The sequence below is a fragment of the Ambystoma mexicanum genome, chromosome 12 (assembly GCF_040938575.1).
Source record: "Ambystoma mexicanum isolate Mex_15411 chromosome 12, UKY_AmexF1_1, whole genome shotgun sequence".
NCBI classification, from domain to species: domain Eukaryota; kingdom Metazoa; phylum Chordata; class Amphibia; order Caudata; family Ambystomatidae; genus Ambystoma; species Ambystoma mexicanum.
The window spans coordinates 455,314,001-455,890,716 of NC_090936.1; the positions used below are offsets into that span (position 1 = coordinate 455,314,001).

General features: G+C 47.2%; 1 protein-coding gene and 2 long non-coding RNA genes across 6 annotated transcripts; all 3 read right to left on the reverse strand.

The window, feature by feature from the left end:
* Positions 1 to 8,957: 8,957 nt before the first annotated feature.
* Positions 8,958 to 9,963, reverse strand: LOC138512977 (uncharacterized). Its single transcript, XR_011281645.1, has 2 exons — positions 9,784 to 9,963; positions 8,958 to 9,404 (listed from the first exon to the last, which is right to left on the reverse strand). It is a non-coding gene; the product is annotated as an uncharacterized lncRNA (long non-coding RNA).
* A 3,991-nt stretch (positions 9,964 to 13,954) lies between these two features.
* LOC138513647 (uncharacterized) lies at positions 13,955 to 14,960 on the reverse strand. The gene is made up of 2 exons (XR_011281789.1): positions 14,781 to 14,960; positions 13,955 to 14,401 (listed from the first exon to the last, which is right to left on the reverse strand). It is a non-coding gene; the product is annotated as an uncharacterized lncRNA (long non-coding RNA).
* Positions 14,961 to 94,618: 79,658 nt separating this feature from the next.
* Positions 94,619 to 470,910, reverse strand: USP18 (ubiquitin specific peptidase 18). 4 transcript variants are annotated; one of them, XR_011281791.1, is made up of 12 exons: positions 470,702 to 470,909; positions 375,638 to 375,858; positions 351,692 to 351,788; positions 289,279 to 289,424; positions 266,540 to 266,625; positions 232,043 to 232,189; positions 178,997 to 179,092; positions 139,179 to 139,349; positions 119,000 to 119,131; positions 103,410 to 103,459; positions 103,095 to 103,208; positions 94,619 to 95,790 (listed from the first exon to the last, which is right to left on the reverse strand). XR_011281791.1 is itself a non-coding variant. In XM_069628683.1 (12 exons), the coding sequence occupies exons 3-12, from the start codon at positions 375,852 to 375,854 to the stop codon at positions 103,160 to 103,162; spliced, it is 1,191 nt and encodes a 396-aa protein (XP_069484784.1). In that variant the 5' UTR covers positions 375,855 to 375,858; positions 434,314 to 434,442; positions 470,702 to 470,910; the 3' UTR covers positions 95,834 to 103,159. The 4 variants fall into 4 exon arrangements, 2 of the variants coding, with proteins under 2 accessions (XP_069484784.1, XP_069484783.1); XR_011281790.1 differs by having other exon boundaries at positions 96,479 to 103,208; XM_069628683.1 differs by lacking the exon at positions 94,619 to 95,790 and adding an exon at positions 434,314 to 434,442 and having other exon boundaries at positions 95,834 to 103,208; positions 470,702 to 470,910.
* Positions 470,911 to 576,716: the final 105,806 nt, after the last annotated feature.

Below are 576,716 nucleotides of genomic sequence, written 5' to 3' on the forward strand. Positions count from 1 at the left end.
CCACTGCATATGATCTTGCTGCATTTTCTACAAGTCATTATCATAAGCTCCCAAACAACGGAGGGCAGGAGCAGAGTTCAGTAGAAAGTCTGCTGTTATTTGTTGATTACTCAGGAGGTTCACATTTTCTTTGTGAATCTTGTAAATCGATCAATAAGGAGCTGAGACTATTTATTGCCTTATTGCAATACTAGAGAGTAAGAGCCCAGCAAGAAAGGTGATAGGAGTGATAGCGATCAGAAGCAACAGGCAGGCCCCGCGGGGCCACTGGAGGACTCAGATCAGAAAGATAAAAGCTGTAAAAGGGCCAACATAACTATTGTGTCTTGTACATATACCACTGGCCTCTACTGCAATACTTGAAATTAGGGTCTGGTATTCAGGACAACAGATATGTATCACATGTGCTTTGTTCTCTGGCATCACGGATGATTGAGAGCGGAGGCAGGTTCAGCAATCAGTAGAGCAGGGAAATTCCCTGTCAGCCATGTAGATTTCTGTGCCAGTGGACACATAGAAAGTAAAGCCAGCCCTTTCTTGAATTATTGCCCACTAACATTTTGTTTCTAGGCTACTGCTGGAGGTATGTACTTTTTGTTTGAGTTTTCTGTGATTTTGTTAAATAAATATAGAAATCAGCAGCTCCGAGCCTGGCCCACGACCCGATGCCTTAATAGGACCCATGGGTCTCACCTCGCACCAGGGGTGTTGCTAGGTCTGGAAAAGATCAGGGGCTAAGCTAATGTTGGGACTGGCGGGATTCCGGGCTATAGCCTTTTGGTTGTAGTCCCTGAGCTTGTATTCGTGGCTACAACCAAAAGACCCAGGGCTATAGCCCCCTCAGCCCCCCGACACCCTAGTAACGCGTCTGCCTAGCGCTGAGCTCCTCATCACTTCTCTTCCATGCTACAGGCACCATTCCCATGTCAGGTCAACGTCCATCTTTTTCCAGGTTGGTTGTATTATACTGAGTGAGCCCCGCATTGCTCTCAGGGGATCTTCATATGGGCATTTGGTCTGAATTTAGCCTAATTTTAGTTAATAAGGATTTTTGGAAGTGGTACCCACCATCTCCACTTCACTTACCCAGCATCACACTAGGCTGCAACCTCCCTGATCCTCTTTCCTCCAGCAGGGGCTGTCATATAGTCAAGTGATATGCAGAAAAAGGTTGAGCACAAGATATTGAGAGATCACATTTTTATCAGCAAACAAAACTCAAAATGATGGGTTTCTTCCCAACAGTTAACGGTCATTGTAAGTACAATTCAGAATGTTAGGAGCACTTTCCTGACTTAACAATCTCAGGTTGGCAACTCTTCTCAAGTTGGCAACTAGTCTTTGCAGGAGCCTATGGGGCCCTACCAGTAGCTGTAAATAGTAGTATTCTTTCTCCTCAATTCATAATCTAAGGCTTGAGGGATTCCTGCATCCTTCTTCAATGATTCTCTCAGTTGCAGCCCCAACTCAGTTCCCAGTGTGGGTGTAAGGGGTTCCTACACACGTTTTATATGAGTTCCTCAGGTAGTTCTCCAAACTCGCTGTCAGTCCCAGGTTAAAGGGGTCTCATGCCCTTTTTTCTTCTAGCAAGCAATTATATGAGGGTGTTTACCACCTCCCTTCCGCTTCTTCCCACTCGCCAGTAACACCTCCCCACTCACATACTTCCTCATATCACTGAGATTGCCACACTTCCTTGAACAAATCTCCTCCTGATGTTTCCAACAAAACCCCTGCTTCTTTGCCCCAAACCTCTGCTGAAGTTTCCAATAAAACTCATGCTTCTTTGCCCCACGCTCTGCCTGATGTTTCCAACCAACCTCCTGCTTCCTCGCACCACCCTCCTCGGATATTTCCAATCATCCTTCTGCTTACAACTTATATCCTACGTCGAGAAGTCCTGATTACCTTGCAAATGGAGTATATCAGTCTAACCCTTCTTTTTATAAAAGGAACTCACGTGTTTCGCTGTAGTTGTTACAGGTGTGTTTTTATTGGAACATAGTATAGACACATTTGTCTGGAAAAGGTGGTCAGCCGACACGTGTTTCATCCCTGGAGGGTCTTTATCAAGGCAGGAAAGTAAAGTTCAAGGGAATAATTGCAATTGTTCACAATGGCCAGTGGCAGGATTGTTTTCCAAGTTTACAAAGGGTCATAGGCTGTTGCCTGTATGTGTTCGTGCTCCGTCTGGTGAAACTTATATCCTACTCACACCCCCAACTCTCTTCACACTCCTTCTCCATCAAAGTCCTTCTACCCCCGACTTCACTCCTCAACCTCCTCCAATCTCTCACTGCTAGCTCCTACTCTCGCTGCCAGCTCCTACTCCCAACACCCACACTCCCTGAATGACCCCTTGAGATTGGCTTTGTCTAAGGGTCTGTACCTGTTGAAATGAATGAGTGAGCAGGTGTGATTGGTAAGGCTTGATTGCTTCATCAGTCTTTGCTCCACATCTTCGAGGTTGCGCAATGTCTTTAAGGGATAGTTCCTGGCCTTGGGGTGCCCCATGTCCCTGTGGCATGCAACTGATGTTTTACATGAACGTGAGAAAAAGCACTTTTAAAATCGGTGCATTGTCCCTGCCCGCAGTAGTCTCACTGTTTCAATGTCAGGGAACATTTCAATGTGCCATTGAGGTTGACATTTCTAAGCTGGGCATGTACCACCAGAAAATATGGTGACCCTCTAACGTGTGAGAACTGTTGCAGTGTGGGTGTTGGAAAACAATGTAGAGTATCCTTCATTCTTGGATAAGTGATATAAGACTCTGCAGGATTTCCATGGCGTCTAATCCAGAATGTATGGCTTTATTTATTTATTGTTCATTTGTTATGTGCCAGCTGCTAACATGGTTGATTCGTGATATCCCAGGTTAAGTGCAGGGATGAAGGGGAAAGAGTAAGGACAGAGTTACAGGAGAAGGAAGGGGGTCCAAATCGATCATGGTCTGAGGGTGCATTCAAGATCAGTTAAACGTAGAAGGGATAGAGATAGGGACAAGAATACAAATAATTCAAGAAAATGTGAGGGTTGACCAACAATTCAGCAAAACATTCACGTAAGTGGGAGGATTCACAAAAATTCAGTAATCCCAGACTGGAAACTCATTAGGGGAAGTAAGTACAGTTAGATGGGTTTTTAAAATAGAAGGTATTAATGTTAACTCTGAGGCTGAATCTTAAAAGAACTACATGCAAACAGCATTATTAAGGTTTCAGCTGAACCAACACTTAAGAAGTGGAGTTCAATCAATCATGAGGAAGTTAGGGACCTCACTATGTCAAAGTGGGGGGGACAGCAGAATCAATACAAATCAGCCTCTAGAACATGTAAGAGGGAGGGGGGTATGGAATCAAGAGTCACTCTTTTTTGTGAAATACATTTTTCAGTTGCTTCTTGAATTTCCAATTATTCTCTTCAGCTCATCCAATCGCTTTGTTGAAGAGAACCATCGTTGAGCCTCCTGGAGCTGGCTGACCTGACGGTTCTTGAGAAGCAATGTTTGGTTATTTTCTGTCTGGGTCAAACTGATCCTACACCTCAGTAGGCTCGGTGCAAAAAGCAGAGAGTTTTAAAATCCATTCTAGTGTCTACAGGCAGGATTCGTCTAGTAGCCTTATTATATATGGGTTGTAATTGAGTAAAACCTACTGCAAGAGTCTAAATAGGACAGTACCATGGTTCACGTCACTTCAAACTTGGAGGACATGTGAAGGAAGGCGGGAAAGCTTTTGAGCTTGTGCAGATGGAAATTGGCATTTTTGTGAACTTCTGAACTGGACCGGGGGATCTCAATCTTGACATGTGACAGCCCAAAAGATTTTCAAAGAGGGTGCTGAATAAAAAAAAATGCTTTAAGTATCATTAGGTGGTCCCATGACCTGCCAGACAACTCCAACACACCCTGTTCTTTCAGTCTATAGCATTTGCATTCTGGATCTTGCAGTTTTTCTTAGGTTTGAGCATACAACTCTCCAAATACAAAGTGTTACTGGCTGAAAAGCAAACACTGGTCCGATGTCAAGGTACACATCTCACTGGCACCATTTACTTGTTAGTCTCCGGGTGCGACGGGAGGTTGATCATTTGCTGGGTGGCATATCACCACCCTGAGGGTTTTCATGCGACACAGAGTGAGACCCCAATAGGTTTTACATAAGGGCTTGAATGGGAGACACATTCAACAGCAACCCACCATGTATCTGATACAGGGACAGTGTGTAACCTATGGTCAGTGCATGGGTTTCTTGATGCCTGGATACTAGAGTGGACTGACGGAGCCAGCCGGTGGCAGCAACAGAAGCAATGACTAACGGGCTAGGAGGCAGAACCTCTGGCAAGGGGACATCAGGCAAGGGGAAGACGGTAAGGGTTCCAGACACAAGCAACTGGAAAGATTAATTGAAGAGGGAATAATGCAAGTGAAACGAGGCAGAGAGTATGGAGCATAGGACTGGAGTGGGAAGCTGGCAGAAGAAACATGGAGATAAGGGATAATGGAACAGGAGAGAGCGGCAAGAGAGAGAACAATATGGAACAGAGTCTGGCTCGAAGATGCTGAGACACGATTACCAATAAAGCCCAAGCAAAGTTGTACCCCACTATGCGGCAGCTTGGCTGTGCCTCGATTTTGTTGTCAATTGAAGGACTTGGTGAACCACATATACCCTGAATCCTGATATTTGCCACCAGTGCTTTTACAGCGGGCACAACGTGCTGGTGCCCAGCGTTTGGTTGGAGCACATCATGATTCTCTTGCTCCAACCCAACCACTGACCCACCTTCCTTGGGGATACTGCCTCTAGCTGAATGGTAAGTGTGATTCCCTGGACGCCTATTTTTCGGCCCAATAATACAGGTGGTTCTGACACTCTTCCTACCTGGTGTCCAAATGGAGCACTGGTTTCCAGAGGTGCAACTGGTAGAACCACCAAATCAAGCAAGGTGCATATACATATGAGACAGGTTCCCAGGTCCTGTCCTGTCATGTCCTGTCACATCCAGCGCAGCCCTTCCAATCCAGCCAGAGAATTGCCAACCTCCCTGTTAGTGTGAGTCACATATTTCCAGATCTCATACTCTGGTATCCAATTAACACAAATAGTAGAGAGTTTTTATAAATTTGTCGAACATATTGATCAGGAAAGTGGCGCTTACGAAGGGAAACATGACAGACTGGATCTATTCATCAAGAAGGAAGTAACTGAAGATGGGCTGCCACTGGAGAAAAACACTGGGTAACTTTAAATGGATAAAATGAAAACGAGGGCCCAATTTAGTGTGTCTATTCTGCAGTTGTAAATTATTCAAGGACAGCCAAACCATATCTCCCACTTGATATGTGGGGGCAAGATCTCGCTCTTTATCCTCTTGGTGTTTCAGAGGCTGTTTTGCTTTTTCTAAGGTAGATCTGCTCAATTAGTGCCCTTTTTGGAGATTGTTGGATCACTTTGTTAGCCGATAGGACTGCACCGGGAGGGATCACGGTCAAGATCATGATTGTGGGATGGTAGCCAAAAGTACAGTAGTACGGACTCTAATCCGCCTCTGAACGCACAGTCTTATTATAGGCTGCTTCTGTATTCAAATCGTAGCTTCAGTTAGACTGTATGACGCTGGAATAGCTCCTGAGGTATTGCTGCATTGTTTAATTGGTGTGGTTGGTTTTTTCAATTGGTTTGCTGGTGATAGCCTGAGATCAGTGCTTTCTGTGTGCTGATGTTTTATAAAGTGTGGTCCAAAAAGAGGAGATTTATTGTGTTCCCCAACGAGATATAATTTTAACTGGTAATCCCTACACACAATAAATGGTGTGAACAAGGACACCAGCCACCTGGTTTGGTGAGAGAAAATTATCCAAATCTATATTTTATCAAAACAATTCACAATAACCAGTATTCAGGACTTGCTTTGAGATGGTGGTAGATCAATGATAACACCAGTCACTATACTATGGCAAGGTATCAGTGGTGTCTCCAAAGGTTGCAGTAATCCAATGGGTTTTGTTAATGAAACTCGAGTGCACTCAGGGAATAAGGTCACACACTTCCAGATATCAGCTGTGAGTTCAGGCCACCGAAATTGTCTCTGGATTGCTTCTTGTGTGCCACAAATTCCACAGTGACCGGAAATCCTGACATCATTGAAAGCTGTCATGTTCCTAATACACAATGCTGTGAAGGGATATAGAGTTGATTCTGATGGAAGTTCAATCCTCCCTTGACCTCTGTGTTAGACACACCTAGGTACTCTGGTACCAGAATGTCCTTGGTAGCGTCCTTTTTCACTTGCTCCAGAGGTGGCATAACCGTAGTCAAGAAATGTTTAAGCAGTAACAGCAATAGCCCTATGTTTTCAGGCATTTCAACAGTCATTGATTGGAGCAGGGTATCAGCAAGGATGTCATTTGGGGGTCGCCATAGGTCGCATCTGCGACCCCTGGTGTCTCCCTTGCTACCTCTGTGGTCTCCCTGGCTACCAAATCTTTTTGTTTTAAATTGAAGCTCCTGGGCTGTGGCCAGCACCATGTTGTTTCTCGAATGGCTGGCTTTCTTGTTCAGGCCCCTTAAAAAACAGGGGGTTCCACAAGTGTAGCACTTTGAGCAGTAACCCTAAATGAGAAAGAATAGGAATAACAAATCATTTGTCTTTCTGGAATTCTATACAATAATTGCTAGGCTCATTAAAGGTTTAATTCAGGCATACTTCATGGGGTGAGTCACTGGTGTAGTCTGTTCTTAAACACCTCAAATTCACAATGCAGACAAAAAGTAGAATAAGCATCCATTTCGTACTATGTATTTTGTTTTTTAGTTATAGCATGTCTTTTTTCTGCCATTGTCTCTGTTATGATCATCACAAGACATTCCATCTTGGTATCCTCGGTACCTTGACAAAATCCTTGTGCCTAAAAGCTTGTGTACAGTGTAGAAATGTTTGGCTAGAGCACATAAACTAGCCCTTGATTTTATTGTGGCACAAGTAATGTTTTGTTGTTATCTGTCTATCTTTCCTATCTCCATGGCATGGTGTTCAGGATGTTTGTTTGCATGTATGAGGTAACAGGTGCCCAGAGTACGGGATGCCGTGTGAGTGCGCTTTACCTGTTCTACTCTAAATTCTTTAATACACAGTTATGAACCCTCCCAATGATATGTATTATGCCAACCTCTGAAGCCCGAAAAGTAGATGGGCGCAGGCTTGACATGTGGCCAACTTTGCACTAGACATCAAAATAAACTGGCTTGCTGTTAAATCTCAGTTATCAGTTTTAATTTGCTTTCTGACTTTGAGAACATTCAGACATGTAATTGCTAATTTTGCGATAGCCAGAAAGATAGCTATAGTCAGTAAGATAGTTCAGTGGGTTCCGCGCTCGCTGCGGCAATGTGTGTATTATCTATAGGTTGCAGGTTAGAATCCCGGCAAGGCCAACTCAGCCTTGCATCCTTCTGAGGTTCATAAATGAGTACCAACACATCATTATCATTTGGCCTTGGAAGTTTGCTGGCATTCACAGTAATTTGGTAATATCGGCCTATACACACCGATATCAATGATACATATGGTGATCCATTCTTGTATGAAATGCATATCACATTACAGTGATATTGTAACCATATTTTTCGTAGTTCACTTAGGAACAATGCTATGTGATGCCACTTCCTGTTTTGTGAAGGGGGCCGCGTTCCATTGCTTCCCATGATGTCACTTTGGGGTGGGGACAAATGACATCACTTCCTGTGATGTCATTTGAGGTCATGGGTCATGTGATGTCACTTTCACTACCCCTGGCATATTGGTAAAATGAGGTCCCTGGGCATCAGCCATTACATTTTGGACCTCAGACACAGATAACCTTTACAATACAACAGATTGATCATCACATACAAATAAAAGCAAACAAAGGAACATCATTTTTAAAAGTAAACAATTACATAAGAATAATCTTATCATCTGACATCATATTAACAGCTTTAAAATCCATCTTTCAGGTAATACACAGCAATAGCAATACAAACAGCATCGAAAAATCAGTTATCATAAATCATTCAATATACAAAAAAAAAGTTTAAGATCACTTCAGAATTGATCTGTAGCTATACACTCTCCTTGATATCTAATGGCACTACCACTTCAAAGAATGAAAGAATCCTGGCACGGATATACCAACTGATGACATGTTGGCATTTAGACAGCTTTCCCACAAACTCTCTTTGTCTGCCCAACTTATTCTGTGGAGCAATTTTTTAAGGTGCACCATTCTTTGCACATCAAGGGCTGGACATTCCAGTAGTAGATGCCCTGCGGTTTCTATTGCCCCTTTATCGTTACAAAATCAGCACATGGATTCGCCACAGCAAATGTGTTTCCTTTTTAACAGTACCTGTCTTGTCAACAGTAGGTTCCGTCTAAATAGCAGGATGACTGATCTTAAAGAGCGATTAGGGAACATAAGCAGGTAGGGGGCCACTCTGCCTATTTTGTTTGTTCGTGATCAAGATGGGACAGCGATGCGTAATTATGCAACTGTTCAAATGTACGCCACCAATCCCCATTATACAAGGCAATTTTCACATTTTCGGGGTTCGCTATCAGGTCGCTAAGATCACGGTCAGCATCCTTCAATGTTAAAACGCCCTGCTCTCTTAGCCTTTCCAGAAAATATGAGTAGACGACCTGCCCTTGTTTCATTTCCATACAAGTTTTTACCCCACTCTATAAAGAGTCAGTGGGTGCAATGGTTAATTTGTGAAAAAAGGGACAATAATCTCCACTGAACACGCACCTTCCTTGATAAAAGTCTGAACTCGAATTGCATAGCTTTGAGGGGGGCTGCGTTGGGCACACTCAGAACCCATCTCCACAGATTGCCCTTCACTTTGACCAGCTGGCTGGGATTGGCCTTGATTTAGATAGCGGAAAGACATCCAAAGGAAACAATTCAAAAATAACGGTATCAAGGATTTTATTAAACCTGATACTAATTTAATATATCAAACAAATCATGATTAAATCTGCACTTGTAATAACAATTTACATAGCAGGAAACAACTTTTATTAAAAAAGACACATCTATATAATAAAAATCATCTTATTCAATCATCCAAGCATACAACCTCATCCATCCATTTAGACAAACCATTCATACTAAACACCAATCAATGTACGACATAAAATCTATAAGAAAATTCATCATAATTAATTCATCTGAAAGATTTATAGAAAGAACATGAAATCAATTTGACGGGCCACAGCAGATGACATCAGTGGCCTAGGCAATTAAGATGGGTCCCAGAGTTTTCTAACCACGACCTCATCTTAGTCCAAACTCGACCGGTTTCGACGTATATACTTTAGTGTAGTGACGTCTTCATCAGGAGTAACAAAAGTATATTCTAACATCAAGAAAGAAAGAAAATCACAGATAATACATATCAATGTGTGAAGCCCTTGTACTTGGACAAAAAACATATAACATCCATAATAAAAATATCTATAGTGGAACAATAGGTAATAATATACAAGAGCCTGCTACCAACCCGGGAAAAGTTCCAGGATGGACCTGAGGTGTCTGGCAGAAAGTAGTGCTACCCTCTTGTATTGGTGTCTCCGAGAGGCAGATAAGAGCCAGGCCATAGACAGAATCAATGCTACAGATATACAAATGTACACATAAATATCACAAGGTCAATATGTCGATCCTCCACTACAGCGGCCCACGGACAGGACACGAGAGTCACATACTTAAGATAAACCTAAAGAATATTAACTAACCTTCATTCATGCAATGGAAGGCTGTGCGTCTCTTCCTTAAATTGTACGCTGTGTTCACTTATATTAAACAATAGCTTCTCCGTAGAAGTTCCTGCAGATAGCGAAGTGTATGGACGCCAACGTTCTTCTCGAGAATGTCCAAACGCTCGTTCAACCAGCGGTCATAAATTTGAAGGTGACTCCCCGGGTCCAGGGTTGGCTGCACCTGATGTTATATGGGCCTAAACACAACACAAGAGTTTGAGTATGTGAGAGACCGATTGTTCTTACAATTATATTATTGGCTACACCCAAAGTGAATTACTTCCAATTGAAAATAAATTGATGAATTAATACCACAATTGTGACTAAACAAATACGGCTTGCTGAAAAGCTTACTATTTAGAGAATTTCAAAAAGGTAGGGGGGGAGGGGTTGCATTTGAATATTGCTCAATATTTCCGACTCCAGATTGCTTGACTCGGATGGGGTTTAACGGAAAGCCAAGGATGTAGGGCTCCCTTCTCTAAACAATAAAGGCAAGAAGCGATTTGGAAAACCGCCGTGATTCGAAAGGCCCCCACAGGACAGAATGTTTACCTTAAGCGAAAGAACTCGCCAGTTCTCACAGTAGCTAGTCACCCGTATCCCAGCTGGGTCCGATTGAAAGTGGCGTTCAACACAGTATCACCGTTTCAAGGGTATTGATATATGCGTGAAAAACATCATGTGATCACGTAATTAACCACGTGACCACAAACTGAACTGGCCTACGTTCTAAATGGCCGTACCCTCTCAGATGAAAGACGCACGTGATTAGGCAGTATACCAGTGTACTACCCGACATATATAAAATGTTATGACAGGTAGTATTTAGTTACTCGAATTCCATGGTTCCATGGTATTAAGGCCCAATGTTAATGTTTTTAGATTAAATATCCACATTTGTTCCTTGTAATCTAAATTTTTTAATAGTTGGGGTTGGTTTTGTGCATATACTTTTTCTATGCAAAACCATTCCATCTGATCAGCCGTATGGCCCATCTCGACAAAATGGATTACCATTGGGGCATTGAGGTTTCGAGTTCTGATCTTTGAACGATGTTCGTTAATACGGGTACTCACTTCTCTGGTTGTTTTGCCTACATAAAACAACTGGCATGGGCAACGAATGGCATAAATGACATTCTTACTTTTACAAGTGGTAAAGGTACGAAGGGTCCACTTTCTGGTCTGTGAATCAAATGACGTAGTTTTTTTGGAAAACTTACAAGCAACACATGAAGTGCAGGGATAGTGTCCCACCACTGGGTTAGAATTGGTATCGCGGATTTATGCACTTTAGGAAAAGTTCTACTGGCACGAGTAATCTTTTGCTTCAAATTTTTACTTTTTTTGAAAGCAAATAGAGGTCTGGGTATAGATGTTCCTGATGTATTAAGAATTCGCCAGTTTTTTAAGATGATCCCTCTAATAGCATTACTGTGTTGACAAAAAGTTGAGACACATACTAATTCATCTTTCTTTTCAATGTCTCGCTTGGGTGTCAATAAGAGGTCTCTGTTGATATATCGAGCTCTCTTTTTGGATTTTTTTATAAGTTTCTTTGGATATCCCCGTTCCAATAGTCTTTTTTCCAAAATTGCTGCATGTTTGACAAAATCTGCGATATCTGTGCAGTTACGGCGTAGCCGTAAGAACATCCCATATGGTAAGTTACAAAGTAAACTGGCTGGATGTTGGCTCTCATATTTCAACGTGGTATTTCTCTCTGTGGGTTTTCTATGTAATTCTGTGCAGAGATACCCTTCTTTGAAAAAAATAGACAAATCCAAGAAAGGAATTCTAGATACTGAATATTCAAAAGTGAAATGAATATCTAAGTCTACCGCATTAAGCCATTGAACAAATAAAGTCAATGATGTTGATGAGCCTTCCCAAATCATAAGTATATCGTCGATGTATCGACGGTACACCTTGATTTGGCCCCTAAATGGGTTAAATGCTGACAGGATTTTTTCTTCCTCCAAGAGTGCCATGAAAATAATGGCAAGATTTGGTGCAAAAGTGCACCCCATCGCTGTCCCTTTACATTGCAAAAAGAATTCCTCCTTGAATTTAAAAAAACTGTTCTTAAGGACTAGCTCTGCTGCTTTACATAGGAATTCTGTGGGAACCAAATGTGGTTGTATGCGCCGATCTAGCATTATGCGCAGGCTCTCCACCGCTCTATCCTGAGGGATATTTGTATAAAGCGCTTCAATATCAAGCGTTACTAGAATTTGAGTACTGGGATCAAATGCTTTTGTTTCAACGAGGTTGATGACGTCTCTCGAGTCAAGAAGAAATGTGGGCGTGGCCATCGCCAGTGGTTTAATAAAGAAATCAATGTATTTCGAAAGGGGTTCCAGTAGTGAACCACAACCCGAGACTATAGGTCGTCCTGGGGGGTTCTCAGTATCTTTATGTATTTTAGGCATAATGTAAAATAAAGGTATGCGATCTTCCGACAGGTTGATAAATTCAGCCTCTTTAGTGGAAAGGAAACCCGATTGGTTTCCTTCTTCAGTGAGTTTGAGTACCTTTAGCTTAATCATTTCTGATGGATCTTTCACCAATTTGGAATAGTGCCCAGGAATGTGTAGAAGTCTCAGAGCTTCTTGATCATAACGATCAGCATCCCAAACAACTATCCCACCACCCTTATCTGCAGCCTTAATAACTATTGATTGGTCCGAGGCTAATCTCTCGATAGCCTCGAACTCAGAAAGCGTCAGATTGGGTCCTTGTCGATTTCTTGGATGGCCAATAACTTTCTCTATTTCTTTGAGAACTAATTTTTCAAAGATCAAGACCTCTGCAGGCAAATCATTAGAGTTGGGGGTAAATGTGGAAGGTTTAGAGAAGCCTGAGATGTTGGATTCCCTAGAGGTCACATTATTCGAAAAGAAAAGCTTTAGCCTTAATTTACGCAAAAAACCTTTTACTTCACTCATGATAGACATTGCACTTGGATTTTGAGTCGGAACAAAAGATAGACCACATTTAAGAATTGATGTTTCCGCAGGTGTTAATATACGGGAGGATAAATTAAAAATTGGCATTGTTTCATTTACCACCTGTATGCTCGATTCCGGGTCTGAAAGTCCCGGTGCATCATCCCTTGTCCCGGGGCGTTCTGCATCGGCATATTGTGTGTCATTTGACCTTGGGGGATGTTTCTGCGGCCTCTTCGGCCGCCCCTTGCTCGAAAAGGGTGATTGCCCGAGGCATGATTGTTCAATTCCTCATTACCTGAATTACTAGAGGAAGTGTCTGAAAATGTCACCCATCTTTTTTTATTTGTATTATTGGGTCCCATATTCCAATTAGTGTTAGTTTTCCAAACCGTCTGAGGGTTAAAATCTTCCGCTAGATAGGGATACAGCAATTCTTTCTTAAATAATGAAATGTCCTTTTTAAGTTTATTGGTCTTTTTTTCAATAGTAAGCTTCTTAAATTCCTGAAAAGATTTTTCTATCTGTTCAAGCTTTTGTTTAGATTCCACAATCAAAGTGTTGGTCAAAAAAGATTTTTCTTGTTCCGACAGCGTTTCTTGTATCTTCCCACTGACTCTTTGGGCCGTGGTTATGGTTAATACTAACAAATCACGGCTACATTTGGTAGCAACTTGACTAAAAGCCACTTTATAATCGTTGTCATCCAGGAAAAGACATGGGATAATTTTAACCTGCAGGCCTTGTGGAATAATACTAGATCTCAAATATTCCTTAAGTATATGACCGTGCATTTCTGTGCGGAATTGCTTCTTCTTTAAATTCAGAAGAGCATCTCCCGTGGCGCCTTGATTTGATGTTGGTAATTGTAAATTTTCAAAAAATGATGGACCTTGAATAAGTTCTGTTATTTGTGCCTCCGTGAAGGAGATGGTATCTGTTTCTGCCATGGCCTGGAAAATACCACCAGTCCGGAGTACACCAAATTGACACACCCAGTGCAATAAATGTGAAAAAAGTTAAATTATCCTAAATAGGAAAAAACATTACAGTGTTAAAAAGTATATATATAACCTGTACAGCCAAGGGCTGGAAATATGTATTCTCTGAAAGACACAGGAAACCCCACGCTTTGGATTGGAGTATTAATTAAGATTTAGATAGCGGAAAGACATCCAAAGGAAACAATTCAAAAATAACGGTATCAAGGATTTTATTAAACCTGATACTAATTTAATATATCAAACAAATCATGATTAAATCTGCACTTGTAATAACAATTTACATAGCAGGAAACAACTTTTATTAAAAAAGACACATCTATATAATAAAAATCATCTTATTCAATCATCCAAGCATACAACCTCATCCATCCATTTAGACAAACCATTCATACTAAACACCAATCAATGTACGACATAAAATCTATAAGAAAATTCATCATAATTAATTCATCTGAAAGATTTATAGAAAGAACATGAAATCAATTTGACGGGCCACAGCAGATGACATCAGTGGCCTAGGCAATTAAGATGGGTCCCAGAGTTTTCTAACCACGACCTCATCTTAGTCCAAACTCGACCGGTTTCGACGTATATACTTTAGTGTAGTGACGTCTTCATCAGGAGTAACAAAAGTATATTCTAACATCAAGAAAGAAAGAAAATCACAGATAATACATATCAATGTGTGAAGCCCTTGTACTTGGACAAAAAACATATAACATCCATAATAAAAATATCTATAGTGGAACAATAGGTAATAATATACAAGAGCCTGCTACCAACCCGGGAAAAGTTCCAGGATGGACCTGAGGTGTCTGGCAGAAAGTAGTGCTACCCTCTTGTATTGGTGTCTCCGAGAGGCAGATAAGAGCCAGGCCATAGACAGAATCAATGCTACAGATATACAAATGTACACATAAATATCACAAGGTCAATATGTCGATCCTCCACTACAGCGGCCCACGGACAGGACACGAGAGTCACATACTTAAGATAAACCTAAAGAATATTAACTAACCTTCATTCATGCAATGGAAGGCTGTGCGTCTCTTCCTTAAATTGTACGCTGTGTTCACTTATATTAAACAATAGCTTCTCCGTAGAAGTTCCTGCAGATAGCGAAGTGTATGGACGCCAACGTTCTTCTCGAGAATGTCCAAACGCTCGTTCAACCAGCGGTCATAAATTTGAAGGTGACTCCCCGGGTCCAGGGTTGGCTGCACCTGATGTTATATGGGCCTAAACACAACACAAGAGTTTGAGTATGTGAGAGACCGATTGTTCTTACAATTATATTATTGGCTACACCCAAAGTGAATTACTTCCAATTGAAAATAAATTGATGAATTAATACCACAATTGTGACTAAACAAATACGGCTTGCTGAAAAGCTTACTATTTAGAGAATTTCAAAAAGGTAGGGGGGGAGGGGTTGCATTTGAATATTGCTCAATATTTCCGACTCCAGATTGCTTGACTCGGATGGGGTTTAACGGAAAGCCAAGGATGTAGGGCTCCCTTCTCTAAACAATAAAGGCAAGAAGCGATTTGGAAAACCGCCGTGATTCGAAAGGCCCCCACAGGACAGAATGTTTACCTTAAGCGAAAGAACTCGCCAGTTCTCACAGTAGCTAGTCACCCGTATCCCAGCTGGGTCCGATTGAAAGTGGCGTGCAACACAGTATCACCGTTTCAAGGGTATTGATATATGCGTGAAAAACATCATGTGATCACGTAATTAACCACGTGACCACAAACTGAACTGGCCTACGTTCTAAATGGCCGTACCCTCTCAGATGAAAGACGCACGTGATTAGGCAGTATACCAGTGTACTACCCGACATATATAAAATGTTATGACAGGTAGTATTTAGTTACTCGAATTCCATGGTTCCATGGTATTAAGGCCCAATGTTAATGTTTTTAGATTAAATATCCACATTTGTTCCTTGTAATCTAAATTTTTTAATAGTTGGGGTTGGTTTTGTGCATATACTTTTTCTATGCAAAACCATTCCATCTGATCAGCCGTATGGCCCATCTCGACAAAATGGATTACCATTGGGGCATTGAGGTTTCGAGTTCTGATCTTTGAACGATGTTCGTTAATACGGGTACTCACTTCTCTGGTTGTTTTGCCTACATAAAACAACTGGCATGGGCAACGAATGGCATAAATGACATTCTTACTTTTACAAGTGGTAAAGGTACGAAGGGTCCACTTTCTGGTCTGTGAATCAAATGACGTAGTTTTTTTGGAAAACTTACAAGCAACACATGAAGTGCAGGGATAGTGTCCCACCACTGGGTTAGAATTGGTATCGCGGATTGTATGCACTTTAGGAAAAGTTCTACTGGCACGAGTAATCTTTTGCTTCAAATTTTTACTTTTTTTGAAAGCAAATAGAGGTCTGGGTATAGATGTTCCTGATGTATTAAGAATTCGCCAGTTTTTTAAGATGATCCCTCTAATAGCATTACTGTGTTGACAAAAAGTTGAGACACATACTAATTCATCTTTCTTTTCAATGTCTCGCTTGGGTGTCAATAAGAGGTCTCTGTTGATATATCGAGCTCTCTTTTTGGATTTTTTTATAAGTTTCTTTGGATATCCCCGTTCCAATAGTCTTTTTTCCAAAATTGCTGCATGTTTGACAAAATCTGCGATATCTGTGCAGTTACGGCGTAGCCGTAAGAACATCCCATATGGTAAGTTACAAAGTAAACTGGCTGGATGTTGGCTCTCATATTTCAACGTGGTATTTCTCTCTGTGGGTTTTCTATGTAATTCTGTGCAGAGATACCCTTCTTTGAAAAAAATAGACAAATCCAAGAAAGGAATTCTAGATACTGAATATTCAAAAGTGAAATGAATATCTAAGTCTACCGCATTAAGCCATTGAACAAATAAAGTCAATGATGTTGATGAGCCTTCCCAAATCATAAGTATATCGTCGATGTATCGACGGTACACCTTGATTTGGCCCATAAATGGGTTAAATGCTGACAGGATTTTTTCTTCCTCCAAGAGTGCCATGAAAATAATGGCAAGATTTGGTGCAAAAGTGCACCCCATCGCTGTCCCTTTACATTGCAAAAAGAATTCCTCCTTGAATTTAAAAAAACTGTTCTTAAGGACTAGCTCTGCTGCTTTACATAGGAATTCTGTGGGAACCAAATGTGGTTGTATGCGCCGATCTAGCATTATGCGCAGGCTCTCCACCGCTCTATCCTGAGGGATATTTGTATAAAGCGCTTCAATATCAAGCGTTACTAGAATTTGAGTACTGGGATCAAATGCTTTTGTTTCAACGAGGTTGATGACGTCTCTCGAGTCAAGAAGAAATGTGGGCGTGGCCATCGCCAGTGGTTTAATAAAGAAATCAATGTATTTCGAAAGGGGTTCCAGTAGTGAACCACAACCCGAGACTATAGGTCGTCCTGGGGGGTTCTCAGTATCTTTATGTATTTTAGGCATAATGTAAAATAAAGGTATGCGATCTTCCGACAGGTTGATAAATTCAGCCTCTTTAGTGGAAAGGAAACCCGATTGGTTTCCTTCTTCAGTGAGTTTGAGTACCTTTAGCTTAATCATTTCTGATGGATCTTTCACCAATTTGGAATAGTGCCCAGGAATGTGTAGAAGTCTCAGAGCTTCTTGATCATAACGATCAGCATCCCAAACAACTATCCCACCACCCTTATCTGCAGCCTTAATAACTATTGATTGGTCCGAGGCTAATCTCTCGATAGCCTCGAACTCAGAAAGCGTCAGATTGGGTCCTTGTCGATTTCTTGGATGGCCAATAACTTTCTCTATTTCTTTGAGAACTAATTTTTCAAAGATCAAGACCTCTGGAGGCAAATCATTAGAGTTGGGGGTAAAGGTGGAAGGTTTAGAGAAGCCTGAGATGTTGGATTCCCTAGAGGTCACATTATTCGAAAAGAAAAGCTTTAGCCTTAATTTACGCAAAAAACCTTTTACTTCACTCATGATAGACATTGCACTTGGATTTTGAGTCGGAACAAAAGATAGACCACATTTAAGAATTGATGTTTCCGCAGGTGTTAATATACGGGAGGATAAATTAAAAATTGGCATTGTTTCATTTACCACCTGTATGCTCGATTCCGGGTCTGAAAGTCCCGGTGCATCATCCCTTGTCCCGGGGCGTTCTGCATCGGCATATTGTGTGTCATTTGACCTTGGGGGATGTTTCTGCGGCCTCTTCGGCCGCCCCTTGCTCGAAAAGGGTGATTGCCCGAGGCATGATTGTTCAATTCCTCATTACCTGAATTACTAGAGGAAGTGTCTGAAAATGTCACCCATCTTTTTTTATTTGTATTATTGGGTCCCATATTCCAATTAGTGTTAGTTTTCCAAACCGTCTGAGGGTTAAAATCTTCCGCTAGATAGGGATACACCAATTCTTTCTTAAATAATGAAATGTCCTTTTTAAGTTTATTGGTCTTTTTTTCAATAGTAAGCTTCTTAAATTCCTGAAAAGATTTTTCTATCTGTTCAAGCTTTTGTTTAGATTCCACAATCAAAGTGTTGGTCAAAAAAGATTTTTCTTGTTCCGACAGCGTTTCTTGTATCTTCCCACTGACTCTTTGGGCCGTGGTTATGGTTAATACTAACAAATCACGGCTACATTTGGTAGCAACTTGACTAAAAGCCACTTTATAATCGTTGTCATCCAGGAAAAGACATGGGATAATTTTAACCTGCAGGCCTTGTGGAATAATACTAGATCTCAAATATTCCTTAAGTATATGACCGTGCATTTCTGTGCGGAATTGCTTCTTCTTTAAATTCAGAAGAGCATCTCCCGTGGCGCCTTGATTTGATGTTGGTAATTGTAAATTTTCAAAAAATGATGGACCTTGAATAAGTTCTGTTATTTGTGCCTCCGTGAAGGAGATGGTATCTGTTTCTGCCATGGCCTGGAAAATACCACCAGTCCGGAGTACACCAAATTGACACACCCAGTGCAATAAATGTGAAAAAAGTTAAATTATCCTAAATAGGAAAAAACATTACAGTGTTAAAAAGTATATATATAACCTGTACAGCCAAGGGCTGGAAATATGTATTCTCTGAAAGACACAGGAAACCCCACGCTTTGGATTGGAGTATTAATTAAGATTTAGATAGCGGAAAGACATCCAAAGGAAACAATTCAAAAATAACGGTATCAAGGATTTTATTAAACCTGATACTAATTTAATATATCAAACAAATCATGATTAAATCTGCACTTGTAATAACAATTTACATAGCAGGAAACAACTTTTATTAAAAAAGACACATCTATATAATAAAAATCATCTTATTCAATCATCCAAGCATACAACCTCATCCATCCATTTAGACAAACCATTCATACTAAACACCAATCAATGTACGACATAAAATCTATAAGAAAATTCATCATAATTAATTCATCTGAAAGATTTATAGAAAGAACATGAAATCAATTTGACGGGCCACAGCAGATGACATCAGTGGCCTAGGCAATTAAGATGGGTCCCAGAGTTTTCTAACCACGACCTCATCTTAGTCCAAACTCGACCGGTTTCGACGTATATACTTTAGTGTAGTGACGTCTTCATCAGGAGTAACAAAAGTATATTCTAACATCAAGAAAGAAAGAAAATCACAGATAATACATATCAATGTGTGAAGCCCTTGTACTTGGACAAAAAACATATAACATCCATAATAAAAATATCTATAGTGGAACAATAGGTAATAATATACAAGAGCCTGCTACCAACCCGGGAAAAGTTCCAGGATGGACCTGAGGTGTCTGGCAGAAAGTAGTGCTACCCTCTTGTATTGGTGTCTCCGAGAGGCAGATAAGAGCCAGGCCATAGACAGAATCAATGCTACAGATATACAAATGTACACATAAATATCACAAGGTCAATATGTCGATCCTCCACTACAGCGGCCCACGGACAGGACACGAGAGTCACATACTTAAGATAAACCTAAAGAGCCATAATTCCATCCCATAGATTAATTCGGGTACCAACTTTCCCCCATAGAAGTCGATGGCAGGTTTCATAGAAAAACAAGCATATTTTCTATCTATCTTTATTAATTGATTAGACAGAGCGGACGCCTTCTGCTTTAAAAATTGTGCAAATATTCTGGAATGCCAGCTGCCCTGTTATATGGAAATCAAGGTATGTTAAACTAGGGGCTCAAGTCCATATAGTGTTTTCCAAGTACCTGGTGAACTCAAGGATTCTGGTTTTCCCTGGTTTGATTAAAAGGAGCTGAAGACCTATACGTGTATTATCAAAAATTCAAAGGTCATCAGCGTAGGCTATCCAGGGAACCTCAAAAACACCAAGTTTAGAATATAAAAGCAGACAAATCTAAAAAGTCACTGACATCAGATACATAAAGATTAACAAGACATAGCGCACAGACGCAACCCTGTCTCAGACCGGATAAAGTTTGAAATCTTCTAGACAGGCTTCCCTCATTATTAAGTCTTCCTCTGATTCCAGAACCCTTGTGGAGGCCCATTATCAGTTTTAATAGTCCACCTGGCATCCCCCATCTGGCCAGTTTGGACCAAAGTCTCCTCCTGTCGACCCTGTCGAATGCTGATGAGAGGTCGATTGCAGCCACTTAAGTACATGCTTGCTCTTGGATAACTCTTACCACCAAACCATTGAAATGGGTTCAGTGACCAGGGGAAGGTGCTCAAACCTCAAGATGCTGCAGTAAAAGGGACGCAAAGACTTTACTGTGCACATCAACCAAAGTGATGGGACGGTAGTTCTTAGGGTTTGTCTTCACGCCCCTTTTAAAAACAGGATTCCGGAAAACATTTACGCACTGCAATACTCCTAAATAAGATAATTAATACTGTGGCCCATGCGATAGGATCTTCCTTCGGTATATTGATAGTTAACCCGTTTGGGCCCGAAGCCCCTGAACGCTTATAGCGCTTAATTAGGCACTCCATCAACTCATTTTCTACAGCAATTCTGAATTCTCCATCAGACTTGTCTGATGTGGTTTCAGCTAACGGAAGGACTTTGCACCCGGGGGCATAGAGATCTTCAAAATATTCTACCCAGGCAGGTGCAGGCACGGCATTCAGCTGTTTGGTGGGTGCCGTGCCTTTCTGGGCAATGACTATTTCCCAAAATAATCCTGTGTCTCTTTTAATGAAGGTATGGAGCATTAACTCAGCCTCCCGCTGTGCCAGCTTTATTCTTATGAGCCTGCTTTACCTATTTGCACTGCAGCACTTTCCTTTTCACTGGAGTTATTGGAAGACCTAATTTCCCTTATCTCCCTTTGCATTTCCCTCTTCTTTTCGGCGAGTACTACATCATATGCATGCGTATGGAATATTTTTCTCGCCTTCCTAAATTGAGTGCCCTTATTCCTCTTGCCTACCAGATTTTCCAGTGCTTCATCTATATTATTCACATTGAATGCGGACATCTTCATACTAATGTCGTCCTTTTAGGAGCCTCTAAGAGACTACTATTTAGGCACCTGAAGTCTATATGTGACCTGCGTATTCTGTTGCTTGTAACTTTCCCCCAGAGTTGTATTAGGAGAAGGAGAATGCCCATAAAGCTTGTTGATTATTCCAACATGGTAGGGAACCTATATATTGCAGACTGCAGTGATCACTTCTCACTTCCACAGGATATAAATCCCATTGTAGGTGGTGATGCTAGATCTTGAAAGTAAAGCCACCTTTCTTGCACTTTTCAGATTTTTCCATGGGAAGAAAGGATCTTTATGTGATCCCTGGTTAGTGGAATTATCATTTTAGAATCCCTATTCTCTCATAAATCAATAGAAGAATCAACATTAAAACAAATGAAAGGTAAGGCTCCAGACCCAAACTTTGTGCTGGCAGAGATGTTCCAAAACTCATTGACATGGTGGTTTCCTCTCTTAAGGATGACTTTTAAATCTTTTATTAATACAGCTACATTTCCAAGTTCCTGGCACAATAGTGTAATTGTTCACGGCTTGAAGACAAATGTATTTTAAAAGTAATGTATCAGATGGATTTAGAACTGGGCTACCACAATTGACCGCATTTATTTTCTGTATCATATTATCGATAAATGTTCCACCATCAAAATAATACCTCTATATGTAGCATTTTTATATGTTTGACCATGTTGACAGACACAAGCTTTGGGTCAAACTACAAGCCATCGGGATAGTCCCTTCATAGCTAGGCATCATGAAGAGCCTGTGCATCAATATAACCTCACAAGTCAGATTTGTATCTGCTGGGAAAATCTCTTAAAAATGTCCAACCATGGTGGGAGTCAAACAAGGCTGTCTTCTGGTCCCAATATTATTCTGCCTCTACATAAACGACGATGTGCGCCGCGAGCCGCGAGGATCAAACATTTTCAGATGGGATTTACCGTAGTACTAATTCACCATTTCTGCAACTATGCATATATGAAACACGCCGAAGGATATGCCTGATTTGAAAAAGGCATAGATAATGCTGAAACACGTGTAATCAGAAAGGGCCAATAAACAAAACTTTTTGGATCATCAATATATGTGATTTTGGAACTTTATTTACATATAACTGGCGCAGTAACAAGGTGTGTTAAAAATACATGCCTCTTCATAAACTATATGGCAGAAACGTTTATTTTGTCATTTAAAGACATCCAACAAGGACCTACACGTACCACTACTTTTCTAGGCAGATCAACCTGTCCTAGCACTCACACCTAGGTCCCTATAGGGACAACTTGCGGCAACAGATATCTACTGCAAAGAAAACAAATTGCAGAGTAACATAACCAGAACGAAAGTGACAATGTTTAATTACTCCAAAGTCAGGCATAAAACCATAAACTTATTTTTGAACAATAATCCATTGGAACAGGTCTTTACATTCCCTTACCGGCGTCTAAGGTGGGCACACCATTTATCATGTATTGCACACTTTTCCAATGCTATATCTAAACCAGAATCTACTGTAACCGCATAATCTCACCTGCGGTCAAGACAGTGTTTTGGTCAATTTGGGGGAACGGGATTCAGCATTCAAAATGGTTGCTCTGGAAGAAAGGAGATTTTGGAAACACCTATTACTCTTTCCACAAAGCTTTCCAAATATTAAATTGGAGAAGGGAGTAGGTGCACTCGCACCCTCATACAGGGTACAAGAGAGACTGGCTATTTATGCTTGGAAAATAGCGACTGCAGGTTGTAGACCCTCCTGAGCGGAAGAAAATCCATAGAACTGGGTGTTTCACCCATGTTCGTTCTCAGCAGCGGGGCTCCCACACGTGTATAATTTGTAAAACCTGGGGTTTCACCCCAAGTAACCCAGGGTAATCCAGACGTGGACCCCTTGCTCACTGTGCACATAGAGGCACAGCTCCACCCTACTGATGAGGTCCAACCAGACCGAAACACGTGTCTGGGTTTGCTGACCGTACTCTTGTTCAGAAGAGAATGCCTAGCATGTTGGTGCTTGACTACCCTTGTGTGTGGGACCACATTGATATGCAGATGATATGCAGATGGCTATTTCTCCTCTGTGAAGGGGGCAGTGAGCTAAAATGTAGTTCTCGACTGAGGGTATTTGACCCATGTTTGCTCTCAGTAGAGGGGCTCCCACGCTCTTGTCTAATTCGAACAATAACCGGATTGACCTTGTTTAGGAGGAAGATCTTGCCACGGCTGTCATTTCAAAATATATGAGTACCCTGAAATCTGAATTGTAGACTTTGGGCCTGGAGTGCCTGTCATCACCATGCTGATTGTCTGAGGCATCAAAGTTCATAAGTCTACCAAATCTCAAGCAGAAATGGAAACACTCAAGAGATACAGTGACATCATTAGAAAAAATGTCATACCTTGCGTGGTCTGATGTTCACAGTGTGGTTTCCTTCCAAACACCATATCCAAGAATTTTAGCCACGCCCCAACAGATGCTTGGTTGATCTGGCACACATTGCCACTAGCCAGTCATCTGAAAAAATGCAAATTGTCAGTGGACACAAAAGATGTCCCAGCTGGCAGGAAGATCGGGAAGATATCCTCCATTTCTTTTTGTTTAGCCCACAATACAGGCTTCAGAGGGTATTGCGACTGGATCGCCTACTCTCTACTGAACGGCTGCTGGTATACACCCTCCGGCAGCCCTCTTCTTTTTGCTTGGAGATTGGGAAGCAAACATGACAAGGTCTGTGGGAAACTTTCTGCTCTCTGATTGGAAGCAGAATAAACACAATAAAAAATACACAGACTATCCGATATGCTAGGTTCTTGCTATGTATTGTATTGTATTACATTATGTGGTCTTATTACATGTGATCTGTTTATGATGATATTGAATCTTAATGCATATGTTCTTTCATATTTGTTTTACATATATTCTTGACTGTATGTTTTCTATTCACAAATGGCTCTCTGAGCCGAAAGTGTTAAATAGAATGTCAATGTCAATTTCTTTTATGTTTAATAGCTCTTTTCCAGCCATTGCATGGTTGGGCTTGCTTGATTTCAAAGTACAAGAGTAATTGGCCAAAGGATGTTCCAAACCTGAGGTGTCATGGGCTTTTAGTAAAACTGCAACATTGCTTGTTTGTATGTATTGATTTCGACAATGAAGGGTTTGGTGTCATCAAGGTGTTGAAGGATAGGTGCAGTGACAAAAGCATGTGTTATGTGCTGGAATTCAGCTGCAGCATTCCCATTTCAAGTATACTTGGACATTTTGCTTATACATCTGATAAAGTCTGTGGCTAATCGGCTGTATGCCATATTGAACTTGTGATAATAGTTGGCAAAGCACAGAAAACATTGTACACCTTAACGTCCTATGGGCTCTTCCAGTTGCTTATAGCTTGGATCTTACGAGGATTCATATGAATGCCGTCACAACTGATCACATACCCCAGAAACTCAATGTTGTCTTGGTGAGAGAGACACTTCTCTGCTTTCGCTCATAAATGTTTGAACATGGCGCAGGACAGGACTTCTGTAACATGAGACGCATGAGAATCCAACAAAGGGGAGCACACCAGGATATCATTACGGTACACCCAAACATTTAACCCCAGGAGGTCTGAAAATATAGAATACATGAAATGTTGAAAGACTGCTGGGGTATTGCTGAATCCAGACAGCATACATAGTACTCGTATTGCCCGAGCAGTATCATTGAATGCAGTCTTACACTTGTCCCCCTCCTAAATAGGTAACAGAGGCAATCCACCCATACATCCAGTGTAGATCCTAGATGACTGGAGGGATTTCAGTATAACACATATCAAAGGTAGGGGGCATCAGTCTTTCAGTTTGATTTCATTTAGCCATCTATAGGTGATGCACAGTCGCAAGTTTCCTTTCTTCTTGGATACAAATAAAAAGTCTACACCGGTAAGGGGTAAATGCAACCATGTAGAATAGGTTGGTCTTCCATCAGCACGATTTCACAATCAAAAGGATGGTGGGGTCATAAAATAATTGGCTAAGGCGGAAAAGGAACTGCTTCTGATTCGCAGAAATATCAGCTTGGGCTTGGTAGACCAAGGGAATCGACCGGCAGGAATGTATTCATTGCACAACACTACTTTTGGAATCTGAAAGGGCTGATTGCTGGCTGATAAATGTACGATGGGAGCTCAGCAAGACACCTGGCTACACAGATTGGAACAAAAGAGGACCCTGCAGGATTCCCAGTTAATATAAGGGTTAAGGGCTAACCTTGGTACCCCCAAATCCACCCGTATGAGGGTGTTCTGAAGACATCCAAGGTAATGATTTCTTAGTGCTGGGTCACTGCCAGATGCAAAGGTTATGTTTGTTTAGTTATCGTTCTTAATGAGAGTGCTGTACCATTGATGATGCCAATCAAGGCAGACGTAGCCTTGATGCTGATGGGTATAGCGTGGTGCTGTAATCATTTCCCAAGGCACCAGATTCCAACAAAGCTATGCTGGTGATCAAATCTCATAGTTTGGTTCCCCAACTTAATTCAAATTCCAAGACAAAAAGAGGTGCTGAGGGGATGGGTTGATCAGAATAGGTGTTGGGCCCCTCCCTTCTGACAATTGGCCCATTAGTTTCCTGGCATTTTTGGTGGCCATAATAAACAGGTACCAAGATAGTGACCTGCTCCACCATAATACAAGCATTTCTCGTTTCTCCAGTGTCATCACCGTTCTGTGTCCGATAATGACCCCCTTCAAACTCCCAACTGCAGAGGTTCTAGGGAAGACTATACAAAAGGCGATGTTGTGAAAGTTTGATTGCCTTTTGCTGCTTTCTTCTCATAGACGTCTATGGGGCACCCTTTATTTTTGCTTTGTTTTGCTTGCTGATCTGACTTTTTGGAGGTAAGTAAAGCCTTCCGTGTCACTCTTTGTTCTCAATTTTATGGGGAACTGATTTCATTGCATTGTATTGAATTTATAGAGTGCTTTTCCACCAGAGGTGATGAACAGTATATATTAAAAAACAGTAGAATCACAAGAAAATGTAAACATGGTTAACAATGGACGAGGGAAAAGCAGACAGAATTAACTGGCAAGAGAAGATAAAAGATGAGATTTTAGGTACAAAGAGATGGGGCAGAACGAAGTGAGAGGGGAAGAGAGTTCCAATTTTCAGGAGCTAGAAGAATAAAGGAACAGAAACGAGAAGAGGCACAGGGGTGTTGGGGACAGTTAAGAGAAATACATTCTGTGATATGAGAAAGCGAGAAGGAACATATAACAAGACTAATGAAGTAAGATAAGGGGGAGCTAGTCCATGAGTACATATCAAGACAATTGAGAGGCAGTGGTAATGGAGACGTGATTCAAAAGGAAGCAGTGAAATAGAAAGTAAAGAAGATGTAATAGAAGACCGAGCAGCTAAAGAAAAAAGGAGACAAATTGAGGAGTTATAAACAGAACGAAGGGGAAGGAAGCATGAGACAGGGAGACCAAGCAACAGAAGGAGCAGTAATCAATGCGAGAAAAGACAACAGAAAAAATAAGACATTTTGTAGCATGAAAAGAGAGATAGGGCCGAGCACGACGAATGTTGAAAAGTGCATAGCTGCAAGAATGAGCAATAGAAGGGATGGGACGTGAGAACGAGAGAGAAGGATCAAAAGTAACACCCAAGTTACATGCAGATGGTGAAAAAGGAAGAGAAGATGGAGGAAAAGAGAGAGGGATGAAGGAGGGAAAATAGGGGGAATAATTGAGTCAGGAAAGAACAGAACCTCAGTTTTAGAAGGGTTGAGGTGGAGAAAATGAGAAGGCATCCAGTTTTGAACAGCGGAGAGACAGTTTGAAACAGTAGAGTGCAAAGCAGAGTCGAAGGAGGAAAAGGAGAAAAATATCTGAGTATCATCTGCATAGAAATGAAAAGAAAGATTGAATTAAGAGATAAGAGCAGAAGGCGGTACAGAATAAAGACAGAAAAGAAGGGGACCAAGTACAGCCTTGGGGAACACCATATAAGAGAGGAAATGAAGAAGAAGAATGTTCGGCCCAGATTACAAAGCAGACCCGTTGAGAAAGATAGGAGCGGAACCATTCAAAAACAGACCTTCAAATGCCCAAGGAGGAAAGAGGGGATATAAGAAGACAGTGATCAACAGTATTAAACGCTGCGGACACATCGAGAAGAATAAAAATAAAAGATAGTTTAGAGTGACGAGCAGCCCAGAGAGGGATAGAGACATGTAGAAGAGCAGTCTTTGTAGAGTGAGAGGGACAGAAGCCTGATTGAAGACAAGGGAGAAGGGAGTGAAGATTTAGATAGCGGATTACCTGAGCATAGGCCGCCCATTAGAGAATTTTAGAGATAAATGCCAGAAGTGAGATAGGCTAAAGGTTGGCAGGAATAGATGAGTCAAGAGTAGGTGTTTTCGGAATAAGTAGAATAAGTGCATGCTTAAAAGTGGTCAGAAAGCAAGAGTTTGCGAAGGAAGAATAAATAAGAGAGGTTAGACAAGGAAGGAGATGAGGATAAATCTGAGTGATAAGAGAAGAGGGAAGAGGCACAGAAGGAGAAGCAGTAGGATGAGCATGAGCCAAAAGAGCAAAAGGATCAGAATCAGCAAGATGAGAGAATGAAGAAAAAGAATATGAAGGTAAAACAGGGAGAGAAGAACAGGAGGTAGTGACCGAAGGAGTAAAAGTGGAGAAAATCTGTCCCTAAGACTATCAGTACTCAGCAACTATGTTTCCCTTAGTGGATTTCTTGCATTTTTAAACCTGCACACATCACCTTAAAGTGTGGTTAGGATAATGTGTATCCTTATAACTGTTTTTTAAACTTTGTGGTTACAAATAGCGACATTCTGGCAGTAAATCTGCCAAATACTGCCAAACTGAATTGCTGTTGCCGCTACTTGGTCCCGTGGAGTTACCACAGGATTACAAGCTGTGGTAAACCCCATATTTGGAGTCCATAGGACTCCTTGGGGATTTTTGGCTAACTTACCACCAGCGGAATTACTGTCAGGTAAACCTGGTGATTTTCGGCAGTAAAGTGGAGGATTTACTTCCAGCAACTAGCTGGAGGTGAATCTACCACTTTCCCTCTGAAAATCAGTGGATTTACCATGCAGTAATTCTGCCTGCGGTAAATCCACCAAAAATTATAATTTGGCGGTGCACGGAATTGCTGCCACTTTTACCTCGAACGCGCAACTTGTAATGAGGCTTAATGTGTCCAGGATGGGCTGGTGGGAGCAGATGTTTATTAACTTTTTTTGGACTTGTTACTTGTGCACTTTTGCATTTTACTGAATGATGCCATAAAGATAACCAAATACTCTAAAATGGGTGTGCCATAAGATTTTCACCTATCCTTTGGCGATTTTGTGCTTTTGCCTTCTTCCTGCCCTCTCGGGTTTGGACCGCCATATAGGTAAAGCCCTTTCCTGGGCAAAGCCTCTGCTTTCCCAGGCAAAGTGGCGATCTGTGTGTAGGGTTGGGTGTGGGGACTGGGACTGTCTGTTCCCAGTCCACATCTATTATATTGATTTTCTGTTGCAAGGCAGAATGTTTGGCCAGTGGCTGTCCATGATAGGACTGCCCCTGCAGTTTGAATGATGCCAATCCTTACCATCTTCGATAAAAGGAGGACCTATGTAGCCATTCAAAAGATCCTTGCTGGAGCCAAGACCCTTAAGAAGAAGTACAGCCTGCTGAAGACCTGAGAACGACCGTTGGAGCTGGCCAGCATTGTCTCCAGCCAAGTCCCAGTGAAGCCCTGCTCCTCTGTCCTGATCTCAAGAAGGCCCTTGTTCAACCGCTGGAGCGGTGGGAACACCCAGTTTCAACCCCTGCTCGAGGATCCACACTGGCGGAACCTTCGGAAAGTGTCCCTGGACCACACAGTGGGCTGACCAGCTCTCTCCCGGCTCCAAGGCTACCGCTCTACAGATATTGCTGTTCTGAGTGCATCATTCGAACTTGGAGGATCATCAACTTGTGCGGCAAGTTGCCTGCTCCTGCATTTACAGCTTTCCAAGCGCAACAGAAGACATGCAGGATCGATTTAGGAAATCTGTCTTAACAAATGATGCTCAGCAGTGGAATAACGTCTTTGGCACCCAGTGTATATCCCCTGGAGTGATCCAATAGTTCTTGGTATACAGAACTCTAAGCTTGAAAGGTTTTAGGCCGGTAAACGTTACTTAACCGATATTACAATATGAAAACGTACACCAGTGCTACTCTTGCTATGCACAAAGTTGATTAATTTTAAGAAGTTGTGTTCAGAGAAGGGTGTGCCTAATTCTGTTAACAAAAGTGACTTAGTGCAGAAAACAATACATCATCGGGAATCTAGGAAAATTGCTTTCCCTACTGCTCGTGGTGTAGATGATGCTAGGGCTAGGCCTAGCAGTAGTGATAGTCCTAAGTCCTGTGATTCTTGAAACCACAGAAGGTACAAATGATTCTGGTGAGAGGGCTTCTTAATCTTCTGTTAACACATCTGAAGCGGATGCTATACATGACTTGGCAAAGGAGGAGCTTGGGCTCAAGGAAATGAAATCAAGTATAGCATGGCAAAGATCGGAGTCATATAAGGTTGAAAAAGAAAAGGACACAACTTTCCAGCAGGAGTTGGCCAGGCTGAATGTTCCTATAGGTTCCTCCAGAAAATCTGATGTGGCTCTCCTCTCATCCAAGATTTCTAAGGATCTATTAAATGTTTATAATAAAAAGAATGACATTGATTGGTTAACTGAATTGTAGTATGATTGTGAAGTACAAGAAGTGAATGAGTCTGACAAAATTGCTTGCCTTCTCAGCAGACTACCCTAGAATGACTGCTGTGCTATTATGCAATTGTCTAAAACTGAAAGAAAACATTTAGAAAAATTAAAGCAGGCTCCCCCCTTAAAATTTGGGAAAATTACTGTCCAGTACTTAAAGAGGTTTAAGGACCACAAGAAAAAAGAGACTGTCACTAGGGTCAGAAATGCCAATGATTCTCGCAAAACCCATGAGTGGGTGGTGTTACGATCAGAGGGCCCACTGTGGTGGAGTGCGGGGTCCTCCTAGATCTGGGCCCTGCGCGCGGGTGGATCGCGCAAGAACAGACACTGGAGACGTCCGCCTATTCCACGTACACAACATCCCTCCTTTTTCCCCTCAAACAACAAAACACTAAACATGGGGAGCCAACGTGGCTCAAAACATTTTATACTTAACAGACTTGATTGCTCAGGCTGCTGAGTCCATAATGAAGTCTTGGAACCTTTGTGGGGGGCGGCGCCCTTCCCTGCGGGGGTATCTGGGCGGGCCCCTTTCGAGGTCCTCTGGCCTTCCAGGATCTCCGGGCGGTTCAACGTTTTCCGGCGGCGCTTCTGCCGCCAGCCCTTGGCCGGGACCTCGTTCTTCTTCTGAGGTTGTTGGTCCTATGCGTTTGAAGAAGGACACATTTCTGGTCACCGTCCCACGCGCGTTTGCCGCCGTGACCATGGATCCTTTGACGTGGGTTACTCCCATCGGTTGTGTTTCATAAGTCATTGAGAGTTTCCCCTCCGGCTTCCTGTTTCGGACAAGGACGGTGTCTCCTACTGCTATCTCTTTCTCCGGCAGCTTCCGCCTCGTTGTCTCACTCTCGTTTCTCGCGGCCCTGTCTGCTGCCACCCGTGCGTCGTCGATCACCCCAGGGCATCGTTCACACGCTTCCGGTATCAGCCCTCTGGGTATTCGCTTGAACAGTGCCTCGGCGGGCGCGATTCCGGTGGACTGATGTGGGGTGGACCGGTACTCACGGAGAAAGTCAATTAGGTTGTGGCGCAGATCTTCTCCCCCATTGACAGAGATGCGAAAAATTTTGTTAAGCATCCGCATGAAACGCTCAACCTCTCCATTGGCCCTCGGCCACAGCGGGGTCACCTTGCGGTGCTTGATGCCTCGTTCTGCGCAGTATCTGGCAAAACGCTGCCCTTGGAACGGGGCTCCATTGTCCGAGCAGATCTCGAGTGGGAAGCCGTGGGTGGCGAAGATTTTGTCCATGGCCAGGATGGTGTGGTCGCTGGCGGTGGATTCCACGAGTTCCACCTCCGGGTACCTTGACCACTGGTCTGTCACTACTAAGAAGTATAGGCCTCTACCGGTCGAGCCGAAGTCTGCGTGAACGGTCCCCCACGGCACGTCGCTCCGTTCCATGGCTCGAATGGGCGGGCTCTTTTCCGCCGGACTCGCGGCTTGGCAGGGGATGCAGGTCCTTACGAATTCGGCCACCCTGTGCTCCAGGTCGGGGAACCAGACCTTCAGCCTTAGGCGCGCCTTCATCTTAGCCATGCCTTGATGCCCTGTGTGGGCTAGCTGGAGGACTCTCGTGACCAGGGACCTGGGGATCACGATCTGGTCTCCCCGCAGTAGCAGGCCGTCCGTGGACACCGAGAGCTCGTGTCTAGCTTTCCACAGTAGTTGTAGGTCTCTCTGCACCTCTGTGTTTCTTCTGGCGTTGTTCTGGAGGATGTCACGCCATTCCCCCGTGGCTACCGCTCTTTTCACTCGCAGGAATGGCTCGTCAGAGTTCGAGTCATCCGCAATGTCCTCCCTCGACAGGGCCACTGGCAGGGCCGATTCAACGACAAGGTGCACTGCGTTCCCAGCGTCAGACAGCTCCAGGGGACTCTGGGCGTTCCTCGTGCCGGGATGGCGGGACAGGTAGTCCGCGGGATTATGGGTGCCTGGGCGGTACACCAGCTTGACGCCGTATTCGATGAGCGACAGCATCCATCTTTCGATACGGGGAGGCGGCTTGGAAGATGTGCCAGACAGGATGGGAATCAGGGGTTTATGGTCTGTGACCATGACAACCGGTTTGCCGAGGATGTATATCCTGAAGTGTTTGCACCCCCACAGGATGGCGAGGGCCTCTCTCTCAATTTGTGAGTAGCGTCTTTCCGTGTCGGTGAGGGCCTTGCTGGCGTACGCTATGGGTCTCATGGCCCCCAGTTCGTCGGCCTGCATGAGGACTGCCCCTAGTCCTACAGGGCTGGCGTCAACTACGATCTCCGATTCCCGGCTGGGGTGGAAGTAGGCCATTGTCTCCTGCTCTGACAGGGCCTCTTTGATGGCATTGAAAGATCTTTGTTCAGTCGCTGTCCATTGCCACGGCACGTCATTTCTGGTGAGCGCCCTCAGTGGTTCTGATAGGGAGGCTAGGTCTTTGATGAATCGGCCGCAGTAGTTGACCATCCCCAGAAAGCTCCGAACTTCTGCTGGAGATGTGGGTGGGGGCGCATCTCTTATGTCTTTCACCTTCCCAGGGTCTGGGGAAATGCCGCCTGCATGAAAAGTGAACCCGAAGAACTCCAGCCGGTCTTTAAGGAACTCGCATTTTTCGCGGTGCAGGGTTAGTCCTACCGCCTGGAGCCTCTCAAACGTGCGCTCAAGCCTTTTAAGGTGTTCGCTCTCTGACTTGGCAAAGACTAAAATGTCGTCGGACATGTTGATGACACCCTTCAGACCGGACAGTGCTCCTCTTATGGCGTTCTGGAAGACCTCAGCCGCGGATGAGATCCCAAAGTTAAGCCTCTTGTATTGGTACAACCCCTCGTGCGTCGTGAACGTCGTAATGTACCTCGACTCGGGGTGCAGTTCCAGTTGATGGTAGCCGGATCTGAGGTCCAGTTTGGAGAAAACTTTAGTTCCTTGGAGTTCACCGACGATATCATCCAGGGTGGGTGTGAGGTGGCGTTCCCTTTTGATGGCGGCATTTGGGAGCCTCATGTCCACGCAGATGCGCACGGCCCCTGGTTGTTTCGGCTTTGGGGCTACTACGATGGGCGAAACCCAAGGGGTGGGGCCTTCTACCCGTTCGATGATGTCTCGGTCAATCAGTTGTTGCAACTCCTCTTCCACTTGGGCCCTCAGGTGAAAGGGAATTCGGCGGTGTTTGAGGGCTGTTGGCCTTACAGACTTGTCGATGTGCAGGCGAATAGGGTCTGCGTTCAGTTTGCCGATGCCCTTGAAGAGACTCGCGAACTTGTGTAACATGCTTTTCAGATCAGCGTGGTATACCCCGAATGTGAAATGGACAATATCGAGCGCTTCCGACGCTGCACAGCTCAGCAAGGAATGTGGGCTGACGTCGGTGACGAAGAACCTTGCTTTGATGGAGTTTCGCCCATTAGAGACCGGGGCAACAAACGCACCCTGGATGGGTAAGGGGGTGTCCCCACCGAATGCATATATCCTTGCTGTGGATGTCGACAGTTCTGGTGGGCCTGGCAGGGCTACATAGTGTTTGGTGGCTAGCACGCAGACTGAGGCTCCGGTGTCAATGAGGATGGGGGTAGGAATGTTATTGATGTTGACAGTGCACGTCGGTTGGCGCCTCGTGCTGGGACCTTCCGCGATGCTGGACATGAAGAAGACTTCTTCCTCCTCCTCTTCTTCTTCCGCGAGGTCTAAGTCTTGCAGGCCCTGATCAATCGAGGAGATGCCTCTCACTCTGCGGGTACCTCCTCGCCCCACTCTCTCTGGTCCTCTCACTGCTGCAACCGGGGAAGTCGCACGGCACACTCTGGCAAAATGACCCGGTGTACCGCACCGGGCGCATGTCTTTGACTTCGCCGGGCAGTCACCACTGTGGGGGAGGTCATACCCACAGTTCGAGCACGATGGGGCGTTGCTTGGTGTGGACGTGGTGTCGGGCCTTTTCGGCGCCCATCTCGACCTACCAGCAGCCGACCGTCCTACTGCGAACGCCTCTTCGTTGGGTCCTGGTCGCGATGCAGCATCCATTTTCGCGCCTCTGGCCTCTGCCAGCTCATGTGCTCTGCCCAGGTCTAGAATCTGTTGGAGGGTCAGGCCAGGCTCCCTCAATACTTGCCTCCGAAGTTTTCCGGAGCTGCACCCCTGTAGTAGTTGGTTGCGGACCATTTCCTCCTCATCGGCCCATCTGCAGGAGGTCGCGAGGTGTCTCAGGCGGGCGCAGAATTTGTCTAGGGGCTCATCGTCCAGTTGTCTCTCGGCGCCCATGACAAACCTGTCAAAGTCTATATTGGCCATGGGTAGGAAGTGGTCTTTGAGTGCCTGCTTGACCGCGTCGTATGTGACCGCGGGGATGACGAGGGAGTCGTAGATCTTGTGGACTTCTGTGCCTGCCGAATAGATCATGGTTGCAATCTTTTCGTCATCATCGACTACCCCAGCTGCCCTAAAGAACATGTCCAGTCTCTTGACCCACAATAGCCACCTCGGGCCTAGTTTGGAAGGGGGACCAGTGGCATCGAATTCCGGCATGGGGGCCAGGGAGCTGCGAGCTCTGCGGGGGATTGGGGCTGCAGCACCCTCATCGTCGGCACCTTCACCCATTTCGGTGCCCCGTACTCACGGTTGGCCGTCTCGGGAGAAGATGGCTTGTTTCGGCCTCGTGGTAGGGTTGGGTGCGAAATCCCCTTCTTTCTTCTTCGTTGCCACAGTCTTGCGCCTGCAGGACTGTGGGCGTTTCAAAAATTGTCCACTGGTGACTCCTGACGCCGTTGGCGAGTGGCGCACGAGCACCCTGTCGGGCCGCAACCACTGTCGCCACGTGTGACGGGGAGCGGGTGGAAGAGAAAATGGCCGCCGGTGCTCCGTGGGTCCGTGACACGGTAGATTTCCGTCACTCCGAGGTTGTCGGGTACGGAAATAGGCAGTACCTCCTCGTCGCCAGTGTAACGATCAGAGGGCCCACTGTGGTGGAGTGCGGGGCCCTCCTAGATCTGGGCCCTGCGCGCGGGTGGATCGCGCAAGAACAGACACTGGAGACGTCCGCCTGTTCCGGCGCTCCGGCGCGAACTGCCGCCGGGCGTCACCTTTATTAACTAGCGCGCATGCGCCGGCTCGCGGGCCGCGCATGCGCGTTGCGTGTACCACGTACACAACAGGTGGGTTGAAGGCCATGCAGTAAGCACTTTGAAAGCATGCTGAATTTCATCATGCTGGAGCACATTTTTGCTTCAAGTTCCCCTGAGCTAAAAACAGCATTAAGGAGTTGCATCCAAGGAAGCTAGCCATTGCTGCAGATCCACGTGTGTCCCATATAGTGTCCTGTAAGAACAAGAGTGCTTCCGGTAATTATGATGGGGGGAAGAAGGAGAAAGAAAAAGAGGATGGCAGTACTGAAAACCCTGTTCCCATAAGGTCCAAACATGTTTGAAGGGGGTAAGCAACAGGGAGCCTAGGTCAAGGGTAGTGGGACTCACCACCCTAAACAGGAATCTGGCCACAGTAAACCTCCCTACTATAACAGATACTCAGGATCGTATGTCACCTGTAGAGCTGGTGACCATGTGAAGGGGGCCCCAGATGTAAGGGGGGGACCTTCGGGTCCACTTTGTAATTCGGCCTTCCCTTATGAGGAGGCAGGTATACTCACAGGGGCAGCCTTCACTTCGGATTCCTTGCCTAGAAGCGTTAGAGCAGATGTTTATCAAATGTCCCGTGGGTCTTGGGAACAGCAAGGTATTGATGCAGATTCAGCCATCCCTGACAATACCAGGTGCTTTTTTAAAGATAGTGCACTGGTCGAGGGCACAGATACCACTAGTACCAAGGACACTGCGCCAGTCTAACTGTGGTGGATTCTTATTTTATTTTTTTATTTATTGTGCATTTGTTATGCACTTATAAAGTAAGTCAATTCTGTATCAAACCGCCCACAAGGCAGCAGGGAGGGAACATGGGATTGAAAAAAAATGAATAAAGTGGAAGATAAAGACGAGCCTACTATGCCTTGTGAGTATTAGGAACGTGCAAGTGTAGCGAGAAGAAGGGAAGTGGGGGGTGGAGACAAGTGCTGGAATGTCCGTGCTCGTGGGTGAGAAGCAGATGATAAGCATAGCAAAGTAAGTGCTATGTGGCCTGGGGCTACATTGGGTAGAAAGTGCAGGCCTACAGGATTGAGGCCGGTGGGTGTCGTGGCAAGTGCTGAGAGGTAGACAGAGACTGGGGTGATTGGGTGTGGGAGGCCAGGTCTCTGAGAGATACATAAGGGCCCTGGCCACCAATCACAGCGACTGTGAGATTAGCAGGGGAGGGATGAAGGGAAGGAGGAGGTGAAGAGGAAAGTCTTGAGAAGCTTCCGGAATTTGAGGAAGTCCTGCTCAAGATGGAGAGGGGCTGGGAGGCTGTTCCATAAGAGGGAGCAAAGTGAAGAAAGTGATCAGCATCCGGCCTTCTGTTTAGCAAAATGCTTTACACACAGAGAGCTGGTGCCAGAGGACCGCAGAGGTCTAGAGGGAGAGTATTGAGTAAGAGAAAGTTGTAGATAGCGTGGTCGCAGGCCCCAGACAGCCTTGTGGATGATGAAGAGGGATTTTAATTTAATCTGCGCCACAACCGGGAACAAGTGAAGAGTTTTTAGGGCAGGAGAGATGCGGTCCCTGGGCTTAAGGCCAAGGATAAGTCTTGTTGCCTTATTCTGGATTAGCTGAATGGGTCGTAAAGTGGAGGAAGGTAGATTCAGAAGAAGGCTATTACAGTAGTCAAGCCTAGAGAGAACCAGGGCTTGGGTAACATTGAGCTTCTGGGGGAAAGTGAGAAAATTGAGAATTCCTTTAAGAAGGAAGAGTTCAAAGTGGTACTTCTTGGCGATTTCCTGAGTCTGAGGGAGGAAAGAGAGAGAGGAGTCGAAGATGACTTCAGGGTTTCTGACTTCAGAAGAAGGAGCAGGGGAAGAGCCCATAGAGAATGGCCATAGTGAGGGGAAAAAAGAGGGAGCAGGGTCCCAATGGGAATGATCTCTGTCTTGCTGGCATTGAGGCAGAGATCATTGGAAGAACCCCACTGGATGGCAGATAGGCAGTAAGGGATGATGGAAGATGCAAGAGGGTCAGCAGGGAGTTTGAAAAAGAGTTGTGTGTTATCTGCATAGCACTGGAAGTTAGCGGAGAAGGAGGAAATAAGGAGTGCTAGCTGAGCAAGGTAAGTGTTGAAGAGGAAGGGGGAAAGGTTTGAGCCCTGGGGGACACCACAGGTGGAGAAGGAAGTAGGTGAAGAGAAGGGGCCCAAAATGACTTGGGACGAATGGTCAGTTAGGAAGGAGGTAGGCTAGTCCAGTGCCTGCTCCGAGATACCAAGGGTATCATGAAGCTGTTTTATGAGGATGGACTGGTTAACCGAATCGAAGGCAGAGGAGAGATCGAGTAGGATGAGGACAGCTGGAGAGTTAGATGCAAGCAGTTCTTCACAGTTGTTCAGAAATGCAGTTTCTGTGCCTCTGGATGCCCAGAATCCAGATTGATGGTCGTGGAGACCACCAACAAGTTCAGTTTCTGAGGTAAGTTGTAGAAAGGCCAGCTTCCCCAGCAGTTTCCCAAGGAAGGGGGTGATAGAAATAGGATGGTAGTTGGCTGGACAGGTATGGTCTGCAGAAGGATTTTTCAGGAGGGTGTAGTGCATACGGGGGGGGGATGGGAAAGATCCAGTGGCAAAAGAGAGGTTGCAGAGATCAGCGAGTGCAGGGGCAAGAGAGCCAATGTTGTCCTTGATGGTTCTGGAGGAGAGAGGGGAAACCTGTTTGGAACCTTTGTGTACTGCGCAACACTGGTTACTTCAGTCATGACAGCGGAGAAAGTAGGAGAGGCAGGAAGAAGGAGGGTAAGAAGCTGTAGGAAGCAAGGGAGTGGGGGAAGGGTTGGGGGAAGGGTAGCAAGGGTTCTCAGGGTGCTCAGAATGCCCAGAGTTTTAGTGGTAAAGTGTGTGGCCAGTGTGTTGCAGAGGGCCTGGGGATGAAAGAGTGGAGGAGGAGACTGCGGAAGGGTTGGCTAGTTGCCTGCATATTTTAAAGAGTTAAGCCATGTTGTTGGATGCACCCGATACCCGTGCCTGCCTGTGGGCCCTTTTCTTCGCACGGATGGAGAGTCTGTATTGCCTTTGGAGCAGGCAGCAAGCCAATTTGTCAGAGGGTGATCCTCAGGTTTGCCACTTACGTTTGAAATGAGGTTAGCAGGGCTTTTGGAGGGGCGGTCAAAGAGCCGAGGGGAACCAGGTGCAAGGAGAGGAGAGAATGGTCTGACCAAGAGAGGGGAGTGAACAGAGGAGAGGAAAAAGATAGGTCAGAATGGATGAGGGTGGCCAGAGTGTGTCAAGTTGAGTGGGTTGGGCCAGAAGGGAGGATGGAGATGGATAGTGATGCGCAGAGGTCAAGGAAGAGAGTGGATGCTGTGACAGGGAAATCCAATTGGATGTTGAAATCGCCCATGAGAAGGAGATTAGAGGTGGTTGAGAGCAGGGAGGAACAGAAATCAGCCCATTCAGAGAGGAACAGGGTGGTAGTGCCAGGAGGCCTATTGGTGGTAGCAATGGTGAGAGAGGAGGAGGGAGAGATTACCAGCTTGCAGACCAGGCTCTCAAAGGAAGAGTGGAGCTGGCTGTGTGGGTAGACAGAAGAAGGAACACACTCAGGGAAGATTAAGGCAACCCACCGCCAGCACGGTGAGGTCACGGTTTAGAGATGATCTTGAAACCAGCAGGGAAAGGGAATCAAAAGTAGTGGCTGAGCTGGCATTGATCCATGTCTCGGTAACGCACTTCGAAGTAACGCACTTCTGGGGCCAGGCCCTCCGTGGCATAATAAGATGGCGGCAGCCTGTGGTAGCGAGGTTCCGTGCCTGGGGCTGCAGGGCGCTGGAGTGAGAGCTTGTGACCGGGCAGCCAGCGTTGGCTGCGGCAACTAAGGAGTACGAGGCTGGCCTGAAGGGAGAGATCAGAGCCCCGTGAGGATGTGTGAGGCTGTCCCAAGGGTGTAGAGGGCCAGAGGAGACCTCTGCAGCACTGGGCAGCACTGTGCGGTGACACAAGGCAGCTTGTCGAGCCTGGCACGGTCCCCTGGTGAAGCGGAGGACTAAGACTAATGTTACATGCGGGTCACAGCAGGAGCACGCATTCCTGGCCGCTGGGAACCACTATGGAGAGCAAAGCTCACAGACACCACCGGGGGAGCTGGGGTCTCACACAACGGGGCTCCAGTTGGCAGATACATCTGTCAGTAGTAGTAGTGAGTAGTAGCCTGCAGGCCCTCCCCCCCCCATTCTCTGTACTCAGTGCCCTCCCTATGCACAAAATGAATCCTGGGAAATCTAAAGAGAAATCCATGACCACCATTATGCTTTAGCAGCCAAAGCAGGCCCCTGATCCGGTGCCCGCAGTTGGGGAGGAGGCGCAGCCTGCCACGAAGGGAGACATCTTAAATATTTTCCAGTCGATACAGAAGGAGATGGTGGCGATGATAAAGGAATTAAAAAGCTTCTTTCATGGACTGTCACATAATGGGCAATAAAACGAGACTAGGCTTGGGTGGTGGTGCTTGAAGCATGTGGCCACATTGCAGAAGAGAAACAAGATGATACAGAAAATTGGTCCTGCTGCAATAATGTTCGGATCAGGGGGATCCCAAGGGAGAACAAGGACCAGGACTTGGAAATGTATGTCAGTGAGTTGTTTCAGGAAATACTGGGGTACGCAGAGGAGAGGACCTCACGTTGGACTGAACACATTGGGTTTTTTCAAATTTTCAAATGAGATAGTACCTCCTCCAGGATGTCCTGGTTAGGGTCCACTATTTTAAGACCAAGGACCTTATCTTCCAAAAAGCCAGAGACCTGCAGAGCCTGGAATTTAAGGGATCCTCTCTTCTCCTATTTCAGGACCTCTCACAGGATACGATACAAAAACGTAGGCTGATGCGGCCGCTGACTGGCTGGCTGTCCGGAAAAGGAATAAACTGTAGATGGGGTTATGCGTTTCAAATCCTGTTTCAAATTGAGGGGGCCCAACATCAATTTGCATCTCTCAAGGCAGCTGTTGAAACACTGAAGATTCCGAAGGTGGATATCCACTTGCCAGAGGAGGAGTTCCAGGCACCCCCGGCGGCCGCCTGGGCTCAATATCGCTCTCGGAAGAGCAGAAGATGGGATCATAGGAGGCCCTCTATGGACAGACAGGAAAGGAGCAGGGACGCTGAGAAGTCTTAGTGGGAACAGTAAGGGAATATAATCACAGACATTATCAGACACATTAGAATTTTTTGTTATTCTGCTGCTGCGGGCAATGATAAGTACAGTTGGTGTTGAGGCTGTTTTATGCCGTAAAGTTTGAATCTGTGAACAGTTTGGGGGCATTCGTAGCACATGTCTTCTTTCAGGTGTTTAGACCTGATGATTACCCCACAAAGGTTTTTTTTTTGTTTTTATTTTCCATACCCAGTGTTGTTATGTTCGTGCTATGCAGGGCTGGCCTAGTGGGTTGGTAGTTGTCTTTCGGAAGGCATGGGTCTTGTCTGGCTAATGTGAAAATTGTCTTAATTAATGCCCAGGGGATAAACTCTCTGAGGAAGCAGAAAAGTGTGCTCTCCAAGTTGACAGACCTTAAAGCTGACATTGCTTTACTCCAAGAGACGTGTTGCAGCGGGACTGGAGGAGAATGCAATCTTGCTGGCTCCAACATCAGTATTTTGCTTCCTCTCCTTCCAAGAAAGCAGGGGTTGCTATCCTGATAGCCAGAACCCTACATTTCGAACGGGGGACAGTCCTAAAGGACAGCCGGAGGAGATACATTGGGCTGAGCCTTTTTATAGCGGGAAGGGAGCTCATTGTGCTATCGGTATACAGGCCTAACCAACAACAGGACCAGTTCTATGCCCAGCTATTCCCTCACTCAGCGCAACTTCAACAAGGTGAGCTGGTGGTAAGCAGGGATTTTAATGTGGTGCTGAGTGTGGGGTGGGATAGGTCGGGCCCCGGAGCGCCGTGTGAAGCCTCTAAAGCGGCCTCTCTTGGGCAGGCTATGAGAGAAATGCATCATCTGGTTGATGTGTGGCAGCATATCCATCCTCATCAGTGTGACTATTCTCATTTCTCACACGTGCACCGCTCCTATTCCAGAATTGTCTGCTTTCTGGTATCTCACCCTTTGCTTGCAGGAATCACATCTGCCACCATAGAGGTAGTATTCGTCTCTGACCACTCCCCCGTCAATTTGCAATTAGGTGGCTATGGCCAGAGGGAAGGAAGTCCATGGGGTGGAGACTGAACGATTCCTTGTTGGCTGACCAGATTGTGAGTACCACCATCTCGGATAGGATCACACAGTATTTTTAAGAGAATGTCACTGGGGAGGCCTCAGTATCAGGGGTATGGGAGGCTTTCAAACCTACACTGAGGGGGGAGCTAATTAGCATAGCCTCAGCGAGGAATAAGCTCCTTTCAGCCCGACGGGCTCCGGCCGAGGAGAAAGTCAGAGAATGGGAAACTCTATACAAACGGGATGGGACCAGAAGGACATATAGGCAGCTTCAGGTTGCAAGGGCGGAATAAAAGGCGCTATGGGCTGAGGACATCTCGCACAAGCTGCTAAGAATGAAACATTTTTATTATTGTACATCTAACAAAGTGTCCCAAAATCTAGCCTATAAACTCCAGGCCCAGAAGAACAGCACCACTGTTGGGGGGTCTGTGAGATGAAACAGGCAAACTACATGACAACGAACCTGAGAAAATATGAATATTGACACGTTTCTATTCCGGACTGTTTGCTGGGGATTCCCTTGACACTCGGCAACAAGAGGTATTTATACGGGAGGCCCATCTTCCCAGTGTATCGGTGGATCTTAGGCCATTTTTGGATGAGCCCATAGCTGCAGAAGAGGGTGCCCAAGCCATTCGATCTCACCCTGATCGCATCTGCCTGTAAATAGTTTCAAGCTATTGTGTCGATGGTATCTCACCCCAGAACGCTTACACAAGATGTCCCCCGAGTTCTCCCCCAACTGCTGACATGTCTCCAGGCTCCCATTTCCACATGTGCTAGGGGTGTCCCCAAATGCAGGTGTTCTGGTGGGAGGTGATCGACCAGATCAGGGGAATTTGTGGGTTTGAGATGGAAATGGACCCCCTAGTTTTGCTCTTAGGTGATGAAGACTCCCAATGACATTATAAGCTAAATGCCAGAAGCTCTAGGTTGATCACTCATTTGTTGGTGGTGGCACACCTAGTGATTACAAAAAACTGGAAATCCCAAACGCCACCCGGTATGTGCGAGTGGTGGGCATGGGTGTGGTATGTGGCCGCTATGTCCAAAATATTACTAGGGGAATTGTGAAAATGTTTATCAAATTGGAGTCAGTTAATATCCTTTGTGAATGATCATGATAATCCCAACATTTAGCTGCATGAAATATCCTCTTTCTCACTGTTCTGACCAATGCAAAGAGACCTACACTTGATGCCTGCGGAGGCACTATGTGCTGTACTATGCACGTGATTTTCCATTTAATATGGCTAACCTTGGATATGTGGTATTTTTGTTGTCTTTCAAATATGCTCAATTTGCTCAACAGTTCTTTCTTCAAAGTATTGTTTTGTGCCAATGTAGCGTTTATGCTCTCTGCTGATCTATATGTAATAGGTTGGTCTACAGGCCCTCTTTGAGTCCAATGGTTATGCATGATGATCTGTTTTGGTACAATGTCAAATTTGTCACAATAAATATTAAATGGCAAAATAAAAACTGTACATATTAATTCCCATCTTTAAGAAGCAGTTAGCTCTAGAGCCAGTAGAAATGTATATCAATCCTTGTGTAACTTCCAAGACGTAAAGTTCTGTAAATATCCCATAATATTTCCCAGGGTTCGATACCGACGTTTTCAATCTGAGAGGCAAAATACTGCTTCCTTTTTTCAATTAGACTCGGAAACCAAAGAACAACGTGCTTTAAGGTTTCTTTCTCTACTAAGCAATGGCGACAAAAACTATCCACACAGTTAACTCTCTTCCAAAGCACGCAGTTATCTTTAGCTGGCAAGATATTTAATCTAAATCATAAAATGGTGTGTCAAGGCATCATGAGTAAGACACAGACAACAGGCTCAAGTTCGTTATCAACTCTTGTATTAACTTTAAAAGGCAGGGTGGAATAATGCGTAACTTGCCCTTTTCTACGGTGGGATTTCCCTACATAAAGAAAACTAAGGATAGTATGCATCAGGAAATCCAAATAAAACGTCTGTCTGTGTCCAAAACCTATACTTCACCTCCCAACTAATTGTGTACAATGTGTAGGGATGTCAGCATCACAATGGTGCTCTTGGCTTGTAATCAGCTTGCCCTTCCCCAAGTTCAAAGTAGTTCATGCAATGCAGGGGTTCCCTTCCCCAAGAGTTCAAATCTTCCAGCTTTCAACAAAACAACACAAGGGGTTTCCTTCCCCATCAGTTAAAATCTTCCAGCTTTGAACAAAACATCATAATTCCTTGGGACACTTCCCAGCTCTTTTGACATCAGTACTGTTCACTGGCTTATATAGATAGTTCTGTTTCTTGATTTCCAAATCACATAAGCGGCTGTTGTAAAACACAAGCTTCTTTATTGATACTTTCCTTGGCTTCTCCATACAGGGGGGCACTCGGTCTAGGCACAGTTGTTGGACCACTCTGCAGTTCCTTGAACTCTTTTAGCTTTGCCCAATACTTGGTTTCTCATCTCATACCCTTCTTGGTATTCTATTGACTTTTGCCACTGCTTGGGTCTCAAACAATACATTCTGTGTTATCTGACACATGTGCCACCTTTCCTTCACTCCACTCACAAATGTAAACAACATGCTTTTGGTCTGAACGGCATTCAAAAGTGCTTTTAATGTCTTTCAGTTTGTTCGGTATTCAAAAGTACTTGTTGCGGCATTCATAATTGCTTGCAATAACTTTCAATTTGTACAGTACTCAAAAGTACTTGTTTTGGTATTCACAATAGCCTTTCTTACGTTCCATGCTGAAAAGCTTAATATTTTGCACTTATGGAAAAAACTGCCATCTTGCCGTGTCCGGGCCCCCTTTCTCCAAGGGACTCACTAAATGTCTTTCACAGCACTTCTGCGAGGTCCCAGGCAGCCACAGTCTCACTGTAGCAGTGCAGCAGCGTTCCGTGTTGTCGGCGGGTTTGGCTTCCCAGCGTGAGTCCCCCAGCCAGTGACTGTTTCTTCCTCGCATTCACCCCGGTCCTCTGTCTTTCAACAGCTGCGCTTTCTGCTGCTCCCACTCTGCACCGATCTTGGTTCTCCAGCAATTCCCTTGCCACGGCACTCTTTCTACGCTCTGGTCAAGAAAATTGATTTGCCTTCTCCACCTTCCTCTCCTGCTACCCATTAAACTCTTTAAATATCTTGCTATGAGACTTGGGATCCTTAGAGCTAGTACACTCACCTTGAAACAAGTCACATGCAGTCTGCATTGACGACAGACTCCTCTTCTTTGTCCCAGTACGAAAAGGCTGTTTGGGGAAGTTTGCCTTAATAAAGGAAGTGTGTGTAACTTTGTGTTGTCTCCTCCTCGTTCCATTGTTGAGGTTGTGATTCTGAGGGGCATTTTGGGGGGAAGAAGAGGGAAAGGGCTGACAATAGCCCACAAAGGCTTGAGGGATAGAGGGTTCATTCTGAAAAGGGAATGGGGAATACCATGTCTCACCTAAAGATGTCCTCTCCCCTCTCCCTGGACCTCTGTCTTTCAACAGCCTCGTTTTCCACTGCTTCCACTGTGCACCCGATCTTGGTTCTTCAGCAATTCCCTTGCCACAGCACTCTCTCTCCGCTCTGTTGAAGAAAGTTGATTTGCCTTCTCTGCCTTCCTCCCCTGCTACCCAGATGATCTCCATTAAACTCTTTAAATATCTTGCTCTGACACTTGGGATCCTTAGAGCTAGTACGCTCACCTTGAAACAAGTGACATGCAGTCTGCATTGACGACAGACTCCTCTTCTTCGTCCCAGTATGAAAATGCTGTTTGGGGAAGTTTGCCTTAATAAAGGAAGTGTGTGTAACTTTGTGTTGTCTCCTCCTCGTTCCAGTGTTGAGGTGGTGTTTCTGAGGGACATTTTGTGGGGAAGAAGAGGGAAAGGGCTGACAATAGCCCACAAAGGCTTGAGGGATAGAGGGTTCATTCTGAAAAGGGAATGGGGAATACCATGTCCCACCTAAAGATGTCCTCTCCCCTCTGCCCAAATTCCCTCCATCCAGGTGATCCTACCTCGCATATCCACCCACAGGATCAGGATCCAAAAGCAATGGCCTTTCCCTGGCCACCTGAGAGGAGGATCCCAGGGGAAAAAAAGTGATCACACCCTCAGGTTCCTCACAGGTGGCACTATATTTTCTAGATGGAAATTGCTTTAAATATGAAGCACAAATGGCCACACTTGTATGTACTGTGCAAAGGTCACCTTGGTTTGTTGTTGTTGTTGCTGTGGGCACAACTTTGATAAAGAAGAGGTTGACATTGCAGGGGAGGTAGGTCAGGAAACTGCCACTGGTCTGTCAATAATGCTCCCCCATGCTGTGCCTTGCTAGACTGTCTGGTATCATTTTGGTTGTTATATACATGTTGACCAATACATGTCTATAAATCCACATTCTTTACAGTGGGTAAGAGCATGAACACTCCCCCAAACTTTCACTATCAGCAAGATCAAACATGAACAGATAATGCTCTAATGACCTATGCATTACCAGACAATTAATGTAGCAGGGAGCTGTGAAGTAGTGGGAATTGTGTTCTCTAATCATTCCCATGAAGTCACAGATGTTGTTATTAAGGATAACATGGTGGGGTCTGCCAGATGGTCACTCAACACTTTACTGCTACACAGTACTAGCAGCGGGGTTGTGGTTGAGGAAGAGATACAGAATAGTTTAGGGACAATAAAGAGTTAGTCACCATGAGGGTGCCATGTGGTCAGGTCAAGGCAATGTTATGAGAATTCTCAGCCTTCAGGAGCAAAGAAAATAGGAGAGAAACAGTTAAAGATGCTAAGAGGAGCTTTACCTCGTCCCACTCAGAGGGGTGCAAACAAGGCCTTCAGTCACTTAAACATGAGTTTGGCTTATTAGTGCATAGGAAAGTGGAAAGATAGGTGATCATTGGCAGACAAGCCTTCTTGGAGCAAGGGGACAAAGCTACCAAACCCAAGAAAAGAAAACAATTGCATCAGTGAGTGGCACATGCTTTTGCCACTGTAACCCAATCCTTGATGTGCTCGCTTAGTATTCCAAATGGCTGCTCGGGCAGGGGTGCTTTTAAGCACCCACCCTTGGTCCTGAGGTGATTCTTTCAACCTGAAACTGTGTGTAGAGTATGCAGGTGGTACTGCTCCTGCCTATTTTGATTTGGGCTTGCTCCTTGCCTGTGTGGACCATGAGGCAGATCTTAAATGGCTGTTGTACTGAGGTGGGCTCAAACAGATCCGAACCCTGCCCCCTTACTGTGGGTTTAAACCTGTACCCTGTTGTTCTGCCCCAAATAGCCCCAATCTACATCCTCCATGCTTCTGACAATGTGTGTGGACAGTTTTAGTGCCAGCCCCATTGGCTAACTGCCAAAACCTTTTTGGGATTCTCTTTGGTGTGATTGTAGGGGCACCTTAGGCCACCCCCTATTTGAATATGTTATTAGTATGAGACCCGGTCCATTCGTCAGATTCTTAACTGAATTACTGAAGGGCCGCAATGAAGAAGGACTACTGTTGCTCAGGACCTGGTGTGGCCATATTGACTGGACCATGGTGTCTCTTCAGCCCCACACTCAGGGAGTTGCCAGATACTATCTGCAAGGGAACTATTACAGCACACATAATGTCTGTGCGTTTCACTTTATTTACACATGTTGTTGTGAATCTTATTGCGGGATGGTCACCGTATTTGAGAGAAGTTTCCCTTGTTCGTTTCAAACTGTATGGGCCAGCTAAACCGGGGACTCCCTATGATGGAGATCTGATGGAACATTCACCACTTGAAGATGGATGTATTTCACCAACAATGGTAAATAGAAGGATAGTGGCAGAGAGAGGAAAGAGGAGATCAAGAGGAGTGTGGTGTCACTCTCCAGGACGGCCATTGCATTTGTCACCACCCTGGCCGACGCCTCCTACAACTAACACCTAAGTGGAGCGGTTGCCTTCCTGATGCCCAGGCTCAGCACCCTTACCTTTGGAAGGTACTAATTTATCCAGGTGTCTCTATGAGGAGCCCCATGCCAAAGGGGCCAAGGAGTGGCTGCCAGCCTCGCAATTCCTTGGCTATGGTGGCAGTGACATGGCCCAGATGTAAGCAGAGCCATATGCAGAGCCATATGCTGCTTGAGCAAGGCAGCCTGGGGGAGGACCTGGTGTGGGCATGGAGTGCTGGCATATGTGAGGCATGCACCCATACGCTAGGCAGTGTCAGACGTAAGCCTTGGTCCTAGGTATCTAAGGAGGGTAGACAGCCCAGGCGAAGACTTACTATGATGCTAGGAGTGGTTCAAAAGTACCAAGATTGCTTGGCTTTGCATTTGGAGCAGCTCGCCAGGAGGCAGCATCCCTGTGGTGCCACCGAAAAACAATGCCGGTTGTCGAAGGCTGCGGCAAGTGGAATGGATGAGGGGGACCGCTCGAGGACCCCCACTCATGTGCCAGGGAGACAACACCCTTTGGATGGTATAGAATCATGTTGCAGAACTGAACAGGGCTCTTGCAAAGAGACCTCACAGTGGTCCAAATCTAAATGTCAACAGACTGAGGTGAACTGTAGCCACCAATAGTTGGAAGAGAGTTGTTCCTGAACAATGGGGCATTGTTCGTCTACATCCTGTATGCCATCTATTCAGGGCACCTTACACCTACCTTAAAAAGGAGGCAGTGATAATTGTTCAGCGTACACTACAACTGTACAGGTGGTGGTAGTGACCTGACTTGCTGGATATCCTGTGCAGCAGCTCAAGACATGCCTTGTTTGTAAAATTAGTTACATGGATTCCAATGTTATCCTATGGGAAAGGAGGGAGATTAAGTGATCTATTACATTAAATTCCCTAATTAGTGTTTACCTTCTAAAATAACTGTTTTTGGTAGAAAGCTCCTGGGACCCAGACAAATGTCTGCGTCCAGGCAAGAACCAACTTTCAGTCACTTTAGAAGTTTCCAAACGTTTGACCAACGAGACAAAGCCCATAGCCAAGCTGTAGTTAAAGGGTGAAGTAAGGCAAGTACGAAATCTACATCACGAATGCGGATGAAGGAACAACCAACCCAAAGTTGAGTTCCAGGTCCAAAGTGACTTTATGCTTTCATTTTGTGCTCCATCTAATTTCTGTGCCTCTCCAAGGCGTAGGAGGGCAGCAAAGTAGAGTTTGCATCTCTGTTTTGCTTTCCTACTCCCATCTCGGATGAGCCCCCAGTTTTGCGCCTGCATGACATTTTCTGGGCCTAATACAAAGGATTCCTATGGACTAGGCTTTGCATTTACCCTGGTGTATTGCAGGCAGCTTTGATAGCAAAGCGAAATTTGCAGGCAGTGTCTTATTTCTCCCAAAGCAGACAGTAAAAGTGAAGAGTAAAAGCGATTTCACATTCATTTAACCCTAACCATTACACTCCGCTTTGTGAGTGTTGAAAAGTGCATGCAGGGGACCAGCAACGCATAAACGCAAGTGTCAGTGGTTTTCTGCATGCAATTAGCAAATAGTGTAGAATGACCCCACTGTTTCTAGTGTATCCATTTAAAGTACTTATTTGAACTTTACGTCAATTTATTGTAACCATAAAGAGCACATATTGTTCAGTAAATCTGTGTAATGACTCCTTTAGTGTACTCTACTGGGCCTGACTATACCTGCCTGCAAGCCCCAACTGCTCTGTTATGCTACCCAATGGAGAGAGTTTGGTTTATCTTTGGTGGACACCCTGCACGATAAGTGTTCCTATACCCCTCACCAGAGGGCTCCTAATAGGTTCCTATTAGGAGTCCATGCTATTAGAGTTTTTAGGATTCTCTATAACGTAGCTACTGCTAGGATCAGGGGTGGCCTGGACCATAGGGAACTCTGGAGATTTCCCTGGGCCTCTTTTGTGTGGTATTTTCAAATTTTCCCATTGGAAAAGTGTTGGGCTTGCTGAAAATGTGTAACATGGGGCCACTTAGAAAATTATTTCCAGGGCCTCTTTTGCTTCCCAGTCCACCCCTGGAAAGGATTCAATGAAATGGCATTGTTTCTTTGCCCCTACTTTTGTGATGTCCCCTCTCCCCCCTGTTTAATATGGCTATTGAGCCAGTGGTGGCCTGGTTACATTAGGAGGAAGGGATAAAAGGGATTGTCAACAGTGATGTACGGTATAAGGCGGCACTTCTCTATGCTGATGACATGGTGATATTTGTTGAGGACACAGCGGCTATGATAATGGATAAAAAGCTAATAACTGGTTAGTTGTAGAGGCGTTAGAGTGATTGGAGTACGACAGTGGTTTTGAACCCTCGCCCACTCTTGCTTCAGGGAGGTCTTCCAGAAGCAGGGTATTAAGTGGGCTAAAAATAGAATGAAGTATTTAGGAATATGCTTGGTGAAGGAGTGGTGAAAGATGTAAAAAATAAATATTGCTACAGCTCAGAGAATAGTTACATTGGATTGTGGTAGGTGAGTAAGGTGGTAGCTTATCGTGTGCAGAAAACGTAACACAGTAAAAATGCTTGACAACAGTGCTCTATGACCTACAAACCTTTCTTGTACTGGTACGTGAAAAAGAATTAAAAGAGATAGAGTCTTTTGCTCTACGCGTTGAAGTGACGAGGCTGCGGGTACCTAGACATGTACTTATAAGAGAAGTACAGATGGGAAGGTTTGCATTCCTGGAGGTTAAGAAACGATGTCAGGCATTGATAGTAAAGGCTGTTCATTTCTTTCCTCAGGGGGATATCTGGAAGAAGTACCTGGCTGGGCAACCATAGAAACAGACAGGGTGAATCAACATGGTCTGTATGATGACCTAATCTCAATGGAGCACAAGGGGAGGACATCTCCTTATGATGAAACATACTTTGAGGCTTCTGGCCCAGTGATGAACTACAGGGGGAACACTGCTACCCCCATGCCTCCGCTGGAACCCAGCGATAGAAATTAAGTATAACAAATATATATTTTGGAAACCCTGGGTTGCAATGAAAATTTGGAAATTGGAGATGTAGGGGTTAATTGGAAAATTGTCTCTTTTGATGCCCTACATACAACGTATGCACTATCGAGGCAGGATGGGAAAAGGGAAGGGAAAAGGTACAGGACACTGAAAGACACTCTAGGGAAGATAATGTTTCCATGCACGGGAATGTGTCTGGTGGAACCTCAATTAGTGTCTCTGCTTGAGAAGAGTCTTCTGTCATTGGGGTTCTACTACAGAGCTGCAGTGAGAACCTCAGCTTTAAAGAAGGGGGGCCAGCTCTGGGAAGCATGGGAGCTGAAATGAGGGGAGCCCTTTTATAGATGAAAAATGGTACAGGCTTAATAGTGTGATGCACTGTAGCAGGTTGTACCTCAATCTGAGACACTGATCATGCAGAAAGTTACATCTAGGCTTTATTCAAGTCATCTGAGAATGTATAGGCTGCAATATTTGGAAAATAACTACTATTGGGGGTGCAATGGAAATACTGGAATGCTCTTGCAGATGTGTATGGGAGTTGGCATGGCACAAACCCACCAGTCCTGATGGGGTACCAGGAGATGTTTAGAAGAGCAATCCAAGTCAGTAGAAAAAATGATTACGAATGTGTTGCATTCTGTTTTAATATCACAAGGACTTCCTTCTACGTGGTTAACAAGCGCAACAGAACCTATATTTAAACAGGGGAACTGGCCAAAGTGTGGGTGCGATAGACTGAGCTCAATGAGTGATGTTCCTTTGAAACTACTAGGGAAATTTGTCCTGGGAAAATTGTGTGCGTGGGTTGATGAGCTGTGCAGAACATTGTTTAAACCTATCCTTGGTAATAAGTATGTGGATGTAAAGGAAACAGATTTGAATGTGGCTCTCATGGACCTATCCATGGCCTTTGACACTGTGGATGGGTCTATGTTGTGGCATATTTTGAAGTCCCTAAAAGTAGACAATGATTTGCTTAGTATAATCATGGAACTATACTCTAATATGTCAGCCTTTGTCCTGTATAGCAATGCTGGTTATAGAACCAAGGAATTTCTCATTGTTTCTGGAGTCCGACAAGGATGTGTAATAGCTCCCTTCCATTTTATTTTATATCTAAATGGCTTGGTAGATGCTCTAATGCTATTAAAATAGGGTGTTCCACCTTTGGATCTTCGCTTTCTCCCCTGTCTGGCTTTTGTCGATGATGTTGCCTTGAGTGATGGGAGTCCAAATGTGTTGCAGAAATTTTTAGATGGGCACTTTACATTTATGTCAATTCATAAGATGAAGGTTATTGCGAATACATCTAAAATCATGACAATTTGCCTAATGTTGGGATAAAACATTTCATGGTTAAACATGGTGGTAATGCCATTGTCCCAGCAATGGAAGTATACAAAGGTAAATTGTTTGGATTATCACAATATTGTGTTGGAGTAAGGGCTATTAGCTCTTATGATTGTATATCAAAGGTAAAAAGTACTGCAGGTGAACTTTTGTTTTAATAATGGAATCTTACTCTAATTGATGTGTTCTTAAAGGCGGCTCCTGCTTATTTATGGTTAGATGGTTGGTCCAATGAAAAGCTAATTTTGCCTTGTGCTTTATTTGATGAGATCATGTCGATGGTAAATGTAAAAGATGTTAAATGGTTAGTTTACGCCAGGAAGTATCTACTTTTGGGTGGGTATAATAAATGATATAATAATAGGCACATAATAGTAACACAAGACAACAATAAGGTGAAACAACAAATGCCAAAGAAATTGTATAGTGCCATACAAGGGAAAACCAATGTCAGATCCCATTATATGTAGGCTACCTTTGAAAAATACCTACTTAAAGGTCATAGCTATGCCAAGATTGGGAAATTAGTGACACAGTTCCGTTTTAATGAACTACCAACAATTTATCAAAGTATGACCAAGAATATTTGACCAAATGTGAATGTAACGGTGTAAACCAAAGAACAAGTTAGCAAATATCTTTCTGTTCGCTATACAAATGGTCAATGTCCAGATATATTGTTCCGGTGTTAAAAAACCTTAACCTACTGAACTTCAGGCTGGCATGTTAATTGTATTCAGAAACTGTGCGCAATTATATCATGTAAAGCATTGATCTAACTTTAACCTGATATTTCCGACACAAATTAAAAGTTAATGAAATTAATGAAAATCCGAATGCCCAAAAAAGAGGAAAAAAAGAGAAGAAAACATCACAGGAAAAAGGGGCGGGTTAGGTACAAACAGTAAATACGACTGGTCCCAGCGAGAAGAATATGTCACATAAAAAGGAGGAGACCCCATAAACAAGAAATCACACTCCAAGCCCATTTCTTTCAGTTTCTTCAGTGTCTCCCAAGGCCCCCCACATTCAGATTTTTATCCTTCCTCATTTACTTTAATTTATTCTGCACTTCAAGTTTGCTTTTGTGGTAGAATTTCCTTTAAAAAATTAACTAGTGCAAAAATGAGCTTCCACAGTAAAAACGTTCCCACCACTCCTCCATGTTGACCAACAGGGCGTTCAGGATTAAGTCCCTTAAATGCTTTGTTCTGAGTGATCTAAGCGATGTACTGTTGCGGTGTACCCAGGGCCCCCCAAATGACACGCGGACACGATGATACGTCTTACTCCGTTTATTCACTTTACAAAACTCTCTTTCCCTTTACCGCCTCCCCTCCTCCCGTCCCGCCCCCCTTCCTCTTTTTACTTTTGGTTCTCCCTTAAAGGGCTCGTGTCCTTTTCTGCCGTGACACCCCCCCTTACTTATCGAGTGAGTCCGTGGTCTACATCTCCTCGATGAGCCGAGTGGGCCTTCTGGCTGCCCTTTGTGGCCGTCCGGGTGGCTCGTTTCTTTCGAGGTTCAGGTTGGCTGGGTTCGGTGCCTCAGGGGTGTCTGATGGTGTCTTGGGGTCCTCAGGGTCCTCTTCTTCCAAGGGCATGTCCTCGTTCGGGTCCTCTTGGAACATTCGCCTGAAGAATGATGCGTTTCGAGTTATCTCGCCCTGATCCCCTGTTGCGGTGACCATGGGTCCCTTCACTTCCGTCACTATCATTGGGTTGGGTCGGTGTCTCGAGTCTGTCTTTTGGCGCTGGGATTGCCGGACCAGTATTGTTTCTACTATCGGGAATATAGGTTCCTTTGCTTTCCGTTTCCTGTCAGCCCATTCTTTGGCTTTCTGTCTTTTCCCTGCCTCTCGCCGTCTTATCTCGTCGTCCTCCTCTGGCGTGTAGTCTTCGAGTTGAGGAAGTCGTGATCGCGGCTTGTACTTGATCATGAGCTCAGCCGGGGTGCGACCGGTTGCCTCGTGTGGGGTGTGCCGATAACTCCATAGCATCTGTGAGATGGCCTGCGGCATCGAGGCTTGATCTGTCGCTGCTTTCTGGCGTGTGCGCTTAATGTTGGACATGAAGCGTTCCACCATCCCGTTAGCCTGGGTAATCTTTTGGTGGTGGAACCCGAGGTGCGCTGCAAACTTCTTAAATTCTAGTCCCTGGAACGGGGACCCGTTGTCCGTTTTCACTATGTTGGGGATGCCCCACTCGCTGAACAGCTCGTCTATTATGCCTACCACGTGATGGAAGTCTGTGGATTGCAGGTATTTTACCAGTGGGAAACATGAGTACTCGTCTATGGCCACTAGAAGGTAACCTCCTTCTTCCAGTAGTCCATAAAGTCGAGTGCTACTCGCTGCCATGGTCCGTCCGGGAGCAGGACTATTTGCAGTGGGCGGGGTGGTGAGCCGGCTGCATTTACCTGGCACGGGTTGCAGTGCCTTAGGGTGTCATCCACAATGGTGTCCATGTGGGGGAACCACACTTGGTTTTGCAGTATCTTCTTCGTGTTGGCCACGCCTCTATGGCCCCCGTGTGCGATCATGACTAGTGACTTCCTTAGGCTTTTGGGAGCTACCAGGCGGTTTCCTCTGAGTAGCGTGCCTTGGCTTGTTGTGGCCAGTTCTTTGTGTATTCTTTCCAGTCTGGCTAGGTCTCTTCTGTCCACTTCCCCCCATCCCCCGGCACAAAGTGTTCGCTGGCTGCCAGTCGCCATTTGTTCGTGTTGGTGAGGTGCACTGCTGCTCTGATGGTGGGGTCTGCCCTGCTCTTTTCTGCGAACATGTGTGCTGTGATGGCTGGGGGAAGGGCGTTTAGCGACAGGTATGCGACGTATTCGTCAGCTTCACTCTGCATAGTGGCGTCGGCTATACCGTTCAGGTGGCGGGACAGGTAGTCCGCCGGGTTTGCATCTCCTCCAGGTTTGTGAACAATTATATAGTCGTATTCTTGGAGGCGGATGCCCCATCGCTCGATGCGCAGGGGCATTTTGATTTTCGGATTGCCGAAGAGGGCCAGCAGGGCCTGGTCGTCTGTTATGAGGGTGAACGTGTGTCCAATGACAAAATGGTGGAATTTCTCGCAAGCCCACACGGCTCCCAGGCTTTCGCGTTCCGCTTGAGAGTACGCCTGTTCGGTTGCGTTCAATGTGTGACTGGCATACGCAACAATGTGAGTTTTTGTGCTTTCCTGTGGGTCTGTTTGAGCCAGTATTGCCCCGAGCCCCACTGGGCTGGCATCCACGGTGATTTCAGGATGCCAGCTCGGGTTGAAATACGCTAGTTGTCTATTCGTGGCCAGTTCTCGTTTGATGGAGGAGAATGCCTGTTGGCACTGGTCTGTCCATGTGAAGGGCTGATCTTTCTTCAGCAGCTGTCTGAGCGGGCATGTGAGTGAGGCATATTGTGGTAGGTAGCGAGCGCAGTACCCTGCCAAGCCCAAGAATGAGCGAAGCTCAGATGTGTCCGTCTAGTTAGGCAGGTTCGTTATGGCACGGATTTTGTCGGGGTCGGCCTTGATGACCTGGTTCGAGAAGATGTGGCCAAAGAAGCATAGGGTGTGGGTGTTGATCTCACACTTTTGACTGTTCAGTGTGAGTCATGCCTCTTGGATGATGTTGCAGACCTGGCGAAGCGCTGAGTCATGTTGGTCCTGGGTGACTCCAAATGCGGATATCATCGCTGTAGTTCAATGCGTTGGTGACCGGGCTAATCCGTCTGTGGATGGTTTCCTGGAAAATTTCTGCGGCGGATGAGATGCTAAAGTTCAGCCGTTTGTAGCGAAACAGGCCTTCGTGGGTCATGAATGTGGTGATTGGTTTTGATTCGGGATCGATGACCAGCTGGTGGTATCCTTGGTTGAGGTCCAGCTTTGAGAATTTAGTGGCTTGGTTGAGCCTTTTAGCATATCTTCGATGTTTGGGCCTGGGTGTCTCTCCCGTTGGATTGCAGTGTTGGAGAGCCTCATGTTTATGCAGAGGCGGAGGCGTCCGTCTGCTTTGGGGACGATGATAAGTGGGGAGACCCAAGGCGTGGGCCCTGTCACCCTCTCGATGATGTCATTGTCCAGTAGTGTTTGCAGTTCATGGGTGACTTTTGCTTGTAGGTGAAACCCTATGCGCCTGGGGTGTTGCGGCACCAGTGGTACCATCGGGTCAGTGTGTAGCTTGATGACCTGGTCTTTCAGCATGCCCACTCCATTAAAAAGAGCTGGATAAGTGGTCTTCAGTGTCTCGATGGTTAGTATTTCCTGGTCAATGGCTTGTATGAGTTGGGAATCGGGCGGGATCCCTTGAATTGTCTCCGATTCATCATAGTGAATGTCGATGAGGTGTAGGGCGACAGCGGTTTTGTGGCTGAGCAAACATCTCCCTTTTGCCGGGCTGTGGATGACATGTATCGTAGTTTGTGCTCTTTTACCTCGGTGGATGAGATCGCATGCGAACTGGCCCTTAGAGGTTAGTGGTTGGGTGGCGCCCCATTGAAATATGTTGGCATGCGAGGGTTGTAGCGGGAATATGTCCGCTAGGTGATCATAGGTCAGGTGACTCATGACAGTGACGGTGGTGCCCGTATCTACTAAGAATGGTGTGTCAGCTCCTTCGAGATGGACCGTGACTCTGGGTGCGGTGCTGTCATCTGAGGCTTCGGAGATGAGCCGGACGTACTCGCTGCTGTACCGGTCGTATTCTGTGTATTGTTCTTGTTCTGGCGACTGGTCCACTAGGGGTGGGTTCTCATATGGGTGTCTCGTGCTGCTCTCTCTGCTGAGTTCCACCTCGGGGTATGATTGCATTTGATAAATTTGTTCCTGGCTGGGGTAGTTGTCGTTGGCCGCTTCTACTTGTAGGTTTTCCACGGCTCTGATAAACCCTGAGTTGGACATGGGTCTGGGGTTGTTGCTCCTGGTGCTTTCTTGCTCAGGATATGGCAGAGAGTTGAAAGGTCTTGGGGGGTCGAGCCGTCTTACTTGCGTTTGCTGACTCGGAGGCCGGTACGCCGGTAGTAGTGGTGTTTTCTCCTGGCACATGCTCGGAAAGTGGTTCTCCTGACCACACCTCATGCACATCTGCCCTATTGTGGGGCACTGGCCCTTATGCGGGAATTCAAACCCGCAGCGGTAGCATTGTCTTTCTGGGGTTGTGCATCTTGCCGGGCTCCACTGGTCTTGCCTGTATGTTGTGCCAGGTTGGCGGCCTTGCTGACCAGATGTAATGACTGCCATCGTCTCATTTTTCTTTGGGTTCTCTATGTGTGCTGCCTGGACGTCGACCCTTTCGTATACCCTGGCTAGCTCTGCTATCTCCTTCAAGGGTAGTGGCTTCTTCAGTAGGTGCTTGCGAAATATTGATGACAGGCAACCCTCAATCACTCTCAGGCGGATAACTTCTTCGTCGTTGAAGGAACAAGTTACTTACCTGTAACTGTTGTTCTCCAGCATGGGTCTGGCATGGATTCACATGCTCATGAATATTCCCCGTCGTCAGGCTGGGAATCCTCGGTAAAGAAAAAACCAGTATCAGTTTCGTTTCTGATCTGTCTTTCGTAGTAATAACCAATCACTGGTCTCTGGGTCATACTGACCACAGCCAATGACTGCCCTCTACCTAAGCACCGCCTCTGGCAGCCATCTTCAGATTTGGAAGCACGTGAAGTGGCAGTATGACCAAGTGAAGAGCCGCAGAGGGGTAGGCGGGAGGGTTCGCATGTGAATCCATGCCAGACCCATGCTGGAGAACAACAGTTACAGGTAAGTAACTTGTTCCTTCTCCAGCATGGGGTCTGGCATGGATTCACATGCTCATGAATAAAGAATACATAGCAGTACACACATGCACAACCACGGGAGGTGGCAAAGGCTCAACATTAAGCATTACATCAAACTCAACATTAAGCATCTTACCTCCTCACCAGGCTCACCTCAGGCGAACAGGTTGCGCAGCACTGCTTGGCCGACCCTGGACTCCTCCCTGGAATCCCGATCGACGCAGTAGAATTTCGTGAAGGTGTGCGTCGACCTCCACGTAGCAGCCCTGCATATGTCCAGCAGGGGCACACCAGAAAGGAACGCCGTGGTAGCTGCGATCGCTCTGGTGGAATGGGCTCTCGGACGGCCAGGCAGCGGTCGGTTTGCCATCCGATGACAGTACATGATACAGCCGGAGAGCCATCTGGAAATGGAAGCCTTCGAGAGAGCCTTCCCCTGATTGACAGGTCCAAAGTTCACAAAGAGTTGTGACGTCTTCCGAAAACACTTCGTGCGGTCCACGTAGAACTTCAGCGCTCTAGCCACATCCAGCGAGTGCAAAGTCCTCTCAGCCGGCGACGAAGGCGACGGGAAGAACACAGGCAACACCAAGGGTTCGTTGAGATGGAAGTCCGACGGTACCTTGGGCATGAAGGAGGGGTGCGTCCTGAGCACTACCCTTGTGTCGTGAAAAGTCAAGTACGGGGCCTTGCAGGAAAGGGCCTGGATCTCTCCCACCCGTCGTGCGGAGGTGATGGCCACAAGAAATGCTGTTTTCCACGACAGAAACTTCAACGGGGCCGAGTGCAGAGGCTCGAACGGGGGTCCCATGAGCTTCGTCAGCACCACGTTGAGCTCCCACGCCGGGGCCAGCGCCTTCACCGGCGGGAACGATCTGAACAGTCCCTTCATGAACTCTTTCACCAGACGATGAGACCACAAGGACGTCCGGCCCGTGGTTCTGGTGTATCGGGAGATCGCAGCAAGATGAATCTTGATGGACGAGTGTGCCAGTCCAGCTTTGGCCAGCGTCAGCAGGTATGGCAGTACCTGGGGAGCCATAATCCGTAGAGGGTTAATCTTCTGTGCGTGGCACCAGTTAGAGAACCTCTTCCATTTGTGTCCGTAGCATTTAAGAGTCGAGGACGCCCTGGCCTTTGCAAGAACCTCTCTGCAGTCGGCCGGTATGTCGTATCCTCCAAACTCTAGCGCTGCAGGAGCCAGGCCTGCAAGTTCAGCGATTTCGGGTCGTGGTGGAGGATGGCGCCTCCTTCCCTGGAGAGTAGATCCGCGTCCACCGGCAGCTTGATTGGCGGGGACGCTGACAAGTCCAGAAGGTCCGGGAACCATATCTGCCTCGGCCACGCAGGTGCGACGAGGATCATCCTGCACCGTGACCTCTTGAGCTGGTTGACGAGCCGGATTAGCAGTGGCAAAGGAGGGAACGCGTAGAGGAACAGGCCCTCCCAGGGGAACGAGAAAGCATCGCCCATGCTCCTCGCCTGGGGAAACCTGCTGGCGAACCTCCGGCACTTGGAGTTCGTCGCCGTCGCGAACAGGTCGATCTGGGGTGTGCCCCACCGTCGGAAGAGGTGATCCACTAGATCCTGCCGTAGTTCCCACTCGTGGCACGAGCGCAGCTCCCTGCTGAGTGAGTCGGCGATGGTGTTTTTTATCCCTGCCAGATGAAACGGCACCAGAAACATCCTTTGGGCGACTGCCCAATGCCACAGGTCCTGCGCCTCCTTGGACAGTGCTGGGGACCTGGTTCCGCCCTGTTTCCTGATGTAAAACATGGTGGTGGTGTTGTCGGTGAAGATCCTCACCACCTTGCCCTTGAGGGATGGAAGGAAGGACCTGAGGGCCCAGAACACTGCACGGAGCTCCAGGACGTTGTTATGGAGGGACTTCTCCGTCGGGAGCCAGAGGCCTCTCGCGTGCAGATTCTCGGTGTGCGCTCCCCACCCTTCCAGGGAGGCATCCGTGGTCACTGTCTCCTGGTGGTCTGGGGTCTGGAAGTCCATGCCCGCCGTCAGATGCGCGCGGGTGCCCCACCACCGGACCGCTCGGCGGAAACTCTCGTCGAGTGTGATCCTCTCCTCGAAGCTGCCCGTCGTTTGGATCCAGCGCGCGTCCAGGAACTCCTGCAACGGGCGCATCCGGAGCCTGCACATGGGAATGAGGTAGATGCAAGAGGACATCATTCCGAGGAGGGACTTCATGGACCTCACCTTGGCCGCGTCGGAAACCAACATCCGCTGTACCTTGCCCAGGATGGACCTGGTCCTTTCCTCCGACGGGGAGGCCAGAAGGGACACTGTGTCGAGCTTCGCTCCCAGAAACAGTGCGTTTTGCGCGGGTACCAGGTGGGACTTGGCGTAGTTCACGGAGAATCCCAGGTCCGTGAGAAGTTGGACGGTCCTTGCCGTGTGCTCCACGGCGAGCTCCCTCGTCTTGGCTCGGATGAGCCAGTCGTCCAGGTAGGGGTACACGTGGATCCCCTCGCGGCGCAGCTGCGCCGCCACCGGTGCAAGGCACTTGGTAAATACCCTGGGTGCCGACCGTAGTCCGAAGGGGAGGGTTTTGAACTGGTAGTGACGCCCTTGGACCACAAACCTGAGGAATTTTCGGTGCCCCTTTAGGATGGGAATATGGAAGTAGGCATCCTCCAAATCCAACGACGACAGGAAGTCTCCTTCCTCCAGCTGACCCAGGACATGCTGGAGGGTGACCATCCGGAACTTCTGTGCCTTGATGAACTTGTTCAGACGTCGCAGGTCTAGGATGGGGCGCCATCCTCCCGTCTTCTTCTTCACGAGGAAGTATCTCGAGTAAACTCCGGAGCCCCGAAGCCTCTTTGGGACGAGTTCGATGGCGCCCTTCCTGAGCAACGCCTTTACCTCCAGGAGAAGCTGAGGGACGTGAAGCTCTCTCCTGGCCACGGGGGGGACGCGCGGGCACCTTCTTTGAAACTCGAGCGCGTGGCCCCGGGCCAAGGTGTCCAGCACCCAACGGTCGGTGGAGATGGACTCCCACACGCTGACGAAGCTCGCCAGCCGGCCTCCCACTGGGGTGCTTCGGTGGGGGCCCGACCCCACGGCCGGTTCAATCCTGTTTCGACGAGGCTTTGCCGCCTTGACCTCCTTGGCGACGACGGCGGGGACCTCCAGACTTGCCTCGTCCTCTGTAGGCCTCTTGAGACGACGAGCGGGCCGCTTGACGGTAGGTAGAGAAACCGCCGCCGGAACCTTTGGAGGCGCCCTTGCCTCCGCTGCTCCGAAAGGGCGTCCGTCGTTGCTGTAGAATCCCATGGGCCCGGGCCGTCTCAGTGTCCGCTTTAATGGCCTGAAGGGAATCGTCCACTGTTTTCCCAAACAGGTTGTTCCCATCGAACGGCATGTCCAGGACTCTGGTCTGTACGTCTTGACGGAAGTCCGTAGCCTTGAGCCATCCACGCCGCCTACGGCACACGCCGTTGCCCAACTGGCGAAACCCAGTGTCGGCGATGTCCGTCGCAATAGTGATGGCGTGGTCCGACGCCACCTCACCTTCCTGTAGGATCTCCAGGGCATCCGCCCTCTTGTCGTCCGGTAGGAAGTCCAGCAGGGGAGCCAGTTTGTACCATAGCTCCCTGTCGTAGCGGGCCACGATAGCCAAGGCGTTGGCCGCTTTAATCGTCGTCGCTGCAGACGAGATGACCCTGCGTCCCATAGCGTCCAATTTCTTTCCCTCGCCGTCCGGTGGGGAAGTCGATGTGGAGGCTGCACCCCCCCCCCGCTTTCTTCCTGGCCGCCACGGAGACGACGGAGTCCGGGGTAGGCTGCGCCCGGAGGCACAGGGGGGCCGCGTCCGGGACCCGGTACTTCTTTTCGTACCGGTCTCTTCTAGCTGGTGTCGTGGAAGGGTTCTTGAGGAGGGCGAGGCCCTCATCCCAAATGTCGTCCAGTAGAGGCACCGCGAGGACCGTCTTCCTCTTGGCCTCGCGCCGTTGATAAAGGAATCCTTCCTTTTTCTTCTCCTCAGGGCAGAGTTGGAAAAGCTCGGATGCCCTGGCCATCATGGAGTGGAACGATCCAATCTCGTCGGGCGGAGAGGCCCTGGTGGGAGGTGAAGACGGGAGATCCTCGTCGTATACCTCGTCGTCCGTACCCGTCGCTGCCGTGTCAGTCCCCGTATCATCCCCTCGGGTGGACGGGGAGGAGGGCTGGACGGGTCGCGACGGCTGAAAAGGAGGTGGAGGGTGAATCCTTCTTTTCTTGGGAGGGGGAACACCCGAAGGTCCCAGTTCAGGATCCCCCGACGGGAGGGGCTCCTCCGTCGGCAACGGTAGTCTCGTCCTTATCTCTGAGCATAAGGACTGTATAGCCAACAAAATGGCCGCCGAGTTGTCTTGCGGCGCTGGCAGAGGGGAATCCGACGGGCGATCAGGGGCCCCGTCGGCACCCTCGGCGCTGTCGTCGTCACCTGCGTCGGGCTCCATCCCGACGGGCCGGTCTTCATCCACGCCAAGGCCGTGGCTTAAGACCTTGATCAGCTCTTCCTCTGAAGCCGAATCTACGACGACGCCCTGCCCCCCCCTTTTTCTTCCCCGCCGGGGATTTCACGGGGGTCCTATCGATGGGCACAAAAGAGGACTCCCTCTGAGGTGGCAGGGAGACTCTGAGCCCCGAGGTCGCCACCACTGGTGTAGCCTCCACAGGCTGAGCCAGGGCCGCCGCGACAGTATCGATAGAGGCCTTGGCCGGGTGGATTAAGGCTTTCACCACCTTAGGTGCGCTCACCGCCTTCACCTTGGGGGGAGGGTCACCGCCTCGCTCCCCCTCCGATGGGGCCTTCGAGCTCGATCGGGGTCTCTCCAGAAGCTTCGCCGGGTGCTCGGCCTTCCTCTTACCCGAGCCAGAGCGTTGGCTCGTGGTTGATGGCGCCGGGGAGGATGCGCCCTGCCTGGCGCCCGTAGAGCCCGACCGTTCGGCGCTCCCAGTGCCAGCGGACTCGCGGTGCTTGGCCTTCTGTTGGACCCCCATCGCCGGGGCGCCCTCAAAGGTCTTAGAAGACCTCTCGGACTTCTTCTTCTTCTTCTCGCCTGACGGGCTCTTCCCTTCCAGCCAGTTGGCGAGACGCAGATGGCGGTCCTTCATGGTCCGCTCCGACATATTGCCGCAAAACGCACAGTCCTTCTCCACGTGCGTCTTGTCCTCATGCAGGCAGTAGAGGCAAAGGGAGTCTTAAAGACATTCTGAAGCTGGCATACAGGGCAGACCCTGAACAGCTTTCCGGGCGTCGAGCTTCCCTTCTCCTGGGCCATGTCCAGGCCTGAGAAGCTTCTGGAGTTCTCCAAAACGTAGCTCGACGAAATCTTCACACTTGAGGGGCGCAGACAAATCCGACACGGGTCCCCGTTGATCGGATGGAGAGTCAGTGGAGCTTGAGGCTCTTTTGACCGGAAAAACGAAGTTTTGAGAAAAAAACGTGAAAAATTAGCACTAACGCTCGAGAGCAATAGCACGAGGATCCCAACACATGAACGTGCGGTAAAAATCTAAAGATGGCTGCCAGAGGCGGTGCTTAGGTAGAGGGCAGTCATTGGCTGTGGTCAGTATGACGCAGAGACCAGTGATTGGTTATTACTACGAAAGACAGATCAGAAACGAAACTGATTCTGGTTTTTTCTTTACCGAGGATTCCCAGCCTGACGACGGGGAATATTCATGAGCATGTGAATCCATGCCAGACCCCATGCTGGAGAAGTTGGCGAAATCACAGTAGGCAATTTTCCTCTGGAGGTATAATATGAACTGACCAATTGTTTCTTGTGGCATTTGGGTGCACTGGTTGAAAATATAACATTCATAGTCTCTGTTGGGGACTACCACCAGGCAGCTGTTGATGGCTTAGATGGGTTTTGTGTAGGTCGTTCTCTCAGCGGGCGGGATGGTCTTGATAATGCTCTTTATGTCCTTCCCCACTAGGTTCGTAAAGATGTCTAGTTTGTTTGGTGCATCTTGGTTTCCAACCGCTCTCATAAATTCTTCAAACTCGTCCATCCATTCTTGCCACCTTTGGCCTTGATTCTCCTGGGGTTCTAGTGGGAATTGTCATGAACTTCGGATCACGCCCCTTTTGGACCTACTGGTCCTTGTCTCAACGGGGCTTACATTCCGTACTACTTCCAACATGGCCGTCCAGCGCTGAAGCGCTTGCTCGCTCCATGCGCTGAACGCGGCGTGATCTATTTATAGACCACGCCTTCCGCGGCTCTGCGCGTCTCAATGCTATTGTAGAGTAGCTTCAGACGTGTGTTCGTAGCTCGCGGTATTGTTTCCTTGTCCCAGTGCTATTACCCGCTCCTGTCCCTTTCCCCGTTCCTGATTCCGAGCATAACTAGCTTTTCCCAGACTCCCGGATTCCTGGACTCCGCGCTCCCGGAACTAAACGCAACCTGGAACCAGACGAGACTCGAGCAGCGCTGTTCAAGACCAGGAGCGTTCGCAAGTAGGCAGCGATCGAAGACACCGGCAAACACCATACCCAGGTGAGAAGGGGGGAACTCCTTGACAGTTTGAGACGCCACCCGATCGAACCTAAAATCGAGATGGAAGCCGCCGTGCAGGACTTAATGCGACTCATGCAAGAATTATCAACCGAGGTCCAAAATCTTAAGGCGGAAAACGCTGCGCTCAAACAACTGGTCTTATCCCGGGACTCTGCTACAAAGGATGGTGCCCTGTTGGCCGGTATTGTTGACAAGTATGATGGTTCGGCAAAAACACTTTGCGGATTCCTGGATTCGTGCCTGTTCCACTTCACCTTTAAGCCCTATTATTTCTCTACTCCTAGGGCTAAGGTGGGTTTCATCATATCCCACCTTTCCGGCAACGCCTTAACTTGGGCAACACCCCTTGTTAACTCCGGCGATGCCCTCCTAGACGACTATGATGGGTTCATACAGGCCCTTAAAGGCATGTTTGACCATCCAGAGCAGGTCTATACAGCCCAAGAACGCTTGCTGGACTTTCAACAGGGCTCCCAAGATATGCTCACTTATGTGACCAGATTTAAACAATTGGCTAAGGAAGCAGACTGGTCCTCTGAGGCTAGTTTTACCCTGTTCAGGAGAGGCCTGAACGATGAGATCAAGGATGAACTGGCCAGGGTGGCCCGACCAAATTCATTCCAAGCACTAATGGACCTGGCCTTGCAAATAGACTTTCGCATCCAGGAAAGGAAGGCTGAAAGGAAGAAATCCAAGGGAAACCCACCCAAGACTTCCTTTGAGAGCACAGCCAGAACGGACGTAAACCCAAGTCCAGCCCCAGAACCTCAACCCATGCAAATTGGGGCCTTTCGTGGACCCATATCACCTCAAGAAAGGTTGAGAAGGATCCATACGAGTTTGTGTATGTATTGTGCTTCAGACAAACATTTGGTCAGGGAATGTCCTCTGGCACCTACTCGGCGTTCGGGAAACACCAGCTCCCGATCTTAAATGGAGCAGAGATTCGGGAGAGAGATGTTTGCTCCACATCAATTCCAGCCTTGAGCTCTCCTGGACAAAACAGACTGGTTGTTCTCCGGCATTTCTTTCACCTTCAAGAATAAGATCTGCCCCATTCTGGCCCTGGTTGACTGTGGAGCTATGGGAACCTTCATAGATCAGGAATGGGTTGTCAGTCACCAAATCCCATATGAGGCACGAAGCACCATGCAGCCTGTGGAAGCCATCGATGGAAGACCCCTCAGTTCAGGGCCCATAAACCTACAGACCAAGGAAATCCAGCTCTCAATAAACCACCATCAAGAGCTAATAAGATTTGATATCATTAAGTCCGCCCACTACCCCATGGTATTGGGTATGCCCTGGTTACAAAAACACAATCTGTATATAAACTGGACAGCAGGATCATTATTCCTAGGCTCTGAGTTTTGTATGTCTCATTGTCTATCCCTGGAACTTCCTTTAACACCCCCTGAGGAACCACCTAAGGAGCAAGAAACCCCACTCATGGTTTCCAATATAATAAAGGTCCCGGAGGCCTACCAAGGATTTACCAATGTCTTTTCCACTGCCATAGTCCAGGCTTTACCTCCACAGACGCGAAGAATGTGCAATTGAAACTGAACCCTCGGCAGTGATTCCTTTCGGTAGGATGTTTATCCTTTCCGAACCTGAGAAAAAGGCCCTCAAAGAATATCTGGATACAAACCTTGAAAATGGTACCATAAGACCTTCAAAGTCACCAGCAGGTGCATCATTGTTCTTTGTTCCTAAGAAAGACACCCAGGAACTTAGACTTTGCCTCGAATATCGTGGCCTAAATCAATGCACTCTTAAGGACTGTTACCCACTACCCTTGATATTGGATATCCTGGAGGCAGTGAGGGGTGCAGCATTATTCACCAAATTGGATCTCAGGGGTGCCTACCATTTGATCCGTATCCGGGAAGGAGACGAGTGGAAGACCGCCTTTAGAACACCCTTTGGCCACTACGAGTACTTGGTCATGCCCTTTGGACTAGCCAATGCCCCAGCAGTATTCCAACGTTTTATTGATAGGGTGTTCTCTGACATGTTGTTTCTCTTCGTCATTGTCTATCTGGACGACATATTGATTTTTTCCAAGGACCCTCTGAAGCATGAAGGACATGTTAAAGCAGTTCTACAAAGAATCCGGGAACATCACCTTTTAGCCAAGCCTGAAAAATGTTTGTTTCACGTTACCTCTGTGCACTATCTGGGATTTATCCTTAGTCCAGAGGGGATTGGCATGGACCCTTCAAAAGTAAAGGCCATTCTCGCCTGGCCTACTCCCACGTCCGTGAAACAAATCCAATCCTTCCTAGGACTAGCCAATTTCTACCGAAAGTTCATAGCCACCTTTTCCGAGATTATACAACCTATAGTGGCTCTGCTAAAGAAGGATACCCCATTTGTCTGGTCAACATTACAAGAAACTGCATTCCAGCGTTTGAAGACCGAGTTCACACAAGCTCCCATTTCGGCTCAACCCGATACAAGTCGACCCTTTTTAGTGGAAACGGATGCCTCTAATTATGCTATAGGAGCAGTGTTGAAGCAGAAGATGGAGGACGATTTGGAACATCCTGTTGCTTATCTTTCAAGAACCTTAACTCCGAGTGAAACACACTACTCCATCCTGGAAAAGGAACTCTTAGCCATTCGCCAAGCCTTCATTGAATGGCGACACCTACTTCTGGGAGCCAGACATCCTGTCCAAGTCCGTACTGATCATCGAAACCTTCAGATTCTACAGTCACTGGAGTGCAGGAACAGTCGTCAGGCACGTTGGGCCTACTTTTTTGCCCAGTATCAGTTCCACATTACTCATGTCCCTGGATCACAGAACCTGATCGCTGATGCCTTGTCTCGCCGTCCTGACGTGACCACTGAAGATAAGGCATTTCCTAAAATGTTTTCTCCCACGATCTTCGTAGCCCAAGCAGTTGTTCTCCTGGAAGAAGTCCGATCGCAAACCCAATCCTTGGAAATATGGAAGGACATTTCAACAAGAAATCACTGGAAATTAAGAGCCAATGAAGGCTACTTATTCAAGGACAATGCACTACTCATTCCTACACGGAAGTTACAGCAAAAAATAATAAACCTTTGTCATGACACACTCCATGCCGGGCACTGAGGTATCACCAACACCCTCTGTCTTATACAGAGACAGTTCTGGTGGCCTAAAATGAAGTCTGACATACAGCAATACATCCAGGCTTGTATAACCTGTGCCCAAAATAAACATGATAACAAAAGAAAGGCGAGTCTTCTTCTGCAGCCCACTCTACCCTCTAAACCATGGGAAATCATCGCTACAGACTTCATAGTGGAGTTACCACCTTCCCGAGGATATACTACCATCATGGTCACCATAGATTTGTTTACCCATATGGCCCATTTTACGCCACGGATGAAACTACCCACCTCTTCAGAGCTAGCTGGAATATTTCTGGAACAATATTCTCACTACATGGGCTTCCTTCCAAGATCATATCTGACCGGGGTCCACAATACATTTCACAATTCTGGAAACACCTCTGTCGGGTACTAGGAATCCAATGTGCCCTCTCTTCAGGGTATCACCCCCAAACCAACGGAGCCACAGAACGTGCGAATCAGACCCTGGAACAATATCTCCGATGTTTCGCCACCAAGGCCCAGGATGACTGGTCTCTCCTAATACCCGTTGCGGAATTCGCTTACTACAACTCCGAACATTCAGCGCTACAGACCAGCCCTTTTTATTATAGTCAGGGGTTCCATCCATCGGTTTTACCCTCGATTCTTCCTTACCCTACACCAGTACCTACTGTTGACTCCTCGATCGAAACTCTTATCAACATTCATCGGGAGGCTAAAGAACACTTAGAAAAAGCCAGATTACAGACCAAGAGGTATGCAGATTCCAAGAGAAGACCAGGTCCTTCCTATACAGTCGGTGACCGAGTGTGGTTATCATCAGAACTACTCCCCCGACACTTGCGACCAAACAAGCTGGCTCCCCGCTACTATGGTCCATTTCCCATCAAGGAGATTATCAATCCTGTCTCATATCGAATCAAGCTACCTGACTCCTGGAAAATAATTCATCCAGTTTTTCACACATCCCTATTAAAGCCCTACGTCCAATCCTCTCGAAGATCCAGTAGAACTCCCCCTCTACTGGTTGACAACCAACTGGAATATGAGGTGTCCCGGATTTGTGACTCCAGGTATAAGCGGGGCCATCTTCAATACTTACTGGAGTGGAAAGGATATCCTCCTAGCGAAAGGACCTGGGAACGTGTTTCAAATATCAAGGCTCCTCAGTTACTCAGAAGATTTCACCTAATACACCCGGGCAAACCTGGAGGAAAAGGCCTTCGGAGGAGGCATGCTGTCATGAACTTCAGATCACGCCCCTTTTGGACCTCCTGGTCCTTGTCTCAACGGGGCTTACATTCCGTACTACTTCCAACATGGCCGCCCAGCGCTGAAGCCCTTGCTCGCTCCATGCGCTGAACGCGGCGTGATCTATTTATAGACCACGCCTTCTGCGGCTCCGCGCATCTCAATGCTATTGTAGAGTAGCCTCAGACGTGTGTTCGTAGCTCGCGGTATTGTTTCCTTGTCCCAGTGCTATTACCCGCTCCTGTCCCTTTCCCCCTTCCTGATTCCGAGCATAACCAGCTTTTCCCAGACTCCCGGATTCCTGGACTCCGCGCTCCCGGAACTAAATGCAACCTGGAACCAGACGAGACTCGAGCAGCACTGTTCAGGACCAGGAGCGTTCGCAAGAAGGCAGCGATCGAAGACACCAGAAAACACCGTACCCAGGTAAAAAGGGGGGGAACTCCTTGACAGGAATGGGTTTGGACGGCATAGAAATGACACAGGGTTTGTGGGGGTAATTCCTGGAGCAGCGGGCACATTATTGTCCGCCGCAGCATCTCCTTGTTGCGACATGGCTGGTGGTGGCTCGGGTGGTGGTGCAGCCACTGGTGACCCTGTGGTATGATAGTGGGTGTATTTGCCTCTTGCTTCTGCTTTCCACCTGCGTAGGTTATTCCTGGTGGTGCCTTGCTAGGGTTCACGTGCGCTGGTGTGTACAGTGTCTGCAAGGTGTGGTGGCTTTGCTTAATGTTCTTTCCTTCTCTGTCTTTATTCCTCTTTCTTATTTGGTTAGAGTCCTCGCTTTCGAGTGGCTGCTGCAGGGGGCATGTGGTGGGTGCCGTCTTGTGATTGTGGATCCTCGCTTTCAAGTGGTCTGAACTGTGCTTTTCTCGGCATGTGTTTCTGCCTATTATCCTCCACACGTGCCCCTTCTGTGTGGTGGTCACAGCTGCACTTTCCTTTCCAGGTCTCTTATTAATGTCCCACCCGCATGTACCTCCTCAGTGCAGTGCCGCTCGTCCGCTCTTGGCTGGGCCTCCTTCCCGCATATGTTCTGCAGGGTGCATGGCAATTCCCTGGCTCCTCCTCGCGTGGACTGGTTCACCTCGTTGTGTGTGCCGGTTCTCCTTTGGGTCTCCTTCCCTCGTGCGCGCTGGGTCTCCTCTGGGTCTCCTTCCCTCATCCGGGTGGCGGCGATGCTCCCTCTGCTCCCGTTGGGCCGCTGTCGCTCGCCGTGCTGGACCTCCGCACCAGCAGGGCTCTGTGTTCTTACTCCGTTCACGCTGTCTGTCGATGCCGGGCCTCCTCACCGGCGCAGGCAGCCATCCATCTTCCACCGGGTCTCCTCCCCTTACTTCCTTTCCTCCGCCGACGACAGCGCCGCGTTCCTCCTTCACGCAGCTGCTTCGCGGCTTCTCCGGGTCGCGTTGGTGGCCTCCGCTCGTCGCCGGTTGTTGCGGTGTACCCAGGGCCCCCCAAATGACACACGGACACGATGATACGTCTTACTCTGTTTATTCACTTTACAGAACTCTCTCTTTCCCTTTCCCGCCTCCCCTCCTCCCGTCCCGCCCCCCTTCCTCTCTTTTTTTTTTTTTTTTTTTATTATTTTGATATAGCTGATTACATCAACTTTTCAAAACAGTCATTATATATCATAACAAAATCAATACATAAGTTCAAGGAGGATACAAAAGGAGAAGAATTACAACTTTAAACATATAGATCAGAGTGATAAAAGTGACATATGGAGCAGTTGAGTGTCTGTATACATTAAAACAAGTATGAATAACTAAAATAGCCAGCATTTAAGAGAGAAGACCAATTGTTACTTACACAATTCTAGATTTAGAGACATTTATCTTAATACAGTGTCCTTTCAACATGCTTATAACAATATCTTATCAGATAGAATATTTTCTAGAAAATGAACAATGGCCTTCATAACTGAAAATCTGGTGCTCTTAAATAAAATACTCCAAATCTCATTTTCGTCCTTCTCCATGTACAAACTCAAAAGGTTTTTACAATGTTTCTCACGGATAGTATTCAGGTATGGACATGACACAATTAAGTGTTGGAGGGTTTCCTTTGTGCGTCGATTTTTACAAAAACGGCAAAAGTTAAGATCTGCATGAATAATTTTGCGCCTGACCAAGACCTCCCTCGTCAACCACAGGTTCAACCTCATTCGTAATAGTTTATTACGAATGTTTGCCGATGGGCATTTCAGGAGGTAGCCAGCCGCTTGTCCTAGGCGTTTAGACCCAAATAGGTTAGGATCGAAGTCTTTATATTTTGCGCACAACTCGTAATTTGTGATCCAATCCCAATATAGGAATTTTTTCTTTGCACAAATCGGGTTATCAGTAAGGAATTGTAAGGAGATGTTAGCTCCGACTAATGTGTCTAATACAGATTTTCGCCATTTCATAGGAAAAGGCGCAGACGACCCAGATAACTGTCGAGCTACTGTACTCAAGATGTTATTATTGGTGATTCCAAGCAGGCTTTTCCGAAAGAAGGCGCACATTCTCCATTTCACTCTGCTATGCAGAGAGTTCAAACCCAGTTCAAATCTTAATATGGGCAGGGGTACACAGTTTGGGAGTCGCAACACCCTCTTCCAGAAAGTAGCCTCAAGTCTGTCCCATGAGTTATCATTAGCGTATAATTTTGATTCAGCGCCATAGAGCAAAATTGGAACCACCTTTTGTTCATAGAACATCAGAATATGTTTCAGCGTGAATTTCCCGTATTTGTATACAAGAATTTTGGCTTGCGATATCAGACTCAACAATTTTGTGTCCAGGATGTGTGTAGATGCGTCATCAGTGGCAGTGTTTTTAATAACAACACCCAAGTACTTATATTCTGCAACAATTTCCATGGTTTGATGTTGCAAGGACCACGACTCCTTATACATTTTGGATCTTCCATGAGGCCTACAGACCATAATTTGAGATTTGGCCAGATTAATTGTAAGATGGTTTGACTCTGCATAGTGTGAAAGGGCAGTCAGCAAATTTTGCAAACCCTTCGGAGTCTGGGAGACCAGGACCAGGTCGTCTGCATATAGCATCCACGGGATGCGTTGGCCACCCAACTCCGGAGCGTCGGCGATAATGCCAAGAAAGGATAGGCCCAAATCAAAAATGAAAAGATTAAACAATGTGGATGCCAATATACATCCCTGCTTGAGTCCTACAGACGTTGGAAAAGGTGCAGATAATAGGCCTTCACATGTAAGTCGGACTCGCATGGAAGTATTCGTATGCAGTTGTATAATTAGGGCCACAAGAGAACTAGGGCAGCCAAACGCTTTTAATTTATTAAAAAGGAGATTCCGATCTATAGAGTCAAAAGCTGACCGGAAATCTATGAATGCAAAATATAGATTTTGTTTCCTAGTTACATATTGGGATTTCAGCATGTTGATGGTAATGATATTGGGGATTGTTCCCAAACCACTGATAAAGCCCGATTGAAGAGGGTCCCGTCTAAAATGATTCTTTGTCCACTCATTTAGTTCTCGTAGAATGAGTCGACAAAAAATCTTTCCTGAAACATCCAATAATGAGATGGGTCTGTAGCTTGCCGGACATGCACGATCACCCTTTTTATAGATCGGAATGAGAATTGATTGCCTCCAGGACATGGGAATTTTTTGGGAGTTATTAACCGCTTCAAACATAAAAAATAATTTGTCAGCCCAGATATCCGGGAATTGCTTTAGATGCATGTTAGATAGGCCATCCGGGCCAGGAGCCCTGGAATTACTGGCTCGTTTAATTAAATGCACAATGTCTTCTTTAGTAAAGCATGGATTGAATGCAGTGTCAAACTGTCACAATACACAATAATAGGAGGAGAGGTCGACACTCTCCCCCGAACCACAGAAGCCGAATGAAGTCGACCCTCCCACCGTGGTTGGCACAGGTACCTGATATATATAGACAGGACACCACGTGGCAGCCAGTGGGGGGAAGAGGGTTAGGGAGAGGTTGTGGACAGGGTGAGGGGTTTTAGGAACACCGGATAGAGGGTATAGGAAAACCTAGTTTGGATAGGACTGGGGGAAGTACAGGAAAAAAGCCTACACTTAGTAATACTTATAACATAATACTCTGCAATACTCTGATTACTTGATTTCATATGTGGTATTACTGCCTGTTACCTGATAACCCATACCTTGAGAACATCTTAATACATGTATCTCACACACTGCATGTCATTGACATGAAACAACAAAGCATGATTAGCAGATGAAACATACGATGGGAATACTCCCAAGATGAAGACATGACACATGGCCCCTTGGGCTGGTATATGCAACACTTATAGCAACTAACAAGTACAACAAGCACGACAATAATTAAACATGTAGGACATAAAGATTTGTCGACTGCTTCCTTGCAGCAGAACAGAAAAATGTGCACAGTCTCTCAACGCCGAGTACTTCTATGAGCATGCTCGTAATCACATGTGCATTTCATTAATGACCAATAAACCCTTTCCGCACTTATCTTGTGTCCGGGAAGCTCCTGAGCCTTCCCGGACGTTGAATGCTGTCGCCCGTAGCAGCCGTGAAGATCACTCCTCTCCCCGCTGCAAAGTGCTCACGCCCGCCGCCTCCGTGTTCCTGCCAATTTCATAGCGGGCGGCTCCTGACTTCTCTGAATGCTGCTCCGACCGACGCAGCTTCGACCTCCAAACAAAATAAGCCACACCTGCCGCGCGGCGTGGGCCGCTCATAAACCGTTAGCAATCATGATCAGCTGGCCCCACGCGCGCACGGCAGTAAACTACCCAGCCTCCCAAGTACTGCTGGGAATTGTAGTTTTGTTGGACTTTTCAGTGTTTTAGCCCTCTGAGCCCAGTGTACACATGCTTGCCCTTATTCCTGACATTACCTCCTCTCCGAGGGCCCTTCCCAGGACCTGGTTTACCCGGATGTTGTCGATGAAATTGTTTAACCAACCTTGGAGCATGTACTGATTCCGCCAGCTCCCAAGAACAGTCCTCCGGCCCATAACCTGTCCAGTTAATCAGGTACCATAACCGTTGATTCCTTATTTTTGCATCCAGAATACTTTTCACTTCATACTCCATCTGACCTTCTTTCATGATGGCTGGTGGTCTCTTAGCAGTCATCCCCGGAGCTGCGGGTTTAAGTAAAGAGACATGGAATACCGGATGGATAGGTACATTTTTTGGCAAACGTAATTTCATTGCAGTGGCTGACACACATTTAATTATCACGTAAGGCCCAATGAAACGAGGCAGAAATTTTCGCGAGCCTATCAAAGCTAAATTTCGTGTGGATAACCACACCTTATCTCCCACTGCATATTTAGGACCTGCTTGTCTATGTCTGTCAGCTTGACTTTTATATTGTCTTTTGGCTTGTTCTAAATTTGCCCGTGCCTTTTGCCTGATCTCCAGAAGCAACTGCTTTCGCTCTTGTAACGCGGGGATTTGTCCCACTTCTGGCAAATGTTCGGGTAGCATATTCTGCACTTGTCCATATAAACATTCATTTGGTGCCATTCCCAGGGAAGTGTGATAGGTATTATTGTAGGTGAATTCTGCCAACCATAACGCTTGTACCCAAGAATCTCTGCCATCTCCCAAGTACCCTCTTAAATATTGCTCTAGGGTCTGATTAACGCGCTCTGTTTGCCCATCAGTTTGAGGATGATAGCTGGTAGAGAGCGCACAGTTGATTCCTAGCATCTGACAAAAGGCACGCCAAAACCTGGAGGTGAATTGTGAACCTCTATCCGATATTATAGACTTTGGTAACCCATGCAATCTGACCACATGTTGCAAGAATAACTCTGCCAACTTTCCTGCTCCTGGTATTCCTGCACATGGAACAAAGTGAGCCTGCTTAGACATGAAGTCCACTACTACCCAAATGGTATCATAACCATTATCAGGAGGTAAATCCGTAATGAAATCCATCGAAATGGAAGTCCATAGCTGACTTGGGGTTGGTAAGGGCTGTAACAACCCTCTCTTCTTCCCATGCTCTGCCTTGTTACGTGCACAATTCTCACACAACCTTAAGTACTTCTCCGAGTCTTGTTTTACTGTGGGCCACCAGAAATATTTCCCTAGCATCTCTTGCATTTTTCTCAAACCTGCATGCCCTGCCAATGGAGAATTATGGCACCAGTATAATGCTTGCTTCTGTAATTCCTTGGTGGGCAAGTACAGTCTACCCTGATGATAGGGTAAGCCTTCTCGTAGGGTACGTGCGGGATATGTTTTACACCATTCCTGCAGTTGTCTAACTGGTAAAGCCTTCTTGACCTGCTCAATGATTTTCTGTGTAATAGCCCCGACAATTCTTTCAGGTGAAATAACAGTTTTAATTTCCCCTACTGAATTATCCACATTTTGTTGTCTAGACAAAGCATCCGCTTTTCCATTCTTACTACCTGGTCTGAATGTAACCACAAAGTCAAATTCATTAAAATATTGAGACCAACGTAGTTGCCTAGGGCTTAGTGATTGTGCCGTTGTGAAGTATTGCAAGTTTTTGTGGTCTGTTACCACCACCACCTGATGTCTTGCACCCATCAAATAATGTCTCCATTCCACAAATGCTAATCGAATGGCCAATAATTCTTTATCCGTAATAGAATAGTTTTGTTCACACCCTGACAATTTCTTAGAAAAAAAAGCCACAGGATGCAAAATTCCCTCTTCATCCTTTTGTGATAGAATAGCTCCTACTGCCACATTACTAGCATCAGTTTCCACCTGAAAGGCTCTCTCTAGTTTAGGATGCCTTAACACAGGAGCGGTAGTAAACGCTGTTTTTAGTTGTTGAAATGCTTGCTCTGCCTCCACACTCCATGTAAATCTCACTGCCTTTTTTAGTAGTTGTGTAATTGGACTAACGATCTTGGAGAAATTGCCAATAAAACGTCTGTAGAAATTAGCAAACCCCAAGAAGGATTGTATATCTTTTATACATTGTGGAGAAGGCCAATTCACTACTGCTTGCACCTTCCTTGGGTCCATCACAATCCCGGTGTTTGTCAATATAAAACCCAGAAATTCCACCTGACTTACATGAAATGCGCATTTCTCTGATTTCACACATAATTGATATTCTTGTAACCTTTTCAACACTGCTGTTACATGTTTTACATGTTGTTCTGGGGAATCTGAATAAATCAATATATCATCAATGTACACAATTACAAAGAGATCAATAAACTCATGCAATACTTCTTGCATAAAAAACTGAAAAGCAGCAGGGGCATTACACAAACCAAACGGCATGACAAGATACTCAAATAATCCAAACTTTGTTCTGAATGCCGTCTTCCACTCATCTCCCTCCTTCACCCGTATCAAATGATAGGCTCCCCTTAAATCCAATTTGGTATAAATCTTTGCATTCTTTACTTGGTCCAATAGAACCGAAATCAAAGGTAAAGGGAATCGATTCTTGATGGTCACCTTGTTTAATGCCCGATAGTCTATGCATGTGCGTAGCGTCCCTTCCTTTTTAGGGACAAAAAATAATGGAGAAGAAACTGGAGAAGTAGAGTGCCTAATAAATCCTTTAGACAACATTTCATCAAGATACTCTCGTAAGTGTTCATTTTCCTTCTCTGTAAGGGCATATATTCTACTACAAGGTAATTTCGCCCCTTCTTCTAGTTCAATAACACAATCATAGGTCCTATGAGGAGGCAACTGCTCCGCCACTCTTTTGTCAAACACTTTTGCAAATTCCATGTACTGTGAGGGAATTCCTTTTTCCACTGCTCCCACCACTTGGGGCCCTACTACCTTCTCAATTAACAATGCTGTGGGGCCTGTTTCAAGCAGCATGTGTTCTTGACACCGTTGTTCATCAAACCTTACTGTCCGTAGTACCCAATCAATTTGCGGGTTATGTAATCTTAACCATGGCATTCCCAGAATCAACCCAAATTGCGGGGCTGCTATAAGGTCAAAGGTAATTAGTTCTTGATGACCTCCTTCACAAATCATTTCCAATTCCTCAGTCTGTTGTCGTATGGGACCTGATATTAATGTTGAACCATCTACCGACTGGACTCCTTCTACCTGCTGCTTGTCAACTACAGGTAACCCTAACTGAGTAGCCAGTGATATGTCTACAAAGTTACCTGTGGCCCCTGAGTCCACCATCGCCCTAACCTCCTGTTTCGTCAAAGCAAAACATAATGTAACAAGAATGTAAAAATGGGAAGTTGTCCCACCCACCGTGTTTGCAATCCACCTGGGGAATCTTACTTCTAATGGGCCTGACACCTGTGTTCCCCTCAAGGCCGGCCCAATTCTTTTCCCGCCTCCTTTGAACTCTTTTCACCACTCTTCTGAGGAGTATTGGGACATGTTCGTATAAAATGCCCTGCTTGCCCACAATACAAACACAGCTTATTGGACCTACGTTGTTCCTTTTCTGCTGCCGATAATGGCCCTCTGACACTTCCAATCTGCATTGGTTCTGCTTCACTTGCCCTTCCTCCTCTACTTCTGTCTAGTCGTACAAAAGGTGCTACTTCCGGTCTCTTTTTATCACCTTTCCTTTCATTCATGCGATGATCCAACCTCAGCGCTAAATCTATCATAGCAGTACATGTGCTCGGTTGTGGTTCCACTTGTGCAATGGCATCTTTTAATTCCTCCCGTAATCCTTGGTAAAACAATACTGTTTGTTTGGCTGTTGGCCAGTCTGTCTCTATGACTAGCCTGTTAAACTGAGTTACATACGTTACTAGGTCCCGCACTCCTTGTTTTAATCCCAACAATTCCTTATCCTGAGCTAGAGATACCTCTCGGCGATCGAATAGCCGGCCAAATTCCGTCAAAAACCCATCCCAGTTATATAATAGGGGATCATCCTTTTGTACCAAGGGCATTGCCCATGCTGCAGCATCCCCGGTTAAATAGGAAATGACAAAAGCCATTCTAGCTTGAATAGTCTCGAAGGCCGTAGGTTTACACAGGAAATGTAATCTACACTGTGTAAGGAACATCATGTACTTTCTGGGATCCCCCGAAAAACGCTCGGGGGCTGCCAAGGGGACACTACTGGGAGGGTGGACAATTACAGTGGAATTCTGACTAGAAGAGGCAACTCCCATTGCACCTACCCCCTCCAAAGGAGTTCTCTGAGCAACCAAACTTTGAACTTGAGTCTTCAAATTATCAGCTTCTTGTCTTGTCTGAGCTAATTCTAACTGCATATCTTGTAGGGCCTTTAGCACATCGGCCAAAGGCGGAGGAGTCGCTTCCATTTGGCTTGGGTGGTTTGAGTATCCCAATATGGGGGTGGCTTATTATGTCACAATACACAATAATAGGAGGAGAGGTCGACACTCTCCCCCGAACCACAGAAGCCGAATGAAGTCGACCCTCCCACCGTGGTTGGCACAGGTACCTGATATATATATATAGACAGGACACCACGTGGCAGCCAGTGGGGGGAAGAGGGTTAGGGAGAGATTGTGGACAGGGTGAGGGGTTTTAGGAACACCGGATAGAGGGTATAGGAAAACCTAGTTTGGATAGGACTGGGGGAAGTACAGGAAAAAAGCCTACACTTAGTAATACTTATAACATAATACTCTGCAATACTCTGATTACTTGATTTCATATGTGGTATTACTGCCTGTTACCTGATAACCCATACCTTGAGAACATCTTAATACATGTATCTCACACACTGCATGTCATTGACATGAAACAACAAAGCATGATTAGCAGATGAAACATACGATGGGAATACTCCCAAGATGAAGACATGACACATGGCCCCTTGGGCTGGTATATGCAACACTTATAGCAACTAACAAGTACAACAAGCACGACAATAATTAAACGTGTAGGACATAAAGATTTGTCGACTGCTTCCTTGCAGCAGAACAGAAAAATGTGCACAGTCTCTCAACGCCGAGTACTTCTATGAGCATGCTCGTAATCACATGTGCATTTCATTAATGACCAATAAACCCTTTCCGCACTTATCTTGTGTCCGGGAAGCTCCTGAGCCTTCCCGGACGTTGAATGCTGTCGCCCGTAGCAGCCGTGAAGATCACTCCTCTCCCCGCTGCAAAGTGCTCACGCCCGCCGCCTCCGTGTTCCTGCCAATTTCATAGCGGGCGGCTCCTGACTTCTCCGAATGCTGCTCCGACCGACGCAGCTTCGACCTCCAAACAAAATAAGCCACACCTGCCGCGCGGCGTGGGCCGCTCATAAACCGTTAGCAATCATGATCAGCTGGCCCCACGCGCGCACGGCAGTAAACTACCCAGCCTCCCAAGTACTGCTGGGAATTGTAGTTTTGTTGGACTTTTCAGTGTTTTAGCCCTCTGAGCCCAGTGTACACATGCTTGCCCTTATTCCTGACACAAACTTTGTAAACGAAGCAGATAAGACTACTTGAGAGCTAGCAAATAAGTCAGAGTAATAACATACCCATGCATCCTCTGAGACATCATTTGTCTGAATGGCGACCTGATGGCCAGATGTTGTTTGATTTATAATCTGCCACGATCGGGACAAATTTTTAGATGCCAAGGATACTAACATATTTTCCCCATCACTTTGATACAGTTTGGCTTTCATACCTCTTGTCCAATTTCTATAGGTCGTTTGTATCCGCAAGAAAGCAGCCTGACGTAATTCAGGAGACAGTTTGCGAGCCTTCCTTTTCTCAGCCCGAGCTATGGATTTTTTGAGTCTAATCTCATGATTGGGAATGTGCAAATGCGGTGTTTGTTTTTGTTTATGCATGGTGGAACATGGTTGAAAGAGCTGCATTAAGTCATAATAGACACCATCAGACAAATAGTCACTCACAACACTACTTGTTAGTTGGGCATGATAACATGATCTGAAAGCTTTTAAGGAGTGTTCCGACCACATTAGACGATTTCTTGCCGGATTCACATCATAGGTCCCTTTAAGATAGATCGATTGCGACTTAGTGATTGTTTTATTAGTGCAACATGTTGTGTGCAGAATATTATGATCACTTGTGTTTGATTCTATTACACGAAAATCTAGGACCATATTTAACATTTGCGCATTGACATAGGTAAAATCGATAATCCCGGAACTACATGCCCGATGCCATGTAGGTCTTGGTGGGATATCTTGAGGAAAGGCCCCGTTTAGCATGTAGAGATTATGTGATTTAGTAAACATTAGCCACATGTCAAGGCGTTTTTGTTCGGATTTAGAGGAAGGCCCCAGACAATGTAGATTTAAATCACCTGCTAAGTAGATCATGTCAACAAGCCCATCCAACATGATTAAATCAAGAGCATGTGTCAGTGACTCAATGAAATTATCATCAGAAATACCCGCAGGATTCCAATATATGTTAATAACGGCGTATGCAAAGCCCTCTCCCTTCATTCTGGACATTTGTATAAACTCATTCGGACAAAACCACGGGGTTATTTTCAGACCAGAGGATTGTTTGACAGCGGTTAGCAAACCAGAAGTTGGGCGCCCCACACGATGTTTTACTGCAGGCGCCAAACAGACGTCATAGTTGTTCCAGGACGGGACGCTAGTCAGCCAAGATTCTTGAAGCAGAATCACATCATAATTCAGCACATGATGCGTATGATTATTGATTAGATGTCGATTCCCTATGGAATTCCAACTGACAAAGGAGAGATTAGATGGCGCGAGAATTGAATGCTAACCTTGATTGATCTGGCATTGACAGCTACATGATTGTACTGACCGATCTTGTGGTCTACTTCTTTGGTGGCTTAGAAGTGGCTCAACACGCATAGTAGAACTATCAAGTCCGTCTGGGGTTGGAAGCAGATTGAAACCAAGATCATTAATTTGGGATTTCACAGCCCAAATGGCATTGACCACCACCCTTGAGTTAATCCACAGATTTACCGAAGATTGATTGGAGGGGTCTGTAAATTCAACAAGTTCGATATCTATAGTTCCTATGTCATCAAGGTCTGGGATTTCACGAAAAATCGAGAGTACAGACGCCCGATTTAAGTTATACTGTTTAGCAGGTAGAGGCTGACAGCTAAGAGTCAAGGCATGGATCGCCGGACGTTTAAAACGGGCAGCAGATGGTTTTTGTTTGACTAATGGTGGAGGTTGATTAGACCTTTTACACGCTCCATTGTCTGTGTTTGAACTAGAGACCATTTGGGGGGTGATGGAGACCTCCAAGAACTTAGTGAAGGTTGCCTGTAAAAGGCGTTCCATATCACCAGAGAAAACTGGATTAGGACCAGACAGCTCTGTGCTGGCAGCATTTGCGGGATTCGCCTTCCCTAAAGTTTGCAGAGAATTAGTGGCGATAGCCTCCGACACTGTAGGCAAACTTGTTTTTTTTAATATCGAGAATACTGCTGGCACAGACACCTGCTCGACTGCAGGTGCAGCCTGCGGAAACATTAGATTTTTTGTAACAGTTTTCGAAGCCAAATATTCATCAACGGCCCTACGTATTTCTTTACAACGCTGTTCGTCAACCCCTAAGTTCTGAGTCAAGGGGAGTTTAAAGGTAGAGCCAGTTGCTATTGGGCTAGGCCTGCCAAGATCATCACTAGTCAACGTACTCATACTTGGTTTGGTAGATATGTTTTGCGAGAGCTGATCTGCCACAATAATCAGTTCATTTAGGGGACTGTATGCCAGCGCTGGATCAGAAGGAGCCGGCTGTATTTTTGCTTTTTTCATCTGATTTTGTACAGCATATTTTCTTACAATAGCTTTAGATGCCGATATTGTGGGAGTAGCTGGAACTGACATCTTGCTAATTAAGGCTTTGACTTGTGAGGATTGGCGAGTGCCCGCTTTGATATTTTTCGTTTTCTTTGTCTGTTTTTGCAAAGATTAATTTTTAGGGATGGAATTCCTCCCAAATAAAGCATACGTGGGAGTCTTCTGTGGATCAATTTTTGGCTCATGTTCAATTTCCACAATGTCCACTATAGGCTCAAGTATAAAAGGCATGGGCTGAAACTCCTGGACAGTAGGTTCAATTAACAATGAGGTTTGTGTACACACAGAATGTTTAACAATTGGTGGTGCATTTAACTTACTCAAGTTTTCCAACCTATTGGAAATTACATGTTGGTTCGCGAATAACTGGTCAAACTGATTCGAATGAGCCTCCGCCTTTAGAACCAGGACTTCGAACAGTTTGGCCAGGGCTAAAATAGCATTGTTCATAGATGTAAGAGCAATGCTTGTATTTACAGTTCGAGAATCATTGTCACCCATGTCAGGGGGGGCTTTTCCAACTACCTTTCTAGGAGTGGGGATAGTAAAAGAAGGATTTGCAACTGAGTCAGCAGCACTCACGTTTGTAAAAAGTGCAGGAGACTTGGATAGATTTTTTGAATTCGTGTGAGGGAATAAAACAGAGGAGTTAGTATCCAAGTCAATAACAGGAATATCCTGAGACACAGAATTCAGAGATGAAGTAGAAATTGATGTATCACTTACAGCTATAACAGACGCATTACAAGCCTCGAGAGGAGGCGCCACAACACCCGTTAATACATTTGTGAGTATAACACTATCAGTAAGCGAAACATTTTCTTTGGCAAAAGTAACAGATGGACCAGACAATGCCATTGATTTGCAGGTCTTGCCAGTTCGACCTTCCCCCACATGATCCACAGACATTTCTTTATCAGTTCGTTTTTTCTCACAAGTGTTGGTACTCACAAGGAGGCCGTGCGAAAAGATTTTTGGATCCATATGCTCTATTACAGGCTGTTGCAAAGGAATCACTACAGGATTTCGAAATGGTAGTATTGTGTGTCCAACACGACTTGTGTCCTTGCAAAAAGGGCGAATGTCCATTCCAAGAAGAAGCTCAGCACCACTCTGTATCGCGCCTCTGGCGCTTGTCCGCGGAGTGGAGCTGAGACGAGGTCTTTTTGTGTTGGAAGAAGAAGGAGATTTGGAACAACTGGGGCGATTAGTACTATGTAGTGCAGTTACCATTGGCATACCAGTCTTTAAGGAGTTTAAATTTCGTTTCATGGTTGGAAAAATGTGAGTTTAAAGAGTAAGTAACACAAGTAACACAAAGCGAGAAAAAAAAAAAATAAATAAAAAGAGTCAAAATTGAAGATTGGCAGTAATTAAAAAGAATATTCGCCGCTTACCGCGGTGCACGCGGCGAAGCGGCAAAGCGGGACTTAGACCGGGACTTCGCCGGTGCGCGCGCGCAGTGCGCGCGCGAATCTCGTTATATAGGTCCGCCCACCGAAGTAAGCGAAGCAGTGCCTACAAGAAAAAGGCGTATTAAATAATAGTCCAGCAAATCCAGCAATAAGTCCAGCAATGAGTATAGCACTGTATGTAGTCACCTTCTGGTTGCCGTAGTGCTGTATCCAAATAAAGCACCGAGCACAGAAGCAATAGCAGCAGTTGCAGCAGTAGCAGCAGTAGCAGCGTTCACCAGCGGCAAAGCGGGACTTAGACCGGGACTTCGCCGGTGCCTTCCTCTCTTTACTTTCAGTTCTCCCTTAAAGGGCTTGTGTCCTTTTCTGCCATGACATGTACATTCCAGAACTAAGTGTTGTAGGCTTTCTGTGTGGACCTTGTAGAATCTACGAAGCGTGTACCGGATCGCCTCTTGGTCCCTTACAAAAAGCACTTCTTTAGTATGTTGACTGTTCAGTCTAAATCTGTGGAATACATTTCCCCTTGGCAAGACTTGGGAATTTTGTCAAATATTTAGGCAGAAGGTTCAGGAACCTACTGTTGTTTTTGGATCCTGTTATTCTTTCCGTGCGGTTCCAATCAGCACACCACAGGTTTTGCTTTACTTTTCCAGGATTAGACTTGTGCTGAAGATCACTTGATTCGATGTTGACCAGTATTTGTCTGCAGTTCAGAAACAACTTACTCATTAGTTTGTCCAAACGGTGTCCCGGCTTTTCCTTGAAAATTTCAAGTTATGCCGGGCTATCTTCCGTAATTATTTTTCTGTACATATTAAGCGAGTTCCACATAATCCTCCCGTGCATCAAGATGAGACACAGCTCTGGGTAGTGAATTCAGTAGGCCGAGGGTTCTTTTTCAGAAGTGTCCTTCCAGCGTGTCCCAAATCTCCCATGATGTGCTGAGTGCCATCTCTGCTCCGTACGTCAGAACCAGGATGACCTTCTGCTTATAGAACTGTATGATCGGTAATAGGGAACATTTGCCATATTTCCTGTTAATTGTATGGGCTTGCACCATCAGACTCTTCGTTTTTCTCCTTAATTCCTGGATCCAAGGGCGGTCATCTGCATTGGCGTTGATGAACATGCCTAGGTATTTCGTGACACTCACGACTCGCATCAACTCTTTACCCAGACACCAGCGGAACAGCTTCCTTTTCTTTCCTCAAAGATTTTGTAGGACTCCAAGTTCTGATTTCCCTACATTGATGTTTAGACCATGTTGGATTGTGTATTTCTGCAGGTTTTCTAGACTTCTTTGTAGGCCAACTGGGGTTTGGTCCAAAATGACTAGATCATTCACATATATCATTTATCCCAAAGGGACACCATTCACTTTTGGTGAACAGGTTAATGGTGAGGTTACAGTGTGTTTTAGGTCTGAGATGTGAAGTCCAAAGAGGGCAGGTGCCGGCACACACCCCTGCTTCAGCCCCTTGTCTGTTGCAAGTTTTGAAGACAGTTTCCCAGTGCTGTCTAGCCTAATTTGGATACTTGCGTCAGCGTGTAAAGCCATTATTGGCAACAATAGCTCTTCAGGGCACTTCCAATCTCGCAATTCTTTCCATAAGTTGTTCTGATCTACACTATTAAAGGCCTGTTTTAAGCCAATGAAAGCGAGGTAAAGTGGTCTTCTTGTTTCCAGTGCACAAATTTCCAAGGCATTGAGTAGAAGCAGGTTCACATTGCAGCCTACTCCCTTGACAGATCTGGTTTGTCTTTTGTATTTTAACACCCAGGTGTTCAGTTGTTTCAATAACGTTGCGGCAAACAATTTCCCTAAGACATCAAGTAGGGCAATAGGGCAATAATTGTTTGGGTTTAAGCGCTCCCCCTTCTTGAATATCGGGAGCAGGATAGCACATTTCCAGGTAGGGGGGATCAATGCCACCTTCAGATTATGTTTAAAGAGCATATAGCAGAAATCTTCCCAAAATTCAGGGTATTCTTTCAACATGAAGGTAGACAGCGCACCTGGATCTGATGCTTGCGAGGTACTTGCATTTTTTATAAGGCCAAGCAGGTCTTCTCTGTCTATTTGTAGATTCCACAAGATTCCCCTAGCTTCTTCTACAATTGTACTATGGGTGCCTGGGGAGCAGAAAAGTTGGGTAAAATGTTGGACGGAGGCTTCCTCCAAGATGCGATGGAATTGCAGCACTTCTTGTTGGTGCCCCAGGTTATTTATAATTTCCCAAAGGTTTCTGTAGTTCTTCCCTAGCACCAGTTGGAGAATTAATTCCCCATCATTCTGGTTGAGGATGGGTATGTAAGCCTTCAGCCAATTACGATATCACTGTCGTCTTTTCCTCTTCAGTTCCACTTTTATCAACTTTGGAAGGTCTCTCATGGCATCTAGGTCTTTCCTAAATTCTTTCCATTTTGCCACTATATTGGAATGGTACTTGTGTAATCGAGTCAACTGGGGTTAGCTAGCCGTTGGTCTTGTTTCCATGTAGCTGCTGAAAATTGGTGAGTAATCTATACCTTTTGGATTTAAATCAAGAAGGGTCCTTAGATTACTACTCAGTTTTGTAACATCTTCATGTCTAATCCGCAGTCTGTTTCTTCCTGGCTCCACTTCTAACCTTCCTTGTTTTATCGAGGGTTTGGCTTGTAATGCTTTGCACCAGCTTATCTCTATGATGCAATGGTCACTATGAATTGTCTTCACTATTCCAAAGGAAGTGATTTCATCGAGAATGTTCAAGCAGATAAATCCGTAATCCTTAATCTAATGGTGTCGATTGTTTCCCATGTGGCCAAGTTGGAGTGTTCAGGATGTCACCACAAATATTCCCGTTCAACATATCAAGGTCTCTTTTCCTCCATAGCCTGCATCTAATTTAATGACCTCTGTTTTTTGGCTCTGTTGGGATCTTGATTACTTTTAGGAACATTAGGAGCGAGATTTGAACAGTCAATATTCAGAACCCCTATAATTATGATCTTTAAGTTACTATAGGACATTTGCTCGATCTATTAAATCGGTCACTTGTTCAGCAGGTTAATGTCCCTGTGTCTTCCAGATTCCAGTAAATGTTTATTAATAGTAGCCATTTGTGGGAATCGGGGATACCATTCCCCAAGGCTATCGACAGGTATTGTATATATGGACTTGGATCTTGATTTTCGATTACCTTCCAATTATGATTGGTTCTTATGCTAGTTAATAGGCCTGATTTTGAGCAACCTTTGGGTCCTTTTATAGCCAGATTAAGAAAAACAGAGAACCCGTCAATCAAGGGTTTTTCTCTCAGCCACGTCTCTTGCAGGCATAAGATGTCAACTCTTTTGCAATCCCAGGTTGTATTAGTAAAAAGATGTTTAAATCCTCTCGAGTTTCAGGATGTTATTAGGATTTTTCTTTTCTGTTTCTCGTTACTTCTCAGACCTTGTGGCCAAACTCTTTGCTAGCCAGTCCCAGAAATAATCATTGGGATGGTTTCCTCCCACCCTTTTGTTTGGCTCACAGAAGGTACTTCTCACCCCACTAGAAGTATTCAGATTCATTTTTTTTTTTTTTTAAATTCGATTTTATTGGATTTTCAAAGTTAACATTTATCATTAAGGCAAAACGAAGAAACATATACATACAAGAATATAGGAAAAAAAATAAAAAATATCACCATCGTTTGTTTCACGCAGTGCGGTAAGATTAGTATACAATTTGTAGAACTAGGAATGTACAAACAGGGCAAGCAAACAATAGAGCAGAAATAAGGGCAAAACCCTGGACATTCCTTACTGATGTTAACAATTCTCCCCATCCCCCCTCCCCTGCCCCGGGAAAGAGAGACGTGTCGTGTTGGGAGTGAGGTGTTATGGTTGACAGCAAGGGTTAGGTCTTTATCAGGCGCTTTTGCATTCAAGGGTTCCACATGTGGGGGAATCGCTCCAGGTTTTTGGGTAGTGTTTATGTGGTGATAATGAGAGGGGGGCGGGCGCGTGTCAGGGAGGTGGAGAACAGCACATTCCTATCAAGAAACAAGATTCGAAACATTCATGATGGGGGGTCATCAGTATCTGGTGTTGGGTGTTCAGTAGATGTGTGAGCTCTTAAAAACTCTGACCATAGCAGTTCAGATTGTGTCGCTCTGCCATGGAGGGATGCAGTGATTTTCTCCATGGTACAAATGTTCAACACCACATTGATCCACTCTTGTTTGGACGGGGTCGTGGGCGATTTCCATTTTGCAGCAAGTAAGGCTCGCGCCGCAAGCAACAGGTGGGGGGGCTAGGCCACGCACCTTTAACCATTCCTCCTCATTTTTTTCAGGACTGAACAAGACTAGGTATGGGTCAGCCGTTCTATGGATACCGTCAGTGTGTCTGATCCATCCCAAGACCTCATCCCAAAAAATCTTTATCTTCGGACACCCCCACCACATATGCCAATAGTCTGCAACTTGACAACAAACACGCCAGCAGGAGGGGGAGGAGGATTGGTACATCTTGGATAGTCTATACGGGTCGTATTGCCAGCGATGTAGAAGTTTAATGGAGTGGAGTTTATATTGGCATGATATTGAGGTACGTGAGGCCATGATACACATTTTGTCCCACACATCATCATCTATTTCCGTTTCCATATCAGTTTCCCACCGTCGTCTGAGTTTAAGTATAGGTCCACTAGTCCCTTCCAGAAGTAGTTTGTATATGAGGGAAATCAATCCCTTCCTATCAGTCTTGGAGTCGAGCATTTTTTCCGAAGGGGGTGAGATCTCTAGCTAGTTTTTCTTTCCACTCAGGTTTAGTCAGAACTCCTTTGATTTGTAAAAAATGGAAGGTGGAGAGGACTCCAATATTTAGGGCCTCTGTTAGCTCTGGGAGAGTAATGAATGAATCACTTCGGAGGAGTTGGCCCACCCTTTCTAAACCTGCGTCATACCACGCCTGGAACCTTTCGACATTGGGGATATGGTTGTTGATGCCCGGGGACCATAGGTGACTCAATGGGGACGGCCACGTCGTGATTCCCATCATTGCCGGGCCCTCTCGCCATATATCCCATATGGCGGCAAAGAGCGGATGGTCTCTCGTCCTTCTCAATACCCGGTTTCGTGGAGCCCATAACCATTCCCCGAGTGTTGCCGGGGCCAGGTAATGATTGTCCATCTCTATCCACTGCGGCTCTTTATGATTGCGCAAATGGGGGACAAACACACGTAATTGAGCAGCGGTATAATATTTCCGGAGATCGGGGAGGCCTACCCCGCCTTTATCTTTGGGGAGTGTCAATAAAGAGTAGGCTATCCTGGCCCTTTTCCCCTTCCACAGGAATTTCAAGATTTCTCTCTTGATCTCTGTAAAGTATTGGTCTGGTATTTTGATTGGGAGCATCTGAAAGGGGTAGGGAAACCTTGGGAGAGTAGTCATTTTGACGGCATTAACCCGGCCAAGCCACGAAATCGTCAGTTTGTCCCACCTGGTCAAGTCTATACGGAGCTTAGCAAGAAGCTGTGGGAAATTTGCGTCAAATAGGGAACCCAATTGTTTGGTTATCTGGACCCCTAAGTATTGCATCTTATCGTGTTCGATCGACAGTCCCAGGGAGGAGTATTTCGCTGTGTTTGCGTCAGCATCTCCTTGAAGGGGAAAAAGCGTAGATTTGGCACGATTAATCTTGAAGCCTGAAAGGCGACCATATTCCTCCAGGAGTAAAATGGCTCGGGGGACGGACCTCTCAGGGTTTACTACATGTAAGAGGATGTCGTCGGCATACAGGGCCAACTTGTATTCCGTTTGTCCCAGATGGATCCCCTCTATAGCATCGTCCACCCTAATCTTGTGTGCGAGCGGTTCGAGGGACAGGGCGAACAAAATGGCAGAAAGGGGACACCCCTGTCTAGTGCTACGCTTCAGTTGAAACCACCTGGAATACTCTCCATTGACGAATACCGAAGCAGTGGGTGATGAGTATATTGCTCGAATTCCCCTTATAAGATTTGGGCCTAGTCCAAATTTCTTAAGGACCTCCATTAAGAAATCCCAGTCTACCCTGTCAAACGCTTTTTCAGCGTCGATGGAAAGCAGTGCAGGATTGGTGTTTAGGTTGTGGGAAGCGTGTACCAAGTGGAGTGTCTTGCGCATAGTATCCGCCCCCTGACGGCCAAGTATGAAACCCACCTGGTCGGGGTGGATGAGGCGGGGCATGAAGGATTCAATCCTAGCCGCCAGGACCCTGGAGTATATTTTGGCGTCTATGTTAAGTAGGGAGATGGGACGGTACGATCCGCACTTTTTGGGATCCCTCCCCTCCTTCGGAATAACTGCTATGAGTGCCTTGACGAATGAGTCTGGGGGATTTCCTGTTTCTAGAATTCGGTTGAATAAACCAACAAGCAAAGGTGTGAGTTGCGGAGCGAACGTTTTGTAAAAACCGGCTGTGTACCCATCCTCTCCCGGGGATTTGCCTAACGTGAGTCTCTTAATGGCCTCTTGAATCTCTTCTCCTGTAATAGGGGTATCAAGCGTTTCTGATTCAGCTCGTGTCAATTTGGGCATAGTGACGTCATCTAAATAGGATCTAATACTAGGGGTGTCTGGGTCTTGCTCCGGAGAATACAGGGTCTCATAGAAATCCGCGAAGGATTCTGGGATACTGGGGGAGGGCGTTCCCAAATCAGGTCCCTCATTCAATATCTCCTGAACCCTGCGTTCTGCCTGTTGGGCACGGAGTCTGGCCGCCAATAACGCGTCGGCCTTATCCCCTTTCTCGTAAAATTTCTGTTTCAGGAGGAGGAGCTTGCGGGTTATTTGCTCATGTTCTAAGAGGCGTAACTCTTCCCGTTTTTTCCTGGCTTCTAGAACTTTGACGGAGTCAGCAGTGTCTCCTTTATTCGCATTCCTCTCTAATTGGGTGATTTCTTTGCGGATTCGATTTTCAATCAGGGCCCTCTCTCTTTTCTTCTTGGCTCCCTCCCGCATGAGGATTCCCCTCCATGTTGCCTTACCAGCCTCCCAGACCCCCTGTTTCGAGACCTCCCCATTATCGTTTAATTGAAAATATTCTTCAATCTCGGTTTCCATCTCTAGCTTGAAAACGGGATCTTTCCATAGTGTCTCATTACACCTCCACTGTCCACCTCTGACGGGTAAGGACTCCCAGACTAAATCTGCAGACACCATGTCGTGATCGGACCATGAGATGGTCGTGATTTGGGAGTGTGTGGCTGTGTGAAATAGATCGCTTGAGGAGTAAAGGTAATCAATACGGGTGAGTGTATTGTGCGGGGCCGAAAAAAAGGTGTACTCTCTCTCCATGGGGTGCATACGACGCCATACATCAACTAGACCATATAATTCCATCATTGTTTTGAATCAGGTGGGATCCCCACCAAGTGTATCCCGTGTATCTGGGTTACCAGGGTGCCAGTCCAGGTCGGGGTCTGCCCAGGTGTTAAAGTCACCGCCAAGGATGACGTGCCCTGTCGCCTCTAGCATTATTTTGGGGATTGTCTTGGAGAGAAATCGGAGCTGGCCCACATTGGGGGAGTAAATCGTGGCGATTGTGATGGACAACTTTCCAATGGTCCCGATCACAAGGAGGGCCCGACCCTCTGCATCGGACCAAACTTTCGTGGGTCTAAGGTCTAGCCCCTTTCTGATGAGTATTCCCACTCCCCCTTTTTTCAATGGTCCAGAGCCCCAAAATTCCAGCCCAGTTTTCTTACCCAGGATTGGCCTTTCCTCTCCTCTCATATACTTGGTTTCCTGTAAAAAAAGTATATCCATTTTTGACCTTCGGAATTCTCTAAAGACAAGTGATCTCTTCGTAGGTGAATTGAGACCCTTAACATTGAGCGTTCCCACCCTCATGACGCCCTTAGTGCATGATTCAGCGGTCAGTATAGCAATGTTTTTGATGCTCGTGTGAGCTATATGACCATTTCAACTTTTCCCCTTGATATCTGGACAACCTCATGGACACCTCGGTTTCTAAGACTCTGAATTGCTCCTTAAACTTGACACTTATTCTCTTCCCCGTACCCCACCCGCCTCCCCCCTTCCCTCCCTGAGATCGGTGGCGTCCGATTGAGCCCAGTTTAAGAACACTGGTCCAGAATCGAACCACCAGAGGAGACCGTTACCTCACGGTCCCCATACATAATAAACATCAAAAAATGTCCACTGAGCCCCCTACAAGCCTCCCCCGAGGATAATCAGATAAGCGACATATAGACGGAAGTTTCAGAAACATTCTTACAACGTGTAACCTTGACTTCTTCATGTTAAGTGCCAATTCGACTTAAGTGTACCATACTCGTCCGCTATCAATTGCCTCCCTCTGGGGAGCCGTTTCCTCTGCGGTACTTCCTTGAGCCTTTCACTTTCCTCCTCTTCGGGCCCTGCACATGCCATTCCCCCTGGCTCCTGGGTGGTTGGTCGCGAGGTCCGTCTTGCTCCTGTGGGCCCAGTAGGTCAGAAATGCATGCTTTAATGTCTTGCTCAGAGTTTAGTCTGACTCGCGTGCCCTCATGTTCAAAGGAGAGAGAGAAGGGGTATCCCCACCTGTAGCGTGTGTCACGACCTTTAAGCCAGGTAGTAAGTGGTCTGCACATTTTCCGCAGGGATAAGGTCAGGGACGAAAGATCTTGAAAAATAGTTATTTGCGCTCCGCAAAGGGTGATAGTACCCCCACTCCTCGCCCTTTCCAGCACTCTCATCCTATCTTGGTAGCGATGGAATCTTGCGAGAACCGATCGCGGGCCTCCCGGTGGGCCCCCAGCTCTGTGAATGCGATCTGTCTTGGGTTCGTCGATGTTATCATCTGCGACGAGAAGCTTAATGATATCGTGGAGAGTCGATTTCAAGTCTTCTTCCGTTTCGCCTTCTTTCTCTGGAATCCCGAAGAAGCGCAGGTTGTTTCTCCTTTTGCGGTTTTCCAAGTCATCCATCTTAAGTTTAAATTCCTGTTCCCTTCGCTCCAGTTCGGTTATTCTGTGATCTAATTGTGTTTCGAGGACGTCAATGGAGGCCTGGTTATTCTCGACCCCTTCGACCCTGTCCTCTATGCTGTCAAGGCGCTGTGTGAGTTTGTCGATCTTCCCTCCAATATTGGCTCCCATGTTCCTTATTTCGGCTAATAAGTCCGCAATGTCCCCTTTTGTGGCAGCAGTTTCCTTGTCCATGGTTGATGGTGTGGCCATCTCGGGTCCAACGCCAGATCGAGGTAACGATTTATATGCGTAGGCGGCAAGCTTCTGTCGGGCGTTCATGCGTTCACGTTCATTCGGCTCCGGGAATGCTCGGTATCACAGAGGAGGCACACGCCCCTATCCTCCTTGCCCTCTTCCTCTACGTCTCGTCCGGGGTAGAGTATGTGGGGGGGCCCTTCCCTCTGTGGTGCCAGTGATTCCGTGTCTTTGATCCGGTCAGGATTCCTCTTCAGTGGATGCGGTAAACACAGGGTAGCTAATTGGCTTCCAGTAGATTTCAGTTTTTCCCCCGTGGTATTATGCGGGGCCGGTACGTCCGGTACCTTCGTGGTCTTGTCCTCCAGGTATCCAAGAAGGTCGCGGCTGCGTATGATGGTTTGGGTGGGGCGAAGTTTTGTACCCTGGACTTGATGTGAGTCAGAGGGCAATATCTCTGATGCTCCAGGGGTCCAGAGTGCTGTGGTGGGAGGAGGCACACGCCCTGGGGTCAGGGGCCCTACCCTCCATTTTCGACTATACAGTCTCCCGGGCCGTGCGGTTCAGTAGTGCCTGGATGCGGAGCAAGGGTGCCAAATATGGAGAGGTGCTGAGGTGTGCCGTGTTGGCAGTCACTTGGTGTGAGGGCGATTCTCTGAGGGTGATTCTCTGGGCCGCAGGACCGCGATTGCACGGGGGTCCACGGGGGCCTTCAGGCCAAGAGAGGAGGCAAGAGGTTGTCCGCTCGACGCCGGCAGTCTGTAGGCAGGGTCTGGAAGAGGCGACTGGGAAGCAGGCCCACGCCGCCTGCGTTCTACAGTTAGGTAGGGCGGGGGAAACAGGGTCCCGAGGCGCGGTGCCCGTGATCGAGAGGCGGGCCGTAGCGTACCCACAGGGGCGCGCGGCGAGGGCCGTGGGGAAGTCCTGCGTATTTCTAGGAGGCAGCACTCACCCGCATCGTTCTCCGCCCTGGATCGAGCCGCGTTCGGGAAACTGGCTCCACTTCAACTCGGGCGACGGGGGCGCCTGTCGCCTGCCCAGGGTTCTCCGACTCCCACTCCCACTCCACGGGAGCCAGCAGGCGAAGCGCTGAGGGGGGAGCCTGGACGTGGAACCGCCGCACAGTCCAGGGATGTCGAGTGTCTCCGGCGACTGTGGGCTTCCGGGAAGGCGCTGCGTGGGAGGTCTCGCGGGAGAGTCCAGGCCGCAGAACTTTTCGTCGTACAGACCTCTCCGTTTTTCTCCGGAATTGCGCACACTGGGTGGGGGCCGAAGTCATGGAGGTCCACCGTCGTTGTCGCAAGGATGGGGGGGCCAAAAGTGGGGGCTCAAGGCACTTTTGGGGGACCGCGAGACGGAGCTCACACGGAGGGAATCTGCATCCGTGCGCCCCCTGGTGGCCAACCCAGATTCATTTTTAAGCACTTCTTATCGTGGTTGTAGTTATCTGCTTCTCCCATTTTCACCTCTTTGTGATCGTTTTGTTTGTCTTGTCTGATGGTAGGCTTTTTTGTAACCAGTAAAGGTAGTTCATTCTTGTTAGCGGGCAGTTTTCTCCTCTCCTAGATGTGATGTCAACCCTTTTTAATTCTCATATACCGAAACTTAAGGATCTAATGTCTTGGGATGCAGCCAGAATTTGATTACAGACCATATTTGACGCAATATGGATGTTGACACAATCCAGTTTCTCTTTATTGGGGATTTCAACCACTGTGATGTCCCAATTGGAGATAGACGTCAAGTTAGGTACATAATGGAACAGACGAAGGATGTTATTCCTATCAAGTATCAAGCCATCTTCTATCCGCTCCAACTCCAGAACGTTACTGCATGCTTCAACGTCTTTTCCTTTTTTATTATTCCCTTCGGTGTGGATATTTAAATTTGAATCTCTTGGTGTGTGAATGGTAGGCCCATAACTCGGAAGAGTCAGTATTTAGGTCTATTTTGTATTCCTGTTCTGACTCACAGCCTTTAAAACTCACTTGTCTTTGTTTTACTCCAGGTCTTAGTTTCAGGTCATTTTGGTGTTTAGTTTCGGCCAGTGCTCTCCTCTCAGCCAAAGGTAGAAATAGAGGGCTCCTCACATGGTGCAGGACCCGGATAATTATTTTTGGAGGCAGTTGTGAACGGGGGCCTGAGTATTACTCGCCTAAACCTCACCCCCTTTGCTGGTATTTAAGTCACTCTTGTTTTCTTTATACAAAGAGAGATCTATCAGGTCTGTCTTGGACTCGGAGGTTTGGCCAGAAACATGTAATTCCTTTGGCTCTGCCACACGCGGCCTCTGAGCCTGTGAAATTTCCAGTTCCACATCAATTAAATCATCATTTAAGCAGGGTTCGCTTTCTTCTCTTCTTAGGTTCCTCAGAAAACTCCTAGCCCCATTAGATCCTGTCTGGTCAGTTTTATATTCTTGTTTTTTTTTCCCTTTGGGGTGGTTTCTCCTTTGGTGCATCCTTTGGTTTAGGTTTGGGTTTAGGCTTTGCACCTAAAATTGAGAAGGTATGTGCAATTTGGAACATAGCGGACGTCTTCTCTTGAAGGACCCTTTGAGGTGACTCTGCTCTGGGCATATGGACCCTCTTTTGCTCAGCTCCTTGGTTACTGAGTTTATGCGTCTTGGGCCGCTGGGGGTTGCAGGCACCTGTTTCCCGATTATTAGCCACTAGGGGGGCTTCAAGGGCCGTGATGATATTTTCCCTAGTTAGATCAACCAAATATGTTCTCCTCGTTTAGAGAGGAGGCACCTTCATGTTCAATCTGGGACTTCAATGGTTTTTCACTTCCTTGAGTAAGGTTTGAGGGGGTTGAGGAGGCATCTTTTGTTTGAATCTTGACTTTCAAAATATCTTTAGAGAGATTCAGTAGCAGCTTCTTTTCCTCTCTCACCTCTTTAAACAATGCTAGCAGATCATTTTGTATGTGGGATTCTGCCCCCATGTTCTTTTCCCAACTTCCCTTGATGATATTCATAAAACCTTCATTTTAGTAGACGTTTTGAAGACTGTGATCCGTAAACACTGTGTTTTAAGAGCTATATAATAATGTGTACTTTAATATGTATATAATAATAATAATAACTTTATTGTGATATAGTCCAAAATTTGAACTTTAAACAAACTTAAACATAAAACATAAGAACACAGAAGCATAATAACATAGCCTAAAATATTGAAAGCATAATAAAATACAAGCCAAATGTTATTATATTACACAGTGTCCCTGGCGAGTCCAAAAGCAAGTGCAAAAGCAAATGCACAAATGCGTATACGAGTGCAAATACAAGTACAAGTGCCATCTATACATAGCTCTCCATGGTTCCATAGCCCCCTATGTCCTTAGGCACTTGAGTCAGGAAGGAGAGTCTTAACGTGTGTTCATATCGTAAATAAGGCAAGCTGAAATGCCAAGGATTCAGAGTTGAGACATAGATCCCAGAAGGACTCCCGTGTGATAGCCTCATATCTATGCACCCATTTCCCGAACAAGCACATGTACACCGGCCATAATTTAGAGCATAGGGTAAGGACATGTCTGGTTGATATATACATTCCTTTCATTTTCAAATGTTTGATGAATTTTATTTGAATAAACGTATCGTACTAATATTCACAGTTTTTATACAAGGCTCTACGGAGACCGGACCTGGTTCTATACCGTAGTATACCGCTGAACCCAGTGTTACTTTACTAGATAGGTTTCTGGATTGCCTCAACTAGCTTGGTACCAGCTACCAGGCTGCATCTAGGCCTGGCTGCTTCTAAATAATACATTTAGAGACTGCGAGATGATGACACAGACAATCATGGGGGATTTGATCCAGGACTTGACAGCTCTATCTAGGTTCAAAAGGTTATGCTATGTAAGCAAGTTCCTTGAAGAAGAATGTAAAGCTGTTTGGCCTACCGTCAATGAGTTATATGTCTATTTGGTTGAATGCATGTGTTTTTTTTTTTAATTTATTCATGTAAGAGTTGCCTGTGTTTATTTTCACTGGTCCCTTCTGGTTGTTCCACAGCCCTGCTCTATTTTCCAATAAATCTTGATATGTTATTTTGAGATAGGTGCTTCATAAATTGCTGTGGAGTGCCGATAATTGCTAGATTTGATTTGTATGAATACTGGATGCCTTGCTTCTGATATTGTTCCAATGCCATTGCTGTGCTGTTTTAATCGTTTTGGCTATGCTGAAATTCAATGGAATAGATCTTACTCCTGATGTCATTGCTGAGCAGTCCTAGGAATCAACAAAAGAAAAACAAAATTTACACTAAAACATGTAGACTTCATGAACAGCAACATTTATTGTGTTATACTTCCATAAATTAAATAACCAAATGATATTTAATGACAAATGAGAGAAAATATTAAACATAAATAATAACAGTGGGAAAATAGCATAAGAACATTTGGTAATCAGGCTGAAATGTTTTCCTTGTCTTGCACATATCTTTCCTCTGTCTGACCAGTATTTTACTGTGGCCCGACATCTCCGACCCATTTTGTTATCCACGGTGTGGCATGAAATCTCCAACCCATTTTCTAATCCATGGTCATAGAAAGAAGACTATACAGGACTGGAGCCACGGTGGGAGAGGAAAACAGAGATGTGACAAGCAGAAGCAGTGATTGTTGTTTCTATACCATAACTACTGAGAGTTTTATTACATTCTCAGGTAACTGGCTGGTGCAAGTTCAGCTTTTCTTTTTTGAACAAATGTTAAATCAACAAAACACTTGTTTGTGCTTGTAATGCAATGTCTACTCTTTGGATTTCAGGTGGTAACGTGTTTCCTTACGTGTGAATAGGTTACCATGGAATTTTCCCAGGTACAAAAAGCCTTCAAGCCCAAATTTGTGGGCAATATGGCACATAAACGCCTGTCGCCTTTGCTAACATCACTTGCTTTCCTTGCACCACTTACCTCAGGCTGTGGCCTTTTAGGAACCGGTTTAGCACCCAAATTCAGGCTATAAGGCTTCATTATGAGGAGGGAAGATTGGCAGAGAGTAGGGGGAGATATGGTAAAAGCAGAGACTTAAATAATTATACAGATATGGATGCAGATTAAAAAGAATTACAACTGCGTCAAGTACCAGAAATATACACTAAAATGTTCACATTTTATAGTTTTAAAAAAAATGAATAAACCTTCAAGTTTCCCCCTTAGACGTATGGTGCATATCCTGTGGGTCCAAAGAAAGCAATGTCAGTTTCCTTTGTCACATCTTTTTATATAGGAGGAACTGGCATCACTGATATGGTAAAAATAAGTGTAAGATTAAAAGCAAATCTCTAGAAATATAAAGGCCTTATGAAGAGCTATTTACTTAAAAGTAAAAGGTACAATACATTAATCATAGGTTAAATACACAGTTGTAAGAATAAAATACAATACTGTTGTCAGAGGAAAATAATATGCTGCTAATAAGTAGGCAAACCATTTTTTTTGTGGTCACCAGTTCAATATTTCTATCACAGCAGCATTCATTTTTCTTTATGCAATCAACATTTCTAAAAACAAAACAATTAATTCAGTCTGCTATTTTCTCCAAACTGAGTTTCTAATGTAAGAAAAGTTTTTATTGGTTAAAATAACCCATCTTCAAAATGGCAGTCATACTGCTACCCTGCAGCCAATATGCCCCTGAAGTTTGCTTAAGCTTAGCAGCTTCAGAAACGTAATGACAGATATGGCATGCATCGTTACACATTTCCATTGAAAAGCTCTCTAAGCTTAAACTATCTTCAACATTCTGCAAAATCCACATTTACCTAAGTTATTACGAGTTTGGCGGTATTACCTCTGGTAATACAGGCAAACTTTTTTTACTGTTAGGGCATTTGGTAAAAATGCAGTAATGGAAAAGGTCCTCATGATTTTCGACATTCTAGAGTCGCAGAGAACTGCATCAGGGCATTGCTGTTGTACAGGATGCAGTAGTACTTCACAGGTAGTACTGCATGTGGTATCGATTTTGTGTAGAGGAAGTTTCCTCCACACAAAAGCAAGGGTTTCAGTTTTGAAAATCATGATTTGTCAGAGGGGTAAACAGCCTGCATTAAAAAATACCACATTTTATATGACTACCACTAACCACAAGATGAGGCTCTAAGTCTCATTTATATTTTTTCGAACAATTCCTACAATTGATATCCTCTTTTCTTGTATCTTCCTATATTTTAAGTTCTGGTCTTGGTAAATGATATAAAATATGTTTGTATTGTACCGATAGATCATTGAACTCATCAGTTGATGTAAAAAGTACAGAAAGTAAGAGCCATCGTCATAAAAATGAACAACAGAGAAGGCCCATCTAATATATCCTTTTACTATTCATTGCAAAATTGCTGTTAAAACCTCTAAATAAAGCTCCTCAAAAACAGAGACTTATTGGTAAGTAATTGCTTTTAGCAATGTCATTCATAAATACAAACTTACATTCTATTCTTTCTTTCTCTTTCCTATGTCACCACCACTACCAGACAAATATTCCTACGGCTGCCTTGGTCTGGCATTGTAAACAATATCACATCTATTTGCACTAAATTCCACCATTACTTATAGTAAAGGATTGTCAGATTGACATTTCAACATTTGATTTCAAGCTAGTGTGCTCTGTATCAAAGTTAACTCCTAGCCTTTGGGTCTTCTTTGATGAGAGGCAATGTCAGTCAAGGAATATAGGCCGGCGAGGAGGTGGTGATCAACTGGGCCACCAACATAAAGGCTGGACTTTATTAAATCCAGTATTCTTTTATGTATTTCTGCATGTGGGGCAATCAGGGGGTAACCCCAAGAGTTTTAAGGGAATCTAGTTGTCATCAGAAGAAATGTGTATACTCGAATGATATCTTTTCAATGACATTTAAATAACACAGACCTAAATATGTTGGAAATGATCAAAAAAAGATTAAGGCATGTGGGATCGGCAGGTATTGGATGCTCGCGAGCAATAAATAGACAGTTTGAACTGGTACGTGCTTAGGGACAGTAAGGAGACCACAATGTTAGTTATGTACCCCTGATGCCGAAAGACCCAACACGATGGAAAGGAAGGCCCCTAACTATAATGGAATCATAGGTTGGTGAGCATTCTAAGTGAGTTAGCCCCCTTAACTCAGGTTGATATTGGGATCTTGTTGTGAGAATTTTGGTCTTTTGAGTAATGTTCACCAGGGTGGTTTCAGAGCCTCACAACCAGGGTGCTCGTCACTCAGGGTACCCTTTTCCTCGACATACGAATTGGGCTGTCACTATGCTTTCAAGGCCCTTCACCATAAAAGCTAGGTTTATGTAGATTGCAGTTTTGATTAAGGCTTTTATTTTGCCAACATTTCAGGGTTGGCCATGGGCATCTACAGGAGAGGTGTGATGACATGTTGGCCGACGATATTACCTGCATGGAAGAAGGTATTTATTAGTTGACTATCTTAGCACAGCAATATTCATGGTTAAGAATAAAGCAATCATGTAGTACCCATCATCCTCTTGTCGATGTGCAACTTTCTATAGACTGAAGCGAGGTGTTTTTGCAGTTATGCTGAGAGGGAACGGTGAAGTGGGCTAAAGGCTGTGGGAGAGTCACCAACTACCTATACATTTCACACTGGAGATGTGGGTTTGGGAATTATGACTTCTGGTTCCCAGTACAACCTGCTTTTTTTTATCATGGTTCTGCATGCGACTCACCATTCCTTCATCCAGAGACATTGCTTTTTTCTGCACTTTTGGAAGGGATCGCCATCATATTTTCAAGGTTTTAAGAGCACCAGCGAATCACCTTTAGACCAAGCCTTTATTATGTATATTATTGGGCTCTTTAAATGGAGCATTTTATTCATTGTGTATGACAACAATGAGTCTAATAGTGCAAGGGGGCAGTTGACTGTTATTTAAATGGGGGGACATGCTGTGACAATATGACAGCACTGTTCCTTTAACTGTACATGTGTGATCCCTGCAGTGTATCTGGGGACTGCTTCCGTGCCTGTGTATTGCAAAGAATTAATTGGAAAAGTCACAAATACTGCATTTGTGGTCAGACAATGAAAGAGGGCAGTAGTCAATGATTGTGACATTTATATTACTGGCGATCAGAACATCAAGGCTGTGATCCTTTTCTGAAGTAGTCTTGTCCTCCAGTTAAGTGCAGTCGAGGTTGTTCATATCAGCAGCTATTCCTTCTGCAAAAACATCTGGATCATGATCTGGCCAGATGTTCAAGCGTGACCAGAAGGACATAGGTAGGGGAGTTTGGGTTGGGGTAATCACACACACAAAGAGGAACATTGGTAACACAGGTCACTATCAGCTGTAGGAGGGCACTTGTAGAGTGTTCTGTCAATTTATTTGCAGATGATAACATTGGAGAATATGTCACCATCTCCCCTAGCAATGCCCAGAACCACAGATGGAGATGTAGTTGGCCATTAAGAAATCAGATTGCGTTATGGAAGAGCTTGTCAGTAAACCATATTCATGTTAAAACATTGCACAGTTCCCTCTGTTTATATGAGGCTTTCTGATGTGTTTTGTTTTGTGAATTGTGAATTGTAATTCTGTGAATTACCTGCATAAATGTTTCGCAAGGACAGTGATTTTTTTCCAACGAAACATAGTGTTACGTTGAGTGATTGACAATATATTAGTATATTCCTGAGCTTGATCGATGCTATCACTAAGGCCAGTCAGGTAGCTAGCTGCCTGGGGAGATGTCAAATGAAGACAGAATCTAACTATAAACTGACTTGCTTTTTCTCTTTGGTTGCCTGTGTGATGCACTTTTTCCCCACCATACCCGTTCAGCCCCTCTCACTCAAATCCACCCTGCTTCCAGCTTGCCACAAAGAGAGGATGGACGATGGGGCACGAAAGGCCAGAGTGTGAGCCTCTCCTATGTACTCATCACAGGGTTTTTAGGTCCAATTACATTGGCTGGCTAGCCTGCTTCAGCCTGAATAACTTTATCTTTCGGCAGAATGGGAGACTGGCTACTTGTCAGGCAAACGAAGATGCCACCAGCTGTTCAGCAATTGTAGTTTGGTACCAGGACCTCGCTTTTCGCATAAATGGTGAAGGCTGCATGGACTTGCCAGTGGTTTCCTGGAAGCGGAGCTAGACCCCAGCCAGGCCAAACACTGTGAGCGATCATTGGTCCAGCTTGGACAGATCAGTGCTGAACCCACTTCACTAATCGGCAAATGGTTGTTTGAAAGGAGTGGAAAGCACTTTACAGGCTTTTCGCTGGGGCCTGGCATTTGATGGGGGACACACCAGGCCCATAAAATACAAGATGAGGCCCCCAATGTGGGCAGTCAGTCCATGCTTGCACCTCTGTTCCAAGATGGGTTTAGAGCCATGCACTGTATGAGCACACAGTACTAATCATTAGAGCCTGCTGAGTGGGTCCTGCGTTCTGCTTTAGTGCCCTTTCACCACTGTATAACCACACACCAAAATGGGTTGTCTAAATCTAGGCTGTTCATGAGAAAAGTAAACAGGAAGGCGCCCACAGAAGGTTATAGATGATTCTTCCTCTCATATTCTTGTCCATCAGAACGATTATTTTTTCTTAGTCAGAGGAGAAGTAACAGTAGGAAATAAGTGGCAGCAACAAGCATAGTTCTGAAATGTCCCCCATTTAAATACACAGTAGCTCAGTGCAGGCTGATTCTCGCACGCAAAAACTGCTCAGCGAAAAAAGGCACCTACTAATTGATAGGAGCCTATTTCTTAACAGAGGCGTCCATTACAAAATATTTCTAAGTAGGCGTAAGATGAAAACCCCTTTGTAATGATGTCCTAAAATGTGTCCTTTTTTGGAAAAGGAAGACACATTCATATAAATGAATTGGGGGAAATCCTAATCCCCCTTGGAATTCCCTGTCATGTGGTTGGCACATTTTTTGGGGAGGCAGGGACTTGGTTCAACGAGCATTTAAAAGACAGCATGTCTATTTCGAAAGGGCTTTCTCCGTGATAGTGAAGAATACATATTTTAAAATGTGTTATTTTGTTCTATTGTTGCGAGCATTCTTTGGGCAATAGTTTCCAAACTTGATATACTACACAGTAATGTCTCAAAAGCATCCCTTTTTTGTACAACATCTTTTTGTGTCACGTAAAGCTCCCCATTAAATGTGCTGCCATAAAACATGGGCTTTTAGAGTTTGGGGGCCATGAGGGGAGGGCACAATGAAAGGGGGCACCAGAAGATGTCTCTAGGCTATGTGGGGATGGGTCAAAATGGAATTTTAATTCAGTTGGCAAAAATCCTTGCATCAGCCTTTTTTATGTGGTTTGTCAAGAGTTATTTTGTGGAAATAGGTCTCTGCTTGAGTCTCCCTGTTCTCATTACCTGAGGAAGCTCTTTTTTAAAAAATAAAACCAAAAGCAGGTTCCTTCCCAGAACTGGCAAACATATACTTCAGATTACACTTTTTGTACCTGCCCACTGGGCATGTACTTGTGATAAAAGAAAGGGGATAGTTTGGATAAACTACACATATTGCTCTTGATCAAAATATATACTCACATGGTGCCTTTGGAATCATATTGGTATATAGGGCGCACCATTCCACCAAGAATGATCATGACACATTGTATGGCTACCAAATTGCAGCCACCTCTGCATGGGGAGAAGGGTGGCAACTTTTTTGATGGCAGGTGGCACACAATGTCAGAGTTTGGGGAAGGTGGGAAGCTGAAGTTTGCCTCGGTTACTATTGGCCAATCACAGTGGAGTGCAGAGAGTTTTGGGGAGAGGATGGACTATCCCTGAAGTCACCCACTGTGTCATTGGCAGGCCTCATATTCCTCTGTAACAGATTCGAAATTCAGCTAGGCTGAAACAGATCACTGTGGTATGCGTGCTGACAGTTCAAGAGATGTCTTTGGTCTGACCTCTGTGAAATCTACACTGTGTCTTCTAAGGTGACCCTGGCAATACAGACATGCTCATACATGTTCTTCTTCAGAAGGCCTTGAAGGCTAGAGTGCCAGCTTGGCACCACAAGACACACTTATAGAGAAAGATGCCTATGCTTTGCATGATATGATCTGATATGATTGTTTATTTATATGGCGCCTATACACAATGTGTTTCAAAGCGCTTGCATAGGCTTGAGGCACGGATGCCCACACAGACTGCATTTGCACAATCCTATGCGCTATCTTAATACCTAGGCCTATCCATACGGCTCTGGTGGGGAAGCTGTCGCTCCCCATGCTTTCTTTGCCTTGGAAGTAAAGATGCTTACACATGCACTCTGTGAAGAGAGCTATGGGGAAGTTGACTCTCCCTAAAGCCAGGTAACTTTAGAGGTACAATTATGATCACAAGTGTTTAAACAGTAAAGTGCAGCGCCCTAGAACTTGGACCTGAGGTTTGCTCCACACAAGAGCTGTAAAGATTTCAGAGAAGCACAAATCATCTTCTTAAACTGCAGGTGGCTTGCAAGTATGAAACCTCATGCTACTCCAGACCACAGTGGGCATAGCGGCAAACATAATGTTTGGTCCGGGCAGGAACTGTCACCTCCAGGAGGGGATCCATGTGGCATCTTCCAGATCATGTGGAGGTTTTACTGATTGCAGATATCCTCACTGCGAGTCGGTCCTCCGATAAACAAGCAAGTAAGCGGTTTCACCCCTATGAGGGAGACAAAAGGCAATGGTAGTATCTAAATGGAGCTGTAGAAACATGATCATCCACCATGATATCATTCGGTGTAAAATGTGTAACAGCTTCATGCATATTTGTCAACCATGGCATATCTATGTAGAACACACACCGCCTAATTGACAAAAGGAAGCCCAGCAGATCCCTGAGCATATTGAAATGGGAGCTTACCAGTGGAAGGTGGAGTTCCCGAAGGTGCATTTGACGTCATCCCATGAAACCTGCAAACATATTTAAAAATGTGAAAAAGAGCTGGATAAAAATACTGTACTGCATTTCTGAAGGTGATGGATTGGCCAATGGTGTGGTTCCAGACTAAGATATCTTAGAACTGTAACTTTAAAAAATGTCAAACTTGAAATTCAACCACTAATATTTGCCACCATGATCAATTCCCATAGAGGTACTGCTTTTTTATGTCTGTGGAAGTGCTTAAATTGTCTAAGAGACATTGATCGATATGCAGCTGACTGCATAGCCCTTTTCCCCATGTGGTTCTCTAAAGGTGCTATGCTCACGTTTCCATTGAGTTAAATGAACATTGGCATAGCATTTAGACTGGTGCAGGAACTAGCTCACCCTATGCCCATTTTCACTGCAAAGTAAATTACCTGAGATTTTTGTAGTTGTTTACAATCATGAGAACATCCTCACCCTTCTGCAAAGGTGCAGAAGTAAGGCTCGGATACAAAAGTGACCTATTTATGGTTATGAACTTTTATTAATCAGTAAAAGGGTTGGGAAAATGACCTCTCTGTTCTTAAAGGTAATAGGGGATTCCCTGTCTCAAAGAAATTTAAGGAAAACGTCAGGATGTCAAATAGTCAGTCATTGTCGTGTCCAAAAGCCCTGCTTCTGACCCTAACACTAATAGCTCAAATCCAATGTGCAAGGATGCTATATTCAAAACTAAAGTGATAATGACAGTTCTTGCCAACAGAAAGTTCCCAATGTCTCGGGTGGTCAATAAACAAAGCAAATGTTCCTTTTTCACAAAGTAGTATTTGTATGACCAGGGATTAACTCATTTCCCCTGGATTCCTTCTTGTTCCACTTCCCAAGTAAGGAGCTTGTCTCATCTTTATGTTGTTTCCTGTACTCAGCAAGCAGTTTAACCGACTGAAACATGAGCTCCATCCTGTTGAGGATTAGATCCTCCTGTTCCTTAGTCTGGAAGGGACAAGTGTTAGGTAGGATTTTCATAGTAATGATAAATCTTCCTGACCTGTGTCAACCGCAGAACTTTTTCCTTTTACTGGTGGATTATTTTTCCTTATACCACTGTGAGTGGGAACCTTTTCCCACACTCACAGAATCTTTGACTCTTTTTATGGGTGTCATTTCTGAGACTCTCCATAGTGTCTTGTAAAAGTTCTGCTCTTTGACAACTTTTTAGCAATAAGTGCCTATTGTTGCTGTGTTACCCTATGGGCTCCCATTTTAACATTCTCTAGCTAACTTTGTGATAACTACAGTTCCCAAAAGTAGAAAGGATCTTTGGATGCCTTTTACATCTTATTAAGTTAGACCAGCACCCCCACCTAATGTGGAGTGTTGGGGAGATACTGAGTATCCCCTTTCTCATTTTAAATGTAACATTTATGTGACATGGACAAACTTACCTTTAATGGCTGGTGGCAGTGATACCTTTTATTAATTTGGTGCACCTTTACCGCAGGCTTTTTGCACAGCCCCGGTAAAGGCACCCATGGGCCTTGTCTTGTTTTTTCACTATTTTTGTGTTCCTTGTCCTTTCGTGTTCCTTCTCCTGATATCTAGGGTGGAAAATTTCTAGGTGTGAGTATTCTTTTCGGTGGGAGTACTGTGGACTCCACGGCCAGGCTCCAGATGTCTGTGAATGAAGGAAGCGAGAGAGGAGTACAAAACTCAGCAGCCCTTTGCCTTCCAGCCTGAGTTCAAGATTCCAGTTCAAACTGGAAGGCTGGCTGTCCTGGATAGAGTGCCAACCTCCCCCCAAGTTTGAATGTTGCAAGGCTGTTTGATTGGCTTGATTCCTGCATAAAAGTCTGAACCTGGAAGCTGAAGAGGTAGTTGACCACTGGAACTAAACCCAAAGAAGATGATGAAGGAAAAGTGGCTGAGACGATTTCCAGCGACCGAAGAGCCTGCTGTGTAACCGGAACCTGAGGTACCCCTTCCTTCCAATCAACCTGGAGACTCCGAAAGTGATGACCCTGACTCAGAGCCAAGTGAGACCCACTAGATTCGAGAAGACCTGCATTTTGAGCCATTCCACGCCATGCTGTGAATTTGCAGGGCTACAATACCCCCAATGCCTTGAGCCATTGTGCGGTGCACAGTCTTCCGAAATCCGAATCTCGCTGAAACTTCGTGGACATCCTGCTGGATCTCCAGAGGCATGATTTTAGTCCAAGAAGTCCCCTCAACAGAGTGCTGGACCTTTCAAACGACAAGAATCTGACTGGCAATATTCTGTTTACTTCTTTGTTCCTGAAAAGGCACCAAATCCACAGAACTGCACCCAGCTACAAGGAAAACCTTGCATAGAGCCTTCCCCATTGATCCCTGCTACAATGTCCCTTCCAAGGTCCTGTTTCCAGTCACCACAAGAAGGAATCCACAGACCAAGTTTTTGGCTGCAGATCCTTAAATTCTCCTGCTGCAAAATCTTCTTTTGTACAGGTACTGTGCTGGCTTGGGTATTTACTTACCTTAAGTCTGTTGTGATTCCTGTGTAGTTTTGGGGAGTTTTCAGTGATTGGGAGGCCTCTTGTCCAGTGCCTCCAGGCCCACTGCTGGAATTCTTCTAGGGTGTCTTCTGTGAAGCCCCTTGACCCTCAACTAACTCTAAAGTAAAGTCCTTACTTGTTCTAGCAGTCTTCCTTAGGAACTCTGGGCCTCATTACACGGTAGGCGGTAGGGATTTAACGTTACCGGTAATGTAATACCGGTAACATTAAATCCCCATGCCAATTAGGACCCGCTCACCGCTATTAGCGGCACCGCTAAGTACAATGCCACTAATAGCAGCCAGTCCGCTTGCGCGTGACCCTCCATCCCGTAAATAACGCCATGCCGCCAATAGCACATCATCACAAGCCAAGCGGACATGTCAATAGCGGCATGGTAAAGCCCCCAAAATCCCTTACCGCCATGGCGCTAATACCGGCATCGCGAACCACCCATTAAGAGAACGGAGCAGTGTTCCCACCTGCCACAGGTGGACACAATCAGCACAGGTGGAGGCAATGGAGACTGTGGCAGCACAAAAGGAGCACACCACACCTCTTCACACACCCCTTCCCACACCAAGATGGTTCCAATACTGGCAGCGTTACATGGGCTGGAGGACATGATTGCAGTGCAGCAGCAACAACAACAGGCAGCACAGAGGAGACACAGGAGGAGGAGGAGGAGGAGGGCAAGACAGACACAGCAAGCACCACCACAGCACCTAGTCATACCACAGAGGCAGCCACCAATCCCCAGGATCAGAGCCAGTCCATTTAACCTAACCCCTGAGCAGATATACACCCTGTACCGTCTGGACCGGGATCCCATCACCAGCATCGTGGACAGGATACATGATGACATTGTGGGCACACTGAACCAGGTACTCGATGCCCTCATGAGGCATGCACCTGAACACATATTCATGCCACGGACTGCCCAGGAGATTGCAAACACCAAAGTTGGCTTCTATTCACTGGCAGGCATCCCAACTTGCATTGGGGCCATCGACTATACCCATGTGGAATTGGTGGTCCCACATCACAATGAAGTTGTCTACCGAAACAGGAAGCAATTCCACTCCATCAATGTCCAAATGGTATGTGACGCCACCAAGATAATCACACATTGTTGTGCCCGTTTCCCCGGATCAACCCATGATTCCATGGTCCTGCAGAACTCAACCATCCCACGCTACATGGAGCGACAAGCCGGACAACGTTTGTGGCTACTTGGTGAGTAGCAAGGCAAGCACATGGCAGTGTGAATGGTGGGGGAGGGAGATACATACTCCAACTGGGTGTAGCTTGTCGTCCGTAGGACAAATGCACATACACATGTACGCCAATGTCCATCTGGGAAGTCCGCAATCTACCTGAGATGAACCGACATGCAAGTATAAGCTACACAACATAGCGAAAATTCTAGGTCTACAAACATTAAACATCCATCCACATCCACATCCACATCGCACATCGCACAACATTCAACACCACAAAATACACAAATCTCCTACATGCCGTCAAGACAGTCATACAGAATCAGCGCTGCACAACAATAATGCAATGTGCCCTTGAGTGCCTGCAAAGGGATCACCCCTACCCATAGCATTGTGCCATGCACCTATAGCACCACTGAAGTGATGCCTCTCAGCATGGTAACATAAATGTTTGAATGGCAGTACACTAGCAGTGTGGTACCAATTCTGCCTGGGCCCAGGGACACGTAAAACCTGGCCTCACCAAGGACATGTGAATTACTTTAGGAGGCATTAATGGGGCATGTTCACTTGCAGGGTCGACCTCAACTTTGCACATTGCAGTCACACAGATCGTCTGCATGCATGCTGTTAATTGTGGACTTCAATCGCAATGCAAAGTCAATTTGTGTTATATGAACAGGCCGCTCTTGAGGTGAACAGTAACCAGACCCCATTCGTCCCCCCATATAGGCTATCCCCTGAAGAGGTGGCTGCTTACCCCTGTACGGAACCCACAGAACAGGCACGAAGAGGACTACAATCGTGCACATACCCGTACTCGCGTCGTGATCGAGCAGACTTTTGGCCTTTTGAAAACACAGTTTTGGTGCATTAGCAGGTCTGGTGGCGCTCTCCTGTATGGCCATGGAGAAGGTGGCCAAGATCACCATGGCATGTGTCATGCTGCACAATATGTGTATCAGACGGAATGTGCCACTGCCCCCTGACGTAGAAATAGAAGCACCTGATGAGGATGATGATGGTGATGAGGACGGAGTTGATGGGGATGCAGGTCATGCAAGATGGGATGGCCAGGAGGGACGTGCTGTGAGACAGCATCTGATCACCCAAATATTCTGAGTTACATTTTTTCTTTTTGTAGGAATGGATATGGGTAGTAATGCACTGGTGTCTGTTTGGAAGCTCACAATGGACCCTGTCGCCAATAAAGTACAAATATACAATGAAGAAGTCCAAGCCTGTGTATGGATCAAACACCAGTGTATTAAGAAATGTAAAGATGTAAAAGTGCATGCCCCCAAACATCCCACCACCCTTCCCTCCTCCCCCCACAACAGCCCAAAAACACCCTTCCCCCCACACCCCACAACAGCCCAAAAACACCCTTCCCCCACCCCCCACAACAGCCCAAAAACACCCTTCCCCCCACCCCTCACAACAGTTCCTTACGTGTCTGGCACAATGTTGTCGTCCAGCTATACACGTGGAAGCTTGACCATGGAATCCCTATTCGCCATTGCCACCACCAGCATTAGGAGGCTGGCTAGACGTGCGCCCGGTGGTGCGTAAGGAGCGGCGGAGGGGTCTTGTCTGCCTCGAACTGGCGGATGAGGAAGTGGCTGACTGTCCTGGTGGTGGTGGTGGTGGTGGTGGGAACTGGCGGTCCATTGCGTCCGCTATCCGTGTGAGGACCTCCCTAAATTGGACAATTTCCCCACACAGCCTGTTGGTACAGGCCTCCATCGCCTCCCTGGAGTGCCTGGCTGTCTCTGTAATCTCCGCCCTGAGACAAGCAGCCTCGTCCACATGCTGCCCAACCAGCATAGTAATGTCCTCTTGGCGCTGGCTGATGCTGGCCAGGTCGAGGGCACTGTTGCGTTCTGGTGGTGTGGCTGCTGCGCCTTCTGATGCAACCAGGACAACAGGTGAAGCCACCGGTGGGCTACTGAAACCTCCCATGTTGTCGTCGCCAGGGACACTGGACCCAGGTGTCTGCTGTGTTGATGCCTTGGAGGTTCCAGGGGGGGTTGGGGTGTGCATCTCCATGTGGAAATCTGTCGTATCCTCCACATCCGAGAGTGGTGCAGTGGCTGCCGCCTCTCCTGTGGAACTAGTTGCAGCTGAGGGTGGGCCCTCTGTGGCTGGGATCTGTGGTGGTGGGTTCACCTCAGGAGGTGGGGCAGTTGTTGGTGGCTTGGACAGTTTCATCTTGGCAGTGGCGCTCCACCGATGTTTTCCACTCTGCATGTGGACTCTTCTACCTTTGCCCATTGATGTCATGGGGGTGTCCTCTGTGTCCTGTGCCCTTGATTTTTTACTCGCAGGGGGTGCCTGAAATGCAGTGCCAGTATCCTCACTGTCTGTATGTGAGCCTGTCGGGGACAAAGAGGCGGATGGCATTGGTTACGGTTCTAAGTACTTAATGCAGTATACGTCAATAATGCAGTTGTGGGCATTTGGACTTCATTGGTAAGGATGCAGGTGATGTGTCAGTTCAGTGGCTCATCCATGCATGGTTGTGTGTGGCACTTGTCTCTGGTGATGTGTGCATGTGTGTGTTTGGGTTTGACACTGACATGGCCAGGGTTGTATGCATCTGTGGATGTTTGGGCATCCATGAGGTGATTCTGGGCTCACATTTGGGTGGACCTGAAGATTCACAGTACATACTTTCATGTGTACACTCACCTCCATCTGAAGTGGTTGCCACGCCATGCTCCATTGTCCCGACTCCCTCTATTGATTCCACTCTAATGAGGTTGACGCAGGTCTCTTCCCACTCCTTTAATTTAATCGGCGAATCAGATCCACCTGCTGTGGCAATGTTGTGGTTCGCAGACAGGATGCTTCTGACTCAGAGGCGGAGATCATCCCATCGCTTTCTGCACTCACGCACATTGCGGGTGGTGGTGCCCACAGCACTCACTTTCAAGGCAACCTCTGCTCAGATTGCCTTCTTTCGGATAAAGGTCTCCCGACGCATGTCGCTCGCAAAGTCCACGGCGGCATTAGCAGCAGGGGTCTGTGTGAGCATTATTAGCTCCTCCGTGGTAAACTTTTCCTTGCGCTGCCGGTCGGTGGTTTTTTTAACAGCCTTAGGCATGTCGAGGGTGTCCGTGTAGATTTCCAATTGCAAACTACTCAAAACAGGACCAGGGGGCAGAGGATCACAATGGATTGTGTTTTTAAAGATGGCCGCCGTGCTCCTTCCCGTTCCTGTGAGATGACGCTATTTCCAGTTCCGCAATTTAACGGTCACCGCTATTTGCATGTAGCGTGAGGGCGGAGGTGCTATCTGCACTTTCGTCGAAGCCGGTAAGGGACTTTTTGGGGATTTTAGCGGCATGGCGGTAGGGTCATTACCGGCATGGCGCTATGCTCGTGTCCGCGTACTCGTAATGGTACGCTATTAGCGCCCTCTGGCAAGGGCAGACACGTTAATAGCGCCATGCCGGTAATTTGCGATTATTACCGCACAACGTTTAATGAGGCCCAGACTTTTGCTACTTAAGAACCTATCCTGACCTGCCTTTTGGACACTAGGCCCTGGTGACCCTCTTTCTGCCACTGAGAACACATATGCTCCAAGAAGGAACAAGTTACTTACCTGTAACTGTTGTTCTCCAGCATGGGTCTGGCATGGATTCACATGCTCATGATTATTCCCCGTCGTCAGGCTAGGAATCCTCGGTAAAGAAAAAATCAGTATCAGTTTCGTTTCTGATCTGTCTTTCATAGTAGTAACCAATCACTGATCTCTGCGTCATACTGACCACAGCCAATGACTGCCCTCTACCTAAGCCCCGCCTCTGGCAGCCATCTTCAGATTTGGTAGCACGTGAAGTGGCAGTATGACCAAGTGAAGAGCCGCAGAGGGGTAGGCGGGAGGGTTCGCATGTGAATCCATACCAGACCCATGCTGGAGAACAACAGTTACAGGTAAGTAACTTGTTCCTTCTCCAGCATGGGGTCTGGCATGGATTCACATGCTCATGAATAAAGAATACATGGCAGTACACACATGCACAACCACGGGAGGTGGCAAAGGCTCAACATTAAGCATTACATCAAACTCAACATTAAGCAATTCTTACCTCCTCACCAGGCTCACCTTAGGCGAACAGATTGCGCAGCACTGCTTGGCCGACCCTGGACTCCTCCCTGGAATCCCGATCGACGCAGTAGAATCTCGTGAAGGTGTGCGTCGACCTCCACGTAGCAGCCCTGCAGATGTCCAGCAAGGGCACACCAGATAGGAACGCCGTGGTAGCTGCGATCGCTCTGGTGGAATGGGCTCTCGGACGGCCAGGCAGCGGACGGGTTTGCCAACCGATGACAGTACATGATACAGCCGGAGAGCCATCTGGAAATGGAGGCCTTTGAGAGAGCCTTCCCCTGATTGACAGGTCCAAAGTTCACAAATAGTTGTGACGTCTTCCAAAAACACTTCGTGCAGTCCACGTAAAACTTCAGCGCTCTAGCCACATCCAGCGAGTGCAAAGTCCTTTCGGCCGTCGATGAAGGCGACGGGAAGAAAACAGGCAACACCAAGGGTTCGTTGAGGTGGAAGTCCGACGGCACCTTGGGCATGAAGGAGGGGTGCGTCCTGAGCACTACCCTCGTGTCGTGAAAAGTCAAGTACTGGGGCATGCAAGAAAGGGCCTGGATCTCTCCCACTCTTCGTGCGGAGGTGATGGCCACAAGAAACGCTGTTTTCCACGACAAGAACTTCAACGAAGCCGAGTGCAGAGGCTCGAACGGAGGTCCCATGAGCTTGGTCAGCACCACGTTGAGCTCCCACGCCGGGGCCGGAGCCTTCACCGGCGGGAACGATCTGAACAGTCTCTTCATGAATTCTTTCACCAGACGATGAGACCACAAAGACGTCCGCCCCGTGGTTCTGGTGTATCGGGAGATTGCAGCAAGATGAATCTTGATGGACGCGTGCGCCAGTCCAGCCTTGGCCAGCGTCAGAAGGTACGGCAGTACCTGGGGAGCCGTAATCCGTAGAGGGTTAATCTTCTGTGCGTGGCACCAGACAGAGAACCTCTTCCATTTGTGTCCATAGCATTTAAGAGTTGAGGACGCCCTGGCCTTTGCAAGAACCTCTCTGCAGTCGGCCAGTATGTCGTATCCTCCAAACTCTAACACTGCAGGAGCCAGGCCTGCAAGTTCAGCGACTTCGGGTCGTGATGGAGGATGGCGCCTCCTTCCCTGGAGAGAAGATCCGCGTCCACTGGCAGCTTGATTGACGGGGACGCTGACAAGTCCAGAAGGTCCGGGAACCATATCTGCCTCGGCCACGCAGGTGCGACGAGGATCATCCTGCACCGTGACCTCTTGAGCTGGTTGATGAGCCGGATCAGCAATGGCAATGGAGGGAACGCGTATAGAAACAGGCCCTCCCAGGGGAACGAGAAAGCATCGCCCATGCTCCTCGGCTGGGGAAACCTGCTGGCGAACCTCCGGCACTTGGAGTTCGTCGCCGTCGCGAACAGATCGTTCTGGGGTGTGCCCCACCGTCGGAAGAGGCGGTCCACTAGATACTGTCGTAGTTCCCACTCGTGGCACGAGCGCAGCTCTCTGCTGAGCGAGTCGGCGATGGTGTTTTTTATCCCTGCCAGATGAAACGGCACCAGAAACATCCCTTGGGCGACGGCCCAATGCCACAGATCCTGCGCCTCCTTGGACAGGGCTGGGGATCTGGTACTGCCCTGCTTCCTGATGTAGAACATGATGGTGGTGTTGTCGGTGAAGATCCTCACCACCTTGCCCTTGAGGGACGGAAGAAAGGACCTGAGGGCCCAAAACTCTGCACGGAGCTCCAGGACGTTGATATGGAGGGACTTCTCCGTCGGAAGCCAAAGGCCTCTCGCGTGCAGATTTTCGGTGTGCGCTCCCCACCCTTCCAGGGAGGCATCCGTGGTGACTGTCTCCTGGTGGGCGGGGGTCTGGAAGTCCATGCCTGCCGTCAGATGCGCGCGGGTGCCCCACCACTGGATCGCTCGTTGGAAACTCTCGTCGAGTGTGATCCTCTCCTCGAAGCTGCCCGTCGTCTGGATCCAGCGCGCGTCCAGGAACTCCTGCAACGGGCGCATCCGGAGCCTGCAAAGGCGGATGAGATAAATGCAAGAAGACATCATTCCGAGGAGGGACTTGATGGACCTCACCCTGGCCGCGTCCGCAACCAGCATCCGCTGCACCTTGCCCAAGATGGCCCTCGTCCTTTCCTCCGACGGAGAGGCCAGAAGCGACACTGTGTCGAGCTTCGCTCCCAGAAACAGAGCGTCTTGCGCGGGCACCAGGTGGGACTTGGCGTAGTTTATGGAGAATCCCAGGTCCGTGAGTAGTTGGACGTTCCTTGCCGTGTGCTCCACGGCGAGCTCCTTCGGCTTTGCTCGGATGAGCCAGTCGTCCAGGTAGGGGTAGACGTGGATCCCCTCTCGGCGCAGCTGCACCGCCACCGGTGCGAGGCACTTGGTGAACACCCTGGGTGCCGACCTCAATCTGAAGGGAAGAGCTCTGAACTGGTAGTGACGCCCTTGGACCACGAACCTGAGAAACCTTCGGTGTCCCTTTAGGATGGGAATATGGAAGTAGGCATCCGCCAAATCCAACGACGACAGGAAATCGCCCTCCTCCAGTTGACCCAGGACGTGTTGGAGGGTGACCATCCGGAACTTCTGTGCCTTGATGAATTTGTTCAGTCGTCGTAGGTTCAGGATGGGACGCCATCCTCCCGTCTTCTTCTTCACGAGGAAGTATCTTGAGTAAACTCCGGAGCCCCGAAGCTTCTTTGGGACAAGCTGGATGGCGCCCTTCTTGAGCATCGCCTTTACCTCCAAGAGAAGTTGAGGGACGTGATGTTCTTTCCTGGCCACAGGGGGGACGCGCGGGCACCTCTTTAGAAACTCGAGCGCGTGACCCTGAGCTAGGGCGTCCAGCACCCAACGGTCGGTGGAGATGGACTCCCACACGCTGATGAAGCTCGCCAGCCGGCCTCCCACCGGGGTGCTTCGGAGGGGGCCCGACCCCGCGGCCGGTTCAGTCCTGCTTCGACGAGGCTTTGCCTCCTTGTCCTCCTTGGCGACGACGGCGGGGTCCTCCTGACTTGCCTCGTCCCCTGTAAGCTTCCTGTGACGACGAACGGGCCGCTTGACGGTAGGTGGAAAATCCGCCACTGCACCCTGTTTGCCTCCGCCGCTCCGAAAGGGCGGCCGCCGTTGCTGGAGAACCCCAAGAGCCCGGGCCGTCTCCGTGTCCGCCTTGATGGCTTGAAGGGAATCGTCCACTGTTTTCCCAAACAGGTTGTTTCCGTCGAACGGCATGTCCAAGACTCTGGTCTGCACGTCCTGACGGAAGTCAGTAGCCTTGAGCCATCCACGCCGCCTAAGGCACACGCCGTTGCCCAATAGGCGAAATCCAGTGTCAGCGATGTCCGTCGCAATCGTAATGGCGTGGTCCGACGCCACCTCTCCTTCCTGCAAGATCTCTAGGGCTTCCGCCCTCTTGTCGTCTGGTAGGAAGTCCAGCAGGGGGGCCAGTTGGTACCACAACTCCCTGTCGTAGCGGGCTACGATAGCCAAGGCGTTGGCCGCCTTAATCATCGTCGCTGCCGACGAGATGACTCTGCGTCCCATCGTGTCTAATTTCTTTCCCTCGCCGTCCGGCGGGGAGGTTGACGTAGAGGCCGCACCCCCCCGCTTTCTTCATGGCCGCTGCGGAGACGACCGAGTCCGGGGTCGGCTGTGCCCGAAGGCACAAGGGGGCCGCGTCCGGGACCCGGTACTTCTTCTCGTACCGATCCCTTCTAGCCGGCGTCGTGGATGGGTTCTTGAGGAGGGCGAGGCCCTCATCCCAAATATCGTCTAGTAGAGGTACAGCGAGGACCGTCTTCCTCTTGGTCTCGCGCCATTGATAAAGGAAACCTTCCTTCTTCTCTTCCGGGCAAAGCTGGAAAAGCTCAGATGCCCTGGCGATCATGAAGTGAAACGATCCAATCTCGTCGGGCGGGGAAGCCCGGGTGGGAGGTGACGACGGGAGATCCTCGTCGTAAACCTCGTCGTCTGTACCCGTCGCGGCTGTGTCAGTCGCCGTATCATCCCCACGTGTCGTGGGCGGGGAGGAGGGCTGAACAGGGCGCGATGGCTGAAAAGGAGGTGGAGAATGAATCCTTCTTCTCTTAGGGGGAGGGTTCCCAGAAGGGCCTGGCTCCGGGTCCCCCGTCGGGAGCGGTTCCTCCGTTGGTGGTAACGGCAGTCTCGTCCTTATCTCCGAGCATAAGGACTGTATAGCCAACAAAATGGCCGCCTAGTTGTCTTGCGGCACTGGATGAGGGAGATCTGACGGGCGATCAGGAGCCCCGTCGGCATCCTCGACGCCCTCGTCGTCTTCCACGTCGGGTTCCCTCCCGACAGGATGGCCTTCTTCCACGCCAGAGCCGTGGCCTAAGGCTTCGACCAGCTCCTCCTCAGAGGTTGAGGCCGAGTCCACGACGACCTCCTGCCCCCCCTTTTTCTTCTCCGTCGGAGGTTTCACGGGGGTCCTGTCGATGGGCACGAAAGAGGACTCCCTCCGCGGTGGCAGGGAGATTCTGAGCCCCGGGGTCGCCACCACTGGTGTAGCCTCCACAGGTTGAGCCAGGGCCGCCGCGACTGTCTCGATAGAGGCCTTGGCCGGATGGATCAAGGCTTTCACCACCTTAGGTGTGCTCACCGCCTTCTCCTTGGGGGGAGGGTCACCACCTCGCTCCCCCTCCGATGGGGCCTTAGGGCACGACCGGGGTCTCTCCAGGAGTTTCGCCGGGTGCTCGGCCTTCCTCTTACCCGAGCCAGAGCGTTGGCTTGTGGTTGATGGCCCCAGGGAGGATGCGCTCTGCCTGGCGCCCGTAGAGCCCAACCGTTCGGCGCTCCCGGTGCCAGCGGACTCGCGGTGCTTGGCCTTCTGTTGGACCCCCGTCGCCGGGGCACCCTCAAAGGTCTTAGAAGACCGCTCGGACTTCTTCTTCTTCTTCTCGCCTGACGGGCTCTTTCCTTCCAGCCAGTTGGCGAGACGTTGATGGCGGTCCTTCATGGTCCGCTCCGACATATTGCCGCAAAACGCAAAGTCCTTCTCCACGTGCGACTTGTCCTCATGGAGGCAGTAAAGGCAAAGGGAGTGTTTGTCCTCCTTAAAGACATTCTGAAGCTGGCATCCAGGGCAGACCCTGAACAGCTTTCCGGCCGTCGAGCTTCCCTTCTCCTGGGCCATGTTCAAGATGGGCCTGAGAAACTTCTGGAGTCCTCCAAAAGCGTGGCTCGACGAAATCTTCACCCTTGAGGGGCGTAGACGAATCCGACACGGGTCCCCGTTGATCAGATGAAGAAACGGTGCAGCTTGAGGCTCTTTTGACCGAAAAAGAGACATTTTTTGAGAAAAAACCTGAAAAATAGCACTAACGCTCGAGAGCAATAGCACGAGGATCCCAACACTTGAACGTGCGGTAAAAATCTGAAGATGGCTGCCAGAGGCGGGGCTTAGGTAGAGGGCAGTCATTGGCTGTGGTCAGTATGACGCAGAGATCAGTGATTGGTTACTACTACGAAAGACAGATCAGAAATGAAACTGATACTGATTTTTTCTTTACCGAGGATTCCCAGCCTGACGACGGGGAATATTCATGAGCATGTGAATCCATGCCAGACCCCATGCTGGAGAATAAGGGAAAGACTTTTAAAGGATTGGGCCTTTTGCCTAGAAAAGAGAATATGTGTTTAAAAGTGACTTACTTGTAAAAGAAGTTGGTTTGTAACTGTAACTCTGAGAGTCCACAGTTACAAACGTTCTTACTTCCCTTGAATGTGTGTTGCACTATTCTGAAAAGTATTTATATGGTTAAGTTACAGAAGTTTTTACATTTGTCTTTTCAGATTACAAAGTGATTTGTGAACAATATCCAGCGAACACACAGACGACAGTGCTCAAAATCTGTGAGCACTGTCAACTGTGTGCGCTGAATTTTGCTCACACTTTGGATATCTGAATTCTAAGTGCAACTAAAATCCTATGAACACATAGAGGACATTGCTGACAGCGGGAAGCTAGAAATCCTGAATGGGAGCAAAATCCTGTGAACACAGAGGACAGTGGTCACGTTGGAGAGGATCTCAGGGCTAAAGGGTGATTGTGGTAACCCACAAATGTATCAGACCCCTATTGGTCTTCAATTGTAGCTTTTAGCACTACAGGAGAATGTTGTCGGAAATGACTTAACAATCATTGTAAGTAAAACATAAATGTTAAAGCTGAGCTCCTTGAAAAAAATAACATCTGCATCTTATAAATGGTTTTGAACTCAAACCAAACTTGAAGTTGTCACCTGCTTCACATACTCGGGTGTCTATTTAAGTGGGGGTCTTAAGAATTCTGAGTTATTATCCTCATTGAAACAAAAAATAGCTAAACAGGCTTCCCAAGCCAACATCATCGATGGCAAGTATGAACGTTTCTCCTTTCTTCCGTCATTGAGTTCTATAAGTCTAAAGTAGTCCCAATGTTGACTCACGGGGCAGAGATAACTCCACCAGTTAATTTGATCAGTTGTTCATTACTGGAAGGTCTTTTTAGAGACGTGTCCTACACTTGACCCTGGGGTACCATCTTCTGTGATTCGTTAGGAGTGGGACCTCTTGTCATTGGAAGCCTTGTATAAATGGAAAACATTATCTATGCTGAAACAATTCTACTAGACCCTAAAGGTTCTTTATGGTGGATATTAAATGTGTCATTAAATAATAATGCAGATCACTCTCTTAGCATATGGTGTAGCCATTGTCAGCCTATTCTCACTACTCTGGGGATCTCCTATGAAGTGTTGTTAACAACCCTTGATACTGTTAAATTTAAACTGTGGAGAGAGGACTGGATATTAACTGCTACAGAATACAAGAAATACAAACTGTTCTCCTATGTCGTAGGTATGGCTAAACCTCTCAATGAGATTCTGCATTACCTTAATACATTTCCAGACACTCGTTATTTTTATTTTTTGAGATTGCATTTTAATCTTTAACCTACTGGGATATGGGGGTCTCGGAACAAAATTGAAAGTCAACAATGATGCTGTTGATTATGTAAAGATCCTGTAATTCAAACCTTGTATCACCTGTTGACTGAATCTAGTTCTTTGAAAGACCTGAGGTCTCGCTAGTTTGGACGGCTTTTAGAACAATTTAGAATAATAAGTCCTTATGTTTATGGTTGAAAATATTAGTAGGCCATCAAATATTATGGCAATTATCAGCCTTGTGTTTTTTTAATGAATTATATCCTGATTAATTTAATATGTGGAATTCCTGCTTTAGGGTTTACAAAATTATTGGATGAAGGTTTTATATTTTGATACTTGTTTTTAGCTTAATATTGTATTAATTTTATCAATGAATTACTGATTGTAATTTGAAACTTATGTCTTTAATAAAATAAATCAGATTAACACCCTTTAAAGACTATTTTGCATCAACCAATAAAAGTCTGAATACAATTGGAATTAAAATAATTTAAGACATCTTAAACTTGTGCTAGTTTAAGTTTGTTTGAGCTACAAGCTGTGGTCCTTACCAAGCATCCATGTAGCTTTCATTTTCCGTTGTTTTTATTCACAAAAGGTAGTGAATTCTCTTTAACCCTTTGACAGCTCTTAGGATGTATTTGTCCCCATAACCCTCGGGCAGCCAAAGGGTAAATGAGCTTGGGGGTTACTTTGTGTCTACAAATATGACATATCTGTCAGCAGGACTAGAGCAAGAAAGGGGTGGAACAAACCAGATGCTTGCATTTTGCACCTTACCTTGCTCACACTGGAATCATTAAAGCTGTACCATCTCTGGTCCTTGAAGCTCCTGATGTAAGAGCAGTAGTGGCCAAAGGTTGGAGTTCCTGAATGGGCAACAACTGCGAAAAGCTCGTACTTCCAGGATTCCTGAAAGGCAATACATATAAGGAATTAGAGATCCTATACCACAGGACAGATGCATGTCATGCACTAATGCCTCAAACAAACACCTCAATATAACCTTGAATAGATTTATTCATGGGATTTGGTGTTACCTGTTGATGGCCTATAGCAGTTGGCTTACAGGTTCTCCTTAAAGCCCTAATTTCTGTCCCGATGTTGATATCTCTAGCTAATGCTTGACACAGTATGTAGCATTATCTCTCTCCACCTGTCTCATTGGGCAGATGGAGACCCTTAAGAAGATGAGTTTGGGCAGACATTAACACATTTACTGACATCAAAGGAACCCCCACCTTTTCAATATGACCTGAACCCCGTCCTGACATTGGGAGTTAAGTATGGGTTGGTGGCTGTCGATATTGTTCTACCATGTTTTCTGTTTTTACCACTTGTAATTTTGCATTTTATTGCATACTGCTGTTTTGAGTACGATATACTCATATCGCCAGTACCAGGCAATTATATCCATGTCCTTTGGCCATTTTGTCCTATGTCCTTCTTCCTGCTTTGTCAGGCCAGGAATTGCCATACATGGTAAGCACTTTATTCAGGAAATCGAAGCAGAGAGGAATGGCTTTGTGGGGACTTGCCTCTAGGGAACACAGGTTTTCTTTAACTGCAGCCTTAAGGTCTTCAGCAGGCAGCTTCTCTTCATAGGGGTCTTGGATCCAAATGACAATCTGAAGAATAGCTGTAGGTCTCCTCCATTTATCCCAAATTTGAGCTGGGGCCTCCCGGCCCACCAATTGTTCAGCAACAGATATCTTTTGGAATGTGGAGTAGGACAAAACTGTCTAAATCCCCACATCTGGCCAGGATGCACACACTGCCATTTTGCCTAGGAAACTCAAGGTTTTACCTGGGAAAGTGTTTACTCTATGTGGCATTTACTTCCAACCTCCAGATCAGACTACCTCATTGCCCTACCCATTCTCACAGGCTATTCCTAGTGAATGTACTTCAACTCTGATCTTATACAGAACACCTGGCAGAACAATGGCTGTTATTCACCTGGATGGCAATGCTGACCTTCGTTTCTGGAACAGAGCCCCATACCAACTCTCAGATGTCCCACGTTATAGTACTAGTAACTCCCAGAGTGGGGTTACATAGAGATATCTAACTAAAAACATCAAGCAATCTCAGAATCAGTGCAAGCATCTGGGGGAACAAGGTGCAGTATATGAATGCAGGGAGTAAGACTATGGAATCCTACTGGATCATGAAATGGGAGGTATTTTACACCACCCTAATTTGGAGGCTAGATCTACACCTGTTTCTCCAAGGAAAATATCAAACTGTCTTCATATAATTGAAGGCAGTCAAACATGGGCTTTCACTCTGAATGTACACGCATCAGTTTAAGGGCTTACAATCTGAAAGGTCACACTAACAACAAACAGTAAAAGTCTTATGCTTTACCTGCTGCCCTCCTACATGCTCCTTTGGTTGATACAATTGTGTTTTCATGCATGATTGACAGTTTTAAACCCTCCACAAACCCTGGGTTCCCATGGAAAAATGAGCCTGAACATATAATAACTTTCTTCCAACCTGTATCTAATCTGTGGAATCAGTAACAGAAAGCAAGGTCCCCTTGATTATTTGTCAAATAATTATACACACAAATCTAATTTCAATTCCCTATTTGATTGAAAAATCTGGTGACAACAATTCCTTTAAAGGAATTGCTCCTTTATTTTTGATGACATCCTACAGACGGGCCTTCCAGCTGGAATCAAGGGAACGAAGTGCACACACAACAAATTCCAGTCTCTTTTTTCTTGAAATAGCTTTCATTGCTGCCAGGCAAGCAACCTCATCTGTCTCATTATCACAGCCATTGGAAAGGCAATACTTCAGCATGACATTGACATGACCTAATTATGTGCAATTTAACTGAATTACAAAAATGTATTGTATGATTCCTGATATTGCTAGGACAGGTATCCTAAGCATGTCTTAGATCACATGCTGGTAATGACAGCTATGTAATCAGGGCCAAGCTCTCAAGCGAGAGAGGGGTTCAGGAGATGCAGGGCAATACAGATATCACTTTCAATAACGGGATATCAAAACAGAGTTATAGTTTATATATAGTATACTTTGTATGACAATGCATTACTTACTGTAAAAGCATTTCTGATGGTTGTATCTGCTTAGATTCACATGCTGTGCATAAGTCCGACATCCAGTGGTCACTGCGGAGTATTGCATTTTGTTTTTCGTAGTCGAAAAGGGGACGTCGACCAGGTGTGTCTGTAACACTATCCCTATAGTGACGTGCGTTGTACCCACAATCCCTCACGCGTCGAGGTCCCTCTGTTTGTATTTTTTCTGCACTGAGGGAGCCTTCTATACGTGAGTGAGTACAGAAAAGAGAGAGAGATGTAGAAAGGTGTCTATGTTCCTTCCATCCAAGCGGGGAGGAAGGGTGGGCGCATGTGAATCTAAGCAGATACAACCATCAGAAATGCTTTTACGGTAAGTAATGCATTGTCTTCTGATGTTTGTTAATCTGCTTAGAATCACATGCTGTGCATAGACTAGCGAGCAGTACCCGGAGTTGGCGGTGGGTTATGAGAAGGAACAGTAGAGAAAAGATGTCTTAATACTGCCTGCCCCACCTGGGAGTCAGATTTAGAGTGTGTATCTAGACAGTAGTGTTTTGGAAAGGTGTGCACAGAACTCCAGGTAGCCGCTTTGCAGATGGACTCAAGGGGAACATTTGCAATGAACGCTATGGAAGCCCCAGTGCCTCGAGTAGAATGTGCTCTTGGCTTGAAGGGTAGTTCTCTCTTAGCAAGAGTGTAACAGAGAGTGATGCATTGAACAATCCATCTAGATATAGTGGACTTTGAGACTGCATCTCCTTCTCCTCCTGCTGCCACCGAGACAAAGAACTGATTAGTCTTTCTCAGTGGCCTGGTTCTTTCCATGTAGAACATGACAGCTCTGCGTACATCTAGTGTATGCAGACTTTTTTCTCCCAAGCTGGAAGGATTTTGAAAGAACGTTGGTAGTTCTATTGACTGGTTTACATGGAATTTCGAGATGAATTTTGGTGCAAACCTTGGGTGTGTGCGTTGAACCACCTTATCCTTGTGAACTGTTACGAAGGGGTCTAGAACAGAAAGAGCCTGTAGTTCACTTACTCTCCTAATGGAGGTGATAGCTATTAGGAAAGCAGTCTTAAGAGTGAGGTCTTTAAGAGTTGCCTTGTGCATGGGTTCAAAAGGCGAGCCCATGAGTCTAGAAAGTACCACATTTAAGTCCCATCCGGGAGCTGGGTTAGCTATCGGAGGGTGTATTCTCTTTACCCCCTCCATGAAGGCCTTGATAACTGGTATCTTCCACCACAACACTTTAAGTTGGGAAGTGGTGTATGCAGAAAGTGCCGCCAGGTGGACTTTAATGGAATTGAACACTAGACCTGAATCCAGTAAATGGGTCAAGTACAGAACAATGTGTGTGGGAGAGCAGTCAACCGGATTGATGCTCTTACCTCTACACCAGATGACAAATCTTTTCCACTTGCTAGAATAGCAGTGGCGAGTATTAGGTTTTCTGGCTTCCCTGAGGATGTCCATACATCTCTGCGGGAGTTGTAGATGTCCAAATTCTATGATCTCAGGAGCCAGGCTGCTAAGTTCATGGTCTGAGGGCATGGATGCAGTGTTCTGCCCTTGTCCTGTGACAGCATGTTGTACGGGCAGGGAAGTTTCACTGGGGGAGATAGGGACATCTCCATCAAGTGAGCGAACCATGGCTGCCGGGCCCACATTGGGGCCACTAGTATTATGGTAACTTGCTCCTGGTGCATCTTGTGCACCACTTTGTTGAGAAGGGGAGTCGGGGGAAAGGCGTAAACAAATTTCCCTGACCATTGAATCGACAGACCGTTCCCCTTGAACTGGATCTGGGGGTACCTGGAGGCGTAACTTTGGCATTGTGAGTTCTCCAGAGTTGCGAACAGGTCTATTTCCGGAAATCCCCATTGCGTGAAGACGTCTAAGACGATGTCTTCATGCAATCGCCATTCGTACTCTTCGGGCAGGGGGAAGTCTCTGCTGAGTTCGTCTGCTAGCAGATTGAGTTCCCCTGGTACGTGTTGTGACAGTAGGAACATGTTGTGTTTGAGAGCCCACTTCCATATATTCTGGGACAGCTTGGACAGTCCTGGAGGGTGGGTGCCCCCCTGCTTGTTGATGTAGTACATGGCTGTGGTGCTGTCTGTAAGGACCATCACTGTCTTCCCTTGTAGGTGTTCCTGGAAGGCTTTTAGTGCTTTGAACACCGCCAGTAGCTCCAATAGGTTTATGCGCTTGGATGCTACGTTCGGAGTCCACACTCCGTGAGCAGTCTGATGGGATAGGTGAGCCCCCCATCCTGTGAGGGATGCGTCCGTGGTTAGAGTGGCCTCCACCGCGGGTGTGGCAAAGGGTTTCCCTATTATCAGGTTTTCCTTTGTCCACCACCGTAGCGAGAGAACCAAGGCTTGCGAGACCACCACTAGATCGTCCCATTGTCCGCTGGCCTGACACCACTGGCTGTTGAGCCACTCTTGCATTGGGCACATGCGCAGGCGCGCGTGAGGTACCAAATAAATACACGACGCCATCATTCCTAGCAATCGCATCCCTTTGCGCACTGTCACCTCTCGACCTGCCACATATTGGGGGATCTGAAACAGCATGTTTTGGACCCTCTCGTTGGAGGGGAAGACGAGGCCGTCCTTTGTTCGAATTAGAGCCCCTAGGAATTGTTTGACTTGGCTGGGGTCTAAGCCGGACTTCCTCTCGTTGATGGAGAAGCCCAGTTGGAACAAAAGGTCTGTTTGAGAAGCATGTCTCGTAAGAATCCCCTGTTATGAGCCAGTCGTCGAGGTAAGGGTATACTGAGATGGATAACCTGCGCAGGTGGGCCGCTGCCACTGCCAGTACTTTCGTGAATACCCTTGGTGCAGATGCTATGCCGAAGGGTAGCACTCTGAACTGGTAGTGTTTGCCCTCTATCATGAACCTGAGGTATTTTCTGTGCGATGGCAACATTAAAATATGAAAGTATGCATCTTTCATGTCTAGTGTTGTCATGTAATCTCCCTGTGATAGCAGTGGGATCACTTCCTGTAAGGTCACCATACGAAACTTCTGGGGTTTGACAAACTTGTTCGCTGGGCGCAGATCTAATATAGGGCGCATGGTTAGATCCTTTTTGGGTACAAGGAAGTACACTGAATAAATACCTTCCATTACCTGAGATAGAGGCACGACCTCTATGGCTCCTTTTTCCAGCAGTTGGTCCACTTCTTGGAGAAGGATGGCGAGGTGTTCTGGTGTCATGCGGCGTCCCCTCGGGGGTCTGTATGTTGGGGAACTGTTGAACTCTATACAGTAGCCGCGGGCTACGGTGGAAAGTACCCAGCGGTCTGATGTTATTCCCTCCCATGCTGGAAGAAAGGATGTTAACCGGCCCCCGACCGGCGTTGCATGGGAGGGGACGCGAATCTTCGCGTCATTTGGTGGTGTTGGCTTGGGAGCCTCTGGGGGTGGAACCCCGGCCTCTTCCCTTGCCACGGCGTTGACCCCTTTGATTGTACTGGCCGCTATTACCCTGGTAGTTGCTGGCAGAATACTGTTGTTGTTGGTTTTGTTGCTGGCGTTGTCCACGAAAAAAGCGCTTATTACCAAATCCCCGCCTGTTAGGGGGTTTTGAAATTTGGTCTAAGGTCTTTATTGTATCAAATTCTTTCTTCGCGTTCTCCAGCGCGTCATCCACTGCTTTCCCAAAGAGGTTGGACTCCTCTATGGGTTTATTAATAAGGGACGCTTGTGTTTCCGCCTTAAAACCGGAATTGCGAAGCCAGACGTGACGCTTCAGTAAAATTCCTTGTACCAAAGTGCGGCCAGCCGTCTCTGCTGCATCGAGGGTATTCTTGACGATGCTTTGATTGACCAGAGAGCCCTCGTTAACTGTAGCCAGTAAACGAGTCCTTAGGGGTTCGGAACTTCTTCGATGTCCTGTTTGAGCTTAGCCCATTGAGCATCGGCGTAGCTTGCCAATAGTGTGTTATTATTGGCGATTCTGGTAGAGAATGCTGCAGAGGTGGTGATTCTCTTGGCTAGGGCATAAAGCTTCTTCCCCTCTTTATCTGGGGGTGCCTCGCTGGTAGATAGTGGGACTCCAGCCCTTTTCCTGGTGTTGGTCACGACCAGGGAGTCCGGGATTGAGTGACCCTTAATATATAATGGGTCTGACTGAGAGGGAGAGAACAGTTTCTCAATCCTCGGATTGACCCCTCTCACCAATGCAGGAGTGGAAAGCGAAGGTGTAATACGTCTCTTAACTGAGGCGAGGATGGGTATAATCTGGCTAGTGGGGGGTTTTTCTTTGATAATCCTCTCCACAAAATCGGTGTCTGGGGTGACCTCCCCAGTTTCGATCTCGAAATGTGCTGCTGCCTTCTTCAGCAGTGCATTGAAGGTGGGTTGATCATCGACAGGCAAAGGATTCCTTACTGGTGTAGTTTCAGTAGACCTGATGACTATACTGCTACTGCCTGTGTCAGTCGACCTAGCCGGTGACTGCCAGGGATTTGGGTCGCCCTCGCCTATGTCTTCCTGGAATCCCTCCTCACATAGGTTAGTTTTCTCGTGAAAACCTTCCTCTTCTTGTTGGTCCTCAACATAGGTGAACTCATCTTCCTCCTGGAAGAAGGTGTCTTCATCAGTGGGATTGTAAGAGTATATGTCCTCCTGTATGGGGTTATAAAACTTCTGGTATTTAGCCCTTGGACTCTCCAGGGGTGCCTCCCTTGGTCTCTTGGGTGCCCTGTCTTCTGGGATGGACATGAACCTGTCTAGTTTGTCCATACAGGTCTGGAACCTTTCAAAGGTCCACTGAGGTCGGCTAGGACGGTCTGGGAAAGAAAAAGGAGTTTCTTCCTCCTGTAATTGTCTGGTTCTGTCCCATAACATCGAAGAAAGAGAGCCTTCGCCTTCTGAGTAGCCTTCTTGCTGGCTAGGGCCTTCTGTCAGCGTCAGGAACTAGCCTGATCTGTTTTCCGGCGCTTTCGGCGTATATTTGGCCTTGTGCGCAGTCTTCGGCGTTTCACTCGCCGTACGTCTCTGGCCGTCCTTAGATGCTATGCGCGCGAGGCTTTCAGCGATCATTCTCTCTTCCGAGGGATCGGTCGCCGTCGCGCTATGTAACGTCGAGCCTTTGTTCGTCGAGACCTTGCTCGTCGAGTCCTTGCCCGTCGAGTCCTTGCTCGTTGAGTCCTTGGTCGTCGAGTCCTTGTTGGCAACGTGAGCGCTCTTGCGATGCGCGTCGCCGGAGGTTTTGGTGGTAGCGCCCTTATTCTTGGAGTGCCCAGTCGCCTGTCACGGAAGCGGTGGTGGGGAGGGCTGACGACCCTTGCGGTCGGCGGAAGACGCCGGTGGGCCCGGCGTCCCCGTTGGCGCTATGGCTGTCTTCGTCTTCGACGAATGTGTGCCGGGGGGTATGTGCTTTGGTGTTTTTCCGTGTGCGTCCTTGTCGCCGGGGTGTTCATCCCCATAAGCTGGGCGTGAGCCCGGCTTGTCGGGGCCGGGGACGGACGACGAGGAGCGTGAACGCTCCTTTGAGAGGTCTACAGCCTCCATTACGGGGGCCGTGTAGTCACTGTCCTCGTCACACTCGGCGGCGGGCGAGGAGTCAGGCCTAGACATGGCGTAGGCTGCCCACCTTTTGACCCTGCAGTCTTTTAGAGTTTTGGGCTTTAGTAATTTACAGGCCGCACAGCCGTCTTCCTGGTGATCGAGGGGTAAGCAACGGTTGCACCGTTTGTGCTTATCCTTCCAGGTATATTTACCCTTGCAAAGCGGGCAAAACCTAAATGGTGTCCTCTCCATAGCTGAGGGTAATAAGTGTGACTATGACCTCGAAAGAGAGGGAGGGGAAAGAGAAAGGCATTCTTAAAGAGAAGAAAGAAAGACCACAAAACCCCACTCTCCCTACTGTGTATGGCCGGCGAGGCCAGGCCACGTGTTCGGCAGCGCCGAAGGATCCCCTCCACTCGTCCTTCCGTCGAAGATCTTGCACGGCGGAGAAACGGCTCTGCGTCGAGGGAGGGATTTACGTTATTGATATTAATAACAAACGACCAAAGGTCGAAGAAACTATTTGGCAATGTCTCTCGAGGAGCTCTGCATAAAGGCGACCAGTAGCTGGGCGGAAAAAAACAATCTGAGGGACCTCGACGCGTGAGGGATTGTGGGCACAACGCACGTCACTATAGGGATAGTGTTACAGACACGCCTTGTCGACGTCCCCTTTTCGACTACGAAAAACAAAATGCAATACTACGCAGTGACCACTGGATGTCGGACCTATGCACAGCATGTGATTCTAAGCAGATTAACAAACATCAGAAGTTTTATTTCTCCTACATGTAAGTGAACCTTTTTATGTAGAAAGTAAGGGATACATTACTCACCGTAACTGTATTTGTGATGCTTGTATCTGCTTAGATTCATATGCTGTGCATAGGCTGACATCTAGTGGAAGCTGCAGAGTATTACAGTTTGTTTTTCGAAATTCGAAAAGGGACGTCGAACAGGGTGTGCCAGTAAAACTATCCCTAGTGTGACGTCCCCTATACCGATGATCCCTCACGCATGTAGGACCCTTAGATTGTATTTTTTCTGACATGAGGTAGCATGAGGAGTAGCGTGAGTACAGAGTATCCAAGCAGATAAGATAGATAAGACCACAAGCATCCAGGCACCTTCTCTCAGAGGGGGGTAAGGGCGGGCGCATGTGAATCTAAGCAGATACAAGCATCAGAAATATGATTACGGTGAGTAATGCATCCCTTCTGATGTTTGTGAAATCTGCTTAAATCACATGCTGTGCATAGATTAGCGAACAGTGTTAGAAGAAGGAGGTGGGATGTGAGAAGGGTCATGAGCGAACAAATGTCTTAGAAACGCTTGTCCCACTTGTGTATCTGTCTTGGAATGAGTGTCAATGCAGTAGTGCTGAGTAAAGGTGTTAACAGACCTCCATGTAGAGCTGCTTTGCAAATACTGTCTAGCGCGACATTTGCAAGGAATGCCAGAGTGGCTCCTGTGCCTCTTGTAGAGTGAGTCCTGGGAGTAAAAGGCAAAGTTTTATCTGATAGGGAATAGCACAGTTGGATACAACGGACTATCCACCTAGAGATAGCGATCTTGGAAATGCGGTCGCCTTCTTTGCCTGGTGCGATGGAGACAAATAACTGATCAGTTTTCCTTAGCGGTCTGGTCTTGTCTACGTAGTGGAGGACCGCTCTCCTCACTTCTAGTGTGTGGAGTTTTATCTCGGCTGAGCTTTTGGGTTCCTGGAAGAAAGCTGGTAGCTCGATAGACTGGTTTACATGAAATTTAGAAATGAATTTAGGGGAGAACCTAAGGTGGGTTGGCAAAACCAGTTTATCCTTATGAATAGAAAAGAAAAGATCCTGCACTGACAGAGCTTGAATTTCACTTACTCTTCGTATAGAATTGATCGCCACTAAGAAGGCAGTTTTATAAGTCAGGTGTTTTAGACTAGATTTGTGCATCTACTGAAAGGGGGGTCCCATGAGCTTAGCAAGTACCACATTAAGATCCCAACCTGGCGGCGGATTAGAAATTAGGGGCTGAAGTCTCTTTACTCCCTCCATGAATATTTTAATAAGGGGTTCTTCCACCACAAGAGTTTACTCTGTGAGGTGGTGTAAGCTGACAAGGCCACCAGATGGACCTTTAGGGAGGTAATACCAACCCTGTGTCTAACAAATGGAGCATATAGCTTAGAATATGAGATGGAGTACATTCTAAGGGGTTGATATTCCTTGTCTGGCACCATATAACAAAATGCTTCCATTTGTGAAAGTAACAGTGTCTAGTGTTGGGCTTTCTTGCTTCTTTCAAGATGTCCATGCATCTTTGTGGAAGGTTGAGGTGGCCAAACCCTATGACTTCAGGAGCTATGCTGCCAAGTTCATCGAGTTGGGCTGAGGGTGCACTGTTAACCTCTATTGCTGGGAAAGTAGGTTGTACCGGCACGGGAGTCTGATGGGGTCGCACACCACCAGTTTGCGCAGGTGTGGATACCATGGTTGTCTCGCCCACATAGGAGAAACTAGTATGAGCGTCATCGGTTTGCTGCGGATCTTGTTCACCACTTTCCTCATCAGAGGGGTTGGTGGAAAAGCATAGGCAAATATCCCTGACCAATTCATCCATAGGGAATTCCCCTTGGAGTCTGGCTAAGGGAACCTGGATGCGAAGTTTGGGCATTACCTGTTTTCACTTGTGGCGAATAGGTCTATAGTGGGGAAACCCCACTGAGAGAAGAGGTCTCCTACGACCTCTTTGTGTAGTTGCCACTCGTGTTCCTCTGGGAGGGGATCTCTGTTCAGAGCGTCTGCTAGCAAGTTGAGCTCCACCGGAACATGTTGGGATGACAGGTAAATCTTCTGTTTGAGTGCCTATTTCCAAATTTGCTGGGCAAACTTGGACAGATTTTGAAAACGAGTGCCCCACTGTTTGTTTAAGTAAAACATTGCAGTCGTGCTGTCTGTTAAGATCTGCACTGACTGGTTGGATAGGAGGGGTTCGAATGCCTGAATCGCTTAGAAGACTGCCAGAAGTTCTAGCAGATTGATATGGTTCTGAGCCACCGTGTGAGACGAGAGACCCTGAGCTGTGTGGCGAAGGTAGTGAGCTCCCCACCCTGCAAGGGAGGCGTCTGTTGTGACAACAGCCTGTATCTCTAGATCGTAGAAGGGTTCCCCCTTCGTAAGATTATCTCTTGTCTACCAGCGAAGACTCTGTACTAGTATTGCCGAAACGACCACTAGATCGTTCCACTGACCACTTGCCTGAGACCACTGTATTGCCAACCATTCCTGCATGGGTCGCATGCGCAGGCGCGCGTGGGGAAGCAGGTAAATGCATGACGCCATCATGCCTAGCAAACGCATATTTGGTGACCGGCCTGATATTGAGCAATTTGCAGTAACAAATTTCGAATTCTTTCCTCTGATGGAAAGGCCAATCCCTCTTGGGTATTTAGGACAGCTCCTAGGAACTGTTTTGAGGTGCTTGGCACCAGGCTTGACTTTTTCTCGTTGATTAAGAAGCCCAATTGGAAGAGGAGGTCGATGGTTCTTTGGATTTTTAGTCTGCAAATTAGGGGGGACTCCCCTGTTATGAGCCAGTCGTCCTGGTAAGGGCACACTGAGATTGCCTCCCTGCGTAGGTGTGCTGCCACTACTGCCAGAATCTGGGTGAATACCCTTGGAGGCGAGGCTATTCCGAAGGGTAGCACCTTGAATTGGTAGTGCTGGTTGGCTATCTTGAAACGCAAGAATCTTCTGTGCGCTCGGAACATTGAAATATGAAAACAGACATCTTTCATATCCAATGTTGCCATGTAATCCCCTCTTTTTAGTAGAGGGATTACCTCTTGTAGTGTAGTCCTGCAGATTTTTTGTGGCTTGACATACTTGTTTGCAGAGCGCAAATCTAATACTGGGTGCATTGTCAGATCTTTTTTTGGCACACGGAAGAAGGTTGAATAAATACCCCTGTTTACCTGGTTGACCGGGACGACCTCTATGGCGTCCTTTGCTAGCAGAATGGCGATCTCCTCGAGGAGGATCTTCTGATGTTACAGCGAGTGTACTCTTTGTCATGGAGGATGGTCGTAGGGGCGCCCTAGCAACTCTATGCAGTATTCTCTGGACACCGTGGACAGCCCCCATCTGTCCGAAGTGATCCCCTCCCATGCGTGGGTGAAGGTGAAGGTGGAAATGCGCCCCTCTACTGGAGATGCATGGGAGGGGACATGAAGCGGAACGTCACTGCTTGTTGGGTGGCCTACCACCTCTGGCAGGGCTGCCTCTACCCTGTGTGCGACCCCTGCACTGCCCTCTAGGGAAGCCCTGTGAGGATTGGGATTGGTTGTTACCCCATGAAGTTCCCTGGTTTTGGTAATAATTGGAACCCCTTTGGGAATTTTGGCCCCGAAAGCGGTGAAAATTGTTGTTACCCCTCTGTCCAGAGGGTTTGTTGGTGAGTTGGCCAAGAGATTTCAGGGTCTCGTACTCATCTTTTGCCGTTTTCAAAGCTTCCACAACTGCCTTACTGAATAGTACATTCGGCTTCACAGGCATATCTATTAGGGTTGCTACTGTTTCAGGTTTGAAACCAGACTGTCTAAGCCAAGTGTGACGCTTGATAATAGTGCCCGCTGCAATTTACCTTCCCGCATTATCCGCTGCATCAAAGTTAGTCTTTAACATGCAGCCTGACACAGATCTCCCTTCTGATACCACCTGGGCCAACTGCCTCTTTAAGGGGTCGGGTGCGGAGAAAACCAAGGCGGACACTTCCTCCCACTGATGGCAATTGTAGCTTGCCAAAAGGGTGGCACTGTTGGCAATTCTTGTCTGATAGGCTGCAGTGGAGGCAACTTTCCTTCCCAGGACATTGAGACGGTTACTCTCCTTATCAGGAGGTGCTTCCAAGGAAGCAAGCGGGATGCCCGCCCTCTTCCTGATGGTTGTCACGACCAGGGAATCAGGTTTTAATTGACACGTAATGTACAGGGGATTGGAGGGCGTGGCACAGAACAATTTCTCAACCCGCGGATTAACCGCTCGAGTGAGATTCGGGGTTTGCAACGAGGGTTCAATCCTGCGCTGGATGGACTTTAGCAATGGGATAGCCTGAGTAATAGCTTTCTTATCCCCTGGGATTTCCTCAGCGAAATCCCTGTCTTCCTGAACACCTTGTGTGTCAATACTGAAGTGGGCAGCCGCCTTAGCCAGCACCTCATTAAGGAGGGGTTGGTTGTCTACAGGTGATTCATGCACCAGGGGGTCTTTAGGAACTGGGGAGTCAATATTATAAGCTTCAGCTTAATCATCCTCCTCCTGGTCTTCATCATCCCCATAATAAGGGTCACCCATCTGGTCCTCTACATCTTGAGGCTCTGTCTCATCACAATAGGAATCAGGGTGGTAATGCTCCACCACAAAGGGGTCTATGACCAAACCCTGGAAAGGGGCGTCTAAGTGGTGTTTCTTAGTAGGGGGTTGAGAGGACACAGGTGTTACCTTGGACCCAGAAGGGGCAGAGGTGGTAGGGGTGTTAGAGTAACTACGATAGTAGTTAGGGTCCTTTTCATAAAAGTTAGCCATGAATGTTAACCTTGTCATGACCCTGTCAATGTCTGCTGCGCTCCACTCTCTAGAGCTAGGAATAGTTACTGGTTCCAGAGTGATGCCCTTATCCTCATTAGTGCCTATATCCTCAGCAGTGGGAGGTATGAGCTTTGTTTTTGGGGTAGGTTCCGAAACCTTGGACTTCCCTGTTACCTTTGGTGCCTTATGCTTCTCCCTATGAACATGGGGATCCGAAGAGGCCTTTTTTCTGTTGCTCATCCCTTCCCCCCTGGCTAGAGGAGTGTTCACCAGACTTTTTAGGGGCCTCTGAGGGGTCCAACCCATCGTGTTGAATTTCGGAGGCGGAATTAGAAGAAAGATGTCGAATCTTGGGTGTACGGTCAGACGCATCGTGTCTAGCCTCTTGAGGGTGCCGGGCGGTATCGTCATCCGATGAGCGGGCCTCGGGAACTGTTGATCGGGCCACACTTTTCTCAATCGAAGACGGTTGGGCCTTGCCATGAGGCGAACGGGAACGCCCAGAGGACAAAGATTCATTGGACCGCTCTCGTGTTGTCGTCTGGTGCCGATCGCTCGACACACGTGTCGAGTCACGGCCGGGGCTAATGTATTTAGTGATGGAAGAATGTGTAGCGATTTTGCCACAGAGTGTAGTCCCCACAACGTGGCCGCCGGCCAGTCCTTCGGGGTCGGGGGCCTGCGCGCGGTTGTCCGTAGTCACCACTTTGCCCTCGCTGTCCGATTCGCCAGCGTTGCAGCCATCGCTGAATGTCCCTTCTACGTTCATGGCCTCTAGTTGCCTGGCATAGTGGGCCCAGCGCTTAGTTGAGTGGTCCTTAAGGGTCTTCGGCTTGAAGAGCCCGCAGGCTCGACAGGTAGCCTCAGAGTGATCTTGTGGGAGACAGATTGCACATAAGGTGCTTATCCATCCAAGGAAATGTTCTATTGCACCTAGGGCAGAAGTTGAATGGAGTACTCTCCATAAGGTACAATATGGCAGCGGAGTGAATATATATATGAAAGGGGGAATAGAGAACCTATATGACCACCCCCACTCTCCCTACTGATAGGGCCGAGGCCAGAGGCCTTCCGAGGCCCGGAGTCCGTCGTGGCAGTCCTCGACGGTTGATTTCTCCGATCTTCACCGGCGTCGGTCTTCGGCGTATGGTGGAAGGGGTAAAGGGGAAGTATTAACGTTAATTGAACTATAAAACGGCTTGGCGCCGAACGAACTCCGCAACATGCGTCAGACTAGTATGGTGGAAAAAAACAATCTGAGGGTCCTACATTCGTGAGGGATCATGGGTACAGGGGACGTCACTCTAGGGATAGTATTACTGGCACACCCTGTTTGACGTCCTTTTCGAGTTTCGAAAAACAAACTGTAATACTCTGCAGCTTCCACTAGATGTCAGCCTATGCACAGCATGTGATCTAAGCAGATTTCACAAACATCAGAAGGTAAGGTTACACATAGAAAGTCCCATGTTTTGAGTTGGGTGCATTCATAATATCTGAAACATTAGGGGTGAGGAATCAGCTGTGCGGTCCATGAGGATTGTAGCACTTCTGTATTTCATGATCAGTGTCTCAATGCTAGCTTACTCTCCAATCATCCACATGACAAGGCTATTACGGACTGTTAGATATCAGCTTGTACGGTCACTGATTGGTTGAGTGAGCAGGAGATTGCCCTGGTGCTTGGACATTAATATGTGGGAAACTTTACCATGTAGTTCAAACTTCTTGGGCCACCTTCATGAAAAATGTCAGCCAATAAGCTCTTCTGCGGTCGGTGTTTCTCAAGCCCTTTTGTATGTGCTGCCAAACAATGCACTTCTTGTTGATCATTGCTCTCCGGGTGCTTTCAGTACTCAGTTGGGTTTAGGCATTCAGGAATTAAGGTTTGGGGGTCCCCTGGATCATCCGGCATCAGCTACTGGGGGCGTATTCGTGCAGCAGGCACAGTGAGAGGCCATGTAAGAGGTCCACTGAAGATTCACTATGCTACAACCTGTTTGGGTCCGTCAGAGTTCTTGTAGTGGATGGATGCATGCGATTTTGAAAATATGTACATAGACACTCCTTGTATGTGGTTCAGTTCAAGCTCTCTCTTCAGATACTGTTCGGCAATTAGGTAGCTATGGATATTTAAGGAGTGGTCACTCCTTTTAAATACTTGCCTGCAAATCCTGGACCCTAGTTTCGCATTTAATATAATTGTCACCTTGCAATCTTTTAAAAAAACATTTTTTATTAGTTATACGGTTAACAATAAACCCATGACACAATCTATATAAGAAAAATAGAAAACACTTTGCCCTTAATTTTTTCAATGTGCCTTCATTGCCTTATGCCTTTTTCCAACGTGACTATACTACAAATATAAGTCAGTCACATTTATCTCGTTGAGTAAAGGGTCTTACTCTACAAAGAAGCTATAAACAACTTAGTGCACCCTTCCTAGGCCTCAGCACTCCTGCTGACTAGTAATTCATTATGTGTGGGCAGGCTCACCAAATGTGCAACAGGTCTCTCCTTGCTCCACAATTTTACCAAGAAGCATTGAGTTTCTTAGGGTCCATCATGTTCATTTGAATAGGTTTACAGGACCACCCCTATAAAAATATACAACAAAATTCTTTGGGTCTCATTACGAGTACAGAGGTGTGTCAAAAAGTGGAGGTAAAGGGGCAGTCATTTCATTACCACTACTTTACTGCGGCATCACCACACCACTGTAGATAGAATTGTGAACATTAGCCTGCGTCGCATCTAGATGGAATTGTGAATGTTAGCATGTCCACACTTAGATAGAACTGGGAACATTAGCCTGCGTCGCATCTAGATGGAATTGTGAATGTTAGCATGTCCACACTTAGATAGAATTGTGAACATTAGCCTGCGTCGCGTCTAGATGGAATTGTGAATGTTAGCATGTCCACACTTAGAATTGTGAACATTAGCCTGTGTCGCGTCTAGATGGAATTGTGAATGTTAGCATGTCCACACCTAGATAGAATTGTGAATATTAGCATGTCCACACCTAGATATAACTGTGAATACTAGCATGTCCACACTTAGATATAACTGTGAATACTAGCATGTCCACACTTAGACAGAATTGTGAATGTTAGCATGTCCACACCTAGATGGAATTGTGAATGTTAGCATGTCCACACTTAGATAGAACTGTGAATACTAGCATGTCCACACTTAGATAGAACTGTGAATACTAGCATGTCCACACTTAGATAGAACTGCGAACATTAGCCTACGTCGCGTCTGGATAGATTTGTGAAGTTAGCATGTCATTGGCAGATGCACTGGCCACTAGAGTCTAAATCGAGGATAAGGGGAGCTATCAGAGAACATGTTAGAGGCGGGGACTAGAGGAGTATGGAACCTGTATGCCAGTCAGACCCAGATCAGGACAAAGCCGCAACAGGGAGACTACGCTTCAATTCAGGATAGAGACGCAAACTAACCAACCCTACTAACAATTTGCCTTTCTGCATACACCTCTCAAACTCCAAACCAAACGCAACCAAAACCTACAGCACAACAAACCGCACAAACTTCACTACATTGCATCAACAAAACAAAACACACATAGCCTTGCACAACAGTACACGACGACTACCGGCCGCAAACACCCCATGCCCAGCCAACGGACCCACCGGGCTGAGGCCGCCAACAGCACATCACTGCTCTCTTGCACTTTTCCTGCTTCCTCCCACTAACTCAACCTTCCCCTCCTCTTTCAGAGCCGCCAGAGCGCCAAGGGACCACTACGGTGGTGATAGTGTGCGGTACAAATGTCCTTTAACATTAACATTAACATTAACGCTGTATTACAAGTTTGGGAAGGTGAAAAATATAACGGTAGCATAAAGCTGAAGGTTCATCTTCCACCTTACTGCTAAATATCGTCGGATTTACCACACGAAATTGCAGGTTGTGGTAAATCTAAAAATCCACCTGGAGTTTCACACCACTGAGATGCTACTCGTAATGCCATGATAAGTCCACGGGGCTGAGTAGCGGAACTGGTTAAAGAATTTGGTGGTAAATTGGTGTATTTACCACAAATGGACGGCCCAACTAATAATGATGCCCTTTGTTCTGTATTTAGATGGATGACTGAACTATTGTGAACCAAATGCCCTCACAAACTCCCAGATCCAGTCTTCGTTTGGGATCCTTCTCCCAATTGTCTGTATATTTCCCAGCTATTGAACCAGTCAGGTTTCATTGTGATTGTTGAAATGGCATGTGTTTTTCTACCGGCCTTCACCTTCATAGTCAGTTGTAAGATCCACTATCCTATTTGGAAACAGTGTCACTGTTCCTTCTCATGAAAAACATGCCTTCAAATCATCTGTAAACGCAGATCCGCCCGTATTCCAGTTACAGAATCATGAATGCTCTCATGCAGGGGAAAATCAGGATTGTGACAGATGGGAAGGGATTGTGGTCAGGTTACGTCTCATTGCTGTCAAGTCGCAAAACATTATTCTGGTACTGGTGACTGGGCTCACATATAGGGGTGGTGGCCTTCTTTATTTTCTCATCCCTCTGTAACCCCAAACTGGTCTCCGAGCTATGGCCTTCTCCACATATGCAGCCAATAATGTTCTGTTTCAATGAACATCTACCGGCCAGAAATAAAAAATGGGCTGCATCATACTGTTAAACGGGATATCATATCGTGCCTCCTTGATTGTATATATTGGCCTAAGCCCAGTCGCTCTGCGAAGAAAACCGCGTTGCAAAGTTCCGATTCTAGATAGACTTCGCCACCATTTTAGGTCCGTCTGCCATTTTGATTTCTATTCTAAAGTAATTCTGTGTTCTAAAATGGTGGACAGTGTTTCCCGCTTGTAACTAAGCCGTCCTGCACTTTGTACGTTAGTTAATGTGTAAACTGTCCGTTGGCCGAATGTTTGGGTTGAGTAAAGAGACCTTGTCCCATGCCTGACTTGTAGACAGAGGATTGTCTGCGCCAACAAGCCCGATCCGCGGACATACATCGACTACAATGTTATACAATACTGAACGTGGACACTAGCTGAACTGCATTGTAAAGGACATGTGTTAAGGCTTATTGTTAATCCCGAGAATACACTGTTGCCATTGTGACTTGTTTGTATGTGAATTTAGGATGATCCATGAGTATATTGTCAGACAAGCCAGAAGTGAACTCGGCACAAACTCTAGACCATGGATTATTAACCTGTAGAGGGGCTGGACATTATAATTGGAAATGTCTGAAATGTACAACCTTTTAGACATCCAGTACCTCTCACTTCTCACACCGAAAGGGCTGGTATTCGCTGTGATGTACTGAGAGCCAGATAGCTATCTGTATCTGATACTTTGTTTCTTTGTAAACTGTACAGTTTTAGAATAAAGATTTGTGAATCTTTATAAGCCTGTGTTTGGTGTATTTCCTTTTGGGGTACTCAGCTTAGATGTTTTCTTTTTGTTTTTACAATACTAATTGAGAATATGGGAGTGTGCCAAAGCCCCCTGTTCGCAGGGAAAGTCCTAGACTTTCTAGTTATCTTGGGCCATTTCCCATTTCAAATAATACTGAATGTTTCTTTTGCAGCATCAGTAGACTTGTTGTCAGCATAATTATGAGGCCCAAAAATAAGAAAGGAGCCATGGGGTAATGTGACTTTCTATTGCTGCTAATCTACCCATCCAAGACATATAAACTTCAATTTTTTAGGACACTCATTATTTTCACAAAGCTGGCTAAATCAATCAGGAATATTAATCCTTCAGTAGTTTATGCTTTTCTTTGCCAATGAAAAGCCAGGTTTAAGTCTGAACATGTTTGACATTGTAAGCAATTCAGTGCTCTGAAATCTGAATATCAGCACAAAAGGCTGTGTCTCCAGGATGAGAAAATACTTAAATCCCGAATTACCTGCACATTGAACCCCAATTCACATCATGAATGCTAGTGGGCAATGTAAGCTGCCAAATTTATTCATCAAACAAAAAAGCCAAGAACTCCTTTGGAAGTACTGATTAACACATAAGAAACAGATATTCTGAAATCTCTTCAACGCCATACAATTCTGGTGGTTCAGTTTATACAGATCTTTCCCTGCAAAAAAACATCTGCACATCTCTACTAATCACTGCACAAATGTGGACTATCGATAATAAGCCTAGATTCTGTTGCAATTGCAAGAAAAACTGATTTGTGCAATTGTTTGCATCAGGCATTGCCTGAGTTGTATGTCTCGAGCAACATATAAAAACAGATAATTTCATAGCAAACTCCTAGTTCCAAAGAACCGGCACACAGTACGCTTCATAACATAACACTGATTCCATGAACTGGTTTGTTGGTAAATAATTCAATTTGCAGAAAATACTATATTTAACATTTTATTTGTATTTCCATTGAAAGTGTTACTTTTAAAACTGTTTCTAGTTTTATTTCTTTTTTAAGGGGACACCCCCAATACACCATCTTTAACTACGGAAGGCTTTATGCTTTATGCCATTATATTTTTTGTATTACATACTTATATTAGACATACCTAAATTATGATTATAACAGATCTCTAACCTTGCTTCAGTGTGGACATACATTTTTCTACAGTTTCTTTAATGCATTTATGACATTGAAAAGACAAATATTCACCTAAGTATTTTTCTACTGAAATAATTATAAAATTCATAATGTCTAAATGTAATGTTTGACAAAGTGATTTTTGGAGCGAAATTACTATGTTACCCATAATACTCACAAAAATTATAGCAGATTTCAGTACAATGAAGACAGCATACCTGTTCTGCAGGGTCACAGCATACAAAGTCTGGTTGAAGGAGCTGGCTGAGGTTGAGGCTCAAAGGGAAGGAAATTCTGCGACTGATCTTCTGGACCCCTGAGGTCTTGACGGTGGATAGACGCTTTAAATGCAAGGTGAGGGTCCGTGGCAACGTCTTCAGTCTCATGCCCTAGAAAAAGTGTTGAGTGAAGTCATTTAATGGCAGAATGATGACACTCAACAAATGACAAATATTACTTCTACATTTGCAGTCTTTCTGGAGCTTATATCTGTTTAGAGTCAAATATGCCACAATCTACTGGTAGGTCCAGAATATTACACGTTGTGTACCTCAAAAGTAGAAAAAAGTACTCATTAACAGGTGCGGTTCTGTTACCTTAACCCTACCCTACGTGTATGATACTAATTCTGCCCTTTGGTGCCAACATCCTACTGCATGCCAAGACAATCAAGCAGATTTTGTGTTGATAAAAGGGAACGTTGTCAAACCAATACATTCATGTCATTACCATCAGTTCTCCTGCTATGAACAGGATAGATTATGAGCACCTCTCGAGTGGTTCCCTGTGCATAGAGAGACAGAACATCACAGCCACACCTTACTGATGATGCCTGTTAGAAAAGGATTTTCTTTTTGCAGCTTTCCCCCCATTGACATTCATGGTAGCCCACATTTTTGCTATGCTTTGAACTCTGTCCTGACTTTTGCCAGTAAGTAAAGCCTTTTGCTTTACTTCTTTTCCCAGCTCACCACTTTTCGGGGCACTGGCCAGCCCATAGGGATATCAGCACAAGGGGGCCTTGTCCTCTTCACGAGATTCCTGTGTACTTTTACTGTAGCACATATCACCTTACAGTGCAGTGCTGCAGGGGTGCTTTGTATCCTTTTTTGATTTTGTTTTTTAACATTCTCTTACTTTTACCAGGTGTCCAAGACGGGGTGGTACCAGCAGATATTTTCTACCATGTTTTTCATTATTAACACGTGCCCTATTACATTTAACCATGCAATCCCATTTTGAGTACCATATACTCATGATGGACATGCAATTACATTTTGTTGCCAAGTCCTTTGGTTATCTTGTCATTTGGGTTTTTTCCAGCCTTCTTAGGTCAGGAAATGTCATATATATAAACCCTTTCCCAAGCAAAACCTTGAGTTCACCAAGAAAGATCAGAGTGTTAGCATCTGGCTGGGTGGGGGGACTGGTACTGTCTAGCCCAAATTCATACTGCAGCCAAGTATATGCCTGTTAATGGGCGGATATGGTGAAAGAGACTGTCCATGATTTAACAGCCATTACCAGTTTGAATGGGGCACATCGTTGATATTGGCGGCCTGGGAGTGAAATTGGGATGGAATGAGGAGTCCTGCAGCTGTTCTTGTGAGGTCAGTGAATCTGAGAACCCTAGGGGCAGTTTCTCTGTGAATCAGAGTAAGGAGGGGAAGTTTGCATATCTGTTTCTACCACTCCTCCTACCACAGGGTTGTACGGTTGTACAATCCCCACCCTAACACTCCCTTGCCTGGTCATGACTAGTGGAGTTCTGGCCAAGGTTCCCCCTATGGGATTCACTGCAGTGGTGGGACTGGAAGAGTATCCCTAATTACTGAATGTACCTTTGGTTCCTTCTCCACTGGAGCATTTACATAACTGTTGGCTTTGCCAATACTTGCTCCCCACTGTTAAAGTATTTACCTGGGACTTTTGACTCTTTGGGGCACAAGACCCACTTAGATTAGCAGGGAAGGACTTATAAAGTGTTAGGGACCTTATTTTCATAATGATAAGTATTTGTTTTCGTCTTTCTGTGGCTTGTATCTGCTTAGAATGATATGGCTACATAGGCTACAATCTAGTGGTTGGTGCAGATTATAACAACTTGTTTCCCTTTTCAATTTCAAAAAGGGGGCATTGACAGGAGTGTTCCTGTCACACTATACCTATCCTAAGTGTGCAGGTATCCATGATCCTTCACACGTTGACGCCCTCAGTTTGTTTTTCTGACCGGACATGTGTATATATGGCTTGAGTGCATCTTTGCACTGTGCCTTCACTCCCATTTGAGGAGCATGTGATTCTGAGCTGATACAAGCCGCAGAAAGACAATTACTGAGTATGTAATGTTTGTTTTCTATGGCTATAGTGAACTGGCTTAAATTCACATGCTTTCTATAGATTAGCAAGAAGGTGGTGGGTGAGTTTAAGGAACAGTTAAGATTAAATGTATTAACACAGCTTGTCCCACTTGTGAGTCTGTTCCTATCTGTGTGTCAACACAAGTATGATGGGTAAAGGTGTGTGCAGAACTCCATGTACCTGCTATACAAACTGCCACTAGTTGTACATTAGCAATGAAGGAAAGTATTACCCCTGCACTAAAGGTTGCATGTGCTTTAGGGGTAAATGGAAGGGTGTGTTCGCAAGTGTGTAACAGAGTTGTATGTACAAAATTATCAATTATGCAATGTTTCATTTTGTACCTGGATAACCTACCTTCCTGTTGCCATTGAAACAAAGAACTTGTCTTTTTTCCTTATTTCTTTGGTTCTTTAAGATAGTACATGACTGCTCGACAGACATCAAGTGTGTGAAGTGCTCTTTCTCCCCTGTTTTGTGTTCTTGCAATTCAATGGATTGAATGACATGAAATTTGGAAATGTATTTTGGAGACAACCGAGGGTGTGTCCTTAATACCAGTTCATGTTTGTGTATAGAGACAAATGGTTCTGAAACTGATAAAGCTTGTAATTCATGTATTCTCCCGATTCTGCTGACAGTGATAAGGAAGGCAACATCATATGAAAGTTTCTCAAAAGGAACTGTATGCATTGGTTTTAAAGGAGGACTCCTTCATTTACACAGGACTGTACTTGGATCTCACCCAGGGGAAGGTGTGTCATCAGTGGGTAGATGCATGTTACGCCCTCCATAATTGCCTTTAGTACAGCTGATCTCCACCAAGACACCTTGCACTGTGATGTGGTAAATACCACCAATGCCACTAGATGTACCTTGAGTGAATAGTAAATCAACCCAAAGTTAAGCAAATGAAGCAGGTCTGATGGTGAACAGTTAATGGGGCTGTTCCGATTTCAATTTATCATAGTAACTTGTCTGCTTTTGGGTTTCCTTACATCCTTGCATCATGTTGGGAAGTGCAAATGGCCCAATTCTATGACTTCATGAGCCAAGCTGACGAGCTGGTTGTATGTGGTTTCAGATGAGTTATTTGTTGATGCCGTTTTGTGAGTAGGTTCTGGGAGGCGATGAGCTTTATTGGAAGTCAGAGCAACATTTTCAGTAGGTGGGAGTACCACGTCTCTCCCACACTGGTGCAAATAGTATCCTTGTTAAGAGTTTCTGGAGTAGTTTGTGTACTACCTTGCAGAGTAGCAGTGCTGGGGTAAAGGTGTATGCAAATATTCGGTACCAGCTCCTCCATACAGCATTACCTAGGTACCCCTGTTGAGGGTACCTAGTTATGAAACTTGGCCATTTTGCATTGTCTGCTATTGGGGAGAAGCCTACCAATGGCTTGCACCATGACACAAGAATTTATTGGAGTGTGCTTGTGTCCCTCTACAAGGACTCTGTGTTAAGATGGATTTCCAAAATCAACCTGTGGGGTGGATGTTGGGAGGCCAACCTATTATGGCGAATATGAAAGACACTAAAGTCTAGCAAATCCCAATCAAAGTAGTTAGCAGAGCAGTAAGGCTTAGACTTAGGATGGGGTGTGAGAGTGTTATAGTGCTACAATGAGTACACACAGAAAAACACCAATAATTCCAGTTAGAGAGCTAAGTGCAAAAATGTACAATTATTTATTAGGCCTTTAAAATACACACTACGCAAATGAAACCTCCAGCTAAATATTGTGACACACTTACTATAAAACGGATGTATACATTCACCCTTAGAAGATAGAAAGAATTTCCTAGTACATAGTCCCTTTTCGTCCATACTGTATGGGCGTCCACCGCTAGGGACAGGAGACAGAACCTTTTTCACCAGAAAAATCATCTTCCCCTTTAAATTTAGATGCGTGTGGGGGAGTGGCCCTGGGAGCATGTGCTCCCCTGCCCCTTCCCCCCCCGGCGCCACTCCTCAGTCCCCTTGGACGCGTCAACAATATTACCATTGCCTAATGACACTAGTTCTTAGTAGGGGGTAGGATGGTGGAATGTATGGAGGAAAGGGAACTATGGACTAGGAGTACGTTAGTCACTGCAGTGGGTAACTTATAATTACTCCTACGTCCCATCCCCTTTCCCCCATACTGTATGGGTGATTACAACTGAATTTAGCCCAGGGTGGAGAGCTGACCCTCCTAGGAAAACAAGTTCCTCAAAACTGCCTGACCAAATGCTACATCCGACCTGGAGCTGGCATCCAAGCATTAGTGCTTGCAGAAGGCGGAAGACGAAGCCCATTTAGCGGCCCTGCTGATGACCTGCCAAGGGACATGTCTCTAAAAGGCAACCGCCGTGGCCTTGGCTCTGATAGCATGGGCATGCATATTCGCTGGAAGCGGTTTGTGCTGCCCCTCATATGCCTCCTTGATGACGTAAACATTCATCTTGCTATGGAGGCCTTGGAGGCCTGATAGCCTGGCTTTAACCCGCCAAAGGTGACAAACAGAGCATCTGATTTGCAGAATCTCTTAGTTCTGTCAAGGTAGAATTTTAGGGCTTGCTTAATATCTAGACAGTGTAGTACCCTCTGATGAGCCTTCGTCCTTGGGGTCCGCGAAGAAAGTTGGTAGGACTATCTCCTCATTCAGATGAAAAGAAGAGACCACCTTAGGTAAGAATGCTGGGTGCATTCTGAGCACCACCTTGTCCTTATGGAAGGTAGTATACGGCTCTGAAGCCACAAGGGCCTGGATGTCACTGACCCTGTGTGCAGAGGTGAGGCCCACCAGGAGAGCTGTTTTAAGGGTGACCAGCCTGATGTCCGTGGACGCCATTGGCTCGAATGGTTTATGCGCCAGTGCGCCCAGGACCACATTGAGATCCCACACCGGGTGTGGCTTCTTGATAGGCGGGTAGACCGTGGTCAGGCCCACCAGATGTCTTTTACTACCGGGTTGGAGGAGGAAAATACCTGCTCCTCCGAGTTCCGGTAAGCTCCGATAGCCACCAGATAGGTGCAGTAAGTGTCTACCTGCACCCCTGAGTGTGCAAGGTGTGCAGAGAAGGATAGTACATCGTCCATCGTGAAGGTCAGTGGATCGACCCCCTTTGAAGCCACCCAGTGGCAAAACCTGCTCCATTTGCTTTTGTACTGGCTTCTAGTAGCATTGCTCCTTGCGCCCTGTATGATGTCCAGGCGAGCCTGTGACAGGAGTAGATACCTTAGTGTGACATGTTCAGGAACCACGCTGCGAGGGCTAACCTCTGGGGGGTGGGGTGTATGACCATGCCTCCCTGCTGAGGTAGTCGGTGGGTTGAGCCAAGTGGAAGGTGTATCGGAGGCTGCTCTGACAGGCTAGGGAGTTCCGAGAACCAGGGTCTTGCTGGCCACCACAGAACTATGAGGATTATCTGTAGGTGTTTGAACTCCCGGATCTTGTGAATTACCCTGTGAACTAAGGGAGTGGGAGGGAAGGCATATGCATGTATGTTGTTCCACTGAATCTGCATCGCATCGCCCAGTGAGCCCCAGTCCTGTCCCTGCCAGGACGCAAACTGGGGCACCTCCTGTTGTGCCAGGTGGCGAAAATATCCACCTGAGGATGACCCCACCAGTTGAAGATCCCTTTAAGGACCTGGTGGTCCAGTTGGCACTCGTAGTTGTCTGCAACCAGCTGGCTGAGCCTGTCCACCTCCCGGTTGGACACCCCGGGAGGTGCATTGCTGTCAAGTGAATGCTGTTTTCCAAGGCCCACTTCCAGATGTTGAATGCTAGCATGCATAGGGGAGAGGACCTGGTGCCCCCCTGCTTGTTGATATAATACATGCTGGTGGAGGTGTCTGTTCGAATGAGGATCGACTTGCCACTGATCATCGGGAGGAAGGCTTTGAGAGCGAGCCAGACGGCCATCAACTCCAGATAGTTGATGTGGGCCTCTTACTCCTGCCGGGACCATACTCCATGGACACTGTGGCTGTCCAGTGTAGCTCCCCAACCCTCCAGAGATGAATCTGTGGTTATGGTGACCTGCGGAGCTGGCGTATGAAAGGGCCTGCCTCTCCGCAAGGGGCTGTCCGAGCTCCACCAGACCAGATCCTGGTTGAGATGCTGTGGGATGTTGACCAGTTCCAGCTGGCAACCCTTCTCCAGATTCCAGGAGGCTGCGAAGTGCAACTGCAGTCTCCTCATTGTGAGCCTCGTGTGCGGCACTGCCAGGAGACATAGTGCCATAATACCCAAGAGGTGTTGGTACCACCATGCCGAGCTTACCGCTCTGCTGAGAAAGTGTCCCGTGGCCCTCTTGATGGCTGTGATCTTGTCCTCAGAGGGGAAGATCCTCTCTGAGCCGGTATCTCAGATGAGGCCCAGGAACATCAGAGACTGTTGGCCTCATTACACAAAAGGCGGTAAGGGTTAACGGTCACCGGTAATGGTACCGGTGACCGTTAACCCTTACCGCCTTACTACGAGGTCCCTTTGCGGGTTGGTACTTTAACGCCTGCTTTTTAGCAGGTGTTAAAAACCAACCTGCAAAGGGACCAGGGTGCTAATTACGGTACCACAATTTGTGGTACCATAATTAGCACCTTCCCCATTCCCATTATGCCCTATGGGCCAAAAATGGGAATGGGGAAGGGCAATGGGGGAAGGGGGAATTACCGCCCCGCCAACCGTGGAATAGGGCGGTAATTCCCCTTTCCTCCAAGGAGGTGCCGGTATTTTACCGGCATGGACCAAGGTGCTATTAGCACCTTGGTCCACCGCCTACCGTGTAATGAGGCCCTGTGTGGTTTCCAGCTGTGATTGCTTGAGATTGATGGAAAATCCCAACTCGTGTAGTGTAAGCATGAGGGCGGAGGCTGTGTGATGGACTACCTCCAGAGACCCTGCCCTGATGAGCCAGTCGTCTAGGTATGGATAGATGTGGTGTCCCTGAGCCCTGAGGAGGGCGGCCACCATATTCATCAGTCTTGTAAAGACCCTGGGAGCCAAATTCAGGCCAAAGGGTAGAACCTTGTATTGTAAGTGGAAGCCCATGACCCTGAACCTTAGAAAGGACTGATGGGGCTGCCAGATTGGGACGTGCAAGTAAGCATCCGTCAGACCCAGGGAGCACATCCATTCTCCCCTGCACAATGTCTCCGCAATAAGCACTGCACAATGTCTCTGCAATAAGCGCTGGGGTAACCATCTTGAACTTTTGAAGAGGGAGGGAAAGGTTCAAGGAGGAAAGGTCCAGCACAACTCTCAGGGCCGCCTGGTTCTTCTTGTGTATGGCAAAAAACTGTGAATAGAAGCCCAGACCCTGCTGGAAGGCTGGGACTTCTTCCACCGCCTGACTCTACAAGCAAGCGAAATTTCACCAACAGAGTTGCTGTCCCAATGTGTGGGAGCAGAGGGGAGGAGAGAGGAGTGGGAGGGATTGGTAGGCGGTAGCCCGAGGATACTACCAGTAGTATCCAGGGGTCCGCGAACTTTGTGTGCCAGCCTAGCTGATAAGGGCAAGCCTGCCCCCCACCAGAGACACGTGGACCCGAAGCGGCGTGTCATGCCTTCTTTCCAGCGGTGGCTGACTGAGATAGAGGAGGGTAACTGAAAGAATCCCTTGTGCTGCCTGTGCCGGTGCTGGCTGGTGGACCTGTCTGATTGCCTGGACCAGCGCTGTTGGATACCCCAGAACCCACCGAAGGACCGCCCCTTGTCTGAACGCTGGTGTGTCTGGTTATACGCCTTAAGAGTGGCCTTTCTGAGGATGCATAAGGATTTTGCAGTCTGGGAACTGTTTTTCTTCTTATCCAATTCCTCGTCCCTGGTGGAATGGAAGAGGTCGCCTCCCTCAAAAGGAAGGTCCAGTATGCGTTCCTGTACGCCCGGGTTGAACTAAGTCGCCCGAAGCCAGGCCGTCCTTCTCATGTCCATAGCGATGCAGATGGCATGGCCAAAGGTGTCGATGTGAGCCACTGTGGATTCCATTATGTCTTGGGCGACAATCTTGGCCTCTGCCAGTCCCGTCTTGATGCGTGCCTGGCTCTGCACCAGAAGTTCCGAAAGGAAGACAGCAATTTCCCACCAAACCCTCTGATTGACAGCTACCAGCATAGTGTCTGCATTAGACTGACGCAGATGGAGGGAAGCATTGGAGTACATTTTCTTCCCGTATGCTTCCAGGATTCTCTCCTCCTTTCCCAGGAGTGCTGTGGCTGATGTCGCCGCAGATGATTGTGGCTTGGAGTATATTGAAGCTGCAGCGATCACTGCGGAGTGTGGCTGAGGGTGCGCCGATAGCAAGAGAGGGTCCCCCTCCATCTCCCTAAACCTGGCATTGAGGCGCCTGTTGGTGGGCTGCGCGGAATGGGGTTTAAACCATCCCTTTTGGCCAGCGCGACCACGTCTTTTTGCATTGGAATCCCTGTTCTAGCCATGGGGCGTAGAGTGAGGACCTCTGCTAAAACCCCCACCTCCGGTTGTTCAACCTCGGCTGGGGGAGGCCCAGATATTCAGCCAGGCTGGCAAGCCACTCGTGGAAAGCCTAGGCCGAGGACCGTGTGGCGGGGTCCTCCTCTTCATCCGTGCCAACCAAGGTGTCCTGCTGATCCGGAGCCGTAGGAGGTGTGCTGGGTGCCTGTGGCTGTGGCGTACTGACTGTGGCGTACTGACCGGAGCCTGCAGCTGTAGCGGTAGCTGCGGTGGTGTTGTGGGGAGCAGCACCGGCAGCTGTGGCTGTATAAGAGCCAGGAGTGCTGGAACTGAGGGCGGAGTAGCCATGGGTGCCAGCGGCAGGACCGGAGGAAGCATGTCCTTGATCACTTCCCTAAGGATGACCCCCATCAGTGGAGACCAAATGAGGGTCATAAACTTTTCAAAAAACCTGTCGTCGCAGGTCGGTGGAGCACCTGGAGGTGTGGACATGGGTATGGGGCCCTGAGGATGAGGTATGGACACACTCTGCCTTACTGTCTGAGGGGTGTTCCTGCCCTGCGACGAAGAAGGGTATGCTGTGGGCCACGTGCCTGTTGACTACAAGTCCCATCTGGAAACTCGTTCCCCTACCTGCTCATCAAAGGGGTATGGTGTCGGACAAGCCGCTGCTTTATCTGGCCCGCCGGCCATCTTGTCGGGCTGCATGCCATGTGCCTGTGCTGTGGCGCTTGCCTCCTTGGGCCTGGCCTCTTCCAAGACTCTTGGCGGTGGAGGTTGAGGCCTACCCTGCACCTCAGGATGACACCTGGAAGGCGGATTGCCCTCGGCTGTGTCACCAGTAGTGCTGCGTACAGGCGCCCCCTCAGACATTTGTCCGGTACTAGGGCGTAGCCCTTCGGGTGTGAACCCAGTAGCAGACCCTTGCGGTGCCTCAATGCCTACACCGGTAGAGTCTCGCGACCCCTCGGCCTGACGGCCGGTAGCTGTAGCAGCCTCGGTACCTGCACTAGTACAAGAACCTGAACGGTCCCTCCCATTCTTGGGCTTCCTGTGAAAGGAGTCACCTTTGCGGGGTGCGGTTGAAAACAGTGTCCCTACCTTGGGCCCGGATTTGTGCCTGACAAATTCCTTCAGGCCCTCTCGAGGTGACTTGCCTCTACCGAGCTAACCTGTTCTTCAAAGCGTGGGGTGTAAGCTCGTCGCATGGGGTACAGCCCTCCCAGCTGTGGTCGGGGCCAAGGCAGCGGAGGTAGAAAGCGTGGGGGTCAGACATAGGGAAGAGCCCTTCGCATTTGCAGGCTGGACACCTGCTAAAGCCCGCTGACGTTGACATGCGCAGAGGTTGGAGTGTGGCGCCAGAGGACAGAGTATCTGATTGAAGACAAAATGAAGAAGAAGACAAAAAAAGACACTTCTCTGGGGAAGAGCGTGTGGAATTACTAGGCCGGAGGCCAGCCTAACCCAGGAGCGCTGGTGAAACCGTCCGTTCCCATCGACGCAGAAAAGAGGACGGAGGAGTGGCACCTGGGGGCAGAGTCAGGGGAGTGCATGCTCCCAGGGCCACGCCCCTACGCACATCTTAATTTAAAGGGGAAGATGATTTTTCTGGTGAAAAGGTTCCGTCTCCCATCCCTAGTGTAACGCTCATCTGGTATCCACGGGGACGTCACTCAGCTTGTTCTGATCTCTTACGACCTCGAAGCCTTCCCTAGAGTCTACTCGACTGGAGACTGGGCCTGAAACACAAGATTGGTAGAGTTTAACTCCCTATTGTCTCTGTGTGCTTGAACCCCTTCTTCCCCGGGGTCCAACCCTTCCCTTTGATCCACAGCTCACCTTGTTTTCTTGGAAAGTGTGCTCTCCGTCCTGCTTTCAGCGCAGGGGCGCGTTGATTGATGCAGGCTCGTTGCTGCCTATTTACTTCACTGGCAAGAGTCCAACAGGTAAGTATAATGAGTCTTTTGAACAGTTCTCTAACTTCGTTCCTTTCCTTCCTTAGATGATGGCTGGCGTCCGGGGATGGCGACGTCCTGCTGCAGCGCTGAAGCTGAGTGAGAGCGCGATGCGCGATGCGACCCTTTCGTATTTGTATTGAACTGAGCTCTTTTTCTGTGTCTTTTAGGTGCCACAACGTTTTCAGCGTGGATGCCGAGTATGAAGAAGAAATGTGGTGAGTAAGCGCGGTATGCGGCGCCTCTAGATGTTTCCACGCTAACCTGGAGTGTCTTTTCAAGATCTATACGAAGATCCTGGCAAATAGGCTGGAGCCCTTCCTCCCGGAGCTGATCCACCCCGATCAGGGGGGATTTATAAAAGGTCGACAGACAGCGGATAACATCAGGAAGGTGGCCCACTTGGTGGAAAAAGACCAGCGGATGGACACTCCCGCGGTCCTGTTATCATTAGACGTAGAAAAGGCGTTTGATTGCCTAGAGTGGTCCTTCCTGTTCAGGGTCATGCGGAAGATGGGCCTTGGGGGGGGGGGTTCTTGAAAATGGTGCAGGCCAACTATCAAACACCATCCACGAGGATAGCTGTGAATGGGGTGATGTCAATACCCTTTAAGTTGAGTGGGTGCACACAACACGGCTGCCCTCTATCCCCAATCTTATATGCAATTTATTTGGAACCACTCCTGCAGGCAATAAGGGAAATGGGAGCGATACAAGGCGTTCCATTTGGGGGGACCGCTCATAAGGTGGCAGCATTTGCAGATGATATGTTGCTCACCCTGACAAAGCCGATAGAGTCCATCCAGGATAGTAGAACCCTGTTAGAGGAGTTTGGGAAGGTCTCGGGCCTAAAGATCAACGTGGGCAAATCGGAACTCCTGAATCTGACCTTGAAATCAGGGAATCGTGAGTCATTGAGGACAGCTACCCCCTTTGTATGGAGTCCGAGGGGATTAGATATCTAGGGGTAAAAATCACAGCAACTCTCAAGGGCTGGTATGCTGCCAATTACGCCCCACTGCTGAAGGATATCAAGCACGATTTCCATAGGTGGAGGAACCTTCGGGTCTTGTGGATGGGTCGGGTAGCGGCAGTTAAAATGGTCACGCTCCCTCGCTTGTTGTATCTTTTCCAAGCAATCCCCCAGGCGATACCAACAAGTTTCTTTAGGTAATTAAGAGGGATAACCAATGAGTTTTTGTGGGAAGGGAAAAAAGCAAGAATTAGTAGACAGTTATTGATGGTGCCCAGAAGGGAGGGAGGGCTGTCCCTGCCGAACTTCCAACAGTATTTTGAGGCTATGCAGCTGTGGGTAATTAGAGAATGGCACCAGGAAGGGGAAACTATGCAAAATAAACAATGGGTGAAAATGGACAGAGCAGTCGTACATTATAACTTTGCAGAGGTTTTGTGGCTCCTGGAGCAGCATAGGCCCAAGCATCTATATGAGAGCACCATATCTAAATTAGTGGTGGACAATTGGGATAGACTGGTAAGAACCAAGGGAATCACAACCTTCCCCTCCCCCTTCACACCTATATTCAACAACTGGGATTTTACACGGGCTAGAACAAGGGGCATTCAAGCAATGGCAGGTGGATATGTTCCGGGACGGAGAGGTACTCTCATTCGAGGACGGTAACAGGGAATTCAGGGTGAAGGAGGCGGAAAGGCTTAGGTATGCGCAGATACAGCATTGGGTTCTGAACCCCGGAAACAAACAGGCAGCGACCAGGAATATGACACAGTTTGAAAAGTTTCTCTTATCCAATGACGGGTCGAAGGGGCTAATATCAACCCTGTACAGAATCCTAGATAGCGCACTACCCAGACAACATTGCCCATATATGCAGGGATGGGAATGGATCCTGGGGAGGGAGACCGGAAGAGAGGAATGGGAGAGACTATGGAGGAAGATCCCCAAACTAGCAAGAGCATCCCAACTACAAGAGGGGTGGTATAAAATACTGTTTGGCTGGCACTACACACCGGCCTGTCTCCATAAGATATACCCAGAGACCTCGGGAGCCTGTTGGTGGGGGTGCGGGATGGAAGGCACGGCAGAGCACATTTGGTGGAGATGCCCAAAAATAGAACCTTCCTGGCAAGAGGTGGAAAAGGCGCAGGAACAGGCCTATGGGCTGGGTGGTAATAGACCACTGGAGCAAATCATACTAGGAGTCAGAGGAGATGCCGGGGAGGGGGAACCCAGAACTCGGGGAAAAAGCAAGAGTGGTTCTCACGCTCGCAGCTATGACAGTAATAGTGCAGAGGTGGAAAAGTACAGAGGTACCCATGGTACAAGACCGGTTACGGAAAATATGGGAAATTGTGGCTCTTGAGTGGACAACGTATGCTGTATATGATAAGCTTCAAACCTTCGCAAGGGATTGGGGAGAAACTTTGACCTTCCTCAGAGACGAATTCTGGATTGGGTGGTGCCCCCAGCGCCTAAGACTACTGGACTTACAGTGAACCTCTGCGATCGGTCCATGAAATTAATGGACCAAGGACAATATGGAAACTGCCTCTGGGGTGGGAGGGAGGTAGGGAGGGGATGTTGGGGGAAATGAGTTCATATGTTGTAAAACTAATAAAAAGATTTATTAAAAAAATAAAAAATAAAACACAATGACATCATTCCCTAGAATTATTCCTGCACTTTGCTTGAGAGTCAGGGCTGCCGCTGCCACCGCCCTCATACATGGCGGTAATCCTCGGGCAACTGCATCTAATCAAGTCGAGAAGCAGACAAAAGGCCTTTGCCTCTCACCTTGTTCTTGGGTTAATACAGACACAGAACAACCATCCAGCTCATCCACAAATAAATAAAACATTTTCCCATTATTGGGTGTCCCCAGAGCTGGTGCGTTACACAAGGTGCTCTTCAACGCCACACCCCTCTTCCATCTCATTGTTCCTTTCGAAGGGTATGTGGTGTTTCTCATCCTTCAATGCTTTTAACAGGGTCTTGGCTATTACTGAGAACTCTGGTATCCAGTGCCTACAACATGACAAAATTCCCAACACCTTTGAGTATTTCACCTTTAAAATGAAGGCGCTCTGATGGTATTTGTCCCTGTTCTTCATCACATTACCTTTATCAAAAAGACCATGTCATGCACAGTCATATTCACACTGTGCTCCATCAGAAAAGAGCCTTATTCCTGAAAGACAGGCTGTGCCAGCCAAACCTAAAAAGCTTTCCTTCAGCTTTCCTTCAGCTACACGGGAAATGCTTATGTCAATTTCATGAAGATTTCTGTCTTGTACAGACTGTTGTGTAAAATAAACTGACTACAGCTACAACAAAGCTGACCAGATTTCACTGCCAGGCCAAAGCATAGCTGATTCTACTCCAGAAAAGGCCTAGATTAAGAAAATCCCACTAAAAAAATCCCATAAAAAAAGAAGAAGAGAGGGGGGCAGGCCGTGGCACCTTAGCATCCAGGGACCAGACCGGCCTGTCCACCACCTGTGCCTTCCAGTGTCCCGAATTGCCCAGCCGCCTCTCAGCCAAGAGAGTCCGCCACCCGGCGACCCGAGTGGTGCAGTGACCAAAACCCCGCTGACTGCTCCAAAATTCCCAAACCCAAGCGTGGACCGTGAGCATCCCACAACCCATAACACATAGTCCACCCCATCTTTGACCCGTCCGTCCCTGCTCCACTCTCCAAGCAACCCCATCCCTACCCCGGCAACCCGTTAAACAGAACTCTCTGCGCACCCCGCCGTTAAATTTCCCAGCGCTAGCGCCACTTTGCCATTTTCCTTTTGTTCTGCATAGATCATAAGTCATTAACGAAATTTTGATTAACAAATGATATTTTGATTAAAGAAATTAATTTTCCCATAAGAAAAGGCAGTACAATGCGTGAAGGGTTACACCTGCAGCGTAACTTTGATATTCACGGGCAGCGTTCCTCTTTTCTTAGCCATTAAATCTAGTTTAAGTAAAATTTGTCTTTAATTTTAAAACCGATTCTCTTTTTCACTGCTACATTTTCCTAAAAACGAACCTCACTCTACCTTCCAAATCTCCCTCAATCCACGAGGTAGAGACCTATTTCCACCTCTATACCTACCCTGCGATATACATCCATCCCCCAGCCGAAAAACCACATTGAGAATCCAAGTATTTCACCTGTTTTTCCTCAAATTTGTTTGTGTTATTTTTTTAACGGGAATTAGGTAAACTGCATTTTTTTCAACATGTCATTTGGCTGCAGCATGCTCTAAACTTTCCACTCATTTTTAAATTGTATACCTTTTGCCGATCCATTGCCTTGTGGTTGCCAGTGATACAACATACATGCTATTGTAATAAAAACATATGTATATCATAATTTGACCAAACATTAAGTAATTATTTGTAAAATTCGAATGTTATTTTAGGCCTTTGCAAAGGGTTTTGCCTCTTATTGTATGAGGGAAGGTCGGATTTTGATTCTGTTTAGTGCCTCTTATTCCTGACTACCTGCTGCTTCTGAAGGTCAATTTAGTGCATTGCTTCCATTTTCATTGTAATTATCACCCCATTGGTGATTTCTGCCCCATATAAAAACTGCATGATTTCTTAGATTTAAAAAAAAAATAATATATATTGTATTTTCACCAACCGGCCTGGTTCATGGTCCATTGTGACCAGGGGTATATTGAAAAAGGGGGTTGTGCTACGAGTTGTGTACCATCTCAAATTGAATCTGCATAAAATAAAGAGAAATGCATCTCAGTTGTGCGCTACCTACTAGGCTGAGACTAAGGTTTCACACATTTGAGACAAGGTACATATTTGAGGCATCCTGTCACTGTACCCTGTGGCTTCTTATGACGGACCCGCATCGGGACTTTACCTTGGATCGACTTGTATGTAACTGATAAACGTCATTGTATCATTAGCCTACTCACATATCACTGTATCTGTACAATATCTATCATGCCTGTACATAACTTTCTGTACTTTCACCTTCATATGCCTGTAAACCTACCTCACTGCAATATACTTTCATTTATGCCATGTATGTAAACTACCTTTCTGTAACATGTATTTTATGACATGCGCCCAGATGCCTTTGGACCAGGCGCACTATATAAATAAACAAAATACAAATACAAAATACGAGGTGTGTGTCACCTGATTGAAATCCTTAACAAACTTGACAACAAATATCCCATGACTTTTGTTTCACTTGTAACTTCTACATCCGGACCGGTCCTTTACATCAAACATCCATCCTTCCATTCAGTCTACAAAACGGACCTCATCAATAGTGCATACCATAAAACTGATACTCTTGTCCCAACGACCTTTCCAACCGTTCCTCCTAAATCACTTACCTTCTGTGTGGTCTTCGCCTCGAAGTCTGCTGGACCCAAAGGGCAGCAGCCTTCTGTACTGTCGTCCGGCAGGGCTGGCGGAGGAAGGGTAACACGTTTGTGCAGTCAATGGTGCTTCTTCATTCGTTGGGGCCCCGATACCATTACCCCTCCAGCCTCGCCCTGGGCTGCCGCACCTTTGGGTCCCTTCGTGGTCGCCAGTAAATGGGGGTACACTTTCGCTTACCCCACTTCCGTCAAAGGGGACCCCACTCCAAAAAGACTCAGACGGTTGGTCAAGTCACAAAGGTTTATTTGTCAATCTTTCGCGAAAGGGCTGGACTTCAGCGTCCTTGAGAGAACGGGGAAGTGAGCTGATAATCATTAGGTCTGCATGGTTTATATACATGTTCAAATATAATTAGTTCCAATCTCTAGCACGTACACAGAAAAGGAGTTTACATAAGCATTAGCAGTTAGTCACGTAATCTCCTCCCCATCCCTCCTTCCTGTGGAAGAGTTCCTCGTAAACACATTCCTGGGGTGAGCAGATGAGCCTGCAAATGCACAGTCATTACATCTTCTCTGCATCTTAGGGGCCCTCTTCGGGGAATTCACTTGTGCCGTTCATGACTATCGTGTATCTGCGTGCCAGGCCTTCACCACCCTCTGCCCTTCCCTTCTTCTTGGAATTTGATATCTGATTAACCACAAAACAAACTTTGCAACACTACCTAGTCACACGCAATCACCCTTTTCTCTTCGGAGGCTCTGCAGGATCCATCTTACTACAACATGTGCAAGGCCTTACTAATTTTTGTACCCACAGCGCACACCATTTTATGTGGAGTACTGGGGGTTTACCTAGTAGCCCCTTATCCTAATTTCTCAAGTAACATTTTCTGTTACCCTCATTACTTTAAATGGCTGGTGACAATTGTTAGAGAGAATTCTCAGAAATGTGCTAATTCCCTTCTACCTTAGAGACTCCCAGCACATTTTGCTGGACTTTTAATTTCTAACCTGGTGAGAGTGAGACCTTTTTCCCAACTCTGTGTTTCTTTTGACTTTGGAGTCTGACAAACTCCTTAGACATCATCTCTACATTGTGAGACACAGCACCTGCAGTGCAGTGACACAGTGAAGTCTCTTAGATTTCCCAAAGGTTTCAATACCTTCTCTTGGAGAAACTACTGTTTCCAAGAGCAGTAAAGTGAAATTGACTTTACTTACAATTTGTAATTTCTAGACACAGCACACACTGTCTTACAATAGGGTGCTGGAGGGGTTAATTAGTATGTCCTTTGTCTAGTTTCTCATGTAACATTTCTATGTTACCCTTTCTACAATTAATGGCTGGTGGCAGTGGTTCACTTTTTCCTACCATTGTGTGTTAGTGCGGGCTGCAATTGCAGCTGCAGTAAAGCACCCATTGGTGCCCATTTTGTCAAAATGGCCACAGTCTTCTTTCTTTTGCCATTTCTTGTTGGAAAGGTCCTTCTTGAGATAAACTCTGCGTGCCAAACCAGGTTTGGTCCCTTCATTCATTTTGTCTTTGGCGGGGTTCACTGCTGAAGCCCGCCTCTGGCTCCAGCATGTCTGACAGGGCAGAAAGTTAGCAGGTGCCCGAAACTCCCTGTGCTTAATCCCCTTGGTTACAGGAATGTACCGAAAGGTGATTGGCTGGCTGGCTGTCCTTGGAGGACAGCCACCCTGCTATGTGAGTGACAGCTAGGCTGCGAATGAATGGGAGAAACCTGCATAAAAGGTGAGGCATTTGGCTTGGAAGGCAGAATCCACCACTGGACGAAGGAAACCTAAGAAGAACTTGGAAGAGACGCTTGTTGCAACTCCTGGACCGTTGGTTTGCCCGGTGAAGCCTTCCTGCATTGCTGAAGCTCCAAATTCGCCCCGACTACAGAAGCCCTGCAACGGACAACTTCTCCCCTTGGGTTGGTGTGACCAATCAACGCCTCAGAGCTGGCTGTGCTTCCATTGCTGCTGCAGGAACTGATTGCCAGGGAGAGGAACACCAGATTGAGTGCATAATTTTTAAGTCAGACCCGAGCTCCTGGAAGATCCTCTGGACTCCCATGAAGCAGGACTGACCAAGTCTGAGCCACCTCAACAGAGTGCTGGTCCTCAGATGCGAGGAAGTCCATCAAGTTATCCGATAACCGTGGTGGTGCTGTTTGCGAGAGTCGTGAGGAGCTGAAAGTCATCCGTTTCAAGGTTTCTCTAGTCGGGGCAAATTTGGAGCTTCAGCACTGCAGCAGGGCTTCACCTGGCAATCCAACGGTCCAGGAGTTGCAGCAGGCATCTCTTCCAAGTTCTCCTTCGGAAGCCTTTGTCCAGTGGTCGACTCTGCCTTCCAAGCCAAAAGCCTCGCCTTTTATGCAGGTTTCTCCCATTCATTCACAGCCTAGCTGTCAATCGCACAGCAGGGTGGCTGTCCTCCAAGCACTGGGAGTTTCGGGCACCTCCCTCACTTCCTACCGCTGCCAGACACGCTGAAGCCAGAGGCCGGCTTCACCAGTGAATCCCGCCAAAGACAAAACGAACAAAGAGACCAAACCTGGTTTGGCGTGCAGAGTAAATCTCAAGAAGGAGCATTCGAACAAGAAATGGCAAAAAAAAGAAGACCGTGGCCATTTTGACAAAATGGGCACCCATGGGTGCTTTACTGCAGCTGCAATTGCAGACCGTGGTAGAAACACTCAATGGTAGTAAAATGTAAACCACTGCCACCTGCAATTAATTGTAGAAAGGGTAACATAAACATGTTAGATGAGAAACTAGACAAAGGGGATACTAAGTAATACCTCCATTACCCTATTGTAAGATATGGGGCCTCATTACAAGTGTGCCGGTCTGGTAACAATGGTGCCGGTAAGCCTACCGGCACCGTTGTTACCAGAACGGCACATTAAGAGTCTACCGGCACCCGCCCGCAGACTTTGACGGGAGCACCCATGGGACTCGAATGGGAATGGGAGTTAAAATTGCTGCCGCCTGTAATGCCCCGGTTATTCCGGCAAGTCAGGAGGTGGTAATTCATCACGAGTCCGGTGGCAGCCTGCCAGTTTTACCGGCACGGCTACTGTCGGACTCGTAATGAGGGCTGGTGTGTGCTGGGTCTAGAAAGTTACAAAATGTAAGTAAAGTCAATTTCACTTTACTGCTCTTGGAAACAGTAGTTCCGCCAACAAAAGGTATTTAAATCTAAGAGACTTCCCTGTGGCACTGCACTGAAGGTGTTGTATGCCACAATATAAAGATGATGCCTATGGAGTTTGTCAGACTCCAAAGTCAAATGAAACACAGAGTCCAAATCAAAGAGAAATACATGAGAGAGTGGGAAAAAGGTCTCACTCTCTCCGGCTTAGAAATTAAAAGTCCTAAAGTCCAGCAAATGAGCTGGGGGTATCTAGGGTAGAAGGGAATTAACACATTTCTGAGAATAGAAAAAATACATGAGAGAGTCGGAAAAAGGGTCTCACTCTCTCCTGGTTAAACATTAAAGTCCTCAAAATCCAGCAAAGGTGCTTCTGTAGCAGCTTTTGAAGTTGCTTTATAAGGTGCTGTTGGCTGTGGGTCCTGCTTTGCCAGATTTTTTCTGCCTGCAGTGACTCGTGTATTTGAACTTTGAAGAGCCTGTGGGTTGAATCCTAGTCATCCCGCCCCTGAGTCTGCCTCTCTGTTTGGCCAGCCTTTATTACCCATAGGACAGCGCTTCAGCGCACGCTTCTGTAGCAGCTTTTGAAGCTGCTTTATAAGGTGCTGTTGGCTGTTTGCTGCTTGCGCGCAGCCACAGCTACCTTTTAGCTTTGCATCATTCTGATTTTAGTAAGCTTAAATTATTTTTAATATTTATGCATTTTTTGTTATTTCTCAGTCCTTTTATTGTTGTAATGCTCTGCTTGCTCGTTCACTAATGTGTGGGAATTGTGGGAAATTGATTTGAAAGAACGGTTCTCATCTTCTTTGCGGGTGTATAAAATTGTGAAAAATTGTTTTTCTCGTCACTGCTGGCAGAAAGGCTCAATTTTTGTTAAAACTGCAATTAGTTCTTAACCCTCCATGCAGACTGAACTATACACGCTAAAGAGTCAGATGCCTGTACGAACAAGTCCCGATGTAGGGAGCTGTGAAAGGAAACAAAGGGACAGTAAGACGCGCAGGCGAGCTACTGCCCATGCGCATGGTAGTTCGGTAAATATTGCACACTTCATCTTGCACGGGTTCTTTTACCCAATTCCTTTCTAATGATTTCAAGTCACCTTTTGTCAAATTTGCTGGTACAATGTCGGCAGGGCCAATACCAGCAGCTTCTTTCAACTTTTTAAAAGGTTATCATGGAATCGCATGTATAAACCGTTTTGGAGTTTCTGACACCACCCTTATAAAGGGTTATGAGCTCCCTTTACTTCCAACTAAACAAAAGTTCTCTGAGTTACCTGCACATGACAATAATTCTTCCATTACCACTTCATTGGCTGGGAATACGAAGGTAATCTTGCCCACACCGGTCACTTGTGAAACAATGATTGATTTAACAGGCACTCCTAAAGCCCGATCAGAGCTCCCTTGTTATGATACCATGCAAAAAGACATGAAGGTCATACAAGATTAGTTAACTGCTTCTCAGACACCTGTAGTAGAACACGCTATTATCGACTTAGATTCAAATTCGTCTTTAATTGAAGGCGATGAGAGCAATAAATCATTTTTTTTTACCTGAAGTCTCCTTTATATACTCGGGGAATGCTTCTGCACAAGCTTGGGATTTGGCTGCCTTCTGTTCCTGTGCAGCTCTGGAGATCCCGTTTTCCTGGGCCTCAGTCGTGGGGACAAGAGGGAGGATGTCTGGAGGACGCCTGCACTGCAACGGGACAATTGGTGACAGAAAAGGACCAACTTCTATTCAGTGGCACTTCACTGTTTCAGCTCCCCGCATCTAAGCAAATAGCACCACCGCAGACTCTTGGCTGTTGAGATGGGCTTTCCTTGCATCTGGGGTCCAGCACTTTGTTGAGGTGGCTCAGGCTCGGTCAGTCCTGGTTCCTGGGAGTCCAGAGGATCTTCGTCCAGTGGTCGACTCCAAAAAGCATCGCCTTTTATGCAGGATTCTCCCATTCATTCCAGCCTAGCTGTCAATCAAACAGCAGGCTGGCTCTTCTCCGAGGACAGCCAGCCAGCCAATCACCTTTGGGTGCATTCCTCTATCCAAGGGAATTAAGCACAGGGAGTTTCGGGCACCTCCCTTGCTTCCTGCCCCTGCCAGACATCCTGGAGCCAGAGGCAGACTTCACCTGTGAATCCTGCCAAAGGAAAAGCGAACAAAGGGACCAAACCTGGTTTGGCGCACAGAGTAAATCTCAAGAAGGACCTTTCCACAAAGAAATGGCGAAAAAAGAAGGCTGGGGCCATTTTGACAAAAATGGCACCCATGGGTGCTTTACTGCAGCTGCGAACTCAGCCCGCGGTAAATGCACACCACAGTAGTTAAAAGTAAACCACTGCCACCAGCCATTCATCGAGGAAAGGGTAACATAAACATTTTACATGAGAAGCTAGACAAAGGGGATACTAAGTAACCCCTGCAGCACCCTATTGTAAGATAGTGTGTGTTGGGTCTAGAAAGTTACAATGTAAGTAAAGTCAATTTCACTTCACTGTTCTTGGAAACAGTAGTTAATCCGAGAGAAAGTATTTAAACCTTGGGGAAATCTGAAAGACTTCCCTCTGTCACTGCATTGAAGTTGCTGTGTGACACAATGTAAAAGATGATGCCTATGGAGTTTGTCAGACTCCACAACCAAAAGAAACACAGAAAACACATAGGGCCTCATTACGAGGTGGGCGGTAAGGGGTTAACGGTGCCGGAGCCAGTAACCCCTTACCGCCCTATTACGAGGTCCCCTTGCGGGACTCACTCTGGACGTCTGGTTTTACCAGACGTCCTTAGCGGGTCCCGCGAGGCGGACAGCATGCTAACAATGGGCCCATCATTAACGGGCTCGTTGTTAGCATGCTCCCCATTCCCATTGAGCCCTATGGGGGCTCAAATGGGGATGGTCCGGGTCGGGTTCCCTGAATGGGGAAATACCAGGCCCTCCAAGGTCAGAATGGCCCGGTATTTCCCCATTCAGGGAACCCGGACCCAAGTTTGGAGGCAGCCATGCCCCCTCCAAACTCATAATGAGGCCCATAGAATTAAAAGTACAAAGTGCCAAAGTTCAGCAAAAGAGCTGGGGATCTCTAAGGTGGGAGGAATTTAGCAATCATTGAAAATTCTCCCTAACATGGAGAAAGGCTTAGGTTTCACAATACAATAGGCTGATAAGGGAGAGCACCACTAAGTTTGAGATTCCTGTATAGTGGGAGAAAGGCCTAGGTTTCACAATACAAAATGCAGATACGAAGGGACACACCTAGGTTTGAGATTCCTGTATAGCTGGAGAAAGGAATAGGTTTCACAATACAATAGGCTAAGGGAGACCACACCTAGATTTGAGAGTCCATTATAATGACCGCCCGGTGCGAGTCAAGGGCGGTGCTTCGTTTTGTGCCTACGCTGTTTTGCTGCTGTGGCTCTGGTTTGGACTACAGACCGTTGGAGTTGGAGTGTGAGCTACAGCGCTTTTGATAGCGTGTTAATTTTCGAATTTTGAACTTTGAATTTGGCGAGCCTTTCTCCTTTAAGGCTTCTCGAACAGCAGGCCACGCCCCCTGGAGCCAGGAAGTAAAAAGCAGTGTCCTGAGCCCTTGCGGCGTGAAGCCCGGTGCGAGTCAAGGGCGGTGCTTCGTTTTGTGCCTACGCTGTTTTGCTGCTGTGGCTCTGGTTTGGACTACAGACCGTTGGAGTTGGAGTGTGAGCTACAGCGCTTTTGATAGCGTGTTAATTTTCGAATTTTGAACTTTGAATTTGGCGAGCCTTTCTCCTTTAAGGCTTCTCGAACAGCAGGCCACGGCCCCTGGAGCCAGGAAGTAAAAAGCAGTGTCCTGAGCCCTTGCGGCGTGAAGCCCGGTGCGAGTCAAGGGCGGTGCTTCGTTTTGTGCCTACGCTGTTTTGCTGCTGTGGCTCTGGTTTGGACTACAGACCGTTGGAGTTGGAGTTGGGGTGTGAGCTACAGCGCCTTTGATAGCGTGTTAATTTTCGAATTTTGAACTTTGAATCTGGCGAGCCTTTCTCCTTTAAGGCTTCTCGAACAGCAGGCCACGCCCCCTGGAGCCAGGAAGTAAAAAGCAGTGTCCTGAGCCCTTGCGGCGTGAAGCCCGGTGCGAGTCAAGGGCGGTGCTTCGTTTTGTGCCTACGCTGTTTCGCTGCTGTTTGGCTCTGGTCGGCAGCGGAAAGTGAAGTCGCGGAGTCCAGCCTGCCCGGTCCACCTCAGAGCGCGTCTGAGCGTTTGTGGCTGTCTGGTGAGTGGCGTCAGCAGCTCGGGCAGATGGAACTGCCCCCAGGCGAGGAGATCACAGGTGTGGGAGCACACACGCGAAACCGGCTGCGGAAACAACACTCTAAAAAGGAGCCAGGTAAGACAAACGAACTCCACCTTACATCAAACGCGGTGCCACAAAAAGCTGACCTGTATGCCCTCGACCACCCAGTAGCAATCCCTTCAGAGACTTTGAACGATGGCTCACCTAGTGTGCAACAAATCGCACCTCGAGTTAGACAGGTATTACCATCAGCTGTCACACGGCCACCCTCAACGGCAGCCGCGCACACCGGGTTAGCCGTGGATGAGGTTGAGGCTGTAGTTGCGATAGAGGCAAGAGTGGGTGTCGGAGCTGCAGGGGACGAAGCAGCTGACGTCCCTCCCGCATCGGTCCACTTTGAGGCAAACAATAAAAATCGTGCCGCTTATATCGGCTCAAATTCTAAAGTGGCCCTCCGCCTAACCGGAAATTCCAACTTGCAGCCTGTACTGTTCCCAGTGTTCGACCCAAAATGTACAAAAACTATAGAAAGTCATAATGAGCACCTAGTACAGAACAGGATTGAACCCACAACGCGCTCGCCTGTTCCACCTACACTTGCGCAAATTGATCTCCCAGAATATCCTCCAACAGCATATCTAGACGCCTCCGAGACCTTCTCATTTGACATTACTGATGCAGATTTATTGGCACTGCGATCTCCATCAGTCGGAAACTTAAAAACTCCTGAACAACAGAATAGTTCCATCCAGCCTGATGACATATCAAAAAATACAGGAGTGCTGCAAGGTTATTCCAATATACAATACCTTCAAAAAACAACCAAATCATCTGACACGAGGCTTTCTATTCAAGAAGATGTTTCTCAAATGCACATAGCCACGATTGGAACAACATGCATTGCAAACAAGGCAGTTAGATGTTCCCCTAACGACACGGTTAACAAAGCCGCATCAGCTGTCCGGCCAAGGTCTGAAAACAATATGCCCAAGTTAAAAGCACAGCTGATACCTAATGTGAGCACATCCATGTCTTTCGACATTGCTGCGCGGGAAGCACGACTAACAGCCCGACTCAAATCAGATTTTAATCTAATGCGTGAGCGCCTAAATGAAAGCTTTCCATCTAACAACGCTAGTATGGAATCACCTGGATGCAAGGCAAGCACTCTGCGCAAAGAAGCAAAACATATTTTTCAAACAACACCATCTTCATCACACCCTGGTTCCATAGTATGCCATTTGAACTTAGACGCACCTGAAGTCCATCAACTAAGTAACAAACAGAATAAAACGGAGAACAAAAAACACGCCAAATACAATGGTATTCACACTGCAAATAACTCGACAGAAATTGGGCCATTGGAAATAAATGAAAGTAACGGTCCTGAAAACTACACGAACACCAAAGGTAACATTTCTATCGCGGCCGGAATTCAGATTCACAATAATGTCTTAGCGGCCACCTCAATAGCATTAATGCCATTCATGAAATTATATGAGACCCTAAATGAATCCGTACAAGACCAAAACGCCATTCTGGCAGTGATAAACAACAAAATGTTGACCTTAGAAAAGAGAAATGAACATCTAAGCAATCGTTTGGACCTTGAAGCTGCGTCGACCCATCAATGGCACTCTCGTCTAAATGAAATCACACGTCGGGAGGCACATGAAAAATTAGATCTCGCTGAAGCACTATTAGAGTGCACAAAATGGCTCAGACATAATGTCACTGTACAACCACTCATCAACTTAATGAGAGAGCCTGCTGCCGGCAGTCAAAATCGTGCCGAACATGGGAGGAAGTATACGCATCAAGGGAATAATGATCACCCACAGATGCAATTAATCGATCTAGAGAAAAATCTCACAGACACTGAGATTAGCGGTGAAAAAACTGCAAACAGGAACGAGGAAAGCATCAGACTCGAGAAAGCAATGCCCTCTACTGATGAATCTACCATCAAAGTAAACAATACAGTGGGCTCCGCAACTTCAACTAACGCTCAACGACGATCGACCGCAAGAAATGAGGCAGCAGACATGGCAGTCGGAGCCGGGCAAAACGAAGAGCCCACCACATCACTGATCACATCGGTGAAACAAGTAGCATCAACAGAAAAGAAAATCTCTTTTGACATTTTTTCAGGCACAGCGAGAACAATACAAACAGCAAAACTATCAGATAAACTGAAGCCAATTCAATCCTCTACTCTGAAAACTTTAAAGAGAGGTCCAGCTCCAAAACGTCCACGAACTAACGAGGCAAAAAAATTCATAAGAAACTTAAATACACCGCCACGTCTCGTGGCACAAAAAACCACAATCGCGCCGAAAAAAGCTGACACACAAGAATCTGTTAGGCCAGGAGCAGCTTACCTTACAGATAATAAAGAACCACCCACCAAACGCAGAAGAGATGACATCAGTCCATCGGTTGATCAATCCATAGAAGGGGAAATTGAACTTTGTGATCTATCGACTTACTCTGTCGACAACGAACAAGAAACTGATGACGTCTCTAAGAGGCGCGACTCATCAGAAGGAGAACGAGTCACTTTAATACCATCTATTAGAGAAGTAAGAGACGCACACTCAGATCGCTATCCTTTGGGCCCTGTTGGGAGAAGGACTAATGAAGCTGAAAAACGGCGAGAAACGTTCGGCATGAACAGGACAGAAATAAAGAGCCGATCTCAAAGATCACCTGAAAACTCACTACTAAAATTAAACCCGAAACATACAAAGGCCCAAACAAGAATTCTAAATCAACCTGGTACACAATGCAGAATTGACCAACAGACCCATATTACAGGTTGTCTAGATAAACTGGAGCTCGAAAACATACTAGAGGAAAAAAACGAAATAAATCTCAACAGAACAAAGGTGATGAGACTGCTGCACAGTATACCTGCCTTGAGGAATATTCGATCTGATGATATCAAAATCGTCGAATATAAAAAAGAATCCAGATCAGATTGGGTAATTTTGCACATGCGATCCAAAACAGTAGCGCGCCCAATTCTTGAAGCAAAAGAAGATCTACTATTCTATGGCTTCAACTTAACCACAGCAATCGGCTCTCCAGTCTCTACTAAATCGACACATGGAAAAGACCAATATCAAAAGACATCTGCTACAAAAAGAGAAGACCTGAGAAACCAACTCAAACAACAAATGTCACAGGTCCCTGAAGCTTATAGACAAAAAAACAACGTATAGGATGACGCAGGGTCCAGGCATGTGACCCAATTATTAACAACTTGGAATACCAGAGGATTTGCCCATCTATTTCGGGAAGGAAGAGCGCTAGACATCAGAAGCCTGTTTATTTGTTTCCAAGAAACATGGCTTAGAAAGACGCCCTCCTGCGACGGATATACAACATACCTAAACGAAGCGGGCAAAAACACACTGGGATGGCCTTTTTCCGGTCTTCTTGCCATGATAAAAAATTCATCAGGATGGAAAGTAACCGGCATCCAGAATCCAAATTTATTTGTTCAAGCAATTACCCTTGAAGCGTCGTCCTATACCCTACATGGATTAGAAGGAAAACAACATCTGTTGCTGGTAAACACATACTGGAATCCCGCAATGATTACCGACGATGACTACCTGCGGTCAGTAACCACCCAAATAGACAGCTGCTATGCAGCATTTACTGCACCATTCATACTAATCTGCGGCGATTTAAACTTTTCATGGTTCACAAAATCCAATCAGTCCAATACGGACGCCATACAAGTGATTCCATATGAAGGGTCGGATCGTAGTATGAAATGGACATATGAAATATCAGCTCGCAACTGCGTGCTGCTGAATGGTAGCACAAAAGGAGATATCCCCGCTGCAGCAACGTGGCAACGTGGTGATATATCTAAAACCCTAGATTATATATGGGTATCCGATAACCTACATGCCCTGATTTCCGGCCTACAAGTAAAGAAAATGCCCAATAGTGATCATAACCCACTTATTCTATCATGGTACATGGGCCCTACAACAATGCAGCAATGCTATCCTATGCAATTGGATATCAACTCTTCCCAAAATCGGCTAAAAATAACCAATAAGCAAATTGATACCATAACCTTGGCCTTTATGGAGGCATGTTCTACAAATTTATACAGAGATTATACTGCTTTCCTGGATCCATACAGAAAGACAAACAAGATAACGATTCGAGACCACATCCATCCATTCAGTCCAGCACTAAATGAAGCGAAAAAAGTACTTGCCACCGACTTAAAAAAACTAAAATCTATCGGAGGGACTAATCTACCATCACTAATAGCCACCAGACGGCAAAAGTATCGGAACTGGTTGAAATCCTTCAAAATCAGTAGAAGACAGGAACAAGCAGAATTAATGCTGCGGTTACTAATTCAAAAAGACAGCTCCAACATATGGAAAATAATAAACAATGGTTGCCTGACCCAACCCAATTACCTAGCAAATGGCGTAAACGCATCCTCCTGGACAATTCATTACGACACAGTTTTCAATAACACTGGCGATGATAAAACCCCAAACCTAAAAATAGATTATTGTTCCTGGGATGTAAGAGAATCACTTGAGAACATCTTACACACAATCCAAAAGTTAAAATCATCAAGAGCCGCAGGCCCTGACGGAGTATCCAACATTATGTTAAAAACAAACAAAGCAAGTTGGGCAAATCTCATCAAGGTGCTATTTGATCAGATTGCCCGAACATCAAATATTCCCCACTCATGGACGAAAGCAATAATCGTTCCAGTATTCAAAAGAGGAAACAAAGATGATCCTGCAAATTATCGCCCCATAGCGCTGCTTGACACTATGGGGAAGATATTTGCCACATTCCTCCAAGAAAAAATTGAAAGATGGGCAAAACTAAATAAGATCTACGATGAGAGACAAACTGGATTCACCAAAGGAGTCGGCGTGGAACTCAATTTGGTATTGCTAAACCTGGTTAAACTAAATGCAATAAAACAGAAAAAAAGGCTGTTTTTAGCGTTCATTGATCTAAAGCAAGCCTTTGACTGCATAAACCGGAACTTGCTGTGGCATAAACTAAAAAAGTGGGGATGTCCCAATGAATTATTAGCCCCACTGGTGGCATTACATACTAAAACCGGTATTCCTGTACGTCTAAACGCAAAAGGAGACTTAACTGATGAAATAAAAACTACACAGGGTGTGAAGCAAGGTTGCCCACTTGCAGCCACACTGTTCAAACTTTTTATTTCAGATTTACCCGAAGCTTTTGCCATAACGAGGTGCTTTCCTCCAAAAATCAACGGCACGCTTGTATCACATATAATCTATGCGGATGACATAGTGTTGCTTGATAGCACCGAAATAGGCCTACAACGATCATTAGCAGCTCTGCAAGCCTACCTAACAACAAACCATCTAATGATAAATGTAAACAAAACCCAAGTGATGGTTCTTGGACCAAAAAACAACTTAAGAAAAGTGAAGTTCAACTGGTACATCAATAAAGAAACACTATCATGCACAGAAGCCATCCGATATCTGGGTGTTTCATTCAATGGTTCGATCAGAGAGTGGAGTTGGACAAACGAAATCATCTTGCGCACGAAAATGTTTGCTTTACAAGGTCGCAAACTGCACTTAAACTACGGGAAATTTTCACTCCAACCAGTAACGACCTTCTACTTACAGAAAGTGATCCCAGCAGTATGCTTTGGGAGTGAAACAGGGTGGAATATCAGGGCAAGCCTATGGGCACAAGTCGAAGGCTGCTTCTGGCGTAAAGTCCTCCAACTACCACAATGCGTTTCAATGGTGGCTGTGAGGCATGAACTTGGTCTCGACTCCCTGCACTCCATTGTACTATGGAAATCCATACTACTACTGAGGAAAATCAGAATGGTGCCAGTAGCAACTGCTTACACAATTCTAGCCAATAAAAAAAACGATACCTCTGCATCCATGCTAAAAAACTGGGAAGAAAACCTATTGGACATCCTGGAAGAAGCAAATATAAAATTGCCTCTGGTGCTACGGTCGCCGAAATTGGCAAAAATAAAATTCATGCAATCCAAGTGGATTAAAAATGCAGAAAGGCGAGCAGCACTATCCACAAGCTTAGGCTACGGAATATGCGAACAGGAAAGAGGCATTTTACCGAAATATCTGTCTAAGTTTCCCTCTCATTATCATCGGAATCAATTTTTAAGGCTCCGCCTTAACTTGTCCAACACCAGGTTATACAAAAGAAGAATAAAAGATCCCACGACTACTGATGCCAACTGTCGTTTCTGTAACCAAGAACCTGAATCGATCAAACATCTCATAATCGACTGCACACAGATTAATGAACAGCGTACCCTCCACCTTGAACGCTATGCACCTAAAAACGGCAACATGGATGAATGGTGGTCATATTTGATAACGGGACGAAATGTACAGTTAACCTGTAATGTGATTAACTTTATGGACATGATACTGGCATAATCCCCTATAAAATACTAGCTTTCTAAGAAAAAGGAGTTAACGCAGATGATCCATTATGCCCACGCCTGCCTAACTTTAAGGAAAACACATTAATGGCAGGACGTGGGTTGGGGACCGCAAGTGATTTGAAACTGACAAAAAAGTTTGTTTTTCTTTACAAAACTAAGTCAATAAAATAAAATAAAAATAAAAGGCCTAGGTTTCACAATACAGAAGGCAGATATGAGAGGACACACCTAGGTTTGAAATTCCAGTATAGTCGGAGAATGGCCTAGGTTCCACAATACAATAGGCATTTAAATCAGTTTGTATTCCCATTGGATTTCCTAGAGAGTGTGATGGATGTGTGTGGTTGCTGGTTGGTGTAATTATTGCATGTGCTGGTGGTGTAGGGTAAGGTGAATGTTAATGTAGTTATTAGTACTAGTAATTATGCCTACCTTGTCAGTTGATGCTGGCTGAAGGCTGTCTGTTCCTTGTTTGGCACGTCTAGACACTGTCGCAAGCTGCTTCTGCTGGTCACACTTGGAATTATGCTTTTGCAACCACCTAGATGGGTGGAGGTGGGAGCGGGGAACAGGTTGGCTGCTGCTTGGGGAATAGGCAGAGTTTGACACTGCGACTGGGGTGCTATTAGGTGGGTAGACTGCTGTCCTGTTCTTCTGGCTTAGCGTTGAGTGGAAGCCAGGCAGTGGCGGTCAGTGGGTTGATTTAGTTTATATGTGTGACCGAGGACTGAGAGGATGGGTGGCAGTTTAGGCTGGGTTTGTGGTTAATGGGTGGCTGCCTGCTTTCCCTGCTGACACCTGCAGGCACCTCCTGGGCTGCCTCTTTGGGGCTGCCCTTGGCCTTGGGCCATTAGCTGCGAGGGCTGCCTGGGCAGAAGGGCTGTGTGACCTAAGAGAGAAGTCAGGGCCAATCATGGGTCGTGGGTGGAGCGGGAGGCAAGAGCGGGTCTGGGAAGGAGTGGAAGCGACTTCTGGGGCACAGGAAGCACCAGAAGGCAAAAGGTGGATTTCAAAGCAGAATTGCATACAATTTGGGCACTACAAGCGCTTAACTCAAGGCCAGGAAGCTAATAGTAAAGTGCACATGCAAATTGTCCTGAATATCATACTAGATGACCACTTGATATTCCATACAGTCACAAGGTTGGTGAACAGATATCCACAGTGTTTCCCTTCGCCACATGATGGGAAAGTGCAAGTGCATAAGGTCATACCTTTCATCTTTATAGAGTAGGCTGGTGACTATTTTTATGATGTAATATAGAATCAAATAACACATATTGTTCATCAGGTTCATTGTAAAAACACAAACATTTCGGGGTCAATGTTGAGACCCTGGGGTCTCAGTGTATCAAATTTACAGATGAGTGATGCCTCTAGTTGTCGCAGTTTGAGTTCTCTGTTCCCCAATCTCTTGTGTTGTGGGACATGAGCAAGGTCCAGAAATGACATCTCCTTTACATCGCCCCCATGTTTCTCTATAAAATGTCCTGTTAAAGGGTTAGTAACATCACCATTTTTTATTGCTCTATAGTGCTGTAATATGCATAGCTTTAAAGCTCCTATAGTTGAACCCATGTAATGGAGGCCAAACTTGCAGGTCATAACATACACTACAAACATAGTCATGCATGTTATTTTGTGCTTTTGTCTCCATCTAAAACCATTACAGCTAATAAAAAGGCTTTTTGGACACAAAATCGCACATTTTACAATTTGCACATTTGCGAAAACCTGCTATATCTTGTTTCATTAAATGGCTCGAAGGGATTTTATTTTCTGTGACCACCATCCTCAGAGAAAGATTTGTCTTAAAAGTGGGGGCCCTGCGGTATGTCACATTAGGGGCTACTTCCAACACCTCTTTGAGATCTGGATCTGTTAAAAGTACATTCCAGTGTTTACTCATAATGTGTTTAATATTTCTGGCTTGATGATTATAACCTGTGATTAATCTAATCTTCTCCTTTTTCTTCACTTTATGTGCTTTAAAGAGTTCTGATCTCTTAGTGATTTCAGCTTTGTCAAAACAGCTTGCCACTACCTTCTTGTTGTAACCTCGTTTGACAAACCTTCTACCTATGTGTTTGGCTTCAACCTGATAATCTGATTCATTACCGCAAGCTCTTTTCGCTCTCAAGAACTCTCCATATGGAATCAAATGTTTTAATGCTGTGGGGTGATGGCTCATAGCATGTAAATTTGAATTTGAACTGGTTTTCTTCTTGATTAGCTTGGATGTTAGTCTGTTGTTTTCAACAATAAACTGGACATCCAAAAATACCAATTCTTTTCTGCTCTGGACAGATGTTAATTCCAAATTTAAATCATTAACATTCAGGATATTTACATAGGTATGCAATAGTTTCTCCGTACCGTCCCATATGATGAAAAGATAATTTATGAAACGGTCCCATACAACTATGTTTTGTTAACTCTTCCATTTGCTCAGTCCAAGCTACTTGAGTCTCCCACCACCCCATGTAGAGATTGGCATATGTTGGGGCCATACAAGACCCAAACAAGAATTAGTTTTTTTATGGATATATATATATATATATATATATATATATATATATATATATATATATATATATATATTTTTTAGGGAAAAACCTTTAATTGCAGAGACATTAAGGTGAGAATGTATTGCAACAAAACCCCTGAAATTCAGCTAAAGGCACCTTAAATTGTCTTTGTGCCCCTTGTTACGCAGCTTATGACCACCATGATGACATTACAGATGACACCACTGATGACATCATCTATGACATCACTGATGATATCACTGGTGGGATCCCTGATGACATCAATGGCAGAGGAGCACTGGGCAACGGTGGGTTAGACCCGCGCTGTTGATGGTGATTCTGGTGCGCCAATCACAGGTCGGGGGCGGAGTGGGAGGTGGGAGCAGGTCGGGGGGGGGAGTGGAAATGACCGCTGGGGCACAGGTTGCACCGGAAGGCAAAAGGTGGATTTTAAAGCAGAATTGCACACAATTTGGGCACTACAAGAGCTACTACAAGTGCCACGGTCGTCCAGTTATCCAGTACCAGGAACTGTCTCACCAGAGCATGGAACCACTGACCAGACAGACCTAAATCTTAACATCAAAAGGGACCTCTGCACTAGCGACGCCCAGTCCTCTCCATCGGAAACAAGACACGAAGCACGGGTCACAGTGAGTTCAAGACCTGGTCCCTGAGTGAATCGGAGTACAGAGGGTGAGCAAACATACCTGTTACTACCCTACTACCTCCAGTGGGTGTAACTGGCGTAAAGTTCTTGTGCTACCTCTATCTTGCCTGAATGGTATCGGACAAGCTATGGTCAAGGACCCTCTTGTGGGCTCTCCCTAAGGTGGTTGTAATGGGAGAGGGTCTGTTAAGAACGTTTCTACATTTGTTCTCAACTTTGAAGCACGTACAACTCCCTGTTGGCTTTTCCAATAGTTTGTCAGACTCCTTTAAAGTCACCAAGCCTCTTTACAGGAGATGTATTGGGACCTATGACTCTAAGGGCAGTAGGCCTCATCTTTTCTAGCTAGGGGAGGACTTTTAAAGTGTAGTGCTTTATTTTGTATTGTTTGTATTGTGTTTTGAACATCTTTCTTTTTTATATATCAGTTCTCTAAATCGGTGATTAATGATGTTATTCTTTGCTCCCTTTCGTTGATGGACTACAATTGCTAACATTCTTTTAATTCTGTTCAAAAGTAAAGTGTTAGTTCTCTGTAGTCAGATCACCCCAAGAGTGAATGTGTATATACCTATGTTTTTTAATTCCTTAGTGTTTGCCAGGCCCTACATAAATAACAGTATTTGTATACATTAGGTGTAATTGTATTATTAGGAGTACTCTGTGTGTGCTTAACTGAATCATTCACCACTCTCACACGCCCATAAGTCAAATGCTCAGTCACACTACCCCGTCAGAGATTGCCTAGACATTGCTGTCTTTCCCCATATATCAGAATAGGGTAGCCTCTCAGAATCAGTCCACAGACAGATTCTGAAAATCCAACCTAACACTGCTTTTAAGTGTGGAAGGTGTCTTTAGGAAATGTGAGAAACCTGAGGGTATTCTCCCAGATAGACCTCAGGAATCGCATATTCAGGTGGCCTGTGAAGGGCTGGCACTCTCAGATCCCAACCCTGGGGTTGGACAACCGAGGGAGGATCACCTAGGTAGGGGAGCCAGGGGTTATGCTTGGGGAATACCCCAGGAGAGATCCGGTATTCTACCAGGGGCGAGGTCCCTGAAGCCTTTTTTGGTTATTCCACTTGTACCTCACTTTCACCCAAAGAAGCTCCCTTAACAAAATCCAACCACCCCTACACCTCTGGCAAACCAACTAGGAACCCAAACCCTGTTACACTTGAAAACAACAACTCCCAGAATCCTGGTTTTCATGGTTTCCACCCAAATACTCCTCATCCCTCTTCTCCATGTCTCTCTGATTATTCTTTCCTAAACTCCCAGTCTACTTTGACAAAATACTACCGTTCCCACAATCCCCCCTGTTTCATACACCATAATAATCCTGATCATTCCCATTTGTGTCACAAACCCCCTGGTACAATGTCTATAATTCCTTATAACACTTTTCCCCATCTTGCCACATGGGATATTCAACCTCTCTACCCCCGCCCCCCTTATCTAACACGAACACTTTCGCACACCACGAGAGACAACAGACTAACATTAGGGCCCTTTACCTGACATGTCCCAATACTAGGGTCAGGCAAAGTCAGAACATTGACCAGGATCACACACACCTGAGCCCTTTCCCTTCCCCACAGGGATAAAAGGAAGAGCACAATACGAGCAAGACAGACCGCACGACGAGAGAGCTAACTCAGCACGGCAGTTCAAGAGGAGGACAAAGGTGGCGCAAGCCGAGAGGGTGACAAGGAGACAAGCAACCTTGCCCTTTCCGACCAAGGCCTGTCAAACCTCAGCAGAAGGAATCGTACCGCAAACAATAGCCAGAGTGTGTTGCAGCAGATGGCAATGGTACACAGGACCCTCCTCTGCTGATAACCATGCCAGGGAGAGACGCTTGTCTCCGTGGCACCAACCTTGACTACAGAGAGAAGAAACGCTAAGCGGTTCATCACAGCCGGTGAGTCAAGAGGAGAGCTGATCAGAAACCGAACTGTGTTGAACGACAAGTAGCAAACGGCTAATTGAACTATGAAAGTATAAAGAACTGTTGATGCCTAAAGGGAGAAAACCAGAAACAGAAGAGTTCGGCACTACGTGGGTGCTCATTCTGGAAATTCTGGGCGATTACCTAATTGTTGAAACTACCAGAAGGCCTTGGGAAAGGCGAGAAAGAGGTCTAAGTGGTCATACAGGGGTCTAGAAAAATGCTTTTTACAGTCAAAAGTTTTTGGCCGAAGGTGATTGGGAAGCTAAGGGAAGTGACTCCTGAATCGTAAGAAACTGCTTAAAAGAAGGTGTTATTGACAAAGTTGGCAAGAATGAACATGAAGGAGGGATGGCGATTCAATTGACAAAGCTGGCAAGAGTGAACCCAAAGAAGGGATGCTAATGAGCAGGGGGCGAAGTCTTAAGTCTCGATATACAGTGTGTTGACAAGAGTGAACCCGGTAGAGGGATGTTGTTAGGGAGAATTTTCCAAAATGTGGTAATTCCCCTCTACCTTAGAGACACCCAACTCTTTTGCTGGACTTTAGGACTTTTAATTTCTAACCTGGAGAGAGAGACCTTTTTCCCACTCTCTCGTGTACTTTTCTGTTATTGTGGGCCTCATTACAAATCAGGCGGTCTGGAAATAACGGTGGCGGTAAACCCGCCGCCACCGTTGTTTCCGGACCGCCTGATCCCGACTCCTGCAGGCGGGAGGTGATGTTCCCGCCAGGTTTGACCTGGTGGGTTTAACACTGCCCGCCTGCAGGCGGACGAGGAAACACCGGCAGCATTACGAGATGCTGCCGGGGTTTCCAGGATCCCCATTCCCATTGAGTCCCATAGGACTCAATGGGAATGGGGGTTAACACCATTCCGCCTCTGTGATTCCCGGAAAACCGGGGTTGTAATGCACTGTACCGCCTCGGTTACCGCCGGACTCGTAATGAGGCCCTCATGTTTCCTTTTGTTTTGGAGTCTGACAAACTCCATAGGCATCATCTTTTTACATTGTGGCACAACGCACCTTCAGTGCAGTGGTACAGGGAAGATTTCAGATTTCCCCAAAGTTTGAAATACCTTTTCTTGGACAACTACTGTTTCCAAGAGCAGTGAAGTGAAATTGACTTTACTTACATTTGTAACTTTCTAGACCCAGCACACACTATCTTACCATAGGGTGCTGAAGGGGTTGCTTAGTATCCCCTTTGGCTACTTTCTCATGTAACATTTTTATGCATACCCTTTCTACAAATAATGGCTGGCGGCAGTGGTTTACTTTTTAACTACCATTGTGTGTTATTACTGCAGGCTGCGTTGGCAGCTGCAGCAAGGCACCAATGGGTGCCCATTTTGTCAAAATGGCCCTGGTCTTCTTTTCTTTGCCATTTCTTGTTGGAAAGGTCCTTCTTGAGGTTTACTCTGCGTGCCAAACCAGGTTTTGTCCCTTTATTCCTTTTGTAGTTGGCTGAATTCACGAGTGAAGCCTGCCTCTAGCTCCAGAGTGTCTGGCAGGGGCAGGAAGTGAGGGAGGTGCCCGAAACTCCCTGTGCTTAATTCCCTTGGATAGAGGAATGCACCCAAAGGTGATTGGCTGGCTGGCTGTCCTCGGAGAAGAGCCAGCCTGCTGTGTGATTGACAGCTAGGCTGGAATGAATGGGAGAATCCTGCATAAAAGGCGATGCTTTTTGGAGTCGACCACTGGACGAAGGAATCCGAAGAAGAACTTGGAAGAGATGCCTGCTGTAGCCGAGTACCACAGTGGTGCCATTTGCTGAGACGCGAGGAGCGAAACAGCGAAGTGCCGCTGAATTGAAGTTTGCCCATTGCTGCTGCTGACCTTCCCATTGTAGTGCAGAAGTCAACAGATGTCCTCCCTCTTGTCCCCATGACTGAGGCCCAGGAACACAGGATCTGCAGAGCTGCAGAGGACCAGAAGCCATCTGGAACCATTTCTTCTAACCAAAGGTACTGTAAAACTAAAGGACTTACATCTTATTGTATAACCTTACTTGTTCTCAATTGTGACTAGTCTTGGTTGCCTTTGCAGAGTTGCTTGCTGCGTTGCCCTCACAAGCCTAACAGCTTGTGGCCCTACATTGATCCTACTTTTTCTACAAAGACTTCTAAAACATTGTGCAAGACTTTTACCTACCTGCAAAAAGAGCTTCAGCTCACCTAGACTTTTGCTAACTAACATTGGCTGTCTTGGCTCCCTGAAATACTCTTCTTACTCTAACTTTGTGCTTTACCTTTCCTCCAGGAAAGGGGTAATTTACTTTGCATTGGGGGGTTAACAAGTACTTACCTGCTTCAGAATATTTGTATAACCTTTGCTTTATTCCCAAACCCTTTTCCTTGACACCAAACTCAGTATTGCTCTAAATGTACCAGTGATATATTAATGTCCACAATGTCCTAGCTAGTTAAGTCACCTGAGGGTGTAGGAAGTGTCTGTGTGACATCCCAAATGGGTACTTGCTGATTTAGAGAAACGAAGAGGGTGTATCTTGAAGTGTATTTGTGTGTTACTGATATATGCCTCTTCTGAAGAAGGCTTACTGAACTGACTGTTAAGTAAATTAATAATTGTTTAAACAAGAAACCTTGTGTGTAAGAGTTGATTTGAACACTTGTCATTGTAGACCTCTGCGCAAACAACACTACTGTTCACATTGACCCCCTCTTGAGATAAGCCTGGCTGCTCAACCACACTACCAACCTGTGCAGTACAGACTTATACCAAAGGAGGTCAAGGTTGCTGTAGTCTCCCAAAGGGTACTGCACACAATCTTGCCTATCAGATGTCCACAGTGGACTGTTTAGAAAGACATTAAGATTTGTGAATGTCACAGAGGAGACTGTATTGAAAGCCATAGTGAACCCGGCGGAGGGAGGATAACAGTTGAGAAGGGTCTGAACCCGGAAGAGGGGGACCAAGGGGTGGGAAAAGACACCACCCAGCCACAATCAACCCGACGGAGGGAGGCTAATATTCGAGAGGGGTTTGAGCCCAGAAAAGGGGACCCAGGGGTGGAAGGTCATCACCTAAAGAGTGGCAAACAGTTGTGGAGGGTATGAGCCTGGAAGAGGGGGATCCTAGGGTGAAAAGCCATCACTCAAAGATTTGTAAAAAGCAAAAGGAGAAAGCGTGTGAAGGAAAGCCATAGTGAACCCGATGGAGGGAGGCAAACATTCGAGAAGGGTCTGAGCCCGGAAGAGAGGGACACATGGGCGAAAAAGCATCACCCAAAGTGCGAACAGAAAAGAACTCCTGTTGAACTTTTTGTTATGATACGTTGACCCTTTCAGGCCCTCGGAAATGAGAAAGCTTAACTACCAAAGGTCCTGATATAATTGTGAACTGTTTGTGGAGCTGAGCGAAGAAGAGGGAGATCCAGGGGGATAGGGCATCACCTGCCATGTCTACGGAAAGGAACTTTTGTTTATTGTTTTGAAACACATCAGGTCCTTGGAAGAAGAGACTTTTTGTAGGAAAGAGACTTCACCACCGAAGGCCCTGATAGCTGAGAGCGGAACTGTTGGCTCGGGCTGGGAAAGCTTGAGCATTTGCTGTGCTCCATAAGTCTTCCTTATCCCATGCTTAAAACGTGGGGAAAGGAGACCCTGACTACGGCATCCTGATTTATTATTTGTGAACACTTACTTCTTTCTTATAAACATTATCCGAGACTTCTTTTGTATTTAGCGTAAGGATTGGCAATAGGTTTTTCTTAATAGAGGCCCTTTTATTTGACACGACTCCACTAGGACATCCTTATTATTGTTTGATGGTCAAAGCTTGCTCCCATCTTAGATTTAGGTTTAGATTAGGCGTTTTTCCAGCCTACCTTTACAGTTTAATAAACACCCTTGAGCTGTGATCACTTTTGTCTGTCTTTGTTGCCACCATTAGTTCTTTAAAGAAAGGAGATGAGGATAAAGAAATGTAGGGTGATCAAAGAAACACTGTCTAGGACCCAAATGAAGCAAGAAACAAGCAAAAGGCCTGAACTTATCTCTTTCATCGAAGTAAAGCCAAATTAAGCCAGATATAGCCTACATATGTTGTGTGTCTGTGTTTATAGATGATAATCATATCTCATAATAATGTTCTGAAACCAGTACTCCTGGGTGTGTTGGAAAGTTGGACGTCTTATAATCGTCATGAGTGGTGCTTCAACAGTGGGCCGGGTCTCTATGTGTGGGTTGATTTTGTCACAAGAGAAACGTTCACGGAGCAACACTTCACTTAATATATTCGTAGAATTAATTTGTTTGGCAAAGATTTGAAAAATTAAGTTCCTTCTTTATTGAATCTACTCACGATATAGTGCAAGTCTTCTTCATGTGGTTTGATTTAGAACATGTCTGCATGATAGATTCAATCAGGCTGGAGGAATTACCTCGTTTTCCGGCTCCATGGGTTTTCACTGCAGCCAATTTACGTGTTTGCACTTTAACCGTGCAGTTTTCATTACGTTTGTTTTGCCTGTTTTATTTATTTTTTAAATGAGGGGCTTTCCTATCTAACCAAGCCTCACCACCTCAACCTGCCACACCACAGCCCCCAATACTGTACCCCAAACACACAACTCATATATGTTTTAAAATAAACAAAATTCTGGAAAATCGACAGCAGTGAAAACTGCATGTTTAAAATTCAAACATGTTAAGTGGCTATCTTGAAAACACAGCATATGTAGCCTATCACATGAATGATTGCGATTGCGCAGGTATTAAGGCATGCACACTTTTTTTCTTAAGCTCAAATCATCTATTTATGTAGATTAATTAATATTTTTCTGGTAACATAGAATACTGCGCATGCTATCTACCACACAACCTGCTAAGGCCAGAATATGCTGTGAGGCACCTGCGTCCTTGAGAGAGTTTGTTACCAAATTACCTGCATGCTCATGGTTTTCTTTCCACAATTTTGACACAGACACTCATTTTCTTCCATCAGTTTTTCAGGCTGGAAAAAACAGGTCAGGGCCTCCTCCTAAGGACAGGAGAGTGAGAGGAAGAGTGAGTGAGTGAAAAGGGTCAAGGAACCCTGAAGCATCAATATACATACAACATCAGTGGAAAAGAACAGCTGAGTGACACCCAGGGACAAGTCTGTATTTTCTAAGGATAATTATAAGAGCATGATGTCTAGTGATGTGTGGTTGCCTTTAGTGACCATCATTCCAAACGTCACAAAAAAGTTGTTCAATGCTTTTCCCTACATCGGTGCCATTCAGATGATGGGGCCGGAGGAGTTGCCATGCAATATGAGTACCCCATGCATTAGAATTCCTGCATGGGGTTACTGCACCGTGCAGGTACTCCTGATACCAGTATGCAGGGATCAGCATTCAAATCCCCAGCACCCGCCATGATTCCAGCAGATTGTGCCTGTGTTCTTGGTGATTGAAAAAATCAGGTGCGATCCATTTTAGCAAAACAGAAAGGTGATGGCTGGAAGGTTTTGAATTAATCATAACCACGGGCAAAGCTCTGGGCAACCCTCCAGACCATCGTTTTTCAGCCTACCAAGTCATTACAGAAAGGGCAAAACAATATGCAAATCAGGCTTGGTCCTACCCAAAAAGGGGCAGTCCAGCCCGAACTGCTAGGTCACATCCCTTCTGCACGAGACCACAAGCATCCTCAGACATGTTTCAGCCTTGTTGGGCGTCATCAGTGAGGAGTAGCTTGGATAATCAGTGGACCTATAATGGCTGCCATGTTTGTCATGGTGGCAGCCATTGCAGAACTTCACTTTGCCATTGCACGTGTGGTGGAGATAACTTTATTCTAATGGCAAATGTGCAGTGAGAGGTACAAAAACCCATGCAGATCCTGGGTTCTCATGTCTTTCATTGCATATATACAGGGACTCCAGTCTTGTCATATGCGGAGACAGATCAGAATCCAGGGAAAGAGCCCAACAATGTTGAAATGCAATCGGTGGAGCTCCTTCCTTCAGGTTCCCTGCCCCCACCAGAATGAGCTCAAGACTGTCAAAAAAGGATTGGCCACTTCATGTGTTAGGGAGAATTCTCAGAAATGTGCTAATTGCCTTCTACTTTAGAGACCCCCAGCACTTTTGCTGGACTTTCAATTTTTATCCTGGACTGAATGAGACCTTTGTCTCACTCTCTCAAGGATTTTTCTGTGATTTGAACTCTGTAGTTTTGGAGTCTGACAAACTCCATAGGCATCACCTTTTTACATTGTGACACACAGCACCTTCAGTGCAGTGGCACAGGGAAGTCTCTTAGATTTCCCAATGGTTTAAATACCGTCTCTTTGATAACCTACTGTTTCCAAGAGCAGTGAAGTGAAATTATCTTTACTTACATTTGTAACCTTCTATACCCAGCACACACTATCTTACAATATTGTGCTGGAGGGGTTACTTAGTATCCCCTCTGTCTAGTTTCTCATCTAACATTTTTATGTTACCCTTTCTACAATTAATGGCTGGTGGCAGTGGTTTAACTTTTCCTACCATTGTGTGTTTTTACAGCGGGCTGCGTTGGCAGCTGAGTAAGGCACCCATGGGTGCCCATTTTTTCTAAATGGCCCTGGTCTTCATTTTTTGACATTTCTTGCTGGAAAGGTCCTTTTTGAGATTTAGTCTACGCGCCAAACCAGGTTTGGTCCCTTTGTTCATTGTGTCTTTGGTGGGATTCACTGGTGAAACTGGCAGGGCAGGAAGCAATGGCGGATCCCGAAACTCCCTGTGCTTAGTCTCCTTGGTTACAGGAATGCACCCAAAGGTGATTAGCTGGCTAGCTGTCTTTGGAGGACAGCCACCCTGCGTTGTGATTGACAGCTAGGCTGCAAATGAATTGGGAGAAACCTGCATAAAAGCAAGGTCTTTTGCTTGGAAGGCAGAGTCGACCACAAGATGAAGGAATGCAAAGAAGAACTTGGAAGAGAAGTTTGCTGCAACTCCTGGACCATTGGTTTGCTAGGTGAACCCCTGCTCCGGTGCTGAAGCTCCGAATTCACCTCGACCAGAGAAGCCCTGCAAAAGACGCCTTCTCCCTTTGGGTTGGTGGGACCAATCAACACCAAGACAAACTCATCTGGAAATCCTCTCGAAGCTGGCTGTACTTCAATTGCTGCTGCAGGAACCGATTGCCAGGGAGAGGAACACCAGAATTGAGTGCATTGTTTTTAAGTCGAACTCGAGCTCCAGGAGGATCCTCCAGACTCCCTCAAAGTAGGACTAACCAAACCTGAGCCACCTCAACAGAGTGCTGGACCCCAGAAGCAAGTAAAGTCCATCAAGTGTCTGAGAACCACAGTGGTGCTATTGCTGAGTAGCTGAAACAGCGAATTGCTGCTGATTTGAAGTTTGCCCATTGCTGCCGCTGACCTTCGAAACTGTAGTGCAGGAGTCCCCAGACGTCCTCCTTCTTGTCCCCACGACTGAGGCCCAGGAACACAAGGATCTGCCATACTACAACAGGAACAGAAGCCAACTGGAACCAGTTTTTTTCAGACATAAACCTCATTACGACCCAGGCGGTAAGTTACCGCCTGGGCCGTGACTTTACCACCATGGCGTAAACTACGTTTACGCCATGGTGGTTGGCGGACTTACCGCCCCATTCCGACCTTGGCGGGGCGGTAAGTCCCCAATCCCCATTTACCCTTCCCCATTCCCATTTTTGCCCCATAGGGCATAATGGGAGTGGGGAAGGCGTTAATTACGCCACCGTAAATTACGGTGGCGTAATTAACTCCATGGTCCCTTAGCGCCATGGATTTTAACACCTGCTAAAAGCAGGTGTTAAATCCGCCATGGCGCTAAGGGACCTCGTACTCAGGCGGTAAGGGTCGGCGCTGTTTACGCCGTCGTAAAACCCTTACCGCCTGAGTCGTAATGAGGCACAAAGTACTGTAAACTACAGTGTACCTACCTCTAGATGTGTAACTTACTAGCTCTCAGTTGAGACTAGTCTTTATTACCTTTTGCAGAGTTGCTTGCAGCTTTGCCCATCACAAGCCTCTGAGCTTGTGGCCCAACAGTGATTTATTTTTCAACAAAAATCTCTATAACTTTGTGCAAGACTTTTTACTTAACTTCAAGAAGAACTTTAGCTCCCCTAGACTTTGCTCAATTGCCATTGGATGTCCTGGCTCCCTGATAGACTCTTCTAACGTCTGACTTTGTGTTTTGATCTGTCCCTCCAAAAAGTCACACATTCTTTACTTGTGTAGCTGGAAAAGGGCTAATCTGCATTGCACTGGGAGGTTCAAAAGTGAACAGCCGAGGAGGGCGCAGTTGCGCTCGGAGAAGATGGCCGCTTGCTAGAGTGCTCCGTGCTGGGAGGCTTGAAACTTGCTGCATCGAGCATTGGTTCACACCTAATTGTCGAGGAGATACCAGTCGTTCGTATCCCAGTGCTCGATCTCCCTGTCAGCCGAATTCGGGGACGTGAGCTTGCTCCGATCCGGAGCTTTGGACTGTTGTAGTTTGGCCAGGGACTGCAGCGGCCCAATCCGGCGGCCTCTTCCATGAGCGGGGCTCCTGAGGCCCAGGATACACAGCCTGTGGTGGGGCAGGGGCCTCCTGCCCCCGCAATCCCGGACTCCCTGGCGCTGGTCGCACCTGAGCCCGTGCGGCTGGGGGGAGAGGGGCATCTCCTTGGCGGGACACCGCACCCGCAGACCAACGAATCCTGCCCCCTGGTCTGTTGCAGTGACCATCCCCACCGGCACAGAGCGGGTCGGCTCTGCAACGGCATCGGACAGAGTGGGGCTGGCGTGGAGCACCCGCTACAGCACTCCTGATGTTTGCATCCACGACGGGGTCCCCTTTCTGCAGACTGGGCAGGCGGAACCTGGAATCAACGGTGAGTCCCTGGGGCTGGGGGGGCCCAGTGCTGATCATCTAGGTCGGAGTCCCATCCTGGGTTGGCCCCTCCCCCCGGGGGACACTGCAAACCTTGTGGCGGCATGTGCTTCCTCGCTGGGGGCCCCGCTGCAGTCAACATTTCTGCCGCAGCTGTTGGGGGCTCTGAATTCATAAGCCGTGCAGACAAGTGGCCTGAGCCACTGGGGGCATAACTGCACGGCCGGCAGCATAGCTATACAACTGGAAAGTGGTCATCTCTATACTTATACTATGTGGGGGAACACAACCCACTCGTGCTGTTACAAACTACTTGCAAACCTTATTCTAACTCGAATTGCTGCATCAGGGAGGGAGCTATCCCACAGCGTTGGCCCAGACATAGGCGGCTTAAATAGGAATTGTGACAGAGAGCTCGGAACCCCTAGAGCCTCCTCCTTCTCCTTCGCTCAACCGCAGTCCTTCTGCCTGGTGGGCCCCGACGGAGTGACCACCGGAGGATAGTGTGTGGGGTGAGCCACACAAGAAGCTTGAACTCTCAATACACATATTATCCGCTCTCTCTGCGCCCCGGGAGGCACTCGCGGACGACTTCCTTTCTGCGCATGGGTGAAATACTGGCCGTCCTGCAGTCCGGGGAGCACTAACTGTGCCTTGGCCAGCCTCAGCTGCCTTAACCATCCATCGACCTCCTCCCACCTAACTGGCTGTCACCTCACAGGTACTCGTGCGCGCCTTATCCGGCAAATTTAGATCCACAAAGCCTTTGATCTGCAGCGTTCCCTTGATTCTCAGCTACTCTCTTGTTCTGGCATCCTAATCCTAAACAGTGCACACTTATCACAGGGCTCGGAGACGCGGGCTGCGGACCAGGCTCACCACTGCATACTCTGGGCTTCCACGCATCACTAGGGAATCAAGGTCCTACAAGCCAACCAGGCCTGGTGTGGCCCCCTGTGGTCACCCTTGCTCACCCACTTGACCATCACCTGCGGTCCTCCCTTTAATACACACGCTTCCTCATCTACTCTTTTCCTGGTTCTGCGGGCCTGCTCCCAATTCCCATCATGACCAAAAGCGCAGGGGAGAAAAAACAGAGCTTTATCAAAATGTTTACTAAGACACTGTCTAAGCATGCGGAGGAAGCCTCAGAGCCCGAACCTGCCACCTCAACTCCTCCGGACTCAATAGACTCACAGAGAATGATGGAGTATATCCACAAAGGATTCACCACTCTGCATTTCAAGTTGGATGACATGAATGGAACAAGTTACTTACCTGTAACTGTTGTCCTCCAGCATGGGTCTGGCATGGATTCACATGCTCATGAATATTCCCCGTCGTCAGGCTGGGAATCCTCGGTAAAGAAAAATCAGTATCAGTTTTGTTTCTGATCTGTCTTTCGTAGTAGTAACCAATCACTGATCTCTGCGTCATACTGACCACAGCCAATGACTGCCATCTCCCTAAGCCCCGCCTCTGGCAGCCATCTTCAGATTTGGTAGCACGTGAAGTGGCAGTATGACCAAGTGAAGAGCCGCAGAGGGGTAGGCGGGAGGGTTTGTATGTGAATCCATGCCAGACCCATGCTGGAGAACAACAGTTACAGGTAAGTAACTTGTTCCTTCTCCAGCATGGGGTCTGGCATGGATTCACATGCTCATGAATAAAAGAATACATAGCAGTACACACATGCACAACCACGGGAGGTGGGAAAGGCTCAACATTAAGCATTACATCCAAAACTCAACATTAAGCAATTCTTACCTCCTCACCAGGCTCACCTTAGGCGAACAGGTTGCGCAGCACTGCTTGGCCGACCCTGGACTCCTCCCTAGAATCCCAATCGACGCAGTAGAATTTTGTGAAGGTGTGCGTCGACCTCTACGTAGCAGCCCTGCAGATGTCCAGCAAGGGCACACCAGATAGGAACGCCGTGGTGGCTGCGATCGCTCTGGTGGAATGGGCTCTCGGACGGCCAGGCAGCGGTCGGTTTTCCAACCGATGACAGTACATGATACAGCCGGAGAGCCATCTGGAAATGGAAGCCTTCGAGAGAGCCTTCCCCTGATTGACAGGTCCAAAGTTCACAAAAAGTTGTGACGTCTTCCGAAAACTCTTCGTGCGGTCCACGTAGAACTTCAGCGCTCTAGCCACATCCAGCGAGTGCAAAGTCCTTTCAGCCGGCGACGAAGGCGACGGGAAGAAAACAGGCAACACCAAGGGTTCGTTGAGGTGGAAGTCTGACGGCACCTTGGGCATGATGGAGGGGTGCGTCCTGAGCACTACCCTCGTGTCGTGAAAAGTCAAGTATGGGGGCTTGCAGGAAAGGGCCTGGATCTCACCCACCCGTCGTGTGGAGGTGATGGCCACAAGAAACGCTGTTTTCCACAACAAGAACTTCAACGAAGCTGAGTGCAGAGGCTCGAACGGAGGTCCCATGAGCTTGGTCAGCACCACGTTGAGCTCCCACGCCGGGGCCGGGGCCTTCACCGGCGGGAACGATCTGAACAGTCCCTTCATGAATTCTTTCACCAGACGATGAGACCACAAAGATGTCCGTCCCATGGTTCTGGTGTATCGGGAGATCGCAGCAAGATGAATCTTGATGGAAGCGTGCGCCAGTCCAGCCTTGGCCAGCGTCAGCAGGTACGGCAGAACTTGAGGAGCCGTAATCCGTAGAGAGTTAATCTTCTGTGCGTGGCACCAAACAGAGAACCTCTTCCATTTTTGTCCGTAGCATTTAAGAGTTGAGGACGCCCTGGCCTTTGCAAGAACCTCTCGGCAGTCGGCCGGTATGTCGTAACCTCCAAACTCTAACGCTGCAGGAGCCATGCCTGCAAGTTCAGCGACCTCGGGTCGTGATGGAGGATGGCACCTCCTTCTCGGGAGAGAAGATCCGCGTCCACTGGCAGCTTGATTGACGGGGACGCTGACAAGTCCAGAAGGTCCGGGAACCATATCTGCCTCGGCCACGCAGGTGCAACAAGGATCATCCTGCACCGTGACCTCTTGAGCTGGTTGATAAGCCAGATCAGCAGCGGCAATGGAGGGAACGCATATAGGAACAGGCCCTCCCAGGGGAACGAGAAAGCATCGCCCATGCTCCTCGGCTGGGGAAACCGGCTGGCGAACCTCCGGCACTTGGAGTTTGTCGCCGTTGCAAACAGATCGATCTGGGGTGTGCCCCACCGTCGGAAGAGGCGGTCCACTAGATCCTGTCGTAGTTCCCACTCGTGGCACGAACGCAGCTCTCTGCTGAGCGAGTCGGCGATGTTTTTTTTTATCCCTGCCAGATGGAATGGCACCAGAAACATCCCTTGGGCGACGGCCCAATGCCACAGATCCTGAGCCTCCTTGGACAGGGCTGGGGATCTGGTACCGCCCTGCTTCCTGATGTAGAACATGGTGGTGGTGTTGTCGGTGAAGATCCTCACCACCTTGCCCTTGAGCGACGAAAGAAAGGACCTGAGAGCCCAAAACACTGCACGGAGTTCCAGGACGTTGATATGGAGGGACTTCTCCGTCGGCCGCCAAAGGCCCCTCGCGTGCAGATTTTCAGTGTGCGCTCCCCACCCTTCCAGGGAGGCATCCGTGGTCACTGTCTTCTGGTGGTCTGGGGTCTGGAAGTCCATGGCCGCCGTCAGATGCGCGCGGGTGCCCCACCACCGGATCGCTCGTCGGAAGCTCTCGTCGAGTGTGATCCTGTCCTCGAAGCTGCCTGTCGTCTGGATCCAGCGAGCATCCAGGAACTCCTGTAACTGGCGCATCCGAAGCCTGCACAGGCAGATGAGATAAATGCAAGAAGACATCATTTCGAGGAGGGACTTGATGGAACTCACCCTGGCCGCGTCCGCAACCAGCATCCGCTGCACCTTGCCCAAGATGGCCCTCGTCCTTTCCTCTGACGGAGAGGCCAGACGCGCCACTGTGTCGAGCTTCGCTCCCAGAAACAGTGCGTCTTGAGCGGGCACCTGGTGGGACTTGGCGTAGTTTATGGAGAATCCCAGGTCCGTGAGTAGTTGGACGGTCCTCGCCGTGTGCTCCGCGGCGAGCTCCTTTGTCTTTGCTCGGATGAGCCAGTCCAGGTAGGGGTAGACGTGGATCCCCTCCAGGCGCAGCCGTGAACCGGTAGTGACGCCCTTGACCACGAATCTGACAAACTTTCGGTGTCCCTTTAGGATGGGGATATGGGAGTAGGCATCCTCCAAATCCAACGATGACAGGAAATCGCCCTCCTCCAGTTGACCCAGGACGTGCTGGAGGGTGACCATCCGGAACTTCTGCGCCTTGATGAATTTGTTCAGTCGTCGTAGGTCCAGGATGGGACGCCATCCTCCCGTCTTCTTCTTCACAAGGAAGTACCTTGAGTAAACTCCGGAGCCCCGAAGCCTCTTTGGGACGAGCTCGATGGCGCCTTTCTTGAGCATCGCCTTTACCTCCAAGAGAAGTTGAGGGACGTGATGTTCCTTCCTGGCCACGGGGGGACGCGCGGGCACTTCTTTAGAAACTCGAGCGCGTGACCCTGGGCCAGGGCGTCCAGCACCCAACGGTCGGTGGAGATGGACTCCCACACGCTGGCGAAGTTCGCCAGCCGGCCTCCCACCGGGGTGCTTTGGTGGGGGCCCGACCCCACGGCCGGTTCAGTCCTGCTTCGACGAGGCTTTGCTGCCTTGCCCTCCTTGGCGACGAGGGCGGGGTCCGCCCGACTTGCCTCGTCCCCTGTAAGCTTCTTGCGACGACGAACGAGCCGCTTGACGATAGGTGGAAAATCCGCCGCCGGAACCTTTGGAGGCACCCTGCTTGCCTCCGCCGCTCCGAAAGGGCGGCCGTCGTTGCTGGAGAACACCAAGAGCCTGGGCCGTCTCCGTGTCCGTCTTGATGGCTTGTAGGGAATCATCCACTGTTTTCCCAAACAGGTTGTTCCCGTCGAACGGCATGTCCAAGACTCTGGTCTGCACGTCCGGACGGAAGTCAGTTGCCTGCAAGATCTCTAGGGCCTCCGTCCTCTTGTCGTCTGGTAAGAAGTCCAGCAGGGGGGCGATTTTGTACCACAACTCCCTGTCGTAGCGGGCTATGATAGCCAAGGCGTTGGCAGCCTTAATCGTCGTCGCTGCCGATGAGATGACTCTGCGTCCCATCGTGTCCAATTTCTTTCCCTCGCCGTCCGGCGGGGAGGTCGACGTAGAGGCCGAGGCCCCCCCCCCGCTTTCTTCCTGGCCGCCGCGGAGACGACCGAGTCCGGGGTCGGCTGTGCCCGAAGGCACAAGGGGGCCGCGTCCGGGACCCGGTACTTCTTCTCGTACCGATCCCTTCTCGCAGGCGTTGTGGATGGGTTCTTGAGGAGGGCGAGACCCTCATCCCAGATATCGTCCAGTAGAGGTACAGCGAGGACCGTCTTCCTCTTGGTCTCGCGCCGTTGATAAAGGAAACCTTCCTTCTTCTTCTCTTCCCGGCAGAGCTGGAAAAGCTCGGATGCCCTGGCGATCATGGCATGAAACGATCCAATCTCGTCGGGGGGAGGAGGTGACGACGGGAGATCCTCGTCGTAAACCTCGTCGTCTGTGCCCGTCGCGGCCGTGTCAGTCCCCGTATCATCCCCACGGGTCGTGGACGGGGAGGAGGGCTGAGCAGGGCGCGATGGTTGAAAAGGAGGTGGAGGATGAATCCTTCTTCTCTTAGGAGGGGGCTTCCAGAAGGGCCTGGCTCCGGGTCCCCCGTCGGGAGAGGTTCCTCCGTTGGTGGTAACGGCAATCTCGTCCTTATCTCCGAGCATAAGGACTGTATAGCCAACAAAATGGCTGCCAAGTTGTCTTGCGGCACTGGTTGAGGGGAGTCCGACAGGCGGTCAGGAGCCCCGTCGGCACCCTCGACGTTCTCGTCGTCTCCTACGTCGGGGTCCCTCCCGACGGGCTGGTCTTCTTCCACGCCAACGCCGTGGCTTAAGACTTCGATTAGCTCCTCCTCAGAGGTTGAGGCCGAATTCACGATGACCTCCTGCCCCCCCTTTTTCTTCTCCGTCGGAGGTTTCACGGGGGTCCTGTCGATGGGCATGAAAGAGGACTCCCTCCGCAGTGGCAGGGAGACTCTGGGCCCCGAGGTCGCCACCACTGGTGTAGCCTCCACAGGCTGAGCCAGGGCCGCCGCGACTGTCTCGATAGAGGCCTTGGCCGGGTGGATTAAGGCTTTCACCACCTTAGGTGCGCTCACCGCCTTCACCTTGGGGGGAGGGTCACCGCCTCGCTCCCCCTCCGATGGGGCCTTCGAGCTCGATCGGGGTCTCTCCAGAAGCTTCGCCGGGTGCTCGGCCTTCCTCTTACCCGAGCCAGAGCGTTGGCTCGTGGTTGATGGCGCAGGGGAGGATGCGTCCTGCCTGGCGCCCGTAGAGCCCGACCGTTCAGCGCTCCCGGTGCCAGCGGACTCGCGGTGCTTGGCCTTCTGTTGGACCCCCGTCGCCGGGGCGCCCTCAAAGGTCTTAGAAGACCTCTCGGACTTCTTCTTCTTCTTCTCGCCTGACGGGCTCTTCCCTTCCAGCCAGTTGGCGAGACGCAGATGGCGGTCCTTCATGGTCCGCTCCGACATATTGCCGCAAAACGCACAGTCCTTCTCCATGTGCGTCTTGTCCTCATGCAGGCAGTAGAGGCAAAGGGAGTCTTAAAGACATTCTGAAGCTGGCATCCAGGGCAGACCCTGAACAGCTTTCCGGGCGTCGAGCTTCCCTTCTCCTGGGCCATGATTGAGATGGGCCTGAGAAACTTCTGGAGTCCTCCAAAAGCGTGGCTCGACGAAATCTTCACCCTTGAGGGGCGTAGAAAAATCCGACACGGGTCCCCGTTGATCGGATAAAGAAACAGTGGAGCTTGAGGCTCTTTTGACCGAAAAAGAGAACATTGTTCCTAAGAAAAAGCGCGAAAAAAGCACTAAAGCTCGAGAGCAATAGCACGAGGATCCCAACACTTGAACGTGCGGTAAAAATCTGAAGATGGCTGCCAGAGGCGGGGCTTAGGGAGATGGCAGTCATTGGCTGTGGTCAGTATGACGCAGAGATCAGTGATTGGTTACTACTACGAAAGACAGATCAGAAACGAAACTGATACTGATTTTTCTTTACCGAGGATTCCCAGCCTGACGACGGGGAATATTCATGAGCATGTGAATCCATGCCAGACCCCATGCTGGAGAAGGCTCCATATCCTCGATCAAAGCACACATTGAGAAAACCAACAGCCGTGTAACTGAAATTGAGATGAGAGTTGGCGTCACGGAGGACGACTTGGGCTCTCTTCGAGCGGAGGTCTCCTCATTGTCTAGACGGGTGCTGGAGGTAGCCAAAAAGAATGAGGACCTTGAGTTGCGCTCCAGACGCAATAACCCCCGCATAATTGGAATCCTAGAGGAAAGTATCAAGGAACCCATGGAGGACTACTTAGAGCGCACCTTGCGCACACTTCTCGGCTCTCCTAGGCTCTTGCCACAGTTCGCAATTGAAAGAGCCCATCAAGCTTTAACAGCAAAAGCCAGGCCCGGTGCGCCTCCGTGCCCCATCATAGCCAGGGTCCTGAATTTTCGTGATCGAGATGCCCTCCTCAGGGCTGCAAGGATCAAAGGAGAGCTTCTACTGGGGTCCTCCGGGATCCACCTATACCCTGATTTTTCAATTGCGGTTCAACAGGAAGGCAAAACCTTCCTGGCAGTTAAGAAAAGACTGCGTGACCTGCAGGTCAAATACTCCATGCTGTATCCTTCCAAGCTGCGAATTGAACGCTCTAATCAGGTTTTCTTTTTCACGATCCCGGAGGAGCCCTCAAAATTCATTGACAAGCACTTCATTGGTTGAACTCTCATAGCCACATCGATCTGTTGTTGTTTATTACATGATTTGAAACCTATTGGGTGGGGCATATACTGGCCCATGTGTGTGGGAGAGCCATTCGTAAGTTATGCGCTCACAGCTGACTCTTGCCTTTTGATGTATTTGATCTCCCCGACATAAGTTCCTGTGTATTCTTTCTGTTGATCGTTCCAATGCATCTTATCCATCCATAATGTGCCTCCCAGCCCGGAGCATCGCCGCCAGGCCAGCGCACAGCCCCCAGGAGTTGAAGCCATTGGTTTGGATCTGGTTATTTGGGTACGGGGTTTTCATCCATCTGATTGGGGGAGAGATGTGGGCGGGGGTGAGTTGGGGCGGGTGTTATGTTAAAAAAGGCTTGATGTTCACAAGAAGGGCGGAATGCGAGACAATGCCAGGTCGGTCATACTTTAAGAGGGGTTTTGTTTGCCTATCCTGGGCTCTTGGTCCTAGGTTGCTATCCTGCCGAGGTTCAAAGTCCATCCAGTACTCCTACACTAATGGTTGATGATAATGTAACGCTCATGAGCTGGAATGTGCGGGGCTGGGTAATTATAAGAAAATATGGCAGCTACAATTACATGCTGAACGCCATGGTGTTAAAATCCTATTCCTTCAAGAAATGCACGCAGGTGCTGAGCACTGCGAAAAATTTGCCAAGGGATGGGGTCCCCAAAGATATTATACTAACTATTCTACACAGAGTCGGGGGGTTATGAACCTGATCCACAGAAGCCTCAAATGTACTTGCAAATCCTTACAGTCAGACCAACTAGGTAGATATGTACTGCTCCATGGTGTCCTACAAAATAAAGAGCTGGTGTTGTTGAACATCTGTGGTCCCAATGTGGATGACCCTGAATTTGACCTTCACTTAGCCTCTCTCTTAGCCATTTTCCCTATGGCACCGATACTGTGGGGGGGAGGGGGTGACTTTAACACAATACTAGACATAGGGCCTTATTACGAGGTGGGCGGAATAGGTTTAACGGCGTCGGTAATGGTGCCGGTGCCGGTAAACCAATTCCGCCCTATTACGAGGTTCCCTTGCGGGACCCACTCTGAATGTCTGGTCCGACCAGTAGTCCTTTGTGTGTCCCGCAAGGGGAACAGGGAGCTAATAACGGGCCTGTTAATAATGGGCCCGTTATTATCTCCCTCCCCATTCCCATTGAGCCCTATGGGGGCTCAAATGGGAATGGGGATGGGTTTTTTGAATGAGGAATTACCGGGTCCTCCAAGGTTGGAATGACCCGGTAATTCCTCATCCAAGGAACCCGGACCCGAGTTTGGAGGCAGCCATGCCCTTATTAAGGGTATGGCTACCTCCAAACTCGTAATGAGGCCCATAGACCTTGACAGATCGGGCTCCAGACCCCATCAACGCTCTAAAGCAGCCTATACCATTCTGTCATCTCTTCCCCGGCTGGCTATTGTAGACGCATAGACTGTTATACCCTGAGTCCAGAACATACTCCTTTTATTCTTCAGTTCACGACTCACATTCTAGAATCGACAGGTGGCTGATATCAGAAATACTGATAAGCGTCTCACAGCAGTCAATTCTACCTAGAACCCTCTCTGACCACTCCCCTGTAACTATCTGTCTCTTCTGGGGCCCGGACTACGAAAGAACTAGAAGGTGGAAAATGAAACCAAATTCCTTGCTCGATATAGCATTTGCCTCAGAAATAGAGACCGCCATTGAACACTTCTTTGTAATCAACACTAATTCGTTGCCCACACAGTCTACCCTGTGGGAGACATTTAAAGCATACATCAGGGGTATTGGCATCTCTAAGGAAAGCGGTATTTTGAGAGTGATCCGAGGGGATATCCGAAAAAGTGAATCGGCTCTTGCTTTCCTTGAGTCTCAATACGCTCTCCTTCAATCCCCCGAGACCCTGGCGTCCTTGGGTGCGGAACTAGATACATTTCGTGCTCATGCGGAACGCGAGGTGAAATTTCTCGACAACCCCAGCTCGCACGAAAATACGGGGAGGGCGAGCGACCAGGCTGGATTCTAGCTAGACTCATTCGCCGTGAGATTGGATCCCCCAACATCCCTGCTATCGAGAGAGCCGACGGCACCCTAGCCACACTCCAATAGGACATCAACACTGAGTGCCTTATTTTTTATGAAGCCCTTTATTCAGAGGTTGGGGGTGCACCCTCAGCTGAGATCGACGCCTACCTAGACAGCCTTCCCCTATCGGTCCTCTCCTATGAGATTTGTGGCTCTCTTGAGAAGCCGTTCACTACTGAAGAACTCTCAGAGGCTATCGATTCCCTGTCTTCTGGCAAGTCGCCTGGCTCAGACCGCCTACAGTAAAGTTTTACAAACACTATAAGCCTCTCCTAATCCCTCACTTGATGGCGCTGTGGGACGAGGCCTGCGAAGTAGGCAGGCTCCCCCCTTCTCTTCAGGAAGCTATAATAATGGTCCTTCTTAAACCTGCAAAGCCCCCCACCCAATGCGGCTCATACCGTCCTCTATCGCTAAACAATTGTGACGTAAAAATCTTTGCCAAGTTGCTAGCCTTACGCTTAGCCCCCTACATGCCACATATCATTCATCCCGATCAAGCAGGATTCATTCCAGGACGTTCCAGCTCCCTGAACCTGAGACGATTATTTAATATTATCAGTAGAATCAACCCCAACGTGCAAGCGGTGGCCGCTACACTAGACATGCAAAAAGCTTTTGACTCTGTGTCATGGAAGTACCTTTTGCGGGTCCTCGAAAAATGTAAATTCGGACCCAGGTTCCGTTCTTGGGTCCGATTACTCTACTCCAATCCTGTGGCTAGAGTCCATACCGAGGACAGATGCTCGCCCCCATTCCAAGTGTTCAGAGGCACAAGGCACGGCTGCCCCTTCTCTCCTTTAATCTTTGCAATAGCCATGGAACTGTTTGCAGAGAGGATGCACCAGTGCCATGCACGCAGAGGGTTACGAACAGCAGGCCAGGCGGATATCATCTCCTTATATCCCGATGATGCACTGCTCTACACCCAGTCCCCCTCCATCAACCTAGCTCCGATACTGGAAGATGTTGTCCTCTTTGGGCGCATTTCTGGGCTTAAGGTAAACAGTTGCAAATCCACCCATTTCCTACTTACTGAATGCACGAGTCCCCCTCCTGATTTTATGGGGTTCACTTGGTCCCAGTCGAACTTCACTTACCTCGGTATAGAAGTGACTCACCGTCCTGAGACATTGTTTGAGGAGAACTATCAGAAGTACCTTCCGAAACTCACTGAAAAGGCCTCCAGCTGGTCGAAAATTCCAATCTCCCTGCCTGGCCGGATTGGGATCCTAAAGATGGTCGTACTCCCCCAACTATTATATAAATTCATTAACTTACCCGTTTGGCCGGGAGACGGCTTCTTTCAAGCGTTAACCCGTACTGTTAATATTTTTCTGTGGCATTCTGGGGCACTTCGGCTAAAACTTGCGACATTGACCGCCCCCATGGAGGGGGGTGGATTCAACGCCCCTGACTTTCTCAAGTACTGGCTGGTAGCGCAGGCCCAATTCGCCTCATTCTGTTTAACACACAGGACCCTCCCCCTCATGTCAGACTGGAGAGGATGGTCAGTCAGTGACCGTGATATCCGCTCCTTGATTCTCTCTCCCCAGCCGACCATGTTAGAGTCACTAGACCCTGTCGTTACTACATCTCTCGCCCTCTCCAAAATCTGGAAACTATTAAATGTCCCCCATCCATTCCACTGAGATTTTCCACTATGGAACTTCTTCCCAGGGGTCCCATACGTATCACCATCCATCATACACCGGTGGGCTATAGCAGGCTACAAAACAATCCGAGACATCTTCGAGAATGCTAATTTCACTCAGTGGCCAGATCTTCAACCCACCCTCAGACAGAAACCGTCCGCGTGTCTCCAATACTCGTCCCTCCGGAAAGTTCTGAAAAGCAGATACCCCGATTTCCCCATGATACATCCCGATGGACTAGTTGTCGCAGAGTTAGGCAGCTTTAACTCCTCTAGGGGAAAGGTATCCAGACTATATGCACTGCTGCAAACTAGAACGACCCCCTCCTTTGATAAACTGAAGCACAAATGGGCTGAGGACTTAGACGTGGAAATGTCCGATGAACGCTGGAAACTCATGTGTGCACGCACCCATAGAGTGTCCTTTAACTCCCGGTTCAAATTGATCCAGTTCAAAGTCCTACACAGGTACCATCTCACTCCTATTCGGCTACATTACATGTCAAAGGACTACTCCCCCAGGTGCGGAACTGACAGCGCCACATATGTACACATGATTTTGTCCTGTCCTAAACTGGCGCAGTACTGGGAGGAAGTGTGTGCTACCGTGGCTGCTATCCTGGACTGTACAATCTCCCCATCCCCATTATTGTGTCTCTTCCACGACTTCCCTGATCTGGGTCGCGATTTCAAAAAGCTGGCTGTCCGATGCATCTTACAATGCTGGCTCCGGCCTGGGCCACCTTCACACATGCAATGGCTTAGGGCGGTAACCTGGGCATCAGACACGGAAGAGGCCTGGTCTAACCAAAAACCGTCGTATTCCAGGCCCAGGAATATCTGGCTGAAGTTTCGCTCCTATATGGCACCCACAGATACAGGGCCTCATTACACGGTAGGCGGTAACCATGGCGCTATTAGCGCCATGGTTGCCGCTGGTATTATACCGTGTCCACCTTGGTGGATGGCAGAATTACTGCCCTACTCCAAGGTGAGCGGGGGCGGTAGTTCCCCATTCACCAAGGCCCTTCCCCATTCCCATTTTTGCCCCCATAGGGCATTATGGGAATGGGGAAGGCGCTAATTACGGTACCGCAAATTGCGGTACCGTAATTAGTACCAAGGTCCCTTTGCGGGTTCATTTTTTAACGCCTGCTAAAAGCAGGCGTTAAAGTACCAACCCGCAAAGGGACCTCGTAATAAGGCGGTAAGGGTTAACGGTCACCGGTACCCTTACCGGTGACGTTAACCCTTACCGCCTACCGTGTAATGAGGCCCACAGACTCTGACGTTGCATCCCTGGCTTCCTCATCTCCTTCTCGCACCACGGCTTGAACTCTCGACTGTCCAGATTTCTCCTCTTTTACTGTACCCTCTTACGCTTATAACTGTAGAGCGAAGTACAATGTTGTGACCTAACTGTATGATCTGCAATTGTCAATGCTTGCCCCGGTTGGGCCTCTGCCTGTACTCTTCTGTGCCATCAAGCTGAATAAATAAAGGTTTAAAAAAAAAAAAGTGAGCAGCCCACAAGTCAGCAGCCTTTACTAACTTCTTGGGATCAATCTCTTTTGAGTCAGCAAAGTGCTGTCTCAGCTCAGGAGAGCAGGCATCAAAAATAGATTCCAACAAAAACAGATTTCTCATTCCTTCAAAGGAGTTCCCTCTGTAACCCAAACACACCCAGGTAGCCCAAGGGGTACCATTAGTCTTTTTGAGTGTCCTAAACCTCTTAAGGTACTGGGAAGGAGTTTTCCCAAATCTGGCTATCAAAGCCAGCTTCACATTCTCATACAGCATCGGAGGGCTGTGCACCAATCCCATGCACCGTACTATGTTGGGAGACGTATTTATGCACGTAGTAGGGTCATGTGACTCCACTTGGAGTACAGTGGAGGAGTGTGAGCATTAGCGGATTGAACGAAAGGAGAACGAGAATTTGGTAAGTGAACTATTTGGGAAGTTATCCGCCTCTATACCGGATGTCTCATGGCTCTGACACGATTCCTAGTACCATTTTCTGCCTCCCCTCTCTGTTCTACAGACATGATGGTAGCTCGTAGCTGCGAGTTTGTGTGACTGCAGATTCAAACGCCAGTGCATAGATCGACCGAAATAGCATTTTGTTTAATGTCCTTTCACATCCTCAAGTTGCGGTTCATTAACGCACGCACCTTTAAGAAGATGCCTGACATAAATAAGTCTGTTCAAGGCAATCCCTTCAAACAGGGCTCTTTGTGGATTCAAATTTCTAACAGGGTTTCTAAGCTGCCATTCTATCTTCCCCTCTATTCTCATCATTTAGGCTCTAGATCGATACCTTTAAACATATCAACTTATTGGATTGCTGCCAAGTACGCGAAGCAGCTATAACAACTGCTTCCCCCATTTCGATGAAATATACTGTCGAAGGGCTACTACTGTACCTATGGGCTGCAGCCCCTTGGACAAGACTTAACTGATACGCAATTGTCACAACTCTACATTCAAAGAAAGTAGTAAGAACGTGCTCTATGAGAAAGGACCTCTTTAGATTTAACGAATCGTTTGGCTAAAAAAATAATATGTGACCATTTCCCCTTTTTTAATATTAATGTTGGTAGCCACTTTGAGAACGATGATTACGGGATATTAGTGTGATTACAAGTGTTCTTCACTAATTGAATAGTCCTGCGCCAGACCCACAGTTGAGGGTTGCGGGGCCCAAAAGATTGACATTTGGCTTCCATCTGGTACCATTCCGCAAAGAAATAAGCGATGAGTCACCCTAATGATATAAACAAATCTTAACGTTCACACCGAAGGAGGTCCCCTCAGCATTAACTCCTCAGTCGGGTTCAAAATTAGACTAATTGTTATTTCTACTAATTTTGGTAGCATGTGATTTGCTATTTAATTTAACTGTCTATCATCATTATGACTAGTCGGTTATTTCAAATTCATGTTGTTGTTGTCACTTGACCGATAAGTAGATTCTCCACCATTAACTGACTGGGAACTAGTTTACCGACCAGAAATAAGTATTTGGTTAGAGTAAAATTATTCTAAATCTATTTGCAAGAATTAGAAACCAGGGTGATGATCATGGACATCTTGATCTGTTCTTTTTCCAGATATCGAGTCTCTTTGCTGTTTTGCACCAAAGATATTGTGGACCAATTATAGGACCCTAAAGTTTGGAATCCACACTCTAATGGACCCGAACATTATCGATGCAGAGCAACATTTCTTTGCCTCCAGTTGTGTTAACTAAAACTGTACAGCTGTCTAAAGTTAGAGGCAGTGTCCCTTTTTAAAGATTATATTTGGTTAGAGCAGATTTGGTAGATGAATTTATGTTTACTTTGTCTACACACACAATCGGAAAGAAACATGTTGGGAATGTATGAGAGAATGAGTATGTTTGAATCTAGAACAGAGTGAATGTAGTGTATGAAATTATTTATGTTTTGGTATTCACACAACACTACTTCAGAGAGTTTTTGTATTTGGATTTCATTTGGTTTATGCACAGTTGTTTATTCTTTGGTATTTTTGTCGGCCAGTATACCCAATAATCGTGTATGGTGCTAATTATTTGCACTTGCACTTTTTCTGAGATATTGTTGTTTATTTTTAAACATTTGTTGTCAATGAAAACTAATTTTTAACATTGATTTGTATAGACTATTGGTTGTTCTTGTGCACTACGCATTGTGACTCAATCTGGAATTAGAGCAAACAGCCCCCCAGCACTATTATGTTTTCTGTTCAAGGCTTTGCCTTAATTTTGAAGATGTGCTAGGAGTAGGCTAATTGCTGTCCTCTTACCTCTCCTTCTGTGTTTATAGTGTCACATTTTCATACTCCAATCTTTGAAGTTCCCCCACCTCCATTACAGCATCTGTTGCAACCTGGGGGAGCATAGACAAAAGCCAAGGTATCAACTGATTCCCTGTGAGACCCTGAATCCCATGATTGTATTCAAAAACACCTAACCAATCCAAAATATCAACTTTCACCTCATACATACTCACTGATTCTTTGGGCAGGCAAAGCTTCTTGGGACTGGAAAACCCAGAGGACTCTGGGAGGGAAACAGTTTCAAGATACAATTTCTTCATTTCAAGAGCATTTTGCATTTCCAATTCCCTAAGTTTGATGTCCCGATATTTGGCTTCAGCTTGAACTTGTAACCTTTTAAATTCAAGTTCAAGTCTAATTTTCTCAAGAGAGAAATATTCTGGACTCAACCATGGACCTTGCGGGGTTCCAGTGGACAAAGGTTGGGGCAAAAGGGCCTGCTGAGGCAAAGTGGGGTTCCCTTGCTGGGGCTACTTTCCCTCCTCTGACTCTTCTAAGACATTACAGTTAGACTCTGAATTAACATCCTCATTATTAATTTCCACATTTCCTTGGTTAGTAGGTGTGACAGGCCTACTACCCAAACTTTGGTGATTCAACAACCTTGCAATCAATTCATCTTTCTTTCCTTTAACAGGGAGATTCCTGACTTTACACATTTCTTTCAGTTGATCTACTGTTAATATGATTAGGGCTTCCTGACTGAAGTTATCCATATCTGGCATGTTACAATTGCTGTTCCAGTGGAGCTTAGCCTTGTGAAGGTTTTAGTTGAACAAGAGCAAAGCAAATACTCAATGTAACAACTCTACAATAGATCCTCACTGCCTGTCACCAGTGTTAGGCAAGATTGTATGCAGTATCCTTGGGGAGATTATACCAACCTTGTGCTGCTGGCAATAGGTAACCCAACCTTTGGTATATGTCTGTACTAGACAGGTTGGTAGTGTGGCTGAGCAGCCCAAGAGCGGTCAATGTGAGCAGTAGGGTTGTTACACAGAGATTCACAGTGATAGGTATTCAAATAAATACTTACACACAAGGTTTCTTGATTAAACAATTATTTATTAATTTAATAGTCAGTTGAATAAGCCTTCCTCAGAAGGGAGCAATTATATGTAACACTCAAATATACTTCAGCATACAAACTCTCATTTTCAGTAAATCAGTAGATACCCTTTGGGGATAGCACACAGACACTTCATACATCCTCAGGTGACTTAAATAACTAGGACACTGTGGACATTGATATATCACTTGTACATTTAGAGCAATACTGAGTTTGGTGTCGAAGAAAGGTTAACAAATATTCTTAAATAGATAAGTACTTCTGAACCCTCCAATGCAAAGTAAATTAACCCTTTCCTGGGGGAAAGGTAAAGCGCAATGTCAGACGTAAGAAGAGTCTTTCAGGGAGCCAGGACAGTCAATGTTAATCAATCAAAGTCTAGTTGAGCGGAAGCACGTCTTGCTAGTAAGCAACAAAGGTCTTGCACAATGTTTTAAAAGTCTTTGTAGAAAATGAAATCACTGTAGGGCCACAAGCTGGGAGGGCTGTGAGGGGCAAAGCTGCAAGCAATTCTGCAAGGATAACCAAGGCAAGTCTCAACTGAGAGCTACTAAGGCTACATGACAAGAGGTAAGCAACCCCTTAGCTTTTACAGTAACTTTGGTTTGAAGAAATTGGTTTAAGCTGGCTTCTGTTCCTGTGTAGGTCTGCAGATCCTGTTGTTCCTGGGCCTCACTCGTGGCAACAAGAGGGAGGTCATCTGGGGACTCCTGCACTACGAATGGAAGGTCAGCGGCAGCAAAGGGAAAACTTCAGATCAGCGGCACTTCGCGGTTTCAGCTCCTTGCGTCTCTCGCAAATAGCACCCCCGTGGTTCTCGGATACCTTATGGACTTTCCTCACATTTGAGGTCCAGCACTCTGTTGAGGTGGCTCAGGCTTGGTGAGTCCTGCTTCATGCGAGTCCGGAGGATCTTCCTGGAGCACAGGTCTGACTTAAAGACACTCACTCGATTCTGGTGTTCCTCGCCCTGGCAATCGGTTCCTACAGCAGCAATGGAAGTCCAGCCAGCTCCGAGAAGATGTCCAGATGAGCTTGTTTTGGGATCAATTGGTCCCAGCAACCCAAGGGAGGAGTCATCCTTTGCCTTCTCTAGTCGAGGCGAATTTGAAGCTTCAGCAAAGCAGCAGGGCTTCACCGGCAAACCAACAGTCCAGGAGTTGCAGCAGGCATCTCTTACAGGTTCTTCTTTGGATTCCTTCATCCAGTGGTCAACTCTGCATTCTATGACAAGACGGAGGCGAGCATTATGCTTAACTCTTTAATTTGCCACCAACACAGCAATTCAACATCTTTAATAAACTTTTTCAACACAAATGTTTCTTTCTGCTTTCAGTAAAAGAAATCTTTAGTTTAAAAGTTTGTTTCTCTTTCCAGAGGCTCTATATCGATCTCCTACAAATCCCAAGAGCCTCCTTGTAAACAGTAGTCCTTCCTCCACCAATCCGGTACCTGTCTCCCCTACAAGGACTCTCCGTACAAGGTTCCTTCCTCTTTCTTTTTGCTGCCAACATACAAGATAAGTGCTTATTTTCTCTATTAAATGTGACTCTAAAGTTAATTTCGTTTCTGAATTCGATTAAAATAAATATATTGAACATTAGCGCGTTATCTAGTAGTAAATATCTAGTTTTGAATATTATTATTTATATTATATTTCTTCCGTGATTAGTGCTCTTGCGAGTGTATCTATAGAGCGACGCCATTGCGCCCGCTCCAAATCATATTAAAGCGGCTCGGAAGCGGAGCCGGAGCCGCGGGCGCTCTCACCTGTGAGAGGCATCCGGCCCGCTCCACAGCACGTCGCATGCCTGCCGTGCGCTAGGACTCTGGGGAAGCGGGAGGTCCCGAACCTTTCCGTCTTCCCCAGAGCCCCTCCAGCATTTGTATTACGATCGCGAGCGAGAGGAAAAAAGCTGCGTGGAGTGCCCTCTGACTAAAAAAAAAAAAAACAATACTTTCCGTCACAGAGCACGTGCGATTACAGAAACTCTTGCGTGACTCCAGAAGGTCTGCAGTCTTACAGCTGCCTCATTTTGTGAGCCTGATCTTCTCAGTCGACATTATGGCTCATTATGAAGGGGAACATTCTACAACTCCTGAGTATACCGAGGAAGAGTGGGAGGAGGAACCTTCTCTTCAAGAAACTGACCTGTCTCTCAGTTTTAAAAAAGTATTGGGTGACTCCCATTCACTAGCAGTTTCTGAAGGAGTACAACCTATTGCTCAGAGACTTGACATGCTTGAAGCATGGATATTACAAAAAGAGCAGGAATCCCCTAGGAAAAAGAGGGCGCTTAGCCCAGGCGAAGGCCCGTCGACTGGACACCCTCATAGTGGGGATGAGCAGGGGTGTAAAGCTCGGAAGAGCAAAGTCTCTTTGACCCCCCCCGAGCAAAGAAAGGAGGCTTGACCAAGACCCCCACAAGACAGACAACCCCGTTGCAAGATTGAAAAAGGCCTTCCTAGAAAGTCAGCAGAATGTCTGCCCAGACCCCCTGCCCCAGGGGTGAATAATTTAGGGGACATAGACAAAGGCTACTCGCCCGACGATGAAGGAGGGGAAGAGGATGACCTTCCAGGGCACCCCGCAGCAGGAGAGGAGACTCTAGATCAAGAGGAGGACACGAACGATATGTTTGATCCGTAGGCCATTAGGCATCCAAAATCATCTGAGTGGATACCTTCTCCGAAAGTGGCGCTCTACATGGCGCAACATATACGCAAACCACTTGAGAGAGAAGTAAGATCTCGCATGAGAGCAGAATGTCCCCGCCCAGACCTCCCTGACAAGTTATCAGAGATCCCCGATCTAGACCCGAAGATGGTCACATTTGTAACAAAGTTTTCTAAAGACATTAGAAAGGGCGTAGATAGAGCGTGGAGAGGGTGCCAAGACAAGGTACTGGATTTAGCGGGTCCACTGGTGAAAATTATGGATCTGGCTGAGAAGGCCAAGGACACTGGGACCCCCATAGATCCTCTGGTACTAGCTAACTGGGCGCAGAGAGCCATGTGCTTCTTGGGGAATGCCAACTGCGCCCTCTCTTCTGACAGGAGAAGAGGAGTGCTCCTAAAAATTGACTCAAAACTAAGCGACTTAGCGTCGTATGAGGCAGGGCAAGGAGCAAAAGGTCTGCTTTTCGGTGAAGCATTTGCGAAGGAGATGTCGCAATTCGTAGGAACCTATTCAGCCCTCGAACAAGCGCTGAGCTCCATTAAAAGAATCTTTCCCGGGAGAGTTTTTGCCGGGACCGGACGACAAAGGGGTCGAGCGTCCGGTCGATATTCCTATCATCGCAGGCCCCAAGGTCACAGAGCACAATATTGGGAGGGAAGACAACAAGATGCCTTCTTCCCCTAAGGGACGAGGTTTCCGAGAGGTCGCAGGCAAAGAGGATCCTACAGACATGCAGGCGCCACTGGTGGCGAGTACCTCGAGTGTGCAAGTGGGGGGCAGGCCCCTACAATTTCTGGACGCTTGGCGCGCATTATCCAGAGATGCTTGGGTTTTAAACGTTGTAGCAGGCTTGCGCATAGACTTTTTAGGCAATCCCTTTCAATGCCAAGAGCCGCAAGCGATGCACCTATCAGGGCAGGAAGCAGCGCTTCTTCAGAGCGAGCTAGTGAAGCTTCTCCAGAAAGGTGCGATAGAACGCGAGACGCAGTCTTCCCCTGGGTTTATAAGCAATATGTTCCTCGTCCACAGAAAAGAAAAAGTCCGTCCAGTTATCAATCTAAAAAACCTAAACGAATGGCTAAAGTACAATCACTTCAAGATGGAGGGAATCCATCTTCTCAGAGATTTGTTGCACGAAAGGTATTGCTTAGCACGTCTAGACCTGAAGGACGCGTATCTTACAGTGCCCATAGCAGAAGCCCATCGCAGCTACCTACGCTTCCGCTGGAACAGGGAAGTGTGGCATTTCAAATGCCTTCCTTTCAGTCTCGCCTCAGCCCCATGGGCCTTAACCAAACTGATGAGGCCAGTTGCCGCGGCCATAAGAGAAAGAGGTATTCGGATCATAATTTATCTAGATGATATTCTGATCCTAAACCAGAACAAATGCTCTCTAGTCAACGATGTGCGTTGGGTTTTCACCTTACTATCTTCGCTGGGATTCCTGGTGAACCTCGACAAGTCTCAATTACAGCCAGTTCAAAGAATAAAATTCCTGGGGTTTATCATAGACACAGTGAAAGCAACACTGGAACTCCCGAACCAGAAAGTGAGAGCGATAAAGAAGGAGATCAAGACAGTCCTAACGAAGAAGACATCTCACTTCGATACCTAGCCAGAATAGTAGGGCTTCTGGCAGCTTCCATTCAGGCCATCTTCCCGGGCCCCCTACATTACAGAGCCCTTCAGTGGCTCAAGACCAGACACTTGCAAGGAGGTCTGGGCTACCATCAATTGATAACCTTAGACAGCGAAGCAATCTCAGAGCTTCACTGGTGGCTGCAAAACATGGAATCCTGGAACGTTCGCGCCATCTTCGGCGACGGGCCTGAGCTCATGATAGAATCTGACGCCAGCAGAGCAGGGTGGGGAGCAAGATGTGGTCAGTTAAAGACCGTAGGAAAATGGTCAGAGGACGAATTACATCTGCACATAAACTGCCTCGAGCTATTAGCAGGCTCATTCGCGGTTCAGTCTTTCACCAAGGACAGAGTAAAGTGCTCCGTACTGTTGAAGATGGACAACGTCTCCGCAGTACGATACATAAACAAACTGGGGGGTACCAGATCGAGAATGCTTGCAGAACTAGCAAAAGACTTCTGGCACTATTGCCTTCAGCGTCAGATAACAGTAGCGGCAGAATATCTTCCGGGAGTTCAGAACGACGTAGCAGACTGGAACTCTCGATACCTGACAGATTCCAGCGACTGGAAACTGTTTCCCAAGTCTCCCACGAATTAAACCAAGTGTGGGGTCCCCTACACACAGATCTGTTAGCATCCAGACTGAATGCGCAGACAACCAATTACTTCAGTTGGAGGATGGACCCGGGTGCAGCGGGAACAGATGCGTTTCTACAGTCGTGGACAGGAGCAGTTCATTACGCATTCCCGCCTTTCTTAATGATCACGAGACTACAAGCGAAGGTTTGCAGAGACCTAGCAGAGTTGGTACTAGTGGTCCCCCTTTGGAAATCTCAGCCCTGGTTTCCAGTAGTGATGGAACTTTCCTCGGATTTTCCGAGGAAGATTCTGCATCGCCCGGACCTCCTCCTCAGCCCACCCGGCCAGTATCACCCTCTAGTGGAGGCAGGCTCACTGCATCTCATAGCATGCAGAATTTCAGGAAGAGATGGGAACTGCCAGGAATTTCACAGATCGCTGCAGATTGTATCAGATTCCTGGGCGCCTTCCACCTTTAGGAGCTATAGTTCGGCATGGGATGCCTGGGCGCGATGGTGCACAAACCTGAGGTTGGATACCGTTTCAGCACCTGTAGTACAGGTCCTTAACTTCCTAGTGAACAAATTTCTCGAAGGCTGTGCTTACAGGATGCTGGGAGTTTATAGATCCGCCCTATCCGCAGGGCACGACAGGGTGGAAGGAGCTCCAGTAGGAGAACACCCAGCAGTCCACAGGCTACTGAGAGGGATTAGATTAAAGAGGCCGCCGGAGCCCAAATATTCTACCTTATGGGACGTCCGTGACGTCCTACAGTTGTTTATGAGATGGCCAGAAAATAGTCAGCTATCCAGATCTCAGCTTTCAGGGAAACTGGCGATTTTAATCTGCCTGACAGCATGTCGGAGAGTTTCAGATGTAAAAGCACTAGAGATAGACAGAAAGATCTTTTATCCTGAAGGAATTGCGTTTACTATTGTGCAGAGAACGAAATACGATTCCAGAGTGATTTCCTATCCCTATTTTCCCGATAACAAAAAGCTATGCGCAGCGCAGTGCATTAAAGACTACGAGGCTGCTACAGCGCTGGTTAGGCTGCAAGGCGTCACTCAATTGCTAATTGCGCGTAGGAAGCCCCATCATGCCATAGCTACAGCGACAGTCGCTAGATGGGTGAAAGAAGTGATGCAGTGGGCAGGCATTGATTTAACCCTTTTTGGTGCACATTCGGTTAGAGGCGCAATGGCTTCTAGAGCTTTTTCGGTAGGAGTGTCGTTACAAGACATCATGAAATCAGCTGATTGGTCCTCAGAATCTACTTTTAAAACTTTCTATTTTAAGCCAGTGTCAGAAATGGCTAGTAGGGTGGTACAGAGCTTTGAACAAGCATAATGCTCGCCTCCGTCTTGTCATAGAATGAAGATTGCCCATGCTAACTGCACTGGTCAGTCCTGATTCTATTAAAGACAAGGAGGCGAGCATTATATCCCACCCAAGTGAATGCAAAAATGATGAATTAAGATTGACTTTGTAATGTATATGAAATTGTTCAGATTGAGTCAGAACATCACATTCCCTCCCTTACATTATTTTGTGTCTCTCGTAGGAGAAGAACAGAAACCCGCATGAGAGCATCGCTAGCTAAGGCAAAAGTGATCCCAGTTGTCCCGTCGGACCTTATGGATAGCAAGCCAGGACCGTAACAGCCTCGAGGAGGAATTTAAAGTTGAAGGTTATTCAGACTTGAGATTTTCTGCAGACAAAGAAAGAGGAAGGAACCTTGTACTGAGAGTCCTTATAGGGGAGACAGGCACCGGATTGGTGGAGGAAGGACTACTGTTTAGAAGGAGGCTCTTGGGATTTATAGGAGATCGATATAGAGCCTCTGGAAAGAGAAAAAAACTTTTAAACTAAAGATTTCTTTTACTGAAAGCAGAAAGAAACACTTGTTTTGAAAAAGTTTATTAAAGATGTTGAATTGCTGTGTTGGTGGCAAATTAAAGAGTTAAGCATAATGCTCGCCTCCTTGTCTTTAATAGAATCAAGACTGACCAGTGCAGTTAGCATGGGCTATCTTCATTAGAAGCAAAAAGCCTCACCTTTTATGCAGTTTTCTCCCAGTCATTTGCAGCCTAGTTGTCAATCACACAGCAGGGTGGCTGTCCTCCAAGGATAGCCAGCTGGCTAATCACCTTTGGGTGCATTCCTGTAACCAAGGGGATTAAGCACATGGAGTTTTGGGCACCTCCCTCACTTCCTGCCCCTGCCAGACATACTAGAGCCAGAGGCAGGCTTCACCAGTGAATCCCGCAAAAGACAAAATGAACAAAGGGACCAAACCTGGTTTGGCGCACAGAGTTAAATCTCAAGAAGAACCTTTCCAGCAAGAATTGGCAAAAAAAGAAAACCCAGGCCATTTTGAGAAAATGGGCACCCACGGGTGCCTTACTGCAGCTGCGAGTGCAGCCCAAGGTAAATGCACACAATGGTGTCAGTACTTGACTGATTTGAATATGGCTGGACCCGTTTGCAATAGTGCAGCAGGGTAAAAAATGGTGGTGTCGTCATGGTTATGGCTTACCTGAAGTTTATGAGTAGACGTAGTAGAGGATCCGGTTCTGTGTTTGTGCCGCAGACGGGAATCCAGCAGGCAAGGGCGATCCTCTCTGGCAGCCACACCATCTGGCAAAGTGCAACAGACAGCATGACCCCGGAGTGAACTCCAAAAAAAAAAGGGAAAACCCCACAAGGGGTAAAAAAAACCTTATGCTGATTGTAGAGATGTGTTTGTAATCTGCGTCTGTAGAAAAGCAGGGATCAGTAACTGAAGATAAAGGGACAGGATGAAGCTTGGCAGCAAACAAAAGTCAAATGCAGATCAGAATGAATGAAGCAGGGCAGGAATAAGTGGCAGCAAGCTGATCCAGGAAGCAAAGAAAATGCAGGCAATTTTACAAAAAACAAAACAAAAGCCAAAAGGATAGCTGGCAAGGAGGAAATGGATGGAAAATTAGAGAGGGATGGAAAAAAACAAGGAAACCCAGAAGCAAACAAGGAAGGATAAGGAGCACTGAGCTAAGATAAACAACACCATACGATACTAGAACCAATCTGTCAATTCATTGACACGTACTTGCAACCTATTGGCCAGAGCACCACCACTTATTTACGAGACAGTACATCAGTGATATCATTATTTGAGGGCAAGCAGTTTCACTCTACAACAAACTTTCTGGTCACTTTGGATATCGTAGCGCTATATACTAGCATCCCCCAAGATGAAGCCATTGAGTGCATTCAATCAGCTCTGGTCCAATCACAATCACAATTTAAGGCACCGACAGAATTCATTATTGAACTGCTCACTTAATCACAAAAGAATTATTTTTCAAATATCAAGAACAATTCTTTGAGCAGACACAAGGTACAGCCATGGGGGCAGCTTTTGCCCCGAGTTTGACTATCATCTTTATAGCATGTTTTGAGGATAAATTAATTTTCTCAGATCAAAACCCTTTCCGTCAATGTTTTGACGGTTGGCGTCGTTACAATGACGACATCCTTTTCATTTGGCATGGAACGCTCGATAACTTGAACAACTTTGTTGTATGGCTCAATCAATGCCATACAGCAATCAACTTCACTATGACTGCCAACAATCAGCAAATACCATTTCTGGACCTACTCATACAACACCTTGACAACAAATTGATTTGTTCATTATATACAAAACCCACTGATAGAAACACACTCTTACACTGTACAAGTTTTCACCCACATAATCAAAAAGAAAGCCTACCATATTCTCAATTCTTAAGACTCAGGCGCAACTGCACTTTGGTACCAGATTATACTGCCACGCACAACATCTAACTAAGAAGTTAAGGGAACGTGGCTATCCAAAGAAATTGGTTTCAGATTCCTCTAAAAGAGCAAGATTTACTCCGTGGGAAACACTCTTTGAACTTAAGTCAGGTCTACGCAAGAAAAAATGATCTGTGTACCCACATAGAATCCAGACACTTTTCTGGTCAAGAAAACTATCAAAACATTCTGGTCAGTGGGTCAATTATCCTTACCTAATGAACTATTGCCTATTTTTTCCTTTAAGAGACAACAGAATCTTACGGACTACTTGGTTCATGCTTCACCTAGGAAACTGAACAGATCTACAACCAGTAGTTGGGATCTGCGTCCACTTACGAGCCACTTTCCTTGTGGTTCATGTTCAGTGTGCAAATTTGTGTATAAGACAAAATCATTTTCTATTAATGGCAAAGAATGGAATTTAAGATAGCATACTAATTGCAAAACTCTCTGGGCAATCTACTGAATTCAATGACCCTACGGCCTGAAATATATTGGCAATACCACTTGCCTGACCCATACACGTATTTCAGAACATCGATCACGCATAAGATGCAAGTCAATAACATCACCATTAGTTAGTCACTATATGGAAATGGGTCACTCCACCGAAGACATTCTATGGTGGATAATTGATGTGGTCAAGGACACTTCAAACCCACACCTAGCACTGGCGAATAAAGAAGCACGCTGGATTTTTCGGTTAGACACTATAGATCGAGGCCTCAATGAGGCATGCACCACTTGGTAGACATTTCTTTTATTGAGATCTATCACTAGTATCCATCTTGACTGCATCATGAGGGTTAAGAACACTATACCCACCATCATGTCTCGTGTCTTCTGCCTCCTTCCCTCTGTTCAACTCAAGACTGGCTTGGTTAATCCTCCCTAGGGATTTAAACATTTGATGGCCACAGAGTTTTGATTTATATATGGAATTAGGACCCCCCTTTTCCATATTACGTTTATTTAAAATTCACTGCAGCCCATTTACATGCCAGCAGCATTGCTGGACATAATTTAACTTTCCAGTCCTCTTTCTTTTTCAACTATTTTTCAACTGACCTAACCCAGCCTGTTTATTTTACAGTCCTCTTTCTCTTTCCATCACTCTTTCAATGGGTCTCAATTCAGTCTCAATTCAGTCTTGTACATCTCTACGTACGTCATGTAGGTACGTACGTTTGGACTTGTTGATATGGCAACAAATACAGTACCCATGGTCTCAGAAACAACGCTGGCCTCCAGGAGCGAGGGCATTCCTTCTTTGTTGTCAGTCCCCGTTTGATGTCCGCATACAAGCACAGGTAAGAATATTTCAATGCGGACTGCTTACCGCACTCCATGCTCGGACGAGCAGTGTCTCATTGCGGTACTGTTTTTCCCCCTCCCTTTTGCCCCCTGCTAGACGCTGTGTTTTGAAGTGCAATTTATCGCCAACTGAATCGGAAAAAGGCAACCTATGCACAGTACTGTGCCTGCGGCCACAATTCCCTGGACCGCCTATGTGTACGCACATTTCAGTCCGCATTTAGGTAAGCTGCCACAAATCCAGCTTTTAAGTTGGCAAAAACTGACCCGACTCGTCTTACATCAGTGACAGATTATTGACCCTTTTCTTTTGTTTTTATTAGTTAACTCGACAATGGGCACCATTTAGCCCTACGATGCACCTGTCTCTGAGTTGGTCACACTCTGCAGCTGCACTCAATACCTTTAACTCAGCTTTTCTACTCAAGCTATCTATTGAAGGCTCCAACCGATTTACATAGTCATCTCTCCAATAGGCAAGTTCTATTCTTAGGGCCTCATTACACGGACGGCGGTGGACCAAGGTGCTATTAGCACCTTGGTCCATGCCGGTAAAATACCGGCACCGCCTTGGAGGAAAGGGGAATTACCGCCCTATTCCAAGGTTGGTGGGGCGGTAATTCCCCCTTCCCCCATTGCCCTTCCCCATTCCCATTTGTGCCCCATAGGGCATAATGGGAATGGGGAAGGTGCTAATTACGGCACTGCAAATTGCGGTACCGTAATTAGCTCCCTGGTCCCTTTGCGGGTTGGTTTTTAACGCCTGCAAAAAGCAGGCGTTAAAGTCTCAAACCCGCAAAGGGACCTCGTAGTAAGGCAGTAAGGGTTAACGGTCACCGGTACCATTAACGGTGACCGTTAACCCTTACCGCCATCCGTGTAATGAGGCCCTTAGTCTTAAACGTTCCTTCTCTGTCTTTTTCAACAACTGATACTGGATTCCTTTGGTTTTTCTCTGGTTTGAGTTACTGATACTCTTTACCATGCACGCCCCCAAGCATTTATTCTTGGACTATGCACTCCTTATTTTCTTGCTATTTTTACCTAAAGCACACTTGTGGTGATGCATGAAGGCTCTCGAATAGTCCCTAGGCTACCCTGTCTGGGTTTGTTAGCCTAACTTCACTGAAAAACAAGTCTAAATGTGTGTCCTAGACATGGTAAATGTATGATACTGGTAAAATTAATAACCAATTAAATTAGGACCCCCTTTTGTCCGCACATTGTGTTGAATATTTTTTCTAATACTTCTTTCTAGGGGATGAACAGAGTTAGCTCTTCCTGATGAAGGTGGTGTATTTCTCTTTCTCCACCGAAACGCCTGTTGTGCCGCCCACGCTTCTGTACGATTTATGTATAGAACTGTTTGTTATGATAAAAGCATCTGGCACATTACGCTAACAGTACAAGATTGTTTTTTGGTTTAATGATAGCTGTTGGCGTAGAGCCCATTAACACTAATCCTCTCCAGCAGCCTCAGTCTGGCACTCAGTGGCCAGGTGTACACTTGTTGATGCTTTCACTGTACACTTTTTCAAAATCTAATTTGGATGCCTCTGGACCCTGTTGTAATAAATTGATGTGAAAACTAAAAATATATGTTAGTTAGTCAGGGCCAGAGAGTTAATGCAGTTGTATTTTGGCACTTACAGGACATGTTCTTAGAAGTCACATGTATGTGTTCAATTCAACTTTCAGATAAATGTCTCTGTTTTTCTGTTATCTAGTCCTCTTTTGCTGCTCATTTATAGAAAACTGTGCAATTAATTAGCACTCAGTTTTTCCATCACTTTTTTAGAATTTGTCAAATACTGCTTTTCCATTGTCACATTGAAAGCACTTTATATTTACCTCACAGTATTTTCCATAAAATAAAAAAGAACACAATGGGCCTCATTACGACCCAGGCGGAGGACCATGGTGCTTTTAGCACCATGGTCCCTGCCGGTGTCCGCCATGGCGGAATGGGGGATTACCACCCCATTCCGAGGTTGGTGGGGCGGTAATTCCCCATGCCGCCATGGCCCTTCCCCATTCCCATTTTTGCCCCATAGGGCTCAATGGGAATGGGGAAGGCGCTAATAACGGTACCGTAAATTGCGGTACCGTTATTAGCACCAAAGTCCCTTTGCGGGTCCCTATTTTAACGGCTGGAAAAACAGTTTCTCCCCCCCCTCCCTTTTGCCCCTGCTAGACGCTGTGTTTTGAAGTGCAATTTATCGCCAACTGAATCGGAAAAAGGCAACCTATGCACAGTACTGTGCCTACGGCCACAATTCCCTGGACCGCCTATGTTTACGCACATTTCAGTCAGCATTTAGGTAAGCTGCCACAAATCCAGCTTTTAAGTTGGCAAAAACTGACCCGACTCGTCTTACATCAGTGACAGATTATTTGACCCTTTTCTTTTGTTTTTATTAGTTAACTCGACAATGGGCACCATTTAGCCCTATGATGCACCTGTCTCTGAGCTGGTCACACTCTCCAGCTGCACTCGGTACCTTTAACTCAGGTTTTCTACTCAAGATATCTATTGAAGGCTCCAACCGATTTACACAGTCATCTCTCCAATAGGAAAGTTCTATTCTTAGTCTTAAACGTTCCTTCTCTGTCTTTTTCAACAACTGATACTGGATTCCTTTGGTTTTTCTCTGGTTTGCGTTACTGATACTCGTTACCATGCATGCCCCCAAGCATTTATTCTTGGACTATGCACTCCTTATTTTCTTGCTATTTTTACCTAAAGCACACTTCTGGTGATGCATGAAGGCTCTCGAATAGTCCCTAGGCTACCCTGTCTGGGTTCGTTAGCCTAACTTCACTGAAAAACAAGTTTAAATGTATGTCCTAGACATGGTAAATGTATGATACTGGTAAAATTAATAACCAATTAAATTAGGACCCCCTTTTGTCCACACATTGTATTGAATATTTTTTCTAATACTTCTTTCTAGGGGATGAACAGAGTTAGCCGTTAAGGTCGGGTCCCGCAAAGGGACCTCGTAATCAGGCGTTAAGGGTTTAACGGCGCCAACACCTTTTACAGCGCCGTTAAACCCTTAACGCCAGGGTCGTAATGAGGCCCAATTTCTGTCTTCATGGTTTGGACTTTCTCTTTTCATTACGTTTTATTCAAGTGTGCAGGACACATATTCATACCCCATACATTTACTATGAATAGTATGTATCATGTGATTAGATCACCTGGCATTTTCTAATGCATTATTAATTTAAAGAAGCAAATTTCATCAACAAACCAAACACTTATACACAGGAACATAGTCTTGTTGTTTTTGAGCTAAGATAAGCAACGCCTTAGTGTTGAGATACAGGTTTCCTCGGTCTGTGCTTGCATTTGCACATTGCTGTGTGGATTTCACAGTTTCTGGCGTCTGCCGACGATACTGAATTCTGATGTCTGGATGTACGCTGGGCAATGTGTGACACACAGCACGTTCCGGGTGCCATATTAGATGAGGAAATAAATGCTGACCATATGGAACGAACAGCTTTACACGGGTGATATCTCCATTTGTGCCAAAAGGACCATCATACAGCTGGGTGATACATGACAGTATGCCCTCTTCCAGTGCCGACACCTATGTACTTGTCTGGATGTAGCGTATGCAACTTCTGTACTAAATATGGTGCATGCACATTGCAGCAGGTTCACAGGTTCTTTCACATATGAAGGAGCCTTTCCAATGCATGAGATATTGCAAACGGCCTCTGTGATATCTCGAGTCACATATTTACTTCATACTCAGGCGTTCCATCAAAAAGGACAGGAACAGGTGGTTCTTTGTTCTTCTGTTTAGAACCCAGATATGGCTTGAGTAACGACACATGAAAAACCGGATTATCCATTTCCATGAAGATGGAAGACACAGACAGAAAGCAAACTTGTTGATTTTCTTTTGGATAACATAAGGTCCAAAGTACCTGGGTGACAATTTGGATGGACAGAGGTGTTTAGGTAGGCATTTAGCCGATAAGCAGACTTGGTAACCTACAGCATACATAGGTTTCTTGTTTCTTTTCTTGTAAGCATATGCTTTTGTCCTTTCCTGAGCCAGAGATAGGATTGTGTCTGCCTTCTTCTGTCCATCCTGTAAATCTGTAATCCAGCTGTCTACTGTTGGGACTTGACTGGGGTCGGGAGTCACCGAAGGGAAAACAGTAGGATGAAATCCATATGCACAATAGATTGGGCTTTGCTGTAAAGAGGCATGGAAGGTAATATTATAACTGAATTTCGCAACAGAAAGTAAAGAGGCCCAGTTTTCTTGTACTTGGGAAGAGCAACAGTGCGAATTAAGCTTGAGTGCCTGATTGATGCGTTCTGTTACTCCATTGGACTGAGGGTGGTAACCCCGATGACAAAGCTCTTTGTTCTCCAACATTCTTACACAAGGAAGAACAGAATTTGGATATATACTGACTTCCTCTATCTGATATAATCGTGGGGAGTCCCAGTCCCTGGAAGATAGCTCAGAGGCAACATGCTTGCCTTAGAAGCAAGACAAAATGGAGCAACGCAGGTTCGATTCCCGGGTCCGTGCTTAGAAACCTCTGGGTAGTAAGCGCATTATAAATAGCCTGTCATATCATATTATGTAAGCGAAACACATCAGTAAAAGACTGCCACCATTTCAGCAACAGTGGGAATCTTAGGGAAAGGAGAACAATTTGCCATAGGTGTGAACAAATCAATTGTTACCATAATAGTGGTATACCCATTTGAGGGTGGCATCTGAACAATAAAGTCGGTGGTGATTTTTTCCAATGTTCTGGAGGGTTGTGTATGTTGCAGTAGCCGACCACTAGGTCTTCCTTTGGGTATTTTTGACTGAGTAAAAATGTCACACGATGTCAGATATTCTTGTACTGAAGAATGCATGTGAGGCCACCAAAAATGGCGCCGTAGTGTACGTAAAGTGGCGGTTCCACCTTTATGACTAGTCGGTAACGTGTCATGACAAAGATGTATTGTATGTCTTTGTGTACTTTCAGAAGGCATGTACAAACGGTCACCCTTAAATATAAAGTCTTATTTCTGTTGTAGACCCCATGGTTTGGACTTAGAAAACATCCGAAGAACATCAGAAGAATTAGTGTCTTGTTGTACACGAGTCAGATAGGTATCCAGGGAACGGATTAAAGTTTTATCCTGTAGCACAGTGTTGTAAGCAATAGGAGCTTCTTCAGGCTTGTCATATATACAAGACAACATGTCAGCAATTCTGTTTTGACTTCCTTGTATGTAGGTCAAGGTGAAATCATATTCTGCAATAAGCCCAACGGGCCTGTCGACTGTTGCGACATTCATTATTTTGAAGAGCCTGCACATTTCTATGGTCAGTGTGACTCTGTACTGGTTTCAGAGCTCCGAGCAGTAAATGCCTCCACTCTAGACATGCTTGTTGATTAGCCAAGAGCTCCTTCTCAAGTACTGAATAGTGTCTTTCACTAACTGCAAGGGTTTGTGACAAATAAACCAAATGATGTTCTTTCCCATCATCTGGCATCTATTTCAGGGCTGCTCCTACGGCATGATCTGAAGCATCTGTTGCCACAATGAAACACTTGTTTGCATCAGGTTGGCAAAGTATTGGGGCTTGTGTGAAAGCTTTTTAAAAGGTGACAAAAGCTGATTTGGTTTCCTATGAACAAAGGTATGGCTCGTTCTTTTTCAACTATCGGGTTATAGGTAAGACCAGATGTGAAAAGTCTGGATGAATTTCCTATAAAGTTTTGCCATGCCTTAAAAAACATTGGATTTATTTTACGTTTTGAAGACTAGGCCAATCAAGTATAGCCTGAAACTTTCGAGCATCCATGGAAATTCCTTTTCGAGTTATCACATAACCTAGGTATTGGATGGTATACTTTGGAATTTACACTTTTCGGGTTTGGCCAGCAGATGATTGTCTTGTAGTCTAGTAAGAACTTGACGTACATGATGACGGTGGTCAGATGGATTGGATGAGTAGATCAAAACATCATCCAGGTATATGATTACAAACCTGTATAGCATGTCCGAAAAGGTGCGATCCATAAAGGGTTGGAAAATGGCTGGGGCATTCATCAACCCGAAGGGCATAACTAGATAATCAAAATGCCCAAAGGGAGTACGGAAAGCCGTTTTCCACCCGTCGCCCTGTCTTATTCATGAGGGGATAGGCTCCACGAAGATCTAGTTTGGTGAAAATAACAGCACTCCTAAGGACTTCAAAGATATCCATGATCAGGGGTAGTGGATATTGATCCTTGATGGTGACTTGATTCAGTCCTCTTTAATCTAGACCTGGTCATAATTCAGTTGTTTCCTTTTTAGGGACAAAGAACAAAGGTGCTTCACAGGGAGATTTGGAATGTCCGATAAGACCATTCCATAGACTTTTATCTAAATAGTTCTTTAAAGCAACCTTTCAGGGGTAGACAAGATGAACATCCTTCCAAAAGGAATAATTGTTTCTGGAATCACGTCTATGGCACAATCCTCCATTGTGTGGGCTAAGAATCTTTCTTCGTCATCAGAAAAAAACATGGATAAATCTTGATATTCTGGAGGAACCAACTCCAGATGGGCGAAGGGTAGAGAAGAACAATTGGTCCATTGGTCTGTCCATCAGTATAATGAACCAAGAGACTTTCTTCAGTTTTAGAACAGTGTTGAGTACAATATTCTGACCCCAAAAACAGGTCACTGTGGCCCAATTAATATAGGGGTTTACGTCACTGGAGCCATGGTATTCCAAGGACAAGAAGGAAGTGAGCAGCTTTCATGAGATTGAAGCATATTTGCTCCGAGTGATGAGCCACTTCCATTCTCAATAGCTGAGTTTGTTTTGAGATGGGCCCAGAGGACAGCAGTCTTCTATCAACACCCTCCACAGGCTCTGATACTGGCTTCATCAACTAAGGTATATTGTTCTGTTGGGTTCATGAAATGTCCATAAATATTCCAGTGGCTCCACAGTCCACCAGCACCAGGGCATTAATTGAAGTTTAATCTCAGAGGGTTATCAAAACGTTCCGGATCACCGGTGGAGGTATTGACACAGTAGAACACAAGGATCCTTCTAACTTCTCCCGATTCATGGCTCCATTTGCGACCGGCAGTTGGTGTTACCTGAATGCCGTGGTGTTACTAACAGACATTCGCGGAGCAAGTGTGTACGTGAACCAAAATACATACACAAACCTTGAATGGTCCTACGCTTTCTTTCTTCCGGCAGGAGAGGCCCCCTGGCTGTTCCCAACTGCATGGGTTCTGGTTCTGTAGTCGTGGAATTGGAGGCAGCACCAGGCGGTATTGGGTTGGTTTTGTAGGAATAACTGCATGTCTTGCATTTCTCTGCACATCTCTCCTGGAGAAAGTAATCAATTTGTAGGACTAAGGAAACCAAGGCATTAAAGTTTGCAGTCTTTGTGCAGGCCACAATGAAACAGGGTGAAGCATGTATTTTCTTGGCAGCCTGTTTCCTAGTTGTCTGAACTTGCTTGTATATGTCATCAGATCCATAGAACCTTGTTGTGATCTAGGAGTGTGTCTTATGCAGTAAAAGCCATGTCAAGCCGATCAAACATATTTTTAAAGGCTGCCACAAAACCAGTAAAATTGTCCAATATGGAATCTGACCCATGACAAAAGGTGTAGCCCATGAAAGAGCATTACTGGTCAAATGTGAGATAAGAAACCCCACTTTTGCTTTTTCTGAGGTATAAATAAAGGTCTGAAAGGGAAATGGATAGTGCAAGAATCTAGGAACTGCTGTACCTTTGTAGGGGACCCATCAAACTTCTACAACACAGAACCAAGAGAAGGGTTCTCTTGGGTCAACACATCCCTTGTAAGAACCATTTGCTGTAAAGCAGCATTTTCCGCTTTCAGGACCTGCACTTCAGTAGTTAGATCTTCCATAGCCCATGTTAGCGGGTACCTCATGGTGACTCAAACTGTCAGGGTTATGGCTTACCCGAGGTTTATGAGTAGACGTAGTAGAGGATTCGGTTTGGTGCTTGTGCCGCAGACGGGAATCCAGCAGGTAAGGGTGATCCTCTCCGGCAGCCACACCGTCTGGCAAAGTGCCACAGATAGAGTGATCCCTAGAGTGAAGTCCAAAAAAAGGGAAAAACCCACAAGGGGTAAAAAACCCTTCTGCTGATTTATTGATTTGTTATTTATTATGCATCTATACACAAGTGTTTCAAGGCGCAACCAGGCAAGGGGAGAGGAACAAAGGGAAGACAAGACGAACAATCGTACTAGACCTAGTGTCATTTAGATTATGCAAGTGTGCAACAAGAAGTGCAGGGGATAGGTTACAGGGAGAAGTGCACCCAGAGCAGCAGGGCCCTGAGTTAAGTGCAGGAAAGCTGGGACTACAGGGGCCAATCCCATCTTTGTAGTGCAAGGTTGGCTAGGTGGCAGTGCAAGCTGGGACATGTGGCAAGTGCAGGGGGATTGGTCAGGGGAGGGCCTGGAGTCCTATACAACTCAGAGGACACTGAGCAGCCAGTCAGTAGACAGAGCAGGAGCAGGGAGGGTTAGCAGGGGGTTGGGGGGGAGTGATAAAGAAGAGGATAAAAGGAAGGTCTTGAGGAGCTTCTGTAACTTAAGGAGATCCTGCTCAAGGAGGGGGGAGTGGCAGGGAGGCCATTCCAGAGGGAGGCACCTGCAGAGGAGAGATATCTACCCCACAATCTCTGCTTGGAGAAGCAACTCACCTGCGGAGAATTAGAAGTAGACGAGCAGAGAGCTCTAGGAGGAAGGTACTTAGGAAGAGACAGTTTAAGGTAGTGATCGCCACAGCCCCAGAAAGCCTTGTGGACGATGCAGAAGGTCTTAAACCTGATCCTTGCAGCCGCCGAGAAGCAGTGGAGGGATTTCAGGGCCAGAGAGATGCAGTCCCTGGGCTTAAGGCCAAGGATAAGTCTTGCGGTCCTTTTCTGGATGAGTTGAAGAAGGCGAATGGTAGACTTAGGCAGATTGAGAAAGAGGCTGTTGCAGTAGTCCAGCCTAGAGAGAGAGAGAGCCAGGGCACTGGGGACAGTGAGCGTCTCAGGGAAGGTGAGAAAAGGGAGAATAACTCTGAGGAGGTGCAGCTGGAAATGGACCTTGCTGGCAAGGTCTGTGATGGGTGGCGAGAAGGAGAGAGATGACCCTACAGTGTTTTGCCTCACAAGAGGGTGAGGGCAGAGGGCCTAGGGAGGGGCGGCCAGAGTGAGAGAGGAAATGCAGGAGCAGGGGTCCCAATGAGAAGGATTCAATTCTTACTGGCATTAAGGCAGAGATCATTAGAGGCGCACCATGCCAGAATAGAGGATGGACAGTCAGGGATGAGCGAGGAGGAGGAGGAGGCCTAGGGTAGCCTGAAAGAGAGATGTGTGTCATCCACAAAAAACTGAAAGTTAGAGGAAAAGATATCGATCAGGAGGGCCAAAGGGGCCATATAGACATTGAAGAGCAGGGGGCGAGGATAAAGCCCCAGGGAGCCCTACATGTCGAGAGAGAGGTGTTGGAGAGAAAGCACTCAAGCTGAACCTGGGAAGGTCAGTCAAGGAGGAAGGAGGTCAGCCACGCCAGAGCCTGATCCGTGATGCCCTGTGTCTCACGCAGACGAAAACTCAGGATGTCGTGGTTGACCGTGTCAAATGCAGAAGAAAGATCGAGGAGAATGAAGACAGACGGAGAGCTAGAGTGAAGATTAGAGAGCTGATCTTCATGGGTATTCAAGAGTGCAGTTTCCATAACTCTGGCTGCTCTGAAGCCAGACTGATGGCCATGGAGATAACCAACAGATTCAGTGTGGAGGGTTAGCTGGGAGATAGCCAACTTCTCCAGGAGTTTGCCCAGAAAAGGAGTGATAAAGATCAGGCGATAGTTTGCCGGAATGGAGGGGTCGGCAGAAGGCTTTTTTAATAGGGGATGCACAAGGGAGTGCTCAAGAAGAAAGGGGAAAGATCCAGTTGCAAAGGAGTGATTATAGAAATCGGCCAAGGCTGGAGAGAGAGAAGGATCAAGTTACTTACCTGTAAATGTTGTTCTCCAGCATGGGTCTGGCATGGATTCACATGCTCATGAATATTCCCCGTCATCAAGCTGGGAATCCTCGGTAAGAGAAAAAACAGTTTCAGTTTTGTTTCTGAACTGTCTTTCCCCTATATACCAATCACTGAGCTCTGGGTCATACTGCTCACAGCCAATGACTGCCTTCCAACTAAGCCCCTCCCCTGGCAGCAATCTTCAGATTTGGTAGCACGTAAAGTGGCAGTAGGACCAAGAGACGAGCCGCAGAGGACAAGGCGGGAGGGTTTGCATGTGAATCCATGCCAGATCCATGCTGGAGAACAACAGTTACAGGTAAGTAACTTGTTCCTTCTCCAGCACGAGGTCTGGCATGGATTCACATGCTCATGAATAAAGAATACATAGGAGTACACACATGCAGAACCACGGGAGGTGACAAGGCTCAACGGAAGCAATTACTCTTACCTCCTCACCAGGCTCACCTTCAAGCTAACTGGATGGGCAGCACTGCTTGGCCGACTATGGATTCCTCCCTGTAAACCCTGTTGATGCAGTAGAATTTCGTGAAGGTGTGCATCGACCTCCATGTAGCAGCCCTGCAAATGTCAATCAGGGGCACACCAGACAGGAACACCATTGTAGCAGCGATCGCTGTGGTAGAGTGGGCTCTTGGACGGCAAGGCAGCGGTTGGTTTGCCAACGGGTGACAATGAGTGATACAGCGGAGAGCCAGCTGGAAATGGAAGTAGGGGTGCGTCTGCAGCACCACTCTCGTCTCGTGGAAAGTCAAATAAGGTTGTTTGCAGGATAGGGCCTGAATCTCACCCAATCGTTGCTCATAAGGAATGCCCACGAGGAAAGCTGTCTTCCACGACAGAAACTTAAGCGGAGCTGAATGCATAGGTTCAAATGGGGCCCCCAAGAGTCTAGTCAGCACCAGGTTGAGTTCCCATTCCGGGGCCTTCACTGGCAGGAACGAGCGGAATAGTCCCTTGATGAATTCCTTGACAAGACAGTGCAACCACAGTGAAGACCATCCCGTAGAGCTGGTGTAGTGGGAGATAGCCGCCAAATTTACCTTGATGGTGGCGTGAGCCAGCCCCGACTTAGCCAACAACAGTAAATACGGAAGTACTTGAGGGGCTGTGACCCGTAGAGGGTCGATCTTCTGAGATCGGCACTAGATCGCGAAACGTTTCCATTTGTGCCCATAGCATTTCAAAGTCGACGATGCTCTGGCCTTTGCAAGCACCTCACTGCAATCCGCCGGAAGCTCATAACCACTGAATTCTAACGGTGCAGGAGCCAGGCCTTCAGGTTCAACGATCACAGGTCGTGGTGCAGAATAGCACCCCCTTCCTTGGCGAGGAGGTACGCGACCACTGGCAACTAGACTGGCAGGGACGTTGACATGCTGAGAAGGTCCGGGTACCAGATCTGCCTCAGACACGCTGGGGCGACGAGGATCATCCTGCAACAGGGCCGTCTGAGTTGACTGATGACTCAAAGTAGCAGTGGAAATGGAGAGTATGTGTACAAAAACAGGCCGTCCCAAGGGAAGGAGAATGCGTCCCCCATGCTCCCCGGGTGGGGAAGCTTCTGGCGAACCTCCGGCACTTGATGTTTGTCACCGTCGCAAACAGATCGATCTGGGGACTGCCCATAAAAGGCTGTCCACTTGATCCTGACGAAGCTCTCACTCGTGGAAAGAGTGCAGCTCCCTACTGCGGGAGTCAGCGACAATGTTCTTTATTCCTGCCAGGTGAAACGGAATGAGGAACATCCCCTGGGCAACGGCCCAGCGCCACAAGTCCTGCGCCTCCTTGGAGAGCGCCAGGGATATGGTGCCCCCCTATTTCTGGATGTAAAACATTGTGATGGTATTGTCCATGAAGACCCTCACCACCTTGCCCTTGAAAGATGGCAGGAATGAGTTGAGGGCCCAATACACCTCCCGTAGTTCCAGTACGTTGATATGTAGCGTCTTCTCCTCTGTCAGCCACAGGCCTCTAGCCTGTCCGGTGTGGGCTCCCCATCCTTCCAGGGAAGTATCCGTCATGACCGTCTCCCGGTACGTGGGGCTCTGGAAGTGCATCCCCCCGGTGATGTAGGAGCACATGCCCCATCACCTTATCAACCGACGGAACTACTCGTTGAGCGCGATCCTGTCCTCAAAGCCTCTGGATACTTGGACCCAACCGGCGTCGAGGAACACCTAAAGTGGAGGCATACGCAACTTTCAGAGCCGATCAGGTATATGCACGACAACATCATCCCGAACAGCGACTTGATAGAACTGAAGATTGCCATGGTGAGGACTAACAGCTATTGCACCTTGCCCAAGATGGCGCTATCCTCTCCTCCAATGGAGCCACCAGACAGGACACTGTATTGAGCCTGGCTCCCAGGAACAGTGTGTCCTGCGACGGAGTCAAGTAGGACTTTGCATAATTCACAGAGAATCCCAAGTCTATCTGTGGCCAGAAAGTCCTTGCTGTGTGATCGACGGCGACGTCCATTGACTTGGCCCGGATGAGCCAGTCTTCCAGGTAAGAGTACATGTGAATCCCCTTTAGTCGCAGATGGGCTGCCACCGGCGCTAGGAACTTGGTGAAAACCCTGGGTGCCGACTTCAGTCCAGAGGGAAGAGCCTTGAACTGGTAATGCTTCCCTTGGATGACGAAACGCAGGAACTTGCGATGTCTTCTGTGTATGGGGACGTGGAAGTATGCGTCCTCTAGATCCAATGATGACAGAAAGTCTCCCTGCTCCAGTTGGCTGAGCATGTGCTGTAGTGTGACCATCCTGAACTTCTGGGACTTTATGAACTTGTTGAGTCGTCGTAGGTCAAGAATGGGCCTCCAGCCACCGTTCTTCTTTCATACGAGAAAGTATCTTGAGTAAACTCCAAAGCCCCGGAGTCGCTGTGGGACTAGCTCTATCGCCCCTTTTCTTAACATGGCCCGGTCCTCCAGCAGCAGCTGAGGGACGTGTTGTTCCTGCCAGGCCACCAGTGGTATTCGAGGACACTTTAATTGAAATTCTAGGGTGTGTCTGTGGGCGCATTGGTGGGGCCCGATGTCCTGGCCAGTACAATATTGCTTGGAGGTCGACGGTCCACCTTGCCGTCCTCGACAACGACAGTGGCCACTTTCGAAGGCCTTGGAGCGACCCCTGTTGGCTTCCTGTGTCAAGCAGCGGGAAGGTTGGCAGTAAGAGGATGAGCCCCCGCCGAAACCCTTCGAAGACCTGTTAGACTACCCTCCTGAGGAACGAAAAGGACAGTCGTCATTGCTGCAGAGTGCCCAGAGCATGTGCCATCTCCGTGTCCATCTTGATGTCCTAGAGGGATTAATCGACATCCTTCCCGAGCAAGTTGTCTCTGTCGAACGGCATGTACAGGACCCTCGTCTGGACTGCTTGTCTAAAGTTGGTGGCCTTGAGCCAGCCACGACAGCGAAGGCAAACCCTATTTCCCATCTGGCGGAAATCCGTGTCCGCAATGTCCAGGGCCACTGTGATGGCGTGGTCCGGCGCCACCTCGCCTACCTGGAGGATCTCCAAAGCCTCGACCCGCTTGTCATCGGGGAGGAAGCCCAGGAGTGGAGCCATCTTGTACCAAAGCTCCCAGTCGTATCTGGCCACTATCGATAAGGTGTTGGCAGCCTTCACCATCGTCACCGCTGAGTAGATTACCTTTCTACCCATGGAATCCAATTTGTTCCCCTCGTTGTCTGGAGGAGCGGAAGAAGAAGACCCCAAACTCGACAATTTCTTTCTGGCGGCCGCCGAAACCACTGAGTCTGGTGACGGTTGAGATCGTAGACACTTGTGTGAAGAGTCTGGCACCCTGTACTTCTTTTCCAGTCGATCTCTCTTCGCTGGGGCTGAGGTGGGGTTCCTCAGCAGTGCCAGCCTCTCATTCCAAACGTTGTCCAGGAGTGGGACCAAAAGGATGGTATTCCTCTTCGCCTGCTGGTGCTGATACAAGAAGCCCTCCTTCTTTTCCTCTGGGGTGCCCTGGAAAAGCTCTGATGCACGGGCAATCATGGAATGGAAAGATCCCACCTCGTCTGGTGGAGAAGCTCTCAGCTGTGGCGATGGGGGTCTCCCATCCCGTTGTCGTAATCTGTGTGCGTCGTTGCTGTGTCCAACTCCATCCCCCTATAGGGGGAGTGCAGCGATGGCTGGAATGGAGGTGTAGGATGTCTCCTCCTCTTCTTCGCTGGAGGTTCCCCCGGTGTCAACAGGGTCACCAGCAGTGGTACCGCCGGAGGAGCCTCTGGTGGCGCCATCGGCATCCTCCTCTGAATCTCCGACACCAGCATGTGGAGGGTCGATAGGATGACCTGCGAAAGGTCTCTAGCAGGCACCTGGGGAGAGGGGTCACTGGGCCCAGAGTCCAGGTCGTCATCCCCGTGGAGGGTATCACTGTCGTCATCATCTCTGGCAGGTGGCCTCCCGACGTTCTCCTCGTTCTCGTTGTCACCCTCAATGGTGTGGACGGAACGTATCTCCTGGCCGGATAAAGAAATGTCCATTCCTAGGAGTTCTTCTCCACCCCCCCTTTCTTCGGGTCCTGAGGGGTTGGTCTCGGACTGAGGTCTGGCATCCTCTTCTCCGAAGTCTTCTCAACTAATAAAGGACTACTACAGGCCAAACTATAAAAAAAATAAATGGCTTAGGTAGAGCCTTCCCTACCATAGCCATCACCAAATGCAACACCTTACCTGAGTCCCTAAGAACTGAAACAAACCTACAAAGCGTCAAAAAGAAATTAAAAACTCTCTTATTCAAATAATCATACTCTGAAATGACCACTTCATACTGATTTATCTATATACCTGTACTGTCCCGTCACCACGTCCCTTGTCTCTATGGAAAGCGCTCTGATGCCTGCGGCCTGCAGCGCTATAGAAATAAATAAATAAATAAATAAATAAACCGGCTTGGCCAAAGCTTCCCTCCTGGGAGGAAGAGCCACTCTGGCCGTCGTCGGGGTACCCTGGCCGGGTCAGCCGCTATTGCCTTTGAGAGGGATGCCACCACCAACTAGATGGAGGAGGACGACTTGGCCTGGTGCACCTGGGCCTTTACAGGCAAGCCGTATCCCTTGTCCTGCTTGGCCTTCTCCTTCAAGGACAGGTAGGACACCTTGCCCTGCTTAGCCTTCTCCTTCACAGCTGGGTCCGACACCTTCTCCTGCTTGGCCTTCTCCTTCACGGGTAGCTCAGACACCTTTTTCTGCTTGGCCTTCTCCGCTGTCTCCCTCAGCTTCCCCGGGGTAGCTGCCTTCCTCTTGGAAGAGCTGGAGCGGTGGCTGAGACGGACGCTGAAGGTGATGATGAACGCGCCCTGACCGTCGCGGGACCCGCAGCAGCAGCGAAAGCAATGGAAGCAGACATGCAGTGCTTGGCCTTGTGTTGGGCCCACACAGATGGTGCGCCCTCAAAGGACTTAGAAGCCCGCTCACTTTGGCTGGATCCGGAAGAGGCATGCCCCTATGAACCACCCGGGGTAGAGGCCCTGGCCTTGAGCCACGTCGCCAACCAGACATGCCGATCCTTCATCGTGCGCTTGGTGAAACCATGGCAGATTTCACAATCATCTTCTTTATGCATCGGGTGCAGGCAGCACAGATACTTGAAATGTTTGTCATCCATGAACACATTCCGCAAACCGCAGTCGGAGCAGAGCTTGAAGAGGGAAGCACCGTCCTTCTCATCTGACATGATCCACGCAGTGTAGGCCTGAAGAACTTCTGGAAGCTTCCAAGAAAAACACTTGATGAATTCTGCCCTTGTGGGGCGAGAAAGATGCAGAAAAACGGGTCCCTGTTAATCAGAAGGGTAATCGATAGAGCACACGGGCTCGATTGACCGAAAAACAGAGTTCTCCTATCAAAAAAGTGTGAAAACGCAGAAAAGCTCGAAGAGCAAAACATAAGAACTACCAACACTTGAACGTGCTGCAAAAATATAAAGATGGCTGCCCAGGGAGGAGCTTAGGTGGAGGGCAATCATTAGCTAGGGGCAGTATGACCCAGAGCTCAGTGATTGGTTTATAGGGGAAAGACAGTTCAGAAACAAAACTGAAACTGTTTTTCTTTTACTGAGGATTCCCAGCCTGACGACAGGGAATATTCATAAGCATGTGAATCCATGCCAGACCCCATGCTGGTGAACCAATATTGTTCTTAATGGTTTTAGAGGAGCAAGGGGTCACCTGTTTGGATAAGGCTTTCACAGACTGGACTTATCTAGAAACATCATCAGGTGTTACAGGAAAGAGGGAGGCGATAAGGAGACGAGGGGGCGGCCAAGGAGGGCCTGAGAGAGATAGAGGGAAAGAGTGGAGAAGAGGAGACGAGTGGGGACAGAATACCCTTGGTTTTAATGGTGAAAGGAGAAGCCAGAGCCATGCAGAGGGCCTGGGTAGGTGTAGAAGAGGTAGATACTGCACTAGGATTGGCCAGCTCCTTGCAGATTTTTAAAAGTTTGACCATGTTGTTAGAGGCCGCAGAGATGTGGGCTTGAATATGGACCATCTTCTTAGAGAAGATGGAGAGTCTGTATTGCTTTTGGAGCAGGCAGCAGGCCAATTTGTCAGAAGGTGCACCCGAAGCTCCCCACTTCAGTTCAGCTACTCTGCCCTTGCATTTCAGAGCAGCCAGATCAGAGTTATACCAGGAGTTGCACTTGGTGGCAGGCTTCAGGCGGATCCTCATGACAGGGGCAAGGATATCCCGAGTGTTAGAGATGGATAGGTGAAGGTTGGAAAGGGCTGTGTCAGGTTGGGACTCAGCCGCCAGAGTAGGAGGGGGAGAGAAATTGGAGGCAAAGGTGACCACGGACACTCACTTCATAGGTTGAATGACCGCGAAGGAAGGTGTCGGTGCTGGGTGGGCCTTTGCCAAGGGGACAGGAAGCTTAAGGTGAGAAGAAAGAAGAAAGTGGTCAGTCCAGGAGAGAGGAGTAGTGAGAGGATTAGAGAAGGGGATGTCTGAAGAGATGAAAACATCCAAGGTGTGTCCAGCAGAGTGAGTTGGACCAGAGGGTAGAATGGAGAGGGAAAGAGAGTCGCAGAGATTGCGGAAAAGGCCAGAGGAGTCTGGGGAATCCAGATGAATGTTGAGATCCCGAAGGAGGAAAAGCTGGGAGGTAGAGGAAAGGAGAGAGGAAGTGAGGTGAGCCTATTCAGAGAGTAAGAGGGTGACCTGGCCAGGTGGCCCGAAGATGTTGGCCAAGGTCAGAGAGAGGCTGCGAGAGATAGAGAGCCTGCAGACCAGGCATTCAAAGGAGGAATAGGTCTGAGTGTCATGGATGCCTACCCCCGGAGCACCAGGCCAGGCCCAGCACCCCCGGGAGCAGGCATCATGCCCCCGGGTAAAAGACCAGCGGCCCCTTATAGGGGCTTTTTGGACTCTGTCCCGGCGCTCTTGGCGCCAGGCTCATTTTGGACATCAGTCCTGGCGCCATAGGCGCCAGGCTCATAAAGGAAAGGTTTTGGTGCACTTACCTGATGCAGACCATGCTGCATACTCACCTGATGCAGACCATGCTGCATGAAGACCCAAGCCAAATGAGGCTTAGGAGGGACTATTTTACTGAAGGGACTATTTTGTTACTTGGGTGGGGCTGTGGAAGAATACTTACCTAGGACTTCTTCCAAGGCTATTTAAGCCACGCCCGGACAGCCACACGTGCTTCGCGTTGTTCTGCATCCCAGCAGCTGAATGCTCACCATGTCTGCTCCTGCACCTGGACTCCAGCCACGCCCGCCTCGAACCTGGAACACCTGTAAGGAAAGAAGAGAAGAGAAAGGTGAAAACCAAGAACTTATTCAAACTTCTTACCTGCATCCGGAATCTTCACACCAGCATTCTTGAAGAAAGACTTCCATTTAAAAGCATTGCGTTGCTCGCTGCAGCGCCGCGCTTCACTCACCTGTTCTCGAGACATCTCCCGGCTCCATCGCGGCTGTCAGCAGCGGTCGCCACATCTCTGCACCTAGGGGAGAGAAGAAGAGACAAAAGGTGAGCAGAGGGAACACAGGAGGAAAGCCGAATTTTCAGCCATAATACTTACCGGCTTTTCTTGGTGAACCATTCCACATTTCGGGTCGGCGCCGCTTCGTTGGCAGGTACTGCACCCCGGCCCCTATGGGGAAAGGACAAAAGACATTACTTGGGAATTATAAAGACATTTAGAGGGGTCGCCCTCATCACTAACTCACCTGATTTTACCATCGGCAATTTAACCCCTCAACGCATCGCCTTCGTTCTGCACCTGAAATAAAGGACAGATCACAGGTTAGGAAGACAACATAAAAAGAGGCTCACACTTGAACTTTTGTATCTTCATACTTACGGCGTATCGCTCAGAAAAGTCAAGTGGATTCTGCCAGCGCCATTCTGAAAACCAGTGAAGTAACTGGACGAACGCGCGCCCCTGCACCAGAAGCAGGATGGAGAGTTCATCCTTCCAAACCATAAGGTGAGCTTAAACCGGGGGTTTTGGAGGAAGTCAGAGAAGAACGAAGGGGGAAAGGGGGGAGCAAGCACACTATTCTGCAGACAGTTAATCCCTTTCTCATCTGCAGAAGGATATTCCTACGGGCCAGACAAGCAAGATTTGGGGGTCCTGTTCAATCGGTGGTCCGAGTTCTGCGCATCACGCTTGAAGAGGCCACAGCAACCCAGACTAGACCAGCGCCTCCGTGGGAGCCAGGTGAGCGTTACACTGAGTGGGGATGATGAAAGCAGGGATCCACTCAGGAAAGATCAGGGCCACTCCGCCTCTGGGCCTGTTGGGCCTGGGCTCAGAGAGGAAATTGTAGACCTCACGGAAGAGTGTGTCAAAACTCGTGACAGAGCTGGCCTTGAACCATGTCTCGATAAGAGCGAGAACATCTAGATCCAGGTGTTCAAGGTGGTGACAGATGTCAGAGGAGTGTTTAACAGCAGAGCGAGAGTTGAGAGTCACCATGTAGAGCAGGTTGCCCTTTTTGAAAGACTTCCAGGGAGGGGTACAGGGAAAGAAGTACCCATTGGAAGTGGCAGAGGAGCCAGAGATGTGGGAGGTGAAGGCAGCAGAGGAGACAGAGAGGAAATGGATGGCAAGGGAGCCGGAGAGGTGGAGGACAGAGGTGGCTGAGGAGCCAGAGAAGTGGTAGATGGCATAGAAGCCAAAGCAGTAGAAGCAGGTGGTGGCAGAGGAGCCAGAGAAGCAGTAGGAGTAGCAGGAGACAGAAGGAAGTTGATGAGCGAGGGAGGTGCCTATCAAATAGTATGAGATTGGGCTGAGGGCCATGGACCATGACAGTGCCATTTAGAAAGACATTAATGATGACTCTGGAGGACTGGAAGGAGGCCAGGAGGACCCCAGACCGGGTGCCACCAGGAATGGGAGAAGAGGAGGAAGGAGAGATAAGTGCAACCATATGAAGGGTCCATAGGTCAGGAGAAGGAAGGACAAAGAGGATGTCTGGGAGTGTCTGACTGGAGGAAGCGCTGACATAGGTGTCAGTGAGAGGAAGTCCTGGATTGGAGACCAGGGTGTCCTTCTTGAGCTTCTTCCTTCTAGTCTTAGTGTGAAGAGTAGGATAGGAGATAGAAAAGCGATTAGAGAAGATGGGGGAAATTAAGAGCACCCTGGTGGGTGTGAAAGAGGAAGGAGAAAGGGCAGGTGAGAAAGGGAGAAGAGAAGGAAACACCGTACAGAACTACACCACACAGGGTGCACAAGGAGGGGATTTGGGAGAAAAGGGGGGTAAACAGTGGGAACAATGGGCAACAACAGAGCGCATATGGAGATAAGTAAAAAAGGGCAGCAACAAGCAGTGAGTGGAAACAGCGGTGGGAGCCCACCAGGCTCAGCTCAACCCAGAGAGGAAAAAGTCCTGAAGGGCAACTGTAGTGATCGCAGAGTAAGAGGGAACCTAGAGAAAAGGAGAAAGGCCTAGTGGACACAGCAAGCCGTTTACAAGCACACCCAGGAACGTTCGCATAGAGGAGAAAAGCAGAGAATGCAGGAGAAATGCAAGAACAGTGATAGAGGCTAATACAGTCACCTAGCAGGAGAAAATGCAGGGGAATGTACAGAAACAGTGATGGAAGCCCGGTCCACACCGGTCTGATCTTGCGGTCAATACTGGTTGACGGCTGCACTGCATACTCGTACTCTGTGTTCCGACCTCTTCGTTGCCAAACACCTGCGTCGCCAAACACCTGCGTCACACAACACTGCGGCCTTGTCACACAACAATGTAGCCTTGTCCTGTGAGGACTAGATTGTGGAGATGTGTTTGTAATCCGGTTGTAGTTTGTCTCCCTATGTGAGAGAGGGTTTGCCCAGACGTGGGTCTCTTGCTCGCTGCACCACAGGAACCCAAGCTACACCTCACTGAGGCGTCCCAACAAAGCCAAAACATCTCTGTGATTGCTTGTGTTTCTGTTCAGAGGGGACCTGGCCTAGAAGTTTGGACTGGGCTGCTACCATTGGTGGCAGTACCTCACTGATTTGCATATGGCTGGACCCCTTCTTCAGTGGCACAGACGGGATAAAAAAACGGTGGTCTGGAAGGTTGCCCAGAGCAGTGCCAGTGGTTCAGATACACCCACAACCTTCCACCCATCACTTTTCTGGTTGTTACTGGTGTCCTATCCACAGTTTCCTGCTGAGCCGCCTTGGTCTGCTGTGTGCAATTTCCTCCATTCTCCTGGAGCCATTTCTATTGTTGATTTAATTTTACTATGGTGGTTCCCAGTCTTGTGAAGGATGATTGTTCTTCATCTGGGCCGTTGGGGTCATTGTTGTCTCAGGGTACAAGTCCCTGGGTGACTGGACCCTTCATTTTGCCTATTAAAAAGAAGCCTTTACTTACCCGTTGTTCTGCTTTTGTGGAACTGTGTTTTCAGAATCCATCACTGTAAATACTCAACTCTGCATCCTGGGTTGGTGGGTTTTCAAGATTCTCATTGTTAAGATGGATTTTCAGAATCAGACCTGTGGACACACTATTCTGGTGAACACGGAAAGACACTAATGTCAAGTCAAACTCTATCTGGGTAGTGTGTCTGAGCAGCAAGGTTTAGACTTAGAAGAGTGGTGGAGGGCACTTCATAATACAAGTTGGGCAGAATGTAGAAAAATAAATTATTTATTTTGACCTTGGACAACTCTTAGTAATTAAAAACCACAGGTTAGTATTATAGGCTCTGGCTACAGAGCACCAACAGTTTACTTTTGAACACATGGGGGCTCAAATGGGAATGGGGAAGGGCCCTGGTGAATGGGGAATTATCGGTCCCGCCAACCTTGGAATGGACCGGTAATTGCTCCATTCACCAGGGCGGAGTCGGTAACGTTTTGGAGGCAGCCATGGAGCTAATAGCTCCATGGCTATCTCCAACCTCGTAATGAGGCCCATAGTCTTGCACAACAGCATATGATGGCAACCAACCGAAAAGCACACCTAACATCAGTGAACGGTGTCAACTGAACTGATGCTGCCAACAGCACATCACAGCTCCCATGCTATTTTCCCGCTCAATCCTACTAACCCACCCCACCCTCTTCCCTTTCAGATCTGCCAGAGCGCCAGGGAACCACTCCGGTGGTGATAGTGCACGGTATAAATATCATTTAACATTAAAAAATGGATTTCAATGTGGGGGCTGAATTCCTCATGCACTGGTTGCTATACCAATTTACGAGTGTCCCCAAAAACAAGGTAGCTAACGCATGGAGTCGGTTGAAAAATATATCAATCCGAAAATCCATCCAGGATCACATAAACCATATGCAGATATGCTGGGAGTTCCATTTTAGTCAATGTGAATGCTGCAAAAAGAATAGATTTACTAATACCAATAAAAGCGCAAAATATTTCTATGAAGGTACGTTCTACGTGACTATCACAAAACCAATCACTTCCAAATGCTTTATAGGCCTATGGAGGAAAAGGCTCCTTTCTGTTTGAGTGAAAAATCATAAATGCCCATAGCTCTACAGTACCAGGGTGTATGACTGTGCCATATACAATGGAGGAACATCCACATTATGTAGAAGTATTTAACATGTTTTTAGTAGCTGGAATCAAAGCTTTCTGATCAGCCAAGAAACTTCAATAGCACAGGACAGATCACAGAGTAGGAAATATGTATAATTGAATAGCTTTCATTAATCGCTTTCTGTGTAAATATAAGTGTCCATGGTCCCTTGAGAAAGGTGAAATACACAGATGGAAACAGACTTCCTTAATTGTGGTCCCATGCCATGCTCCTAAGAGAGAAGTGACAGTGTTGCAGGCTTTGCAATACAATCGTCCCAGATCCATGCTTGTGGGGGACATGTTCTTAACATACAGTCCATGAAGGACTGTGATACAGTTGTTTTGTATTAGTAGCATAGACAATAAAACACAATTGAATTAAGGCATGTTATCTTGAACAAATGCAATCTTCAATGGTAGATAGTGCCATTAGACAGTGATAGAGAATGCTGGATTCTACCAGTGATGTTGGCCTTTTGAATCTGGGGTTAGAGACTGGAAGTGGCAGGGCGATCAGGCTGCTGTCCCTCGTTCTTTCTACCGAGCACCTCAGACAGGTCAGGTATTCCTGGACATGGATTGTGTACAGTGAGGCAAGTCTTCCAGCCTAGGACACAGAAAGAAGAAGATACAGCACTGTTATTAAATAGCAGTCATCGTCGTGAGTACATGGTTACTCGAATCGACTTCTAGTGAGCAGAGTGATGCGAGAAGCAATAATGCGATATCAGTGAAAGCAGCACGACATCTGTCGAACTCCACTGGTAAAGTGTGATCTCATTGATCGCAGTGCGACTTCTCCCTAAAGCCATCACTTTAGGGAGATTGCACATGTTCTTGGGTGGTAGGTGTGACATATGAAATGGTGTTATTTTGGTGTGGATGGTGTGACTCCACTGAAAATAGTGTGCTGTTATTTACAAGTGTGTAATTTCAGTGAGTTGTGTGATGTCAGCATACATGCTGGAACCAGGGAGGAATGTGTCATTCCATTGCAAACATCACTTGGTCCTGTACCAGTGACAATGGAGTATCTTCATTAAGATCACAATGATTTCAGTGACACAAGTGTCATTTCAGTTTGAGTGATGTGTGTATGGGAGAACATTCTTTTTTGCTCCCTTTTGTGAAGGCACTTCACTTTTTGCTTGTTCTTTGTGATGCCATAACCTTTTTCCCCAGTGAGTTCCTTCGCTATCTCACTGTGGCATGACTCTTGTATGTTTGGGAATACTTGGGGACCAATATGGCCGATAGGATAGGGGCTTAGCCACTTAGCCTTCCTATGTCACTTTCCGGACCCAGACAGTTGTTCTGGTTGTGGATGAGTCTTTGTCTTCCTCTATGCCTGGATGGGGACAAATCACAGTGGGGGGCTGGCTGTCTTGATTGGACAATCAGACCGCCACTTGTTGTAAAATGCAGGGTGAGAATGCAGAAGTTGCGCTGTAGTTCCTATTAAATACTGTGAACCTGGAAGCTGAAGACAAGTCAACCACTGGAACCAAAACCAAAGAGGATGATGAAGGAAAAGCGGATGAAACGATTTCCAGCGAGCGGCGAGCCTGCTGTGTAACCAGAGCCTGCAGTAGACCTTCCTTCCAATCAATCTGGGGACTCCGTAAACGATGACCCTGACACAGAGGCTGATGAGACCCATTAGACTCAAGAAGACCTGCATTTTGAGCCATCCCACGTATTGCTGCGACCTTGCGCTGCTGCAATACCCCAATACCCTGGTTCCTTGAGCCACTGTGCGGTGCTTGGTCTTAAGAATTCCGAATCTCTCTGAAACTTCGTGCGCATTCTGGTGGATCTCCAGAGACATGAATCAAGTCTGTAAAGTACCGTCAACAGAGTGCTGGATCTTTGTAGCAACGAGAATTCTACCACAATTTTCTGTCTTCTTCTGTGCTCCTTGAAAAGGCACCAAATCCACAGAACTACATTCAGCCATGAGGAAAACCTTGCCTAGAGTATTCTTCATCGATCCCTGCTACAAAGTTCCTTCTGAGGTCTTGTTTTCAGTCACCACAACAAGAAATCCAGTGACCGGGTATTTGGCTGCAGATTCTGAAGTACTCCTGCTGAAAAACCTTCTTCAGTGCTGAGGCACTGTGTCAACTTGGGTATGTACTTACCTTAAGTCTGTTAGGATTTCTGTGTAGCTGTGGGGTGTTTTCTGTGATGTGGAGGCCTCTCGTCCAGTGCATCCAGTCCCACTGCTAGAATCCTGCTATGGCGCCTTCTGTGAAGCCCCTGGACCCTCTAAAACTCAGAAGTAAATTACTCACCTATTGGCCCAGTCTTCCTAAGGAACTCTGACTTTTGCTACTTAAGAACCTATCCTGTTACTGCCTGTTGGACACTAGATCCTAGTGACCCCCCCTTCTGCCACTGAGAACACTCATGCTCCAAGAATAAGGGCAAGACGTTTAAGGGTTTGGGCCTTTTGCCTAGAAAAGAGAATACGTGTTTAAAAGTTACTTACTTGTAAATGAGTTGGTGGGTAACTGTAACTCTAAGAGTGAACAGTTACAAAAGTTCTTACTTACCTTGGATATGTGATGCACTATTCTTAAAAGTATGGTTAACATCTTTCTTTCCCTATAAACCGTTTTGCCATTCTAATAGAAAGTAGATGTGAAGGTATATTACACTCCTGTGATTAGGTTGTGCCTCTTCCCAAAAATAATGTGTTGGTTTCACCAGATTATTCCTGCAGGGTAATTGTATGAGTGTCCTCCAACATTTGGTATCACCAGATTAGTCCTGTTAGGATAATTGTATGAGTGTCCCCCAACTGGGTCTTTCTTGCCCTGACTTGCTGTTACCCTATGCAGAATAAGTCGGTATTAGGTTGATGCCTACCTAGAATAACTTTCAGTCATTCCGTAAAGTGTAGCATTAGGGTTTACTTTCCCTGTGCTTTCTAACCCAGAGTCTGTGTTTCTGACCGTCCCTTATAAGTCTTACATCAGTCACTTGTCTAGTTGGGAAATATCTAACCTGGACTCCTTGTAAGATTAAAAAAGTATATGGGTTGTACTTACCTTGAGTTACCTGTGTGCCATCCAAAAATAAGTTACCAGAGTTACTGCTTATCTCAAGCTGTGTTTAACTGATCTCAAAAGCACCTGTAATTGAAGATCCTTAGGTTTTACTCACCTAGTATAACTGTGTGTTATCACAAAAGTAGTTATAGGTTTTTACTCTACCTGGAATAAGTGTTCCACTATTTGTGAAAAGTATATTGTCCAGTTGACGGATTATGTGATTTGTACTGAGAGTCACTGTACAACTGGTAGGGTCTACTGCCCTTGCATTACTGCATGTAATTGTGAAAGTAACCATTGGTTTTTATTCCCCAAGAATAGTTGTGACCTATACTGAATGTGTATGAAAAGGTTTTGACTTCCCTAGAACTACTGTTAAGTGTTCCAAATAAGGAGTATACTTTGGTCTGTGTACCGTCAAGTATAGTGTTGTGTTTTTATATTTGTAATTTACATACATTGGGCCTCATTACCTCCGAAATCGCGTCTGGGTTTCCAGAATGGGGAATTACTGGGCCATTCTGAGTTTGGAGGGCCCGGTAATTCCGCCCTCCAGGAACCCAGGCCCGGACCTTCCCCATTCCCATTTCAGCCCCCATAGCCCTGAATAAGAATAGGAGAGGGAGCAAACAACGGGCCGATTATGAGTGGCCCGTTGTTTTCTCCCTCTTCCCCTTGCGGGACCCGGTAACGATGCCTGGTTTTACCAGGCGTCCTTACCGGGTCCCGCAAGGGCACCTCGTAATGTGGCGGAACGATTTAACGGGTCTGCCTCCTTTTGCGAAGCCCATTAACCCGTTCCGCCAGGTTCGTAATGAGGCCCATAGTGTTTTAGTGTTTCTTTGGACCATTTGTATTACAATTTCATTTGTACTGATTCTACAGCCCTTCTCCCTCCTAAGATAAGCCTGGCTGCTCTGTCTATGCTACCATGAACTCAGGTGGTACAGCCTTATACTAAGAGTGGAGTCTTGTACTGCCTCAGTTGAATGGTTTTACTAACGCCTTAGTTGGACTTCAGAAAAACTGTCCTAACACATTGGCCTCTTATTGTTACACCTTTTCGGTGCACTGTTGTACATGTCCCCTTTTTTTTACTGCACAGTCGCCCTTTTCCAATTGCATTGACCATAATGACCAACCTCATTTATTTATTTAGTACATTTATATGAGCGCACAAAGCCCACAGGGGCTAGTTGCGAAGGAGGGGGTTGGGGAGCATGGAAGAGGAGGGTACATGAGCTGTGAATGCTCCATGAGCTGAAATGTTTAATCTTAGTGAAAGAGCAAAGTCTTGAGGTGTTTCCTGAAGACATGGTACGAGGGTTCATTACGCTGTTGAGTCGACAGCTCGTTCCAGAGGGCTGGGGCACGTGCTAAGAAGCTGGTGCTGCATGCTCTTTTCCTGTTGAAGCGAGGTGTGATGAGCCAGAGTTTGTAGGCGGATCGAGTAGGCCTGGATGAAGAATGTTTTTTGATGGTGTCCACGAGGTATTGGGGAGCCTCATTAGCAATACATTTATAGGTGATGGAGAGTGTCTTGAATTTGATCCTGTCCTTGACCCGGAGCCAGTGGGCATACTTTCTGGCTTCCCATATGTGGGCACATCTGTTGATGTCAAGTGCTGCACGCAGAGCGTTATTTTGAATGGTTTGGAGTTTGTGTATATTTTTCTCTGAGGTTCCACACAGTAGGGCATTGCAATAGTCCAATTTGGATTCAATCAGGGCTCGGTCAATGTCTAGGTGATTCTGGGAGGAGAGGAATGGCTTACTGGCGTTGATAAGTTTGATTGCATACCCTGAGGAGGCAGCAATGTGGTTGACCTGGGGAGTCAAGGTGAGTTCGGAGTCGAGGAAGACGCTGAGAGTTTTGACAGATGATGCGACCGGTATTTTGTGACCATCGATGGTGAAAGTTTTGCAGTCTGCATGTAATTTGGGAAGGCGTGCGGCTAGGTCAATGGTGAGGAGCTCAGTTTTGTCATCATTGATGCATAAGGAACAAGTTACTTACCTGTAACTGTTGTTCTCCAGCATGGGTCTGGCATGGATTCACATGCTCATGAATATTCCCCGTCGTCAGGCTGGGAATCCTCGGTAAAGAAAAAACCAGTATCAGTTTCGTTTCTGATCTGTCTTTCGTAGTAATAACCAATCACTGGTCTCTGCGTCATACTGACCACAGCCAATGACTGCCCTCTACCTAAGCACCGCCTCTGGCAGCCATCTTCAGATTTGGAAGCACGTGAAGTGGCAGTATGACCAAGTGAAGAGCCGCAGAGGGGTAGGCGGGAGGGTTCGCATGTGAATCCATGCCAGACCCATGCTGGAGAACAACAGTTACAGGTAAGTAACTTGTTCCTTCTCCAGCATGGGGTCTGGCATGGATTCACATGCTCATGAATAAAGAATACATAGCAGTACACACATGCACAACCACGGGAGGTGGCAAAGGCTCAACATTAAGCATCACATCAACTCAACATTAAGCATCTTACCTCCTCACCAGGCTCACCTCAGGCGAACAGGTTGCGCAGCACTGCTTGGCCGACCCTGGACTCCTCCCTGGAATCCCGGTCGACGCAGTAGAATTTCGTGAAGGTGTGCGTCGACCTCCACGTAGCAGCCCTGCATATGTCCAGCAGGGGCACACCAGATAGGAACGCCGTGGTAGCTGCGATCGCTCTGGTGGAATGGGCTCTCGGACGGCCAGGCAGCGGTCGGTTTGCCAACCGGTGACAGTACATGATACAGCCGGAGAGCCATCTGGAGATGGAAGCCTTCGAGAGAGCCTTCCCCTGATTGACAGGTCCAAAGTTCACAAAGAGTTGTGACGTCTTCCGAAAACCTTTCGTGCGGTCCACGTAGAACTTCAGCGCTCTAGCTACATCCAGCGAGTGCAAAGTCCTCTCAGCCGGCGACGAAGGCGACGGGAAGAACACAGGTAACACCAAGGGTTCGTTGAGATGAAAGTCCGACGGTACCTTGGGCATGAAGGAGGGGTGCGTCCTGAGCACTACCCTCGTGTCGTGGAAAGTCAAGTACGGGGCCTTGCAGGAAAGGGCCTGGATCTCTCCCACTCGTCGTGCGGAGGTGATGGCCACAAGAAAAGCTGTTTTCCACGATAGAAACTTCAACGGGGCCGAGTGCAGAGGCTCGAACGGAGGTCCCATGAGTTTGGTCAGCACCACGTTGAGCTCCCACGCCGGGGCCGGAGCCTTCACCGGCGGGAACGATCTGAACAGTCCCTTCATGAACTCTTTCACCAGACGATGAGACCACAAGGACGTCCGGCCCGTGGTTCTGGTGTATCGGGAGATCGCAGCAAGATGAATCTTGATGGACGCGTGTGCCAGACCAGCTTTGGCCAGCGTCAGCAGGTACGGCAGCACTTGAGGAGCCGTAATCCGTAGAGGGTTAATCTTCTGTGCGTGGCACCAGACAGAGAACCTCTTCCATTTGTGTCCGTAGCATTTAAGAGTCGAGGACGCCCTGGCCTTTGCAAGAACCTCTCTGCAATCGGCCGGTATGTCGTATCCTCCAAACTCTAGCGCTGCAGGAGCCAGGCCTGCAAGTTCAGCGACCTCGGGTCGTGGTGGAGGATGGCGCCTCCTTCCCTGGAGAGTAGATCCGCGTCCGCCGGCAGCTTGATTGGCGGGGACGCCGACAAGTCCAGAAGGTCCGGGAACCATATCTGCCTCGGCCACGCAGGTGCGACGAGGATCATCCTGCACCGTGACCTCTTGAGCTGGTTGACGAGCCGGATTAGCAGAGGCAAGGGAGGGAACGCGTAGAGGAACAGGCCCTCCCAGGGGAACGAGAAAGCATCGCCCATGCTCCTCGTCTGGGGAAACCTGCTGGCGAACCTCCGGCACTTGGTGTTCGTCGCCGTCGCGAACAGGTCGATCTGGGGTGTGCCCCACCGTCGGAAGAGGCGATCCACCAGATCCTGCCGTAGTTCCCACTCGTGGCACGAGCGCAGCTCCCTGCTGAGTGAGTCGGCAATGGTGTTTTTTATCCCTGCCAGATGAAACGGCACCAGAAGAATCCCTTGGGCGACGGCCCAATGCCACAGGTCCTGCGCCTCCTTGGACAGCGCTGGGGACCTGGTTCCGCCCTGTTTCCTGATGTAAAACATGGTGGTGGTGTTGTCGGTGAAGATCCTCACCACCTTGCCCTTGAGGGACGGAAGGAAGGACCTGAGGTCCCTAAACACTGCACGGAGCTCCAGGACGTTGATATGCAGGGACTTCTCCGTCGGGAGCCAGAGTCCCCTTGCGTGCAGATTTTCGGTGTGCGCTCCCCACCCTTCTAGGGAGGCATCCGTGGTCACAGTCACCTGGTGGGCTGGGGTCTGGAAGTCCATGCCCGCCGTCAGATGCGCGCGGGTGCCCCACCACCGTATCGCTCGTCGGAAACTCTCGTCGAGCTTGATCCTTTCCTCGAAGCTGCCCGTCGTCTGGATCCAGCGCGTATCCAGGAACTCTTGCAACGGGCGCATCCGGAGCCTACACATGGGAATGAGGTAGATGCAGGAAGACATCATCCCGAGGAGGGACTTGATGGACCTCACCTTGGCCGCGTCGGCCACCAACATCCGTTGCACCTTGCCCAAGATGGTCCTGGTCCTCTCCTCCGACGGGGAGGCCAGAAGGGACACTGTGTCGAGCCTCGCTCCCAGAAACAGTGCGACTTGCGCGGGCACCAGGTGGGATTTGGCGTAGTTCACGGAGAATCCCAGGTCCGTGAGGAGTTGGACGGTCCTTGCCGTGTGGACCACGGCGAGCTCCCTCGTCTTGGCGCGGATGAGCCAGTCGTCCAGGTAGGGGTAGACGTGAATCCCCTCGCGGCGCCGAGTAGACTCCGGAGCCCCGAAGCCTCTTTGGGACGAGTTCGATGGCGCCCTTTCTGAGCATCGCCTTTACCTCCAGGAGAAGTTGAGGGACGTGAAGTTCTTTCCTGGCCACGGGGGGGACGCGCGGGCACCTTCTTTGAAACTCGAGCGCGTGGCCCCGGGCCAGGGCGTCCAGCACCCAACGGTCGGTGGAGATGGACTCCCACACGCTGACGAAGCCCGCCAGCCGGCCTCCCACCGGGGTGCTTCGGTGGGGGCCCGACCCCACGGCCGGTTCAATCCTGCTTGGACGCGGCCTTGCCGCCTTGGCCTCCTTGGCGACGACGGCGGGGTCCGCCAGACTTGCCTCGTCCTCTGTAGGCCTCTTGCGACGACGAGCGGGCCGCTTGACGGTAGGAAGCGAAACCGCCGCCGGAACCTTTGGAGGCGCCCTTGCCTCCGCCGCTCCGAAAGGGCGTCCGCCGTTGCTGCAGTACTCCAAGGGCCCGGGCCGTCTCAGTATCCGCCTTGATGGCCTGAAGGGAATCGTCCACTGTCTTCCCAAACAGGTTGTTCCCGTCGAAGGGCATGTCCAGGACCCTGGTCTGGACGTCCTGCCGAAAGTCCGTAGCCTTGAGCCATCCGCGACGTCGAAGGCAAACGCCGTTGCCCATCTGGCGGAACCCAGTGTCGGCGATGTCCGTCGCCACGGTGATGGCGTGGTCCGAGGCCACCTCACCTTCCTGCAGGATCTCAAGGGCCTCCGCCCTCTTGTCGTCCGGCAGAAAATCCAGCAGGGGAGCTATCTTGTACCAGAGTTCCCTGTCGAAGCGGGCCACGATAGCCAAGGCGTTGGCCGCTTTAATCGTCGTCGCCGCCGACGAGATGACTCTGCGTCCCATGGCATCCAATTTCTTTCCCTCGCCGTCCGGCGGGGAAGTCGACGTGGAGGCCGCACCCCCCCCCGCTTTCTTCCTGGCTGCCGCGGAGACGACGGAGTCCGGGGTAGGCTGCGCCCGGAGGCATAGGGGGGCCGAGTCCGGGACCCGGTACTTTTTCTCGTACCGGTCTCTTTTCGCTGGCGTCGTGGAAGGGTTCTTGAGGAGGGAAAGGCCCTCATCCCAAATGTCGTCCAACAGAGGCACTGCGAGGACCGTCTTCCTCTTGGTCTCGCGCCGTTGGTAAAGGAAGCCTTCCTTTTTCTTCTCCTCAGGGCAGAGTTGGAAAAGCTCGGATGCCCTGGAGATCATTGAGTGGAACGATCCAATCTCGTCGGGCGGAGAAGCCCTGGTGGGAGGCGACGACGGAAAATCCTCGTCGTATGCCTCGTCGTCCGTACCCGTCGCTGCCGTGTCAGTCCCCGTATCATCCCCTCGGGTGGACGGGGAGGAGGGCTGGACGGGGCGCGACGGTTGAAAAGGAGGCGGTGGATGGATCCTTCTTTTCTTGGTAGGGGGAACACCAGAAGGTCCCGGTTCTGGATCCCCCGACGGGAGAGGTTCCTCCGTCGGTAACGGTAGTCTCGTCCTTATCTCGGAGCATAAGGACTGTATAGCCAACAAAATGGCCGCTGAGTTGTCTTGCGGCGCTGGCAGAGGGGAATCCGACGGGCGAGCAGGGGCCCCGTCGGTATCCTCGACGATGTCGTCGTCGTCACCTGCGTCGGGGCCCATTCCGACGGGCTGGTCTTGTTCCACGCCTAGGCCGTGGCTTAAGACCTCGATCAGTTCCTCTTCTGAGGTTGAGGCCGAATCTACGACGACGCCCTGCCCCCCCTTCTTCACCACGGAGGGTTTCACGGGGGTCCTATCGATGGGCACGAAAGAAGACTCCCTCCGAGGAGGCAGGGAGATTCTGGGCCCCGAGGCCGCCACCACTGGTGCAGCCTCCACAGGCTGGGCCAGGGCCGCCGCGACCGTTTCGATAGAGGGCTTGGTCGAATGGATCAAGGCCTTCACCACCTTAGGTGCGCTCACCGCCTTATCCTTGAGGGAGGGGGCACTGCCACGCTCCTCCTCTGCCTTAGAGCTCGACCGGGGTCTCTCCAGGAGCTTCGCCGGGTGCTCGGCCTTCCTCTTACCCGACCCAGAGCGTTGGCTCGTGGTTGATGGTGCCGGGGAGGGTGCGCCCTGCCTGGCGCCCGTAGAGCCCGACCGTTCGGCGCTCCCGGTGCCAGCGGACTCGCGGTGCTTGGCCTTATGTTGGGCCCCCGTCGCCGGGGCGCCCTCAAAGGTCTTAGAAGACCGCTCAGATTTCTTCTTCTTCTCGCCAGACGGGCTCTTACCCTCCAGCCAGCTGGCGAGACGTTGATGGCGGTCCTTCATGGTCCGTTCCGACATGTTGCCGCAAAACGCACAGTCCTTCTCCACGTGCGTCTTGTCCCCATGAAGGCAGTAAAGGCAGAAAGAGTGTTCGTCCTCCTTGAAGACGTTCTGCAGCTGGCATCCAGGGCAGGCCCTGAACAGCTTTCCGGGCGTCGAGCTTCCCTTCTCCTGGGCCATCTCCGAGACCGGGCCTGAGAAGCTTCTGGAGTCCTCCGAAGTGTAGCTCGACGAAATCTTCACCCTTGAGGGGCACAGATGAATCCGACACGGGTCCCCGTTGATCGGATGTAGGATCGGTGGAGCTTGAGGCTCTTTTGACCGAAAGAATCGAAGTTTTTATGAAAAAGCGCGAAAAAATAGCACTAACGCTCGAGAGCAATAGCACGAGGATCCCAACACATGAACGTGCGGTAAAAATCTGAAGATGGCTGCCAGAGGCGGTGCTTAGGTAGAGGGCAGTCATTGGCTGTGGTCAGTATGACGCAGAGACCAGTGATTGGTTATTACTACGAAAGACAGATCAGAAACGAAACTGATACTGGTTTTTTCTTTACCGAGGATTCCCAGCCTGACGACGGGGAATATTCATGAGCATGTGAATCCATGCCAGACCCCATGCTGGAGAAGCTGTGTGTGGCCATCCCGGACTGGAAAGTTTCATAGATGATATTGATGAAAGGAGTGTCTGTGGTGTGATCTCCACAGAGGGGAATGAGGATTTGTGTGTCATCCGCATAGTTAGTATATGAAACACAGAGAGCGTCTAAGAGGTCAAAGAAGGGTTTGGTGTACACGTTGTACAGTGTGGGCGATCCACAAGAACCTTGTTGGACGTCACAGGAAGTGGGTGTGGTGGCGGAATCTCCAGCAAAGACCTGGAATGATCTGTTGGCTTGGAAGGAGGAGATCCAGTTGGTGGCATCTGGCTAGAAGTGGACAGAGGTGGACGTGCATGGCAGAAGATCTTGCGAACAACGAGGTTAAATGCAGCTGAAAGGTTGTGTACTAGGAGACGTTAGAGGGATCCTTGGTCATTGGTTACAGCTAGCTTATTTTTTAGGTTTAGGTGGGCCTATTCAGTGCCGTGCATGGGACGGAAACCTGATTGTCTAGATCCTAGGACATTGTGTGATTCTAGGAAGGATTGGATTTGTAAATATGCGACTCTAGCCAAGATTTTGAGCAAGAAGGGAACTGTGGTGATCGGGCAGTAGTTGGCTGGGATGGCAGAGTTGAGGGTGTTTTTTTTTAGTAATGGGGAAGTCCATGATTCTTTGAGCAAGGCTGCAATGGTTCAGGAGGCAAAGGAAGTGTTGATGATGGTGGCGATGAGCAGCAGCAGGGGTTCTGCACATTCCTTAACTAAAGTGGCTGGGCAGGCATCTCTCTTGCAGATGGAGGTCTTGAGGCCTTTGATGATGTTGGCTAAGGAAGTTGTGTCAATCGGTTGGAAGTTAAAGGTTGGGATGCTGGATGTGTGCTAGGTGATAGTGGGTTGGGCGGCCTGTGCTGGGATGGCCTGTTGTTTGTGTTTAATTCTGTCTTGAAGTTGCGTAATTTTGCCCAAGAGTGTAGTCTGGATGCTGTTGCACCATGCATCGTCTTTGAGGATGGAAGTAGGTGGGCAGATGGGGGACCTTAGTTCTTTGAGAATCCAGAAGAGCTCACGAGAGCTGGAGGAGGCCTTGGGGATTCTTTTGTTTTAGGTTGCGTGTTTTCGTTGTTGGTTAAGCCCTGTCCTTTTGACTCACTGGCTTTGTTGACCATCTTCCTTCTGGGCAGGGGTAGGAGTTGGCCATCATTGGTAATGCTCTTAGCAGTCTCTGGCCAGAGCCCTGGAGTATCAATTGTGTGTCTGGGACTGGTCTGGACTGGGTAACGGGTTGCAGGCAGCCTTAATACCCATCCCACACCTGAATTATGCCATGACTGTCCTCTGTGTGTCTCCGAAACATCGATTCTGCACTTGTAGATTTCATAAATAACATACATATTATTATTTAAAAAACAATTCATTACACAATTAAACAAAACATGCAATCCAAATAGTTTTTGTAAAAAGCTTATGTGAACATTCCTTTTTCCTATATGTATAGTGCTCTGTGATATAATATGTGCCCAATACAAATTACATTCAGCCTTAAAAAATCAATTCCATAATTCTCAACTCCATCCAAGGGACAGAATATTATATTGCAACTGTAACAATCCTTCCCAGTGGGTATTATTGAGCAATGTTCTGTCTCCATTTTGCTTTGTAATGCACCCTGAACACTAGAAAACTCGCAACTGCTTCTCTGCTATAACTGAGCATTTGGCAGTTCTGCTCATCGACAACCAGAGAAACTCAACGGCATCAGACCGGAGCATATGACAGATCCTGCAGAAGATGTTGTGGAGCTCCCGGCACCAAATGACTGGACTAGTTGGCTGATCGTCTGCAGGGAGGAGGTGGGGGGGTGCAAAGTTTTGTGGGCAAAAAGTCATATTTCCCCCATCATTAGTAGGCAGCATCAGGACCGTATCATGCTTGACCAAGCGCAAACCAGTCCGCCGGACCCCCATTATTTCTTTTGAGCGTCTTGTGCAGCTGAGAAGCATGGACTGCCTAGGAGTTTTTACTGAACAGTAACTGTACCAAGACCCAATGAGACTATTACCAACTGTGATCCGTGCTTGTGCCAAGCCTTTTAACAGATAACAAGTGCTTTAAACCTAAGGCTTGAAACTTTCTATATTTACCTTGCTCTGTTCTGGACATAACAATTACTTCACTTAGCTTTAACAGAAAACAAATATATTGTGTTACATTTCCAAGTGGTCATTCCATAATTCAAAGTGATACATGTTTTTCCCCATATATTCTTGTGTGCCTCACTCCCCTCCTGAGAACCTGGCCTAGATTACTCAACCACTGCTATCAATAAGTGGGCAAATGGAAGCCTAGAGAACCATCGCCTCTTTATTATTCAAACTACCATAATGAAGGTCTGGATAAACATTGGACATTCAGTGGAAACAGCAAAATTGTGATGACAAAACTCAGGCAAAAGTCCTAAAGAGCAGTAAGTGCCATAGTATGGTTAAGGCAGAAAGATGTAAGCAGCACGGGTCATTAAGGAATCTATCCTGTGGCCAGCATGTAGCAGGGGGAGCTGCAAGGTGAAAACAGGAAGAACATCTCAAGACCCGCAACCTGACTAAGGTGGGGCCCAGAAACAGCAGTTACTGATACCATAGGGAACAAGGTCAGGTTTTGCTGACAGAATAAACTGAAGCAAGAGAAGATGCAGAAACCTAAGAAGAAGGAAACCTCCCTTAGGGGCAGGCCCTACACAACCTAGGCCAAGAGGTTATCCCTGGGGGTCGCTTAGTGGTAGCTGCAGTCGTACAACCAAGCCTAACTCTCAGCAGGGGAGTGGGTATATAAGAATGCATGGCAATGCAATATTATTTGGAATAAGGGAATGTTCACACAGTGGTATATGAAAATAGCATCAACTGCAAGGTCAACGTTTCACTGTGGCCTAAGTCATAAATGTCTATCAGAGGATGCCCTCTGGACACTAGATGACTCATATATGTTTGCTAAGTTAGATTTCCAAAATCAACCTGAGAGGAAGATTTTAGGAGGCTACCCTGGTTATGGTGGACAGGGGGTTTCTAAGAGAGTATCCAAAGCCCAATCAAGGTAATATGGGAGAGCAGTCAGGGCTTAGTCTTTGGAGTGCGTGAGAGTGGTCTGGGGCTTCAGAGAGTTCACACAGAATAGCACACAATCATTCAGCTTAGACGGTATGTATACAAATACAGCTATTTATTAGGCATTTAAGAACACTTTAAGAAATGAAACTTGCAGGTTGTTTTATCACACAAAACCATTTATTACAAATACATACTGTTAGGGAGAATTCTCAGAAATGAGCTAATTCCCTTCAACCTTAGAGATCCCTAGCATTTTTGCTGGACTTTAGGACGTTACATTTTTATCCTGGAGAGAGTGAAGCCTTTTTCCCATTCTCGCATGTATTATTCTTTGATTTGAACACTGTGTTTCTTTTGGTTTTGGAGTCTGACAAACTCCACAGGCAGCATCTTTTTACATTGTGACACACAGCACCTTCAGTGCAGTGGCACAGGGAAGTCTCTTAGATTTCCCAAAGGTTTAAAGACCTTCTCTTGGTTAAACTACTGTTTCCAAGAGCTGTAAAGTGAAATTGACTTTACTTACATTTTGTAACTTTGTAGACCCAGCACCCACTATCTTACATAGAGTGCTGGAGGTGTTACTTAGTATCCTCTTTGTCTACTTTCTCATGTAAACATTTTATGTTACCCTTTCTACAATTAATGGCTGGTGGCAGTGGTTTGCTTCTTTCCTACCATTGAGTGTTTTTACCGCGGGCTGCGTTTGCACCTGCAGTATAGCACCCATGGGTGCCCATTTTGTCAAAATGGCCCATCATTCTTTTTTCACCATTTCTTGTTGTAAAGGTCCTTCTTGAGATTTACCCTGCGTGCCAAACCACGTTTGGTCCCTTGAACATTTTGTGATTGGCCGGCTGGCTGTCCTTGGAGGTCAGCCATCCTGCTGTGTGAGTGACAGCTAGGCTGCAAATGAATGGGAGAGACTTGCATGAAAGGCGAGGTCTTTTGCAAGGAAGGCAGAGTCGACCACTAGACAAAGGAATCCGAAGAAGAACTTGGAAGAGAAGCTTGCTGCACCCTCCTGGACCATTGGTTTGCCAGGTAAAGCCCTGCTGCAGTGCCGAAGCTTCGAATTCACCTCGACTAAAGAAGCCCTGCAAAGGACGACTTCTCCCCTTGGGTTGGTGGGACCAATCGACCCCAAGATATGAACTCGACTGGAAATCCTCTCTCTGCTGGCTGTACTTCCATTGCTGCTGCAGGAACCGAGTGCCAGGGGACAGGAACACCAGAATCTAGTGGATTGTTTTTAAGACAAACCCGAGCTCCTGGAAGATCCTCCAGACTCCCTCGAAGCAGGGCTGAACAAGCCTGAGCCACCTCAACAGAGTACTTCCCTCTTGTTGTGTAGCTTGCTTGCTCTCAGTTGAGACTTGCATTTGCTGCCCTTTGCAAAGTCGCTTGCAGCTTTGCCCATCACAAGCCTCCCAGCTTGTGGCCTAACAGTGATTTATTTTTCTACAAAACTTTCTATTACATTGTGCAAGACTTTTTACTTACCTTCAAGAAGTGCCTCGGCTCCCCTAGACTTTGCTCAATTGACATTGGCTGTCCTGGTTCCCTGAAGACTCTTCTAACCTCTGACTTTGTGTTTGGATCTGTCCCTCCAAAAGTCATACATTCTTTACCTGTATAGCTGGGAAAGGGTTAATCTAAATATCCATTGGGGGTTCAAAAGTGCTTACCTGTTTGAGAAACTTGTTAACCATTATTTCCTTCCCTAACATTTTCCTTTTTGACACCAAACTCAGCATTGCTCTAAATGTACCAGTGATATATCAATGTCCACAGTGTCCTCGTTATTGAAGTCACCTCAACTCAGAGTGTGTATTTTGAAGTATATTTAAGTGTTACATATTTGTTCCCTTCTAAAGAAGGCTTATTTTAAAACTGACTGTTAAATTAATAAATAATTGTTTGATCAAGAAACCTAAGGCGTAAGTGTAATAATTTGGATACTTGTCACTGTGAACCTCTATGTTGCAACCCTACAGCTCACATTGACCCCTCTTGAGATATGCCTTGCTGCTCAGTTACTCTACCAACTTGTGTAGTAGAGTTGTATACCAAAGGTTGTGTTACCTATTGCCAAGAGGACAAGGCTGGTGCAGTCTCTCACTGGGTCCTGCATACAATCTTGCCTAGCACATATATTCAGCAGTAGGCTCACTTACACTGCATCAATCAATACTTAACCAGGAAAATCAGATAAGGTATGAGCTGCAGTTAAAATGAATAGAACCAACACAATCACAATTCCCTTTTACTTAAGAAGTCCAGCCCTAAGATATATGGGGCCTAGTGCCCAAAACTCACAGGTTCCAATATAGGCTTCTCCTGGGACAGCATTCTCTAAAAGCATGCAATGGGCTTGTGGTTGTGATTTCTCTCTAAAAGGATGCAATGTGCTCATGGTTGTGATTTCCAAACAGCTCACAACTATCTAAAAGTGGAACAAATATGTGTCCGAAGACAGGTAAATTCTCCTCTCTCTTCTTGTCCCAAGGCTAGCCCAGGGGTTGGATACGTGACCGAGGTTCAATGATCAAAGGTAGGTAAAGAGGGAGTTAGGAGACAAAGGGGTTTGCACCCAATTTTATCCTATGGAGGACTGGGGGGACAGGAGCAGTTACGTTTACTTACCCCCTGACTCTGATGTTCCCAGGTCACATGATGGATCATCTGGGGTTGCTGGGAACACAATCTTCCAACCTTTGTTCATGTGAGGTGTGCCAAGAGATTGCAGGCTTGAGTGCTCCTTCTGATCAGGTCCAACATCAAGATGCAACACCAGATGATGAAGAATGCAAACTATTGCAGTGCAATGTTAGGGAGAATTTGCATTTTAGTGCTAGAATCCTCCCACCTTAGAGACCCTCTGTTCCTCTGCTGGACTTAGGACTTTTTAATTTGAACCCTGGAGTGAGTGAGTCCTTTTTTCTCACTCTCTCATGTGTTTGTACCGGATTTGGATTTTGTGTTTTCACTGTTTTTGGAGTCTTCAGTGCAGTGTCACAGAGAAATCCCTTAAGATTTCTCATAATGTTTAAATACCTTTTCTTGTGTAAACTACAGTTCCCAAGAATAGTAAAGTGAAATTGACTTTACTTACCTTTTTCTCTTTGTAGGTCCAGCACACCCCATAATATTTATTTTATTATTTTTATTTATTTTATTTATTTATTTGTTAGGCGCAAAAGCCCACAGGCATCGGGGCACCACAATGAGACAGATACTCAGGACAGAAACTGACTTACATAGAGAATAGGACACTTGACAGACCAAGACATAGAAGAACAGTTACTACGCTAGTGTCCTCATTTGAACAGGAACGTTTTCAATGTCTTTCTGAATTTGAGGTGATTAGGTTCTAGTCTCAAGTTCAGCAGCAGTTTATTCCAACTAGCGGCTGTCTGGTTGGGGAAGGCTCTGCCTAGACCATTAGATTTTTTATGTGGGTTAGCTACAATGACCCCTTGAGCCTCAGATCTTAATGTACGGGTTGGTGTGGAGCCAACAAATGTAGACTTAAGGTAAGCCGGGGCCTTTCCGTACAGACACTTATTTTTATGTTATCCTCACTACTTTAAATGTCTGGTGGCACTGGTTTACTTTTTCCTACCATTGTGCTTTTCTACCGCAGGCTGAACCCTAATCTGCAGTACAGCACCCATGGGTGACCATTTCATCAAAATGGCTCTGGTCTTCTTTTTTCGCCATTTTCTGTTTGTGAGGTCTTTCATGGGTTTCACTCTGTGAGTTGAGACAGATTTGAGCCCTTTGTTTGTCTTGCCTTGGGCGGGCCAGAAACTCCCCTATACTTTGTCTTTAAGAATGCCTGAATGCAACTAGTCCTGATTGGCTGGTTGGCTGTCCTGTTAGGACAGCCACCCTGCTGTGTGATTGACAGCCTAGGCTGTGCATGAATGGAAGAAACCTGCTTAAAAGGTGAGGGTTTTGGGACTACAGGCATAGTCGACCACTCAGTGAAACCGTGAACGAAGCTTGCTGCAACGTCCTGGACCTTTGAATTGCTCGGTGAAGCCCTAATGCTGTACTGAACTCCTTTTTCACCTCGACAGAGAAGCTTGAAGGAACAACTTCTCCCATTGGGTTAGTGGGACCAACTAACCCCGAGACAAAATCCACTGGACCACCATCCCCGACTTGCTGCGCCTCTCCGTTGCTTTGGAAGCCCAATGCAAGGGGTCGAGGGATCGTAGTCAAGTGCAACATCTGCCGCAAAATGAATCTGGCTAGTAGCTCCAGGAGACTCCGAACGACCATCCAATGCAGAGTCCCCTTCACCCGAGTGCAGGACCGAAGGACGAAACAGAGTCCAACCGGTATCCAAGATCCGCAACGGTACTGTTTGCTAAGCGCTGAAACCCCGAAGCTCTGCTGAACCGAAAAGAGTCTGTAGCTGACCCCGACCACCTAAGTAGCGCCGCAGGAGCCCTCCAGATGTCCTCCCTCTTGTCCCCATGACGGAGGCTCAGGAACCAAGGCCCGCACCACTGTAGCAAGCTGAACTCCAGCTGGACCACTCTTTTTCAAACCAGAGGTACTGTTTAGGCTTGGGGTACTTACCTAATTGCCTTATAGCCGTGCTCTTCTCAGTGGGTAATTGCATTGGCTTACCTTTTAGAGTTGATTCCAAATCCCATTCTCACAGGCTTAACAGCTTGTGACCCTACAAGTGATTTTTCTACAAACTCTCTAACTTTGTGCAAGACTTTGATTTAAGAAGTGCAACAGATCCATAGACTGTGCTCCAATTGACTTTGGCTGTCCTGGCTCCCTGAAGGCTCTTCTATTCCATTGACTTTGATACTGTTTGTCCCTCATAGTTGGTAGATTGTTGTATACTGTTACTGCTGGGAAAGGCTTATCTAGATTTCATTGGAAGATTTGGTTGTCCTCACATATCCTGGGAAACTGTCTAACCTTTTTCCTTCCCTAACCATTCCTTTCTGCAACCTCCGAATCTGAAAAGTATAACTAGTGTGATATATAAATGCCATTAATGTCCTTGTGATTGAAGTCACCTCAGGGTGTAGGAATTGTGTAAGAAGCATATCCAAAGATTATCCACTAACTTGTTTTGATTCTGAAAAGTAATTTTAAAGTATATTTACATTGTTACACGAATGGCCTTTTTAAAGAATGCTTATTTAAAAAATTGATGTTAATTAAATAAATAACTATTTATAACTGAAACCTTGAGTGTAAGTATTACTTGGCTACTTGCATTTATGGATTTCATTTGTACAGCTCTACAGCTCACATGTAACCCTCTTGAGATAGCAGTCACACTACCAACTTGTGTAGTACCGATCTATACCAAAAGGTGGGTTACCTAATACCAAGCAGATAAGTGTTGTGTAGTCTCACACAGTGTGACTGCATCAATTCTTACCTAACACAGACACTTTCGGGACACTTCACAGGATGGATGAAGTTCAGTTCCAGCAGCGGTCACCGCTTGCAGGTGGCGAGAGTCGATCTTCCAGGCACGGTCCCAGAAGGAGATCCAGCTCAGTCTCCTTTGATGCTAGGATGCTGAAATTCCGGGAGATGGTGACAGCAACGTCTCTGGTGAGGTAGCACACGAGGGAGCTGATCAGCCAACCGGGCAGTGCAGGGAGGCTTCTAAAGGCTCCTGCAGCATGCAAACTGGAGTAGGCATCAAGACTAGTTGGTCCCGATGAGGGTCTTCTGAGATGTTGTAAAGGTGCAGAGCATCAACAGGCCACTCCCGGGAGAGGATGCTGGTCCCCTGCAAAATTCGTCCTTGGGTCGTCAGCAGGCTGCTCTTCAACGTGGGATTCTTGGTTCCAACGTAGATTTGAAGAATGACTGCAGAAGCCCTCCCCTTATCCAGAATTGGGACTGGAAGCATGTCCAAGCCCACCAATGGAAAGGATCTGCCACATTCAAGCAGCCAGTAGTTGTCCAATAAGGATAACTACTTTTTTCACATATTCCCTGCACAGACTCTCTGGCACCAAGGGATGTGAACTTGGACCAGACAGTCCCTGACTCCTTCCTTGGGCTTACACGCATAAAGGCTCACTTGCCAGTGAAAGCAGCAGCTTTTCCAGCCAGTCCATGACCTTATATGGGATTTCCTGGCCTTTGAGGGCATGGAGATGGACAAACTTCAATATGGCCAAAGAACAAGCAAAAAACCTTGTGAAACGGCCATCTGAGAGTGCTTGACACCTTTAGTAGACATTCGCTAAATGTTAAAAATGTTACTGCTGCCACCAACTTGTATTTGGCACATATAACAAGTGATGAAAAACCCAAAACATTAAAAATGATTGGCATACTCATTATTCCCAATGCACTGCACTGTAGGTTCCTGTGTGCATTTACAAAAATACAAGAATTGCAAAGAGATCATAGTTTCTCAGCACTGATAGTATAAGGGATTATTCAGTTTCCCCATAACAATGAGTAAAAGGCAAGGGAAATGAAGCTGAAGGCTTCACTATTTATTTTTTGGATTTATAGAGCGCGCTACAGCCCAAAGGTATCGAGGCACTGTTGCATGCGATTTTCATGGTTACAAATAAGAAGGCTTGGCTCATGGTTACATTGAACATGCAGCCCAACAATAGGAATTCCTTAGGTTACATACACAGGTGGTTCAAGAGGAAAGCATAGCTCATAGTTACAATGTACGTTTAACCTAACAGTGAATAATGTAGAATACATACATAGGTGGTTACAAATTTAGAGTATCATACGGTCACAGTGAGGGTTTCATCCTAGATAGTAATAATGTACAGCCTAAAAGGGGGCCAGAGGTTAGGAAACAACACAAGAAGTACTATGTCACATAAATAACATAGTTTTTATCGCTTTGCGGAAGGCTATGTGCGAATCAATCCTCCTAATGTGTGGGGGGTAGAGTGTTCCAATGGTTTGTGGCCATGATAGGGAAGCTAGTACCTCCTGCGCAATCTCTCCGGGTCTTAGGAGTGGCGATTTGGTTGGCTTAGGCCAATCTGATGGGTCTGGCTGAGATTGGCTTGGCTATTCTTTGAACCAGGTAGGGAGGTGCCAGGTTATGGACGCATTTATGTGTAAGGGTGAGGGTTTTAAAGACAATCCGCTCTTTAATGGGGAGCCAGTCAACCTGCTTCCTGGTCTCAGAGATATGGTCCCTCTTAGAAATACTGGTGGCAGCCCTGAGGGCACTGTTTTGGACCGTTTGGAGTTTGGAGATATTTTTGCCAGAAGTCCCTACAAAGAGTGTATTGCAGTAGTCCAATCTAGATCCAATTATTGCTCTTGCAATGTTGAGGCAGTTCTGTTCAGACAGAAAGGGTCTGGCTGCATTGAACAGTTTGGAATGGTATGCTGAGGTGGAAGCAATGGCGTTGACCTGTCTGTTCATAGTGAGGTTAGAGTCCAAATAAACACCCAAGGGGCCTCATTACGACCCTGGCGGAACAGGTTAACGGGTGCCGCAAAAGGATGCGGACCCGTGAAACCTGTTCCGCCACATTACCAGGTCCCCTCGCGGGACACGGTAAGCACGACTGGTAAAACCAGGTGTGCTTACCGGATCCCACGAAGGGAAGAGGGAGCAAACAACGGGCCAACTCGTAATCGGCCCGTTGTTTGCACCCTCTCCCATTCCCATTCAGCCCCATTCAGCCCTATAAGGGCTGAATGGGAATGGGGAAGGTCCGGGTCCGGGTCCTTGGAGGGAGGAATTACCGGGCCCTCCGAACTCGGAATGGCCCAGTAATTCCTCATTCTGGGAACCCGGACCTGGAGGCGATTTCGACGGTAGCCATGCTGCCAATAGCGGCATGGCTACTGCCAAGGTCGTAATGAGGCCCAAGGTCTTAATGATTGGTATGTTGTCAATCATGAAGGAGCTGTATTGTTTGTCGAATTTTCTAAGGGTGGCGGGGAGTCCAATTTTCAGAAGTTCAGTTTTCTCGCCATTGAGGCACAACCAGTTTTCTGCCATCCAGGTTTGGATAGTTGAGTATATGGAATTGAGGGTGTCTATGTCGGACTTGTAATCACCAGTAAGGGTGATAAGCACCTGCGTGTCATCAGCATAATTGGTGTATGAGAGGCCTAGCGCGTCCAGAATGTCGAACAGTGGCCTCGTAAATAGGTTATATAGGGTAGGTGAGATGCAGGAGCCCTGTGGGAATCTGCATTTTATGTCACTTGGATGGGCACAGGCTGAGTAAGAGAAGACTTTCATAACCCTTTCCTGAAGAAACAAGGTGATCCAAGCACAGGCCTTCGGGGAGAAGTTTGCTACAGAGGAGAGATGGTGGCAGAGTGTCTTATGATCCACTAGGTCAAACGCTGCGGATAAATCAAGGAGCAGAAGGAGCGCAGGTTTGCCTGCGTCTCTGAAGTCGTCGATTTGATTTTTAAGGTCTAACAATGCAGTTTCGGTACCGTGTCTTGGATGGAAACCAGAATGCCGGAGGCCGAGAAGAAGGTTAGCTTCAAGGACTTTTTGGACTTGCAGATAAGCTGCCTTGTCCAGGATGTTTTATAAAAATGGGAAAGTGGTGTTAGGTGTGTAGTTCCCTGGGACCGTTGGGTCAAGTGTAGGTTTCTTAAGGAGAGGGCGTACCCAAGCTTCCTTAAGACCAGTTGGGACATGGTCAGACTGGAAGGATGCATTAATGAAGGCTGTAGGGAAAGGAGCCAAGGTAGGAGCACAGTCTTTGATGAGCTGAGCCGGACAAGCGTCCCCTTTACAGTAGGACGGTTTAATGGATTTAAGGAGGGCAATTACTTCTGGTTCACTCATTTCCTTGAAGTCGAATGGCGGGGATTCACCAGATTTAAATTCAGCAGACATGCTACTGTGTAGGTTAGCTATTTGGTGGCTGAGTGCCTGTTGATGAGCGCAGATTTTGATTTGCAGAGTATTAAGTTTGTCAAGCTTAGCAGATTGGATATTATTAGACCAATGTTCATCCTTAAGGAGAGTCGAGGGTGTAGTGGTGGGAGTTTCCAACTCTCTGAAGATGGTAAACATTTCTTTAGTCCCTGAGTTAGCCTTTGCTATGCTAGTATTGAAAGATGCGGCTTTGGCTTTGATTCTGGCAGCTTTATATTCTTTAGAGATAGTCTTAAAAGCTACCTTAGAGGCGTCATTTGGGTTCGCTTTCGAGGAGGAGAGCGCTGTCCTCTTCTTGGAACGTAGTTCCAGAAGCTCCGGGGAGAACCAGGCATTGGAGTGCTTGGACCGTTTAGCTTTTCTTCAGGTGAGTGGTGCAATGGCGTCCACCGCTTGGGTGATGACAGATTTAAACGCACTAGCAAGAGTTTCCGGGTCCCTGGAAAAAGGGGGCTGAAGGGCAGGCACCATAAGGTAGGGAGTGAGCTTTTCCTTAGTAAGCTGACGAGAGCTTTTGGTGAGTGCCGAAGGGAGCGGAGTCATTTGCTTGGGGGACCCTTTAGTAGTATTAAGGTCAAATTGAATGGAGTGGTGATCAGACCATGGAATAGGAGCAATCTCTGTGATCAAAACAGAGTTTTGGTGGGCCACCCAGTCAATGGTGCGACCTTTAATGTGGGTCGGCTCAGAAATAGCTTGAGTGTACCCTAGGGTGGATAAGGTTTTATTAAGGGCAGCAGCCTGGGAGTCATTAGGGTCCTTCAGCCTTAAGTTAAGATCTCCCAGGAGCAGGGATTTGGTAGTTTTTTCAAGTTATCCGAGAGATTGTGAATCAGGGCTTCTTGGAAGTCCGAGGCTGTCTCTGGTGGTTGATAGACGACATGGAGGGTAATGTTACAGTGAGGAGAGGGGATAACTTTAAGAAGAAGATAGTCACAATTGCAACTAAGTTCCCCTTTCACCTTTCTGATTGAGATAGTCTTTTTGGCAATAAGAGCTACCCCTCCACCTCTCTGGAGGGTACGGTCTTGCCTAAAAATAGTGTAGCCTACTGGGATGGCGAGGGCAAGGGCTGGGCCAGATCGTTCATTCGGCCAAGTTTCACTAAGTATCAGTAGGTCAATGTTACCACTGATAATGAGGTAATGAACGTCTAAAGGCATGGGCTGGGAGGGAGCGGGCATTGATAATGGCACATTTGAGGGGGGCATTGGGTGAGGGCCTATGTGTAGTGATTGGAGGTGGTATGGCATTCCTGGGAATCCTGAGTGTTAACAGCAACTGGCGTAGGGGAACCATCATAGGCAGTATTAGGCAAATGCGAATCAAGGCTAACAGGCGCTGGCACAGCAGAATCCACAATGGCAGTATTGGGCAAATGCAAATCAAGGATAACAGGCACTGGCACAGGGAAACCCACAATGGCAGTATAAGGCAAATGCCAATCAAGGCTAACAGGCGCTGGCACAGGGGATCCCACAATGGAAGTATTAGGCAAATGCAAATCATGGCTAACAGGCGCTGGCACAGGGGAACCCACAATGGCAGTTTTAGGCAACTGCAGATACAAGTTATGAATAGCTGGCACAGGAGCATCAGATTTGGCAGTATTTGACATGGGAATAGCAATATTTGCCATACCCACTATGAGATAGTTAATGTTTGGCGTAAGGCAGGTAGTATTGGCATCCGGTAGTGACAATGGGGAATAGCATGAGGTATTCAATGCATTTGATGGTAGAAGCACTCCTATAATGATTCCGGATGGGGGATCCGAACTTGTCAAGTGGAGTCGGGCAACGTTAATGTTGAAAAGTTTGTCGCTGAGGAGTACCACTGTGTGCCAGTTAGTGCCGTGGATGGCGCAGGAGCCAACATATCAGGACTGGATAAGGGGACGGTGGTAGCATAAGCTCTGGTAGTAATGTTGGGAATGTGTGGTGGCAATGGATGGGTGGAAAAGAAGGCCAACAGCGGTCCCTGTACTGGAGACACATGAAGTGTTGACAGTGTAGCATTTTTCAGAGAAGCCGGTCTGTAGGTCATATGACCATGAAGATACTTCCGCGGGTGTGAACACCTGGCCCCTAAACGCACATTTCTTAGGTAAGGAGGTGGATAGTGGGTGAAGGAAGGGGCAAGGAAGGTGTGCGCACAGAGGCACGTCTGTCTCATTGCTAATGGTACAGACATACATATGTAAGGGGTATCGGCGGGGACCATGGAGACGGCATAGTTTTGGGATCTGATGGTGCTTACAATTTCAACATGAACCCTACCTTGAACTGGTGGGTGGGCTTCAACATCCAGCAATGTTGAGCAGCAGAGAGCTGCAGAGAGGGAGCATGGCCTTTTCTCCTGGCCTTCGCTCCTCGGCTTTGCCTGCCGGTGCACCTCCCCTACATTTAAGGCAGGAGGGGAGGAACGGACAGGGTCGAGGAGCCAATGAGAATTCGCTGGGCAATCCTGTTTGTTTCTGGTTACCATAGTAACCACGGCGGCAGCCATCTTACAGGCTGTTGTGGCCTCGTGGCCTGCTGCAGACACGGCAGGCTTCCTCGAGCAATCCGGTGCTCCTGCAACCATTGGATCAGCTGAAGCAATAATCAGCTGGTGTTCCCCTCGCTGCAGAGCTACAGAGAGGGAGCTTGGCCTTTTCTCCTGGCCTTTGCTCCACGGCTTTCCCTGGCGGTGCACCTCCCCTCCATTTAAGGCAGGAGGGGAGGGACGGACAGGGTCGAGGAGCCAATGAGAACTCGCTGGGCAATCTTGTTTGTTTCTGGTTTCCATAGTAACCACCCCGGCGGGCATCTTAGAGTCTGTTGTGGCCTTGTGGCCTGCTGCAGACACGGCAGGCTTCCTCGAGCACTCTGGTGCTCCTGCAACCGTCGGATCAGCTGAAGCAATAATCAGCTTGTGTTTCCCTCGCAGCGGAGCTGCCGAGAGGGAGCTTGGCCTTTTCTCCTGGCCTTAGCTTCTCTGTTACGCCTGCCGGTGCACCTCCTCTCCATTTAAGGTGGAAGGGGAGGGACGGACAAGGACGAGGAGCCAATGAAGACTTGCTGGGCAATCTTGTTTGTTTCTGGTTACCATAATAACCGTGGCAGCACCCATCTTAGAGGCTGTTGTGGCCTGCTGCAGACGCGGCGGGCTTCCTCGAGCACTACGGTGCTCCTGCAACCATTAGGTCAGCTGAAGCAATAATCAGCTGGTGTTCCCCTCGCAGCGGAGCTGCAGAGAGGGAGCTTGGCCTTTTCTCCTGACCTTCGCTCCTCGGCTTCGCCTGTCGGTGCACCTCCCCTCCATTTAAGGCAGGAGGAGAGGGACAGACAGGGTTCAGGAGCCAATGTGAACTCGCTGGACAATCTTGTTTGTTTCTGGTTATCATAGTAGCCATGGCAGCAGCCATTTTAGAGGCTGTTGTGGCCTTGTGGCCTGCTGCAGACGTGGCGGGCTTCCTCAAACAATCCGGTGCTTCTGCAACCATCGGATCAGATGAAGCAATGATCAGCTGGTGTTCCCCTCATAGCAGAGCTGCATAGAGGGAGCTTGGCCTTTTCTCCTGGCCTTCGCTCCTCGGCTTCCCTTTCTAAAAAGTCAGAACAGGTTAAATAGATAGGCAAAAAGAAGGGTGTCCCATTGAAATCATTGGAAAGGAAAGGTAAAAAAAAATAACGTATTTCCTAACAATGTTTAGCCATGGGTTTGTCTCCTATTGCATACAGTGGGGGCATGGAAAAGCTTTTGATTGGCTGAGCAAGGGCGTGGCCTAAATGCAGTGTGGTCCCCCAATGTTAAGCATAAGGCCAATATTAGAAACATACTGTGGTTGAAGTGTACGAAAAGAAGCAGTGGAACTATGTTCCTGGCTGGCCTGCCCCCGCTCCCCACAAACCCCATTGCCATGCCCCTTCCCACGCACAAACCAAACCCCCAAACAAACACATCTGCTATTCAAGGGAATGACTTCTTTCTACACTTTTATTTTAAAACAAAACCATTCTGGAACTGTTTCTTTTTAAACTTAAAGTACAGGAACAGTGAAACGTACACAAAAAAAGTAGAGGCTCCCACCCACTTTGACCACTGGAAACATAGGACTTTGAGTTTGATTCTGATGCTCTTAGTAGACCATATGGCCAGCGTTGTCAAGGGTTCTCTTCAGCCCCACATTTGGTCCCAGGGTGAGTTTTCTCACCATTTAATTGTGTTGGGGAGTAGGCTGATTTCAATTGTAGAGCTCTTTCGGCTACAAAAGGTCTATAGCCAAATGGTTATATATAGCGTCCATTTATGTACTTATTTAAGTTCCACTGCTTGCTGTTTTGCTTTGTAGCCTTTCCTTGTTCATGTGGACCATGCAGGAGGAACAAAATGTTTTGTTGATGTGGCCTCTTTCAGAGCCAAAAAAGGCACCCTCATATTGGGTTTAATTCAAAGGAATCTGGTTGATGCTCATCCAAACAACTACGTATACATCTTTGTGGGTGTGCCTTTGTGTATGGAGACTTGGCTGGTGAACCCTGATCAACATCTTGAATGCTAGTGGTTCGTGGATTGCTTGGTAGAGTTTTGATTGCCCTTGTCTGAGAATATCTGAGAGACCCCTTACCATTAGAGAGATTATTTGCTGAATTCATCTAGAATACTGCTTGGGGAGTTTTATTTTATTTATTTATTTATTTATTTATTGGGTATTTAAAATGCACCTATGCACAATGTGTTTCGAGACGCAACAAGAAAAGAGGGTGGGGGAACAGGGAGGACAAAACAAAAACGATCCTACTAGGCCTTGTGAGTGACTGCAGCTGTGGATTTGTGGCATATCCATACATTTTATTTGCTCATCCCATCCCTGCTTCTCTGTGATGGTGGAATCCTTTGCTCCTCTCTTTCTTAACTTCCATCCATCCTTCATTGCTGGATCTTTTGACCTTCATTGCTACAAACCTTCATGCCTGCAGTTCGTGATGCTCCCAGAGAGGCCTTTTTGCCGTGTTACCTAAAGGTGGGATACCCTTCCATTTGTGTTGGGCTGCAACTTTTGAGTGGGCACTACAGCTCCACTTCTGCTTCTTGAAGTAAATATTGGATTGAATCCAGCATGTGGGTTCGCCCTCTGCCGCCTAGCTTGATATTTTGTTCTCCCCCTGTGCTGCCACTGATCTGCATGCTGGGTCCTCTTCTGTGTTCCATTGTTGCTGTTTCAGTCAGTGCTGTGGTGGCGCCTTCACTATTGGTCATCTTCACAAGGTCCTTCTTCAGTGAGGTACTTGGCTCCTGGTCCTGCTATCATCTGGCTCTTTACCATTCATAACCTAAGACCTGATCTGACGCATGACCAGACCATATCCTGAATCCAAAAATGACCTCTGCACTTGCATTCCTGGGATGTTTCTTGCACAACCAGCACCATGAGTAGCTGTTGAGGTACCCCTGATCATATAGTTGGTCCAATTCTCCACGCTTTCCTCGCTCTGGCTGCAGAGTAGTTTTGTTGCCCCCCCCCCCCCTGAACCCCTCACTATGTGGTGAGTGATTAGAGAATGTTCCACAGACCTCAGTTTAGGGATATAAAGGAGAGCATTCATACTTAAACAAAGGGATAGGGTAGGCCAGCTGTGAAGTACAGTTATTCCCAATAAGTAGCCCTATACTGAAAAATATGCATTTTATTATAAAAATACACACATACTATCTATAAAGTCAAACAAATAAATAGAAACCAGTACTGATACACAGTAACATAGTACATTTTACTAGAAAGTAGTGTAATGCAGTGATTTAAACATACTTAGAAAATCAAGGGTACAAGCTAAAATTACAGTCTTTTGATAGAAAACTCCAAGAATCCAAGAGGGATGCAGGAAAAATATCAGCATACAATTAAGTTCCTTCCGAAGTGATTTTGAATGAGTTTGAGGAGTTGGTAAATGTTCTCCATATGAATACATGGGACAAATCCAGTAGGCACAGTCACAGTTATGGGTGAATGTCAGGTAAGTCTTGGTTCCATAGCACAGGTGCAGAAAAGGCAGTAACCAACCCCAGGGGATGCTAGAGGAGACCCTCTTTAAGTGTTCCAGTTACATGACCCAAAAGCCCAGGAAGAAAGGAAGGAAAGCAGGAACCAGGCCAATGTAAGTCAGAGGAAAACTGCAAAGTGGAAATGGAAAGAATAACTTACCAGCTCAGTTCTCTGAGGTAAGTACTCCTGCCAGTTCAAAGAACGTGGCTCAGGAAAAGTGATAAGTACAAATATCCTTCCAAAGGTCGAGTTACAGGATCCAGTTGTTAGGGAGAATTCTCATAAATGTGCCAATTCCTCCCACCTTAGAGCCTCCAGCTCTTTTGCTAAACTTTGGGACTTTGAGCTTTTTAATTCTGTTTGTTTTCTGTGTTTGTTTTCTTTGGTTACAGAGTTTAAATAACTCCATAGGCATCACCTTTTCATTTGTGTCACACAGCACCCTCAGTGCAGTGGCACATGGAAGCCTTTCAGGCTTTCCCAGGGTTTAAATACCTTCTCTGGGATAAACTACTATTTCCCAGAGAAAGTAAAGTGAAATTGACTTTACTAGTCTTTTAAATTCCTAGACCCAGCCCACCCTATCTTACAATAGAGTGCTGGAGGGGTTACTTAGTATGCCCTGTGTCTAGATACTCATGTAGCAGTCAAATGCTACCCTTTCCTCTCAGAATGGCTGGTAGCAGTGGTTTTACAACGAACTACCATGATTTTCCCAACCGCAAACTATTCGTAGCTCCGGTAATGTTAAATCGCGGGAGCCATGTTTTTCAAGATGGCACCTGAGCCCCCTCTGTAAAAACAGGTCCCAGTCTTTTTTTGTCACCATTTCTTTGCGTAAAGGTCCTTCTAGAGTTTGTCTCTGCGCGCCAAATCTAGTTTGGTCCCTTTGTTCATTAGCCTTTGGCGGGCTTCAGGAGTGAAGACCGCCTCTGGCGCCCGAGTGTCTGGGGTGGGCAGGAAGTGAGGGAGGTGCCCAAAACTCCCTAAGCTTAGTCTCCGAGGACTGTGGTGATTGGCTGGCTGACTGTCCGGCAAGGAAGCCACCCTGCTGGGTAAGTGACAGCTAGGCTGGATTGAATGGGAGAGAACTGAATAAAAGGTGAGTCTCTTGGCTTGGAAGGCAGAGTCGACCACTGGAACGAAAGAACCGAAGATGAGCTTGAAGAGGACGGCAGCTGCAACTCCTGGACCATTGGTTTGCCTGGTGAAGCTCTGCTGCAGATCTGAATCGCCAAGTTCACCTTGACAGAGAAGCCCTGCTAAGGACGACTTCTCCCTTTGAGTTGGTGGGACCAATCAACTCAACAGTAAGCCACCTGGACACCTATCTCAGAGCTGGTTGCATTTTCCTCAGAGTGCTGCAGGAGATCGCATTACCAGGGAGAGGGACACCAGCTTGTGTGCATTACTTACAGCCACCGGAATTCAAGTTTGCCAGTTGCAAGCTTTTCGACCAGTCCCAGTGCAGTGCAGGAGTCCCCCAACGTTTTCCATCTTGTCCCCACGACTGAGGCACAGGAATAGCGTGATCTGCAGGAACTGCCAGGAACAGAAGTCATCAGCTGCATCTTTTTCTTCATTGTAAGGTACTGCGAAATCAGACTGAGAGTACTTACCTCTCGCTGTGAAAGTGCTTGAAACTTTTGCAACTCGCAGGCCTAATCAGCTTGTGACGCAACATATGATTGTTCTTTTTACAAAATACTTCTGAGAATTTGTGCAGAGACTTTCCGTTGAACTACCAGAACTGCTTTATCCTATCCAAGACTTTAGCCCATTGACTTTGGCCTAGCCTATTGAATTGAATTGACTCTTCTGGTGAACTCAAAATATCTACACTGTCTAAGAATAATTGTAACCTCAGCACTGCTACCAAAATTGTGCAGTACAGACTTATAACAAAGATTGGTGCGCTTACACCTGTAGCCATAGTTGCTTGTAGTGGCCCAGAGGGTACTGCATTCATACTTTGCCTAACACCAGTCACCCAGGGACGTGCACACTGGAACAACGATGATCCAGACAGCCCAAAAGAAGAACAAAAGGCCTGCCTACGAGGCAGGCCCACCAACCAGGAGCTGAAGCAATGATGGAGAAAGCACCCAGAAGGTGTAAGAACCTGACCAAGTGGATTTGGATGTCTTGGGGAGGAAAAGGGTAAAGCAAGCAGAAAATTGTCCCACAGTGGTGCCAACAGTGGAGGCAACCCAATCCGGCCAAAATGAAAAGCAGCAGTGGGGTAGTGGTGTTCCACCACCATTCTGGTTGATGCGGACATTCTACCTGGAGGCGCTATGGCAAGGATGATTAAACGGGAAGATGGTGGAAAAACAGCCCAGGCCCAGCACAAGACATCAAGCCCGTTCACTGAGGAGGACTAGGAAGAGATCAAGGGACCGCCCAGGAAGGATATCCACCAGTCAAAAGAAGAAACCAGGACTAAGGTGCAGGACACATATAGCCCAGCCAGTATGGCCAAACCAGGTCCCAAAATATTCAACAGCTCAGATCTGTCGGGAAATCCTCCAGAAATGCAGGTAAATTAACCTACAGTAACCCAGAAGAGTGATGCCAGGCTGCTGGGCTATGGTACCTTAGAGACAGTTTTGGACAAGCCTGGCAACAACCTCTTGTGGCCACTTAGGATACACCCATGATGAGAAGGATGTGGGAAAATCCTCCCTAGCACTTCACTTTGAATGGCTACAATCCCTAAGGCCCAAAACACAATTCACCAATACATTGAGACCTCATAGGGTATTATCACAGTATCAATGCCCAGTTGCCCAGACCAACACATAGGGCTGATTCACAGAAGCGTTTCATAATGCGCAATCCCATAGGAAAACGCAATGTGAATCAGGCCCTAAGGCTTCAGAGAGGATGGAACTAAGTTAACTTTAGAAAAAGCTTCATGACTCAATGAATTGCTGCCTTCTCGATACATTTCCTGGAAAAATACACACTATGTTACCAGTTACAATTACAGTGTTTAAAAGACATTTTACCATTGTAAAAAGCAGGATGAATTTAAAAAGGGATAGAATATCATAGGTAAGTATTGCAATAGTGCGTCTTAGTCGAAAGCTCAATGAACTCCTAGGGGAGCCAGTAAAAATGTCCAGGGCAGGTAAGTACCCCAGAGTCACTTAGGGAGAGTTCCAGTGTCAGTTCAAAGTTCCATTGTCTATAACGGTAAAGTTTACAGGCCCATCCACAGTGAAGGAGGTAACTACCCCACAGGTTCAGATGCTGCAATGATCAACCCCAGGGCAAGCCACATGAGTCCAAGAGGAAAGGGATTACATAAATCAGAAGGTGAACCCCAGCAGATGTTGCAGCACAGAAGGACCCCAATCCAAGCTTATGGGGAAACATGGTTAGAACTTGCAGCCAAGGAATCACTTCCATGGGCCAGTCGAACACTCATTAGTGAACATCATGAATAATCACCCTTCCTAGGACCCAAAGGTAAGTACTCACATCTGCAGTTTAAGCTGAAAGTGCTCCAGATCCCAAAACAACCTTATAATTAGATGGCTCTTCTCCTCAGGTGCAGTTTGTAGGGTTTGCCTCTATAGCACTTGAATTCTCAGCCAACTAAAGCTCCAGCAATGCAAAAAAAGAAACATACGCTCCTCTCAGGCGTTCTGCCTTCAAGCCAGAAGTGAAAGATCCATTGAGGAAGTCTCTAAGAAGAAACAGGAACCTGAATAAACATCTCCCAGCAGCAGGGGCAACAACAAAAGATGACATCACAGCATCAAATGGTCTCAGAATGGGGACAATTCATATTATTAGATTTTTTTCAACAAAAAGTAACGCCCATAATTACTTACGGGGCAGAAACAGTAGCACCAAAGCAAAGAGCCTTTTGGGACCATCTTGAATCACACTTTTGGAAGGGAGTTTTGGGATTGCCCCAATGCACCCCTACATAAATGATTTGTTATGAACTAGGCTTAATTTCTGTGTGCACCCAAGTATTGTGGAAATTCTGTTTACTCTATCGGAAATGTCTAATCGGAGCTTCATCTTCCAACATTTTCAGCGTGTTAGCCAGCTATTTGATAATTTCTGGCAAGAAATTTCCCAAGAAATGGGTTGACTGTGTTTTGGACACTTTAGTTAAAGCTGACATTTCCCTTGAATTATTGTTGATGAATCCAACGAAGGCCAAATTGAAATTATTTCGTTTCGACTGGATAAGTGCACGTAACCAATGTTTAGAATATGTGGACTGTGAAGTGGTAAAGTCATCTCACAAAAAAATGCATTGCCCTGAACCTTACTTAATTAAATGTGCTTCTAGTTTCGTAAGGGCTCAGATGATGCGTATCCGTTTGAACTTATGTTTAACGAGGCAGATTTTGGGAAGAAGGCAATTGGTGTCACAAGATCAAACCTTCTGTAGATAGTGTTGCAATCAACAACTAATTGAAACATTATGTCATTTCGTGGTTGAATGTCCAGCTCTAAGTTGCTTGAGACACAAGTATTTTCATGCAAAATGCAACTTCCAAACATTCTACTCCAAAGAAGAAATATGGAACTACTTGTTAACTAATACGAAGTCTTCTGTTCAGATTGCACTGGCTCAATTTGTTACGCATGTGACTCCTTATCAAATGAATTAAGTCTGTAAAGTTTTGTAAATTTGAAACTCAGCATAAGTTTAACTGTTAATTTGGTTTTAATCTTTTAGGTTTAAAATTGTGTAAAATTGAATTTTGAATATGTTCTGTTTTCTTTCATGGTATATGTTTTCTTTTTGAAAGGTTGATTAACTCAGCCAAATCAAAAGAAAAAAAAAGAAAAAAAAAGAATGGGGACAATGGCCGGCGGTAATGGCAATCCAGTGCCGAAATGACCTCTCTGGACACCTGCAGCAACCCCCAGCCAAGCGTAACATCCAAGCGGGAAAGGGCGGTATGCAGCAATAAAGTGGCCCAGAAACATTCCTTAAGTGGAGCAGCGACTTAGGGAGTCACCTGGAATCACCAAGAAATCAATCGGGACTGGACTTCTGTCAGCCAAAAACCTAAACTGGGATAAGGCCAAGCCACTGCACTTAGCAAGTATTGCAAAGTGAGGGTTTTAAAAATGGCCAAAACAGCCAGCTGAAATCAGTGGGCAAACTCCTCCAGCAGGTCAGTTGAACTGCCACCTCCAAATTCCAGGAACAAAGCCACAACAGAGAGAGTTAGGGGCATGGAAGAACACAAATACCCCGGTGAAAGGAGCCTAACCAAAGGCCGGCCTGCCAATTAGGAAAAAAGGGACTTGCTGCGGATGCATAGATTACCAACCACACTGGTTGGTCACTGGGACTGTCATGGTGAGAAGACTAGTCCAGGTACCTCTGCTAGCCTAAACTAGTTAGGGCCAGTATGGAGGCTACCATTATGCACTCACAAGAGCCAGCATGGTCAGAATTGACATTTTGAGGCGACCTCATGGTCACCATGTTGAAGACAAAAGTAAAGCACAACTACCACCAACCTACTCCCTAAAATCAAATTACAGTGACACAATCACTCAAGGGCAGAAATGGGGTGCCTGAAGGGTACCCATGGGACTGGGCACCTTACGGGCCATCCAATTCCATACATCTTATAACAGGTGAACAGGAACATAATGGCAGGGGGACTTCAGGCGAAGTTCCTCTGGCCACCAACAAGATATTAAGGAAAGAAAATAGATAGGAGGAGTAAGAAACATTGAGACATAAAACGACTGCTCTGTGCTCTCTTTTCTTACTGTCTTGGTAAGGTTGTTACTGACCATGATGGCCATGTTGCTAAAGGTGTGTATGCGTATGTTAGATCCACTGTATAAATAATGCCATTGATGTAAAGGAGCATAGATAAAACAAGTAAACCACAGTGGCATAGGATGCTGGGGAGCCATTATACCTTGCCATACTTTGAAGTCTAGTGGCAGAAGCTACGTCAATAAAGTTTAACAAAGGTATGGTAAGTGCTTAAAAATGGTCACCCTCTACTACTTTCCCTCTCATTATTATACTTATGCTAAGATTGTTTCAATGTTTACACATTTTGAGTCAACAACATTACTTTGGTCTTTTGTGAAATCCCAGCTTACCAGTTGTGGTTGCGGCTTTGCAATTTGGTCACGAATGAGGTTCCAGATGGTCATGAAGAGCTCAGCTGCATCTTGCTGGACAAACACTGGCAACACAAAAACCACACACATTGTCAGTGTTGATGTGCAGCTGTATTTGTCAGATATGACGACATCAACCAGTAAGATATAAGGAAAAATAGGCAGAACCTTATTCTTTTCTCTCTTCTCTTAAGCAGGGAAAGGTGCCTTTAGTGGAGCAGATGTCAAAATTACACTGAATCGCTTCAGTGCTGATATGAAGTGAAAATAAGCAGTTCGTTCTTCCAAGAAAACTCCTAAATAACATGAAATAATGTATAGCAACATGACTGTAAACTTCAGTATTGTTCCCTATGCTCTGTATCTAACAGGACTGGCTAGAATCTTAGGACCATGCACAAGTGAATTTGGAAGGGCTCCATTGACTCATTCCTACTGTGGTGCAAACACAATCTACATAGTAAGGAGCTCTTAGCAAAAGGAAAAGCTTGTTCAAATGCAATTCTAGCCCTTCCGTGAGAGTGAGTTACCATGGTGTGACCATGGTGTGACCCAGAAAACGTGCCTGTAACAGTGTTAGGTAAGAATTAGTGCAGTCCAACTGGTGTTAGGTAAGCCAACTTTTAATGTAGGCCTGTACTACACAAGTTGATAGTGTGACTGACCAGCCAGGCGTATCTTAAGAGGGGTAAGATGAGCAGTAGAGCTGTACAATTAAATCAGTAAAATCAACTATCCAATTAAACTCTTCTGCACTTAAAGTTATATAATACAATTTTTCTTCATTTATACACAAAGATATTGAAATTATTCTTTAAAAAGCAGTAATTAGATGTAACATTAATCCCAAGGTAGGATTCAATTCAAAACAGTGACCAATAAAGCAGGTGAGTAATTCATTCATATGTTACATGTGTTCCAGCACCCGGAGGTGAAATCGTTTGAGGTCAGTATAGCATTTATATAGTAGCACCTTTGCAATATTGAGTATTCAAGGAAGGAAAGGTTAGGATTAGATCAGAACAGACTGATAGGTTATAAGAACAGTTTAGACTCTCCCAAAGGGATGCAGACAGTCTATTATCCCAGCACTAAAGTGTTCAACGTTAAAACCTGTAAGGGACCAAGCACTGTCAAAGCCAATAGGCTTAGAAGGAGGCCTTTAGGGAGCCAGGACAGCCAAAGTCAATGGGCAAAGTCAAAGTTCTGATGCTCTTCTTCTTAGAAATATGTTCTTAAATAGTCAGTGTTCAAAATAGAAATCACAGCAACTCAAGAGGAGTCACCTTTAGAAAGCACAAACAAACACAAGCAAACAAAAAAAAAACAAAAAAAAACAAGCTGTAAGGCCAATGCAGGTAAGTTGAGGTCAACTTAGTGTAGGGTTAAATCACACTCCCAAAGACAGGAAGCACCTCAAATGGCAAAAGGATAAAGTACCCTAAGCCCCACAGTACCTTTGAAATTAAGAAGCTGTTCCAGCTAGATGCCTTCTCGATACAATGCAGTAGACCCTTGCTCCTGGTCGTTGGTCGTGGTGACGAAAAAGAGGACATCTGGCGGGCTCCTATGGCAGCACTCGAGAGAGGGACTTGGCAGCAATGGATTTCTGTCAATTTGGTGGCTCTTTGTGGTTTTGGCACCTTTTTCTCAGCGCCAAAGAAGAACCAAAAGCTCTGGTTAGGATTTCCTTGATCCTTCGGTCCTGGACTCTGATGAGGTGACTCTTCTGGATGTGGATTTCTTGCTTTGGTAGCATCCTCTGGATGCCCACAAAGATCTGGCCAGATTCAGACTTCGGAAGACAATGTACTCAAAGGTGGTCGAGGTAACCTGGGTATTGGGCTTCTGCAGCCTTGGAAAGTTGCAGCAAGATGAGGGTTGCGCCAAAATAGAGTTTGTCTCGAGGCTAGTTAGTCCCATCAGCCTAAGGGAGAAAGTCGTCCTTTACAGTCTCTCCTGTTGAATCAAAAATGGGGTCAGCACAGCTGCAGGGTTTCACCGGGCACTTTGCGGTCCAGAAGGGTGCTGCTGGTATCGTCTTCCATCATCTTCTTCAGATGTTGTCCTCCAGTGGTCGACTCTACTCTTAGTCCCAAAAACCTTGATTTTTATGCAGGTTTCCATTAATTCACAGCCCTAGGTTGTCAATCACACAGCAGAGTGGCTGTCCTCCTGGCCAGCCAGCCAGCCAATTGGAACTGGTTTCACTCAGGCACACCAAGAGACAAAGGACAGGCAAGTTTCAGGACCCTCCCTCACTTCCTGCCTTTCCAGGCACACTGGAGCCTGGGCAGGATTCATGGAAGAAGCTCGGCAAAAGTAAAACACAGAAAGGACTCAAAACTGATGCAAACAACAGAGCAAAAGGTGTCTGGGCGGGCTGCAAAACACACAAAGGACTCAAGCCTGATGCACACAACAGAGTAAAAGCCCAGAAGAAACTAACAAGAAATGGCGAAACAAGAAGACAGGGGCCATTTTGAGAAAATGGTCACCCTTGGGTGCAGCACTACAGCTGAGGTATCAGCCTGCAGACACATGTCACTAAGTAGTAAAAAGGAAACCACTGCCACCAGCCATTCAAGTCAGTTAGTGTAATAAGATGTTACATGAAGAAAGGGTTAAAGGAGTTACTATGTAGCTCCCCAGCACTCCACATAGGGTGGTGTGTGCTGGGCCCATGAAGTAAAGGTAAGTAAGACAGGGGTCATCTTACTATTCTTGGGAACAGCAGTGCACCCAGGAAAATGCAGTTAAACATTAAGAGAAGTCCAAGGGACTTCTCAGTGGCACTGCACAAAAGGTGCTGTGTGTCACAATGCAAAACCAGATGCCTATGGTGTTTACCAGACTTCATAAAACAGTAAGGAACATAGAAAATCATAGTCAGGAAAACACGTAAGGGAGTGAGAAAAAGATCCCACTCATTCAGGAGTAAAAATTCAAAAGCCCTAAGTACAGCAAAAGAGCTGGGGGTCTCTAAGGTTAAAGGGAATTGGCACAGAAATTAAAATTCTCCCTAACTAATGTTAGTTCTGTAGCTTGATCTCTGTCAAAGAAGCATATTCATGCACAATCCTGCCTTCTAATGGTTCAGTTCAGAAAAGGCATGGGGTTTTTGGGAGAGGTGGTTTTTGGTGTGCATCAACTGAGGGTCAGGCTAATAATTTCTGATGATATCTACACAATGCCCTACACATGTGCCCCATTTTCATTTACTCTGTGGTGTTTATTAGTTTTGATGTGTGTCTTTTCTTGTAGCCCTTCTAGGTTGAATCTATAACATATATCAGGCTGCAAAATCCCTGTTACAATGAAATAACATTTTCCTTTGCAGCATAAATCTTAAATAGATTTACAGGCTGACCATACATGGTAAAGCAGTGTTTTATCACCTAAAAGGACAAGAGTAACGATGATGACGTGTGAAACATGGAAGAGGCCTTTGAACAATAATTAGGCTTCATCATTTCTTAAATGGGAGAAAACGGAGAAGACAGAAATTGTTTGACTTGGCTGGGGTCTAGGCTGGACTTTTTATTATTGATCGAGAATCCCAAACTGAAGAGGAGATCTACTGCCTTCTGGGTATTTGATAGGCATGTTCTGCACAAATCCCCTGTTGTTAGCCAGTCATCGAGGTAAGGATAGACTGGGATGGACTGCCTGCGTAGGTGAGCTGCTCCTACCGCCAATAACTTCGTGAACACCCTTGGGGCTGAGGCAATGCCGAAGGGAAGGACTTCGAACTGATAGTGCTTGTCCTCTATCATGAACCTCTTTCATATCCAATGTGGCCATGTAATCCCCCTGTGTTAACAGCGGTATGAACCCCGCAACGTTGTGGTTTGACAAATTTGTTTGCTGGGCGCAAGTCTAGCACAGGCTGCATGGTGAGATCCCTTTTGGGTACAAGGAAGTACACTGAATAAATATCCTCAATTACCTGAAGAATAGGGACGACTTCTATGGCGCCTTTTCCTTCAAAGGGTCTCCACCTCTTCCAGCAGAATCTGCAGGTGTGCTAGTGATAGGCGTCTGGAGGTTGGTGGACAGTATTGAGGTGACCGGTGGAACTCGATACAGTAACCGTGGGCTATGGTCATGATCATCCACTGGTCTGAAGTGACCCCCTCCCATGCCTAGAGAAAGGATGTGAAAAGCCCCCGACCGGGAAGGCATGGGAGGGGACCCGGGCTGTCGAGTCATTTCTGAGCGGAGGCCGGGGAGCCTCTAGGGGTGGAATTCCTACCCCTGCCGCTGCCTCTTCGGTGACCCCTCTGTTGGTATTGACCGATGGCAGCGGCGACCTGTCTGGAGGACCATGATGTACCCCCTGTTCCATACTGGTTATGTGGGGAACGGGAAAAGGATTGCTCTCGAAAGGAGTGGCGAGAGTTACCTCCTCGCTGTTGGTAAGGGCGAGCAGTAATTTGATTAAGGGACTTGAGAATCTCGTGCTCTTTTTTCATTGTTTCTAAGGCATTGTCCACAGCCTTCCCAAACAAGTTTGAGTCTTGCACTGGTTTGTTTATAAGTGAGGCTTGGGTTTCCGGTTTGAACCCTGAGTTTTTAAGCCAGGCGTGCCTTTTAAGAAGAGTACCCTGGGCCAGAGTCTGCCCGCCGTCTCAGTTGCATCCAACGTTTTCTTTAGGATGTTATGGGTGACCTGTTTCCCTTCCGAGACAGCTGTAAGCAGGTGTGATCGTACCAGTTGTGGGACTTCCTGTTGACCCTCCTGAAGTAAATTCCACTGCATATCACTATAGCAAGAAGTGTAGTGTTATTTGCAATCCTTGTGTAATTTGCCACTGAGGTGGTGATGCGTTTGCCGAGGGTGCACAGCTTTTTACAGTCTTTGTCGGGAGGCTGTTCTGAAGAAGACAAAGGCACTCCGGCCCACTTCCTGGTGGTGATAACTTCTAGGGAGTCTGGAGTGACATGCCCCCTAATGTAGAACGGGTCAGAGAGGGGAGGGGCGGAACAGTTTTTCGACCCGAAAGTTGACGGTCCTTGTGAGTGAAGGGGATAGTAAATAAGGTGCAATGCACTTCTTGACGGAGTTCAGCAGGGGGATTGCCTGACTTGCGGGAGGTTTTTCCTTCAGGATGTCTTCCACAAAGTCAGTACCTTGTACTGCCGCCTGCGTGGCAATCTTGAAATGTTCTGCGGCCCTTTTCAGGATTGCATTAAATGCCATTCAATGGGTGAAGCTTGTCTTGGTAGAGGTGAGGAGGGAGGATCAAGACAAATGGCGTCTGGGTCAGGAGTTGGGGTGGGGGAAAGCCAAGGTGTTTCCTCAACAGGCTGATCCAGGCCCCAATCTGGGCATGGGTCAGGTGTGTCCTGTCCAAAAGAGTTGTCTTGTTGGTCATATGGGTCCTCATAGACCTCTTCAGGTTCTGAGTATTCAAAAACCTCTTCTTGTCGAGTTTTTGCACCTTTGGAAAATTAGGGCAGGAATCCTCCTCCCTAGGTCTCTTAAGGTTAAAATGCAGAGAAGTCTACAAATTTAGACAGCTTGTCCATACAGCTTTCAAACCTTACTCTGGTCCACAGAGATGAACCAGAGGGGTCAGGAGGAGGGAAAGACTCTCCAAGAGAAAAGGGGTCTCTAGAGGGAGTGCCCTTGGTCAGACAAAGTCTTGGAGAGGGGCTGGGACCCATCTGAATACTCCTCTCAACGTGAGGGTGCACTCTTTCACTTATTTGCCGCCGAAATGTTAGAAAGTCTCTTGCGTAGCTCCGGTGGGTTTGGGAGAGATTTCGACATGCCTGAAACCTCTGTGGCGGACGTGCTCTTAGACGACGCATCCGCGCTCTTCTGTTTTTTAGCAGGGACGCCCTTATGGGTTGAATGCCGGGACGCATGCCGAGACGTTGGATGCGGGGATGGCAGCCGATCCTGAGGATCGGAAGGCGCTGCCGAAGCTTTTAACGGGCACGTTGGCATCTGTTGCTTCCTCGACATATCCATTGAGGGAGCACGTGGGGTTGTGTGTTTATCCTTCTGTGGTGCAGGTGTGCCCCTGTCGCCGGAATGTAGTCTCCCCATAGCAGTACTGGCGGTCTGCCTGACGGGGCCAGGTATGGGCAACTGGGAACTGGACGGTTCCTTGTCACTCGAGGCACCTGCGCCGATGGGGGAACCACTCTCGGCCTGCTGCATGGCATAGGCCACCCACCGCTCCGTCCGCCGATCTTTTAGCGTCTTCGGACGAAAAAGTTGGCAAGACTTGCAGGATCACTCGTCATGATCATGAGGCAGACACTTGTTACACTTTCGGTGAGTGTCCTTCCACAGGTACTTTCCGTTACAGGACGGACAGAACTTAAAGGGAGTCCTCTCCATAGTAGAGGAAAAGGGCGGCAGCCAGACAAGAAGGGAAAAGAGAGGGGAAAAGGAAATGCATTCTTAAAGAATCAAACCCGGGACCCAACTCTCCCTAATGTATAGGCCTTGCCAGAGGGCCGAGGCCACGCGGTCGACAGCGTTGACCGACGCACCAGTCGCCGAAAGTCATAGACATCTCTGGCGTAGGGGTCGACAGCAGCCATCGAAGAAGAAGATTGAAGACTAAACGACCAACAGTTGTGGGACAAAGAAGTTATACGTTTTGCAATATGTCTCTTACGATATCCACATATGGCGACCAGCTAGCTAGGTGGAAAAAACAATCAGAGGGATCTCGACACGTGAGGGATTTTGGGTACACTACACGTCACGTTAGGGATAGTGTTACAAGCACACCCATGTCGACGTCCCCCTTTGGATCCTCGAAAGAAAGATGCAATACTCTGCGATGTCGGATTATATTCACAGCATGTGATTCTAAGCAGATTAACAAGCATCAGAAACACAGTTCCTACCCTCACACCATTTTTTCACTTGGTTCTCTAGTTATGTAACATAAATCACCTCCCCTTTCTTCTTTGGTTCCTTCCACTGTGTTTGCCCATTGCTGGGGATTTCCTGGTCACCCAGAGCCTCTTTCTATGGATTGTTCCACCCCTTAATCTTCTTTACTCCCCCTTGGTGTCTGCTATTTTCTCACCTTTTTCCAGGAATCCCTAGGTTTCGAAAATCTTGCCAGACATCTCAGATCCCTGAGACAATGAGGCCTTTGGCTAGCAACATGTCTCTACTTAACCAGATCACAGAATGATCTAAAAGCCTTTCATCTGCTGTGAAATTCTGCCAACTTGCCTGGCGGATCAGTATTAGTACTAGGGGCAGCACTTCACAACACAGGTAACAGCTCCCTTGTCATTCCTACAATGGATCCAACTGCTGCCCTTAGGAGCTTGGGTCCATGCAGATTGCTTACACTACAAGCGTGTGAAAGCTGCAGTCCTTCTACAGTTTCCCTTTCCACTATTGAATGTTACACGTTACTTACCCGTCTAGATGCTGGTTCATCTGATTCTGCCAGCACCACAACAGGCCCATGATTCACCAGGTCTAGCAATGCTTGCTCCAGCTTCTGGAGTCCTCGTTCATTCCTTTGGTCCCAGTGAATGTATATGCACCATTCCAGGATACCCGTCTACCCCATATACACATACATACAGCACAAGCAATTTCAAGCATGTTTAAAAACTGCTTCTCTGGCTAATAAACTATTTTTTTTACTGTATATCTAGACAACAATGACTTCAAATATATGTAATTAAGAGCATGTTGCTGACATTCAGATGTCTTGAAAGGTATTGAAATGTACCTAGAAAGCTCATGCTAGAAAATGCTTTGCATGTCCAATGTATCTTGAGTGCCCCAGGAAAGTTTGTTTAGAAGATTTCGAACATAACTTTATACATTACATTATGATCTAGCAGTGCTAGCATGAATTAGTTATTCAGGTTGTCTCAAAGCTACAACAAAATGTGTTATTTTCTGAAATCCTCTGTTGTGCCTATGTACTTTATAGCTGCCTTACTAATTGAGCTCATTTATGGTCTTCTTGAGATCGGGCAAATGAGCAGGGCTTCACCGGGACTTCACTAGAGTTGATGCTGGTCAGCTGCAAAGGACGTCAGCGGCTGCACTTCTTCATGGGGGTCTTGGCTCCATCGATGATCTGCAGAATGGCTTCAGAGGTCCTCCTTTTATCCATGATCTGGACTGGAAGCTCGTCCATGCCCACCAAAGGCAAGGATCTGCACCATTCAAACTGGGAGTGGCTATCCAATCATAGATGCCCACAGACCACACATTCCGCACAGGAACAGACACCACAGGACCTGAATGTGAACTGGAACCAGTCAGTCCCAGCCCCCACATCCGGCCACACACACAGACCACCCCTTCTTCTTCTTCTTCTTCTTCTTCTTCTTCTTCTTCTTCTTCTTATTCTTATTCTTATTCTTATTCTTCTTCTTCTTCTTCTTCTTCTTCTATTTATTGAGCGCAGACCTAGCTTCGGGAAGCAACAGAGCACTTTGCAATCACAGGGAGAAGAGGACAGTGAGGGAAGCAGAGAAAAAAGGAGCAGGGAGCTAACATGGGAGCGCGAGGGTGGGCAATTGGCAGCAAGGGATCTACAATCAACCAGAGGGGAGACAGTGGGGAGCAGATCACTGAGTCTCAGGTAGGGTGGTGAGTGCAGGGTCTGTGGACCTATGTGTTAAGGACGAGCCATTCCTTGAAGAGGAGGGCCTTGAGTCCTTCCCTGAACTGTAGATGTGATGGGGCAAGTATAATGTTGACAGGGAGGAGGCTCCAGAGTCTTGGAGCATAGACAGAGAAGGCCTGTTTTCTGGTTCTGTCCTTTCTGGAAGCTGAATCTTTCCCTGGGAAGGGGCATTGCATGTATGGCAATTTCAAACCCAAAGGGCAGGACAAAGGCAAAAGAAGAATATGGCCAGAGAACAGGCGAGAATCTCATGGTATGGCCATTTTAGAGTGCTAGCCCCTCTTAGTAGCCATTTGCATTAATTGCAAAAGTGCGCACGTAATATGTTTAAAACACTGTAGAAATGTATCTGCTGCCACCTGCAAATCCTGGACACATTTCATTTGTAACCAAAAAGCCACAGAAGAAAACATTCCAAGGAAACACACCAAAGTATACTACCTGCACTTCACTTTAGGGTGCTGTGTGCAGCTTGGAAGACAAACTCCATAGGCAACTACTTTTTGTATAGTGACACACAGAACCTTCAGTGCAGTGTCACAGAGAAATCTCATAAGGTTTAACTACTTTTGCTCGTGTGAACTACAGTTCCCAAGAATAGTAAAGTGAAAATGTCTTTACTTAACATTTCTTTTTGTAGGTCCAGCACACACCATCTTATGTGGTGTGTTGGGGGGGACCTAATAGCCCCTAATCTTACATTCTCATGTAACATGTTTATGTTACCCTCACTACTTTAAATGGCTAGTGGCAGTGGTTTAATTCTCCTAATTTGTGCTTTTTTTTTACGGCGGGCTGAACCCTCAGCTGCAGTACAGCCCCAATGGGTGACCATTTCGTCAAAATGGCCCCGGTCTTCTTTTTATGTTTGTGAGGTCTTTCTTGGGTTTTACTCTGTGCGTTGAGCCAGGTTTGAGCCCTTCGTTAGATGTGCCTTTGGCAGGATTCAGCCCTGAAGCCCACCTCTGGCTCCAGTGTGTCTGGAAAGGCAGGATGTGAGGGAGGTTCCCAAAACTCCCCTGTCCTTTGTCTCTAGGAGTGCCTGAATGCAACCAGTCCTGGTTGGCTGGCTGTACCCTGCTGTGTGATTGACAGCCTAGGCTGTGCATGAATGGGAGAAACCTTCTTAAAAGGCAAGGGTTTTGGGACTAGAGGCAGAGTCGACCACTGGGAGAAATACCCAACAAAGAAACCATGAACGAAGCTTACTGCATCCTCCCTGTCCTTTGAATTGCCCGGTGAAGCCCTGCTGCTGTACTGAAACTCCTTCTTCAATTCGACCAAGAAGCTCCGGAAACGAGGACTTCTTCCCTTGGGTTAGTGGGACCAACTAACCCCGAGACGAACCCCACTGGACCATCTTCCCTGACTGGCTGTACTTCTTCGCTGCTGCAAGAACCAAGTGCCCTGGGTCGAGTAATCCGTAGTCGAGTGCAACATCTGAAATCCAGCCAGAAGTTCCAGGAGTCTCCTAAGGACCCTCCAGAAGCAGGACGACCAGAGCTTTAGTCCCCTCACCAGAGTGCAGGACCCAAGGAGTGAAGGAAGCCCAACCAGTATCCGAGATCCACAACGGTGCTGTTCCTCCCTCTTGTCCCCACGACTGAGGTTCAGGAACACGGGGTCTGCACCAATGTAACAGGACAGAATCCAGTTAGACCACTCTTCTTCAAACCACAGGTACTGTTTAGACTTGGGGTACTTATCTCATTGGCCCTCATTACGACCCTGGCGGAAAGTGACTGACCGGACCGCCACAGCGTAAATAGCGTTTCCGCCATTGCAAGAAGGAGCAAAGTGCGGCCCATTCCGACCCATCGGGCACGAGCACCACGGCATGGCGGAAGTGCAAAGTCCGCGATGGCGGAAATGACCCCAAAACGGCCCACACCGCCGCCGTACGGCGCCCTAGGTGTAATACCGCCACCCATCACAGCGGACACCGCAGTGTGCGCCTACCGTAAAGTACGGTGACCGGAAATATACGGAAACGGAAGTTAAAACACGGGCCCGGAACGGGAAACAACCCGCCGTACACCTATAAAACCACTAAAACCACACAACCACTAAAATCACCACCCTGAGACACAACCCAACCCGTCATCCACCCTAGCGAAACCAAGAAAAATGGGAAAAGTAGCGAAGAAAGCGTGCGACCGCAAGCGGCAGGTCCACTTCTCCCGTGAGGAACTCACCGTGCTAACAGAGACCCTCCAGGAGAATGCTGCCGTCGTCTTCTCCACGCAAATGACCAGGACGGCACTCGCAAACAAGAAGGCCATATGGGCTCTGGTGGCACAGCGGGTAAGTGCGGTGGGGACCGCACCCCGCACCCCACAGCAATGCCGTAAGCGATGGGACGACCTGCGGATACGCGTCCGCAGCATACTCTCTGCCAACCGCAACATTGCCACAGCCACCGGGGGAGGGTCGGAATCACCAATCAAGCTGACCCCCTGGGAAGAAATCTGTGCCTCCACCATCGGAATGGAGAGCATAGAGGGAGTCGGAGGGATGGAGAAAGGAGTGCAGACATCCGAAGAATCAGGTAGGTGGGCCTAATGAAACAATGCCAAAACCACAAAGTCCATCCATGTGAAGCACCATGTGTCCCCATAGTGCAACAGAAACACATGTCCAGGAGAACGTCCACACACATTGGCCTGATAGCGCACGTTAAAACCCACAATAAATACATAAATAATTAAAAACCCCTAAAACACGCACTACACGTGCAGCAGGCACACCCTAACTGCAGGCTGCCAAACAACTGCACCCTCACTCCACACACAAATGGAAGCACCTCCAAGGCCCCGACCCAAATCACCCTCAGGTACCACCCCAATGCATGTGATACAATGCCATTCCAATTCCCACAGACCCATTAATAACGCTCGCCCTACTTTACTCCACCACAGGGTCCGATCCAAACGACGAGCTGTAGGACACCCCTACCAGCACACCTGCAAAGAGGGCCAAGACCAACGGCCAAAGACCCTCCACCTCAGCTGCACGCATCAAGACACGGCAGCAGCACAAATCAGGTGGCAGCACACAGGAGGGAACATCAACAGGCACCCCAGCAGCCAGCATGCCCACAACACCACCACCACAGGTCCCCCCAACGGATGCCACAGAAGGCACTGCCTCCGGTGGCAGCAGCACCATAGGTGACACCCCATTGATGGCAGCATGCTCCGACACAGAAGACGGGGATGTCGAAGTCAGATCCATCCATGACCTGTCCCAATCCCCCTGTCTGTTCCATCCCGTACTACATGAGGATACCACGCAGGGGCACCCACAAGACGACGACTGGCCATCCCCCACAAGCCCTGTGGCAGGGCAACATGAGGACAACAGCCCCTCTGTGACACCCCCGCAAATGGCCATGGCCCAGCAGAGGCAACAGTCCCTCGACCAGTTAATCGTGCAACAGCAGCAACTGGCCACGCTCCTCAAGGACCATGCCGATGAATGTGGGGGAACTAAGGCAGACATAGAAACATCAACTGAGACACTTAGGGCAGAAATGGAGAGAGGCACAGAGACACTAAGGGCACAAATGGAGAGTAGCACCGAGAGCCTGAGAGTCCAAATGGAGAGAAGCACCGAGAGCCTGAGGGGGGAACTGCATGCGACGTCCAAAGACGTATGTGGTGAACTTGCCGCAGTGCGCCGTGTGCTCACTGAGCTCTCGCAAACCCTTAGGGACATGCATGGACGTGAGCAGGCAGAGACATCATCCGTTGCAAGTTCCGTCCAGGGCAGCCCCCAACGTAGATCTGGGAGGAACCTGCGCTCCACAGGCAGGGGTGCCCCTGATACCCGCAGAGGGGGCTTGCAATAGCGACTGCCCACGGACGATGAGCATCTTTGGACACTGGTGTTCGGGGGGAGGTGGGAGGGTGGAGGGGGTGTGTTGGGCTCACTTGGGTGGCGGGTCGATAGGGTGTACAACATGATATCACATATGCCATAAAAAGTGCACGATCAACCAATGAGATGTGTGGACATTGATCTTTGTGTACTAGGCCATCTTAGGCGTACAGTCCATATTGTGCATGTCCCAGACACACACAGTGCCACGAGTCCCGTGTCCATGTATCAGCCACCAGGCGTGAGTGCTAGAAGCATACATCAATGAGATGCTGACGAATGTCACGGGCCTCCGGTGCCTCGCAGACTCCTTGAGGTGCTGCCACATCCCCACCCTCATCATGACCATCTTCAGGTGCTTGCAGTTCTGCGTCAGGGGGCATGGGCACATTTCTACGTACGCACATGTTGTGGAGCATGACACATGCCATCACCATCTTTGCAACCTTCTCATGGCGGTACAGGAGTGCCCCGCCAGACCTGCTGAGGCAGCGGAAACGACCCTTCAGTAGGCCGAATGCCTGTTCAATGACTACACGGGTACGTGAGTGGGCATGGTTGTAGTCCTCCTCATGCTGGTCCCGTGGGTTCCGGACTGGTGTGAGGAGCCATCTCTTCAGTGGATATCCAGCATCACCTGTATGTGGACGATAAACGTATGATGTGGAATGCCATTGCTACGTACGCACACCCCCCCGCCCCCTTCCTGCCAGGTCATTGCCAAATCACATACCCCACATCATCATGCATGAAATGAGACTCACCGAGTAGCCAGGATCTGTTCCCTGTGTGTCGCTCCATGTAGCGTGGTATTGTAGAGTTCCTCAAGACCATAGAATCATGGGTTGATCCAGGGAATCGGGCACAACAATGCATAATGATCCTGTTGGAGTCACACACCATTTGTACATTCAGAGAATGAAATTGTTTTCGGTTGCGGTACTGGGCCTCCAAGGCATGTGGGACGACCAATTCCACATGGGTGCAGTCGATGGCACCAATGCAACCCGGTATGCCGCCAAGTGCATGGAATCCCACTTTCGTGTTGGTAATTTCCAGCTCCGAGCGTGGTAGGGAGATGTAGTCGTCTGCGTGCTTCAGGAGGGCATCGAGCACTTGCAATAGTGTCCGTGAGAACAGTGGCTGAGAAATGCCATGCAACTGTCCGACTGTGTGCTGGTAGGTGCCTGTGGCCAGGAAGTGGAGTACAGACACCACCTTCAGTAGGGGTGGGATGGCGGTTGGGCTATCTATCATGCTGACAAGGTCAGCCTGTGTCATGTCCACAATGGCGGTTATGGTGTCCCGGTCCAGACGGTAGAGGGTGTGGTTCTGCTCATCAGTGAGGTTGAACGGATGTGCTCGGAGGCGTGGGATTGCGGGCTGCCTGCGTGGTGGTAGTGGCTGTGCTGGCGGCCCTTGCTGGCCCTGCCTTGGCCTCCTCCTCCTCCTGCGTCTCCTCCGTGCGGCCGGTTGTAGTTGGTGTTCGTCTTCTTCTTGGAGTTGGAGTACTTGCAGTGCTATCAGGTCCCCCAGGGCCAACATCGCGAGTCCTGCCGGTAGCATTTCGGTGTGGTTGTGGGAGGAGACTGGCTGTGCAATTTATGTGTTTCCAGGCTGAATGGCCTCCACCTGTGGTGATTCATTCCACCTGTGCAAACTGCTCTCCCCTTTGGCCGAGCACGTCCCGCGCACAACGCTGCAATACGTGGAATGGCATCTTGCTATTGCAATCTTGTATTTGTACCCGATGGCCGTGTAACATTGGTTGATATGTTCATTCTGTTGTGGTCCCATTGTTTCACATACTATCTGTGCAGTCGCGAACAGAGTTGTGAAGGGTCAGTGGAACGTAGTACTCGAGTAACGGTGGGCCCTCATTCATCACTGTACCGAGTTGCAACGACGGGCGGGGCGTCCCATTCGTGGGTGAAGGCAGTTGCCATTTTCACACACAGCCGCACTCGATGGATTAATTAGTGTTTTCAAACGGCCACAGATGCCTCTTCGACGTGATGTTGCAAATGAGGAATTCGAAGGGCGGCGCTTTCGGTATTCAGCTAGCGGCGAGGAGATGCCCACAGGTCTGACTGCAAATATAACGTTCTATTGTTCAATGTCCTTGGGACAGGGGCCATGGCGAGAATGCTATGATTGATATGAATAGTATGGGATGCGCAATTGCGTAGTGGACGATGAGGCAGGACGTTCCCAAATACATGTTACTTCACTAGACTGGAATTACGTGCTGGGGCACTGTGGATTTTGCAGGCTGCATAACGCACAGACTCAATGGATATTTCTAATGTTATGTGAGTAAATATTCAGGCGTTTTCATTACGGGATGAGGGAATGATGAATGGATGCATGGGCAGGTGATTTGATACAGTGTTTGCCATGTACAGGGCTTCTTGGGATCTGTCCGCCCCCCCTGCGCTATGTGATGCAGGGCTGCCATAGTGGGACCATCGTCTATCTGGCCTTGTTGAGCCCTCCCTGTCTCGACGCGCCTTCAGACACTTGTGTCCATGCACGTTACCAATCCCATCTGAAGGATTCTGTTTTCACAGGCGCATGCACAGGTACACTCGTTTGTGATGGTGTTTTCACCTCGATATAGATAGTTATGATTCGCAAGTGGTTTTGGGGTGGTGATGATCCTTTGGAGTGGGCTTGCATGCATACGGCTGTGGATCTAGTGTGATCATTGAAGTGAGTTGTTCGAATGTAGTTCTGATGGCCATTCTATTCTGTTTCTTTTCTTTTGGTTGACAGGTTTCTCCTCCCCTTTTGCCACTGCCATCTGTATGCCACTCCTGCAGATGGATTTTACTCCCGACACCTGCTGCTTCGTGTTAATCAGTGGAGCAGCATTACGATCTTATGGGACGATCGCCAATGGGCCACATGCCCTTACGCAGTACTGGTGGCTCGGAGCAACATTTCGGCCTTTCAGCTGGACTAGTGCCTCCCCATTGGGACGGCCCTGCGGTTCTGTGCGCTTCCATGTTGCCTTTTCGTACGTGTATGTGGCTCTGTGTACCATGAGGGAACAGGGCGTCACACGAGTAGTGGCTGGTCATTTCTTGCGGATGCAGCCCACAATGGTGAAATGTGTTTTGGAGTTCATGGCCTGATGGCTGTATGGGCTTGGTGATATTGATGTGCATTAAAATTCTATTCTGATATGGGCCGTGTAGCGTTCTTCTTTGCAAGTGATGTGGCATATTCCTATTTGGGGAGCGATGTATTGTGAGGGGATCTGCATTGGGTTCCAGCTTCGGAGTTTTGTTGCGTGGTCCTGTACTGGGCGCGTTTGCCTACGAAGCCCGTGAGGTCAGGGATGGGGGCTGCCAATATGACAGTTTGAATGTTGTCATGCTCAGGGGCGGGGGATTGGGTTTTGTGTGACAGATGCCGGTCAGCCAGGTGGACTGGTGGAATGTTGTGATTTTCTGAATATTGCTGGTCACAGGTGCCTGTGTTTGCGTGCGTTTCTTGGTGGGGGACTGTGGTCATGTCCATTGGGATGGCTTCTGTATTCGTGCCATCTGTGCCCTGCAGCTCCCATTGGCCCCTCTTGAGGTTCATTTGTTCGTTGGCATGCATGGGTGACTTGTGCATTTCACTGGTTGCATTGTGGCTTCGTTGCACCTACGGGGAGTTGTACTTTGTGGGCAGGGAGCGGTGTACGGGCAGTCAGTGGGGCCGTTTACGGTTGATTCGCGATGCCGTACTTCTCACCATGGCGGAATGGTGCATTCCGCCATGCTTGATGGCGTTAGGTACATGTCCGCTGGGGTCGGAATTGGCGTACCGTTGCGCCATGGTGGTGTTTACGGTTTGGCATGGCGCGCGCGCGTGCTTGGTGCAGTTAGTGTTGGCGTTCACTACGGTGTCGCTAATGGCATCGTACTTTGCGGTGACGGGTCATAGTCGCACCGAGCGCTATTCGATGGCGGTATTGCATTTCCGCCATCGTTTTCCGAATTCCGCCAGGGTCGTAATGAGGGCCATTGTCTTTTAGCCGTGCTCTTCTCAGTTGGGAATTGCAGTGGCTCACTTTTAGAGTTCATTCCAACTCGGTTTCTCACAGGTGTAAAAGCTTGTGACCCTACAAGTGATTTTCAAACAAACTCTCTAACTTTGTGCAAGACTTTTATTCTAAGAGGTGCTGCAGCTCCAAAGACTGTTTCAAATTGACTTTGGCTGTCCTGGCTTCCTGTGGACTCTTCTAGCCCATTGAATTTGATATTGTTTGTCCCTCATAGGTGGTAACCTACTTTAGACTGTTATTACTGGGAATGGCTTGTCTAGATTTCATTGGAAGATGTAAGTGTCCTCACATATAATGAGAACCTGTTTAACCCTTTTCCTTCCCTAAACCTTTCCTTTCTGCAACCTCAGAATCTGCAAAGTATAACTAGTGTGATATATAAATGCCATTACTGTTCTTGTGATTGAAGTCACCTCAGGGTGTAGGAATTGTGTAAGCATATACAAAGATAATCAGGAGTGTGCGGGGTTCTATGTGAAATTTAAACATATTAATTGATTAATAATGAATCAATTTAAATTTCACACAGAACCCCACACACTCCTGATTTTGCCTCTCTGTCTGATTTCTCCGACAGAGTCCACAGGCAACTCCTACTATAAGTTTGCTCTGCCCTTATGAAGGCCTACACAACAGCAGCCACACAACTCAGCTCCAAAAGGCCAAAACGCACCCGTGTTGACTATATGACTTTAAGTGCCAGTGTCCAACATATACACTGTTCACATTAGTGCATGGAAGCACCTTGTATTGTTAATTTACATTTGTATTTCATGTTGATCCGGCAAGGGTTTCAGGGATTGTATATGTGTTGAATCATAACCCAAGGAATTGCCTTTGGGTTAGCACCAATTGTATCATGTATAGATGTTGTATGTAAATAATTGAGCTTCCTGTGATAACTTGTATGTTGAACATTAATTTCTTGCCTTGTATTAAATTTGCTAAATCTTCAACCATTGTCCCAATGTGGTAATCCACAATAGGAGTGGGTGGTTTGGGTTCTGTGACCTTGCTCAGTCACACTACCAACTTATGTAGTACAGACATATACCAAAAGGTCGATTACCTAATACCAAGCAGATAGATGTTGTGTAGTCTCAGAGTGTGACTGCACCAATTCTTACCTAACACTGCCCCATTGAAGTCTATTGGAGGAAAGCAGCAAAAAGAAATCTTTCCTAACACTTACCTTCAAAAGTCAGGTAAGGTTACAAACAACAGCAACAAGTTGGGGGGTTTCATAGATGTTTATGGTGGGAAAGCAGCAAAAAGAAAATGTTGCCTAACAAGTCAGCAGCCATTTACCGCTGCATGTGCGTTTGACTGTTGACAACGTTTACTTTCCATGGAGAAACATTTTACACTCAGACGCCAACAAAACAACATAAGCCTGAAGCAAGTGTGGTAGAGGGTGCAGCATATATATGAGTGGATACAGGGCCCTTTTTCTAATTAACAGTGGGGGTTATTCATTCAAAACAACTTGACATAATAACAGACTGCATTCAATGTTTTTCCCCCTCATTTCGTTATAAACGAGATGTTTCACATTATCAATCTCAAGACCTACTGTTCTGATCCCAGCCCTGCAAGAGTCTTTTTCCTGCCTTGGTTAAAACATTGGTAGGCCTTGCTTACAGTAGCATATACAATATCTTGTTTGTTGTTGTATTTTTAGCATATCCTGCTGGTAAACCCCACACCCTGATACTACTCATAGTTGCATGCATCTCTGAATATTGAGGCAGATATGGACAGGCATCCGCATCTAGTCTGTTGATTTTACTGACTGTTGAAACACAGCAGATTCTACCGAGACTCCATCTCCGTATTTATATTGCACTGAATGTTCTGTGTTTGTCCCATGCCTTTTATACGTATACGTTATCGGTTTTGCTCCACAATAACTGTTGGAAGATGCTTACAGCTTCTACTACAATTTCTGTTAGTTAGATTTTCCTTATGTTGCTCTTGAGCTTACCTTGATAAATAATTTCCTGACCATTGTTTCAGTCAACCTCCCATGTGATAGCCTCCCATTCTTTTCTAGGCTTATTTAAACATCAGAGTAATGTCGGTGCCTTTAATCGCCCCTCTTGCCCCTCCCTTTTAGACCTTACAGTTGTAAGTCTCTTCTTCTCCACTCATCTGATTCCTCATGCAGGCATTGCACCATAACAGAACACAGATGTTAGGGAGCCCTCATATCTGTACAGTGCCCTGCAAAATGCATTTCCTCTTTGTGCTGGTCGCCTACATGTGTGTTGTGAGTTCATTAGGTAAAAGAAGCGTTCAACTCAAAACTGTGAGGAGCTGTCACTAAAGAGGTACTGTTTTATCACTTTTTTTTAAACCCTGAATGCGGACTGAGCTTGTCTGCAAGCGGAATGTTCTATGCAACTGGTCTCCAAATTGAGAAACTTTGAGCCACCTTCAGGCACCTATTGTCTGTGGTACTTCAATAGGCAACTTTACCATGCGGTTAGGCCACTAGTGGCTGTGTTATGTTTAATTGTGCAGAGGTGAATAACTTTAAGAACCACAAAATCTGATTGTGTGCTTTAAAGGTGATCTTTTGTACTACTGTCAGTCTTTGGGTTTTCATGCTAGCCTCAAAACTGAGATCATATTATCCCAATCCTGTGGCTAACCTATTGCTGTATTCTATACATTTCAAAGTTTGCAGAGGTGTCTTTTGGGCAACCCAACAGAGTACAATGCAGTTGCTGTAAATCGGCCACTGTCCCCACTGCAACTGGAAGCGTCCTATTATGCATGGTAACATTCTCCTAAATTTTAAGGAAGGAAAGAGTTCTGTATCGTGTGGTTAATTTGGGGGAAATGGAGAGGATCCAATCCAATCCAATCAACTTACCCAGGAGGGATGAACTATCCCAAAATAAGTGGGATCCACTCAATACCTACCACCTTCTTGTTGGTCCTTTTATGACTCCAAATACATCTTCCGTGGTGTTGTTAAATTCGAGATCACTTTCACTCATCCCAGCCCCATGGCTGCTAGTACCAGTGAGTGTTATTGGCATAGGACTGGGGAACCTGGCAATGGCTTTTTATTACATGGATCCGCGGAATCATACAGATATAGGTTATCGTGGTACCCCACTTCTGAACTAGCCATGATCGACTACTTGCTTTTGATCTAAAGAAGTGGGCACACTACTCCAGGGAACCTCCTTTCTTCAAGGAAAAACTTTAAAACCTTTATTTTTAATGCACAACTTACTTAATTTTGGTAAATGAGTGACCACTTTTTTGTTTTAGTGATAATGCTGTTTCCCCTACCATTCATTACAGCACCAATATGCCCCTTTGATGAATATGTATGCACTTTATAAGACCTGCAAATACATGTGTACGTACGTACGTACGTACATGCATACATGCGTAGTTAATGACTTAATCACATATGAAGCTGAAAAAAGCATCCCTTATTCTGATTCTTAATTTCATTACACAGTCCCCATACACCCCAAACATACCTCAACTCTTCACATTACCTTGCTACACCTTTTAGATACTGTAAGGTTGTTTGACCGCATAACACTGTTAGCTCAGATTCCATTTGTTGGGTTCTGCAGTCTCAATTTATGGGAACCCTACACTTTTTTCTTTTTCCTTCTTTATTTATTTTTGCAATTTACTTTGGTTGTACGAGGGACGTTTGCTAAAGTGTCCCTGCCACTACATCACTTTTTTCTATACTTAAGGTATATTGTATTGGGTCGCCCATAAGGTGCCCAGGCCCAGGGGTGAGTGAAGGACTATATAGGGGAAACCCAATTCCTGCTCAAGGAGTTTCAGCTGTTTCCTGCTGTTGCTGCATTTCTAGGCCCTCTTCTGCACATACTGGCTGGATGCAGTGGCCTGGGCATAGCTCTAGTTTGGTTCCGTGGCTGCTGGGTGCCCTTCCTGAGATTTCCTCATCCTGTCCTTGTCCTTCTTCTCTGCTGGGCCAGGCTCTCGATTCTAGAGCTGTTTTCTGGGCTGTTTTACCACATTTACCTGCCGTTTCCCAACAAGGCATCCTGCCTTAATTTTGGAAGCTGCCGCTGCCTGGAAGAGGTTTGGGACTCCCCAAACCCACCACATCTGCTTGCCTGTGTCGTCTCTGGTCGCCACCACCATTGTCCTACTGCAGGGGTCCTTTCTGGGTGTGTGCTGACCACTTTTGCTTGCTGAGCTGCTGGGCTCTGCTGTGTACAGGTTCCTTCGTCGTCCTGGAGCCATCTCTGTCATGGATTGCACTTCTGGATAGTGCGTCCCACTCGACTGAAGAATTATCATTCTTCTTTTGGGCCGTTGGGGTAATCGTTGGCTCAGGATGCTAATCCCTGCATGACCTGAACCTTTATTTCGACCTTTATAAAGAAATTGTTAGTTACCACTTTGTTTCCGAATTCTGGGAACCGAATTTCTAGAAGATACCGCTGCAAGTACTGACCTCTGGGCCCTGGGTTGGTGGGTTATTCCAGATACTCCCTCTTAGGGGTCTCTGTGGTCTGTGGTTGTCGGGTTCTGCAGGTCCCCTTCTACTGCATTTCCCCATTGGATAACATTGGGGCCTGAATGCTGCTCTGCTTCTTTGCTCCTGGGGCTGCTGGGTCTTGAACCCTCCACTGCATCTCTTATTATGGCTCCCCACCGGTGTCCTCTGGGGTCGATTGCTGCCTTCTTGGTACCTGTGGAAAGAAACAGACTTACCTGCCCTTTTCCTATTGTTCCTACGGGCCACTCTTCTCAACACTGGAACTCTTAAATGTTACACTGCAAGGTACTCACCTGTACTGTGACACTTTCCTAGGATCCCCCAAGGCCCCTCGAGTTCCCTGCTAAACCCTGGGTCATCTTTAGAGACTTCACCTGATGTACTAGGGACTTTTAAATCTGTACACTGCACTCATTCATAGTTTATACATTGTATCCTTGTGTGTTGATACTGTTTCCCTCCTTGATGTCCTTCTGGACTTGGGGCCTCATTACAACTCGGGCGTTAAGGGTTAACGCCGTCGTTAACCCTTAACGCCTGATTCCGATTTCAACGGCTGCTTTTAGCAGCCGTTAAAATCCATGGCGCTAAACCGCTTTGGTGCTAATTACGCCACCGTAATTTACGGTGGCGTAATTAGCGCCTTCCCCACTCCCATTATGCCCTATGGGGCAAAAATGGGAATGGGGAAGGGTAAAATGGGAAATGGGGATTTACCGCCCCACTCACCTTGGAATGGGGCGGTAAATCCGCCATCCACCATGGTGTAAACATAGTTTACACCATGGTGGTAAAGTTGGCGTACTTACCGCCTGGGTCGTAATGACCCACTTAGTCTAGTCTTTCTAAAAGATATCCTGGACTTTGGTAGCCCTCCTAGCAGTGTTGGACATTGTGTTCCCCTGGGCTCAACTTCTAAGTGCTATAATGTGTTATAGGCAGATATGTTAAGTAGAATACTTCATGCTGAAGATAATAGGAAGCCTGCACCAAGCTCTGCTTGGTACATTTGAACTCTGAACCTTATCATCATGACTGCGTGCAATATTACCTAGGGGTCTTTCTCTTAACTTACATCTAAAAGCGTACATGTATGGGGCCTACATTTTAGATTAAGGATTGAGCTATGCATTCACTGCCCAGTTATTGTTTTTTTTTACCTACACTATGCTCTGCAATGTGTTCTGAGTAACCAGAGTACTTATTTTCTCCTATAATAAATATTTTATGTGTGCCTTTATAATGAAGTTGTATTTTTACATTATACCAGTGTGGGGTGTTCTTGTGTGGTGTCTGTTCGGACTAATTGTACCTCCCTGCCAACCTTCCTCCCTCCTAAAGCTAAGCCTGACTGCTCAGATCACTTTCATAAGTAATTTCATTCAACACCTCTTCCTTATCTTGTTCTACTCCTAATAGTTCCATGTCCAAATGGAATGACTGTGCACCTTGCTGTATTGTACTATATCTAGCTAACCACTGTTTACATTTCTTTAAATGCTTCTTTCTATATTCCAGTGCTAAATCGGTTGTAACTCTTAGGTCATCTGCAAAGAGCCATCCCTTTCCTTCCCATATTTTGGAAATGTCCCCCAATGCCTTCTTCAAGACTCAGTAGATCCATCTTAGTTCTTACACTTTATGCCATGCTTCTGTAGACAGCGGATGAGTCGATACGGATGGACGGCGTTCTTTCTGCTGCACTGCATCGCCTCGAAGAGCATCAGCAGCTGGTGTGGCACATTGTATTCCAAAGCAGCAGCATCCTCTGGCAGGGACATACTAGAGTCAGGAAGAGCAACACATGCAGTTAGCATTTCACAAAAACATGATCAGGTCAATAATGGAGGACAATGAGCATGGGTAGAGTTTCGGAGAAGAGTGTACAAAGGGCAGTATGTAGAACCGTGTACTCACAGAGACAAAAGGATTGTAAGTGAATCCTTCTTGCCTGCAGCGAGTGCTGTTATTTGCAGACACAAGACTTCAAGGTAACTAGCAATGTAGGCAGAAAGACACACAGGAATTATAACCAAATTGAATGATGGCCTTTTCAATGGCAGAGGAATCAACAGGTGGCTCAAAACCAGTTTGAAATAAAATTCTACATTTACTTTTATTCTAGTTACTTAAAGGGTCTGGTGGTGACTGAATCCACAGTGATGGGATTAGAATTGGTATAACAAATGCTCTGGGACCCGGATGTCTCCTGCTTTAGGGCAGGAGTCCTCATTCCTCCCTTTTCTGCCTTAGTTTAAGACCAGCGCCCAGGGTGAGTTAAATAGTCATTCGCTGTCTCTGGGATTTTATAATGCCTGAACACGTCTTTCTTGTCTTGGTATCTTTCTTGGCCCTGTGTCTTTTCTTGGCTTTGGGACCTTTAGCCTGTGGTGAAGAGGTTATCGGGGCCTTGCATTTGTGCTTTGGGACTCTGCTACTATGGCAACATCACTAAGAATACAACAGGGGTCATCTGCCACCTGTTACAGTTGGACCCCAGGGTACTTCAGCCTTTCCTCTCCTACTTTATTTCGTAAATATACCCCCTCAAGTTATGGCTGCAGTAGATGTCACCTCCCCTACATGCCAATCTTTCTCTTAACTCTGGCTCTTGATCTGTCCCCACTCCAACAGTTTAGAAGCACCCTCCTGGCCTATGTCTTGAGGAGCCCCACTCTATTGACCTGCCCTAAAATATGTATTCCTTTTCCAATTGTTTGTATACCTTCTTCTCTCTCTTCCTTTAGCCCAACCCTTCCCCGTCACTCTATCCTCCTAAGTACTATTAGTTTCTTTTTTTTAATTGATATAGCTGATATAAATCAACTTTATATGTTGTTCATAAAATTAGAATTACAATTAAATAACATATCGAGAAATCCTTATCAACATTAGTAAAAAGTCCAATTCATACAAAATCAAGAATCAAGTCTTGACTAAAAATGTACAAAATGAATAATAAAAGCCAAGTATGTTAAACCAAAATATGTCAAATTAAACATCAGCCCAATTATGTTGTAAACCAAGAGCAATAACAGAAGGGATTGTTAACCCAATTGCGAAAAAAGAAAAAAAATATAATTGGCTCAGTTGATTCAAAATGGACATAACCACAATTAGGGTTACATTTGTTATCTTGGATCTATATACAATGTTATCAGCTTGATGCTATTTTACATAAGTTGCTCTCATTGAGTTTCAGGTCATACAAAAATGCAAGTGCTCTTATTCTTGCTTGAGTAAAAAAGCCAGAATGTATTATCTTCCATAAATTTTCTGATGAAAGAGACCTATATAACTCCATAAGATATTTAAAATGTATTAAATGTTGATCAAGCAGGGCAACGCACTCTGTCAAGAGATGACAAAATGTTTCTTCTTGTTCCACCTTTTGACAAAATCGACAATAGTTTTCAGATGTTTTGATTATTTTACGGTGAGCTAACACTGTCTTGTCAGCCACAGATTAAGTCTCAAACAAATACAATCGTTTCTATGTGCTTTCGAGGATGATTTCAGCAAATAAAGCTCAGGTTGACCATGTTTTTAGTTTGCAAACAGTTCTGTGCTGAAATTGCAATAGTGGGTACATTGTTCCCTATTGTCAATCCAATCTTGTTGGAATAGTTTGGGCTTTACTCGTACTGGATTCTGCAGGAGATCCAACAAAGAGACATCAGCAAGCGCAAGGGCATCTATGACTAACTTTCGCCACTATCTTATGAATTTGTCAGTTGTTGAAAAGACAAAATCTGATAGTAAGCCCAAAACTGTAGAGGTTTTAATGACCAACAAACACTTCCGGAAGAGGGCCAACAACTGCCACATGTAGCGAGCAAACAAGGAGATCAACCCCAACTCATTAAGAATCAGTGCCACAGGTGTTGATTGGGGGAGTTGTAGGAGAGCACGCCAATATTTTCCCTCTAAGCTGGACCAAAATGTCTTCGACAGTATGGGTTTTGTCTCTGATGCATATAGCAATATAGGTGTCACTTTCTGGCGATAATAAGTAATAGCCGGAGATATAGTAAATTTGCCATACGTCGCTTGAATAATGTTGGCCTGATGAGTTAAAGTGGTTACCTTCTCCTGTAGTGTTTGTTGATAAACCAGTGCACCTCCCCGATTGGTGATCAAAGAGCCTAGATATGTATAGTGTTGAACTGTATCAAGTTGGACGCCACTTAAAGTCCATTGCGCTGACTTCCTTGTGCGCTTATTTTATGGATGGAATTGTATAAGGAACAAGTTACTTACCTGTAACTGTTGTTCTCCAGCATGGGTCTGGCATGGATTCACATGCTCATGAATATTCCCCGTCGTCAGGCTGGGTATCCTCGGTAAAGAAAAAATCAGTATCAGTTTCGTTTCTGATCTGTCTTTCGTAGTAGTAACCAATCACTGATCTCTTTGTCATACTCACCACAGCCAATGTCTGCCCTCTACCTAAGCCCCGCCTCTGGCAGCCATCTTCAGATTTGGTAGCACGTGAAGTGGCAGTATGACCAAGTGAAGAGCCGCAGAGGGGTAGGCGGGAGGGTTCGCATGTGAATCCATGCCAGACCCATGCTGGAGAACAACAGTTACAGGTAAGTAACTTGTTCCTTCTCCAGCATGGGGTCCGGCATGGATTCACATGCTCATGAATAAAGAATACATAGCAGTACACACATGCACAACCACGGGAGGTGGCAAAGGCTCAACATTAAGCATTACATCAAACTCAACATTAAGCAATTCTTACCTCCTCACCAGGCTCACCTTAGGCGAACAGGTTGCGCAGCACTGCTTGGCCGACCCTGGACTCCTCCCTGGAATCTCGATCGACGCAGTAGAATTTCGTGAAGGTGTGCGTCGACCTCCACGTAGCAGCCCTGCAGATGTCCAGCAAGGGCACACCAGATAGGAACGCCGTGGTAGCTGCGATCGCTCTGGTGGAATGGGCTCTTGGACAGCCAGGCAGCGGTCGGTTTGCCAACCGATGACAGTACATGATACAGCCGGAGAGCCATCTGGAAATGGAAGCCTTCGAGAGAGCCTTCCCCTGATTGACAGGTCCAAAGTTCACAAAGAGTTGTGACGTCTTCCGAAAACACTTCGTGCGGTCCATGTAGAACTTCAGCGCTCTAGCCACATCCAGCGAGTGCAAAGTCCTTTCAGCCGGCGACGAAGGCGACGGGAAGAAAACAGGCAACACCAAGGGTTCGTTGAGGTGGAAGTCCGACGGCACCTTGGGCATGAAGGAGGGGTGCGTCCTGAGCACTACCCCCGTGTCGTGAAAAGTCAAGTACGGGGCCTTGCAGGAAAGGGCCTGGATCTCTCCCACCCGTCGTGCGGAGGTGATGGCCACAAGAAACGCTGTTTTCCACGACAAGAACTTCAACGGAGCCGAGTGCAGAGGCTCGAACGGAGGTCCCATGAGCTTGGTCAGCACCACGTTGAGCTCCCACGCTGGGGCCGGAGCCTTCACCGGCGGGAACGATCTGAACAGTCCCTTCATGAACTCTTTCACCAGACGATGAGACCACAAAAACGTCCGCCCCGTGGTTCTGGTGTATCGGGAGATCGCAGCAAGATGAATCTTGATGGACGCGTGCGCCAGTCCAGCTTTGGCCAGCGTCAGTAGGTACGGCAGTACTTGGGGAGCCGTAATCCGTAGAGGGTTAATCTTCTGTGCGTGGCAACAGACAGAGAACCTCTTCCATTTGTGTCCGTAGCATTTAAGAGTTGAGGACGCCCTGGCCTTTGCAAGAACCTCTCTGCAGTCGGCCGGTATGTCGTATCCTCCAAACTCTAACGCTGCAGGAGCCAGGCCTGCAAGTTCAGCGACTTCGGGTCGTGATGGAGGATGGCGCCTCCTTCCCTGGAGAGAAGATCCGCGTCCACTGGCAGCTTGATTGACGGGGACGCTGACAAGTCCAGAAGGTCCGGGAACCATATCTGCCTCGGCCACGCAGGTGCGACGAGGATCATCCTGCACCGTGACCTCTTGAGCTGGTTGATGATCCGGATCAGCAATGGCAATGGAGGGAACGCGTATAGAAACAGGCCCTCCCAGGGGAACGAGAAAGCATCGCCCATGCTCCTCGGCTGGGGAAACCTGCTGGTGAACCTCCGGCACTTGGAGTTTGTCGCCGTCTCGAACAGATCGATCTGGGGTGTGCCCCACCGTCGGAAGAGGCGGTCCACTAGATCCTGTCGTAGTTCCCACTCGTGGCACGAGTGCAGCTCCCTGCTGAGTGAGTTGGCGATGGTGTTTTTTATCCCTGCCAGATGAAACGGCACCAGAAACATCCCTTGGGCGACGGCCCAATGCCACAGATCCTGCGCCTCCATGGACAGGGCTGGGGACCTGGTTCCGCCCTGTTTCCTGATGTAGAACATGGTGGTGGTGTTGTCGGTGAAGATCCTCACCACCTTGCCCTTGAGGGACGGAAGAAAGGACCTGAGGGCCCAAAACACTGCACAGAGCTCCAGGACGTTTATATGGAGGGACTTCTCCGTCGGGAGCCAAAGGCCTCTCGCGTGCAGATTTTCGGTGTGCGCTCCCCACCCTTCCAGGGAGGCATCCGTGGTCACTGTCTCCTGGTGGCCGGGGGTCTGGAAGTCCATGCCCGCCGTCAGATGCGCGCGGGTGCCCCACCACCGGATCGCTCGTCGGAAACTCTCGTCAAGTGTGATCCTGTCCTCGAAGCTGCCCGTCGTCTGGATCCAGCGAGCGTCCAGGAACTCCTGCAACGGGCGCATCCGGAGCCTGCACAGGCGGATGAGGTAAATGCAAGAAGACATCATTCCGAGGAGGGACTTGATGGACCTCACTCTGGCCGCGTCCGCAACCAGCATCCGCTGCACCTTGCCCAAGATGGCCCTCGTCCTTTCCTCCGACGGAGAGGCCAGAAGCGACACTGTGTCGAGCTTCGCTCCCAGAAACAGTGCGTCTTGCGCAGGCACCAGGTGGGACTTGGCATAGTTTATGGAGAATCCCAGGTCTGTGAGAAGTTGGACGGTCCTTGCTGTGTGCTCCACGGCGAGCTCCTTCGTCTTCGCTCGGATGAGCCAGTCGTCCAGGTAGGGGTAGACGTGGATCCCCTCTCGGCGCAGCTGCGCCGCCACCGGTGCGAGGCACTTGGTGAACACCCTGGGTGCCGACCTCAGTCCGAAGGGAAGGGCTCTGAACTGGTAGTGACGCCCTTGGACCACGAACCTGAGAAACTTTCGGTGTCCCTTTAGGATGGGAATACGGAAGTAGGCATCCTCCAAATCCAACGACGACAGGAAATCGCCCTCCTCCAGCTGACCCAGAACGTGTTGGAGGGTGACCATCCGGAACTTCTGTGCCTTGATGAATTTGTTCAGTCGTCGTAGGTCCAGGATGGGACGCCATCCTCCCGTCTTCTTCTTCACGAGGAAGTATCTTGAGTAAACTCCGGAGCCCCGAAGCCTCTTTGGGACGAGCTCGATGGCGCCCTTCTTGAGCATCGCCTTTACCTCCAAGAGAAGTTGAGGGACGTGATGTTCTTTCCTGGCCACAGGGGGGACACGCGGGCACCTCTTTAGAAACTCGAGCGCGTGAGCCTGAGCTAGGGCGTCCAGCTCTCCCGGTGCCAGCGGACTTGCGGTGCTTGGCCTTGTGTTGGACCCCCGTCGCCGGGGCGTCCTCAAAGGTCTTAGAAGACTGCTCGGACTTCTTCTTCTTCTTCTCGCCTGACGGGCTCTTCCCTTGCAGCCAGTTGGCGAGACGTTGATGGCGGTCCTTCATGGTCCGCTCCGACATATTGCCGCAAAACGCACAGTCCTTCTCCACGTGCGTCTTGTCCTCATGTAGGCAGTAAAGACAAAGGGAGTGTTCGTCCTCCTTAAAGACATTCTGAAGCTGGCATCCAGGGCAGCTTTCTGGGCTTCGAGCTTCCCTTCTCCTGGGCCATGTCCGAGATGGGCCTGAGAAACTTCTGGAGTCCTCCAAAAGCGTGGCTCGACGAAATCTTCACCCTTGAGGGGCGTAGACGAATCCGACACGGATCCCCGTTGATCAGATGAAGAAACGGTGGAGCTTGAGGCTCTTTTGACCGAAAAATAGAAGTTTTTTGAGAAAAAACGTGAAAAAATAGCACTAACGCTCGAGAGCAATAGTACGAGGGTCCCAACACTTGAACGTGCGGTAAAAATCTGAAGATGGCTGCCAGAGGCGGGGCTTAGGTAGAGGGCAGTCATTGGCTGTGGTCAGTATGACGCAGAGATCAGTGATTGGTTACTACTACGAAAGACAGATCTGAAACGAAACTGATACTGATTTTTTCTTTACCGAGGATTCCCAGCCTGACGACGGGGAATATTCATGAGCATGTGAATCCATGCCAGACCCCATGCTGGAGAATTTTTGTCTTCTCCAAGTTTATTGTTAGGCAATTTTGCTCAGTATAGGTGGCTATAGCATCCAAGGCATTTTGTAAGCCTTTCGGCGTCTTTGAAAATAACACCAGATCATCAGCATACAAGAGAAGCAAAATGGACTTATTGACTAGTCTAGGAGGATCAGTGATATACTTCAAAAACACTCTTCCCACATCTGAAACAAAAAAGTTAAAGAGTGCTGAGGCTAGGGTACAACCCTGCCTCAGCCTTCTGCACGTCCCTACTGGATCAGACAGTTTTCCATCAGATATGAGTCTTATACGTATGGTGTTTGCTGTGTGGAGCGCTTCAATTAGGGAAACAATGTATAATGGGCATCCTTGTTGATGCAATTTTGAGAACAAAAGCTCTCTAGAAATAGAGTCAAACGCTGCTCTTAGATCTATAAAGGTCAGATACAAGGATTGATTCAGGGCACGATGATGTTCGATAATGGCAGACAGTCATGAGGTTCACGCTAGTCCCCATACCTGGGATAAACCCAGTTTGAAAAGGGGCCCTTCTGTGCTGATCTAATGTCCATTTGTTGAAATCTCTCAAAATAAACTTTGAAAACAACTTACCAGGCGCATCCAATAGCGCAATAGGTCTATAGTTGGTTGGAAGTGAGCAATCTCCCTTTTTAAAAATGGGAAATATAACAAAGGAGCGCCATGATGATGGAATTACATTGGTTGATACTATTTGGTTGAATACATTATGCAGGATTTTTGCCCATAAAATGGGTTTCTGTTTAAATGTTAGTTTGGACAGCCCATCTGGGCCCGGTGCCCTAGAGTTGTTCAATTTATTAATAAAAAACAGGACATCCTCATCTAGTATGAGCAAACCCGCAAAGTTTGGCTCGAGCTCATTAGCTCCCTGTTGTTGACAGGGTGATTTAGCATAGAGCTTCGTAAAAAAGGACACCCAGTCTTTCTCGCGCACCCCATTCAATTGGACAGGCTTCTGAGCTGCACTGTTTTCTATGTTGATGAGGGACCATATTTGAGCAGAGTTCTTTTGGGCAATAGCACACAACCTGGCCTCTCCATCTGCTTGTGTCATGACCATATGATGAGAACGGAGCCAGTTTTTGTATTGCATTTTAATGATCTAATCATTTGTCTCTTATTCACACTGTTGGAGGTGGCAGCAACTTGCTTTTGCTTATGTAGCAAGGATTTTTTGCTCTGAACTGCGGTGTCAAATTCATGCCTGAGTTTATGATATATAGTCGATCTCGCATGGACTTGTATCTTGTATAAGTACAGATAGGAGGTATAATCCCTCTTGTTTACTGCGCTGTCATGATAGGAACTCTCCATGTTGTTACAGAAGGAGATTAATGCATGCTGATTCCATGTAAAATGTGTTCTAGCATTGTTCACTATCATACATTGATCAAAAGTGTCAAGAGAACGATCTGATGACAAATTACATCCATGCCAGACTAGATTTAACATATCATTATCAGCCTCGAAAGTGCGAGAGTCAACAAATGCATAATCTATTATAGATTTGCTGGAGCCCCTTTGCCGGGGCTCTTTGGCAGGGGTATCTCCAGGTAAGGCACCATTACACATGATAAACCCTCTTTCTTTCATCATCAACCTCCATCTCAAACAAGACAAATTAAACTTAGAGTTAGTCTGAGGTGACAGTTGCAGATTCAAATCTCCAATTAGTATAACATTCATTATTTCTGAGGACTGACAAATTGTGTTCAGTAGGTCTGCTAAGTCTGAGAAGAAAATGTCATCAGTGATACCCCTTGGGTTCCTGTACATGTTGACTATCGCAATCACACTTCCAGGCAATGACAATTTGGCCATGAGTAAATAGTGGTTAGGAGCGGCCCAAAAAGACAAATCCCAATTCTTATGATTTCTGATTGCAATGATGAGGCCAGAGGAAGGACGACCTTGAGCCGATGTTTTAGCAGGGTGTAATATGATGGTATGCTCCTCCCATATAGGTGTTGTCATTAGCCATTAGTTTCTCTTTCTTTCCATTCTCTCTCACTTGATACTTTTCTTCTGCCTCCTCTCGCCTCTATCAGCAGGTTTTTTTCTGTCACCTATTTTACTTCACCTCCCTTACTTCTATGGACCTCACCCTCGTTCTATGCTCAGTCATCGCCTTTTTTTTTCACTGCATTTTTGCTGGAAATGTTACGCCGAGAAAAACAATTGAATAGTTTTATTTTATTTGGGGGGTCCCTCCAACCCCTTCCCCTATTATTTATTCCCTATACACCACCTCACCCTACCCCTTTTATGTCCCCCCAACCCCTATATTGTTCGATGTTTTTTTTTGGCAAAACAGTTTCGGCAAAAAGTGCCAAAAAAATAAAACAGGCGATGAATTACCGTTGTACCCTCAGAATGACCCGGAGTTCCCATGGGTGGGTTTGTGGCACATCCCATGAGCTGAGTTTGCAACCCTGTCCTCTGGTGTCACCTGACAATTGCTGATGCCAATATGTATCGGAAGAAGCCTGTGATCATGTGCTCATGATGCAGCACTTTCTAAACTTTACAGGTCTGCCATCTCTTCCCACATGTCATATTTTCTGGGCCGTGGTGGGGGTCTCGGGGTGCTAGGAATTACATGACCCATGAAGCATGTTGGTGGCTTTGGCCGTTATGAGATACCTGATATTATGGCAGATTTTGTAACACACTCTGTTGAGTATGCTGCTACAACAACTAACCTTGGGGGGGGGAGGGGTACAGCCACCTGAGAAGAAAGGGAACCCAAACCTCTCTTAAACGTGGGTGGAGGGGTTAGAGTGACAATGCTGGTAGGATTAGTAGGTCGACACAGAGGTACAATTAGCCAGCACACATCCATAAATTGCACCATACCCATACACTGAAAAATATATACTTTGATAAAGTCACAACTATAATACAATCAGTTTAAATATGTACTTTAGACATCAATACACTGTATTAAATAGATACAAGTATATTATTATTTTTTTTTATTATTTTTTATTTTTTATTTTCATTTAGTTTGTACAAACTTTTGAAAACAACTTTCTACTTAAGAAGATTGAAAGAACAAAAAACAAAAAACAAAAAGAGAAATACACATACTAAAAAGGAGAGACTCAAAGCTTATTGCCTTAGCTTGCACTGTCTCTTTATCCTTGTTTTGGTCTGGGACCTTATTCGTTGTCACTGGGATGCAACTATTTTTCTTTGTTCCTCTTTATGTTTTTTCTTTGTTCCTCTTTATGTTTTTTCTTATAATTTTGTTGTGCGAATGTTTCTCCCTTGATGTGTTGCTGGATCGGGCTCGCCTTTGGAAATGACAGGTCTCATTTCTAATTGATTCTGTAGTATGTCTAAGAATCGAGTAATCGCAATCAGCACTGAGTTGCTTTCGGGCAGGTGTAGTAGCCTCCACCACTCCTCTGGTTAGCGTCTGATATTTTTCCCTCACTTTGCCTAAACAATTTTCACGTTGCATACTCAGTTCGGAACATTTTAAAATAAGATGTTTTAGGTTTTAGGTTTTCTTCTTCTTTCGCACAAAATCTACATAGAACATTTTCTTTTGTGATTAAGCGTCTGTTCCTCAAAATTTCTTTTGTTTCTATGATGTTCAGGCGAAACTTCTTCGCACACGTTTGCATGGTGACAAAACCAGATATTTCTGGAGTGTGTTACGTTTTTTTGCTTCTTTAGGCTGATTTCGCATAGATTTTTGAGATTCTCTTTTCTCACCAGTTTTGATCCAGTCGAGATCTAGTAGTTTTTTTTTTACAGAATCCGGATTCGACCAGAGTGTGGTTTCATCAGTGCTGAGTTGATTAAGGATCTCTCTGCACTGTTGTTTCCAATCTCTTAGGGCTGATTTTTTTCCTATTTCATTTCCCATCAGGATTTTGAACGTTGGCAAGTTTGCTTTGTCATGAGTTTTCCTGAAGAGCAGTAGTTTATTCCATATGATCCTTGCATTCATGGTGGACATCCCTACTTCATACAGGACACAAGATGTCGGCGTACTTTGAGGTATCTGGAGAATTTTTTTCCAGAAGAATCCTTCGCATCTGGCCCATATCTTATGGTCGCAGCCAAACATATTCTCTGCCCTGTAGGTTATAATCGGTGTCACTTTATTTTGATAAAATTTCTTCACAGGCTCGCACGTGAATTTCCCAAATTTCTTTTGCATTACGATTCCTTGTGTGGTAAGTTGCCTGCAGCTCTTTAAGATTTTTTCCATCATCGGTTTGTCATTTACACTGGAGTTGATTAGAGTACCTAGATATCTTGTATAGTGTACTTTCTCCAGTTTTGTCTTTCCCACGAACCAGCTTGTACGATATTTCAATGACTTCCTTCCTCTTTTGTTTTCTAGGACTAGGATTTCCGATTTGGCTACGTTTATCTCTAGTCCAAGATCTTCTGTATAGTTCTTTAATGCTGTTAGTTTGCGCTGCAAACCGATTGGTGTACGATCCAAGATCACCATGTCGTCGGCATATAGGATATGATGTAACTGTGATCCATTAATGCTTGGTGGGAATGAGATCACAGTTGCCAGGGCTTTTTCCACTTCTGAGATGTAGAAGTTGAACAGGGTCGCCCCTAATGGGCAACCCTGTTTTACACCTCTCTCTGTGGGAATTGGCTTAGATAAGTTTCCTTCGCTATCTAACCGTACTTGAATGTAGGTGTCTGAGTAAAGTTCCTTGATAGCAGCAATTAGGCACTCGTGACACCCTCTTTCTTTTAATTTGTACCATAAGATTTCTCTGTTTACTCCGTCAAACGCATTTGCCATGTCAATAAATGCTAGGTAGATTTTCTGACCTGCTCGGATGGCATCGATTTTCAGTAAGTTTAGTATTAGAAGGTTCGTGCTGCATCCTACTCCTTTGACAAACCCAGACTGGCGCTCATCATATATTTTTTCTTGGTTAATCCAGGTTGTTAGTTGGTTAAGGAGTTTGGTTGCAAACACTTTCCCTACTACGTCAAGGAAGGCTATGGGCCGATAGTTTGCCGGGTCAGAGCGCAGGCCTTTTTTAAATATAGGCACAATGATCCCCGATTTCCAAGTTGTAGGGATCCTTCCTTCTTTTATTATTGCCTTGAATAAAATGTCACAGAATTCGGACCATTCTTCAATATTTTGTTTTAAGTCGGCGCTAGAAAGACCGTCAGGTCCTGCCGCTCTAGATGCGCTACTCTTTTTAATTGTAGCTCGAATGTCCGCTTTGTCTATTTCTATCTCCCATGGTACTTTTGTTTGGTACTCAGTTTTACTTGTGCTTTCTCTTCTTTTGAATAGATTTTTGTAGTGACATTCCCAGTCGTTTTCTGTTACCATATTCGTTATTATGGCTTTTTCTGAGTTGGTTGATTCATTTATTAGGGCCCAAAAGCCTCGGGAGTTCCTGTGATTCAGTGCTTTCAGCATTATTTCCGCATCTTTTTGCTCCATCTTTGCTCTGTGTTGTTTGCACCAGTTGTTATGTTGGTTCTTCGCTCTTTTTATTAAGCCTTGAGTCGTTTCTTCTTTTGTCGCAAGAATTTCTCTTAATGTTTTCCTTAGTTCTCTTTTTTTTCTCGCTACTTCTGGGTCGTACGTGTGCCTTCGATAGTTTTGAGTCTTTTTACAGAACTTATTTTCAGTTTTGTAGATTTCTGATATTCGATTCCAACAGTTGAATTTTTTAATTGGCTTCTTTGCATTTGGTCAGATATCTCCTTGATGTCCGTTTTTCTTGGCCGTAATCTATTTTGCCCTGGTCCCACTGAGACGTCACAACACCACTGTTCCCTTTTCTTAACTTTGTTCCATTTCCATTCTGTCGATATGATGTTATGATCACTTTGGTTGTCTTTAGTGACATTGAAAGAGATTATTTCATGTAATATATTTTCAGAGACAAAGATATAATCTAAAATAGATCTCTGGTTTCCTCTTTCCCATGTCTGCTTTGCCGGAATGTATCCTCTTGTTGCTCCATTGAGCATTGAGAGATTTCTGAGTGACATTTCTTCTAGCCAACAATCATTTTTGTATCTTTCGCTGTCAGTCTTTGTTATTCTCTGTTGATCTAATTCAATTAGTTTCATATTGAAGTCTCCACACAACAGAATTACTGCATTTGCATCAGTTGTCAGAATGCAATCGATAGCTTCAATGATGTCATCCTCCAGTTTTTGATTTGAATTTGGTGTTGAGTTCCAGTAAATATTTAGTACGTGCAATAGGCGGGAGTGTTTCTCTTTCAACTCCACTTGCTCTAAACAGACTTCCTGCAGGAAAGGTGACCAAATGCGGGCCGATTTGATTTTTAGACCGCTTGTTCTCTTAATTAGAGTCAGTTGACCTGACATTGGCCGCCCTTTTTTTGTTTTATGGCTGGATTAATTGCCACTTCGAATTCATCCACACATGGTATGGTGGTGATCCATGTCTCTTGTAAGCATATCAGGTCTGCCTTTTCTAAGATTGCAGGAGGGGAACTTAGGAGATGTGAAAATCCTCTAGTATTCCACGATGCTATCACTAGCTTCGTTATCTCCTCGTGGCATTAGCTCTTCTTTTCATTGTTTAGTGATTTTGCTAGCCAGGACCAGTTTTTCAATTCTCCTTCCCCATCGTTTCGTTCTAAGTTGCTGCTTCTTTCCCCGTTTGGTTTGTCCTGATTTTCTATTGTTATTTTGATTTTCTTCTTTCTTATCTCGTCAGATGAGCATCATTTTTCTGCATCACTATCTTCATAGGTTGGCTGGGCGTTATTCTCGCACTCCTCAATTGCTCTATTTTCTATTTTGTTTGACTGCGACTAATTTTCTTTTGTTTTCAGTGATTTTGCATCTTTTGTTTTTTCATAGCCTTTGTCCCCTAGTGTGTTATCAACTTCATACACTTGATATCCCGCTTCCAGAAGTTGTCTTTCGCTCATCATGAATAGTTCTGCGTCTTTTTTATCGTTTATGTGTAGCAACACAAATTTCTGGTTCATATCAGGGATAATTTCTACACGATTAATCCGTGGACTTTTTATTGCTCTTAGCACTGGTATTTTTTGGAATATCTGTAGAATAGTGTATCGGTTCAGCGGAGTATCACTTTTTTTGCATACTATCTTTTCGACTAATATTCTGTATTGTTGGTTAGTTATCTTCTCCTCAACGTTTGTGAAATTTTTCCCTGGCTTAGCTAGATCTTCAACGCTTTCTTTGTTCGCCAGTTCAGCTCTTGCTGGTTTTTTACTTTTCTCTTTAATTCTAGTTCCATTTTGTTGTTCTTTCGCTCGTTTATTGATAAATCTTGTGTTTCATCAGGATGATTTTAGAGTTCAGCATACTCTTTCGCCTTTTCTCTTCCAAAGTGCGGAAGATTAGAGGATCTTCAGCTTTTTTGTCAGCTTTCTTTTTTGTTGTCAAGGCTTTTTTAGGAGTTTCTGGCCACAGAATCACTCTTTTGCTTGTCATTTCCATTTCTCTCTCGTTCTCTCCCTCTTGGACATGCGGTTTTGGTGTAGTTACCATTGACTCTGGGACCCCTTGCCCATTGGCTTTGTTGGTTACTTTGACGTTCCCTTCTGTGGTCTCTTCTTTGTTTTCATCTCCATCGGATATGCTGTAAGTTGAAATATTCAGCAATTCTTCGTCGTCACTGTCGGTAGCTAGCTCGGCTATGCTTTCCATCTGTGAGTTAGCATCCTCGTTCCGAATTTCTGATTGTGCCTTTCCATCTACGGGTTCAATATCATCAGTCTTCTTTTTCCCTTTCAGTGCTGGTTGCTCAGAGTTATTCACTGTTATATTTAGAGCTTTAATATTCCTAAAGAAATTAGCTGAGCTACGAGTATTCTTACTCTCTTGGGCTTGTTGATTCTTTGTTTTTCTTTTGCAATCTAATTGTTTTGGATTGTCTCTATTTGTCTTCGTCCCTTTACTCACTCCCAGGGGAGCTTTCAATTGGTCAAATATATCGAACCACTCTCCATCCGTCTTTTTTGCTGTAATACAGGTTGCATTACTTGTTACTGCCTTTCCATTTGCATCATTATGATTTTGATTACTTCGTGGCTCTGAATCGGAGGAGAAAAGTTCTTTGATGGCTTCTAGTTTCTTATGGGAATTGGTCCTTGCCACCTCTTTCTCAGGCACTTCCGTTGTTGTAGGCAATTTAGATGACCTTTCTTTCGAACTTGTCTCGTTCTCTCGGATTTCTTTCCTTCCATGGTCACTATCTTCGGCACTTATTAGTAGCACCTTGTCGTAAATACAATTTTGCATTGAACCTTTTTTCTCAGCCTCTCTCGTTTTCTCCAGGGGTTGTTTGTTTGTTTTAGGAATCTCATTTGTTTCCAATGGCTCTAGATTGGTCGTTTGATTTGCGCTTGTTTGGTCTTTCTTAGATGCTCGCTTTTCATTTTGATCACTCCTTCCTTCTCGTTCATTTTGGAGAAGCGTGAGGGCTTGTCTCGTCACTTCAGCCAAAAGTTTCTTGTCCTCAGAGTTGTTTCTTAACGATTCTTTCAACGCTGTTATCGAAATCTCGTTCCCTCTTTTAGATGACAGAATCTCAGATGACATCTCCTTTAAATCAGACTCTAATTTTATCATTTTAGAATTCAATAGGGCAATCAGAGACGTTTGGTCTCTACAGTTCTCATTCAAGTTCTCAAACAACTTCAGCAATGGGGCTACAGCTATCGTTGTAGCTGACATCAAAATGGGACTCAACTTTGAAATTGTTGCCTCAATATAGGACAAGCTGTCTTCTGGGCCATTTCTTTCCATCGTAAGTAACTCATTAGACTTCCGTCGCCTTAGATCTTTGAGGGTTGTGGCCTCGTCCTCACCCTCTGACTCTGAAATTGAGGAAGTACACCATTTTGTCTTTTTAGGAGATGGCATCTCTTCTGTTTTTTTTTGTACTCCTATGGTTCTTCCTTGGGTTCTGCTTTTACGTCGTTTATCCACATTATCCTCATCGCTCTCAGAGCTTTCTCTTCTTCAACTCCTCTTCTGAGACACCGTGATTTCTTCATTTCTGGATTCAAATGCTGGGGAGTTTGCTTCAAGGCTCATTACTTTGTGAATGCTCTTGTGTTTAGGACACTGGATCTCCACGAGCCGGGGAGTGCCCCCATTAGAGCTTAATTGTGAAGGTCTCCGTGACTGTATTAGCCTGGCGTTCATCCTAGCCAAGTCTTTTAGTACTTGGTCTGCAATCCCTAGTGAATTTCTTCTTTCTCCTGGATTTATATTGTTGTTCGATCCTGTGTTTTGTGATGCCGTTTTTTTCCTCCATTCATCTTGGGTTGACCATGTCTCTACAATTTCGTCCATTCTGTTGGAGGCATCAGGACCTTCCTTTGCTTTTAATTTAACTAGAGGTGGTTTGTGCATCTCAGCCACCTTTAGCCATGCCAATAGTTTTAGTGATGAGCTCGAATTTCGTTGCTCATTCGAGTTCGAGGGTCTTTGATAGTTTGTATTGTTTTTAGTCGTGAGCTGTCGCATGGGGCCAGTATCTTGGGTCTGCTCGCCGTCCCTCGGCTTACAGGGAGTGGTATAGGGAGTGGTGGACTTCTCGTGCTGCATATTCTCTACCTGATGAATCATTGCCGCACATATTTCAGTGTTCATATCCCCGGTCCATTTATCCACCACCTTTCCGTTCACACCCAGCGTGCATTCAGCCTGTGCCCCTTCGCCTTTTCCTGACGTCACGCAAGGTTTACTGTTTAATCTCGCAGTGGATCGTTTTTGCTGATCTCCATTATCTTGCCTCTCTCCCACAGTAGACCCATCATTTTCTTTGTCTTCATCTTCACCTAGCTCACTTTCACTTTCACTTTCGATGTCACTTCTTACGTCTATGGTTTTGATGGCAATGTTATTGCCTCTCTCTTGTATCGGCTGAACTGCCACCACGGTCCCGCGGGATGACCCAGACTCGGACTCAGGCAACTCATCACCGAGACGAGTTCACTGAGATGAAGCCGCGGATATTAGCCTAGATCCTCCCTCTCGGGTAGTTACACCCTCCTCATACGTCGCTGCAGTTTCAGAGGTAAGCATTGTAAGTCTTATTTTTCCATTGAGGTTTTCGTTTACACTTGACATACACACTGCGTTCAGCCCTCGCTTTGCTTGCGCTCGTGTGTTTGCTTTATTTGTGACGCCCCTCGTGGTCATTAACATTGACATTGACAGTATTGATGTTTGACGGTATTGAGTATGTCTGTGCTGGGCTCGTCACCGCACTACGCCTGATCTCGCGCTTACCCGCTGCCCCCCAGCTTCCCCCCAACTCTTACCGTGCTCTTGGGTTGCTGTAGGGTATGGGCGATCACAGTTCAATTTGGAAGCAGCTGCCTTTTATCTCGTGTACCTCTTGAGCCCCTCGGAGCCCCAGGGAACACAGGCAACACACTCTCGCACACTCCGCTACGCTCCGCTCCGTAGCAGTGTGAGTTTTTAAAGTCTTGCTCCGCCTTCAGTCTCCAGCAGTTGCAATGGTAAACAGACTTGCCAGTCACAGGCAACACACTCTCGCACACTCCGCTCCGTAGCAGTGTGAGTTTTTAAAGTCTTGCTCCACCTTCAGTCTCCAGCAGTTGCAATGGTAAACAGACTTGCCAGTCACAGGCAACACACTCTCGCACACTCCGCTAGGCTCCGCTCCGTAGCAGTGTGGTTTTTAAAGTCTTGCTCCGCCTTCAGTCTCCAGCAGTTGCAATGGTAAACAGACTTGCCAGTCACAGGCAACACACTCTCGCACACTCCGCTCCGCTCCGTAGCAGTGTGAGTTTTTAAAGTCTTGCTCCGCCTTCAGTCTCCAGCAGTTGCAATGGTAAACAGACTTGCCAGTCACAGGCAACACACTCTCGCACACTCCGCTATAAGTATGTTATAAAAACCGGCATGCCTATACAAGGACTCTCCTAACCCCAAAGTCTATATGTGGGTCCTTTGCCAAGTAGAAGCACCCAACATAAATAACAGAGGCGTACGGAAAACCAGGATACCACACAACGTAAAAAGTAGGTAAGTACCTAGTAGCCTGCACAACTAAGTACAGTGTTCTAAAGACACTTTCCGACCCTAGTACATGTGAAAGGACTTATAATGGGTGGCCAGTACCTAACCTATATGGCAGGGTATGGGATTAAAAAGGGAACACATTTTATCCTGCGGAAAAATAGATGTACAACCCCATGGCCTAAAAAACAATCCAATATTGAGGGGGGACCCAGAATTTCACTGAGCAGTGATATTCCTACCCTTTTCTGGAGGAGGTTAAACTAAGAATTCAAAAAGTAGTTGGATAGTGCAACTGTTCAATTCAATACACTTAGAACTCTTAGGGTCTTATCACAGTATTAATGCCCAGTTGCCCAGAACAATACATTAAGGCCCCAGAGAGGATGGGACTGCAATAAACCTTAGCAACAGCTCCTAAGACTCAGTGAACAATTCAAAAATAGTTACCTTCCTGATACATTTAGTGGAAAAGTATACATATTGTTACCATTTACAGTTAGTGTTTCAGATTCATTTTACCATCGTAGAAATTAAAGGGATTTCTTTAAAAAGCGATACAAAATGAAAGGTAAATATTGAAATAGCGAGTGTTAATCCGCAGCACACCTAACCCCTAAGAGATCCAGTAAAAATGTCTGTAACTTTAAGATCTCCAGTGTCAGTACAAAGTTCCAGTGGATATAATGCTAAAAGTTAAAGGCTCATCCACACTGAAGGAGGTAAGTACAGTTCTACCACCCAGGTGCAGATGCTTCAATGATCAACCCCAGGGAAGGGTATGGGAGACCCCAGGGATCACAAGGTGATTCCCAGCTGGAGAAGTTTCAGAACTGGAGGACCCCGAAAGCAAGTCTAATGGGAATCACAGTTAGGTCTTGCCTCCCAGAAAACACTAACATGGACCAGGGGAACAGCCAGGAGTGAATATCATTTATAATCACTTTTCCTAGGACCCCAAGAAAAGTACTCACATCAGCAGTTTCGGTAGAAATGGCTCATGGGTACACAAAGCAACCTGGCTAGTAGATGGCTCTTGTCCACAAGTTCAGATTGCAGAATTTGCCTCTCTATTAGTGGAACTCACGGCCAATGAAAGCCCCAGAAATGCAGGAAATTAACAGAAGCTAACCCCTTAATCTATACCTTCAAGCCAGGAGTGACAGATCTTGCAAGGGAATCTCCAAAGGAGAAGAGGGAACCGGAACAAATCACTCCCAGCAGCAGGGCAAACAACAAATGATGACAGCACAGAAGCAAACAGTACTAGGTTGGGGACATTGGCTGGCAGCACCCAAGCACAGCCCAAACTGAGGCTTCAGTGCAGAAATTACCATGCAGATACTCTCTGGACACCTGCAGCAACCTAGAGCCAAGTGAAAGATCCAAGTGGTAAACAGTGTTATGTGGCCCTAAAACAACTTGAAAATGGTCGTAAAGTGGAGGGTTCAACCCAGCAGATGTAGGGTGTCACCTGGAGTCTCCAGGAAATCTGGACCGGACTTCTAGCAGCAAAAAAACAGAACCAGGATAAGGCAATGCCTCTCTGCTTAGCAAGTACTGCCAAGTGAGGACTTTAAAAATGTCGAAAACGGTGGGACTCAGTGAGAAAAAATCTCCAGCACATTGGCAGACCTGCCACATCCCAGAGCCAGAAACAAAGCAGCAAGAGCATGCGCATAGTGGCAGGGAAGAACCTAAATACCCCTATGTTTGTTTGTTTGTTTGTTTGTTTATTTATATAGTGCTTCTCACCCAAAGGTATCTGGGCGCATTTTACAGTGGAGTACGAGTTGCATAATAGATACATGCATAGTGCAATGATTACATTATTTGCATTAAAAAAAATTCACAGATATTATAAAAAGGATAAAAACAATAGTCAATATACGTGGATGCCAGCAGGGGCAGTCTGAGAAAGGTTTAAGAATCATTGTCCGAGAGCCAGTTCTTAGTGTTTTTTTGGAAGCTAAAGAAGGATTGGTCAGTTTTTAGAGTAGTAGGCAGTGAATTCTATAGCATAGCGGCCATAACCACCTATTATGACACCGAGGTGATGAGACAGTTAGACAATTCCTCCTTATATCTTAGGCTCAGAGGTGACCCCACAGATAGTATCAACAATTAGATTTTAGCCCTTGCCATCCGGACTCGCGATATTGGCATATTGAGCGATAAAGAATTTCAGTTCCTTACCATCAAAGGCACTAGGATTCCGCTCATATATATTCTCCCCAAAGTACACAAAAATAGCCTTAATCCTCCAGGAAGACCCATTGTCTCTTTGTGTGGCTCTTTTTAGGAGCCACTATTTAAGTACCTAGATTTCTTCCTCAAACCACTGGTGGCCGACACAGCAACTTATCTGGCTGATACCACAGATGCAATTTTGCATTTGGAAGGACTACCATTCGACCCAGTTCTTAAGGTTCTTACCCTTTTTGAATGCATACATCAGGGGGTCCAAGTTGGAAATATTTAGTTGTAATAAGGGCCAGTGTTTGCTAATGGCCTTCTTGATAGCCAAGTGGTGGGTGCTGTAAGTCATAGCGCAGACCATGCGTGACTTTCCCGTATTGTCACGAGTATTCTTGGACAGTAGGACATTGCAATGTTGATTGCGTGCCCTCTTACGGGTCTGTCTTAACACATGGGGCGGATAATCTCTGTTGGATAGTCTATTCTCTATGATGTCGGCCTGGAACGAGAAGTCTTATTTCTGATGCTTGTTAATCTGCTTAGAATCACATGCTGTGCACCTTTACAAAACACTATTGCCAAGACACTCATTCTAGGTCTGATTCTCAGGTGGGACAAGCAGTACTAAGACATCTTTTTTCTACTGTTCCTTCTCTCAACCCACCTCCAACTCCGGGTACAGCTCGCTAGTCTATGCACAGCATGTGATTCTAAGCAGATTAACAAGCATCAGAAGACATGCATTACTTACCGTAAAAGCATTTCTGATGATTGTATCTGCTTAGATTCACATGCGCCCTCCCTGCCTTCCCGCTCGGGGTAGAAGGAACATAGACTTCTTACTACTTTCTCTCTTCATGTACTCACTATGGTCCGACATCCAGTGGTAACCGCTGAGTATTGCATCTTGTCTTTCGGGGACCGAAAGGGGACGTCGGCATAGGTGTGTCTGAAACACTATCCCTATCGTGACGTGTGTAGTACCCAAAATCCCTCACGCGCCGAGGTCCCTCCGATTGTATTTTTTCTGCCATGCGGGATCCCAAGGCTATAGTGAGTGAGTATATGAAGAGAGAAAGTAGTAAGAAGTCTATGTTCCTTCCACCCCGAGCGGGGAGGCAGGGAGGGTGCATGTGAATCTAAGCAGATACAATCATCAGAAATGCTTTTACGGTAAGTAATGCATGTCTTCTGATGCTTGTTAATCTGCTTAGAATCACATGCTGTGCATAGACTAGCGAGCAGTACCCGGAGTTGGAGGTGGGTTGTGAGAAGGAACAATAGAAAATAGATGTCTTAGTACTGCTTGTCACACCTGAGAATCAGACCTAGAATGAGTGTCTTGGCAATAGTGTTTTGTAAAGGTGCACAGCATGTGATTCTAAGCAGATTAACAAGCATCAGAAATAAGACTTCTCGTTCCAGGCCGACATCATAGAGAATAGACTATCCAACAGAGATTATCCGCCCCATGTGTTAAGACAGACCCGTAAGAGGGCACGCAATCAACATTGCAATGTCCTACTGTCCAAGAATACTCGTGACAATACGGGAAAGTCACGCATGGTCTGCGCTATGACTTACAGCACCCACCACTTGGCTATCAAAAAGGCCATTAGCAAACACTGGCCCTTATTACAACTAAATATTTCCAACTTGGACCCCCTGATGTATGCATTCAAAAAGGGTAAGAACCTTAAGAACTGGTTATCCCAAGCTGACAGGTCCCTAGTGAAAAAAGGACTGAAAACCATCTCCGAAGCTTGGGGGATGAACAAGATTTGTGGCCATTTTCCATGCGGCTACTGTTGCCAAGGTGGGTCAACTTCGACCAGTAGCACAGTTACAATTAACAACAAGCTCTGGAACCTTAGGGACCATACCACATGCAACTCTAAGGATGTGATATATGCTGTGACTTGTCCATGCAATATGACATACATAGGCAAAACATCTAGACCTGTTAAACTTAGGATCACCTAACAAAAGTCCAGGATTAGAACAAAAAATGTAATTTCTCCTCTTGTTTCCCACTTTGTTGAATACAACCATAGCTGTGATGATTTCCAGTGGTGGGCTTTAGAACTTGTGAGAGGCGCAGACATGTATTCTACTGCCAATAGACTCTCTACTCGAGAAAATTGGTGGATATATAACACACAAAGTCAATTGGCCGGCCTGAAGGTCCAGGAAAAATGGCCTTTGGCTTTTTGAGTATCAGTGTGTGGTATTTTGCACCACTTTATGTCCGACCCTTGACTCGAGGGCCTTATATTGTGTCGTGTCATGGACCCGTTTTGCTCTTTTTCCTTCTAGTGTTTTTCTGTGGTCCCGTTTTCCAGGTTGTATACAAATTGTTCGAATGTCAATTGTTCGAATAACAATTGACCTTGTGCACAATTGACCGAATTTAAATGGTCAATTAGGATATATATATATGCGGGGGGGAAACCCCCCGCAGCCCCCCACCCAATCCAACCCCCACCCCAACCCCCCTCCCAATCCCCTTATATTATTATTACACCAACCCAACCCATAATATATATTAAAATGACCATACGGTCAATTGTGCAGAAGGTCAATTAGGACCCCTATTATTCGAACAATTGTGTCATTCGAACAATTGTAAACAAACAATTTGGGTAATACCGTTTTCCATACTATTCTATGCGGACGGCGACAGGCCGGTTTGAATTCCATCATTACTTGCTTATTAGATGACTAGAGCATTACTCATTGTTCTGTTTTACTGACTCTGGCTATATTTCTTTGTTGATACCACTAACGGCTTCAGCCGATGCAGCGTCTATCTTGCTGCAGAATTCATTCACAATTCAAGAAATGAGAATCATGGTCTTGGCCTCTCGCACATGTCAGCTATCGTGCGTCTATTGGGCATGGCTTCATACACCATTGGTCACGTGTTGGCCTCTTGTATCTGTTAGCCACTGTGTATTTATGTGGTATACCCCTTATATTACCATCACCATTTGTAGCATCCAGAATCAATGTTTAAGCCTTGACGGTGGGCGGTTCAGGCAACATGCCTGACGCTGCCTATTCGTTAACGCTCTAGCCTTGATAGCGGGCGGTTTACGCTACACGCCTGATGTTGTGTACTTTATAAATGAACTACACGCAAGCGCATGCGCATATTCCGTGCGTCTTGACAAGATTACAAGTGGAGGATTCCAAGCTGTAAGGTAGGCGAGGCACCGGTTGGGTTAACTCTTTAACTTGAAGGTTTAGCGCCCATTATGTCTGTACGGGAAACCTTTGCAATTTTAAACAACATACTATCGGAATAGATGCTATGCATGTTGGGCGAAGGATTTTGCAATGCGGCTTTACCGCGACTCTGTCTGATTTTAAGAGATTGCCTCCTGCAGCCTACAGTACGCCTGCCGAATCATTTTAGCATGAAGCACTGTGGCATGCATTTCTCTTCGATATGGTAGCCAGCTGTGGCTCAGGTGCCATTTGTTTTCTTTTGAATAAATATATTGCCTAGACATTGGCAATTTATTCGTAGACCTAATCATCGTATACCAGACAGAGTTTCATTAGTTTTCAGACATGGTAGCCAATTGTTGCATAGGTGCCAACTGGATTCTCCTGAAGAAATATACCGCCTAGACACTGACGATTTATTCACATATTTAAATATTATATATTAGAAAGAGATGTAGTATTTTTCCAAAAGGCCCAGTTTTGACAACCTGAGGACTTTCTGTTGAACACGTGATACAAATGAGGCAGTTTCTTCCATCTATGGGTTTATGGCAATTTGTCTAAACTAGAGACGCCTTTGGAGTCATTGTTATGCAGTGAAATACAGATAGACTTAAAATAAGTTTTTGTTTCTCTCTTTTTTTCATGTGGGCACTCAGTTATCGAAATCCATGTTACATGTCAGCAATGGTGATGACATCCGGTTAACAGCATAATTTTTCTGTCCGTTATGATCCATTCATTGGGCTTGCATCTGCCTTAACTCATTCAAGGCTTCTTCTTTTTTCTTCTCCAGCCACCTTAACCAGGTGAGCTGGAACTCATTTTATTTTATGTTCTTGGTTTTTGGGATGTTACTGGCGTTGCACTCCTGAGAACCGACAGTCTTCTTTGCTTCACAACGAGGAATTTAGGGATGGTTCTTTTCCCAATTTCACTAAATGTTCTTGTTCCTTGCTTTCACAGATGAATTCATTGTGATCTGCCTGTTGCTTGGTCTACACATCACTGGATTAACTCATGGGATGTTGGGACCAGTTCGCCTGGTTGAGATATGGGGCCTCATTACACGTTATGCGGTAAAAATGGCAATTTACCGGCATGGCGCTATTAACGTGTCCGCCTTGGCAAGAGGCCACTAATAGCGTACCATCACGAGTACTCAGACACGAGCACAGCGCCATGCCGGTAATGACCCTACCGCCATTCCGCTAAAGACCCCAAAAAGACCCTTAGCAGCACCGATGAAAGCGCTGATAGCACTTCCGACCTCCCGCAACATGCAAATAGCGGTCACCGTTAATAACCGCCATCGCAACTAGCGGTCACCGTTAAATAGCGGAACCGGAAATAGCGTCATTGCACAGGAACGGGAAGGAGCACGGCGGCCATCTTTAAAAACACAATCCATTGCCATCCTCTGCCCCCTGGACCTGTTTTGAGTACTTCGCTATTGGAAAGCCACAAGGACACCCTCGCCATGCCTAAGGCTATTAAAAAAAAAACCCACCGCCAGCGCAAGGAGAAGTTTACCACCGAGGAGCTAACAATGCTCACAGAGACCCTTGCAGCGAATGCCGACATGGTATTTGCGAGCGACATGCGTCGGGAGACCCTTATCCGCAAGAAGGTAATCTGGGCAGAGGTTGCCCTTAAAGTGAGTGCAGTGGGCACCACCACCCGCACTGTCCGGGAGTGCAGAAAGCGGTGGGATGATCTCCGCCTCCGGGTCAGAAGCATCCTGTCTGCGAACCACAACATAGCCACAGCAGGTGGATCTGATTCGCCGATAAAATTAAAGGAGTGGGAAGAGACATGCGCCAACATGATTGCAGTTGAATCGATTGAGGGAGTCGGGACCATGGAGTATGGTGTGGCAACTGCATCAGATGGAGGTGAGTGTACACATGAAAGTATGCACTGTGAATGTTCAGGTCCTCCCAAATGTGAGCCCAGAATCACCTCATGGATGCGCAAACATCCATACATGCATACAACCCTGGCCATGTCAGTGTCAAACCCAAACACACACACATGCACACATCACCAGAGACAAGTGCCACACACAACCATGCATGGATGAGCCACTCAACAGACACACCACCTGCATCCCTACCAATGAAGTCCAAATGCTCACAACAGCATGATTGACGTATTCTGCATGAAGTACATAGAACCGTTACCAATGCCATCCCCCTCTTTGTCCCCGACAGGCTCACATACAGACAGTGAAGATCCTGGCACTGCAACTCAGGTACCCCCTGCCACGAAAAAACCAAGGCCACAGGACACAGGGGACACCCCCACGACATCAAGGGGCAAAGGGAGAAGAGTCCCATGCAGAGTGCCAAACATCGGCGGAGCGCCACTGCTAACATACAACTGTCCACACCAGCAACAACTGCCCCACCTTCTGAAGTGAACCCCCCACCACAGATTCCAGCCACGGAGGGCCCACACTCTGCTGCAACAAGTTCCACAGGAGAGGCGGCAGCCACAGCGCCGCTCTCAGATGTGGAGGACCCAATGGAGTTCCCCATGGAAATTCACACCCCAACCCCCCCAGGAAGCCCAGAAGCAACTCCACAGGAAACACCTGGGTCCAGTGTCCATGGCCAGTCTGGCGAGGACAACATGGGAGGGTTCAGTAGCCCACCGGTGGCTTCACCAGATGTCCTGGTAGCAGAGGAATGCTACCTTCTCATGGCCATACAGGAGAGCGCCACCCGACCTGCTTATGCACCTAAACCGTGTCTTCAAAAGGCCAAATATCTGCTCAATCACGACACGGGTACGTGTATGTGCACGATTGTAGTCCTCTTCGTGCCGGTTCTGTGGGTTCCGTACAGGGGTAAGGAGCCACCTCTTCAGGGGATAGCCGGCATCGCCTGTATGGGGGGGAAGAATGGGGACCTGTTACTGTTCAACTATGGAGTGGCATGTACATGTCACACAAATCAACTATGCATACTGATTGTGATCCACGACTACCAGCATGCATGCAGACGATCTGTGTGACTGCAATGTGCAAAGGTGTACTTGACCCTGCAAGTGGACATGCCCGAATCATGCCTCCAACAGCAATTGACATGTCCTGGGTGAGGCCAGGTCTTAGGTGTCCCTGAGCCCAGGCATATTTGGTACCACACTGCTAGTGTACTGCCATTCCGACAATGATGTTGCCATGCTGTGCAGCATCACTTCACTGGTGCTATAGGTGTGTGGTTCAATGCTATGGCTAGGGGTGATCCCTTTGCATGCATTCAAGGGCACATTTCTGTATTGATGTTGTGCTGCGCTGATACTGTATTACCATCTTGACGCCATGTTGCTGAATCGTGTATTATGTGGTGTAGCATAATGTCCAATGTGGATGTGGATGGATGTGTAATATTCGTAGACCTGGATTGTTCTCTATGTTGTGTAGCTTATAATTGCATGCGGGTTCTTCTCAAGTACATTGCGGCCTTCCCTGATGGACATTGGCGTACATCTGTATGTTCATTTGTCCTATGGACGACAGGCTACATCCAGTTGGAGTATGTATCCCCCCAATCACACCCTGTTGGAGTATGTATCTCTCCCCCCTCAATTACACTGCCATGTGCTTGCCCTGCTACTCACCAAGTAGCCACGAACGTAGTCCGGCTTGTCGATCCATGTAGCGTGGTATGGTTGAGTTCCGCAGGACCATGGAATCATGGGTTGATCCGGGAAATCGGGCACAACAATGAGTGATTATCTTGTTAGCGTCACATACCATTTGGACATTGATGGAGTGGAATTGCTTCCTGTTTCGGTAGACTACTTCATTGTGATGTGGGACCACCAATTCCACATGGGTACAGTTGATGGCCCCAATGCAACTTGGGATGCCTGACAGTGAATAGAAGCCAACTTTGGTGTTTGCGATCTCCTGTGCAGCCGTGGCATGAATATGTGTTCAGGTGCATGCTTCAGGAGGGCATCGAGTACCTGGTTCAGCGTGCGTGAGAATACTGGTTGTGAGATGCCATGCATCTGCCCCACTGTATGCTGGTAGGTGCCTGTGGCCAGGAAGTGGAGCACAGTCACCACCTTGAGTAGAGGGGGGATGGCAGTTCGGATGTCTATGAGGCTGACAATGTCGTCATGTATCATGTCCACAATGCTGGTGATGGTATCCCGGTCTAGACGGTACAGGGTGTGTATCTGCTCAGGGGTTAGGTTAAATGGACTGGCTCTGATCCTGGGGATTGGTGGCTGCCTCTGTGGTATGACTAGGTGCCCTGGTGGTGCTTGCTGCTCCTGTCTTGCCCTCCTCCTCCTCCTCCTCCTCCTCCTGCGTATCCTCTGTGCTGCCTGTTGTTGTTGGTGCTGCACTGCAATCATGTCCTCCAGCCCATGTAATACTGCTAGTATTGGAACCGGGGTGTGTGAAGGGGTTTGGCGTGCTCCTTTTGTGCTGCCACAGTGTCCATTGCCTCCACCTGTGCTGATTGTGTCCACCTGTGGCAGGTGGGAACACTGCTCAGTTCTATTAACGGGTGGTTCGCGATGCCGGTATTAGCGCCATGGCGGTAAGGGGTTTTGGGGTCTTTACCATGCCGCTATTAGCATGTCCGCTTGGCTTGTGATGGTGTGCTATTAGCGGCATGGCGTTATTTACGGGATGGAGGGTCGCGTGCACGGGGACTAGGCGCTATTAGTGGCACCGTACTTACCGGTGCCCCTAATAGCAGTGTGCTGGGTTGTAATTGGCATGGGGATTTAACGATACCGGTATTCTCTTACCGGTATCGTTAAATCCCTACCGCACAACGTGTAATGAGGCCCATGGTATTTATCAGTTCTCCCGGCTTTGTCTTGAGGTTCTGCTGAACTCTGATTATGGAATATGTTCTCACTATAGTTCCCCTCAGATCTCCATTTTAATTTTTTGTCCTTGTTCTTTCCTTTTTTCTTTTTTTATATTTTCTCTTAGGATTGACAATTTGTCTTGGTTTCATTTTGCTTACTGCTGGTTTTAGAATTTCATATAATTGTATTTACCATCATCGTGTGGCATTCATCCTCAAGGCAGTGCACCGTCCTGAAGAAGACGGGCATCAACTGAAGCAAAGTTAGATGCTCCACCCTGTTGAAACTACTAATAAAATTATTGTTAAGTTGACTCCAGTTCATTCGGCAGTCCCGATGTCAGCGTAGTTGGCGAATGGCACCCCATTGTCATTATCTGTGTAAATCATTATTGTTCGAATGTATGTTAGTAAGATCTGTGTCTGTACTCCGCAGACACACTTGTGATCCCCTTTACTCACTTGGAGGTTTAGGTGTTTCAGCTGTGCGCATGCGGCGTGGACTGTTTAGACGGTTCCCCCAAAGGGGAGGATTAGCACTTTAATTGTAATGCACTTTACTCTATTATAATGAGCTAATAATTATTATGGGCCTATGCAGATTTAATATGCATTTCTATCCATTTTTGAAATAATAATAAAATGATAACAGCTTTTTAACAAATATACTTTTGGTTTGATCTGTTGTGTCCTTTATGGGTTCTTTTCCATTTTAGTCTGTTTTTTTCCTCATGTGCCAAATTGAATTGTTCCGCTTGACATGACCCCTGTTTGAATAATGTCCATAGCTTCCCCTCTGTCAGCGATGAAGGGATCACTCATCCTTCGCTTCACTACTTTTTGATTGATTTTGACATTAAGATTGGGCTGCTGAGTTATTTAATCATTTATAGGTGAGGGATACTGTTATGAGATGTATTCTGTTCTTAATTGAGAGCCAGTTGTTACAGCCACCCTGCTGTGTGAGTGACAGCTAGGCTGTGAATGAATGGGAGAAACCTGCATAAAAGGCAAGGGCCCTCATTACGACCCTGGCGGAATTCGGAAAACGATGGCGGAAATGCAATACCGCCATCGAATAGCGCTCGGTGCGACTATGACCCGTCACCGCAAAGTACGATGCCATTAGCGACACCGTAGTGAACGCCAACGCTAACTGCACCAAGCACGCGCGCGCCATGCCAAACCGTAAACACCACCATGGCGCAACGGTACGCCAATTCCGACCCCAGCGGACATGTACCTAACGCCATCAAGCATGGCGGAATGCACCATTCCGCCATGGTGAGAAGTACGGCATCGCGAATCAACCGTAAACGGCCCCACTGACTGCCCGTACACCGCTCCCTGCCCACAAAGTACAACTCCCCGTAGGTGCAACGAAGCCACAATGCAACCAGTGAAATGCACAAGTCACCCATGCATGCCAACGAACAAATGAACCTCAAGAGGGGCCAATGGGAGCTGCAGGGCACAGATGGCACGAATACAGAAGCCATCCCAATGGACATGACCACAGTCCCCCACCAAGAAACGCACGCAAACACAGGCACCTGTGACCAGCAATATTCAGAAAATCACAACATTCCACCAGTCCACCTGGCTGACCGGCATCTGTCACACAAAACCCAATCCCCCGCCCCTGAGCATGACAACATTCAAACTGTCATATTGGCAGCCCCCATCCCTGACCTCACGGGCTTCGTAGGCAAACGCGCCCAGTACAGGACCACGCAACAAAACCCCGAAGCTGGAACCCAATGCAGATCCCCTCACAATACATCGCTCCCCAAATAGGAATATGCCACATCACTTGCAAAGAAGAACGCTACACGGCCCATATCAGAATAGAATTTTAATGCACATCAATATCACCAAGCCCATACAGCCATCAGGCCATGAACTCCAAAACACATTTCACCATGTGGGCTGCATCCGCAAGAAATGACCAGCCACTACTCGTGTGACGCCCTGTTCCCTCATGGTACACAGAGCCACATACACGTACGAAAAGGCAACATGGAAGCGCACAGAACCGCAGGGCCGTCCCAATGGGGAGGCACTAGTCCAGCTGAAAGGCCGAAATGTTGCTCCGAGCCACCAGTACTGCGTAAGGGCATGTGGCCCATTGGCGATCGTCCCATAAGATCGTAATGCTGCTCCACTGATTAACACGAAGCAGCAGGTGTCGGGAGTAAAATCCATCTGCAGGAGTGGCATACAGATGGCAGTGGCAAAAGGGGAGGAGATACCTGTCAACCAAAAGAAAAGAAACAGAATAGAATGGCCATCAGAACTACATTCGAACAACTCACTTCAATGATCACACTAGATCCACAGCCATATGCATGCAAGCCCACTCCAAAGGATCATCACCACCCCAAAACCACTTGCGAATCATAACTATCTATATCGAGGTGAAAACACCATCACAAACGAGTGTACCTGTGCATGCGCCTGTGAAAACAGAATCCTTCAGATGGGATTGGTAACGTGCATGGACACAAGTGTCTGAAGGCGCGTCGAGACAGGGAGGGCTCAACAAGGCCAGATAGACGATGGTCCCACTATGGCAGCCCTGCATCACATAGCGCAGGGGGGGCGGACAGATCCCAAGAAGCCCTGTACATGGCAAACACTGTATCAAATCACCTGCCCATGCATCCATTCATCATTCCCTCATCCCGTAATGAAAACGCCTGAATATTTACTCACATAACATTAGAAATATCCATTGAGTCTGTGCGTTATGCAGCCTGCAAAATCCACAGTGCCCCAGCACGTAATTCCAGTCTAGTGAAGTAACATGTATTTGGGAACGTCCTGCCTTATCGTCCACTACGCAATTGCGCATCCCATACTATTCATATCAATCATAGCATTCTCGCCATGGCCCCTGTCCCAAGGACATTGAACAATAGAACGTTATATTTGCAGTCAGACCTGTGGGCATCTCCTCGCCGCTAGCTGAATACCGAAAGCGCCGCCCTTCGAATTCCTCATTTGCAACATCACGTCGAAGAGGCATCTGTGGCCGTTTGAAAACACTAATTAATCCATCGAGTGCGGCTGTGTGTGAAAATGGCAACTGCCTTCACCCACGAATGGGACGCCCCGCCCGTCGTTGCAACTCGGTACAGTGATGAATGAGGGCCCACCGTTACTCGAGTACTACGTTCCACTGACCCTTCACAACTCTGTTCGCGACTGCACAGATAGTATGTGAAACAATGGGACCACAACAGAATGAACATATCAACCAATGTTACACGGCCATCGGGTACAAATACAAGATTGCAATAGCAAGATGCCATTCCACGAATTGCAGCGTTGTGCGCGGGACATGCTCGGCCAAAGGGGAGAGCAGTTTGCACAGGTGGAATGAATCACCACAGGTGGAGGCCATTCAGCCTGGAAACACATAAATTGCACAGCCAGTCTCCTCCCACAACCACACCGAAATGCTACCGGCAGGACTCGCGATGTTGGCCCTGGGGGACCCGATAGCACTGCAAGTACTCCAACTCCAAGAAGAAGACGAACACCAACTACAACCGGCCGCACGGAGGAGACGCAGGAGGAGGAGGAGGCCAAGGCAGGGCCAGCAAGGGCCGCCAGCACAGCCACTACCACCACGCAGGCAGCCCGCAATCCCACGCCTCCGAGCACATCCATTCAACCTCACTGATGAGCAGATCCACACCCTCTACCGTCTGGACCGGGACACCATAACCGCCATTGTGGACATGACACAGGCTGACCTTGTCAGCATGATAGATAGCCCAACCGCCATCCCACCCCTACTGAAGGTGGTGTCTGTACTCCACTTCCTGGCCACAGGCACCTACCAGCACACAGTCGGACAGTTGCATGGCATTTCTCAGCCACTGTTCTCACGGACACTATTGCAAGTGCTCGATGCCCTCCTGCAGCACGCAGACGACTACATCTCTCTACCACGCTCGGAGCAGGAAATTACCAACACAAAAGTGGGATTCCATGCACTTGGCGGCATACCGGGTTGCATTGGTGCCATCGACTGCACCCATGTGGAATTGGTCGTCCCACATGCCATGGAGGCCCAGTACCACAACCGAAAACAATTTCATTCCCTGAATGTACAAATGGTGTGTGACTCCAACAGGATCATTACACATTGTTGTGCCAGATTCCCTGGATCAACCCATGATTCTATGGTCTTGAGGAACTCAACAATACCACGCTACATGGAGCGACACGCAGGGAACAGATCCTGGCTACTCGGTGAGTCTCATTTCATGCATGATGATGTGGGGTATGTGATTCGGCAATGACCTGGCAGGAAGGGGGTGGGGGGGGTGTGCGTACGTAGCAATGGCATTCCACATCATACGTTTATCGTCCACATACAGGTGATGCTGGATATCCACTGAAGAGATGGCTCCTCACACCAGTCTGGAACCCACGGGACCAGCATGAGGAGGACTACAACCATGCCCACTCACGTACCCGTGTAGTCATTGAACAGGCATTCGGCCTACTGAAGGGTCGTTTCCGCTGCCTCAGCAGGTCTGGCGGGGCACTCCTGTACCGCCATGAGAAGGTTGCAAAGATGGTCATGGCATGTGTCATGCTCCACAACATGTGCGTACGTAGAAATGTGCCCATGCCCCCTGACGCAGAACTGCAAGCACCTGAAGATGGTCATGATGAGGGTGGGGATGTGGCAGCACCTCAAGGAGTCTGCGAGGCACCGGAGGCCCGTGACATTCGTCAGCATCTCATTGATGTATGCTTCTAGCACTCACGCCTGGTGGCTGATACATGGACACGGGACTCGTGGCACTGTGTGTGTCTGGGACATGCACAATATGGACTGTACGCCTATGATGGCCTAGTACACAAAGATCAATGTCCACACATCTCATTGGTTGATCGTGCACTTTTTATGGCATATGTGATATCATGTTGTACACCCTATCGACCCGCCACCCAAGTGAGCCCAACACCCCCCCTCCACCCTCCCACCTCCCCCCCGAACACCAGTGTCCAAAGATGCTCATCGTCCGTGGGCAGTCGCTATTGCAAGCCCCCTCTGCGGGTATCAGGGGCACCCCTGCCTGTGGAGCGCAGGTTCCTCCCAGATCTACGTTGGGGGCTGCCCTGGACGGAACTTGCAACGGATGATGTCTCTGCCTGCTCACGTCCATGCATGTCCCTAAGGGTTTGCGAGAGCTCAGTGAGCACACGGCGCACTGCGGCAAGTTCACCACATACGTCTTTGGACGTCGCATGCAGTTCCCCCCTCAGGCTCTCGGTGCTTCTCTCCATTTGGACTCTCAGGCTCTCGGTGCTACTCTCCATTTGTGCCCTTAGTGTCTCTGTGCCTCTCTCCATTTCTGCCCTAAGTGTCTCAGTTGATGTTTCTATGTCTGCCTTAGTGCCCCCACATTCATCGGCATGGTCCTTGAGGAGCGTGGCCAGTTGCTGCTGTTGCACGATTAACTGGTCGAGGGACTGTTGCCTCTGCTGGGCCATGGCCATTTGCGGGGGTGTCACAGAGGGGCTGTTGTCCTCATGTTGCCCTGCCACAGGGCTTGTGGGGGATGGCCAGTCGTCGTCTTGTGGGTGCCCCTGCGTGGTATCCTCATGTAGTACGGGATGGAACAAACAGGGGGATTGGGACAGGTCATGGATGGATCTGACTTCGACATCCCCGTCTTCTGTGTCGGAGCATGCTGCCATCAATGGGGTGTCACCTATGGTGCTGCTGCCACCGGAGGCAGTGCCTTCTGTGGCATCCGTTGGGGGGACCTGTGGTGGTGGTGTTGTGGGCATGCTGGCTGCTGGGGTGCCTGTTGATGTTCCCTCCTGTGTGCTGCCACCTGATTTGTGCTGCTGCCGTGTCTTGATGCGTGCAGCTGAGGTGGAGGGTCTTTGGCCGTTGGTCTTGGCCCTCTTTGCAGGTGTGCTGGTAGGGGTGTCCTGCAGCTCGTCGTTTGGATCGGACCCTGTGGTGGAGTAAAGGAGGGCGAGGGTTATTGGTGGGTCTGTGGGAATTGGAATGGCATTGTATCACATGCATTGGGGTGGTACCTGAGGGTGATTTGGGTCGGGGCCTTGGAGGTGCTTCCATTTGTGTGTGGAGTGAGGGTGCAGTTGTTTGGCAGCCTGCAGTTAGGGTGTGCCTGCTGCACGTGTAGTGCGTGTTTTAGGGGTTTTTAATTATTTATGTATTTATTGTGGGTTTTAACGTGCGCTATCAGGCCAATGTGTGTGGACGTTCTCCTGGACATGTGTTTCTGTTGCACTATGGGGACACATGGTGCTTCACATGGATGGACTTTGTGGTTTTGGCATTGTTTCATTAGGCCCACCTACCTGATTCTTCGGATGTCTGCACTCCTTTCTCCATCCCTCCGACTCCCTCTATGCTCTCCATTCCGATGGTGGAGGCACAGATTTCTTCCCAGGGGGTCAGCTTGATTGGTGATTCCGACCCTCCCCCGGTGGCTGTGGCAATGTTGCGGTTGGCAGAGAGTATGCTGCGGACGCGTATCCGCAGGTCGTCCCATCGCTTACGGCATTGCTGTGGGGTGCGGGGTGCGGTCCCCACCGCACTTACCCGCTGTGCCACCAGAGCCCATATGGCCTTCTTGTTTGCGAGTGCCGTCCTGGTCATTTGCGTGGAGAAGACGACGGCAGCATTCTCCTGGAGGGTCTCTGTTAGCACGGTGAGTTCCTCACGGGAGAAGTGGACCTGCCGCTTGCGGTCGCACGCTTTCTTCGCTACTTTTCCCATTTTTCTTGGTTTCGCTAGGGTGGATGACGGGTTGGGTTGTGTCTCAGGGTGGTGATTTTAGTGGTTGTGTGGTTTTAGTGGTTTTATAGGTGTACGGCGGGTTGTTTCCCGTTCCGGGCCCGTGTTTTAACTTCCGTTTCCGTATATTTCCGGTCACCGTACTTTACGGTAGGCGCACACTGCGGTGTCCGCTGTGATGGGTGGCGGTATTGCACCTAGGGCGCCGTACGGCGGCGGTGTGGGCCGTTTTGGGGTCATTTCCGCCATCGCGGACTTTGCACTTCCGCCATGCCGTGGTGCTCGTGCCCGATGGGTCGGAATGGGCCGCACTTTGCTCCTTCTTGCAATGGCGGAAACGCTATTTACGCTGTGGCGGTCCGGTCAGTCACTTTCCGCCAGGGTCGTAATGAGGGCCAAGGTCTTTTAGACAGAAGGCAGAATCGACCACTGGACGAAGGAATCTGAAGAAGAACTTAGAAGAGACGTTTGCTGCAACTCCTGGATCGTTGGTTTGCCTGGGGAAGCCCTGCTGCAGCGCTGAAGCTCCAAATTCGCCTAGACTAGAGAAGCCCTGTAAAGAGGACTTCTCCCCTTGGATTGGTGGAACCAATGGACCCCAAGAGGAACTCATTTGGAAATCGTCTCGTTGCTAACTGTACTTCCATTGCTGCTGCAGGAACCGAGTGCCAGGGAGAGGAACTCCAGAATCAAGTCCATCGTCTTTAAGCCGGACCCGAGCTCCAGGAAGATCCTCCGGACTACCTCGAAGCAGGGCTGACCAAGCCCGAGCCACCTCAACAGAGTGCTGGACCCCAGAAGCAAAGAAAGAGTACAAGATGTCCAAGAACCGCAGTGGTGCTATTCGCGATAAGCTGAAAATGCAAAGTGCCGCTGATTTGAAGTTTCCCCTTTGCTACCACCGAACTTCGAATTGTAGTGCAGGAGTCCCCAGACGTCCTCCCTCTTGTCCCTATGACTGAGGCCCAAGAACAACAGGATCTGCCATACTACAACAGGAACCGAAGCCAGCTGGAACCAATTTCTTCAGACCTAAGGTACTGTGAACTAAGGGGTACTTACCTCTTGTTGTGTAGCTTGCTTGCTCTCAGTTGAGACATGCATTTGCTGCCTTTTGCAGAGTTGCTTGCAGCTTTGCCCTCCACAAGCCTCCCAGCTTGTGGCCCAATAGATGATTTCATTTTTCTACAAACTCTCTATAACATTGTACAAGATGTTTTACTTACCTTCAAGAAGTGTCTCAGCGCCCCTAGACTTTGCTTGAGTGACATTGGCTGTCCTGGCTCCCTGAACACTCTTCTAACCTCTGACTTTGTGTTGTAACTATCTCTGCAAAAAGTCATACATCCTTTACTTGCATAGCTGGGAAAAGGTTAATCAACATTGCATTGGTGGGTTCAAAAGTGCTTATCTGTTTGAGAAACGTGTTAACCATTGTTTCATTCCCTAAACTTTTCCTTTTGACACCAAACTCAGTATTGCTCTAAATGTACCAGTGATATATCAATGTCCAGAGTATCCTAGTTATTGAAGTCACCTCAGGGTGTAGGAAGTGTCCGTGTCCCATCCCAAAAGGGTATCTACTGATTTATTGAAACTAAGAGTGTATATTTTTGAAGTATATTTAAGTATTAAATATTTGCTCCCTTCTAAGGAAAGCTTACTGAACTGACTGTTACATTAATAAATAATTGTTTAATCAAGAAACCTTGAGTATAAGTGTTATTTGGATACTTGTCAATGTGAAACTCTATGTTGCAACCCTACAGCTCATTTGACCCCTCTTGAGATAGACATGGCTGCTTAGTCACTCTACCAACTTGTGTAGTACAAACTTATACCAAAGGTTGGGTTACCTATTACCAAGAGGACAAGGCTGGTGCAGTCTCCCACAGGGTACTGCATACAATCTTTCCTAACACTAATGTAGCAGCATCTTTTTCATAATCTCCTGTAACTTCAATGACCAGCTGTGTGGCGTCTGCGTAGTTTGTGAAAAACACACCTGTGTCATCCAGTAGTAAGCATAGAGGCCTGACATAAAGATTAAAGAGCAGTGGTGAGAGGCTTGCCCCCTGTGGGTCACCACACCATATGGAGGACTTGGGGGATCGTGCCTCACCCCTTTGAATTCTAGCTTCCCTGGCCAAAAGGAATGAGAAAAACCATTTAAGTGCTTGATCAGAGCATTGACCTAAGTGTTGTATGGGAGCGATGGGCCATCAGGCCCCTCGTGTCCTCTACTTCTCAGTGCAAAACTCGGACCAAGTGCCTCCAGTAATGGGTTCGCCCCTTGCCCTTATGCGATGTTAACCTTGGTTGACTTTCGCTTAGATGGGACCACTGAGCAGGACACGGGGCATCCATTTTTGTACCCCCTTTCCACCCCCGTTCTCACTCTGACTGGAAAACTTCGCAGGTCCATTCTCACACTGAAGCTGGAGATGCTTGCAACACAATAATAAATGTAACACATCGCTCTTCCTCTGAGATCACTGTCCTGCATGTGAACCAGCATGGGCTAAGCACATAGCTCGTCCATCTCCACAAATGTGTCGCTGCCCCTCCCGCACCCTCGCCAGCGAAAACTTACTGCCATTGTGACCCTTTGTCCCTGCAAGATATTCCTTTCATGTGCCAGACCACTGACCATGCCATGATGCCCACCCAGCAGATCCCCAACCAACATTAGACCCCTGGCGTAATATATCGTTGTCTACCACTAACAAGTGCCACATACCAGAGATTTTTATTTGTACGGACCTTAACTTCAACCAGTGCATTATAGCGGTCAAGACCCTTAACCTAAGACTTGTATAATACTATGTTATTAATAGTATAGATATATGTGTGTAACGCTCACCTGATTCTCGCAGAGGCGCCGGTCTTGACTGGGCGACTACCGTATCTTCAAAGGTGATGTGTAGCACCCGGTTGGCTCTTTGGGCTGGACCTCTGTGCACTGTATGCCTGACGTGTAGAGTAAGATGTCTGCAGATAGAAAATATGGGGTTAATGAACTGGGGTTATTGGGGTGTCCCTATCTCTTTCCTCTTCTCCTCTCCTGTAGACCCCCAAAGGTTAACGCTCTCACCTTAGGTAAGTGAATGCCGAGCTCTCCATCTGCCTCGGGGCAGGGTGCTGTAACCAGTTTCTTCACTGGATAGGTAGCGCAGGCCTCTTGACTTCAGAGGACTGCTGTCCGTCGTTTACTGCACGAACGGTAAGTTTCGAGTCATTCAAATGTCTTTAAAGTCTTTAGTAATGATGTCTCTTGTTTTCGGCGATGGCGGATGACGGGCTGAAGTGAGTTGAAGATGGAGCCCGTGTGATGAATAGAAGCGCCTGGAAGCACGTAAGTAAGCGCTTGTTGCCTGCTTCACTATGCGCTCTAACTGTCTTTTTATTTTGCAGGTACGAGTTCGGAGCGGCTGCAGGGTGCCAGAATACCCACTGGATTAGATGTGGAAAGGAGTAATGGCACGTGAGTATTAAAGTTCCCCAATGTCTTTAAACGCACCTTGTTTTGTCTTTCAGATGCGGGATGCAGCGCCGAAGGCCTCCGGAGCGTGCGAAGAGTTGGTAAACTTTTGTCTTTCAGATGCCGGAATGCTAACCTGTTCTTTCTTGTCTTTATAGGTGTTGCTGAAGACTGGATTCAGGATGGTAAGCCTTTGCCTTTCAGATGCCGGAATGCTAACCTGTTCTTTCTTGTCTTTATAGGTGTTGCTGAAGACTGGATTCAGGATGGTAAGCCTTTTTCCTTAGGCCCAGGACCGGATGCAGAAGACACGATGAGCGTTCTGCTGCAGAGGTTGCAGAATAACGCAAAGCAAGATTCATCCACCGGGTGTGGTTTAAATAGCCTCCTGTAGTGCTTAGGTGTCTCCTTCCACTGCCACGCCTAAGTAAGAAAAGAGTTCCTGGTAAGAAAAGAGTTCCTGCCTTCCAGAAGAGTTCCAGTGTTCTGAATCTAGGGAGTGGCTCCAGCCCCACCCAACAGGAAAAGTAGTTCCAAACAGAAGAGGATCAGAGGCTCAACTGGCAGGCAAGTAAGCAGCATGGTCTGCTGAAGGTAAGTCCACCCAAGCATTATGAGCCCGGCGCTTCCAGCGCTGGGACTGGGCATATTTATGAGCCTGGTGCCACTGGCGCCAGGACTGGGTCCAAAAGGTCCCAATTGGGACTGGTTGGCACTCGGAACCTGGGTTATGGATCTGCTTCCAAGGGAGTTGGGAAAACCCTGACCTTTTGGAAGCAGAGATCATGACAGTACCCCCCCTCAAGGCCCCTCCCAAACCGGGCTTCTCCGGGGGTTTTGGCTTGTCAGGAAATGTTCGGTGAAATCTTTTGATTAGGCGAGGAGCGTGGACATATTCAGCAGGTTCCCAGGATCTCTCTTGGGGGCCGTAGCCTTTCCAGTCAATTAGGTAGAATAGTTTAGATTTGGAGATCTTGGAGTCCAGAATGCTTTTGACTTCAAACTCGAGTTCTCCATCCACTAGGATAGGTTTTGGAGATTTGGTTAGTCGGGTTTGAGGTTGCACGGGTTTTAATAGAGAGACGTGGAAGACCGGATGTATCTTCATGTGCGGGGGCAAGTCCAACTTGACCGCTACTGGGTTTACTATGGTAGTGATGGAATAGGGACCAAGGTATCTTGGGTTGAATGTGCGTGGCCCCTTTAGAGATAGATATTTGGTGGATAACCAGACTTGATCCCCTACTTGATAGTGAGGGGCTTCCTTCCGATGTTGATCTGCTCCTTTCTTGTATTGTTCTTTAGCCCTTTGAAGGTGAGAAACAGCTTCCTTAAAGGCTTGGGTGATTGTAGAATGCAGGTAGTCTACTGCTGATGTTTCAAGATCTTGGAGGGGATCCAACTCCGAGGTTCGAGGGTGACTGCCGTACAAAAGAAAAAACGGGGTTTTCCCAGTTCCCGAATGGACAGAGTTATTGTAGGCATACTCGGCTATCCAAAGGATATCTTTCCAAGTTTTTTCAGTTTGTTGCAGCATGCAGCGTAAATACTGTTCCAGAGTTTGATTGGTCCTCTCGGTTTGTCCGTCGGTCTGAGGGTGGTGACTGGTCGATAGTCTCACATCAATTTGAGCCGACCGACAGCAACTTCGCCAAAAATGAGAAATAAATTGACTACCTCGATCCGAAATTAGAACCGAAGGAAAACCGTGCAGTCGGACGATGTTTTCGAGAAATTCTCGGGCCAGAGTTGCTGCTGTTGGCAAGCCTTTGAGCGGAATGAAATGCGCCATCTTGGAGAATAAGTCCACGATTACTAGAATCGTATTGTATCCGGAGCATGGAGGTAGATCGGTGATGAAGTCCATAGAAAGCGTATGCCAAGGGCGAGGTGGGATGTCAATAGGGCGTAAGAGGCCTGCTGGTCTTTCCTTTTGACTCCTGTTTTGGGCGCATACTCCACAGGACATTATAAAATCTCTGATATCTTTTTTCCAAGACGGCCACCAGAAGTAGCGCTTGATCTTTTCTGAGGTCTTGGCTATACCGGGATGACCTTCCATTAAAGAGTCGTGATAACAAGAGATTACTTTTTTCTGTAAATCTGTGCTGGGTAGGTATAATCGTTCTTGGAAATACAATAAGTTGTCCTTTACTGCAAAGTCCTTTCCCTGCAGATGCCAATTCTGTATGTCTGCTGGAGTTACAAGTTGCCTGGCTTTATCCTTAACTTCCTCTATGGATTCTGTGGCGATTACACCCAGAATTCTTTGTTCGGGAATGATTGGTACAGGTTTAGGGTTGACCAAGTGTTCTTCCACTCCCATCCGAGAAAGGGCATCGGCTTTACCGTTCTTTGTACCAGGTCGATAGGTAATTATGAAGTCAAACTCGGCAAAGAATAATGCCCAACGGAGTTGTCTAGAGGATTGGGCTTTTGCGGTCTTCAAATATTGCAGGTTTCGGTGATCCGTAATCACAGTAACGGTGTGTCGGGCCCCCAGCAGATAATGCCGCCAAGCCTTAAAGGCAGACTTGATAGCCAGAAGTTCCTTGTCAGTAATCGTGTAATTGATTTCAGAAGGCGAGAATTTGCGGGACCAAAATGCCACGGGATGCAACTGATTGGTTACCGGGTCCTTTTGTGATAGAACTGCCCCCATGGCAAGGCTTGAAGCATCAGTTTCCACGATGTAGGGGAGTTCGGGGCGAGGGTGTTTTAAGATTGGTGCAGAGATAAATTTAGTCTTCAAATCCTGGAAAGCTTGTTCCGCCTCGGTAGACCATTCAAAACGTTTGTTTTTCTTTAACAAGGCAGTGATGGGCTGGACTATTCGAGAGAATTCGGGGATAAACCTGCGGTAAAAGTTAGCGAAGCCTAACATGCTTTGCACACCTTTTACGGAGGATGGTGATGGCCATTTGAGAACTGCATCGACCTTCTTTGAATCCATACGCACTCCGCCAGGTGATAATATGAATCCCAAGAATTCAACTTCAGTCACGTTGAAAACACATTTTTCCAACTTAGCGAAAAGTTTGTGTTGACACAATCTTTCGAGGACCATTTTCACCTGTTTCCGATGTTCAGATTCCGATGAAGAATAAACGAGGATGTTGTCAATGTAAACAACAACACATACATCTATGAGCTCTCTGAGGACATCGTTCATAAAATATTGAAAGGCGGCCGGGGCATTGCAAAGTCCGAAGGGCATGACCTGATATTCAAATAGCCCATACTTGGTGCGGAAGGCCGTCTTCCATTCATCGCCCTCTTTTACTCGTACCAAGTGGTAAGCTCCTCTAAGATCCAGCTTTGTATATATGCATGCTTTTCTGACTTGGTCCAGGAGTTCAGGGATCAAAGGTAACGGATATCTATTCTTAACGGTGATCTGGTTCAGGGAGCGATAATCGATACAAGTTCTAAGGTCTCCTTCCTTTTTTGGAACGAAGAACAAAGCTGAAGAAGCAGGGGACTTGGAAGGACGAATAAACCCATTTGCCAGGTATTGATCCAGGTATTGTCGAAGGTGAAGGTTCTCAGGCTCGGTGAGGGCATGAATTCTACTACAAGGAGGAGTAGATCCAGGTATCAGGTCTATCTGGCAGTCATAAGACCTATGAGGAGGTAGAGAGTTAGCCTGATCCTTCCGGAAAACATCTTGGTATTCTAGGTATTCAGGAGGTAACTGGTGAGTCTCTGAAGAAATTGCGGCCAGTGCAACACCAGGTGGAGGGTGACAAGTAGAGACACATTCTGGAAACTGGACCGTTCTTGCTCGCCAATCGATCAGAGGATTGTGTTTCTCTAACCAAGGTATTCCTAGAATAATCTGAAACTGAGGGGCCTTGATCACATCGAACACGATCTTCTCATGGTGTCCATCTTGACTTACTAGCGTCACCTCTTGAGTGGTATGCGTTACTGGCCCGGAGGCTATCTCCGTACCATCCACCGTAGTAATGACGTCCTTTACAGCCTTGGGACAAAGAGTTAGATTCATCCTCAAAACCATTTCATGATCCACATAATTGCCGATGGCACCGCTGTCGACGTAAGCTTCAATTGCATGTAATCGATCCGGATTATCAGGGCTAATGAGGACCATAGGTATCACGAAATGCGAGGTCACGGAACTGGTTTTCACGCTCGGCAAGAGGACCTCTATTCTTGTCGGGCGAGGTCGTTTCCCTGCTCAGAGTTTGTAACTTTGGTAACTGCAGCTCCTACTGCCTTCTTGGCAGGTTTCACCGGACAGTCTCGAAGAAAGTGCCCTGAGTTTCCGCAATAGAGGCATAATTGCAACTGTTTCCTCCTTTCCCGCTCCCTTTGTGTTAGAGGACCTTTCAGACCCCCTATTTGCATGGGTTCCCCGGAGTCTACTCCTTTGGAAGGAGTTGGCGGTTTGGAAAATACTCGAGCATCAAACTTGGAACGATCGGCCTTCCTGTTCTGCAGCCTGTGATCTATTTGAACGACCAAGTCTATATAATCTGAACAGTCTTGTGGGGGATTCACTACTTGGGCTAAAACGTCTTTGAGCTCTCCACGTAGACCTCTATAAAACAGCGTAATCCTTTTGTCCTCAGGCCATTGAGTTTCCACTATTAGTCTATTGAAAGATGCAATATAAGCCAAAAGGTCTTGATTACCCTGTCGCAACGAAAGAAGCTCATTGTCCAAGGCCTGCCCCTGTGAATGTCTTGCGAACAGTTTTTCCATACTAAGCTGAAAGGCTTGAAAATCATGGAGAACCGGATCATCTTGATTAACTAGAGGGATCGACCAGTCTGCCGCATTGCCACTAAGGTACGAAAGTACAAAAGCTACTTTTGCTTGATCAGTTGGAAAGGCTGCTGGCCGGCATAAGAAGTGCAACCGGCACTGATTGATAAATACTGCAAACCTCTTTGGGTCACCAGAAAATCGTTCGGGCGGAGCCAGAGGTACATTCCCAGGTAGGTTGATCTGCACTGGATTCATAGAGGATGTTGAAGGAAGATTTGCCCCTGATGCGGGTAACGGGGTCTGTCCGGCTTGTGACTGTAGCACTTGTCTAGCAAGATTGTCTGTTCTCTCCTTGGAAATAATTAGTTCCCTTCTTAGAGCATTTGTTTCCTGACGAGCTGCATGCACTTCTGCCCTTAGTTCCCCAAGTAACCGGGCTAGGGGGTCAGTATCCGAGGTTTCCATAGCGCCTGGGCGAGAGTTTTGCGGTAGGCTTTGCGTTCTGTAACGCTCACCTGATTCTCGCAGAGGCGCCGGTCTTGACTGGGCGACTACCGTATCTTCAAAGGTGATGTGTAGCACCCGGTTGGCTCTTTGGGCTGGACCTCTGTGCACTGTATGCCTGACGTGTAGAGTAAGATGTCTGCAGATAGAAAATATGGGGTTAATGAACTGGGGTTATTGGGGTGTCCCTATCTCTTTCCTCTTCTCCTCTCCTGTAGACCCCCAAAGGTTAACGCTCTCACCTTAGGTAAGTGAATGCCGAGCTCTCCATCTGCCTCGGGGCAGGGTGCTGTAACCAGTTTCTTCACTGGATAGGTAGCGCAGGCCTCTTGACTTCAGAGGACTGCTGTCCGTCGTTTACTGCACGAACGGTAAGTTTCGAGTCATTCAAATGTCTTTAAAGTCTTTAGTAATGATGTCTCTTGTTTTGCAGGGTTCCGGCGATGGCGGATGACGGGCTGAAGTGAGTTGAAGATGGAGCCCGTGTGATGAATAGAAGCGCCTGGAAGCACGTAAGTAAGCGCTTGTTGCCTGCTTCACTATGCGCTCTAACTGTCTTTTTATTTTGCAGGTACGAGTTCGGAGCGGCTGCAGGGTGCCGGAATACCCACTGGATTAGATGTGGAAAGGAGTAATGGCACGTGAGTATTAAAGTTCCCCAATGTCTTTAAACGCACCTTGTTTTGTCTTTCAGATGCGGGATGCAGCGCCGAAGGCCTCCGGAGCGTGCGAAGAGTTGGTAAACTTTTGTCTTTCAGATGCCGGAATGCTAACCTGTTCTTTCTTGTCTTTATAGGTGTTGCTGAAGACTGGATTCAGGATGGTAAGCCTTTGCCTTTCAGATGCCGGAATGCTAACCTGTTCTTTCTTGTCTTTATAGGTGTTGCTGAAGACTGGATTCAGGATGGTAAGCCTTTTTCCTTAGGCCCAGGACCGGATGCAGAAGACACGATGAGCGTTCTGCTGCAGAGGTTGCAGAATAACGCAAAGCAAGATTCATCCACCGGGTGTGGTTTAAATAGCCTCCTGTAGTGCTTAGGTGTCTCCTTCCACAGCCACGCCTAAGTAAGAAAAGAGTTCCTGGTAAGAAAAGAGTTCCTGCCTTCCAGAAGAGTTCCAGTGTTCTGAATCTAGGGAGTGGCTCCAGCCCCACCCAACAGGAAAAGTAGTTCCAAACAGAAGAGGATCAGAGGCTCAACTGGCAGGCAAGTAAGCAGCATGGTCTGCTGAAGGTAAGTCCACCCAAGCATTATGAGCCCGGCGCTTCCAGCGCTGGGACTGGGCATATTTATGAGCCTGGTGCTACTGGCGCCAGGACTGGGTCCAAAAGGTCCCAATTGGGACTGGTTGGCACTCGGAACCTGGGTTATGGATCTGCTTCCAAGGGAGTTGGGAAAACCCTGACCTTTTGGAAGCAGAGATCATGACAATGTGTGACTTTTATAGAGACATGATAAACTACTGAAGGTCTTTTGAACAATCATTATTTAGTGCATGTATGTTTTGAGGATATATTATGTTAGCTTAGATAGTGACCATCCGCCTCCCAGCAAACTGACCTTCACCCAGGCGGATCACAGATGACTGACGTCAATCCTCCCGCCAACCAAGCAACCAACCCGGATGAAGAGATGCCACCCCACCTGAGACATCGAGTGAACTGACCAATCCGGGACCCACGTAGTATCCTATGTTAGTTGCGTCATTTACCCTATAAAATGTTATGTAATGATAACTTGTGCAGAGCGCTCTCAGATATCTCTTGAATACCATTCACCAGAGATAAAACTTTTTCTTGAACTCTAGCAGCCTGCTCTCTTTGCCTTATTCCCCGTCAAGGGTTTTTTGCTTTATTCTTTTGCATGTCAAAGACGGGAAGGGCACAAACATTTGGTGACCCCCTGCGACGTGATTTGGAGAGGTGCCTCGAGGCCCACACCGAGCGGCGAGATCCGGGATGCCCCCCAGCAAAACCATCGCCTCCGCGGCCGACCAGCCTGTTCGCACTACAAGAAAGGGTCAAGGGTTCCCGGGTGACGAATACCCGACTGAAAAGCTGCTTACTGAGGCGGGCCAAGGCTTGCTTGGGGTGCAGACCTGACTGGGGTCAGGCCGAGAACAGTGACCCTCGGAGTACCTGACCGAACACGTGAGGGCCGGTTGCGAAGGTTTCCAAGGAAAGGTAAGGGGGAAAAAATACGGGAACAAGGGAACAGGTGATAGTGGGTTAAAAGCCAGAAGTAGGGAATGTGAGAGTGATGTTGAGGCTTTTCTGATCTGTCCTTTATATGGCCATTAGGTTTTGTGAAAAAGCGAGAAGAAAAGGAGTAGAGGTATCCTAGCCCGAACAGGGTAGAAGGCGGCGCCGCGTAACATTGTCTCGTCCAGTGCAGATAAATAAGTGAAGATAAAGAGAAAATAGTAGGGGTCTCGTATATTGAGTAGACTCGGAGTAGTTATTTAGAATTTTCTTTTTCCGTGTAAGCAAGATCTCTTTGGGAACAAGTAAGAGGGTGTAAGAGGTGGGGAGTGAATGAGAAGAGTAGGTAAAACGGGGAAAGGGGAGAGGTGTTCAGTAACAGGAACAAAGGAGAAATAAAAGCGCACAGGTAGTGCATGTGCATGTTATTTGTTATATGTTTTGCTATTTGTCCATTTTGTGTCGCATATGCTGAAATAGTGTAAGTGATTTGTTGGTAAAAAGTCATACATGCTAAAATGAACTATTGAAGTTGGAAATGCAATAGGTACAAAGGTAACATTGAGTACACAATAATTGCCAATAATTGAGAAACAATTGACATCGCTGATCTGTGTAAGGGGAAAAGTGGTTGGAGGGGGGTGATTAGAAGGGAGGCTCAGGTGCAAGTGCACGTATAAGTGAAGGGAGAAATATCGTCATGGGAGGAATAACACCACTAGCTCATATTTGCCAACACCTCCCACTATATAGTGATAGAATACAAAAATACCACGATCAGTGGGTGACAGAGATAAAAGGGGACAGCGTGACACCAATTCGGCCAGAGGGCGGGTCGTTCGAAAAACGGGTGTTATATTTAGTGTTCACGCACTTATTGGCGAGGTATAAGGGAAAACAGTTGCAGAACAGAAGGGAAGTGCTAAATCTGTGGCGAATGTTTGAGGAAATAGCCCCCACAGCAGAGGTAAGTACAGGGAAGGCAATTGAAAAGGAGAAAACGCAGGAAGGGGTAAGCGGAACACCGAAGGGTGAGTGCACAACAACCACAGCTGAGAATGACACAACTAAAATATACCCCTTGATGACAAGGCCAGCAGTAGGATATAGCGAGCCTCTGTACATACCGCCATGCCCCACCCCAGAAAGCCAGTGCGGAGAAGGGCAAGAAGAGGATGGTGAGGAAGTAGAGGAGGTGTGGAGCAACTTAGATAAATACGAGGAAGGAGTGGCAGCTGTAGGATCCCCACTGCCACATTATTTCGATGACATGGATCCACGATCACCCCCACGATGGCAGGGTAGATTGAGGCAGCGAGTAGGGAACATGTTGGTGAGTAAGATAAAGAAAGGGACGTTAAGTAAGACAGGGAAGAAACATAAATTGCAGATGCCGCTGATACATAAGGGAGCAGGTAGGCCACACTACATTCCGTGGGCCCAAATGGACTAAAACAATCTGTTGAAGCTCCACCCCCACTCGCAGGAGGGGCAGGGAAATGGATACATGATTTTGAGAAAAACACAACAGGAGTACCACTAGCGATGGGTGATGTAAAGAGTTTGCTAGTGTCCGCCGTCGGTGATCAGGCAGACGCTGTGTGGGAAAAAGCAGGGTTCCATGGAGTGACAATGAGTTGTGACAGCCACGATGGATCGCCGTTCAACAATGTTCGAGCGCAAGTATGGGTCGCATTGCGGCGCACGTTTCCAGATATCCCAGATTTACATTTAGTGATGCAATGTACAATGGAGGAGAATGAAGATCATACGCAATTCATACTGCGAGTGCAAGATTTGTGGAGAAGCGAAACTGGCACGGCGTGGAATCAATCCACTGCCCTGTTCTACTTTATTATCAAAAAAGGGCTCCCGAAGGAGGTACAGAAAGCCTTGGATAAAATAGCTGGGATAGAAGCCAAGGGTTGGCCAGAAATTCAGAGTATAATTGTACACCACTGTAGGAGGATCAAAGAGAGAGAAAAGGCGATAGCACAAAAAAGGTTGGCAGATGAAGCGAAACTAGTGCAGAACAAATTGTTGAAGGTCGCCTCCATAAACGCCAGCGTAACTGCTGATAGAGAGAACGAGGGGGACGAAAGTGTGGGAAACAGACCAGTTGGAATAGCAGCGCTGTGGGCCGCAGGAGAACAAGGACAGTGGAACGGAGAAGAACCACAGAAAGGACCGCAGTGGCAAGAAAGACCGAGCAGAGGAAGAGGTGGGTACCGCGGCCAGAGAGGGGGGTTCAGAGGTATGGGAAACAGAGGTTTTAGTGGGCAAGGGATGAGAGGGGGACAGCAAGGGTCATGTTGGAATTGTGGAAGATGGGGACACTATTCAAGAGAGTGCAGAATGCAGCCGTCAGGGTACTTTCAAGGGCAACCGCCCATGGACAATGAAAAGGTATGGGGTTGCCCACACCCAGGTAGTCCCTATGGACTACCAATGGGGAGTGGAAGACCGCAGGACCAGTGTTATAATGAACCCCAAATGCAACAAAGACAGCCACCCCTACAGCCACATCACAGTGCATCACAGCCCATGGCACGACAAAACACTGTAGGGAACGCCAGCAATAACAGCTTTACAACGGCTGCAAACAGTGCACCTGCCCAATTCAGTGGTGTAACAGTAGTTGGAGATAATGGGCCTCATCACGACTTTGGCGGTAATACCGGCGGTATTACCACCGGCGGTGTTAGCCCTACGCTGAACTCCCCGGCGCTAATAGCACCGGATCACAAGTTTGGCGGTAATGTTATTCCCCATTCCCCAATGAGCCCATTCGGGAATGCCCCATTCCCCCATTGGGCTCAATGGGGAAAATTTGCGCTCTTACCACCGGCGGATTTCCCGCCGGCGGTAATAGCGCAGATTTTTGGCGGATTTCCCCCCAGCCAAGAGCCGAAATCCGCCGAAGTCCTGATTTGGCGGACCCTTAAATCCGGCGGTAATAGCGCGACCGCCGGATTTAAGGGTTACCGCCAAAGTCGTGATGAGGCCCAATGTCTTTTCAGTGCCAGGACAAGAAAGGTACGCAGATTAGGACAGCCCACAGGGAGCACTTGCGTGTCCGGTCCTATTTACCACCCTACATGCAGAAGAGGAACCACTAGTGGGGGCAGAGATAGGAAACAAGCAGTTTATCTTCATGGTAGACTCAGGAGCAGAAAAATCATCTTATGGAAGGGCGGTTTCCGCTCTCAGGCAGGAATTTGGAAACGCAGGGGTTCTCTGGGGCTATTTTAAAAGTTACTTACACGAAAGATCTTGATATAACGGTGGGGGGTAAAACATTGCGCGCACCCTTACTGTACCACAAAGACACGTCAATCAACTTGCTGGGAAGAGAGTTGTTAAGCAAATTGAATATGACCATTTCATTTACAGTACGGGGAATAGAGTGTTCCACCCCAGGAGTGTGCCCAGTACGAGCAATGTTGATGATCAGTACAATGATGAATGAAGCTGCAGTGCGAGGGGTACACATTGATATAGACATGTTGATCTATGGCATCAAGGTGTTAGCCCGATTAGTGCCTGAAATAACAAGAAAAGAGTGGAGGACACCGTCAGACTTTATATTTCACCCAATCACAAGTGTAGATGTCATGCCAGGCACGATAATATCCATAGACATTGAGGCAGTTCAGGTATTCATATTGTGGTCATAGGGCTGGACACGCATGGGTGCGAGTGGAGAACTGTGCTATGTATAGATCCCAACATAATGCTCAGAGAGATAACTGATGAAGAATTATTCACTGATAACGAAGACGATGGAGAGATAAAAATGGAAATAAGTATACCATATGACATTATGATCCAGGACAGAGAGGTACACAATCCACTTACGGCCAGTGTTAGTGCTCCACCAACAATATTTGAGGAAGGCATGGCCAAGGTGGCGCCAGAAATTTGGACTACAGGCCCCCATGATGTAGGGTTACTGCATGAAGTGGCACCCATAAAGATAAAACTCAAACCAGGTGCCATACCGCCGAGAGTGAAACAATACCCGATATCCAGAGAAGCAGAGGAAGGAATTAGGGAAACAATAAATGCACTCCTGAGCCAAGGTATCATAGTGCCATCAAACTCCCCGTGTAATCCGGCGATCTTCCCAATCAAAAAAGCAAAAGGAGGGGCGTGGAGGATGATCCAAGATCTCCTCCCACTCGATGACGTCATCCAAAAAGAATTCACGTTAGTGCTGAACCCGTCATCAATACTGTGCAGTATAGCCAAAGAATCGACATATTTTACTGTGGTTGACTTGAAGAATGCTTTCTTCTCCATACCACTTGATCCAGGATCACAGTACCTCACAGCATTCACACTGGGAAACAACAGATATGAGTATCGCAGACTCCCACAAGGGTACTGCGAAAGCCCCAGCATCTTTGACAGGGTACTACGTGAAGATATTGGGAACATAAATGCAGAGAGCACCATTATTCAATATGTAGACGATCTACTCGTCTGCAGCAAAACAGAGGAAAAGTGCAGGGAAGACTCCATAACACTGCTAAACGTGTTAGCTGCAAAGGGGTACAAGGTGGATAAAGGGAAATTACAATACTGCCTTGCCGAAGTTGTATACCTCTGACAGTTGATATCGAAAGACGGGAAACGAATACTCCCAGACAGAGCAGCTGCTATACGTAACATAATCATACCAAAAACAGTGAAGGACACACAAAAAATTCTTGGCATATGTAACTATTGCAGAGCATGGATCCTTGATTACGCAGCATACACACGTCCATTACTGCAAGCACTAAAAGAAGCGCAGAAGAACAGAGCCCCAATAAAATGGACACATGACATGATGACCCAGTACTTTAGGCTAAAAGACCTCATTGCAGATGCTCCAGTCCTCGCGAACCCAGATTATGAGAGGGAATTTTTCCTGTTCTCACACTGCAATGGAACACTGATGACAGTAGTACTGACACAAAAAACATCATTAGGCCACAAACCATTGGCCTATTACAGTGGAACACTAGACGCAGTGATGCAAGGTCACTTCGCGTGCGAACAGGCCCTCGCAGCTGCGGCTTTCGCCATTGAAAAGAGTGCCACAATTGTGATGGGATGTTCAGTAACACTATGGGCCTCATTACGACCCAGGCGGTAAGTTACCGCCTGGGCCGTGACTTTACCACCATGGCGTAAACTACGTTTACGCCATGGTGGTTGGCGGACTTACTGCCCCATTCCGACCTAGGCGGGGCGGTAAGTCCCCAATCCCCATTTACCCTTCCCCATTCCCATTTTTGCCCCATAGGGTATAATGGGAGTGGGGAAGGCGTTAATTACGCCACCGTAAATTACGGTGGCGTAATTAACTCCATGGTCCCTTAGCGCCATGGATTTTAACACCTGCTAAAAGCAGGTGTTAAAAGCACCATGGCGCTAGGGGACCTCGTAATCAGGCGGTAAGGGTCGGCGCTGTTAACGCTGCCGTAAACCCCTTACCGCCTGAGTTGTAATGAGGCCCTATATGTTGAGCATTCATTATTTGCAATTCTCGAGCGGTCAAAATCGACACTGACAACACAAAGAGCAACAGCATATGAAATAATAATTTCTAGCCCCAATGTACATGTAGTTAGGTGTAAAACGGTAAACCCAGCAACGTTCATAACAGAGCCATGCACAATGGAAGACATGCAGGAACATGACTGAGCAACGTATGAGGGGGAGGGGGATGATATTTCCAAAGTAAGTGAAAACGCCCTGAAGGAAGGAGAAATATACTTCATCGATGGCTCAGCATCAATAAATCTGGAAACAAGGGAAAAACATGTAGGGATGACAGTAGTACGAATGGAAGAAGATAACTATGAAACAATCGTCCAAAAGCGCCTCCCTTCCCATTACTCCGCACAAGCAGCGGAACTAACTGCATTGATTGAAGCATTACGCACAGCCAAAGGATGCACAGAGACAATATATTCAGATTCAGCATATGCAACTACCACTGTTCATTCAGGACTATCGCGTTGGCGTAGGAGGGGGTTCAGACGAGCAGATGGCTCGCCAGTACAGCATGCTGCACTATTGAATGAATTGATAGATGCACTGGGGGAGCCATCGGTAGTGGCAGTGGTGAAATGCCAGGCCCATACCAACAACACAGGTGCGATCTCATTGGGAACTTGGCAGCTGACGCAGCAGCAAAGGAGGCCTCGTATTTCAATAAAACACCAGCAACAGAATGCATTGTAAAAGCAGCTACTACAGAACTACTAGAAGAAGCTTATAGTAACACACCCATAGCACAGCTAATAGAGCTACAAAAGAGAGCACCACCGGAGGAGCATGAGTTGTGGAGCAAGCGGGGGTGCAAACAATCAGCCACAGACCTCATATGGAGACAGGAGACAACAGGAAAAGTAGTAATGCCGGTAGAATTACTAGATGTAGCATTCCAACAGCTGCACTTCCCAGTCCATGTGGCGAAACAACACATCGCAGCGGACATCCAGGAACATTGGTTTGTCCCTAACCTACAGGAGCATTTGTCAAAGTTTGTCAGAGTGTGTACAACATGTCAAACATACAATTCAGGGATGACACAGAGGACATTGCAAGGTACTTTGCCATGACCAGTAGGGCCATTTAGAGAACTCCATATTGACTATGCCGACATGGGAGAGAGATGTAACGGAGCAAGATATCTAATTGTGGTGGTGTGTTCCTTCTCAAGGTGGGTGGAGGCGGGTCCATGTCCCCACCCAGATGCAAAGTGTGCAGCGAAATTTCTAGTACGAGAAGTGTTTTCCCGGTGGGGAATATGTGATGTGATACGGTCAGACAATGGCACACACTTTGTGAATGACCTCTTCAAGGAAGTGACGACACTCTTGGGGGTAAAGCACAAACTGTGTTCCATTTATCATCCGATGGCCAATGGAGTTGTGGAGAAGATCAATGGCCTGCTCAAGAGCAAATTATCAAAGTTGTGCAACACACTAAAAAAGAACTGGGTGTATTGCCTGCCCTACCACTGTTCCAACTCAGAACACAACCATGCAAGGACCACCATCTGAGCCCCCATGAAATTGTGATGGGACGGCAAATACACACACCGCTCTCCCCGATTAGAAGAGCGTCAGACGCACACAGGGCTGCCACAGTGATGGGGGAAGAATTCAGGGAATACTTAACTCAGCTGACGCGCGCAGTTCGCAGAATAGCGCGCCAAATAGCACCACCATTCACTGAAAATGTGGCAACTGATACTACCACACCAGCCACAGACAGCCCCAGCGGCCCACTGATGCCAAGGTCACAGGTGTACGTCCGAAGCTTTGTGAGGAGATGGAATTCACCTAGGTTTCATGGCCCCTACGAGGTCATATATAGTACACCGACTGCAGTCAAAGTAAAGGGACTGAAATATTGGGTGCACCTCTCAGATGTGAGGAGGGCACGCGATAGTACACTCCCTCAGAACGAACAGGAATGTGCAACTGGTAATACAAACAATATTGAGAAACAATGACACTGTTATTTAATAAAACATGAAAGGATGTTATACCCTCTGGTTTGCTCTGCCATATGTTTGTATCAATTTCCTTTCACTGTCACTGTCTCTCTCTCTCTCTCTCTCTCTCTCTCTCTCTCTCTCTCTCTCTCTCTCTCTCTCTCTCTCTCTCTCTCTCTCTCTTTACCCCCCCCCTCGATAGAAATGCCTAGAACAGAGAACGTAATTGGAATACAGGGCTAAGAAATGCATATAAAAATGAAAGCACAAAATGAAAATAATGAGTAAATATGAAATGTAAATATATAAATTTTGTATCGCCCCTCCAGGTGACAAATGGCCCAACGAAGTACAATTGCGGCAAATGCAATTATGTTAGATAGTGATAGGGATGCCATCAGGGCAAAAAGGTTTAGCAATGTTGAATGTGTTTTGAAATGTGCTGCAATTTTGTTTTCAGTGATGTTATTTTTCATGGCCTGGTACTATACTCTCTTATTTCTGGTTAATGATTTGCACAAAGGGGGGAGTGGGGTTAACATGATATGAGAAGGTTCCACCGTAATAATGACTGGAGTAAAGACAATGTGGGGAGAAACTTATAATATAGGCATTAACGGAACACATGTAATGCAATCCTCAGAACACACCATTGCAGGTCCAACAATTGTCTCATTGTTACATCCTGCCATAAATATGAGTAAAGATTATGAATCAAATGAATATGATGGCGACTATTATTGGCCGAAAGACTTAACTAATACAAGTGCATATACACAGTCAGCTATAGAACCTACCTCATATTACGCTGCTACCACTAGTGAAGATACACATGCCATGTTTAACAGCAATGACACGACCTGGGCTGGAATGTTTCCAATACACTACCAAAGAGTGAGAAGCAACAAGGAGGGAAGGAGAAGGAAAAGAGGGGCGGGAGGGAAAAGATACGACATCTATCATGACCTGGGGTTAGATGAAATAGAAGATCCCCGCCACCCTGACCAATCTAACAAATGGTACTCGGACATGACTGCTACGGCAAAGCAAGCAACAAAGGAAAGCTGCTATGTCTGCTCACTCATTCCTCATGCATCAGGGACACCAAAAATGTTGATACCGCAGGAAGTGCCCTTGTTGGAGGCCCAGAGTTTAATTCATTTGGTTCTGTGTAGGATAAAAAGCGCCTTCCAGGCACACACCATCAGCTTAGAAAGAATGGAGAGTGAAAGAACATGCACGAGTCGGCGTCAAGGAGAGATATGCCTCCAAGAGCCGTTCCTTGTCATAAAGGGGACGAGGTATGCTGAGAACAAATGGCACGATGAAACTATTGAGTGCAGAGCAGAAGCACTCCGGGGGCTGGCCGAAGACGCATTCCAATGGATAAAAGGAGTGTACACGCCTGTCTGGTCACAGCTAGTTGCTAAGCTAACATGGATTACAGCGCTGGAGAAGCCCATAGAAACACAAAAAGAAATACTGCACGAACTATGCTTCCGTGGAGAAGGGAAGGTGAACATGGGGGAAGCAAGAAAATGCAACAAGATAGTGATAATACCAGACATGAAAAAAGGCACCGCAGCCCTCATGGACATGTATTGGGTTTGCGGCAAGCAAGCATACCTGCATCTACCCGCATCTTGGAAGGGTACTTGCGCCTTAGCCACTCTCCATACAGCACTGATGGTAATACCAGAAAGCCATATTCAAGGGGCAGCAGGGGATTCGGCTGGCAGGTCGGCAGCAGGAGATTCGGCTGGCAAATCGGCAGCAGGGCAATCGGCTGGTCCATCGACAGCGCCCCAACGAGAAAACATAGAACTTCCAGCTTATGAACTATTGTCAGAAAACGAGCTAAAAAGAAAGTTGTCATGAAGCAAAAGATCATCCAACTACATTTCGTCCGAATCATCAAAACTCCTTGCTGAGATCCCGCAAAAATACAAGCTGTTCTCATCTGCAGAGACATTTTTTGCATCGCTCCTAACACCAGGGCTCCAATTGCAAGCAAACGCCAAATGGTTGCAAATAGTACGCTGGGAGCTCATCCAACTGGCCAACGACACTGAAGAAGGATTCAATGTTATAAAAATAGAGCTCCGTGCCCTACGCCTAATGACAATGCAAAACAGATATGTTCTAGATCTCCTCACGGCGATGGACGGTGGTGTTTGCTGAAAAATTGGGGGGGCCTGTTGCACATTCGTGTCATCTGAAGATGCAGATAACGGGACACTCTCACATGTGATAACAGCAGTACACAATCTAGGAGAGAAGATGAGAACAGAGGGCGGTGCGGTAGAAAGTACATGGTTTGACAATTTGTTCAGCTGGATACCATCATGGGTAAATGTGATGATGAAAATACTAGTTCCTATCATGGTCTTTGTGTTACTATTCTTCTGCATGTGCCAACTGGGACTCCGGTGTTGTGCAAAAAGTATGCCTAACTCGACTATGATGATGGTAACAATGGGCCGACCGACAACGGTAACAACCATGAGAGACGCCCAAATACAAACAGGGGAACATAACCCTCCAAAGTACAGGCTGACTGCCATCTACAGGCAATATGGGGACAGGGTCGATAATTTATACCACACCACAATAAAGGAACCAACAGAATTGCAATGGTATAACGAGGTATGGGTAGACTTAGACGGGGATGGTGGGATATACCTAACTTGCACTCCAGATGAATATGCAAGAAGAGGGGCTAGTTTGAGAAGTGTATGCAAAGCATGGATGCCAATAAAGGGTACCCCAGCCTGGGAAGAAGCAGTGGCTGAAGCTGAGTAGTACCGAAGGGAGAATGAAAAGAATAAAGTGTCATCATTTGTTACTTTAGATGTAACGAAAGGGGGGAATGTGTGGGAGTGATGGGCCATCAGGCCCCTCGTGTCCTCTACTTCTCAGTACAAAACTCGGACCAAGTGCCTCCAGTAGTGGGTTCGCCCTTTGCCCTTATGCGATGTTAACCTTGGTTGACTTTCACGTAAATGGGACAACTGAGCAGGACACGGGGCATCCGTTTTTGTATACCATTTCGACTGCATCTTGGTGACTAGGCCTCACTGCGATAGTACAAAAACGCTTCTCTTCCCTTTTCTCGCAGCAGCCCGGCCAGGCACGCAGGGCTCAGGGCCCCCACCCCCATTCTCACCCTGACTGGAAAACCTTGCATGGTCCATTCTCACGCTGAAGCTGGAGATGCTTGCAACACAATAATAAATGTAACACATCGCTCTTCCTCTGAGATCACTGTCCTGCATGTGAACCAGCATGAGCTAAGCACATAGCTCGTCCATCTTCACAAATGTGTCGTTGCCCCTCCCGCACCCTCGCCAGCGAAAACTTACTGCCATTGTGACCCTGTGTCCCTGCAAGATATTCCTTTCATGTGCCAGACCACTGACCATGCCATGATGCCCACCCAGCAGATCCCCAACTAACATTAGACCCCTGCTGCAATATATCATTGCCTACCACTAACAAGTGCCACATACCAGAGATTTTTATGTGTACGGTCCTTAACTTCAACCAGTGCATTATAGCGGTCAAGACCCTTAACCTAAGACTTGTATAGTCCTATGTTATTAATAGTATAGATATATGTGTGACTTTTATAGAGACATGATAAACTACTGAAGGTCTTTTGAACAATCATTATTTAGTGCAGGCATGTTTTGAGGATATATTATGTTAGCTTAGATAGTGACCATCCGCCTCCCAGCAACCTGACCTTCACCCAGGCGGAGCACAGAAGACTGACGTCAATCCTCCCGCCAACCAGGCGACCAACCCGGATGAAGAGATGCCCCCCACATGAGACATCCAGTGAACTGACCAATCCGGAACCCAGGTAGTATCCTATGTTAGTTGCGTCATTTACCCTATAAAATGTAATCTAATGATAACTTGTGCAGAGCGCTCTCAGATATCTCGTGAATACTATTCACTAGAGATAAAACTTTTTCTTGAACTCTCGCAGCCTGCTCTCTTTGCCTTATTCCCCGTCAGGGGTGTGTTGCTTTATTCTTTTGCACGTCAAAGACAGGGAGGGCACAAAAAGTGTCCAGGTTTTTCCTTCAGAATACTGTGGTCCACCAGGTCGAATACGGTGGATAGATCCAACAGGATCAGCATGCCCTCTTTGCCTTCCTCAATAAATTGAAGCATGTGAGACTGAAGATCTATAAGGGCAGTATCAGTGCTGTAATTTGGTCGAAAGCATGATTGTTTGACATGCAGGGTTTTTTCAGCTTCAATAAATGATTGATATTGTTTATACGCAGCTTTATCCAGAATTTTAAGAAGAATGTTGCAGTTCGTGATGGGTCTAACGTTCTAAGGGTCTTTAGGATCCAGATTCTTGGTTTTTTTGTGTGGGAGTAATTTAAACTATTTTAATGCGCGTACGCACCTTTCCTTTACGAAAGCATGCATTGACGAATCTAGTAAGAAAAGGCCTGAAACTGTCCTTATAGTTAAGAACTATTTTAGAAGGGACAATGTTCTCGGAACATGCTGTGGGTTTCATGGCTTGAAGTATGTTTTCCATTATCATTTATTTCTAGGCTAGCAAGTTTGAAGGTAGGGGGTGCCTGACTGCAGATGTTATACTCTTTCTGGCTTATAGTGTTGCCTTGAGTAATATTGGACTGCAAAATGTCTTTGATTTTTGCATGGGATTTGATGATTTTCTCATTGAAAGCGGCCTGAACTGTTATGGTATCTTCTGTGGTGGGTACGAAAGGTACCGTAAGAGCATTTGGTTTCTCTAAAGATTTGACAATCTCGAACAATTTCCTGGAGCTGTTTGATGCTTTTTTGTAGCATCAAAGTTATTTTTGTTCTCTGTCACCTTATTTTTGTAACTATTGTCTGCTTGTTTCCAGGTGTCCTTAGATAACTCAGATTGGCATTTGATCCAAATGGATTCTAGTCTGCGTTTTTCTTTTTTTAAGTCTCTCAATTCGTTGTTGAACCACTTCTGGTGTGGCGTATTTTCATGGACCATTCTACTTTTCAGTGGTGCAACGCGATCTACTAGCGTTGTAGCGTTGTAAAGTATTCATGGTATTTTTTATAGAGATCTTTGGCTGAGTCGTCCTCTGATCTGTCCCTCATGATGGAATTTAGGCAGGATGAGAGCTCATCCGAGTCTAATCTTTTGTAGTTCCTACTACTGATTGATTTGGCGGGGTTGTTTTTTTTATATGTTCACTAGGTAACTGTTGATCCCATTCTATGGAGTGGGGATCTGATCATATGCATGGTAGGGTCAGGTCTGCTCGGGTAGTTATGTTTTTTGTGCATATCCAATCAAGAATGTGATTTTTGTCGTTTGTGGGGGCGTTGTTTAAGTCCCTTTCCAGTTGTATAGCCTCTGTCGGTTTTGTCACCTTTCCATCTATTAAAGTCACAGAGGAGAAGTGTAGCCCTATTAGTGCCCTCAAGGGTACTTCTTACTTAAGATTTGCATTAATTCATATTTGAAGTTGGGCATTGTGTTAGGTGGTCTGTAAAGGAGGGCCATATTAATACAACTGTTCGGGTTGGGATTCATTTTAGCCAAAAGTATCTCGCAAACATGGCATGAAATGGGAACGGAGAACAGGCCTGTTATTATATTGTGTTATTAACAGGCTTGCTATTATAGCTATACCATGCCCCCCCCCAACCTCCCGGCTCCAGATTCTCAATTTTTACAAAGAATGGAGTATCCAGGTGGAACCGCCATACTGATGGCTGGGATGCTGGAGTTTTGTATCCATGTTTCAGTGAGGCACAAAATGTCCAATTTATTATCTACAATCATGTCATGAATGTTGGTTGAATGATTGTTTAGTGACCTCGTGTTTAAGAGTGTCATTTTTATTGATGTATCCGTCGCTTTTTTAGTCAAAGAAAATCTACGCTGCTTTAAGGATCAGATATAGGTCTTTTCTGTACTGGAATGTTTCCTGGCTTTAATGGAGCTTTGGGAGTTTTAGAATTATGCTGGGCCAGTATATGCTCCTCGGTCGTAATCTGGGGATTTCTCTGTATTGGGACAGCGTGTTGAGTCATACTGCCGTAATCCAGTTTGGAATGTTTTCATCTATTTAGAAGGGCAATCCGATTTGCTCATGGGGCTGCCATGGATAGAGATTCTCCTTCTAAATAACCCATGTTGAGACAGGACTATACTAGAACGAGAAGAGTTTAAAGGGATTAATGAGAGATACAGGGAAGTTACCTGGTAGTTGCCGAAGACGCTGATGATGGCGAGGACTGGAGAAGACCGGCTAGGCCCAGAAGTGCTGGCGCTGCAGTGCCTGACGTTTCTTTATGAGCCGGGCTGAGGTCTCTGGGATATGTAGTCCCTTGAGCAGAGAAAGCTATGCTAATAACGCCAAAGGTCTAATGCAGCATGTTAGCGAGTACCAGAAACCTATTCCCTAAAACCCAGTTACAGTGACACAATCACTCGAGGGCTGAAATGGGATGTCTGAGAGGCACCCCTGTGACTTGGAACCTTAGGGGCACCCAGTATCATACACATAACAATAGGTAAAAATGGACATAGTGGCAGGGGGAATTCTGCTTTTCTACACGTCTCAAACTCATAGCAAGCTTTCTTCAATTCTTATTCTTCTCGATCTTTCTGATGCTTTTGACACTGTCATTTACCCTATTCTAAGTTCCTCACTTTCCTCTTTGGGACTTTCTGGATCTGCCCAAAGGTGGTTTGAATCCTATCTTTCTAATAGTTCTTACTCAGTCTCTTGGGCTGGACAACTCTCCTCCTCCCCCGACCTGCTTCTTTTTGGTGTTCCTCAGGGTTCTGTCCTTGGCCCTCTTCTTTTCTTGCTGTATACCATTCCCCTTTCAGTACTCATCAGCTCTTTTATCCACTCATGTCACTTTTACGCTGATGACACTCAAATTTCCTTTTCTGTTTATTCTTTCTCTCCCTCTCTTTTCTTGTCTTTCTGCAGTCAAAGCATGGATGGCCTCCATCTTAACCCTTCTAAGACCGAGGTCCTCTACTTTCCTTTGTCCTCCCCTTACCCCTTTCCCTTCCCATCCAGCATCTCTTTTCACCCATCTATGTTCCTTTTCTCCCTGTCTGCTCCCAATCTTGGGGTCACTTTTAACCCCTCTCTCTACTTCTCACTACATATCTCCTCTACGGCTCATTCTGCTCACTATCATCTTTACAATCTTCACTGTGCCTGTCCACTCCGTTTCTTCTGGGCCACTAAGCTTCTGGTTTGCTCATTGGTATTTTGCCTACTTAACTACTGCTTTGTTCTTTTTTTGGTCTTACCTCCTCTCACCTTGCTCCGCTGCACTCTGTTTTTAACTCAGCCATTCATTTATTATTTTGGCTACCTCCTCGCCCCTCCGTTATTCCTTGCCATCTTTTCTCCCCTTTGATCTTTATCTTGTCTTTCACTTTCTTTTTTTCATCTACAACACTTTACATGGTCTCACTCCTCGCTATGTCTGTTTTCTGGTTTTCTTATATACCCCTGCACGTTCCCTCTGTTCTCAGTCCCTCTTTCTTAGTTCTGTCCCCATGCTACCCAGCGCCTCTTCTCGCATTCGTTCATTAATGCTCCTGGCACCCAACCACTGGAACTCCCTTTCTCTACACATTCACACTTCTTCCTATTACTATATTTTCAGAAATTAGCTAAAAACCCAATTGCTTCAGTCTCTGACTCATGCCTAAACACTGCTGTTATGTTTAATTCATACCCTCCATTATAATGTTGTGCCGTTGTTCATTTATTGTATTATTGTCAAAGCTCTTCGGCGAAAGTGCTCTATAAATAAAAGCAAATATAAATGCAATTCAGGAGAAGTCCCTCTGGCCACCAAAAAGATATTAAAGAATCAAAAAAGGCAAGTCGAAAAAAACCAAAACTTAGAGACCCAAAAAGTGGCCCTAGATTCCAAAATAGGTATAATGGCTTAACACCTGACATACAAGGTTGGGGATGGAATAAAGGCCCAGGTTCCCCCATATTCCATCTCTAGACCCAGAAATTCAATGCAGGTGATAGTCCTTAACCCATAGGGACTTACTGTCCTTATCCCGTAGCCTATATGTTGTCACCTATCACACCTTGTATGACTGATAGGATGTTAAAACAAGAGATTGTACTGATACAGAAGAGTGTATGCTTGGTGGGATTACAGTATGAAGTTAAGTTAGGTTCTATGTGAATCTGCTATCTTTAGAATACTGGTGGAAAAAAACACAGTTGGTGGCATTTCCATATCTTATTTCTTTTACAATGAATGGAGGATAACACAGGGGCAAAGCACTGGTCTTTGAATCAAGACCATGCATAGCAACAGAGGTTTGAATCCCGGATCCGTGCTTAGAAACCAAACTAAGTTATGGTATTAGGTGTTATAAAAAAACAATAAAATAAATACAAAAAATGGGGCATTACTGTTGAGCCTCTCTCTCTCCACCATCTATACCCCTACATCTTACCTTCCTATATGCTGGGTTAACAGGAATGCTGACACCTGTGTTTTTACCCTGACATTCTAAGCAATAAGAACTAGAATGGAAAAATGGTGAGAGGAATGCCAAATTCCTTCCATGTATTTGCTCATTAGTAGCCATAACCAATTGGTATAGATAATCATGAATGGATATCATTATAGTACACCTTCTCCAGTTGCCTGACACTATGTAAGATTGGCATGAATTGCAAGTACATTGAAAAAGCCATTTCATACACATGTCAGAATTGTGTCAATAGTGCGTTGGTGATGAATGGGACATGATGATGAGCCACTCCAGTCCCCATGATGGATGATAAGGATGGCAAACACCACCTCAGTGCATAGCAGCATTGTAACCAGGACTGATTGCCAAAGAAAGTAATTGAAATGCCAAAGATTCTTGATTTGCAAATTATCAGGAAGGCAATGATGGTAGTTATATGGGAAATGTACCATAACGGTAAAGCCATTGCATGTTAGCATGGCCACCATGATGGACTGGAGAAAGAGACGGATTCAGACAGGTAGAAGTGGGCAGATTCACAGGAGACAGAATGTATTTACTTCCGAGTTATAATAGTTGACAAATGCTAATGTTTCTTAGGCATTCCGTCTTACCTCTGCAGTAGATCAGTGAACTCCCTGTTCATATACAGCGTCTGCAGCAGAGAGTTTAAGCAGCAGGTAAGGCCCATGTTGTACAGGCCAACAGCTCCTGAAGAAAAATAAAAGAGTAACTAGGAGGTCTGTAAGGTGGGCAGCTTGATATGCATTGCATTCTGCTCTAACATTTGCAGCTGCTGAATACATAAGTACATTCGTAGGGGTTTGAGCTTTCTTAGGTACTGGGTTTGTAGATATCAGTCTGCTTTGGTTATTCTCCACTCACTACTAACCTAAGATTTGTGATGTAATGTGACTGCAGATGAGAAAAAAAGTGTTGCACATGCTTGTACTTGGTCACTGACCTCGCTGTTCCAGAGTGATTTCTCACACAACGGATACTCCCCAAATGTTTGATTTCGACGGTCCTGCTGCACTTCAGTGGGGAGAGAATACGGAGGAAAAACACAAACGTGGAGCATCCTACCCCTCAGTTTTACACCATTCATTCAGGAACATGAGGAACTATGCAGATAACTTATAACTGCATGACACCTAGGCCTAATTGTCTGAATATAACTTTATTACAGCATATGACAACAGATAAAATCAACAAACCTTTACATACGTTTACATACGTTCTTAACACACCAACAATTTTGTGCAAAAATAGCAAAACATGCAACACATTGCAAAATTGTGGAAATAGTGCAAACGGCGTTAGTATCAAGTGCCAGCAAAGTGCAAAGAAAATAATATTCCATTAATGCAGCTAGTACTCAGTGCACAAAAGGCAAGAGCCCATTTTGATCTGAAACCAATTCCATAATGCTGATGATGAGTTTCTAGACTTTTATAAATTTCATCTGTCACACTTTCGACAAGTCAACAGATCTATATGATTATAGAGCGGTGGCCTGCCATCTATTTTATCTCACAACTCTCAAACTGAAACCAGGATGTAAGCTTTAAGTACAAGTTGACACAATGGGCCCCATTACGAGTCTGCCGGTCCGGAAATAAGGGTGCCGGTAGCAACGTGCCAGCACCCATTCCAGACCGGCAGACTACAACTCTGCCTGCGGTGGCCGATGCACCCGGCAGGTCAGACCTGCCGAGTGCATTGACCCCGGCAGGCAGGGTTGCCATGGAAGCACCGCTCACAATGGTGCCGGTTCTTCCGTGCGCCCATTTCCATGGAGTCCTATGGGGCTCCACGAAAATGGGGCACAACATTTCCCGGCGCCTGATATCCCGGGTAGCTGGGACTTGTAATGTACCAATGGCAACGGGAAGTCAGGCTCCGGTAAAATGTTACGAGTCTGGCGGCAACCCGTCAGAAGCAATGGCAGGGTTACCATTGGACTCGTCATGAGGCACAAAGTGTTTCGGCCTTGCACGGGGATACGTCCATCCAACAGCATTTCTCTTAGTATTTTAGACGGGCCTTCATCAGGATGCAATGGTATGCACACACAGGACTTAATCCAAGCAATACCCCTCATGAACACCTATATGTGAAACATAACAAACAATATTTTTGTTTTTAGGCTAAGGGAACCATAAATAAATGTAGGTATCTTTTCTAACCTCATAAGAATGTCCCTACTAACCTTACTTGGTGGTTCAAGGGGTCAGAGCAAAAGACACAATTTATTTCCTGTTCACTGTCAAAACCCAACGTCAATACTCATAAGTAGTGGCTGCTAGGCTCATTTGGAAACCTGCTAATCAATAATAGATCCAATGTATTTCAACTGCTCTACTCAGTGTTATCTAGTTTACGTACAGTGATTTCTTCACAAAAGTAACAAACTACTAACCTCTGCATGGTTTTGTGCCCTTTCGGCAACAGGATGAATAAAAAATGTGGATGTTCACATTTGTAGTGGCTCTCAACTGTAAAATAAATAGATGACAGAACAACTCACCACTACTTATTACAAATGTTTTATTATCACATGTGTTGAACATCCAAAACATATTTTAACCTGATCTATTTAAAACTAGTTCCAAATCCTAAAGGCAACGCTTATGCTCTTTCCAATAAAACAAGTGTTGTGGATAGCACAATTTGCGAATGCGGCTCGGTGGTCAAACCACAGTTACACACTGACATTAAACTTATCAGCCCAGTGATAATGTTCAACCATCACGCTCTACTTACTGGGTCATTGTACTCAAAGTTGGAATGCTTGTGGATGGAGCAGGATTCAGGGCACAGAGGGGCACAGCAGCAAGGCACCAGTGAATTTCGTCACCACGGCTGGGTGATACACTGACCATGTGCACTCAGGTTCAGGAATACTCTCCTAATTCCAGACCAAGGACACCTAGGTGTACGAAACTCGGCAGGAAAGTGCCTTGGACCCAGTGCTTACGATCTACCAAGTGTCAACTCGAAACAGCGACGGATTCAGAGCAAAGGTCCTGCGCAAGCTGGTCAGTTCACTGGTTGGCCCAGGAACACTTCCAAAGAAGCTCACTTGCAGGTTAAGATGAAGGTGCTGTTAATAGTTGTTCCCACTATTTAAATGGGTCGAAGCGCTTTTGCAGACCTTCTTGTTCGATGAGATGCAGGGTGTTCCTGACGGACAACAGCGGTCTTAGGGTGCCAAATCTTCCAGCGGGTCACCAGCGGTTCCTCGACTCAACTTCTTAGTTTCAGGATGCTTGGATCCTATCCTAGGTCCAGTGAGAACTCAAGAGATTGACCTGGTATGGGTGTTTGGGGCCTTCTCTTATCCAGAATCTCCTTTGCGCCAAAATGAAGAGGACCCAATTGGAGATCTGCTCACATACAGGCACACCAGACGTGGACCAATCACAGACCACAGTGGTCCTAGTAATTCCCAGCACACCAGGCTCTTTGGCACCCAGTATGTGTATTGGAACTAGACAGGCCAGCCCACATCCTGGAGGCACACGCACACAAGAAATGCAGAAGCCTGTTAAAGCTTGGCGTTTCGCGGCAGAATGCATGACCAAATAAGGGCTGACCTGGGTCTGTTTGACCTGGGGAAGGCAAAGGGACACAATGGCCAAAGGACAGGACAAAGAACCTTGTGGCATGGCCAATTTGGAGCCAGGGCACCTTCCTGTGCCAACCATGGTAAACGCAGTTTGCATGGCAAGAAAGGATTACAAATATGCAAGAAGATAAGCTGCCGCCAGCCCTGTCCAAGGCACATCTGCACTTCTACCAAAAAATCCTTTGAGGGAGTCTTTGAGGGAGTCTAGGACTTTGAAAACAAAAGGAAGACCCAAGCACACTGTACTGTAAGGTACTTTGTGCACTTATAACATGTTGCAGAAAAGTTGCAACATTGGAAAGGGCTAAGGGAAACACCAGTACTGACTGTCTTTAAGGGCATGTCAGTTTCCCCATAATAAAGTGAGCGAAAACCCAGCGCAGGGCAGCAGAAGGCTGTGCTCCACCTGTAAAAGTCAGGCTAGGCTTGTCAGACACAGCAAAGAGTTGGGGGGTACACAACTGGAGGGAAACGTACACATAAATGGCAATCTTTCCTAACACCACTCGTCAGACCTAGAAAAGGATCTGTTGTTGGGAGTTAAAAATGGTATTGCTTCTCAATAATGTATTACATTTGATTTGATCAATAATATCCAAGTGGTGATGTTTAAATATAAGAATTTGAACCATTCCCAGAATGGCCTGGTGCTTAATATGTACGTTACCCTTGGAATTCCTGAAAAATGGTGGCAAAAGATTGAACTATGATCTTGGAAACTTGGGTTGATTTTAATGCTAGATGTTCAGCAAAATGTCTTCCTGCTCAATTCCGGAAGTCATTTTCGACAAAAGATTGCAAATAAAGTGGTCTATTTTTGGAATTACTTGTTTAGTAATTGGGTTTGGTTATGCTTATTGGATCAACCTATTGATAAATACCATGAAACCCCACCAGATTTGATTCCTCCAGTTCAACAATGATTATTATTTTGTCAATATGAATCATTTAGAATTATTCAGGTCATTATCTATTATAGGAACTTCAGCTAATGATCATCCTCTTGTGGAACTGAGAATGTAATTAGATCCTTATTTGGAGCTGAAGAGAACACGCCTGGGTGCTCTAAATCATAATGAGAAATGTAATAGAATAAACTGGTCAAATTAAAACATAGAGGTATTACAAAATATATTTGAGCAAGTAATCTAGAAAGAAGCATGTTTGTAAACTTAGAGGCTACCATTGATGATGTAAAAAAGTTTTGTTAACACAATAAACAATAAAATGTGGACAGAAGGATTTGCAATACAGCAACATCAAAGATCATTAACTAAAATAATATGAGGAGGGATGATTGGGAGGAGGTGATCATCAAAAAGAAAAAACAGTTAAGAAAATAACTAGTAAGAATAAAAATGTCTAGCATAGAAGAAAACATCTGGCACAGTAGGAAACTACTGCAGGATTGTGAAATTAAGGGCATATTAGCCATAAACAAGTAATACTGAACAATTTTATGGTGTAGTACTTTCATTGATTCTGGGCATTAACTAAAACATTTACAGATCATTTACAAGCTAGGCAGTTAATTCTGATTCATATTTTGCCGAGGTTCTGGGCACAATTCCTGCAACCCTTACTTAAAATAATTTTTGAGACAGGAAAGATCCCTAATTGGTGGTAGGAAACTCCTTTAATTCCAATTTATAAACAAAACAGATATGGACAAGACTCACATAGACATAGACAAATTGTATTATTGGGTGTAATAAGTGACATTTTTATCACTGTCTTGTTGCAAATATTAAAAACGTGCACAAATAAAAATAAACTCTTAGTAAAAAATCAAATAGGTATTCAGCAAAATTGTTCCACTTTAAATAATGCATCAATATTGAGAACATTAACAAAAACAGTAATGAGTAAAGAGAGACTTCCACTATTTATTGCCTTTATTGACTTTTCTTCTGATTCTGTTTGTAGAAATGGTTTGTGGAGAAAGATGAGGACATGGGGTATTGATGCTAATCTTTTGCACTTTGTTAGACAATTACATGAGAACACCTTGGTGAAAGTATGGTTAAATGGAGAGATTTATTTTTGCTAACGGCACTAAAAACAATAAATCCCTAAACCAGTACTGCATTGGATCTCCCTTCCTTTTTAATGTATATTTAGCTGACTTGAAAAGCTCTCTGGAAAAGACCAATTGTTATCCTCCGAAACAAGGAAATGCACGTATTTCTTGCTGATGACTTGGTGTTATTTAACCATAATGAAAGAGGGTTACAAATGATGCTCGATGCGTTAGCAGATTATTCTAACGCCAATCATTTAAAAATAAACTCAACGGAAATTAAGATCATGATTTTTAATCGACAATAAAAGGACAAACTTTGAGTGGAAAATAGGAATGTCCCTCCTTGAGGTGGTGAATGATTATAAATATGTGATGCTGGAATCAATTAGCAGGTAGTGGATTCTGGAGTAACACAAAAACACATAGATGAGAGTGTTTTTAGGTGCCGGTTTTAGCGTATGATATAGAAGTTTTGGTATGCACTGCTTGATCCCATTAATTATCTTATATAAACAAATGTCTATCCCAGCAATAACCCATGGGTTAGAAAGTTTGACAACTGATTTGGGAAGTAAATTGAGAAAATTGTAAGGCAAGTTTTGGAGAACCTCCTTTGGAGTTAATAAGAACAATCCAGTAGATTTGCTAAGGTGTGAATTAGGCTTAATGTCTATTGAGACAGGTATTTAAGTAAGGAGAGGTGCCTGATAGTTGAAGACAATGAATGTGGATAACGATGTAATTAATGAATCTTAAAATATTGAATGCTACAAGAAAATCATTACCATATGAACTATTTTAGAGAAGTAAAGGAAACTTTTTTCCAACAGAGTGATCTGAAATTCACATAGGCATTGCCATTGAGGGTTCTAATTTAGGAACTTAAAAAGAAAGCAAGGCAATTAAATTACAATAATAATTTGGACAAATTAACACTAATGAAAAAGTCCATAGAATATCGAAACTACTTTCCATCGTATTTGCAGGCACAGACATATATTCAGCATTTCCCAGCTGTGTAAGTTTGACATATTTTTGTGAAAGCTATGTTGAATTAATTTTGAAACAATGGAGATTTTAGGAATACAATTAAAGCCTTGACAAAGATAAAAGGTTTTGTAGACTTGGTGATGAAGAATCAAACATGGATACTTTAAAACATCTAATGATCCGCTGTGATGTTTTAGATTCAAATAGAATACAAATGTTTTGAGAAATGTGTATGTTGCCAATCTCCTCTTAATTCTGAGTTCTTTTGGCTAAGATGCATGAACAGTAAACAAATTAGTCTGATAGATGTGGTGGTACATTTTTGGTTGCAAATTAAAGATATATTAGAGGTTTTTGTATCAAAGGGTACATAGGGATATTAGTTTATATAGGATTGTCTTTTATAGAAATAAGATATTATATGATTGTTCAGAATTATATGTGATTTTTTAAATTGAAACATGAAGATGAATGCTATAGGAAGTATTTTAGAAATTGATTGCACTTAAATTGAAATTGGCAATTGTTTAAAATTGTTTTAATATGCATAATGTATCAGGTTCTTGTAAATCAAGGATGCGCTTTAAATTTAAAATGAAATAATTATTACACTCCAGGAGGTGGAAAATGTTCTGTTACAATGTGTAATTTGTAGTTATCAATGTATCTACTTTGTGGTATTTTAATAAGACTTTATGGGTCTGAAGCTATCAGCCGAACAATATACAAAATTGGCATGGACCTCTAGGTTTGGATGCTTATGTGTTAACCCCTTCCTCTCCCTGAAGGTGCTTTATTTAGTGCTTAATGTGCATTTGTATTATGTTTATTACTATGTACTAGATGTTTAATAATTGCTCTGAGTATTTTCTGTATTGGCATGTTGGAGCCTTACTATGACTATGTGAATGTATTACTCTGCTATGTCTAGGGTTACCTTTTCTTCCCACCCTTAGGTCTATGTGCATAGTGCCTACCACTATTCACATACTATTACTGTATTTATGCATCGACTATGTTTTAATGTGTGCTATGTACTTATTTGATCATATAGGTATTATAAATGTGAGGTATCAAACGTGTATATTTTCAGTATACCAGTGTAGTGTATTCTTTGGTTTAATTGTGGGGAGTAATTGTACTTCACTACCAGCCTTCCTCCCTCCCTTGAACTTAGCTTCACTCAGCTGCCACAGATGTCACCATACATATTCTGGCCTTTCCTTCTGGTGAGAAATCCTGTTAGATAGTTTTACATCCATTACCAGAAGGCGGTAGAAAGATCCCCCTAACAAGGAGGAAGTCCATGGTATGGTCCGCAGCTGAGGGGCCCATCTCTAGCTCTCCCTTACAGTTTTAACCAATATGTTATCCATCCACAAGACTTGGTACCAGAGTCAGAACAGGGGTAAGAGACCCCAGGAATTCTGCATCTAGAACAGACTAGGGAGTTTTTGGGAACATTCAGTGCCAGAGGAAGGCTTGTGAGGTGCCCACTGGCACACTTAGAGGCTCAGGCATTGGTACCAATAACCCAAAGTCCTAACTACTGACATCCTTCAGGAGGGATATTGGGAAGGGACTGTCCTGAATATTATTATTTTTTGTAGGGAGATTCCAGTTCCTATCACTTGGCCCCTATTTGTACATTTCCCCTATAATAAACATTGTGAGCTTATCATCCTCGGTCTTGGCATCCTTTTTAATCCTAGGTGCCCCACGTGAGGGTACCTACTTACCTGAGACGCACTTTGGCAGCCTTTTTCAGGATAAAAGAAGGATTCCTGCAGGCATTCATCAAACCATCATTGAGCCAAGGCCGCCTCGAAGAGGAGCATCTCACGGAATAGCCAGAACTCATTGTTACAGCCATCCAGTGTGGTCTTCTTCAAACATCACGGCAAAACTCTGCTCTTTTGTTGAAGGCTTTCATCTGTGCTTTCGACCACTGGACGAGTGGAAAAAATAGCTTCTTTGTTTACGCCACAAGGGTTGACTTCCACCATTTCTTCGCAGTGGCCATTGCTGATCTGCACCTGTATCATGCCACCATGTGCCTCGGAGGTCATCAACAATGTGGTGGTTCTTTCTTCACCATGCCAGGGTCATCCAGCTGTCCAGTGCCAGGAACCGTCCTGCCAGAGCATAGAACCTCCAACTAAACAGATCTGAATCCTGAAGTTGAAAGTGACTTCTGCACCAGCAGCCCGCAGACCATATGTACAGAACCAAGGCACAGAGCAGGGGCCCATAGATCTAAGGAGCCTCTGAAGTCACTCCTGAATGACTCAAGGGGGTGAGTAAACATACAGGTTCCTAGCTCCACACCTCCAAAGGGTTTAATTGGTGTAAAGTCCTTGCCCTATCTCTCTCTCCTGCCTCAGTGTGAACAGTAGAGTTCTAGTACAGGATCCTCCCCTGGGCTTCCCCTTAGGAGGTGGGATTGCGAGAGAGTTTCCGAAAAACTCTACTTCTATTGTTGTCAGGAAAGATTTCTCTTTACTGCACCTTTCCTTCCATCCTTATAGCACCCCCAAACTTTTTGCTTTTATTTTTAAATCTGACCTGTACTTTTTGCAGTGCAGTGAAGCCTTAAACTTCATTACACTGGCTTTTGTTCATATGTTCTGGGGAAACTGATATGTCCTTCAGGCTGTCAGTACTGGGAAACATTGTTTCCCTTAGTTGTGTTACTGTGTTACTACTCTGGGTTACTTTTATATAATTGGTGGTAACTTTTTATCATTGTGCACAGCAGCTTACACTTCAGTAGAATGGGGTGCATTTTTGTTTTGCCCTAGAGTAACACTCAGAGGATTTTTGGTTACTCTAGGTGTACTAAAAGGATAAACTGGTAGCAGCAGTGACATTTTCCCACTTTTTGTGAATTTTCATTTTTAGCCTTACTGCGTTTACTGTATTTGGCTACTAACTGTGGTAACTGGTCAAACATGGCAGTGCCACAATATTTTCACTTGTCCTTTTGCTATGTTGTATTTTAGCCTTCCCCCTGGCCTGAGAGGCCAGGAAAATCCTTATAACGACTTCCAGTGCCTGGGAAAGCAGAAGCTTTTGGCGGGCTACTGGAGGGCTGTGTGTGTTTGCTGGCAGGATGTGGGCTGGGACTGTCTGTTCCCAATCCACAAACTGGTTTCAGTGTGTCTGAGTGGCATGCATGAATGTTCCGCCAGTGGTCCTGATTGGACCACTGCTGGGGTGTGTGTGTGGGCTAGTCCTGCTATTGGCTAGTGGGAGTATCAGCTCTTACCTGGCTTTTAGGATAAAAAGAGGACCCCTGCAACCATTCTTCAGAGATCCTGGAGAAACCTAAAGGAGCCAAGTATCCTGTCCAGCTGTGAGACCCACAAAGAAACTTGAGACCTGACTCAAGGAGGCCTGGCAACCTACTTCTGCTGCTGTCCTGGAGGAGCCCTGTCTTGCTCACTATCTTTAGCAGTCCTGCTTAGGAGCTACGACTCTTGGAGTGGAGGGACTCCCCATTCCTGACGTCTGCTCAGTGCCCTACTAAAGGAAGCCTTTGGAAGTGCCCTGGAACCATCCTGTGGTGGACCAGCTTCGCTTTGGGGCTACCGTGCTGCCAGTGTCACTGGACTGAGTTTCTGCCTGAAACTTGGGGGACCCTCAGCTGGCACTACGAGACTACCTCCTGTGAAAATGTGGCATCCTATCATCAAGGGAACCCGAGTTAGGAGGGAATGTCCGACCGTGGCTGCTGAGTCATTTGCGTCGCTGTGCTGCGGTGACCACCGCCCGAAACAGCTTACCTGACCCGAGTCCAGTCCTGAGAGGGGTCCTGCATCGAGTTTTGCTGCATTCTTCAATCGAGAGTCATTGCAATAGTGAAAGATACCAACCAGAGAACAGCTCGAACCAGCAACCCCTGGGAATCGAGGACTGCGATTTACAGCAGGAAAAGCAATGTCGGACCATCTTCCTTTGTTCTGCCAAGTCTGGGAAGAATCGGAGTATGGGGGTAAGTTACAGAGCTTCTAACCTACCCCTACATTCCCATTATAAGTCAATGGGCTTATAATAAAGCTTAAATCTAACATTTTTAGCATTGCCATTGCTTGCTTGCGCAAGACATCTCACTGTTGGGGCTACTTTTGGCCATTAGTCTAACTTGAACCCTAACCTTAAGAATCCTTCACTGGACCCCAGAGACCCTACTTGCATTTATTTCTGCTTCATAACTTCTGTGGAACTTTTACCTGAAAAATTGGGAAAAAGGCCCCAGACAATTTAGGGCTTGACAATTTTAGTTAGGGATCATCTCTGTGGACCATAGGTGCATAATACTATCCTAACCTTTCCTTTGCAGGAGTTTCTGATGTGTATTATGCTCTATAACAAAGTGAATGTACATATGTATTTAGTTTGATAGTGTTCTCTGGATAGCTCTACTTGCTAGCAATCATTTTTCATAGTGTGATTTGGCCATATATAAATAACTGTATTTTTATACATTCTGTCTAAGTGTGATTTGTGATTCCCATTGTGTGACCTCATTGTGGACCCTTTACAAGCTCACCCCCTCTGAAGAACTTAGCCTAGACCGCCTGTCACTGCTACCAAAACTGGTTTGGCTACAGCTTCCCAGAGTTGTTCCTGTCACAATATAGGTTGGCCTTCTATACATCTGTCCACCAGGCCAGAGTATATTGTTCTTCCACTTTGAAACACTTACAAACTAACTGTTGTCTTTGCCACTTGTTCAGACTACTTTAAAGACTGCTTGTCTCCTGCAAAATGTTCTATAGGGACTTATGACTCTAGGGGAACTAGGGCCTATCTTTTATAGCATGGTAAGAACTGTTAAAGTGTAGAACCTTTAAATTATAAGGCTGTGTATTGTGTTTTAACTCCTTTCTTCTTTTTATATTACTTCTCTAAATTGGTTATTACTTACCTTGTTCTTTCTTCACCTACTTTGCTACACCAGTGTTCTATTGTTCCCCGGAGGATAGCTCAGCGGCAACGTGCTTGCCTTGGAAATAAGACAACACGTAGCAACACAGGTTCGATCCCCAGGTCAGCGCTTAGAAACCTCTGGGTATTAAGTGCGTTATAAATTCGCAACTAAGAGAAACATGTTCCTGTAACAGTGCCTCGATGCCCCTGGGCTGTGTGAGCGCATTAAAAATGCAACTAAATAAATTGCTTAACTTACTGTGTTTAAAAGAAGCCAAGACACCCCTTACATGAATGTGTATATAATATTAGTTATGTTTAATGCTTAACTTACCTGTGGTTTTCAATTAATAAGAGTTGTATGAGACCTAAATAAATGATTGTATTTTTATGTATTCTACTTAACTTGTGTTACTAAGAGTTCTCTGTGTGTGTTTAACTGGACCCCTTCACCTCTCTCACAATCTCCTAAGTCTAAGCCTTATTGTTCAGTCACACTACCTTGATACAGGTTAACTAGATATTAGTGTCTTTCCCTGTTCACTAGAATACTAATTCAAGACCGGAGGCGAGCATTATGCTTCAACTTCTTTAATTTTCCCTGTTTGCACAGTCCCTTCCGTAGTCCATCTCCCTTCCTGTCTGTGACTATCTGTCCCATCCTGACTCTATGCTCCTCCTCTTCTTTTCCTGCTCTTAAGCAAGCTAAGTACTACTCTTTCTGTAGAGCCGCTATATATGTAAATTTGACAACATATATAGCATATGTATAATCAGCCCAATGATGGTCTAAAGCATCTATAGCGCAGTGCGAGCATACCGACATGTAAAACATGTTTCTTTTCCCTCCTAACGTGTTTCAGCGCCAGCGCGCATGCAACCATGTCCCTCAGAAGAAGCGCCGACACGCAGTGTAGGGAGAGTTGGCCCCACCCGATGTGAGTGAGTTAACCCTGTGCTACACTACCAGCACGCCTATGGGTCTGCTCCCTTTCGCCAGGCTCAGAAGAGAATCAGCAGCTCTTTTGCCTTGAAAGGGAGAGTCGCGCGTGAACTCTGCACAGATGCGCAGCGGCCCCCTTCTCTGGGGAGGAGGAGCCAAATTCACTGCGATCGGCAGAACCCAGTGCGGAAGACACTGAGCATGAGCCAGAAGCAGCGCAGTTGTCCGCAGCAACAATCAGAAGCTGCATTTAAGATTATAGAGAGAGATTACTCATAGTTAAGCACTCAGACATACAACAATAAAAAACGACAATAAGCCACAGAGAATGATTAACAAACAACCAATAGAGCAGTGGATGTGCACAGCATTCTGTTCATTCAGGTACAAAGGCACACAGCACAATAATACAAATAATGTCAGATTATGAGTGGGAGATGAGGTGCAAGCGCAGGATCTATCGCTTAGCTTCAAAACAGTGCTGGGGAGCTAATTGGTAGAGGCAGTGGCGAAGGGGTAAGACCGATCCAAGAAAGACTGGCCTCGCTGGAATCACTTCTAGCCCAAAGAGGACGCACAAACAGGCCAGATAGCACATCGACAATGGCCAATAAGAGCCCTCAGTGGAGTAACACGACCCGCAAGTGGAAAGCCTCGCCGACAACCCTGAGTCAAAAAGAAGGGGTGAAGCATAAAACCCCATAGGTAGCTGACGCCTTCGGGAAATTAAAAGAAGCCTTCCTCCAAAGGGCCGCAGTGCCATACTCCCGACCCCTGACTCAGGGGAAGACAATATGGGCGACACTGATGCAGAATCAGGTGAAGAATCTCAGGGATCCTCTACGCCATCGCGAGAGGAGAAGAGTACGCCGTCAGAAGACTGGGCAGCACCCAAGGGCAGCAAAAAGGCACGCAAAGAGAATTAACTGGTGGTGCCAGACTCAGATATGACAGACATGTTCAGCCCAGAGAACATTACAAACCCGAAATCTCCCCGAATGGCGATGTACATGGCACAAAGACTACGCAAGGCCTTCGACAAAGAGACCAGACAGCGTATGAGGGCAGAATGTCCAAGATCGACACGAAGATGCTGGCTTTCGTCACCAAGTCAGCAAAGGATCCCAAGAAAGGGATGGACAAAGCCTAGAAGAATTGCCAGGAGAAAGTATTGGACCTCTCAAGACCATTAGCTAAAATTATGGACCTGGCAGAATGCGGCAGGGATACAGGTGAAGACATTGACAGTGACACACTGGAAGATTGGGCACAACGAGCGGTATGCCTCCTAGGTAACACAAACTGAGCGATTTCATCGGAGAGGACTCCTCCTGAAAATGGACGCCAAACTGAGCAAACTTGCCTCGTACGAGGCAGGAGAATCGGCACAAGGGATGTTATTTGGCAAAACCTTTGGTAAAGAGATCAGGAGATTTGTAGGAACGTACACATCTCTAGAGAAGGCGCAAGCAAACCGCCATAAAGAGATATTCCCCAGTCAGGTTTTTGCAGGGTCCGGTCGATACAGAGGTCGTTCAGTGGGTCGATTTGCATCTACCCGAAGACCTCAGGGCCTGAGAGCCCAATCCTGGGAGTCGTGATTGCAAGACTCATTTCTCCTGGTGAGAGGAAGATTCGCCAGAGGACGCAGAGTGAGAGGAGCCGCACGTTTCCAAGGAGCAAACACAGGCAAGACCCAGGGTCTACCCACCAGTCAGGGGGAGGACAAAGAGGTTTTGCCACAATTGGCGCACGCTGTCCAGTGATGCATGGGTACTGCAGACCGTCAGAGGGCTGCAACTGGAATTCATAGCATACCCGACACAAGAGAGACAACTGAGCCCCATTCTCATGGCAGTGGCTGAGCAAGCTCTTCTCCAAGGGGAGTTGAAACAACTCGCATACAAGAGAGCCTTCAAACTCTGCAGTTATGGACCAATATTTATCAGAAATATTTTTCTGGTACACAGGAAAGAGAAAGTTAGACCAGTCATAAACCTCAAAGAACTGAACTGTTGGGTAGTGTACAGGCATTTCAAAATGGAAGGCATCTATCAATTGAGGGACACCCTAAGAAAGGACGACTGGCTGATAAGAATAGACCTAAAAGATGCATATCTGACAATTCCCGTAGCCAAGGAACACAGACCTTTCCTATCCTTTTACTGGGAAGGGCGATTGTGGCAGTTCAGAACAATGCCCTTTGGGCTTGTGTCAGCTCCCTGGGCATTTACCAAGCTCATGGGAACGGTAGCAGCAGTTGCCAGAGAGAAGGGGATTTGATGATTATATATCTGGACGACATTCTACTGATGGCAAGCAGCAAAGAGACCCTGCGATATCAAACAGAGTGGGTGAAACAACTGCTCACATTGGTAGGCTTTCTGGTGAACTTAGAAAAATCTGATATGTCTCCAACGAGAAGAATCGGCTTCCTGGGTTTTGTAGTAGACACCAAGAAAGCGACTCTAAAACTCCTAGCGAGAGTAGTGGGGCTATTAGCAGCATCCATACAAGCCATCTTCCACAGGCCCTTGCATTACTGAGCGCTGCAGAGACTGAAAATAAGACACGTGCAGCAGGGCCTAAGATACCATCAATTGATACCATTAGTCCACAAATCCAACACAGAACTACGGTGGTGGCTACAGAACATGGACGCGTGGAACGGGCGAGCCATCTTTGGAGACAGCCTGGATCTAGTAATAGAATCAGACGCAGGCAGATTAGGTTGAGGAGCACACTGCAGCGAACTAGCAACAGGGGGAAAATGGATACCGAAGAATTACAGCTGCCTATAAACTGTCTAGAGCTGCTAGCTGGATCTTTCGCTATAAGGGCGTTTACCAAAGACAGAGTAAGCTGCTGCATACTACTAAAGATGGACAACATCTCAGCAGTCAGATACATAAATCATCTGGGGGAACGAAGTCCGGGCTCCTAGCAGAATTAGCAAAGGACTTCTGGCATTATTTCCTGCAGGCAGAGATTTCAGTCACAGCAGAGTACATCCCAGGAAAGCAGTAGCAGATTGGAACTCACAACACCTGACAGACTCCAGCGACTGGATAGTGAGCAGAGCATTGTTCCAGCAGCTGGACCGGCTGTGGGGTCCAATTGACACAGATCTATTTTCCTGCAGGGTAAACACACAAGTGAAGAGATTCTTCAGCTGGAGGCTAGACCCAAGCGTGCAGGGAACAGACGCATTCCTACAGAATTGGAACGGGGAGTTCTATTATGCCTTCCCTCTATTCATAATGCTGAGCAGAGTGCTAGCAAAGGTGCGCAGGGAGAAGGTGACCTTAGTGATAAGTAGCACCCATATGGCAATTGCAAGTTTGGTTTCTGGTTCTGATGGAACTTTGCTCGGATTTCCTGCAGATTCTCCCGTCAGACGAACGGCTGCTCACTGACTCAGCTGGATCGTGTCATCCTCTGAGAGCGAAGGGCACGCTCCCGCTGATGGCGTGCAGGGTATCAGGAGAAGGGGGACTTTGCCAGTCATTTCGGGAAACGCTACGAAACTCATCTCAGTCTTGGGCCCCATCCACGCGACAAAGCTACAATGCGGCATAGGGCAAATGGAAGAAGTGGTGTAAAGAGCGAGGTATACCTCCCATTTCGGCCCCTGTAGTAGGGTATCCGGTCATTGCATCGAATACAAAGCATCGACAAACCATAGCATTGAAAAAAATGTATCGAAAAAAAAAACATCTAATGCATTTTTTTAAATGGTAAAGGGTTTAGTTTAGTAAAAATGTGTTTTAATGTTTTAAAAAAGGGGGAGTTGGGGAACCCCCCATTTAAAAATAAAATGCATTTGATGTTTTTTTAAGATGCTTTTTTTGTCAATGGTATGGTTGTCGATGGTTTGGCTGTCAATGGAATCACTAGGAACCCTGTAGTAGCAGTGCTAAATATCCTAGCATCTCTCAGATAAGAAGGTAAAGCCTTTAGGACCATTGAAGTTTACTGATCAGTCATATCAGCTGGCCACTTGCCAGTGGACGGGGTACTGATAGAGGACCATCCAGCAGTGGTCAGGCTTATGAAAGGAGCAAGGTTCCAGACACCACTTATACCCAAGTACACACACCTTTGGGACGTGAATACAGTTTTTCAGTTCCTCTCAAACTGCCCAGCAAACAGGTACCTGTCCATAGCACAACTATAAGGCATTCTAGCAATACTTTTATGCCTTGTATCCTGCCGCTGTGTCGCAGATCTGAAGCTCCTAGACGTAGATAAGAAGGTGTTCCGATCAGCTAGAGTTGCCTTCAACCCTATCGAGAAGAACAAAAACAGACTACTCGTCGATCTCGTACCCCTATCTGCATACGACACCGAAACTTTGCGTAGCGGCGTGCATTAGAGAATTTGAATCCAGGACAGCGGAGCTGCGACCAGCATGAGTATCACAATTGCTAATTGCGCATAGGAAACCGTTCAAGGAAGTAGCGACAGTGACTATCGCCAGATGGGTGCGTGATATCATGCAACAAGCAGGCGTAATTTAACGCAATTTGGAGCACACTCAGTGAGAGAAGCTATGGCACTGAAAGCATTTGCAACAGGCGTAGCACTAGTAGACATTATGAAAGTGGCAGATTGGTCAAGCTGCAGCTCATTTAAGATGTTTAATTTTAAACCTTAACTTCTGTGGCAGGAGTGATGATGCAGAGCTTTGAACAAGCATAATGCTCGCCTCCGGTCTTGACATAGAATGAAGATTACTGCTGATAATTATGCAGGGAGTCTTGATTCTATTAAAGACACGGAGGCGAGCATTACTATCCCGCCCAGCAATACACTATGATGGGAGAGCAAACAGGATTTGCATACTGTATGATTGTGGACGATTCACTTTGTCAGTTTATTTCCAAATAAAGGCAATCGGGATGGCATTGCCCACCCTTAATGGTCTTCTCTCTTTAACAGGAGATGACCAGAAGACCAGCTGAATGAGTAATACTAATCGGCGAAGCAGAAACAGTCGACGTATCGAAAGAACGGCGGACATCACAGTTGTCAGCGGCTTACAAGGCGAGACATGGTTGATTTCAAGTTCAGTTGACAGTTGTGTGGAATACAGGATCAGTTCAGAGCATGCAAAGAAGAGGAGGAGCATAGACTCAGGATAGGAAGGATAGTCACAGACAGGAAGGCAGATGGACTACAGAAAGGACTGTGCAAACAGGGAAATGAAAATTAGAGTTCTGGAGCATTTTCTTTTATATTTTGCTGAAACTGCTGAAGAGCACAAATAAAGAAGTTGAAGCATAATGCTTGCCACCGTGTTTTTAATAGAACCAAGTCTCCCTGCGCAATTAACAGGGGTAATCTTCATTGTGTGGCCCTCAGAATCTAGCCACAAGACTCATTCAGAAAATCTGTCTTAACAGTCAGTATCAACCCTTTTCTGTATTAAAAAAAAGAAAATACAGTAGTAGCATGAATCCGTGCTGTACATTATCCATTCCCACTATCACATTCATGTGGAAATGGACATAACTAAAATAAATACAAAAATTACTTCAGATGTAACCACTGATGGAAGGGGTAATTGCGGAATAACACTTCAGGTATTCCAGAAATATCACCTCAACCAGTGGAAAACTCAGAACAGGGCAGACTTGCAGAAATACCAGGGGTGAAGTTGGCATTGACCACCAGCGGTATTTCTGTTAAAAAGTTAACCCAATTCGTAATGAGGACCTTAATAAATATAATGTCAAATGGTTGGGAACTTCCTTTACCAAATATATTTTCTTAAAACAGTCTTTAAAATCTTGATGGAAACAGTAAATGTCTGCTAGTGTCTGGCAAAAAACACAAACTATTAAACAAATAATTCAATAAAAAAAGTTCCAAAATAAAGTATTTGTCGTATATCTGACTTGAAGATATCAAAATGAAAAAAGTACACAAAAAAAACAAATCTCAAAATGGGTCACTTGGTATCCTTGTCCCTTAATCTAACAATGAGATGAGGTTGTTTTTCTGATTGTCTGTCACCGGACTGAAGAAGGATGGTTCCATATGAACACGCCTTCCTAAAAAAAACATCTTTTTTAATAAGGTCAACTCAATAAGGCTGTTTTTTACAATGTTTTTTATTTTCATATCCCGTAAAACATTATTAGTTGCACAATTTGTGGACAACCATATCTTTCTAGCATACACTTTAATTACATTTGCCTCATTTTGGCCACAAAACATGCATTCTTTATTAAAACTACTTGAATGGTGAAGCATAATTAAGCATTAGGCCACAAGCAGGGGGGGCATTACCACTTCAGGTAATGCCCCAGAGCCATAGTTACATGCCCGAGCGAAGTGGGGGCCTTAACAAAGGCCACGGGGCATTACCTGATCTGGTAATCCCCCCACCCTGCAAGAGGCCTATTGCTATTAGTACCCTGGCCCGTAAAACCAGGGTGCTAAGAGCATTTTTTTTCTGTTCCGTAACGCTCCGTCAAAAGAAAATATCCACCAGGGAAGGGAAAAAGAAGTCTGATGGCGGCCATTGAAAATTAATGTAAAAAAGTAAACAAACAAAATGGCTGCAATGGACAGGGACTACATGTAGTCCCTTCTCCCTTTCCTTGATTGCCATTCAAAAAATAGGGAAAAATGAATTAAAAAAAATGGCCGCCATGGAAAAGAGAGAAGGCATTACGTGTAGTCCTTTCTATATTTCCATGACGGCCTGTTGCGGATCGGGAGCGCATGCGCTGGGAACAGACGTTTTTGAAATGGACATAAAAGAAGGTAAATGGGTTTGGGAGGGCGGAGAGGGAATTCTTAGGATCTGGGAGGGTGGGACACTTACCTCGATCCCCGGCGGTGGAAGATGGCAGCCTCCAGCCGCGTGGTGGCTCGAAGCAGGGATTACCCCGTTCCGAGCCTCCTCATTGGCTGAGTGGCTGCCACCACCGCCGGGAAGGAAAGTTGTGTGGAGAGGGATTGTAACCCGCTCCCTGTCTCTCGCCAGTAATAATGAACAATAAAGTTGAATCTGTTTTGAAACAAGTGTACAAATTAAATTGAGGCTTGAAAACCTGGGTTGTATGCTATTTTATCTTTAATTTTCCTGACATGAGTGGCTAATTCTTTAAATGATTTCCATTGGATCTTTTCATGTGTGTAGCATTTTGTTGGATATTCTTAGGTCACCCAAAAGTAATGATACTTGTCTAAATGCCAGCTAGCCATACCCTCTCAGTCCTCTGTATACAGCTGCTGGACTTGCCGAATCATCACAGATTACAGTAATTCTGCCAGGATTCTATTACTACTGATAAAAGAACAAGGATTTCCCAAAAGGCAGTGTGGAAATTCCAGAAACCAAGAGACATTTTCCTTTTTGACATTTGATTTTTTTTAAATCTTTTTTTCAGGCAGATGCTTTCACCACAAAAAGTCCTACTTTTTTGGGCACTTGTCAATGATTTGTTTGTTTTTTTAGTTATTTCTAGTTTTTTTATTGATGGAAAATATCAAAGAAAGATTTCTGAGAAAACGTATTTTTTCAAGGAATATACATATATTTGACATTAAATTCAATACATAATGTTCCTTTTGGACAAACAGCTCAGTGGTCTGACATTGAGGCACATGCCTTTGTTATCACATAGTCTGTATGTAAAATATATGCCTATTTGGATTATGCCATGGGATCCTCAAGGCTTAGGATTCTCTCCTCAACCACCTGCATCCTGAAAGTTATTACCCAATTAAAGAATAATAAGTGAACAACTTGTGTGTGCGTGTGTCCGTAATAAGGAACAAGTTACTTACCTGTAACTGTTATTCTCCAGCATGGGTCGGTCATGGATTCACATTATGTGAAGTTGGGTTCCTGCCCATCTCATTCCTACTGCAGCCACACTCTCTACTTAATTGGTACATATTGTTGTCCAGGAACTTCCATTGTAACCTATCCACATGCCTGTATATGCATTGTTTTTTGCCTGTGCCTCTATACCTTGATTGTATCTTGCACCTGTCTCCTCAAGATGTCTTTTTCTCCCTCTCCTTATGCTTTCTCTTTGTTAACTTGTAACCACTGTAACCATATGCTTCAAATTATGCACCCAGATGCTCCAGAGCAAGGTGCGCAATACAAATAAACAAATATAAATAAACAATTACACATGCTCATGAATATTCCCCGTTGTCAGACTGGGAACCCTTGGTAAAGAAAAAATCAGTTTCAGTTTTGTTTCTGAACTATCTTTCTACTATTAACCAATCACTGGTCTCTGGGTCATACTGCCCCCAGCCAATGACTTCCCTCTACTTAAGCCCCTCCTCTGGCAGCCATCTTCAGATTTTTACCGCACGTTCAAGTGTTGGGAGTCCTTGTGCTGTAGCTCTCGAGCTTTTACTGCGTATTGCATTTTTTCAAAGAGTGTACTCTTATTTTTTCAGTCAATTTGAGCCTCAAGCTCCACCGATTCTTCTTCTGATCAAGGAGGACCCGTTTTGGAAAATTCTACGCCCCTCAAGGGCAGATTTTCGTCGAATTACACTTCTTGGAGGATTCCGGAAGACCTTTCAATCCAACCCCGATTCGGACATGACCCAGGACAAAGAAGATTCGACGCCTACTGGATCCAAACTGTTTAGGAACTCCCCAGGATGTGGACTGCAGAACATCTTTAAGGAGGACGAGCACTCCCGGTGCCTCTACTGCCTACACGCCGACAAGTCGCACGTGAAGGAGGACTGTGCATTCTGCAAGAACATGTCTCTCTGGACCATGAAGGACCGTTGTAATCGACTCACTGACTGGCTGGAGGTGAAGAGCCCAGCAGCAGGTGAGAAGAAGAAGTCTGAGCGGTCTTCTAAGACCTTTGAGGGCACTCCGGCCACGGGGGCCCAACAAAAGGCAAAGCACCGTGGGTCCGCGGGCACCGGGAGCGCTGTTGGTTCGGGCTCCTTGGCTGCCAGGCAGGGGGCGATGTCACCGCCATCATCCACGAGCCAACGCTCTGGCTCGGTGAAAAGGAAGTTGGAGAACACGGGTAAGCTTCGGGAGAAGCCCCGGTCGATCCCGACGGAGAAAGCCAAGGGGGGGTGAGGTGGTGACCCTCCCCCTAAGGTGAAGGCCCTGATTCACCCGTTGAAGGCCTCGATTGAAGGAGTCGTGGCGAACCTGGCAAAGCCTGCAGTGGCTACCCCAGTGGAGATGACTTCTGGGCCTAGAGTTTCCCTGCCACCCGGAGGGAAACATCTTTCCAGCCTATCGAGAAGACCCCCAAGAAGACCCCCGTGAAACCCAGAGATGAGAAAAAGGGGGCACGGTAGCCCTAACGAACACCGATACCACCTCTGAGGATGAGCTGGCTGGTTTCAAAGGTATCCTGGACAAGAAGTTCGAGGAGGTCAGGACCTACGGGAAGGATCCCGACGAGGCAGACGTAGAGAGCAACGGTGGAGCCGACGAGGGGCCGCAGGCCGTGGAGGAAACAGAGGACCCAACATGTTCCCGGCCATCAAGGCCTGGAGTTGGACAACCCTGACTTAGTCAATGGTACTTTGGTTTATCTGCTCATCTATAATCTTATTTTCTGATGTATAAAATGTTATCTATTCATATATGGCCTCCTATTGGTGCACCTGTACGAGTTTATCTGTTTCTTAAATGAAAAACAGATTTGAAATTACTCTCTTATTGGAATAATTAGATGTATACAAAGAAAAAAGTGTTCACTTTGAGAAACATCTAAGAGCAATGTGTTAAGACCCTGAGGGTGTATTCCGAGAGGCAACCTAATAAGGTGAACATGAAACATACTGATGCCTAGCTAAACCCAATCAAGGTAGGGTAGCAGAGCAGTAAGGCGTAGACCCGGGAGAGGTGTGGGAGTGGCCTAAGTCTGCAATAAGACACAGACAGAGCACTCCAATAATTCTAGCAAGACAGAAAAATACAAAAATATACAATTATTTTGTAGGCCTTTTACTCTAGGCAATTAAAACGGTAGGTAAGTATTATCACACAACTACTATCACATACATATATACATTCACCACTGGGAGTTCTGTTAACAGAACAATAACCCTTTACTTTTGAAAACAGTGATGCAACACTTTAAATAACTGTGAGTAGTAAAGTAAGAGAGAAACAGTGAAACAGTCATTTTCAGTACCAGTAAAGACATGTAGGTAATTTAGGAAGAACACCTACGGATGCACTTAAGACAAGGTCCCTAGCACTTAATAAGTCCATCCCGGATTGGGAATGAGGCCTACTACCCAGAAGTCATGGGTTTCACAAGACACACTGTTCAGGTGGGTTTACTATTGGATTGTGACAATACCTATCCCACAGTCCAAAGGCTGCAGGTAAGTGTTCCAAAGGTAAGTAAAGTTCAGAAGGGTCTCTCCAAGACCCACCAGTCTGGGGAAGGCCTAGGGTGAGATCCTTGACCAGACCACCACTGATCTTAGACATACAAGGGAGGGATAGGGTGAGGACTTTACGCCCACGCACCCCTATGGTGCGGGGTAGGAATATGTATGATAACTCAACCCCCTTACTCTAATTTCTCTGGGGACCACTTCAGGGGTTCCCGATTCTGCTGGGTTCACTTACTTCTGCACTGTGTCCAGGCGAGCGAGGTACAGGGGCTGATGGTGCAGAGGTCACTTTCAGCATCAGGATTGGGTCCAGCGATTACATGGTTTCAGACTCCAGTGCTACAGTTTTTGAGGAGTGGACTGCTGCACACCCTTGGCACGAGAAGATGCAGATCCCCACGTGACAGGTGACATCAGGAGACCTCCAGGACAAAAAGCAGACAAGATTCATCAGCACACCATGATCAGGCAGCTGCAGGCGCCCGGTCAGGTAGCAACAGGTGATCTTCGTAGGACGAACAAAGAAACATAATCTGCACAACTTCTCTTCAGTGTGTGCGGCTGAAACTGAAGGAGCAGACATCTTGTTGCACAAGTTGAAGATTTGTGAAGTTCCAAGGATGAATTCAGATTGGCAACAGCTGCAGGAGTAAAGCCCGAGAGGGAGCTGGTCAGCCACTGGTTGCTCCAGGGACACTTCCAAAGGCTCAGCAGGCACAGATCCTTCAGCAGGGATCAGGATAGATTGTTCCCACCAGTCCAGGGCTCAAAGCACCGACAACAGCTCTCTTAAGATCAGGACAGAGCAGCAGGCCTTCACCAGGACTTGGCAGGAAGCTATACTGGTCAGCTGCTACGGTCGTCCTCGGGTCTTCAACAGGCAGTACATATTTGTCGGGGTCTTGGCTTCAATGATGGTCTGTCGAATCGACTGTGCCATGGGGTCTGTCAAATGGCTGCATCAGTCATCCTTTTATCCAGGATTTGGACTGAAGCCGCCACCAGGTCCACCAAGGGTAAGGATCTGCGCCATTCAAACTGGCTGGGGCTGTCCAGTCATGGACAGCCACTGGCCACACATTTCTCCCAGCAACAGACTTACTGTGGCTCAGATGCAGACTGGGTCCAGACAGATCCAACCTTCACACCCAGCCACACACACAGCCCACCACTCTTCCCAGAAAAGCAGAGGCTTTGCCTGGGAACATGCTTTCCAGACCCGAGTGAGCAGAAAGAAGGCCAAAGTATAAAATAGGCAAAGAACGGGTGAAAATCTCATGGCATTACCATGTTAGAGTTCATGGTACTCTTTATTGCATTAAACAGTAACCAAGTGGTTGCTGGCAGCCTGTCAAACATTAGTGTCATGTCACCAAAACAGATGACTGGCTATGCTACAGGTCAAAGCTGATGAGTTGCATTGAAAAGACCTGTGTTGTGTATAACACAGCTGAGAGGGCAGGTAGTTCTTCTAGTTCGAGATGGAAGTACATCAGCATTAATATGAGCTTAATACTCAAATGGCACAGCTTATCCTAGCCCCTAAGGAAATGCACTGTCAGACCCTGCTAGGGTTTTAAAATTTCTGCTACGGTTATGTAAACAAGGCACACAAGTATAATGGTCTCCAACCAACCTGTGATGAATCAGGTGGTTAGCGGAGGTCTCACCGTTTTTGAAGGGTCCTGTGGTGTACTGCCATCGTGGTTGCCAGCTGTCCAGATCAGCGCCACTCCTGTAATCATCCATGTTGATACTGCTGCTGCCATCAGATGTGGATCCCAGGTGGCCTTGTTTACTTTCTCTGATAAGCGGCTCAGTCGCAGTCATTGTCCAGCTGACCGTTGCGTAGAGGGTACAGATTCCTTCGCTTAGCTGACCATTCATTTCTCTGTCCCAAGGGCAAAACAGAAATCACACAGTTAGTGTTTTGTATGAGTCTTCCCAAAAACAGAATTAGATATTTCAGTTACATTCAATTGTACCTTCTTTTGGTGTGTTTCACCTCCAGGGACCCCACCAGCACTAATTTATAATCCATGGAATAAGAATTTGAGCCAGCAAACCATGTCTCTATTTTTAACAATATAATCTTGACACCCTTCTTTGAACTTGTTGTTGAGCACATTTCGACTGGACCTTTTTAAAGGAGCTTTCAGTTTCTATCAACTGCGAGGATCCCTTTGACTTTACTATCATAGGTAGACACTACAGTATAGGATTCCAACATCTAGTCTAGCAATTTGTTTTGCAATTACAGGACATACGTTTGGTAGCTATTCAACAGTTTCCTTGACTTTTACCTTTGTTCCACTCAAATTAAGAACTGGTCAGTGCCAACTGTCCTCCTTCACAGCCCCAGTACTGAGGGATATTAGCGGTACAAGACCAGAAAGTTGGGTTCAGATCCACAGTGGCAAGATCAGCTTCCCACATGACCACTATTTGGGTGGAAGACAAGGCCAGTCAGCAGGTCACCACACCAGCATTAGTGGATCATCTCAACATCTCATGGGCAAGGCTCCCCAGGGTAGAGGATTTAGGAAATACCAGTCTGAAAAGACCGTCTAATGCCTGTTCTTTGTCTCACCTAAATGCCATGCTACTGCTTCATGCCCTTATCATCCTTTCCCATGCAAACAGACAACTTGCCCCTGCTTCCTTCACTTTAATTCAAGGACCACAAAGAGCACTACCCACGTGGCAAAGGTAAAACGGGAACAAGCTATGGAATGATTGGGGTACAACCTGTCCTGTACACTTACTCTAAAATGCATTGGGTATGGGCTGCATGCACACAGCGCACTGTGCGTACTTCTGGGCATTCCCCCAGGATTCATTGCGCGGAAGCAAGCTGAAGATGTCACACTGTTATCACATTAAGAAATGGAATGGCACTAGACTCAGTATAAACCAATATGCACCATTTAATTTATACTTTACAAAGCATTTCTTGGGGGAGGCCTCTGGGACTCAATTTACGCCTCTGCATTCCTCTTCTCCAATCCCCACAACGCCCCACACTATTGCCACAAAATTACTGCCAAAATCCTTTAACCATTACTGCCACTCTGTCTGGAGGAATTACCATCAGATTACAAGGTGAAAGGGTGGTCTAAGTCCCAATTTGTACAATCCAAGGGACTCCATTTTCATTTTCAAAACATTTTTATGGGAGAGGACTGATTAAGTGATTTCTGGACCCCACCTTGTCTTAACATCGAGGGGGCACCGAGCATTCAATCATAAGTAGAATATTTCCCAGGAGTTCACCTGGCAACAAACCCTGTGCCCATCTGACACTGAGCGCCCTTTTGGATTTACAGTGACTTTCAATAGTACGGGTGTCACTGTGACAAATCAATTGTACAATAGAGTTCCTTCTCAGACAGTAAATCAGAAAGGTTGGCAAACCCTACAAAGTTTTGCAACATATCTGTTGCAGGAGACATAATACAGTCAGGACCACTTCAGATGTATGCCGCGTTATGTAAACGTACATTTGGCACCACATTTACCTCTTGCTGGCCCAATTCTATGTCAAGACCGTAGGCTCCCATTATGCTTCTCTTTCTTTAATTCGAAATAAAGGAAGAAGCTCAGCAGCAAGATATTTGTGTACCCAAATGTGCCATGAGTAGGGTGCAATAAACAGGTGCACCAAATATATAATAATAAGCATGGAAATATAACAATACCATCATAACATAACTGAAGTCTCTGAGGGAACTGCATTTCCCAGGGAGCTTTGGTCCAGTTCATTTAGAGGCCACCAACATGTGACCCAGACCACCAATAGTAGTTAGCTCCCCTCCATGAACAGTCCTAAACATGATGTCACTTCCTCTTTCTTTGCTGCTCACAGCAAGAGATAAGTACTTCATGTTTAACATTGTTTGTGACATGATTTCATAATTTTGAAGGATTATATTTCCTTTTCTCATAATATTATACTTGTAACATTGTTGTTGAGAGTCCGCTCTGCTTGCAATTTACCTAAATATTCTGTAGATTATAGTGTGTGTCGCACTCTGACGCCGGTTGCCGTTTGTTGGCCTGGTAAAACGCCTAGTTCGAAGCTCCGCTTCGCGCGTTTCAAGCGGATTCCTCGGGGGGCTCACGCCGACTTCCCCGTACCTCCGTGGCTCTTCTTGAGCACTGGGGAGCTGGCGCGGCCTAGCCAGAACACGCTGCGCCGCCCGCAGACCGCCAGGGGAGCTCCTGCTCTCCCTGGTCCTTTACTCGACATTCCGGCGCTCGAGTGCGCATGACCGTTAGCAGTATAACGGTTCTTGCGACCTCGAGCGCCAGAATCTCTCTCTCTCTTCACTCGAAGTATCCGCAATGCGATTTTCATCGTGTTTTCTTCACAGCTCACGCGAGTGAATTATTATATCTATTAATATAATGAAATTTAAAAAATGTGCATAAAAAAAAAAAGGAGAGAGAAATCTCCCGTTCAGTACTCCAAGAACAATTAAGCTGAACTGAACTAAGGTTACTGGGCAGTGAGAGAAGGCGTTCAGAAGCCCAGAAAAGAAAAGGAAAAAAAAAAAGCGGGTAAGGTGCATTTATTTTATTTTACCATGGCAGCGCAGTACTCACCTCAATCTGATCAGGCTTGGTCTGAGGCTGAGGGAGACCACTGCTACATAGACGAAGTGGCAATGGCTAATAGTTTACAGAAAGTTCTGGGATCCTCAGTGGAGACCAGTATTAAGAAAGCGGTAACGGATATGCTCATTCCCATACAAAATCGCCTAGACTCTATGTAGGAGCATTTCAGAGGGACCTCTCCTCCTGGGAGGAAGAGAACACAGAAAAGTAAGCACCTTAGCGAAGGGGCATGTACACCGGCTCGCAAGAGTAAAAGCTCTATGAGCCCCCCCTCCGAGCCAGCCATTTAATGCCACAGCTGCCGTAACGGACGCCTTCCCAAGGCTGAAACAAGCCTTCATGAACAGGAAGGTAACCCCTTCCGACCAACCCTCTTACCCCGAGGAGGAAATCAGGGGAGATAGACCCTCAAGCCCAGAGGGATATGGACAAGGCACGGAAGAAGAAGATCATATTAGGAGCGTCTACGACACTGATCTTTCCCATTCCTCTTCAGAAGAGGAATTTCATCTAGAGGATTCAAAACTCTCTGGGTCAGGGATTGCGGCAGACCCCATCCCTAAAGACACAACTGGGACCAAACCTCTTACAGAAGGTATGTTTGCCCCAGAAGACCTAATACACCCCAGATACACCGACTGGGAACCATCTTCCAAGACATCGAGTTACATCCACCTTAGGCTGCGCATGCCGCTTGACAAAGAAGTCAGGGCCAGACTTGTGCTGAATGTCCATGACCAGACATTGCAGATAAAGTAGCTCTGACTCCAGAGCTTGATTCTAAAATGATTACCTTTATAGGTAAAAACGTTAAAGACCCTAGGAAGGATATTGATCGCGCCTGTAAGGTCTGCCAGGATAAAGTACTGGACGTAGCAGGTCCACTAGCAAAAATCTCCGATCTTACGAATGCAGCGATCACTTCCTCGGACCCCATCAACCCAGCGATACTGTCCGGTTGGGTTCAGAGGGCTATTTGCCTCTTGGGAAACGCCAGTTGCGCTATCTCAACAGAGCGACGGAAAGGCATCCTATACAAAATAGATGCCAAGTTAACCGAACTGGCAGACACTGAATCCGGCCCACCTGCGCAAGGCCAGCTTTTCGGAGATCCTTTTATGAAGGAGATGACAAAATTTGTCGGAACATTCACGGCATTGGACAAAGCACAGGCTTCAATAAAAAGAGTATTTGCAACCAAGATTTTCTCCAGGGCCGGACGAGGAAGAGGTCGCTCTTCCGGCCGTTACTTCTTCGGCAAGAGACCTCAGCAATCCAGAGGCCAGCATAATTCCCTGCAAGAACGCTCCGACACATTCTTCCCCTCGAGAGGTTGTGGAAGAGGGCGTCCCTGGAGGAGAGCGGCTAGATACCCATCCCAACAACAATCTACAGGTCAGTGTTCTAATAACAGCGCCAGCGCCGCTAACACCTACAGGAGAGAGGTTAATGATGTTTGCAAATGCTTGGGATACCTTATCGGGAGACGCCTGGGTAAGGGACACAGCTCGGGGTCTGTGCCTAGAGTTTTTCACGCAGCCCATTCAGACATGTCGCCCCACTCCCATAGTAATGTCTCAATCAGATCAGACCGCCCTAGACAGCGAAATACTCAGTCTTCACCAGAAGCAAGCGATTCGCCCCTGCACAATGTCAGGGAGGTTTCTACAGTCCCATATTTCTTGTACGCAGGAAGCAAAAAGTACGCCCAGTAATAAACCTCAGAGCGCTCAACGAATTCATCATTTACCGCCATTTCAAAATGGAAGGTATACACATGCTCAGAGGTCTTCTGAGGCCAAACGACTGGTTTATGCGCCTAGATTTAAAAGACGCTTACCTCGCAGTACCGATTCATCAAGCACCCACATGTTACCTGAGATTTTCTTGGAAAAATCAAGATTGGGAATGCACAAGCCTACCCTTTGGGCTCTCTTCGGTGCCTTGGGTTTTCACCAAATTCTTAAGGCCTGTCGTAGCTCATTTAAGAGAACAAGGTGTCCGTCTCATAATTTACCTAGCCAACATCATTTTCATGGCCCAATCACAGGAACTAGTTTGGAAACAAACCAAACTAGCAATAGAATTGCTACACAGTCTCGGCTTTCTCATAAATTGGGAGAAGTCTGTTCTACTTCCATCCAAAAATATGGAATTTCTGGGGTTCATAGTGGACACACAGAATTCTCAACTTCGACTCCCATCAGCCAAAATTCACTCTACCAAAAGAGAAATATGCAGGCTTTTACAGAAGAACATGTTCTCTCTTCGAGAACTAGCAAGAGTGATAGGTCTACTTTCATCTTCCATTCAAGCAATATTTCCCGGCCCTCTTCACTATCGAGAACTGCAAAGACTGAAAGGCCAACACTTGAGGCGGAGCCTTTCTTATTCTCAACTCCTGACACTGTCTCCTCAAGCGAAGACAGAGCTCAACTGGTGGCTCACTCACATGGAAGCCTGGAACGGCAGAGCCATCTTCGGCTCTGCTCCAGATATTATCATATAGTCGGATGCCAGTCACTCCAGTTGGGGAGCGAGATCCGTTGCCGTAGCTACAGGAGGGACTTGGTCCCCTCAGGAGCTGGATCTACATATCAACTGTCTGCAGCTTCTTGCAGGTTCCTTTGCAGTGCGCTCTTTTGCCAGAGACAGAGTAAGCTGCTGTGTCTTACTAAAGATGGACAACATATCTGCGGTAAGATACATCAACCATCTGGGCGGCACCAAGTCAAGACCGCTAGCAGAATTAGCCAAGGATTTATGGCATTTCTGTCTGGATCATCAGATTTCAGTTACAGCGGAATACATTCCCGGTCTCTCAAATGTAGTCTCAGACTGGTACTCCCGCCATTCGACAGATTACAGCGACTGGAGGATCAACAGAGAGGTTTTTCTCCGCCTCCAGGATCTCTGGGATCCAGTGTCCATAGGCCTTTTCGCCTCCAGACTCAACTCCCAATTACCAACATTCTACAGCTGGAGGCCGGACCCAGCAGCAGCTGCGACAGACGCATTCCTGCAGTCATGGTCCCAAGGAATACTGTATGCCTTTCCTCCCTTCTCCATGATAGCGAGGACCCTAGCGAAGGCCCGTCAGGAGCATGCGGATCTGATCCTTATAGCGCCGGTCTGGACATCTCAGACCTGGTATCCAGTTCTTCTGGAACTTTCTTCGGATTCTCCAATCCTACTACCCCAGTTTCCGGATCTCCTATTAGATCCATCAGGTCAGCGTCATCCTCTCCTCCTCAGTGGATCTCTGACCCTAGCGGCTTGGAAGATTTCAGGTCAAGATGGAGGGTCCCAGGCATGTCTCACAAAGCGGTCAATCTCATTGAGGAGAGCTGGGCCCCTACTACCCTTAAGAGATATTCCAACTCTTGGAGCATCTGGAGCTCCTGGTGCCGAGAGAAGGGATTACATCCAATTTCAGCACCTTTAGAAGAGATTTTGAATTTTCTAGCATCCCTAGCGGATAGAGGACTTGCCTACAGGACTTTGAATGCCTACCGTTCAGCAATTTCCGCAGGTCACGACCTGATACAAGGAGTACCAGCAGGAGAACACCACCTCGTCTGCAGGTTGCTCAAGGGTGTGAGACTTACCGTCCCACCTCCAGCTCGCTATGACAAGCTTTGGGACGTTAATAAAGTACTGAACCTTTTTTTTGTCATGGCCCCGTAACGAAGAACTATCACGTAGGGCCTGTTAGGCAGAAACCTGTGCAGTTCCCTTGGGGAACACTGCAAAAGATTTAAGACTACAGGTAGAGCAGTAAACCCCTTTGGTAGCAGTCTGTACCACCCAGATTTACCTGGTAGCTGTGGCTGAGCAGTCAGACTTCTCTCAAGAAGAGTTAGGCAGTATGTAAAGTATACACAATATGTACCAAAACACAATAGCACAAGCAAACACTGACCAGAGCTTGGTTTCAAAAGTATATAGTTATTTATTTAAAATACACATAAGTTAAAAACACTCTAGCAAAAATATAGTAAAAGCACTTCAACACAGTTATACTGAAAGTAAATTCAATCCTTTCTCCTATCTAGACAACTCTAGGTTAACACCACTTAATTAAAACAGAGGTGAGTGCTTAACGTTAGATGACACTCTAGTAGTTTCCAAGAAAGGGAGAGAAAAAGCAGAAATAGGTTAGACACACCACTCTAAGGTCCAGAACACTTGCAATAGGCTTAAAGAAGAATAAAGTCACAGGTGAGCAAAAGTCACTAGGCAGGGCCCACTCTTAGAGTAGCCGGAGCGAAAATGTGCCCAAGATCACACTGTTAGTTAGAGATTCAAAGTCTTGCAAAGAGTCAAAAAGAGTTTAGAGTGGCTCAGAAAGTTTAGCCAAAGTGTCCCAGGCACTCCCAGGTTCGAAAGCCGGGGACTAAATCTACCCCGTACAGTCGGTAGCAAGGGAAGCCAGGCGGAACACAGTACCTTAAGCGGAAAGGATCCTCCAGCGGGGGCAGTTGTTCCAGGCAGCGACAGCAAGGCTCGACGTCGGTCAGGGGAGAAGAATATCTCGCTGAAGAGCAGAAGAGAAAGGTCGTAGCACTGCCCGGGAAGAAACCAGCCGCGGAGTCCTCCGGTTAAAGGGTTGGTACCGACTTTCGCGGTATGGGGGTAAAGTGTGGTATTCCGGATGCCGGGGTGCTTGGCACAGGCAAGGCGGCCACGAGATACCTCAAAAGGACGGAAAGAAGGCGAAAACTGGTTGTCCCCACCAGTCAAGGGAAGGAGCCACTCCGTTAAGAGTTCTCCTCGGTCGTCGGGAAAAAGTGGTGAGACGGTTCAGCAGGGCTCCACCGGGTGGTGTCGTCGAAGCAGGTCGGCTCAGCTCTTCCCTCGTCGGATTCTTGGTCCTGTGGCGACTTCTGAAGTCCCAGTCCCCAAAGCCCTGCTTTTATGCAGCAAACCCCCATTCACCCAGCCTAGCTGTCACTCAAACATGCTAAGTGGTGAGCCGGGCGGCTCACCACTTGGGCCAATCAGGACGGAGTGCGACTTGAGTTACCAAGGTAACTCAGTCCAGGGTGCCTAAATCCCCCTCCACCCCTCCTAAGTACCCCAGACAGAGTGGCACCACTTTGGAGGGCTTCTGTGGAGAAGCCCGCCAAAAGTGGAACAAAGGGCTCCACTTTGGGTCAGAGTTACAGAGGCGAACACCAACGCCATTTTAGAATCAAGTTTTGGCAAAAAGTCCCAACCGGAGTTATAAAAATAAATATATAAACCGGCGGTATGTTTAAGGCTACCGTAAATAAATAATTAAATGTGTTAGCCTAAAACAATGGGAAATCCCATAGGGAAATATTCGCGGTCGAATATAAAAAGTAGTTTCCACTGCCACCAGCCAAAACTCGATCAGGGGGGACGGAGACGTGCCCCCTCGACTAACAGACCCTGGGGCAATCGAATTGCCCCAGCCAGTACGTCCACAATATGATGGTTTGTACTGGTTCTGTTCAGGATTCAAGACTAGCAAAGTCTTTGGTGACTTTACATGCCCTGGGAGACAGTAGTCAGTCCCAGGGTATGGAGTCTATGTTGGGGAGTCCCTAGGACACCCCTGGGTCACGGCACAGAGGGTGCTGTGTGACCCACATCACAAAAATACATGAGGCCCTATGGAGTAAAAGACCCCATAGCCCATTCAACACAAGGTTTAACCAAGAAAACACACTTCAACATGTCCAAGAGTGAGGGTAAAAGAGTCTCACTCTTGGCAGGAGAAAAAAATTAAACCCCAGAAATCCAGCAAAGCTGCTGGGGGACTCACTAGGTAGGGAAATTCAGCCTAAACAGAGAATTCTCCCTAACACTCGCCCCCCCCAGACTAAGGGACAGGAGGATTTAATCCACTCCTGGATGAACCTCATACCTCTAGTCGATGATATACATCCTAGAGAGTCCATCAGCATTTTGATGGTGACACCTTGACCTATGTTCAATGGAGAACTCAAAGGTTTTCTTTTGCAAGCTAACGGACCTACAGACCCTTTGAGGAACATCAGTCTTTTTGTTATAGGGGATCTGGTTGACCAGTCCCTCAGAAGTTGGTACAACTTCTGAACCTATGTTAGGCTTTTTCAAGGGGTCCTTATAAAGGGTTCCCTTAGATCTAGAGGGGCCTCCAAGGTTCCTCACCACCTCTCTTGTGGGAGCAGGTTGGGTCTTAGGCCTCTTGGTTGGAGGGGTTGGGGTTAGGCAATGTACCTGCTTCCCCTTCCTCTTAGATCTACCCTTACCTATTTTAGGAGTTTCCCCCCTAATATTAGGATTTGAGTTGGGGTCTTCAGTAGAAGGTCCAACAGTCTGAAGGTTTTTGGCCTTAGACTTTTCTTTTCTGGTTTTCCACCAGCACTGAGAATTACCAGTTCTCTCAGGTCCAGATAGGGGCCTAGTTGGTCTATCCACCTCTTCCTCAGAAGCAGGGGGAGTCAGAGACTCTGAGACTAGGGGAACAATGATGGAGCTTGGTTGGGGCGCCCATGTTCCTAGCATACTATCCTGAAATGTGCCTGGGTTAGAGGTCAACTTACTAACACCAGGGCTTGTAGTGGGGTTCTCAGTAGAGGGTCCCACAGGCTTAGAAGGGTCCTTCAAGGTAGCCTGTCTAGCCAATTTGGTTAAGTTCTGCTTCTCCATACTGGGAGGCCTGGGGGTATGTGACACTACTCCTAGAGTTCTTAGGTCATTCCCTAACAGGACCTTCCCAGGTACCTCAGTCTGAACACTGACAGGGATCCTCACTGTCATGTTGTTACACTGAATGAGGGCTGGTAGGATAGGAACCATTTGGACAGGGCCTCCAGACATCTTAGTGGGACCTTTGGGTGCTTTGGCCACATCCTCAGGTTGAAAGAAGCTTTCATCCACTACTGTTCTGCTGGCCCCAGTGTCTCTCCTGGCAGGAGTATCCTGGCCATTGACAAGAACACTGTCCACATAATACACCTTAGAGTTAACAGGTAGGGAGTTATACACAACCCTATTCTGGGGACTAACCAGACCCATAGGCTCTAAGTTTACAGTTGCTTGAAGACCCAAGGGTTCTTCAGCAAAGAGTTCAAAGTGGGCACTAGCCATCTGTACTTCATCCTCAGGAGTGAAGGCTAAGGAGACTGTGCTGATCCCTGCAGGTTTACCCTTGCACTTGGGATCTCCTTTGATATGGTCAGTACCCTGACAGACATAGCATTGTCCAAATGCTCTCTGGAAGGGTGGCTTGTTCTGACCTCCTTCTGGCTTGTGGCCAGAAGGTACAGTAGCCTGACTAGGTTTCCCATGTGGCTTACCCTGGTTATTTTGTGGTTTGGGGCCCTCTTTGGGATAGGAATTATTAGAATTCTCTTTGGAGTCCTTTTTAGGCTGTTTCTCCCCATCCTTCTTCTGAGTTACCCCAGAATCCTTGTGAGTGGCCCTGTTGGCAACCCACAAGTCAGCAGCCTTAGCTAGTTTCCGGGAATCTAATTCCCTGGAATCAGCCAAGTGTTGTCTGAGCTCAGGAGAGCAGGCATCATAAATAGTCTCCAACATAAACAAATTCTTCATACCTTCATAAGTGTTCACCTTGTAACCCTTAATCCATCCCTCTAAGTTTTTCAAACATTCACTCACCCAGGTAGCCCAAGGGGTACCATCATGCTTTTTGAGGCTCCTAAACCTCTTAAGATACTGGGAAGGGGTCTTCCCAAACCTAGCTATCAAAGCTAGTTTCACACATTCATAGTCCTTCCTATCCTCCTCCCCCATCTCCATTACCACATCAGTTGCAACAGGGGGAAGCCTAGAGAACAACCAGGTGAGTAAGTCATTTCCTGTGATGTTCTGGAGCCCATGATTATATTCAAACAGAGACAACCAATCCAACACATCCAACTTAGGCTCATACATACCAACCAATTCTTTAGGCATCCGGGGTCTTTTAGGACTGGAACTTCTAGAGGAGCCAGAGAGAGAAACATTCTCAACAGATAATTTCTTCATTTCTAAGTCATACTTGAGCTCCATTTCCCTTAGCCTTAATTCTTTGTCAGTTTGAGCATTAAGTTTCTTATACTCCAATTCTAGCTTCATTTTCTCCAGTTCAAAGTACTGAGGACTAAAGGTGGGACCTGGTAAAGGTCCAGTAGGCACAGCAGGTAGAGCAGGCAGAGGCCTAGGGGGGACAGTTACAACAGCCTCACCCTCCTCTTCTGACTCTTCCTCAGAAACATCAACATTTTGCTCCATGTTAACTTCAATACTGTCATCTACAGTTGCTGGAGTGGTAGGCTCCTCTGAACCATCACCCAGACTTTGGTTAGCTAACAATCTTTCAATCAGCTCCATTTTCTTGCCCTTAGTCAGGAGATCCTTATGTTTACAGAGCACTCTTAAACAATCAGCAGTTTTGGCTGCAAGGGACTCTTGACTATAGCTTTCTATAACTGACATGTTAGAGGTTTTACTTTTTCAGTGCTAAGCTTTGTGGTTAGTTGCACTAAGGTATCTAAAGCACAATAAAATGTATACTCAATACAAATCCCACCGCTGTACACCAGTGTTAGGCAGAAACCTGTGCAGTTCCCTTGGGGAACACTGCAAAAGATTTAAGACTACAGGTAGAGCAGTAAACCCCTTTGGTAGCAGTCTGTACCACCCAGATTTACCTGGTAGCTGTGGCTGAGCAGTCAGACTTCTCTCAAGAAGAGTTAGGCAGTATGTAAAGTATACACAATATGTACCAAAACACAATAGCACAAGCAAACACTGACCAGAGCTTGGTTTCAAAAGTATATAGTTATTTATTTAAAATACACATAAGTTAAAAACACTCTAGCAAAAATATAGTAAAAGCACTTCAACACAGTTATACTGAAAGTAAATTCAATCCTTTCTCCTATCTAGACAACTCTAGGTTAACACCACTTAATTAAAACAGAGGTGAGTGCTTAACGTTAGATGACACTCTAGTAGTTTCCAAGAAAGGGAGAGAAAAAGCAGAAATAGGTTAGACACACCACTCTAAGGTCCAGAACACTTGCAATAGGCTTAAAGAAGAATAAAGTCACAGGTGAGCAAAAGTCACTAGGCAGGGCCCACTCTTAGAGTAGCCGGAGCGAAAATGTGCCCAAGATCACACTGTTAGTTAGAGATTCAAAGTCTTGCAAAGAGTCAAAAAGAGTTTAGAGTGGCTCAGAAAGTTTAGCCAAAGTGTCCCAGGCACTCCCAGGTTCGAAAGCCGGGGACTAAATCTACCCCGTACAGTCGGTAGCAAGGGAAGCCAGGCGGAACACAGTACCTTAAGCGGAAAGGATCCTCCAGCGGGGGCAGTTGTTCCAGGCAGCGACAGCAAGGCTCGACGTCGGTCAGGGGAGAAGAATATCTCGCTGAAGAGCAGAAGAGAAAGGTCGTAGCACTGCCCGGGAAGAAACCAGCCGCGGAGTCCTCCGGTTAAAGGGTTGGTACCGACTTTCGCGGTATGGGGGTAAAGTGTGGTATTCCGGATGCCGGGGTGCTTGGCACAGGCAAGGCGGCCACGAGATACCTCAAAAGGACGGAAAGAAGGCGAAAACTGGTTGTCCCCACCAGTCAAGGGAAGGAGCCACTCCGTTAAGAGTTCTCCTCGGTCGTCGGGAAAAAGTGGTGAGACGGTTCAGCAGGGCTCCACCGGGTGGTGTCGTCGAAGCAGGTCGGCTCAGCTCTTCCCTCGTCGGATTCTTGGTCCTGTGGCGACTTCTGAAGTCCCAGTCCCCAAAGCCCTGCTTTTATGCAGCAAACCCCCATTCACCCAGCCTAGCTGTCACTCAAACATGCTAAGTGGTGAGCCGGGCGGCTCACCACTTGGGCCAATCAGGACGGAGTGCGACTTGAGTTACCAAGGTAACTCAGTCCAGGGTGCCTAAATCCCCCTCCACCCCTCCTAAGTACCCCAGACAGAGTGGCACCACTTTGGAGGGCTTCTGTGGAGAAGCCCGCCAAAAGTGGAACAAAGGGCTCCACTTTGGGTCAGAGTTACAGAGGCGAACACCAACGCCATTTTAGAATCAAGTTTTGGCAAAAAGTCCCAACCGGAGTTATAAAAATAAATATATAAACCGGCGGTATGTTTAAGGCTACCGTAAATAAATAATTAAATGTGTTAGCCTAAAACAATGGGAAATCCCATAGGGAAATATTCGCGGTCGAATATAAAAAGTAGTTTCCACTGCCACCAGCCAAAACTCGATCAGGGGGGACGGAGACGTGCCCCCTCGACTAACAGACCCTGGGGCAATCGAATTGCCCCAGCCAGTACGTCCACAATATGATGGTTTGTACTGGTTCTGTTCAGGATTCAAGACTAGCAAAGTCTTTGGTGACTTTACATGCCCTGGGAGACAGTAGTCAGTCCCAGGGTATGGAGTCTATGTTGGGGAGTCCCTAGGACACCCCTGGGTCACGGCACAGAGGGTGCTGTGTGACCCACATCACAAAAATACATGAGGCCCTATGGAGTAAAAGACCCCATAGCCCATTCAACACAAGGTTTAACCAAGAAAACACACTTCAACATGTCCAAGAGTGAGGGTAAAAGAGTCTCACTCTTGGCAGGAGAAAAAAATTAAACCCCAGAAATCCAGCAAAGCTGCTGGGGGACTCACTAGGTAGGGAAATTCAGCCTAAACAGAGAATTCTCCCTAACAGGGCCCTATCCGGCAAACTCACTACCTTACTCTGTTTGGTATCCTGCAGGAGAGTCTCAGACGTCAGAGCTCTAGATCTAGCAGGCAGAGCCTTTTCTCCAGATGGCATTGTATTCCATATCCATAGAAGAACGAAGTGCAATTCCAGGGTGATTTCTTATCCCGCTTTTAGAGATCAACCTAAACTTTGCTTGGTTAAATGCTTGAAAGTCTACGAAGAAAAGACAGCTTCACTCAGGAACTCCCCTAACGGGCAGCTACTGATAGCTCTGCGTAAACCGCACAAAGCGGTATTAGCACCGACCTTAGCACGTTAGGTACGCTGGACTTTAGCTCAATCAGGGATCGACATCCAGCACTTCGGAGCCCACTCCGTTAGAGTAGCCATGGCCTCCAAAGCCTTTCAGGCAGAAGTTCGCCTAGAAGACATCATGAGGATGGCAGATTGGGCAAGGAAATCAGTATTCAAATAATTCTACCCGAAACCGGTAGATCAGCCGGCATCCATTGTGATAATAACTTACTAGAAAGTCTTAATTCTATTAAAGACATGAAGGTGAGCATTATCCCACCCGGCGAGAAATGACAGCATATTAATTGATGTTGATTAAAGACTTAATGTAAATGTTAAGGTTTGGAATTTATATGTATTGTATCAGAATAACTCCATGAATTTCTCTCCCTCCCTGATAAGGGATCTAGGGTTGTCATATACAAGAAACTAATTTTTCCCTTTCTTTGACAGCACCTACAGACAAGTCCGCCTGATCGGCCCGACGCAAGTCATTCTACAAGTTGGCTACAGTTATCTTCTTCTATGGACAGCCAAGTTTGCAGCCTCGAAAGAGGAAGTGACATCATGTTTAGGACTGTTTATGGAGGGGATCTAACTACTATTGGTGGACTAGATCACATGTTGGTGGCCTCTAAATGAACTGGACCAAAGCTCCCTGGGAAATGCAGTTCCTTCAAAGACTTTAGTTATGTTATGATGTTATTGTTATATTTCCATGCTTATTATTATATATTTGGTGCACCTGTTTTTTGCACACCACTTATGGCACATTTGGGTGCACAAATATCCTGCTGCTGAGCTTTTTCCTTTATTTCGAATTAAAAAAAGAGAAGCATAATACTCGCCTCTGTGTCTTTAATAGAATTAAGACTTTCTAGTAAGTTATTATGGAAAATCTTTATTTGTCACCCTGCCAGGGCCCTGGTATTGGTGATGCCCTGGCCTACTGTCTAGTATGTCATTCTTCTAAAAGCCTGCTGGAAGGTAAGGGCACTGGTGTTTGCGCCTGTTAGGGGTTCCGCAAGTCTTTCCTCCCTCCAACTGCTGGAAGCCACGCCCCCTCCTGGACATTAACGGCAGATCCTGCCCGTGAGGGTGAAAGCCTGCACTGAGGTATGGGCATGGGAGTTTGCACCTGCCAGGGCTCCTGCAAGTCTTTGCTACCTCCAACTGCTGGAAGTCACACCCCCTCCTGGACAGTACCGGCAGAACATGCCCCCGGGGGTGAAAGCCCACAGGGAAGTAAGGGCACAGGTGTTTGTGCCTGCCAGGGTGTTAGCGGCCTGCAAGAACCACAGAACATCGGACCGGTAGGACTGTTATCTGGAACAGAGGTGAGAGCGTGCAGAGACTGGCCATTGCTAGAGGGGTGGGGGTGCTTACTACCTTGAAGGTCTGACCCGGCCCCTGCAGAAGAACTGTTGGAGGATACAAAATGGAGGAGGCGACAGAGCTCTTAACCATCTCAACCTTCTCCCATTTTGTCTCTGCAAGTCTGCTCTCCTTTCCAACCTGAAGTAACAACAGGGTCAATTAAGGCTTACCTAAGCCAGGGTAGCTAATGCCATCCCAAACCGTAAGGGCATAGTGGTACACAGGGGTTCAAAGTGGAAACAACTTACAAGTGGGAGCAAGGAGAGAAAAGTGGTTGTGGTAATTGTAGTAGGAGTCCTGGTCGTTGGACACAAGAAAATGAGCTGCTCTGGCCCTCTCGTCAGGTACCTGAAGCCCTAACAATGGTGTAAAAAAGGGGGAGGGGTCTTGTACTCAGGTTGCCTGGCTATGGACAGGGAAAGGTGTGGTGTTTGTCTGAGAGGGAAGGAATGGGAGCTAAATTCAGCTCTCTGCATGTGGTTGAATATGTACCACATGCGGTGTTAGCACCAACAGCCTACAGACACAAGGGGGGGCAACCAACACGGTGGTGGATAGGTACCGAGAGAGGGATTGGATCTCGTTCTAGTAGGCCAAAGGGATTTTGGCTACCATGTGCAGGTCAGAGACATCGGGATTTCTGTGGTTTCTTTATTCACCCTGTGTACTCCTTTCCAACCTGCCAGCCCAACCAGAGCCCAAAGCAATAGAGGGTACGAAGAAAAGGGGGGCTATCAAGTGCCCAAGGGCATTGGTGGTGGCCGTGCTATTGGAATTGACTGTGGCAGGGCCTCTGCTCCGTTGTTACTGCAGATAATATCTTTCCTTTGGGTGGAAGCAACCAGGGGGACAACCCTTGAGAAACTCAGTAGTCCATCTAAGGCCATGGAGGAGGCTCACCCTCGATTAAATGAGGTTACCCAATGTTTGGACCCCAACGTCATTGCTTTGGGGGGCACCAATTGGTCCGTTCACCCCAGCTGACCACAATTGGGAGGGAACCCTTAACTATTACGTAATGAGCAAAGACCGGTTCAACTGAATATTGCAATTCATGCACTAACCTGGTTGGGTTGGTGATCCTGAAGCAGCAACGGCAGAAGTAAGAGACCCCCTGAGGACCCTGCCCCCCCCCACACCGCAATGGAACAGCCCACGGTGAAAGGAGCACGAGCCCCAGGGAATCCCTCTGGAGAAGAAATCCCAGGACGATCTAGACGAGTGCCTCTCGGGTGGATGGATGTCCTCTGTTGTGAATTCTCGCTAGTGCGGGAAGCGGGACTCTAAAGGGTAAGAAGAATGATTGGTGAGTGTGTGATTGATAAGAGATGGAGTGTTGAGATGGAAAGAAAGGAGAAAGGTCTTACGGGAATTCCAGTACCGGAAAAGACTCTACATGGAGCGAAGAAAATCCCTGGAAAGGGAACCCGTCTGGAATAAATCTCCCAATTGCTCCGGGGGATCCTGTAATGGGAGGTGAGTAAGTGCAGGAAATGGAATAAGGTAGGAACAGAGAAAGGGGAAGAGACCACTCACTGTGTTAGGCGGGAGGAGGATCAAGAGTTCGCCCGATCGGGGACTGAAAGAAGGAGAGGAGGCTGGATTCGGCAGACCCGGAAGTACGGGCGAACTTAGGCGAATCGCGGGGAAATGGCACTGAAAAGATGCTCTACGGTACAAAATAGAGTGGTTAGTATAAGAAGAAAGAAAAAAGGAGAAAGAAGGTTAGAGGAAACTGATTCTCCCTAGATGCAAACTTACGGAGCGTCTCTGAAAACAGTAGCGACGCTACGAAGAGAGCCCCGCTTCTGCTTTAAAGGGATCACATGACTTGCATCCGATGTTCGTTGAGGACGTGGAAAGACTAGACCGCTAATACTTGTACAGGCAGAACTGGCTGACTTCAGTGAGGCGGAGCGTTGTATTGAACCACAGAACCTTTTCTTGTAAAACAATGACCATCGCCTAAATGGTGTAACAGTATGCCCCCTCCTCATGGGTGGAGACCCTGGTTTCCCCGGGTGTAATCGAAAGAAACATTGCACCAGGAGAGGAGAGTGGACACCAGAGGCCGGTTCCCAAGTTCTTTCCGCTGGAGAGTATCCTTTCCAGTCTATGAGGAATTGGAGGCGACCCCTATGATAGCGAGAGTCGCATATTTTGGCCACCTCATTTTCAGTTCCCGAACTGGTGACAATTGGGGGAGGTCTGTGTCTCATGGATCGTTGAAAACGGTCCTGAACTGAAGGTTTCAACAGGTGATAAACTGGGTGTATCCGATAACAAGAGGGTGGTAAGGCTAATCGAACTGCTGTAGTTCCCACTTGGGAAATTATCTTGAAAGGCCCAAAGAACTTAGGGGACAACTTGGAAGGAACCAAATGTTTAGGGAGAAAGCGAGAAGCCAACCACACACTGCTCCCAACTGTAAAGACGGGCATCTCACGGCGATGTTTGTCAGCATAAAATTTGGCTCGGTACTGGGCTGCTTGAAGGGCCACACGGGCCAGTCGTTGAGCTGACTGAATGTCAGCTATGAGACAGTCTATTCCGGGTAATTTCGATGAGGACGGAGATGCCTTGGGAACAAAGGAAGGATGAAACCCATAAGAGCAATAGAAGGGACTTGTTTTGAGAGCGGAGTGTTTGGCATTATTATAAGCAAATTCCGCCAGTGGTAATAGATCTACCCAATCGTCCTGAGCTGCCGACATGAAACAGCGTAGGTATCCTTCAAGTGTCTGATTAAGGCGTTCTGTTTGTCCGTTGGTTTGGGGATGGTATCCAGAACTCAGAGCTCTCTTGACACCCAAAATGTTAAATAAGCTTTTCCAAAATTGTGAAGTGTATTGGGGCCCTCTGTCCGACACAATGGTCTCAGGAAGACCATGACGAGAAAACACTTCTGCGATGAAAATCTTGGCCATCTGAGCGGCTCCTGGGATTTTGGCTAGAGGAGTGAAGTGTGCTAGCTTTGTGAAATAGTCTATGGTAACCATAATAGTGGTGCAATGTGACGAGGGTGGAAGATCCACAATGAAGTCTGTGGATATAATCTGCCAAGGCTTTTCGGGAATAGGCATACGAGCGAGGAGGCCAAATGAGGAAGCTCGTGAGGATTTCGACTGAAGGCAAGTGGAACACGCATTGACATAATCCCGTACATCAGATAGAACCGTAGGCCACCAAAAGTGCCGTCTAATCAAATCGAGGGTGGTCTGAATGCCTCGATGTCCGGCGTCCTTAGAATCATGACACACCCTAAAGACTTCCCCTTGGAGAGAACGAGAAGGAACTAAGACCTGATCTGCATGGAAGTAAAGATCCTGGTTCTTGACTAGGTGATGAGATGACGCAAGCTTCTCACATAACAGACTCTGCTTGGAGGTTTCTTGTTTAAGACTTTGCAGAAAATCCGTAAGAATAGCAATAAATCTTGCTTTAGGGAACATTCTCTCTGCACAAAAACGGGTTGTTACAGGTCTTTTCCGGGATAAAGCATCAGCTCTCAGATTTTGGTTCCCCGGAAAAAACGTGAACTCAATCCTATATGGTAAGAAGAAGTGTGCCCATCGTGCCTGTCTGCTATTCCTGATATGGGCTTGTTGTAAGACTTTGAGGTTTTGATGGTCAGTCCGAACTACTACGGCCCAAGGTGACCCTAACAATAGATGTCTCCATTCTTCAAAGGCCTTCTTAATGGTCAAGAGCTCCTTTTCTAGCACAGAATAATGCTGTTCCGAAGGGGTGAAAGTCTTTGACAAATAGGCTACGGGCCTTTCCTCCCCCTGGTCGTTCTTTTGTAGAAGGATGGCTCCTAAAGCATGATGGGAGGCGTCGGTCTTGACAATGAATTGTCGAGACTGGTCTGGATGAATCAATATGGAAGCAGAAGTAAACAATTTCTTTAATGTTTCGAAGGCTTGTTGTGCTAATGGGTCCCAAGAAAATGCTGTTCCTTTCTTCAGTAAACGGGTAATAGGCAAAATGGTTTCAGAGTAACCAGGAATGAATTTACGGTAAAAGTTCGCAAATCCCAGAAACCTTTGAACCTCTTTAACTGTTGATGGGGAAGGCCAATCTAAAACAGCTGAAACCTTTTTGGGATCCATGGAAATACCCCTAGCGGAAAGTACGAATCCGAGGTAAGTGATCTGGGTCTTATGGAATTCACACTTCTCCGCCTTGCAATATAGCTGATTGGCTTGTAAACGGTGTAGAACAGTGTTGACATGCTGGATGTGCTCCTCCTTGTTAGTAGAAAAAATCAGGATGTCATCTAGATAGATGATAACAAAATGTAGGAGAATATCTGAAAACAGATGGTCCATAAACCGCTGGAACACAGCAGGCGCATTTACAAGGCCAAAGGGCATAACTTGGTACTGGAAGTGACCGAAGGGGGTACGGAAGGCGGTCTTCCATTCGTCATTTGGTGCGATTCTAATTAGGTGGTATGCCCCTCTAAGATCCATTTTCGTGTCAAGAGTAGCTCCACGAACAGCTTCCAGAATGTCCTTTATCAAAGGCATGGGGTACTTGTCGGGTATGGTGATCTTGTTGAGACCTCTGTAACCTATGCATGGTCTAAGTTCTTCTGTGTCTTTCTTAGGTATAAAGAATCGCGATGCACCAGCAGGGGATTTGGATTCCGTAGTTAAACCATTCTGAAGATTGGCCTGTAGATATTCTTTGAGGGCATCTTTCTCTCTTTGGGATAGAACATACATGCGTCCAAAAGGTACAGCTTGATCCGGGAGAAGGTCGATGTGACAATCGTCCCGTTGATGTGGAGGAAGAGAAGGAAATTGTGGTATATCAAAAACTCCAATGTATTGTTGGTGACAGGAAGGAATCAATTCTATCTGACCTATGTAGGAAACTTTGGGAATACTTGCTACTGCAGATGGCAGATGTAGGCCTACAGAGTGTTGTGAAAGACAGTGGGATACGCAATATTCTGAGCCTAAGAATAGAGTTCCAGCCTTCCAATTAATATACGGATTGTGAAGGCGTAACCGAGGTAAACCTAGGATGATCGGAAAGTGGGCGGTTCGGATGATATCAAAGACCAACACTTCCTTGTGGGAGGCAATCAGGCAGGTCAAGGAAGTGGTTTGTTCCCTAATGGGTCCGGAACTCAACGGGCTACCATCTACCCCTTGGATGGGGGTAGTAAAAGCCTTAGAAACCTTAGCCAACCCATTCCTTGTTGCCCATTGATCATCTAAGAAGTTCCCCGCAGCTCCGCAATCCAGTAGCGCAGGAATCCCTGCTAAAGTTTGGTCTGGCAGGATAATGGTCAACAAAAGGACTACCATCGAATGCTGGTTATTCAACGGGTCTAGTGAAGATTCGATCCTTACAGGGGAACCCTGATGTTGAACTCCTACCGTGGTTCCCTCTAAGGTAGGGTCTTGGCGTTTCCCGATTGTACAGGTTTGATTCTGCGGGGAGGAACAATCGGACACTCTCGTAAGATATGAGAAGCCGAACCTAGAGTCTTTCGCCTTTCTCTTTCAGAAGCCGGGAGAGGTCCCCTTACGGATCCGATCTGCATGGGTTCTTCTGAGGAAACGGGTTTGCTGGGAGATGTTATAGGATTGGGGTTCAAACGAAATCCCTTCCCTCTTTTCTTTTCTTGAGATCGCTCTTGAAGGCGATAGTCTATTTGCATTATTAAGGTTATCATCTCGGCCAAGTTTCCTGGTCGTGGGACTTTAGACACCTCATCCTTCAGATCCTCAGCAAGTCCCCGTCTGAAGAGAGTCAGTAAACCATAATCAGGCCAACCTGTTTTCGAAGACAATTGCTTTAACTGAGTAATGTAAGTTATTAGGTCCTTATTGCCTTGTCGGAGATCCAGGAGTCTTTCTTGTGTGGTGACAGTAATCTCTTGTCGACTAAACATAGATCTAAGACTGTTGGTAAATGCCTGGTAAGACTCTAATATGGCATTACCTGAAGTAACTAACGGGGTAGCCCATGCAAGGGCGGGACCCGTCAAATGAGAGATCATAAAGCCTACCTTATCCTTATCGGTAGGAAAAAATTGGGATTTAAAGGTGAACTGGACTGTGCAACTGTCCAAAAACTCCTTTAGCTTATGTGGGTCTCCATCGTATTTCCCTGAGGGAAGGGTTATAGGAGGGGAGTCAGAGAAGGCTCTGGCAACTTGTTGCCTTAATTGAGCATTATCTTGTTTGAGGTTCTGCATTTCCAAGGACATGGATTGCATGGCGGCCATGAGCTGCTGCATTTGCTGCTCCATGTCCACGTACCAACCAGGCGCCAATGGCGTCGCTAACTATTACATAATGAGCAAAGACCGGTTCAACTGAATATTGCAATTCATGCACTAACCTGGTTGGGTTGGTGATCCTGAAGCAGCAACGGCATAAGTAAGAGACCCCCTGAGGACCCTGCCCCCACACCGCAATGGAACAGCCCACGGTGAAAGGAGCACGAGCCCCAGCGAAACCCTCTGGGGAAGAAAACCCTGGACGATCTAGACGAGTGCCCCTCGGGTGGATGGATGTCCTCTGTTGTGAATTCTCGGTAGTGCGGGAAGCCGGGACTCTAAAGGGTAAGCAGAATGATTGGTGAGTGTGTGATTGATAAGAGATGGAGTGTTCGAGATGGAAAGAAAGGAGAAAGGTCTTACGGGAATTCCAGTACCGGAAAAGACTCTACATGGAGCGAAGAAAACCCCTGGAAAGGGAACCCGTCTGGAATAAATCTCCCAATTGCTCCGAGGGATCCTGTAATGGGAGGTGAGTAAGTGCAGGAAATGGAATAAGGTAGGAACAGAGGAAGGGGAAGAGACCACTCACTGTGTTAGGCGGGAGGAGGATCAAGAGTTTGCCCGATCGGGGACTGAAAGAAGGAGAGGAGGCTGGATTCGGCAGACCCGGAAGTACGGGTGAACTTAGGCGAATCGCGGGGAAATGGCATTGAAAAGATGCTCTACGGTACAAAATAGAGTGGTTAGTATAAGAAGAAAGAAAAAAGGAGAAAGAAGGTTAGAGGAAACTGATTCTCCCTAGATGCGAACTTACGGAGCGTCTCTGAAAACAGTAGCGACGCTACGAAGAGAGCCCCGCTTCTGCTTTAAAGGGATCACATGACTTGCATCCGACGTTCGTTGAGGACGTGGAAAGACTAGACCGCTAATACTTGTACAGGCAGAATTGGCTGACTTCAGTGAGGCGGAGCGTTGTATTGAACCACAGAACCTTTTCTTGTAAAACAATGACCATCGCCTAAATGGTGTAACATTAACATCATGGCTAACCCCACCGACACATGCTTTGGGGGAAATTCCCAAGGCATGTATCAAGAGTAATCTACATCAAATACAAGTCTGTCTACCTCTGCAGGAAATCCAGTTTGCACGGACTCAGCTGCCAATTCTGACATATTGGCCAACGGAACTGAGAAGCTGCCCCCAGGCATAGCCAAACCTGTGATCCGCTGGTTCCCCTGTTGGTTCCGTCTGCATTCATTGGCATGCCACCAAAGCCTTTTCATGGGATCAATGGCCTGGCTCCTGATCCACGGTTGGCTCTGGGCTCCATTGTAGCTCATCTGCCCTCTACTTTGATATCCCCTCGCTGGACTTAATGGACGTGGACATTGAAGGACCCAACGAGGAAAATCCATCTCCCAGCTCCACCTGTAGCACATGGAGCGAGACCATGTTGACTGTGCATTCGGGCGCCAGTTCTTTTCTTCGTCTAACTCCCTTCTGGGAATTTGCCCCCCCTACCTCCCCTTGGAACCTTTACTGGTATTATTTTGTTGTGTTTGGTTCAACAATGAACCTTTACAAATGTTACAAGATAATATCAAAAAAGGAGAAAAGAAAATAACAAGTAAAAGCGTTTTTAAAACACCTTATAAAAAGAAAAAGAGAAAAAAAAACAAATTTAGAAAACACATTATTTACATTCATATTAACTCAACCTTTTCATGAGCTAATTCTACAACCTCATCTCTCCCACAGCCCATTGATATTCAAGCAATAATTTTGCAGGTTTTTAAAACTCGTACCACTGTTGATGTTAGAGCAATATCATGCCCAGAGATCAGTCTGTCCCAGAAATAGTCTGCAATAATACCCTACTCACATGTCACAAATCTCCTGAATAACACTAAATGTACATTCCATGTGCCCTCACACTCCATCAGAAGGTGCCTTATTGTTTGATTTGATGGAATATCACAAATTCTACATAGTTTTATGTCTGTCTCCTTGATGCCGCCTTGCCAGAACCTCACCACAATGTACCAGGTTTAACCTTATCCTCAGGAAAGTATTTCTCACCAATTTATCCGGAAATTTCATTAGGTAACGTGAGATACATGCCACGTTTTTTTTCTGCTAAAAGGAAAGGATTGGTTGGTGACGATTGCCTTAATTTTGCAATCGTTTCAATCCAATCAAAGATTTCCAACTCTCGCTTAACCTTTAATGGGTTGGTTATAAGGGTCTCTAAATCCAGGTCGGCCCTAGCCAGAGATTCTTTCACTCTATTTTCAAGATTAGCCAGGATGGCCAATCTGGATTGTTCCAGATGGAATCTGATATCCCCATACAGAGTGGTATTCTGACCAGTAATGATTTCCCGATAGAGCGACATCAATTTCCAATTCGCCATGCAATCAAGTGACTTAAGACCTAATTCAAATCTAAGGCTCCAACTCGGGGTACTTGTGGGAAGGCCTAAAGCCCTCTTCCATAGCTATCCCTCTAGGGTGCTCCAATTTATAGGCCAAAGCCGAGGCTTAGCCTCTAAGCCATATAGAATCACGGAAACCGCTTTTGCCAAATAGAATTTTACCAGTGGTATGATGGAAAATGTACTCTATTTAGAGTTCAGCTTAAGCATTTGTGGTGCAATTTGTGAGATCTTCAGGGCTACATCTGCTTCGACCTTGTGAAAGGCAGGGGAGGCCTAGATGTTATGTTATATCCCAGATATTTCAGCTCCTCACCTTTTGGATCATTTGGCCCTCTAAGAACCAATGTAGGTAATGGATCTTCTGTGGATGTCTGAAAACCACAATTCTCGACTTAAGGGGGGGTTTATGGATAGTTCATTCAATGGAACCTTTGCACATGGAGGCCCATACCGCCCGGGGTTGTTCCTGTGAACATGTGCTTTCTAAATTGGCAGCCATTAAAAAAACACTTATTAGATTTACCTGAGGCTAAGGGGTGGGAGGGAGGGAGGGAGAGGGTCCATCAGGGGATCTCTTGGGCACTGCCTCTGCTGCTGTGGGGCCCTATCTTTTGTGTCCTCAGCCGATTATTTCTCCTGGTGTTCCCAATGTTCCAACTCTGATGAGGCAGCTTCAGATTGTTCAGCTACCAACATCTAAAGCACCTCGAGAACCTCCAACATTCCCAAGTGCTCGTAAATTCCAATTGGGGTGGGGGGGTGTTAGGCTAAGAGTCTTGTTCATTGGGAGCCAAGTAGGTCCACTGTGTTTCTTCATGGAGTACCTACATTTCCCCTAGATAGGCAAGAACCGACGGATGTCCTCTTGAATAAATGCCTTCACTGGTTCCACTCTTCTGGGGATTGTGCCTTTGTGATTGACTAGAAATAAACCTGTAGACTCTGTTAAATTGGTTTTCAGGAATGAACGAATGGCCAGGGACGTTTTGAGGAGTTTTGAGGGGTATGAACAGTCACCCAGAAGTGGGATTGTATTCATCCCATTCCCTGACCTTTGAACAGTGTGTTCCCTCGAAAATACCTGCATGGACAAAGTTTTATCTGGTGTGAATCTCACACCCCTGGACTCCTGGCGTCCTGGGAGCTGAAGCGGCATCGAGGTTGTGGAACTGTGTACAGAAAACTGCTTCATGTCGCCGAATAAGTGTCTCGTTGTATTTTTTAGTTATAACAGCTTTGAATATTTGTCATCAGAGGTTCATTAGCAACCCCTCTTCTGTTTTCTGTTTTTTCTTTGTTTTCACTTGAGACAATGTAATGGTATTTCAGAAATGTCTTTGTTAGGATGTGCTTTGATGGCCCAAGGCCGAATAAAGTAGTTTGACTGTCAGAATCGTGTCTGTGCCTAGGGCCTAGAAATGGCGTTCATGAATGAAGAATAGGAGATGGAACGTGGCTCTGCTGCCATGGCAACAATACGAGGAAGTAAATCAAAGCAGCATGCTATAACTAGATAGCACAAAATTTCTAGTTTTTCAACTTGTTAGGAGATATACAGTGGAAAGTGTGTGCTGCTGGGGATTTGTGCATGGAGCGAAGTTGGTGGTAGTAGGGCAGAACGAGAACCGAACCACATGAACTGGGGAATGTTTGCTGGGAACCATCATCCTGGTAACTCTGCTTGAGCAAAGGCAGAAGCCTGTTTTAACTGTGCCAATATGTGGGTGTGGCTGTGCCAGGATGGTTACTGTCGGTCTCAAGATGAGAATTAATTTCTTTTGTTTTCTTTACTGGCACAAGGTAAATGATTGTTTAAAGGGGGCTTTCAGCATGGAATTTCCGACTGAAAGACTGTCACAAGATTGAAATTGCTTTTCTGGATGAAACATCACATCAGTGTTGCAATCTGACAGCCAGCTAGGCATCGATAGGTGCTACTAATCCTTGTCCCCATCCCCCTTTCACCAGAGGTCTACAAAGAGCGTCTCTACTTTAAGGGTCTACCAAAGAGGACGTTACAATTTGTTCAGGTATCTTGATTAAAGGTGGATGCTCTCACTGGCAGAGGGTTGATATTGTATGCGATTACTCGCTCTAAGAATCGTCCCTGTTCAGTCACATGTTCAGCCAATGCGTGAAGTTCCTCCGCACTGCCAGGTTTAATTGAACCAAATCCAATTAGTAAGGCACAAGCATATGCTGGGCCCTTTGATAATGAGGGTTGCCACAGTTGTCTCAAAGCACATAAAACAGAAGCTGTTAAACAGTGGAGCCCGAAAGAAACTTCAGAACATCCATCTAGAACTATTCCCTAGGATAAACCCATGTAAGGTAACTCCTCAATCCCCTGCTTAGGAGACTCTTGCAGCCCCATAGATGAATCCCAGCCAAGTGATGCCACCACTTCATTCAAGAGATATGGATAAAAGTGATGGCAGTCTTAGTGGGCAATGGGTATCCTCGGAAACCCTCTGTTACGACCACACCTCTCGTCATAAAAACGGAGCTCCTGCATCCAAAACCATTGGCTCACAGTCCTTTAGTAGCGGACCCCCGGACATGGAAAACTCCTGAAGCAAAGCACTACGCCTATCGCAACAACCTTGTTAACATACAATAAAAAGAAGGTTGGTTACATGACATGTACAAACAGGACATCTCTATGGTTAACCCATAGTACACATTTTTGCTAGTCCCTCATTGATGTTTGTGCCTCCAACAACACCACTGTTTGGAGTGTAAAACTGTCTGCCATTTTGGAACTGCTGTCACAGTGACTATGTAAGTACAAAGAAATAATGTAACCATATAAAACTTGAGTTTAAAAGCAGTGTGATGACCACATGAAAACATGTTTGTACACAAATTAGACCATCTAAAGTGCTTAGTGCTTGAACATATCAGGTGACTCATGATTGCGTAGGCAGTGCACCAACCACGATTCCCCCAATTGCCAAGTGCCTACTTACATTTATAACAAAACAAACCCAAGATCTAACATCTAAAAACATGTTACAAAAATGCTGCTAACTAGCTAAAATGTTACACCGTCTGGTATTGAAAGCAGTGCACCGTATGAGGGACATATTCAATGACATACAAACATGTACAATATACCAAAGTGGCCGAATACAATCGCTATTGGTCAACCATAATGGACAGCAGGGAAGAATGTTTTTTTTTTTTTACTCGGTTTATTAATGGTCATGTCATCAACATTCAGCATTATTGACATAATACAGTAGAAAAAGGCATCTACAGTTATGCAATACAGTCAGATTGAACATACTCAAGGAGTTGGCACAGAACGGTTTCATCGTCGGATACCATGTCACATAAGTACATTCTAAAAGGGGCCCAAATGTCTTTAGGGTGACTAGTCCTGAGTACTGTCATAACATATTGTTCCTTGCATTCATTAACAAACGTCAATTCTTTGAGAAAGTGCTCAACACGTGGTGCTGGAGGGCTTTTCCAGTTTTGTAGTATATATTTTTTCACTATCATACAAGACACATTAAACAATCTCCTTCTGATTTCTGCCACTTTCCCAATGTCCCCAAACAGATATTTCTGGGGGTGAGAGATGCCGGAACCTGAGTTATCCCCTGCATGATCTCGGCCACCTCCCTCCAGAACCCTGCAATCAGTGGGCAGATCCAGTACATATGAAACGAGTCAGCATTTTGGTCCCCACATTTCTGACATTCCCAAGTACAGTTTTCTGAGAACTTGGCCATCTTGACCAGTGTGTAATGCAATTTATTCAGAATCTTAAACTGCATCAAGCGGAGGCCGGCGTTTAATCGTCACACCCATATCTGCCCCCCAGGTTGCTTTAATTATATTCAAGGAATTGGAGTGTGATTGTATCATAGCATACAGCACAGATATGCCAGATCCGGTCCCAGAGGTCACGACACTAATGCATTCATGAGATGGCTGTTCATCCGGGAATAGCGGTCATCTAGCGCTGAACGCTGCTTTCATGCAATGGTATTGGAGTATTCTGAGTTGAGCTCCTACGACTGTGTCAACAAATTCTTCAAGGGTCACATACTTTCCATTCAGAAACATGTCACGCATTTCTATCTCCCTGTTGGGATCCCATGTCTTATGCAGATCACAATCGAATGAGGGCAAGATTCTGGGGAAATTCCATAGTGAGGCTCATGGGTCATACAGTGCCTGTACCTGTAGTTTTTTGTAGATCAAGGACCAGGCATGGACAGTGACACTGAACGGGTCGAATTTGCATGAATCCCTGTGTCGTGTTTTAAATAGGATGGATCGGAGTTCGGTTGGTGACGCTGTGTATCGCTCTACCAGGATGTGTGTCCAATGGGTCATACCAGTGCTTGGAGAACTGGGCTTGTGCCACAAGGTAATAAAGTTCAAAGTCCGACGCAGCGATACCCCCCATACTGTACGGTTCAACCAGTTTATCCCATTTTATCCTTAGAGCTCCCCTGGACGACGTGGCCGCGGATTGGAGTCTAGCAAAAAACGCCCTGCCTGGCCAAATCGGAATATTTCCAAAGAGATAGAGGAGTTTGGGGAGAACCACCATCTTCAGAACTGCAATCCGCCCGTATAGGGAGATGGGGAGTTTAGCCCATATTTGCAGTTTAACAATAAGTGATTGCAAGAGTTGTTCATGGTTGTCCGTGTAAAAGGACTTTTCTGTCCCTGGACACAATTATACCCAGATAACATATCTGTGCAGGAGACCATTTCAGGTCGTAAGTATTGCCAGGGCGTTCTGTAGCAGGTGTAAGAGGGAATATTTTGGATTTGGAGCTGTTGGTTTTATAGCCCGAGTATTCAGTGAACGTATGTATGTCTGTCATGATGGGACCCAGGTTTGTTTCAAAAATACAGAAGTGTGTCATCAGCACATAGTGATATAGACTGGGTTGGGCCTGTCATTCTAATTCCCCTATGCCCGTGATTCTCCCGCACAAATGCTGCCATTGGTTCGATAGTCAAAGCAAACAATATGGGGGAAAATGGACAACCCTGTCTGGTACCCTTACCTAATAAGAACATTTTGGAGAGGGTTTGATTAGTAAGGACGTTGGCTTTGGGTTTGGTATATAGCAAGCGGACACATTTAAGAAATAGGGGCCCATCCCGAAGCTATTAAGCACTGCAAACAAATATTCCCATGATATGGAATCAAAAGCCTGCCCATGCTCCAGGATCAATCTGTGCCATAACCCCAAACAATTTTCGCAGATTCAAAGCGGTGGAGCGCATCGGAATGAAGCCACATTGGTCCGGTGGACCAGTCGGGGCATGCTAGGGAGGAGCCTAGTGGCTAGGACCTTAGCGAATATTTTCGCGTCTGAATTGATTAGTGCAAGAGGTCTATATGAGGACATGTCATGGGGTGGACGCCTAGGCCTTAACAGCACTGTTATTTCTGCCTCCCTCATAGACTCTGGTAGGATGTCTCGGTCCATTGTTTCTTCCCATACTTTTAACAGGACAGGGTCCAGTTCGGCATGATATTCCTTATATAGCTCCATGCCAAGGAGCTTTAACGGTTGTTAGGGATTTTACAGCTTCTATTATTTCAGAAAGTATGCGTAATAGCGTCACTGTGTTAAAGTTGAACTTAGAAGGTATTCCCAACATCATTGAGCGTGCCATAATAGTGTCACTGTGTTAAAGTTGAACTTAGAAGGTATTCCCAACATCATTGAGCGTGCCATAATAGTGTCACTGTGTTAAAGTTGAAGTTAGAAGGTATTCCCAACATCATTGAGTGTGTCCTAATAGCGTCACTGGGCCTCATTACGAGTCGGTGGTAACCGTGCCTGAAAATCCGGCAGGTTACCGCCGGACACGTATTACCAATCTACCTCTGTGATTCCCAGAATTACCGGTGCATTACGACCCAGGTGACCCGGTAATTACAGAGGCGGAATTTGGTGCATCCCCATTCCCGTTGAGTCCCATAGGACTCAGTGGGAATGGGGAAGTGGAAACACCGGCACCATCTCGTGATGGTGCCGGTGTTTCCACCTCCGCCTGCAGTACTCGAGATCACCTGGTATGGAAACAACGGTGGTGGCAGATTTACAGATACCGTTATTTCCGTACCGTGTGACTCATAATGAGGCCAACTGTCTTAAAGTTGAACTTAGAAGGTATTCCCAACATTATTGAGGGCACCCTAATAGCGTCACTGTATTAAAGATTAATCTAGAAAGTACACCCAATAGCGTCATCTATGGTGCGGATAGAGACAACACCTGTTCTCCATGTGGATGGAAAGGATGGAACGGATGGAGTGGATGTGGAACGGATGGAGTGGATGTGGAACGGATGGAGTGGATGTGGAACGGATAGAGTGGATGGAACGGATGGAGTGGATGGAACGGATGGAGTGCATGGAACGGTTGGAGTGCATGGAACGGATGGAACGGAGGGAGCGCATGGAACGGAGGGAGTGCATGGAACGGAGGGAGTGGACAGAACGGATAGAGTGGACAGAACGGGTAGAACGGATGGAGTGCATAGAATGGAGGGAGTACATGGAACGGATGGAGCGCATGGAACGGATGGATAACACCATATCACACCACCACGCTTACTCTCTCCTATACAACACCACTCAACTAGAACACAGCGATACTATGACACATTCGGTATAGCTGTTCCCATTCTAACACCCGCCACATACTCCTCATCATCCTAATTAAACACAGCTAGCCGAGCACACACCGCTAGCCTAAGCATCTCCCTCAGGCCTAACACAACCAGAAATCAGTCTGGGTATCAACCCACCAGAATGAACACATATTCCTGACCTCCCAACCACCACACCTACCGCTAAGAAGCAGCTATCATACAAGTGCCACACCAGCTGCACACATAGCCGGTGCACCCACGCACCTTATGACTCTCTCTCCCTCTCTCCACTGACTTGAACTGCGGTTCCCGAGTGCATTTGACCTACCAGCGCTTTGCGATCATACCAATGATACATAAGGCGCTATATAAATGCAAAGTAAAATAACATTAACATTAAGTACATGATCTATGGTAAACTCCATGGTGGTCATTTAAACAAATCAGAAATTGCAATTGCGGGAACCGTGAACATGAGCACTGAAGTGTAAAAGGCGCCTAAGAGGAATTTTTTACATTTACAAAATGGAGTGTAAATGTAAAGAGTAAAATACAGGCAAAATCGTCTTTTCTCTTCACTTGTCCACTCCGTTTTGGAAATTCGCAATTCTGGGAGGTATTTACAATGCACGTCTATGGAATCTACCTGCTTTTACCAGGCGGTACATGCATGCAGATTTCCCAGGAATCCTTTGCATTAATGGTAGATTGAGAAATCCACTGCTGCTGGAGGTAACACTATAAGATTTGCAAGGACGACACATGAAGTCTGCTCCAGTTTACCAATCCACCTAACAAATCCATCAAAATCCCACTGGGCGATAAAAGTGTCCGCAAACATTACCGCCACTTTTACCACAATGCAATACCGATCTGAGGGCTCGGAAAATAACGCCCAGTGTCACTTAGTGATGGGGTAGTGGCAGCTGGGTGGAAATGAATGAAGTCCACTTTACTTCCCTTAAGAGTAAATTAAATTGACATGTTAAGAAATGTATGAGAACAAATGCACTTTTGTGTGTGACTTGACGCCCCTCCCTCGCCTAGGTTTATGAGTTCTAAAGCAAAGTATAGCCAAGAAATACGGTGTGCATGTTTAAATTGGATCCACGCATAACTAAATAAATTCATGCATACAGAGCAAGGAGAATTATCTCGAGGCACTTGTGTGAATTGCCAACAAAGCACTGCCCTATTCTTCACCCCATTCAGCACTGAGCTGAGAACTTGCAGGTTTTTAAGGCATATGAAAGGAAAGGTTCAAAATCAATTTTCAATACCGAGGCGTTGCTGGGGGGGGGGATTCAAGGGGGCTATAGCCCCTGGTCTTTTGGTTGTAGCCCCGGATAGAATCTCAGAAGCTACAACCAAAATGCTAGCTAGCCCCCAGTCCCGACAGTTCCAACATCAGCATAGCCCCGGGTCTTTTTCAGACCTAGCAACACCCCTGATTCAATTCTTTATCATCCTTTCCATTAGACTGCAAACACGGGTGTGAGAATGTGGCACATGCCCCAAAATAACTAGACGGCAGCTCTTCATCAGCACCAACTGGCCCAATTCGATCCTTAGCCTTAATACAATGGTCCTTAGCCCTGTGCTAAGGGTCAGAGCTCCAAAAATGGCAGAAGATGATTAACTTTCCACTAAATATTTCCTACTGGAATGTCTTATTCCCATGTCAACATCACACCATGCGCACAATTTTTCATCTGTAGATTTTGGAAGCGGAATTCCCCTGGCTTTAACTTCATTGCTCTTTGACCCACTGAATATTTAATCTAATTATCCGTTAGTTTATATGTCATGTCTTAACTTTAGCAATCTCTGAGTGCCCATTAAGTTAAACATGCTTCCATGTCCTTCTGTCTAATTGTTTTTCTCCTCCCTTCCATACAGTCAATTGGTTTTAGTTCCATCAGAGGATGAATGTAGGAGGGAGAGCTTAGTGCTGTCCTATGGCATAGGCTTCTTCACGTTGCTATAACCACACAAAGTCATCTAGCGGATAGATCAGAGTAAAAGATGATCCCATAAGTGTACACGAATATTTAATATTAGTGGTGAATAATTTGAAATCAAGGTACAAAAGAACATATCAACACATTCAGGAGTAATTCAGTCACATACCAACGATCTGCACAAGACAATAATTACACAAGCACACTAGTGCATAGTGTTCTGTGTATGGGCTGAACTCCTGCTTGTGATATCGGACTTGCACACTTTTTCAGTGTAATCAATATGTACTAGTATGCTTATGTGTTGTCACAATTATTTTCTTGAGCAGATCATTGATATGTCAGTGAATGACTCCTAAATGTGTTGATATGTTCTTTTTACCGTGATGTCCAACTTCTTATTACTAATATTAAATATTTGTGTACACTTAGGGGGTCATGTTTTTCTCTGATCCATCCCCTGTGTGGCTTTGTGTGGTTATAGATGATTTGACCAGTGTTGTCATCTTGCAGATCCTGCCTGTAACCTCTTCAGGAATTGTCTGTGCACCCACTCGAATAGTACCCATGTGTTGTTTGCTCTTCACATTGCTAACCATTGGGAACAGGACCAACGTGTGACATGGACCACAAACAGGTGTTCAGGGTGCTAAACAGATATAAGGGCAGATGATTACAGTTGTGTATCCCCGCGTTAGAGCCCCGGTGCCGCCTCTGCTCCATACCATGCGGGCCTTCAGTTCCAGCCACAGACATAATCCGCTACTGAAGCTGATACTGTGATGGCGTGGAGGAGTGAAGACATACGAAAAAGCCTCTATAATAAATATTATCAGGATTAGGAACAAGTTACTTACCTGTAACTGTTGTTCTCCAGCATGGGTCTGGCATGGATTCACATGCTCATGAATATTCCCCGTCGTCAGGCCGGGAATCCTCGGTATAGAAAAGATCAGTATCAGTTTCGTTTCTGATCTGTCTTTCTTAGTAGTAACCAATCACTGGTCTCTGGGTCATACTGCCCCCAGCCAATGACTGCCCTCTCCCTAAGCCCGGCCCCTGGCAGCCATCCTCAGATTTGGTAGCACGTAAAGTGGCAGTATGACCAAGTGAAGAGACGCAGAGGGGTAGGCGGGAGGGTTCGCATGTGAATCCATGCCAGACCCATGTTGGAGAACAACAGTTACAGGTAAGTAACTTGTTCCTTCTCCAGCATGGGGTCTGGCATGGATTCACATGCTCATGAATGACAATGCATTACTTACCGTAAAAGCATTTCTGATGGTTGTATCTGCTTAGATTCACATGCTGTGCATAGGTCCGACATCCAGTGGTCACTGCGGAGTATTGCATTTTGTTTTTCGTAGTCGAAAAGGGGACGTCGACAAGGCGTGTCTGTAACACTATCCCTATAGTGACGTGCGTTGTACCCACAATCCCTCACGCGTCGAGGTCCCTCTGTTTGTATTTTTCTGCCCTGAGGGAGCCTTCTAGACGTGAGTGAGTACAGAAAAGAGAGAAATATAGTAGAGGATGTCTATGTTCCTTCCATCCGAGCGGGGAGGAAGGGCGGGCGCATGTGAATCTAAGCAGATACAACCATCAGAAATGCTTTTACGGTAAGTAATGCATTGTCTTCTGATGTTTGTTAATCTGCTTAGAATCACATGCTGTGCATAGACTAGCGAGCAGTACCCGGAGTTGGCGGTGGGTTATGAGAAGGAACAGTAGAGAAAAGATGTCTTAATACTGCCTGCCCCACCTGGGAGTCAGATCTAGAGTGTGCATCTAGACAGTAGTGTTTTGTAAAGGTGTGCACAGAACTCCAGGTAGCGCTTTGCAGATGGACTCAAGGGGAACATTTGCAATGAATGCTATGGAAGCCCCAGTGCCTCGAGTGGAATGTGCTCTTGGCTTGAAGGGTAGTTCTCTCTTAGCAAGAGTGTAACAGAGAGTGATGCATTGTACAATCCATCTAGATATAGTGGACTTAGAGACGGCATCTCCTTCTCTTCCTGCTGCCACCGAGACAAAGAACTGATTAGTCTTTCTCAGTGATCTGGTTCTTTCCATGTAGAACATGACAGCTCTGCGTACATCTAGTGTATGCAGACTTTTTTCTCCCAAGCTGGAAGGGTTTTGAAAGAACGTTGGTAGTTCTATAGATTGGTTTACATGAAATTTCGAGATGAATTTTGGTGCAAACCTTGGGTGTGTGCGAAGAACCACCTTATCCTTGTGAACTGATACGAAGGGGTCTAGTACAGAAAGAGCCTGTAGTTCACTTACTCTCCTAATGGAGGTGATAGCTATTAGGAAAGCAGTCTTAAGAGTGAGGTATTTAAGAGTTGCCTTGTGCATGGATTCGAAAGGAGTGCCCATGAGTCTAGAAAGTACCACGTTTAAGTCCCATCCGGGAGCTGGGTTAGCTATCGGGGGGTGTATTCTCTTTACCCCTTCCATTAAGGCCTTGATAACTGGTATCTTCCACCACGACACTTTAAGTTGGGAAGTGGTGTATGCAGAAAGTGCCGCTAGGTGGACTTTAATGGAATTAAACACTAGACCTGAATCCAGTAAATGGGTCAAGTACAGAATAATGTTAGTGGCAGAGCAGTCAACCGGGTTGATGTTCTTACTTCTACACCAGATGACAAATCTTTTCCACTTGCTAGAATAGCAGTGGCGAGTATTAGGTTTTCTGGCTTCCCTGAGGATGTCCATACATCTCTGAGGGAGATGTAAATGTCCAAATTCTATGATCTCAGGAGCCAGGCTGCTAAGTTCATGGTCTGAGGGCATGGATGCAGTGTCCTGCCCTTGTCTTGTGACAGCATGTTGTACGGGCAGGGAAGTTTCATTGGGGGAGATAGGGACATCTCCATCAAGTGAGCGAACCATGGCTGCCGGGCCCACATTGGGGCTACTAGTATCATGGTAACTTGCTCCTGGTGCATCTTGTGCACCACTTTGTTGAGGAGGGGAGTCGGGGGAAAGGCGTAAACAAATTTCCCTGACCATTGAATCAACAGACCGTTCCCCTTGGACTGGTTCTGGGGGTACCTGGAGGCGTAACTTTGGCATTGTGAGTTCTCCAGGGTTGCGAACAGGTCTATTTCCGGGAAACCCCATTGCGTGAAGACGTCTAAGACGATGTTTTCGTGTAATTGCCATTCGTACTCTTTGGGTAGGGGGAAGTCTCTGCTGAGTTTGTCTGCTAGCAGATTGAGTTCCCCTGGTACATGTTGTGATAGTAGGAACATGTTGTGTTTGAGAGCCCACTTCCATATATTCTGGGACAGCTTGGACAGTCCTGGAGAGTGAGTGCCCCCTTGCTTGTTGAGATAGTGCATGGCTGTGGTGCTGTCTGTGAGGACCATCATGGTCTTTCCTTGCAAGTGTTCCTGAAAGGCTTTCAGTGCTTTGAACACTGCTAATAGTTCCAGCAGGTTTATATACTTGGATGCTAAGCTCGGAGTCCACACTCCGTGAGCAGTCTGATGGGATAGGTGAGCCCCCCATCCTGTAAGGGATGCGTCTGTGGTTAGAGTGGCTTCCACTGCGGGTGTGGCAAAAGTTTTCCCTAATAACAGGTTTTCCTTTGTCCACCACCGTAGCGAGAGAACCAAGGCCTGCGAGACCACCACCAGATCGTCCCATTGTCCGCTGGCCTGACACCACTGGCTGTAGAGCCACTCTTGCATTGGGCGCATGCGCAGGCGCGCGTGAGGTACCAAATAAATACATGACGCCATCATCCCTAGCAAGCGCATTGCTTTGCGTACCGTCACCTCTTGACCTGCCACATATTGGGGGATCTGAAACAGCATGTTTTGGACCCTCTCGTTGGAGGGGAAGACGAGGCCGTCCTTTGTTCGAATTAGAGCCCCTAGGAATTGTTTGATTTGGCTGGGGTCTAAGCTGGACTTCTTTTCGTTGATGGAGAAGCCCAGTTGGGACAAAAGGTCTACGGTCCTTTGGGTATTGGAGAAGCATGTTTCGTAAGAATCCCCTGTTATGAGCCAGTCGTCGAGGTACGGGTAAACCGGGATGGATAATCTGCGCAGGTGGGCCGCTGCCACTGCCAGTACTTTCGTAAATACCCTTGGTGCAGATGCTATCCCGAAGGGTAGTACTCTGAACTGATAGTGTTTGTTCTCTATCTTGAACCTGGGGTATTTTCTGTGCGCTGGTAACATTAAAATATGAAAGTATGCATCTTTCATGTCTAGTGTTGTCATGTAATCCCCCTGTGATAACAGTGGGATTACTTCCTGCAAGGTCACCATACGAAACTTTTGGGGTTTCACAAAGTTGTTCGCTGGGCGCAGATCTAATACAGGGCGCATGGTTAAGTCCTTTTTGGGTACAAGGAAGTACACTGAATAAATACCTTCTGTTAACTGAGATAGGGGGACAGCCTCTATAGCTTCTTTTTTCAGTAGCTCTTCTACTTCTTGAAGAAGAATAGTGAGGTGTTCCGGTGTCATGCGTCGGTTCCGTGGGGGTCTGTATTTCGGGGAACCGTTGAATTCGATGCAGTATCCGTGGGCTATGGTGGATAATACCCAGCGGTCTGACGTTATTCCCTCCCATGCTGAAAGGAACGATGTTAGCCGGCCCCCGACCGGTGATGCATGGGAGGGGACCCGAATCTTTGGGTCATTTGTTGGTATTGGGCGTGGGGCCTTTTGGACTGGAGCCGCGCCCTCTTCCTTTGCCACGACGTTGGCCTCTTTGACTGAACTGGGTGCTTTGGTTAGAGGGCCAGTTGGTAGCAGAGTAAAATTGTTGTTGGCTTTGCTGCTGGCGTTGGCCACGAAAGGAGCGTCTATTGCCATAGCTGCGTCTGTTAGGTGGCCTAGAAATTTGGTCAAGAGTCTTGATGGTATCAAACTCCTTCTTCGCATGTTCTAGGGCCTCATCAACTGCTTTCCCAAACAGATGTGTTTGCTCTATGGGCTTATTTATTAGGGAAGCCTGAGTTTCTGGCTTAAATCCCGAATTGCGCAGCCAGACATGGCGTTTGAGAAGTATTCCCTGAACCAGGGAGCGGCCAGCTGTCTCTGCGGCATCTAAGGAGTTCTTTACGATGCCTTGGTTTACAAGAGTTCCCTCTGATATAGTAGCCAACAGGCGTGAACGCAGGGGTTCTGGTGCGTCCTCTGCTTCGCTGCGCAGCTTGCTCCACTGTGCATCTGCGTAGCTAGCTAGTAGGGAATTGTTATTCGCGATCCTGGTTGAGAAGGCGGCGGAGGTCGTGATTCTCTTCCCAAGTGCATATAGCTTTTTGCCCTCTTTGTCAGGTGGTGCCTCACTAGTAGATAGTGGTACCCCCGCTCTCTTTCTTGTGTTAGTCACTACCAGAGAGTCCGGAATAGAATGTCCCCTGATGTACAAAGGGTCAGAAGACGAAGGGCTGAAGAGCTTTTCTATCCGAAGGTTGACCCCTCTGACTAAGGCCGGATTGGAAAGGGAAGGAGTTATTCTTCTCTTTATAGAAGCCAGGAGCGGAATGGACTGGCTGACCGGGGCTTTTTCTTTAATAACTTTTTCTACAAAGTCTATGTCCAGAAGAGTCTCCCCTGTGTCTATTTCAAAATGTGCTGCTGCCTTGCGCAATAGTGCATTAAGTGAAGGCTGGTCATCTATGGGGGAGGTGTTCCCAATAGGTGAGTCCTTGGGAGGAGAAGGATGAAAGACATCAGGGTCTGAGTGCACTGATGGGGATTGCCAAGGCTGCACTGATGGGGAGTGCCAGGGCTGTGAGGTAGCTGTATCTTCTTCAAAAGCTCCTGCGCTAGTGTAAGGGTCTTCCTCAAACCTCTCCTCCTCAAGTTCTTCCTCTCCACCTAAACACTCCTCATCTTCCTGGAGGTATTGCTCCTCTTCAGTGAGGTCATATGCATCTGTAGAAGGGGGAAACAGCCTAGGAATCTTGACCCTAGGGTCATCCTGGGTCCATTCTCTTGGTCTTTTGGGTGTGGGTGGGTTTTGGCTACCCAAAAACCTCTCCATCTTTTCCATACAAGAATGGAGTCTTTCCAGGGTCTCATGGGGAACCCCTGAATAGTCTAGAGGGGGGAAATCAGTGTTTTCACCTTCAAAACGCTTTGAACGCTCCCACAACGTCGACGAAAGGTTTCCGTCGCCCTCAGAAAAGCCCTCCGGTAGTTCAGAAGTGCCTTTAGATGGATGGGGCAGTTCCTGGCTACTCTTGTGCTTTTTCGGCGTTTCTATTTCCTTGGGTGCGGTATTCGACGTCTGTTTCGTCGTCCGCTTACGTTTGTCCTCGGAAACAATTCTCGCCAGACTCTCGACGACGAGTTCGTCAGTCGAGGGTTCTGGAGTCAGCGTTATCACCCTCCTCGTCACTTTCTGTAACAGCGGCGGCGGTTGAGGAAATTGACTTCGACATAGCGTAGTCCGCCCACCTCTTAACTTTCCGTTCTTTAAGAGTTCTTGGTTTCAAGAGCTTACAGGCCGCGCAGCTGTCCTCTTTATGATCGAGGGGCAAGCAACGATTACAGAGCTTGTGTTTGTCCTTCCAAGTGTATTTGCCCCTACAGCGTGGGCACAACTTAAAAGGTGTCCTCTCCATAGCTGAGGCAATAAAAACTGGTGATAACAACCCCAAGGGAAAGATAGGGGAGAAAGAAAGACATTCTCGACGAGAAGGTAAAAGTTTGAAACCCCCACTCTCCCTACTGTATGTTGGCCGGCGAGGCCTGGCCACGTGTTCGGCAGCGCCGAAGGATCTCCTCCGTCTCTTCTCCTCCGTCGAAAACTTGCTCGGCGGAGAAACAGCTTCACAGCTAACGTCGAGGGGAGGGATCTTTAACAATAAGTATATATTAAGGACCGAGGTCCGTAGTAATTGTTTAGCAATGTCTCTCTAGGAGCTCCGCGCAAGGCGACCATAAGCTGGGCGGAAAAAAACAATCTGAGGGACCTCGATGCGTGAGGGATTGTGGGTACAACGCACGTCACTATAGGGATAGTGTTACAGACACGCCTTGTCGACGTCCCCTTTTCGACTACGAAAAACAAAATGCAATACTCCGCAGTGACCACTGGATGTCGGACCTATGCACAGCATGTGATTCTAAGCAGATTAACAAACATCAGAAATAAGAATACATAGCAGTATACACATGCACAACCACGGGAGGTGGCAAAAGGCTCAATATCAAGCAATACAACAACTCAACATTAAGCAACTCTTACCTCCTCACCAGGCTCACCTTAGGCGAACAGGTTGCGCAGCACTGCCTGGCCGACTCTGGACTCCTCCCTGGAATCCCGGTCAACGCAGTAGAATCTCGTGAAGGTGTGCGTCGACCTCCACGTAGCAGCCCTGCAGATGTCGAGCAGGGGCACACCAGACAGGAACGCCGTGGTAGCAGCAATCGCCCTGGTCGAATGGGCTCTCGGACGGCCTGGCAACGGTCGGTTTGCCAACCGGTGACAGTGCATGATGCAGCCGGAGAGCCATCTGGAAATGGAAGTCTTCGAGAGAGCCTTCCCTTGGTTCACAGGTCCAAAGTTCACAAACAGCTGTGATGACTTCCGAAAACTCTTCGTGCGGTCCACGTAGAACTTCAGCGCTCTAGCTACATCTAGTGAGTGCAGAGTCCTCTCAGCCGGCGACGAAGGCGACGGGAAGAAAACTGGCAACACCAAGGGCTCGTTGAGGTGGAAGTCCGACGGCACCATGGGCATGAAGGAGGGGTGTGTCCTCAGCACCACCCTCGTGTCGTGAAAAGTCAAGTATGGAGGCTTGCAAGATAGGGCCTGGATCTCTCCCACTCGTCGTGCAGAGGTGATGGCTACGAAGAATGCTGTCTTCCACGACAGAAACTTCAACGGCACTGAATGCATAGGCTCGAATGGGGCCCCCATGAGCCTAGTCAGCACCACGTTGAGTTCCCACGCCGGGGCAGAGGCCTTCACCGGCGGGAACGATCGGAACAGTCCTTTCATAAATTCCTTCACCAGCCGATGAGACCACAAGGACGCCCGTCCTGTAGTTCTGGTGTAACGTGAGACGGCAGCCAGATGAACCTTGATGGAAGCGTGAGATAGACCAGCCTTGGCCAAGAACAGTAGGTACGGCAATACTTGAGGGACCGTAATCCACAGAGGGTTAATCTTCTGTGCACGGCACCAGACAGAGAACCTCTTCCATTTATGTCCGTACCACTTGAGAGTTGAGGATGCCCTGGCCTTTGCAAGAACCTCTCTGCAGTCAGCCGGGATGTCGTATCCTCCAAACTCTAGTGCTGCAGGAGCCAGGCCTGCAAGTTCAGCGACCCTGGTTCGTGATGAAGAATGGCGCCCCCTTCTCTGGAGAGAAGATCCGCGTCTGTCGGCAGCTTGACTGGTGTGGACGCTGACAAGTCCAGAAGGTCCGGGAACCAGATCTGTCTCGGCCACGCCGGTGCGACGAGGATCATCCTGCTCCGGGACCTCTTGAGCTGGTTGACGAGCCGGAGTAGCAACGGCAACGGCGGGAACGCATAAAGGAATAGGCCGTCCCAGGGGAACGAGAAAGCATCGCCCATGCTCCTCGGCTGGGGAAACCTGCTGGTGAACCTCTGGCACTTGGAGTTCACCGCCGTCGTGAAGAGATCGATCTGGGGTTCGCCCCATCTTCGGAAGAGTCGATCCACTTGATCCTGGCGCAGTTCCCACTCGTGGCACGAGCGCAGCTCTCTGCTGAGTGAGTCAGCAATGGTGTTTTTAATCCCTGCCAGATGAAAGGGTACCAGAAACATCCCTTGGGCGACGGCCCAATGCCACAGATCCTGGGCTTCCTTGGATAGGGCAGGGGATCTGGTTCCGCCCTGCTTCCGAATGTAAAACATCGTGGTGGTGTTGTCGGTGGAAGATCCTCACCACCTTGCCCTTGAGGGACGGGAGGAAAGACCTGAGGGCCCGGAACACTGCGGGGAGCTCCAAGATGTTGATGTGGAGCGTCTTCTCCTCCGGGAGCCAAAGGACTCTCGCGTGGAGATCCCCGGTGTGCGCTCCCCAACCTTCCAGGGAGGCATCCGTCGTCACCGTCACCTGGTGGGCCGGGGCTATGAAACCTGTTCCCGCCATCAGATGAGAGCGGGAACCCCACCATCGTATCGCCTGACGGAATGCTTCGTCGAGCGGGATCCTGTCCTCGAAGCTGCCCGTCGACTGGATCCAGTGGGCGTCGAGGAATTCTTGCAAGGGCTGCATCCGAAGTCTGCAGTGGCGCACGAGATAAATGCAGGAGGACATCATTCCGAGGAGGGACTTGATAGACCTCACTCTGGCCACGTCCGTCGCCAGCAGACGTTGCACCTTTCCCAGGATGGTCCTGATCCTTTCCTCCGACGGAGAGGCCAGTCGCGCCACTGTGTCGAGCTGTGCTCCCAGAAATAGGGCGACTTGCGACGGGACCAGGTGGGATTTTGGAAAGTTGATGGAGAATCCTAGGTCCGTGAGCAGCTGGACGGTCTTTGCAGTATGTTCTACGGCGAGCTCCCTTGTCCTTGCCCGTATGAGCCAGTCGTCCAGGTAGGGGTAGATGTGGATCCCCTGTAGGCGCAGCCGCACCGCCACCGGTGCTAGGCACTTGGTGAACACCCTGGGCGCCGATTTTAATCCGAACGGGAGGGCCTTGAACTGGTAGTGCCGCCCTTGGACCACGAACCTGAGGAACTTTCGGTGTCTCTTTAGAATCGGGATGTGAAAGTACGCATCCTCCAAGTCCAACGACGACAGGAAATCGCCCTCCTCCAGCTGTCCCAGCACATGCTGGAGGGTGACCATCCGGAACTTCTGTGCCTTGATGTACCTGTTCAGTCGCCGCAGGTCCAGGATGGGACGCCATCCTCCTGTCTTCTTCTTTACGAGGAAGTACCTTGAGTAAATTCCGGAGCCCCGAACCCTCTTTGGAACGAGCTCAATGGCACCTTTTCTGAGCATCACCCTTACTTCCAACAGCAGTTGAGGGACGTGATTTTCCTTCCTGGCCATGGGAGGAAAGCGGGGGCACTTCTTTTGGAACTCGAAGGCGTGCCCCAGGGCGAGGGCGTCCCGCACCCAACGGTCGGTGGAGATGGACTCCCACACGCCGACGAACTTCGTCAGCCGGCTTCCCACCGGGGTGCTTCGGCGGGGGCCCGACCCGACGGTCGGTTCAATCCTGCTTGGAGGCCGCCTTGCCTCCTTGACCACCTTGACGACGACGGCGGTATCCACCTGACTTGCCGCGTCCCCCGTAGGCCTCCTGCGATGAAGATGTTGCCGCTTGACGGTACGTAGAGGAGCTACTGCTGGCTCCCTTGGAGGCACCCTGTCTGCCTCCGGAGCTCCGAAAGGACGGCCGTCGCTGTTGGAGCATACCAAGTGCACGGGCCGTCTCTGTGTCCGTCTTGATCGCCTGAAGGGACTCATCAACCGCCTTGCCAAACAGGTTGTTCCCATCGAAGGGCATGTCCAAAACCTTGGTCTGTACGTCCTGGCGGAAATCCGTCGCCTTGAGCCATCCTCGTCGTCTCAGGCAAACGCTGTTGCCCAACTGACGGAAACCGGTGTCGACGATGTCCGTAGCCACCGTAATGGCGTGGTCTGAAGCAATCTCACCTTCCTGTAAGATTTCCAGGGCCTCAGCCCTCTTGGCGTCCGGAAGGAAGTCCAACAGAGGGGCGATCTTGAACAACAACTCCCTGTCGTAGCGGGCTACGATGGCCAGGGCGTTGGCCGCCTTCCCATCGCATCCAGCTTCCTACCCTCGCTGTCCGGCAGGGAGGTTGAAGTCGAGGCCGATGCCCCCCCCGCTTTCTTCTTGGCCGCCGACGAAACGACCGAATCCGGGGTAGGTCGCGCCCTAAGGCGCAAGGGGGCAGCGTCGGGCACCCGGTACTTCTTCTCATACCGGTCCCTCTTTGCAGGCGCCGTGGCAGGGTTCTTGAGGAGGGCGAGCCCCTCATCCCAGATGTCATCAAGAAGTGGTACGGCGAGGACCGTCTTCCTTTTAGCCTCGCGCCGTTGGTAAAGGAACCCTTCCTTCTTCTTTTCTTCGGGGCAGAGCTGGAAGAGCTTGGATGCCCTGGAAATCATGGCATGGAAGGATCCAATCTCGTCGGGCGGGGACGGCCGGGCAGGGGGCGACGGGGGACACGTCCCGTCGTCGCCTCCGTCGTCATCCGTACCCGTCGTAGTCGTGTCCATGCCTGTATCATCCCCGTGGGTAGTAGACCGGGGGGAAGGCAGAGAAGGCCGCCGAGGCAGGAGAGGTGGCCTATGATGCATCCTCCTCCTCTTAAGCGGTGGACTCTCCGAAGGTCCTGGCTCCGGTTCCCCCGTCGGGTCTGGCTCAGGTACCTCCGTCGGGGGAAGGGGCAACCTAGTCCTTATCTCCGAGCATAAGGACTGAATGGCTGACAAAATGGCTGCCGAGGTGTCCTGCGGCGCCGGAAACGACGGGAGAGAGGGCTCTTGAGGAGCCTTGTCTGTGACACCGTCGCTCTCGTCGTCGCCCTCGTCGGGATCCCTCCCGATGGGCTGGGCCTCTTCCATGACTTGGATGAGCTCCTCTTCAGAGGTCGTGTCCTTATCCACGATGGCCACCAGCCCCTCCCCCACTCTTTCCAACAAGGTCTTCGTGGGGGTCTTCTCGATGGGCCTGAAAGACGACTCCCTCCGCGGTGGCAGGGAGACTCTGGCTCCTGAGGGCGCCTCCACTGGTGTAGCCTCCACAGGCTGAGCCAGGGCCGCAGCGACATCCTCAATCGAGGTCTTAGCAGAGTGAATTAAGGCCAACGTCACCTTCTGTACGCCTGGGGCCTTCACCTTGGGGGGAGGGTCCGAGCCTCGCTCCCCCTCTGTTGGAATCTTCAAGATCGACTGGGGCCTCTACAGAAGCTTCGCCGAGTCTCGGACTTACTCTTACCCGAGCCAGAGCGTTGACTTGTGGATGATGGCGCCGGGGAGGGTGCGCCCTGCCTGGCAGCCAAGGAGCCCGACCGTTCGACGCTCCCGGTGCCAGCGGACTCGCGGTGCTTAGCCTTTTGTTGGGCCCCCGTCGCCGGGGCACCCTCACAGGACTTAGAAGACCGCTCTGACTTCTTTTTCTTCTTCTCGCCTAGCGGGCTCTTACCTTCCAGCCAGTTGGCGAGACGGAGGTGGCGATCCTTCATGGTCCGCTCCGACATGTTCCCACAAAACGCACAGTCCTTCTCCTTGTGCGTCTTGTCCTCATGGAGACAGTAGAGGCATAACGAATGCTCGTCCTCCTTGAAAACGTTCTGAAGCTGGCATCCAGGGCAGGTCCTGAACAGCTTCCCGGGCGTCGAGCTTCCTTTCTCCTGGGCCGTGACCGGGGTAGGCCTCGGAACTTCTGGAATCCTCCAAAACGCGTAACTCGACGAAATCTTCACCCTTGAGGGGCGTAGAAACTCCGAAACGGATCCCTGTTGATCGGATGTAGACACGGTGGAGCTTGAGGCTCTAATTAACCGAAAAATGAGAAAATCTCCTGGAAAAAGCGCGAAAACGCAGCAAAAGCATGAGAGCTACAGCACGAGGACTCCCAACACTTGAACGTGCGGTAAAAATCTGAGGATGGCTGCCAGGGGCGGGGCTTAGGGAGAGGGCAGTCATTGGCTGGGGGCAGTATGACCCAGAGACCAGTGATTGGTTACTACTAAGAAAGACAGATCAGAAACGAAACTGATACTGATTTTTTCTATACCAAGGATTCCCGGCCTGACGACGGGGAATATTCATGAGCATGTGAATCCATGCCAGACCCCATGCTGGAGAACTATTGAAAGTACATTTTCTTAACTCCTTTGTTTAAGTACCATTATCAGGACCCAAAGAATGGAAAGTGGTGACAACACTGGCTGAAATCGGACTTTGAGCAACATGTTGGTAAATGCACCTTGTGTTTTTTTATCTGGCTGTATCTGCCATGGCAGCATGACTGTTCAGAAGGCTGCAATGGGGTAACAGCACTATACCCCCTCAAGGCAGAGATCCACAGATGCAAAGCTGAGGTGCATGATTTGGAGACTATAGTCATAACGTGCATGTATATTTCAGGTGCTTGCTTTGCTTCAGCACCAGAACTTATCTTTAGATGAAGAGGGAACACAGCACGTCTGTAATGCTCTGACATTGCCTTGCAGTAGCACAAAAAGTATATAACATAGTGCAAATCAATGTATGTACTGCTCTAATGAGGGGCCTCTTGCATATAGAGTTAGCTCAAGGGCGCCACAGAAGTGCCATGAGTTTACCATCCCTCATGGAGCTCTGAGCAGGCCCATGTTTGTATTACTTGCCTATTAACCTACTGAATGCCAGAGCCTTTCCTATACACCCTCTTTGTCCATTTTCTTGATATTTCTGTGTTTCAGAAGTACACATCTTCCTTTCTAACATTCTATAAAGAGTAGTGTGTCCCTCTAGACATGGGTATATGCCATCTTGGACATTGACATGTATTGAATGCATGCATAACCTCCATTCAAGGATAGACCGGTGCAGGAATGTCTAGCATCCCTCCCACTGGAATGGCATGTGTGCAGGTGCCCCTCCAGAGTCTCAAGCCACAACATTCTCAATAACATACTCCTGTCCTTTGACCCATTTGAGCCAATCCCTGGGTCTCTGTGTTTGCAGTTATACTGATGTCAATCATATAATTGTTGAACTGAAACCATTCTCTGCTTCTTCTCAGATCAACTGCCCACTTGGATTGCCTCCCGCAATAAATGAATGGATGAATAGAAAATCCTTAAAGCTGAATCCTAAAAAGAACAGGCCCTTAATGCTCGTCTATCTGCCTGTCCCAGTCGCCTCACTGTAGCCCAACTCCATTGGCCCACACTGAGCTACACCTTCTAATGTAAGGAACATTTTTGCCTAGATCGACTGGTTCCTTACACTTTAGTTGCTTCAAACACTCTTTTTGCTTGCATCAACATATATCCCTGAACACAAGTGGCTATTGCCTTGTTGTCATAAAGATTGGATTATGCCATTATTGTTTTCTTAGGCCTCCCAGCAAATATCTGCCAGTAAAGAAACACATTTCTATTAAATCTCCATGGTCCTTCCACTTCTTCTTTGGTGGTCGACCCACTCTTCCGGATTAATAAAGTCACACCACATCTGCCCACAAACATCTGTAATACTGCTTAGAACTGCAGTCCACCCCTGATTCCGATTCAGCTGCATGGCAGGCCGTGTCTTTTCAGTACAGGTATCCAAACCTTGACACTCTATGGATTTACCACAAGGCCCGTTATCTCTTACACTCCTAGTAACAGGAACACACTCTGGTGGTGTGAGCACGCAGTGTACATGCACGTGAACATAACACTTGCACCTGAACCCCTAACTACTGACTAGGAGTCACATCTCGCCACATTTTAGGGCAAAGACTGAAGGGTGTTGGGGTGAGGGATGAGTGACTGAAGAACAGGATGTATTCTCCAAGGGCTGCACAGCTAAGACCCTCACCAATTCATAAGTGGGTGTTTGGGTGCAGGGGAAGTAGGAGTCTCACTTGTGGCACTTTTTATTGTGAAAGTTGCAGCAAATCTCCGCTAGGGACCACTTCTGTGTGGTACATTAAAACCTCAACTCTTCCGTTTATCACGAAAAAGAGAAAATAAATTGAGGTTTGGCAGCAGTTGGCAGCAATAGAGAATCAACAAAAAGCGTCGCAAAAATCGTCCCATTTTACTTCTTAATGTCTACCTTTTCCCATGCTCCTATAAGGCTTGACTGTTAGCTACCAGCTGCACCTTGACGCCTGCGACACTAACATCTTACAGTATTTCTTCCCTTTCCTCTCACAAAGTAACTCTTAGCCATGTGGGAATTATAAATACACTTTGGGCTCGGTTCTACTAAAATGGCGAGAGGCTGGATAAATGTAGCTTTATTTTTAATAGCATTTTTAATCAATTGTTACTATCTAGTTGGCCAGTGAAGTGTCTGCTGGTCTGAATTGCCTCATCTCTCCACACTGCACTAAGTTGCTCCAGCTGCCCTGTCCAATTTAACAGGGACCCGTTATAGGAAGACTGGGAAAGAAATCCTTAGCAGCTTGAATAAAACCGAATGCTAGGTCTGTGAAACACGCAGATTATACTGGGTGATCCACATTACGTCAGCCAGGCGAGGGCAGGCTATATCCCCAGCAGTGGTGGGAGCCAATCACTTTAGCAACCCAAACAACCTAAGTACAAAGACTCCAAAATGAAAGAATGTCCAATCAAGGAACGAATAAAACTATAGACTTTTAATCAAACAATAAAAATGCAATCGACTATCTTGAAAAGACTAGTGTAAGGGTGCGGGAGTGAGACTCTAACAAGGAGGGGTCATCATGGTTGTTAAAGACTTTTATTTATGTGAAAACATGAAAAGAAACCCTAACTTGCCCTAACTCTAAGAGGGGTTTTCCTGCCTCTATAAAAATACTAATGTCTCTGTCAGGATGTCAAAAGCAAAGGTCCACAGTCCTATGTCGGAATCCTAGCTCTCTCCCTCACACTCTATGCTAGACTACATTAGAAGGGTTGTCTTCCTGTTCCAGAGAAATGATTCCCTTCCCCTGGACAAAAGGTAGTTCTGAGTTTTAAAGAGCTCAAAGTTCACTTTCAACTGGTGGGAACAATGGCTCTCTTCCCTAGCCCATCTATATGGGTCCCAGACCCTGGTTGGCAGACCTGGTTCACCTCCCGACCAGGTACTATGACGAAGGAAGAGTGTCTTGAATGCCCCTCCAAACTGTGGTGGGTCATTGACCCCGGTTGGCAGACCTGGTTCCCTTCTCTACCAGGTACTATGACGAGGAAGAGTGGCTTGAATGCTCCTCCAAACTGTGGTGTGTCGTTGATCCAGGCTGGCAGACCTGGTTCTCTTCTCTACCAGTTACTGCGACGAGGAAGAGTGGTTTGGATGCTACTCCAAACTGGGGTGGGTCCTTGACCCTGGTTGGCAGATCTGGCTCCCATCCCTACCAGGTACTGCAATGAAGAAGAGTGGTTTGGATGCTCCTACAAGCTGTGGTGTGTCCATGACCCTGGTTGCCAGAACTGGTTCCCTTCTCTACCAGGTACTGCGATGAAGAAGAGTGGTTTGGATGCTCCTCCAAACTGTGGTGGGTCCTTGACCCTAGTTGGCAGACCTGGTTCCCTTCTCTAGCAGGTACTTTTAGTCACCAACACAGGATTGGTTTACTTGCCTACCAAGTTCTGTGTTCATATGTATTGCTCTCACCGTTCTCATCACAGTCTCTTAATCTCATATGCCGGAATTACTTTCAAAGTTTTCTGCACGGTCTCTGCTGATATTTGACAGCCTTAGATCTCCTTCTCTCCAAGTACTATCACAAAGAAGATTAGGTATCTTTGTAACGTGATACATCCTTCTCCTGTAAGGTTCCCAGACCCTATTCTCCCTTGTATCGTTTCTTGATAACGTTTCTCTTAATATCCCTTAGGGGTTATCCTCTTTTGCCCACTTTCCATGCTCTGTTTTCTCTAGGGTTCCTTGTACCCTCTGGGAACCACCAACCATAGGCTCAGCCACCCAAATACATTTAGGGTCCTGGCTGCAGCCTTCCGGTCGGTCTGGGGCTTCCCTGTGTACCTCTTTAGCTCACCAGCACTGTGGAGCTCTCTCCAGCATGCTGCAGCAGCTCCATGGCTTCAGATCCTGTTTGGCTTGTCTATCCCAGCTGGACCGCGTGTTCTCGCAGTGCTGTGCTGTTGGCGTTCTCCCCAGCCAGCCTCTCGGTAGTCAGTCTTTTGGAGTGCCCGCTGGACATCGTGATTCTCGCCATTCAGCGTTCCGGTCTACTCTTGCTGTTCTCTGTGGTGAGCGTCCGCTGTGCTCTCGGTTCCTCCAGGGAGGATATGACTCTCGGGTGAGTCCGTTGGCAGTTTCTATGTACATAAGGTCTGTAGTCGGAGACTAGACCCTTCATGCAAGTTCATCTGATCCCTGCAGATCTGCACCTCTTCCTCTTCGCAGTTTCTTGGCCTGGATCTTCATGATAGCTACTTGTATTCTTCCTCGTATCAGTCGTTTCTACTTCTTGAGTCTTTTAGAAGTACATGGGATAGGAGGGTAGGATGGAGAGAACTGGGGTGAAGGAGAGGTGTAGGTGTTGGGCGGATACTGCGTTCTCCCACAATAGTCATCACTGGTCCCATTGGTTTTCCCCTACCATGAGATCCAACCACTGATGACCCCTGCCCCACTAGGGGGACTATCGGGTAGCAGCCTCACCTCCCTGGCCTCATGGGAAGGGACCCCCCCCCCCAAGGAAGCAGTGAAAAACATCTTGGGATTGGTCACACTAGCAAAATCCACCCCGGTAATGAAAACACAGAGAATGCAGACTTTGGTAGAAATACACTCTGGGTAAATAAGCAGGGGTGTTGAGGCAATCAGAATGGGAAAACAATGTCAATGTTCATGAGTCACTATGGCCCCAAAAGGGGACCTGGGAAAAGGAGCTGGTTCCCAGGTGGCGGTGTCAAGTTGGGGGTGCTATTTGACTCAGCGGGTCCCCGATGCGGAGACAGCAAAGCTCTGAGAAAACTTGGAGATGAGCAGGCGATTGGACTTCGAGGTCAAGGATGACTCTAGTGGTTCTTGTGCAACCTCTTGGATGGAGTTGACAGTGGTCTGGAGATGCAGGGAGAGCCAAGGGCCACCTCCATGGTTATATGATTGCTTGAAAGTCACAATCCACAGGCACTAGGACAAGGTGAGTACTTTCTGCACTCCCACTCCAGGTAACTGAGCTTGCATCAACTGGGGATCTTTCACCTCCAGTGAACAGGAGCCTGGTTCCAGTGCAGCCAGCAGAGATATAGGACTTGGTCCAGCAGCAGACATCCGCACTACTCCATAGGATGTTTAGGAAACGGTGCTCTCCTCTGCCTTGTGTGCTTCCTGTCTCCCAGGCTGAGGACTTTGGAATAGCCTACATCCATAACAGAGGTCCAAATGAATTGTTGTTTTCCTTGAGGATGTGCAGAGATGAATCAAAGAATGTGGGGGTGTCCCTTTAGTTTTAAAGGCAACATGCCACCGTAGATTGGTCCAAAGTGAGCCTGCTGCAAGGAGTCCATTCCCTGTTGTTATACAAAGTGCTGTTTGACTAATGACATACTACCCATAGTACCTTGCCATGCAGGAAATAGAGGGGACAGGAAAGGGGAAGGAAGCCTTAACAGAATCAAGATGGCGGGACCTTTCTCCAGACCTACCTTCCCTCTCTGGCTACTTTAACTCCACTCCCTTCCCCTCCCGCCTGACCTCAAATGGACTCCAGTGATCAACACCCTGGTGTGAGGCTCTTTCTTATGTCAGTGCTATCTATGACACACCGTTCCCAGGAGCCCTAATGGGTGAGATGTCTATGCCCTGCAGGAAAGTGTTACCCTTCCTGCAGGAAAGCCAAAGGGGCAGCATCCTATTTTTCCACATAGCAGATATGGAGACAGTCAGACAAGACACCAATAAACATAAGTCCTGTCATAGCTGGCTCTGCTCACAGAGCTAACAATGGTGTGATATTAAATTGCAGTGGCTGTATAACTGTTTCATCAGCAGCTTGTTTGAAGCACTTGAACTAGCCTTCTATCTCCTAAAGCTGGGAGATTAATTCTGGGGAGCAGCCCATATAAGCCACCTAGCGATAATGTTATCATTCAGTAGGCTCTGAGGAAAGGCCCATTTATGCCGAAATGAAGGCTGACATCTACAGGAAGTTGGGCAAAACCCCAGAACAATACAGCAGGAGCTTTACTGAGTTCACAAAAGGGGGAATCAAACTTTTGAGAGGTTTACATATTTGCCCTTGAGGTATCTGAATGGGAAGGTCACTGGTAACAAAGTTGACACATTTGAAGGCAGAGTTGTACCAGCATCCAGTGGACAAGACTATCACAGACCGTAGAGAGCTTGGAAGAGCTGCTGAAAGGAATGTGATTACTCACATCTGGAAGAAGAATCAGGCAAACACACCGTAAACAGAAGCAGAGGCATCTGATCAACCCAAACATAAGGAGCTACGGGTAGAGGTTCTGACCCTTCTTACAAGAAAGACCCCCCAAAACACAAGAGGAAATCCCATACAAATGGCACATCTGCCACCATAGAACAGAAGAGGGAGGGTCCCTACATCACTGAGGCAACTGTACTTGCAACACTCTAAGAATAATTTCTTTGTGGGGACTTGACACATAGGGAAGAAGATCAGGCCTGCAAGGTTAAACCCAAATAGGCCACAGTGGATGCTGGTCTAATGGAGGAGGCCAGAGTCAGTGTGCACAATTTAGCATCTAATACCGTACCAGAGTTTGGTTTCTAAGCACGGATCTGGGATTCAAACTTCTGTTGCTCTGCATGGTCTTGCTTCCAAGACCCGCGCGTTGCCCCTGTGCTATCCTCCGTTCACAAATTCAATCCGAGTGGGAACAGTACCAGTCTGCATTTGAGGCCCAAGATCCCACCAATTCTCAGGTTTTTATGAAGCATGTCTTCATAAATGGCTAAGAAACTCCCACTTTGCTTGACATTGCAGATGGTAATGAGTGAAGGAAGGCCAGTCTATCCCACGCCCAAAACAACATGTAAGGGGATTTTATGGTCTTGGCTACTGTCTCTTTGCAATGGTAAAACTTAATTGGAGGATTAAAAACTCCATGCACCTTGTTGCAGTCAAATCCTCCATTCCAAGTCAGGTGTCTGCTAGGTAATGACCTCCCTGATTTAGTTATAGTTGCAGAAGTCAGTAGGGTGAGAACTCTACGAGCTGAAAGTGGAGAAACTCCTGGCGCTCTATGCCCAAGGAACTTTTAGCTGAAGAGTTCTAGAGACCGGTCTTACCGCAAGCTCCCAGTCCAGTCCTGAAGTTCCCTGCAGCGCTACTCCTGTGGGAGAGGGCAGAGCAGCAGGTGTCTAAGGATGTAGAATGGGATTAAGTGATCTGGGGGTTGCCTACTGGGGTAGAAAAGGAACCAGATATATGGACAGGGTAGTTTCAGACCTGAAGGGCCTGCCAGAACTGAGTGAGGTGTCCTCAACTGGAGGCCTAGGTCAGGTTGACTTTTTCCAGGAACAGAGGGCCTGTCCCACTTTGGCGGTTCTGCAGAAGCAGATATGGGAACAGACACAGGGCAAGAGCCCTGACCAATTCCAAAATGTGGTGCAGGTTCAAGGTGGAAGCCCTGGCCGGTTCAAAGACAGTGGGACAAAGAATTCTGAGTCAGGGTTCAGTCAGGAGTTGGTTGCCCCCCACTGCCCAGAGGTTTCCTAGTGGACTTGGATTCTGAAATTCTGGTTGGTCACATTGCGGTGGCCGGGATATCAGATCATTTTTATAAGCTCAAGGAAGATGTAAAATAGAAGAATCAGTGCACTCCTTCCTGTCTTGACACAGTTCTGGTTAAAAAGAGAGGCAACCCAGACCCTCTTAAATGCAGTACATGTGGTTGGGTGGTCTTGAGAGAGGAAAGGGATCTTACATCAGTTGGGATCCTCCCAGGAAGTCATATCTGACATGGGACCCCATTTCATGTCTGTGGCTATTTTATTTATTTATTTATTATTTTATTTTTTTATGTTTTAGTTTGGTGTCAAACTTTTCCATCATTGTGAGTCAGGTATGAGATATTATGAAAAGAAGAAGAGAGAAAGAGAAGAAGAGAAGAAGAAAAAAAGAGTCTGTTGTCTATTGTCATGGTTCAGGCCTTTCTTCCATTGAGATCAAGGATACTAGAGAGGAAGAGGGAAATTGTGCATATATATTTGTTGTTGTTTCCGCTGAGGATGGCCGCCCATCATTCTTCTGTGTTCAGTTGTTGCGATCTAAGATCAAAGTAGGAGCCAAATTGGTTGCGTTGGGATGCAAGAGACTGGCATTCCATCACCAGATGAAATATGGTTTCCGGTGTATTTTCAACTTTGCAGAAGCGATAAGTTTTGTGATTTGAGGATCTGTCTTGTTATAGCAAGATAAGAATTTGTTGGTAGGATGTTCAGCCGAATTCTTAGAAACGTTGATCTGATGGTTTGATCCGCGAATGTTAACAAGTACAGCTGTGGTTGGTTTAATTTTCTGTTGTCTTTGCTACATTGGAGAGTCTGTTTGTAGATGTTTTTCAGTTGAATGGTTTTGATCCAGTCGTTCTGTAATAATTTGATTTTGGTGTGTTGAGGGTGCTTAGTTAGGAGTTCTTCAGAGATTTCTTCCTGTTCCATTTCTTTAATGATAGATTTTTTCCATTTTTCCAAAACCGTGTTGTTAAAGGTGTTGGGTTGGGTTTTCAGAATTTGAATTGCAGGAGTTTTCTCGTCCGATAGAAGTTTACGATAGATGTCTAATCTTTTCCAACATACAATAGATTTGATGGATTGTGTTGCTAGTTCGTATCTTATTCTCGGCATTGGGTACGAGTGAGGGAGATGGAGGATCTTACGCCAGAAGGTTGATTCAAGTTTCATCCAATTTACTTTTTCTGTATTCAACATTGCTTCCATTCCATATGTTATTATCGGGATGTATTTTAATCTATAATAGGCAATGATCGGTTTGAATGAAAGTTTTCCATATTTTCTGTGAAGCATGCATCCCTGACGTGCCAGTGTTTGTGCCTTTTGTTCCACTTTGTCCAACCATTGTTCTTCAGTCTTGGATTGGTTGATTAGAATGCCGAGGTATTTAAATGTTGTGACATTTTCCAATCGGATTCCACTGATGTTAAATTGTGGTTGGTGTATTGATTTTGATTGAGGTTTTGTTAGAATCACTGGCCCTCATTACAAGGCAGGCGGTGGACCATGGTGCTATTAGCACCATGATCCATGCCGGATTCCGCCATGGTGGATGGCGGAATTACCGCCCCATTCCAAGGTGAGTGGGGCGGTAATTCCCCATTCACCATTTGCCCTTCCCCATTCCCATTTTTGCCCCATAGGGCATAATGGGGATGGGGAAGGCGCTAATTACGGCACCGTAAATTACAGTGCCGTAATTAGCACCAAGGTCGCTTAGCGCCTTGGACTTTAACGCCTGCAAAAAGCAGGCGTTAAAGTGTGAATCAGGCGTTAAGGGTTTAACGGCGCCGACACTCTTTACGGCGCCGTTAACCCCTTAACGCCTGACTTGTAATGAGGGCCATAGTCTTTGTTTTTGAGATGTTAATTCTCAGCTCATTATTGTTCATATAATTGCTCAGTAATGTCAAGGCAACTTGTAGTCCAGATGGAGTTTTGTCGAGCAAGATGATGTCATCCGCATATGCCACAACAGGGACAGGTGTTGAATTTATTTTCGGCGGATTTATTTGGCTGCTAATCAAATATTGTTCAATGTCTGATGTAAATAGATTATAGAGGGTTGCTGCTAGGGGGCATCCTTGCTTTAAGCCATTTGATGTGGTTATTGGTTTGGTGGTCAAACCTTGTTTAGTAAGTCTCACTTTTATTGAAGTATCTGAGTAGAGTAGGATGATTGGTTCCAGGATGTCCGCGGGGCAGTTCTATGTTTTTAGTTTTGCCCATAGCTTTTGCCGTGATATGGTATTGAAGGCCATCTTCAAGTCAATGAATGCAGCACATATTGTGGTCTTGGCGTTGATGGCTTCATGTTTGATGAGATGAAGTAACAGTAGGTTGATATTAGTTCCAACATTAGGAGTAAAGCCTGTTTGTCGTGTTGAGATCTGGCCATTGCATGTTGCCCATGAAGTTAGTTTTCTCAGAAGTGTTGTTGCGAAATGTTTTCCAAGTGGGTCCAACAAAGCAATTGGGCAGAAATTCTGCAGTTGGTCACAGGGTCCTTCTTTGTGGATACGGACAATTGTTGCCGTTCTCCAAGAGGTTGGAATTTGGTTAAGCGTATTTATGATGTCTATTATCTGGCACATGAAGTTTGCCCATGCCGGAGGATCTTGTTTCAGTATGGCGTTTGAAAGTCCATCAGGGCCAGGTGCTCTCAATGTATTGAGGTTTTTGATCATACATAGCAGGTCCTCGTAGGTAGCGCTTACCGTCCATTTTGCTTTTTTATTGATGGAGTCTTTTTCAGGTTGGAACGATCGATCCGCGTAGATGTTTGAAAAATGTGCAACCCAAGTTTCTTGCGGTACGTTGGCCGTTAGCTTGTGCTGTTTCTGAGCATTGTCGTTAAGTAGATTCCAAAGTTCTCTTGTGTTGTTCGATTGGTATGTCTTCATTATGGTTTCTGCATCTGTTTGCAGCAGGATGTTTTGTTGCGACTTTTTCCAGTTGTTACATGCTTGTTTCAATTTCGAAATTTGCAAGATGGTTTCTGCTGTTTTTGTTTTCTTCAGCTGTCTTACCGCTTTCACCTGGGACTTTTTCTTTTCTGCTATTTCCTGGTTGTATGTATGGAGGTGAGTTTTTTGTGGTCGATTTTTGATTGTTTGTTGGAAAGGAAGGAGAATCCACTCGTAATTCAATTTTTCAAGTTCTGTCTTATTTGAGGCGAGAAGTTTTGTCGGTAGAAGAGATATCGCTGATTGTGGAATGCGGAGCCTTGAAGAAGTTCCGTCAAGTTCGACTGGACATGATTTCGGAGTTGAGTCTTGTTTGATGGTGGGATGTGAAAACACTGTTAGCTTTTTGTGGTCGCTATTATCAGAGAGTATCGTTTGGGCTGACTTAACCGATTCATACAGGGTTTGTGAAAGGATTATGTAGTCGATAATTGCAGATGAGGTTCCTCTGGCCCATGCTGGCACATAGGAGGTGGAGTTGTTCCTTGCATGGTTTAAGAGGATGAGATCTCGGGTGAGTATTTGATTCATCCACCTTGTTGCTTTTGGTGAAAGTTGATAATAGTTTCAGGGGGTGCCGTTTTGTGTGATTAAGTTAATGTTGAGATCGCCACAGAGTATTAATTCTAGGTGGTGATGGGTTCCAGCTAGTTTGTCAATTGTGATGAATACACCGTCGATGAATGCCTCAGTTGTGATTGCCGCGGGGTTCCAATATAGATTCAGTATAGCAATTCATCTTTCACCCATTTTTCCGGATTGGTTGTTGTCCATTGTCGTTATTATTGTTAATTGGATCCAGGGATTGATGTTTTCACTAGTCAATACTTTCCATTGAGGGTTTATTTTGATTAGAGCAAGTGGGCCTGATGCTGGTCTTCCTTGTTTTTTAGTTATGGCAGGATTGTGGAAGGTGCGGAATACATCGCACGCTGGCCTTTCGTTGATCCAAGTCTCTTGGAGACATATGATTTGGTAATTTTCAAGACCAGTGGAGGGCTGAGTGAACAAGTGCATGCTTCCTCTAGTATTCCATGAGCAAAGTGATCATATGATGTCTGGTTTCATTGGTTGTTATGATTGGGAGTAAACTGAGATTCTTGAGGATACGGTTTCTGTGAATGAAGATTCTAGGTCATAGATTCTTTTGAATGGACGGTCACTTCTATTCCAATCTTCCCGTTGTCCGACGTGAGTTCAATGTGCGTCATTCCCTGAGCGATCCTTGGTGTGGTTGCTCATCTGCTTTCTTAGTTGATGTTTCCTTGTTGATGTAGATGCCCAGCAGTTGAAACCAAGTTTGAGGAATTTGGCGCATTTTGATCAAATCAGTTCTTGGTCGTTTGGGTCAGAGAGTTCAGCAACTATCTTATCTAGGTGCTTGTCATCTTTGAAGGTTATTACGTCAATCTTTTTTGTTGTTATTTGTTGTAGTTGTGGAATCGCTCCAAGGAGACAGAGAATGTTTGTTCTGTTGAGTATTAATGGTTCAGATCTATTTGTTTTGTTTTCGATATGAATTTCGTAGATTTGGTTTTGCTGGAGCGGTTTGAGAAATGAAGGAAAAGTACAATCAGTGTTGATTGCTGAACGTGAGCTAAAAAAGTCGTCTGATACTTGTTCATAAGATTCTGATAGTGATGATCCAGGGGAACCATGGTTAAGAGATATATCTGAGGTTTCTTCTAATGAGTCCTCTGAGATTTCTTCATAGATGTCTACTTGTTGTGGTTCATGATTGGTGGTGTATTCATCTATTATTATGAAACATTTCTGTGGCTATGCAGATAGCACTAAAGAGAAGAACAAAATGCATACAATTGCCACAATAAAAATGAAAATGCAGTATATGAAATGTATTACAAAAGCACAATATATGCAACACATGTAAATTGATACACACATGGAGAAAACAAATATCTGATTAAGCAAACAGAAGAAACCATCATCCCAAACAAAATGTATGTTTACATGCAGAACCCTCCCCAAACATAACCACCGCTACAATCATACCCATCTAACAACATACACCAAATAAAAAGAGAATTCACATCTAAAGCAAAATAAAATGAACACAAGTGACAGTTTCTAATACCGTCTGGTGAGCTACAAAAAAAACGTAATGAAACCACAGCTATAAAAGCCCGCAGTACAATAACCTCTTGACCCATCGGGCAAGACCTATCAAAAGAGAAAGACAAAATGTCCTTTACAGCATAAAAGTTGATCATTTCCTGGCCAACTCTTTGGCTTGAGGTGTCTTCATTTCATACACACTGCCTTCATCAGGGCCAGAGAAGACATTTTGAGGTAGGGAGAATTCTGTCCAAAAAAAATCCATAGGTCAGACACACAGTATAAAATCTGAAAATCACTTTTTTGTGATCATGCAAGCATCTCAGTGACAACTCACCGGTGCTTGCAACTGTGTATTTGTAAGAGGCACCCTGTGCCATTTAAAAACAAAATAAGGAGAAAGAGAGGAACCATTGTGGACACCACTCACACGCCCAAGGTACGCCCATGCCAACACCCCAGTGCATGCTCCAAATTCACTGGGCCAGAGGTTACCACCTGTGGAATATTAATGTGTATCGACGTCTATTCTTACCAAAACAATGGCTAAGAAAAATGTACAGTTGAATATGACATTCACATAGTGCTGGCCGCGTCCTACAAAGTTAACAAACGAGACTTTCTTGCTACCAAAAAGGGAAACAAGTGGCTGGCCTGTCTCAGACACCCTATGCAGCCTCAGCCCTGTGGCACTTACCTAAATAGTGCCAGGTCCTCAAGCTCCTAAATGCCTAGTAGTCAGCAGTTGCTAGGAATCCATGGTTGGGAAAAACAGAATACCAGGCCAATTGAGAGCGTTGAGCCAAGGCGTCTTGAGTTCACGAAGCTGGAATAAACCAAAAGCAGCACTTCAACCCTCTGTCTCAGACATAACCATGTTGCTTTAAGGAACAAAACAAAACCCAAAAGTCACGTGGCTTACCAATGCGATGGAAACACTGTTTGACAATATTTCAGAAAGTCTGCCTCTGCAGTTTCTCCGGTCGGATTCAGGACTGGCAGAGTGCAGGATCCAAATGAGCTCCCAAAGTAGACTTGTTCTAATGAGCATGACCCTATCTTGCGTTCTGGTACCAGCATGTCCATGGTCAAGTAGGCTCCCTTTAAACCAGACTGGATTAGTCACTATCATGTGTGTTCATTATATTTTGCTTTGGATGTGAATTCCCATTTTTTACTTGGTGTATGTTGTTAGTTGGGTATGATTGTAGCGTGGGTTATGTTTGGGGAGGGTTCTGCATGTAAACATACATTATTTCGGATAATGATTTCTTCTGTTTGCCTAATCGGATATGTGTTTTCCCCATGTGTGTATCACTTTACACTTATTGCATACATTGTGCTTTTGTAATACATCTCATTTATTGCATTTTGCTTTTGATTGTGTGTGGTAATTGAACGCACAGCACCTTCTTTTTTGTGCTTTTGTTGTTTGATGCCCATTGGTCCTAGGTGTTTCAGATTAGAGTGGAGTAACCCCTTGTTTGTGTTAATACCCCTGAAAAGACAGTGGACCTCTGCCTGCCATACAGCTTTTCATCACTGGAAAGATGGTTTGTGCAGGGCCCCATTTCTAGAATTCCTAGACTATTTTTATTTATTTGCATTTTTAAAGCACTCACACAGCCCGGTGTCATCAGGGCACTGTTACAAAATGTAAAAACCCTGAAATTTCTAAGCGCGGACCCGGGGATCGAACCAGTGTTGCAAGGCGAGCACGTTGCCACTGAGCTATCCTCCCAGGACTATGGCCAGGGGATCATATGCCAGGCAGGATCTTTAAACCTGGAATTTGAGCAGACTCTGTGCAGCTAAACTCAGAGGGGGTTAATCAGTTCATTGCCTTCCTTAGCAGGTGGCTGATTGAAAAGAGAAAACTGGGCCACGGATGTGAAATGTGTAGGGCTTTGGCACTGGGCTACATCTCTATAGAGATCTGAAATGGACATACCGCCTAAACCTGGATCTCAAAATTTCCAAGGAGATAGCCTCAGTATATGTTTTCACCTTGAGGATGAGCCAGACCCTTAGAAGGGGGAAGTTCAACATTTTTGGCTGAATGGCGCGTGGACGATTGCCATCTGCAAGCGTGTGAAAGCCCCGTTCTTTTAATTTTGTTGTAATAAAAAACTGCCGGTAATTATGTTTCCAAAAGGGAGGCCTGCAAATCAGGCCCCCTTTAGTCAACGATCCATGGCAAAATGATAATGCAAACATGTGCCTTTGCTGAGTTAGCCTACAGACACCCTTAGTCCCAGCTCTTATGTGTCACAGAGCAGTTTCAAACGTTACATGTGCATTCCTGGAGAGGGCGCTAGAGAGCCATCCAAGATGGCTGCCTCCTAGAGAGCTCTGTGTGGTTCTCCATTAATCCTGCAACATCCTTCTCTCTGCGGTGTCAGCCTCTCCCACAACTACAGTCAGGTGCATTCAGGAGGCGCCAACGAACATTTTAAGCCCAAAATCATCTTTGGCGGCAGAGCAGCGGTCGAGATCCGGCCTGGCAGCAAGGCCTGCAGTTCGCGCCGGCAGTGAGCCCGACTAGAGGAGGGGATCGGAAGAGAAGTGCAAGGTGCTTCCCATCGCGCTCGAGCGGCAGCGCCGGTGTAACACCCGACACCCAGAGCCTGCGGAGACCCGGGAGAGTGCGAAGCTGGGCCGTGTCAAGCAGCGGGTAGACGTGCGCCCCAGAGGCGCCAAGAGACACACAGTCTCCGTCCCTGCAACGGCCCGGCCGATGCTCAAGAAGCGGTACGACGAGAGACGGTGCCCTCGCCGAGCACCCAGGTAGGAGCTCCTCCCAGCGTGCGCAGGCTGCCTCCCCGATCCGTCGGACTGCAGAAATCCGGCGCTTCCGCCAAAATCCTCGGTGAGCGAGGGAAGCACAGCAGATTACGCGTCGCCAGCAATCGTCCCCAACGCCCCAACCGGCTGCCTCCCCCCCATACGAGGGCCGCACCCGTCCTACGCCGGGCTTCCACGGAGGAGCGGAACGGAACACGCAGCGACCGGGGGATATCACCACCATTCCCCACAGCCACAGCGAAAACCACAGCGATCAGCCCATTTGCTCGAGGCCAACACAGTCAAACCTCACGGTCGCCGATAAACAGAGCCCAGACTAGAGACCCTCAACACCCACTATGTCCCCGCCAGAAGAGCAATTACCAAGTTTCGATATCAGGGAAATTCTGATGGACCTCAAAGCTGGAATTGGCGACCTAGGCAGTAAACTCGACAACCTTTCATCCAAAGTAGACCTGCTCCAACATCGCCTCGACAAGCACGCCGATAGGTTAGATACAGTGGAGCAACGAATATCTGACCTTGATGATGGCGCAACAGACCTTGCCACATGAGTCACCACCCTCGAGTCCCAGATGAAAGCAGTCTGCGCCAAGAATGAAGACTTAGAGGGACGCTCACGAAGGAATAACATCAGAATCATCGGAATCAGAGAACAACAACTCCAAACGAAAATGGAAGACCATGTCGAACAGATCTGCATAGACCTTTTCGGGAAAGAGCTTCTCTCCAAATTGTTTGTAGTCGAACGAGCCCACAGAATTCCGAACACCAGACCAATTCCAGGCGCAAACCCACGGCCGATTATTGCAAAACTATTAAACTATAAAGATAGAGATGCAATACTCAAGGCAGCCAGAGAAAAAGGGACACTTCAATAAGACGGAGACTCAATCCAGATCTTCCCAGATTTCTCCGCTACCGTTCAAACACTGAGGCGCTCCTTCACAACAGTTAAGAGAAGGCTGCAAGACAACCAAATACTTTACTCAATGCTCTACCCAGCAAAGCTTCGCATTCAACATGAAGGGAAAGCCCTCTTCTTCCACAGGCCCGAGGAAGCCAGCGACTACCTTGATCACGCCGGCTGCAGATCCGCCGCCAACAACCCCAGACCGCAGCGTGAACACCAAAGACGCAGAGAACCTCCATAACGTTCGACCCAGGCACCCAAAGGAACAAGATCCAAACCTCCGGCACCAAGGCATAAACCTAATACCGCAGAGACTCACTCCTAGTGCGTTGGAGAGCCACCCTCCCCTCTCGGGAGGCACAAGTGCCCCAAGCACAGCAACCCGTATAGTTTAGTTATGAAGAGGGAACCTCGCGGGTCAGTTGGGGGTTACCCGCGCGTGGGAGGGAAGTCACAGTTGCCACGCCACCTCCAGTTGAGGTGCGCATCCTCACCTTCGTTTAGCCGTGAGGAGCGGCCAAGTTTTGCGTCACCAGTTCCACACCGTCCTTCGGCCCTGCACCCCCTCCGCTCACCACCACCTTTTTCTTACCGTCCATCATCCGAACCTCCAGGCGAGACCACAGGGAACAAAAAACGAATAAATGTAGACCCCGACCCGTTCTATTCAAAGTCATAACCTGGAACATAAGAGGAGGCAACATCCCATCTAAAACCAGGAAAATCCTCCAGTACCTTAGAAGACACGAAGTCGACGTTGCCATGCTTCAAGAAACTCACTTACTCCCAGGGAAGGATCATCAATGGGCCAAGAGCTGGGGTTGCCATAGATACTTCTCCTCATACTCATCTTACTCCAGAGGAGTCGCGATCTTAATACACAGGAAGATCAGCTTCCGGCTTGTCCACACCACAAAAGACAACGAAGGGAGAACTCTCCTAGTGAGCGGCATTATAGCAGGCCAGAAAATCACCTTTGTTAACTCCTACGCACCAAACATAGACGGCCCGATAACTTCGGCTGGGTACTCTCCCGTCTATCACCCCATGAACCAGCGACCATAATCTGGGGCGGAGACATGAATACAGTGCTGGACCCGGTGAGAGACAAATCAAGAGCAACCCCACAACCTCCATCCAAAGCCAGCCTCCAAATAAAAGAAATCTGCAAGGCATTCAATCTGAAGGATGCATGGAGAACGTCTAATGGGGAGCTGCGTGAATATACTTTCCATTCCGCCGTACACAACTCGAGTTCCAGGATCGACTATCTGTTCACCTCTGTGAACGGCCCATGGACCAGCGGCCCATGTGTTATCCAGCCAAGAACCCTCTCAGACCACTCCCCGGTAACTCTTGTTCTAAACCCTGCAAACCCAAAACCCCCTCTACAACGGTGGCGCTTCAAAACCGGCTCAATGCGAGATGAAATATTCGCCGCCGAACTAAGAGAAGATATCGCGGTGTTCCTCGAAGTCAACACAGGCTCCGTAGCCTCACCCAGCACACTGTGGGAAACTCTAAAGTGCTTCGTCAGAGGGGTCTGCCATGCCAAAGAAAATGGCATACTGAAACTGATACGTCGGGAACTGACAACTTGTGAAGAGAAACTAAAACATCTTGAACTCCAGCGCTCCAACACAACCGACCCAAACATACCAGTCGCCTTGAGGGAAGAGCTACAAAAATTCAACAACGCAGCAGATCGGGAAGTGAAATTTCTAAATCGCAACAGCCTAGTCAGACAATACGGCGAAGGTCAAAGACCGGGCGCCCTCTTGGCAAACCTAGTCAAGGCACACAACAAACTAACGCCAATAGAAAGGATTCGGACCAAGCAGGGACACTTCGTCCACACTGACGAAGATATAGCGGAGGAATTCAGGCTCTTCTATCAGAACCTATACAGCAGCAGTCACAACAGCAACCCACAAGTCTCGTTGGAGTACCTCGAAGAGGCAGAGTTGTACTGGGTCGAGCACTCCCTGCGGGAACCACTGAACGACATAATCACGCAAGAGGAAATCACGGAAGCTATCAAAACCCTCCCTAGCTCCAAAGCTCCTGGCCCAGATGGCCTAACAGGAGATTTCTACAAAGCCTTCGCCACCACCCTCGCCCCCCTTCTGGCGGCAGTATATGCCGAGGCACTAGAAAAAGCGACTCTCCCCCACTCCACCCGTGAAGCCAACGTCATCCTCCTGCATAAACCAGGCAAACCACCAGAAGACTGTGCATCATACAGGCCCATTTCCCTCCTCAATCTTGACAACAAAATACTCGCAAAAGTGCTTACTAACAGGCTACTACCATTGATGCCCACCCTCGTTCTGACAGATCAGGCAGGCTTCATCCCAGGCCGCAACACGACCTTCGGCATCAGGAGGCTGTTCAGCGTTATCGAAGCATTAGACCCCTCAACTCAAGCAATAGCGGTCCTCCTCGACGCCGAAAAGGCATTCGACTCGGTGGAATGGCCGTTTATGTTCGCTGTACCCTCCAGAATGGGTCTGGGAGCCCGCTTTATCAAACTAGTATCGTTACTGTACAACGAGCCGCGCTCCAGCATCATCACAGGTACGGCAAAATCGGCCCCAGTGATACTCCAACGGGGCACCAGACAAGGCTGTCCACTCTCAGCACTGATCTTCGCCCTGGTGATGGAACCGCTGGTCTCCATTCTAAGAGAACATCGACAACAAAGAGGACTCATTATTGGACCACACAAGCACATAATATCCCTCGACGACGACGACGTGGTCCTGTTCGTTCGCGATCCCGAAGAGAACCTGAACCCTGTTATGAGGGAAGTAATCAAATTTGGAACAGCCTCCGGCCTGAAAATCAATCAATCAAAGTCCATCATCTTCCCGCTGACCCCAGCCACCAAACCCTTCGAAGACGACTTCCAATTCACATGGAAAACGTCCAATGTCCGATACCTGGGAATCCAAATGTCCCTGAGCTACCACGAGGTGTTCCGCGACAATTACGAAGAGGTGACCAAGTCCCTCCAGGAAAAAGTGACAAGATGGAAGACCCTACCACTAACGCTCTGGGGAAGAGCCTCCCTAGTCAAGATGGTGATCCTACCAAAATTACTCTACCTGTTTACCAATATTCCAATATTCCTTCCTCAAACTTATCTGAAGAGACTAAAAAGCATGGTCCTCGAACTACTATGGGCAGACAAACCGGCCAGAGTGGCATATGCAACGCTAACACTTCCAGTGGCGAACGGTGGCCTCGCCCTCCCAGACCTGGAAAAGTACTTTTGGGCAGCGCAAGCGCAATTTTTCAGTCACTGGTATGCCTCCCGCACAATCAGACCTCACGTTCAAGTGGAACGGGCGTTGGCAACACCGAACCTGCTAACTGCAGTCATCTTCAGTCAAATTCCCGTCCCCAACTCCACCATGAACGTAATGCTCTCAACATACAGAGCCTGGTTGAGATTGGCCCAGAGGTACGGGGTAAAAACGAGATATTCTCCCCTGTTGCCCGTTAAATTCATTCCAGGAGTCCCGCTTACGTCTGAAAAAGTATTTCTTCAATGGGCTGATAAATTGAAAATTGAGACTTTGGGGGATCTCTTCACGGAAGACAGCTTCATAACTCCGCAACAAGCAAAATCGAAAGGCGGCAACACCGCACTCGATATATTCCTCTATTTTAGGACCCGATACACGTTTCAAGCGCTCCTACCGGACTTCCCACGGCAGCCACAGACCTGGCAATTACTTCACAACGCCATTCAAGCACAAGGGGAAGGCAAGCTGGTGTCACAAATCTACAAGGCTATTATTACTGATACATCACCTAAACTCTACCAAGCAAAGACCAGATGGGAAAGGTCCCTACACAGTACAATATCAGAGGAGGACTAGACCTACATCCTGAAGCAGACTCAAAAAATCGCCCTCAACTCACGCTTTAAACTAATCCACTTCAACTTTCTGCACCAGACCTATTACACACCTGCGAAAGCAAACAAGCATCACCCAGAAACAGCTGCAAAATGTGTAAGATGTGGAGAACACTCAGCAGACTTCGTCCATTTGGCATGGGACTGCCCCGAAATAACACGGTTCTGGAATCAAGTCTTGGAGACAACAACAGCAATAGTGGGAGAAGCGATACAACCACGCCAGATGGCGGCCTTGCTAGGTATGACAAGGCTGCTCTCTGCCCCGACAAGGAGACTGGCGGGACTTTTGCTGACACTGGCCCGGAGGAGAGTGGCCATGTCCTGGGGCCGAGGCCCCCCCCCATCGTTCATCGCCTGGCGCAAAGACATCCTTTATTGCCAAGATGTGGAAACAGACTTTGTCAAACAACCCCCCCAACATGCCCGGCCTCCAGACATCTGGGGCCCGCTGATAATATTCTTGATAAAAGAATCAGAAGAAGACGATACCAGCCAACCAGATCCCCCAGTCTCAGGAGGAAAGACACAGTGAAGGCACAGAACTAGCAGTACTAATTCCATGCCAAATCGACCTGGACTCAGGACGACACAAACAGCTGAACCATGGTTCTAGCAGGGGGGGTGGGGTGGGCAGGAGGGGGAGGATGGGTGGGAGGGACACGGCGCAGAGTTAAATCCACCTTAATGTGGGTGTGTACTTGTTCTTATGTCGTTATAGAATAATACAAAAAACAAAAATAAAGGTTTTAAAACATGTGCATTCCTGCCTGCGGCAGAAACACAAGGTTTGTGCAGGTAGAGGTGGCATTTATATCTTCTGCGCCTCTGATCTAAATTATAATAATGTTATGCCTTAGACAAACTGATGTTTTTTAAATATTTAAATAAGAGCCATGACAGGGTTGTGGCATGGTGACTGCTAAGGACACCCATGCACATTGTCCTTAGCAACTCATTTGGTTGTACTAAGTCCTTGGGGTTTTGATGCCTAGACTTTCCCTGGCTGCCACCACAGGAAACACTCCCCTCCACACTAAAGGTCTGTTTTAGGGCCTCCCTCTACTCCTCCAGTTCCAATTTGCACAGCATCACAAAATTCCTCTATTTTTGTTTCTTTAATGATGCTTAATCCCGCTGCTTCTTGTCTGCTAGGGCTACCTTCCTTTCCTCTAAAAGGATCTTCCTACCAGTAAGCTCTTTTCAGCATCGAAACAGGAGTCTGGGTTCTTACGGCACCGGCCCAGTGTTGAGTCACGAAGCGGTGGTGCCGGGTCCAATGATGCAATGCTGTTCAGCAGCAGCAATGGCATGTGGGTTGAAGGTGGTGGGTACAGCAGGCAATGTTGGGTTGACGGTGCTGGATGACTTGGTAGCCTCGTGTGCGGAGAGGTGTATACAGGCTTTCGGTGGTGAGCAGTGTTGGGGCACTCCAACAGCGTTGAATTGGAGCTCGAAGGAGCTGGTAACCAGGAGGCTGCATTGTGTTGGGGATGCTAGAAGGCTTGGCAGATCTAACATGCGGCGATGGGGGAGTTTCAGCATCGCCATCAAACAAACTCAGAGATGCTGAAAGTCGAACATCTAGGTAAAGGATGACTCCAGCGGTTCCCATGCAGCTGCATGAGCAATGTTGAAGGCAGTTTGGAGATGCAGGGTGAGCCAGGGGTCACTTCCTTGGTTCTATGGTTGCTGAGCATCCCAATTCAAGGGCTCAGGAAAAGGTGAGTCCTTTCTGCACTCGCGCTGAAGAGAGCTTGGCTTGCACCTTCACAGGATTCTTCACCTCCAGTTAACTGGGGCCTGGTCCAAGTGTAGCCAGCAGAGAGAGTTCTTGGTCCAGCAGCTGTCACCCACTGTTCCCTGAGGATGATGATGGGACAGAGGTCTCATCTGCCTTGAATGCTTTCTGTCTTCATATCCCAGGCAGAGGACTTTGGGATCGACTATATACACACAATAGAGGTCTAAATTAATTACCGCTGTCCTTCTGGAAGTTCAGAGATTAATTAAATAATGAGAGGGTTGCCCACTCATTTTAAAGGCAAAATGTCACAGGGGTTTGGTCCAAAGCAAACCTGCTGTAAAGGGTCCAGTCCATATTTTGCAACAAGTGTCCTTTGCCTTGTGACATCACATCACTCTGCCCTCTTGCCATGCCTGCTGACTTCAAAGGAACTCCAGTGATCAACACCTTTGTGTGAGGCTGGCTTTGCTATGGCCGTGCTGCCTCTGACGTACAATTCCCAGGGGACATCCTGGGCCAGGTTTCTATACTCTGAGGAAGGTGTTACACATTCTGCAGGAGAATCAAAGGGACATGACCCTGCCTATTGGACTACAAACCAGCTGTGGAAACAATTGGCCCAGGCACCAATAAACATCAGTCCTGTCATAGCTAGCCCTGCTCAAAGAGCAGACACTGCTGTGATGTCAAATTGCTGTGGCCGTATAATTGTGTGTCCTTAGCAGTCACCATGCCACAACCCTGGCATAGTTTATACTTAAACATTTATATGCCACCAGACTGTGTAAGACATACAATTGTTATGTCTTTGATCACAGGTGAATATTAAAAGGTCAGCTCCATTTGCAGGAACTATGTGGATAAGAAAACTAAAAGTGAGGCCTTTCACACCCTCACAGATGGAAATCAATGGCATGCCTCCCTTGTCCCCTTCGTACCGCTCCCCACATCTTCTTTGGATCATCTCCCAGCCACTGGGCCCTGATGATGCTAGCTCTATCTGGGTGGGAAGACGGGATGTGAGTAAGGGGACAAGGGATGGTGGGTGACATAATGTGGATTACCCAATGTAATCTGGGCATTACCCTCAGCCCCTTAACTCGTCACCTTTATCACTAAAAGGATATATACTTGACCCAGTAGCGATAAAGCCCAGTCCACAAAACACAACATCACACCCATGTCCAAATGCAACACCTTTATTACAAGACATGTGGTGAAATCTAGATTAAGACCTCACTGATTCCACTATAGCTAAATCCACCACCAGTCCCTCTGAGCCTGGAATCTGAACTTTATATGCCTCAAAAAGGTTGAGGGGCATGCCCAAGTAGCGATCCTACAAATATCACTAGTTGGGACCCCATCACTTCAACCCATGAGGCCATCACTCCCCTAGCCAATCTGCCATGGGCCGATGGAGGAAAAGTGCACCTACTAATTCATAAGCTTCAGTAATATCAAGCCTGATCCAGGAGCTAAGAGTAGAGACAGTTCTTTTTCACCGCTTCCTACTTTCTTCTTTCCCCCAAAATATGCAAAGAGGTTGTCACTGGACCTAAATGACCTTGTGCAGTCCTGATAAAAAAAGGCCAACCCGCCTACCATCGAACCAGAGCCACATTCCTCTCAATTCTGACCCCTACACATCCTAGGTTCAGGAGTACCAGGTCCTAATCCAAATAAAAAGACTGGCATGACAAATGAAAGGCAAATCTCCGGGACTGGTCTCAAAATCAAGACCTCAGAGGAACCCGCAAGTAAGGAGACCTGCATCATAAAGCTCCCATATCCCTCAATCTCCTAACAGAGGGCACTGCATCACAGAACACAGTCTTATAAGATATCAACTCTAATCCAACAGAGTCTAATGGTTCAAAGGTGTGTATGGTTAGGGCACCCAAGACCAGTGGGAGATCCCAAGGAGGCAGCAGCTTCTGCCTATGAGGGGTTTCACAAAATGAATCCTTTAAACAATCTAGGGATGAGGTCTTGAAAAACTTCCATACCCACCCAAGACCCCTCAAAAGCCTTGACTACAGCTACCACTTTCATAAATGTTTCTATAAAAACAATCAGGATTCTAGAAGAAAGTCAGACTAAAGGGTGAAACACTACCTGATCAGCAGGTATGGAATTAACACAAATGGTGAAAATTAGAGTGGATATTGGCCAGCTATCTGGCCTTTTACACACCCAGCACTCCTTTTTTCAAAAGACCTAGATTCTTGTGTCCTTGTGGTTCAACCTCCAGGCCAAATATTTGAAGTGGGCTAGCTGCACTGCATTGACAGCTCTGAGAGAGGAGGAAGACTGTGAGAGAATCAGCTTCAGAATCATTGCAAGCAGGATGGGAAGCCAAGACCTCCATGGCCATCAAGGCGCATCCGGAATCACCTCCACTTTATCCATCACTATCTTCCAGAGCACCCTTGAGAGCCAAGGCACTAGCAGGAAGGTATACATCAATACTCTTGGCCATGCCAGGTTCAGTGGGTTGGACCCCAGGCTAGAGAGTCTGGTTTCCTGCTGCAGGATAGGGGCTAGAGAGCCATGCCCCGGTAAGCAAACAACTCCATCCTGGGCCTGTGGGACCTCTGGATAATCTTCTCAAATAATTCCTGTTAGGAAGATTTTTCTGTTTTGCAACTTTCCTTCCATTGACATCAATGGAACCCCAAGCTATTTGGTATGGCTTGAACACTGTGCTGACTTTTGAAGATAAGTAAAGTCTTCTAGCTTTACATCCCCTGCTCAAGTCATCTATTTTGGGGCACTGGTCAGCCCATAATGTTACCAGTGCAGGGAGACACAGCTCCTGCACAACATTTCTGCATTGTTTTAATGTAGCACACACCACCGTAGAGTAATGTGCTGCAAGGGTACGAATACCATTTTATTTTATTATACTCCAATGGACATATGTTTTTTACCACATAATGCCATTTTGAATACCATATTCTCAAAATGGCCATGCCATGTGCTTTTCAACTTGTCCTTTGATCAACTTGTTCCTTGGCCTTCTTCCTGCCCTGACAGGTCATAAAATGCTGTTTAAGGCATGTAATTTAGTGGGCTCCAGCTTGGAGTTCCCTGGCAAATTGGATGTGTGTGCAGCCTGGAATGGACATGGGGGTTGGGACTGTCTTGTCCCAATCTACTTTCCAGGCAGGGGATGTCTGTTACTGGGTAGATGTGGGGTCAGAGGCTGTGCAGGATTGGACCTCCCTGGTCAGTTTTAATTGGGAAGATCCTTACCATTGGCTGGTTTGAGCACAAATTTTGGACCAAGGGTGGAGTCCTGCGGCCATTCCTCGGATCATCGACTGGAGCCAAGACCCCGAAGCAGTGGAGCACAGTGCTGAAGACCCGACTCAGAACAATCAGCATTGCCAAAGCCAACTCTGAGTGACACTTTACCTCACTTCCAACAATCCAAGAAGACCCTCATCAGTGCTTCAACCTATGGGCAGGTGGGACCATCCAGACCGATGCATGAGAAGCCTGGAGTCAGAATCCATTTGAAGAGTCCTGTGACCATCCTGTGAGCTGTTCAGCTTTGCACAAGGCCTATCCAGTGCATTGCTCACCGTTATGAGTTGGAGCTTGGGACTCTGCAGGTCACCAGCGTATGACCTAAGACCATCTCTCCTGTTGCAGCTGCTCTCCAACATGAAGAAGGGGCTTGATAGAACTTCACCACCGCATGTCTCATCTGCCACCACCTGATTGGGGTGAACCTCACTGATGCCCCTCTCTGCCATGTCCGCAGAGTCTCCTCTCATCGTGGGACTTGCCATGAAGTGCCTGGGCCATCCTGATGGAAGAATTTCAGAACCATCCCATTGTAGCGTGGAATGGCCATCTAGTCGCAACCAATCCTGATGCTGAATACAGCCACTGCATCCTAGGACCCTGGAACACTTGCAACTGGGCCAATCTGGTGCAAGCCTGCATAGCTGTTTCCTTACCTCCCTTCCGCCATAGGAATTGTATTGGCATATGGTTGACTCCCTAACTCTCCCTCGCCTGGTCGTGATTGGTGGAGTTTCAGCCAAGTATTCCACCAGGGTAACCCCTACTGTGGTGGGATTGGGGCAGTACCCATAAATCCTTTTTACTTACCTATACACTGCCAAAGTGCTTTGCATCTGGAACTGTACTCAGCTGTTGTCTTTAGCAAAGCTTGTTCTGGGGGACTTAAGACTGTGTACTCCCTACTGAGTTACTTACCTGGAACATTGACTCTCTGCAGGCAGTACTACTCCTTACCTGGTAGGGAAAAACTGCTTAAACTATAGGGGCCTTAGATTTTTAGGCAGAGTATATGATTCAGGATTGTATTGCATCATCATTTGTACTTCACTGCTCGCTGTTTCCCCCGTGTCAATTCATTTAAATTGCTTTTACTGTTTTTAGTCTAAAAGGTAAGTGTTCTCACTTTAAGATCACCAACTGTATATTTATATATATTTGTTAACAGAGTGTTTTAGTGATAGCTGCTTGACTTTTACTTATCTTGCTTATGAGTTTCGAGGAATAATACATTCGTATTTTTGACACTCCTGTGTTTCTTGACTTATTTGTGTGCTCTGTGTGTGTGGTTAACTGTACTGTTACATCACCCCCATACCTCCTGAGGTCTGTGTTACTGCTCAGTCCATGCTTACCCTTGATAAAGTTTGGCCAGACCTAGGTGTGAATTACCATGTTCATCAACTTGCAAGGCCTCTCAGAAACCTCCCGCAGGGCTGCTTCTGAAAATGCACCTTAACACCTCTGCTGACAGGCTCATCTCTATCGAATATGGGAACACCCTTCTGACTTCACCTGCAACCATATTCAGAACTCCCTGGATATGAACCATCAAGCAAGAAAGAAGATTTCTTCACCCAGGTGAAGATCGCTTCTGCAACACAATACAGGCATCAAGCCCTCGTGCCCCCTTGCTGTTTTATATAACCCTTTGCCACCATGTTGTTGGTTTAAACAAGTGCTACTTGTTTCTCCAGTAATGGGAAAAACACCCTCAGGGCCAGGACTACATTCCTTGCACTGAATACTGAGCCAAATTAGCCACTCATCCGATAAGACTGGTGCCCATTGGCAAAATCACTTATTCCCCTGGCCCCATTGAGAAGCCCTTGTATGAGTTCTCTCAAGACAACCAACAGATCAGGCTCGGTCTTATGTCCTCTGACACCAGGACCATCTTGCTGTAATCCTTTGATGCAGGATACCTGAACCATAGACTATGATTGACCAATACCTTCAGTTGCTATTGAGCCCAGGAAACTAGGAAGATGCATGCCCTTAGCCGGCAAAAACATAGAAAGTCCTTTTTAGGATTCAGCTGTTGACACATGATCTCGAAGCAGGCCCAGTGTGTTATATTAGCCTAGGAGCAGATGCGTGAAGTACGGTGAACCAAGAGCAGGAGTTCAATTTGAGCTCTGAGTCAATGGCTTGTCAAAATGCTAGCTGCAGCGGAATAAACCTGTCTCTCTGAGCTTTAAAAACCAACATTCTGTTCCAGTGTTTTATTCTGCCTTAAAGTTATTTTCTGAACACAGTCAGGAATACTAGAAGTACTTTCTCACATAAATATATTTTAATATAACTTTAAGTGAGTAAGTGTGTTCTTGGGTCTATGTATGTACTGATTTCTTTGTACTGCTCTACAGCTCACATAACTCCCTCCTAAAACAAGCCTGGCTGCTCAGCCACTCTACCGACTTGTGTGGTACAGGCCTATATTAAGAGATGGGTCCCTAATACCAAGAGATAAGTCTTATGAAGTCCCACACCAGTTGGACTTTAGAAAAACGTACCTAACACCCAACAGGGATCTTCTTGAAGGCTTATTGAAGCTTTGCCGGCTGCAGAGCCCTAAATAGCTCTACAGCCGGCAAAGGCCCGGGCAGAGCCTGATCTGGAACTAATGCTCCAATGCAGAATGACAGGTTGCTGGTGTACGTTTCTGTACGGGAGTGTACAGTGGTTCAATATCAGAGATTCTGCGCTATGTACCTAGCAGCAGAGTAAACAATAATGGAAAAATAACCTTAAGCAGCGTGAATTTCGGTGCTTTCCAGAATATCTGCACTGATGATTATCACACAATAATGTGGTGAAATTCCTATGGATGTTGGCAAGGATACTGTTGAGAGAAGCTTGCTGACTTGTGACTGAGTGTTCGAATGGGAACTATTGACATTTGATCCTCCTGGGAACTATGTCAGTCCTTTCATTGTAACTGTTAAGGACAGTTGTTGGTTTGGAATATTTATTAATATGAGCAAGAGAAAAGGCACACTGTCCTGCTATAGGACTATAGCAGTGTCAGCTTCCCATCCCAAAGGCCCATTCAGTGCTCCTGAATGTAGCACTGTGAACTGCCTCGAGAAGTGCATTGACATTTCTAGAAAAACCCAGTAGTGCCTCACTAGTCATGCAGGGTCTCAGTGGGGTGATTTTGCTCCAGTAGGACCCAGTAGAGGACTATAGGACTCCCAGTAGTGTGACCTTCCTCCAGAAGTACACTGTCAGTGCAATAGGACTCTAGCAGTGTGAGCATCCTCTTCAAGAACCTGCTGCACTAAATGGGCACCTCATTGCCATCATCACGAAACTTACATAAATGCCACCCTATGTGTTCCCTCAACATTTCACCTGTGTTTGCTTCCCAGGTAGCTGTGTCATTGGGACCCTGTTCATGCATCTACTTACCTCGTGTTACACCTGTAACCAAGGCACAATGTTAAACTCAACACGAGGGACTGATGTAAAAAATAATACACATTTCCTTTTGCCAGTCGGGATTCCAGAGTACTTCTTCGGACCAGAACCTCAGGATACATCATTGGTGATGATCTTCTGGATTTAATGAAGAATCTGTCTTTGGAAGGGACAGCAAAACGACAAAGCAAATGTGGTTTTTTGTAGGGCTGTCCCTATTGAACGGTTAAGCAGTGCAAGATGTTTCATTTTCAAAGAAAACATTATTTGTATACCTCTTTGTATACAATTAGAAAACGAACCAATACCAAAAAGGTATTCATCAGCACAGCATTTCAGATTCACTCTGAGAAAAAAAGGGCTCAGGGCATATCCGTGCTGTAAACCTCCTGTTTATCTGTGCAAGTCCAATGCACGAGAAGAGGTATTTTGGGAAGGCAGCAATTGCTAGAGAATGGACTGGCAGTAATGCCTGAGGGGATTTGCACATGCCCCTGGCTCCAGGTGCACCCCTGTAATCGAGGACTGCTTCACTGCTGCTTTCATGGAGAACTAGCCCTACTGCTCACTTGCTGAAGGGAATCACTCGGGCAGAGATTTAAAGACACCAGGACTCTGGCCATGTTATGGTATGTTACTATTACTTATGCTGCGTACAGCTGCTATGCGCCTACAGTGGCATACAAAATGGAGGATTAGGGGTCCTTATGGAAAGGGGTCATGGCCACATTGTGCAAGGGGTGGCCTAAAGGGGAAGCAGGTGAGTTAGGCAAAGGCCACCTGTCCCAAACATGTTTTTTTCACTTCCTCTCCCTTTGCACCTGGGCACTCATCTGGCTCTCTCCCCTCCTCTACCTCCCAAGAGACGACCCGACCAGGAGGACCTACCATCAATATCCAAGGTAAGCCCACTTGGGCTCCGCTCGACTTGCCGCGCACCCTTGATGCCACTATGTATCTCCGTTTTTTGTTTGCTGTGGCTGCAAACTATGATCATGCAGCACCTGCAGTGACTTCATGCCAGTCGGCCTGCCCCACTCCATCATGGCCGCCGGCACCTTTTTTCTTCAGGCACTGGAGTGCCATTGCTAGACTTGTACTGTGGCGGTGCTGATTGGCCTTCTTCCACTCCATCTGGCCAATCAGCAGCCAGCAGGCAGGACAGCCGGCCCTTCCAACTAAGGCCCTCACCAAAGGCCCCTGTCTGACCCTGTCCGGGCCTGGCTGGACCGTTGGCCCCCTTTATTCTCCCTCTACTCAGCACTTCTCAGTAGCCACCTAGACTTGCGATTTGGCTGTGACCTCCCGCACAGGTCACACCAGACGCTTGGCACTCTGCAGATTTATCTGTGAGTTAGCAGCTCCTAGCTTGTTTCAAATGACATTACATCTGTGCCACTTTCGTTTTCATGTGTTATTGTGCCTGCGCATAACACTGATTCTAGGTGCTTATTGGATGTGCCTATTATGCCTCCCCCTTCTGCCCCCTCCTTACCTTCCATGTGTATTGCACTTATTGCTCTGTTCGTCTTACCCTTCATCCCCCCATTCCCTCTCTCCGTCTTTCTTGTTTAGCACCTGCCTTAGTGTAATGGGGGAGATCACATCTCATGCTACAGGAAGGGTCTTTGGTTTAGAATGGGAAAGAGTTGGATATCACATCTCATGCTATAGGAAGGGTCTCAGGTTTAGAATGGAAAGTAGTTGGATATCACATCTCATGCTATAGGAAGGGCCGCGGGTTTAGAATGGGAACGAGTTGGATATCACATCTCATGCTATAGGAAACGTCTCAGTTTTGGAATGGAAAGTGGTTGGATATCACATCTCATGCTATAGGAAGGGCCGCGGGTTTGGTATTAGAAGCATTGAGATATCACATCTCATGCTATAGGAAGGGTCGCGGGTTTGGTATTAGAAGCATTGAGATATCACATCTCATGCTATAGGAAGGGTCTCAGAATTGGAATGGGAAGGAGATGGATATCACATCTCATGCTACAGGAAGGGTCTCAGGTTTAGAATGGGAAGGAGTTATATATCACATCTCATGTTGTAGGAAGGGTCTCCGCTTTGGTATTAGAAGCATTGAGTTATCACATCTCGTGCTATAGGAAGGGCCTCAGGATTGGAATGGGAAGGAGTTGGATATCACATCTCATGCTACAGGAAGTGTCTCGGGTTTGGAATTAGAAGAATTGAGATATCACATCTCATCCTATAGGAAGCGTCTCAGGTTTGGTATTGGAAGGAGTGAGATAACAATTCTCATCCTATTTGAAGGGTCTCAGGTTTGGTATTGGAAGGATTTGGATATCACATCCCATTCTATAGTAAGGGTCTCAGGATTGGAATGGGAAGGAGTTGGATATCAAATCCCATCCTATGGGAAGGGTCTCAGAATTAGAAAGGGATGGAGTGAGATTTCACATCTCAGGCTATGGGAATGGTCTCGGGTTTGGTATTGGAAGGAGTGAGATATCACATCTCACAATATAGGAAGGGTCTCAGGTTTGGTATTAGAAGCACTGAGATATCACATCTCATGCTATAGGAAGGGTCTCAGGATTGGAAGGGAAGGAGTATTACATTACAAACCTGAGATCCATCCTGTAGCCTGAGATGTGACATCCAACACCTTACCATTCCAAACCTGAGACCCATCCTGTATCATGAGATGTTATGTGTCAATGCTTCCAATACCACACCTGAGACCCTTCCTGTAACATGAGATGTGATATCCAACTACTTCCCATTCCAAAACTGAGACCCTTCATAAAGCATGAGATATGATATCCAACTCCTTCCCATTCCAAACCTGAGACCCTTCCAGTAGCATGAGATGTGATATCTCAATGCTTCTAACACCAAACCCAAGACCCTTCCAATAGGATGAGATTTGTTATATCACTCCTTCCAATACCAAACATGAGACCCTTCCGATAGGATGAGATGTGATATCTCAATTAGGGGTGTCACGGTATTAGTTTTATGATGGTACAATAACCTTATTGCCAAATGACGGTATATCATGGTTATCGCGGTATAGCAGGTGGAGTTAACTAATCTTAACAAATATTTTCTTAAAAGTCATAAATTGTCAGATTTATCATCACAAACAAAACCAGGCACTCAGGGTCAGAATTGGGATTTTCAACATACTTTCCACTGAAATGCCACCCCTTGCTTCCACCAAGCACAAACACACATGTGGAAAGGAGGAGGGGGGGGGGGGCAGCCCTGCTGCGACTGGCAAACCAAACTGAATAGCTTTTCTTAAGTGGTCCTTTAGGCTTTTAGCTCCCCCACTGGCTACTGGTGAAGATGAACATGTTGCCATCTTGATAACCTGCATGCCAGAGATCATTGGAGCCTGATGGTAGTATACGCTTGTGCGCATACACACACACACACACACACACACACACACACGCACTCTCTCTTTACGTTACAGCCTTTAGTTTACTTGCGGGCCAAAGGGTGTTCAGTAATCATGGACATGTTACCCTTTGGTATGGCAGCAGGGAATACCCTCAGAGATGAGTAAATTTTGCAGTGTGACTTATTATATGTAAATTCAATGATAGAATCAGGGAAATCCCCCATTGTCATATGTTTAGAAAACATTATCCATTATAAATATATAAACCCCAAAGCCGCCAACCCAAAGTAAACCCTTTTCCTTCTTGGCACTGTATTTCTTCTTCTTATTGCTAACATATTGATTTTGTGTCAGGCACGTGTGGTTTATGGAATGGCATTAAAAACTGCTCCAACTGAAACTACTCGGCAGACGGCACATCCAACGGTGCAAGACCAAGACTGCGCAGTACTTGCTTACTGCAGCCTTTCCAAATCAGATTGAAAAGCACACTTAACGGTATGAACGGTATACCGGTATAAACAATGTGACGGTTATTATTGTTCAATTAAGTGGTTCACGGTATCTTTAACGGTATACCGTAATACCGTTACATCCCTAATCTCAATACTTCTAATACCAAACACGAGACACTGCCAATAAGATGAAATGTGATATCCAACACCTTCCCATTCCAATGCTTAGACCCTTCCTATAGGATGAGATATGATATCTCACTCCTTCCAATACCAAACCCGAAACCATACCTATAGCCTGAGATGTGATATCTCATTCCATCCCATTCCAAACCTGAGACCCTTCCTATATTATGAGATGTGATATCCAACTCCTTCCCATTCCAAACCAGAGACCCTTGCTATAGCATCAGATGTGATATCTCAAAGCTTCTAATACCAAACCCGAGACCCTTCCTCTAGCATGAGATGTGATATCTCAATGCTTCTAATACCAAACCCACGGCCCTTCCTATAGCATGAGATGTGATATCCAACTACTTTCTATTCCAAACCTGAGACCCTTCCTATAGCATGAGATGTGATATCCAAATCCTTCCCATTCCAAACCAGAGACCCTTCCTGTAGCATGAGATGTGATATTCAACTCCTTCCTGTTCCAACCCTGAGACCCTTCCTATAGCATGAGATGTGATATCTCAAAGCTTCTAATACCAAACCCGAGACCCTTCCTATAGCATGAGATGTGATATCTCAATGCTTCTAATACCAAACCCGCGGCCCTTCCTATAGCATGAGATGTGATATCCAACTACTTTCCATTCCAAACCTGAGACCCTTCCTATAGCATGAGATGTGATATCTCATTCCTTCCCATTCCAAACCTGAGACCCTTCCTATATTATGAGATGTGATATCCAACTCCTTCCCATTCCAAACCAGAGACCCTTCCTGTAGCATGAGATGTGATATTCAACTCCTTCCTGTTCCAACCCTGAGACCCTTCCTATTGCATGAGAAGTGATATCTCAATGCTTCCAATACAACATCTGAGACCCTTCCTGTGACATAAGATGTGATATCCAACTCCTTCCCATTCCAAACCTGAGACCCTTCCTAAAGCATGAGATGTGATATCCAACTCCTTCCCATTCCAAACCTGAGACCCTTCCTGGAGCACTTTGAAATGCTTGTTGTTAAGTGTATAGGCGCTATATAAATGACCAATAAATAAACAAATAAATACATAATGAGGCCTTGCAAACATGTACTTTGGCCACCTAGGATGGTCCTGGGGGATCTTGTTTGCATACAGTCTGCATTCTGCAAATAAAATTCCCTCTGGTTCAGTGTCCAAACAAGCTGCTGTCTGTAAATAAAACCCTTTCTGACTTGGGATATATGCGAGTAAGTAAATCACCTTACTTCTGTAAATATGTGAGCCAGGCCCAGTGTGCTTAACAGCACTGAAGTACTCATTTAGGGTTTCTGCTCCTGACTGTCTGCCTGTCCTCTGATTATCTGTTTTCTTATTTCCAAGGCAGAGCAGGTGAGTGTAGGCCCTCCTGGGCCTTGATAATATCTATTGGCTTTTTTTTAAGAGCCCCTAGCCCCCGATCGCTCCCTTGATTCCCCAACCTTCTCCCCGGACCCATTTCCCTGTTTCCCTCCCTCCTCCCGCCTCACATCCCGAAGCCCCTATCCTGATTGGTCACTAGGACTGAGTGTGCCGAGTCCTTAGCTCCGGCACTAATCCCTGCACGCTTCTTGTTTCCAAGGCGTAGCAGGTGAGTGCCGGCTCTCCTGGTCCTTGATAACATCCATTGGCTTTTTTTTTAATAGCCCTCAGCCCTGTATCGCTCCCTTTATTCCCTGGCCCTCTCCCGGACCCATTTCCCTCCCTCCTCCCGCCCCTATCCAGATTGGTCACCAGGACCAAGCTTCCCTGTCCCTTAGCTCCAGCACTGCTCCCCGCACGCTTCTTGTTTCCAAAGCGTAGCAGGTGAGTGCAGGCCCTCCTGGGGCTTGATAACATCCATTGGCTTTTTTTTAAGAGCTCCCAGCCCCCATCGCTCCCTTTGATTCCCCGACCCTCTCCTCTGACTCATTTCCCCGTTTCCCTCCCTACTCCCGCCTCCCATCCTGCCCCCTACTCTTGATTGGTCACTAGGACCGAGCGTGCCTGACCTTTAACTTTGGTACTGCTCCCTGCACGCTTCTTGTTTCCAAGGCGTAGCAGGTGAGTGCAGGCCCTCCTGGGACTTGATAACATCCATTGGCTTTTTTTAAGAGCCCCCAGCCCCTGATCGCTCCCTTGATTCCTTGACCCTCTCCCCAAACCCCTTTCCCCATTTGCCTCCCTCCTCTCACCTCCCATACTGCCCCCTTATCCTGATTGGTCACTAGGACTGAGCTTGCATGGCCCTTAGCTCCGGCACTGCTCCCCGCATGCTTATTGTTTCCAAGGCGTAGCAGGTGAGTGCAGGCCCTCCTGGGCCTTGATAACATCCATTGGCTTTTTTTTAAGAGCCTCCAGCCCCCGATCGCTCCCTTGATTGCACAACCCTCTCCCCGGACCCATTTCCCAGTTTCTCTCCCTCCTCTCGCCTCCCATCCCACCCCCGATCCAAATTAGTCACTAGGACCGAACTTGCCTTGCCCTTAGCTCCGGCACTGCTCCCCGCATGCTTCTTGTTTCCAAAGAGTAGCAGGTGAGTGCAGGCCCTCCTGAGCCTTGATAACATCCATTGGCTTTTTTTTAAGAGCCCCCAGCCCTCATCGCTCCCTTTGATTCCCCGACCCTCTCCTCTGACTTATTTCCCCGTTTCCCTCCCTACTCCCGCCTCCCATCCTGCCCCCTACTCTGATTGGTCACTAGGACCGAGCGTGCCTGACCTTTAACTTTGGTACTGCTCCCTGCATGCTTCTTGTTTCCAAGGCGTAGCAGGTGAGTGCAGGCCCTCCTGGGACTTGATAACATCCATTGGCTTTTTTTTAAGAGCCCCCAGCCCCTGATCGCTCCCTTGATTCCTTGACCCTCTCCCCAAACCCCTTTCCCCATTCCCTCCCTCCTCCCACCTCCCATACTGCCCCCTTATCCTGATTGGTCACTAGGACTGAGCTTGCATGGCCCTTAGCTCCGGCACTGCTCCCTGCATGCTTATTGTTTCCAAGGCGTAGCAGGTGAGTGCAGGCCCTCCTGGGCCTTGATAACATCCATCAGCTTTTTTTAAGAGCCCCGAGCCCCTTGATTGCCCGACCCTCACCCCGGACCCATTTCCCTGTTTCCCTCCCTCCTCCCAACCCGCCCCCTATCTTGATTGGCCACTAGGACCGGGCTTGCCTGTCCCTTAGCTCCAGCACTACTTGCTCCCAGCACGCTTCTTGTTTCCAAGGCGTAGCAGGTGAGTGCAGGCCCTCCTGGGCCTTGATAACATACATTGGCATTTTTTAAGAGCCCCTAGCCCCCGACCGCTCCCTTGATTCACCGACCTTCACCCCGGACCCATTTCCCCATTTCCCTCTTTCCTCCTGCCCCTGCATCCTGATTGATCACTAGGACCGAGCTTGCCTGTCCCTTTGCTCCAGCACTGTTCCCTGCACGCTTCTTGTTTCCAAGGCGTAGCAGGTGCGTGCAGGCCCTGGTGGGCCTTGATAACATCCATTGGCTTTTTTTAATGAGCCAATGAGCCCCCAGCCCCCGAACGTTCCCTTGATTTCCCATCCCTCTCCCCGGACCCATTTCCCCATTTTCCTCCCTCCTTCCGCCTTCCATCCCGCCCCCCTATTCTGATTGGTCACTAGGACCAAGCTTGCCTGGCCCTTAGCTCTGGCACTGCTCCCCACACGCTTCTTGTTTCCAAGGTGTAGCAGGTGAGTGCAGGCCCTCCTGGACCTTGATAACATCCATTCCCTTTCTTTTAATAGCCCCCAGCCCTGTATCGCTCCCTTGATTCCCTGGCCCTCTCCCCGGACCCATTTCCCCATTTCCCTGCCTCCTCCCTCCCCATTCTGATTGGTCACCAGGACCGAGCTTCGCTGTCCCTTAGCTCCAGCACTTCTCCCAGCACGCTTCTTGTTTCTAAGGCATAGCAGGTGTGTGCAGGCCCTCCTGGGCCTTGATAACATCCATTGGCATTTTTTAAGAGCCCCCAGCCTCCGATCGCTCCCTTGATTGCCCGACCCTCTCCCTGGACTCATTTCCCTGTTTCCCTCCCTCCTCCGGCCTCCCATCCCGCCCCTAACCTGATTGGTCACTAGGACTGAGTGTGCCGAGTCCTTAGCTCCGGCACTGCTCCCTGCACGCTTCTTGTTTCCAAGGTTTAGCAGGTGAGTGCCGGCTCACCTGGTCCTTGATAACATCCATTGGCTTTTTTTTTAATAGCCCCCAGCCCTGTATCACTCCCTTGATTCCCTGGCCCTCTCCCCAGACCCATTTCCCCATTTCCCTCCCTCCTCCCGCCCCTATCCTGATTGGTCACCAGGACCGAGCTTCCCTGTCCCCTAACTCCAGCACTGCTCCCAGCACGCTTCTTGTTTCCAAGGCGTAGCTGGTGCGTGCAGGCCCTCCTGGGCCTTGATAACATCCATTGCCTTTTTTTAAGAGCCCCCAGCCCCCGATCGCTCCCTTGATTGCACGGCCCTCTCCCCGGACTCATTTCCCTGTTTCCCTCCCTCCTCCTCCTCCCATCCCGCTCCCTACCCTGATTGGTCACTAGGACTGAGTGTGCCGGGTCCTTAGCTCCGGCACTGCTCCCTGCATGCTTCTTGTTCCCAAGGCATAGCAGATGAGTGCACGCTCTTCTGGTCCTTGTTAACATTCATTGGCTTTTTTTTTTAAGAGTCCCCAGCCCCCAATCGCTACCTTGATTCCCCAACCCTCTCCCCGGACCCATTTCCCAGTTTCTCTCCCTCCTCCCGCCTCCCATCCCGCCCCCTATCCAGATTGGTCACTAGGACCGAGCTTGCCTTGCCCTTAGCTCCGGCACTGCTCCCCGCACGCTTCTTGTTTCCAAAGCGTTGCAGGTGAGTGCAGGCCCTCCTGGGCCTTGATAACATCAATTGGCTTTTTTTTAAGAGCCCCAAGCCCCATTCGCTCCCTTTGATTCCCTGACCCTCTCCTCAGACTCATTTCCCCGTTTCCCTCCCTGCTCCCACCTCCCATCCTACCCCCTACTCTGATTGGTCACTAGGACCGAGCGTGCCTGACCTTTAACTCTGGTACTGCTCCCGGCACGCTTCTTGTTTCCAAGGCGTAGCAGGTGAGTGCAGGCCCTCCTGGGACTTGATAACATCCATTGGCTTTTTTTAAGAGCCCCCAGCCCCTGATCGCTCCCTTGATTCCTTGACCCTCTCCCCAAACCCCTTTCCCCATTTCTCTCCCTCCTCCCACCTCCCATACTGCCTCCTTATCCTGATTGGTCACTAGGACTGAGCTTGCATGGCTCTTAGCTCCGGCACTGCTCCCCGCATGCTTATTGTTTCCAAGGCGTAGCAGGTGAGTACAGGCCCTCCTGGGCCTTGATAACATCTATCGGCTTTTTGTAAGAGCCCCCAGCCCCTGATCGCTCCCTTGATTGCCCGGCCCTCTCCCCGGACCCATTTCCCAGTTTCCCTCCCTCCTCCCAACCTCCCATCCAGTCCCCCTACCCTGATTGGTCACTAGGATAATACTAACCAGCTCCACAACTAGTGAGGACCATGATTACTAACCGAGTCACATTAAGATAGCACTGTGAATATTAGCCTGCGTCACACCCATAGAGAATTGTTAGTGTTGCCTTTAGTCACATCCAGAGAGTGCCACATTGGGATAGTACTGTGAATATTAGCCTGTGCCACACTGAGATAGCACTGTGAATATTAGCCTGCGTTGCACCCTTAGAGAATTGTTTGTTTTGCCTTGAGTCACATCTAGAGAGTGCCACATTGGGATATTACTGTGAATACTAGGCTGTGCCACATTGGAACATTACTGTAAATACTGGCATGCATCACACTCTTAGAGAATTGTTAATACTGCTTTTAGTCACATCTAGAGAGTGCCACTCTGAGATAGTACCGTGAATATTAGCCTGTGTCACACACCTTGAGAACTGTTAATATTAACTTGCATCACATCTAGAGAGTACCACATTAAGACAGTACTGTAAATACTAGCCTGTGCCACATTGGAACAGTACTGTAAATATTAGCCTGCGTTGCACTCTTAGCGAATTGTTAATACTGCCTTTAGTCACACCTAGAGAGTGCCACTTGAAGATAGCACTGTGAATATTAGCCTGCGTCGCAAGCCCTGAGAATTGTTAATATTGAGTCACATTGGCGTGTTTTCTCTGGTACCCAAACTGCATTGTGAAACCTAGGCCTCTCTCCCACTATACAGGACTCTCAAATATAGGTGTGTTTTCTCTTGTACCCAAACTGCATTGTGAAACCTAAGCCTCTCTCCCACTATAGGGAACCCTCAAATCCAGGTGTGTTTTCTTTTGTACCCAAACTGCATTGTGAAATCTAGGCCTCTCTCCCACTATACAGGACTCTCAAATATAGGTGTATTTTCTCTTGTACCCAAACTGCATTGTGAAATCCAGGCCTTGTTCCCATTTCTAGGGGTCTAGAATCTAGGTGTTTCAATTACTGCCTGTCATTCTGTGAAACCTAGGCCTTTCTCCCATTTTCTAGGTCCCTCAAATCTTAGTGTTGTGGTTGCTGTCTGTCGTTCTGTGAAACGTAGGCCTTTCCCCCATTTTCTAGGTGCCCCAAATCTTAGTGTTGTGGTTGCTGCCTGTCATTCTGTTAAACCTAGGCCTTTCTCCCATTTTCTAGGTCCCTCAAATCTTAGTGTTGTGGTTGCTGTCTGTCGTTCTGTGAAACGTAGGCCTTTCCCCCATTTTCTAGGTGCCCCAAATCTTAGTGTTGTGGTTGCTGCCTGTCATTCTGTTAAACCTAGGCCTTTCTCCCATTTCTAGGTGCCTCGAATCTAGGTGTTACGGTTGCTGTCTGCCGTTCTGTGAAACCCAGGCCTTTCTCCCACTTCTAGGTGTCTCGAATCTACGTGCTTCAATCACTGCCTGCCATCCTGTGAAGCCTAGGCCTCTCCCGTTGTCTATGTGCCTCCAATCTTAGTGCTACAGTTGCTGCCTGTCATTCGCTGAAACCTAGACCTTTCTCCCATTTCTAGGCATCTCGGATCTAGGTTTGTAACCACTGCGTGCCACTCTGTGAAGTCTAGGCCAGTCTCCTTTTGTCTAAGAGTCAGGATTCAAGGTGTTTAATTATTACTTGCCACTCACCGAATCCTAGATCCCTCCTCCTCACCCTCTGATATCCTGAATCTAAGAGTACTATCTCTTTGTAAACCACTGGTGAAACCTAGGATTCCCACTATCTTGTCACCTCAAACCTCTAGGTATTCCACCAGTACCAGCCATAACTGATTCCTAGCCCCTCCCAAACCCAAGATCACCCAGCAGCCACTAATAGCTAGTAATTACAACCATAGTCACTACTTAGTTAACCTGCACCCCATATCTCCCCATTACCAACCAGCCAGATGACCAACGCCTAGGACTCCATTACCTCCCTAGACAGCCCTCCCCATATAAAGAGGAACACCCCCACCCAACCGACTAAAAAGACAACCACCCCCGGAGAGCATCCATGAATCGCAACATAAGAGGAGAAACTCAACATTATCCTAGCACAAGGCATAGCAGGTGAGTAACTGCCCCTGTAAACTCAATACCCAGACCACCCCTTGCACTGAGGACCCAAAATGCCCCGACGCAAAATTGGTCACCGACAAAGAGTGCAGGAACTTGGAACAACTAATATAGACACACAAACTCATCTGCCGCCAATTGATGCCACCTTGAATACAGAAAAAAACCTACAAATTAACAAAATCAACAGAACAAGAAAAATCCTTATAGCTTACACTGTAGCTCACAACAACCGCAGAAGCTCGATATTTTAACGGCATGGACTTCTTCAGACAAGCAAAGAACTCCCCCGAACAACGGAAAAAATACGGGAGGACCCAGGAAGAGAATGGGATGATAACAAACCATGCACCCCATCTATCACAAGAACAGAAGGGCACTACTGATACCCACATCAAACCATAGGAGATGACTGAGCTGTATAAGTCAACAATCCAACCATCAATTTAACAGACCGATTCAATGAAGAAGCAGCCTTCACGGAACATCAACCAACCGGCATTAACACAGAAACACCCCAAAGGAACACCTGCAAATCAAAACAGGTAACAACTAAAAAACCGAACCATACCAAAAGGATCCATTGCATCTAATCAATGCAAGGTCAATGTCCAAAGATGCCACCAAAATCTACGACCTCCTATGTGACAGAGGTATCGACATCCTATTCATAACTGAAACATGGCTAGATGACAATTACAAGATCACTCTCAACAGCTGCCTGCCTGATAACTTCAAATGTGTCCAAGCAAACAGGAAAACCAAAAGTGGTGGCGGTCTGGCAATAATCCACAAGGAACACCTACAAATTAAACTGGAAGACCCACTAAACATCGATAACTGTGAATCTCTAATCCTACGTCTATCAACAAACCCCAGAAACAACCTTCAATTCATACTGATCTATAGACCACCAACTTACGCTGCAGCCTTCGTAGACGCCTTCACAGAAGCAATCACCAACCTAGCCATTGAGCACAATCACCTGATTATCCTCAGTGACTTCAACATCTGGTTCGATGTAGAAACCACTAACACACAAAAATCTCTAGCCAGCCAACTAACAACAATGAAATTACATCAACTAGTCTAAGGAGCAACCCACACAGCAGGACATACACTAGACGCAATCTTCTCCAACAAAAAACTCATTACCACAGCGCCACCAATTCAGATCCTCTGGAGCGACCACCTCATCATTCCCTTCGTAATCACACTGACCACACCAATAATCAAACAACAGGACAAGCCACTGATCATCATGAAAAGAAACTGGAGAACTGTCAAAAATTGCAACTTAAGTAAACTACTGGAAATTAGCAAACTGTAAGCAACAACTATGGACGAAGCTGACCTGGACAAAAAAACAGAATTACTTCACAACTAGATCACGACAACAATAGACAAAATCGCAAAAGAAGAAACGTTTACCCCAACGGCAAAATGGTTTACCCCACTACTCAGTGCCATGAAAAGAAAAAATCGAAAACTTGAACTAGAATGGAGGATCAAACATGAATGCAGAAAGAAATTCAAACTCCAACAACATATCCACTCATACAATAAGGAAATACAAAAAGCAAAAAGGAAATACTACGAGAACAGAATCTTCAAAGCACCAAATACCCAAAAAGAACTCTTTAAAATCATAAATGACATAAAAAAACCTGCCTGGATGCAACAATATTCCAATACCATCGGAGAAACTATGCAATGATCTTGCAGACCGTTTCAATAACAAAATCATGACCATGCAACAGACCATACAAAGCAGACCCTGTTACGACAATATGCAACCCACCCATCCCTACGAGGAATGCCAGAACAAACTTCGAAGCTCCCCCCAAATACCAGTGGAGACATTCATCAAACTGGCAAACAAAACCGATAAACTTCGAAGCTTCCCCAAATATCAGTGGAGGCATTTTTGAAACTGGTAAACAAAAGCAACAAAACGGGTTCTCCCACAGATCCCTGCCCCCCAGACATTTACAAATCAATCCTCTCACAAGGAACACCCATGGAATACTACAGAAACATCTTCAACCACTCAATCTCAACAGGGAAAGTGCTACAATCCTTCAAATCAGCATACATCAAGCCGTTCCTCAAGAACAAAGCACGAAACGTGGAGAACCTCTCCAACTACAACCCTATCTCCAACATCTGCTACATCCAGCTAAATTGCTGGAAACATACTTATATAAAACTACCCACCAATTCATAGAAGAGCACCGCCTACTGGAACAGGCACAAGTAGGCTTTAGAACGATGAGAGGAAACAGAAACATCACTTCTCTCACTTTGGGACGATCTAAAGACAAACGCAGACTCAGATAATAGTACCGCGCTGATACTTCTAGACCTCTCTGCGGCATTTGACACAGTTAACCACGATATCCTCATCATGAGCCTGGAATAAATAAGAATCACTGATCGCGCCTTACTATGGATCAAATCCTTCCTAACATACAGAACAGAAACCATATGGATCAAACTTTTCAAATCCAGCCCAAGAGAATCCTCATGCGGAGTACCACAAGGATCATCCTTCTCCCCACTATTATTCACCATCTACCTGTCTCAACTAATCAGGATCATTAAAAGACACGGCCTCACTTGTTAAAACTACGCTGACGACACATAAATAGTTTACAAACTACAAAACACACAAGAAGAAAACAACATTGGAGAACTACCTTCGTGAAATCTACAGCTGGATGAATTCGAACTGCCTCAAACTCAACCCAGGAAAAACGGAAATGATGATCTTCACAAAAAACGGAGAAGACAACCACTACACCCCATGGCCAACAGAACTTGGCCCAACCCCAGCTCCATCATCAATTTTAAAAAAACCTGGGACCCTGATGGACAACATACTTAACCTAGAGCCACAAGTAAGCGCTCTAATCAAGAAATGCTTCTTTCTCCTGCGGGCAGTAAAAAAGATCCTATCATTCCTGTCATTCGATAACAAAACACTCACCATCATCGCTCTCGTCATGTCCAGAGTAGACCACACCAATAGCCTATATATGGGACTACCAGAACAACTCCTAAAAAAACTCCAATGGATACAAAATGCAGCAGCTAGACTGCTCCTTAAATTACCTCGAAGAGGACACATCACACCAGCACCGAAAACGCTACACTGGCTACCAATAAAACAGTGAATCAAATTCAAATCAATGTGCATAACGCACAGAGCAATCCACAGCCAAGGCGCAATTTCCTAAGAGAAAACTTGAACGTACACCGCCTCACAAGGCCTCTCAGATCCAGCAGCGACACCCGTTTGGAACCAAAACCTTACAACCAAACAACATTCGGAGGATCCTCCTTTTCCCACCTTGCCCCAAAAACCTGGAATGATCTACCAAAGAACATAGGTAACACAAGAGATAACCCCCTATTCAGAAAACTAATCAAATCTTGGCTCATTACCCCGTAACTAGAAAGAATGCCTAAGGGGCACTTACACAGCTGAAACAATGCTGAGAGAGGATGCCGTTCCCCCGTCTCCCTAAGCTACCACCCACCTACAGAAGTAAGAGTAGACCAATGTACGGCATATCCTAGCAACGGATAGATAGAAAGTGAGAATCTTACCAATAACGATCAGGGACGGATCAGGATGGCAGGGGAAGGATGATATGTAAATAATATCTCAGCTTGCAAAGTAAACACAGGCATTTGAAAGATAGAAAGGTAGAATCATATCAAAGAACGAGCAGGGAGAGATCAGGATGGAAGGGGAAGGATGATATGTCAATAATATTGTGACCTGCAAAGTAAACACATGCAGCAATGGATCACTGACGAGAAATAGACAGGAAGGGAACCAGGGATTGTAAATAACCCACTAACCCTATTAATAGCTCAAACTTCTGCATACTTATCTCACCGGAAAATCCATACAACCACCCTCTCGCACAGCAAACCACACGCACTCCCACACAACGCAACAACAATCAACACATAAGTCACACCAACAGCACACGAGGTCTCACATCGATCTGATATTTACACCCAAGCTCGGTGCACAGTGACAACCGAACTGAAGCTGCCAACAGGACACCACTCTCTCACTTTCCTACTCCCTCTCCACCCTACTAACCACCCCCCTACCCACCTTCTTGTTTGCAGATCTGCCTGAACGCCTGGGGACCAATTCTGTTGGTGACGGTGCGCGGTACAAATACCTTTAACATTAACATTAACATCTGTAGCAATTAACTTAACCTTGGCATCTTCCGCTGGCCCAGAAATCACCCAGGAGAGCTCCCGTGCGAAAGAGGTGAAGGCCAAACAGCGCCAATATAAACTGCTTGTTGCCTTGCATAAACTGAAAGAGCCTTTGGGGAGCATAAGAACGAACACACATTATTGTGTATGACATCTCTGTGACAGTGTTTCAAGCTTAAAACCTAAGCACATAATGGACACGAACCTTTTTTAATTTATTGTAACAACCTACTAGTAAAATTACGGCAAACTGTGAGTCAAACATGTACATTTGGGGAGTGCTATCCTTTGCTGCCAGGAGCTGATCCTTCATGGCAACCCAACGGCACCCTCCCAGCACACCTACTGCCTTTACTTAAATCGTGCCGGTGCCAGTACAGTTTTTGAAAACTGCTAGGGCTTCACCCCGGCTAGCCCCGGTCCACTTAAGACGTGATAGCAAGGCATTGCTAGGCGGCCACGTAGGGCTTCACTGGGAAAGGGGCGCAGGAACATGAATATTAACCTACATGTCCAATCTGACCATAGTGCAAGGGAGCATAGGTGCCATGATGACATGTCACATGAGACGGCATAAACACATCATGCACCAGCCCTGCCTAAATGGAATCGCGCTCATACTCCAATATACAAAAAAAGGCTCACCCATCATGTATGTTTCAATGGTCTGTAGTGATACTGCACATGTGATAATTGCATTATTGATCATTTAGATAGATAGTAGACACCACAAACTAAATGATCTCCTGGCATTCGTAACTTGTGTTGGCTATGCAAACAGTCGGATTTGTCATCAGTATTTTGTGATAATCATTGAATATTTAAAACTAGTATTCCTCCTAACTTTTACGATTTTAATGTGTGTATAATTTTTTAATGAAATATCTATATCTTTACACGCATGTGTGTGTGGTAAGGCAAACATTGTCAGATCAACATATGACTTGTGTTTAAACATTGTTATCTGCCAGCAATATCTTCTGTGCATGGTGCTAGAAGCAGCCGACTGTTCGTGTGTGCATCGGGCGAGGAGGGAGGAGTGGTGGGGGAGAGAGGGCGAGTGGGTAGACCAGCAGAGAGAGTGAGGCGCGCTGCACAAAACCACGGGTGTTACATCATTTTCAGGCAAATGTACTGGGCAGGAGTGGGGAAGATTTTGCCTGGCGTCACCAAAACGCGAACTATTCCTCCGTGAACGGAAAACACAACCACTAGACTCGAGTCCGATGAATTGTCTGGTTTCCTTGGCAGTGTCAGGAAACAGAGACATTTCTTATGATCCATTTTCTAATTTTTTTAAAAAAACACGCATTTTGAGGACCTGGTATTTTACCCACAGGGAGCCTCTAATACCCTCCTTTGACTCAACCGTCGCCCCACAAACCCCCCTGCCCCCCGCCCTTTCTTCCCAGCCCAGTGCTCAGTAACACGAATGCGTACAGGCCAGTCCTGCACGGTCACACACCCACGCATAGGGCGCGCGGTTGGAATGTTTTGTTGCCACGCGCTGTATTCATTCTTCCGATCTTTGACACTTTGACACTGTGCGCGCAGGAGTGCGCATCTCTCTGTCTGACAATGAACTTGCAGGAATGCACAGACAGCTCTCCCTGTGACAGTCTACCAGTAGGAATGTGCAGTCCTTTAAGAGACATCTACCAGCAGCCGTGAGTGTATCTGTGGGGATGTCAGGCTGTCTCTGGGACATTTTACACACAGGCACGTAACTCTATCTGTGGACGTCTACCAGCAGCATATAAACAGCTCTGTTTGCCTGTAGGAACTGCACAGGTCTATCCGCCTGCAGGAGTGTGCAGCTCGATGTGCCTGCAGGAACGTGCCGCTCTGTCTGTGATCGTCTGCCCACAGGAGTGCACAACTCTATCTGTGGCAGTCTACCCCTAGACTACCGGAGTGTCTTGATGTGCAGCCTGGATCTTACCACCATGAGGCCATGCACTGCATGTGCTGTGGAAGTTAGATTTGACCCCCGCCCCCTCCGACCTACCAGAAGTGCAGCAGGCGGACAAATTCAAATTTGACCTCCTGAAGAAAGTCCTACAATCACCCTATGGACTGAAAGATGTTGAGTCGTTCCCACTCTTAGATAAGGACCGTTACAACTCTATGGAACATATCCTGTGAGTGAATACAACATCGCATAAGAATCAGAAGTAGCACCACAATGTGTATTGTTTTTCTGCTTACTGAAGCAGGGAGTTGTAGATTGTATACAATGTTCTGCCATCTGTTGTCTTGCATACAGGGTGTGCTAACGGATTATATAATAACCATGTTGTATCACGAAAAAGAATGAACACATTTTTGTTCATGCACATTCAAATGAAGATTGTTGTGACATGTTAGAATAAAACACAGCTGCGTGCTATGCAGCGATTCCCAGAGTAGCTAGGACACGCCCTGTCTTTTTGTTATCGTTCCTGGCGTTCTCTCTTAGTTTCGTGACTCTTATCAGTCGTGCACACCACCACTTGTGTCAGTCTAAGCTTGAGAAGACACACACCAAACTATGACAGTCTAACACCGAGGTATCAAACTGTGGGGCGCGTCCCCACAGGCATGGGTAGGGCACAGGGGTTTAGGGGGAAGGGGGCGTGAGAGCCAAGCACGAAATGTACAAATATATAGATATATCTTTTTTTTTTTGTAGATTGGAGGAAATGGGCAGGGGCGGTTCACACGGAAGGGCTGGAGCCTGAAACTGTCTCAGGCACCAATGAAAAAATGGCCTGCAGTTGCAAATTTACATTCATTCCTTTAGTCACTGACTGTTTGCATAGTAACCAAGGGGGTGTTTTTTGTTAAAATGTAAGCAAATTGGTATATTTAAAGAATATTTATTCAGCAACAATGGTCAAAATTAATAGCTGCATAGGGGAGTAACTCATCAAACTGGCCCGCATTGGCCAATAAGGTGGCGCATTTTGACTGGCCCATTCAAGCATTTTGCATTTTTTGTACGTACATTGCCCTATAGGCCAGTCCGAGCCTGGTGGCTCATCCATAATGGCGAGGGGGTGCCCCACCAAGTGGCCCCCGCACCCATTACGGAGGAGCCAAGGAGCCAGCCCAGTGAAACAATTAGCACTCCCTCAGCTGCTTTTTCCAGCTGAGGGAGTGCTCCTGGGCTGGCTGAACTGTCAAAGGGAAACACTGTTTCCCTTTGACAGTTCAGTTTCCCAGCTGCACATGCTCACTGAGCCATGCAAGGCCCGGGCATTTTGCTTCGCCAGCCTTGCATAGCTCATTGGAAATGCTGGCAGGGGCACTGCATGTCTGTATGTGCGAGGGGGAGCTCCTGCGCCTCCTCGCACATACAGACAGAGCAGCCTGGAGCCAGGCGTTTCAGCACCTACGTGCAGGCTGCTGCAGAAGGTACGTTTATGTTCATTTATTTTTTATTTAAATATGTGTATGCTTGTGTTATGAGTGAGTGTATGGAGATGGACGCTCGTGTGAATGATAGAGTGATTGCTGTGTGAATGTGTTAATTTTATTTGGACCATTGAGTTGATTTTGGCAAGTTGGGGTAGAGCGGGTAAGGAGGGTTGTACAACAAAGGCATTTTAAAAATGCCTAAATGCCTTTGTTGCACAATACCCCTACCCACCTTCCAAAATCAGCTCTCCTTCTGAGGCGCTGTGGAGCCCAGGGGACAGGGATGGTATTTTTTTTTACTGGATATCTATCCTAGATGTCCCGTCAATAATACCATGCTTTACCCGTTGGCACCCCAGCGCCTTGCATACAAACATAATCATGTTGATTGTGTTAGGCCTAGTGGGGCCCAGAGGACAGGGATGGTATCTTTTTACTGGACATCTATCATAGAGGTCTAGTAAAAAATGTCATGCCTGTCCCCTGTGCCCCCAGCACCAATTGCAAACTGTTTGGGTTTTTACCAATTTTTTTTAAAGTATGCTCTACAATGCAACATTTTAACCCATTATTTTAAAATTATTAAGGGGGGGGATAACCCCAGTACCGCCTTGATTGGTTCGGGCTCCCTCGCTGCGCTCGGTTGCTATGGCATTTTTGGGGGAAATATGTATGCCCATTCACTTAAAAAATTCACCAGGCGCCACTGTCCGTCCGACTGTGTTGGGAACGGTGTGGTGGGAGCCCAGGGACTGTGGTGGGAGCAGGATGGGCGGGAGCACTGGGATAGTGGTGGGAGCAGAGTGAGGAGAGCCCAGAGTCTGTGATGGGGTGGGGAGAGCCCAGGGGCGGGGTAGGAGTGGGAAGAGGGAGCCCAGCGACTATTATGACAGCATTTTGGGGGGGCGGCCTGCCCACATTTTGCTCAGGAAAAGTTTGAAGACCATTGGTCAACACCACAAATTACCTCCACCAACTAGCACCGGTCACCAGGCGGATACGTCATAACTGCGGTGCTCTGACGCTGAAATCTCAAGTTCTGGCAGGGGTAGCCTAAAATGCGTAATGCAAAGGTGCAACTTGCACAGTCTGCCATCGGAAGCAGCAGGCTGTGCCCGTGGCAGCCAGTCTCTGTTCGGCCTAACGGGTTTCATGTGCCAGCCCAGGGCTAGTCTAGCGTGGAGGCTGGGTTGGTATTATGCCTGCCTGAGGGTAATATCTGCACCTTCAAGTTCTATCTGTGATAGGCTAACATCGGGTCCATGTGATAATTCCGCCGCAAAAATATCGCGATGCAAAAATATCGCCATATTTTTGCAGCGGAATTCACACATGGAGAATGCAGGGGACACCCCCGCAACTCCCCCTCACATCATTTTTTAATGTGCGCGGGACACCCCCGCAACCCCTGCTCCCACATAATATCCCCAACAAAAATATCGCCTATGGCGAACCAAACGGCCATATCGGGAATATTATATAGTAGTGATCCCCTAACAGTAACATCTAGCTTGTATGCTCCAGCTGTGCAAGTCTAACATTAGATAAGATGATCCCACTACATTTATAACAATCGGACATCAGAAAGGCACAACTGTACGAGACATGCCCAGCTATATAATATACAGTTGTGTGCCGCTGCCGCACATCTGGAGCGTGTCTTTGCGACGCCCAGCATCTGGAATGTAAAGAGCGCGCACGGGGAGCCAATGTGAATAGTGCCTGGAATGGACCTGTCGCTTCACTCACCGGGATGCTGGCAAGCCAGTGTTGCCCGGGCTGCTGTGCTGTGCTGGCGGCTCCAGATCTGCCCGCCTGAGGTGTGCCGATGCCCGCAGAGCCTCCGCCTTCGCCGCTGCTCCGGCTCCGTATGGGCTCGCATATATATATAGCTACATATGGACAAGTATCAAAGGTGCAGCGAGCGGTCCGCCCGCCCGCACGCACGAGGAGGCGCCGCCCAGTGGCAGCCATTGGCACTTCACCACCCCTCCCACCTCCTCCCTAAGTTTTCATTTCCCAGCAAAGCCCGTCGAAAGTGAAACTTAAGGCTGCGAAACTTATGCGCCGCACTGCTGCTGCGGATGGGGCCCCCTTTCCCCCTCACCTTCTCACGGATAGACACACACAGTCACACAACTACTTCACTTGTTGGGAGCCGGGATAACTTCAGAATCTGTGGGCGAGGGGCAAACTAACTTGTGTGGGGGGCTTCTTTGCACATTCTTTATTTATTAATTAATTTATTTATTTATTTATTTAAAATGTTCATACATCTAAAGAAACATAGTATTCAATTGTACGATCATGTATAAAGAGAACAGGACACATCATAAACGTATAATACATCAACATACATAAAAAGATACATAGTATCAATTATAAGATCATGTATAAGAGAATAGGAAACATCATAAACATAGGGTAAAAAAAAATAATAATAAAAAAAACGAATCCGCACATTCTAATGAGACTATTCAGGTTCAGCTGCAATGTTACAAGATGTTAACTCTCTCCTTAACGTCTCAATCCACCAGTGGCGTCTCCAGGAATCAAATTTAGGCGGGGCAAAGAGGGGGCCACAGACAAAAGTAGGGGGGCTGCCTATAAAAGAGCAAGATGTATGCTTTTCCCAAATTGACGGGAGCAAAGTAGTCCAAAGTGGCCCCAGAGGAGGTTAAAATCGTGCATTTATACAGCAAGCAATTCGGTTGCATATAGTTATATATCTTGATGTTAACAATATTAGCTCATCCTATATCAATATTGAAAATATATTTTCGGTATGTCGCCAAAACTCGATATATATGGTCCAGCCCTACCCCTGTCTCTCTAAAGACAAATACCCCCGCCCAGCGGCAGACTTTGCTGGGGTGATGGGAAGGAGCCCTTCCTTATCACTTTCTTTCTTCCGCAGAGCATTGCAAGTAGGAGCGATTTTACAAGTGATGGCCCATCTAAGAGACAATTATTTTGGACAGGACGTTGTTAATGTTTCAGTGTTAAGAAATGCAAAGGGACATTTTTATTCTAAAAGCACACACACAGAACCAGTTAAGTTCACGCCTGGCTTCTGTCCTTCATGGGCAATTTGTTCAGATGTTGCCTGTGGTCATTGGCTGGTAATGGACACCTGCCATTTTATGCACTTTGGAATGATACAGGGTCCATACTGTGCCCCAATCGCATCTGCTGTAGGTGGCCTTTCACATGTGTGCTATTAATATCCACGGTTCACCTGCCTTTTTGTGCATCTCGCATCTGGCTGCGAGATGCACAAAGTGCTTTTCTATAAGGTCTTTGCAGATCGCAATTGGGGCTGTGGGTTACTTTCTGAGCAATGTCTTTGTGTGGACATTTTATAGTGCAAATGTAGCAGGAGCACTGAGAATTTCCAGACGTGCATGTGAACTAGAGGAGCACAGTGTGTGTCAGTGTGCGCGCCATATCTGCGGTGAACCAGTGATAAGATACAATCCTTTAAAGCAGTGTCTTCTGCAGAGATGGAGCCACTCTGATGTCTCGAGGGCAGTGTGTCTGAAGGCCCCGACCTCATGCACGTGTCCCAATAATAATAATAATAATAAACCTGTTAGGAAATGAGACCATGAGAGCTGCCATGCTTGCTTGTGTTGCTACAGAGACACCCCCTCTTCTCCTATCTGTTCTGGGGGCGGCGCTGCTGTTACAGCTGCGACCTTCACAAGTTTCGTTTGTATGAGTTTCGCTTCCTCCGCTAACCTCCTTTGAATAGTTTCCTTTTCTCCTTCTTTGATCCTCCTACAATGATGTACTATGATACCCTGAATTTCAGGTCAACCTTTGGCTTCTATTCCTGCAATCTTATTCAGGGCCTTATGTACTTCTTTTGGTAGTCCCGGCTTTATAATAAAATAAAATAGGGAGGTGGATTGGTCCCACGCAGTGCCCGTCTCTGCGCGCCACATCCCTTGGACCCGGTGTTAGGGAGAATTCTTATAAATGTGCTAATTCCCTTCACCTTAGAGACCTCAGCAACTTGCTGGATTTTGAGGACTTGATTTTTTTTACCTGGAGAGAGGGTGACCCTTTTTCCCACTCTCTCATGTGTTTTGAAATGTGTTTTACTCTTGTGTTTTCTTTGGTTATGGAGTCTATCCAACTCCATAGGCATCATCTTTTCATTTGTGTCACACAACACCCTCAGTGCAGTGGCACAGGGAAACTTTTTCAGGCTTTCCCAAAGTTTAAATACCTTCTCTGGGATATAATACTGTTTCCCAGAGTAAGTAAAGTGAAATTGACTTTACTAGTCTTTTTTAAATTCCTAGACCCAGCACACCCTATCTTGCAGTAGAGTGCTGGAGGGGTTACTTAGTATCCCCTGTGTTTAGATATTCATGTAGCATTCAAATGCTACCCTTTCCTCTCAGAATGGCTGGTGGCAGTGGTTTTACAACGAACTACCATGATTTTTTCCGACGGCCAGCGCCGGTAGCGTCAAATCGCGGGAGCCATGTTTTTCAAAGGTGGCGTCTGAGCCTCCTTTGTTTAAACAGGTCCCGGTGTTCTTTTTTTGCCATTTCTTTTTGGAAAGGTCCTTCTGGAGTTTGTCTATGTGCGCCAAACTAGGTTTGTTACCTTTGTTCCTTTGCCTTTGGTGGGCTTCAGGAGTGAAGAGCACCTCTGGCGCCCGAGTGTCTGGGGTGGGCAGGAAGTGAGGGGCGTGTCCGAAATTCCCTGTGCTTAGTCTCCTAGGAGACTCAAATGCACTCTATGGTGATTGGGTGGCTGAATGTCCGGCAAGGACAGCCACCCTGCTGGGTGAGTGACAGCTAGGCTGGAATGAATGGGAGAGAACTGAATAAAAGGCGTGTCTCTTGGCTTGGAAGGCAGAGTCGACCACTGGAATGAAAGAACCGAAGACGAGCTTGAAGAGGCCGGCTGCTGCAACGCCTGGACTGTTGGTTTTCCCAGTGAAGCCCTGCTGCAGGTCCGAATCGCCAAGTTCATCTTAACAGAGAAGCCCTGCAAGGACGACTTCTCCCTTTGTGTTGGTGGGACCAATCAACTCGACACTAAGCCACCTGGATACCAAACTCTGAGCTGGTTGTATTTTCCTCAGAGTGCTGCGGGAAAAGCGAATAACCAGGGAGAGGGACACCAGCTTGTGTGCTTGACTACAGCTACCGGAATTGAAGATTTGCCAGTTGCCAGCTTTTTGACCAGTCTCAATGCAGTGCAGGAGTCCCTCAACGTCCTCCCTCTTGTCCCCACAACTGAGGCCCAGGAACAGCGAGATCTGCAGGAACTACCAGGAACAGAGGTCATCGGCTGTATATTTGACTTCATTTGTAAAGGTACTGTAAAATCAGACTGAGAGTACTTACCTCTCGCGGTGAAAGTGCTTTAAACTTTCCCAACTCACAGGCCTAATCAGCTTGTCACCCAACATATGATTCTTCTTGCTACAAACTATTACTAAGAACATTTGCAGAGACTTTTCCGTTAATCTACCAGAACTGCTTTATTCTATCCAATACTTTAGCCCATTGACTTTGGCCTAGCCTATTGAATTGAATTGACTCTTCTTGTGAACTCTAAATATTTGTACTGTCTAAGAATAACTGTAACCTTTCATGTTCTAATAATCTTTGCCTTTTTCTCCTCTTGAAAAGTATTTCTGAAATAGTGTTGAAGTGTATTTGTGTGTGATATATAATTGCCTCCTTCTTATGAATGTTTAATAACTGACAGATAAATAAATTAATACGTTTTTATCAAAGAAACCTTGAGTGTAAGAATTTACTTGAACACTTGTGATTGTAGACCTCTGTGTAACATCATTACTGCTCACATTCCCCTCTTGAAATAAGCCTGGCTGCTCAGCTCCGCTACCAAAACTGTGTAGTAAAGATTTATACCAACGGTTGGTTTTGCTTACACTTGTAGTCCTAGTTGTCTGTAGTGGTCCCAAAGGGTCCTGCATACAAACTTGGCCTAACACCCAGAGAAACATATTCCTCATCCCCCATGGGGCATTCATTATGGAGTGTAAATTGGGTGTATCAGGGAAGGTCCTCCGCAGTGCATCCCATACTTGTGCTCGAACATTATTGAATGATGCCCCGTCACTGCGGACACCAGGAGACTTCTGATATCTCCTATGATGAGGGGTACCCATGCTGTGTTTTTCTCAAAGGCATAGATCAATTTTTACGTGCCTGCTGCAAGCAGAGGGAGGGACTTTAGGAGGTTGTTTTTATCCACTTGTGCCCAGGGGACATAATGGGGCCGCCCAGCCCCCTTGTGGATGAAGGGCATCTGTAGTTTTGTTTTCACCTTTCCACCATTCACTCCAGTCCCTTTCTTTTTCACTATGGCCATCCTACCCATCCTGCCTCTGAGTCTTTTCTCCCATGTGTCCTCTGCTCTGGGGGTGGCCCACTGTACTTGCAGCATCCCTCCTACTGTGCCCTCCTCCATTTCATCAAAGTCACTCCAATACTCTCTTCCCTTACTGATCCCACGTTCTCATATCCTAAGATGTCAGTTTCCCCTTCTCATTCTACTCGTACTGCCCGTATGGGCACGTTGACAATCCAGAATTAAAAATCAACTGTATTCCATTCATGTTCTGGAAGGGGAGGGGTTTTACTTGGGGGTCGGGACCCACCCTCCGTCCCCCTCGTTGCTTCACATGGTGCTCGTAATCGAGCTAATTCTGTGCGGGTGGAGGTTAAGGCTACCTCAAGGTCTCGGGTGCATACTCCAATCTGGGCGGGGGTGGTAGTCGATGGATTGTAAGGCGGTAGAGGGGCTGTGCTCAGTATGGTTGCCGCACTTCCCCCTGACACATAAGTGAGGTTTCAGTACCCTTCTGCTGGCCTTGTGAGCAATGGATAGATTTTCTTGGGCTCCTCCTGCCCTTTTTCCTTTTCTCCCAAATCTCCTCCCGTCATCGATAACGTTTCTGGTCCCTTCCCTTCTCTCTTTTATCTGTGGCTGGAGCTTCTTCGAACACCGCCACAGATCCAATATTTCCCTTTTATTTTGTTACTGTTTCCCCTTATACTTGGCTGTCAGATAAGTGGACAGGTGGTCTAATGTTCCCTTATCAAAGGACCCGTCTTCTGGCCAAGCGTGAGATAGTCCCTCCACCTTTGTTTCTGTCATCCACTGTCCGTGGTATTTTTTAATGCGGACACTGCACAGGGGGAGGTGTTTACAGATGTGGGATAGTGGGGTATCTATCGCCATGGTAGTCACTTTTGTCTCCAATATAATTTCCCAGGAAGGATGGTATGGTTCTTTTCCCTTCCCTTCCTCTTAGGTACCTTTCCCACTATACTCTGCGGCCGGATCTTTGTCAGTCAAAGGATAAATGTCACATATAATGTACTTTTGTTTGTCAAATGGTCAGGGATACATAAACATGAAACAGAATTTTACCAATGACATAGACATAAAAACAAAACCATACATATACTACCACCTACCTTTTTCCTCTTAGAGCAAGCCCTTCTTCACACCTACTCACGCAGTACTCATACCATTCCTGCCCCTCCTGGGCCTCCTCCTTGTATATAAGAAAAACACTGAAAATAACAAGCTAAAAAAATAAGTCAAAATAATAACCACTACTTATGCCCGAGCCCTCTACTTATATGGGGCTCCTACTTTATCTCCGTATTTTATATTGTCCACACTGGTCGAGACAGTGCAATGTGGCTGCCACCTTCCAGCCCCTTTCAGGGTAGGTTCCTGTATCTCCTCTTTATACTTCCTTATTTCAATAAAAATAATAATAAATGGCCATAAAAATGCCTTCACTCATCCCTGACTAATGTGTGTTCTCTTCAATCACACTGCTCTATATGTCTAAAAAAACTCTGTTTGTTTTTCCTTGCAATTTATAATCACGTGCCTGTTCACGGTTAGTCCACAACTCCTAGGCCTCTCCCTGCGGCCTCACCCAGCTCCAACGAGCAGTGGGGTATTCGCAAAGTCGGGACCCACAAGAACCACTTCTTCTGCATGCCTGTTTTAGGGGGACTGGTCAGATGTAGGTGGGCACGGCCTTGGCAGAGAGGCCCTGGATCTCGCAGCAGGTACGGGGGGCTACGGAAATCACGTCAGGGTCACCAAATACCTCATACACGTTTCCCAATAATAATAATGATAAACCCTGTTAGGGAATAAAACTACGAGATAGGTTGCAAGGATAACAAAGTTTAAATAATAAAGAAAATGCCAGCAAAGAACTCTGCTGCCTGAGAGCACTCTGCCAAAAATTACACGGACAGCACATTATGAAACACAAACGCATTATCAATGATGATTTATACTAAGACAGATGTTGGGTGCTGGTTGGTGGGAGAATTATAGATTGGCCTGCTCTATATGGGACGCCAGGCCCTAATTGGCTGCTACTTCCCAGTCGATCTTGTTGCACGTGGGTCAGCTGGGCTCACCTTCGCGGTGAAGGTCAGTTCATGCAGGCGTTACATTTCTAACTAATCTAAGCTAAACAACAGGAACCGACAATTTATGAACAATGGCAGATACCTGAGCATCACATCAAAGGGGGTTTTAGTAAAAGAGAGAATAATATATAGATATGCCGACCCCTACATTCAGGCTTCATTTGTACTGTGGTCCCCAACCCCAAAGGTCTCGCCTGTGGGCTTGATCTACTGCCTACTTTCCCTGGTGCCTCATGATATGAACAGACCTGTGTTAGTATTGAGAGAATATATTGCTGCCCAGGATAAGTCTATGGTGGGTGTTCTGGAATGGTCAAGGCAGGGGGTTAGATGTCTATCAACATGAGAGGAATCGGGAGTTCAGCATTTATTGAAAGGAGCGTTTTGCTGCTTGAACGTTTGTTTTCCACTGCAGCATTTCAAGTGCCCTGCGTGTCCTCAGCACTGCAAGGCATTCTCGCTTCCTGGAGGAGGCGGACCTGACTGCGGTCACGTGACGGACCACATGACTTTGAAGGTCCATTTACTCCCGGCCCAACCACCCTTGCGGTGTTAAGCCCTGGAGGCAGTAAGGGCTGGAGCTGCTGTTTTGCTGTTCTGCTGTGACCTGTGATTGAGTAACGGTCTTGTGAGTAACACTGACTTAGGTCCTACATTCCATCACCAGCCGAATACTAAATAGTATTTAGGGTAAGGGGGGAGAGTCGGACTCTGGCCGCTCCTCTAGCTGTCGGGCGTTCCTTACCCTAGTACCCGGAGCTCCTCAAGATCTACGCTACCTAATGGTTTCATCATTTAAGTATTGACCCTTTTTGGAACAATCAACTGACATACTTGCTGCTATATTCTGCTCCGATTTTTATGCCTATTTTTGAAGGAGATCCATATTTAACTGTATTTTATTATAGTGTTTTTAAACTGTACCGGTTGGACTATTTCATGTATTTCTGCCAATTCTTGTATTCAGTGCATTTTTAAATATTGTTTACTACTGTATTGGTCATAGATTTTTTCTCTAGGAGCCCCTCTACTTTATTACCTATAGAGATTTTCGCTGTTAAACCCTACGGCTCTCTGCCTTTGTCCCTTCGTGTTCTCCACTGGCTTGAATGACACATACGGGACTTAGGAGTCAGGCTGCTATGGAGGCTTCTCTGGACTCTCCTCTCCCCTTAGTGTTGGCTCTTTCTCCTCCCTCGATACATTGTATTCCATCAGGAAAATCCATTACCATTCCTTTGTGCAAGTCACAACATACAATAGCAGACATTGTAGAGGATTCTGTTTCCAAAAAATGTATGGCTCATGCCCAAATTCATTCGCAAGATAGGACTGATTTACTTAATTTGATGGGTATTATTCCACGTACCCCAGCCAATAACAGTTGCATCTTCTCTGGAAAACCAGATATCTCCATAGATGCACAGGGAGATCGTCTGGCAGCCACTATAGCTTCAAACTTGGAGGAAGGGGGCAGCCGATTTAGTGCAAGGATGCACACCGATCACCTGAATGTTAGTACGGTGAACTCTGTGCACCCAACCCCCGTTCCACTCCAACCTAGGCTGCCTTTACCTTCCTTACTGTTGGATGACTCTGTTGTGAATGTTATTGAATCTCCTGTTCTTTCAAAAGAGTCTACTGTGCAACAACTGCCTCCACCAGAGGTTGATAGGAATTATGGTACTTCTGGTACTAATTTATTAACTGAGGCATTTTCCTCTGGTGAGGGTGTTAACCATACTTCCTCTATTCATGTTACTCTCTCTGCTACACCTGCTGGCATTGCCAACACCCCCACAGTGAAACCCATATTGTTTAAAAATCCACTCACAAGACCTTTGGTTAATTCTCCTAAAATAACATTTTATACGGGTTCTCAGGGTAAACCTATCCAAGGGAAAAAAAATCTAATTTCTTTGGAAAAAGGACAGCCAATAATACCATTATCAGACCTCCGCACTCAGTTTTAACAGTGGCTACCTTGGATCACACGCATTTGGTGGATGTAGTGAAGAAGTTGGAGACTGAAGATCCCGGAGATAATGATATTGATGATATTAGTATTATAGAGTGTGCAGACAAGGCAATAGCTGAGAGTCATTTGGATTCTAATTCCATTAACATAAATAATGTAACTCAGCAAACTTGTGATGCCTCTTACGTGGGCTCTCCCTCGGAACTCACTAATTTTATTGATGAGTACACTGAGAAGCTATTTTGGCTCCGAGAAAGGGGTCTACGTTCAGACCCACAAAAGGATCATGCTAGCCAGTCTTTTATGCACCACACTCTGAAAGAGGCAGATGATAGAATAAAATTAACTCAACCCACTTTATCTGCATTGAACATGGTTCTCAGTTCTTTTGTGAGTCTCTATGACAATATATGGTCAGAGGTTGGATCGCATACTCTTTTACTCTCTGAAATCTATAACAGGCTGGAAGGTCTGGACAGATTTGAAGAATTGGTTAAAATTATCAAAGAAGAACATCCCTCAATAATAAAACAGTCTCCAGACTCTGCCTTCCCTACTCAACCAACTACGGAAGTGCCTTCGGTCAAGATAGCATTAAGTGCTCAAACGGCTAGTTTCCCAGGGGACCCCACTAACAGGGCCTCAGGGACTTGCCTTCATGGTATGGACAGGGGAATTTCTAATCAACCTCCTTTGATTTCCCCTACCAAGGCTGAGGCTGTACAAGGGGGCCACATCCCTGATGCAGATCTCGCTACCACCTCCACAAAAGTAACTACCAAACCCCTAGTAGAGAAAGCCCTAGAGGGGCCGATTCTTAAATCTTTAAGCCCAATCTCTTTGGGTTTATCCTCAGGACCTACTTTTCAAGCAATGGCTGAATCACCTAAAGGAAACAATATTGCCCCGTTATTTGATTTTAAATCTGATCTTACTTTGGAAAAACCGGTTGACACTATCGGCCTTACTAAGGTTTCGGTACAGTCAAAGGGCTTTGCTCATATAGTTAAAAAAAGCATAAGCAACAAATAAAGAAAACAAAAAATCAGAAGAATATGAAAAAAATAAACTCTTATACTAATCAATTCTTTAAAAATCTTTTTTTTGGCAAGTGCCCCTGTGTGTGCAACAATTCCTACCCCTCTCAAGGGGGTTAAGAATCCAGTGGAATTAGCAGTAACTGAGACTGCTACTTCAACTGTAGCTACTGCTTCTGCTGGACTAACCTCACTACCGTCTACTCTGGCTATACCTAGTCAGCCTGATCCTTTGGTAGTTAGTCCTATACTAGGGGATAATATCCCTGGGGTGGAGGTTGGCTATAGTGGGCGGGTCGAGGAAACTCCTGTTACCTGCCCTCCAAAAATGGTTTCAATTCAACCGGAGCCTATAAACAATAACGCTGCAGTTGTATTGGATGCCCAAATTGTATGTAAGCAGATGGCACCCGTTTCGGACGCAGCTCCCCTTAATACCCTCTGTAATGCTTCATCTACATCAGTTTCTATCCACCCTGAGCCTATTATCCCTCCTTTATCGGTGAATCTGGTTAATCTCAACATGGTAAAACAATTATTTCAGGAGCATCTTAGTCTAAATTCATTTACTGGGGGGTTCCTACTCCAATTACACGTTTGACTCAGGACGGGGCCCCTAATACCTCTTCTCTCCCTATAGATAGGCTTCCATCTTGTCACTCCGATGGTCATTTGACCAATACAGAGTCTATAATGGGGGCGAGTGTTATAGGATTTAGACCAGTGGAGGGCCTCTATGTTCCTAATTCTCTTAATTTAACCAATTCTAAGCCGCCAAATGGAGGCTTAATTAATGGTCATCATAGCTCTTCCACCAGCCCCGAACTACCTCAAAATGAGATTTCTCCTCATTTGTCTGAAAGATTTCCTTTGGGACCTTATGCCTCTCAAAATAGGTCTATATTAAGGGGTGCTAGGGGCTCTGATCTGGAAGTTGATTCTTTAAGTCAGTTCACTAAAAGTATAACTGACTCTTTACCTCATTCACTGGAGGTTAAAGATTCTCTAGATATCTTGCAGCTTACTAGCCTTTGGGGTCAGGATATGCCTATCTGTCTCAATCGACAGATAGGCATATCTATCTGATATTTTAAACATTTTCCATCAACTTCCCTCTCTTTCACTCATTTCCTGTTATGATATGGAAAGGATTTTCTTTCCCATTAAGGGACGCGTAGATTTGAGCAATATTGTTCTTAAATCCAGAGTGGTTTTAGAACTAATAATGGCCCAAAGGGACGGTTTAATGCAGCTTGGTTTTGAAGTAAATTTGTTACAAACTAATCATCCGCCTGGTAAACATGGAGGGTGTGAAGAGTATAGGGGAAACCTTACAATGGTGTACCATCCGGAAAGAGCTCCACAGTATCAGCGGAGGCAATTTACACCCAGATTCAATGGAAACGCAAGAAGCTGGGCCCAGGTTACCTCAGGTCTGTGGAAATGATCTTTCTGTTAAGTGCCTTGTTACATCTACTCATGCTCTGTCCACAAATAAGTTTATTTTTCACTCCTGGAATTCCAGGGGAAGTACCCATCTTTTCACTAATACTGATACAGTACGTATGATTAGTGCTTCACACTGTTTCTTCTTACAGGAAACCTGGTTGCTCTCCCCACCCGTTGTTGATGGATTTGTTATCCATTCTCAAAACGCTAAATCCATTTCAGGAGGGAGGGCCTCAGGGGGCCTTCTTATTGGAACTAGAGCTTCTCTTGGCTTCAGGAGCAAGGTTATTGCGGATACGCCTTTTGGTATTTTGGCTTTGGAGGTCACGTCCCTTAATGGTTTGGTTAATATTCTTCTGATTAATGTATATTGGCAGAAGGGCATTGCTGTACTTGATTCGTTTTTGGAAAGTCTTACGGATATGGTAATTACATGGAGATCTTCATGCCCCAAAGTTGACCTTGGCTGGTGATCTTAATTCTGACTGTTCCATTTCATCCGAGGCCAAATATGATGATTTGGCCTTGGTTTGGGAGGATCATAATCGGCGAGGACAGAAATTTGATTGGGGTAAACTCTGGAATCTAGCTCTGGACTTGGTTGGGCTAACCTGCCTTAACGTTTTTTTTTATGCTACTCTTCCATCACGCCCTACTTGGCATAGAGGTCTCTCAACATCTACTATAGACTATGGGCCTCATTACGAGTCTGGCGGTAACCGCGGCGGTAAAACTGCCTGGTTACCGCCGGACTCGTATTACCATTCCGCCTCCATGATTCCCGGAATTACCGGGACATTACAACCCCGGTTTTCCGGGAATCACGGAGGCGGAATGGTGTAAATCCCCATTCCCATTGAGTCCTATGGGACTCAATGGGAATCGGGATCATGGAAACACCGGCAGCATCTTGTAATGCTGCCGGTGTTTCCTCGTCCGCCTGCAGGCGGGCGGTGTTAAACCCGCCAGGTCAGACCTGGCGGGAACATCACCTCCCGCCTGCAGGGGTCGGGATCAGGCGGTCCGGAAACAACGGTGGCGGCGGGTTTACCGCCACCGTTATTTCCAGACCGCCAGGGTCGTAATGAGGCCCTATGTCTTTGTAGACCATTCCTTGTCTTCTCTTTCACCTGAGGTTGAGGTTTCTTTTAACCCATGGAGTGACCATGGGTCTTTGGTTATCTTTCCCTCTCCCTTCCCCATGAAATTGTTGCCCACTGGGGGTCCTTCCCATCTTAAAACAGTGGGACAAGGAACAGGGATACGTTGGTCACCTGCCAATATTAATCTCCTTAATTGTAAATTGATCTCCTCGTTTAACCATACTTCTTTCTCATGGAAATTGGCAGTATTTAACACTTTACACTTTGATAGCTTTCTCAGTGCTCTTCATAGTAGTATCTCTGGCTCTCTTAGGAAGGGTTTCCCTAAATTATCCCATTCTCATAGGTTTGATCAGGAGTTGGCCAATGAAAAGGCATATACTCGGAAACTTATTAGAGAGGTTCAAGTACTCGACATTGATTGGGATAATAAAAAAACCAAAATTAAAACTATCTGCCAAAAATATAAAAATTATTGCAAATCAAGAAAAGTTAGTTTGCTACAAAATGATGCAGAGTCTATGCTTAGAGTACTTGTTAAGAGAAATCTTAGGGCTTTTTGGGCCATTTTTTCTAGCCAAAATGATGTGATGGTGGTTGACCAGCTGAATGCCATTCCAGACGATCAATGGGTCGAGCATTACACTGAACTCTATGGCACAGGGGGAGAGGGGCTAGAACCTTGTACAATGGGGCAGAATGATCTAAATGATCCTTAGGTCCCCCTCATTGATTAGGAGATAATATTTGGTCTCATTGCCAGAGCTAAGAATTCAAGGGCCATTGGCCCAATGGTTTAACAAATAATACTTTTAAAGCTGAACCGGAAATTTGGGCAAAATTATTATGTTTGTTATTCCAAGATATCGTTGACTCTGGCAATGTCCCAACTAGTTGGCAGACGGCACACACAGTCCCCATCTTCAAGAGAGGTCAACGAACTTTGGTCAAAAATTATAGACCAATCTCTCTTATTGATGCGGATTGTAAGCTCTTTGCCTCTATACTTCTCTCCCATTTGACTGTCTGGATTAAGGAAAACCATATTCTCCCGAAGCAACAAACAGGTTTCAGGGCTGGTCATTCTACCAATCTTAATGGTTTCATTCTAACTGCCCTCCAGAGCTCAACCTGGGGAAAATATGGTGCTTCTCTGTATGTTGCCTCAATTGATTTGTCGAATGCTTTTGACTTGGTAATTAGTTCAAGACTTTGGGGAAAGCTGTCAAAGTGGGGGATCCCCCTAGGTCTTCTCTCATTAATAATGGCATTGTATGAGAAATCAGGGGTCCATATTAGGATTGATCTTGAAGGAACACTTTCTAGAAGGATTAGGACTCGTATTGGGGTTAGACAGGGCTGTTCATCAGCCCCATGCCTCTTTATCCTCTATTTTGCAGATGTTGAGGAATTTCTTGTAAATTCAGGGATGGTGAATGCTAAACTGGGATGATCTTAGGCTTTCATGGTTGGCATATGCAGACGATTTCCTTCTCTTTGACCATACTAAAGTCGGCCTACAGAGGCTTATCTGTAAATTCGAAGAACATGCCATTCTTAACTGGTTAAAAATCAACCCATGTAAAACCTGTACAATGGTCTTCTGAAAGGGGAGAGAGGGGAACAAAAAAAAAATCAGGAAAATTGGCGGGGAAAACATAACCAGAGCACACAAAATTGTCTATTTGGGATTCCTTATTCTGGCCCAGCCATCGGCCATTGAATTAAGACGCTCCCTTAGACATAAAATGCTCCCGCTTATTTCACAATCAATTAAGCTTGATAAAAAATATGGTATGTTCTCATTTAAGCCTATTGTCGATTTCTTTAATGGTAAGGTGACCCCAAAGCTAATTTATGGAATGGAATTGCACTATCTAGTCCTTCTGACCTTTTGGGATACTCTTGAGGGTATTTATTGGAGGAAAATCATGAAATTGCCTAATTGTGTCCCAATAGTGGCTATACGATATGAATTGGGTTTGGTCTCTCTGCAAGCCAGAATTCTTTGGAGAGTCCTAACCCTTTTCTCTGCCTTGCTCTCTCCCAAACATGACACCCTCTACGTTGATGTGGGTAAACCCCTCTTTGCAAAGGGATCCTTAGACTGTAACCCATATTTTTCTAGTTTTTGTGACCTCTGTGACAGGACGTTATCAGACCTTTCCACAGATAGGGATACCCTGTTAACTAACCCTAATAAAGTCAAGGAATCCCTTTTTAGTGCTGATTGGAGTCACACGCTTGAAAAACTGCATCTTTATCCTTCTCTTAACGGTCTACAATTTGACCATAAGAAGAGAGGCTGCTTGTCTTTTATACTGACTCAATTCCCTAAACGTCATTTTCGCTTACTTCTTCTTAAGCTTAGATGGAATCTCCTCCCTACTAGGGAAGTTCTTCATAGAAGGAAAGTGATTAGTGATTTAGACCTTTCATGCCGGTTTTGTCATACTCCTGGGGTAATTGAATCTACTCGACATTTCTTTTTAGACTACATAGCTTTGAAAGGTCCTAGGGATCTTTATCTAGGAAGATTCAATACCCTGGGTATTTTGGGGGCAGAAAATCTCATCTGGTCTCGGTGTCTTGACATCTCTAACATTAAAGATGGTCTTGCTGTGGCTGGATTTATCAAATTTTTAGATCTGTATGCGCCTTCCCTCTGATTAAATTGTATGATAATCTGTATGATGAAATTTTGTAACATTACTGTTATCTCTTTAAGATCTGATGCTATGTAAAGGGAAGCTGCCTTTTTTTATCTTTAATCAGCAAAATCAAAATCATTTCGCATTTTTTAACTTGCACTGAATTCTTTTATCTAAAACTGATTCGTAATGTGTTTCTCATCCTCAAAAAGGGATAATTGGGTCTTTAAGTATCTTTCTAATGTATATGAAATGAAATTCTTTTTTTTTTTTCTTTCTTATGTTTTCTACTTAATGTATTTGTAAAGGTTTCTTTTTGTAAACCATATACAATAAATAAAAAAAGAAAAAAAGAAAGGAATCGGGAGGGTGGGACTGGTGGGCTCTGGCGGAGTGGGGGTAAGGAGGCACGGGCAGTTTAGTGATGATGTATGGGCATTTGTACTGGGGCCTGTTTTTGTCTCACGCTCTCCTCAGAGCACATTCTTCGAGAACTGATACTAGGTAATTGCAACAGTGAGAGGACAGGGAACGGATGAGCTTCAGTGGGAACAAGCCTTGTGTGGAGCTGGCCGATGTGTGGATGGCTTGGTATCTCTGCGAGAGAGACTGGGAGTGCGAGTGCCGCAGCCTCAGAGAGTAGTGGTTTTTGGGCTTAGTAAAAGATGGTGTCTGGGCCTAATACAAAATTGAGTGTTTGTGCTGATACAGGGGTGACGGTGTTCGTCTACTTTCTTATATTAGGGGTGCTTATGCATACCGTGGGGGCTTGTGAGGGGGGTGGGATAGGACCATCTCCTTCCCAACATGTGCCTTTCAGGCCAGAAGAAAGAAACAGGCAGAGCAAAACCCCTGCAAACACGCGAATGAAGGCTGGGGAAAGGAGGACAGCAGATTAGATCACCAAGATCCCTGATTCACTCAGCGAAGCTGGCTGCTCGGCCGGGAAACCCTTGTCAGCGCGCAAGCTACCTGCCAAGCCCCCAATTTGAATTTCAACAATCGCCAGTAGGCTGATTGTTTAAATTAAATTGGGGTCCTTTTTACTGTGTCTTCACTCCCTCAGGCAGGCCAGGGCTTACCTTTTCACATAGCTGCACATTCGTGCACATGCATGCAGTAGCAATGGCAAGCCCAGGACCCTGACTGCTGACCCTCACCCCTGTGCCGCTGTCTTGTCTGCACCTTTATGGTGCATTCTACACAGCATTTTCCGTGCCCGTAGCTGAGCCCTCCCCCCGGCCGCATTGCAGCCATTTATATTGTGGCCCTGTGTGTGATTGATGCAGGTGGTTTCCGGGCCGCACTGCAGAGAGAGCTGCCCAGGTAGGAGGCTAGGGGAGTATCCAGCATTGCAAGAGTGGGGGGGCAAGCCACAAAAAAAGTCCTGCTACCTTTCCCCCCAAATGCAGTGCGTGCAATTCCATTTGGTCTCATATGTGCCCCCAAACCGCCCACCCCTGCCCCAATCTTCATTTTTGGTAACATTAGTGGCAGATGGCATTTTAACACAACAACAAAAAATAAAACTCTGGAATCATTACAGATGCAGGAAACTCTTCTATTAGATCTCGGTCCAGGCACTCTGGGACAAAATGCGTGTAAACCTCCTGATTTGCATATGGGTTGCACTAACAGAAATAACTTCACTGAAAAGGACATTGCAAGGAGCATCATCAGTGATACTTGGAGGCACCATGAAAGTGACTTTAGAATAATTTGCCATAACTAAACCAAGTGGTAAAAATCTTTGTGGTGCAAAATACCTAAAAGGCACTATTATTATATATGGTGCAACTCTATAGTCATTAGGCTTTATTTAAATAAATAACAACATGATATATTAATATAAGCTATCACTTACAGAGCTGCAGATAAGACAGAGTGTGATTAAATGATTTGCCCAGGATCACACACTTTGGTTAAATGGTGAAACAGGGATGTGGACTGTTTAAGCAACTGTGCACATCTTCCCAGGTTTAGTTGATATATATATTTATTAAGTTTTGCTTTGAATTTCATGTGCTTAAATAATACTTTAGAGCAATGCCTTGAAAGCAATATTACATAATAAACAATCCTTACACTATGTACATTGTCATAGAAATATGTTGAGCAATAAGAGTACAGTTTTAGTTGTATTTCCCACATCCTGCATGCAAAGTCACATTAGCAGCATGCAGATTAATGTAGCCAAACAAATCCCCCTTCGGTTTTAAAGTCATAATGGGCCTCATTACACGGAAGGCGGTAATGGTTAACGGCCACCGTTAATGGTAACAGTGACCGTTAACCATTACCGCCTTACTACGAGGTCCCTTAGCGGGTTGGTGCTTTAACGCCTGCTTAAGTGGCAAATTTCCTCTCCGTATTCCAAAGCTCAGATTCGGCAGGGTGGAGACAGGAATCCAGAATAAAGTCCCTCCGCAAGATCAACTAAAAAAATAAAAAAATATGAAAACAGGAGGAACACGAAAGTCAAATGGGTCAAGATCATTTATGAGAAACCTGTGAACGCCACCACCCATTTTGCAACCCCCAAATGTGAAGCATCAAAAAAGGAGATACTGGGAGAAAGTGACATACTGCAAAAAATGAAGCTCCTAACGGCCCCATTAGTAGTAAGCCAGGAGCAGAGTTTACAGGGAACTGCTGAGCCTGAAGCAATGTCAGACTCATGTCTGAGTGATTTGGTAGAAATAATTCAAGAAGAGCAAGAATCTGAGGAATGGAGAACCAGACGTGGACCCCCTGCTCACTGTGCTCAGAGAGGTGCAGCTTCACCTCACTGATGAGGCCCAACAAGGCTGAAACACGTGTATGGGGTTGCTGTTGATACTCTTGTTCAGAGAGGAATTGCCATAGCATTTCGGTGCTGGACTGCTCATTTGGGCGGGACAAAGACTGATATGCAAATGGATATTTCCCATCTGTGAAAGGTACAGTGAGCAAAAAGCGTGTGCTGCAAGCTCTCATCTCAGAACAGGTTATCATGCTATGTTCTTTCTGGAGAGGAGCGCCTGCTACCTTTTTTTGGAATGGAGAAGTGTAAGCAGCACAAAGCTGGTGGAAATTGATCTGCAGGTTCTGCAAATCTTGAATATTTGGTCGACTATGTTGGGGAGGAACCAAGATCATCCCGAACCCCCAAGTGCTTTAGAGTTAGACAAGAACTCTTTAAGACGCTAAAATGGACTACCGGAAGTGTACGCAAGTGTATTGTTGTGCTGGCATGCTAGTGTTCTTTCTTTGTTTGTGCTGTCTGCGTTTCCTGGAGGAGAGCCCGTCAGCAAGAGGAAGGGGGCCGCTGCCAAAACCCTGCTACGAGTGATTTTTGTGTTTCTCAAGTAATTTGTGCCTTCATTACATTTGGGACTTTGGACTTGGATTTAATTTTTTAATTTTTTTTTGGTTCTTGGAATCAGTGTTGAGCAACTTACTTCTTTTTGTTTCTTTCTTGCTTTTAGTACTTTTTCCCGCTTTCTCCGCCTGCTTGTTAGAGCCCGCCCTCCCCGCAGCCTTCCTATAATTGCAGCGTGACAGCACCACGGTGCGCGCAATCTGGAAGTGTACACAAGTGTACTGTTGTGCTGTTAGGCGGTTTGGCTGTGGCGCAGTGGTGGTACGCTTTTAATTTATTTATATTGATTGCTGATTCCCTGTCTATTTAGAGGCCGTGGATACACTCAAAACAAATTAGCGGGAAACAATATAAACATCTGTTCTTCCTGCTTATAGAAAGATCATGTCAGGGGATTCTCACAGGGGGTGGCGTTCGGGCCAAGAACAAGGAGTTCCTTGCAACCAGGGACGCGGATGTACGATGATATTCTATCTGGTCTTTACCCCAGTAAAGCATACTCTAAGAATGGCATTAGCGCTTCCTTTGCCACCTTCTCCAGCGAGCCCTAGTGATTCAACAATGATGGGTTTGGGGGATGAGGGGGGCTCCCCGATTTTGATTGAGTCAGGGGTACTCGGGACAGGGTGGAAGGGGCTGAATCAGGTTCGTTACCACCCCCACATGTTGAGTCAAGTATGCCCTCCGATGATGGCGATCATTCCTTTTTGGACATACCCTCGGCTTTCTATCCGATAGATATAAATCTATTAGATCTGTCCCAATATCCTATGAGCAATACTCCAATCTCTGCAGCACAGGAACAAGTAACGAATGTTGGCCACAACACTGATCTGATGGGAATTGGTCTTGAATTGAGAGAACACACTGGGGGCCTCATTATAAGGCGGGCGCTCCCGTAATGAAGGGGGCCGGTACGGGACCGGCCCCCTTCATTACGGGAGCGCCGATTACGAGCTTCCCATCGCGGGACCCGGATCGCACGCGTGGTAAAACCAGGCGTTCTTTCTGGGTCCCGCGAGGGGAAGAGGGAGGCAATAACGGGCCAGATGTAATCTGCCTTTTATTTCCTCCCTCCCCATTCCCATTGAGCCCTGTGGGTGCTCAAATGGGAATGGGGATGGGTTCCTGCAAGGAGGACTTACCGGGTCCTCCTATGTCGGAGTAACCCGGTAAGTCCCCATTGCAGGAACCCGGTAATGGAGCCCGGAACGGAAGCAGCCATGGAGCTAATAGCTCCATGGCTACCTCCATTCTCGTAATGAGGCCCTGTATGTTTGAAGGCCAGACTAGTCCATATGGGCCATTTAACTGAATCAGTTCCGGAAGTGGGAAAGCAGTCGTACATTCAACACCAAACCACCGTATGTAGTTCCTGCAAGGGGTTTCAGGGTGGACATGGGAGTACAAACTGTGGTGGAAACAGGTAAGGTAATGCCTGCCAATCTGCGCTACCCCAACCAAACAGTAATCTGAGGTTAGTTTGGTACCAAAACGTTTTCACAATGCCACACTCTCGTGGGTTATACAGTAAGTATTTTTAATTGATAGAAGCAAAGAAACACTACACGCCAACACGTGTTTCAGCCCTCTCTGGGCCGTCCTCAGGGCGTATGCACATAATAAATTAAGTGTAGCTGTTCAATAAACATGTCGAAATACATTTATCAAATGTAGGACCAGAGTGATGAAACAGCCATAATTACAATATTCAGTAGAATTACAGTTATTTACATAGATCATGAATTCAATTTAATAAGGTGGGAGACAAAAAAAGGAAAGAGTGTAGGGAGAGAGAGGAGAGGAAGAGAAAACAAAGCGTTAAAATTAAGATTGAGCATTGTTATTAATGATTGTACTTTGAATATTAGTTTGTGCTAACAACCTATAATTACTAAGTTGCCACATACTATGCACTGGATTGAGTTAAAGAATATTATTCTAATTTGGTCAGGTCGTTACACCAAAGAGACAGCAAAAGGTCAAATGGTATGCTGTACCTTAATATGGTTCGCATTGCCCGATAAGTCACCTCTGTAGGGTCGGTTAGTTCGAGTCGGGAGATGGCTGCAGTAAATATACATATAAGCATATTTAACATTCTATAGGATACTAAGAGTTCCAATAGATAATTTAATGAGTGTACTCAATCAAGTATCAACTTGTAATGTTAAAGGTTGCTTACCACTGGTAACAGTGCTGGAGAACGTAAATGCGGAACAGGCAGTGTGTTACTGCAAGTCTAATATCCGTAAAATACGAGCGTCATCTATTCCAAAAGGAAAGGGGGATATTATTATGGGAAGCTGGTAGTACTGGTTGGTCGTGATAAACCAATATCTCTTTAACAAAGACAAAAACAAAAACAAATATAGAGCGCTTACCATAACACGCCTGAATGCGTTCCTGCACAGTAGTTTCTGCCGGCAGGCAGTGGTTCTCTGAGCAAAGTAAGGGTGTGGCTGGTCAAGCCAATAGCTGTGCTGCTTTTGCTAAAGAAGAGTACGGTCATGTGACCGGACTGAATTCCTGTTGCTTAGTAACTAAGTGAAGGAAAGCTTGGTGATCTGAACTACACGTAAGTGTAATCATTCTGTTTGTAAATCATTCAAAGAGAGCCTGAGCTTTTATGATTAAGCTAACGTTAACATATACGATAAGAGGTTACTAAACTACAATTACCAGTGTCAGTCGTGTACTTCGCTAATGTGCTGCTGGTACTAAAGGAGAGTGTGATCATGTGTCCGGACTGAATCCCTGTTGCTAAGTAACTGAAAGCAAGAATGCTTAGTGAGCGGGACTGCACTTGGGTGCGGTTATTCTGTGTAAGAGTCATTCAAAGAGAGTCTGAACTTAAGCGGTATTAGAAAATGTTGACATATGCTGCAATGTGCGCTAACAACGTTATGGAGCTATAATTACCTATATAGTCATATGGTTAGCTATAGTTATGAGAAGCAAATTGGAACATCTTGTTTGTTTGATATCTATAAACAGTCATATGAGGTATAATATCATTCCTGTACGTATTAAGACAATTAGTTGAAGTAGCAGTTCCTATGGTCCATACTAATCAAATACCTTAAGTAGGTCATCCATGAGTTGTCGTTCTAATAACGAAGTCAGAAACAGCAATGTGATTGATAGTGTATAGTCTACAGTATTTTTAAAACCGCTTAGACTAAGATAGAGTTAAAAAATAACATGTTATGGTATCCCATATTGTAATGGGTATGTGTTTAGCTGCCAAGTACAAATAAAAGATTGATGCCCAGTGGATAGCATGGGACTAATGTTAAGAATTAGACCTTTTGATGTCCTCTAAGGTGTAACAACTCGTTTAAGATCTTGGTATGTAATGAAACTCATTAGTACCAAGGTAGACTATAGTTAGATCACAGAAAAACATTGAGTTCATGTTCTTGGTTGAGTCCCATTTGAATACATCTTAATCTGCATATCATGCGGGCCTCCGCTTGTCGAAGAAGAAGTTGTCTGTTACCACCTCTGGCATGAGGTTTGATGTGTTGCAGTCCCTACAAATCTGATTTCACTCTTGTGCGCCATTTGATGTTCTTGTTGCCAGTGGGCTGCCAAAGGTAACTTGACATCTTGACTATTGAGGTTTGCTAGATGTTCTCTGATTCTGATCCTTAGTTCCCTGATGGTACTGCCCACATAGACTTTCTTACATACACAGAGGATACCATACACTATATATTTAGAACGACAGTTGATGAAGTCCTTGATTTTCGTACTCAAATTACCGTGACAGATGAATTCTTTGGTGGGTGCCAAAGCATATTGAAAAAAATTACAGGTCCCACATTTGTGGAACCCAACAGGTGTGTGACTTTGCGTCAGCCAATTCTGCTGTCTGCTGAAACCAGGTTGCATGAAGGAGGGACATAATAGATTTCTAAGTGTAGGTGCTCTGGAAAAGATTATTCTCGGTTTTTCTGTAATGTAGGTTTCCAAGTCTGGATCAAGTTGTAAAATATTCCAATGTTTATTAAGAATGTGGTAAATGAATTTGGAATCACTACAATATTTCGTGATAAAGTTCACATATAATGGAAACCGCTCAGATTTTTTGCTTTTGGACTGGGTGAGTAGTGATGGTCTTGTAACCTTTTTCACACTCTTGAGTGCATGGTCGATATTGAATTTGGTATAGCCTCTTTCTTGGAACCTGGTTCCTATAGACTTACATTCTGCCATAAAGTGCGAATCTTCGCTACAGTTCCTCCTTGCTCTAAGCAACTCTCCTCGAGGAATATTTTCAATGCAATTTCTTCTGTGACTACTCTTGGCATGTAAGATAGAGTTAACTGCTGTGGTTTTCCGAAAGGTACTGGTTTGCAAAGTGTCATTTGTTATGTATATTCTAAGGTCCAAGAACTCTATTTCAGTGGTATCAATTTTGCCTGTGAACTGTATTCCAAATTGATTGTGATTGAGATATTGCATAAACGATTGAAACTGCTCAGTTGTGCCTGCCCAGATTGCAAAAATATCATCGATATATCTTTTCCAGACCGGAATGAGGTCTATAAATGGGTTGTTTAGAAAAATGTGTGAGTCTTCAAAGAATGCCATAAAAAGGTTTGCCAATGCTGGGGCATATTTTGCGCCCATAGCAATCCCCTTTGTTTGGGTATAGTAGTCTTGATTAAATATGAATTGGTTGTGACTAAGGGTAAAATCAACAAAGCTTTTAAGCATTTGTACATGTGCTGCATGTGAAGCAGAATGCAGTCTAAAGGAATGGTCCAGAGTTTTAATAGCTAATGCATGTTCAATTGATGTATACAGGGCAGTAACATCTAGGGTAACTAGCTGATAATGTGATTCCCAAGAGATGTTATTGAGGATCTGTAAGATATGAGACGTATCTTTCAAAAAGGCAGGAATTTTAGGTACAAGATCCTTAATGCAGGAATCAATATAGGTTGCTAAGTTCTCTGTGGCACCTCCTTGTCCGCTCATTATCGGTCTCACTGAAGGAAGGTTATCAAATTGTTTATGTATCTTGGGTAATAGATACAGAGTAGGCACAAGTGGAGTAGTATTGGTGAGAAACTGTTTCTCTTCATCCGTTAGCATCCCTTGTTGATACCATTCTTGAATCAAAGTTTTTAGCTCTTGAACTGTCTGTAATGTCGGATTGTTCTTAAGTTTAAGATAGCATCCTGGTGTATTTAGGTGATCTTGAGCCATTTGTGGTGGAAACATCCTCCCCTCTCCCTGCCTCTGCTTGTATGGGGGAATACTTCTGGCAATACCGGAGAAAGGGCAGCCCTAATTGAATGTCCCCGAGGTACGTGTGATTCAGAAAGCTCTCAATGTCCTAGTGAAAAAAATTCAGTATCAAAAAGCACACGGCTCACAGAAATATCTTCCATGCAACCACTGGCGAAATATGATTGCAGACGAAATAGAGGTAACGAGTGATCTGGGATATGGTTTAGACATTGATTCAGATAATGTTACGATTGACAGAGGGGTTGGAAGAGAAGCAACCAATACCCTTACGGAAGAAATGAGACATAAAGATCAAAAGAAAAAACAGTGCCCATCATAGGGAATCCTGAGGTTTCCACAACACATAAAACTAATGACCCAGCACCTAAGGGGGTATATCAAATATTTTTAAAGAAGGGACCCAATCGATTCCCAGTGAATCCTAGTGTAAGTAAAGGGGGGCTAGATCCGAATAAGAGCACAACTTGTCCTATCGCTGGGATTAATGAAAGAGAGGAATGTACCAGTGGGGCAGGTGCAATGCAGGGACAAGTAAGACTAGTAACTCCACAACCCAAAGATCCTGCAGTCTTTGGCACAAACCCCATCCCTGCATTAGCTCCGGCCCTGAAGCCACTTAGGCCAAATCCAGACATAGGGGGTCATTCCGAGTTGGGCGGTAAGGGGTTAACGGCACCGGTAAGGATGCCGGTGCCGGTAACCCCCTACCGCCCTATTCCGAGGTCCCTTAGCGGGTCCCACCAGGAACAGCTGGTCTGACCAGCCGTTCTTAGCGGGACCCATTAAGGGACCTTGGAGCTAATAACAGGCCCGCAAGTTAGCGCCTTCCCCATTCCCATTGAGTCCTATGGGGGCTCAAATGGGAATGGGGAATGGTTTTCTGAATGGGGACTTACCGGGTCCTCCAAGGTTGGAATGGCCCGGTAAGTCCCCGTTCAGAGACACCGGAACCGGACCCAGGTTTGGAGGCAGACATGGTGCTAATAGCACCATGGCTACCTCCAAACTCGGAATGACCCCCATAGTGATTGATGAAACACTGTCCCGAAATAAATTGCAAATCAAAGCATTTATTAGATCGGCACTATGCGATCTGTTGGAGGCAGGCAATGGCAAAATTGCTCCCATGAGGGGCGCTGAGAGAGAGAATAATCAATTCACAAACCCTCCTGTTGCCCCTCCTGTTCCATTACGGACAGAATTGGTCATTTCGTTCATGGGCGGTAAGGGATACCAGGCACCGGTATCTCTTATCACCCTATTCCAAGGTCCCTTGGCGGGGACCGCAAGGAACGTGTGGTCTGACCACACGTCCCTTACGGGTCCCACTAAGGGACCAGGGCACTAATAACAGGCTTGCAAGTCGCGAGCCCGTTATTACCGCCTTCCCTATTCCCATTGAGTCCTATGGGGGCTCAAATGGGAATGGGGAATGGTTTGTGCAATGGGGACATACCGGTCCCACCAGGGTCGGACTAGACCGGTAAGTCCCCATTGCACAACACCGGACACGGGCACGGTATGTGAGATAGCCATGGAGCTAATAGTCGGAATGACCCCCAGAGTCTGCAAAGCTTGCGGCATGCAATAACGAAAGAGATACCCCCTCAATTAGTAAAGGGAATCAAGTGATAAAGGTCGATTTAACGAGAGAAAATTGCGAGGATAGGGAGGCCCTAATAACGAAGAACGACAGGACTCAGAGTATCACTAACTATGTATCACAGAGTGACCTGAGGGATGTCCAGTGGCGTGCTCCATGTTTTCCGTAACACCCTAGTATTCTCTTGTATCATTTATTTGAATGCGGTGGCCCTATATCCCTAAACAGGTCTAGCATTCTAGCCCTTTCCAACGAAATTCCTGTGTTGAGACTGCTGTCTTCTGCAGATCTGAAATTGGTAGATTATATTCACCCTGAAAGGCTTGATCATGTGAGGTTAGTACTCAACTCCAAAAGAGTATTTGATGCAATTTTATCGGAAACATCTCAACTAAATAGACTGGGGTATGATGTGTTCATCTTTAGCCCAGGCGCCTTATACTTTCATCGGGAGCAGGAACCTAAAGAGTTTCCTCTGGTGGCAAGAGATGGTACGGGGGCAAGATTAACCGTTCCTGCAAGCACAAATGCTGGGGATGACACAAATAGTTGGCGATGGCTAGCACTAACATTGCGTGAGTCCATCTCTCAATTGAAATCGCTACAGAAGAATCTTTAACCAACGTTTTGAAGTTAAACTGCTTTCATGGAATACTTGTGGTTATGTACAGCTTTCTTCTTCCCATTCCTTGTGATCAAGATTGACTAAATGTTTCATTATTTGCATACAAGAAACATGGATGACTAAGTCCTATTACCTAGACGGCTGTGATGTCCGTCAATTGTTGGCGACTAAGGGACTAAGGGGGAGCCCCTCTGGTGGCCTCTTAATTGCAATTAAAATGGTGTAGGACTCTCAATAATTGATACTTTTTACCTACTCCCTAATATATTGGCAATAACAATAAAGATGGATAAAGTGCAATTTTCACTCTATATATGAATTATCAATGTATACTGGTCTCCATATCGTATTCTACATGATACCCTTAAAGAAATCAACATTTTGATTCTTGATCTGATGTTGAAATACCCGGGAATACAGTTGGTGGTTGTAGGGGATCTAAATGCTGATATATCTTCTACACCGGAATTGGGAATTCTGACACCCTCTGTAGATGAAGGGAGTAATTGCATAACTGGAGGCCGAATTGGGTGCGGTAGAAAGCTATTACAAGGGCAATTGTGGGCAAATCTATTTTCTAACAGGGGTCTTATGTCACTAAACTCTACCTTGGAAATACATTCAGACCCCTACACCTGGTCAGACGGGATTCATTTTTCTACGATTGATTATATGTACATGTCAAGGTACCTGTTTGATCAGTCTCATTCATTTAATATAACACCTACACTGTTGAGTGATCACCGGATCCTTGAAGTGACTTTGGTTGTTAAAATGACTCCGCCTTTGCAGATAGGTATGCCATCCGATCTGATGATATATAACGCTAGCAATCGCATTATCTGGCACAGCGAGAACATAAAAACGTAAACAAGGTTTTTGTGTCAGATTTCCATTCGAATACAATTGAGACTAGGCAGGTCATCTTTTCTCACTACCACTTTTCGGGATATTTAGAAAAGTTGATCCTTAAAAATACCAAAATGCAAATAAATAGGCCTCAGAGGCTGAAACACAAGCATGTATATGATGGGGAGGTAAAAGAAAAGAAGTGTCTACATAATAAAGCTGTCAGATATGTACAGAAGAGTAACATATCAGTGGAGGGAAAAAGGAAGGCTATACATAGGCTCAAGCAACAAAAAAGAAATTGGTTAAAACAAGACAAGGCAAACCTGGTTCAGGCCGATAGTGAAGCCATCCTATCTGCTTTAAAGGGGGGCTCTGTACGTCAATACTGTTGAGTCTACCGTGATTCAGGATCTTTCCAATCCTATTTCAGAGGACATTTGGAAGGGGCACTTTATGACACTACATGCCACTAGTAAGTCGGGTAGGATGTTGAGTGACGGCATTATAAATCATTCTTGTAACCTTACATTCTCAGTAAAGGATATTGAGAGACTAATTCAGATATCCAGCTCATCGAGAGTAGCCGGACCAAATCGCTTGGATAATGCTACACTAAAAGCCAATCCAGAAATATGGGCAAAAACACTAGCCATACTATTCTCGGATATTATATCTACGAGAGGCATACCCCATGCATGGCACTTCTCTCACATTGTTCCCTTTTATGAAAAGGGGGATTGTCCCCCCCCTTAAATTATCACCCGATTGCATTGTTAGATGCAGATTCAAAAAACGTTGCGACTTGTACTAGCAGAAGTCAATGAGTGGGCAAATGCAAATTCCATATTGTCTGTGTACCAATTTGGATTTCTCAAAGATGTGGGTATAGATGCGGGTGGTCTGATTATCTCTTTATTACAAGAACAGTCATGGGCTAAAAATGCCTCCCCTATATACGTTGCGGCGATGGACTTATCTATGGCGTTTGACCTCGTTGATCGATCTATGCTTTGGTCTAAATTATCTGCATGGGGTCTTTCTAGTGACACTTTATCAATACTGATTCATTTACATAACAGGTCCCTAGTTCAAGTTTGTATGAATAAAGAGGGATTGCTGTCCAGTGCAATTGAAACGTTTAACCGTTTGCGACAAGGTTGCATATTTGCCCCTACTGTTTTTAATCTTTTTGTAGCAGATGTCGGTCCTCCGCTGGCCAATGCTGCATTCATTTCGCCTAAAATAGAAGGTCTGAAATTGTGCTGGTGTGCTTACGCTGATGACTTTCTTTTAATTGACTGCACTCCATTAGGTCTTCAGCGTCTGTTAACGACCTTTTCCACCTATATGACGATGAATGGTCTTCTGGTTAATGCAGGCAAATCAGTAGTCATGCGTTTGAGTTACCCAAAAAAATTGCCTCCCTATAGCTGGTTCATAAATAAAGTGAAATTGGTAATTCACTCTTCAATGCGGTATCTGAGTTTCCCAGTTTTTGATAATCCTAGGAAACGTGCATACTTATATTACCTTCTAGAGAAGGTGGATACTCTTATATTGCAAATGAAGAAAGTCATGGGGAAATACTGTAAGTACTCGTCGACCCTAGTACATTTTTATAAATTAAAAGTTACACCGAAGTTATGCTATGGCTTGGTGCTTTTACCAAATAGTATGAAGATAGATGTGTGTATGATAGAAGCTAGAAATTGGCGCACTTTAATGTCATGTCTACCTAAATGTGCTGCTATAAGATACGAGCTGGGCTTGCATTCATTGACAAATCTTGTAAATTGGAAAAAGTATCATTATATAGGAAACTCTCACAAGAAACAGGAACCACCATTTACACCAAATTGGGGGTTAAGTTGAGAGTTAATAGCCAAAAGGAAGATTTTCTTACTGAGCAGTAGAGTGTGGATGAATGTAGTTGGTAATCTGGGGATAAAGGAGGATTTACTAGCACAAACCCCGGTTCGGGTGAAACAATTGATGCAATTCTCGTTTTGGGCAGCAACAACGGAGGCAGTTTTGAAGACTAAATTGTACAATCAGTTAATATCCCATTTTAAGAGGTTGGGTACCATGGAATCTTATTTAGTGTGTTTCCCTGATCTTTTATGGAGGTATGCATATATGCGATTCTGTTTTAATGTTTTATTAAGCGGGGAAATAATGGAGACCAGAGCTGGTAAAGAGAAGGGGTCCATTCAGTTCAGATTTTGTAAGAATGGCAACGAGAGAGAAACACTGAAACATTTACTCTTAGAGTGTCTTACTCTGCAATCTCAAAGAATTGCCTGTTTTGCGAAATTTACAAGAGACCCGGGAAGGGTTATGCTAGACTCATTATGGCAGTATGGTGGGAAATGCTTCATAGCACCACTGTGGGCCTTAAAATTGCTGTGGTTACATTTTTGACAGATATATGTGGTTTGATTCAACTCAAACCCAACTAATGTGGATGATTGAATGTACAAACAGCTTCAAAGTCTAGACTTAATTTAGCAATATTTTTGAGTGGAACTTGTGTTACTATACTTCTGTTTCCATCCCCCTTCTTGGACTAACACTCCTTGCCCCTCAGATGTTTTACGGTCTGTCTCGGCCTGTGTGATTGGCTGGGCCATTGCAAGTTCGTTTTGTGGCATTGAATTGGCTCAGGAGTTAGTTTCTCCTCAACAGAATTTCAAATTCTCTTAAGGTAGCCTCTCTGCATGTCCTGTTCGGGCCTCAATTCCTTAAGCTACTTAAAATGTTGGTACCATCTTGAAATTGTCTCTGAAGCTGCCTGCAACACTTGACAACTCAGAGCAGTCCTCCACTTCTGATTTCAGGAACTTCCCTTCCCTGGCTACATGTACCTCACACTTAAGTTGTCCCATGCAAGGGCATGCTATTTGTCAAGTTTCCATTGTGAGGAGATTGTACTATGTCTATTTCTGGACATTATCCAGCTGTGAGAGGATCAGTATTACTACCCCAGTGGGTGGGACTTCCTGAGATCCTGAGATTATTCATTGAGTTACATTGGAGAAGGTAATTTTAACACTCCTTGGTATAAGATGCAGCGTCTGTGTGGAGGTGGTGAATCTGTGGTATCCCATTGATTCCACCCGCTGGGAGACGCTTTGCCCAGCAGCTGGATCAGCCCAGTCCATATCGGTTTACGGGTTAGGGTGCAGAGGCTACTCAACCCACCGCAATGACCAGACTGACACTGATGTAATGATGATATTTGTCAACTACGCTTTACTATTAAGTAATATTACAAGACTTTAGAAGTGCACAGTGAAATACCCCTATTGATTTAAAATGAGCTAGAGATCTGGAGAAAAGTGAAAGGGGTGTTCCAGCAGACACTAGCAGGACCCAAAATGAGCCTGATACCTGACCAGTGGTCGAAGTTGGCGGGAGCGGCTGGGAGCGGTGTCCCTCTACTTTCTTTTATTAGGTTTTACTGCTCCTATACTTTTATTTTTAAAAGAATCCATTCCAGAATGGTTTCGTTTTAAAATGAAAATTTAAGGACGCAGTTGAAACTTACACTGAACTGAACGTTCCCTTAAACAGCAGGCACATTTGCTTGGGGGTCTGTATTGGGGGGCAGATGGGGAGCAGGTGCAAGTGGATCTAGGTCACATGGCCTAAGCCCTGCCCACCTGGTGCCTTCCTGCCTGCCGCTCTTTTTCACCACTTAGCAAAGCCCCGCCCACCTGGTGCATTCCTGCTTGCCGCTCTTTTTCACCACTTAGCAAGCCCCGCCCACCTGGTGCCTTCCTGCTTGCCGCTCTTTTTCACCACTTAGCAAGCCCCGCCCACCTGCTGCCTTCCTGCTTGCTGCGCTTTGTCACAACTTAGCGAGCCCCGCCCACCTGGTGCCTTCCCGCTTGCTGCTCTTTTTCACCACTTAGCAAGCCCCACCCACCTGGTGCCTTCCTGCTTGCCGCTCTGTTTCCCTACTTAAGGAGCCCTCTTTTCCTTTACAGATGGGGAGCAGGTGAAAGTGGATCTAGGTCACCTGGCCTAAGCCCTGCCCACCTGGTGCCTTCCTGCCTGCCGCTCTTTTTTCACCACTTAGCAAGCCACGCCCACCTGGTGCCTTCCTGCTTGCTGCTCTTTTTCACCACTTAGCAAGCCCTGCCCACCTAATGCCTTCCTGCTTGCTGCTCTTTTTCACCACTTACTCTCTGTTCTCTCCTTTCCCTTCTCCCTTTTCCTATCTCCTTCCCTTACTTCTTCGATGCACTTACTCTATCAGAATTGTCCCTGGACCTAATATGATAGCAACCTCGTCTGTTTCCTCCACCCTGCCATGTATTTTTTTTATCCTCCCCACACCCCTCCAGCACCATCTGAAATGTCGTCAGGCCTAGTATGATAGTCACTTGGTTTGTTCCTCCCCTCTCTTTCCTCACCCCTCTCCCTCACCTTTTGTTTTTCTCCGGCTCTACCAGAAATGTCGTCAGGCCTAGTACGGTAGTCTCCTGTCTGTTTCCATTTCCTTCCCACTCTCCCCCTCCCTTCCTTAATTATGTCTTAGCTCTTGCACTATCTGAAATGTCGTCAGGTCGAGTACGATAGTTAATTTCACATCCTTACTGTTCATGGCCTGTAAGAATGTCATTATATTTTCCCTTGTTCCCTCCCTTGCCTTGAAGCACTTTGAAACACATTGTGTATAGCGCTATATAAATAAACTATCATATCATATTGTGCGTGGGAGGGGGAGTGGTGATGGGGTTTGTGGGGAGCAGGGAAGGCCAGCAGGGAACATAGTTCCACTACTTCTTTTCATACACTTCGACCACTGGACCCGACCCACTTAGAGCCATGCTCATTTCCGATCATGCCAAATTAAGCGATCAGGATGGCTGTACATCACACCATGGCTTTCCCAAATTACAAGTTATGTGATCCTGGGCGAAATCCTTTATCTTCTGTGTCTCCATTCGATTTTCTGTAAAACTACACGTTTGAACATTCTAAGTTCTGGTATAAAGGGCTGGGCAGAATGCTATATAAAGCACTGCCTTTATATGGACAGGAAGGAAGCACACAAAAACGTAGATCTGTTTTTAGTTCATGCCACGCAGGGACGTCATTTCACCAATATGCCAGGGGTAGCAGAAGTGACATCACACGACCTTTGACCTCTGATGACATCTCCGGAAGTGATGTCATTTAACCCCGCCCCAAAGTGATATCGCGGAAGCGATGGAACACAGCCTTTCACCCCTTGACAAAACAGGAAGTGGCATCACATAGCATTGTTCCCAAGTACACTACGAAAAATATGGTTACCATATCACTATAATGTGATATACATTTCATACAGGAATAAATCGCCATATGTATCATTAAGATCAGTGTGTATAGGCCCATATTACCAAATTACTGTGAATGCAAGCAGACGTCCATGGCCAAATGATAATGATGTATTATTATATAGAATAATGAATGGAATGACATCGAGATTCTCAAAAAAAAGATCATACGCACCGAACTACACGGTGCACTCATGACCGAATACCTTAGGGCCCACGCAGCACCTAATGGGCTTATTATTCGTATCGAACCACGCATCTTTTTAGACAACCTCAAGTTCAGAAAGGACTGGTCTTTTATAGCCAATAAATGCACCAGAGACTGGCTGATACTCATTATTAACACTGCCAAAACAGTCACAGACCAACTAGCAAAAGAACTCAACGACAAAAGCGAGGCACTTAAAACGAAAATCGCTGCAGACACGTACCTGACTAAACTCACTCTCCTAGAAACCACACTGAAAGAGTTTAAAGACAGTAACCTGAACAGAAAAATTATTAAGCTGAAGAAAGACCTCGCAGCTTTCACTCATGTGAAGATTTACCCCTATGTACCAGAGGAATATTTCACAGAGGAAGCAAAACAAGCCAGACGTGACGCTGCACAACTCCGGTTCCAAAATCTTCAAAGATCTAATTCCAACAGATCCTGGAACAGTTCTAGCAGTAATTCGAGCAACAGCTCCAATAGCAACAAATGGCAGAACAAGAAAGTACAGTTCAGCAGCTCCAACCAGGGCACTCTCCCTGTGCTCCCTTTTTTTGGACAGCGCGGGAGAGGCCAGAACCGCGCACGCTGGCAGAACCATTCACAACCAACAGTGGTCACGCGCAGTCGGGGACAAGGAATAATACCACCACTGCTCCCTCACTTATCGTGAACCAATCATCCCATATTCTTACCACACCTGAACAAGAGATTCTACAAAAAGGATTATCTTTTATTCCGACCGCCCGCTACGACCCGTTCCAAACCCGGGTCGAAATCACGCAGATGATGCGTCAGATACGCTTGAAGCAGTATTTTGAAGACAAAGATGTGACGGGCCTTCGTCCTCCATCCCAGTACTTCCCACCCCATTGTGCTAATACCGCTGAATCAGTCACGTTTGAACAAGCCTTGCTCAAAAAGATCTCTGAATTTGAATCCAACATTCCTTTCATTCATAATAACTGCACCAAACCCCAATTACTCGCTCTGACAGACCTAGCCAACAACCCTGATATCATGATTAAACCAGCAGATAAAGGGGGTGCCATTGTGATTATGGATACCACCAACTATATTACAATGGTTAAAACCCTACTCAATGACCCAAACAGCTATTGCATTTTACCCCGAGACCCCACCCCATCTTTGCAAGCTCTGATAGCACCTATCATCTACGAGGCCGAAGCCGAAGGATACATTAGCGCCGGGAAGCTGCTTTTCTTTCTCCCCCACACCCTCGGATCCCGGCAATATACGCTCTCCCCAAGATCCATAAAGGACTCACACCTGCACCAGGACGCCCCATTGTCTCTGGGATTAGCTCCATATTGGGACCCCTCTCACAATATGTTGATTTCTTTATCAAAGACCAAGTTCCAAAAATGACAAGCTATGTTAAAGATTCCACTAATATGCTGACCCTTCTAGACACCATCACATACAACCCAGAGACAGAATGGCTAGTCACGATCGACATAGAGTCCCTTTATACTCGGATACCACAGCAGGAGACACTACAAATGCTTAGCGGAATGCTACACTCAGGTATGGACCTACACGGAGTGCCATCCACATTCATTCTATCACTCGCAGAAATAGCACTGACCAAGAACTATTTTCTCTTCGAAGATACCTTTTTCCAACAGATTTCAGGCACCGCAATGGGGGCCACGTTTGCCCCGAGCCTCGCCAATCTGTACGTGGACTGTTTCGAACGCCGACACATTTATCCTGAGACCAATCCCTATCTCGCCAAGGTAACCCTATGGCGGCGATACATAGATGATATTTTTGTGATATTCAGAGGCTCAGAACAGGACTTAGAGGCCTTCCACATCTGGCTTAACTCCCTGAATCCCCACCTCAAGTTCACAATGGATCCCACGTTCCATCACTCTACAACAACATGTTAAATCGAGTGAGTCCAACACTTTTACAGCTGTGTTCAGTTATTCACCCCTCCTCAATAAGATTAAACGGGAAGTCAAGAAACTTTGGCCCATACTCAACACAGGTGCCTCTGAGATCGCAGTCCCACATTTTGCTCTTAAGAGACGCAGTAACGTGAGAGACAAGGTTGTCAAAACCCTGATACCCAGTACATCCAAGGAAGTTTCTACCCAGGGGACCCTGTGGAATATTCCACCTATCAAGGGACATGCGCCCTGTGGCAACTGCTCCATGTGCGCCCAGACCACTAGAACTACACAGATAGAGATTGGATGGAAAACTCCATGGACACAGAACACATTCACTAATTGCAACACCAAGGGCGTCATCTACATGATAACCTGCCCCTGTAACTTGAGGTACATTGGCATGACCACCAGGCCAGTCCGTACTCGAATGACCGAACACAGATCATGTATAAGAACGAACAAACTCACTGCACCCTTGGTGTCCCATTTTGTAGCCAAAGGACATACTGCGGAACAGTTCACGTGGACAATTATTGAAAAAGTTACACCACCCTGCAGAGGCGGCAATTACAACAACATGCTGTTTAAGAAAGAACAAATGTGGATTTATAGACTCAACACTCACTCTGAAGGATTGAATGAACAAATCCAATGGCACGAATTAGCAGTACTATCTTAAAACTGTGACCCTGTATAGGACCATAGTTGCCCCGTCCTCCATTTGACACTCCTGTTCACCTTACCCCCACCCCCCCTTTTTTTTTTCGAGCCTTGTTTTGAGCCTCTTTCTGAGCCTTGGTCGTTTTCTGAGACCACATGAGCTGTGCATTGTTTGCACCACGTTCCCCTCCCCTCCCCTGTTCCTTCACATTTTCCTCCCTCCCCCCTTTCCTCCTCCCCCCTTTTTCCCTCCCCCCTCTTCCCCTTCATTTATTATTTTCAATTTCCAGCTAATTGTTGCCCATCATCTATCACCTCTTATCATTTCCCTGTCAATTTCTTCATTCCTTTATTCATTGTAATTTTTCTTTGTTGCACCCTGTGGCCATCCACCATTCATACTAATTAATGGCCTTATACAGTCCCCTCTGCCAGCCACGCGTTCTCGTATATTCAGACAGAAAGCCACAGCACCATTTAGCCCTTACACCTGCCGCACCATTGTTATCCTGAGAGCGTGCTCTCTTGTGCTTTTGACAGGCACTCAGGCTTGTCTCACAGCTAACTCCACACGCCCCTGGCGATAGCATGGAGCCAAGAGCGTCATGGCGACGCCAACGTAAAACCGTGTTTCGAAGTTCTTTTTATAGGCGATGGGCCTTATTTTTCCCAGTAGCACTAGTCCGGAGCTGTACTACCCAACACAGCACACGGACCCTCTGGAGACGAGCAGCAGCCCTATTACAGGTACGCCATCCACCTAGGCCCCACACCTGTGACCCCACACAGCTTCTGGAGTCCACTCTAACATCAATTATATTCCCAACAGGTACGCTTGACCTGTGAGCCCTGTTTACCGTTTTGGGCATCTACTGTGTGGTGTTGTTCTACCACCCTTGACGTCCATCGGCCTCCTCCCTCCTACATTGGACTTTGGCCCAGAGGTAATAATGTGTTTTTAGCACCTTGCAATGGCACCAAGTAACTGCACTAGCCCTGGTTTTTCCCAATAGGGGCTCATAGGTTTTTTGACCACCATGGCACTTCGTCCATCCCTGGTGTAGATGGTGCACTCACCCCTAGATTGCACACAAGTCCTTTCCCTTTTATCGCCCCCACGCTTTTGCCCCCCGGCGGTGAGTCCCACCACAGGTGCCCAGGCACCCTCAACCTCTCCTGTAATTAGTTACCCTCACAGTTCCTGCTTCTTATGCTCACCCAAACACAGTAAGAGCTCCATCTCTGCATTTGCATTGTTCTTACAGTTACCAGTGCCACCCCTTTTTGCCCTGATCGTGCTTTTTCCCCCTGTTCCCCTCCCCCTCCTTTTATCTCCCTACAGGAGACACCAGAATTTTTTCTCGATCATGTTCAGCTGTATTCTGAACCTTGGCAACCCAGCCTGCATCTAAAATCAACGGTCCTGATGAAGATGGCACAAATCCCTATCGCCATTGAAATCGGTCGACCCTTTTCGGTCATGAGGGTTCTCATGACCCACTTCTGATCTCTCTCATACCGACAGAGAGATTTTTTTCCTGAATAACCTGTTGTAGCACGCTCGCCACCACTGAGCAAGCTCAACACTTTTTACAAGAGCCATTTTTTAGCCCACCAGCCTTCCCCTGGCTATGTTTTACCTCTCCATCCACCAGTGGTTTCTCCAGACGAATTGTTTTCCATCCCAACCTTAGTGACCCACGGGCACCAGTAAAGTTATCCACTTTGGAAAGGAAAAAACAGTTGACCTGCCCTGCAGGTTGTACCTACCTTCTAGATCAAGCAGTCCCAAGATCTAATCCATACCTTGTTGAACATTGCTCAACCGTCTGGAGAATACCATTTTTTATTTTATTTCTCTGTTCTCTTTTTGGACAATATGTGTCTGTCACTGGACACAGCCACCAGTATAGAAGGTTGAGGGACAGCTCTCTCCTCTATATCTATTTAGTAGGCGATACACCACGCGCTACCCAGGGATAGACACCCCCGCCAGGGCTAGGGTGTTCTTCCTTAGGGATAGGTACGCCGAGTTGGGTGGCCCCCCCTTTTCTCTGAGTTTGAGTGTGAGCACTCCATTTGACCAATGTGTTAGCATACTTATGATGCACCTAAAATATCTACTTTCCTAGTATAACCGTTGTTGTTGTGTTACCATATGTTCTCCTTGTTAACGGTTTAAAGGACGATCACGGTTTTACCGTGCACTTTAGCTTTCCAAGAATTCCCTGTTGTTTTCAAGTATTATTATATAGCACTTATGCTTAAGCGCTTTATATAGAAAAAATATACATACAATACCCCCCAACCTATGTGTTGGTACTCATTTATCGATCTCAGAAGGATGAAAGCCTGAGTTGAGGTGTTTAAGAACAGACTAAATCAGTGACTCCATGAAGTGTGCCTGAAATAAACCTTTAATGAGTCTAGCAATTACTGTATAGAATTCCCGAAAGACAAATTATTTGGTATTCCTATTCTTTCTTATTTAGGGTCTTTCTTTTTTTGAGGCCTGAACAAGAAAGTCAGACACTCCAGAAGCAAAGAGCCACATGGTGCTTGCCACAACGCAAGAGCTTGCATTAAAAAAATAATAGACCCGATTTTTAGAGTTTGTGTTTTTTAAAAATGTATTTTTTATGGGGTAGCAAGGGAGACCTCAGGCGTCGCAGTTGCGACCCCGTGTGACCCCTAAATGACGTCCTTGTTGTTACGTAAATGGTTACTTATGGCGCATTAAATCAAACCAAAAACCTACCCAACATCATTTCTAGTACAAACTATTCCTGCTGTCGCGGGAAAATTCTGTCAAGAAAGCACATTCCTCTTGGACTTGACAACCGAGCATTCTTCCCAAATAAACTGCAGCTTTCTACAGATTAAAATCTTCCTTTGTATTATATTTCAGTGTGCACACACAAACAGATGAGGCATAGCATACGTAATATGCCGTTAAAGTGTTGGATTAATAAACATTAACACTATAGTGTGTGCAACAAATCAAATGCTCTTTTGATTTCTGAATGATGAAAGGCTGAACCTATTTTCCTGGGGTTTGAACCCGTGATCTGCAAACTACACACAGTATACTAGAGCAGAGGCAGTAACTCATTGGTCAGAGCACTGTCTGTGTTGTACAAGAGCAGGGCTCAAATCGAGGGTACACCCAGGGGACGGAGTCCACCCACTTTATTCAGAGGGTGGACTCAGTCCCGCCAGTTAAAATGGGAAACATTGAATGACCTTTGAATTTATGAATGAAATCCGACCTCTGGGATTGAACCGATGTCCTCAGGTTTGTAGGCCAGACACTTCACCACTTTTAACATGCACACCTTTAACGTTTTCAAAAACCCTATTAGAGGAAAATATCCTTTCTTGGTTTTGTGTTTGTGTTGATTTTTATAAAAGGCAAATTCCATTCGTCCTGTGCAATTTGGGTGGTTATGCAAAGCCAATTTAATGAAATGTGCACATTTCACCTTGATATGCTAATTTCTGGCGTCACAATCCATTGCGTTTGCTGATGAGCCCCCCCACTTTAATGTTTAGGACTTGACCCCTGTTCAAGGGTAATGAGGCATGTATTAGGTGGAGAATTAGAGTTGTGGTTGGGTCCCTGGTTGCAATGGCGCTGGATCAGGCTATTGCCAATCGTTACAGTGGTGTGGTGCACACATGCGGTGTACAGTATGGATCACAGCTATCGTTTGCTCGCCCAACTTTATTTGCGTTAGCGCCCACCCGTTCATCGGTACTTTGGTGTTTTGCCTTTGGGCTCTGTGAAAACAACGTGGAACAAGGCTCACGATCATATAAATGCTATTATTTTTTTATTTTATTTATTTATTTGATTTATATTTCAGGCCGAGACCTGTAATTTTATCAAAAAGATCTACGCATTTAACTCTTCAAGATTCTCCGGAGAGTTGGCTTTCAACAGATCGAGGTACATCTTTTTATAAACAATAGATACGTTTCCAATGTCATTGTTCCGATACTCCTTAGGTTTGTATTAATGAGGCGTCTTCGATGAGAAGAATTTCATTTATCTGTTTGAAAGCCAACTCGATTAGGTTTGTCATGGCCATTGTCCACCGCGTAGCTTCACCTGAGATCAATCTGTTCCATATGTTATCCTCTTCGAACATCGAAGGATTTGTAATCAACGGAGATAGATAAGTGATTCTGTTCTGTTTGGTGTATGGACAGTTTAAAACCAGGTGCCTAATCGTTTCCACGGTGTCCACATTTTTACATAACCTGCATGCTTGGTTTTCCACCAAACCTCGAATGGCAAGTATTTGCTTTGTGTGAAGTGTATTTAGTCTCGCTTTCATAAACAAGTGTCTTTTTTTCTTTTCTGGAAATTTGCTGACGTATTTTATAGGTTCCTTTAATTTATTGCATGTAGGTGGAAGATGCTGTAGCAATTTGTTGTCTGCTGCTATTTCTATTGTTTTAATCCAGTCCATTTCCTGCATTTTCCGCTTGATTTTGTCTGGATTTTCTTTTAAATCTGTTTCCGTGCACATTATTTGCGACAGTCTTTCTTTTCTAGTTTCGGCCCAATTTCTAAATATCGTGCAATTCCCGTTTAACATTTCTTCTTTAACTACAGCGTAGATCGGGAGGGAGTCTGCCAGAATGATTTTTCTAAATAACCTCATTGCGCTAACGTCGACTATCGAAGCCAAAGACGTTAGCCCAAGTTCCCTTCTAATGGCCGCAATTGCCGTTGATTTGGGCAATCCCAAAACAGATCTCCAGACCATACCTTCTATCTTATTCCAAATGTTCTCCGGAATACAGAGAGAGGCTTCCATACCGCTTGTTAGCGAGGGCACTACTTTCATTTTATAGAAGTTGATTGCCGGAGTTAAGGTGAATTTGCCAAATTTCTTGTCTATTGTTCTCATTTGCGCTATCAAGCTCTTCCCTTTGTCCCAGAGTACTGTTTGCATAGCTTTGTCTGTTGTTGTATTGTCTATTTCAAATGCTATTATTGTTTCAATATTGCTGAGTCATTTGAACACTTTCAATTTTTTTGCCCTATGTATAGACATCTTAAAAGTTCCGACTTGAAACCGACGTTAAGGGAGAGTGGTGTTAGGACTATTGCAGAAGCTATATATTTCTGTAAATCCACTTCTGCTTTGAAGGTACCCCTAGCAGTTGCTACTTTCATTCATAGAGCATGTCTCAGAAGAAACAGCTATCCACCTGTTTCATGATTGCCACTGCAAGCAGGATTCTAATTAGGGTCCACTTATGCACTGAGCAAGAGTTTGATGTCTTTATCGATGTGTATGTATTTGTAGTTTTGCTTTTATGACAATTTCGTCCCAATAAAGCTATAAATGTTGATGAAATCAATGGGATATTTATGCGCATCACGCTTTCATACATGTTTCCCATTTTTCTTTTATGCTGCATACGCATTAACTCGTGAATGCACCTTTTTGTGAGATAATGTCTAGGTGCAGCAAGTTTATCCCTTCATTTTCTGCCATTATATTGGGATCTGCACGCCTATATCCCAGCTTGGAATGTTTATCCTCGCTCTGCATTCCGCTTGCTGTAGAATACTTCTCTGAATGACCATGTGTTGTGTCAATCATTCCTGGCTTTAATGCCATTCACTGCATTGTGAACTGTCGCATTCGTGTTTCTGTTAGGCATCCTCACTGCCTGCATGCTTTCCCCATGGCTTAACTGACCCTACTGTATATTGTGATATACACTTTTTATACTGTTTTAATCACTGATGAGTCACTCATGTGTATGCTGGGCTTCACGATTTACGCATACCTGCCAACTAGGCGGACAAACCGCAATGCCAAACACACAGAATAATCATAGATGTTGAGCACAGAAACGCAAAGGCAAAGAGGTAAGAAAAAAAACGCGAACCCAATTCTTAACTTTGCGCGTACACTGCTCATACAGAAACTCACCCAACCAATTCTCGGCACAGCAATCTGCACACACTTCACCACATTGCAACAACAGACTAACAACACATACCCTGGCACAACAGCACATGGGAATTCGAATTGACCGAAAAATGCACTTAAGCTCAGCAAACGGTACAAACCGAACTGAAGCTGCCAACAGGACATCACAGCTCTCACTTTCCTATTCCCACTACACCCTATTAACCCCGGCACAGCCCTGTTTTGGTGATGGTGCGCGGTACAAATGCCTTTAACATTAACATACCTACTCTGTTTTATGACCTACGAGTCCATACATATATTGACAGTGAGTTCTTAGCTTTAATGTCATACTATCATTTCTTACAACACTGGGACTATTTTCTTTAATTTTATCTTGTGCACACATCTTAATTTATTATATCTCTATTCAATTGCATGTTAATTAATTAATGGGTTTTTGTACTGTGCCAGTTCACCACCATACTAGTCTCAAAGCATATAAGCGTTGTCTGAGATATAGGTATATTGTGAACTGAATGTTTTTGCAGGCGATGACATGGGGGTGGAGAAGTGCGGGAGGATGACCTGGGGGATGACCTGGGTGAGGAGCCCTCGGGGAGTCGGGAAGAGACACCCAATGGCGAGACGCGGCATCCCCCCTTTCCCAATAACCCAATGCAATCCCATTTTATCGGATATTCCAACTTCCTAAACCCTGCCTTTCCTACACAAACACTGGGCCTCATTAGAAATGTTGCAGTAAGGCAACAACGGCGCTGGTAGTGCTACCGGTGCCGTTGTTGCCATGCCGCAAGATTACGAGTTTGCTCGCGGGTCCCCGACGTACAGAGCGGCACCCGCGAGCAGACCAGGATGGTAGCAACGGTACCGTTATGAACGGTACCGCTGCTACCATCCTCCCAATTCCCATTGAGCCCTATGGGGGCTCAAATAGGAATGGGGACGTACCGGCTCTGGGTCCCACGAAAGGGAATTACCGAGCCCTGCAAGGTCGGAATGGCCCGGTAAGACCCCTTTTGCGGGACCCGGACCCGAGTTTGGAGGTTGCCATGCCCTTATTAAGGGTATGGCTACATCCAAACTCGTAATGAGACCCACTGAGTCGAGGAAGAGGAGGTGTAAGGCTGAAAGGATTGCCACCCATGCAATACACTGGACATGTCCCTCTAACGAGATCAGGCAGGGTCAGGCACTTGACTTTAATCACGCACACCTAATACCTATTAACTCTCCCCACATGGTTAAAAGGTGGAACACTGAGACACACTTTGAGCAAGGCGGGCGCGAGAAGGAGCAGTTCCTGCAGGGCTTTGGTGAACCAGGTGAAGGAGACTGACAAACCGAGGGGTTGAACGGAAGGGACAGGAAGCCAGAGACCCCTCCCCCCACCGAAAGATCAGTATTTCCGAAAGGCCCTGAGTATTGCGCACGACAGCCCAGCTAGAAGGGAGAGAGAGTCTTCCGAGTGGTACAAGGTTACCAGCCACCCTGCCGGATGAAGACAGAGTGGGGAGGTGCAGAAGCGGCAGTGCTAACAACCTTCACTACTAAATCAAAGATACGAAAGACAGAAAGCATCTTAACACGACCAGTGAGTTGAGAGAAACAATGAAAGCCTGGTCTGTGTTTAATTGAAAGGCTTGTAACAGTATTCAATGGTTGAAGGTTATGCCAGCGCCCATAAGCTGCGAGAGAAAGTGAATCCATTTTTAAGAACTGTGAATACGAAATACAAAGTAGCAGAGTGGTCCAGCGAAGTGAGAATGCCCAATCGAAAGTCTCTGTGAAATGTTTTAAAGCTGCAGAGTCAGCGGGAAGCGAGAGAAAGAAAGTAACGACAAAACCACATGAATGAAAAGGTTGAATGACTTGATCTAGGAGCAATTGATATGAAATCAAGTAACAAGTAGCAAGTACATTTTCCAAGAGACATTGGAATTGAAGGAAAATATGTAAAGTGGAAGTAAAGAAAGAAAGGAGGGTCCAAGTGGTCATGTGGAGGTGAGAGCAAAAATCCTCCCAGTTTCGAAAGTCTTCGACAGCGAAATCAAAACAGGAAAGGTGGCACAACCCCGATGGAAGGAAGCCCATGTGTGGAATGTGAAGAACGCTTGGGGAAGGGAAGCCCACTGCAGATAAAAGGTTTGAGCCGACTGAGGGGAACCTATAGTGTGGAATGTGAAGAACGTTTGCGGAAGGGAACCCCACCAAGGAGAAAAGGTTTGAGCCTGATTGAGCGGAACCGATAGTGAACTGCAACCAAATACTATACTTAGAAACTCTTTGTTGGAACTGTGTAGAAGATTGAAGGGTGCCCTGGACTTGGGTGATTGGAATCCCAGAGGTTAAACCTGTGAACTTTTAACTCAGCTTTGAATGTCCAAGAAAGAACTGGAGGGCAGAGCAAGCCACCTAACAGTGTTTGGAAGCCAAAGTGTGTTCATCCATCATGTGTTCCATTTAACCTTGTGTTATGCAACGTGGGGACAAGAATTAATACTGATTTAGTTTGCCATTATGACATTTCATTTCATCACTGATTTTTCCTTTTTAGATACATATCCCTATGTCACATTAGTTTGTATTAGAGTGAGGGCAAGTATTATGTTGTTGATAGTATAGACCTTTATTGTTTGACTAAGACTGACTAGGACTGTTTCTTTATTATTTAATGGTCGGGATTACTCCCATCTTAGTTATAGGGCCATAACAGGAGTTTTTCCAACCCCCTTGAATCTAACAATAGAGGCTCTATCAACAGAGTAAAACACCCCAGAGACTTCCCTTGGGTAAATTAGTTCAAGCATCTCTGCCTAGCCTACCCTGGCAATACATCAGCACAGATTTTATAGTAGAACTACCACCATCCAACAAGCTAACCACTATCATGGTCACTGTTGATTCCTTAACCAAGCTGGCCCACTTCATAGCTCTCCCACAGGTACCCACTGCACTACAAATAGCTATAGTCTTCTTGCAAACCATTTTTCGCCTTCATTGACTGCCTACAACCATATTCTCAGATAGAGGACCACAGTATACCACTGCTTTTTGGAAACACCTTTGCCAACTATTGGTTATCCAAAGAGTTCTGACGTAAGGTATCATCCTCAGTCTATTGGACAAACGAAGAGACTGAATCAGTCTCTTGAACAATATCTTCGATGCGTCATCTCAGCTTCTCATGATGATTGGGCAGAACTGCTTCCACACGCCGAGTTTTCCTACAACAACTTGAGACATTCTGCCATCAGTACTAAACCATTCTACTGCACTCATGGATTCCACCTTGTGACCAAACCAACCACGAAGCCTTTGCCTACTAATGTCCCTTCTGTCGACGAACTGATCGATCATATCCAGTCTGGCCACAAGAATGCCCACAGAACCCTCGAGGAGACACAAGCTTCAACCAAATAATATGCGGCTCAAAGACACAGAACGGTTCCCTTATTCAAAATTGGGGATTCCCTTTGGCTTTCATCTAAATATGTCCCTAAACATGTGCTTCCATCTAAACTGGCCCCTTGTTATTTTGGTCCTTTCAAGATTATCCAAAACATTGCACCAGCTGCTCACAAACTGCCCACGCCAAAGACATGGTCACGAATACACCCCATATTCCATGTATCTCAACTCACAAAAGTCATACCTGAGCATTTCAGAAGAAAGGGTTCCTCTAAACCAACGCCCATAGACACTTCCACAGGACCAGAATACGAACTTAAGGCCATTGGTGATTCTCGATACTGCAGAGGTAAATTACAGTACTTATTGGACTGGAAAGGATACAGTCCTTCCGATCGTACATGGGAACCAGCTACAGAGATTCACACTCCCCTCCTTCTCCAAAGACACCACAGAAGAAATCCATGGAAACCTGGGCCTTTCCCCCCGCGGAAAGGGCATACTGTTAAGAATCCCTCTTGGTCTGTGTGGCAGAAGTGGAGAAGTCTTTCGCCTTGCATCTCGGCTTTCTGCTCGTCTCGCTGTCGGTACTGCTACCCAGCAGTTCTGCTCCTTCCATTGCCGTGAGTTCTTGTCTCCTATCATTCGATACCACGCTGAAGACCGCAACTGTACTTGGCTTTACTTACATCTACAAAGGTTTTCCCTGGACTGGGTTTTCCTAGGGAGCTGCCTCACTGGTACATGCCCCCTGTGTTCTCAGGTATGCAAATACTTCTTGGGGCAGTGCATCGTTCTCGACACCCATGCTACCATGATCCCTGCACTTTGAGCTTCTGTCTCAACAAGTCTTTTGGATCAAAGGTCAGTTGTTGTGAATTACAATTGCTACTGTAATTGTATCAGCTGCATCCATGCATGACCGCACCTCCAGGAGCTCTGCAGCAGCTCCCAGCTAGTCCGCAGTCCACGTTGTGCCTGCTGTGCCTCTCTTCCTCTCTCGCCATACTGGTAAGTAAGCCTCGCATTCTCGAGCCACTGCCAGGCTTCGGACGTCCTCTTCCATGCTACTTTCTCCTGCACTATGATGATTCCGTGTCTCATTGCCTGTGTCATTTTTAAATATCCTGCACACCTGAGGCTCAGTACAACAATTAGCCTGCTCATTAGGCATGAGGCTTCTCTTGATCGACATAGCCTCCTTCCTCCTCTTATTCATCTCAGTACTTGTGGCTTTATGGCTTTATGTGAATTGAAGTTCATAGCTGTTATTTTGCTTCTTGGATGTTGTTCAAAGGTTTCACAAAAATTCACATCAAAACCAAAAGATGTTATACATGAATTGTGAATGTCTTGAGTCAGAGATAGGGGTTTGACGAGAGGGATTCAGAGAAATGGTTTCTGACCTTTACTTTAGGAGGGAACTGTTACGTGACAAGCAATTAAAGAGTTAGCTATTAAAGGGTCATAGGAAAGGGAAAAATACTGTGTCTCAACCAAAGTAGGCACCACCTCCCCCCAGTCACTGTCTCCACCCATGTGATCCTGCCTCATATAGCCATGCCCATGGTCAGGATCAGGTAACGGCTGCCGTCCCCTGGCCAACGGAGGGGAATCCGTAATGACTCCACATCTTTGTGTCTCAAGATCTTTTTTTCCAGTTATGAGAATGTTTCAATATATCTGGCTGTCATTGGTGGATTCAATCTAAACCAGCCATGATGTGTAACAGGGCATGATAGAAAGTATTATGTGCAATATGGTGTTGTAAGTTAGACATAGGAGACAGACACAAAAACATGATTCAAGGGTATTTATTAAAGAGAGGAAAACCACAGCATTCCTTAACTTTATGATGAAGGTTCCCTAGTCTTCAAAGAAAAGAACAAACAAGTGATTGTCAGGATGTTGTAAGGAAGGCATGGTCTCAACAGTAATACATACACAAGTGTTCACAGTTGAAGGGTGTTTATTGAACTTCAATTGGGTCCGTAAAATGCCTATCTAATCCTAAATCTAAAGATGTTAGCAAGCTACGACCATCAAATAATAATAACACAGTCCTAGTGGTGTCTTGTCAAAATAAAAGAACCTATCGTAATAAAACTATTGCCAATCCTTACCTCTAAATACAAACATTGTGGTAAATAATGTTATGCAAAAGATAACTGTTCAAGAAATGATATGTCATTATATTCAAGCCGTTGGCTTCCCTTCCCCATGTTTTCAGCACGAGACAAGGCAGCACACTAGAGTTTAGCACAGTCACTGGCTTCTCTAGCATGAGGGTGCAGTTCAAAACTTCAACATCATGGACGTCTGTGCCAAAGTCTCTTTGCCATTCAAAGTCTCTTCTTTCAGAGTGCCTGATGCAACAAACAAACAATAAAGTTAATTTCCTTTATTTATTTCGCACATACACAATTTTTTTAGTTGATTTACTATTCACCTCAGATTCCCCTCCGCCGGGCTCAGATCCTCTTTAACACAATGTTCTTAGGATTTTCCCATATCCAATTGCGCGGGTGATTCACGGTTCATCCCGGAACCCCTCCGCCAGGCTCAGATCCACTTTGACACAAAATATTCAATCAGTCTCTGTCCGCCGGGCTCAGACCAATTTATTTACTTAAACACAAACTCGTTTTAACACAAAACTTTCAATTGATCTCCCTCTGCCGGGCTCGAATCAACTTGATCTACTTTGCCATCAACTTTCTTTACTGTATCAAAATCGAAAACTTTCGATTGTGCACAGGATTTTGCTTGAACCGTTGCAGGACCACTTCGATTCACAATCCTTTGCCACTCTTTCGCTTTTGTCAACTCTCAGCTGGATACCTTACAGACATTTGATTGAGCATGCCCAAGTGCCAGACCACTCTGTCAAAGGTATTGTATCTTGGTTTCAAAGTTCAATCACTCATCATCAGCAGTTCAACTTTACTTGCGTTGGTTATCACAGGCGTTTCATACAATGCTTGTTCCTGCACTCGCCATACAATGTTGCCGCTTGCAACCTTGGCTTCTACACAGACTGGTCTTGTATCGGTCCCCCCAACTCACTGGCTGTGTTGATTTCACTGACGCAGCTTTGTTGTTGGAGCCAAGGGCAGTACCACAGCAGATGGCAATTCTCCCTGCCTTCATTATCGATGCGGAAGGGCCCCGGTTACCTCCGAAACACAATGCAGGATTCCTCAGCCTGGTTTCCTCATCTAACGCTTTCTGTTCACAAGGCTTCATGAAAGTTAACAGTTCCTTGTTGAAAAGGTCAAGGGAACTTCCCTCCTTTCGATCCCCTTCTGTTTTGCCATCTTTCTCCTCATGTTAAACTGCGATCTTGTAACTGCTGTTTCGTCATGTGCTTTGCCTCGCTCAGAGTGTGCTCTCGTACTCTGCCTTTTATCCAAGTGGGGAAGTGTAATGGAAGTCATGTGTGTGTGATGACCAGTAATTGCATGACCTTTCCTGACCATTGTATTGGGACACGTCAGGTATACAGCTTGGGTGTTAGTTTTCTCTCATAGTGGGCTGTCTGTGAGAAAGTGTTGGTGGTGTAAAGGGGGGGTTGAGTTCATAAATATCCTACCTGGTAGGATGGGGTAAAGGTGCTACAGGGAAGGGGATACTGCCTCTCACCATCTGGTGCCCCACTCCCACACCCTGAAGACCCCTTACCCAGGTGATCCTCCTGCACTGGTCCACCCACAGGAACTGGATTCAAAAGCGATGGCTATGTCCTGGCCACCTGGATGACAGATCCCCGGCGACTAGTGGGTGAGACCCCTTCTGGTTTCTCACAATGTCTATATACATTCTGCAGTCTGTGTTAGAAACCTAAGGGTATTCTCACGCCTACTCCCCTTGGATCTTCTGTACATGTGGGCATGGAAAGGCCATCACTCATAGATCCTGACTCTGGGAGTCCAGAAGTGAGGAAGGATCACCGGGGTGAAGGGTCCTTGAGGTTTGGGAGTGGGGGTGCCCTTCCGCGAGACATGGTATATTTAATTGTGGTCAGACATCCACACCTGTAGCCTGTCAAGGGGCTTTAGGTGTATAAAGGGAGAACTGCCCAGCATTGCAGGGCGCAACAGGGGGAGCAACAGGGAGACCTGGGTGTATTTCGATCCAAGCCTTCTATAGACCAAAAAACAATAACTATGTCCCCTGCCTTGCTGGCTCATCCTCCTCCTTCCTAGCCCAACTTCCACATTGTCCCCTGCCCAACGGGCTCATCCTAACCCTCTCCCTTGTCCAACTTCCACTAACTATGCCCCCTGCTCTATTGTTTCATCCTATCAGTAGCTAGCTCTAACCCCCTAATGTTTCCCCCTGGACCAAAGCCTTCCACTCTTACCTCTTGCATCCCATTGCCATGTTCCTTTGGTGGTGAAGGGGCCATTACAGACCTCTGGCATGGGCTCCCACTCACAGAAGGCAAAGGGGTGGACATTTTTATAGAGGCAGAGGATGCACAAGACCCCTAGATTTGGCTCAATTTCTCCTGGTAATCCATATTCTCTATGAATATTGGGGGGCAGAGGGTCTTAATCCATGAGACATGACCTCCATAGCCTCTTGTGTATGCTGTACCTACATTGCTTTGGCAGCTGTGCAATGATCATAAAGGTGCAAAGGGGTCTGTCTGTCCTCTGCCCTACACCCGCAAGGGTCTGCTATATGCAGCACAAGGCCTCTACTTCCTGTCCTGCCAGTTGCTCCAGAGAGTCATGCCTCAATTCCACGCCCCAGAACCTGAATCTAACCAGCTAGTGTGAAAGCCTGGGCTTAACCCTTATGCAGGTTCCAATCCTCTGTTGCAGGTGGTGGTGGTGGTGGCGGTGCTGCGTGAACAGGCAGGAGGTGCATGTGGCTCAGCAACACCCATGTGATCATCACCCTTGTCATCATTAGTACTGATTGCTATCATACTGATGATGGCAATAACAATGCTCATGTTGAACATCACTGTCAGTTCCTCCAGTGGGCACCACTTCCTCCTGCGGCACAACCGGGACAGCTTCACCAGGCTGTAGGAGACCAATTACCTGATTTGGTTTGGTCAGTGGTGCTGTAGCAACCTGCACTGTGCTCAAGGTGCCAGATAGTGGTGGAGATGGCCCCACCACAGATTTTCAAGCAGACAGACTGCTGACTATTCTGTTGTGCCTATTTCATGTTCAATACCAGGTGTCTACAAAGGTGTAGGTGCTCTAGACTGCTCTTGTGGCAGGGAATGTGGTAGAAGTGATGGTGGTTTTGGCTAGCATCTTCCAAATGGTAAGGGGCATGCTGGAATGTATGAGTTGTGTCTCCACTCACAGAAGTGAGAGATCCAGAGCTTACCTCCAGGCTCCAAGTTCCTTCCAGGCAAGCAGTGTCAAGTGAGCCAGGCAACTTCTACTCTCTTGGGTGTAGTGAGAAAGATGGCACAGTTCCACCGAAGTAGGCATGGTCTTCCTCCGGTAATGGAACACCAAGGACTGACCAGCCCTCTCTGGTCATTTCTCCGCTTGTGGACTTCTTCAGTAGTCCTGGGGTGCAAGGAAACTGCTGCAACCTTATCTGCAATTTCCTGCTGCATCCAGCATTTCTTTGCAGCACTCGTTTTTAAACTGAGGGTCCCGAAAAAGGCTTGGGCCCTCCTTCGTTGCATTATTAGTCAAGATGGGGGATCCTGATCACAACACTTGACATGACCAATTCATTCATTGCCTTCTGATCCCCTCTGGATAGCTTACACAAGGCAGTGGTTTAAGATGGATTGTATTTTTCCAAAATGGTCACCATGGCAGATGCAGTCCTCATGGCGGCAGTGACAGTCATTTGACATTTACCTACACGTTTAGCAGTATGTTGATTGTTTACTGGCATGCACAGATTTCCATTACATCCATTGTAGTAATCCTTTAATGAGGCAGTGCTATTAGCCGCTGGCAGTATTTTGACTACAAACTGCCATGATTGCAATGAGGCGCTACACAGGGAAAAAGCATGATAGATATAGTGATGATGGTGGTCGAGGATCATATGGCGGATGACCAGACAATCTGGGATTGTCTAGGAGATAATGTGGTTCTCAAAAGAAACATTGAGGCAGTCACTCTTTGAATGTACCTCATTTGAGGGGGTAGTTAGTTCCGCTGGTGGGGAGCTGGGAGGGTGAAAGAGCAAGATCCGGGGGCTTCAGACAGCGCAGGGAAGATAGGGGTGGCTAGATTAATGAGAGATGGGAGTGTAGAGTGCAAGGGGATGATTAGTGGAAGATAGATTCGCCCAGGTAGGGGCATGGAAGCCACCCCAAAGATGGATTTAAAGGTTAGACACCATGAACAAAGGTGGTGTGTGGAGGTTGTAGAGGGTATGATAGCAAAGTTCAATACCTTGTTGAGAGATTTCCATGAGGAAGCTGAGATATTAATCCAGCAAGTTGAGGACAATGAGGGGGACGAGTGTTTTGTTAGAATGAAAGGTATGATTTGGAGGGATTCTATGGAAGTTTAGAAAGCTAAGCATGGCAGCCATTGCAGTCAAGGTGATCCAGTACTTACGGTTCAGGTCATTATCAAAAGGAACCACCAGATTGTGTACCTTGGGGATTGGGTAGGCAGCCAGGAGGAAAGGATATAGGAGAGTAATACATGGCATGGCCTTGGAGGCAAGGAGGAACATACTTTCACTTTCAGAGGGGTAAAGTAAGAGGCAATCTCATTCAGTGATGGATAGCAGATAAGCAGTTAGTGATGCGAGAGGAACACAGAGAACAGTTCCTGCCCCTCCTTCAAATGTGTAAAGGAGGAAAACTAGAAGAAGCTTTGAGTACCATCTGCAAAGTAGATGCTACAAGAAGGAGAGAGGAGTTTGCTGAGAGAGGAGTTGTAGAGTGTCCAGAGGTGGAAAGTTCCCATGTTCTACGTAATGGGGAAGGAGAAAACATCCAGTTAGGTGGGCACCCAAGTGATGACTGTACCTTGAAGGCCACAGTTTGAGGGAAACTCTGGGTGACAGAGCAGCAGTTTTAAAGCATTTGCGTTTTCTAGGAGATATCCAGACTTGACCATATAAGTGTCAACGTTCCTTTGGATTTGTTACAACAAACAGTTTGGTGTCTACGCTGCCTACTGATGTTTTCAGGTATGTTCCTCCTTGGACAAAAGCTGCAGCCCTCATTGTAGAGTTACTTATCTCTGAACATGCTCCGTTATTATGGTTTTGGCAGTCACCTTAATGAAGATTTTGCATTTTGAGCCTTTGGGAAAGTGTCATTCTGCACTAGATTTGCATTGTGCACTTGTTGCTGAGATACTTTGTTTCCATATTCTTCCAACAAGATCATCTCTAGTGAAGATCCTCAGTTTATTTTAAGTGTGAAAGACAAGTTTATAAGACATTAGGCAAGGAAAGAGGACTTTCTTTTGGTTATTCTCCACAAACTAGTAGCCATATGGAGGCAAATAGTGAGCTACTGATACACTACTTGTGTTGCTTTCTAGATGCCACTCAGACAAATTAAAGGACTGTTCTTCCCACAGTAGAATTTGCTTACAATAATTCTGTGCATTCAGTTGTTCAACCTTTTTCTTGGTCTGGATAGTAGGCACCCTGCCAGACCTAGTTTTACCTCAAAACAGGATAGCGGTTTCTTATATATTTATACAGAAATTACAGCAGACACTAATCTACGTTTCTGAAAACCTTTGCTAATTGCATAAACCCATGAAAAGGAATGTTATGCTTCTAGAAATCTGTCCCGCCTCCGCCTCAGGGGGCTTAACCTGCTCTCCACCCACAGGAGGGAATGCCTGGCAGCCGGAAGGCGGGACGGCCTCCCGAATCAAATTAATGACCTGGGAGAAGACATGCAGCACAGTTCTGCATCTCGAAGGCATTGAGGGTGTTGGAGCAGCTGAGCCCGGTGCAGGGATGCAAGCAGAGGGTGGTGAGTCCAACATGCCACATCATGGAGCCAGATCCAACTGCATGACACCAAAACACAACCACTACATGAAAGAGCCCATAGTCCTGGGCCGTAGTCCAGGGGATCCCAAGGATTGCACGCAATAAACATGTGTAAACACATATTGGCACATGAGTACTAGTCATGTGCACAAAGAGACAACATGAGAAGTAGCACATACATGAAGCACATACCTGACCAAGGTGGCATGCCTACACTATGGGCAATGTGCCCCCATACCACACACACATGCATGCACACCTCAAAGCTGTCCTGACATCCAGACACCATGTACAGGCAGAATCTCAGACAATGACTTAACTGTATATTGTTTGTTGGATGACACAGAGGTGATTAACTGCATGCCCATCTCATCCTCATAGGCACCTCTTCTGACAGCGACCATGATGGACCCTCAACATCACAGCCACCCACACAGAGGAAGAGCACCACACACGCGTCCTCACAGCACAGACAATGCCAGCCACAGCAATTCAGCCCATGCGCCCTGTGGCCCAGTAACTTGCCCCAGTCACGCAGCTGACAGCCACTGAGGGGCAGCCACCTGCCCCTGCCACGCAGCCGACAGCCACCTGCTCCTGTCATCCAGCCCACTGGCCCACCAAGACAGCCACTGGCCACCCAACACCAGCCACCTACATATCCGGGGACATCTATGGACGATGATGCCATGCATGAAGCTGGGGACAGCACGGAAGGGTCACCGGACCACACGCTATTCCATCTGCCAGCCTTCATTTCCTCTGACCTTCACAGCCCACCTCCACCACTGATGCCCAACATACGGGACACAGATGTACGCATCCGCAGAATCGAGCAGAGGCACGAGGAGATGGCCGACCTTGTGAGGCAGCAGATCACTGAATCCCGCATGATGCGTGAATGTGTGCAGGCCAGCAGCCGCCGCTGTTCTCGTGCCCTAGACCACTCTACTTCTACCCTGGTTGTGCTGGCACATAGGGTCCAGGAGGGGAACGAGGGCATCTCTGCACTCGCAGAGTCCCTCACCCATGCCTTGAAAGCAGCCCAGGATCACAGGGATATCCATGGATCCGACCCCCTCCCCTCTCCACCATTACCATGCCAACCAGCTCACACCCGGGCAGCCCATGGCACAGCTCCCTGCGGCTGTCAGGGTTACCAGAACAAAGCAAGACCCATGACAAGAAGCCAAGAAAGTGACCGTGACCAGCAGCATCACTGATGCTCCCTGATTTGTGGGAGTGTTTGGGGAGGGATTGTTTGGGGAGGGAGTATTTGGGGAGGGATTGTATGGGGTGGGTGTATTTGGGGAGGGAGTGTTTGGGGAGGGAGGGTCTGGGTAGGTGCATTTTGGGAGGAAATGTTTGGGGAGGGTTAGTGGGCCACACATTGTATTATGCACATTGTTCTGATAGATTCATACATATAGTTACGCACATGAATTCAATGCATGGACATTCATTATTGGTGTGGTCTGCTTCATTGGTGATGCGTGTCACGTGCAGTGAGGGCCATGGGTTGTGTGCGGTGGATGGGTGGTCAAATCCCTGACATCCAATACATCCCTGACATTCATGTGTATGTGTCGTTGCATGTCTTGAGCTGCATCTCCATCTCCATCGTCCATATCCGGGGGTAGGGGAATGCTGTGTCTGGCACACATATTGTGCAACTCTGCCCAGTCCAGGACAATTTTTCCCACCTTCTCTGGCCTGTACATGAGTGTCCCCTGCCCTGACCGGTGTAGGCACCGAAAACGTGCCTTCAACAATCCAAAGGTCTGCTCAGTGATTGTCCCGGTTCTCACGTGTGCACGATTGTAGGCACATTCCTGCTGAGTCTGGGGGTCCCTCACAGGGGTCAACAACCATGGCAGTAATGGATAACCTGAATCACCTGCAACGGATGGGACACAAGGAGAGCCATTACATGCAAGTGACTGGATAGTGCTTACATCTATGGATGTGTGTGTGTGTGACACATGAATCTGGGACTGTGAACTGCCAGGCCCACAGTCCCCCGTGCTGCACCCTAAAACATGCTGTGTGTGCAGGGTTTGTTAACCGGGGATGGGTTGCTGGCGGTAGGGTCGAGCTGGCCACTGACTGGCCATACTGTGAGTTACCCAAATGCATGCACGTCGACAATGTCCAGGTTGGACGTTGACCTGCCCCTGCTATGGCTGCGTCTGGACACAGTGCATGGAACTCCCAATGCAGGTTTCACTGTGATGGACTTGCATGCACATCACGTGTAGGCTCACATGCAGAGAATGCATGGGAGGCCAATCCCTACTTTGGTCCCACTGTGGACATTCATGGAATGCCGTGGACGGCTGGCCCCTCTCCCAATAGTCCCCACTGGGATCCCACCCCTGTGCTACCAACATTGCAGTGCTACCACGGCACACTGTGTCTGCGCCAGTGTACGCTGTGCAGTGCATGTTGTGCATTGGCGTTCACTTTCACATTCACATCTGATTTGTGTGGATAATGGTGCATGGCAGTGGTATTAGATGTGGATAGTTGTGGTGTGTCCATGCATGCTTGTGTCCTCATCAGGGCATGTGTCACATGGGCATAGGTGGAGCTGTGTAGATGTATGCTGAGTATTCTGACATGGCTGTGATGCATTCTGGTACCTGCAGTGCATTGCATGTGCCTGTCCATTTGTGCTCAGATTGGGATGGCGTGTCCCACAATTGTCTCGTGTGGTTGATGTTAGTCATGGCCTCTCACTTGTACATGCCATTTATGGCCCTGCATTGGCATGGTGGCTGTGGGACATGCATTTGTGCCAGACACCCCCCCTTGGCGTGGCACCCATTCAACAATGTGTTTGTGTGTCGATGCTTTCACTCACCCAATAGCCAGGTCCGCTGTCCCCAATAACACGGCATATACGCCGGCAGGGTGCTGTTCCACAGGACCATGGAGTTGTGGGTTGATCTTGGGAGGCCGGCAAAGCAGTGAGTGATTGTGGTGAGGCCTGCATCACAGATCACCTGCACATTCAGTGAGTACTACAGCTTACAGTTCATGTACACCTCCTCTGGTGCGTGGGGGGCTACAAGCTCAATATGTGTGCAGTGCACTGCTCCCAACACATTGGGCATGCCCGCAAGTTCATGGAAGCAGCCCTTGGTGGTGTTGACTTGTGCCTGTATGGTTTGAAGGGCAATGTGCTGGGACACATGGCGTAGGAGGGCATCCAGGGTCCGCACCAGAACTCCTGAAAATCCAGGCTGTGAAATGCAATGCAGCTCACTGACTGAGTGCTAAAAAGTGCCTGTGGCAAGGAAGTGCAGCACTGACACTAGCTTTAACAGGGGTGGTATGGCTGTCTGGATGCCTACGCTGCTCTGTATGTCGTCCTGGATGAGCTCTACCAGTGCCAGGATGGTCTTCCTGTTTAGACGGTAGAGGGTAGAGGGTATGGATCTGCCCATCATTCAGGGCCCAGGGTATTGCCCTTGTGCCGGGTATTGGTGGACGCCTCTGCATCACCACTTGCATGGCATTGTTCATCATCCTTCTCCTCCTCCTCCCCCTGCTCATCCTGCTCCACTGCCTATCCTCCTGTTGCCACTGATGCAGCTCCTGCTACTACTATTAGTGGCAGCATGGTTGTGTCGGTCATTGTGTGTGGTGTGGTCCTTTTCAGCTCATTGTGTGCACCTGGGTGCATTGGGTGCACCTGTGGCCCGTTCTTCCCCACCTGGGTCCAATTACCGCCTGCTCCGCGGTGCTGCTGTTTCTGGCATGGATTTGCCAGTAGTACCAGCATTTTTGTGACAGTGTTTCTGGAAAAAACGGTATCATCATGCCACCCTATTTCCGTCGTGGCGGTGTTTCCAAGCCGTCTTACGGTAGGTCCCATTGTAACCGTTGACTGTGCTACCAGCAACGATGCCACAGTGTACGGTGTTACCGGCATCGGTGTTAACGGCATTGCCTCTCGTAGTACTGCTGTCCGGAAAATGTTCTGGTAATCTGCATTACCAGCACTTTATTTCTGGGCCACCACAGTTGTAATGACCCCCAATGTTTTGTTTTCTGCACAGTTTCTTTCTGTTATTTACCCCATGTAATACCCCCCGCCCCAGTACTATAGGTCTTTTGAAAGCTGAGTTAATTCTTTATCCTCTTGTACTCATCTTTGGTTACTTGTTAATTGGCAAATTCTTCTTGTGTTTCATGTGTCTCAAGTGGAACTAGTTGATTAGATTAATTTTTCTATGTTTCTGTACCCATCTTTTGGAACCCAAGGACTGATAAATAACCTTGGCTTTGTCAGCAGTCAAATCTGTTACCAAAATGATATTAAATGATCTATGGATCTCCCTTAACAAGGATTGTATTGCCCTCCATTTTCTTGTCAACCCTTCATCAACTACACAGGGTTACATTGCAACTTCCATTTCCTCCTCTTTGCTTCTTACGACAACAGTGAACTGCTCCTCTTTTCCAGTGCCCTGACCCCTGCTCAGAACCAGTTCTTTTCATATGTCTGTTACCCTTTAGTCACTTAATTGCCAAAGGCCTCTTGTTGTGCTGCTAGCACCATACATTAAAGGTCTGGATCGTCCTCTGAATCTAGGTGGTCCACACAGCTAATCACTCAAAGGACATACTCCCATTGCACCCAACACCACCTCATCACTGAAAGCTTAGAGGCAATGCCCACTGGTCTGGTCGAAATGCCACTCCAACTGACTCTGTGGACAGATCTGGAAATTGTCCCAAATATAAATCCCAGTGGGCACCTGGAAAACAATGTTCCCAAGGGTTATAGAAGTCCTCCTTATGCCTCATTTTTCATTTAGTGTGCTAAGAATGAATCCCAAAAAATTCAACAGTGAACAAACATATCAATATTTATACCAAAGTGAAATTATTATATTCAGAAAACTAGCCTAAGCACCCGTTCTCCAAACGTACCTGTAGGTCTCTGTTCCGATTCGCTTATCGCTTGATGTTCTGTGGCTGGCTGACATACCCCAGAGCAGACGTTGGGGGGAGGCGAGAGTTGGTGTGTTGCTTTATACTGGCACTTTCTGTACACTCTCCCGACCTGTCGCCTCACCCTGGAGTGGTGCAGTTCATTGCGGTGCATTGTAGTGCAAATATCTTGGAAACCGTGCATCCTAGGGCCTGGACCTCGAGTTTTGTTCCTCGTGTCGGGACCTGTCCTTCTTCAACCACACTGATGTTTTACTGATTTCAGGCAACCGTCTCATGTGTGAAGATGCTCATATCCGGGGAAAAAGGGTGGGGTGTCCAAATGTCATGTAGCTAGTAATAACTGGAGGGTCCAAAAAGGTAGCTATGCCAAATTCGGTGCAAATTGGTGAAACGGTGTGGAATTGTATAAGGAACACCGCTTCGCCAAGCCACAAAACCACAAACAAATTTTGTCTTGTCCTGAAATCCGGGGAAAGGGGGGGGTGTCCAAATGTCATGTAACCAGTAATGTCCAGAGGGTCCTAACAGGTAACTTTGCAAAATTTGGTGCAGATTGATGAAATGATGTGGAATTTTATAAGGAACAACGCTTTGCCACAAACCCACAAACACATTTTGATTTTTGCTGAAATCCAGGGAAAGGGGTGGATTGTCCAAATGTCATGTAGCCAGTAATGTGCGGAGGGTCTTAACAGGCAACTATGCACAATTTGGTGCAGATTGGTGAAACAGTGGGGAATTGTCTAAGGAACAATGCTTTGACACAAATCCCGCCACAAACAAACACATTTTGACTTTTATATTTAGAGATAGATATTTGGTTATTTAGTACAAATTTACAAAACCTAACACCACATAAAAGTATGTGTTAATTAACCTTTATGCTTTGTTGGGTTTGTATGTATTTGAATTTTGTAGTAATAATTTAATATTGTCTAATTAATAAAAATATAGGTTTTGTATAAATATGTATGTTGAGCTACTGTGGAATTTTCTAGATTTATTCTTAGGACGCTAAAAAGAAGAAACAACTTAAGTAGGTCTTCTATAGCCCTTTCTAATTGTGTTTTCATTTGAGATAATCTAGCTGATTTTCCCTTCTCCTTTGTCCTCATCTATTCATGCAACATGATCTCCAGCAGACCTAGAACACGGTGTGATGAGACGAGCTGCCACTGATCTGATTGGACTGTGCACTTGAACTCACCCCTGATTACAGGAGCACTGATGGCTAGATAGCTCAGTTCACCTGCAACCAAACTGATATCTACTGTTGCGCCATGAATTGTGATGGGACGATTGCTCTCCGGCAAAGCGCAGGTCTTGGAAGCAAGACCACGCTGAGCAAACACAGGTTCGAATCCTAAATCTGCTCATGAAAAAAACAAGTGCATTATAAATAACATGCACCTCCACATGTCAATGAAACTAGCGCCTAAATACCTACGGGTTATGTGTGCTGCAAATAAAATAAAAAAATAAAATAAATGTAACTTCTGGCCAATAAGCGGTTCTATGGCACCAACTCCTGGACCTCTACCACTGGCACAGCCCTACTGGTTGAACTCTGCACTGGTGCTATTGGGAGGGAGTTCTTTTCTCTGATACCTACCTGTCCACTCCTCCAGATTTGTGATTTTAATTATTATTTTCCTTATAAGCCAGGGGCTGTGAGGCAGGGGGATTGTGGTGTGTCACAAAGCCAAGCGGGATTAACACACTGTGATGAATCGTGGGTATTCATCCCTTCTCCCATAGGGGGGCCACCCCCTTTGCGGCTTGGGAGGTGTGCCTACTCTGCAAGACCCTGCCTATGGGTCTGGGCAAGTGGGACCTCAATGGGAGTGATTCTCCCTTAGGGGACAAGGACTCCTGTTCAGATGAGGAACTCACTAGAGCAAATACCATATCTGCCTATATGGGACTGCCATCTATGAAGACTAATCTGTCATCCTTATATTTGGCTTCAGGCAATGTGGGAACCAACCAGCCATACCAAAGAAAAGGTAACTATTTAAAAAGAGACATGGATATAACTGAGACTATTAGCTCTTGTGAGGAAAGAGAGCATTGTACCCAGAGGAAGCCCCCTGACATGATTATGCCTTGCAGAGGCAGAGCAGACCAAAGTTGCGGAGCCTGCGACTTCTGGACAGGCGAGGAACACCATAGTGAATCACCGGCGAGCCAAAGAATCCGGAATGGGAGCGTAAGACCCATACAAGGTGGTGCACGACCACAGCTGCATCGTGGTTCCCTGTTGCCCGTGTCCATAGACAACATCCCAGTACAGAGGAACTGCGAACGCAACGCTGGAGAAGCGAGGGGAGAAGAACAGAGAGACTGAATGCCTGAGTGCGTGCTGAGCACTGCAAGGTTCCCCTGCATCAGAAAAGGTACCGGGGAGAACTAGAAAGGTTGGGAGGCCAACTTGGCAACATATTGGGAGTAGACAAGCTTCTCAAAGGCACATGTATGAAAGTCACACAATAAATCAGCAAAATTGGAGATATGTGAAGTCAAAACAGCTCATGAAAAATCACGCTGTTCAGAAAAGTGATGAAAAGTGAGAACAAATACCCTGGGAGGAGGGAACAAAATGCCTAGGCACAGAAGCTAGAATAGAGGAGGGAGGACACTGCTAATAGGTATAAAAGCTGTTAAGAAATTATACTATTAAGAGAAGTAACTCAGCAAAGAGACAATCCAGTACCAAGAACCCAGGAGAGGGGGAATCATAATTGGGATAAAGTCTTACAAAATCTAGGGATGGTTAACCCTTGAGAACATAAGAGACATAACAGTAAAGATGCAGCCTAGGAAACAGATAAAAAGGAGAAATGAATACCCTGGGAGGAAGGGAGAATCCACCAAGTACAGAGGCTGAAAGCGGAGAGACCACCGCAAATAAGTGTAACAGGTGTTGTGAAAAGAGACTATTAAGAGAATTAAATCAGTAAATAATCAATCAAGTACTAAGAACCCAGGCGAGGGGGAATCAATTGGTATAATGTCTGGCAACACCTAAGGAGGATTTACCCTCAAGAAGATAAGAGACACAACATTAAAGATACTAGAGTGAGAAAGTATTCTAATGAACGTTTTAATAAAGTTGGAAATAAAGAGAGTGCAAGACCTACAAGTATATGGAAAAAGCCACAGAAGCTTATGAAGGAAGTCTCAAGAGACTATCAGGAAAGAAAACTTTCAGAAGTAAATATTCTAAAGAGAGACATTTGAATCTCAATAATTACATGATACAAGATACAGACTGAAAGAAAAAGCCACTGGGAAGAAAAGCAAGAAGAGAGAACCCAAAAGAGGAGAGACATTATTTTGGCCCCTTTGAGTTATTCATGTTAGTGGTAGGGTCAGGTAGAGTTAGGTTGGGACCAAGAACTGTTACATTTGGACTTCCTTATGACTGACAAGCACCTTTAGTTAATTTGTACAGGTAGGGTGATTCCTTTTGTAATAGAGAAAGCTAGGCCTTTTTTCTATAAGTTCATTAAAGAACTGTGACCTTTCCTTAATGTGTTCTACTCCTTCTTCTGACTTGCCACAACAAATAGATTAAAAGGGAGGTTTTTATCAATGTCTTTTTATTGAAGAATATATATATATGTATGATGCAACCTATTAGTAACCGAACGCCTTGTCCTGCCTTTCGTTCTCTTCCAACCCCCTTCCTTTCTAACGGTATGCAGTGATTCTAATGAATACAAAACAACTAATTGAAATTTCAACAAACCCAAAACATCAACAACAAAAAAACGAATTTTTAAAACTATATATATATATATATATATATATATATATATATATATATATATATATATATATATATATATATATATATAATGGAATGGGAACAGATGTTTTGGGGGTGGGGTAAAAGGATGAATAACAAAATGGGGGGGTCCCCAAAAAACAAAGAAATAAAATTGTTATTTTTTTTAGACATTCATTCATTGCTTTGTGATACGTTAAAACCACATGTAACCCTTTCTGACCACTCAATAGTTTAGGGGATTTCCAGCAGCTGATGGTTGGGTCACAGGTGGCGGTTTGATGGGGTCATTTTCCTGGGCCCTGGGAATACAGGGAGCCATTCCTGGACTACACCTTCTCCTTCATCCTAAAAACCAAAACAAGGGGAAACAAATGACTGAATAGCTTTTCCTTCAGTTCAAACGCAATCAAACCAAAATGGAAGTTATTCTCTTTAAGTCGCAACAAAAGCAAACCAAAATAAAGTTTTGGGAGACTTTCAATAGCCTCAAACATCCAGGCTTCCTCCCATCCTCCCAGCAATCATTGGGATATTTTTGGTCTGTGGTGTTTAGGTGTCACCTGCAATTCTTTGTAGATGTCCTATATATATATATATATATATATATATATATATATATATATATATATATATATGATGATAGGTTATTTATAACACACTTAAGACCCAGAGGTTTCTAAGCACGGACCCCATGATCGAACCCGTGGCGCTCCGTGTCGTCTTACTACCAAGGTGAGCACGTTGCCCGTGAGTTATCTATATACACATATATACAAAGAGAATGGACTGTTACACAGTGCAGGGTGCAGCAGCACTCAGGCAGAGATAAGAATTGGTATATAAACTTGATCCCAGCCGTCGCTGCTCTGCAAAAGAGTCCTTTATTAAAGCATTGTTTATGGACAAGAGGGCAGCAGCAGTACAGGAAAACAACGCATTTCACCCTCAAATGGCTTCGTCGGGTTTGAATGCAAAGAAAAGAGGACTGGTGCTTTATAGCAGATGTTTAGTCCCACATTGGTGTTGTTAGCAGTGACTACTAGCATGCTTTAGCTGAGTGAAAAATTGTCTCCATGCATGCCGCCATCTTGGAATATCCTAAGCAGAGGCGTTGCTAGGGGGGGGCTTAGAGGGCTATAGCCCCGGGTCTTTTGGTTGTAGCCCCTGAAAAAATCTCAGGGTCTACAACCAAAAGGCTATAGCTAGCCCTGAATCCCGACAGTCCCGACATTCGTGTAGCCCCAGATCTTTTCCAGACCTAGCAACACCCCTGATCCTAAGTTACATAGATGTATCTTCTTCCAAAGCGCTGTAGCTCCCTCCTGTAGATGCTTATTTACCCCAAAGGGCTGAATTATTTGGCATTGCAATACGGGAATACATCAAAGTGTACAATGCATTATACATTATACATTAATAAAAACTCAACTGGAACAACAAATCAATGCAGGAATGGATTACATCAAGCAACATCAACTGTCGACCCTAGTGGGTATGTATTGAACCTGTTGTATTGTGTAAATGTTGTTATACCGGTGAGGTATCGGTAGCAAGCAATGTCCCAACGATATAGCATTCAACTGGTGTTTCAATCTATAAAGTGTGGTGTGCTATGTGCAAAATAGAGAAATGGCATATACTGCATGATAGGTGCATTTGGTTTTTGATGTCTCAAATTGTTATTGCTTGAGTTATAAAGTGCGAAGTGCTGAGTGTGGATGGATAACCGGGTTAATACCTCGCCCACTATAATACTCAATAGTAAAAAAAAAATTTTTAAAGTTCAAAATCTAGTGTGAAAATGTACTAGCAGCATAATACATCCCAATGCAGTGTATTATCACCTATATTATCGGGCCATTGTGCAAAAAGCAAATATAAGGAACTCCTTAGTGGGTTCTCCCGCCATCTAGGTATGTGAAGTGAAATGTGCTGGTATGAGATCCACACCTACTTCAAACATTGTACAAAGGGTCACTGGCGGTGGACCCTTGCGGGCGCCAGTGCCCTAATGGCGCTCGACAGATACTCCCTAGTGGGTTCTCGAGCAAAGTCTGAGTATATAAAGTGCACTGTGCTGATGCAGAGACATCACAAGCCTTAAGTATTATACCGGGTATCACAGGCAGTGATCCCTTGCAGGCGCAAGTGTCCACAGTGTTTATAAAAGTGCAAAGTGCTGTGAGGACTAGTCATATTGTTCTTACATTAAAACTGATATTCCCTAATCAGCTCTTTTGTCTTCTTAGTGTATAAAGTGCAATATGCTAATCTAGAGTCCTCACATACCTCATACTGGGTAGACTATGCAATGGGTATGGCCAACATTGTGTAGATGGTCGCTGGCAAGTTATCCCTTGCGGGTGCAAGTGCCTTCTGTGCTCTTAAAGTGCAATGTGCTATGTAAACTACTGGTGATACTGCCATAAATGCAGTTTGCCAACTGTAGGGTCATCACATGCACCACAGACAGAGCTATGTACAATGCGTACAACGTGTTTCCAGCATTCCAGATCCACCAACCAGCACAGAGACAACGATTCTTGGCCATGAGCTGCCGCGCCGGACAGCCTGCAGACGTCCGTCCAGCCTCGCTTGCCGAACTGCCTGCTGCCTGGTACCCATAGCTGTCTCCTGCCACTAACTCTGTCTCCTGGGCTGCAAAGCACCCTAGAACCGCCCTGACGCTATCGAGCACCAAGAACTTCTTCAGCACCAGGTACATTGTGGTTCTGCCCCCTTCGTCCTTCTCTGAAGGTCCCTAGAGACAGTTACGACCCTTTGCCCCTTTGGTGTTGAAACCAAATAATTTTGAACAGTAGGGCCTCATTACGAGAGGGGCGGTAAGGGGTTAACGGCACCAGTATTGGTGCCGGAGCCGTTAACTCTGTACCGCCCCATTACGAGGTTCCCTCGCGGGACCCGCTCTGGACGTCTGGTTTTACCAGACGTCCTTAGCGGGTCCCGCGAAGGCACCAGAATGCTAACAACGGGCCCGTCATTAACAGGCCTGTTGTTAGCATGCTCCCCATTCCCATTGAGCCCTATGGTGGCGCGAATGGGAATGGGAATGTACCGGGTCCGGGTTCCCTGAATGTGGAAAAACCGGGCCCTCCAAGGTCGGAATGGCCCGGTATTTCCCCATTCAGGGAACCCGGACCCGAAAGGGCATGGCTGCCTCCAAACTCGTAATGGGGCCCTAAAACTGATTGTGTTACCAACTACCCTCCTGTTAGTATACAGAGAGCATCTCTTTCCTTTGTGAAACTGTATGTCCTCTGTGTTCCTTTAATGGGTGGTTTGTAATTGTAGTGTGCTAGAACTATCTGTTGTAGTAATAATAAAGCAGATATTTTTATAAAACCTTGACTGGACAGGCCCTTTTATCATTGGGTAATAATTGTATTTTCGCTGTCTTGCAACTAACCAACGATCCACGACCTTGCAGAGATAAGCCTGCCGTTCCGTCCACGTTACCGAAATTGGACAAGGAGGTCTTATAATTCACTTGTATTCCAATCTGTTCAGATCCCTTCTGGTGTACTAGAGGTGTGGGTTTGATTGATGGTTTAGAAACCGATATTCATCCCTGGATCACTGGTGCCCTGGAAGTTGAATCGTCACAGTGAGTCACTGATTTAGTCTGCTCTTAAACACCTCAACTCAGCCTTTCGTCCTTCTGAGGTTGATAAATGAGTACCAACACAGGATGGGGGATATCGTATGTATATTTGAACTATGTAAAGCGCTTATGCACAAGTACTTTATAAGAACACATCAATATCATTTGGCCTTGGACGTCTGCTTGCATTCACAGTCATTTGGTAATATTGACCTATACACACTGATATTTATGATACATATGGAGATGCATTCTTGTATGAAATGTATATCACATTATAGTGATATTGTTACCATATTTATCATTGTGTACTTAGCAACAAAGCTATGTGATGCCCCTTTCTGTTTTGTCAAGGGGTGAAAGGTTGTGTTCCATCGTTTCCTGTGATGTCACTTCGGGGTTCGGTCAAATGACAACTTCCTGTGATGTCATTCGAGGCCAAGGGTCGTGTGATGTCACTTCCGCTAACCCAAGAGATTTTGGTGAAATGCCGTCCCTAAAGTTCTGCCAGAAAGGGTTCCTCTTTAGTGGTGTGTTCTGGCTGTCACATGCAATGGCAGCCTAAATGAAGTTGGTGACATAGATATGGGTGATTATACTTTCTTTTCGTAATATCTGTATTTGTTTACAACACACATATCCTGAATTGTGTCCCAATGACAGGTGGGAATCGGCCTTTAAATCCTGTTTTTATTCTCCACCTTGTGGTGTGCCATAAAAAGGGATGCATCTTTTTCATGCCTTCGCAGCCAGGAAGCGAAACCCAGCGTCGTCACCCTCTATAAAGGGAGGAGAAAAGAGAACACTGACTTCTGACTAAACAGCTCCAGACTGTACTAGAAAACCCAGGATGCTGGACTGGTTCCGGAGCCTGGAGGTCAGCAGAGAACCCAGAAGACAGTATCAGCAGAGCAATATAAGAGGTGGTTAGAATGCTGCCACATAATCTGTGGAAGGTCCCTCGAGAGCTGGAAAGACACGACTGAGATCTGAAGCAGGGAACAGTGTGCTCTGAAAGGGAACAGATCATGTTTTTCCAGATAATATTCTCTGAAGCACATTCAGCCTCATTACGAGGACGGCGGTGCAGTCAAATAAGGCGGTAATGGAATTACTGCTCCTATGGTTGCATTACTGCATCGCCATACTATGAGTTTGGCGGAGAGGTGGAGGATGGAGGCAAATCTACCACTTTTCTGCCCAAAAAATTGGCAAAATTAGCAGAATTACTGCTGGCGGGAATTCCACTGAAATCCCTATGGAGTTCAATGGACTCGGATTAATGGGGACTAACACTGCATAACACCACTTGTAATCTGGCAGTAATTCCGCCAGACCAAGTGGAGGAAACAGTAATTCAGTTAGGTGGTATTTCGGCGGATTTACCACCGAGATACCACCAAACTCGTAATGAGGCCCATTACTTCCAAATCAAGGGGTTTTTGTGGGAGCAGACCAGGTAAATAGAATGGCAGGCAGGGGGCAGTGTAACATACTTTTTTTTGTTTAGAAGACATGGCCCACGGGTAAACTTTAAAAAAAAAAGTGAGGTCTCTGGGCTGTGTCCTGTGAAAGGGCAAACAGTAAGAGTAAGGCAAAGCAATGAGCTCCCCCATGAGAGGAAGAGAATGGTCATACCCCATGTGTCGTAGGAGAGTGGTGCCAGGGAACTGTAAAACCCCCAAAAAAGGAGAAAAAATGAAAAGGGCGGAGTGGAGCCGGAGAAGCAGGGCAGCTGCCTACCGGAAGTGAGAGAGAGAGAGAGAGAGAGAGAGAGACGAGGAAGCAGTGAAGGAGTGGGAATCATGACTTGGAGAATTCACTATTCACAATACATGTCAATTAAACATTATATGATTTTCCATTGGATATTTTTCCTGCATATGTTCTAAGCTCATACAAATAAACAATTGAGTAAGTTTTCATAGGGAATTTTCCTCCATCAGCTTAACATTGTCCATAGACAAGTACAAATAAGGAGTCTGGACATTAGAATATTGAATTTGACACCCATAAATAAATGTGGGATAGTCATACAAACAAGCTTTATTTTTTATCTTTGTTTCACGGTTGGGATACACCAATATTATTAAATCCCTTTGGGACCTGTACATGTAGGGCACTGGTCAAAGAAACATGATCGAGCTGTGTCAGAGGAAGCCCAAGTCTCTGCTCTTTTCCCCTTGCATAAGATTGGACACTCTCATTTGGCAAGGAAATAAATGCAGAAACGGTATTTCTGTGGTTTTGTTTCACATCCAATAATCCCCCCAAACGCGTGGCATCCACCTGCAACGAGCGCACATGGCCATGGCAATTCTGTGGTCCTACAGACGTTCTGTACCCAGAGGCCTCACAATTACATTGGACATTTGGTCCATTTTCTAGCACGTTGTGACCTAAGAGGTGCCGTTTAAAGCAAATTTGATAGGTCATACTTTTCATAATGGGATTTAAAGTGACCACTTCAAAGGAAGAGTTGGTGGATCACCCTGAATACATATTTGGAAAATGTAGTGGCAAACGGTACATTTTACTGTATAACGGGCCAGTAAAACTTTCAAGAAGTTAAAACAACTTGAGTACCTTTCGGAAGTGCTTGTGGGATCTTTGCAATAGAGTTTGGGGGAGATGTAGTGGAAGATTAAGATATGGTCATTGCCAATTTCCTACATGCCCTTTTGGCATTCCACCACCAGCTTTCAAAGTGGCTAGGCAGCAGGCCATTCATTGCCTTTTTTCCATTATGCCCATTTAGCACACAATTACCAGCTTCCATAATGGCCATATAGCCAGTTGCCAGTTTCTCATATTTCCTGGCAGCATGTCTGCATTTTCTTTGACAGTGATTATATCATTTTAAGCTTCTATAATGCCCAGGAAGCTCTGTGTTGCTAATTTCAATTATGCTCAGTTAACACATAAATGTCAATGGGCCTCATTCCGAGTCCGGCGGTAAGTAACAGTAATTACCGCCATGGCGTAAATACCATGTATGATGTGGTCGGAAGGCGCTATTTCCACCATATTCCGACTTCGCGTGCACGAGTATTCCGCCATGGCGGTAAACCCCCTTGCGGCATAGCGCAAAAGGTCCCGTCAAACCCCTTGCCGCCATAAACCTAGACGTATTTAACACCATCGCCTTCGATGGAATCCGTAATTAGCGGAGACCGTAATTTACGCTAACCGTAAATTACGGCCACCGTTAAATACCGGAAACGGAAATAACGTCATCGCACAGGAACGGGAAGCATCACGGCGGCCATATTTAAAATCACAATCCATTGCAATCCTCTCCATACAGGACATACAGGACTCCATACAGGACTCAGCTCGACCAAATATACAACAGAGAACATCATCATGCCTAAAGTTCTGAAAAAGGGCGCTGCGCGCATCCGAAAAGAAAAATTCACCCAGGATGAGTTACAGGTCCTGGGCGACACTCTGCATGAACATGCAGATATCGTATTCTGCAGCGACATGCGTAGGCCCACCATCCTCAGAAAGAAGGAGATATGGGAGTTGGTCGCACAGAGGGTGAGCGCCGTTGGGAACACCCCCCGCAGCACAACGCATTGCCGCAAACGCTGGGATGACCTCCGTCTCAGGGTGCGGGTAATCATGTCAGCAAACCGTCAGCAGGCCCCGGAGACAGGAGGAGGCCCAGGCTCACCCATTAAAATGATGCCCTGGGAGGAAACATGTGCGGAGATGATGGGCACAGAAGCCATCGAAGGTGTGGGCGAAATGGATTGCGGTGATCCCTCATCCGCTGATGCAGGTGAGTGTCATGAGTCCAAACAGTACATGCATCCCTAATGTAATTCACCGCAAAGGGCCGGCCAAAGAGTCACATCATGTTTGCTTCGTAGCCCCCCCCCCCTGCAACCATGTCGTAACAAGAGGGACCCAGGATGATGTCAGGTGCAAGGCTGACACCCATATTGGCCATGCCACACAGAAAGCTGGTCAATGTCACTCACCACAGTACTCCGCCAACATGATTGACCCCGCCAACAGTATGCTTTTACCATCCAAGCCAAGTTCACTCACCGACCAAAATATCACCAAGACGCTGCTCTCCCAATGTGTTACCATAGGCTTGAAGTTATGATGACCCCCAGATCATTGATCATGCTGTATCTCTCTTGCCCCCCACAGGTAGCGGTCATGAAAGTGAGGAGCAGGAAGGCTCCCGGCCAATTACCTCCCGGGACAGGGGCAGGGTACAGCGCATACCTGCTGGCAGACATAAGGCCCATACTACACCACCTGCTCCAGCAACCCCCATGGAGGGTACACAACCCCCACCCGCGCACCTGGACATGGCTGCAGTTCCGCCGGAAACATGCCCCACGCTGCACCCTGAGGAATCCAGCATGTCAGGGGAGAATGCTGCCATGTGCCTCCTTAGTGTGCCAGACAGCCCCACATCCTATTCCGTGGTCAACGTGGAGGAGACCAACGTCTACAGCCCTGAGTCACCATCATACAGCCAGGTTGCACACAGCGACTCCGGGTCGAGTGATGGCCCAGGTCTCACAGGCGAAGGGGTAACACCTGTCTCACATCAGCCCACTTCCCCTGCCGAAACACCTGAGAGGCCTGCAGGCCCAATACCGAGCCTGCCAACCACATCCCCCACATCGGCCGCAGAAGCTGTGCACTCCCAGAACCTCACGGCCATGATTGAGGAGTTTCTCCGGGACAACCGGGAATCAGGGTTGGTGCATCACAATGACCTGCAGGCTCTGGGCGAGGTCATCACTACATCCACAAACCGGCTCTGTGAGGTGCTCGGCAGGATTGCTGATGCCCTGGAGGCAGCAACCCCCAGACCTCAGCCCCAGCAGGAGGAACCACCCTCCCAGTGCTCCTCCACGCAGACCAGCCCGGTCCGCAGGTCACAACGCACAATGCGAAAATGATTCCTCATGCTCGGGGCGTGCCCATTGACTATGAAGCCACACACATGTGGCCTATGTAGTATTGATGGGACCATTGTGGGGCTGTTGTGGGGGGAGGTTGAGGGGGGTGAGGGTGTGCGTGGGAGTTGGGGGGAGGGGGGTGAGGGTGTGCGTGGGAGTTGGGGGGGAGGGGGGTGAGGGTGTGCGTGGGAGTTGGGGGGGAGGGGGGTGAGGGTGGAGGATTATTTGTACACGTTTTCACATGATTATACAATACACAGTTTGGTGTATCCTGGAAAACAGAGTGGACATTGATCATTGTGCATGTGTCTTTTAATGTCTCACAGTGCATGTAGTACATGTATCCCCACACCCAGTGCCCAATGTCCTGTCATCCTCACCCCCTCAGCTGACTTGTGACTCAGAAATATTGGTCAATCAATGCTTGTCGCACGTGACGTCCCTCCTGTGCATCGGCCCCGTGATGCTGTCCTGCCATTCCTTCCTCCTCCTCCTCCTCCTCATCTGGTGGTAGCAGACCCACGTCAGGGGGCAGTGGCACGTTCCGATGGATGCACATGTTGTGCAGCATTGCACATGCCATGGTGATCTTGGCCACCTTCTCGTGGCTGTAGATGAGGGCCCCACCTGACCGGCTGAGGTAACGAAATCGTGCCTTCAAAAGGCCGAAGGTCTGCTCTATCACCACCCGTGTACGGCTATGAGATCTATTGTAGTCCTCCTGGTGCCTGTTTTGTGGGTTGCGGACCGGGGTCATGAGCCACGGCTTCAATGGGTAGCCAGCATCACCTGCATGAGAGTGGAATGAAGGTAAGTGTTCATGCAATCATGGTGGAGAACTGGGCTAATCTGACATTGCAGCAGGTGTTCACTGGCCATGCACACATGTCCCAGGATACAGTCACCCCATTACATCGTACAATGGCGTTGACTGTCCCACCCTTATGCATCTCTCTACCCCACCTTTTACCACCCGGGTGGAGTATGCTGACAGCCTACTCACAGCCCCAATGGACTGCCATGGCCCATTCCGGTTACTCACCAAGCAGCCAGGTACGTCGTTCAGCATGTCGCTCCATGTAGCGTGGTAGTGTAGAGTTGCGCAGGACCAAGGAGTCATGAGTTGATCCGGGGTATCGGGCATTGCATTGTGTGATGGCTTTACTGGCATTACACACCATCTGGACGTTGATGGAGTGATATTGCTTGCGGTTGCGATACGGCACCTCCATGGCATGTGGAACCACCAATTCTACGTGGGTGCAGTCAATGGCACCTATGAAATTTGGCATGCCTGCAAGTGCATGGAAGACAGCTTTGGTATCATATGTCTCCTGGGGAGTCCGGGGGAGGCATATGTAGTCCCTTCTGTGCTTGACGAGGGCATCGAGCACTTGGTTGAGTATCCGGGAAAATATGGGCTGTGAAATGCCATGCATGTGCCCCACTGTATGCTGGTAGGTCCCTGTGGCAAGGAAGTGGAGCACAGACACTACCTTTAGTAGAGTGGGGATGGCAGTGCTGATTTCTATTAGGCTCACTATGTCGTTATGTATCAGGGCCACTATGGTGGTTATGGTGTCCCGGTCAAGCCGGTACAGGGTGTGTATCTGCTCTGGTGTGAGGTTGAAGGGGGTGGGTCTGATGCGTGGAATTGGGGGCTGACGGCGTGGTAATGGTGGCTGCACCGGTAGGGCATGCTGGGCCTGTCTCTGCCTCCTTCTCTTCCTGTGTATCCTCTGTGGTGGGGGCTGTGGTTGCTGTGGTTGCTGTTGTTGATGTTGTCGTAGTTGCTGCCTTGCAAGCAGGGCCTCCAGCTCCATGAATGCTGCGAGAATTGGTATCATCTTGGTGTGGGAGGGGGTGTGGTGTGTGGGTGTGCTCCTTTTGTGCTGTGCCTGACTCTATGGACTCCACCTGTGCTGATTGGGTGCACCTGTTCCTCTTTCTGGCACTGTTCAGGGTTGTTAACACCTTCTCTGCGATGCCGGTAATTACGCCATGGCGTTAAGGTACTTTGCGCCCTTGTGGAGGCCGTTTTTACCGTGTCCGCTTTACTTGGGATCAGCACTGGTTAACGCCTTAGCGTTATTTCCGACGTGGTGTCTCGGGCGCTCGACACTGGTCCGCTATTTACGCCGTCGTACTTTACGGCGGCGGTAATTACGGTGTGAAGGGTCGGAATAGTCCACGGCGGAAAAGGATGGCGGAATTACTTTACCGCCATCGTTTTTCCATTAGCGCCGGACTCGGAATGAGGCCCAATGTCCATAATGCCCTGTAAGCACATCATGGCCAGTTTTCATGGTGCCCAGTTTGTACACTGTTGCAGTTTCCATTATATTCATTTACCATATCATGACCTGATTGTATTATTCCTAGTAAGCATATCGTTGCTAGATTTTATTAGGGCCAGCTAGCATACAGTTGCAAGATTGTATAACGCCTCATGAGGCACATTATTTCCAGGTAGTATTGCTCCCTTCTATGACATAATTGACCTATTCCATTATCCCAATTTACCACAGGTTCCATTTTGCACTGGGAGCACATCACACCCACATTTTATTGTACACAGTTAGTACACCATGGCTCTGTTCCAATTTCACGTCACAGTCAGATTTCATTATAGCCAGTTAGCACATCATGACCATATTCCATTATGCTCAGTTACCACATCATGAAAGGATATCAGTGACCCCAGTTCCACATCATCTCCCCAGTTTCCACCATTCCCCAGTATCTCCTTGCTTTGGTTGCCAGGACAGTGGAAGCCTCCTTTCCTGCTAATGTAATGTAATACAATGTGTAAAGCGCAAAAACCATGGTCCACAGGCATCTGGGCGTTAGCAAAACCAGTAAGGAGGGGGGAACAAAAACCCTGACAGAGAAACAGGCCCTACTGAGCTCAGAACAAGAGAGTCTTAAGTGCTCTGCAGAATTGGAGATGGTCTGACATCTTCCTTATGGGGCCTGGCAGGGAGTCCCACAGAGCAGGGGCGAGCACTGAAAAGGAGCGTCCTCCAGCACAGGCTTTACGGAACAGGGGGACTACCAACAGATTTGCAGAGGAGAATCGAAGGAAATGCCCCGGGCAGTAAGAAGGCAATTTAGCTTGAAGAAAAGAGGGTCCTACATGAAAAAGCATGATGAACAAAACAATACAATTGGTCTCAAATGTAATCCTGCTCCTCACCGGAAGCCAGTGGAGCTTGATTAGCAAGTGCGAGGCAGAGGACCGAAATGGTGCATTAAGCACCATGCACGTAGCAGCATTTTGGAGGACTTGGAGACGATCAGAATGTCAGGTTGACCCAGTTAAATCCCATTGCAGTAGTCTAAAGTGCCCCTAATGGAGGGGTGACGACCGAAGCCCCAAACGGCAAAGGCACAAAAGGGAGTACTTTTCTAAAATGTCAAAGTTTATGGAACCCTGACCTGCAGATTGCAGCAATCTGCCCTTCCATATACCCTGAGGGCAGCAACTTCGCCCCTAGGCTCTTCACCGAGAAACTAGGAGCGGGACAAGTACCCAAAGAGTCCAGCCCAATGGTGGAGCGGCAAGGGTGCAGGAGTGGCCCCCTTTCGGAGGAACCGTGGCCTGGGAGCAGAAACCGTCATCTAGCACATCCTGCCATTAAGCCATGTTCCAAATTCATTCTGAAAGAGGTGCAGGTGAAAACGTTGACCTTGCATCCTACCAGCCCATAGGCTGTACCCTCTTATTATAAGAGACAACAAGCTCTGCTTTTTAACTTTTTCATGAAATGTAATTTGGGTATGTAGGCTTCCTAATGGAAATTCCGATGGGGAATTCATACACACAAAAATACAATTTGAAAATTGCACCCGCCATTCCTTAGATGTTCAATTTTTAAATTCTCAAAATGTATCTATCTTTTGGCCATGCGCACAACACCTAGAAAATAACACAAACAAAAATCAAGACACGAAATTCCAAAAACTCTGTTTTTGGAGACATAAACGTTGGAAAAATTAAAATAAATCTAAAAATTACCTTGAGGAGCACAATATTCCAACAAATCAGAATATCTGGCAGAAATGGCACAGACATTTAAAAAGTCTGAAATTAGTAACATTCCGAAAAGTTAAAGAAATCAGAAACATCACGATTTTTCCCAGAAATAATGTTGGTCTGAAATATCTGAAAGCTTACAATGTTGTTTTTCACATGTGAATGTAAAAAACAAATAAAAAATAAATGAGTGAATAAACATGAAATAGATACTTTTCTAAATAGGAGTTAAGATTACAGTCTAAGAAAGTAAAATCTATACACATTGGAAATGCCAGTGTTAAGGTACAAGCACACATCATAACATAACTTCATACTTAAAATCTGTGTTGTGAGCTTTAGCTCTAGCGATTAAAGTTTGATGAGAGAGTATGTTTACCCTAACGTTGACATGTGTGCCATTTATAGACTTGGTACATACATCATGCATGCCTAGATGCCTTTTTGGGCCTTAGTTTCGCGCTCTATACATTCTCAAATAATAATAATACGCTCTGCTCTTCTGCCTGTGTGCTCACTGAGATTCTCAGAGCAATCTTCCATTCATGAAACTCTTTTTGTCTATTTTTGAGAATGTTGGATAACTTTTGTATATTTGTATATCTTAAGCAGCACATCTCTGTTCTATGGAAAAGGCAAAAGAAGTTATGCACTGTCAGAGAGGCTTGAACCTCTACGCAACCAATCGCGTGGTCGCAATGTGCTTACAAGTATATATGCAGGGACGTCATTTGATCAAAATGCCAGGGGTAGTGGAAGTGACATCACATGCCCCCCCCGTGTGACATCACAGGAAGTGATGTCATATGACCCCCACCCCACGTGACATCGCCGGAATTGGCATCCTAAGGCAGCATCCCTTAGTACACTAAGAAATCATCATATGTAGCAGTGTGTCAAGGCCCATATTATCACAAAGTGTATGAACCCAAATGATAAATCCCCTCTTTATGTGGATCTGCCCTGTTATTTCAACATGACTACAGAGCGAAATCACATTCTGGGGGGGACAAGGGTGGATAGGTGGGTGTAGGGATAAGGGAAAGCCAGGATAGAAGGGGGAGAATATTTCAGCAGAAAACACATGTTCTTTTACAGTTGCTCTTCCTTCACTGGCACAGCGCCACCTGATATCATGGGGTGCACAAGTCTGGGGTTAGGCGCCTGCGCACTTCACCCCTCCAGTGAATGCTGTGGACCGGAGCTGCTCAGAACTGGCCCTCTAAACTGCAGCAAAAGAAAATCTGCTGCAAGACCAGGAGCTCTGTGTGCAACCAACCTACTCAAACACTTTACTTTTGCTTTCTTTCACCAATAAATCAGGGCGGTGGACCAGAGCTGCTCAGCGCTGGCCCTCTTGACTGCAGCAAAATAAATTCTGCTACAAGACCAGGGGCTCTGTGTGCAACCAACCTATTCGCACACTTTACTTTTTCTTTCTTTCAATAATAAATCAAGCAAACTTTACTTTTTGGCATATCAAGCTATTAGACCTTATGGGCATGAACACATTTTCAAAGTGTGCTGCTTCATTGTGGACCATCATGCATTACTTATGCTTTGGGTCACCGTGTGCTCAGCCCTGAGAGGAATCCCACGTGCCTCGGTGTGGCTGGCTGCTGCTGCACCAAGAGCTCTGCTCTTCCCTGCATCAGTGCCGGATGCACTGGGGCGCCACGCTGCTTACACTGGCCAGGCCTGGGTGGCGTCAGGTCTGGAGCTTGCTCGTTTTTTATAAATACTTTGTAACAAACTATTTATAAAAAAGCGCAAGCTCCAGGTTCCAGGCCAGAGGTCGCAGAATTATGCCAGGTGTCGCTGGGGAAACGGCAGAGGTAGCTCTTGCAACGTTTGGCGACCCCAATTGACATCCCTGTATGTATGATTTCAAAAACAGAGCACACAGCGTCGGTGTGTGCCAGGTGCCATTTTAAGGGTGCCATTCAGTGGCTATGCTGCAGGACTGTAGATATGGCAAAATGTAACGTATTGCTAAACTTCTGAAGAAGGGCTGTACCAATTACCCTAGCTGAAAGAGTGGAGTTGCGCAGTTTGTTTTCTTTAGGCATATCCTATTAATTTCTTCCAAGAACGGCAATGGAAACCAGGAAGCATCCAGAACAAAGGGGGAACAGGGAGTGGTCCTGGGAGCTGCCATTCTTGAAACAACACTCCCACTCCAAAGAAAAGAGAAGGTTCTTGAAACAACACTCCCACTCCAAAGAAAAGAGAAGGTTTGGTCTGGGAAATAACAGCCCTCGCGTGAAGGTGAAGTTTCAAACACTTCAGTTGTGTGCGGGACTATCCTTTAAATTGAAAGGCTATCTGGTTTTGAGGTAGAAAGCGGATCAGCAAATCGCAAGGTCCGGGTAGAGGTGTATAGTTGTACTGATTTGTGATTTCTAGCATGAACTTTGCACCTCACCATGGTATAAAGAGGCTTGTAGGATTTGTGTATGTGTATGCATTTACTGACTCAGTGTTTACTTTGTCATAACCATTGTCTCCACAGATATCAATTGCGTGCAGATATATTGTAATCTGCATCATGTATAGACAGTCTCCCTAATCTAGGATTACAGACTTTAGGTGTACCGATATTATTACAGCCTAATAACGTATCCCGCTATTGAACAGGGATCCCTTGCTTGACAGCTAGGCTTGTACTATATAAAACCCAGAAAATATATACTTCCTGCACGTTACACGCAGGCACCTTTTGTCACTCCAGTCTTCAGGTCCCATCGAACTCTCAGGTGGTAAAACCCTGTGCGAGACTGCGTCCTGTCTTGTCTTCCTATACCGGGTCAGCTTCACAGATAGGACAACTGTCCTAGACTGTCCAGCGGGAAGAAAGGAAGGTTGCATAGCCTAAATATGGCAACACGTAAGAGCAGTTTTACACTTAATAGATGTCAAATAGCATTTAAAACGATTATTGACCGTAAAAACCAGTTGCACGATGCAATTGAACACCAATGGGACATTCACGAGGCCTGAGAGACAATCATTTTGTGTTCAGAAAATCAATGGACTCACCACGGGCAGAATCATCAAACGTGTGCACCTTTGCTACACATTGAGCGAACGCTTTGATAAGACAAAATGCAGCAAATGAGTTTTGTCACAATCCGTATTAGTAACATATCTTTGCACTAAGGTCAAAACGATTCCAACTGCTTTTTTGTACTATGCTGGATAGCATTAAATGAATGGTGCGGACTATATCTCTTTGTCTTGTTATGTAGCAAACACAGTGTATACAACAGCCTGCCTCATGTACTCCCTGCTGAAAACATTCATGCGTGAAACCGATCGGGGCTAAACCTGTTTTCTCCATTCCTGTTATCTAAGCAGCACAACTGGCGCTAAATGCGTATACTCTTCCTTCTGCCCAAGGGAAAAGCCTCGATCATCTATCGGGCACCCGTTGGAATCAAGTTCATTCTTAGAGACAGCATAACAACATTATTTTTAAATTTGGTACAACGTGTCCTGTTTTTGTTATGAAGACTGTGCAGAGGGTATATGGCCTTCCTGTGACCTACGTAACAAGCCCTGGCCTTCGAGGCTTTTCTAAAAGGGCGTCTTCTTCTAGGCCAGTTAACGTAGATTCAAGGATGTTTCCTATTGCGAAGGCGACCAGTGTGTTTCGTTTTGCTTCATTGGGTAAACCCTGCCAAGCTAAGGAAATGCAACTAGCATCGCGCGCACGTGCAGAGAAACGAATCACGACCATTGGAGCCAACGGTATCAGCGTTCAGTGCCTTCCCGTGCATGCATGGTAAACTCGCGAATCCGAAACCACGCACAATGTACAGAATGCAGCACCTGACGAGGGACGACGGGAATACCGGTGGGACATTTATTGTGTTAGTGGAGTTATTTTTCCAAAATGTAATGGATAAAATACTTTTAGCAACAAGGCAAGGCTGCCATCCCTTGCTTCACAGCAGCAGTCATTTGGCATTCATCAGCCCTATATGTTAAGGGATATTTATACCACGCACTATCACCACCGTAGTGGTCCCCTGGCGCTCTGGCGGATCTGAAAGAAAGGTTGGTTAGGGTACGTTAGTAGGGCAAAGTTTGGATAGAGAGCAAGGGAGCTGTGATGTGCTGTTGGCAGCTTCAGTTCGGTTAACACTGTTCGCTGAGCTTTTTGGTGTGGTATCCGGTCGGTGTCTGTTGTGTGCTGTTGTGCAAGGCTCTGTGTGGTGTGTTTGTTGTTGCGCTGTAGTGGAGTGCATGTGGGTTGCTGTGGGTTAAGTGGTATAGTTGTGTTTGGTTAGAGTTTGAGAGGTGTATGATATGATATGGCATTTGTAACGCGCCTATGCACAAGTGTTTCAAGGTGCGACGATGCAAGGAAGGGGGACAGAGACAATGATCTTACTACGCCAAGTGACATTGAGATCGTGCAAGTGCAGGGGTGGTGGGAGGGGAAAAGTTCCAGGGGAAAGGGGAGGGGCCAGTGCTGTACATGGGATCAAAACACTAACAAGAAGTGCGGCCAGCAGGTGGCAGGTGCAAGGGTAAGTACAGACAGCAGGTATCCAAAAGTGCAAGTAGGAGGAACTGTAAGGTTACAGATACAGACCCAAGTGCAAGGGTTGCCGGGAGGCAGTGCAGGTGTGCAACTGGGTGGGTAGGCACCTTGGCCTAAAATCAGAGGGTAGCCAGATGACCAGTGCAGTATCAGACAGGAAATCAGCAGGAGATAGGAAGAGAGAAGGCAAAAGCAAAGAGGAAGGTCTTAAGGGTGCTTCCAGAACCAGAGATGTTTCTGCTTGAGTTTCAGAGAGGCAGGCAGACTGTTCCAGAGGGAGGCCCCCAGCCAAAGAAAGAGATGAAGAGCAGCGAGGTTTTAGTAGGGTATGTGATTAGCATTGTTGACTAAGAAGACGCGCATTCATTTTGTGTGTCTTTCATTAGATGACATTTCTTCCTTAAAGAGATCTTGTTTCAGCATGACATAAGGCTGTCTCTCACCTCTCTGTCCGCTAGTTTCCACAGTTCTGTCTTTGTTGTTTCTGAGGCTAGCTCTTACATCCCAGTCTGTGCCTGATGCAAACTGATCCCGTGGATCTATCCAGTTGGGACCTACACCCATACCCATAGCTCTATCTGTGTGGGAGGGGATTAGTTCAGTCCTTGCCACCATGTCCAGATTGACGGAAGGGAATCACCATATCTATGTCTATGTTGTTTTTCGTTGTGTGTGTCGGATAAGTCGTTTCGAATGTCAGTCCATCTCCAGGAAGTCTGCTAGGGTTTCGTGTGTGTCAGTCTAGTGCATTCCATCTTCTTATTACTAGCTTGGGTGAGGGTTTCTTAATGTAGTGCTATTGGTCTAGTTTAGGCTGGCGGATTAGCTTATATGGAGGGGCAGGTTTGAGGATAGTTGTCTTGTGGGCGTGAGGTAACAATTGGATAATTTGGATGCGAGGTGCGTTGGTTGGTGGTTTACACATGGGGTAATGTTGTCATGTCTGTCAGGGGATGCTTGGCAATGGGGAAGGTGGATGATTGTGCCTGCTGTTCGTGTCACTCTTGTTAGCTATTGTTCTGTCCTGATTGGATAGTTGCTGATATGCTTAGTTTTAGTCTGTAAGTGACAATTCTTCTGCTATAATTTTACTAAATATTGTTCCATTGCAAGGCTGGACGTGATGATGCTGACAGGAGTCTTGGCCTTGCAGATAGCTCACTGCTGCCCTCCTGATGGTCTCTTTATTTTGTAGGTGTTTGATTTTCTTTTGCTCCCCAATACCAGGTGAATAAAGGGAACATCATTCAGTGCAGCATGGCCTCATTGCGAGTTTGGTGGTATCTGGGCAGTAAATCTGACCAGATACCACCAAATTGAATTACCGTTACCGCCACTTGGTCCGGCGGAATTCCTGCCGGATTACAAGGGGCGGTGTAAATCCCCATTTTTTTCAAGTCCACAGGACTCTATGGGGCTTTTAAGGCGGAATTACTGTAGTGGTAATTCTGTCGATTTTTGCCGATTTTTCTGCGGAGAGTTGCAGGATTTACCTCCAGCATTTTGCTGGAGGTAAATCATCAACTCAAGGACCATACCTGTAATATGGCAGAGCGGGAAAAGTAGCAGTAATTCCGTTACCGCCAATCTTTTCCCGCTCCACCATACTTGTAATGAGGCCCATATTTTCTTTTTCTTCAGCTAACCCCAGTGGTTTATTAGAGGTGCAGCCTCCAGGCCAGTAGCGGTGTCATTGTAGGACAAAGAGGAAACCACAGCGAGTTTGAAATAAACATGTCTTTTCACACTAGGCTCTAAGTCTGTAGGTAAGAAATTACAATAATTCCATCTATTTACAGCTTCCGTTAAGCCTTTGAGAGCTGTGGTCTCATTCTCTGATTTACAAGTGAGGCTTACACATTTGGGGGTCAGGTTAATTACTCGGTCCCTCCCCTACGGCTCTAGTCTTCCCCTCATTTGTCATTCCCATCCTCAAATATCCTCATTTCTAGTCCAGAAATAGTCATGTTCTTGCTGTGACCCCCTAAAACATGTATGCAGTCCAATTCCGTTCGATAGAATGCTAGGTTTAGGCTACTATTTCTATAGCACAGGACCATCATTACCACTTGTTGAATTGAAGCGTTACACTCCCACTATGATGAATCGCACACCTTGTGAGGTAGAGTCGTGCCTGTCCTCCAGATGTAGCTCTGTTCGGTGACAGTGACTCCTCGCGCAAGGAAAAGCCATCAAAATCGCTAAATCATCGCAAAGGGCTGCGCTAACCCTGGACCAGTTTACAGGGCTGCCAAACAAGGAACGCAAAGCGGGTAACGTTCATATCAGGGGTATGCGGGAAGTTTTACACGCGATTAGCCAGGGTACGTGTATGACAGGGGTACGCGTGAAGTTTTACACGCGATTAGCCAGGGTACGTGTATTACAGGGGTACGCGGGAATTATCACACGCGATTTGGCTGGGTACTTGTATGACAAGGGTACGCGTGAAGTTTCACACGTGATTAGCCAGGGTATGTGTATTACAGGGGTACGCGGGAATTATCACACGCGATTTGGCTGGGTACGTGTATTACAGGGGTGCGCGGGAATAATCACACGCGATTTGGCTGGGTACCTGTATTACAGGGGTGCGCGGGAATTATCACACGCGATTTGGCTGGGTACGTGTATTACAGGGGTGCGCGGGAAGTTACACACGCGATTAGGCTGGGTGGGTCCTCACAGGTGTTCCCTGTACACCCTCCACAGCCCCTGCAGGCAGCCCACAAAACAGGGGACTACCCTGCACACCTGCTCATGTCTCCCACCCCCCACCCCCCCCAGCAGTGTGGGGCACCCTCCACCAGGCCCCCACTCATGTCCCCTATCACCCCCACCCCCCAGCCACCATGGGCAGCCCCCACCAGGCTCCCACCCATGTCTACCACCACCCCCACCCCCCAGCACTGTGGGGCAGCCTCCACCAGGCCCCCACTCATGTCTCCCACCACCCCCACCCCCCAGCCACCATGGGCAGCCCCCACCAGGCTCCCACCCATGTCTCCCACCACCCCCACCAGTGCAGGGGCAGCCTCCACCAGGCCCCCACTCATGTCCCCTATCACCCCCACCCCCAGCAGTGCAGGGGCAGCCTCCACCAGGCCCCCACTCATGTCCCCTATCACCCCCACCCCCAGCAGTGCAGGGGCAGCCTCCACCAGGCCCCCACTCATGTCTCCCCCCTCACCCCCCCAGCAGTGTGGGGCACCCTCCACCAGGCCCCCACCCATGTCTCCCACCACCCCCACCCCCCAGCCACCATGGGCAGCCTCCACCAGGCCCCCACTCACGTCTCCCACCCACCACACCCCCCAGCACTGTGGGGCACCCTCCACCAGGCTCCCACCCATGTATGTCTACCACCACCCCCACCCCCCCAGCCACCATGGGCAGCCCCCACCAGGCCCCCACTCATGTCTCCCACCCACCCGCACCCCCAGCAGTGCAGGGGCAGCCTCCACCAGGCCCCCACTCATGTCTCCCAACCACCCCACCCCCCAGCCACCATGGGCAGCCCCCACCAGGCTCCCACCCATGTCTACCACCACCCCACCCCCCAACAGTGCAGGGGCACCCTCCACCAGGCCCCCACTCATGTCCCCTATCACCCCCACCCCCCAGCCACCATGGGCAGCCTCCACCAGGGCCCCACTCATGTCTCCCACCCACCCCACCCCCCAGAACTGTGGGGCACCCTCCACCAGGCTCCCACCCATGTCTACCACCACCCCCACCCCCCAGCCACCATGGGCAGCCCCCACCAGGCCCCCACTCATGTCTCCCACCCACCCCCACCCCCCAGCAGTGCAGGGACAGCCTCCACCAGGCGCCCACTCATGTCTCCCACCCACCCCACCCCCCCAGCCACCATGGGCAGCCCCCACCAGGCTCCCACCCATGCCTACCACCACCCCCACCCCCACCCCCCAGCAGTGCAGGGGCACCCTCCACCAGGCCCCCACTCATGTCCCCTATCACCCCCACCCCCCAGCCACCATGGCCAGCCCCCACCCATGTCTCCCACCACCCCCACCCCCAAGCCACCATGGGCAGCCTCCACTAGGCCCCCACTCATGTCTCCCACCCACCCCACCCCCCAGCACTGTGGGGCACCCTCCACCAGGCTCCCACCCATGTCTACCACCACCCCCACCCCCCAGCCACCATGGGCAGCCCCCACCAGGCTCCCACCCATGTCTACCACCACCCCCACCCCCCAGCAGTGCAGGAGCACCCTCCACCAGGCCCCCACTCATGTCCCCTATCACCCCCACCCCCAGCAGTGCAGGGGCAGCCTCCACCAGGCCCCACTCATGTCCCCTATCACCCCCACCCCCCAGCCACCATGGGCAGCCCCCACCAGGCTCCCACCCATGTCTACCACCACCCCCACCCCCCAGCACTGTGGGGCAGCCTCCACCAGGCCCCCACTCATGTCTCCCACCACCCCCACCCCCCAGCCACCATGGGCAGCCCCCACCAGGCTCCCACCCAAGTCTCCCACCACCCCCGCCCCCAGCAGTGCAGGGGCAGCCTCCACCAGGCCCCCACTCATGTCCCCTATCACCCCCACCCCCAGCAGTGGAGGGGCAGCCTCCACCAGGCCCCCACTCATATCCCCTATCACCCCCACCCCCAGCAGTGCAGGGGCAGCCTCCACCAGGCCCCCACTCATGTCTACCACCCACCCCCACCCCCAGCCACCATGGGCAGCCCCCACCAGGCTCCCACCCATGTCTCCCACCACCCCCACCCCCCAGCCACCATGGGCATCCTCCACCAGGCCCCCACTCATGTCTCCCCCCCAACCCCCCCCAGCAGTGTGGGGCACCCTCCACCAGGCCCCCACCCATGTCTCCCACCACCCCCACCCCCAGCCACCATGGGCAGCCTCCACCAGGCCCCCACTCATGTCTCCCACCCACCCCACCCCCCAGCACTGTGGGGCACCCTCCACCAGGCCCCCACTCATGTCTCCCACCCACCCCCACCCCCCAGCCACCATGGGCAGCCCCCACCAGGCCCCCACTCATGTCTCCCACCCACCCCCACCCCCCAGCAGTGCAGGGGCAGCCTCCACCAGGCCCCCACTCATGTCTCCCACCCACCCCACCCCCCAGCCACCATGGGCAGCCCCCACCAGGCTCCCACCCATGTCTACCACCACCCCACCCCCAGCAGTGCAGGGGCACCCTCCACCAGGCCCCCACTCATGTCCCCTATCACCCCCACCCCCCAGCCACCATGGGCAGCCTCCACCAGGCCCCCACTCATGTCTCCCACCCACCCCACCCCCCAGCACTGTGGGGCACCCTCCACCAGGCTCCCACCCATGTCTACCACCACCCCCACCCCCCAGCCACCATGGACAGCCCCCACCAGGCCCCCACTCATGTCTCCCACCCACCCCCACCCCCCAGCAGTGCAGGGGCAGCCTCCGCCAGGCCCCCACTCATGTCTCCCACCCACCCCACCCCCCAGCCACCATGGGCAGCCCCCACCAGGCTCCCACCCATGCCTACCCCCACCCCCACCCCCCAGCAGTGCACGGGCACCCTCCACCAGGTCCCCACTCATGTCCCCTATCACCCCCACCCCCCAGCCACCATGGCCAGCCTCCACCAGGCCCCCACTCATGTCTCTCACCCCTCCCCCCAGCAGTGTGGGGCACCCTCCTCCAGGTCCCCACCCATGTCTCCCACCACCCCCACCCCCCAGCCACCATGGGCAGCCTCCACCAGGCCCCCACTCATGTCTCCCACCCACCCCAACCCCCAGCACTGTGGGGCACCCTCCACCAAGCTCCCACCCATGTCTACCACCACCCCCACCCCCCAGCCACCATGGGCAGCCCCCATCAGGCTCCCACCCATGTCTACCACCACCCCCACCCCCCAGCAGTGCAGGGGCACCCTCCAACAGGCCCCCACTCATGTCCCCTATCACCCCCACCCCCAGCAGTTCAGGGGCAGCCTCCACCAGGCCCCCACTCATGTCCCCTATCACCCCCACCCCCAGCAGTGCAGGGGCAGCCTCCACTAGGCCCCCACTCATGTCCCCTATCACCCCCACCCCCCAGCCACCATGGGCAGCCCCCACCAAGCTCCCACCCATGTCTACCACCACCCCCTCCCCCCAGCACTGTGGGGCAGCCTCCAACAGGCCCCCACTCATGTCTCCCACCACCCCCACCCCCCAGCCACCATGGGCAGCCCCCACCTGGCTCCCACCCATGTCTCCCACCACCCCCACCCCCAGCAGTGCAGGGGCAGCCTCCACCAGGCCCCCACTCATGTCCCCTATCACCCCCACCCCCAGCAGTGCAGGGGCAGCCTCCACCAGGCCCCCACTCATATCCCCTATCACCCCCACCCCCAGCATTGCAGGGGCAGCCTCCACCAGGCCCCCACTCATGTCTACCACCCACCCCCACCCCCCAGCCACCATGGGCAGCCCCCACCAGGCTCCCACCCATGTCTCCCACCACCCCCAGCCACCATGGGCAGCCTCCACCAGGCCCCCACTCATGTCTCCCCCCCAACCCCCCCCAGCAGTGTGGGGCACCCTCCACCAGGCCCCCACCCATGTCTCCCACCACCCCCACCCCCCAGCCACCATGGGCAGCCTCCACCAGGCCCCCACTCATGTCTCCCACCCACCCCACCCCCCAGCACTGTGGGGCACCCTCCAGGCTCCCACCCATGTCTACCACCACCCCCACCCCCCAGCCACCATTGGCAGCCCCCACCAGGCCCCCACTCATGTCTCCCACCCACCCCCACCCCCCAGCAGTGCAGGGGCAGCCTCCACCAGGCCCCCACTCATGTCTCCCACCCACCCCACCCCCCAGCCACCATGGGCAGCCCCCACCAGGCTCCCACCCATGTCTACCACCACCCCCACCCCCCAGCAGTGCAGGGGCACCCTCCACCAGGCCCCCACTCATGTCTCCCACCCACCCCACCCCCCAGCCACCATGGGCAGCCCCCACCAGGCTCCCACCCATGTCTACCACCACCCCCACCCCCCAGCAGTGCAGGGGCACCCTCCACCAGGCCCCCACTCATGTCCCCTATCACCCCCACCCCCCAGCCACCATGGCCAGCCTCCACCAGGCCCCCACTCATGTCTCCCACCCCCCACCCCCCCAGCAGTGTGGGGCACCCTCCACCAGGCCCCCACCCATGTCTCCCACCACCCCCACCCCCCAGCCACCATGGTCAGCCTCCACCAGGCCCCCACTCATGTCTCCCACCCACCCCACCCCCCAGCACTGTGGGGCACCCTCCACCAGGCTCCCACCCATGTCTACCACCACCCCCACCCCTCAGCCACCATGGGCAGCCCCCACCAGGCCCCCACTCATGTCTCCCACCCACCCCCACGCCCCAGCAGTACAGGGGCAGCCTCCACCAGGCCCCCACTCATGTCTCCCACCCACCCCACCCCCCAGCCACCATGGGCAGCCCCCACCAGGCTCCCACCCATGTCTACCACCACCCCCACCCCCCAGCAGTGCAGGGGCACCCTCCACCAGGCCGCCACTCATGTCTCCCACCCACCCCACCCCCCAGCCACCATGGGCAGCCCCCACCAGGCTCCCACCCATGTCTACCACCACCCCCACCCCCCAGCAGTGCAGGGGCACCCTCCACCAGGCCCCCACTCATGTCCCCTATCACCCCCACCCCCCAGCCACCATGGCCAGCCTCCACCAGGCCCCCACTCATGTCTCCCACCCCCCACCCCCCCCCAGCAGTGTGGGGCACCCTCCACCAGGCCCCCACCCATGTCTCCCACCACCCCCACCCCCCAGCCACCATGGGCAGCCTCCACCAGGCCCCCACTCATGTCTCCCACCCACCCCACCCCCCAGCACTGTGGGGCACCCTCCACCAGGCTCCCACCCATGTCTACCACCACCCCCATCCCCCAGCCACCATGGGCATCCCCCACCAGGCCCCCACTCATGTCTCCCACCCACCCCCACCCCCCAGCAGTGCAGGGGCAGCCTCCACCAGGCCCCCACTCATGTCCCCCTGCCCACAGGCCCTGACAATCCTCAAGCATGGGCCTCATGGCCAGCCACCACAGCCCAAAGACACAACCAAGTATTACATGCGCCCATGATACGACTCCAATGGAAACAATGTAAATCAACACATGTGTCTCACACACACACAATGGTTGCAAGTGAACCTGAAAACCCATATCATGACATGCATGAAAACAATGAGATGAAACCACACATTGAAGAATGAAAAAATCAAAATAATGTATTAAAAACAACAGTAAAGGCAATCAAAATTAAACAAAATACACAAGTAAAAAAATAACAAAATCAAGCTGGCTGTCCCTTTTCAAATTAAAATCAATAAATGATAATCCAAAAATATGTATTCCAAAGTTCAAGTCCATAAAAATGAAATGAAGGGAAAAAAGAAATAGAAAACCATTGCTCCATGGAAAAAAATATTCATAGTAAAAAAAATATCCAAATGCAAAGTCCAACTATGTACAAAGTATTCAGGGTCCATCATCCCAACAGAAGAAATGAAACCTACCAAAAAACCTACCTAAAATGGAACTACATACAAAACGTGGAGCAGTGTCCGTCGACTCCAAATAAAAATAAACTATAAAGGAAACTTATCACTAAATAACTATATACAATGGCGGCGGGCCAGTCCAGCGGCTCACTCAGTGGTGTTCCGGGCCAGGGCATCATCGAACTCCTTGTCTATGTCCCGGAGGCGGTCCTGTTCCATGGCCCCGAGGGTCCGCAGGGACGCAGACATGTTCACCTCCAACTCCCTGCGGAATGCCTCGAGGCACTCGGCCCGCCTCAGGGCCCTCCGCATGGAGTTCTCCGCCCTGACCATCGTGAGCCGCGCCTCTTCCGCCCGCCGCCGCTCCGCATCTATGGCGTGGCCCAACCGCTGCCACACGGAAGACACTTCCCTTCCAGGGTCCTCCTGCCCTCCGGCCGATGCCTGCCCCTCCGATGTTGAAGGCCCCGAGCTATCGTGACTCCCACCTACAGCCTCCTGCTGCTGCAGCTGCTGCTGTCCATGTGCCCTGTCTGATGGTGCCTGCACATCCTCCTCCAGCTGGGGTGCAGTCGTTGATGTGGCCACCCCTGCTGGACATCCGACTCCCGACTGTGGCAGGGATCTGTTGTCCACCAGCCTGGCCGCATGGTCGGAGGCAGCTCCACAGGGCACCCAGGTGACACATGGGTGGGAAGATGGCATGGAGGACGACTGGGGCATAGGGGGTTCCGTGGAGGAGGGGGTCGTGCCATAGCTTCCAGAGGCGGATCGTGACACCTACATGAAAAAGCATGATAAACAAAACAATACAATTGGTCTCAAATGTAATCCTGCTCCTCACCGGAAGCCAGTGGAGCTTGATTAGCAAGTGCGAGGCAGAGGACCGAAATGGTGCATTAAGCACCATGCACGTAGCAGCATTTTGGAGGACTTGGAGACGATCAGAATGTCAGGTTGACCCAGTTAAATCCCATTGCAGTAGTCTAAAGTGCCCCTAATGGAGGGGTGACGACCGAAGCCCCAAACGGCAAAGGCACAAAAGGGAGTACTTTTCTAAAATGTCAAAGTTTATGGAACCCTGACCTGCAGATTGCAGCAATCTGCCCTTCCATATACCCTGAGGGCAGCAACTTCACCCCTAGGCTCTTCACCGAGAAACTAGGAGCGGGACAAGTACCCAAAGAGTCCAGCCCAATGGTGGAGCGGCAAGAGTGCAGGAGTGGCCCCCTTTCGGAGGAACCATGGCCTGGGAGCAGAAACCATCATCTAGCACATCCTGCCATTAAGCCATGTTCCAAATTCATTCTGAAAGAGGTGCAGGTGAAAACGTTGACCTTGCATCCTACCAGCCCATAGGCTGTAACCTCTTATTATAAGAGACAACAAGCTCTGCTTTTTAACTTTTTCATGAAATGTAATTTGGGTATGTAGGCTTCCTAATGGAAATTCCGATGGGGAATTGATACACACAAAAATACAATTTGAAAATTGCACCCGCCATTCCTTAGATGTTCAATTTTTAAATTCTCAAAATGTATCTATCTTTTGGCCATGCGCACAACACCTGGAAAATAACACAAACAAAAATCAAGACACGAAATTCCAAAAACTCTGTTTTTGGAGACATAAACGTTGGAAAAATTAAAAAAAAATCTAAAAATATGAAAAATTACCTTGAGGAGCACAATATTCCAACAAATCAGAATATCTGGCAGAAATGGCACAGACATTTAAAAAGTCTGAAATTAGTAACATTCCGAAAAGTTAAAGAAATCAGAAACATCACGATTTTTCCCAGAAATAATGTTGGTCTGAAATATCTGAAAGCTTACAATGTTGTTTTTCACATGTGAATGTAAAAAACAAATAAAAAATAAAAAATAAATGAGTGAATAAACATGAAATAGATACTTTTCTAAATAGGAGTTAAGATTACAGTCTACGAAAGTAAAATCTATACACATTGGAAATGCCAGTGTTAAGGTACACGCACACATCATAACATAACTTCATACTTAAAATCTGTGTTGTGAGCTTTAGCTCTAGCGATTAAAGTTTGATGAGAGAGTATGTGTACCCTAACGTTGACATGTGTGCCATTTATAGACTTGGTACATACATCATGCATGCCTAGATGCCTTTTTGGGCCTTAGTTTCGCGCTCTATACATTCTCAAATAATAATAATACGCTCTGCTCTTCTGCCTGTGTGCTCATTGAGATTCTCAGAGCAATCTTCCATTCATGAAACTCTTTTTGTCTATTTTTGAGAATGTTGGATAACTTTTGTATATTTGTATATCTTAAGCAGCACATCTCTGTTCTATGGAAAAGGCAAAAGAAGTTATGCACTGTCAGAGAGGCTTGAACCTCTACGCAACCAATCGCGTGGTCGCAATGTGCTTACAAGTATATATGCAGGGACGTCATTTGATCAAAATACCAGGGGTAGTGGAAGTGACATCACATGCCCCGCCCCGTGTGACATCACAGGAAGTGATGTCATATGACCCCCACCCCACGTGACATCGCCGGAATTGGCATCCTAAGGCAGTATCCCTTAGTACACTTAGAAATCATCATATGTAGCAGTGTGTCAAGGCCCATATTATCACAAAGTGTATGAACCCAAATGATAAATCCCCTCTTTATGTGGATCTGCCCTGTTATTTCAACATGACTACAGAGCGAAATCACATTCTGGGGGGGACAAGGGTGGATAGGTGGGTGTAGGGATAAGGGAAAGCCAGGATAGAAGGGGGAGAATATTTCAGCAGAAAACACATGTTCTTTTACAGTTGCTCTTCCTTCACTGGCACAGCGCCACCTGATATCATGGGGTGCACAAGTCTGGGGTTAGGCGCCTGCGCACTTCACCCCTCCAGTAAATGCTGTGGACCGGAGCTGCTCAGAACTGGCCCTCTAAACTGCAGCAAAAGAAAATCTGCTGCAAGACCAGGAGCATAGTGTGCAACCAACCTACTCAAACACTTTACTTTTGCTTTCTTTCACCAATACATCAGGGCGGTGGACCAGAGCTGCTCAGCGCTGGCCCTCTTCACTGCAGAAAAATAAATTCTGCTACAAGACCAGGGGCTCCGTGTGCAACCAACCTACTCGCACACTTTACTTTTTCTTTCTTTCAATAATAAATCAAGCAAACTTTACTTTTTGGCATATCAAGCTATTAGACCTTATGGGCATGAACACATTTTCAAAGTGTGCTGCTTTATTGTGGACCATCATGCATTACTTATGCTTTGGGTCACCGTGTGCTCAGCCCTGAGAGGAATCCCACGTGCCTTGGTGTGGCTGGCTGCTGCTGCACCAAGAGCTCTGCTCTTCCCTGCCTCAGTGCCGGATGCACCGGGGCGCCACACTGCTTACACTGGCCAGGCCTGGGTGGCGTCAGGTCTGGAGCTTGCTCGTTTTTTATAAATACTTTGTAACAAACTATTTATAAAAAAGCGCAAGCTCCAGGTTCCAGGCCAGAGGTCGCAGAATTATGCCAGGTGTCGCTGGGGAAACGGCAGAGGTAGCTCTTGCAACATTTGGCGACCCCAATTGACATCCCTGTATGTATGATTTCAAAAACAGAGCAGACAGCGTCGGTGTGTGCCAGGTGCCATTTTAAGGGTGCCATTCAGTGGCTATGCTGCAGGACTGTAGATATGGCAAAATGTAACGTATTGCTAAACTTCTGAAGAAGGGCTGTACCAATTACCCTAGCTGAAAGAGTGGAGTTGCGCAGTTTGTTTTCTTTAGGCATATCCTATTAATTTCTTCCAAGAACGGCAATGGAAACCAGGAAGCATCCAAAACAAAGGGGGAACAGGGAGTGGTCCTGGGAGCTGCCATTCTTGAAACAACACTCCCACTCCAAAGAAAAGAGAAGGTTTGGTCTGGGAAATAACAGCCCTCGCGTGAAGGTGAAGTTTCAAACACTTCAGTTGTGTGCTGGACTATCCCTTAAATTGAAAGGCTATCTGGTTTTGAGGTAGAAAGCGGATCAGCAAATCGCAAGGTCCGGATAGAGGTGTATAGTTGTACTGATTTGTGATTTCTAGCATGAACTTTGCACCTCACCATGGTATAAAGAGGCTTGTAGGATTTGTGTATGTGTATGCATTTACTGACTCAGTGTTTACTTTGTCATAACCATTGTCTCCAAAGATATCAATTGCGTGCAAATATATTGTAATCTGCATCATGTATAGACAGTCTCCCTAATCTAGGATTACAGACTTTAGGTGTACCGATATTATTACAGCCTAATACCGTATCCCGCTATTGAACAGGGATCCCTTGCTTGACAGCTAGGCTTGTACTATATAAAACCCAGAAAATATATACTTCCTGCACGTTACACGCAGGCACCTTTTGTCACTCCATTCTTCAGGTCCCAAAGAACTCTTAGGTGGTAAAACCCTGTGCGAGACTGCGTCCTGTCTTCTCTTCCTATACCGGGTCAGCTTCACAGATAGGACAACTGTCCTAGACTGTCCAGCGGGAAGAAAGGAAGGTTGCATAGCCTAAATATGGCAACACGTAAGAGCAGTTTTACACTTAATAGATGTCAAATAGCATTTAAAACGATTATTGACCGTAAAAACCAGTTGCACGATGCAATTGAACACCAATGGGACATTCACGAGGCCTGAGAGACAATCATTTTGTGTTCAGAAAATCAATGGACTCACCACGGGCAGAATCATCAAACGTGTGCACCTTTGCTACACATTGAGCGAACGCTTTGATAAGACAAAATGCAGCAAATGGGTTTTGTCACAATCCGTATGAGTAACATATCTTTGCACTAAGGTCAAAACGATTCCAACTGCTTTTTTGTACTATGCTGGATAGCATTAAATGAATGGTGCGGACTATATCTCTTTGTCTTGTTATGTAGCAAACACAGTGTATACAACAGCCTGCCTCATGTACTCCCTGCTGAAAACATTCATGCGTGAAACCGATCGGGGCTAAACCTGTTTTCTCCATTCCTGTTATCTAAGCAGCACAACTGGCGCTAAATGCGTATACTCTTCCTTCTGCCCAAGGGAAAAGCCTCGATCATCTATCGGGCACCCGTTGGAATCAAGTTCATTCTTAGAGACAGCATAACAACATTATTTTTAAATTTGGTACAACGTGTCCTGTTTTTGTTATGAAGACTGTGCAGAGGGTATATGGCCTTCCTGTGACCTACGTAACAAGCCCTGGCCTTCGAGGCTTTTCTAAAAGGGCGTCTTCTTCTAGGCCAGTTAACGTAGATTCAAGGATGTTTTCTATTGCGAAGGCGACCAGTGTGTTTCGTTTTGCTTCATTGGGTAAACCCTGCCAAGCTAAGGAAATGCAACTAGCATCGCGCGCACGTGCAGAGAAACGAATCACGACCCTTGGAGCCAACGGTATCAGCGTTCAGTGCCTTCCCGTGCATGCATGGTAAACTCGGGAATCCGAAACCACGCACAATGTACAGAATGCAGCACCTGACGAGGGACGACGGGAATACCGGTGGGACATTTATTGTGTTAGTGGAGTTATTTTTCCAAAATGTAATGGATAAAATACTTTTAGCAACAAGGCAAGGCTGCCACCCCTTGCTTCACAGCAGCAGTCATTTGGCATTTATCAGCCCTATATGTTAAGGGATATTTATACCACGCACTATCACCACCGTAGTGGTCCCCTGGCGCTCTGGCGGATCTGAAAGAAAGGTTGGTTAGGGTACGTTAGTAGGGCAAAGTTTGGATAGAGAGCAAGGGAGCTGTGATGTGCTGTTGGCAGCTTCAGTTCGGTTAACACTGTTCGCTGAGCTTTTTGGTGTGGTATCCGGTCGGTGTCTGTTGTGTGCTGTTGTGCAAGGCTCTGTGTGGTGTGTTTGTTGTTGCGCTGTAGTGGAGTGCATGTGGGTTGCTGTGGGTTAAGTGGTATAGTTGTGTTTGGTTAGAGTTTGAGAGGTGTATGATATGATATGGCATTTGTAACGCGCCTATGCACAAGTGTTTCAAGGTGCGACGATGCAAGGAAGGGGGACAGAGACAATGATCTTACTACGCCAAGTGACATTGAGATCGTGCAAGTGCAGGGGTGGTGGGAGGGGAAAAGTTCCAGGGGAAAGGGGAGGGGCCAGTGCTGTACATGGGATCAAAACACTAACAAGAAGTGCGGCCAGCAGGTGGCAGGTGCAAGGGTAAGTACAGACAGCAGGTATCCAAAAGTGCAAGTAGGAGGAACTGTAAGGTTACAGATACAGACCCAAGTGCAAGGGTTGCCGGGAGGCAGTGCAGGTGTGCAACTGGGTGGGTAGGCACCTTGGCGCAAAATCAGAGGGTAGCCAGATGACCAGTGCAGTATCTGACAGGAAATCAGCAGGAGATAGGAAGAGAGAAGGCAAAAGCAAAGAGGAAGGTCTTGAGGTGCTTCCAGAACCAGAGATGGTTCTGCTTGAGTTTCAGAGAGGCAGGCAGACTGTTCCAGAGGGAGGCCCCCAGCCGAAGAAAGAGATGAAGAGCAGCGAGGTTTTAGTAGGGTATGTGATTAGCATTGTTGACTAAGAAGACGCTCATTCATTTTGTGTGTCTTTCATTAGATGACATTTCTTCCTTAAAGAGATCTTGTTTCAGCATGACATAAGGCTGTCTCTCACCTCTCTGTCCGCTAGTTTCCACAGTTCTGTCTTTGTTGTTTCTGAGGCTAGCTCTTACATCCCAGTCTGTGCCTGATGCAAACTGATCCCGTGGATCTATCCAGTTGGGACCTACACCCATACCCATAGCTCTATCTGTGTGGGAGGGGATTAGTTCAGTCCTTGCCACCATGTCCAGATTGACGGAAGGGAATCACCATATCTATGTCTATGTTGTTTTTCGTTGTGTGTGTCGGATAAGTCGTTTCGAATGTCAGTCCATCTCCAGGAAGTCTGCTAGGGTTTCGTGTGTGTCAGTCTAGTGCATTCCATCTTCTTATTACTAGCTTGGGTGAGGGTTTCTTAATGTAGTGCTATTGGTCTAGTTTAGGCTGGCGGATTAGCTTATATGGAGGGGCAGGTTTGAGGATAGTTGTCTTGTGGGCGTGAGGTAACAATTGGATAATTTGGATGCGAGGTGCGTTGGTTGGTGGTTTACACATGGGGTAATGTTGTCATGTCTGTCAGGGGATGCTTGGCAATGGGGAAGGTGGATGATTGTGCCTGCTGTTCGTGTCACTCTTGTTAGCTATTGTCCTGTCCTGATTGGATAGTTGCTGATATGCTTAGTTTTAGTCTGTAAGTGACAATTCTTCTGCTATAATTTTACTAAATATTGTTCCATTGCAAGGCTGGACGTGATGATGCTGACAGGAGTCTTGGCCTTGCAGATAGCTCACTGCTGCCCTCCTGATGGTCTCTTTATTTTGTAGGTGTTTGATTTTCTTTTGCTCCCCAATACCAGGTGAATAAAGGGAACATCATTCAGTGCAGCATGGCCTCATTGCGAGTGTGGTGGTATCTGGGCAGTAAATCTGACCAGATACCACCAAATTGAATTACCGTTACCGCCACTTGGTCCAGCGGAATTCCTGCCGGATTACAAGTGGCGGTGTAAATCCCCATTTTTTTCAAGTCCACAGGACTCTATGGGGCTTTTCTGGCGGAATTACTGTAGTGGTAATTCTGTCGATTTTTGCCGATTTTTCTGCGGAGAGTTGCAGGATTTACCTCCAGCATTTTGCTGGAGGTAAATCATCAACTCAAGGACCATACCTGTAATATGGCAGAGCGGGAAAAGTAGCAGTAATTCCGTTACCGCCAATCTTTTCCCGCTCCACCATACTTGTAAGGAGGCCCATATTTTCTTTTTCTTCAGCTAACCCCAGTGGTTTGTTAGAGGTGCAGCCTCCAGGCCAGTAGCGGTGTCATTGTAGGACAAAGAGGAAACCACAGCGAGTTTGAAATAAACATGTCTTTTCACACTTGGCTCTAAGTCTGTAGGTAAGAAATTACAATAATTCCATCTATTTACAGCTTCTGTTAAGCCTTTGAGAGCTGTGGTCTCATTCTCTGATTTACAAGTGAGGCTTACACATTTGGGGGTCAGGTTAATTACTCGGTCCCTTCTCTACGGCTCTAGTCTTCCCCTCATTTGTCATGCCCATCCTCAAATATCCTCATTTCTAGTCCAGAAATAGTCATGTTCTTGCTGTGACCCCCTAAAACATGTATGCAGTCCAATTCCGTTCGATAGAATGCTAGGTTTAGGCTACTATTTCTATAGCACAGGACCATCATTACCACTTGTTGAATTGAAGCGTTACACTCCCACTATGATGAATCGCACACCTTGTGAGGTAGAGTCGTGCCTGTCCTCCAGATGTAGCTCTGTTCGGTGACAGTGACTCCTAAAAATCAAAGTGGCTGCAGCAACCCCCACTGCCAAAAGGGGAAGCCATTTGTAGCAATGGCAGAAGTGTAGCGAAAAAAGTAGTAGAACTGTGGTCTCTGCAGGGGAGAGGGCAGGCGGAAGCATAGTGCTACATTTGACAAGGTGTTGCAGCCGGGGTATTCCAATAGTTTACGTGACTAGCAACTAACAGGGTAATTCATAGAATTTCGCAGAAAAGTGTCGCAAGCGGCTGGCGCAGAGTGTCCGCGTGCGATTGTCTGCGCCAGGGGCGTGCGCCAAAACCGATTTCCACGCACAGCGTATTCATGGATTTTAGGCTCCCAAACCAGCCGTGGCGCAGAGTATCGCAGCGACCCTGCAGCAGCGCCAATAACGCCCCCAAGAACGCCCTCGCGCAAGGAAAAGCCATCAAAATCGCTAAATCATCGCAAAGGGCTGCGCTAACCCTGGACCAGTTTACAGGGCTGCCAAACAAGGAACGCAAAGCGGGTAACGTTCATATCAGGGGTATGCGGGAAGTTTTACATGCGATTAGCCAGGGTAAGTGTATTACAGGGGTACGCCGGAAGTTTTACACGCGATTAGCCAGGGTATGTGTATGACAGGGGTACACGTGAAGTTTTACACGCGATTAGCCAGGGTACGTGTATTACAGGGGTACGTGGGAATTATCACACGCGATTTGGCTGGGTACGTGTATGACAGGGGTACGCGTGAAGTTTCACACGTGATTAGCCAGGGTATGTGTATTACAGGGGTACGCGGGAATTATCACACGCGATTTGACTGGGTACGTGTATTACAGGGGTGCGCGGGAATAATCACACGCGATTTGGCTGGGTACATGTATTACAGGGGTGCGCGGGAATTATCACACGCGATTTGGCTGGGTACGTGTATTACAGGGGTGCGCGGGAAGTTACACACGCGATTAGGCTGGGTGGGTCCTCACAGGTGTTCCCTGTACATCCTCCACAGCCCCTGCAGGCAGCCCACAAAACAGGGGACTACCCTGCACACCTGCTCATGTCTCCCACCCCCCACCCCCCACAGCAGTGTGGGGCACCCTCCACCAGGCCCCCACTCATGTCCCCTATCACCCCCACCCCCCAGCCACCATGGGCAGCCCCCACCAGGCTCCCACCCATGTCTACCACCACCCCCACCCCCCAGCACTGTGGGGCAGCCTCCACCAGGCTCCCACCCATGTCTCCCACCACCCCCACCAGTGCAGGGGCAGCCTCCACCAGGCCCCCACTCATGTCCCCTATCACCCCCACCCCCAGCAGTGCAGGGGCAGCCTCCACCAGGCCCCCACTCATGTCCCCTATCACCCCCACCCCCAGCAGTGCAGGGGCAGCCTCCACCAGGCCCCCACTCATGTCTACCACCCACCCCCAGCCACCATGGGCAGCCCCCACCAGGCTCCTACCCATGTCTCCCACCACCCCCACCCCCCAGCCACCATGGGCAGCCTCCACCAGGCCCCCATTCATGTCTCCCCCCTCCCCCCTGCAGCAGTGTGGGGCACCCTCCACCAGGCCCCCACCCATGTCTCCCACCACCCCCACCCCCCAGCCACCATGGGCAGCCTCCACCAGGCCCCCACTCACGTCTCCCACCCACCCCACCCCCCAGCACTGTGGGGCACCCTCCACCAGGCTCCCACCCATGTATGTCTACCACCACCACCACCCCCCAGCCACCATGGGCAGCCCCCACCAGGCCCCCACTCATCTCTCCCACCCACCCCCACCCCCCAGCTGTGCAGGGGCAGCCTCCACCAGGCCCCCACTCATGTCTCCCACCCACCCCACCCACAGCCACCATGGGCAGCCCCCACCAGGCTCCCACCCATGTCTACCACCACCCCACCAACCAGCAGTGCAGGGGCAGCCTCCACCAGGCCCCCACTCGTGTCTCCCACCCACCCCACCCCCAGCCACCATGGGCAGCCCCCACCAGGCTCCCACCCATGCCTACCACCACCCCCACCCCCACCCCCCAGCAGTGCAGGGGCACCCTCCACCAGGCCCCCACTCATGTCCCCTATCACCCCCACCCCCCAGCCACCATGGCCAGCCTCCACCAGGCCCCCACTCATGTCTCCCACCCCCCCCCCCAGCACTGTGGGGCACCCTCCACCAGGCTCCCACCCATGTCTACCACCACCCCCACCCCCCAGCCACCATGGGCAGCCCCCAACAGGCTCCCACCCATGTCTACCACCACCCCACCCCTCAGCAGTGCAGGGGCACCCTCCACCAGGCCCCCACTCATGTCCCCTATCACCCCCACCCCCAGCAGTGCAGGGGCAGCCTCCACCAGGCCCCCCCACTCATGTCCCCTATCACCCCCACCCCCAGCAGTGCAGGGGCAGCCTCCACCAGGCCCCCACTCATGTCCCCTATCACCCCCACCCCCCAGCCACCATGGGCAGCCCCCACCAGGCCCCCACTCATGTCTCCCACCCACCCCCACCCCCCAGCCACCATGGCCAGCCTCCACCAGGCCCCCACTCATGTCTCCCACCCCCCCCCCAGCAGTGTGGGGCACCCTCCTCCAGGCCCCCACCCATGTCTCCCACCACCCCACCCCCCAGCCACCATGGGCAGCCTCCACCAGGCCCCCACTCATGTCTCCCACCCACCCCACCCCCCAGCACTGTGGGGCACCCTCCACCAAGCTCCCACCCATGTCTACCACCACCCCCACCCCCCAGCCACCATGGGCAGCCCCCATCCGGCTCCCACCCATGTCTACCACCACCCCCACCCCCCAGCAGTGCAGGGGCACCCTCCAACAGGCCCCCACTCATGTCCCCTATCACCCCCACCCCCAGCAGAGCAGGGGCAGCCTCCACCAGGCCCCCACTCATGTCCCCTATCACCCCCACCCCCAGCAGTGCAGGGGCAGCCTCCACTAGGCCCCCACTCATGTCCCCTATCACCCCCACCCCCCAGCCCCCATGGGCAGCCCCCACCAGGCTCCCACCCATGTCTACCACCACCCCCACCCCCAGCACTGTGGGGCAGCCTCCACTAGGCCCCCACTCATGTCTAACACCACCCCCACCCCCCAGCCACCATGGGCAGCCCCCACCAGGCTCCCACCCATGTCTCCCACCACCCCCACCCCCAGCAGTGCAGGGGCAGCCTCCACCAGGCCCCCACTCATGTCCCCTATCACCCCCACCCCCAGCAGTGCAGGGGCAGCCTCCACCAGGCCCCCACTCATATCCCCTATCACCCCCACCCCCAGCATTGCAGGGGCAGCCTCCACCAGGCCCCCACTCATGTCTACCACCCACCCCCACCCCCCAGCCACCATGGGCAGCCCCCACCAGGCTCCCACCCATGTCTCCCACCACCCCCAGCCACCATGGGCAGCCTCCACCAGGCCCCCACTCATGTCTACCCCCCCAGCAGTGTGGGGCACCCTCCACCAGGCCCCCACCCATGTCTCCCCCCACCCCCCAGCCACCATGGGCAGCCTCCACCAGGCCCCCACTCATGTATCCCACCCACCACACCCCCAGCACTGTGGGGCACCCTCCACCAGGCTCCCACCCATGTCTACCACCACCCCCACCCCCCAGCCACCATTGGCAGCCCCCACCAGGCCCCCACTCATGTCTCCCACCCACCCCCACCCCCCAGCAGTGCAGGGGCAGCCTCCACCAGGCCCCCACTCATGTCTCCCACCCACCCCACCCCCCAGCCACCATGGGCAGCCCCCACCAGGCTCCCACCCATGTATACCACCACCCCCACCCCCCAGCAGTGCAGGGGCACCCTCCACCAGGCCCCCACTCATGTCCCCTATCACCCCCACCCCCCAGCCACCATGGCCAGCCTCCACCAGGCCCCCACTCATGTCTCCCACCCCCCACCCCCCCCCAGCAGTGTGGGGCACCCTCCACCAGGCCCCCACCCATGTCTCCCACCACCCCCACCCCCCAGCCACCATGGGCAGCCTCCACCAGGCCCCCACTCATGTCTCCCACCCACCCCACCCCCCAGCACTGTGGGGCACCCTCCACCAGGCTCCCACCCATGTCTACCACCACCCCACCCCCCAGCCACCATGGGCAGCCCCCACCAGGCCCCCACTCATGTCTCCCACCCACCCCCACCCCCCAGCAGTGCAGGGGCAGCCTCCACCAGGCCCCCACTCATGTCCCCCTGCCCACAGGCCCTGACAATCCTCAAGCATGGGCCTCATGGCCAGCCACCACAGTCCAAAGACACAACCAAGTATTACATGCGCCCATGATACGACTCCAATGGAAACAATGTAAATGAACACATGTGTCTCACACACATAAAATGGTTGCAAGTGAACCTGAAAACCCATATCATGACATGCATGAAAACAATGAGATGAAACCACACATTGAAGAATGAAAAAATCAAAATAATGTATTAAAAACAACAGTAATGGCAATCAAAATTAAACAAAATACACAAGTAAAAAAATAACAAAATCAAGCTGGCTGTCCCTTTTCAAATTAAAATCAATAAATGATAATCCAAAAATATGTATTCCAAAGTTCAAGTCCATAAAAATGAAATGAAGGGAAAAAAGAAATAGAAAACCATTGCTCCATGGAAAAAAATATTCATAGTAAAAAAAATATCCAAATGCAAAGTCCAACTATGTACAAAGTATTCCGGGTCCATCACCCCAACAGAAGAAATGAAACCTACCAAAAAACCTATCTAAAATGCAACTACATACAAAACGTGGAGCAGTGTCCGTCGACTCCAAATAAAAATAAACTATAAAGGAAACTTATCACTAAATAACTATATACAATGGCGGCGGGCCAGTCCAGCGGCTCACTTAGTGGTGTTCCGGGCCAGGGCATCATCGAACTCCTCGTCTATGTCCCGGAGGCGGTCCTGTTCCATGGCCCCGAGGGTCCGCAGGGACGCAGACATGTTCACCTCCAACTCCCTGCGGATTGCCTCGAGGCACTCGGCCCGCCTCAGGGCCCTCCGCATGGAGTTCTCCGCCCTGACCATCGTGAGCCGCGCCTCTTCCGCCCGCCGCCGCTCCGCATCTATGGCGTGGCCCAACCGCTGCCACACGGAAGACACTTCCCGTCCAGGGTCCTGCTGCCCTCCGGCCGATGCCTGCCCCTCCGATGTTGAAGGCCCCGAGCTATCGTGGCTCCCACCTACAGCCTCCTGCTGCTGCAGCTGCTGCTGTCCATGTGCCCTGTCTGATGGTGCCTGCACATCCTCCTCCAGCTGGGGTGCAGTCGTTGATGTGGCCACCCCTGCTGGACATCCGACTCCCGACTGTGGCAGGGATCTGTTGTCCACCAGCCTGGCCGCATGGTCGGAGGCAGCTCCACACGGCACCCAGGTGACACATGGGTGGGAAGATGGCATGGAGGACGACTGGGGCATAGGGGGTTCCGTGGAGGAGGGGGTCGGAACAAGGTCCAGGAAACGGAGGAATCCAGCCCTGGTGAGCTGTCCCAGTGGGTCAACGCGGTCAACGAGCCATGCGAGAAGACGTGCAGACTCATCATGAAAAGACTGCAGGTCAGCTCGTATGGCCCGTTGACACAACGCCACCCCACCCTGGACAGGCTCAACCTGGTGCAGGATAGCCACATCCGCAGGGAGAGGAAGGCCAGGTGTTGTAAGCCAATCCCCTCCCTGAGAACGGGTCTGGAGGTAGGCATCCCCGCTGGTGCAAGATGATGCAGTGACAGGAGCAGGGACAGGATTGCACACAGGCACCTCTGCGGCGGCCTGTGCTGCCTCCTGTCCCTGATCCTGCACTGCCCCACTAGCACCAGTGGAATCCCCACCTCCAGACCCCGCCTCTGTCGCTTGCACGGCCTCCTCCTCCTCCAAACCCCCCACCAACCTGGATGACTCCGTGCCATCTTCCTCCGTTGGGCCCTGTGGGGTCCCAGCTGCCCCTTCTGCTGCCGAGGAGTCCAACTCCAACCTCCGCCTCTTGGACCTCCCCACGGCAGCTGCGGCCTGGGACACGGCACCGGACTCCTCACTCCCCGACGAGATCAGAACCTGGGAGGGGATCCGGGCCTTGCGTCTCCGGCTGGTGGTGCGACCCCTGCCGCTGTGCTCCACAGCACCTTCTCCGCCCTCTTCATCAGTTGACGCTGCAGACAGGGAGAAAGAAAACACAGGCATCAGGGCACTGTACAATGGACTCATACACACATGACAGTTATACATGAGTGGCATTGGTAAACCTCAGATATGGCATCACAATCCCCAACACACATGTCATTTCAACTTGCACACATGAGCCATACCACAGCCATATCGCAACAGCCAGCACCATCCATTCACATACAACAGCATGAGCAGCCAAAGGTCATCCACACATCACATGCAACATAGGGAGTACACTACACATGCACACACACCACCAAACTTGCATGCATGTGTACACCTCCGCCAACTGTCGCAGTGTTCCGATCGACATCCATGTCACACCTGACAATCATTCCTCCACATCCTGTGCCATGCAAGCCCACACACACAAGCACCATCCATGTGTCACACATGAGACCCCTTGCATGTGTCACCCTCACGGCCCTGTACACCCCCCCCTACTTGCACACATAAAAATACATGTTCAACCTGCACACTCCTGGCATACCACACGCACAGCTTACAATCAGTATGCATGTACACTTACCGCTCGACTCCAGACGGGTCTGCCTCTCAAGGACCTGGACGTGGAGCGCTGGGGATATGCTTTCCAGGACCCTCATCTGATCTTCCGACAAGTGGCCCCGGCGCCCCTTAGCATCCGCTGCCTTCAGGAGGCGCCGGGCCTTGTTGAGGGTCCTGGACCTGTAGTCCTCCCAGCGCTTCCTGACACGTTCGTAGTCGCGGACTGCCACCTCCTCCGCGTTGATGGCAGTCACAATGTCCATCCAGATCCGAGTCCGTCCTTCCTTGTCGGCGCGCAACCTTCTGAAGAGGGCATCATACTGCCCCAGGACATGCTCCACCAGGACACCAACTTCAGTGGCAGTGAAGCTGGTGCCCCTCTGCCTCCTTGGCCGGGGGTTGCCACTGGTGCCAGATGTTGCAGTGCCCGACTTGGCAACCCCAGAGGCAGGAGTGGGTGGGCAACTGGGTCCTGGGGCTGGGCTGTGGGGCGATGGAAAAGCAGTCGGGAGTCTTCGGTTCCAGCAGGGGTGGTCACAGCAACAGCACCCCTGGCTGATGTGCAGGCAGCAAATGTCAGGGCACGTGGGCAGCAGGCAGTCAGGCAGCAGCAGATGGCAGGTGGGAGGGTGCTCAGGGCTCTGGGGGGCAGTAATCCAGCACGTCTGCGTGTAAATCGAGGAAAGGCCCTTAGCGCGTAAGCGCGTCAGCACACGTCTGTACATTCATTGGCCCAAAGGCCACCAGCGTATGCGCGTCTATGAAGTCACATGCACGTTGAATATGGCACACGTTTGAAATGTTGCGTGTTAAAAAAATGAAAGACATGTCCGAGTGTCAAAGCGTGTAATTGGTGGAAATGGCCTTAGCACGTACACGCAGAAGTGACAAAGCGTGTAATTGGTGGAAATGGCCCTAGCGCGTACACGCGGAAGTGACAAAGCGTGTAATTGGTGGAAATGGCCCTAGCGCGTACACGCGGAAGGGACAAAGCGTGTAAGTGGTGGAAATGGCCCTAGCCCGTACACGCGGAAGTGACGCTGGACGTGTGGGCCTGCATAAAAGGTACGTGTAGAACACCATTTCCTTGTACGTGCTTTTTGTGGAGAGCGAGTGGGTGAAATCTGTACGATTTACTTCACAGCGTTTCAAGTTCGTACTCCCTGTTACCTCTGACAGCTTTTTCTCTTTTTTCTCTTTTTCTGGTTTTCCTGGGCCTGTTCCCTCAAACAGCGTTCCCTTCTACTGTTGTCCTGTCTCCTCAGACAGCGTACAATTCTTCTTTTGGCGGGGGTGTTGCCAACGCGCACACGCGCTTCTTTTTCACGCTCTTTTTCCTGGCAGACGGTGAGTCACGCACGTATCTAACATCTGTGCTTGCCCCGTGTGTAGCCTACCCCTTCAGAGGTCATTCTAGGCTGTGTGTGACACGCATACGTTCATTCTTGTGTTACTGGGTGCCACAGCGTAGTGCAGGTTTATTTTTCCGCACACGTGGTCTAGGAGGGGTTGCGTGCACGTTATCTCCCATTTTTGGGCTTCCTGTGCGTTGCGTGACCCGTCATCTTTCCCCAGGGGTCACATTCAGCCTTGCTAGAGCACTAGGGTACGATTACCATCTGGTACCCAACCCCTTTGACCCCCAATTGCCCAGGACAATAGTTTACAGCCACTCCCATACGCACATTAACATCAGTGCCATGGTTGGGAGGCGAGGAATCCGTAAGGGTGGCAAAGGTGGACGAGCCACAAGTGTTGGCCGTGGTGGATCCGGTAGGGGACGTGGTCGTTACTTGCAGGGTGACCCTGTCCCCCCATGTGTGGAGGACCAGTCAAGGGCACCCATAATCCCCCCCCCCGCACCTCCTGGTTGAGGGTGATGTGGCTGACACCATCCAAGCTCAGCCCTTGTTGGACCAGCCCATTGTGGCACCAGACCTGGCTGACTCCATGGCTGACTTCCAGGTCAGCAGGCCTATGACACGTGCGCTGGTGCACGTTGATGTCATCAGGCCACGTGGATCAGGGGCAGCAAGGTCATCTGCTGACCCAAGTAGGCAGGGTGGAGAGGCTGCAGGGGCAGCTGCGGCTCCATCCACCCCAGCTCTCACACACCCAGCTAGGACAGTGTCGGTCCTAGTCCATCCTGCTGACATTCCCCCTGACACCATTACACTTGAGCCAATGCCTGCACCAACTCCCATGCTGAGTGTGCAATCCCACACTCCTGATACAGAGTCCACCAGGGCTCCTGCCCCTAGTGTCCATATCGGCGTAGGACACTCAGGATCACCACCACCTTCCAAGCGGAAGAGGAAGAGTGCTCGTCCGGCACAGGCTGATTCCCCGGACACGGCTACACAGTCCGGCCCGTCGAGGAAGCCCAGCTTCACGGATGCCGAACTGAATGCACTTGTCGAGTATGTGTCCGCACATGATAACGAAATGGTCATTGTAGCAGGATCCAAGACCACACCTGCACAACGCCAGGCACACTGGCAGACCGTTGCGGACATCGTAAGTGCCCTTGGAATCGTGAGGCGCACAGCCAATGATTGCTATAAGCGCTGGAATGACCTAAAGCGCAGGGCAAAGAATAAGCTGGCCTCAAGTCATGCCGCAACTCTAGTGACTGGAGGTGGGTCTCCAGTAGAAGACATGGAACTCACTCCACATGAGTCAGTCGCTGGGACCTACGTCACGGAGGAACAGATCCAAGGCGTGGGAGATCTGCCTGAATATGAGGCATTGTCCAGTGAGTGCACATGCATGTGTGTGTCATCCATGTGCATGGTGTGTGTGTGAGGGCTTCTGTTTGTGTGCCAGGTGAGGGTGTGTGCGCCTGAGTTGTTTGGGTCACCCATGTGCTTCATGCAATACATTCTGCGCAGCAGCATTTGGCCTTAGCAGTATCCCTTCTGCCAACAGTAGATATCTAGCCCAACAGCACGCCAGTTGCCCTTGAAGTGTCACCTTGCCACAACATTGTTGCTTATTTTCTCTGTTCATTCAGGCAGATTGTTTGCATTCCACCACTTTCACTAGGCATTTCTCAGTCCTCTAGTCACATGTCTGACATGGCTATGGTAAAGTGGAGTGACTTTGTTACCTGGATATCATTTGTTTAGACATGTCCCTGTGCAATCGGACCATTTTGGACTGGCAGCTCCAGGTGAAAAATCAGACCTGTTTGAATTAGAAAAGCTATTACATGAGGGAACTGGACTGAATGAATAAGTGCTGCCCTCCTCTCCATCTTCACTCAATAGCAATGGTACATGCCATCTGTGTGATGGCATGTGTATTTCACCTGGCAATCACAGGCCAATGTGTGATGCCACTGCTAGGCAGCATGCAGCAAATGTGTTCATCTTCCATCTTGGTGTCATCAATGTGTGCCATTTGCCTCCCCTTCATACGCAGTGAGGGTGCATGCATGGGAGGGTTTTAGTCATGTGGGACATGTGTCAATCAAGTACTGGTTCTGTTGCTTCTCAGCCCTCATTGTGTGCCATGGTGCTAATGCCTGTTTCCATTTGTTTTCTTTTATGTCTTTGCAGGGGAAGACGCACCTGATACTGCTGGGGTTGTGGAGATGGTGCAGACCTAGGAGGGGTCTGAGGGCCGACTGACCACCAGTGGGGGACGTGGTGTGGTGGTGGGTGAGAACCCACAACTGCTGCAGGTCGTGCTCTCAAGGGGTGTCTCTGGCTGCACCTCCCCCGAGCTGTACTCAGGTGTTGATTCGGATGATGAGACCTACGTGCCGTCGCAAGTGAGTGTTCCTGGGAGGGATTCTGTTCTGTCCGACCCACCTGCACCAGGGTTAGAACCCTCAATGGGGATGTCAGTGTTGGCAGCTACGCCTTTGGTGGTTACGGATGCAGGGTCACACTCTGCGACATCTGATCCTGTTCCTGGGCCAGCAGATCAGAGGGGGAATGCAGTCCTGCAGCTTCAGGCAGTGCCGGCACAGCAAGGCGCAGTTCGCCTTGCCCCAGACAGGTGTGGTGCCCGCCGACGTGGTGGCCGTACGCCACCTGGCAATACCGCATGGGAGCAATCCATTTACGGTATGGCAACCCAACAGGCATCATCAGAGATGATGGCTCAGGCCATGGATAGGGTGGCCACTTCCATTGTCCCCCCCCGAAAGGCAACCGACTCCATCTGCCAGTCACACAGGGAGGACATGTTGGCGTCCAACAGGGACAGGCGGGCGGCACTGGCGACTCTGCAGGAAGCCATCTCCATAGAGTCCCAGGGCCACAGGGAAGCCCTGAGGCTGGAACTCCTTCACCTCAGGACGACTCTTGTTGAGCTTGAGGCTTCAACAAACCGAAGGACAGAACAGCAGCTGGAGCGTCTCACCCGTACGCTCTCAGCTGAGATGCAGGCAACTAGGGCGGAGGTC

Excerpts from the sequence above, each read along its gene's own strand:
- USP18 (XM_069628683.1), bottom strand. The coding sequence starts at position 375,854 with ATGAATGGTCAGCTAAGCGAAGGAATCTGTACCCTCTACGCAACGGTC. Across the intron at positions 232,190-266,539 it reads CAAAGCCGCAACCACAACTG|GCTGGAAGACTTGCCTCACT; the intron begins GTAAGCTGGGAT and ends TCTGTGTCCTAG. Across the intron at positions 103,209-103,409 it reads GGGAACTCCACCTTCCACTG|GGGTGAAACCGCTTACTTGC; the intron begins GTAAGCTCCCAT and ends TCTCCCTCATAG.